This window comes from Macaca fascicularis, chromosome 7, assembly GCF_037993035.2.
Source record: "Macaca fascicularis isolate 582-1 chromosome 7, T2T-MFA8v1.1".
Taxonomy (NCBI): domain Eukaryota; kingdom Metazoa; phylum Chordata; class Mammalia; order Primates; family Cercopithecidae; genus Macaca; species Macaca fascicularis.
Window position 1 is genome coordinate 128,496,032 of NC_088381.1, and position 576,716 is coordinate 129,072,747.

Below are 576,716 nucleotides of genomic sequence, written 5' to 3' on the forward strand. Positions count from 1 at the left end.
AGCTCTTAAGAAATGTGGCCTCTTAGAATTCTCTTCTCTTAATGGATAAAATACTCTAATTTCAACTTTTGACCAGTTGATGTACTGGGTCAGAAAGAGCTAATACTGGACTTAAAAATAATAGTCTGCATCAAATTAGCCTTCACAATACAGACTGGCTTGTGGGCAAAAAAGGAGCTACAGATCAGGCTCCCGACCTGCTGCCTCTTACCCACTCTACCCGGGGAGACATGCAATCACCAAAAGTATTTCCCGTAGGAAACCACAAACCCCAATACCACCTGCATGTCCTCTGTACAAGGGCTGGCCCACCCCAATTCTGTTTAATTCTCAGAGCCAGCGGGTATACAACTGCACCAAACCACTGAATTTCACAATGTAACTTGAGACAAACTGAATCTGAAAGGCTATTTTATGGGTATTTTGCCTCCACTCCTGCAGGTAACACAATCCACAATACACCCACTGGCTAGCAGTATTTGACTCTCCTAATCCTCATTACCATACTTCCTTTGGTACACTTCTCAAGGGAAGTATGGCTGAGAGCACCAGCAAAGAAAATAGGTCTTTCTTAATCGCTTGTGTTGTTCATAAAAAGCATAATGGAAGATTAAAATCAATCTTATGTCTTGTTTGTGAGTTTTGTTTATATCTCCACAAAAATTTTGTACTTTTGTTTTACAATGTTTATTATCCATTTAAAGTAGTTATTCGTATCAAAATCTTCATTGTCCTAAAGTTATACATGATCTAGTAATAAAAAGGGGAAGAGACCACAAAGTATAGTATTTTTCACGAGCATGTTTTTACAGCAAGTTTGCCACCATAAAATGCTAAAAAGTTGAACTTCGAGAAATAAAGGTGGTATTTCATTACATTCTCTGTTTAGCTCAGTTAACTAATGTTGAAATTTTTACTTTTTTTATGTGTGTGTAACGGAGTTTCACTCTGGTCACCCAGGCTGGAGTGCACGATCTCGGCTCACTACAACCTCCATCTCCCAGGTGCAAGCGATTCTCCTGCCTCAGCCTCCCAAGTAACTGGGGTTACAGGCACCTGCCACCATGCCCAGCTAATTTTTGTATTTTAGTAGAAATGCAGTTTCACCACGTTCGCCAGGCTGGTCTCGAACTCCCAACCTCAGGTGACCCACCTGCCTCGGCTTCCCAAAGTGCTGGGATTACAGGCGTGAGCCGCTGCACCCAGCTGAAATTTTTACATTTTATATGAAGCTGACTTAATTTTCCATTGTTTTGGGCTTTAATCAGAAGGAAAAAATATTTTTAACAGTTGACAGACCAGTCAGCTATCTGAGATTGACCTATAATTAAAATCATAAAATGTTATGCATCATGAAATATGCTGAAAACATCTAGTATGTTATCTTCTAAGCACTCCATGAGGGCTAATTCATTTTACCTATAACTAGTTTCCAGTAGAAAGAGAGTTACCACACTTCTGAGCATACTGACAAGTCTTTCAGTTTCATGAAGGCTAAGTGGATTGAACAAGAACTACTATCTCGGCAGTTATATATATAAATTCTTTGAAGAAATTCTACAATTGAAGGGCCTAGATTTCCACAGTTATTTTATTTCGCCACGATACATCTGCTGAGTAGAAATAAGACTCCCCTCTTTATCCAGCCTTCAAGTTCCATCATATATTTTTTTATTTGAAATGAACTAAAGCTGATTTAGAGCGGACATGCCTTTTGGAATGCCCTGAGGCCTTTCATTTCTTGAATGATATGTTAAGGTTTGGAATCTACCCAAACCTCCTTGAAGAACCCTCTGCAAAGTTTAATCTAATTTAAATTTACTTATTCCTCAGCATAAAGTGCTCTTTCTTATTTCTCTTTGCTTTTTTTTTTTTTTGAGTGAGCACATGGACACATTTTTGTGTTTCTAAACATTTGGATGCTGGAACAATATAGAAAGAAAAAATACTACATATTTTATTCCAGTCATGTTAAAAGTTGTGGCAGAAAAATATAATTCTGAGAACTCCTGGCCCTGGTACTATGCAAATCATTTCACAATATGCAAATAATTAAGCTGCAATGTAAACACAGTTCCTACCAAATGTTTCTCCGATTATTAGACACATTCTTAAAAGTGATGGACCAGGAGTCTCACTTTATCTTCTATCCATTTCTGTGCACTGATTACATTCAAATCTTTGCTTTGCAAATAAAAGTAGTATTAGAATATGTATTTGCCAAAAATATGTGTGTAAACAAGTGCAATTTTGCAGGCATAAAGCAGATACATAACAAGTCTTTTAGGTAAATTTTTAAACATGCATCTGCTGCTTCCAGCTCTACTTCAAGGAATTTGTGAGTGTATTACATTTTTTTTTTTTTTTTTTGAGATGGAGTTTTGCTTTTGTTGCCCAAGCTGGAGTGCAATGGCGCGATCTCGGCTGACTGCAACTTCCGCCTCCCAGGTTCAAGCGATTCTCCTGCCTCAGCCTCCCAAGTAGCTGGAATTACAGGCTGAGGTGGGTGGATTACCTGAGGTCAGGAGTTCGAGACCAGAATTTTTTAAACAGACAAACAAAAAAAGTGTTCAGCTCTTCCTGAGCTTATATGGTGATTGACTACAAATTGATTAACTTCTCTAAATTTAAAATTTAAATGTGCAGTTTTTAATTGGCCAGGATACTTTTGAAGAAAATAAAGATGATGGAAGAACATGTAGTGTTAAACAACTAAATAAAAAATGCTTTTCCAGGCCAGGTTTGGTGGCTCATGCTTATAATTGCAGCACTTTGGGAGATGGAGGCAGAGGATCACTTGATTCCAGGAGTTCAAGACCAGCCTGGACAACATAGTAAGACCTCATCTCTACAAAAAAAAAATAAAAAGCAAAATTAGCCATGCATGTAGCCATAGCTACTTAGGAGGCTGAGGTGGGAGGACCACTTGAGCCTGTGAGGTCAAGGCTGCAGCAAGCCGTGATCGTGCCACTACACTCTAGCCTAAGCTATAGAGTGAGACCCTGAAACAAACAAACAAACAAAACCTTTCCAGTAGTAATAATAGTGAAATAACTGCGAAGGGAATACAGTGCATGAGGATCCATCCTTCAAGACACCTACCACAGGCATACTCCACCTACTCTCTAGGTTTCATGTCTACTTGTGCTGGGGTTGTTCCTCCTACCAATTGTTCTCTGGTTCTACCACTGCATCATTCTAGGGAGAAACAGTCCCCACATAATCCCAGAAGTGCTTTCCCCTGTTCCTCTCTCCCCCATCCCACTTTTACCCAAGAAAATTTCAGCTATACATTTTGCTTGCAATAATACCTGAATGAGAAAGTCCTTGAACTAAGAGAAGGATGTGTTATATGTCAAAATGAGCTATTCATCCCTGGTGATCATTAGAGTGTCACAAGAGAAGAAATGTACCCAGGAGGGTCTTGCAAAATTCCAACTCTGGGAATTGTGTTCTATCTAAAGACTCTCCATCATTTCAGCAGCCCATTCATTTACTCAAAAATATTTATCAGGTGCCGTTATATCCAGCACTGTGTTAACATCAGCAAGGCATTAAATCTTAAAAGTAGTTTCTTATTCTACACTTATGTTGACACATTTAGGTGGGGCCTTAAATTCTCTACTCAGCTAAACGCTTTAGTTCCCTTCTAAGTAATTTGTCATTTTCCGTCACATTTAAGTGGGTTTTATTTTTTATCAATGGAATTCTACCACATATAATGACATTTACATGACAGTTCAAATCATGAGAAGTAGCGATAGCAAAATTCAAGCACTACAGATTTAAATATTATTCCGGAATTAAATTACTGGAGTTAAACTTCTAGATTCTAGATTCAGAGCTTCAAGAAATAAATTTCAGCTTTGTCTACCCTCAAAGGCTAATCAAGCCCTCGGTCTTCATAGAATAATTGCGTTTCTTTTCGTGATCCAGTAAAGCAGGAAATGGCCATGATCTACCCTCACTAGAAACTCTAGCATCACGGGAATTTTCCCAGGCTGCTTTGTGGCAGTCTAAGGAGGCTCCAAGCATGTTGTAACTACTATTCCTTTAACGTCCATTGTGCAAAGCACTTTACATTCAAGACTTTGGCTCATTTTAAGCTTCCCTTGCAGTGTAAATATTGTAGTTCCTATTTTCCCGATGAGGAAATCGAGGCTCAGAGATGTTAGTTAACTTGACTCAAACCAACGCAATTTGTGTGTGCCAGGGATGCGTCTGCGACATTTCCCCATCAATTCTCTCCACAATATGTTTGTATGTTTAAGAAAGAAAAAACAATCGTCCGTGAAGGTTGAGGAGAGAGATGGGGGTTGATATTGTTGTCTGAAAAAGATTTCTGAACACAAGTGGAAATTTAAAAAGAAAATTCTGTAACAATGTAAAACAATCGCAGCTGTTTGGGTTAAGGGAAAAACTCGCCTTGAGGGATCCTGGGTATACTTCCTCCTATCTACAGCTAGGCTGCGCCTGCATCGAGCGTGGTGATTGGCAGGCGCCTATGGCCCACGCAGAGATGGCCGCGTGGGGGTCGGAGCACCAGCTTCTCAGCTCCCCTTCTCCCATGACCCTCACCCCCATCCCATTTTCAGCCGCCTGCTGGGAGCTTCCTCCACCCCCACCCTACAGTGCCGGCGAGGCCCCCTGGCAGATGGAAGCTGCTGACTGATGGGGGCGGCTGAGCGCGAGGGCGCTGAGTGAGGCCCTTGCGCCCTAGGCTGTTGCCCTCGGGACCCCTGCAGCTGTGGACGCCGGAGCTGTGCGCAGTCATCCTGAGCCAGCCCGCGGGGCCCGATCGGAAGGGACGCCTCGGCCTAAGAGCTGGTCCGGGGTCCTGGAGCCTCAGCAAGCGGAGGCTGCAAAGGCTGGGCTGGGCCTCCGCTGCGGCCCTCGTGGGGGCTCTGGGCCCTCATGGCCTCGAGGCCGCGCGGTCCAAGCCCCCAGAACAGAGGCCGCGCTAGCCTGCAGGGGTCGGCGCAGGGCCGGAGACAGCGGCTTCTCCTTCCCACTCCGGGTTGACCCTAAAGACAAGATTTAACCGTGGCGGCGGCAGCTGCCCACGCTGTCTGGAGGAGCAGGGCGCCTGGGACGCGGCGGCGAAGCTGGCCCCGAGGGGGGCCCAGGCCTCACGCGCTGGGTTCTCTCCCAGCTCTCCTCCTCCTCCTTCTCCGGCTCAGAAAGCCTTCCAGCCGCGGCCCCAGCCCTCCCCCCGCCTGTGCTGGGCTCCGCTTTCCCTCCATCAACTCCAAGCCGAATTCAATCCGAGAAGGCTCCTTTGAGCTTTTGTGTTTGCTGGGGGAGATGTGGGCGCAGGAGGGATCGCGTTACAACTTTCATTTCCTGAAATGTTTGAGGGAACATCCAGGGTTTTTATCCCCACATCAGGCCGGGCGATGGGCTCGAGTTTCAGGCCTTGTCACTCAGCTGTCACCAAACAAACGAAGCTCTCAGAGCCCAGGAGAGGGAGAGCTACCTGCTATTCATGACCCCTGGAGCAGGTGATCGCTCATGGGAAAAACAGGTAGAATTAATCATAGGGCTGTTCTCTGTTTCCTCTCCTTTTTGGCAGACCTGCCCACAGTGCGAAACCTATCAGCAAACAAATTAACTCTTTCTTGTCACCCAGGGGAACTAAAAATACGGTTTTAGAAAATAACACACACGTTTCTCACCAAATGACAAAATGGGAGTTGGAAGGAACATCTTAATCCCGCTCCACCTTGCAGTTTCTTAGTTTGTAGGATTCTCCTCTTGGTAGGATTTAGAAATTGGGGAAACTGGTAGAGAATGAGGCATTCTCATGTTACCTGGTCCTACTGCTGGATGGAGCCCCAGGTGTGGTCCCTGAACTGAGGTAGATTTCTTTTTTTTTTTTTTTTTTTTTTTTTTTTTGAGACGGAGTCTCACGCTGTTGCCCAGGCTGGAGTGCAGTGGCGCGATCTCGGCTCACTGCAAGCTCCGCCTCCCGGGTTCCCGCCATTCTCCTGCCTCAGCCTCCTGAGTAGCTGGGACTACAGGCGCCCGCCACCGCGCCCGGCTAATTTTTTGTATTTTTAGTAGAGACGGGGTTTCACTGTGGTCTCGATCTCCTGACCTTGTGATCCGCCCACCTCGGCCTCCCAAAGTGCTGGGATTACAGGCTTGAGCCACCGCGCCCGGCCGAACTGAGGTAGATTTCAACATCTCCTTCTTGGCTGGGTGTCAATGCAGTTGGGCTTGATCCTGCTAAAACAGAAAATCTCTACTCCAACAGAAATTTATTTCTGTAAATTAGTGTTTTGCTTCTCCCAGACTCTTCCCTAAGTCAATCATGTTGAGCATCCATGTTGGCTTCCATATTAGAAAATCCAAATGCTTTTGAAATCTCCCCATCCATTTCAATTCTAACTTAATCCTAACAGTTTTTTTTTTTTAATTACTTCTTGCCTTAGTTGAACTAAGACAGAAAGTTCAGCATACTGGTGTTGTTTTTGTAGATATTGTTTAATGGCTACTTATTAAATATTACAATACAAATTTCAAACTGTATATTTATTTTCTATTTAGTTCTACTTTTCCCCTTTTTACATCTCCCTTCCCTAGAAAATAAAAATAAAGAAAGAAAGAAAAAGAGGAAATGCATCTGGACTTGCTTCTAAGATACATTGATACTGGAAAAGTTAGGCAAGATGGCTTGGGAATCTTCAACCAGACTGATTTTTTGTTGTTGTTAAGTAGAAATATGGTAAAGGGCCAGTATTGTCATTCTGCCTTTCAGTTCTTCCATAAAAGTTGTGTGTGTATGTGTGTGTGTTTGTGTGTGCACGTGTGTGTGTGACAGAGAGAGAGAGAGAGAGAGAGAGAGAGAGAGAGAGAGAGAGAAATCAGGAGATACACTATATGTAAAATAATCCTCCTGGCCCTCTTTATGAAGATTTTGTCTGTTTATTTTTAAAATAGCCATTGGTTCCAGATTCCCAGAGCTGATTTTCTTAGATTGGCTATTTGTACTCAGAGGTAGAGCCCTGAGCAATATTATTCTTCAATTAAAATCAAGAACTTGACTTTAGGAGGAAGCATGTTATGTTTATATAACATCAGCAATGCATAGAAAATATTCACCACACATATCTGAAGACAAAGCTTCAATTGTTTAAATGTTCTTTTCACTTCATAGATACTAAGGCATGTTGATCTTCTATCAAGCTTAATTTTTTAAAAAGCTTGTTACTTACTTTCATCTCCAAGGCATTTTAAATAAATACAGAGCTAATGCTGTCTTCCTTGTAGCTACCTCCCTGATTTAAAGGTAAAATTACCTTTTGCAAAGTATTGCAGGCTTCCATCTCACCCTCATAAATGTGCATTTTCTCTACAAGCACACCCCCAAGTCCCCACCACTACCAGTCCCCACCACTATCATAGGCAAAAGTGCTGCAAAAGTTAAGAGGAATATGACTGCATACAGATACTTAGAGTTTAATATAATAGCTGTGTGAAGGCCAACACAAAATGTCACAATTACGTGGGTTTGGTTTGGTTCATTGGCTTTTTTGGGGGGTGGAAGGGAGGAGGTAAGGAGGTGTTCACAATCCCATTGTCTTTTCCTGGTATTTAGATCATTTGGAAAACTGGCCACTCAGATTAAAACTGAAGTATTGCAAAGCAGCTAAAGTTTTTCCTTGAGGGGAAAAAAAGGAGAGAGTTAAGTTTGTAAAAACACTTAATAACAAGAAAAGAACATCTAGAAGGTTGATTTTACAGACATCCTGGCTGGAATCTGCAGATTTTCTATCAAGGATATCTATGAAATGTTCTTTAACATTTCAATATTCTTTAAGAATCCTGACACTTAATGGCTTATGTCAGTAAAAATATGTAGTCTAGACTGTTTTTTTTTTTTTCCTTTAATATCCCACATGCATATCAGCTCAGGTCTTAAACCACCAACAACCACCCACTGCTCCCCTCCCCCTACCACCAAAGAATGTTTCTACTGTAAATAAGTCATGGCATTTTAAAACCTATAATCAATTTTAAATCACTAAAATAAATTATATAGCAAATTAAAATAAATTTGCCTTGTGTTAATCCATGAGTGTTTCTACTTGGGTCTACTTATGTCAGTCTCATAAAATACTGATCTTCTAAGTTAGCATGGAAGGGACAGGGGACCAGATGAAGGGAGTTGGTATACATTTCCATGCCTTATTATAGTAACTAATTTCCATGCCTTATTGTAGTAAGCAAAGAGCCAGAGTCTCTCTACTTATTTATCTTTTTAATGACAACCACTAATGGCAGTAAAGACGGGAGAGTTACCCAATATCACCTAATCATATTTTAATTACAGTTGGGTAGCCACTTCAGGTAAGCTTAAGTATGTGTTAAATCTGAAGATAACTGTTTTCTCTCTCCAAGATAAGACTGTTTGAGTTTTGGGTTTTAGGTTTTTGCTTGTTCCTGCATTTTTCTGTTTAATCACACACAAAAAAGAATGTTATTTCAAGAATATTTAACATACGGCAAAGGAAAACTGAGCACTCTCCCAAAAGGAGAGGGGAGGAGGGAGATTGTCAGGTAGCAAAGCGGGAGGGAGCAAACTTTAAGGTGATGGGTTGGACTCTACCTGCTGAGAACTGGGGTCTCAGCTGTCCATTAACAAGTTAAAAGGCGAGAAACTTTAACTCCATTGGAGAAGAGACAGGCGTCCACGCGCCTCAAGCAGTCTCTTTCTCTTTGTTTTTAAACGCTACTGCAGTGTTGTTTCTCGCTGTCTGAAAGGACCACAGCGTCTAAAACCCTGATTGTCATCCTCAGTGGGAGAACAGGTTTCCAATTTCATCAGCTGGACCGAAGTTGTGTGTGTGAGTACTAGGTTTAAAATATTAGAGAAAATGCAGCCTTTCCAGGGCAGCTCTTTTTCTGGGTAGACCAATAGCCAACAACTCGCCTAAGATTTTGACTATTTTTGTTCCTGGTTGGCTCACACAACTCGTATCTAACTCAACTCCTTTAGAGACTCTTCCAGGTGGAATTACTGGATTCGGTCAGAATGGGGAAGGGGCCACTAGGCCCTTAAGAGGCTCAGAAGTGCCCACCTAGCTAAGGTCGCGGAACACGCGTGCAGGCGATGAGACTGAGCCTTCGGGTCCCTCCGTGTGAATTGTCCATGGGAGCGAGGTAGGCACACACACTAGTGCGCTGGCTTCGGGCAGCTGGAGGAGGTAGTCTCTAAGAGTTTTTAGCGTTCCCTCCAAGGGAAAGCTAGGAAGAAAGAGAAATGGAACGGAGAGAGCACGTGGGCTACCAGCGACCTCCCTCACCTTAACCCTAACCCACCTGTCCCTGTCAACGCCACGGGCCTTAACAAATCAGGGCAGAAGGTGAGCCGCGACAGCCTGACCCGAAGCGCACTGCAGACCTAGACTGGTGCCTTCCCCTAGGGGCCAGGGCTGTGGCGGGGGGAAAAGGTCGGTGCTCGCCCTAGGGCCGCCTGCGAAGAAGGAAATACCCGACCTGGCCCCACCAAGAAAGCGGAGCTCCTCCACCTCTAGTCCTGCTGGAGACACCAGAAGCCAGGGCCCCTCTCTCTGCTGCGGGAAGTTCTAGGGACAAGCACGGAAAGCGATGCCCTCTCTACCTGGCACCCCTCTGCAGAGCGCGGGGGTGAAGAGTTTGGGTCCGAAAACCAAAGCCAAGACCCCAGGAAGCGAAGAAGGAGACAGGAGGTGTCTGAAGCAAAAAGGGCACTGGGGAATCAGCAGCAGGGCCTAGGCCGCCTCTGAACCGGGCTCCAAGGCCTGCGCCATCTGCCCTCAGCAGGAAGCGCGGGGCCTGGGAGCCAGGGAGCGCTCACACCTGCGGTCCCTGGGACCAGCCCCGCAACCGAGTGTCCAGCTCCGCTTACGTGCCTCGCCTGGAGCTTAGCTCTCAGACTGCGAAGAGGGCGACTGGGACTTGGGCCTGGGAGTTGGCTTCGGGATACCCAAGGAGACGACAGCTGAGTTGTACCACGAAGCTCAGGCCGAGGCCTCCTCCCTTGTCTGGCCTTCGAGTCCATACTGGCAGCCTCTGCTCTCAGGGACTCCGCGGGCCGGGCCACTAGGCCCCCTGCGTCTGGAGCTGCGCTATGATCCGGGTCTGGAGATGCGCACGATTCTCTCTGAACCGGTGGAGAGGTGGCTCTGCCCGGCGCAGAGTAGAGGACAGCGGCGCGCGAACTTCCCGCGCCTCCTGAGGGCCCAATGGCAAGAACAGTCTCCCGCCTCCGGAGTGCGCGGATGGCAGGAAAAGATCTTCAGTCCTCCTACTGCTAGAGAAGCGTGGGATACAAGCCTCTATTGGATCCCCAACCTGGAGTCCTGCTTTCAGACTTTGCCGAAGACTTGCAGGCGGTGGAGAGGCAGTACAAAGTGAAGCCCGCTCCAGCCTCAGCCGCCGCCGCATTCGGTGCAGCAGCAGCAGAAGTGCCAAAGCTACAGAGCAGGGGAAGGCCTGCTCCGCCAGGGTTCTGTGCCAGGTGTCCCGTTGGCCCTCAGCGGACAGGGTAGAGCCGCTAATAAGGGTCGCTGCTCAGCAAACTCGGAGCTCGTCCATAAGTGCCAAAGCCACTGCCTCTTCCTGGAAGCCTCCACTCCGGCCCGGCTGTCCTAGCCCAAAGAACAGGTTCCAGAACGGTGGTGCCCGGCCCCAGCGGCGCCCTTCTCCTTCGCTGTAGCTTCCTGGACTTTTGAGCCCCTACCCACTAAGCCGAAAGTTCGGGAATCGGGGGCCAAACCCCTTGGCCTCTGAGAATTCAGGAAGCTTCGTTTTCAGCCAGGAGGTCAAGGCGAGCAGGCAGTGGGGACTCGAACAATCGCATGTTTAGGTTTAAAACGTTAAAAAATAAAAATCACCCGAGTGTTTTTTTTTTTCATTTCACTTGGCACAATGCTGTATGATTTCGTCCTAAAAACTATTTATAAGCCGTTTTTCATTACTTTTGGCTACCTTTATGACATCTGTAGAGGAGAAACGAAAAGTGGCTTTAGATTCAGTTAAACTGCGATGCCCAGAAGGTAAATTGGAGGTCCCTTAACAGCTGGTTCTCGAAGATTTCCTCGAGGGAAGAAAAAAAAATATGGTTAGTTTCCCCTAATTATCTCTCCGAAATGATTGCCAAAAAACTCAAAGCAATATCCAGCTTTCTTACCTCCTCCTGCTCGTCCCTCTTTAACCCAGACTGAGCCGAGGATGGCGGAAGGAGGCACATTGTACAATTTCTTATTAAACACACCTGGAATATGCGCGCTCTGGATTTAGTACCAGGGGTTTTACAAAGAGTTTATGACTGTGACAGAAAATTGTCCTTTTAACAAGTTTACAAGCAGTAATCACGGGGGCTTTTACAGGACCGGCCCTCTTGCTCCTCGCCGAATCTGCAGACATTTCCAAGATTCGCCAACTAAGGGAGCAGGAAGTGGGCCGCGGCGCCCTGCGAGACACAACTTCCACGAGCCTAAAATTATCCCAAGCGGAGCTGGGAGAGTGGGGGGTAGTCACCGGAGTAGGAAGAGAGGGCATGTAAGAAATTAAAGTAATTGGCCCTTCCTATTTTCCAGAGAGATTTCCGCAGCGTCCTTTGAAGCCTGTCAGGGTCATTGAAAGCTATCTTTGTGCAGGGTGTTTGTTTTGGGGAGTGAATGTGAAGAATGTGCAGAGATTCCCTGTGAGAGCCCCTCCTGCAGAGGGTGGCATTTCTCCGTGGCCCAAGACAGGGAGAATAAACACCCTAGTGACTTAAATAAACACCGACTTAATGATCCAAAACACTAACAAGGGAGATTGGGACCCTGAGCTCCCAAACCAAATGATGGTCTCTGAGTGGCTGTGTGCACATCTGTCCATCACTGGGGGAAAAACGACTTTATAAGTAAAAGTGTCTACAGTTAAGTACAGTGACCATTTCTCCCTGGAACTCAAAGCTATTTGACAGTTTTTAAAAATAAGAAGGCCTTGATTTCCCCCCACACACCTCAGTTTTCCAGACCAGAACAGAAAGAATAGGAAAGAGTAAGAAAGAATAATCTATTAATGGTGACATTTACAGATGGGGGGAAATCAAAATTATGAAACTGTCATGTCAGAAAATAAATAGACTCTCCCTGGGGAACAATATTTTACAAAGCACAAGCAAGCCAATCCTGTTATCCTGAGTAGAATTTTAATAAATAATGCCATTTGTTTCACTAATTTTAAAAGCTAAATACAGAAGATACATCATTTTGCCCCAGGCAAAAATAATATGGAGCCTACATGATTACTGGGATTTTTCTAGACACTATCCGGCAGCACTGCAAAAGAGCTCCTGTCCTTCTGGTCTGCTTTCTATTTGTACAAATTAATTCACAATGTTTCTATCCTTGTTCTCCTTCCCTTTTTTTGTCTTCAAGCAGATAAATTATTTTTACTTTCACAGTCTTGTCATAAACTTGTTAACACAAAAGAGCTTAGTTAACATATGAATGCTGTGAAGAGATAGTGGTAAACAAAATTGCATATCTAAATAATAAAAGTTAATAAATACCCCAAGGCTAAATTCACTCTTTCTGTCATATAATTAATCTAGTTACTACTCTTGGTTCAGATGATGGCCTTCAAAGTACCCTGCAATTCACAGCCACCATTAAGTAAGAAAGAAAAAAAAGTATTTTTTTTTAAATAGGGCCCAATGATAGCAATACACCACTCACCTTTCAGAAACAGAATCATACTCCTGGTGTTCTACTAAGTTTTAATTTAGACTGCTTTAGGTACAATAGAAAAGAAACCTGAAAACACATGCTGTTTTAGTAACAAATACCAGGTTGCCAGATTCGTTGGCATACCTTTGCAAACTAGAAACTAGAAACAGGAGAAACCCTTAACAGGAGTAGGCTACAGATATGAAAGCTTTGAGGGCATGAGTAATGGCATTCAGGAAAGTGTTTTTTCACATTGGTACATTTTAGAGTTTGTCATTAAAAAAAAAAAACCCAAGAAAACAAACAACAACCAAAAAATCCCACTAAATTTGACAAAAATAGTTGCATTACTAATGGTCACGTCTATTTCTGTCTCACATAGAGAGCATTAAGACATTTAGGCACTTGTTTTTTCCTCCTAATACTGTTCTTTTAATCTACATTAAATCGTTTAACACTAAATATGAAAAATGTAAACTTAATTTGTCCTCATCAAAGAAAGTCATAGATTGTGTTTTTCCTATTCACCTTAAGAATGTAATCAGTTCTTCCGAGCCTGCAAGCTCTTATTTTCACTATTTTTATCTCCCTTTCTCTTTCTCTCTCCATTTCCTTTTCCTCTTCACAACACATTTCTCCATATATAAATTAAAAGTAAATAATGAAAAGCCAGTTGATTTGTAATTCCCGTTCATTGAAAAAAAAAAAGAAAGGCTACTGAAACAGGCGTATCAGTTGCCCAGAACTGAGACTGGGTGCCTGGGTGCTTTTGTTTGTTTGGGTTTTTATTATTATTATTATTATCATTATTATTATTATTATTTATCCCCTGATCTCTGCATTGGGAAGGAAAATGCAAAAGTGGAAAGAGTTGGAGAGAAGAGGGAGATTAAGCTTGAGATCGCTGTTGGTTTTGATTTTTAAAAAGATATTTGTGAAAGTCCACCATTCCTTTATGCGCAAAGAACTCCAGAAACAAGCTGCAAAAATGTTCCTGATTTCTATTTACAAGTGTCCCTAGTCGCTGCAGTGGTTGCTGCTCCAGGCATCCCTTCGAGGCCCCAGTCCCTCCCCACTTAGGAACCCAAGTCCACCAGACTGGAGGTGAGGGGGCCGAGCAGAGAGTCTTGGAGCTGATGCTGGTGGGCCTGCAGACCATGACTGGGCTGCGAAGCTGTTAAGCCCGGGAGAGAATAGTTTGAGCTCCTGGTGTGGCCCATATTGCCCTGCAGCAGAAGGACCGAGTTCTGGTCTGGACTTTGGGGAGGTGAGAATTCCTCTTCTGAGCTGGACATGAGCGGCTTGCCCCCTTCCAGAGGAGAGAGTTGGTTCTGCTTGTTGGAGGAGGAGTTATTGTTTTCGGTGTTCTCCCTAAGAAATAGAGGACAACACCATATGGTTAAAAAAAAAAAAAAAAAAAAAAAGTAGGTTAAAAAAAAGTGTGAGATGGAGGGAGGGGAGCTGGAAGGAGGAAAGGGCCATTGTGCAATCTGTCACCAACCCAAATGGAGGAGCTCTACCCTTCCACCCATCCCCAAGGGTAATGGGGGAGGTGAGGAGTCAGAGGAGCCTGGAGAAATGGAGAGCTACAGACAGAGCCTCCTGTTAGGAGCCAGGTCCTTTTCTCTTTCAGATTTCAGAAAGCGATAGATTAGCAGGATTTATTTGAAACATACAAAATATATGTTTTAAATTTTGTTCAAGCAGTTACATTTAAATACATATCAACTAGCACCATATTTAAATGTAACTAACTTTGAAAATCTTTCAATAGATATTGGTGATAAAGAAATGATAGAGGACAGAGTCCAATGCACAAATGTTTGGGGTGAATCAAGTCCATTGCCTTGTTCCCATATGAGGAGACAAACATCCCGTTTTCCTGCCCCAGCCCAGAGTTGGTGGTTTTGGAGACACAGGACAGGTCATGGGAAGTGGTGCCCAGAGCGGCCCAGTGACCTGAGTAAACACAGGGAGCGCAGCCAGTCTCTCTGATTTCATCTGGAGTCGGCCCTCGGGCCTGGCTTATAGGACGGCCGTTTTGCAACTAAAGGCTAACTGCAACCCTACAATCCCCGATCCTGTGTTACTTGCTAACCCTTCAGCCCCTCGTGTCCCCCTCTCAAACTTCCTACCAACACCCACCCTAACCCATCCTTTCTGGGCAGGGGAAACTTCGCCGCCCGGCACAGGCTGCCAGCGGGCGCCGCGCTCTGGGGCGTCAGTCCCGGCACTCGGTGCCGGTTAACTTCAGGATTCGCTTCCCTTGCCGCTTCCGCCTTCCGAGTGCTCGCGGGTCCTCCCGACTCCTCGCGCCTGTCTCCTCCTTTCTTTCCCCTTATCCTCACAGTCTCTGTCTCCCGGCAAGCCCATTTCAGCAGAATTTATCCTGGCTCTGGTTTTCCACTAAGCAAGAAAGGAAGCAAGATCTTCCGCCCCCAGTCTTGGAAGCGAACAAAGGAAAACCTAAGCGGCCCCTGCGCTCAGATTTCCCCCCAACTCTTTGGCTTCGCAGAGCGCTCTCCCCGCCACAGCCACCTCCCCACCGTTCTTCCGAATCTCTGTCGGAAACTCTACAGAGAACAGAAGGAGCCTGGCCAGGTGGCCGAAGGTGTTGCCCTGAGGTGGGGGAAGGTAGAGACCAATTTTGAAAACATTGCCTTATGAGCTCCAGTGCGAGAGAAGGCTGCGAATGGAGACCCTTTCCTCGTCTGGGCAGGCAGCGCGTTCAGCCAGACCGACGGGCTGCAGTGCCGGGCCACGCGCGAGCGAGCACGACGAGGATCAACCCTTTCTTAATTTGGGGCGCCGGGGAGTAAATGCAGCGCCAACTCTCCAGAGCTCTCTTTTTGGTGTGTTTTTAAAAGACCCCGCCCTTTGTCCAGCTACTGAGAAATGAAGCAGGCGACCCCTAATCCAAAAGACTATCGAGAGCGAGCGGTGGAGAACCCGCAAGGAGTGGGGGCAGAGCCAATGTCTCAGACCAGCTTCACCCCTCTGGGGAGCGAAGAGGAGAGAGGTTCGCTAACCTCAGCTCCCACCGAACTCCTTTCCTTGCGACGCCAATCAACACTTCATTGCCCGTTGATTTAGAAACTCACTCTCCACCCACCACTCCAAGCCGCGGCCAGCCAGGGAGGCATGAAAACCAAACCTAGCGCCAATATTTCCCGAAACTCACATCCCAGAGAAACCCACGCGCGGGTGCTCAAAGCAAATGAGGCCCCATTCTTAGCAAGGAACCTCAGAGTTCATGAACTTTCTCTGCAGCGCTGCGGAGGCCTGCGCGCCGCCCCGTGGACGGGCTTCGGCCGGCCAGGAGGACTTGGTGGCTGGTGCCTGCGGGGGCGGGAGGGGGCGAAGGGGAAAGGAAGGCTTCCTGGGGTCGCCCGAGTCGCGGGAAGCACGCCGCGTACCTTTCCTTGGCCTCCGCGGCCCGGTCTCTTTGCCTCCGGTTCTTAAACCAGTTGCTGACCTGCGTGGTGGTGAGGCCGGTAGCTTCGGCCAGCTCCCGCTTCTCGCGCGGCGAGGGGTAGGGATTGTGAGCGTACCACTCCCGCAGGACACCCCTCGACTTCTCCTTGAAGCAGTAGCTGGTCTCCTCGCCGTCCCAGATGGTGCGCGGCAGTGGAAATTTTCGGCGCACCCGATATTTGCCCACGGCGCCCAGGGGTCGGCCGCGCAGCTTCTCGGCCTCCACATAATGCGCCTTCAGCCACAGTTGCTGCAGTTTGGGGTGGTTGTGAGGCGAGAACTGGTGGCTCTCCAGGATCTTGTAGAGCTCACGGAAGTTGCCGCGGTGGAAGGCGACCACCGCCTTGGCCTTGAGCACGCTCTCGTTCTTGTGCAGGTGGTCGCAGGCGGGCAGTGACCACAGGAACCTACCCAGGCGCTCCAGGTTTCCGCCTTGCTGCAGAACCTCGCACACGCATGCCACTTGCTCCTGCGTAAAGCCAAACGACGGCAGCATCGACATGGCTGGGGCCTGCCGGGGCGCAGGGCCCAGGCGCACGCGGCAGGGAGCAGAGCCGAGAGGCAGGGGGCGGCGGCCGCAGGGAGGGGGCGCGGCTGTTCCTAACCTCCTCCTTAGGCTTTGCAAAGGCGAAAACCCGAGTCAGAACTTGGAGGTGGGCAGCCAAGCAAGAGAAGGCGGAGGAGTAGGGTACGCTCTGAACATGGAACCGCCGGCGCACTCAGTAGCCTTTAGGGCCTTGCTGCCTCCGACCTCCCGCCCGGTGGATGCTGCTAGTTGCCGGGGAACTTGGTTTCTGTTCTCCCCGCAGCGGCCTTAAAGCTCGCAGCGTCCCCGGCACGCTGATTGGCTGCGGGCGGCGCCTATCCCGGGCTGGCCAGCCAGCGCGCCGCCCGGCTGGGCAGAGAGGCCGCACCGCCCATCGAGGCCGCACCGCCCAGCGCGGGGAGGGCGAGGCTGAGGAGCTGGGGGTTGGGGGTGTTGCCGGGGCTGCGCAGGGAGGGAGTGGTGGGAGGAGAAGGAAGAGGAAAGGTGGGAAGCCAGTTGGGGTCTGAGGGAGCTGCGCTGCGGAGGTGTGGGGAGATAGAGAGTGGGTGAGCGCGTCAGGACCCTGCAGCGCGGGACCCGTCACCAGTATCACCTAAGGGGAGTCGCGCAAAACTCCGCACAAATCAATTACTCCAAACCTTAATTCCTCCCCTCTCCCTCCGTACTCTTGCTTTCATCCCTTACAAACTTGCCCTTTCCCGGTGAGCTCATATTTAATTACTTTAATGTTGGAATGAATAAATAATGGATTGATGAATAGCTTATGGAACGCGATAAATAATTCAAGAGCAGACCTGGGTCTCCGCATGCAGCCTCTGGAGCAGTGGCTTCTCTTCGGGTTGGCTTCAGCTCGAGAAGCCAACCCTATTTCCTTCCCCCTCCCCCCACCAACTCCCACTGTCCTCCCCCAGCTGCCGCACACCACCCTCCAAAGGGCACAAGTACTCCCAGTCGGACAGCGTTTCCCTCATTCACAAAGGACGTCCATGATTTGAGACCAGGCAAAGAGGTGTTTCGGGCATACTTGCTGAGCACCTAGAGACTCCGAGCGTTCATTTGTGATTTGGTATCTTAATGTTCTGCGGTTGAAACCAGCAGGTTCCTGAAGCTTCTAGACTCAATTTCCCCCATCTGTGCTGTTGCGTTTTCCAATGCCACTTCTGCTACTGAGGAATGCCGAGAAGCTTTACTTGCTATTAGCAAAAAATGCTTTGGGAACCTCGTACGAAAGGCGCTGGATGTGGTGTAAATTAAATAAAATTGTGCCCGGCTCCAATAACCGTCCGGTTGTAACATAATCCTTACCCTGCTCTGAGAGGGACACTGCCCTCAAAGCGAGGACGACAGCGGCTCCAAGAAGATTAAATAAAGAGGGGTGTGTGTGTGTGTGTGTGTGTGTGTGTGTGTGTGTTGCAATGCTGGCCTATTTTGCTGCCAAGGAATGAGAGATGTACTGCAATTTAAGTCCCATCATCTGCTGTTTTGTTTATGTGTGGAGAATGCTTAGTAAAACTGCACAAACAAATGAAGTTGTAATTATCTTAAGCCTCATTTGCACACCTGGTTCCAAAGCAATTATTAAAAAGATTTTGAAGACAATTAGCCTCTCTAAACAAAGATAATCTATTGTCGGTAGCTGAGACCAGCAGGAGATAAGAACAATGCGTGGAGATAAGGGAAGCCAAATGGTGGAAGGAGAGTGACTTTATGACTATACTTATCTCTGATTAGATAAGTTCAAAACAGAATTCTAAGTACACTTCAAAAATGCTTTTGATTTCAATGTGCCCTCTTAGTGAGTGGTGAAGAACAAACTGTAGGCTCCTTAAACTAGCTTGTCTTCTTTAAATATGTTTTGATTCCTTTAGTCAAAGAGCCCAGCACCACAGAACCTTCTGCATATTGAGATGCAAGTGGGAGAAGGAGAAGCAGTGTCTGGGTTTCCCCTTTTATTATTAATATGGTTTTAAAATGATGCACCCAGTACAGTGCACCCTGCAACATACATTCTAAACTCATATAGGGTTCCCACCTCAGGGTTGCCACATGGGAGATTCCAAGTAGACAGGAAGCTGCTTCTCTGCTGAACATAATGCTTTCTGCATCCTGGAAACTCTTGCTTATTCCATGCAATTAGATCTTGGAAGCAGATGCTTATATTTCATTACCTTAGGCTTTTAAAAAAAATGCATTTAATGGGTGTGCATTCTTTCAAAAGAGCCTCTGCCATATAGTATGCCCAATGACTTTCTAAACTGGAAGCCTGGCACTGTTAAACCCAGAGCCACCTCTGGTAATTTCCCCTCACTGTCTCATTTTAGTGCTTATGATGTTTCACATGAAGTCTTAAGGAGCTGCAGTGTCCTCCCAGAAGGAATGTCTCTGCTTGAAACAGTCCTTATTGACATGGCAGCTGTGTGAGGACCGGAACGGAGGCTTAAACCCGGCTCTAAAAAATCAGTTAATACCCTAAAGTCTGGAGCAAGTGCGCACAATTACAAGGAGGGGAGGGTCTTTAAGCACAACCACGTCTCTTGAAAGACAAACAGTATGTTGAGTATGAGGTCTGATTTGTAATTAACAATTCTGTATAAGGAAATGAGGCATAGCCTGGACAAATAAGGGCAGGTATACATTTACAGAGGATGACAGAGAGCAGAGAGATGGCAATTAGACACGAATAGGACCACCTTCCCCCCCACCCCACCCCGGCTTCCTCCAGACCTACCTGCCTATTTCTTTTTACTTGTCTTCAAAAGGAACCAGGACGTACTATATATTGCCGTCAACTGGGAAAACGACGTGTAGAAGCTGTGATTGCGGGAACCCGGGTAGAAGAGAAGAGGTGCTCTTCCTCGGAGGCCGTGACTGGGCCCGCCAACATTTTTCCTCCCGCTTAATCCAATAGATCGAGTAACTGGAAATGGAAAGTGCTCTGCGCTTTATACCAAGGAGTCTACCTGCTATTTCGATCCCTCGGTTAGGGGAACCAATTGTTATAAATGTTAATTATTGGCTCGGATATATAAGGTTTCCCAAATGGAATCTTTTACTGAAAATCACTAAAAAAGATAAAATGACATGAATTTACAAACCACCTAAACCAAATGATCCATTTAAAATCGCACGCAGAAAGGTTTGAGTTGTTCTGGTAACATAAAACCTTTGCTGTCAATGCAAATCGCACGAAAAGCAGAGATGCGTTGGAGATTTAAAGGAAACAAGCAACTCTAGCCAGCGGCTGCTGCCCTCGCCGCAGCGCGGCTTGGGAGAGAACACCGCTGGCAAGGAGCGCCCGATGCTAGGTTTCGGCTCTCCAGTGCCTCCTCTGTGCAGGTAACGGCCGCGTGCGCATAATTAGTCGACAAAAAAGCATTCAATGGGACAGCATTAGCAGTTGCTAGGGTTTCTCAGCTGGGTTCACATAGGCCTTGATGCAAACACTCCTAGCTGGGACCTACTTGTTTCCCTTCTGGCTTGGAGCAAGATACTTTGGGGCTCCCGGGCAGCTTTGTTGTAATTCTTTCACCATCCAGAACGACGGTGAGGATCCTACTCTACCTACAAATATTTGGAAAGGGAGGGCACAGAGAGGTGTTTCTTCAATAAATTCGTGTCATCGCTCTGGGGCAGTGCGGAGACTCCCCAAATCCGGGCTGAAGTGCCAAAATTATTTTTCTTGTGCTTAGTCGGAAACTCCGGGTGCCCTCGACCCTTGGGAACTCCGACTCTGACGGCCGGCGTGGCGCCGGAGCAGCAGCCCACCTGTTCCTGGGGGACGCCGCTCTCCACGAGGTCTGAATAGGCCTGGGGCTCAGGCAGAGAGATTTGCGGACTCAGAGAAGAGAAACCCAAAACCAGTCCATTAGTAAATGAGTTTTGTGTTGTCAAGGTTCTTTCCCATCCACTTGCTGTTCTGAAAAATAGATCACGTTTCGTTATCTTTAGTGGGAATCTGCAACGTGACACCGGATCCGCGCGGCCCCCGCCTCCCTCCCTGCCTCTCTCTGCCTGGCGGAGGGGAGCAGGCGGGCCTCCTCAGCTTATTTCTGAACAATGAAGATTTGTCTGTTCCCCAAGTGTATTTATCTATGTACGGAGGGAGGAAGTTTTCTCCTGGAAGCGGGAAGCTCGAGAGCAGAGCCTCCTACTTCCTTGGTGCGAAAACGCTGCGCTGGCCCAAGATTCAGGGCGACCGCCGCCCCCCACCACCACCACCGCCCACACCTGGACAAACAGAGCCAGCTGTGAGCCTGACTCGCCGTTGAAAACCGTGCCGCCCCGCGCGACTCCCGAAAATACCATCTCCGTATTGTCTCGAGGTCGGGGAAGGGAGAAAGAGAGAAACACACACAGACTGATGGACCGACCGAGGGTCAAGCGCTGGGAGAGAGCTCAGATTGGAGGGGAACAGAGCTGGGGTGTGTGTCTTTGGAAGAGTTATCCTCTCTCTCCCTCTACGTGTGTCCCCGCGGCAGGTCTTTCCCAGAGTGTGTCTCTGACTCTTTTATCCATCTGAAAGAGGACGCTCGTTCATTCTGTCTGTATGTGAACCTGTTTCTCATTCTCTCTCCTTATCTCTCTCTTCCTCTCTTTCTCCTCTTTCTCGTTGATTTTCCTGTTCCTCTTCCTCTTTCTTCCTCCTTCCCTCCCTCTCCCCCCCACCACGCCCCCCGCCGGCTCTCGGCCCTCATTTTTCTCTCTCCGGGACTGGGCACTGTGAGGTTTCACAGAGTGTGTTTATGTCACCCACTGACTGAGGCAGCGCAGGTAAGTTCACTTGAGAGTAGACCCTCAAGTCTGGGCGGTGTAGTAGGCCTTACTTGGCGAGAACCTTTCACGGGGAGTGGAGGGCGGGCAAAAGATGGCCTGGCCTGCAGGGAGGGTGGGCAAAGGTGTATTGGCCACCTAGGGGAGAAAAGGGCTAACCAGCTGCCCTCAGAGAAAGCTCTGACCAATCGCCAGGTTTGAGCTAGAAGACCCTACTCAACATCAGATGGCAACTACCTCTCTGGAAAGTGGTGCCAAGGTGTCACAAGAAACAATTCTTAAGAATTTAAGGGACTCCGCGCCCCCCCCCCCACACCCCGCCCATTCCCTGTCTTTTAAAATCTTTCCTTAGGGCAGGTTTATGAAATGAAACTCTCCAAAACCGCTTATCTTCCATTGAATTTCCAATCAACTTTTTTTTCTCAACTTATGTACATCCTGAATACCACATCTGTCTAAGCTAAAAAGAATTTCCTTTTGGGAGGTGAAAGCCTGCAGCTCCTCCTGTTCAGAGGAAAGTGCTAGTGACGGTAATGCAGGGTGACACTAAATAAACAGTTAGGGTGGACTGGAAAGATGGAGTTAATTATCCAGTGAGCTGTATTTCAGCCCGGACCATCAGGCGCTGATTTGTTTTGGCTCATATTTGGAGGAAGGAGACAAACCACTCTCTTCTCCACATCTCCTTGGGATCCTGATCATTCATGTCTTCAACAAAACAAAAAACAAAAACCACTACCCAGGTATCACTGCTTCACTTAAATTTTGTTTTATTACTCCGCTGCAGGCTCTGAAAAAAATGTCCACTCCATTGCCCCATATCCCTGGAGGGAAGAACCAAAGCGACTCAAAAATGCACTCCCACGAGAAAAAAAAATGAAGCTATTTAGAGTCCAAATGGTAAGGAGGCCCAATGACAAGGAAAGCAGACATTTAGGGCTCCTCCCCATCTCTTCACTTGAATTCTTACAATAAACTTATAAAACTACGTGTTTATAAAAACTAAGATATTGGCTTGGTTTCATGATGGTTTTACTCCACTCTCCAAAAAATCAGGCTTCGTGAAATTTGAAATGCAATTAGATTTATCGTTAGCGTGATTCATTGACTATCTGGTTTCCTCAGGTAAACTTGCACTTACATATAAATCCTAGTAATTTGAAACTTCTCCCTCCCCACTTTGCCTCCCCCACTCCCCCACATTCTGATATTAATAATCCCCGGCTGCCCCTCTTTCCGGGTCATTACGGTACTGCTGGTCTCTAATCAATCCTAATGCGATGGCAATTGGAGTCCCTGATGACTGCGGCTCGGGTTTCTTGTAATGGCTCTACCACATTTTCCTGGACCTCCTTCTTTAACCTGAGATGCCAGGGGGACGAGTCTCTTCTCGGCTGCTGATTACTTCAAGATGTGGGGGCTGGTTTGAGCTGAAGGATAAAGACACGCGCACAGCGTGGCTGCCACAGCAGGCTGGGTGGCTGGCGAGAGCAGACATCTGCACGCGGGGCGCTGCCACCCGAAAACCTTTCGTTACTCTCTTTTCTTTCCCCCCAGTTTCCAGGCCCAAACTCACCCTGGTGGACCGAGATGAAGATTCTTAGAGCAGATTTTTTTTTTTTTCCTGGTGCGGAAAGGCCTGGTGGTCTCTGGGACTCTCCAGTTATCGAGCGTTCCCACCCTACAGCGTCCACCCAGCCGCAGGCCTGCCCCTGGTTCAGGAGTGAACGCCTTCTCCCATTGCAAAGAGCCAGCTTCTCTTTCCTTCGGGTCGTTTCTCCCGATGCCTTCCTCCTCCCCAGTTGCCCAATTGTAGAGTGGGTGTCCTGAAGAGAGACTGGAATCTCCGTCCCACCCCCCCCCCTCCGCCCCCATCTCATTCACTAACCCTTGACCTTTCTCCTGTTCCTTATCCCAGCAGTGCCTGAAGTTCCCAACCTGTTCCTGACCCAAAACCCAGACCCTGAGACCAGAAGCTTGGCCTGGTCCTATTGGGATTTGACCTCTTCTCCCTCGACCTTTGGGGATTCGTCGCTGGGAATCCTTAGCCTTTAGAGATAAAGGGCCAACACTCCTTTCTCGCTGGTGCCACCCGGAGAGGACCACAAGTGGGAACTTGCGCCTGCCTCCCTTCTCCCCGGCCGAAAGCTCTAGTTCGCCTCCCCTACTCCCGGTCCAGGCTCGGCAGCCAGGCAATCAGCATGCTCGCGGCATTTGTATTCTTCCATTTCTCAGCCTAAGCCTTTTAGTGTAACCAGAGCTCAGGATAATTGCCACGTCTCTGCCGTGATACTTTTTAAAACAAGATAATGCTTCTGAATTGCAGAAGAAAGTGCTGCGGACAAATTGGGCGCTGAGCTGCTGAGATGGATCGCTTTGTTAGTTGGGGCCAGTGGTTTGTGACTCAATTAGTGCATTTCTGGGAGCCGCCTGTGTTGTGCAGTAGGGTCAGCTGGAAGCAAACTACCCCTGTGGCACCCAGGAGCGGGTAGGAATTCGGGGGGGTGGGAGCACTTCAGGCCTGTACCTCAGTCGGTGCATACCCACGCCGTGGATCTCTTTTTGCGTTCTCACGCAAGCATATTGTTCGGATTCTAAAGGATCCAGATTTTCGCGGACAGAAGCTCGACCGCCTCTGTTCCCAAAAGGGCCGCGCGGCGTTTGTCTGAATGACCAGTCCTCTGAGCAGTGGGAAAAGAGACATTGGGTAGAGGGTGCTGGGAAGGTGCCCACTCACCCATGCTCCTCTGCGCGTCTCGCCCACTCGCTTAGGCTTGGACTTTGAAACAAGGTTTCCAACACCGCGGCAGTGCTTGACAAAGCCCTCCTGGAAGCCAGCAGGGTGAGGCTGCCAGCAAACAGGCGGGCTGCAAGGGACGCTTTTAGGACTTGGAAGAAGGCCGTAAGATGTTTCCTTACCTCTACTCAAGTTCACCCGCCACCCTCACCCAACACCCGGGTGCAGACCCGGGTCCACGTTTCGCGGACTGATCCTGGGCCTCAGTATAACACGCTGTGCCAGGTGCGCGAGCGCAACCAAGTATCCGCGCGTGGACGCCGGGGGAGGCTTCACCGCCCGGTGTGCTCGCAGCCCTTTCCGCTGGCCCGCAGCGCGGGGTCTCGGAGAGCTGGGCCTCACTCGTCGCCCCGCCGCCTACACCAGAAACTCCCTCCCCGGGCTGCGCGGGAGCTCTCGGGTGCCGCGTCTGCGCGGGGCCGACTCAGCCCAGGCTTGTAGCCAGAAGTCGCGCTATCGCGCCGGGCTGGCCTGAGGGCCGGGACGCGGGCAGGCTTCGGCCCTTGCTCGCTGCTCTCTGGGGTTGTTCCCTCGGGCGGTGCGTGGGGCCCACAGGCGTTGGGGCATGAGGAAAGAGGGGCCGGGGCCTGAAGGGCGGGGACCACAAGGAGGCGCGGGGAGGTCAGTGGAGCCGAGAGCCGGCGCAGGCCGGCGGCGGCGCGGCCGGAGGAGAAAGAGGGCGCTGTCTTCCTGGCAAAGGAGTTTTCGCCCGGCCGGCAGGAACCGAAACAAAAAACAAAAACAAGAAAGAAAATCTGCCCGGCCGAGCCCCCGGAGGGAAGAGCGCGCGGCAAGAAGGGTCTGGATAGCGGAGCGGATTCTCGGCCCAAAGCCCGGGGACCGCTCAGCCCACCTTGGCCTCGCCAGCGCCACGTAGTCCCGGACGGGACTTGCGAGGAGGGAGTTTTCTTTGGCTTCTTTAGCAGTCTCCATAATCGCCTTCTTTTAGAGCCTTTCTTTGGCTTCTTTAGCAGTCTCCATAATCGCCTTCTTTTAGAGCCATCCCTCCCTCACTTTTTCCCTCCAAAAACTGGAGGCGTTGGGATGAGGACGGCGACGCTTCGCTGGCGAATGAGGTGCCTCAGTTTGCGCGAGACGAGCGGGGGAATCGGGATCTCCTTTCAGTAAGCGGAGCCGGCTTCTCGGTTTCGTGGAACCTGCGGTCGGAAGCCGCGACCCTAGCCAGTCCTTCGCGTCGAAGCGCCGCAGCAAGTGGACTTAGTTTGGCCGCGCATTACCCAGGAACAGCAAAGAGATGGAAGACCGTCTCATTTACCGTCACCAACTGGCCGGGAAGCGCACGCAGAGACCAGTAAGGTCCCAAAGACAACTACTATCAACCATTCTCCACCCAAATCCACGCATCAAAAAAACTGAACTCGTGTTAATGCGGGTGAAACAGCTATCCCTCCATTCCAAAAGTACATACTTCTCTGTCATCTACCCAGGATAATGTGTTCTTGCCATGAGCGTAGTAAACCAGGCAAAGCAAAACAAAAGGATCCCAGACTCACTTCTCTTCTGCCTTGAAAGGTCATTCTGGATTCATGGACGTAAAGGCCCTCCTGATTTGTACATAGATACTAGAGCCGATCATCTCCATCCACGTCTGCCGCCAGAGCGCCTCAAACTCCAGTCTCTATTTGAATTTCCTGGGAAGTCTTGACTCTTCTGTAACCCCTCCAGCAGAATCCAGAATCCAGGTGGCCTTGTAGTTCCGACTTTGGCAGGAGAGCTATTTCCTAGGAGTAACTGGGTGGGCTGCAGTCCGCCTGCCTCTTCACATTGAGAAGCGCTTCTCTTGTGGGAACGTCTGTTTCTATTCAGCCGATTTTCTAATTTCTTTGATCAGCCTAAATATTTTCTTGGCAACGGAAATTGACCATGCCATGAATATGATAACAACCTGCTTGGAAAAAAAGCTATTTTGTTTCCAAGCAGGAGGAAAAAAAGGGGTGGGGGACGGTGGAGGAGGCTGGCTGTTAGGAATGCCTGTAACAGATTCCAGCATATACATCTTTTTGCAGTCTCTGAAGCAGCTTTGTGAAAACTGCCTTTTCTCTCTCTTGAAGCTTCTTTCCTTTCTCTCCTCTCAGTTAAAAACACACCTGGTCTCCTAAAAGCCTTTGATACTCTTTATTAAAAAATAGAACTTCAATGGATGCCTCAGGAGACTTTCCCTTTAAAACACACAGATGAAAGGCAAGGTTAATACAATGTTCTCTTAATCCCTTTGCCTTCTGAGTCAAAATAAATATTTTCTTCTGCATGTGATTGGACATCCTGCCATTTGGCTATGGCTATAAGCAAATTGACGGTAATAAAAGTGTTTTGAGGCTGTGTATTAAATGCCGTTCTCTTGAAACCAAGGGAGGGGAGGGAGGAGCCTTACTTCACAGGCAAGAATTGGTGGATTTCTGAAAAAGCTGCAAGAAAAGGACCTTTCACCTCTCATTAGTGATGCCATCAGTGCTCAGGCAGAGTGGAGCTGAGGTCATGTTACATATGGCACACAGTCTGCTCAGCACTTGAAACGTCAGCTTTGAAATTTTAGAGAGGGGAAAGGTCATCTTTAATAAGCTAAAGTCTGGGGCTCCCATTGCCCTCATTGCTAGCTGGGTGGGTGTCCATATGCTTCAAACCCTCTGCACAAGTTTTTTTTTTTTTTTCTTTTTCTTTTTAATTTGCAGTTTTAAGCTGATTTTTGTTTCTTCGTTGAAATCTTAATGTTTTCAGCTGTTAATACTGCAAAAGGCCTTTCATTTTTATAACAACTTTTTCATCTTTCCTTTTCTTTTCATGCAATCATAAAACTGTCTGTTCTGAGTGATAGCTTTTTAGAGCTCAACTTCCCAGGAGAAATGAAGTGTATCTGTCCATCTGCATACATGAATCCAGACATGTGGGCTATAGGGTTACCCTTCTGAATGGGTAATTTAGACTTCACTCTTGTATACTCATTATTTACTGAACCTTCAAAACATTGAAACTTCCGTATTATATGAAAACACTAGTTTATGAAAACTTCCTGGGTACTACTAAAATTTTTCATGCCAGTTACTGAAATTTCACATTTTATTTTTACCGTATGGGAGAAACTCCCAAATCAGAATATACTGCTTTTTCTAGAAGGCTTGAAATTAAGACTACCCAACAGATCCTATAATGGTAGATACAGTACTGAAAAAAAGGTGCTAACATCTCACTTCCTTGTTCAGAAAATATTAGAAACATTTGTGATTGTTTCATCCTCATATTTGTTTAAGAAGTGAAGTCAACCAAACCAAAGCAACTGGCCACACATGGTAGCTCACGCCTGTAATCACACACTTTGGGAGGCCAAGGTGGGCGGATCACCTGAGGTCAGGAGTTCAAGACCAGCCTGGTCAATATAGTGAAATCCCATTTCTACCAAAAATACAGAAATTAGCCGGGCATGGTGGCGCATGCTTGTAATCCCAGATACTTAGGAGGCTGAGGCAGGAGAATCACTTGAACCTGGGCAGCAGAGGTTGCAGTGAGCTGAGATCGCACCACTGCACTCCACCCTGGGTGACAGATAAGACTCCATCTCAAAACAAAACAAAACCAAAAAACCAAAGCAACTGAATTATCCCCAGATCTCTTCACAGACACCGTAAAGATGGATAAAAATACTTTTATGTAGGCCGGGCGCGGTGGCTCAAGCCTGTAATCCCAGCACTTTGGGAGGCCGAGGTGGGCGCATCACAAGGTCAGGCGTTCAAGACCAGCCTGGCCAACATGGTGAAACACCGTCTCTACTAAAAATACAAAAATTGGCCGGGCCTCGTGGCACTCGCCTATAATCCCAGCTACTCAAGAGGCTGAGGCAGGAGAATTGCTTGAAGCCAGGAGGCAGAGGTTGCAGTGAGACCAGATGCACCACTGCACTTCAGCCTGGGAGACAGAGCGAGACTATGTCTCAACAAAAATAATAACAATACTTTTATGTAACCCTGTAAGGCACTTCTCAACAGTGATTTGTTACTCAGTTCCAGAACATTTTTTTTTTCATATGGACCCACAGTCCAAGAGGAGCAGCCTCAGCACACCATTACATGCATTTCTCACTTATTTTTCTTTGTATCTGTCAACCCATTTTTTTTTTTTTAACCTTTTTTAGAGATGGGATCTTGCTACATTTCCCAGGCTGCACTCAAACTCCTGGGCTCAAGCAATCCTCCCACCATAGCCTCCTGAGTAGCTGGGACTATAGGCATGTGCCAACATGCCTGGCTACTTGTCAACCTTTTTCTTTTTTTTTTTTTTGAGACGGAGTCTCTGTCGCCCAGGCTGGAGTGCAGTGGTGCGATCTCTGCTCACCGCAACCTCTGCCTCTGGGATTCAAGCAATTCTCCTGCCTCAGCCTCCCGAGTAGCTGTGATTACAGACGCCCGCCACCATGCCCGGCTAATTTTTGTATTTTTAGTAGAGATGAGGTTTCACCATGTTAGCCAGGCTGGTCTCAAACTCCTGACCTCAGGTGATCCACCCGTCTCGGCCTCCCAAAGGGCTGCGATTACAGGCGTGAGCCACTGCGCCCAGCCCTTGTCAACCCATTTTATCTGTTTATGTATACCAGATTCTGATTCTTTTTCCAGTTTTTTCTTCTTTTTTCATAAAAGTTACATATCTTGGGCTTATAAAATTAACTTTAAAAATAACACAACAATGTATGCTAATTAACTTCAAACAAGTAGATTTTCAATGATATTTTAAAATCCTTTTTCCCACTCTGCAAATCGAAAATATTGGAAAAATCTTTAAACATTCTCTTGAGCCAACTAGGGGTTCCTTATTACTAAAGAATTTAATGATGGCAATATGCAGATAGGTGTTGGTTTTCTTTGTGTCTAATCGGATTCTCAAAAATCCTTAATTTTGAATGAGCAAAATTTTAAAAGAACAGTTTTGCATAATAGCAACTGAAACTATAAATGGGAAGGATGATTTTTACAAGCAAATGACATTAAGTAAATAATTTATTTCTAATCACTTTGCTACATTAGGGTTTACTGCTAATGAGCTAGTGGACTTTGTGATACTTTAGCTAACCCAAGGCACTTGAGGCTTTGATGACCCAAATGGTTTAGTAAGTTCAATCAATCTAGTCAATAGAAAGTGAAGATAAAGATGCACGCTGTGGTCTTAGGGAGTGCAAGTACATGCAAATGTGTGTGTGCATGTGTGTTTGGGAGGGAGATTATGTTGCTTTTTCAATTTTAAAGTTCACCAAATACTCCTGGAAAATTTATGAGCAGATTACATCACTCCAGTAAGCCTGAAAAAACAAGAAGTGAAATATTTCAAGAGGCAGATTCATCAATGATAGGTTAATAACTCATTAAAGGCCTATAAAGGGAATCATAATAATTTTCTTTTCTTTCTTTTTTTTTTTTTTTTTTTTTGAGACAGAGTCACACTCTGTCACCCAGGCTGGAGTGCAATGACACGATCTCGGCCTCACAGCAACCTCCACCTCCCAGGTTCAAGCAATTCTCCTGCCTCAGTCTCCCGAGTAGCTGGGATTACAGGTGCCTGCCACCATGCCCAGATAATTTTTGTATTTTTAGTAGAGACGGGGGTTTCACCATATTGGCCAGGCTGGTCTGGAACTCCCGACCTCAGGTGATCCGCCTGCCTCAGCCTCTCGAAGTTCTGGGATTACAGGCGTGAGCCACCACGCCGAACCCAATTTTCATTTCTTTTAGCATACCTCATTCAAGAACATGTAATATTTTACATGCCTGATCTCATCCATCTTAAAATTTTGTGAAGTATCATCCTTATTACAAACAGTGATTATCTCTATTACAAAAACATAGCAAAAGCTGGGCACAGTGGCTCAAGCCTGTAATCACACTTTAGGAGGCTGAGATGGGAGGATCACTTGAGCCCAGGAGTTCAAGACCCGCCTGGGAAATATAGTGAGACCCTGTCTCTACAAAAAAATTTAAAAGCCAGGCATGGTGGTATGCGCCTCTGGTCCCAGTTACTGGGGAGGCTGTAGCCAGAGTATTACTTGAGCCCAGGAGTTTTGAGGCTGTAGTGAGCTATGATTGTACCATTGCACACTAGCCTGGGCAACAGAGCAAGACCCTGCTTCAAAAAAAAAAAAAATCCAAAACACAGTGGCAGAGAGTTTGCGTAATTTGCTTAAGGTAATATAATTCAGAGGCAGTTTGGGGGCAAGAGCTATAAATCCCAGATTCTTCCCTATTTATTTAACAGGCAATTTTTCACAAAGAGGTCAGTGACTAAAGTGACCTGGATTTAGTGAGTTTTTGTAAAATATTTTTTCCCTTAAAATATTTTGGAAAATATTTTTTTCTCTATAATTCAGGGTCAAGATTTGTGAGAAATTTTATAAATGTCTTTAAATTACCAAGAAAAATAATGTAACATGAAGTGGCATCAGCCCACCTAGATCTGGTAGTTCTTCCATTCTGTCTGGAAATAAGCCATAGTCTTAGTTGGTACAAATGTCATGTGGGAGGAGACACACAGATTACAGAACCATGAGGTAATTATTACAGCTTAACTGTCCCACACAGAAGCTATTAAGTGATCATAAACAGTGTTACAATAGAATACACATCCTATGACAGGATTTGGCCTGTATTTTCACTGCTTACAATTCTTTCTTTGGCTTATTGAGGAGAAGAAATATAAGATATACCAGAAATTAAGAATTTGGTTGATCTTTAGGGCAATGTTTCACAAACTGTAGTGTACGTGCAAATGACCTGAGACATTTATAAAATACAGTTTACTGCACCCTGCCCCAGGAGTTTCTGATTCCCTCAGTTTAAAGTGGGACCATGAATTCTGCATCTTAACAAGCACCCAGATCATTTATTTTTGAGACGGAGTTTGGCTCTGTCACCCAGGCTGGAGTGCAACGGCATGATCTCGGCTCACTGCCACCTCCGCCTCCCAGGTTCAAACGATTCGCCAGCCTCAGCCTCCAGAGTAGCTGGGATTACAGGCGCTCGCCACCATGCCCAGCTAAATTTTGTATTTTTAGTAGAGATGGAGTTTTGCCATGTCGGCCAGGCTGGTCTCAAACTTATGACCTCAGTTGATCCACCCACCTCAGCCTCCGGAAGTGCTGGGATTACAGGCTTGAGTCACTGCGCCGGACGCACCCCAGATAATTTTGAAGCAGCTGGTCGGTGGGCTTTGAGAATAAACATTCACTCTGCCTAAGAGCGGAGCATAACAAATCAGCAGGAGTAAGTCTAAACTTCAAATTTTTACCTAATCAAAATTTATTTTTCTTTGTACCATTTTGAAGAGGACTTGCAGATTAGATTTTTGGCAGGATGGGAGGAGAATCTTTGGGTTTCTGAAGAATTTTGTAGGAATTAAAATGTCTCTAGCTAGTAATGAGATATGAAATCATTTGTCCTTTTTAGGTGATTGATCTTGCTAAATGAGACAGTAGGAAGTGACACCAGATCAGGAGTGACAAGAAAGAAAAACCTGTGAAGAAAATGCAAGCACCATTGCAAAAATTAAGCAAATCTCATTGTCCAATGAACAGTGCAGAGTAGCCAGTATTGCTAGCTAAATGCCAGCTTAAAAGGCCAAAAGCTTTTAAACATCTCTTCATTGTACATAACCCCTGTGGAATAGTGTGACTCAATTAGACCTGCTCTCCCTCAAGATTTGCAAGAAATGGAGATGCTCTAGAGAGTTGTCACAATATGATAAAAGGAGTAGAAAATAGGCTCTATGAAGAAGTTAAAAGTGGTTGTCCAGGCTGGGCACAGTGGCTCATGCCTGTAATCCCAGCACTTTGGGAGGCTGAGGAAGGCAGATCACCTGAGGTCTGGAGTTCAAGACCAACCTGGCCAAAATGGCGAAATCCCGTCTCTACTAAAAATACAAAAATTAGCCAGGCGTGGTGGTGCATGCCTGCAGTCACAGCTACTTGGGTGACTGAGGCAGGAAAATCACATGAACCCAGGAGGCGGAGGTTGCTGTGAGCAGAGATCGTACCACTGCACTCCAGCCTGGGCAACAGAGGTAGACTCCGGCTCAAAAAAAAAAAAAAAAAGTTGTCTACATTGCAAATAGAGGTCATCTGTTGCTTATAAAGGTTTATAAAGGGTTTTTATAACAAAGAACACATAAATCACAGCTTCTCATTCATAAAAGATATTAAATACTGAAAAAATTAATAATCATAATTTATAATATTTTCCCTTTGAAGATAACTTGAAAATGAGATAATAGAAACATAGACACCAGACTCTTTGCTGTTGGAAGAGGCTGAGAAGTCAACTGGCAGTTGAACCTGCCAATCTTAGTAGAATCCTTTAGAAAACATTCTTGGTGGGACAACCCTCAGCTCTGCTTAAACACTTGAATATTGGAGAACTCATTATTTCACATCTGTCTTGCATGTTTCAAGACACATCAAAACAAGAAAGATGTACATGGTGATTGTAAAGTCACATGGAATCCATGATCCTGTACAAACTAGATAAAATGTGAGTAACATGGAGGGGCTCTTCTAATTACTTGTTGGTCAAGTAGAAAGTAAACTGTACTAGCTAAACTGCTTTCTCAAGTTTCCATTTTAGGTATTTCTACTGTTTGCCCACTGCCTAGTAGGCTTCTGGAGTTCACTATAGGAAAAGTAAATATTGTCATTTCAAATAAAGCACTGTTTATTATATAACAGAACAGAGGCTGCTTTCTATTTTTGAGACTCTGCTAAATTAATTGCGGACAGTAGCCAAAGCAGCTGCCCAGGAGATGGTGTTTTCCAACAGCTACGGTTCTTAAAGCTAAACTGGGATTCATGTTTGTCTATAAAGTGGCATCACATTGTTCTTTTCATCAAATGTGTTTGGCTGCTATGGGGATTTCATAAATGGGGGTACCATTTGTACTACTTTACCAGCCCATGTGACTCCTGCATTGAGGACAAATGATAAGCCAAGACAGTCAAACTTGAAGGCTTCCATGAATGAGAGTCAGCTCAGATTCTTCTAAATGAAAGAGAAAAGATGGCCTTAATGCCCATTTCCATCTAAAACAGGGTTTCCAAAACTTTGGTAGGTTGAGATTGGGCTCAGTACTTTTAATAATGTTTTAATAATGTTTCCACATCCATTTTGATCTGGTGCCCATACTTTGCTACCTACATTTTGAGAAACACCAGTCTAAATCAGTGATAGGGAAAATACATCTGGCCTGAGTGGTGATTTAAAAGAAACAAAGTTTTAGTTAAAAAGAGAATGTTATTTCAGGAATAACACTTTGCACTTCCATAACACTTTCTGTCTTTCAAAGGACTTCTTACACTTGATTCTCACTTGTGAGATGGATTAGGAAGGACAATATTATTAACTTTATTTTACAAATAAAGAAACTGAGACAGAGTAGCTAAGTGACTGGATATGGGGGGTAGAAACCTGAGCTTTCCCATCTTTGTTTACACAATTCAGTCTCATTTTTAGTAGATCAAAATATATAGATAAACCTCAAGCTCTTTAATGGCTATAACATATTTCATGAATATTATTTTAATTATCTAACTGTTTTAGATAATTTAGATAGTCATCAAAGACATGTTGATGAATGTGTCTTTTTTCCCCAAGCTTTTTCTTGTATGACTAATGTTTTATTACTATCTTTTCACACATATCTTTGAGTACTTGTATGAATATTTTGTTAGGGTAAATTGCTAGAAGTTAAATTTCTGAGTCAAAGGGTATATATATATATATTTACATATATAAGTGTGTACATATGTGTGTGTATATATATATACCCACACATATATACATACACCCACCCACACCGCCCCCACACACACACATATATATTTTTTCAGACAGCGTCTCACTCTGTTGCCCAGACTAGAGTGCAGTAGCACAATCACAGCTCACTGCAGCTTCCACCTCCTGGGCTCAAGCAATCTTCCCTCCTCAACCTGTCAAGTAACTGGGACTGAAGTTACACACCACCATGCCCCACCAATTTTTTTATTTTTGTAGAGACGGGGTCTCACTACGTTTCCCAGGCTGGTCCTGAACTCCTGGACTCAAGCAGTCCTCCCACCTCAGCCTCCCAAAGTGCTGGGACTATAGGTGTGAGCCACCATGCCCAACTGGGGTAGATGTATTAAAATTTTCATGTATATTATTAGATTGGCCTTCAAAAATGTGTACCATTTTGTACTACCCTTGACAACATATAAAAAACTATCTTTCGCTAAATGCCTGTTTAATCTTTGCCCATCTAGTTGGAAAAATGTGGCAAATTTAAAATTTTTCATTTTTATTACTAATGCAGTTAGCATCTTTCAAAATTATGTCTAAGTAAATAAATGAGATAAAGCATACAAATCTAAAGTATACAGGTCAATGGCTTTTTAACATATATATCATCTGAGTAACCATCATCCAGATATATAACACATTTATACTATTTCTACTATTAATACCTCAGAAAGTTCTCTCTTGCCACTTTACCTACCTACTCAGAGATAATCAGGCAAAATGAACTATTATTAGAAGTCAGAAGACTTCTAATATTAGATGCTGACTTGTAATAGTAATTCATTTTGCCTGTTCTTGAATTTAATATCAATGAAAGCAAACAGTTTTATGATGTCTATGCTCAACATAATATCTGTGAAGGCTGGGCGTGATAGCTCACACCTATAATTCCAGCATTTTGGGAGGCCACGGTGGGCAAATTGCCTGAGGTCAGGAGTTCGAGACCAGCCTGGCCAACATGGCAAACCCCATCTCAACTGAAAATGCAAAAATTAGCCAGGCGTGGTGGCGCGTGCCTGTAATCCCAGCTACTCAGGAGTCTGAGGCAAGAGAATCACTTGAACCAGGAGGCAGAGGTTGCAGTGAGCCGAGATTGCACCACTGCACTACAGTCTAGGTGACAAGAGCAAGAGCAAAACTGTCTCAAAAAAAAAAAACAATATATATATATATATATATATATATATATATATATACACCTGTATATATCTGTGGACTCATTCATGCTGTTGTGCGTAGTAGCCATTCATTCTTTTTTATTAATGTGTTATATTCCATCATATGACTACAAATTAGGTTATCCACTCTGCTGCTAATGGGCATTGGAGTTGATTCCAGTTTTTTACTGGAATGAATAAAGTTGCTGTGAGCATACCTGTGTATGTCTTCTGTTGGGCGTAAGTTCTCATATCTCTTGGTTATATACCTGAAGTTGAATTGCTAACTCAAAGAAGATATACAAATAACCAACAGATGTATGAAAAAATGCTCAGCTTCACTAATCACCAGGAAAATGCAAATTAAAGCCACAGTGAGATATTGCCTCATATCTGTTAGAATGGTTGTTATCAGAAAGATGAAAGATAAGTTTTGGCAAGGACGCAGAGAAAAGAGAACGCTTGTACACTGTTGATGGGAATGTGAATTAGTACAGACATTAGGGAAAACAGTATGGAGGCTCCTCAGAAAATTAAAAATATAACTATCACATGATATAGCAATCCCACTTCTGGGTATATAGCCAGGGGAAATGAAATTAGTATATCAAAGAGATATCTTCACCCCCAGGTTCTTTGCAGCATTCTATTTACGTGTATATATAAGATGCTAACTGCATTAATAATAAATTGTCAGCTGGAAACCATCATTCTTAGCAAACTATCACAAGAACAGAAAACCAAACACCGCATGTTCTCACTCATAGGTGGGAACTGAACAATGAGATCACTTGGACACAGGAAGGGGAACATCACACACAGGGGCCTATCATGGGGAGGGGGGAGGGGGGAGGGATTGCATTGGGAGTTATACCTGATGTAAATGACGAGTTGATGGGTGCAGCACACCAACATGGCACAAGTATACATATGTAACAAACCTGCACGTTATGCACATGTACCCTACAACTTAAAGTATAATAATAATAAATAAATTTTAAAAAAATAAAAAAATAAAAAAAATAAAATAAAATAAATTGCCAAGATAAGTAATCAACCAAAGTGTCCATTGATGAATGAATGGATAAAGAAAATGTGTATACTATACAGCCTTAAAAAAGAAGGAAATCTTGTCATGTGCAACAACATGGATGAACCCGGAGCACATTGTGTGAAGTGAAATAAAGCGGGCACAGAAGACAAATACTGCACAATCTCACTAAAATCTGTGAAATCTAAAAACGTCAAACTGGTAGAAACAGACTAGAATGGTGGTTGCTAGAGGCTGGGAGGGCGAGGGGGGATGTTGGTTGAAGGGTACAAAGTTTCCGTTAAAGAGGATGAATAAGTTCTGGAGATCTATTGCATGACATGGTGAATATGGTTAATAATAATATATACACAAAAATCGCTAGGAGAGTGGATCTCAAAATGTTCTCACCACATACAAAAAAGATAACTATGTGAGGTGATGGATATGTTAATTAGCTTGATCATAGTATGATTAAAGTATAAATGATTGTAGTCATTTCACAATGTATACATATATTAAAATATCATGTTGTGTACTGTAAATATATACAATTATTATTTGTCAGTTGTACCTCAATAAAGCTGGCCAAAATATTGCTAAGTCATAGAGTAGGTGTGTGTAGCTTTAACAGACACTGTCAGAGATTTTTCGAAAGTTACACTTCCAACAGCAGTTGTATGAGAGCACCAGTTGCTCTATGTTCTTCCCAATACTCAGTATTTTCAGTCTTTTAAGTTTTTAGACTCTCATAAATGTGTAATGGTGTCTTGTAGTTTAAATTTGCACTTGCCTGAAGAATAATGATGTTGTCTATCTTTTCATACACATAATGGCCATTGGGATATTCTCTTTTGTGTGATGCTTGTTCAAGCCTTTTGCCCATTCCTTATAAAAATATTTTTGTCGGCCGGGCGCGGTGGCTCACGCCTGTAATCCCAGCACTTTGGGAGGCCAAGGCGGGTAGATCACGAGGCCAGGAGATCGAGACCATCCTGGCTAACACTGTGAAACCCTGTCTCTACTAAAAATACAAAAAATTAGCCAGGCATGGTGGCAGGCGCCTGTAGTCCCAGCTACTAGGGAGGCTGAGGCAGAAGAATGGCATGAACCCAGGAGGCAAAGCTTGCAGTGAGCCGAGATTGTGCCACTGCAGTCCAGCCTGGGCAACAGAGCGAGACTCCGTCTCAAAAAAAAATAAATAAATAAATAAATAAATAAATATTTTTGTCTTATTTGATTTGTGTAAGTTCTTTATAGATTCTGGATAGAACCCCTTTGTCAGACAGATGGATAGATAATGATAATATTATCCTTGCCTGTGACTTACCGGTTCCCTCTTTTATTGATATTTTTTAGTAAACAAAATAACTTTTTATTTCCACGAAGTCCAATTATGCTTTTATTCTTGTATGGTTATTGTCTTTTTATTCTGTTTAAGAAATCTTTGCCTACCCTAAAATCATGAAGATTGTCTCCTATATTTTCTTCTAGAAGTTTGATTTTTTAATTTGATATTTATATTTATGAGCAATCTTGAATAATGTTTGTATATGGTGTAAGGTAGAGGTCAAGTGTATTAGTTCATTTTCAATGCTGCTGATAAAGACATTCCTGAAACTAGGAACCAAAAGAGGTTTATTTGGACTTACAGTTTCACATGGTTGAGGAGGCCTCAGAATCATAGTGGGAAGTGAAAGTCACTTCTTAAATGGTGGCAGTAAGAGAAAAATGAGGATGAAGCAAAAGTGGAAACTGTTGATAAACCGATCAGATCTCCTGAGACTTACTATCACAAGAATAGTATGGAAACCAATCCCCATGATTCAATTACCTCCCCCTGGGTCCCTACCACAACATGTGGGAATTCTGGGAGATACAATTCAAGTTGAGATTTGGGTGGGGACACAGCCAAACCATATCATCAACTTTGTGTTGTTTTTCTCCATATGGATATCCAAGAGTTCTAGCCTTGTATGTTGAAAAAACCCCTGTACTTTTGTTTTTCTTTTCTTTTTTGTTCTTTTTTTTTTTTTTTTTTTTTTTTTTTTTGAGACGGAGTCTTGCTCTGTCGCCAAGCTGGAGTGCAATGGCGTGATTTCAACTTACTGCAGCCTCCGCCTCCCGGGTTCAAGTGATTCCTCTGCCTCAACCTCCCAAATAGCTGGGACTACAGGCGCACGCCACCATGCCTGGGTAATTTTTTGCATTTTAGTAGAGACAAGGTTTCACCATGTTGGCCAGGATGGTCTTAATCTCCTGACCTCTGGATCCACCCACCTCAGCCTCCCAAAGTGCTGGGATTACAGACATGAGCCACCTTGCCCTGCCAAAACCTGTACTTTCTACCACAGAATTGCAGTGGCACCTCAGAGGAAAATCATTCAGTGGTTCACCATTAAATATGTCAGCCGTAGTTTCTGGGTTTTCTGTAGATAGCTTTTGTCAGATTAAAAAATTCCCTTCTATTAATTTGCTGAGCACTTTTTTTCCTGAGTGGGTGTTATATTTTATCAAATGCTTTTTCTGTATTGATTAAGATAATTATATAGTTTTCTTTGATAAACCACAGTTGGTAATGATGTGTTATCTTTTTTATTTCTCTGTATTCAACTTGCTAATGTTGTATTTATACTTTTTATAATAAAACGTATTATGATTTTATGATATATAATATACTATTTATACTTTTCTAAAACATATTAATAATCCTTTCCATATGAAGAAAAGATGTTTGTTTTGGCATCAAATTTATGTTAGCCATAATAAAATATGTTAGCCACAAAAACAGTGTTCTCTTTTTCTCTAATCTCCGAAAGGGTTTGAGAAAGATTGTCAGTATTCCTCCTTAAATATTTGGAAGAAGTCACCTTTGAAGACATCTGGGCCTGGATTATCTTTGTGAAATTAAAAAAAAAAAAATGAATTTCCTTATAAGCACTGTTTAAGCTGTATTCCACAAATTTTGATGTTTTATTTTCATTATTCTTCAATTCAAAGTATTTTCTAGTTTTCTTTGTGATTTATTCTTTGGCCCGCAGGTCATTTAGAAGTATATTCCTTAATTTTTATACATTTTGGAATTTTCTACTTATCTTTGTGTATTGATTTCTGGTGGTCGGTGAATATACTGCATATAATTTCAGTCCTTTGAAATTCTTTAAGACTTGCTGTATGCCCCAGCATATGGTCTATCTTTGGTATGCGCTTGAAAAGAATGTGTATTCTGCAGTTGCCGGGTATAGTGTTCTATAAATATCAATTAGGTCAAGTTGCTTAATAGTGTTGTTTAAATATATCTGTATTGACTTTTTGGTCTTCTTGTTTTTAATAGTTACTGAGAGATGTCTGTTAAAAACAATTAAGGCCAGGCTCGATGGTTCACACCTGTAATCCTAACACTTTGGGAGGCCGAGGTGGGCGGATCACTTGAGGTCAGGAGTTTGAGACCAGCCTGGCCAACACGGAGAAACCCTATCTCTACTAAAAATAAATAAATAAATAAAGACCGGGAGCAGTGGCTCATGCCTGTAATCCCAGCACTTTGGGAGGCTGAGGCGAGCAGATCATGAGTTCAAGAGTTCGAGACCAGCCTGGCCAACATGGTAAAATCCCATCTCTACTAAAAATACAAAAATTAGCAGGGTGTGGTGGTGCACACCTGTAATCCCAGCTACTTGGGAGGCTGAGGAAGGAGAATCACTTGAACCTGGGAGGTGGAGGTTGCAATGAGCCAAGATCTCGCCATTGCACTCCAGCCTGTACAATAGAGTGAGACTCTGTCTCAAAAAAACAAAAACAAAAACAAAAATTATCCAGGCGTGGTGGTGGGCACCTGTAATCTCAGCTACTCAGGAGGCTGAGGGAGAAGAATCACTTGAACTGGGGAGGCGAAGGTTGCAGTGAGCCGAGATCACACCACTGCACTCCAGCCTGGGTGACAAAGTGAGACTCTGCCTAAGAAACAAAACAAACAAACAAAAAACCTCCAATCATGATTGTGAATTTGTCTATTTCTCCTTTTAGTTCAGCTCATATATTTTAAAGTTATGTTACTATGTCTAGATAAATTTAGAATTGTTGGGTCTTCCTATTGAAGCAAACCTTTTTAGTATTATGAAATGTACTTCCTTATCTCTAGTAATACTTCCTGCCTGAAAGTATACTTTGTCTCATAAATATGGTCATACCAGTTTTCTTTTCTTTCTTTCTTCTTTTTTTTTTTTTAGACAGGGTCTCACTCTGTCACCTAGGCTGCAGTGCACAATCTCAATTCAATGCAACCTCCGCCTCCTGGGTTTGAGCAATTCTCCCGCCTCAGCCTCCTGAGTAGCTGGAATTACAGGCACATGCCACCGCACCTAGCTAATTTCTGTATTTTTAGTAGAGAAGGGGTTTCACCATCTTGGCCAGGCTGGTCTTGAACTCCTTACCTCAAGTGATCCACCCACCTGGGCCTCTCAGTGCTGGGATTACAGGTGTGCGCCACTGCATCCGGCCTCCAGCTTTCTTTTTATTAATATTTTCATGCTGTCCTTTTCCCATCCTTTTGCTGTCATCTGTGTCCTTATGTTTAAAGTGTGTTTCTAATGAACTACATATCATTTAGTGTTTTATAAAGAAAACTGACATCCAATTACACTTGACAAACTTACTGATATGATCTGATGTAACTCTACCATCTATTTGTTTTCTGTTGGCTTCATCTTGTCTATATTCCTCCTTTCTAACTTGTTTTCTAGTAATTTAGTGGCTTGGTTTTTTTTAAGAGACAGGGTCTCACTCTGTTGCCCAGGTTGGAGTATAATGGTGTTATCATAGCTCACTGTAACCGCGAACTCCTGGGCTCCAACAGTCCTCCCACTTCAGCCTCCCAAGCAGCTAGGACTATAGGCATGGACCACCATACCTAGTTAATTTTTTAACTTTTTTGTAGAGACAGAATCTCTCTGTGTTGTCCAGGATAGTCTCAAACTCCTGGCCTCAAACAATCCTCCCACCTCAGCCTGCCAAAGCATTGGACTTACAGGCAAGAGCCACCCTGCACAACCCATTAACTTTTTATTTCATTTTATTTTGTCTCCACTTAATTTTTATTTTTTTTAGTGACTACAAAATGATATATTTGAAATATTAAGTCCTCCTACGCAGGAATATGGTATATTTCATTCTTTATTCAGGTCATGTTAAGCCTGCAGTGAGTTAAGTGGTGTCCCCTTGACATTCCTGTCTACATGGAATCTCAGGATACAATCTTATTTGAAAATAAGGTCCCTGCATATATAACTAAGGAAAGAACCTGGTGTGGTGGTGCCTGTTGTCCCAGTTACTTGGGAGGCTGAGGCAAGAGAATTGCTTGAGCCCAAGAGTTTGAGGCTGTAGTGAGCTAGGATCATGCCATGATATTCCAGCCTGGGTGACAGAATGGGACCCCATCTCTAAAATATATATATATACACACACACACATATGTATATACACACATATACATATATGTATATACGCACACATATATACATATATACACACATATATACTTATATGTGTATATATACATGTATGTATATATTTACACACACATAAGTATGTATATATTTACACACATATAAGTGTATATATACTTTGGGAGGCTGAGATGGGAGGATTGCTTGAGTCCATGAGGTGGAGGCCAGCTTGAGCAACATTGTAAGAGGCCATCTCTAAAAAAAAATTTTAAACCTAACTGGGTGTGGTGGCACACACCTATAGTCCCAGATACTCTGAGATAGGAAGATCACTTCAGCCTGGGAGGTTGACCCTGCAGTGAGCTATGATTGTGCCACTGTACTCCAGCCTGGGTGACAGAGCAAGACCCTTTCTCAAAAAATTTTAAGTATATATATATACACACACACATATATATATGGTAAGGATTGAGATGATATTGTACAGGACTATTGTGGTCCCTAAATTCATTGAGAGTATCCTTATAAGAGACAGAAAAGGACATCCAGAGGTGCAGAGAAGGCAATGTGAAAATAGAGGTAGAGATTGGAGTAATGTGTCTTTAAGCCAAGAGACACCAAGAATTGCCAAAACCACTAGAAGCTAGAATAGCAGCATAAGCAGTACCTCCCTCACGGCCTCCAAAACCAACTTTGCTGACACCTTCATTTAAGACTTCTAGCCTCCTGAACTATGAGAGAATAAATTTCTATTGGTTTAAGCCATCCAATTTATGGTGATTTGTTATGGCAGCCCTAGGAAACCAATCCAAACCCTTCAGGAAAGTTTTAGGGTTTATTAATATAAACCTTGTAAAAATCTTGTTGAATTTATTCCTAGAGATTTTATTAGATAGCTTTTATCGCTACCATGAATAAATTTTTTTTTTTGAGACGGAATCTCGCTCTGTCATCAGGCTGGAGTGCAGTGGCATGATCTTGGTTCACTGCAACCTCCACCTCCCAGGTTCAAGCGATTCTCCTGCCTCAGCCTCCTGAATACCTGGGCCTACAGGTGCATGCCACCACACCCAGATAATTTTTGTATTTTTAGTAGAGATGGGGTTTCACCATGTTGGCCAGGATGGTCTCAATCTCTTGACCTCACGATCCGCCTACCTCAGCCTCCCAAAGTGCTGGGATTACAGGCATGAGCCACCATGCCCGGCCCTTGAATAAAATATTTTTAAAGAACTTTTATTTGATTACTGCTAGGAATCAAATAAAGATCTAGAGAAGCTATGATCTTTTATCTGGCCTTCTTATTGAATATGGGTCTAACTATTTTTTATTATTCCCATTGATTTTCTAGGTTGACCTCAAAAAACAAACTGAAGAAAATAAAATTTTATATTCCCACCATCTAGAGATTACCATGGTAAACCTAAGCAGATTTCTTTGTGTTAACTATCTCAAATTTGTTGTGTAAAATATCCTAGATCATGATATAATGGTTTTCAATACACTACCATATTTATTCCATTAATATTTTATTTATAACATATCTGTTCTGACTGGTGAAACTGCTCTATTGTCATGGTTTTGTTGTTGTTGTTGTTGTTGTTGTTGTTTTGAGAAGGGGTCTCACTCTGTCACCCAGGGAGTTCAGCAGCATGATCATGACTCACTGCAGCTTTGACCTCTGGGACTCAAGAGATTCTCCTATCTCAGTCTTCAACGTAGCTGGGACAACAGGTATGCGCCATCACGCCTCGCTAATTTTTTAAATTTTTTGTGGAGGTGGGGTTTTGCTGTGTTGCCCAGGCTGGTCTCAAACTCCTGGACTCAAGCAATCCTCCCACTCGGCTTCCCAAAGTTCTGAGATTATAGGCATGAGCCACTGCACCCAGCCTTAACCATCTTCTAAATTAATTGAAGCTTATGGATGCTAAAAACAGTTGATTATGCAAACTTGATTATAATGCAGCAGTGTTAATTTAGGCCAAAACGTATGCCAAAATAAAGCATTGTTGTTGATTCTATCTATGAATTTTGGTATGTATGTATGTATGTATGTATGTATGTATGTATCTATCTATCTATCTATCTATCTATCTATCTATCTGGTTTCTGGGGCCTGGCCTTGAATAACTGCAAGATTTATAGAGGGGATTTTGATGATTGTCTCTCCCAGGCAGTCTGAAGCAACAGGACTTAGAGTTGCTACTGGAGTTTAACTGGTTTAAAAAAAAAAAAGAAATCCTCCCTTACCTAAACTAAAGACTCACTTTCTTCAGGAACTACTGCTTAAATAGTGCCCAATTTCCAAGTTCCTTATATACCTGATTGAAAACTGGAAGTCCATTTTTTAAACTTTGTAATTCCTTTTCTGGTGTCAGTTTTATATAATCTTTACATTTCTTGCAACTCTGCTTACATTTCCTATGCTTTACTTACAAGTTCATTATGAGCTGCTCCGCTCTCTACTCCATTGCTTTCTTGCATCCCATGTGGCAATAGGATCTCTCTGCAATTATTTACAGTAATCTGTCCCCATATCCCACCAGGCCAAAGTGTTCTAAAACACTTTTTCCATGCCATTCTGAAATTTCAGAATGTGATCTCTGCTCACTGCAACCTCTGCCTCCCAGGCTCAGCTGATCCTCCCACCTCAGCTTCCCGAGTAACTGGGACTACAGGATTGCACCACCACACCCTGCTAATTTTTGTATTTTTTGTAGAGACAGGGTTTCACCATGTTGCCCAGGCTGGTCTCGAACTCCTGGGCTCAAGCAATCCACCCACCTTGGCCTCCCAAAATGCTAGGATTATACGCTTGAGCCACCGTGCCCAGCCGAGTCTTTTTTATTTATTTATTTTTAAAAAATTCATCCTGTGCTGTATTTAATAGGTCCTTTCAATCTAAAGTTTTACATATCAACTCTGGGGGATATCCTGTTATTTGTATCATTCTTTTCTCTCTGTTCTCTCTTCCTAGAACTCCTGTTGGACAAATTTATTTTATTTTATTTTATTTTATTTTATTTTATTTTATTTTGAGACAGAGTCTCACTCCATTGCCCAGACTGGAGTGCAGTGGCACAATCTCAGCTCACTGCAACCTCTGCCTCCCAGGGTCAAGCAATTCTCCTTTCTTAGCCTCCTGAGTAGCTAGGATTACAGGCCCCCACCACTACACTTGGCTGAGTTTTGTATTTTTAATAGAGACGGAGTTTCACCATATCAGCCAGGCTGGTCTTGAACACCTGACCTCAGGTGATCCTCCCACCTTGGCCTCCCAAAGTATTGAGATTACAGGCGTGAGCCACCACACCCGGCCAAAATATATATATATATATATATATATATATATATATATATATATATATATATATATATATATATTTAGTTGTTCTGCCTCTCTTGACATTTTTTCCCCCAAATGTAGAAAGGCTGGGAGGAGAGAGAGGCTCTGCAACCCACCAGCATCATAGCAAAGATGCAGTAGCCTCGGTTCCATACCACCCTCTGGTTTCTGATCCACTGAAAATCTTTTCCTTAAAATGAGCATAGAGTAACCATGGGAGGAGAAGATTGTGGCTGTGGAAAGGACATTTGGAATTCTGCAAAATGTTTAAGGCCTATTCATTCCATGTGTATCTTTCCCTTCACTTGTAGAGTTCCTATCCACTTCAAAGGCTTTTCTGAGTGCTGACAAGGAAGAAAGTTCTGCCAAATTGGAACCTTTTAAATAGATCAAGATTTTCAACATATCCCAAATATGGTTAGATTAGATGCAGATAAATCTCAACCACATCACAATGTTGATGGGATCATTCATTTCCTTTCTTTTTAGCAGCAGAATAACTGTCATTCCCAAACACACATCAGGCATTTAACCCTAACAAATGTTGTAGTAATCAAAATAGAGGGTGAACAGCTTATCCAGTTTCCCATCTGTGCTTCAGCTGGCATGTTTAATTTTCATTTCCTCCTTTCAATTGACATCCTAACCTAGTCAGGGAGGTCTGATAGCCCTTTCCAGGGGATGTTGTTACTTCCTTATTCTTACATAAGAGCCGGAATTCCATTTGGAAAGAAATTACATTGGGCTTGATCAATAACCTCAAAGAACTAAGAGAAAAAAATTACCTGTTATCAGACTTTAATATGTACTTGATGTCCATGATTTGTGTTATTGTGTTAATTGTAGGGTCACTAGCAATTAGATTTAGCTATTGTTAACATCTAAAATTGATTTAAATGCTGAAAGAATCAATATTTGAGCTAAATGTTTAAATATAGGACACTAACAAGAGACTGAGTCTTTTTAATTGAATTATTCTCTGCTTTCTGCATTTTAGAAGACTGGGCCTATTTCAGAAAGATGAAAGTAATAGATGTCTATATTGTAAATGACAATGTAAATACTTGCTATGGTTATAGAAATGAAGGCAGTGACACAGGTGGGAGTCATGGTAAGTATAGTTCGTGAAAGTAAAATACTCGCTTGGGCATGGTGGCTCGCACCTCTAATTCCAACACCTTGGGAGGCCGAGACAGGCAGATCCCTTGAGCTCAGGAGTTTGAGACCAGCCTGGGCAACATGATGAGATCCCCATCTCTACAAAAAATTAGCCAGAAATGGTGGGACGGGCTGTGATTGTGCCACTGCACTCCAGCCCAGGTGACAGAGTGAGACCCTGTCTAGAAGCAAAATATCTTGGCAGTCAAATTTCACAAACGATTATAGTAACTACAGTGACTGATGTTTTTGAGCACTTACTGGATGTTTAATACTCTTATTTTATTTTTCTCATTTAATCTGCACAACAACTGTATGAAGTAGGTACTAAATGAGTCAAAGAGGATCTCCCTCTCACCAAGTCACAGATGGGAAGTAGGGGTGTTGGGTTGAAGCCCAGGTCTTCTGACTACAGATCTAGAACCCATAACCAGTGTGCTACGTTTTAGCAGTTGCGATTTTAAATATTCTAAATAGAGTCTTGACAGAGCTTAAAGTGTGGAAAGTCAAAAAGACTGATACATTCAGACACATTATGGAGTTTACAAATGACTTGCCCTTGTAGTTCATCAGTTTTACTCTCTTGTTAATTCCAATACCACCAAAACCCTAAATATTGTTTATTGGAGTCTACAGTTACAAGGGAAACTTACAAAGTTTTTTTAAACAAATTCAACTCTTTAAACAAATTCAACTTTTTACAAAAATATAGAGTGTATACAATCACAGACCACAGAAACATTCACGAATCTGAGTTGAGAGAAAGCTAACCTAGGTCAGTGTGTGTGTGTGTGTGTGTGTGTGTGTGTGTGTGTGTGTGTCCATGTGTGCATACAAATAAGAGTATGCCGGGCTGGCTAGTGGAGAGGTTTCTTGGTTGTATTAAACTTCTGTCAAATAAATTGCTTTTAAACATTGTCTCTGTTTGAAAAACAGCAAGACTCCTTGGAGCAGATTATCCTTGTTCTTTTTTGTTCTGAAGAACCACTTGAGAAGCAGATCTTAGTTATGCAAATTATGTCAAGTAGGCCCCTGGGCCCTGGGGAAAGTGTATAACAGGTTCTTTTGTGGCTTGACAAAGGCTGCTCTTACCAATAGGCTTTGGTTTGCAAGCCTGGACCCTGGAGAAGGGAGGGGAGTAAACTGAGGAAATTTGCGGAAATGCCTGAAGAAAGTTTTCTTTTCTGTGGTTCAATATTATAGCTGAACCACAATATTATCTCTGATGGACTGAGATAATTTGACCAAGGCCAAATGATAGGAAAAGGATGCCAACAGACTGCAAATGGAAATTACCCCAAACCAAGGAAATTCTGACCTGGTAGCCTGGTTCAGTAACAGCACACCGAGAGTGTCAGTGGTCTTGGTACAGCATGTTGGTGAGGCTAGGCGTCCCTCCTCTGACCTTGTTGCCTGAGCGTAGTGGACATGCTTTAGACGCAAATAATTGAGCATGTGAGGGTAAAGCTTGTACCCCAAGCCTGCAGTGTTCTGGGCCCATTCCTTCTTGGTTCAACAATTTTATTTTATTTATTTTGAGACGGAGTCTCGCTCTGTCGCCCAGGCTGGAGTGCCGTGGCGTGATCTCGGCTCACTGCAAGCTCCGCCTCCCGGGTTCACGCCATTCTCCTGCCTCAGCATCCGGAGTAGCTGGGACTACAGGCACCCGCCACCATACTGGGCTACTTTTTTTTTGTATTTTTAGTAGAGACGGGGTTTCACCATGTTAGCCAGGATAGTCTCAATCTCCTGACCCCGTGATCCGCCTGCCTCGGCCTCCCAAACTGCTGGGATTACAGGCGCGAGCCACCGCGCCTGGCCTCTTAGTTCAGCAATTTTAAAACAACGCAAGTTATTTGAACCCCAAGCTATTGGAGTGTAAATAGCAACAATATTTTAACACACACTCCAACTTTCCCAGATCTTTTTTTTTTTTTTTTTTTTGAGATGGAGTTTTGGTCTTTCATCCGGGCTGGAGTGCAGTGGTGCAATCTCGGCTCACTGCAACCTCTGCCTCCTGGGTTCAAGCGATTCTCCTGCCTTAGCCTCCGGAGTAACTGGGATTACAGGCGCTGGCTACCACGCCCAGCTAAATTTTGTATTTTTAGTAGACACGGGGTTTTGCCGTGTTGGCCAGGCTGGTCTCAAACTCCTGACCTCAGGCGATCCACCCTCCTGGGCCTCCCAAAGTGCTAGGATTACAGATGTGAGCCACCATGCCCGGCCCCAGTTCTTATATCCAACCTCATTTCCATGTTTGACTACACTGACAAATACATTTAGAGTAAAATTTTCACTTTCGCTGAAAATACTTTATTTGGGAATATCTTAGTCATCCTAATATTTATTTTGAATGCAATTTAAAAAAATTTTTTTGCAGAGATTATTTCAGTTTGGAATCACTACTTCCCACCATTTTGTCAAAAATGTTTGGGTTGGATCTATTCAGGACCTCTAAAAGCTCTGCTCATCTTTTTCCTATTTTGCTGCCATGGGAAGGTCTGTCTGCACATTCAAATCTTCTTTACATTCTCCCAATTCTCCTAACCATGTTACCTAAATCATGCTATGAGGTGGATAAGACAGTGATCACGCTTCTTACTTTCTGGCTGAGGAAAATGAGATTGATGAAGTGAATTGAAGAAGGTCTCACAGCTGGCCAGCAGTAGCTTTGGAACCTGAATAGGCTGTTCTTTACTTTTAAAGCAACAGGTCCTCCCCATCCACTGGTAAGTGTTGACGATACTTGTGAATGGTTTTCTAGACTGAAAAGTGACCTTCAAGGAGAAGGCAGATTGCAGTTCAAATCTTGAAGCTTCTACTTCTCATCTTTGGTTGACCAGGGTACCTAAACTCTGTGAGCTCCAAGGTCTTTCTTTATGTATCGAATGGGGCAAAATGATATAAATTTTGCCGAGTTGTTAGGATTTAATGAGCTACAATTTGAGATATATATCTCAAATACACACACACACACACACACACACACACACGTATGTATTTTTTTTTTTAAGATGGAGTCTCACTCTGTCGCCCAGGTTGGAGTGCAGTGGTACCATCTCGACTCACTGCAACCTCTACCTGCTGGGTTCAAGCACTTCTCCTGCCTCAACCTCCCTAGTAGCTGGGATTACAGGCGTGCACTACCATGTCCAGCTAATTTTTGTATTTTTAGTGGAGACAGAGTTTCACCATGTTGGCCAGGCTGGTCTCAAACTCGTGACCTCAAGTGATCTGCCCACCTTGGCCTCCCAAAGTGCTGGAATTACAGGCATGAGCCACTGAACCTGCTTTTTTATTTTTCTTTTTTGTTTTTGGAGATGAGGGTCTTGCTATCTTGCCTGGATAGACTCAAACTCCTGGACTCAAGTGACTCTCTTGCCTCACCATCCCAAGTAGCTGGGACTATGAGTATGCTCCACCACACCTGGCTAACTTTATTGAGAGTACACCAAGAGTTTTATCATAGGGACTTAAGAATCTCAGGAGAGTTAGGTAAAATGGTCAACAGCTTTTATGTCAGCCTGGGGTGATACAAAGACCTGTAATCAGCAGGCTGGTTCTGATTCTTAGCTACCATTGATAAAAATAAGAGCTTAACTTTCCTCACTCATTGAACAAATATTTCTTCTTTATTTATTTGGGGCCGGGTGCGGTGGCTCAAGCCTGTAATCCCAGCACTTTGGGAGGCAGAGACGGGCAGATCACGAGGTCAGGAGATCGAGACCATCCTGGCTAACATGGTGAAACCCCGTCTCTACTAAAAAAAAAATACAAAAATCTAGCCAGGCGAGGTGGCGGGCGCCTGTAGTCCCAGCTACTAGGGAGGCTGAGGCAGGAGAATGGCATGAACCCGGGAGGCGGAGCTTGCAGTGAGCTGAGATCCGGCCACTGCAGTCCAGCCTGGGCGGCAGAGTGAGACTCCGTCTCAAAAAAAAAAAAAAAAAAATTAGCTGGGCATAGTGGAGCATGCCTATAGACCTGGCTACTTGGCAGCTGATGTAGGAGGATTGCTTGAGCCCAGGAGGCAGAGGGTGTAGTGAGCCAGGATAGTGTCACTGCATGAGACCCCGTTTCACACACACACACACACACACACACACACACACACACACACACACACACGATTCCGTAATTCCACTTCTGAATATATGCCCAAAATAATTATTCAATTATTTTGGACCCTTTTAAGACCTTTTATCTCAAAAATATGTTTGTACACCCATGTTTATTTCAAATGACTGGCTCCCAGTTCCTCATTTTTCAGCAATTATCCACAATAGCCAAAATGTGGGAGCAATACAAGTAAAGTGTCCATCAACAGATGAATGGATAAGCAAAATGTGGCACATGCAACAGAATATATTCAGCCTTAAGAAGGAATGAATCCAGGTGCGATGGCTCACTTCTGTAATCCCAGCACTTTGGGAGGCCGAGGCAGGTAGATCACTTGAGGTCAGGAGTTCAAGACCAGCTTGGCCAACATGGTGAAACCCCATCTCCACTAAAAACACAAAAATAGCTGGGTTTGGTGGTGCACGTTTGTAATCCCAGCTACTCAGGAGGCTAAGGCAGGAGAATCACTTGAACCCGGGAGGCGGAGGTTGCAGTGAGCCAAGATCATACCACTGTACCCCAGCCTGGGTGACAGAACAAAACTCTATCTCAAAAAAAAAAAAAAAAAGAAAGAAAGAAAGAAAGAAAGAAAAGAAAAAGAAAAAAAAAAGAATGGAGTCCAACAATAAAAAAAATTAATTGAAAAAGAAACAAGGAACAAAATTCCGATACTTGCTACAACATGGATGAAACTTAAAGACATTATGCCAAGTGAAATAGGCCAACCACAAAAGGACAAATATCGTATGATTCCACTTATATGAGGTACCCATAGTAGTCAAATAGAAAGAGTCAGAAAGTCAAAGGGTGCTTGTCAGAGGCTGGAGGGAGGGGAAAATGGGAAGTTGTTTAATGGGTATAAAGTTTCATCTTTGCAAGATGAAAAGAGTTCTGGAGATTGGTTGCACAACAAAGTGAATGTACTTAACACTATTAAACTACTATTAAAAATGGTTATAGGTCAGGCGTGGTGGCTCGTGCCTGTAATCTCAGCACTTTGGGAGGCCAAGGCAGGTGGATCACTTGAGGTCAGGAGTTCAAGACCAGCCTGGCCAAAATAATGAAACCCTGTCATTCTAAAAATAAAAAAAATTAGCCGGGCGTGGTGTTGCGCACCTGTAATCTCAGCTACTTGAGAGGCTAAGACAGGAGAATTGTTTGAACCCAGGAGGCGGAGGTTGCAGGGAGCCGAGATGGCACCACTACACTCCAGCCTGGGCAACGGAGCAAGACTCTGTCACACACACACACAAAAAGTATAATAGTAAATTTGATGTTATATGTATTTTACCGCAATTGAAAATAAAAAAGAATGGATGAATCTCATCTTCAGCTTTTCATAATTCTATGTAATTTTTATCCTATATCTAGTATAATAGTGATTACTTCTGTTGTACTTAGAAATAAATATGTAACAAGTATATTCCATTATGAGTTGGTCCTTAGTCTCATAATTTTACAGAAAGTAACAAATTGTCTTAAGAAAGTAGAGCACATTGTATAATCTTTTTCCACAAAACATTGAAATAATGAGTCATTAACAAAGGTGTCGGCCGGGCGCGGTGGCTCAAGCCTGTAATCCCAGCACTTTGGGAGGCCGAGACGGGCGGATCACGAGGTCAGGAGATCGAAACCATCCTGGCTAACACGGTGAAACCCCGTCTCTATTAAGAAATACAAAAAACTAGCCGGGCGAGGTGGCGGGCGCCTGTAGTCCCAGCTACTCGGGAGGCTGAGGCCGGAGAATGGCGTGAACCCGGGAGGCGGAGCTTGCAGTGAGCTGAGATCCGGCCACTGCACTCCAGCCTGGGCGACAGAGCGAGACTCCGTCTCAAAAAAAAAAAAAAAACAAAAAAACAAAAAACAAAGGTGTCTAGTGATGTATGCAGAAAGTTACTAAAATACACAATAGAATTAGCAAATCAAACAGTGAAAGGCAAACTCAGACATGACTCCTTGCCCATCAGGACAGGCCAAAGCAAACAAGGGTATTTTGCATTGTGCTGTGAAGGTCAATAAACACAGACTTGGCTAGTTCAGGAGAGGCAGAAAAATGTAGAAACCAGGGCCTTTGGAATTAAGCCTCACCCCAAAATTCAAACCATAGAGTAGAATTCAGATGCAGTGTTTCTGTTGACTGGAAGGTGACTTGGGAATAAAACCACAACCAACCAGATTCTGGGTGTCAGAAAACGATTTTACCAGGCCATTTAGGGGTAAGCAAGTTTGATTCCAAGTTCCAATCAAAAGGTGAATATCATTGTCTTCCCAAGTGACTAGAAAGTCTGTAAGAAAGTGTTTCAGGGACACTATCGAGCCCCAGGGCAAGAAGAAGAAAGAAGAAAGTGGTGTTCTTTTTTTACTTTAAAATTTTCTTCCTGATTATCTGTGTAAAACATGTTCATTGAAAAGTGCAATATGCGTTGTTATTCTGAGGGCCCAATAGCTCTCCTCTTTTCTAGATACATGGCACTCTTCATTCCCTTGCACTAGCCATCTGGTCAGTGAATACTGCTGTCTCCTTTCACAAATCTATCTTCCTGGTCACAGTGATTGTTCTAAGAGTAGACACCCGATCCAAGTTAGCCCATAATAGTCTCTCATTACCACCTCCTGAGCCACTGTGATTGGGTAATGGTTGGACACTGATCTAACATGGGCCAATGAGAACTTTTCATTGTGATTGTTTTAGATGCACCTCCCTAACCCCACTCAAATAATGGGGAGATGGTCTTTTATTTTCCTTGGCAAAACTAGAAAATGTGAATCCAGAAGCTACTGGCAACAGGGTTCTAAGGCATGTGGAGAAGGCAGAGCTACCCTAGGAGACACTGACCCTAACATACAGAGAGGAGCAGAAACTGGATTCCAGAGAACTGGAGAGCCCCTGGTTGCAGTCAGTTTTAGCAAATGGTTTCATGAGCCAATAAACATTAGTGCCCTGACTCAGTAAACCAATAAATATCCTTTTTTCTAAGCTAGTTTGATTTAGGTTTCAGAGGCTTACAACCAGCAGAGCCCTAACTGATATAATCAAACAGAAAAGTATAAAGAAACAGAATATTCATCCGTTGTGTTATTCTCTAATGGCAACAGCTGATAATGAGGCAGGAGAATAGGGTCTGGAGGCAGGGAACCTAAGGTCATTTCACACTGACTTCCTAGAACTAAACTGAAAGGAAACCTCTAACTTTCCACACTGAGTAACAAAAGGACCAGAGGCTACTCCCTTTGTAAACCCCCATCTTTTCTGCAACGCAGATGGGAAATTGAGAGTACCTCTGCGAAAAGCAACCAATCAGGTATTTGCATAAGAGTGTAACTTTGTAATTTCACTGCAGCCTCTGATTAGTTGCTGATTGCGAGCTAAGTCTTCATTTGCATAGAATTGAAAATTTGTAACATCACTTTAGCCTCTGATTGTTGCTTTCCACAATCAATCAGATGTTTGCATAGGAGTCTGACCTTTGTAACTTCATTCCAGCATTCCAGCCGCTGATTGGTTGCTTTCCACAACCAATTAGTGGGCAACAACTGGGAAACCTCTAGCGAGTATTTAGACCGGAGAAGATTCTGTATCTGGAGCCCTTGAGCCGCTGCTCGGCTGCTCCCAAGTTGTGGAGCGTCCTTTCATTTGCGATAAATCTCTGCTTTTGTTCTTTCGTTGCGTCATTCTTTCCTTGCTCTGCTGTGCATTTTGTCCAATTCTTTGTTCAAAATACCAAGAACCTGGACAACTTGCAGTCAAGACCCTCTACCAGTAACAGTAACATTCTGGTATATGTACTTGTGGACTTTTAACCAAGCTTTTTTTTTTTCCATTTCTTTTCTCATCAAATTGAAGGTATAATATATACCCTTTTGGGGTCCTTTTATTTTTCTGTCACGTTGTATCTTTTCTAGTATCATTGAATATGTTATAAAATAATTATAATTTTTTGGCCAGGCGCAGTGGCTCATGCCTGTAATCCCAGGACTTTGGGAGTCTGAGGTGGACGGATCACGAGGTCAGGAGTTCGAGACCAACCTGACCAACACGGTAAAACCCTGTCTCTAATAAAAATACAAAAATTAGCTGGGTGTCGTGGTGCACACCTGTAATCCCAGCTACTCGGGAAGCTAAAGCAGGAGAATCACTTAAACCCGGGAGGCAGAGGTTGCAGTGAGCCAAGATCGTGCCACCACACTCCAGCCTGGGCAACAGAGCAAGACTGTGTCTCAAAAAAAAAAAATTATAATTTTTACAATTGTTTACATAATATTGGATGTTAGGTTATTTTTCAAGTTTTTGATGCATATTGGGAATAAATTTTTATTTGTCTCTTAAATTATCTTGGGAAATACATTGCTAGGAAGAAAATTACTGAGGCAAAGATTAAGAATAGTGCCTTTGAAAGTTTTACACTTTTGTCATAAAAGCGATATGTGATAAAAAGAATTAAACAATTAAAAGGATATAAAAGTGAAGGTCATCTTTCCATCTCTGACCTTCAGTCTCATTTCTTCTCCCTAGACTATATGTATGTGTGTGTGTGTGTGTGTGTGTACAAATACCCCTGCAACTTTTTTTTTTTTTAAGATGGAGTCTTGCTCTGTTGCCCAGGTGGAGTGCAATGGCATGATCTTGGCTCACTGCAATCTCCATCTCCCAGGTTCAAGCAATTCTCCTGCCTCAGTCTCCCAAGTAGCTGGGACTACAGGCAGCGGCCACCATGCCCGGCTAATTTTTGTATTTTTAGTAGAGATGGGGTTTCGCCATGTTGGCCAGGCTGGTCTCGAACTCCTGACCTCAGGTGATCCGCCCGCCTCAGCCCCCAAAGTGCTGGGATTACAGGCGTGAGCCACCGCGCCCAGTCTCCCCTGCAACTTTTGAAGAAACCCACCAAATTATGGTATTGTAGGAATACTGTTGTGTATTTGGATTTTCATAGTTTTAATAACATGTATTTTTAACAGCTGTGTGGCATTTGATTACCCCTTCCAATGATGGACATCTAGGCCTTTTCCACACTGTTACCATTACAAAGAAGTCTACAATGTGCACCCTTAATATATAGGATTATTGCAAATGTGTAAAATATGTCTGTAAAACAAATCTCTACAGAAGAAATGACAGAGTCAGAGTATATGCATTTTGTTTGTTTTTTGAGACAGAGTCTCGTTTTGTCACCCAGGCTGGAGTGCAGTGGCACAATCTTGGCTCACTGCAAGCTCTGCCTCCCAGGATCACGCCATTCTCCTGCCTCAGCCTCCCTAGTAGCTGGGACTACAGGTGCGTGCCACCACGCCCAGCTAATTTTTTGTATTTTTAGTAGAGACGGGGTTTCACATTGTTAGCCAGGATGGTCTTGATCTCCTGACCTCGTGATCTGCCCGCCTCAGCCTCCCAAAGTGCTGGGATTATAGCCGTGAGCCACTGCACCTGGCTGCAATTTTATTTTGATAGGCAATTTCAAATGTCTCTAAATGGTTATTCCAAACAGACTCCCATTAGTAATGTGTGAAAGAGTATGCTTCCTGATACCCTCATCAAGATAATGTATTAACAAATTTTTATATCTTTGCTCATATGATTAGCAAAAACTTGTTTGTTTTTGTAGTTGTAATTTTAAAAACTACCTTTGGGAAAAGTTGTGCCAATTTATACTTCCATCTGTAATATGTGAAATTGTCTGCCTTATTGCACCTTCATCAGCATTAAGCATCATCATTATTTTAAATCTTTACTAATTTAATAAGATATAATAGTATCTAATTTTAAAATATTGCTTCTTATTCATTCATGGAATATTTATTTCCCAAGCACCTATGTGTGAGACATTGCTCTGACAACAATGGTAAGACACTATCCTTATGGAGTTTATAATTCTTTGATTACTAATAAGTCTAAATGGGTTTTTCAAATGAGCAGTTTTGGAGCCAGGCACAATGATGCACTCCTGTAGTGCCAGCTACTCGGGAAGCTAAGGTGGCATCCCTTGAACCTAGGAGTTCAAGAACCTAGGAGTTCAAGTGCCATGATCAGGGCTGTGAATGACCACTGCATTCCAGTCTGGGCAGTATAGTGAGTTCCATCTCTTAAAAACAAAAAAACAAAAAAACAAAAAAAAAACAGCTTTTGAGTTGCATTTTAAACTGGGAATTGTGCATTGCCTCAAAGTTTTTAAGGACATACAAGATGATGATAATTTAAAGATGATGTTTATCACCCTGATTCAAAGTGGGATCTCTAGAGATCTCTAGTGAAAAATTGGCATTTCCTCCTTCGTTTGTATGACTACTTCCATTCTGTTATCCAGAAGAGAGAGCTCCATAAGCTTGAAGGAAGCAGGCCAAATACAGTGGCAAATTACTCATTGACCATTGCCCTCGACCCCAGTGTCTATGGTCCAAGGCAGATTACTCATTGACCGTCACCCCCTACCCTAGTGTCTATGGTTCCTTTTTCCTTTTTGGAATAGAATTTCCCCACATTTTAGTAGGGGATATGGCTACTCACCTAGGGACTACAATTCCCTTGGAGCTAGGTGTGGACATGTGACTAGACAATTATATGTAAGAAGTGATTTAAGCAATATCTTGATTATTTCTTAAAGAGGTAACTTCTGCTGAGCATGGCGGCTCATGCCCATAATCACAGCACTTTGGGAGGCCAAGGTGAGTGGATTGCCTGAGCTCAGGAGTTCATGACAAGCCTGGGCAGTGTGGTGAAACCCCATCTCTACAAAAAACACAAAAGATTATTGTGTGTGGTGACGAGTGTCTGTAGTTCCAGCTACTTGAGAGGCTGAGGTGGGAGAATCCCTTGAGCCTGGGGGGTGGAGGCTACAGAGGGGCATGCTGAGAACATGCCACTGCACTCCAGCCTGGGTGACAGTGGGACTCTGTCTCAAACACAAATAAATAAATAAAGAGATAGCTTCTACTGTAGAAATGATAGGGATTGAAAATCAATGTTGAGGGGCACAGAGACCAACTGCCTGCCTGGGATCCTGGATGGCCTGATAGGGCAAAGGTATCTTGTCAACCTAGGCTACTCACCTTTGGACAGTTACTTGAGATAAATAAACCTCTATCTCATTGAAGTCACTGTAATTTCGGGCCTCTATAACAGCAGATAGGCATGTATACTAATTGATATGCTTACATAATGTGATATGATATGAAAGGTGCTACAGAAGCCCAAAATATCTGTTCTACTGGCCTATATAATGCCTGAAATGTCCTCATTAGAGAGTCCTCCCTCTGAGTTAAGGCAGTGTTTCGCAAAATATGTGCTGCTGAACACCAGCTTATCAGATAATTACAGATACTGAGATATGCTAGAACAAAAGGGCTAGTGGCCGGGTGTGGTGGCTCACTCCTGTAATCCCAGCACTTTGGGAGGCTGAGGTGGGCGGATTACCTGAGGTCAGGAGTTCAGCCTGACCAACATGGTGAAACCCCGTCTCTACTAAAAATACAAAGAATTAGCTGGGCATGGTGGTGGGTGCCTGTAATCCCAGCTACTTGGGAGGCTGAGGCAGGAGAATCGCTTGAACCTGGTAGGCAGAGGTTGCAGTGAGCCGAGATCGTGTCATTGCACTCCAACCCGGGCAACAAGAGCGAAACTCCATTTCAAAAAAAAAAAAAAGAATAAAAGGGCTAGTGTCCAATTACCCAATTACATTTCAGACATGCAGAGTCGTATCATGTTTTTTGGCATGCCTTTTATATGATTTCTTTTTTTTTTTAATTTTTTAATTTTTAATTAATTAATTAATTATTTATTTTTTTTGAGACGGAGTCTTGCTCTTTCGCCCAGGCTGGAGTGCAGTGGCACGATCTCGGCTCACTGCAAGCTCCGCCTCCCGGGTTCAAGCCATTCTCCTGCCTCAGCCTCCCTAGTAGCTGGGACTACAGGCGCCCGCCACCGTGCCTGGCTAATTTTTTTGTATTTTTAGTAGAGATGGGGTTTCACAGTGTTAGCCAGGATGGTCTTGATCTCCTGACCTCGTGATCCACCCACCTCGGCCTCCCAAAGTGCTGGGATTACAGGCTTGAGCCACCGCGGCCGGCCCATTATTTCATTTTTAAACTGACAAATTATAATTGCACATATTCATGGGGTACATAGTGATGTTTCGATACATGTAATGTATAGTGATCAAATCAAGATAACTAGCATAGCCATCATCTCAAACATTTATCATTTCTTTGTGTTGGGAACATTTGATATCCTCCTACCTAGTTGAAACTATATATTATTGTTAACTATAGTCATCCTATGATGGTATAAAACACTAGAACTTTTTTTTTTTTTTTTTTTTTTTTTTTTTTTTTTTTTTTTTTTTTTTTGAGACAGAGTCTCATTCTGTTGCCCAGGATGGAGTGCAGTGGTGCAATCTCAGCTCACTGCAACCTCCGCCTCCCGGGTTCAAGTGATTCTCCTGCCTGAGCCTTGCAAGTAGCTGGGACTACAGGCACATGCCACCACGCCCGGCTAATTTTATATTTTTAGTAAAGACAGGGTTTCACCATATTGGCCAGGCTGGTCTCGAACTCCTGACCTCATAATCCACCTGTCTCGGCCTCCCAAAGTGCTGGGATTACAGGTGTGAGCCACTGTGCCTGGCCAGGAACTTATTCCCTTCATCTAGCTATAATTTTGTATCCTTTAACAAAAAATTATTTCAATCCCTTTCTTCCCCTTCCTCTTCCCAGCCTCTAGTGTTCTCTGTTCTACTTTTTACTTCTATGAGATCATTTTTTTTTAAGCTTCCACACTTGAGTGATAACATGGTGTCTAACATTCTCATCCTGGCTTATTTCATGTAACCCAACATCTTTCTGTAACATCCATGTGCCGTGAATGACAGAATTTCATCCTTTCTTATGATTGAATAGTATTTCACGGTGTATATATACCAAATTTTCTTTCTCCACTCACCTGTCATTGGACGCCTAGCTTCATTCCATATCTTGGCTATTGTGAATAGTGCTGCAATAAACATGGGGATGTAGATGTGTCTCTGATATAATTATTTCCTTCCCTTTGGGTAAATTCCCATAATGGCATGGTGGGATCATATGGTAGTTCTATTTGTAGTTTTTTTAGAGACCTTCACACTGTTTTACATAGTAGCTATACTAGTCTGCATTCCTGCTGACAGTGAATAAGAGTTCCCTTTTCTCTGCATTCTCACCAACATTTGTTATTTTTTGTCTTTTTAATAATAGCCACCCTAAAGGGATGAGATGATACCTCATTGTGGTTTTGATTTGCATTTCCCTAATGTTGTTGTGCATTTTTCCATATATTTGTTGTCCACTTGTATGTCTTCTTTGGAGATGTCAGTTTAGATCATTTGCCCATTTTTAAATTGGATCGTTTGGTTTTTGCAGAGAGATGTTTGAGTTGCTTGTGTATTCTGGACATTAATCTCCTGTCGGAGTAGTTTGCAAATATTTCCTCCCATTCTGTAGGTTATCTTTTCATTCTGTTGATTGTTTCCTTTGCTAGCAGAAGGCTTTTAGTTTGATATAATCCAATTTGTTTATCTTTACTTTTGTTGCTTGTGCTTTTCTTATTCATAACATATTTTCTCAAATCAGGCCAGGCGTAGTGGGTCACACCTGTAATCCCAGCACTTTGGGAGGCCGAGGTGGGCAGATCATGAGGTCAAGAGATCAAGACCATCCTGGCCAACATGGTGCAACCCTGTCTCGACTAAAAATACAAAAATTAGCTGGGCGTGGTGGCACGTGCCTGTAGTCCCAGTTACTCGGAAGGCTGAGGCAGGATAATTGCTTGAACCTGGCAGGCAGAGGTTGCAGTGAGCCAAGATCGTGCCACTGCACTCCAGCCTGGGTGACAGAGCGAGACTCCATAGCAAAAAAAAAAAAAAAAAAAAAAAAAAAAAAAAAAAAAAATTCTCAGACCAATATTCTGAATCATTTCCCCTGTATTCTTCCAGTAGTTTTTGTTTGTTTGTTTGTTTGTTTTTAAAATCATTTTAGGTCTTACATTTAGCATTTAGGTCTTTGATCCTTTTTTTTTTTTTTGGGGGGGGATGGAGTCTCATTCTGTTGCCCACGCTGGAACACAATGGCATGATCTCGGCTCACTGCAACCTCCGCCTACAGGGTTCACATGATTCTCCTGCCTCAGCCTCCCAAGTAGCTGTAATTACAGGCACCTGCCCCTCTGCCCGGCTAATTTTTGTACTTTTAGTAGAGATGGAGTTTCACCATCTTGGCCAGGCTGCTCTCGAACTCCTGACCTTAAGTGATCCACCTGCCTTGGCTCCCACAGTGCTGGGATTACAGGCGTGAGCCACTGTGTTCAGCCTGATCCATTTTGAATTGAGTTTTATGCAGGTGAGAGGTGGGGAGGTCTAGTTTCATTATTCTGTATATAGATATGAAGAACAACGTGTGTTCTCAGCACCTTTGTCAAAAGTCAATCGGCTGTAAATATGTGGATTATTATGCTAATACAATGCTATTTTGGTTATTACAGCTTTGCAGTATATTTTGAGGTCTGGCAGTGTGATACCTCCAGCTTTGTTCTTTTTACACAGGATTGCTTTTTCTGGTTTCATGCAATTTTAGGATTTTTTCCCTTTTATGTGAAAAATGTTATTGATGTATTGATAAGGATTGTGTTGAATCTATAGATTGTGTTGGGTAGCATTGTCATTTTAACAAGAGTAATTCTTCCTTTTTTTTTTTTTTTTTTTGTAGAGACAACAATAAAGTTGTCTCTACAAAAGATACAAAAACTAGCCAGGCATGGTGGCACATGCCTGTAGTCCAAGCTACTCAGGAGGCTGAGGCAGGAGGATTGCTTGAGCCTAGGAGGCAGAGGTTGCAGGGAGCCAAGATCATGCCATTGCTCTCCAGCCTGGGTGAAAGAGCAAGACCCTGTCTCCAAAAAAAAAAAGAAATTTCTTTTTGTTAAACATCAAAAATGTTTAACATTGACTTATGTTATTTCCTAACATAAGTCAATCTGTGAGAATGTTCCATGGCTGATGAAAAGAATGCGTATTGCTGTTGGGTGAAATGTTTTGTAAATGTCTATTAGGGTCTCTTTGATCTATGGTACAGTTTTTTTTTAAATTTTATTTTTCTTTTTGAGACATGGTCTCACTCTGTCACCCAGGCTGGAAGGCAGCGACATGATTATGGCTCACTGCAGCCTCAACTTCCTGGGCTCAAGTGATTCTCCCACCTCAGTCTCCTGAGTATCAGCTGCTTCTACAGGTGTGCTCCACCATGCCCAGCTAATTTTCTTTTTCTTTCTTTCCTTCCTTCCTTCCTTCCTTCCTTCCTTCCTTCCTTCCTTCCTTCCTTCCTTCCTTTTTCTTTCTTTTCTTTCTTTTCTTTCCTTTCTCTTTGAGATAGAGTCCTGCCCTGTTGCCCAGGCTGGAGTGCAATGGAGCATTCTCGGCTCACTGCAACCTCCACCTCCCAGGTTCAAGCAATTCTCCTGCCTCAGTCTCCTGAGTAGCTGAAATTACAGGCACACGCCACTATGCCTGGCTAATTTTTTGTATCTTTAGTAGAGACAGGGTTTCACCATGTTAGCCAGGCTGGTCTCAAACTCCTGACCTTGTGATCTGCCCACCTCAGCCTCCCAAAGTGCTGAGATTACAGGTGTGAGCCACCGTGCCTGTGCTAATTTTCTTTTTTTTTAATGTGTAGTTGGGGGTCTCACCATGTGACTCAGTCTGGTCTCAAACTTCTGGGCTTAAGTGATCCTCCCACTTTGGCCTTCCAAAGTGCTGGGATTACAAGCTTGATCCTAGGTAAGAGCTGTTGCACCTGGCTTATGGTACAGTTTAAATTCAGTGTTTCTTTGTTGATAATCTGTCTAGATGATCTGTCCAGTGCTGAGAGGGTGTGTTGAAGTCCCCAGCTATTATTGTATTGGGGTCTATCTCTACCTTTACATCTAATGATATTCACGTTATATATCTGGGTGCTTCAGTGTTAGGTGCATATATATTTACAATTGTTATATTCTCTTACTGCATGATTCCCATTATTATTATATAATGTGCTTCTTTGTCTTTTTTTTTTTTTTTTTTTTACAGTTTTCAACTTGAAATCCCTTTTATCTGACATAAGGATAGCTATTCTGCTCACTTCTGGTTTCTGTTTGTATGGAATATCCTTTTCCCATTCCTTCATTTTCAGTCTATGTGTGTCTTTACAGGTGAGTTAAGTTTCTGGTAAGGAGCATGTAGTTGAGTCTTATCTTTTCATCTGTTTAGCCAGTCTATATATTTTAAATGGGAAATTTAATCCATTTACATTCAGAGTTACTATCAATAGGTGAAGACTTATTCCTGTCATTTGATAGTTTTCTGATTGTTTTATATGTTCTTTATTTCTTTCTTTATATTTTATTATTTACTTGTTCAGTTGGGTGGTTTTCTATAGTAATACATTTTTTTTCTCCTTTGCGTATTAGCTCTGTAAGTGAGTTTTATAGTTTTGCATGTTTTCATGGTGGTGATTGTCCTCTTTTCATTTCCAGATGTAAGGCTCCCTTGAGCATTTCTTGTAAGGGCAGTCTACTGGTAATGAATTCCCTCAATTTTTCCTTATCTGTGAAAGCTTTTATTTCTCCTTCATTGCTGAAGGATAGCTTTGCTTAGTATACTATTCTTGGTTGGCAGTTTTTTCTTTGAGTACTTTGAATATATCATTCCATTCTCTTTTAGCCTGTAAGATTTCTGGCCAGGCACAGTGGCTCATACCTGTAATCCCAGCACTTTGGGAGACCGAGGTGGGCAGATCACCTAAGGTCAGGAGTTTGAGACCAGCCTGGCCAACATGGTGAAATCCCATCTCTACTAAAAAATACAAAAATTAGCCAGGCATGGTGGTGGGAGCCCGTGAACCCAGCTACTTGGGAAGTTGAGGTGGGAGAATCGCTCGAACCCAGGAGGTGGAGGTTGCAGTGAGCCAAGATTGTGCCATTGTGCTCCAGCCTGGGCGACAGAATGAGATTCTGTCACACACACACACACACACACACACACACACAAAAGAAAAGAAAAAAGATTTCTGCTGAGAAATTCATTGTTAATCTAATGGGATTTCCCTTATATGTGACTTAATACTTTTGTCTTGCTGATTTTAAAATTCTTTTGTTGTCTTTGACTTGTGACAATTTGATTATAATTTGCCTCAGAGAGAACTTGTTCGGGTTGAATCTATTTGGGATTCTTTGCACTCCCTCAACCTGAATAGCCATCTCTCTCCCCAGACTTGGGAGATTTTCTGCTATTATTTCATTAAATATATCTTCCTCACCTTTCCCTTCTCTTCTCCTTCTGGAATGTCCATAAGATGAGTATTTGTTTGCTTAATGGTGTCCCATAAATGCAGTAGACGTTCTTCATTTTTTTCCTGCCTCCTTCCCTCCCTCCCTTCCTTCCCCCTTTCCTTCCCTCTTTCCTTCCTTCCCTCCTTCCAAACCTCCCTCCCTCCCTCCTTCCTTCCTTCCCTCCCTCCCTCCTTCCTTCCTTCCTTCTTTCCTTCCTACTGTCCTTCCTTTTTTCTTCCTTCCTTTTTTTTTATTTCAAAAGAGCTGTCTTCAAGTCCAGAAATTCTTTCTTCTGCTTGTTCTAGTCTGATGCTGAAGCCCTTGGCTATATTTTTATTTCATTCACTGAATTCATTAGCTCTAAGATTTCTGTTTGTTTGTTTTAAATATCCATCTCATTTTAAATGTATATATATGTATATTCATGGATCTGCATGATAAACAGAGAGAAATACTCTATATTTAGCAATCAATGGCTACTGTATTTGAGAGGGTTTCCAGGGGATTTAAGACATTTGATAAAGTATCCCCACCCTAGATACTTTACATATAGACATGATATTATCTATACATTTAATTTGTATTATTAATATGTACCATTTCAAATAAAAGAGCTAAAGGTAAATTTTAGCCTAATTCATCCCTCCTTGAAATGACACAAATTCCTTATTAACATGGTTTCACTATAATACTGAAAACTCAGTATTACAACACTGCCAGTTTGCTACTGTATATAAAAAAATCTGTGCTCATTCTTAGAAAGTCAGGTGTGTGTTTGTTAAGATATCAGAGAATGACTATAATGAGAATAGAAGTAAAAACTCTCATTAGGTGAGATTACATATATTCTTAAATCTAGTGTGTATTGGCTAGGCATGGTGGTGCATGCCTGTAATCTCAGCACTTTGGGAGACTGAGGTGGGCAGATCACCTGAGGTAAGGAGTTCAAGATCAACCTGGCTAACATGGTGAAACCCTGTCTCTACTGAATATACAGAAATAGCTGGGCGTGGTGGCACATGCCTGTAATCCCAGGTTCTTGGGAGGCTGAGGCAGTTGTAGTGAGCTGGGATTGTGCCATTGCACTCCAGCCTGGGCGACAGAGTGAGACTGTGTCTCCAAAAAAAAAAAAAAAATCTGTTGTGTGTTTATTGAAGAGATTTAGGAAAATCTATTTGTGTAATTGGGATAGAATGCTCCAACATCTTTTTTTTTTTCTTTTCTTTTCTTTTTTTTTGAGACGGAGTCTCTCACTCTGTCACCCAGGCTGGAGTGCAGTGGCATGATCTCAGCCCACTGCAACCTCCGCCTCCTGGGTTCAAGCCATTCTCCTGCCTCAGCCTCCCCAGTAGCTGGGATTACAGGTGTCCACCACCACACCTGGCTAATTTTTGTATTTTTAGTAGAGCCAAGGTTTCGCCATGCTGGTCTCGAATTCCTGACCTTAGGCAATCCACCCGCCTTGGCCTCCCAAAGTGCTGGGATTACAAGCATGAGCCACTGCGCCTGGCCCTCCAACATCTTTTAAGATGAAGACCCCTGATGATTATTCATGCAGGGATAGGATTGAATCCATCCTCCTTCCTATGTAGTGTTAATAAAATTAATTTGCTGAGTAATGGGTAATATGCACTCATACTAAGCTATCTAAGGTCATCGATTTGATAAAGAACACAAGCAAGAATGTACTTATTAAATAAATAAAGTGAATAAAAAATTCATTATGTTCCCTAATTTTTAACAAAATATATTTTTGGTTTTCCTTTGGCACATCTCCTAAGTAATTCACATCTTAAACAACAAACACCAAAAAACCAGCAACCAAACAACTCTTGTCTTTCTATGGCTAGTGGCTAGATTTTATGGTTTCATTATAGCTAATGACTTATCTTTTCAACACAGGAAATCTCTGGAAGGGAATTTTCCTAGGCTTTGGATAAGATAGGTGTGGGGGGAACTACACTGTTAATTGCTTTCAGAGGCTCCAACAGCTTAGATTTCACTGCCTGGGCCTTGATACCCCATAGGGAAGTGGAGCACACAAAAGAGGAAACGGATAAAGGGTGATGGTCTCTCTGCCTCTTCCCTTATCCATCCTTCTCTCCCAATCCCCCAAGTGTACACACACACACACACACACACACCCTGCTGCACTTACAAATAGGGAAAAATGCTCAATTTTACTAATCTACAGTTTATCAGCCATTATGACAGCTTGGTTCCTTTTGTGTATGTCTTTAAAAGCCTTCCTTAAAATGTAAATTATAGCCTGATGCTATAATCTTGTAATCCTAGAACTTTGGGAGGCGAGGAGGATGGATCACCTGAGGTCAGGAGTTCGAGACTAGCCTGGCCAACATGGCAAAACACCGTCTCTACTTAAAATACAAAAATTAGCAGGGCGTGGTGGTGAGTGCCTGTAATCCCAGCTATTCAGGAGGCTGAGGCCGGAGAATCGCTTGAACCTGGGGGCGGAGGTTGCAGTGAGCCGAGATTGTGCCACTTCACTCCAGCCTGGGTGAAAGAGTGAGACTCCGTCTCAAAAAAAAAAAAAAAAAAAAGGAAATTACTCTGGGTGGAGGGTTGGAATAATCATATCTTAAATTGTTAACCATCAACACCGGGGAGATCACTTAAGGCACTTGAGGAGGTAGGCCAATGCCTGAGGAAATGACAGACCCCTTAGGGCGCAAAGTGGATATAGATGAAGGAGGTGGACAAGTATAGAACCGGACCTGCCTCACCTGGCTGTACACCTCTAAATAATCCTGGTGGGTCACAGGTTGTTGACCCCATCCCAATTATTTTATCTTGCATTTGCAGCTCTTAGCAGGTCACCATGTACTTCCCCTCTGTAACTGATTTGAACTTAACTCTGCAGGGGTAAATGAATTTTATTAATCCATTTTTTTCTTTTATAATCATGTCTAACATACCCATTTTGCAGAAAAAAATACAGGGCCCATAGAGGTGAACTGGTATTTCCTAAATCTCAAGGCTAATTAGAATCCAGGTTTCTTGATGCCTATCTCTATATTTCATTTACCATTCCTCATAGACTCTTTAGATATCTGCTTAGCTGAAATGCAAATAATGTGGATATACCCACAGAGAAAATATTTTTAGAAAGTTTATCTATACGTAAGTATAAATAGGTTTTCTGCACATCACTGGTATTTTGAAACAATGATTTAAAAAAGGCTCAAAAAGAAAAAAGAAAAGCTCAGTGAGTACATTTTTGTTAATGCCCCATTTGTCTGTCAATCTTTAGCCAACCTCTGTCATCTGGAACACAGCTTTAAACTTGCATGTTAAGCGGGAAAACCTTGGAATAGTAATGAAAATAATTACCATAAAGACCATTCACTAATGTTAAAAGATTTGAGGAACCACTCTCAGAGTCTACCCCAAAATGTATTGATTTATTTTTGTGCTCTACATAGGGATAATACTTTAACCAGTTTAGCAATATAGTTCCCTAATCCATAGCAATGAAATGATTTAAAGGTATGGATGACTGTTACTATCACTATTCATTCAACAAATAATTCTTTTTTTTTTTTTTTTTGAGACGGAGTCTCGCTCTGTCACCCAGGCTGGAGTGCAGTGGCCGGATCTCAGCTCACTGCAAGCTCCGTCTCCCAGGTTCACGCCATTCTCCTGCCTCAGCCTCCGGAGTAGCTGGGACTACAGGCGCCCGCCACCGCGCCCGGCTAGTTTTTTGTATTTTTTAGTAGAGACGGGGTTTCACCGTGTTAGCCAGGATGGTCTCGATTTCCTGACCTCGTGATCCACCCGTCTCGGCCTCCCAAAGTGCTGGGATTACAGGCTTGAGCCACCGCGCCCGGCAACAAATAATTCTTTGTTTTGTTTTTGTTTTTTTTTTTTGAGACGGAGTCTCACTCTGTCCCCCTTGCTGGAGTGCAGTGGCCGGATCTCAGCTCACTGCAAGCTCCGTCTCCCGGGTTCAGGCCATTCTCCTGCCTCAGCCTCCCGAGTAGCTGGGACTACAGGCGCCCGCCACCTCGCCCGGCTAGTTTTTTTGTATTTTTTAGTAGAGACGGGGTTTCACTGTGTTAGCCAGGATGGTCTCGATCTCCTGACCTCGTGATCCACCCGTCTCGGCCTCCCAAAGTGCTGGGATTACAGGCTTGAGCCACCGCGCCCGGCCTAACAAATAATTCTTAAGTGCCTACTATGCCCCATGCATAATACTAAATGCTGGAGAAACCAAGATGAACATGTAAAGAGGCAAACATATACTTACAGTGATACGTAAATTAGTGTCGCACTAAAGGAAGGTATAAATCCCTGTCTAATCACAGAATGGGCTATGCACAATTCTACTTGTGAGAGTAAGACAAGGCTTCCTGAAGATGTGACATTGAGTGAGTCTTGGGGATTGGGTCGTTATGAAAGAATCTGGTTCCTTTGGGGAACAGTTTATGTGGCTAGAGATGTAGGCAGAGAGGCAGAGTAGGCAGAGAGGCAGGGCCTGGATCTTGGAGACTTCGTATGGTAAAGGTTTTAAATGGTACTTCATAGGCAATGAAGAGCCATGGAAGGTTTTAAAGTGGAAAACAAGGCTGGGTTATGTCTTAAATTCTGAAAGTTCCATTTGGATGTAGTTGTAATGCGGCCAAAATGAGGACCAGACACTAGGATACCAGGTAGGGAGCAGTTGCAATAATTCAGTAGAGAAATAAGTGCCTAAATTGTAGGAGTAACCTTAGTAATGGAGAAGAAGAAACTGAATCAAGAGACAGTAAAAGAGCAGACTTGGATAGACTTGTGATCTGATAAAGGTGGGGAGAAGAAAGGGAGACAAGACTCCAGAGTGAATCCCAGATTTTTTGTCTGGCCATCTGGGTGAATAAATGTTGCTGAAATGAGCAACAGAGTTGGGGCAGGCTTAGGGAGAGTTTAATTTTCCACATGTAGAATTTTAGGTGGACTGGGACATTTTGAAAATATCTGTTAGGGAGCTGGATCTACCAGGGGACAGGTTCAGGCTGTGACAATCATCCTCAGTAGCAGTAAGTGGCTTTGGCTAACAACAGGCAACAGAATAGACATAAGACTTGGAGAGCACAAAATTCTGGAGGCAGTTGGAGGGCAAACTGCCCTAGGTGCAGTTCAAGAGCTCCTGAAGTATCTCCTGTCTGACAGCTCAGGGCAACATGGCAATAGTTTCCTAGTTCTGGCTCTCCTGCCTCCTGCAACTCCATTCTTCAGATTAGCCATGGCGACATTTTAAAGTGTAAATCATGTTATATTACTCCTTGCTTAGAAGCCATGAGTGGCTTCTCAGACTCAGATTCAAACCATTTGAGACCAATAAAGCTCTACCTGTGATCTGCCCTTGCCCACCTCTCTAGCTAGATTTATCGCATGACCCCTGGAGTCAGTGCTGTAATCCAGACACTGTCCCTCCCTCAGGGCCTTTGTACCTGCTGTTCCCTATGTCTGGAATGCTCTTGTCTAGGTCTTGCTGGCTGGCTTCCTCTTCTTACTCAATTACCTCTGCTGAAATGTTACTTCCTCAGATAACTTCCTTGACCAATCTAATGTATGTCTCCCATTCTAACATTTCATGTTAGCAATTTCATTACTCCTTGTTGTCAACTTTACAACACTGACCATTATCTGAATGTGTCTTGTTTATTCTTTACTATCTACTGTATTAGAAATGGTGATATGTAAATTTTCATTTATTGCTTCTTTTTTTTTGATACAGGATTTTGCTCAAGTGATCCTTCCGCCTCTTTCTGCCTCTTCCTCCCAAATACTGAGATTACAGGCCTAAGTCACTGTACTTGGCCCATTTATTGCTTCTTAAGGGCAAGTGAACAAGTGGGATGGAACCGTATAGCTGAAGGCTTTGAATTTCCACTGAGGGTTTTCATTTAATTTGCTAGTTTCTGAGGAGCCACAGATGTTTTAAGTAGAGCAATGATCTTGTCAAATTTTAAAAAATATTTGGTTAATGTTCTAAAATGTAACCACTTCATGATTGTGACCCTAAACTCATTGACTGAAACACTGTTCATGTTAACTGGTTTACTTACATATAAAATTGTTAAATGAGCAGAATAACAAGAATATAAAAGCCTAGACACAGTATCTGAAATTAACTTGATGACTTTAACTAGTTTTACAGAATTGTACAGTTGGTTTCCAATCTATTTTATTAACCTCCCCTTCTTTTCAGTGTAGAAGCATAGAAAACCAGGTTATATAATTTTAAAATTAGGACCAAACTGTACCAAGGCCAAATTTTATATATAGTCAGCAGCAATGCAGTTCTACTCGTTACTTTCAGTGAAACTACTGGTGGAGCCAACTGTGATGGTACCAGACTTTGGCTAATGGCAGTGCCCTAGGGATGGGTGATATTGAGTTCTTTCAATAAGGTTGAAAATAGGAGGTCTTTTGACCCTTCAATTTAATTCCATTAAACCCTACAGAGTAACTGCTGTGTGCCAAACATCACGTTCATTTCTCGGGACAAAAAAAAAAAAAGCTGGGAAGGGGAAGGTACACTTCTTCCTTTTAAGGAGGATGCAATCTAATAATTTCCCTCTATGTAGTACAGTTAATTGCATAATTATGCACAAAGACCAATGAAGGTTATTTTTCCAAAATCACTCCAATTGGCCTTATAACCATTTGTCAGATTTTGGAATGTTTGTTTTTTCCCTTCCTCTTCTTCCCTTTTCCAGGGATAAATAAAACCAACATTATCTCTTGTTTCTTTTCTAGTAAGATGAGTCATTCATATTTTAAAAAACACAGTATTGCTGGGCGCGGTGGCTCACACCTGTAATCCCAGCACTTTGGGAGGCTGAGGCAGGCAGATCACCTGAGGTCGGGAGTTCGAGACCAGCCTGACCAACATGGAGAAACCCCATCTCTACTAAAACTACAAAAAATTAGCTGGGTGTGGTGGCACATGCCTATAATCCCAGCTACTAGGGAAACTGAGTCAGGAGAATCACTTGAACCTGGGAGGCGGAGGTTGCGGTTGCCATTGCAGTCCAGCCTGGGCAACAAGAGTGAAACTCCCTCTCAAACAAAAAACAAAAAACAAAAAACACCACAATATTCCCCAAATAATTTTCAATGCAAGATATGTATAAATATAAAGTTTATTCAGCATAGTGTTTAGAAAAATAAGTTCACATCATTTCAGAAAACAAATAAACACTTAATTGTCCAGGCATAAACCCCCATTACAGTACAACATACATACTTTAGATCTCTTTGGTTGGGTAATTAAGCACAGAAATGTTCTGGGACATGCTCTGTGTGCCATCACCTAACAGTGCAGTAAAGACTCTGTTACCCCACCCCATGATATACATTCTGTATAGAGTTTCTCTTTGTGTAAGGCACAGTAAAACCATATTGAGTATATAATTGGTTGCCTCTAAACATACAGTACATGCAACAAAAGAATATTTTTGAGAACCCTGAAAGCCAAAAGTCACATGCTATATAATTTTGATTAATAAAATGTATGATGATAAATTAACATGAAATGTATCAATTAGATATAAAGTAACTGCTAGGCTCTATTATCTAAGTTTTACAAAGAGTTTAAAATATCTTTTGTGAAATGTAATTATTTTCCCCATAGTTTTCCTGAATTATTTTTATTATGAGATGATCTGTCAAAACATTTTAAAGAATGAAGAACCTGTGGCTATGAACTAATGCACGCTTGTCTAGCATGTAGCAGGGCAGGCTGCCACACATGCCCAATAATCCAACTTTTAACATGCAAGATACAAGGGCATACACAGAGAGATTTAAGGTCAGTGTGCAATTTAACTATGGATTTTTACCTATGGCTATAGTATCTACCTGCCTTTCGTAACACGAGAAAGGCACTGAAACATGTGTACAATTTAAAAAGTCTTTTCATTACTATAAATATACATGAGATATAAAGCAGTACAACACAGGTGCTCTTGCTTGATTGAGGAACAAATGCACCTTCTCTTTAAACAATAGACTGTCCTTTACTAGATTTAACTAAGAGCTAAATGCCAAACTCTGGCTGATAGAGTGCATAGATAGGCTTACACCAAAAATCCCACAGCCAGCAGCATGGGTTGGGTTTTGCAGGGAGTCATTTACCCCTATTTTGATCTTCAGGGATCATTAGAGGGTCATTTGCAGCATCTTCAAGCATTGGTTTATGTAAGAGTGAAATTCTGCCACATGAACTCCAAGGGTTCTGGGTCTGGCCCTTGGTGGCAAAAGACATTTGCAATTCTGTGCAAGGAGATCGTGGGGTTTATCTTACTCCATTCACATATACATGGGCTACATACCAACTGGCCCTTATTCTACTGAAAGAATAGAAAAGAACAATAAGTTCTTTACAATGTGCATTGATTCTTACCTGGTATATTGTGTAGCTACCTGAAGTAATTGTAGGGTTATAATTACATCATGGTGGGAGTATGAATGGGTTTCCTAGGTAAGTCTTAAGTTTTGTGCTATCTTTTCTTTTTCATAAGGGAGAAAAGAGGAAGAACGCGGAATAAAAGAGAGGCTTATTATATTTTCGGAAAACATATAAAACATTTCCAGTTGTATATATGTAGCATATATAACTTTAAAAACCTTCCCATCTCTCTTATTGGATGGGTATTTGAAAATAACAAACTCTTGATATCTGCAGCAATCAAGTGGAAAACATCATTTTTATGTAAACTACACTACAGAGCCATGTAATTAATCTCAGTAACAGGATCAGCACACACCCAAAGGAAAAACAAGCTCTGTAAGTTGTAGTAGAGTGGAAAAGAACTCTAAAACACCTGACTTTGTAAAACAAAACAAAAAACATCTAGCTTCAGCAGTTTAGGAACATTCACCAATTCTATAAAAAATGATGGGAGAGGAATTCTTCATAGGGTTCTTCATATATGCCTGCAAGTTTCATTTATGATAACAAAAGTTAAATCCTCTATGTCCCTTATTCAACATGCTTGATTGATTGACATGTAGAGAACTAGAGTGGGCCCTTTGTTCTGATCATTAAAAAAAGCAAGATGTAGCCAGGTTCGGCAGCTCACGCCTGTAATGCCAGCACTTTGGGAGGCCGAGGCGGGTGGATCATGAAGTCAGGAGATCGAGACCATTGTAGCTAACACGAAACCCCGTCTCTACTAAAAATACAAAAAATTAGCCGGGCGTGGTGGCAGGTGCCTGTAGTCCCAGCTACTCGGGAGGCTGAGGCAGGAGAATGGCGTGAACCCGGGAGGCGGAGCTTGCAGTGAGCCGAGATCACACCACTGCACTCCAGCCTGGGCAACAGAGCGAGACTCTGTCCTCCCCCCAAAAATAAAATAAACTAAAAACTAAAAACTAAAAAAGCAGGATGTGCTAATATCTAACATCTTTATGTTCAACAACTTTAAGTTATATCTGAAGAAATTATTTTTTCACTTTTTTTTTCTTTTCAGAGACTAGAGAGTAACTTTACTCACTACATACATTTATTTGCATTGTTACATCTTGTGTTCAGAGTCTTGATAAAACCATAGCCACGGCTTACAACATTAGTAAACAAGCTTCTTACAGAAACCCAAAATAATGACTTTTAAAGAAGACACGATAATATAGTGCAAACAACAGCCATTGTGTCAGAGTGTAGCCACTGATCCAAAACAACAGCCATTGTGTCAGAGTGTAGCCACTGATCCAAAACAACAGCCATTGTGTCAGAGTGTAGCCACTGATCGAAAACAACAGTCATGTGTCAGAGTGTAGCCACTGGTCCAAAACAACAGCCATGTGTCAGAGTGTAGCCACTGATCCAAAACAACAGCCATGTGTCAGAGTGTAGCCACTGATCCAAAACAACAGCCATGTGTCAGAGTGTAGCCACTGATCCAAAACACAGCCATGTGTCAGAGTGTAGCCACTGATCCGAAACAACAGCCATGTGTCAGAGTGTAGCCACTGATCCGAAACAACAGCCATGTGTCAGAGTGTAGCCACTGATCCAAAACCTTTGGAACCACGTTTCAACAGTACAGAGTCTTGCTTGATAGAATTTACATATTTTCTTTCCTTTAAAATGCTTTTCACAGCCTGTATAATCAATTTTACATGGTATTTATAACTTTCCTTGTAAAGCATCAACAATTAGTTGTTTATCCATTTGTGTGATAAATACCGTATATAATATTTAGTGAAACTTAAGTTCTTCAGATTTAAAGCAATTTTGTGGTGAAATTAACCCTGTTAGATAGTAGAAAAGAACCATCAGTGCTTCTGTTGACACTTCTGTACCTTACTACTAATAAAAAGGCCACAAGGTAAAAAGGCACATAGAATTCTATAAAAAACATATTTAAATGAATCAGAGTTGCTAATTAAAGAACAAGGATGTGAAAAAAAGTACCAAAATTCCAATATTGGGAGTTAGATTTCCTGTTTCAGTGTTATTAATATTGACCTTAATAGATTCCTGGTAAAAATCATTATTTTTAAAATCCTACAAAAAGTAAAACTTTGTTGGAAACAACTATGTTCACTTCCTGTTCAAACAATAAAAATAAATTAAACAGTAAGAAAACATATTTTTCAGTTCATAGCGCCTGAAGAGAAACATATATAGTATAAATAAAATTCACTGTAATTACTCAAATCCTGCTTACAGAACTGATATATTTACATTCATACTGAAGTTTCAGAGTTTTTAGTGGAGTTCCGCACTTTCTCAGCCACACTGAGCTATTAGAAATCACATTTGGAAATGTGTTGAGACTTAACCCAAGACTTTCTCAAAAAATGCTGAAAAAGAGGTGTGTGTGCATATATCTATGCATGCTACTTAACTTTAAAAATATGTACCATTTATGTTTCTTAACCTTTTCAATGCCCATGGAGTAAAAGTAAACAAAAACAATTGTATTATTTCTAATGGTCTGCAGCTATCTTTAATTTTCTATGTTAGGTGTATACATTTTTTAATTTAAAAAACTATCAAGTTCCATTTTGACCTTAGAATTATAGAGTCAACTAAATGATTCACTTTGACTTGACACATTTCACCTTGTTCCTTTGTCTCCATCTATTTAAAAGAGAATTTATAAGTGAACAAAAAGGCTGCAATAATGCAGTTCTACTTCTGTATACTTAACTGTGATCTTCATGCAGATCAATCTAAAGTCTCTTGTATGCATATACTTGCAAAACTAGAGTGTTTTCCTTTAAATGGGAAAATGTTTTGTGTCCTTGGGGCTTCATGAAAAGATTTGCCGCTGATGCCAAAAAGAGGTGAGGAGGAAATAGAGTTTATAAGTCTTGCATATCTTCATCCAGCTGGACAGTCTGGAGCTTGGCAAGTTCTTTTTTGTCTGTTTCCAGGTCTTCACAGACAGTATCAACCATGCCATCTAAGACATACTTGGATTTAGAGTCCAGCATCATTAAGCTACTTGTTGCTTTGCTCTCAGAATTTGGTAAGAAATTCTCTTTCATGTTAGCTACCGACTGCAGAACCAAACGATGTTCTTGGACAAAATCCTGATGTACTGCTGGGGAGGGGTGACCTACCTGATCTTCAGCTGTAGGAACTATTTCCCCAAGGGCAGCCTGAGTCATAGGGACTGACAATAGGTCTTGACCAGTAATAAGGGAGCAGTTCTGAAGAGTTGCATAGTTAGTGTTGCTGACAGATGTCACAGTAGATTTGCTTGCCACCGGTGCAGACATTGGTTGGCTATTGGCAATGTCATGGTTTAGCTCAGTGGGATTTAGTAGTGTAGGGGGACTGAGAGAAAAATTGTGAGTTGGAGATACATTAACTAATGAGGAGGCCAGTGGATGGAGGCCACTCCCCGAGATGTTTTCAGAAGACAGGTTTGCATTTACTTGTGCATTCTGATTGACAGGCATCAACTGAGAAAATACCAGGCTCCTCTCCAAGCCTTCCTGTTTCACAGATCCTATAGTCTGGCTTGTATTAGGAACCGTGTATACCACTGCACTGGGAGCAAGAGAGCTCAAGAAAACCTTTCCTTGCTGAACTGTGGCAGACTCACTTGTAAATGTACTCCCATCTGAAGTGCTTGAACTTACTGAGATATTACCTAGAAAAAATAAAGTACTGATTATCATTGATGGAAGTGACAGAGAAAGAAAAAAAGTTACACACACATGGTTTTTTCTCAGCTACAGTATCTATAAAGAAGCAACACTTCCATACAATAATTTAGCCCAATTCTGGTTCAGAATTACCTTGAGCACTTAAAACTACAGATTCCCAGGCTCTACTCCTTGAAAGTATAACTTAGTACATCTTAGAACATCTGTTTTTACCTCTCCAAGTAAATACATATATATATTTTTTTGTATAGAGACATCTTTTATTTTATGTTTAACCACAACAACACAGCCAAAAAAACTACTTGCATTCCTGAGTCGCAGGTGTGCCTGTTTCCCCATCTTTCATCAGCTTCTTAGAAAACACAAGTGATTTCCAAACCTTTACTTTTTATGTCTCATGACCTCCAATGGTCTTGAGGATAGAACATGTTAAAGGTTCTGTTGCTTATTATTTCTTTTCTTTTCTTTTTTTTTTGAGACGGAGTCTCACTCTGTCGCCAGGCTGGAGTGCAGTGGAGCGATCTTGGCTCATTGCAACCTCTGCCTCCTGGGTTCAAGCGACTCTCTTGCCTCAGCCTCCCGAGTAGCTGTGACTACAGGCATGTGCCACCACATCCAGCTAATTTTTGTATTTTTAGTAGAGACGGGGTTTCACCAGGTTGGCCAGGATAGTCCCCATCCTTTGACCTTGTGATCCACCCGCCTTGGCCTCCCAAAGTGCTGGGATTACAGGCACAAGCCACAGCGCCCGGCCTATTTCTCTTTCTTTAAAAAAAAAAAAAAAAAATTAGATTCAGGGGGCATGTGTGCATGATTGTTACACGGGTATATTGAGTAATGGTGGGGATTTGGCTTCTAGAGTACCCACCTTCCCAAGTAATTCTGATGACCAAGGGGGATTGAGAACTACTAGTTAGAAGCCAAGTGTGGAAAAAAAAAAAAAAATCTTTTCCAGGTTCTGATTCACTCAAGTTTCTGTTTCATCACTAGTAACTTGACATTTCTCAATTAGTTGATAGTTATTGCTGGCTCTGCCAGTTAGAATTAGAAAACACAAATGCAAAATGAAATGCCTTCATTCAGGACTGACTGCTCAGTAACTGACATAAAATATAAATAAATGGCAGTGTAGAACATACCACATAAAATGAGTTACCTGGGGCTTAAAACTTAACCATATAAACCTGTACAGACAAGTTGCAAACTTTCACCAATATAGCCATAAAGTAATGTCAAGTCAACAAAACATTCAAAAGCTTTTTTTGCCTTTTGTTGTGCCAGTTCTGAATTTTCAGTGTTGTAGTAATGGGAACAATTAATGGTAATATGAAATGTGCTTTTTAAAATACAGATTAACATAAAGGATCAGAGCTAATGCTTCTCTAAAAGGTTTGTATCTTTTGAGGCTCTTACTATAATGGTCTATAGAGACCAGAAGTAGAAAAAGAAATGTTAAGTAGAAAGCTAAGATGTTCAAATCAGATCACTCAGACAATGTAGATGAATTAGACCCCCTACTACCATCAAATAAAACCCTTTTTTTCCTGATTCCTCACATAGGCATGAGATGATGGCAATTAGATAATCTAGGACCTCAAATATGGTCACTGAAGGAAAGGTGGATTTGGGGGAACTTTTGTGCCTCAACCTCTGAGTAGCTGGGATTACAGATGCACGTCACCATGCTTGTCTAATTTTTGTATTTGTAGTAGAGACCAGGTTTCACCATGTTGGCCAGGCTGTTCTCAAACTCCTCAGTTCAAGTGATCTGCCAGCCTCGGCCTCCCAAAGTGCTGGGATTATGTGAATGAGGCTCACTGCAGCCTCCATCTCCTGGGCCCAAGCAATCCCTCCCACCTCAGCCTCCCAGGTAGCTAGGACTACAGGCACACACTACCATGCCCAGCTAATTTAAAAAAATTTTTTTTTTTTTTGAGATGGAGTCTTGTTCTGTCACCCAGGCTGGAGTGCAGAGGTGCAATCTTGGCTCACTGCAACCTCCGCTTCCTGGGTTCAAGCAATTCTCCTGACTCAGCCTCCCGAGTAGCTGGGATTACAGGCATGCACCATCAAGCCTGGCTAATTTTTGTATTTTTAGTAGAGACGGGGTTTTACCATGTTGCTCAGGCTGCTCTCAAACTCTCGACCTCGTGATCCACCCACCTTGGCCTCCCAAAGTGCTGGGATTACAGGCATGAGCCACCATGCCAGGCCAATTTTAAAAAATTTTTTGCAGAGATGAGGTCTCACTATGTTGCCCAGGCTGGTCTGGAATTCCTGGGTTCAAGTGATCCTCCTGCCTCAGCCTCCCAAAGTGTTGTAATTACACGTGTGACACCACATCTGGCCTCAGTAAAGTACTTTTATGAGAGAGCAGCCCAATGTTAAAGGTAATTAATTCACTGAAAACATCTTCCTTCCTGAAGTATTAGAATATTGTGATTATATTATCACCTCTATTGATAAATTAGTGCTACAGGGCTGTTTATGTCTTCCAAGTATTTTTAATGCAAAGGAATGTCTTCAAGTAAAAAGAAAACACTGTATGTGAACTCTTTTAAAACATTTAACTAGAAAGTTTAATCACAGAAATACTGGTGTTAAGAAAAACATTTCTAGGTATGTTTCAGTTATTCCCTAACATACATTTCTGTTTCAGACCACACATATGAAAAAACTGCTTTTATTTGAAAGCACTGACTTCAACTTAAGTATGCTTTTAAATTCTTATTTTTATTTTTTATTTATTTATTTATTTTTAGATACATGGTTTTGCTCTTATTGCCCAGGCTGGAGTGCAGTGGCGTGATCTCAGCTCACTGCAACCACCACCTCCAGGGTTCAAGCGATTCTCTTGCCTCAACATCCCGAGTAGCTGGGATTACAAGCATGTGCCACCATGCTCGGCTAATTTTTGTATTTTTAGTAGAGACGGGATTTCACAATTTAGTTAAGCTGGTCTCGAACTCCTGACCTCAGGTGATCCACCAGCCTCAGTCTCCCAAAGTGCTGGGATTACAGGTGTCAGCCACCGTGCCTGGCCTCTAAAATTCTTGTAGGCAACTGATTTGTGGCAAAATACATCTCAAATAGATGTTTAGTTTGTTGTGTGTGTGTTTATGAAATTGTTTGCCAATGTATGCATGAACAAAATGATTAGTTATCTTTTTATAGGGCCATAAATAGCATAATTACATGCAACATTTTCCCCAACTGCTACTGAATATTATAAATACTTCTGAATTTGTAGAAATTATAACATACATAAAAGAAAAGAGGATTTGATCTAAAATTTGATTTTTGAGCATAACTACAACTGAAGTAAAAATTGAACAATAATTTTAAGATAAAAAATCCAACTGAAAAACTATATAGGTACAAAGCATTACTTTGTAATGATAAGAAAAAAATCAGGCCGGGCGCTGTGGCTCATGCCTGTAATCCCAGCACTTTGGGAGGCTGAGGTGGGCAGATCACAGGAGTTCAAGACCAGCCTGGCCAACATGGCCAAACCCTGTCTCTGTTAAACATACAAAGATTAGCCAGGCATGGTGATACACGCCTGTAGTCCCAGCTACTAGGGAGGTTGAGGCAGGATAATCATTTGAACCCGGGAGGCAGAGGTTGCAGTGAGCCAAGATCGCGCCACTGTATTCTAGCCTGGCTGACAAAATGACTCGCTGCCAAAAAAAAAAAAAAAAAAAAAAAAAAGATGGTAATAATCATCATCATCATTATCATCTTAGTTGCTCAGACTGTGAAGTGAGTAAAAGATGTAGATATTCTACTTTTCCACATAAATCCCAGCTGTAGAAAGATAAGTCTATCTTGTCTAGACATTTTAAAGAATGGCTCAGTATCTGTGAGAAAAAACTGAAACCCCAAAATACTATATTGAGAACTGCAGTACCTAACTACCATGTAGAGATGTTGCTTGCTGGATTAAACTTATCTAGTTAAACTTATCCTTCAACTCAACCAGACGGTCTAAGGATTGACAGCGTTGTCATTTGATCTTAGTTATTTTAACTGAAAATGCTATTCTTATTCCTATTAAATGTCCCATTTAAAAACTTAGCTATTAGTTCGTAAGAATTTTCTATGGCAGTGCTCTTCTAGATTACACAATTAAAAGTATTTCTGCTTTTCTCCTTCCCCAACATACATAACATTCTTTCTGCTCAAATTTGTTGCCTTTAAAATGTGACCTGTTTGGAAATTTTCCAAACGAGAGAAAAGGTGTTAGATCCACATTAAATTATTAGCAAACTAAGCACTTTGGCTTTCCCTGTGGTTTTCATATTTTTGCCCTATGTTGGATAGTAACTTAGCTTAACTCTTTCCAGAACTTGGAACAATGATGAACTGAATAGTATGCTGCAGGACTGTCTTGTTTTACTACCATTTTGCCTAAAGATATGCAAATGTACAGAATGAAATTTAGAACAATTTTTCCATTAATTCCTTCAATAAGCTGACATAGACTATAGTTGTGGTAACAAGACAGTTGTGCATAAATTGATTTTTTTTGGGGGGGGGCGTAAAACCATCTTATAGGAAGCAGACCTTTAAAGCCAACAATTACTACTTTGGTTTTATAAAAATCTGGATTTTCAGATGTGCCTACAAGAAGGCAAACATGCATTAATATCTACCACTCCTGAATTCAAGGGATTATGCAAACTCCACTGCCAAATTCTAACCATTTCTATTTCTTTAAAGAAAAAATGACATAGAGGATCCAGGCTTGCTTAAAGTCAGTGAAGAACTAATATATCAGCCTCAGTTTTCCTGAATTTCATTTAAGTGCTTTCTCTGGAAGATTGCTGTTAGTAAAGCCACAAACCTATAAAATAAGGCTTACTGTTATCTTCATAAATAAACCCACACATTTAGGGGGTGAGTATATATGCTGAGCGATAGAAATCCAATGGCATATTCCTCTGATTTTCTTTTAGGTCTGTCAGTCTTCATTATAGGAGGAACAGGATTCAAACATAATTGATCCAGTCTTTTTAGCTTGTTCTTCTAAAACATTTTTTGGTCAAATAAATAATGCTTAGGTAAAGTGTATGCATTCTTACCAACTGCTAGACTAATTTTGTGTTCTTATCAATTTTATTAATTTTTAATATTAAAATGCCAAGCAGTGAGTTATTTTGTAAGCACTGATTGACTTATCATATTTCTGTAATTGTAGAACTGGCAGGACTTGCTATGAACTGTATTTTTCCATTCAGTTGTTAGTAAAATAAAAGCCCATCCTCATGATGCAAGGGAATAAAGCAAGTTGGATATTACATGGGTATTGTGAAAGAGGAGAATCACATCAAGGCTATTCTATAACTTCGGCAGCTAATAAGGTACCTGAACAGAAACATCAATTATAGCTATCACCGAATGCGTCACTTACAGCAACTGATGAACACATTTGCTGGTGCATGAAGGTACCAAATGAGATTGTTACCTTGTGAAGCTGCCACGGACACAGCGGGCAGCTGCAGAGGAGAGAATCCAATGCTCCCATTAAGGAACTGGCTGTTTGTGCCGGAATTGGGGATCTGGACAATGCCATACTGGTTAATTTGCACTGGTGTAGTAAAAGTCACTACAGAACCCCCATCTTGGGAAGCCACTGTTTGAATGCCTTCTCTTTTCACCTCATTGCTGGGTATCAGGCCTGGGAATGAGACAGGGACACTGGGGCTGTAGGACGTGGTGGCTGCTGAGTTAGCAGAACTCTGGAGGACTTTGAATTCCTTCACATCCTGGGAGGTAGACCCCAGTATGTCAGTCATGGATACACCATTGCTCACAATGTTTGATGACATTTTTGGTGGGTTCAATGCCACTGCCTGTGTATTTCCCACATTTAATCCATTAAGGATAACTCCACTGGGTCCCTGAATAAAAGAATTTCCATTAAGGAAGACAGGTGAAGTACTTGCAGGTACCAAGCTTCCATTCAACAGAACTCCAGAAGAGCTTAATGATATCTTAGCATTTCCAATTTGTTGCATATATACTGGCTCCATATGACTGGAAAGGCTGAGGTTGGTGATGCCATCAGATGAACTGGAGAGTGGGTGAGGAGATAAATCCTCATGTCCCTTGCTGGATTCATCTTCAGTGCTGGGGTTGCCATCTGACTCACTGTATGGAGGGGGAAATCAAGATGTTCAGAAGGTCGGGGGATGACATTCTACATAGTACCACTTGTTTGGAAAACCAGCTTCTAAATCCATTAAAGGCAGTATTTAAGGAAAGCACAGCAGGATGTCTGCTAGTCCTATTTAAACTAAGGGGCCTTTCAGCAGATTCTGACCAGCCAGAGAATCTGGGAAGATAAACTCTCAGATCCCAATCATTTAAAATAACAATAAATTCAGGGAAAGTCCAGAGATCTGGAAGATGTAAATTCAGCATTACAGAAGATAATATTTGATTTTACAGTGCAGAAGTGCTATTCCTTACTGCTAAATATGCTGCTACTGACACCATAGAAAAAAACGCCTTAGATGAGGTGGTCAGTCTTTCCTGTTTAGGAACTCCTTCCCCTCCCCTCAAACCAATTCAGATTAGTGTTATCTTGGAGGTAAATGAAACTGCCAAAGGAGCAGGAGGTGGGAAGTGTTCGGCTTTTCTTTTTTGGTCAGTTAGTTAACAAGAGATCGTTTTCTCACCTGCTCCCAAACTTCTACTCCACCAGACTGACAACTCTCTCATTCAACAAAGTGGCTGTCCTTGTTGTAGGAAAAGGCACTTTCAACCCAATAACAGTTACGTGCAGTCGCCTTTGAATCCAAAGGAAGCCAAAGGGGCCTATTTAACAAACACCATCCAGTGCCCTGGTGAGGTGGGAGGGAAAGGGTGTGGGTCACTCAGAGGCCTTTTAACTATTAGACCTCTTCCCCAATGTCCTTGGTCCCTCGGTCCCAGGCAGGGCCCTGTTCCTCAGCTCTCTGACTTGGGAGAAATACCAAATCGGGGTTGGGGGGTGGGTAGTGGTGGGGGTTTCCCATTTGGTCTGAGGCTGGGAGGGAGAGCAAAGGAGAGCAGAACAGAGGCGTTTTGGAAGCGCGACAGGACTTGGCCCAGCAGAGGATCCGACATCCCCGCAGTGCCCCGCGGTCGGTTCGCTTTCATGCCGAGGCTAGGGGATTACCCGGGCTTTGGGCTGCGGGGCCAGGAACGCAGAAAGCGCTTTGATTTACGAGCTGAGGCTGAGCCGCCGTCGCCGTCTGCGAGGGTGACTCACCGGGGGTGCGTGTGGGAGGTAGATCCGGAGAGGGGCCTAAACCAGGCAACTGGGCCGGGGGCGGGGGGTGTGGAGTTTATGGGGTGGGGGGGACAGAGAAGCCGGCAGTGGGGCGTGGGGGAGTCCCAGGGAGCGTGCCGGGCCCGCGAGCGGAGGCGGCGGGGCAGCTGGCCTGCTCGCAGTGCCCCCTTCCCACCCTCTGCCCCGGCCCTGCGGATTCCGTTGGTCCCCGAGCGCGGGACCCGCGGCCTCTAGTGGGCGCGGGGCAGGTGGTTCGGCGTAACCAAAGCGCCTTCTCTGGACCTTTCCGCATATCTGCGGAAGGCGCACGCACATCCCGGTGCACGTTTTGTTTTGGTTATCGCGAGGGCCAAGCAGGGCACCGAGCCTCCCTCCCAGCCTTGGGCGAGGAACGCCGGAGCCCAAGCCGTCGGACCCCCACAGGGGCCCAGAAGCGGCAAGGGCGGGCTGAGACCGGCTCTGGAATGTGCTGGGTGATCACCTTCACCTGGCCCAGGCGGGCTGGATCCCCGGCTTCCAGATTGCTTCCCTGAGCAGAACCTTCGAGCTGCTTTTGGATTCTTTCTCTCCTATCCCCGCGGGGCTGGAGACACCAGGTCTTTAGGCGACCTTCTCCTTACTTTGTTTCGTCCAACAAAACACACAGACGCACACACCAAGTGTCTGACTCGGGAGGACGCACAAAAGAGGTGGAAAAATCCGGTATTTTCTACCAGAGGGGGAAAACAGCTTGCCAGGCAAAAAGCTCAAACCCAGTGGGGTGGGAGCACAAGGAGGAGCACTAATAGCGCCCCTACTCCTTTGCTGCCGCCCGCCGTAAGCTAGCCTGCCCCCCGCCCGTAACTACCGTACCGGGAGGGAGTCAAGCAGCGTTCGGGGGCCGAGGGAGGAAGCAGCCCTTCAGCCCTGCTACCCCGGCTGCGCTGAAATCCGATCCTAAGGAGTTCAGAATCAGGTTTCAAAACATGACAGAGCCGAGCTGCACCAGCACCCCACGTTGCCGCGGCCGCGAAGGGAACCACAGGGGCAGGGTGAATGATTAACTCTGTCACATGAAACCTCGACGTTCCGAGACCCCTTCTTCGCCGCCAGCCCCAAAACACTCTCTTCCCTCCAGAGCAACCACCGCGACCTCCAACGCAGGCACTGGGGGCGGCTGAACCCTGGGGATCTGGGAGCGTGCGCGCGCGCCAGGCCCGGTGTGACCCCGCGGAGGTGCAGACCCCGGCCGGCGCCGGCAACCTCTGCGGGCCTCGGGCAGCAGGGAGAGCTACGGTGCCGGCGTCCACACTCGCTTCCTTAGCCCCGCCAGAAGCAGGGAGAGGGTGGCAACTTCAAAGCCAGCTGGATGGGGGTGGGAAGCCGGGCAGCAGTGACCAGCCGCGGTGGGGGCGGGGACTGAGACCTAGGCGGGCGACCAGAAACTTCTAGGGGGAGAGGGGGAGGGTAAGGAGGGAGGTTCCCCCGCCCTTCGCCTCCGCCGCCCCCCACCTCCGCCGGCAGGGAGCGAGGTGGGGGGCGGGGAGAGGTGGGCAGCCGGACCAGGCTGGTGGGGAAGGTAAGCGCCATGTTTGCGAGCACTTGGAGGAAAAGAAAGCTGGGAAGGGGGTGGGGGAGAGGAAGGGGGAGGAGGAGGAAAGTTGGCGCTCACCTTTTGGACTGGGTCTCGGAGGGGTTCCGATCGCGCTGCCGGCGGTTCTTGAACCAGTTGCTGACCTGGGTGAGGGAGAGGCCGGTGATCTTGGCCAGGTGCCGCTTCTCGGCGGGCGAAGGGTAGCGATTCTGCTTGTAGAGCTCCTTGAGCGCGTTGCGCGACTTCTCCTTGAAACAATACACCGTCTCCTCGCCGTCCCAGATGGTGCGGGGCAGGGGGAATTTCCTGCGCAGCCGGTACTTGTCCACCGCTCCTAGCGGCCGGCCGCGGGCTCGCTCGGCCTCGGTGTAGCGCGCCTTGTACCAGAGCTGCTGCAGCAGCGGGTGGTTGGCCGACTCGAAGCTGTGGCTCTCGAGGATGCTGTAGAGCTCGGGGTAGATGCCCTGGTGGAAGGCCACGAGCGCCCGCGCCTTCAGCAGGCTCTCGTTGCCACGTAGCAGGTCGCTCTGGGGCAGGGACCACAGGAACCGGGCCAGGCGGTCCAGGTTGCCCCCCTGCTGCAGTGCCTCGCACACGCAGGCGACGTGGTCGGGCGAGAAGGCCAGCGGGGTCTGCGCGGCGGCTGCAGCGTGGTGGTGCCTGCCCAGAAGTTCCGAGTGGAGTTGTACCTGATCCGCCACCGCTCCGGCCGCCGCCGTCGCCACTGCCCCTTCCTCTCCGCTCACCCTGGCGGCAGCGGTCGCGGCGTCCCCCGGCTCCAGGGGAAAAGGGGCTGGAGCCGGGGGGCTCAGCTCCACCGCCGCGCCCCCCGCCACTTCTCGGTGCGCCTCCTGCCCTTCTGAGGCGCTTTCCATCCCATTCTCCTGCTTGATGTCCGCCGCACTTGCGATCTGCCCGGTGGGGGAGGAAGAGGACATTTTTTGTTGTTTATTTTCCTCCCTCCCTCACTCCCTCGCACTCTTTTCCTCTTTCTTTCCCCCTCTCTTACTCCTCCTTCTTCGTCTCCCTCCCTCCTCTCCCCCTCCGGAAAGCCCACTCCCTCCCTCCTGGTTTCGGCTGGATCTGGCCGATCAGGTTTCCCCCCGGCCACGCAGTCACCATTAAGATAGCTGCTAGAGCAAAGTAGTGTAAACGGATAGCTGCTTTCTGCCGTTCCCCCAACGTGACTCCTCCGGTTGCTGCATACTATATGGCAGTGGCGGCCGGGCCGGCCCGGCCGAGCCACCTCATTGGCTATTTCGCATTCAGGGGGAGGAGGAGACACCGTTTCTATCCCTGTCGATCACCCGCCTCCCACTCCACCCCTTGCCTTTCCCTCTCCCCCTGACCCCCAGGCACCTATACCTGAAGGAAAACACCGACATTCTTTCCAAACCACGCTCCTGGGCGGGAAATTACCTAATGTGGCCTGAAAACTGGACAACTCTTTCAAAGAGAGGCCCTACGATTCCAGAGGGAATATTAATTGTGTGTCCTTAAGGTCTAGATAAATTTTTAACAAAGAGACCACCCTCAGCATCTAGATGACAAAACTTAAGAGGACAATTCAGAAGCCCCCCACTATCTCCCTGTTCCCCATTCCCCCTCTTTTTGGATGTCTTTATCAAGGATTTTGTATTCGAAAGGGTCAAAAATAAAATAACACTAGGAAATGTTCTAAGGGGCAAGCATTTAAAGTAAATTAAAATTCCAAAGGGGGAAAAATGCTTGAAAACCTTATAATTAGCAGCATAAATAGCCCACTGAGAAGACAAAAACAAGAAGCCTTCAAAAAATGTACTTAACCTTAAGCCACATGGAGGGTTGGCAACCCAACTGAGTTGAACATGATATAATTAAACATGTAGAATATTAAACCATATGTTTATCCTGGATGAGTCGTGTGGAAGAGATCTAAGCTTTAAATTATACTAATGATATGGAAATTTAAGTTTTCTACATGAACATTTTTAATGTAAGTATATGAATAGTTTTTTTTTAAAGACGATAGACTAGAAACACTGTATGTGCGGGTGTCATCTAGATCAGTGCAGGATCAGAAGCCCTTTTCCACAGCATAGACAGATGGAAGATTGCCCTCTGGTTTGATGCTGAAGTGGGGGTAGAGTCTTTTGTTGTTTGCAGTTGTGTCTCTTTCCTTTGTAATTTGCACGAGATCTTAATTCCAAAAAGGATAATCCATTTCTGCTTCTTTGATTACTGTAGGTCAGTTGGGTTTGCCTGCTGCTGCTCTTTCTCAAAATTCAACTCTTTTTTTTTTTTTTTTTTTTTGAGACGGAGTCTCGCTCTGTCACTCAGGCTGGAGTGCAGTGGCGCGATCTCGGTTCACTGCAAGCTCCGTCTGCCAAGTTTGTGCCATTCTCCTGCCTCAGCCTCCCAAGTAGCTGGGACTACAGGTGCCCGCCACCAAACCCGGCTAATTTTTTGTATTTTTTTAGTAGAGACGGGGTTTCACTGTGTTAGCCAGGATGATCTCGATCTCCTGACCTCGTGATCTGCCCACCTCAGCCTCTCAAAATTCAACAGTTTAATGACATCATCCTAACCTTTACTTCAGGGTGGCCTTGTATTGTGTCTGCTTCCCAGCTACTCATATCTGCCTACTTCAGCATATTACAAAGCAGCTGTCTAGGTCACCTACTGTCATGATAAACTTGGTGAGATTTTCTTTTTTTGTAGACAGGCTTTATTTTGTTGCTGGTCAACCAAGATGTCATTTGATGTAGGATTTAACTTGTTTTTGCATTGCCCTAATATGTTGACATCTCTGGTAGATTTAAAATTTATAATAACAGAAAAGACCATATTTTTTATTTGTTTATTTTTTTGAGATGAAGTCTCACTCTGTTGCTCAGGCTGGAGTGCAGTGGCGTCATCTCAGCTCACTGCAACCTCTGCCTCCCAGGTTCAAGCAATTCTCCTGCCTCAGCCTCCTGAGTAGCTGGGACTACAGGCCCATGCCACCATGCGTGGCTAATTTTTTATATTTTTAGTAGAGATGGGGTTTCACCATGTTAGCCAGGATGGTCTCCATCTCCTGACCTTGTGATCCGCCCGCCTCAGCCTCCCAAAGTGCTGGGATCACAGGCGTGAGCCACCATGCCCGGCCAAGACCATGTGTTTCTACGCCACTGGAAATATCTAGTTACGTACCAAGCTTCAGGACAATAACTGAGATTCAGAACTTCCTTTTTTTTTTTTTTTTTTTTTTTTGAGACGGAGTCTCGCTTTGTCGCCCAGGCTGGAGTGCAGTGGCCGGGTCTCAGCTCACTGCAAGCTCCGCCTCCCGGGTTCACGCCATTCTCCTGCCTCAGCCTCCGGAGTAGCTGGGACTACAGGCGCCCGCCACCTCGCCCGGCTAGTTTTTTGTATTTTTAGTAGAGACGGGGTTTCACCATGTTAGCCAGGATGGTCTCGATCTCCTGACCTTGTGATCCGCCCCTCTCGGCCTCCCAAAGTGCTGGGATTACAGGCTTGAGCCACCGCGCCCGGCCGATTCAGAACTTCCTTGAACTTTTGTTTGCTTGTTTGTTTGTTTTTGTTTGAGACAGGGTCTCTCTCTGATGCCCAGGCTGGAGTGCAGTGGTATGATCTCAGCTCACTGCAACCTCCGCCTCCTGGGTTCAAGTGATTCTCCTGCATCAGCCTCTCGAGTAGCTGGGATTACAGGCCCCTGCCACCACACCCAGCTAATTTTTGTATTTTTAGTAGATATGGGGTTTCACCATGTTGGCCAGGCTTGTCTTGAATTCCTGACCTCAAGTGATCCGCCCACCTCAGTATCCCAGAGGGCTGGGATTACAGGCATGAGCCACCACACCTGGCCAAATTTTTTTTAAAAAATATTTTTTATTTTGGAATGATTTTGATTTACAGAAAAGTTACCAAAATAGTAGAGTTTCTACTTCCTTTCACCTAGTTCCCTTTAATTTTAACATCTTACATTATAATGATATATTTATCTAAACAAATTAACATTGGCACATTTTTATTAACTAACCTCTAGACTTTATTTGAATTTCACCAGTTGTTTTTTTTTTCCATTAATGTCTGTTTTCTGTCTTATGATCCAATCCAGGAGACCACGTTGCATTTAATTCCTTGAAATTTTAAAGCACATTTGTCAGAACAAAGTAGACAGGATATGGTGTGGTTTAGTGGAAAGGATGTGGATTTGAGGATCAAATAGATAGACACAGGTTTAATCCTAGCTCTGCCATTTATTAGCTACTTGACTATAAAAAGTAGACTAAGTTGTTGTGAGGATTAAATGAGATAAGATGTGCCAGAAAGCACCTGGTGATTAATTAATCCTTGGTAAATGTTTGTTATCTTCTTCCTGATATTGCAAAGTAGGAGACTTTTTAGTTGTGCATGCCTACTAAAATTCCTTTGGCTGTGTTTAGGGCCATCCCAAACCAGGTCACAGGAGTCTGCTTCAGAATTATTATCAACCAAATATAGTGCATTGACTTGGAAAACCACTTATTGGGCTTCTGCATGTCTTCTGTATATTTGCCTCTAGAGCATCAAGTTCAACAGATTATATAGAAGCAACAGTGGCTTTTTATGACATCTGTAGCCTGTAGCTAGCTACATTGGTATTCCATACCTCCAGTAGGACCAGCTGTGAAATCCACACCAAGATCCAGGGTCCTGTAGTCGGTTGACACTCAGAGCTCATTCTGCCAGCAATTCAAAGTAGACTCAAACATGGTCAGTTACATTAGAATGGAATACTAGACCTGAGGGTGTGTAGAGTTTATCTCAGAGCACTGGTTTTGTCAAATGGGTTGTAAAATAGATGAATACTTGCTTCTATTTCCTATGTGTGCCATGCTGTGAACATTGTCTGTTGTACTGATATGCTGTCTAAAACTGTGTTGTTCATGGAATACTACACAGCTATAAAAAAGAATGAAATCATGTCTTTTGTAGAAACATGGTTGCTGTGGGAAGCTGTTGTCTTAAGTGAATTAATGCAAAAACAGAAAACCAAATACCGCATGTTATTTATAAGTGGGAGCTAGGCCGGGTGTAATGGCTCATGCCTGTAATCCCAGTGCTTTGGGAGGCCAATCTGGGAGGATAGCTTGAGGCTAGGAGTTTGTGAACAGCCTGGGCAACATAGTGAGACCCTGTCTCTACAAAAAAATTAAAAAAATTAGCTGGGCATGGTGGTGAGCGTTTGTAGTTGCAGCTACCTGGCGGAAGGATTGCTTGCGTCCAGGAGTTTGACGCTGCTGCCTGGATGATGGGGGGGGGTGGGGGAAGAAGGTAGGAGCTAAACATTGGGTACACATGGACATAAAAATGGGAACAGCAGACACTGGGGACTCCAAAATTGGTGGGAGGGACAAAGGGGGTCAAGGGTTGAAAAACTACCTATTGGGTACTATGTTCACTATTTGGTTGAAGGGTTCAGTAGAAGCTTAAACCTCAACATGGTGCAGTATATCCATGTAACAAACCTAGACATGTACCCCCTGAATCTAAAATAAAAATAAAAATCTATCTGTGTTGTGATTTGGAAAAACAGGATTGAGGCTGGGATTGTGTGAGAGTGAAGAGAAGAAAACCAAGCTGCTTGTTTTTTTTTTTTTTGAGTTGGAGTCTCCTTCTGTTGCCCAGGCTGGAGTGCAGTGGCGCATCTCAGCTCACTGCAAGCTCCGCCTCCCGGGTTCACGCCATTCTCCTGCCTCAGCCTCCCGAGTAGCTGGGACTACAGGTGCCTGCCACCATACCCGGCTAATTTTTTTTGTATTTTTAGTAGAGATGGGGTTTCACCATGTTAGCCAGGATGGTCTTGATCTCCTGACCTCGTGATCTGCCCGCCTTGGCCTCCCAAAGTGCTGGGATTACAGGCGTGAGCCACCGCGCCCGGCCCAAGCTGCTTGTTTATGTATCTTTTCCTTCTAGCTTGAAGATAGTGAGGAGTGTAGGTAAAAATCTTTGGCCATTTTAGTATATTGAAGAAAATCTGGTGCAGCACAAAATCTTACACTCTGCTTGAATATATTTGATGGTTTTGCCATCAAGAATGGAGATTTCTTCTTTCATCAGTGAGTTTGGGCTGGGTGTGGTGGCTCACACCTGTAATCCCAGCACTTTGGGAGGCCCAGGTGGATGGATTGCTTGAGCCCAAGAGTTCGAGACCATCCTGGGTTAACATGGTGAAACCCCATCTCTACAAAAAATACAAAAATTAGCTGGGTGTGGTGGCACTCACCTGTAGTCCTAGCTACATGTGAGGCTGAGGTGGGAGGATTACCTGAGACAGGGCTGCAGTGAGCCGTGATCATGCCACTGAGCTCTAGCCTGGACACAGAGTGAGACCCTGTCCCAGGGGAAAACAAAAAGCATGTGTACTGGTACTATCAGTGTATTAGAGAAATTAGGTTCTAAAGTTATCTCCCATCCATTATTATTTAGTGATGGTTGATGATATGTAGTGAATATTTCTGAAGGATCATTTATTTGCCAAACACTTATTGAGCCCTAAGTTCAAGGCACTGTGTTTGGTACCAAAGGATAGAAAGATAAATATATTGAGGTCTCTGTTCCTGAGGAGCTTAAAATTTTGTGGGGGAGATAAGACATTGATAAGTAACAATACAGGATATGGGATTGGTGAGGATAAAGAGTCTGATTTTGAGAGGAGGAGGGCAATTGGGAGTGAGTTTTTAGCTGGGTCTTTAAGGACAATAATTTTGAGAGGACAAGGATAAAGGTTAATGAGAAGCAGAGGAAACAGAATGAGAAAAGCATGGAGCCATGAAGGTGTGTGGTATATTTCTGAAATAGAGAATAATCCAGTGCGTCTGGAGTGTGGGTTGTATGTAAATGTGGGATATTAGCTTAAAAGGCATGTTGGAGACAAATTATGAAGGACTTTGAATTAAATGCTGTTTGCTGTGGGACATACAGTGGTGATGTCTGTGTGTCATATCATGGCCACCATTGATGACCCAGGTTGTGCACTTGCCCCAAAACACTCAATCTTTTGCTGGGGGTTTTCAAACTTGTACTGGAAGAATAAAGTAAGACTAGTAGAGGGAATCTTAGATATAATGCTTGGGGATTCTCAGTGACCAAGGTATCTGCATGTTTAGGACACTGATAAGCAGTGGGTGAGATGGAGAGTGACCTAGTGAGTCATATGGGCTACAGTGGAGAGAAGACGTCCTGGCAGAGACTGAATGCCAGACTCTAGTCATCTCCCAAGCATAGCAGCCCTCTTACTTTTTTATGGTGATATGAATTTCCCCAGGAACCAGAGACACTTGAACTGGCCTAGGGAAGAATTGTTCATATTGGCAGTAAGGGAAAAGCAGCAGAGCCTCTTTGATGAAACTGTAAAATGTGAGCTGGGAGCTACTGGGAGCCATGTTTCCAAGGTTTTGGAGAAAGCTCCTTTGAAAACTAAACTGATGAGAAAGACAGAGGCAAGTGAAATGGGATAGCAGGTCTTCAAGTCCAGCCAGCTGCACTCCTGCTCTTCACATTGTTTGGTATTGTGATCCAAGAAATTCAACGTTTTGCCTAGGCCAGTTCAACTGGAGTTTCTGGTTCCTGAGGAAGTTCACAGCCAATAAAGGTATCATGCCAACCCCTGTGCCGGGGGCAAGCATTGTGATCAGCAGACCTAGCAGAACCACATACATGTGGGGTGGGGGACTATTTCCCAAAAGAAGTGGGGCAGAGATGCTATCCTTAGTAAAGGGAGAAAAGAGTAAGTATCCTCTTCTGATGAGTGAAGCACAACCTGGATCCATAGCCTTGGGGCTGGAAAAGAAGGTCTGCATTTGAGAAACACTGTCCCATTCCCATAGAATCTACTGTTAACTGAGGTAGGAATGCTAGAGGATGAGCAGACTTGGGAAGAGAAATAAAGGCCTCAATTTTTCCACTTTTGGGATTCAGCTGTCTTCAGAAACGTATGGACCAATGGAACAGAACAGAGGCCTCAGAAATAACGCCACACATCTACAACCATCTGATCTTTGACAAACCTGACAAAAAAAAAAAAAAAAGAAATGGGAAAAGGATTCCCTATTTAATAAATGCTACTGGGAAAACTGGCTAGCTATATGTAGAAAGCTGAAACTGGATCCCTTCCTTACACCTTATACAAAAATTAATTCAAGATGGATTAAAGACTTAAATGTTAGACCTAAAACCATAAAAACCCTAGAAGAAAACCTAGGCAATACCATTCAGGACATAGGCATGGGCAAGGACTTCATGACTAAAACACCAAAAGCAATGGCAACAAAAGCCAAAATTGACAAATGGGATCTAATTAAACCAAAGAGCTTCTGCACGGCAAAAGAAACTACCGTCAGAGTGAACAGGCAACCTACAGAGTGGGAGAAAATTTTTTCAATCTACTCATCTGACAAAGGGCTAATATCCAGGATCTACAAAGAACTTAAACCAATTTACAAGAAAAAATCAAACAACCCCATCAAAAAGTGGGCAAAGGATATGAACAGACACTTTTCAAAAGAAAACATTCATGCTGCCAATAGACACATGAAAAAATGCTCATCACCACTGGTCATCAGAGAAATGGAAATCAAAACCACAATGAGATACCATCTCACTCCAGTTAGAATGACGATCATTAAAAAGTCAGGAAACAACAGGTGCTGGAGAGGATGTGGAGAAATAGGAATGCTTTTACATTGTTGGTGGAAGTGTAAACTAGTTCAACCATTGTGGAAGATAGTGTGGCGATTCCTCAAGGATCTAGAACTAGAAATACCATTTGACTCAGCCATCCCATTACTGGGTATATACTCAAAGGATTATAAATCATGCTTCTATAAAGACACATGCACATGTATGTTTATTGCGGCACTATTCACAATAGCAAAGAGTTGGAACCAACACAAATGTCCATCAATGATAGACTGGATTAAGAAAATGTGGCACAAATATACCATGGAATACTATGCAGCCATAAAAAAGGATGAGTTCATGTCCTTTGTAGCGACATGGATGAAACTGGAAACCATCATTCTGAGAAAACTATCGCAAGGACAGAAAACCAAACACCACATGTTCTCACTCGTAGGTGGGAACTGAACACTGAGAACACTTGGACATAGGGCAGGGAATATCACACACCGGGGCCTGTCATGGGATGGGGAGATGGGGGAGGGATAGCATTAGGAGAAATACTTAATACTTAATGATGAGTTAATGGGTACACTAAATCAAAACGGCACATGTATACATATGTAACAAACCTGCATATTGTGCACATGTACCCTGGAACTTAAAGTATAATAATAAAAAAAAAGAACCTAAATAAAATTTGTGTTGAGATGCATGTGTTTTTAATCTTTCAAAATTATATATTATGGATGACAAATTATTTTCTCCTAAAAAAAAAAAAAGAAATGTAGGAAACTTGAGTTTGGTGGTTTTCTACACAGGCTGAGGTTCCATTTTAATTAAGAACCTGGTGCTGTCAGTGCTTTCCGCCTCAAAGCTCTGACCATTCCATGTTATTGACCCCCACCAGTGATAATGATGTGCATTTCAGAGTTTCTGTAATGTATGAGGCCCTAATATAGTAGGGCCTTTATATATGTCTATGTCATGTAATTTAAATATTACAGCAATTTAATGAAGTGTATTATATGCAGGAAGGAAACTGAGGTAAGGGAGGATTGGAAATTTGCTTCAAACACAGGTCTGACTGATGTAAAAGAAGGTTGGGCTCTTGTTATTGTATTATCCCGCCTCTTTTAGATAATACTACTGCCACTATACTAATGCTACTATTAATAATGGCCAGCAGTTACTAAGCTCTTACTTTATGCTATGTACTTTAAATGAAGTATCTTTTATTCTTTACAAGTACTATCCTGAACTTAGAATTGGGAAAACTGAGGCTTGAGGTCATATAAATCATGTGATAAAGCCAGCACTTGAATTCAACTCTCTTGGTACTAGAGACCAAATCTGTAAGTGCTATTTTCTACTGTCTTTAGGTCCATAAGTAAAGCTTATCTGACAGATTTCCAAGTCAGCTGTTGCTACTATCCTTCCAAGTTAGTAGTTTCCCACCTAGGAAAAGGATAAAGCTTGTAGCAATGCTACTTCTCACAATCTTTAGTGCTTTCTTTGCCTTAATCTTAAGTTTCGGGAGAAAGGAAAAGCAATTCACTTCACAATGTGGTTGGGGTCTCATCTTCAAAGACATAATTAAAACTGTCCTGGATAGCTGGGCATGGTAGCTCATGCCTGTAATCCCAGCACTTTGGGAGCCTGAGGTATGAGGACTGCTTGAGCCCAGGAATTCAAGACCAGCCTGGGCAACATGTGAGATCCCATTTCTTAAAAAAAAAAAACAAAAAAACATTAGCTGGGACTGGTGGCTAGCACCTGTAGTCCCAGCTACTTAGAAGGCTGAGGTGGGAGGATGACTTGAGCCTAGGAGTTCAAGGCTGCTATGAATTATGATCGGGCCACTACACTCCAGCCTGGGCAACAGGAGACCCTGTTTCAAAACAAACAAGCAAACAAACAAAAACTGTCCTAGTGGCATTAAACTATAATGCCATCTGAGTGGATGACCTCAATGTAGTATTGGCTACAAATTTTATTTGCACATATAACATTCTTTCAACATAAGTTTCCTGTTCTGTTGAAATATAAAGGTACTAGAGTGGCCTTTGTTCTTGAAGAGCTTCACTCTGAATCATGTAACTGGTCTGGATGTGGTCTTTCAATAAGACAATAGCAGCAGCATAATAAGCCTCCAGGTCAGCATAGTAGCATAGAATTTTGTGTTACCTATTTTAGTAAGTTTACGTTTGGTTAACTCCTGTTGAGGAACAATATGATGATCAAAGAGATGATATGGTTTATTTACTAGATGAATCCTTGATGTCTTCATACTAATGTAAAGCTCTGTCACAGCCTGCTTTGATCTGCTCGTTCCTGGGTGTGGTATCCAGCTGTTTGTCAGCGTCCCTCTCCATACCCATGGAAATCCCAACTGTATTGGGTTTTGGGTTGCCTACCAGGTTCACTGTTTAAAAATGTGAGTTGGAATGTTCCTTTTTATGTTTTTATTGAAAAGAACACAAGTTCTATGATGAATTAAAATTACTATAAATGCATATAGCTCATATTCATTGTATAAGATTAGTTGAAAAATCTTGTTTTCTTTTTCTTTTTTTTTTTTTTGAGACGGAGTCTTGCTCTGTCACCCAGGCTGGAGTGCAGTGGCCGGATCTCAGCCCACTGCAAGCTCCTCCTCTCGGGTTCGCCATTCTCCTGCCTCAGCCTCCCCAGTAGCTGGGACTACAGGCACCCGCCACTTCGCCCGGCTAGTTTTTTGTATTTTTTAGTAGAGACGGGGTTTCACCGTGTTAGCCAGGATGGTCTCGATCTCCTGACCTCATGATCCGCCCGTCTCGGCCTCCCAAAGTGCTGGGATTACAGGCTTGAGCCACCGCGCCCGGCCAAAAATCTTGTTTTCATATTGCCTTCTGATGGAGTTTGGGTCAGGTGAAGGTGGTTACAAAAATGACACTAAAATTTTCACATTACACTATTGTTTGATAGTCATTCATTAATTCTTCACTTAGTCTACTTATTAAATATCAACAAATCTTTATTTTGGAGATGAATAAGATGTGTCCTTTACAGTGGGAAAGTTTATTATTTAATAGAGCTGTTTACAGACTTCAATTTGCCTTCTTGATAAATGTGATGAACATGGTTTACAATTTACATAGATATTTAGGCTATCAGATCTTGGAATTGCTGAACTAAATTCTTCTGTATGTATTTTTTTTTTTTTTTTGAGACGGAGTCTCGCTCTGTCGCCCAGGCTGGAGTGCAGTGGCCGGATCTCAGCTCACCGCAAGCTCCGCCTCCCGGGTTCACGCCATTCTCCTGCCTCAGCCTCCCGAGTAGCTGGGACTACAGGCGCCCGCCACCGCGCCCGGCTAGTTTTTTGTATTTTTTAGTAGAGACAGGGTTTCACCGTGTTAGCCAGGATGGTCTCGATCTCCTGACCTCGTGATCCACCCGTCTCGGCCTCCCAAAGTGCTGGGATTACAGGCTTGAGCCACCGCGCCCGGCCATGTATTCTTATGTGATTTTATCCTAGGTATTTGGGGAAATAAATACTGTCTGATGGGGGAGTAGATAGCTTTTTCAAATTTTATATCTGCGAATGCATATTATCAGCCGAGCTTACATGACTATGCAATTATAAAGAAGTATAAAGCACAGGCTATTAAGTGGTCCAAAAGAAAATAAGTACTCTGCTCATAAATCTTTGAAATCATGGGAATGTTTCCAGACAGAACAAGATGGAATTTATCTTCCTAATTGTGACACAGTACCTTGAAAAACGCAACTGGGTGCGTGGAGACACGGATTTGTGTTTAATTTGCCATTTTAAAAGTTCCCCTGTCAAATTCAAGGTATTAAGTTGCTTTACGGAAGGCTAAGACCAAACTCTAGATGCAAGACCGGGGAACTGACTGCCGGAACGTTTGTGTTGCAGCGCCTCGCCCCTGGCCGGTGCTCTTTCGCGAAGGGACCATCTCTGCCAAGCGCCTGTTGGTAGGAACCTGCTTGGTGGCGTCTGAGGGGGCTTGTAAGGTGGCTGTGGCTGAAGCAGGCGCCCGGGGGAGTCTGTAGGAGGGAAACCGCCATGGATGATCAGGGTTGCCCTCGGTGTAAGACCACCAAATATCGGAACCCTTCCTTGAAGCTGATGGTGAATGTGTGCGGACACACTCTGTGAGTTGGGCGGCAGTGGATTCCCTGGGGGAGAGACGTGCTGGGTGGGAGGAGAGGGCCGGGAGATGCTAGGCCTCGTTTTAGTGGGAGCAAAGGGCGTTGGTGTTGTTGAAGAAGTTTGGTGGTGTTGAAGTTTCAACATTGGTGAGGAAATGGGAAAAGACGGCGTTGTGGCTTTAAATGGACGGTAGCCGCTAGCCCCGAGCGGCTCTGGCATGCTTTGAACTGCGGGTTCTCAGTGTGGCTCCCAGCAGTTTGTCAGGTTCCCTCCTCCATAGCCAATGAGTAGTATCCCGACTGTATTTCCAGGCTTTGTGGTGTTTATTGGGCTCTAGACATCGCTGATTAAAAGCGTGGGGGATTGGAGGGTTTATTTCATATGAAATGTTTTTATTGAAAAAGTGCGAAAGTGCTATGAAAACTTAAAATTTGCTTGAGTATATACTGCTGCTATTTATTGTATGAGTTAATTAAAAAACCCCATGTGTATGCCCACTTGTCCTGATGGAGTTCGGTTAGACTCCCATCATTAAAATGAAGAAAACCCGGACTCTAGGTAGTTAATTTTGAAGATATAATAATGGCTGGCATTTGAGTGCACATTTTGTGCCAGGCAGTGTTCTAAGCGCCTTACCATGAATTATCTCAGTTCATTCCTACAACAGTCCCATGAAGTAGGTACTGGTATTTCCATTTCACAGGGAAGGAAATCGAGACTGCTCAAGGGCCCTTATTAAGTGGGCCTTGAGAGAACTGGAACCCAGGAAGTCTGACTTTAGAACGCCCATTTTCAAGGGAAGGGGGTAGAAGGAGGGAGGTTGAGTTTGTGTATTTTGAAACAGGAATTGGTCAAAGTGTTTCTTGCCAGATTTCTTGTCAGATGTGGTTTAGTGAAGGTGGTTCTAGAAAGCACTTTGGGATAAAAAGGTGCCATGTAATGGTGAGCACATATTCCTGTAGTTTCTTTGAGGTTTATTGGAGGCAAAAAATAATGGATAATCTACAGTGTGTAGACAAGGTCTCCTCCCAATCCCCAAATGCTGACAAAAACGTAGAGCAATGACAGGGTCTTTAGCTAAGCATAAATTACATGATTAGCTGTAGCTATAATTATTATATGGGATTTATTAGCTTACTTAACTTTTCTAATCTTTATTTTCCTTTGCTTTACTCTGCAAAGGAAGTATAGTAGAGCTGTGATTGAATGGTTTAAGATTAGAAGTAAGGTAAAAGTAATCAAGAAGAATGCATGGAAAAGGGAATTCTATGTGGAAAACACTGTAGATAGACTGTTTTTAGAGAGATTTCGTTCAATTTCTCTCCATTTTTCTTTATCAGGTTTGTTATAGTGGAAACAGGAAAGTGGAACAGGAAAGAGAGTTTATTTTTTTGGGAAGGATGCTAACTAAATGTAATTTACCAGAAGGATGCTAAATGTAATTTTCTGGCCTAGCAGCAATTAGCGTTCAGGGAGGATTATATGATTTCAGTTAACATAAATGGCATTTTCATTAGGCAATTATAAAATATTTATTTTAATTGAAATTGCTTTTGTTGTGTCCTCAGCCCTTTTTGTTAAGGTCTAAGAGTTAAGACTTTTGTCTAATTCATTCTGGTGTTGCATTTAATCTGATTAATTTGCTAACCTGTTAGATAACAGGCTACATTTTACAGTCCTTTTTTGACTTGAAATGTGAACAAAATGAGTAAAAGGCTGTAGCATATTGGCTGAGAGAACAAGCTTTGGAATGAGCCTGTCTGATTTCACATTCTTTTACCGGCTCTGTGGCCTTAGGCAAATGACTAACTCTTTGTTAGCAGTTTTTCTTGTTTGTACAATAGAGAAAATATTGCTGCTTGTATCATGGTCCTTAAGTATTAAATAATATATGTAAAATATTTAGAGATATTTAGTAGAGTTTCTGTCACATAATATTTGTTTACTATATATTGGCTATTTTATTATTAATATTCTTTGCGTGTGGCATGGGTGATAAGTAGAAATAAAATTAAAACAGGACTTACTTGGCCTGCTATGAAATACTTGCACAATAATGATTAGCTTTAAATGATTTCGGTACACTATAAAACATGAAAATACAGCTTTGATTATAACGACTCTGTTGTAATTTTCTTTAGCATGTTGACTATCTAATTAGTCATCTTTTTAAAGAAGTACTTTAAGCTAACACACTGCTGTTTCTGAATGGAGGCGAGAACTCACTGATTTTTTTGGCAATCATTTAAAAAAGTTAAAATTATATAAACAATAATAAAAGCAACCTAAATTATTAAGTGAAAGGTAAACATTTTTGTAGTTCACCCCAGGAGGCGGAGCTTGCAGTGAGCTGAGATTGTGCCACTGCACTCCAACCTGGCAACCGAGCAAGACTCTGTCAAAAAAAAAAAAAAAAAAAAAGTTTCGTGGTTCACTTCTCCAGAGGTGACAACTTTTAGGTTGTTTGTGTATATTTTCAGATATTTTCTATGCATATGTAAACATGGGTGTGTTTGGGTAGAATACTTTTTCTTCCTTTAGCATAAACAGGAATATAGCAGAAACATATATATGTGTGTATATATGTATATATTTCCTTGCTTTTTTCATTATGTATATTGGATAATCTCTCTAGATCAATATGCATATGTTTTTTTCTTTTAACAATTTGATAGTAGTCCATTGTTCAAATATAATTTATTTACCCAAATTTTAAAAATTAATATTTATTTAATTTTCAGTTTTTCCCTGGAGTAACCATCCATAAATATGCATATATTTATATCTTTGATATCTTTATATATATATCTTTGAGCACTTAGGCCAGTATATCATAAGATATAACAGGTAAAAATCACAGGGTAATGTCCAGTAGTAGAATTGTTGGGTCAGAGTTTCTGGCTTTTAAATTTGATAAATATGGCCCAGTTGTTCTCAAAAAAGATTATGTCAAGACAGGCATGGTTGTGCCTACCTGTAATCCTAGCTACTTCGGGGCTGAGGAGGGAGGATTGCTTGAGCCCAGCAGTTCCAGACCAACTTGGACAACGTAGGGAAACCCCATCTTTAAAAAAAAAAAAAGATCTTGTCAATTATGTTCCCAACAACTGTATGGAGATTCCTATTGCCAATATTGGGTAATAGTATTTTTTAAAATCTTGCATTTTAAAAGATGTTTAAAAGCATCTTATCAGATGTTTTTCTGATAAGAAAAACATCTTGGATTTTTTTTTTTTTTTTGAGACGAAGTCTTGTTCTGTCACCCAAGCTGGAGTGCAGTGGCATGATCTCGGCTCACTGCAACCTCCATCTCTCAGGTTCAAGTGATTCTTCTGCCTCAGACTCCCAAGTAGCTGGGATTACAGGTGCATGCCACCATGCTCGGCTAATTTTTGTATTTTTAGTAGAGATGGGGGTTTCACTGTGTTGGCCAGGCTGGTCTCAAACTACTAACTTGGTGATCCAGCCACATCCATCCTCTCAAAGTGTTGAGATTACAGGCATGAACCACCACGCCCGGCCTGAGATGGAGTTTTGCTGTTGTTGCCCAGGCTGGAGTGCAATGGTGTGATAGCTTACCGCAACCTCCGCCTTCCGGGTTCAAGCAATTATCCTTTCTCAGCCTCCCGAGTAGCTGGGATTACAGAGATGCACCACTACGCCCGGCTAATTTTGTAGTTTTAGTAGAGACGGGGTTTCTCCATGTTGGTCAGGCTGGTCTTGAACTCCCAAACTCAGGTGATCTGCCCGCCTCGGCCTCCCAAAGTGCTGAGATTACAGGTGTGAGCCACTGTCCCCGACCTCATCTTGGCTCTTAATGAAAAATTTTTTTGATACTTCGTTGGGTTTTTATAGCATGTATTTCATGGGATTGAATATAGGCATTTTAATAATATGATTGTTAGCTTGAGAGGAGCAGGTATTATTTTGCTGAATGATTCTGGCTCAGTCTTACGATGTTGTAGTCAAGTTGTTGGCTAGGACTGCAGTCTGGACTTGACTGGGCCTGGGGTATCCGTTTCCAAGGTCACTCATGTGGCTCTTTTCAGGAGGCTTCAGTTCCTCCCCATGGACTCTTCCATAGGTCTACTTATGACATGGCTTCTCCCAGAACTAATGATATGAGCAGAGGTGAGGAAGGTTGGGGAGATGGAGCGGGGAAGAGAGAAAGGGAGAGAGGAAGGGAACTGGAAGCTGCAGAGCCTTTTAAAACCTAATGATAGAAGTGATATACCATCACCTCTGGTGTACTGTAGTGTTATAATGTGGGAGAGTACACACAAAAGTGTGAATACCAAGAGTGTGAATATCACTGGGCTATCTTGAAGGCTGACTTCCACAGGATTTTATTAACTTATTTTTTTTTTCGTGTCCTCAAGTAGCGAAGACTTTTTGGAGGCAAGTGATAAAGTGAGTAGGAGTAGTGCTTCATAAAAGAGGAACTATAGGGTTATGGAAAAATTAACTAGGAGTTTTACTTAAGGGAGAAAATACAGGAGCAGAGATGAGAGAAAAGAGGTGAAACATTATTAAATACCTTTCTGTCTTAGCTGCTTGCAATTGAAGAAGGATATTTCTCTACTTATCAATTTAATCTAGCAAATGCACAAATGAATTGATTGTATGCATATAGAAGAAGATTGGATTTCGTGGTTTTTTTTTTTTCTGTTCAAGGATGAACATTGTCTCAATTACAGAAAATGGTAGGTTTTTTTTTCTTTATCAGGCCACTTATTTCAAGAAATGGGCCTTCCGTTCTGAAGGCATATAGAATTATATGGAGGCGGTGGTATCTAATTCTCATTAAAGTACAAGCTTTAATAATTTAATTTCTGGTTGGACGCCGTGGCTTATGCCTGTAATCCCAGCACTTTGGGAGGCCGAGGCGGGTGGATCACCTGAGGTCAGGAGTTCAAGACCATCCTGGCCAACATAGTGAAACCCCTTATCTACTAAAAACACAAAAATTAGCCGGGTGTGGTGGCGTGTGCCTGTAATCCCAGCTACTTGGGAGGCTAAGGCAGGAGAATCACTTGAACCTGGGAGGTGGAGGTTGCAGTGAGCTGAGATCATACCACTGTACTCCAGCCTAGGCTACAGAGCAAGACTCTGTCTTAAAAAAAAATTAATTTCTATCCCAACCATTCTTGGCAAAACTTGTCTCTGGAAATTTTACATGCTAAATCTACTTTTTTCTTTAAACACGCACAAGACACAAAGCACAAGATAAGCAAAATCAAGCACCTACCATCCTGATATATAAAGGCAATATTTTGTGATAGTTACTTAAGATCTTTCTCTTTCTTTTTTCCCTTTTTATTTTTCTGTTCTCCTATTTCTCATTTACTGATGTTACTGGATAGTTTATCCTGAAGAGTCTGAATTTTGCTTATTGCATCTTTGTGATATTGTTAAATATGTTCTTCTGTTCTCAGTATTTCCTCTAAATTGTTAGTTATGTTTAAAAGTTTTATCAGATTGTTTGAATTTATTTGTTGATAAGAATGATAAGTGGTATTAAGTCATTTAATGTACTGATCTTATTCAGTACCTTTGTGCAAATTGGGAAACAGAGCCCCCTCTGGGTAGAAAATTAGGAAAAGGCACTTATTCTAGGTGGAAGATTTAGAAAAGGGACATTCTAGATATTAATTTATAATTTTCTGTTGTGATAAGAGGACACAACTCTATAAAATTTCAGTCTTTTGAAGTTTTTTGAAAGCTTACTTATGGTCCAGCATATAGCCTGTCTTTGTGAACAATCATTGTACATTTGAAAAGAATATGCATTCTGTGGTTGTTGGGTGTAGTGTAGTATAAGTTATAAATGTGGTACATACTACCATACCCATCTTGGTTGATAGCATTACACAGATCTTCTGTATCTTTATTAATTTATTTTATCTACTCATCTTATGAATTACTCCACTATGATTATAGATTGGTCAGTTTTTCTTGTAAGTTTTGTCATGCTTTATGCATTTTGGAACTCTCTTCTTAGGTACATATTTGGGATTGTTATGCCTTCCTAATACATTTCTCCTTTTATCATTATGAAATGGCCCTCTTTATCTCTTGTAATACGCTTTTTCCTGAAGATTCTATTTGATAATAATTTAGCACTGTCAGTTTTCTTGTGCTTACTATTTGATAGTATGCTTTTTTCCATTCATTTACTTTAAAAAATTTTTTTAAGCCATGTAGTATAACTCCTGGGCTCAAATGATCCTCCTGCCTCAGCCTCCTGAGTAGCCAGGGCTACAGGTGCATGGCACCTCACCTGGCTAATTTTTATTTATTTTTATTTTTGTATTTTTTATTTTATTTATTTATTTTTTTGAGATGGAGTCTTGCTCTGTCGCCTAGGCTGGAGTGCAGTGGTGTGATCTCAGCTCACTGCAAGCTCCACCTCCCAGGTTCATGCCATTCTCCTGCCTCAGCCTCCCGAGTAGCTGGGACTACAGGCACCCGCCACCATGCCGGGCTAATTTTTTGTATTTTTAGTAGAGACAGAGTTTCACCGTGTTAGCCAGGATGGTCTTGATCTTCTGACCTCGTGATCTGCCCACCTTGGCCTCCCAAAGTGCTGGGATTACAGGTGTGAGCCACCGTGCCCAGCATTTTTTTTTTTTCTTTTTTAAAATTTTTAGTAGAGATGGGGTCTTGCTATGTTTCCCAGGCTGGTCTCAAACTCCTGAGCTCAAGTGATCTGCATGCCTCAGCCTCCCAAAATGTGGGGATTACAGGTGTGAGCCATCACGCCCAGCCATCTCAGGGTTGGTTTCTATTGACTGCAGGTTACATTTTTCTTCTTATTTATTTTTGCATGTTTACTACTTTTTAATTGTCGGTGGTACATTATAGAAATTCTGGATTTTGTCTTTTTGTGAAAAGTGTTGATTTTTAAAATTCTTGCAGGTAGTTCAGTTACTGGCAGATCACTTTGAACTTGTGTAGGCTTGGTTTTACTCTTTGCTAGAATGATATGTGGAGAACCCATTGTTTCCTTCCTTTAGTGTAACTCAACCTCACATTTTTAATCCTTCAAAAACTTGTTGGGGCTTGATTTTAGTCTTTTTAAGGGTGCACCTAGTGTATGCCTTATTCTAGGATGTGGTTCTTACTCTTAGTTGAGGCATTTTTGATATCTCAGCTGGATATCTGAGCTGTTAATAAGGTGTTAATGTGGTTTCTCTGCTTTGGCTGGTGGGAACTCTAAGTGTACCCAGTATTCCTCAACTCGAGTGTATTTTCGTCTCTTAACCACTCTCTTTTAAGCCTTGATTAGTTTTGCCCTACACATGTGCAGCCTATTTCTTGGCCAGGGATTTATGGGAGAATCCTACATGTCTTCTAGCCTCTCTGCCTTGTGGATTTCAGCCACATCAGCTACCCTGCATTCTGATCTCTGCCTATTTGGCTGAGCACAATCACTATTCCCTTCTTAAACTCTTGCTTGCCGGGCCATGGTCATGGCAATTTTTCCCAGATAGAAAGCTGAGGCAATTGTAGGGCTCACCTTGTGAGTTTCCTATCTCTCAGGGATGTCCTGTCCTGCCTGTTGTCTAAGGCCTGTAAACAGTTGTATTATGCACTTTATTTTATGGTTGCTCATGGTGGGAAGGCTAGTCTGGCATCAGTTACTCCGTCATATTTGTTAGCGAAAGCTAGCCTCACTATTGTTAAAGCATTTACTTCTGCCTGTAGTCTTGCAGATTTTTCCCAGTTTCCCAGTGTACCTCTTGTTTTTCTTTTTTGTTTGAGACAGTCTCGCTCTGTTGCCTAGGTTGGAGTGCAGTGGTGCGATCTTGGCTCACTGCAACCTTGCCTCCCGGGTTCAAGCAATTCTCATGCCTTAGCCTCCTGAGTAGCTGGGATTACAGGTGTGTGCCACCACGCCTGGCTAATTTTTGTATTTTTAGTAAAGATGGGGTTTGGCCATCTTGCCCAGGCTGGTCTTGAACTCCTGAACTCAAGTGATCTGCCCACCTTGGCCTCCCACCTTGGTCTCCCAAAGTGCTGGGATTACAGGCATGAGCTGTTGCGCCCGGCCCCAGTTTATTTTCTTTACCTCGAAATTGGCAGTGCCCTGTTAACATTTTCTTTTTTGTTGTACAGTTCTGATTACTTTTTTGTTTTTACTACCTCAGCTCCTTCCCTAATACTTTTGTAAGCATTGTTTTCTTTTAATGGAGTGTTTTGAGGTTGATTAGCAGTATAATGATGCAGAACAGCGCTAGAGAATTGATGCCTCCTGTCTTCTGACTGGTAATTACAGTGAAGATGTCTCAAGATTCTTCTGAAGGGGAGGTAGTTTGTGCTTTCACACATATGTAAGAGTTGGTGTTGCATGTATTATCAAGAGACAGTTTGAGGAGTAGAAGGAACACCAAATCTCAAGTTAGAAAATCTAGGCTCTAGTTTCACCATAGACTAGCGAGTTATAGGCCAGCCTTTTAACTTTGATTTGTTCACTTGTTTATAATAGATAGCATCCAGCCCCCTGAAGCTCTTAAAATTTGGGTAATTTAATAGTTACTTAGAAAATTATTGGCTGTGTGCAGTGGCTCACATCTGTAATCCCAGTGCTTTGGGAGGCCGAGGCAGGTGGATTACAAGGTCAGGAGTTCGAGACCAGCCTGATCAACATGGTGAAACTCCATCTCTACTAAAAATACAAAAAATTAGCCAGACGTGGTGGGGCATGCCTGTAATTCCAGCTACTCGGGAAGCTGAGGCAGGAGAATCGCTTGAACCAGGGAGGCGGAGGTTGTAGTGAGCCGAGACTACACCACTGCACTCCAGCCTAGGTGATACAGAGTGAGACTCTGTCTCAAAAAAAAAAAAAAAAAGAAAAGAAAAAATCATTGTAGTCAGTAGTCTTTTCTTTGACCTTACAACATTAATAAAACTCTTTCATAAAATAAAGTTTTAGTTATTTAGTTATTTGTGTTAGTTGTAATTGTTTTTTCCCAGTGTGAGGGATGGTGCTGATCACTCTGCAGAATATGAATATTTCGTTACGGATTGCTTATTATATGGCTCTAATATATATTTTTTGTTTGATCAGAAATGACTGTTAGTGTACTTCAGTCTTTAAGATGCAGCATGCTAATATACTTAGTTACTTTTCTTATTGAGTGTAACTTATAGTTCTTTAAAACTATGTTTACAAGATATTTAGTGATTATATTATTTGTAATATTTCTACTCTCCTCTAATTCTCTTCTACACTGGGAATCCTTTTCAAAGATTTATTTCATATATATATATATATATATATATACATACACGCGCGCACACACACACACACACACACAAAATTATGTCTTTTTAAATTTTTTTTTCTGAGATAGAGTCTTGCTCTGCTCCCCAGGCTGGAGTGCAGTGGTGTGATCTTGGCTCACTGCAAGCTCCGCCTCCCTGGTCCACGCCATTCTCCTGCCTCAGCCTCCTGAGTAGCTGGGACTACAGGCACCTACCACCACGCCCGGCTAATTTTTTGTATTTTTAGTGGGGACAGGGTTTCACCGTGTTAGCCAGGATGGTCTCGATCTCCTGACCTTATGATCCGCCTGCCTCAGCCTCCCAAAGTACTGGGATTACAGGCGTAAGCCACCGCGCCCTACCCAAAATTATGTCTTAATGATGGGTATACATTCTGAGAAACTCATGTTAGTCAGTTTTACTGTGTGCACATCATACAGTGTGCTTATGGTATAGTACCTGGTATAGTCTATTGTATACCTAAGCTATATGGTGTAGCTTATTGCTCTTAGGCTACAGGTCTATGTAGCCTGTGTTATTGTACTGAGTACTGTAGGCAGTTGTAACACAATGGTTTTTGTGTATCTAATCATATCTAAACATAGAAAAGGTACAGTAAAAAAGGATAAAATGATACGCCTATATAGGGCAGTTACCATGAAAGGAGTTTGCAGGACTGGAAGTTGTTCTGGGTGAGTCAGTGAGTAAGTGGTGAGTGAATGTTAAGGCCTAGGATATTACTATACACTACTGTAGACATTATAAGCCCTGTATACTTAGGCTACACTAAATTTATAAAAAAATTTTCTTTCTTCAACAATAAACCCTAGCTTATGGTAACAATTTTACTTTATAAATTTTTCTTTTTTTGAACTTTTTGACTGTTTTGTAATACCTAGCTTAAAACACAAATTATGCAGCTATACAAAAATATTTTATTTATGTCCTTATTCTATAATACTTAAACTTTTTTTCTATTGAAAACATTTTAAGGCCAGGAGTGGTGGTTCACGTTTGTAATCCCAGCACTTTGGGAGGCTGAGGCAGGCAGATCACTAGGTCAGGAGATCGAGACCATCCTGGTTAACACAGTGAAACACCATCTCTACTGAAAATACCAAAAATTAGCCGAGCGTGGTGGCACACACCTGTCGTCCCAGCTACTTGGGAGGCGCAGGCAGGAGAATCGCCTGAACCTGGGAGGCAGAGGTTGCAGTGAGCCGAGATTGTGCCACTGCACTCCAGCCTGGGTGACAGAGCGAGACTGTCTCGGGGGGGGAAAAAAAAAGAAAATATTTTAAATTTAGTTTTTCCTTTTTTTGAGACAGGGTCTCACTCTGTCAACCAGGCTGAAGTGCAGGGGCATGATCACGGCTCACTGCAGTCTTGACATCCCTGGCTTAAGCAATCCTTCAGCTGTAGCCTTCTGAACAGCTGGGACTCCAGGTTGGCGCCACCATGCCTGGTTAATTTTTTTGATTTTTAGTAGGGATGAGGTATCATTATGTTGCCTAGGCTGGTCTTGAACTCCTGGACTCAAGTGATCCTCTCGCCTTGACCTCCCAAAGTGCTGGGATTGCAGGCGTGAGCCACTACACATGGCCCTATTTTTGTTTTTACTTTTTTAGCTTTTTCATTAAAAACTAAGACAAACATACACAGTAGGACACACATTAATTAGCCTAGGCCTACACAGGGTCAAGGATCATCAATATCACTGTCTTCCCTCTCACGTTTTTTCCCATTGGAAAGTCTTCGAGAGCAATAACATGCATGGAGTTGTCATCTTCTATGATAACAATGCCTTCTTTTAGAATACCTCCTGAATGATCTGCTGAGGCTGTTTCACAGTTAACTTTTTTTTTTTAATTAGTAGAAGGAGTACACTATAAAATAAGGATTAAGAGGTCATAGTATAGTAAATATACAAACCAATATCATAGTCATTTATTATCATTATTAACTACTATGCACTGTACATAATTGCATATGCTATATTTTCATATGACTGGTGGCAGTAGGTTTGTTTACCCTAGTATCACCATAAGCAAGTGAGTAATGTGTTGTGCTAAGATGTTAGGATGGCTACGAAGTCATTAGGTGATAGGAATTTTTCAGCTGTATTATAATCTTAAGGAACAGACATCATTGTATACGTGGTCTGTCTTTGACCAAAATGTCCTTGTGTAGTGCACGACTATATATAGTTTTGAATTTTGGAGGAAATCTATCCAGATTTCTACCTGCAGGTATCAGAAAGTTTCATAGCATCTTTGGCTTCATGGACATTCTCTTTTCCATGGAAATTATGTTCTCAAACTTGTAGTCCAAGGGTCAAACAGGTGAATCTATCTATTGGATGTTCAAACTTATTTGTTAAATTGCAAATTATTTTATTCTGTAAGGATCTAAAATAGTAGTTCATTAGTTTCCTTTAGGGATACAAATATAAAAATGGAATTAATTTTTTCTCATTGCTTTTTTTCTGCTGTGGGCATAAAAATATTATGTCTAACAAATATATACTGATAGTATGATTGCCCGGGTTGGAATCCTAGGTTTGCTACTTATTATTAGCTGTGAGATTTAGGGAAAATTAGTGATTCTTGTTAAAACTTTTTCTCATCTGTACAATGGGTTCACTAGTTAGTAGTGATACCTTACTGTGAAGATTAGATGAGGCACAGTTAGAGTAAATTTAAGAATTCAAGTAAATCTATGAATTCAAGTAAATTTACTCTATCATCCATACAGAGTTATTTTCAGTATTCTATGTCCAAAAAATATAGTTTTTCAGTTTCAGGACTCTTTTGGCAATTTATTTTCAGTTTACTTAGCAGCTTGTTCCTGAGACAGCAAATAGAATGAGAATAATTGAGTGAAAATTAAATGAGATTTTAATGGTTTTCTTCAGGTTTCAAATGTGTTAAGCCTATTTTTAAAGAAAAAACAAGACAACAGTAATTTACTAGTTGTTGGTGTTTACTAATAAATGTATTTGCAGTCTTTCTCATACACTCAATAAATTTTCCAGCCAGTGATTCCAAAGCTTACCTCATCCTAAGAATCATCTGGGGTGCTGCTTTAAAATGCAGATTTCTGGGCCCTACCATAGTCTTTCGAGGTGGGGACCAGTATTTTATACTCTCTAGGTAAATTTTGTGGTCTAAGAGGGTTGAAAACACAGTTCTGGGGAAACAACAGTGAATGTGGCAGACATGGCTTCTGCCCCCTTTTCTTTTATAGTGTCTTAGTTCTTCTTTTGAGTCATTAAAAATAAATTAGTTTTTCTTTCTGTTTTTTTTTTTTTGGAGACAGAGTCTCGTTCTGTCGCCTAGGCTGGAGTGCAGTGGCGTGATCTCGGCTCACTGCAAGCTCCGCCTCCCAGGTTCACGCCGTTCTCCTGCCTCAGCCTCCCGAGTAGCTGGGACTACAGGCGCCCACCACCAAGCCCGGCTAATCTTTTTTGTATGTTTTTAGTAGAGGTGGGGTTTCACCATGTTAGCCAGGATCGTCTCGATCCCCTGACCTCGTGATCCGCCCACCTCGGCCTCCCAAAGTGCTGGGATTACAGGCATGAGCCACCGCGCCCGGCTTTTTTTTTTTTTTTTTAACAAGGAAGAAAAGGAAAGTTTATAGTTATAAAAATTTTCTTTGTAGTTAAGATGTGAAAGTGGGCTTTATTGTTAAATAAGCTATTTTTTTTTTTTAATTACTCTTTGCTAAAGAAACATAAACCTGAAGTCTTGCAGCCTAATTTTAGCTGTTCTGCTGATTTAGGAAAAGGTCCTTTGGGGAAGCAAATCATTTTGGTTGATTGGGTACAGGTTTTGCAAAGTTAGCATCAAGGGAACAAAAATGTTTGGGTGATACCAAATATACAAATGTACGTGGTTCCAAATACGGAAATGGTTTTGTCTAAAGCAGCCACTGAAGAGAAATTATCTAAATATTAGCCCCTTTAGGAAAGTGGAATGTGATGTCTGATTTGGCTCTCAGGCTTAGTATGAAAGCTTGTGCAAAAGTACAGCTTACAAAATGCTATTTATTTTATTAAAAGGATTGATAGGAAGTTGACAGACTTAATTTAAATTTGGAAGGAGCTTAGCAAACATCCTTCTAGCTATATTTTAGGTCTCCCTCCACCTTTTTTTTTTAATCAGATGGGGAAACTGAAGCCTAAGAAAGGATATATGGTTGCATAGCCCACCTGGACAGCTCCAGTCTCTTTTTTTGTATGTAAATCCCAGTCAGAAATTAAATTTCAAAATTAATTTTCAATTATATTTTGATTACTTGTTGGCTAAATAATTTTTTTTTTTACTGTAATGCAACTGGGTTGTATCTCAAACTCATGCATAAGATGAAAAAACTACAATATTAAAAATAATTTTGACCTGCTTAGAACAATTTTTTCTTTCTATTTTATTTTCTAGGGTGCTAACTTATGATAAAAAGCATCTTCAGATATTCAATAATGATATTTTTCCTGATACTGTATTTGCCACGTCTTGATTTTTTATTGATGATATATAAACAATGACATAATATTTGGTTTTGAGGTATAATCAGATGCCAACTAGGAAGCCTAAATGAATTGTATTGCTGATGCAGTGAAATGATTTGTAGGATAACTTATTTTATAGTATTTTTATTTTTCATATTTATTTTTAAAGAAATATACATTATTTACGTGTACAAACATATATATTCTCTACAAAAAGATAAGAAAATGTAAAATTTAACAGACTTTATCAGAAATGTTTGGAGTGTTAGGTTTTCTTTTCATTTACTAAGTTGGAATATGTAAAAAAGAATTTTGAGATGAGGACAAGTAATTGTATACCTCACTTAGTTTTTTTAGAACACAAATACGACAGTGGTTATATCATTGAAAATTAATGAAGCCTTCATCAATATGGTGCAGTGCCTCTGTACCACTGATTTATATATATTTAATGAACTTGCTATTCTAATTTCAGGTAACTGAAGCAAACTGCATCTAGCACTAACTGGTTTACTTACAAACAATTCATCTCATTCAAATATAAATATCTTGAAATTTACCAAAATTAAATATAATTTCTTTATAAATAGTTCTAGTGTGTTTTCTTTCTGGTGTTAACTATCATGTTTCTAAAGAAATCATCATATTTTGGTACTGTTTCAGATAATGTTACCAAAATATGTTGTTTTATTTGATCTTATTTCTTGCTATTGATCTAGAATGGATTTGGAATAGAAGATATGGGACAAAAAAGCTTTCAAAAGTGATAGGATTTATGAAGTATGACATACCAGATGCTATATTTTTGAGATCTATTGGAGACTCTATATTAAGGATCTATATCTATATTCTTTGGGATTAGGAATATAATTTTTAATATTTGTGTTTTAGAAAAGTTTATTTTAAAATAGATTTATTTTAAGGATGTATGTTTTATTGAAAAGATGCCACAAGATAATATTTAAAAATGTTTTTGACAAAAGAAAAAGATTGTACATAGTACTTTCACAGAGGAGTTCTTTTAATTTTTACCATCTTATTTGTGTATGTGTGTGCTCTGTAGTACCAGCTGCTCTGGAGGCTGGGGTAGGAGGATTGCTTGAGCCCAGGAGGTCAAGGCTGCAGTGAGCTATGCATGTGCCACTATACTCTAGCCTGGGTGAGAGAGTGAGGCTCTGTCTCAAAGCAAACAAACAACACTTTGGAGAATGCTGTTTTAATTTTTGACACAGTAACTAATTTTTTAAGAAATCATGTTACTCTACCATTGCACTAGTTATTATTTTTTGAGATGGACTCTCTGTCGCCCAGGCTGGAGTGCAGTGGCGTGATCTTGGCTCACTGCAACCTCTGCCTCCTGAGTTAGAGCAATTCTCCTGCCTCAGCCTCCTGAGTAGCTGGGATTACAGGTGTGCGCCACCATGCCTGACTAATTTTTGTATTTTTTGAAGAGATGGGGTTTTGCCATGTTGGCCAGGCTAATCTTGAACTCCTGACCTCAGGTGACCCACCCACCTCGGCCTCCCAGAGTGTTGGGATTACAGGTGTGAGCCACCGCACCCAGCCTGCACTAGTTATTTATTGCTGTCTAACAAATCATCCCAAAACTAAATGGCTTAAAATAACAAACATTTATTTTCTCATGGTTCTTGTGTGTCAGGAATTTGAGCATGGCTGAGCTGTGTAGTTCTGGCTCAGGGTGTCTCATGAGATTGCAATCAAGATTCAGCTGGGGCTCTATTCATTTGAAGGCTTGACTGGAGTTGGAGGATAGACAGTTGACCCTTAAACAACATGAGTTTGAAGTGTGTGTGTCCACTTATATGTGGATTTAAAAAAACAGATGAGGATTGAAAATACAGTATTCACAGCATGCAAAACCCCATGTATATGGAGGGCTGACTGTATTAAGCTCACTCATGTGGTTTTTGTCAGTAGTCCTCAGTTTTTTTTTGGCTAGAGGTGTCAGTTCTTTGTCACATGGGCCTCTCCTAAGGATTTCTTCAGTGTTCGCATGACACAGTAGTTTTCCTTTCCTCGGGTGGATGATTCAAGAGAGAGAAACAGAAGCCACAATGTCTTCTGTGAACATCATTCAGACACTATCATTTCTGCTGCATTCTGTTTGTTCAGAGTCCTAAATACAGCTTACATTCAGGGTAAGGGGAATTGGGCTTCACCTTCTGATGAAAGAAGTATAAAGAATTTGTGGCCATATGTAAAACCACACCAACCACATATGTGTATTTATCACTGGAATACCCTGAATCCAAGAGGGCTCCCAATGATTATTGTCTCCTACTTTTTATGTCCTTGCTTAGTTTCTCCCTGATTGTATCAGGATTGCTTGTATAAACCAATCGAATATGGTAGAAGTTTCTCATTTCCAAGGCGAGGTCTTTAACAAAGACTTTGTGGCTTTCCGTGTGGTTACTCTCTATGTTCTTGGGCAACTTGCTGTCATGAAAGACAGTTTATGTGTCGTCAGCAGCCTTATGAAGTTCCATGTGGTTAAGAACTGAGGCCTTCTACTAACAGCCAAGTGAGTGAGCCATCTTAGTCTTCAGTCTCAGTCCTGTCTTCAGCTGACATCTTGACAAATAAGCTGCTCCTGGATTCCTGACACTGAGAAACTTTGTGAGATAATAAATTGTTTATTGTTTTAAGCTGTCAAGCTTGGTGGTGTTTTGTTATGCGGCAACAGATAACTAATAGAATCCCTTCATCTTTATTAAAACAAAAGGCACATTGCCAAAAGCTGTACACATATTAGGGTTTTTTTTTTTTTTAATAATAGGGAGAAATTTCTAAGGGCCCATGTTCAACAAGCCATTGTCGTTACAGAGAGAAGTGGTTTTTGTTCAGAGGCACATAAACTACTTTTATTCAGAAGTTATCAAGGGGGAATCTAGTAGTATTGTAAAGTTAAACATTTTAATATCATGTAAGATGTGATAATAATTGTGTTTTTAGTGAGAATCCTGTAAGCTTCCTATGATTCTCTAAGGTCTGGATTACATTCTATAATGCATGAAATAGCAATTTGAGGAACTAATTCTTTTTTTTTTTTTTTTTTTTTTTTTTTTTTTTTTTTTTTTTTTTGAGACGGAGTCTCGCTCTGTCGCCCGGGCTGGAGTGCAGTGGCCGGATCTCAGCTCACTGCAAGCTCCGCCTCCCGGGTTCACGCCATTCTCCTGCCTCAGCCTCCCGAGTAGCTGGGACTACAGGCGCCGCCACCTCGCCCGGCTAGTTTTTTGTATTTTTTAAAGTAGAGACGGGGTTTCACCGTGTCAGCCAGGATGGTCTCGATCTCCTGACCTCGTGATCCGCCCGTCTCGGCCTCCCAAAGTGCTGGGATTACAGGCTTGAGCCACCGCGCCCGGCCGAGGAACTAATTCTTTATAAAAATACTTTTACCTTATTAATAGATTTGTTTCTGTAAGTAATAATGCAGTGGAGTTGAATCTTATGTGGAATTTGTATATATGTATTATTATTTTTTTTCCAGAAACAAAATCTCACTCTGTCACCTGGGTTGGAGCGTAGCGGCATAATCATGGCTCACTGTAACTTCAGACCTCTGGGCTCAGGAACCCTCCTGCCTCAGCCTCCCAAGTAGCTAGGACTATAGGCATGTGCCACCGTGCCCAGCTAACTTTTTTTTTTTAGACGCCTAGGCTGGAGTGCAATCTCAGCTCACTGCAACCTCTGCCTCCCGGGTTCAAGTGATTCTCCTGCCTCAGCCTCCAGAGTAGCTGGGACTACGGGCGCGTGCCACCACACCCGGCTAATTTTTGTATTTTTAGTAGAGACGGGGTTTCACTATGTTGGCCAGGATGTTCTTGATCTCCTGACCTCATGATCCACCCGCCTCAGCCTCCTAAAGTGCAGGTATTACAGGCGTGAGCCACTGCGCCCGGCCTAATTTTTTATTTTTTGTAGAGACAGGGTCAGGCTTTGTTGTCCATACTGGTCTTGAACTCTTAGGCTCAAGCCATCCTCCTGCCTTTTCCTCCCAAAGTGTTGGGATTATAGGCTAGTCACTGCACTCAGCCTGGAATTTGTATTCTAAAGTCATGTAAAGCAGAAAATATAGTGAAGATTACCCTTAATATTAGAGATCAGAAATTGTCCATATGGGTAAATAATTTTTCATTAAACCTAGCGCAGCCAGTTTTCCCTCCAGCATAGTAATAAGTCAGTATTCCCCACCTGAACACCAGATGAAATAATTGGCTCTTGTTTTGGCATTATATTGAAAAGACTTCCTTTAAACACTGTCATATATAGTCCAGTAAGATGCTTGTCCTAGGAGAGGCATTGAAACTGAGTGCAACAGAAGGAACAGCAGAGTGAGATCTCTCATTTTATGATTACTCTGGGGTATAGAGATTGTCACTGAGGACAGGCTGGGGAAATGGGACTGCTTTCTAAAAATGTCTGTCTCTTTTTGCTGAACATATATAAGTGAATTTGTGTAAGTAAATATGCACATGATATGATGCCATTGTGTAATGCTTCTAAAACGTAAATACTTGTCTTTTTTTGGGGGAAAAGTAGACTTTTTATTTATTTCATTATGCTTAGATTATTTGATAGCCTATTTAATGGACTGTGGGATAACAAAGGTTGAGTTTTGTTAACTTATGTATAGCGCAATGTGGGAACCTCTGTTCATAACGATGTGTTTATGTCATTAAGGAAAGTTTCAGTGATAGTACACAGCAACCACACACATTTGTTGAACACAAATGCATTCAAGACAGAGTTATATTGAAAAAAGTTTAAAATAGAACTTCTGCATTTTGGAGTATGCTACACATGTCTGGAAAAGTTCAGATAATGTTTTGTTACTCTTGGAACATGCATTATTGTATGTGAAATTCTGAACTTTTATAGAATATGAGCTAACAAGTGCTTTTCCCATTACTAAAGAGGCTGAATATTCAAGAGTGATCATGGAAGAATTTTTAAAAATAGTATATTTTTATACTTCACAGTGTCTTATGGATTGCTTACAGTTTAACAGTTAAGCTGGAGGATGGAAAAATCTTGATGTAAGTGGTAGGAACTTCTGCCAACTGCAAATCAATTAAAATGAAAATAAAGCAAGTATAAAGTTTTAGTGTTACTGGGAAGATATCATTTGACTCACAAAGGTGTCATTCATGTGCTCTTTCTGGCTGTATACCTGTGGCCTAAAGCTGTAGTGTTTTGGGGATTTAATTATTAATACAGAAATGTGTTTTACAAAATAGAGCCATGTCTATTTTGATGTCATGTAGTTTCTTTTTAAAATGTGTAAATGCCCTTGCATGTTTTTGGGCAAAATCAATTGTGCTCTCTTGTATTTGGAGGTAAATGACAACAGGATATTCACTTCCAGTTTAAGTAGTAGCCTATAGTTTCTCTTGAATTTAGTTTTTGGCTTGGTTAAACCATTAGTGTATTTGACCTGGACTAGAACTTGATTTTAAGATGTCATCAGCTGTGAGTTCCCAAGTGACTGGCTCTCAAATTTCACTGAGCGAGAACAGGCTATTTGACTTGTTAGTCTTAAGAAATCATATGCAACTTTCTGGTATTGCAGAAGTTGTTCAGAAACATAGAGTTCTAAGAAGCTGAAAATTTCCTGTTTAAAACTAATGGTATAGGGAGTAATTTATTTTGTTATATCTAGAGGGATTGATGTTTGAGATGGAAATACATACTGATCTGACAGTTTCTCACTCTCATTTACCTCTTTCCTCAGTTTTTGGTGATAATTCCAAGTTACATCAATATATAGACTGTATTCAAGCCACTATGAAAATTTTATCTAAATGCAGTTCCAGATTTTGCAGTATTTTAGTGCATTTTTTCTTTATTGTCCACACACACACGTACACACACAGACTAGAATGTTTGACATTTTCTGGTCATGAATTGAGACATTGAAATGTCTTGTTTGATAAAGTTATACTACATTTTGTTTCAAAGATATTTTTAATAGACTGTTCCTAAGCATTTGAACCAAACAGCAGCTATGAGCTTAGGGCTTTAGGGCAAGATTTCCTAGAATATCATTCATGTAACTCCTAGTTTACATCAGAAGAATATAGGAGACAAACTACAATTTAGTTTCAGTTAATACCTCCAAATTTTTACCCCTGTGGCATTTGTCTAAGAAATGCTGATGAGTCACAGAGATTCCCTTTCTGTCCTCAACTAGAACATATATAGAATAGGAAATAGGAGAAGCTGTTCATTCATTTCCTTGCTTTTAGTTTTTTTTCCTGCTCTTGGAAGTGTATTGATTCCAATGCTTTATTTATTTTGTAATTTTTATTTTACGACTTCCTATGTACAAGGAGTTGATGATGCAAAGTTGAATAAGAGGTAATTTTTGCCCTGAGGTCTCATAGCTAAGTATGGAAGTTAGACAAACAAAATGTTACAATACACTACAATAATTGTTATGATGAGTGTTGTTGGAACCATCTAAGGAGCATAATTTAGATGGTAGAGGGCTGTGGAGCCAACAAATATACCAGATATTCAAATAAGAAATCTGGGGTCATACTATATGTACTAGGTTTATTTCTAAGCACTATGAAGTTGTGCCCATAACTATCTCCTTAATAACTTCCAAATTACAGATTTTATCCTATTCCCCTTGTAGTCTGTGTCCTCCTCATCTCTACTTGGACTTTTTTTTTTTTTCTTTTTGAGGCAGGGTTTTGCTCTGTTGCCCAGGTAAGAGTGCAGTGGCAAGATCATGGCTTGTTGCAGCCGTGGCTTCCAGGGCTCAAGCAATCCTCTCATGTCAACCTCCTGAGTAGCAGAGACTACACGGGTGTGCCACTACACCTGGCTAATTTATCTTTTTGTAGAGACAGAGTCTTACTGTGTTGCCTGGGTTGGTCTCGAACTCCTGGGCTCAAGTGATCCTCCCACCTCAGCCTCCCAGAGTGCTGGGATTACAGGTGTGAGCCACGTTGCCTGGTCCACTTGGACTATTTCTTTTTTTTGTTTGTTTGTTTTTTGAGACGGAGTCTCACTCTGTCACCCAAGCTGGAGTGCAGTGGCCGGATCTCAGCTCACTGCAAGCTCCACCTCCCGGGTTCACGCCATTCTCCTGCCTCAGCCTCCCGAGTAGCTGGGACTACAGGCGTCCACCACCTCGCCCGGCTAGTTTTTTGTATTTTTTTAATAGAGACGGGGTTTCACCATGTTAGCCAGGATGGTCTCGATCTCCTGACCTTGTGATCCGCCCGTCTCGGCCTCCCAAAGGGCTGGGATTACAGGCTTGAGCCACCGCGCCCGGCCCTCACTTGGACTATTTCAACTGTCTCCTGGCTGGCTGAGGACTGCTTCAAAATTAATTACCACGGATACTGCTTACTACTGCCCCACTCCTCCCAACCCTCAAAAAAACCCCCAAATTCAGAAAACAAAACAAAAAATAGTATTCCCCTTTTAACCATGATACTTCCTGCTTAAACTTCTTTGGTGGTTTCTTGTGTCTTCCACCAGTGCTTCTCACATTTTAAAAAGTAACATTAACAGTGAAGGAAAACAAATTTGTATCCCTAGTTTGTATGGAGGTGCAACTAGAAGTGTCACTTTGAAAGCCCCTTTGAAGTTTTGGTTGACCTTAAAAATGCATGTAAGATTTTAATTTTTTAATATTTTCTGTGTTAGTATTAAAACAAAAAGTATATGCCTTCCTAATTTTCTATCTTATACCCCTAACCTTTGCATAAAATTGATGTTTTAGGAAGACGCACCATGTTTTCCTCTGGCTTTATGTAACCCCTGACACACAGACCCCACATCATCCTGTAGTTCAGTGATTTTCAAACTGTGTTGCCTGAGAGATTTCAAACTGAAACTCTGGAGAAATTGTTTGAGGCAGCTGCTTATTGTCATCCCTTAAACTAGAGCAGTCTCCATTTATCTGTTTACATATTAAGTTTCTGGGTAACATTTAGTATGAAGAAAGAGTTCTGTTATTAAAGAAATATAAGCCTGAAAAATGCTACTGTAATGTATGCTAAAAATCCAGATTCTTTAGCTTATCACGTAAAGGTTTTTCTGGGCTGGCCTCTGCCTATTTTACTTTTCTTTCATCTCTCTGTCCTCAGCTTCCAGCACCTTTCCTAGAGATTGAAACTTGAAACCTGAGGGCGAAATTAATTTTGTTTGGCTCTGGAGTGTTGGCTTGCATAGCATTTAAATTAAAACAAAAAATGAATGAGTTGCCAACATGTAAAAATGAGGAGACATCATGTAAAAGTTTGGATCTCTCACTTTTGTTAAAAAACTGCTAGATCTGGTAACTTTGGCTCCATATTCTCATCAACATGGAGTTGATGAGTAGCCATCATTAACATGCTATGCATTCTTTAGTTGGCCAGTTTGATGAATCTTGGAAATTGTTGATGCTTTGAATAGAAGATATACCAATAACTTTTTCAAAAGGAGACTTTTCCTGTTGTTCTTGTTTAAAAAGTAATTTTCTACATGCCATACTATTTATTGCAGGTATACTGTACTTAATATTTGCTTTGTATGTGTTAGTTAGGCCTAAGTTAAAGAAATTAGACTTATAAGTAAAACTGCTTTATGCATAATATTTCTCTAATGGAGGATTAGTAAATAAAATCATATCTAGCCTTAGGTCAAATATTTATAATCATTCTGTTATTTAAAAGGATTTTTTAAAAAATTATAAGAATAATTTTTACTTATTTAGAGTTCTGTTCTACCCAGAGAGCATAGTATAATATAGAAATAGATCTTCTGATTAGAATTTATTTAAGTAGTAGAAAATTCAAGCCGGCTTGTGTAGGGACAAGATGAAGTGAGAGAAACTGAAATGTGAAAGATTAAAGTTGCAGTTTTGGTGCAATTAAATAATATATCTATTCTAAGTGGACAATATAAATTTATGCATTATTGGAATGATGTGGTCATATTATTTGAAATTTGCACAAATAGAATCATACTACACCTTTACCTTTTTTTTTCAGTTAGTGGTAGATTTTGAGCCTCAGCATACGCTTTACCTCCTTTTTGGCAGGTAATATTTCGTTATATGGATATTGCTTCTATTGATGGAAATTTAGAAATATAAAATTTTGATAGCTCTTTCTAAATTTTTTTTTAAAAGTGCACTGGTTAATTCCCTGCAACAGTATATAAAAATGCTTTTCCCCTCTGACACTTGCGTAACATGCAGGATTTCATAAAGGCTCTATTACTTTTAACTCACTGGTGTTACAATTAACACCTCACTGCCTTTCATATTTGTATTTAGCAGCAAGTCTCCAATATGTTTGTAAGAATACAGACATAAAGCATTTTTTTCTTAATATCTGTGCTTTAAGTAGACACACAGATTAATGTTTTCATTTAACATTATTTAACTTTCTGAGCAATAAAAGTCTGAAAGAACATTTAGAAATACAATTGTATGAAATAGCTATTGTTTGTAAGCACTTTATCCACCTCTTATTTCTGTAAAAGAGTCATATTACAATTACTATGAGATCTATTCTTTGGGCAGCTGGAAAGCAGGACGAGGAAAAATCGTTCTCCTCTTGTCTGGTAGAAAGTACATTGTGCCCTCTGGTACCAGACTTGGGCTTTTTCAAAGGATAATGGATTCCACACAGGTGAGTCAGTCTTTTGTGTTCTTACCAGGTGCATTATTGATTTTCATGATGGTAGCCTAGTTGTTCTCATTCAACAGCAGCTTTAGCAAAGTCTCCAAATATCACAAAGAAAACCAAAGATTTTGCACATTTTGGGTGCAAGAAAATGCATTTTTCTCAACTCTTTTGGCCATTGTACTTTTTTTCTTGCTAGATGCTTATGAATAACTCCTTTGGAAAATGTATTAATATGTAATGTGTTTACTTTTTTCTTTGTTTTTGGTTATGGAGTGTGTGTCATGATCTATATATTTAATTTAGAATGTGAAGCAAAGTGTACTGGCTTATGGTACTTTTTTTGCCCATAGACTGAGTTACGTTACGGTTGGAAGGATTCCCTGTTGCAGAAGCTTATCCACATACCAGATTCTAGGAATAGTCAAGTTCATATAGTCATCTGGGGTCACCAATCATTTGATACTCACTTGGCCCTTAAATCACAATACCACAATACATCTGAGTTTTACCTAAGACAAACATTTCAGGGTAACCTTAAAGTAAATACTCTTTGAACAGTGTTCTCTAAGTGAAAACTATAATTTACCTGAGAACCCTTAATAATTGAGAAGAAAGTGACTTTTAAAGTTTGGGATTATCTAATTTTCAGGTTTTCAAATAGTTTATTTTTCAATTCTTAGCACTAAGGTAGTAGCTTAAACTATGACAGCACTGAAAAATATATGTTGATGCTTATTAAATTTAGGTATTTTCAAAAAGTTGCAATGCAGCTCTCTTTGGTTAGGTTGTGTTTCCTTTACTGCATGTTTCTTTTTAAGGTTATGTTTTCCTTTTCCAGTCTTCACTGCTGCTTTTATTCAACAAATATTTGGGTAAGACTATGTGCCAAACATATTCATAGTTACAGAATGATCTTATCTTTTGCCCTAGTAATTAGGTTTCTTTCCTTATCAAGTATAACACTAATTAAATGCGTTATGAGCTACTTTCCCTTTCTTATATCTTGTTTTATAAATAATGGTTTTGTTTAAATGTGTTTAGTTATTTAACCTATTTTGTGTGGTTTGACAGTTTTTAGCATATATAAATTAATGTCCTGGCTATTAGTGGGATCAAACTATCTAGATCTGTGAACTGCTGATAAGTTCTAATTCTAGTACTTTATATATTGCAACATTAAAAAAATCAGATATTCATTTTTTTCTTTTCCTCATGTTTTACTGATTCTATTTTTCTTCAAGTTTCTTCCTTCTTTTCCTATTACATCAATCATCTGCTCCTTAACACAGCAAATTGCTGCCTTGATTTGAGTCAGTGAATTGAAGTTGAGACACCATAATCATCTCTCTTTGTTTAGAAATCCCCTCCCAAAATCTCAGGAGGAAAAAACCCTATAGAATTATTTGAAGTATTTTATTGCTTTCTGGGCAAGACTCAGCTTCATGAAAAAATTTTTAGTGAATTCTTTTTTGTAATATCTTACGATGGATTGTAGGTGGTTTCAAATAGATTATCAGGAGAGTGAATGATGGGAAGTATATAAAGACATTGTGGCCAGGCACAGGCTCATACCTGTAGTCCCAGCACTTTGGGAGGTGGAGATGAGCAGATCACCTGAGGTTAGGAGTTCGAGACCAACCTGGCCAACAGGGCGAAACCTCGTCTCTACCAAAAATACAAAAATTAGCCAGGCGTGGTGGTGGATGCCTGTAATCCCAGCTACCTGAGAGGCTAAAGCAGGAGAATCGCTTGAACTTGGGAGGCAGAGGCTGCCGTGAGCGGAGATCACACCACTGTACTCCATTCTGGGCAATGGAGCGAGACTCTGTCTCAAAAAAAAAAAAAAAAAAAAAAAAAGACATTGTGTGGTAAAATGATTATGATATTCTTTTATTTTCTTCCCTTTCATTATGGTATTTTGTCAGTAATTGTTCTATGATTTTTCTGTATGCTAAACCAAAAACTAAATTGTGACTACCACTTGGCCAGACATTTTTACTGAGCTCAGTGGTAAATTTATATAAACAAAATAAAGAAAACATATTTCTTGTAGCTCAGTTTACAGTTTGTTATATCGGTTGTTGTATAGAGATAGCTTATTATCATGTATGGACTTTAAAGCCAAAAGGAACCTTATAAATCATCTAGTACAACTTCTTAATTTTAATGAATAAAAGAATAGATTTTTCTTTTAAAGCTGTTTCAGCATTGAAACACTGCAGATTCATATCTGGCTTTTTCCCTGGTTAAACTAAATTAGGGAAGTTAAGAAAAGAGTCATGTCTAGGGAGTTAATTTACACAATTTTCATTGGTGCTAATGGAAATTTCTTACTGAGGTTCAAAATGATCACACTTATCTTTATCACTTATCTTTAATTAATTTATAGATGAAATGGCCATTGCTGCATTACTGGTTAGGACTTTTTAATAAATGCAACAGCTGCAACCTATATAATTTTAAATGAATAATTAAAGTGGAATGGCTTATTATTTTCCAGCACATGTACATATAATAATTCCTTTGAATCATATGCTCTTTATGTTGGCAGAGATCTCAGAGAATATCTAGTCCATATTCTTATTTTATAGATGAATAAAATAGGGTACAGAGTGATTAAGTGACTTTTCTAATTTTCCCTGACTAAAGCATTTTATGTACTGGACTCCGTTGTAATTTAGTAAGGTTAGAGACCTTAATGCTCTTTCACTTCAATTTTCACTTGGTTAAATTCCAGTTTATGAATGTGTTGTGTGTATCGTCTGCCTTCCTACTCTAGTATAAGTCATCAAGCAGTGAAAACTCAGAATTTTTGAGTAATAATTGAGCAGAATTGTTTCTCTAAACCTATCATTATCTTTAATTTGGAGCTTCAATGACCAGGAAGCAGTGTTAGTCTAAGCATAGTTTAATAAATCCATATTAATCCACCTGGCAGAGTATAACATTTTAACATACCTTTTAGATCCACAGTGATGGAAAAATGATTAAATTACTTATTGTCAAAATAAAGGGCTGCTTTCGATATGGTTATTTAATAAACTGTTTTGCTTCATGTAAACTAGTTTTGCTTAAGCTTCAGAGATATAATCACATGGATTTATCTTTCAATGACAATTGTTTACTGCCTAGGTTTATGTTTAATGCAGGTATTGGTGACAGTTTGTAATTCTTGAATCATTGCCTAGCATGGAAAATAGTGGATTTTGCTAGCTATACACAGTACTGTCTTTTAAAGATCACTTTTTAAAGTGGTTAAGCTTGACTTAATTGTTCTTTTTTTAGAGTGTTATGTAATAGTTGTTAATGGTATGATGTATCTGTTAAAGTACATATATATGTAAAGTGAAAAGTTTATGTGTACATGTTTTTTCTGCAATAATGTTGAAGCTCAAAAATAAAAAGGATTGTAAACTTGTGTACTTAAAATACACAATACTGGTGTAGCCCTCTTTTTCTGGAAGATTGTTGCCATTTGTCTTCAGTACATTCTTCCTTTTCCCTTGTTTATGATTTTATGTCTGCATTAACAGTGACTGTTTGCTAAGGAAACCTCTTGTCTATCAGATAGTGAAGCTAATTGTCTTAAAGCTTATCACAAGCAGCTAGAAGTTAATGGGCTATTTGGGTTTGGAACCCATACTTTTGGCCACTTGTTTTACCTTAAGTGTGAAGAAGACATTAAGGCATTAGAGTTGAATTGAAGAAAGTAGGGAAGATCTGAGGCAGATTTAGATGGTAAATTGAGAGAATTTGGTGATTCTGTGGCTGTGAGGGTAAGAAGTGGTCTAAGATAATTCTCACATTCTGGATTTTAATGCCCAGGTGAAGAATGGAATTTTCAAGATTCAGTGAAATATTTTCTGGAACAAGGCAAGGAATGTATATATGTAAAGAAATAGGCAAATAAATAAATTAGCAAATGATAGTAGCTGAAATGGTAGGTCTTTGGAATCTGGCCTGATTATAAAAGGAAGTAGGAGTAAGCTGTAATTAGGAGAGAAAGGAAGTATAAAGAATTGGAGATCTGGATGAGATCAAAGGGGCAGTGTGTATAATGAGGAACTGAGAGCTCATAGTTCAGAAGGTTGTGGCCAGAGTTTGGAATATAGGCCAGGCACGGTTGCTCTTGCCTGTAATCCCAGCACTTTGGGAGGCTGAGGCGGGTAGATCACCTGAAGTCAGGAGTTCAAGACCAGCCTGGCCAACATGGTGAAACCCCGTCTCTACTAAAAATACAAAAATTAGCTGTGCTTGGTAGCACATACCTGTAATCCCTGCTATTTGGGAGGCTGAGACATGAGAATCACTTGAACCTGGGAGGCGAGGCGGAGGTTGCAGTGAGCCAAGATTGTGCCACTGCACTCCAGCTTGGGCAACAGAGTGAGACTCTATCTCAAAAACAAACAAATGTCTCACTCATAAGTGGGAGTTGAGCAATGAGAACACATGGACACATGGAGGGAAACATCACACACTGGGGCCTGTCAGTGGGTTGGGGACTAGGGGAGGGATAGCATTAGGAGAAATACCTAATGTAGATGACAGGTTGATGGGTGCAGCCAACCACCATGGCTTATGTATACCTATGTAACAAACCTGTACGTTCTGCACATGTATCCCAGAACTTAAAGTATAATTAAAAAAATTAAAAACAAACAAAGTTTGGAATATAACTAAACAGTCTGATGCTATGTGTAGTGCTAGAGAAGCTAGTGGCAAGAAAGCTATATAACACACACACAAAATGTTTGAAAATTAAAAAACAATAGAGCTTTCATAAGATTAAAATAATCATTGGAAAACAGAGGCCTAACCAGACTAGATTATTGATGATGGCTTCTATTTATTGGTTAGACTGAATATAAAAACCTTATGCCTCTAGGCAATCTAAGACATATTGTATTGTGTTAAAAATTTTGAGCTTTTATTTGTAATATGGTTGTGATTCTAGCAGAGGTTGGATATATTCTTAAAGTGTAGAATCCTTAAAATCTGCCTCTATAATATGAAAACCTATAATCTTAGAAATATATAAAATCTTGACTTATAAAAGTAAATGTATAACTTAAAAATGATTAATTCTTTTAAAATGAAAATTTTAACTAATTTCTCTTTTAAGTGATTTTTAAGAAGATGGTTCAGATAATGTAAAAAGATTACATCTGTTAAATGACAAACTCTACCAGGCATGGTGACTCACACTTGTAATCTCAGCACTTTGGGAGGCCTAGGCGGGTGGATTACGAGGTCAGGAGTTTGAGACCAGCTTGGCCAAGGTGGTGAAACCCTGTCTCTGCTAAAAATACAAAAGTTAATCAGGTGTGATGGCGGGTGCTCATAATCCCAGCTACTTGGGAGGCGTAAGCAGAGAATTGCTTGAACCCGGGAGGCAGAGGTTACAATGAGCTAAGATCACGCCACTGCACTCCAGCCTGAGTGACAGAGCAAGACTCTGTCTCCAAAAAAAAAAAAAAAAGTACAAACTGCTCTCCCTTCCTCCTTTTTTGGGTACTCATCTTGTTTTAAAAATCTTTTTGTGGCCTGGCGTGGTGGCTCACGCCTGTAATCCCAACATTTTGGGAAGCCAAGGTGGGTGGATCATGAGGTCAGGAGATTTAGACCATCCTGGCCAACATGGTGAAACCCCATCTCTATTAAAAATACAAAAATCAGCTGGGTGTGGTGGCGCATGCCTGTAATCCCAGCTACTTGGGAGGCCGAGGCATGAGAATTGCTTGAACCCAGGAGGCGGAGGTTGCAGTGAGCTGAGATCACGCCACTGCACTCCAACCTGGCAACAGAGGGAGACTCCGTCTCAAAAAAAAACCAAAAATATTTTTGAGAAACTTTTAGATATGGGACAATTAATTAATGAATAGCTAAGACTATTCATTGTATGACTAGATTTCATTTTGTGGAGGCTTATTAATATAATTTAATTATTTTGAACAACAAGATGAATTGGGTAGGTGTTTGTTAGAACTACAAATACGTTATAGTTGAAAACTTGAAACAGTAATACAAATGCAAGAATAAATATTCTTTTAGAAATAGGAAATGGTTTCAGATAATATGGAGAAAATGTAAGGAAACAATTCAATAATAAAAACTATTGTTTGTAAGTAAATCAAGTTTGAGAGTTTCTGCTTTAATAAGTTGCTGAGGTTTGGATTCAGAGATCTGTTTCTCTGATAGTAAACATTTTTAATATAGGAACAGATCAGGGAAATGGTTTCCATATGCTTCTTGAGGTGTTAACAATACACTTTTGGATTGGAAATGCAATATAAACCTAAACTACATTCTGGAAGGCAAAGTAGAGGAGCATTTCAATGGTAATATGTACAAGAAGCTCTTGTGCTTTGTAGATTTGTGACTTATGGTTTTGTGAGTTTCTGGAACATTCAAATTACTCTCTGCAAACCTGGAGTCTAACACACCTTGCTCCGTCTGGCCAGCTTACCACCTTAGTCTGACTCAGTATTTCTTTTTATTACAATTTGTCCATCTGGGATCTTTTTTGGGTACTCTACACTTGTGGGAAGAATTGAGGCCAGTTTTGGGGCCGATTTTAAGGGACTTAAGATATATAAAGAGGATGGCTGAAGAAAGTAAATAAAATCCAAGTGGTAATTATAACTGTGAGACCCTTCTGGGCTTTCTAATTGATCTTGGAGGCAAGAACAGTTCAATTTTTTTTTAAATTTAAATTTAAATTTTATTTTTTTATTTATTTTGAGACAGAGTCTTGCTCTGTTGCCCAGGCTAGAGTGCAATGGCACGACCTTGGCTCATTGCAACCTCTGCCTCCTGGGTTTAATCGATTCTTCTGCCTCAGCCTCCTGAGTAGCTGGGATTACAGGCACACGCTACCACACCTGGCTATTTTTTTTTCTTTTTAGATGGAGTCTTACTCTGTTGCCAGGCTGGAGTGCAGTGGCGCAATCTCGGCTCACTGCAACCTCTATTCCCTGGTTCAAGTGATTGCCTTGCCTCAGCCTCCCGAGTAGCTGGGACTGTGGGCACATGCCACCAAGCCCAGCTAATTTTTTTTTGTATTTTAGTAGAGATGGGGTTTCACCATGTTGGCCAGATTGGTCTCGATCTCCTGAACTTATGATCTGCCTGCCTCGGCCTCCCAAAGTTGCTGGGATTACAGGCGTGAGCCACCATGACCGGCCTTATTTTTTTGTATTTTTAGTAGAGTCGATGTTTCGCCACATTGGCCAGGATGGTCTCAAACTCCTGACTTCAGGTGATCCACCTGCTTTGGCCTCCCAAAGTGCTGGGATTATAGGCATGAGCCACTGCGCCCGGCCCAGTTTAGTTGTTTGAATTATGGCTAACTTCATTCCTGCTTGAGGTTGAGTGTATAATATTATTGTATTACCCATTTATTAAGAGCCTCAGAATGTATCTGCTCATAAATAGGGTGATTGTCTTCAATGGTATTTGTAATTTTGAAGAGTTACATGTTTAGTAACTTTCTCCCTTGTTGACTTTTAAAGGTCTTGGTTGACTTCTTAAAGTTTCATTTTGGTTTAAAATGATATGTTCTGTAGAAACACAAAGACAAATTATAAAGGTTTTAAGAGTTATATCTCTGAACAGGATTTTTCTAACCTTTCTTTCAGGTAATATCAAAATCTTTCAAATGGAGGTAGACAAGAGGGAGATGAGAATAACCTGGGAGGGTTTTAAAAAGTACTACTGCTTATACAGAAATATTTACTGTGTTCTAGGCATAATATTGAATGCTCTTTATTCATTATCTCAGTTAATCTTTATAATAACTCTAATTGGTAGGTATTGTAAATATCCACTTTTTATGGATGAGGAAATTGAGTCTTAGAGATTCTAAGTAACTTGCCTAAGGAAACAAACTAGTAAATGGCTCAGCCTAGATTCAACTAGGCCTAACTGATGACAAACCTTTGCTTCTGAATCACCATGCCATAATACACTTTGTGTAAACCCTTTTTGTTTTTCTCCTTTATATCAGAACGTGGATGATGGCAACGCTGTGTGCATTTTCAAAAAGTTACCATACTCCTAAGATTATAATGTTGAGTTTACATTTTTAAGTTCTTTTTTTGCATACAGAAAGTATATATATAAGATGTATAGTTTAATGAATAATGAAAACAAATCAAACACTTGTGCACTAACTCCCTGGATTGAGAAATAGGGTATTACTGGTAAGTTTGAGCCCTCTGTCTTTTTTCTATCATATTTTATCCTCCTTCCATAGAAATGACTACTTCTCTGAATTTTGTCATTCTTTTTCTTTTCTTCATAGATTGGCCAGATATTGTTGGATCTCTAAACAGTGAACTATTTAGTTTTGGATTCTATATAAGTATATACATTATATATTTGTGTTATTTTTTAAGATAGATTTAAACAAATTTGAAACAGGATCTCACTCTGTCACCCAGGGTAGAGTGCAGTGGGACATACATAACTCACTGCAGCCTTGTTCTCCTGGGCTCAAGCAATCTTCCTGCCTCAGCCTCCCATGTAGGTGGGACCACAGGCACATGCCACCATGCCTGGCCAATTTTTTTTTTTTTTTTTAATGGGGGTCTAACTTTGTTGCGCAGGCTGATCTTGAACTCCTGGGCTCAAGTGAGCCTTCTGCTTTGGCCTCCCAAAGTGCTGGGATTACAGGTGTGAGCCACTGCACCTGGCTAAGATTTTTTTTACTGTGGTAAAAAACGCACAGCGTTAAATTTACCATTTTAACTGCTTTAAAAATTAATTTTATTTTTTATTTTTTTTAAATTTAGAGACAGGGCCTTACTCTGTTCCCCGACTGGAGTGCAGTGGCACCATCAAGGCTCACTGCAACCTTGAATTCCTGGGGTCAAGTGATCCTCCCGTCCCAGCCTTCTGAGTAGCTAGGACTGCAGGCACATGCATGGCTAGTTTTTAAAATATTTTTTTGTAGAGACAGAGTCTTGCTATGTTGCCCAGGCTAGTCTTGAACTCCTGGGGTCAAGCAATCCTCCTTCCCTGGCCTCCCAAAGCACTGGGGTTATAGGAGTGAGGCACCACTCCTGGCCACCATCTTAACCTTTATTTTTAAGTGTATAGTTCAGTAGTAAGTATATTTACGTTGTTGTGCAATGAATCTCTAGAACTTTTTCATCTTGTAAAACTGAAATTCTATACCCATTAAACTAATTTTTGTTTCTTTTCTGCCCTTTGCCTTTGACAACCACTTTTTAACTTTCTGTTTCGTGATTTTGACTGGATACTTAATACAAGTAGAGTTATGTAGTATTTGTCTTTTTGTGACTGACTTATTCACTTTGTGTAATATTCTTGAGGTTCATCCATGTTTTAGTATGTGACAGGATTTCCTTTTTTAAAAGGCTGCATACTATTTCATTATATGTGTATAGTATACTTTCCTTATCTATTCATCCATCAGTGGATATTTGGGTTGCTTCTACCTCTTGACTATTGTGTTAATGCTGCAGTGAACATGGGTATGCAAATATCTCTTTGAGATCCTGCTTTGAATTGTTTGGAATATTTACCCAGAGGTGCTGGATCATATGGTAGTTTTATTTTTAATTTTTAAAGGAATCTTCATACTGTTTTCCATAATGATTGCACCATTTTTTATATTCCCACCAAAAGGCACAGGAGTTCTTAATTTATATATTTGTTCTTTTCATAGATTCTGTTCTTTTCACATATTCTTTTCAAATATTCTGTTCTGCTCAAATATTTTTTGGAATATTAACCCAGCAGTGGGATTGTGGGATCATATGGTAGTTTTATTTTCAGTTTTTTTTAAACAATCTTCATACTGCTATCCAAAATGGTTGTGTTGTTTTATATTTCTATCAAAAGGCACAAGGGTTCTTAATTTGTACATTTGTTCTTTTCAACTTACTTTATTCAGCATTGTGTTTATGAGTTATATTTTTGATATTCACAATGTTAATGCACATAGTTGTAATTTGTTCATTTCTACTGTTATATAGTATTCCATTGCAGGACTGTACTGCATTTTATTTATCCATTCTACTGTTAATGGACATAGGTATTGTTTCCAAATTTCTTTTTTGCTCTAGGAAATTATACTGCTATAACATTCTTGTATATGTTCACTGGTGCACATGAGTTATGGTTTCTCTAGTATATACACCTAGAGTAAAACTGTTAGGTAATAAGGCATGTCCATGTTTAACTTTACTAGGAAATGCTATTTTGTTCTTTAAAGAGGGTGTACAGTTTACACTCCTATCAGCGGTATGAAGTTTTTTTTTTTTTTTTTTTTTTTTTTTAACATCTTTGCCAGCATTTGGTATTGTCAGACTTTAAAATTAAAAAAAAAAAATTCAGGTGTGAAGTAGTATTTTACTGTGGTTTTGAAATGCTTTTTCCTGATTGTTCCCCCTTTTCATGCTTTTTGGTAGTTTCTGTTTCCTCTTCTGTTAATGCCTGTATAAGGTGAGAATTCATCCACTTTTTACTCTTCCTTCTGTTACTTCTTTTTCACGAATTTTTGGTAGTGGCTCATACATTAGTTTACCTGCTTTTGCCTTTGTCTCTGTAGTCTGCTTTCACACACAGTGGCCAAGAATGAGCCTTAAAATAAGTAATTTACGTTCTGTCACTTCTCTGTTCTAAACTCTGTAATGGCTCATTTCATGGCAGAGTAGAAGCCAAAGTCCTTATAGCATCCCTTCTGTCTTATGTGATCATTCTGCAGCCTCTCTGATCTTATTACAACCCTTGCCTACCTCACTCTCCCTACTATCCCCAGCATTTTCTTCTTTCTGTAGCTTTTCTCTTCTAACACTACGTAATTTATCTGTCCATGTTAGTATATAGGCTCTATGAGGGCAGGGATCATTGTTTTGCTTATTGAGGTATTCCTAATGCCTCAAACAGTGCCTGCTACATGGTGGGCACCTAATGAATATTTATTGAATTGCTTTGGATTTGGTGAATAAATGTCCATTTTCTGTGATGGGTAAATTTTCTTTGAAAGTATTTTAGTACTCTGAATAAATAGGCGTTTTCTGTAAAATTGAACAATAATGGAGAGCAATTTTATGCTTGCTTTCAGTTGTACTGGAAGGTTTCATTTTCCCTTGTTGAACACTTGTTTAGATGAATTAAGAAGCACATTTTTAAGGGCTCTAAGACTACTTTTGATTATGAGTTTTATTACAGGGTAATCACTAGGGAATTTAAAATTAAGAGCAAGATCATACTCAGGAGGCTGAGGCAGGAGCATTGCTTGAGGCTAGGAGCTCAAGGCTGCATTGTGCTCTGATTGCACCACTGCCTCCAGGCTGGGCACCAGAGTGAGACCCTCACATCTCTAAAGACATTGACATAAATAAATTAAAAGATGACAAATTGGCCGGGTGTGGTGGCTTATGCCTGTAATCCCAGCACTTTGAGAGGCTGAGGCAGGTGGATCACCTGAGGTCAGGAGTTTGAGACCAGCCTGACCAACATGGTAAAACCCCGTCTCTACTAAAAATACATAAATTAGCCGGGTGTGGTGGCGGGTACCTGTAATCTACTATTGTAATCAGCTACTCTGGAGGCTGACACAGGAGAATTGCTTGAACTGGGAGGCAGAGGTTACAGTGAGCCGAGATTGTGCCATTGCATACTAGCCTGAACAAGAGCGAAACAATGTCTCAAAAAAAAAAAAAATTCTTGGCTTTCCTAAAAAAAATCAAAATCAGATATTTAGATAAGAAACTCAGATTGCATTAGTGGTTTAATCACAGGATAACCTCATTTCTTGTTAATCACAAAGTATACAATCTTATACGTCTAAAAGTAAAAAGCCAGTCTGAGATTTCTTGATTGTGTTGTTGTAGTGAAAGAGGAAGAGTTCCAGAGTGCTGGGTAGAAATGAAGAGTAATCCCAAGGCTTTGAGGTGTCTGAATAAGCAAATGAAGTAAGGAAGGCAAAGTTCAAGAGCTGCTGGTTTTTTTTTAAAGTATTTTTAAATTAATTATTTAATTAATTTATTTATTTGAGACAGAGTCTTTCTCTGTCACCGGGCTGGAGTGCAGTGGCGTGATTTCGGCTCACTGCAACCTCCGACTCCCTGGTTCAAGCGATTCTCCTGCCTCAGCCTCCCAGTAGCTGGGATTACAGGCACACGCCACCACATCCAGCTAATTTTTGTATTTTTAGTAGAGACGGGTTTCACCATGTTGGCCAGGATGGTCTCAATCTCCTAACCTTGTGACCCGCCCACCTTGGCCTCCCAAAGTGTTGGGATTATAGGTGTGAGCCACCACGTCCGGCCTGTTTTTTATTTTAATGAGTTGAAATTGTGGTAGACTGTAGAGAAACTTTGAGAGTTGGAGTTTTTATGTTTGATGTAGTGAATGGAAATATTTTACTAAGGTGTTACATTCATTCAACCACTATTTGCACCAAAACACAGGACTTGAGATACTGATAATGAGCATAACAAAGAGGATCACTGTGCTCATGGAATAATATATTTGGGGAGACAGATATTAAACACAAAAATTAAGAAATATAAGATTATTGATTTTGATAAGTGGGTCCTAAAAAGCAGGATATATATCAATTGGGGTTTAGTCAGGAAAACAAAAACCACCCTAGATATTTCAAGCCATGAAGAATTTAATACAGTCAGTTACAGGCTTACAAACCTGTTAGGAAGGGCTAGACAGTCTTGTAAGAGAAACTGCCCCTTTCAGGAAGTCAGAAAGAGCAGAAATTGTTGAAAAACTGCTGCTGCTGATTGCACTTGTCTCTTATCTTTGAAGCAGGTAGTTCACAGAAGAGTGCCTGCAAGCCATGAGTGAAACCTAATGTGTCATAAGCTGATGCCCATGTGCTATCCTTTGCTGTTGAAGGAGCAGTAATGCTTCTGTTGTCTTTTTGCCTTCGAAAGCTTTTTCAGATGTTTCTGAAGATGTTCTCAAGAGTTAGAAGCAAAACTGGAGCCTTGCTCTTAGGGATTTTGGAAAATGAATGTAGTTTCCAGATTTCTAGTCCCTGGGAAGTGCATAGAATGATGAAAATGGTTTTAAGTTGCCAAGAGACAATCTGGCATAATTAGCTATGAGAGAAAATAACAGGGTCACCAATTTTAGATTGGATGGTAAAAAAGACCTCTTTAAGGAGGAGATATTGTCTGATGGATAAGATCTTTTAAAAGATAGATCAGTTTCTAACAAGAATTTTGGCTGTTTTATGGCACAAGTGGAGGACTTAGGAGTAGGGATAATTTTTCCAGTAAGAGTCTTTCTAAAGAAGTGTCATTTGATTTGATACTTGAGTGATGAGAGGAGGCAGCCATAGAAAGATTGGGAAGAACAGAGTGTATGACTGAGAAGACAAATGCAGTTGCCCTGAGGCTTGAATAACGTTGGCATGTTGGAAGGAAAGAAAGAAGATAGAATGATAGCAATGAAGCTGGAGAGTTAGGTAGGGGTCAGGTCATGTAGCATCTTCAATGGTGCGGTAAGTCATTTGTATTTTATGCTGTTTAATATGAGACACCATTGGGTCATGAACATGGGTGCAAAATGAGCTAATTTTCATTTTAAAGATACGATTTTGGCTGTTCTATAGAGAATACATTTGGAGGGATAAGGTGGGTAAGGGTTGGGGATAAGTAGTGGAAGTAAGGAGAGCAGTTGGGAAGCTTTAGCAGTACTTCAGGTAATAAGTGATAGTGGCATATAACAGTGCAAGTGGCCAAAAGCAGATGTATTTTAGAATGTATTTTAGATGTGGAGTCATCAGTCTTGGTATTAATTAGATGCAGGTAATTAAGAAGTGAAAAATCAAGGAAGCCTCCTAGGTTTTTGGCCTTAGCAACTATGTGGATTGTGTGACATTTAGTGAAATAGGAATAACTGGGGGAGGAGCAGATACAGCAGTATGAAATAATCAAGTATTCTGCTTTGGACTTGTTACGTATGTTTTGTCATTGTTTAGGAGTCAAAACTTGTCATGTTTTGTCATTGATTAGGAGTCATTGAGTAGGTGGTTGGTTGAGCTGAGGGATAAGATCAGGGCTGTAATCAGATTTGGGAGGCACATTTATTTACAGCTGTTTAAACTGGATATGATCATTTGTTGGGGGAGAAGAATGCCCACGACGTAATTCTTGAACACTTCAACTTTTAGATGGTTTACAGAGGAGAAGCAGCCAGAAGAAGAAACAGAGAAAGAGAAACAGGTAATAGGAAAACTAGTTAAATGTGAGGTCACAGACGCCTAGAGAATGAAGTGTTCCCAGATGGAGGAAGTGGTCAGTTAATGCTGCTAAGAGGTGGTATTAATAGGATGAGGACAGAAAATTCTTCTTTTAGTTAACTATTGGCTTTGGCAAGATTGAGGATGTTGGTAAAATTCATGAGAATTGTTTCAGTGGAAGGTCAGGAATAAAAGATTGATCAGAATGAGTTAAAGAGAATGGGACATAAGCAGTACAGACAACTCTTGTTTCAGGAATTTTGCTGTGAGTGGGAACGGAGAAATTGGGTGGTAGCTGCAAAGGAATGTAGAGTCAACTTAAAAAGATGGTTGTTGATGTTAAGGCATGCTTGCATGCCATTAAGAATGATTCAGAAAAGGAAGAAACTCATAATGCAGAAAAAAGGGGACATAATTATAAAAGTAAAATACTTGAGTAGGGATTAGGAAGTGTGATATAGAGCACAACAGGAGGGGAGGTATTGACTTGTAGATAACAACAGAGATATTTGTTTCATTTTAATCTGAAGGAATGCAGTTAATATGGTTATACAGACAGGTAGATTGATGGCATTGGTGTTTAGAAATGAGATTATTTTTGTCTCTATAGTATGAGGCTAGGTCACTAGCTATGAATGAGGTGAGAATGAGAAATGTGAGAAGTCTGAAGAGAGAGAAGAAAGTATGAAATCATTTAGGGAACGGGAAAATGACTTTAATTAAAAATTGTAGAAGGAATGTCTGGCAGTGTTGAGTGTTCATCTGAGATCTGTGATGTTAATTTTAGTGTGAACTTCCAGTAAGGTTATGAGATGTTTTGCTTCAGCAAAATTTAGCTGCTCAGATACAGTGATGGACTGGTAGATAGATGGCTTCAACCATAGGTAGATCAGGTGGAATAACAGTGAAGAGGAGCAAGTGAGTTAAGTGCATTTGCAAAGGATTGGTTTTAATTCTAGATGCTGTAATGTATGCTTGTGTAAGGATGAGGTTAGGACCTTGAGAGGGGTGATAAATAGGGAAAAGTAGTAGTGTCAGTGGATGGGAGCTTCTTGTGAGGTCAAAGGATAGAGTAGTGGTATTTAATGCAAGTCATCTGAAAGGAGAGGAAGAGGTGTTCAGAGAGTGAGGTGCTAGAAACAGACATTCCAGCATATAGATAGATAGATAGATAATGACAAGATTGCACATTGAAGGTATGAGGGTGAGTGACTTAAGTGGGATGGGGCAAGAGATCACTGGAGTGATGCAGTCCAAGTAATTATATGTCTAGGATAATGCCTGGCTTATTTATGAGGATGTTCAAGTTGCCAAAAATGATGATATGTATAGTGGTGAACAGGGAGACCAGACCATATAAGCCAGATGCTGAAAACTGTATTGGGGAGAGAGGAGCAGATACTGTTAGGGGAGGCCATAACTGAGGATAAAGATGATGGGATTCCAGAACTAGTATCACTGGTTGAAGTGTCTGCAATATGAGTACGTATTACGTATTGAGAATACTTTGGATCATATTCACTATAAGTGGTTCCAGAGGGTGATGGGGAGGACATGAGAATAGAGTGATTGTGATAATGGCAGGAAGAAGGTGTACAACATTTAAATTTAAATGGAGTTGTATAGTGGTTTTTTTTTTGTTGTTGTTTGTTTGTTTGTTTTGGTTTTTGTTTTTTTGAGACAGTCTCCCTCTCTTTGCCCAGGCTGGAGTGCAGTGGCACGATCATTGCCTGATGCAGCCTTGACTTCCTGGGCTCAGGTGATTCTCCTACCCCAGCCTCCTGGGTAGCTGGGATTATAGGTGCACACCACCACTCCCAGCTAATTTTTTTGTATTTTAGTAGAGACAAGGTTTCGCCATGTTGCCCAGGCTGGTATGGAACTCTTGGGTTCAAGAAATCCACCTGCCTCAGCCTCCTAAAATGCTGGGATTACAGGTGTGAGCCACCATACCCAGCCTTTGAATAGTGTTTTAGGAAGTTAATTGAGTAGTTGGGGAAAGGGGAAATATGCTTAAATAGCTTCGGAAACCAGCTCTCTAGGTAAGGTATGTGTTTCTCTTTGTATAATCCCACTTTTGACACTCTATTACATATAAGATTTTGTTTTTGGCTGGGTGCATTGGCTCATGCCTGTAATTCCAGCATTTTGGGGCTGATTTGGGAGGATGGCTTAAGGCCGGGAGTCTGAGACCAGCCTGGACAACATAGTGAGACCTCGTCTTGACTTGTACCCCTCCCCCACCAAATTTTTGTTTTTAAGTCTATTTTAAAATATTGATGTAGCATAGCAGTCCAAATAAAGGTATTTGATTTAATCTCATGTATTTTCTGCATGCTTTTAAATTTACAATTTTTTTTTTACCTTTATATTGGATTTTTAAAAAATTGCTTGTATGGCTCACCTGTTGAGGTCCTCTTTTTGCTTATTACCCCCATTCTCATTCCATAATAAATATTGGGAAAAGAATAAAATAAATATTGGGAAAAGGTTATCTCTACACTGATACCTTTCATGTTTACATCCTTGTTTATCATACAGTCTGCTCTTGTGCCATCAAAGTGTCTGAATATAAAACATAGCATTAGGAATATCTATCTTCTATAGATGCTATCTATAGAAACATCTTCTAGTGGAAAGATTAGGATGAGAACAGAGTAGACCATAACAAGTGTAATAGCCATACAAATAACTAGATGGTTATGCTTAGTTGGTTGAATTTAATAGGCTGGGTTCTGGAGCAAACCAGAGCAGTCTGAGAATTCATTTCTATTGGCAACAACTGAAGGAATGCCAGGCAGACTTTGAGATATTTGCTGGGTCTAACTGGTGATAGTGGGTTTGTTTTGATTCTTTGTGGGATTCTGAGTCACTATTCAGCCCAGTTACTACTTGATGCTTGCTTTGCCTAGTCATCAGCCCAGTTACTACTTGATGCTTGCTTTGCCTAGTCATCCTCAGTGATTCAGTTTTGGCTGCAAACCTATGAAGAATTATTGGTCAGAGTGAAATGACACTGAAATCTGGGGACCCAAAGTGCTATGACCTCCTCTTGTTAGAATGGGGAGGGGTGTATGAGATTCAGATAATTATAATAAATAGAGTTCTGGCCCAGATTTAACTCCCAGTGGGTCTCTGTTATCAGAGTCATTTCCCTGGTTCCCAGTTTCGTAATTGGAATCGACATACATGGTAGTTGGCAGAACTCTCAACTTGGCTCCTTGACCAGTTGGGTTAAGTGCTCTCATAGTGGGGGAAGATCAAGTGGAAGCCTCTAAAACTGTACCTTCCCTCACCTTGGAAGGGACAGCATTTCTTCTAGTTTGGGATTAACACATACTCTGGGGCTACATGTTTGCTTTTTCTGCTCATAAGTCCACAGCCAACATCACTATCTGAGGACTTACAAAGTGTTTGATCCACTAATACGGGATCTTGAGTAATATTGTCCCTTACCAAGAGTCCCACTTTACAGGAAAGATGTGTAGCAGTGGTCCAAAGTTCATGAATCCACTGGTCTTAACTCATACTGCTCCACCTATAATCCTCTGGATTGATAGAACAGTTGTAATGGGCTCATAAAGGTACAACTAAGATGCCAGATTGGAGGTGATCCTCTACAAGGATGGGTTCCATCCCTCCAGAACGCTTGGCTATCATATGGATATTCATTATATTAGATATCCTCAATAGGTAAAGTACACAGGTTCAATAACCAAGGGATAGAATAGGAGTGGTCTCATTTACTATCACACCCAGTCCTTACTTGAGGAATTTATACTTTCCGTTCATATAGCTTTAGACCCTGTGGGCTTAGAGGTTCTTGTCTCCAGAAGTAGAAATGCCCTATTAGGGAACAGACACAATGAGAATTCTATTACATTTTAAGCCATGCCTGCTGTCTTGTCACTTTGGGCTCCTCTTGCCAAAATCACTAGGGAAGAAAAGGAGTCACCATCCTGGCAAGGGTAATTGACTGTGATCATCATCACAGTATGGACAGAGAATATGTCTGGCACTCAGGGGATCCACTGATATGTCTTATGGTGTTCCCAAGCCCATTATTTTAATAAATGTACAAATACAATAGCCATTGCCTAAAAAGGGCATGGTGACCAGAGTTTCAAACCTCTTAGATAAAAGGATCTGGATCGCTCTACTGGCAAGCTGCTTACACCAGCAGAGGTGCTAGCAGAGGATGAGGGGACTCTAAAGTGGGATAATGATCTGTTATGGCCAGGAAATCAGCTGCAGCATTGGGACTATAGTTTGTCCTCTTCTCCTGAAAGTTTCCCATGGAAACAAAATATGTAGAATCCTTAAGAAGCTGATTCCGGCTGGGCGCGGTGGCTCACGCCTGTAATCCCAGCACTTTGGGAGGCCGAGACAGGAGGATCATGAGGTCAGGAGATCAAGACCATCGTGGCCAACATGGTGAGACCTTGTCTCTACTAAAATACAAAAAATTAGCTGGGCGTGGTGGTGCACACCTGTAATCCCAGCTACTCAGGAGGCCGAGGCAGGGGAATCGCTTGAACCCGGGAGGTGGAGATTGCAGTGAGCTGAGATCGCACCACCACACTCCAGCCTGGCAACAGAGTGAGACTCCATCTCAAAAAAAAAAGAAAAAAAAAAAAAAAAAAAGAAACTGTTTCCAGCTTGAGTGAACTTACTCTAAGAAGCAAATGGATTTGTGTGGTGTAATTTGCCTGTTCATATAACCCATTCATTTTTCTATATCATCATTTATTGATTTGTAGAACCTCCTTATATAGTATGAATATTATCTTTTATGTATGATGAAAAAATTGTTTCTAGTTTGTGGTAAGTCTTTTAATAGTGTTGTGTCTCCCCTCCCCCTTACAAGAATTAAATTTAAAATTTTTGTTTTTAGAGATGGGGTCTTGCTGATCTCAAACTCCTGACCTCAAGTGCTTCTTCAGCCTTGGCCCACCAAAGTGCTGGGACTACAGATGTGAGCCACCACACCTGGCCTTAAATTTTGATAAAGTGAAATTTATGAATCTCCTTTACATAGTTTAAATTTTTTTAGTTACTTTTAGGAAATTTCTGCCCTGATCTTGTAATTATATTCTCCTATAATTTGATAAAAGTTTAAAGTTTTCTCTTTTATTTTTAGGTCATTTGTTTATACAGAATTTCTTTTTGTGTATAGGGTGAAAGATAGGGAACTAGTTTTTTTCCCTCCTTATCTAGAAAGCCGGTGGTGTCTCAAGAATTTATTTAGTAGTCATTTCTTTCTACATTGATTTGTAATACTACCTCTTTCCTATGCCGTATTTCCATGTATGCATGGATTTGTGTGTGTGTGTGTGTGTGTGTGTGTGTGTGTGTCTTTTTTTTTTTTTTTTTTTTAACAGAAGTGTATTTGTTCCTTACCATGTGCTGTTACGTTGGTGGTACGTGAATCAATAGACATCTTCCTGAAATGTCAATTTTACCTAAAGAATATGAAAAAGATTGAGTAATCGAATAACTAGTAACTATTTGAGGACATTTTTCAATGAAATAAGGCTGTTTGAATTATGGAGTCAGAAGTTTCATGAATTTTTAAGCTAAAATGTGATACAATTTGAAGACATGTTGAGCTTATGGGGGACCATTTGAGGCCATTTCCCCAATTTTCCAGGAAGTTCATTCTTTATCATTTAAGAATACTGTGGTAGAAAAGGGTGAGAAGACCATCTTATGTGAACTGTTTTTATTTTTTGTCAAAATGTTGTATTTATTGTTCCATATATACATTGTGAGTATTGATAGCTTTTTTTTTTTTTTTGTGATCTCTGCCTGGAATGTCATCTTTCTTTTGTATTTCAAAGTCAGCACATTTTTGATGGCCCAGCTCAATTCAACCTATTTCTTGAATCCTTTAACAGTTGTAATCCTTGTTACTGGCTCCTTTGAAATCTGGTCCTTACTGGGTATTCCTTGTATTAAGTAATATTTCTAATGGCTAATGTTTATTGAGAGTGTACTATGTGTCTGGTATATTTCTAAACATTTTACCTGTATTAACTAATGTAAATGTCATCAGCTCTGAAAGCTAGGTTTTTACCCCATGTAGGTATTCTTTTTGTTTCTCACAAGGAAACAGAGGCACAGAGAGAGTTAATAATTTAAATGAGGAAAAGCAGGCAAACTGGATTCAGAGTCTGTGCCCTTAGCCACTATGCTCTGCTCCCTCTCAGTTGCTCAATAAGTAATTGCTCAGGAATGAATTTACCAGTTATATTAACACTTAGCAGACATAATTTTGTTCTGTTGTTTTATGATGTGTTCTTTCCTAACTAGATAATACATCCCTGAAGGCAGGGATAAAATCTTATACTTCTTTATAGTATGGCTTTATATTTCATACTTCATTAGATGGATTTACTACTTACAACAAATCCGTAGTAGATGTTTGTAGGTGATGATAATGACTTTGGTATGACCCTTAGATTTGCCATAGAGTAACATAAACCTAATCATTCATTGTCAAATGGATCTAAGCTTTCTAATAAGACTTGTTGATTTGAATACTCCAGAACCGCAGATAAATAACACAGATCTCCTGGTTCTGAAGCTGTGGGGTTTGCCTAGACCTGTAACATTCTATTCAATTGGTAGAGAGATTCCTAGAGATTAGGTGACAGATTTCTGGCCTGTACTTAAACTATGACCTGGACAGGTCATTTTGTCTTGCTACCTGTAAAAAGGAGAAAATCATATTTAGTGCAGCTTTTATTTTTAAATCATGGTCTTTACGTAGAATTTTAAGCTTTTTAGAAGCAAAGATATGTGCCTTCAAAGTAGCATAGTCTCTTACTTTGTTATAATAACACATACCATTATGTTGGTACGAATTCGAAAGAATGTATTATTACCAGCAAAGCTGTGCTTTATTTTTGGTATGAGAAATTTTCTTTAGATTAAGAAACAAAGTTTGTAGCAAAATGTCTATGTACGTGGTTTTAAATGTATGTTTTTAAAAGCATTGTATCAATGCTTTTTTTTCTCTTTTAATAACTTTGGTGTATATATATTTTTTTCTTCAGTGCTTTTAGAATGTTGAAAATTTTCACTGGGCAAAATTACTGTATTATATGTTTTGAAGAAGTCCCAAGGGACCTTGTCATTAAACTTTGTATTACCAACACCATCTGTCACAGAGCCTTCTATATAATATTCCTATAATATAACATGTTATAATATTCTTGATGGAATTAAAGTATCGGGGAAAAATCTATGCCATATATAAAGTTTGTAATTATAAATGACATGAAAAAGTTAAACTGATAAACGTCAGTTATATTGAAACATATGATTTCTATTTGGGAAAAAAAATTTAACAATTTGTGTGATTTGTTGAGCCTCTTTAAACAATGCTTTATGGTAGAATTTTTCTATACATTTAAGTATATTTTAAAGTAAAATATAAAGTCTTAATGACTTTAAAAATGAGAATATAGCCAGGCGCAGTGGCTTACGCCTATGATCCCAGCACTTTGGGAGGCTGAGGCTGGCAGATCACGAGGTCAGGAGATCGAGACCATCCTGGCTAATATGGTGAAACCCCGTCTCTACTAAAAATACAAAAAATTAGCCAGACATAGTGGCATGTGCCTGTGGTCTCAGCTACTTGGGAGGCTGAAGCAGGAGAATGGTGTTAACCCAGGAGGTGGAGCTTGCAGTGAGTGGAGATCATGCCACTGCACTCCAGCCTGGGTGAGAGAGCAAGACTCTGTCTCAAAAAAAATAAAAAGATTATTTTGTGAACTTTTTAAATGAGATTATTTTATGTAAAAGCCATTTCACAGCCAGGTGTGGTGGCTCATGACTTTAATCTCAGCATTTTGGGAGGCCGAGGTAGGAGGATCACTTAACCCTAGGAGTTTCAGGCCGCCCTGGGCAAAATAGAGACCTCATCTCTCCAGAAAAAAAAAAAAAAGAAAAAAAAAATTGCTGCACATGATGGCGTGCACCCGTAGTCTCAGCTAATCGAAAGGTTGAGGCAGGAGGATTGCTTGAGCCCAGGAGTTTGAGCCTGCAGTGAGATATGCTTGCATCATTGCACTCCAGCCTGGGTGACAGAATGAGACTGTGTCTCTAAAAGAAAATAAAAATAAAAATAAAAACTATTTTACAAAATCACTACATCTGGTCTGTATCACTTCACTGAACAATGGTATATGTTGGGTATTAAAGGAATTAAGATATTTATACCTTTGCTTATGGTCTTAATGCCTCTTGTCTTTGAAAGTAATAATGCTAATAATTAAAATGCAAATAAGTATAATATAGTTTAATAAAAATTTAATTTTAAATACATAATTTAATAATTATTCCTTTTTTTTTTTTTTTTGAGACGGAGTCTCGCTCTGTCGCCCAGGCTGGAGTGCAGTGGCCAGATCTCAGCTCACTGCAAGCTCCGCCTCCCGGGTTTACGCCATTCTCCTGCCTCAGCCTCCCGAGTAGCTGGGACTACAGGCGCCCGCGACCTCGCCCGGCTAGTTTTTTGTATTTTTTAGTAGAGACGGGGTTTCACCGGGTTAGCCAGGATGGTCTCGATCTCCTGACCTTGTGATCCACCTGTCTCGGCCTCCCAAAGTGCTGGGATTACAGGCTTGAGCCACTGCGCCCGGCCCTTTTTTTTTTTTTTTTTTGGAGATGGAGTCTCGCTCTGTCGCCTAGGCTGGAGTGCAGTGGCTCAGTCTCAGCTCACTGCAGCCTCCGCCTGCCGGGTTCAAGCGATTCTCCTGTCTTAGCCTGCTGAGTAGATGGGATTACAGGTACGTGCCACCACAACTGGCTGATTTTTGTATTTTTAGTAGAGACGAGGTTTCACCATGCTGGCCAGGCTTGTCTTGAACTCCTGAGCTCAGGTGATCCACCAGCCTCGGCCTCCCAAAGTGCTGGGATTACAGGTGTGAGCCACCGTGCCTGGCCTAATTATTCCTTTCTGGAACTTGGAAACCAATCAAACTACATGCTGGAAAAAAGCGTTTAAAGAAGTACAAACTACGACTGGGTGTGGCGGCTCATGCCTATTATTCCAGCACTCTGGGAGGCCGGAGCAAGTGGACCTCCTGAGCCCACGAGATAGAGACCATTCTGGGCAACATGGTGAAACCCTGTCTCTACAGAAAAAAATTAGCCATGTTGATGCATGCCTGTAGTCCCAGCTACCCAGGAGGCTGAGGTGGGATTGTCCTCTGAGCCTGGGAGGTCAAGGCTGCAATGAGCTTTGATCGTGCCTCTGTACTCCAGCCTGGGGACAGAGTGAGACACTGTCTCAGGAAGGGAAGCGAAGAAGTATAAACTTGTCTACTACTTTTAGTCTGGATTTTCTTTTTCAGTCTATAATTGTTTTTCTTTTTCTTTTCCTTTTTTTTTTTTTGAGACTGACTTTTGCTCTTGTCGCCCAGGCTGCGACAGCCTCATTCTCCTGCCTCAGCCTGCCATGTAGCTGGGACTACAGGCGCCCGCCACTGCACCCGGCTAATTTTTTGCATTTTTAGTAGAGACGGGGTTTCACCGTGTTAGAGACCCCGTGATCCGCCCGTCTCGGCCTCCCAAAGTGCTGAGATTACAGGCATGAGCCACCGCGCCCGGCCTAATTTTCTTTTTTCTAAAAAAAAAAAAAAAAAAATGTATTTTAGAGATCGGGTTTTGCTCTGTCACTGAGGCTGGAGTGCGGTGGCATGATCACAGCCCACTACAGCCTTGAACTCCTGGGCTCAAGCAATCCTCCTGCCTCAGCCTCCTCAATTGATAGGACCACAGGCATGTGCCACCATGCTTGGCTAATTTTTGTATTTATTTTTTATTTTTTTGTAGGGATGGGGCCTTGCTATGTTGCCCAGGCTGGTCCCAAACTCCTGGCCTCAAGTGATCCTCCCAGCTTGGCCTCCCAAAGTGCTGGGGTTACAGGTGTGAGCTACTGCACTGGGGTGATTTTCTTTTTAATATGACTTTTGTTTAAATAATGAGAGTGATGGTTGTCAAAACAGATGTTGTAGCTTCTGGAATAAATCAGTCTTGACCAGATTCTCTGATTGGCTATTAGCATATCTAACATCCAAAGAAAATAGACTATTTTCAGATTTATTTAGTCCTTTAGTTTTTTGACATGGTTTCATTTGCAAAAAAGAAGAATAAATTATGGACCATTTAAGGATTATAGCTATTAAGCAGTGATAGAATAACAAAACCAATGTGAATAAGTAGAATCTGTTTTTTTAATTTTTAAGATGGAGTCTCATAATGTTACTTAGGCTGGACTCAAAGTCCTGGGCTCAAGTAATCCTCCTACCTTATTTGCTCCAGTAGCTGGGACTATAGGCACAAACCACTGTACCTGGCTTAGAACCTGTTTTAAATATCCAGTGGGAAAATCAGCTTTTTTTGTGGGGAGGGATTACTTTGCATATTTTAGATAAAATTAGGGCAACTGTAGATCATTATATAATATTAGTTCAAATTGTGGGAGCACATTATAGGTAAGATGTTTTTATGTACTTGAGGTATCTAGAATTATCAAACTTGGAAAAAACCTTATATATGTTATAAATGAGAATTTGACTTTCTCAAAGTACCAATGTGATAAGACACAGGACTGGGATAGAAACCTCATCTTCTGATTACCAGTGTAGAGTCTAATTACATGATTATGTCTTTAGTAAGAATACTAACTTTTATGTGCTCAATGATAGAATTATCTTTTTAAGGAATTTATTCTAGAGCAAAAGCATTGCCTTTAGTAAAAAGACCAACTTTTATGTGGTAAATGCTGAATTTATAATTTAAAGAAGTACATTCTAGAATAAAAAGCTTCCATGACACGATCATAGGACACGTAGGTAGTTTTTCATTGTTTTCACTTGTCTTCTCATTTTAATAACATCTTCGGAAAAGACTGAATTCAGAGATTGTTATTGCTTTTATGGGTAAGGTAATTGAAGACAGAGAGGTAGTTTTCCAAAGGTCTTGTATAGGTAGTATATATTTTTGGGTGCTTCTGTTTACAACTAATAGAAGTTCAACTCAAACTATTTTGAAGAACTTATTGACTCACTGAAAAGTACAGCCGTAGATATGGTGATCTTCAAGTGAGGCCAGATGTAGTAGTTCAGTAATGTTACCATTGTTTCATTTTCTATTTCTTGACTTCCTTCTCCATCCTCTTCAGAGTGCTGTCTTTCTAAGTTTGGAGTTCTAGAGATGCTTCTAGATAAACAAAATGGATGCTTTCTCTCACAGGAATAAAGGAAATGAGAGAAAGCTTTTTACCCCAGATAGTCTCAGCAAATATCTCCTCATATCTAAATGGTGCCTATTTGATTGCCTGCTCATCTCTGAACCAACCATGGCAATCAGAAGGATGACATTCATTGATTGGCTTAAACCAGTCAGTGCCCAGTTCTTGATTTGGGGGTGGGATCAAAGCTACCCAAAATGCATGATTGGGAAGTTTGTAGTCTAACAGGGGAAGGGTTGTTTAGATATTGGGGAGGCAACCAAAAGATGTTTGTCGCCTGCAGCAAGCAAATATTAGAGTAAGAATCTAGGTTTTTTGCTTTGTCGAAAATCATAAGTGAATACATAAAACTTGATCTTAAACTAAGAGTGTATAACTTTGCTTTTTAAATGTTTTTCTAAAAAAATTGAAGTGAATTCATATTACATAAAATGAACCATTTTTATTTATTTATTATTTATCTTATTATTTTTTTTTTTAGAGACAGGGTCTCACTGTCTTGCCCAGACTGGAGTGCAGTGGCATGATCATGCTTCACTGTAGCTGCACTTGAACTCCTGGGCTCAAGTGATTCTCCTGCCTCGGCCTCCTGAAGTGTTAGGGATTACAGGTGTGAGCCACTGCACCCAACCCAAAATTAGTCATTTTAAAGTGAACAGTTCAGTGGCATTTTGTGCATTTGCAGTGTTGTGTAACCACCACTAGATAGAAGTGGTGGTTACACAACACTGCAAATGCACAAAAACATTTTTATTGCCACAGAAGGAAACTCCATCTCCATTAAATGGTTATTCCCCATTCTTTCCTCCCTCTGGCCCCTAGCAACAATTAGTCCACTTACTGTCTCTATGAATTTACCTATTCTGGATATTTCACAAAATAAGTGAATATCAATACATTTGAAAAAATATGAAAATATTAAATAAATCTATAACATTTATACCTTTTTTGTCTGTAAAATTAGATATAATAGATTACCTGTGAAGTATCCAGTGTTTAGAATATTGCATATGATAGCATATTATTAACTGGCGTTTATGCAGAATAAGTAGTAAATTTTGCATCTCCTTAAGAAAGTGTACAGGACATCTTCCACAAAGCATTTTTTGTTGTTGTTGTTGTTATAAAAATAATGCTTTAGGTCCAGTGCAGTGTCTCATGTCTGTAATCCCAGCACTTTGAAAAGCCAAGGTGGGAGGATCACTCAAGGCCAGGGGTTTGAGGCCAGCCAGGGTAACATAGCAAGAACCCCTATCTACAAAAAGAAAAGAAAAATTAGCTGAGTGTGGTGGCCCATGGCTATAGTACTAGCTACTTGGGAAGCTGAGGCAGGAAGATTGCCTGAGCCCAGGAGTTCAACGTTTATAGTGAGCTATGGTTGCACCTCTCCTCTTTAGCCTGGGCAACAAAGTGAGACCCTGTCTCTAAAAAAAAAAAAAATAAATTAATGAAAATAATGCTTCATATTGGAAGGGGAAAGGATCACTATTGATATGTGAATTATCTTGTAATTAATTTCAAAACAGCAGTGAGCAGGCCTCAAATTCATTTTAAATTAAAAATTTAGATGTTATTGGTATGTATTTAAACATATTTTTCAGGTACATGTGATAATTTGATACATTTATATAATCAAATCAAGGTAATTGGGATGTCCATCACCTTAAATATTTATCTCTTCTTTATGCTAGGAACATTTGAATTTTTCTCTTCTAACTATTCTAATATTTATAATTGATTAATGTTAATTATAGTCACCCTACTGATAATCTATTGGACACCAGGTCTTATTTCTTGTAAGTATATATATATTTGTACCCATTAACCTCTCTTCATCCCTTGCTTCTTTCTACCCTTCCTGACCTTTGGTTATCTTGAATTCTTTAATTTCTTTTTTTTTTTTTTTTGAGACAGAGTCTTGCTTTGTTGCCTAGGCTAGAGTGCAGTAGTGCAATCTCGGCTCAATGCAATCTCCACATCCTGGGTTCAAGTGATTCTCCTGCCTCAGCCTCCCAAGTAGCTGGGATTACAGGCACCCGCTACTGCACCTGGCTAATTTCTGGCTAATTTTTGTATTATTAGTAGAGATGGGGTTTCACCATGTTGGCCAGGTTGGTCACGAACTCCTGACCTCGTGATCCACCTGCCTTGGCCCCCCAAAGTGCTGGGATCACAGGTGTGAGCCACTGCGCTCGGCCTGGTTATTGTAAAATTCTTGAAGGTAAGCAATGGTTTTGTTTAGCTGTGATATCTTTTTGAAAGAAAGAAATCTTCTTTCAAAGTTTTGATAATATAAGCCCAGGTAATAGCTCTAACCTTACTTGAGGTTTTCTTCTTCATTCTGAGATCTGATTACGTAGATATTTGTATTCTTGGTCCAGGTTTCTTTTTTTTTTTTTTTTTTTTGTAAATTCTGTTGGCTACACGTAAATAATTAAACAAATCACTAAGCTGGTGTTTATTAATGGAGTTAGTAAACTTAACCCTCCCGTATTCTGGAACTTCTGCTCATATATTTTCTGTAAGTCTTTTCTATAATAGCTCAAGAACTCTTAGCATCAGAAGTAATGCTTAGCATTTGAGATTAAAAAAATTTTTTTCTAGATGTAATTGTTTTTAGTTTTACTTTTAAATAAAGAGCAAAATATATACATATTTTTTGAGATAGGGTCTCACTCTGTCACCCAGGGTGGAGTGCAGTGGCGCGATCACAGCTAACTGCAGCTCCGACCTCCTGGGCTCAAGCGATCCTTGCACTTCAGCCTCCCAAGTAGCTGGGACTACAGGCCACTGTGCCCAGCTAATTTACTTTTATTTTTTATTTAATTTATTTATTTTGAGATGGAGTCTTGCTCTGTCGCCCAAGCTGGAGTGCAGTGACACGATCTCAGCTCACTGCAACCTCCGCCTCCTGGTTCAAGCCATTCTCCTGCCTCAGCCTCCCTAGTAGCTGGGATTACAGGTATGTGCCACCACGCCTGGCTAAGTTTTTTTTTGTATTTTTAATAGAGGCGAGGTTTTGCCATGTTGGCCAGGCTGGTCTCAAACTCCTGACCTCAGGTGATCCACCCGCCTCTGCCTCCCAAAGTGCTGGGATTACAGGCATGAGCCACCACGCCCAGCCACCCAGCTAACGAAAAACATTTTTTTTTTAAAAATAGGGATGAGGGTCTTGCTATGTTGCTCAGGCTGGTCTTGAACTCCTGGACTTAAATGATCCTCCTGCTGTGGCCTTCCAAAGTGTTGGGATTATAGATGTGAGCCACCACACCAGGGTGAGCATATTCCTGCCCTCCCCCCACCGCAAGACAGAGTCTTGCTCTGTCACCCAGGCTGGAGTGCAGTGGCGTGATCTCAGCTCACTGCAACCTCCGCCTCCCGGGTTCAAGCAGGTCGCCTGCCTCAGCCTCCCAGGATTACAGGCACCTGCCACTGTGCCTGGCTAATTTTTGTATTTTTAGTAGAGATGGGTTTTCTACATGTTGGCCAGGCTGGTCTCGAACTCCTGACTTTGTGATCCACCCACCTCAGCTTCCCAAAGTGCTGGGATTACAGGCATGAGCCACCACGCCAGGCAACGAAAATATTCTTTTTACAGTTAGTTTCTGGACAGTGTAAGAATTCTTTGGTCAGGTGGAAAGGACTTGATAAATGTGTAGCTATAGCTAACACCTTTTTTTTTTTTGAGACCGAGTCTCAACTCTGTTGACTAGACTGGAGTACAGTGGTGTGATCTCAGCTCACTGCAACCTCTGGCTCCCAAGTTCAAGCAATTCTTGTGTCTCAGCCTCTGAGTAGCTGGGACTACAGGTGTGTATCACCACACCCAGATAATTTTTGTATTTTTAGTAGAGATGGGATTTCACTATGTTGGACAGGCTGGTCTCAAACCCCTGACCTCAGGTGATCCTCCTGCCTTGGCCTCCCAAAGTGCTGGGATTACAGGTGTGAGCCACCACGCCCAACCAGCTAGCACTCCTTGAACATTTACTGTGTAATCGGGAACTGATATAAGTTCTTTTATATGTAGTAACTCATTTAATTAAGTTGATTGTTGGGTGGCCATTTGATTTGTTAAAAGGTTTCCATTTCCCCCCCTTTATCAGTGTAATTAAAAAATGTCCTTACTAATCAGAAAAATAAAAATATTACAAATATGACTTAGGTTTTGAAACAATCTGGGGAATGGGTGTCAAACTTGTCTGTTATTTTATTAATTGATTTTCCCTAGTGTTTATTAGGGATTTAAAATGATTAATTGAAAATATTAGTAAATGTTGAGCAAACATTGATATACCTTGCTTTCAAGAAAACAAAAATGAGAACATTGTATTTTTAGAACTATTTCACCTTGAGTTAAGCATTCCTTGTCATAAAACAAATACAGTTCTTGCCTTAATAGCCCCACATATGGATTTTCTGGAATTTTCCGTTGTTGAGGTAAGAGATGATAGTTTATTCTCATACATCTGCTTTGTATAGCTTATATAATCAATCTATAATTATTTGCTAGTATCAACTGTTTTTGAATTCATTCACAAGAATGTATATTCTTGTACTCATCAAACATTTGAGGGTTCAGCTTTGCATTTGACAAGGCACCTGACATAGTACTGAGAGGGTAGCCAACTGTTTAGCTTAAATATTTGAGGAGCTAATGAATAGAAATAACATCTTGACTAGTTGTTATTTTTATTCTATTTAAAAGGTCATAATAATGGATGCTTGATAAATGTAGACCTAGAAGAAATAGCTAAAAAGTGGATTATATATATTTTTTAATGGCCTCTTAAAAATAGTAGAAAAGTACAAACTCTGTTGTGGCTATGAAGAGTGAAATAATGAAAATAAACCCAGTGTTAAACTCCAAGAAATAGAAACAAAATGTAATTAAGAAAAATTCAATAAAATAAATAATAGAAAAGTAGAAATTAGTAAATTGGAAAACACACAAAAAATTATGAAATTCGAGGTCCTTTTAGTGATTTTTTAAAAGGGCCTTTATACAACTTAGACAAACGTGTAGCATATCTAATCAAGAGAAAGAGGTAGAAAAGCAAAATAAGAAATGAAGAGAGAGCTAGAACAATAGAAACAGTGGAAAATCTAAAAAATATTTTACTCAGTACTAATAAATGAGAAAATCTTAATGGCTTGGGTAGTTTGGGGAACACTTAAATTATGATTGCATTCCTTTGAGTTCATTTGTTCATTATAAGTAATCTTTTATTGGTCACATGTAACAGTGGTTCTCAGACTTTTTGGTGTTAGTAACTTTTGTAATTTTAGAAGTTATTGATGACCCTCAAGACCTCTTATTTATGAAAGTTATATCGGTTAACATTTATAATATTAGGAATTAAAATTCAGAAACTTTGAAATCTTCATTTATTCATCAAAAATTATAAACCTATTACATGTTACCACAAACAATATTATGAAACATAACTATATTTTCCAAAACAAAAAAATTTTATGAGATGAGTAGCATTGTTTTACATTTTTGCAAATCTTTTTAAAATGGTTGGCTTAAGAGAAGAAAACTAGATTCTCACACTGCTTCTGTGTTGAGTCTGTTGTATGTTTTGGTTGAAATAAATGAAGACTATCTGGCATCTATAGATACCGATTTGGAAAAGGGAGAAACATTTTAATAGTAGCCTTTTCAGGTAATTGCTGACATTCTTTTTGGACATACTTAGGTACATGTATTTTTAGCTCCTTTGAATCACGGTGGAAGTAAAGACATGCCTTATTTAGTGCAGGACCTGCATTAATGGAAATCAGAGTATTAGTTGAATTTGCCCTTCCTTTCCCCAAGGTAGAATTGTAAAGGTCTCTATGGAGATGCTAGCTTGGTTTAGTGGGACATCATTCTTTCAAGTCTCCAAAGTCCTGAATGCTCCTGTGGCCATGGTACTTTCCCTTATTACTCATACACAAACATACCTCAGAGATATTGCTGGTTTGGTTTCTGACCACCACAGTAAAGCAAATGTCATAATGAAACAAATAGCACAATAAAGCGAGTAGCACAATAAAGTGTGTCACACAAACTTTTTGGTTTCTTAGTGCGTATAAAAGTTATGTTTACACTATACTGTAGTATATTAAGTGTACAATATCAATATGACTCAAAAAAGTGTGCATATCTTAATTAAAATATACTTTACTGCTAAAAATTGCTAACAATCATCTGAGCCTTCGAAAGCGACTATAATCTTTTTGCTGGTAGAAGGTCTTGCCCAGATGTTGATGGCTTCTGACCGATCAGGATAGTGGTTGCTGAAGGTTGGGGTGGCCTTGGCGATTTCTTAAAATGAGACAGTGAAGTTTGTTGCATTTATTGACTCTTCCTTTCACGAAAGATTTCCCTGGAGCACGTGATGCTGTTTGATAACATTTACTTACTGTAAAATTTCTCTCAAAATTGGAATCAATCCCAAACCTTGCCACAGCTTTATCAACTAACTGTATATGCTATTTCTGAATCTCTTGTGGTCATTTCAACAGTGTTCACAGCATCTTCACCAGGAGTAGATTCTATCTCAAGAATCATCCCTAAGAAGCCAAAACTCCTCATTTGTTCAAGTTTGATCACGAGATTGTAGCAATTCAGTCACATCTTCAGGCTCCACTTCTAATTTCTAGTTCTCTTGCTGTTTCTGCCATATCTGCAGTTACTTTCTCTACTGAAGTCAGACCCTAAAAGTCATCTGTGAGGATTGGAATCAACCTATTCCAAATGCCTTTTAATGTTAATATTTTTTACCTTTTCTCCTGAATCACACATGTTCTTAATGGCATCTAGAATGGTGAATCCTTTCCAAAAGGTTTTGAATTTGCTTTGCCCAGATCTATCAGAAGAATCATTGTTTGTAGCAGCTACAGCATTATGACATGTATTACTTAAATAACAAGACTTCAATGTCAAAATTACTCCTTGACCCATGGGCTTTTGAATGGATGTCACTCTTTAGTAGGCATGAAAACAACATTCATGTCCTTGCACATATCCATCAGAGGTCTTAGGTGACCAGTTTCATTGTCAATGAGCAGTAACATTTTGGAAGGAATCTTTTTCTGAGCAATAGGTCTCAACAGTGGGTTCAAATATTAAGCAAACCATGCTGTAAATAGATGTGCCATCATTCAGGCTTTATTCTTCCATTTTTTAGAACACAGGCAGTATAGATTTAGCATAATATTTAAGGGCTTTATGATTTTCCAAAATGACAAATGAGCATTGATTTCAATTTAGTCATCAGCTGCACTAGCTCCTGAAAAGACAGCCTTGCCTTTGAAGCTTTGAAACCAGGCATTGGCTTCTGCTCTGTAGCTATGGAAGTCCTAGACGGCATCTTCCAATAGAAGGATGTTTCATCTACATTGAAAAGTCTGTTTTTCAGTGTAGCCACCTTCATCATTATCTTAGATAGATCTTAGGGATAACTTGCTGAAGCCTCCATATCAGCACTTGCTGCTTCACCGTGCACTTTTATGTTATGGAAACAGCATCTTTCCTTGAATTTCATGAACCAACCTCTGCTAGCTTCAGACTTTTCTTCTGCAACTTCCTCACCTTTCTCAGCCTTCACAGGATTGAAGAGAGTTAGGGGTTAGAATCTGGATTAGGTTTTGGTTTAAGGGAATGTTGTGGCTGGTTTGATCTTTTATCTAGACCACTGAAACTTTCTCTGTATGAATGATAAGACTGTTTTGCTTTCTTTCTTAACATTGTGTGTTCATTGGCACAGTGCTTTTAATTTCCTTCAAGGACTTTTCCTTTGCATTCATGACTTGGCTAACTGGTGCAGTTGGCCTAGCTTTTGGGCTGTCTCAGCTTATGACACACCCTCTTCAGGAAGCTTGGTCATTTCTGTCTTTTGATTTAAAGTGAGAAACCTGTGACTGTTTTTTTTTTTTCCACTTGAACACCTAAGAGTTCATTGTAGGGTTATTAATTGGCCTAATTTAAATATTGTTGTGTCTCAAGGACTGGGGGTCTGAGAAGAGGGAGAGAGATGGAGGAACAGTCAGTTGGTGAAGCAGTTCGAGTACATACAACATTTATTGAGTTTGCTGTCTTATATGGGTGCTTTTCATGGTGCCCTGAAACAATTAAAATGGTAACACGAAAGATCACTGATCACATAACACCATGACAGATATAACTATAGTGAAAATGTTTGAAATATTGTGAGAATTACCAAAATGTGAAACAGAGACATGAAGTAAGCACATGCTGTTGGAAAATGGTGCTGATAGACTCATTCCATGATAGTGTTGCCACAAATCTTCAATTTGTAAAAAATGAAATATCTGCAAAGCCCAGTAAGGCAATTCGCAATAAAATGAGGCATGCCTGTAATTGTCAGTTCTCCCAGTCTGCAGTATTATTTCTGAAGCCCTTCATAAAGTCAGACAGACTTTTCCCTCCCAATTTCTAAGTTATGTTTTACCTTGTTTCCTCAACCGTATCCCTGAAGGGGCTTTGAGCCTCTAATGTCTTAAATCTTAACATCCAGCACCATCACATGCACACCCTTTTTAGCTATTCCAGGATAAAACTATTCATCAGTGGCAGAAATAATGACTACAGAAGAGTAGTCCACATATTTCAGAAAATGTTCTTGGCTTAGAGCATTTGGAGTATGATGTGTTATTAACATATGCTGACTAGGAGTATGTAGTATAATTTGTTGAGCTGTTGCTCATTGGCTGAAAGCTTATGATAGTATTCAAAGTATGCTTTTGTAATAGAGTTACTTGTTTCTTTTTCTTTTTTTTTTCTGTTTTCACCATAGTATATGAATGTTTATGCACAAAGTTGGTGTATCTGCCACAGACAGAAGAATATTCGTTTTGAGTATGTTGAGTTTGAGGTAACTTGTGGTATATCAAAGAGTAATTGTGCAGTAGGCAGTGTGTAATAGGAATTTAGGAGAGATTTTTAGGCTAGAAATAGATACTTAGGATGATTATTTTCATAGGTCATTGTAAAAATTGTAAGAATAAGATTGAAGGATAAAATGTAGAGTATGAAGAGGACTGTGACAGGAAAATAAATCCTGGGACCCCCAAATCACTAAGCTAAAGGGAAAAGTCAAGCTGGGAACTGCTTAGTGCAAACCTGCCTCCCATGCTATTGAAAGTCATTCCTCTGGTGCTCATCTGAGACAAATGAATCTCTGATTGCTTCCTCTGCCCTATTGTTTATGTAAAAATGCAGATTCACTGAGCCAGACTAAATTGTGTATTCAGTGGAAGGCTGATCAAGGACTCAAAAGAATCCAACCTTTTGTCTCTCATCTACTTCTAACCTGGAAGCCCCCACTTCGACTTGTCCCACTTTACTGGACTGAATCGATGTACATCTTACACATATTATTAATATAAAATCTATATCATGATTATCAATATAAAATGTATAAAAGCAAGCTGTACTTGACCACTTGGGAACATGTCATCAGGACCTCCTGAGGGTGTGTCCTTAACTTTGGCAAAATAAACTTCCTAAATTGACTGAGTCCTGTCTCAGGTATATGGGATTCACAGGATAATGGTGAATTTTTACTAGCTATATGATTTTAAGCCAGTTATTCAACTTCTCCATGCCTAGTGCCCTCATCTATGTAGTAAGGAAAATAATACCTACATTGCAAAAACCCTAATGAATGTTATTTTCTTTCTATGTTCCTTCATATATTTCCAACCTCTTTCTAGAAAATATAGTATTATTCCATAAAGGATTTAAATTTGGCTTAGGAGTTTTCTGGCAAAGGGGCAAAAAGGAAAACTGGATAGATTCCGTGGTCCTTGCTGTCTGTCAGGAGGATACAAACCCTTTTTTTTGAAAGTGTGTTTTTCTGGCACAGCTTTATTTAATTATTAACTCTCTCCTTTTCCCTTGCGTACAAATATTTGTTTTTACACAGCTCTGTTTTTCTGACTCAGAATGGACTTAAATATACTATTTGAATTTGTACCTTATATTATTTGCTTGTTAGTTGAAAATTGCTATGCTAAATGATAATAGCCAACAGAAGATTGATTAGACATTAATTTTGAGTTCTAAGATAATGAAAAAATGGGTAAACATGCTTTTTAAAATTTTGAGGACAACATCTTTTCTTCTGAAAGTCCACTGTCTCTTCATAATGTTTTAATACCTGCTCCTAGGCCATCACTTCTCTACCTGTGGATGAATTATTTTGCTTCATATTCCAAAAGCACTTTGTTGAGGAGGTAGGTTATGAATTTTTTCTCAGGATTTGGAGTACATAGATTCTGAATTCCCTTTTAGGTATCAAGTGATTCATAGCAATTTAGCCTAAAGGTATGAAAGGACTGATGAGGAAATTTAACAGCAAATATTTCAAAGTTTAAATTGAGTATGCCACATAAGTAAATGTAACACACTCCTATTTTAGTTGCTGAGATAAATGAGAAATTATTATCGTAGACAAAGTTAACTGGATCCCATGGCTAATTGGCTTGAAATTCATGTATGCCAATAAGTAAGTCTCTACTTTTGTTAAGATTGTATACCCCTTCTATCAAAAGTTATTCATTTTGAGATCATAAGTTTTTAAAAATTACAAATATCTGAGCTTTAAGAAAATCTCAAACCTTTTTAAGGTAAAGATTTCAATTGGTTACTTTCTGGGGACCAAAACTTGTAGAATATTCTTTTTAAATTCCAGTTTATTTCCCACTTGAAAGCTGATATCATCAACTCATGGTGGAGGCTGGGAAGGAGAGAAAAATAAGAAAAGAAAATGTCTAATATTTTGTTCATCTTCTTTGGGCCAGTTTAGTTGAAAACCCTAACCATCACATATAAATAGTTTATTTGGGAAAAATGTATTTTGAGTTCCAAGCAGCTTATTTATAAGCAAACTATTGGAACAAAGTCTATTTGTAAATTGACTGCCTTTTCTAAAATGCACCAGGTGTTATTTTTTTCATGTGTTTTCCATGAATCCTTAAACGCATTTCATTATTGTATGTTGATAATATTTTAATTAACTGGTGATCATTTAGGTCATTTCTACCTCAAATTTCTACAATTCAGTTAGAGCAGAGATTTTTGTCAAATTTAGTTGAATTTAGGTTTCTAATGTTTTAATGTTCAAAGATATGGCACTTCAATCAATATATTATTGTATAGACAAGTTAGGCAACATATTTTGGGAGGAAAATTTTCTAAAAATAATATCCTGCTTCTTTCTTATAGAATTTAATACAATGGGCTTAAGGAAGAATTTGTTGTAAAAATAAAATTTTTCTTTAACAATGTTATTACTTGTTTTTCATCTTTGAAGACCGTAGGTTTCTGTTTCGTTTTTAAAAGCCAAGGAGCTAACGAAGAATGGAAAGTGCTGATAAAACTAGGTTACTTCACAGAAAGTCTTAAGTATAGAATTTTTGACAAACTATGAATACTTTTTTAAGTCAGTATGTTTTAATAATATTTGAAATTCTACATGGAATGTAGTTGCTCTTTAAAAATAAAGCGATCAATTGACTAAAATTTTGACGAGAATATTCTTGATAAAATAAAATCTGCTAAAAATAAGTCATTCAGAGAGAAAAAGGATGAGTACCATTCTGACTTTTAAAAACAAAAACCATAAAAATGTTTTTGGAAATGGATAATGACTGAAAATTTGGGCTTCTTCACCAGATTTTTCTGTTTTCTGCAGAATATAAAATTTTATTTGAAAAACTTCCTTGCACTCTTAGAGGCAAAAGATTGCCCATATACTGCTGTGTTGGTTGCTTTGTTGCCAGATAAAATGAGCTAGCAATTATCAACTACTACTTCTTCTTCTTCTTCTTTTTTTTTTTTTTTGAAACAGAATCTTGCTCTCTTGCCCAGACTGGAGTTCACTGGCATGACCACAGCACACTGCAGCCTCTGCCTCCTGGGCTTGGGTGATCCTCCCATCTCAGCCTCCTGAGTAGCTGGGACTACAAGTGTGTACCACCATGCCTGGCTAAATTTTTTTTTTTTTTTTTTTGTAGGAACGAGATTTTGCCATGTTACCCAGGCCAGTCTCAACTCCTGGGCTCAAGTGATCTGCCTGCCTTGGCCTCCCAAAGTGATGGGATTATACGTGTGAGCCACTGCACACAGCCTACCTCTCCTGTTCTTTATTTTATGTATTTATTTATTTATTTTTGGACATAGGTCTTGCTTTGTCACACAGGCTAGAGTGCAGTGGCCGATCACAGCTGACAGTAACCTTGAACTCCTGGGCTCAAGTGATTTTCCTGCCTCAGCCTCCTGAGTAGCTAGGACTATAGGCATGCACCACCACATCTGGCTGATTTTTTTTTAATTTTTATTTTTTGTAGAGAGAGGGATCTAGCCATGTTGTCTAGGCTAGTCTTATATTCTTGGGCTCAAGCTATCTTCCTGCTTTGCCCTCTCAAAGCGCTGGGATTATAGGCATGAGCAACCATGCCTGGCCTGTTCTTTTTTTAATGATCAGTTTTCATATATATATTTTGTAAATATGTAGAAAAAGATGTGGCCACACAAACACTAAACTCAACAGTAGCATATTACCCGTGGAAAGTGAAATATAGAACACAATGAAGTAGAACTTTGAATTATTTTTCTATATAATTCTGCATTTTATGAGCTTTAAAGAAAAAATATTCTTTTCACAGTTAAAATTAGAAACGGAAAATGTTACATAGGAAAATAAACTGCAATAAAAAATTTTAATACTGTTTAAATTATTATGGCTTAAGGCAGATTATAAAAAGTAGAGATGTACAACTGATTTTGGAAACAAATAATATATTATGTCTAATATACAATATGACTTTTAGATATATTAATGTTCTATATTACCTTGCTGACTAAACGATTGAGTCTAATCTCCAAGACCTTGAGATATATAATGTTATTTATGACTCTATAATTTTGAATATTTTGGATAGCTGTTTGCTTATAAATATCTTTAGTTAGTATAGTTATAAAGTGTGCCTGTTTTCACCTTCCGTGCATGGGTTTAATTTCCTGTAACCACAAGGAGTAGTGGAAATGCACCACTCTGAAACTTCCTAAGTCCAAAGTGGTTTATCTGGGGTTTAGTTGATCTTGCTAATGGCACTATGATCTTTGGAATTTTTCCCTGTTATTTTTTAGTGACACTATTAAGATAGAAATATAGGCCAGGGGTGGTGGCTCATGCCTATAATCCCAGAAACTTGGGAGGTCAAAGCAGGAGAATCACTTGAGCCCAGGAGTTAAGAGACAAGCCTGAGCAACATAGGGAGTCCCAGTCTCTACAAAAAAAATTAAAAAGTTAGCAGAGCGTGATGGCGTGTGCTTGTGATTTCAGCTACTGAGGAGGCTGATGTGGGAAGACTGCCTGAATCTGGGAAGGCAAGGCTACAGAGAGCTGTGGTAACATCACTGCATTCTCAAAAAAGAAAAAATATATATATATATGTGTGTGTGTGTGTGTGTGTGTGTGTATGTATACATATAAAGATCAATGTTAGTATTTTACTAATAATCTTAAAAATTCTTATTTTTCTTATTACTCTTCTTATTTAGCTTATTCTGTAAGTTAAATACATACTCAAGAGAAATCAACTCTTCCCTATTCATTAGAATTTCTCTTTTTCCCTTTGTCTTGTATTCATTTTTTTTGTTCTGTGAAGTTTATTTATTGAGTAATTAGTGTTAGGCACTGGGGATAGAGAACAAGATAGGCAACATTCTGTCCTTAAGAAATATACTGTACTTCCTTGTCTGAGAGACACAGAAATAAATAAGATGATGTCAGATATTGCTAACAAAAGGAGTAATTAGGACAGTGTGGCCCTAACACATATGGAATTGAGCAAGATTATACCTGGAGGACTACAAATGTTTAAATATTTATCAAAACATTTGAATATTTAAAAGTTGTAAATCAAGCCACATCCTTGGCCCAGCCTGATTTCCTACACAGCATCTTGGGTTGCCAGCAGCCTATACCCTCAAGACCCAGAGGCTAAAGGAACTGCTCTCTCCTCCCATCCATCCTTGTAACCTGCCTGATTGAGTGGTAGTATGGATCTGTTGGGGCAGGGCTGGGATGATTGTGGTGGTACCTAGACCCATCTAAAACAGTATATTGGCAGATCCCGCCAAGTCTCCAGGAATCTGGTTACAGGGAAGTTTGCCTCTCCAGTTCATTGTTTTTTCAACTCAAGTCTTCTAGGAAGTTGTAAGCCCTTCTTAATGTTGCACTACCAGAAAAGGGGATGCAGGTATCTGGGAAACCTGGCTTGCCTGGGTATTCAGTTTGCTTTATTTGGGGCAACGAACTTTAACGGAATAAAGCTTTTATAAGCAGCCACTCTTTCTAGGATTTCTTATTGCAGAAGTTGTGTTCATTTTCTCTGTCATACATACTAGAGCACTCAGAGTTCTTTATCCTCTGGCCAGCGGGGCCTCATTCAGCTGGCACCTCTTTCTTGTAATTGTCATTTGCTCAGTTGATTACAGAACTTTCAAAAATGTTCTTACAAGGAAAGGAAGAAAAAACATCTGTTTTAGTGCTTGGGGTATACAGGACTCTCTAAAGTGCAGGCCCCTGGAAGAGGCTGTTCTTGCCCAGGTCTAAGGATGATATTGGGACTGGGGATGGAGGTGACCATACACTAGCCTTTTACATGCTCTTCCACTTCTCCCTATCCTGCTCTTCTTCCTAGTTTCTCATTCAGTTTATTTTAATTTATAAATTTGTTTGATCTGTAAAACTAAACTGGTATCACTTGGGATACCTATATCTGAAAAGTAAGCTCCAAATGAAAATGAACATTTTCCAGAAAGTTTTTTGGTAAGATTTTAAATAGCAATGACTAGTTTTCAAGTCTCACTCTCCTTACCCCACAGGGGCAAACTGTTCAGATGTGTTGTAGATTTGAACCTTGGCTTAAATGTTATGTTTTATTTCTCTCCTTACAGCTGTGAAAGTTGTGTAGATTTACTGTTTGTGAGAGGAGCTGGAAACTGTCCTGAGTGTGGTACTCCACTTAGAAAGAGCAACTTCAGGGTACAACTCTTTGAAGATCCCACTGTTGATAAGGAGGTTGAGATCAGGAAAAAAGTGCTAAAGATGTAAGTATTCCTGCTCGAATGATTCAGTCAACAAAGAGGACTTTAACAATTATGTCAGTAATTGATTATTATTTCCTCATAAATATGGACAAGTAGCAGGTATATAAGTATAAATTCATTTAAGTTCTTAGGGAACTGAGTAATATTATTTATCTTTGTTAAAGAAGAGCCTCTTGATTGATGGCTTCATTATTCATTTGTATTTGTTTTTTGATTAATAAACATGTATTGAGGACCTACTATGTGTAAACACTGTGTTATGCATGTTAGGCAGTAGTTACAAAGTGATGAGTAAAACAGCTCTGAACTCTGTCCTCATGAGACTTACCGTACAGTAGCACAGGATAGCAAAAAGACAAAAAACAGGTAAACCAAAACAAATGTTATTTATTATAGATTGAGAATAGTGTTATATAGTTAGTGGTCAGTGTTGCTGTGGTCAGTGATGTCAGATGTGGGCTGAGGAGGTAACATTAAGTTGAGGTTTGAAGGCTGTTAGAGAAAATCATGTGTTAGCTGTAGTTTATTTTGGTATGTATATTTTTATGTATATATACATACACATATGGGCATAGTATATATATATGTGTATATATACCTATATATTATTAATCTGTCTTTTTCATTTACAATTTAGGCTTTACTTTTTACTCTTTGTTAATAGTTTTGGGTTTCTTTTTATCCATTCTTTTATTATAAGAAATAATTGATATATTTATTTTCCTTTTTGGTAGTATACAATTCAACCCAGGTAATCAGTGTTTTAGCAGCATCTTTCTAGGTACATAACCAATGGTACTTTATCAGTGCCCCTAGCGGCTCTTTTATGGTTTGTATAACTTCTGCAAGGTAGTCTCTTAGATTTTGATCTTTCATTGTTAATTCCTTGCAATTTACTGATTCTTCCCAGGTACATTACAATATTTAAAGATTTTCTTGATCTAGCATTTTTTAGACTATGTCATAAAAATGGAGGAGTCGCTTCAATTTTTTTTTGTGTTTTGGAAATCAGTGAATCCCTTATAAGTAAATAATACCATAATTTCCGCTGATATGCCTTGCTTAAGCTCATTTCCCAATCTTTCAAGCTCCCAATTTATCTTTCCCTGAAGTCTTAACAAGGATTTTGCATATTGTACATTTTCTCCTGATCCTACTTCTCTGTAGTCATAAGAATTTAAGAATTGCATTTTTGGTTTGCTTACAAATCTGGTGTCAAGAAAACAGTATTTTAGGCTGGGCGCAGTGGCTCATGCCTGTAATCCCAGCACTTTGGGAGGCTGAGGTGGGTGGATCACTTGAGGTCAGAGTTTGAGACCAGCCTGGCCAACATGGTGAAGTCCCATCTTTACGAAATACAAAAAGTATTAACTGGATGTGGTGGTGTGTGCCTGTAATAACCCCAGCTACTCGGGAGGCTGAGGCAGGAGAATTGCTTGAACCAGGGAAGTGGAGGTAGCAGTGAGCCAAGATTGTGCCACTGCATTCCAGCCTGGACGACAGAGCAAGACTCCATCTCAAAAAATAAAAATAAAAAAATAGAGAATGATGTTTTACACAGTAAGCAACTCTTTTCCTTGTATCATATATGAATTAGGTAAGAACAAGTAAACCAGTTAGATAATATTAAAAGCAATGATATGTAATATGTAGATTTTTTTGTTTTCTTAAAGATACAATAAAAGGGAAGAAGATTTTCCTAGTCTAAGAGAATACAATGACTTCCTGGAAGAAGTGGAAGAAATTGGTATGTTTTTAATTTGATGTATGCTAGCCTATAAGACCATGTGCTTTTATCTTTTAAATGCTTAGGAGAACATCTCACATAAAAACCTCTTAATAGGTTTAGTTGTGATAGCTAACATTTACCTAATTACTTTCTTTTGCACTTGAGTTGTGTTTGTCAAATTGAAGGCATACTTAGGTAAAGAACCTATTTAATATTTTGTCTCTGGAAAAATACGTTTAATAGAGGTAGTAACACTTTAGCTGGGGAGGAAGACTATATGGGTACATACATCTGTATGTTGATAACATGTTAGAGTAGTTTAAATGAAGGAAAGCATATTACGATTTTTCAAAAATGGGGTTCCTATTAACCATATTTATAGTGACTAAAGCCATATGTTTATCATTATTTGTGCTTCTGTGGATATAGTAGTCTTAAAGTACTTTGAAGCAGTTGACTGTTGAAGTGGCATTCTATTAATCAGTGTTATTCTTGAATCAGAGGTTGGAGTAATCTTTGTGTCTTTTCTTTCTGATGTGTTTAGTCAAAAGGAAGATTTTGTCTAATGATTTCAGTTTTCTTAAAATTTCAGAGATGTTAAAAACTTTGGAAGTTGTTATATATTGATTTAAAAAAATGCTGCTTTTTAAAGTTGCAATAATTATTACTAAGTGCGGGTTTGGAAATGACACAAAGGTTATATAGTGTGAACATTAGAATGAGACTATGAAGATCAAACAAGAATCATTTTTATTCTTTCAAACTTGATAGGTAACTGTACTCAATATTTATTATTAAAAATAAGATTATAATAAATGAATCATTCTTTAGAAGATTAATACATGGTAAACTTAAAAAATTCACATTCCTGAAGAATAATAAATATTCTAATTCCTTTAATTTCTTTACTAGAAAATCCAGAAAATCTTTTTGTTTCAACTGTTACCTGAAACTTTTCTCATATGTCTAAGTTCATTTGTTATGCCATAGCAAAAACATATGGAAAACATAATTTAGGGTTTCTCAGGGATCTTTCAGTGCCATAAGAGCCACTGCTTTTCCATTCTGCGCGTACTCATTGCACTTTGTATGTTATCTTAGCATCATGAGTGACTATGGATTTTAGCTGAAAAGATGGTAGAATTGGGAGTGACAAGGCAAAGTGGAAAAGTTAGAATGTAGACTGAGAAGAAAAACCAGAAAGAAATCTACAAGAACTGGGCAAGTATGAAGGTATGTAGAAATCTGGCTCTACATAGATGTTAAGTATAGGACAAGCTGTTGGATAGCAATTGGGAAGAAAAGTAGCTTACGTGTATTCTAAAGGTAATGTGATTAGTCAAAAGTCTGGTCAAGCAATAAAAGGAAAGGAGATTATAGGTGTTGCAGTACAAGTTGAATACATGTTCACAATTCTAAGCAGGCAGTCAGGATAACTAAAAGAAACTGATGTACAGAGAAGGTGAGGAATAGGTTTAGGGAATGAACTACAAGGAGATCTTGATTCTGGGATTAAGGTTCTGACTGAGCTGTGATTAAAAAAAAATATATATATATATATATATATATCTTGCTCCAAGATAAATTAATTTGAAGGTATGGACAATATGGGGCCCATAATTGGTACTAGAATTGATAGGCAAGAGCAAGTCTGGATGTTAGAGGGATACAACATGTAATGCTTTCTTTACCAAAATATAGAAACTGTGGCTCAGACCATTTAATTTGAAAGTGATTCTGCTATTACGTATATTCATGAAGGACTGTCTTCAGTTGCAGTATCGGAAAACTCTCTTAACCAATTTCCACTTAATTGTCTCGTTGAAGTAACTGACATTCCCCAGTTCTTCCATAAAATGTACTCACTGATAACCACAGCATAATGAATGCATTGTGAATGCTGTCAACCTTCTTATGCCAGTTGTACTTGTTATTGTAGTTATGTAATTAAATACATATTTAAATATTATATGTAATTTAAATATTTAAAGTTAAATCGTGTGTAAAGTTGGGGAAAAACTTGTAAAACTCTAAAGGATTCTGCTTCTCAGGTTTTTAAGTCACTTCTTAAAAAGTGGAAATTGGCCAGGTGCAGTGACTCACGCCTGTAATCACAGCACTTTGGGAGGCCAAGGCAAGAGGATTGCTTGAGCCCAGGAGTTTGAGATCAGCCTGGACAACATAATGAGACCTATCTCTACCAAAATTTAGAAAATTAGCTGGGTGTAGTGGCACACGCCTGTAGTCCCAGCTACTTGGGAGGCTGAGGTGGATTGCTTAAGTCTAGGAGTCCAAGGCTACAGTGAACCATGGTTGCGCCACTGCACTCCAACCTAGGCAACAGAGCATGACCATGTCTCAAAATACCAAAAAAACAGACAACAAAAAAGGAAACTGAACAATACAGATGACAATTATGGCCTATATAAGGAAGAAGCAAAACTCTAATTAAAGGCTAGAATTTGCTGTATGTCAGTAAGTTAGAGAATGACTATATACTTACTATGTATGTTTTAAGTTAAAGTATTTGAAGAGAGAGACAGGTGTATGTGTGTGTTTCCCTCCTTTAACAGACCTATTTAAATAATCAACTATAAATCCTCATTGTGTTGATTAAAGAGTGGTTCTACTCTATTTAAAGATATTGATGATTTTTGGGAAGTAACCTCTTGGATTTATAGTTTATTTTCTGAACTTCAGTTCAATTCAGTAAGTTTTTAAATTATGTTATGTGAACTGCTTTATTGATGGGGATATGTGGTATTGGTCCTCAATAAGCTCAGACTCTAAAGGGGGAGATAATTATGTTAACTAATAACTATAATGTAATGTGATAAGTCTTATAAATAGGCATTTATAAAATGCTATGGGAATACAGATAAAGCAATTAACCTAGAACTGGGAAATAGAGATATGGTTTGGTGAAGTTCAGAGAAGAGATGACATATGAGTTTGATCTTAAAAGAGGAAGAGGAGTTAACCAGATAGAAAGGGCTTAGGAAAACATTTGTAACAAAAGAAAAAGGCACCGAGATAGAAACATGTGGGGCATGTTGGAGAATGAGCAAGTAGTCTGTTATAGGTAGATAAAACATGAGGGGTGACTAAAAATGAGGCCTGAAAAACAGGCTGGATTAAGGAGGCCTTAGTACCATAGACAACAAAAGCAAAAATAGACAAATGGGATTATATCAAACTAAAATACTTCCTCACAGCAAAAGAAACAAAAGAGTGAAGAGATAATCTACAGAGTGGGAGAAAATATTTGCAAACCAGAAATCTGATAAAGGGTTAATCTCCAAAATATATAAGGAACTCAACTCAGTAGCAAGATAATACTTCATTTAAAAAATGGGCAAAGGACCTGAATAGACATTTCCCAAAAGAAGACATACGAGTGATATATGAAAATGTGCTCGGCCGGGCACGGTGGCTCATGCCTGTAATCCCAGCACTTTAAGAGGCCGAGGCGGGCGGATCACGAGGTCAGGAGATCGAGACCATCCTGGCTAACACAGTGAAACTCCGTCTCTACTAAAAATACAAAAAATTAGCCAGGCGTGGTGGCAGGCACCTGTAGTCCCAGCTACTCGGGAGGCTGAGGCAGGGGAATGGTGTGAACCCGGGAGGCGGAGCTTGCAGTGAGCCAAGATTGTGCTACTGCACTCCAGCCTGGGTGATAGAGCGAGACTCTGTCTCAAAAAAAAAAAAAAAAAAAAAAAGAAAGAAAATGTGCTCAACGCCACTAATCATCAGAGAAATGCCAATTAAAATCACAATGAGATATCATTTCACATCTGTTAGAATGGCCGTTATCAAAAAGATGAGATAAGTGTTGATGAGGATGTGGAGAAAAGGGAATCCTTGTATGCTGTTGGTGGGAATGTAAATTAGTACAGCCATTTTGGAGAACAGTATGGAAGTTCCTCAAATACTAAAAATAGAACTACCATATGATCCAGTAATCCCACTTCTGGGTCTGCAACCTATAGCCCTATTCACAATAGCTAAGATATGGAATCAATCTAAGTGTCCATCATTGGATGAATGGATAAAGAAAATGTGGTACATATACACCATGGAATACTTCAGCCTTAAAAAAGAGGGTAATTCTGTAATATGCAACAACATGGGTCAAGCTGGAGGACATTATGCTAAGTGAAATAAGTCAGTCACAGAAAGACAAATATGGCACGGTCTCACTTATATCTGAAATCTAAAAAAGTTGAACTTAGAGAAGTAGAGAGTAGAATGGTGGTTACCAGAGGCTGTGGGATGGATGGTGGGTGGGGAAAGGGGAGGTGGATGGAGTTAATCAGGTAAACACTGGAGAATAGGCAGTATTTTTTATTATTTTGTTGGCTAAAGGATATGAAATTTCAATTAGACAGGAGGAATGAGTTTTTGAGGTCTGTTGCACAGCATGGTGACCATAATTAATAATAATGTATATTTCAAAATTGCTAAAAGAATAGATTTCCAGTGTCCTTGCTACAAAAAAATAAGCATGTACATTAATTAATTAGATAAAATAGTTCCACAGTGAGTACGAATATCAGAACATCACATTGTACCCCGTAGATATTTACAATTATTATTTGTCAACTGAAAAAAAAGAGGGCTTTGTAAACCAGGCTGTCAGTTAAGATTTTATCCTGTGGCTAAGAGGAGATACTAAAGAGTGAGAAATGACTTTTCAAGGGGCCATTACAGTAGTTTGGATGAGAAATAATGAGGGCTTGGAGTAGATAGTAACAGTGGGTATAGATAGAGGATATTTTAGACGCAGAATATTTAAGTGGTTGATTTGATGTAGGAAGTATGTTAGAGAGAGTAGGCAAGGATAAATTAAAATATTATGACCCGACCGCATGCAGTTGTATGGTGTTAATTAGGTAAACACGGAAGAATAGGCAGTATTTTCTATTATTTTGTTTTGTTGGGTGAAGCGTGTGCAGAAATGAGAGATGAAGTAAAAACTTTAGTTTTAGACCTGTGAAGTTTTGTTACAGTGCGGCTTCACCACTTAGTTGTATGGCATTGTTCTGTTTGTCATCATATAAATAAAACTTATTTATTTATTTATTTTTTGAGACGGAGTTTTGCTCTGTTGCCCAGGCTGTAGTGCAGTGGCGTGATTTCGGCTCACAGCATCCTCCGCCTCCCGGGTTTAAGCAGTTCTCTGCCTCAGCCTCCCAAGTAGCTGGGATTACAGGCGCCCACCACCATGCCTGGCTAATTTTTTTTGTGTTTTTAGTAGAAATGGGGTTTCACCATCTTGGCCAGACTGATCTTGAACTCCTGACCTTGTGATCCACCCGCCTCGGCCTCCCAAAGTGCTGGGATTACAGGCATGAGCTACCACACCTGGCCAAAACTTCCTTTAAAAATCTTGTTTCAAAAGCTTTCTATTTTGTGTTTTATTCATACTTTTAAAGATAATTAGTTAGATGTCTGTGATATCTGTATTGACTATTTATGTTAATCAGAAGTATAAAATGTTAATTTAATGGACATTTACTAAGTACCAGACTGAGCTGTACACACATTATCTCACATAATTTTTGAAACGCTAAGAGACAGGCATTTTTATTCCTATTTTGCATTTGGAGAAGAGGCACAGAGAGCTTAAGTATTGTGCCCAAGATTGCATTGCTGGTAAAGAATGGAGCCAAATTGTAAATATAGGATTTTCTTACTCTCTGAGTCTAGAACACGGAGTTCTATGGAATTATTAGAGATGAGAGAAAAAAGGTAGGTTGGGGTCATATTTTGAAGGCTATTAAAGACATTTGAACTCAATCTTATAGGTAGAAGGGTGTTGTTGAAGATAAATGTTTAAGTCTGGAGTGACAGGACTAGAGTTAGTAGGGTGCCTCAGAGGGTCAGTGTTTGGGGATTCATAAATTGGAGATTGAGGTAATTTTGTTGCATAAATTCCATTATGAATCTTTTGAACATGAATATAAAAATGAAAACGTTATAATTTTGAATAACAGCATCAGACATTTTCAATAGAAGGGGCACACATGAAGATGGACTTTCTTATGGCATTAACAATAGGCTCTTTTCTGTGGCTATGACAATCTATACATAAAATTCTTGTTCCTTATGGCTGCAGGGATTATCTCAAAGGTTTATTCTTAGTTTCCTAATGAACAGATTATTCTTTTGGTGCAAAACAGATTATTCTTTTGGTGCAGAGAATTCTTATTTTAAAAGGGTGAGAAAGTCCTAAGGGCTTTTTAAAATAAATTCTGGATGTCAAAAAGACTTCAAAATTGTACTTAAATAACATTAAATCTTTCAGAAAATACAATAGGCTTTTTGTTTGCTTTTAATACTTGACTAAAGGCAGGTCAGTATCTGAGCTAAACTAGTAAACAGATAAAGGGTCAAATGATTGTTATAGCAAATTAGCTTCTATTCCTTTTTCTTCACGGCTGTTGTATCAACCTGATTCATTGGGTATGAATGAGACCTGCTTCATCTGAAAACTTTTAAAAATAGCAATTCACTTTTATGGTTCTTTTCTTACTTTTTAAAGGAAGAGGTTTATATTATCAGATTATGATTTGCATTTATTATTGCTGTTACCTTTGCTTCTAAATTAAAATATGAAACAAATTATTTTACTTTTATTGGAATTCATAAAGTTTTCTTTTTTAAATTTTTATTTATTCATTTATTTTTTAGAGATAGGGTCTCACTCTGCCTCCTAGGCTAAAGTGCATTGGTACCATCATAGCTCACTGTAGTCTGAAACTCCTGGGCTCAAGTGATCCTCCTGCCTCTACCTCCCAAGTAGCTAGAACTACAGGTGTATGCCACCACACTTGGTTAAGTTTTTAATTTTATTTTTTTGGTAGAGATGGGGCCTCATTATTTTGACCAGGCTGGTCTCAAACTCCTGACCTGAAGTGATCCAGAACTCATAAAGTTTTTAATAAGCATAAAAGAAATTGTTTGTATAAAAACAGATTAATTTCACTTAAGATTTAAGTTTACCTATTTTTGGGCTCTAATGTAAAAGTTAAAATCAGTAGTAAACTGTCTAGTTTGCTAATAAACAGTGTTTTTTTAAACTGCTTTAAACATATTAGTAGAGCTCTACATGGGGTATCAATTTGACCACTTACTTTTCAGTAGATTCATACCGTAAGAAACCAAGATTATTTAGTCCTGTCGTTTTGAACCTTCCTCCTTTGCCATGTTCAAATCTGTAATTATAAAGGTTATTTTAATTAAATCTATAATTATAAAGGTAATTATAAATGTTGGGTATTAGTTTATTTTTTTCTCTCATGATAATTCAACAAGTATTTCTTTAGCCCTTACCAGATGAGAAGTTTTTTTTTTTTCTTTTTTTTAAAAAGTAGACTTTTTTTAAGTGAAGTTTTAGATTCATAGCAAAATTGAGCAGAAAGTACAGAGAGTTCCTATATATCTCTTCCCTCTACATGTGCACAGTGCACAGCCTCCCCGACTATTAACATCCTGCACCAGAGTGGTACCTTGTTACAATCAATGAACCTACATTGACATATGATTATCACACAAAGTCTGTAGTTTACACTAGGATTCATTTTTGGTGCTGTACAGCCTGTGAGTTTTGACAAACATATAATAATGTGTATCTATCATTATATCATATAGAGTCATTTTTAACTGTCCTAAAAATCCTCTTTGTTTTTCTGTGTGTTTATTCCTCCCTACCCCAACCCCTGGCAAACACTGTTCTTTTTAGTTTTTATAGTTTTGACTTTTCCAGAATGTTATATAGTTGGAATCATACAGTATGTAGCCTTTTCAGATTGGCTTCTTTCACTTAGCAATATGCGTTTAAAGCTCCTCTGTGTCTTGGCTTTATAGCCTATTTCTTTTTAGTGCTGAATAATATTACATTTTTTTAAAATCTACTGAAGAATGTCTTGGTTGCTTCCAAATTTTGGCAATGATTAATAAAGCGGCTGTAGCCATTCATGTGTGGGTTTTTGTGTGAACATATGTTTTCAATTCATTTGGGTAAATACCTAGGTGCTTGATTGCCAGATTATATGATAGAGTGTGTTTAGTTTTGTTAGAAACTAGGAAACCGTCTTCCAAAGTGGCTGTACCATTTCGCATTCCCCACAGCAAGGAACGAGAGTTCCTGTTGCTCCAGATCTGCACCAACATTTTATGTTGTCATTGGAGTTTTGCCATTCTAATAGGAGTACATAGAAGTAGTGGAAGTGATAATAAAGATGAATCAGACCTAGAAACTGCCCTCAAAACTTAGACAATTCTTTTAGTCTAAGTTTTGGTGCCAGTTATCCTTCTAATAGGTCAGACAAGATGTGCATATTGAAAATCATTATACAAGGTAGAAAGTGGGTAAACACCAGCAGAGCGATATTAGATAATGTATTGTAAGCATTCAGGGATGGAGAGATTGTAACTACAAAGTGTCTCGTAAGGAGGAGCTGGTGATTAAAATGGGTACAGAAGGGTGAGTCATATGTGGATATTCACTGTTGTTCTGGGTTGAGGTTGGTACTGAGATGAGCCCTGTGGGTAGGGAACAGTTTAATCACAGGTATGGAAATGGGAAAGTGTAGGGGCATACAAATGCAGAGGACTGCTAGGTAGCATTGGTTTTCAGGCATTGAGAGAAATGACACAACTAGTTTTGTAGGCATTGTAGATAAAAGTTCAGGTTTGGAATCAGATAGCCTAGGTTAATGGCTGGGCATGGTGGCTCACATCAGTAATCCCAGCACTTTGGGAGGCCAAGGCAGGTGGATTACTTGAGGCCAGGAGTTCAAGACCAGCCTGGCCAACATGGCGAAACCCTGTCTCTACTAAAATACACAAAAATTAGCCAGGCATGGTGGTGCACGCCTGTAATCCAAGCGACTTGGGAGGCTGAGGTTGGATCTGGTAGATGTTGAGGATGGTGAGAGTTGTGAAAAAAAATCATTGGATTTGGTTGCTCAGAGGATGGCCTATTAAATACAAGAGGTAGATTGTGAGTGGTTGGTAAAGATAGTGGAATCACCATTTTAACTAAGGATCAGAGGTACCTTTTTGAGAATGCTGCTTGTCTGGAGCCTCCCTCTGACTGTTTTGTGTCAGGACTAGAGTGTGATTTATGAAGATTGTCCCACATTGCATCCTAGCCAGATTCCCTGACTTACTTTCTTTTCCACTTTATGTTAAAAAACTGGAGAAGTTGCTAGAGGATAATTGCTTCTCATTTTCTCTCAATTCTTCCAGATTTAAAATTGCGTATGATAAAACTGAATAGACTTTTGCCTTTATACCTAAATGAGCCTGGATTTTCAACAGTGATTATGATAAATTGATGTTCTGAAATACGTTGGCCTCTTGAGAAGACAAAAATGAAATTATAGATCAAATTGGTCATCTGAGTCTGTTTGATGGCTTTACTCAACAAAACAAGCAACTCTGTGTTGGTCCTCCAGTATTACTTTTTAACTCTTATAAGCTATTAAAGGAAAGAGTGAGATGGGGAAGCAATCTGTAGAAACCCAAGGGATAGAGCAGAGTTATTTAGGGTAGATCCGTCTTGTTTGTAGGACAAGAAGCAGGAAGCAGTGGTAAGTAATTGGAGGAGGGGTGGAAAGGCTAATAATGGATGCAGAAAGATTACAAGGGAAGCTTGAATTGAATTATGGAATAGGAGAGTCTTACTGATATGGATTGCTCCATATGAATTTATATATAGCAAGAGGGTCTTTTTTTAATTGTTCAGAGTATTATAGTAACTTTGATTTACATATAGAAAATTAGAAGGGAATATGGCATTTATAATTTAAATTATTTTGATTTGGAATTATAAAAAGAGAGTTCTAATTCACAGAAAATTTAGTAGTATCTAAACATGTCTCAGTAGTTCTCTTAAATTCTTTTAGTCTAAGTTTTGGTGCCAGTTTATCCTTTATTTTTCTTCTTAAGTTCCAACTCTTTTATTTCATACGTTTCTAGAGCTAGACTACAAGGTTTGGAATCAGGTTTGGAGGTAATTCAAGCCTGTGCCTACTCATGTTGGAGACCAGTGGAATGGGGATAAAACCTGTTTTTTGTTTGATATCAATTATACAAATATATGATTTTTAAACTCTTTTTAAAATTCTGACTACTGTAGTAGATTCCAGACTTACTCTTTATATTAAAAAAACTTAAACAGTATTTTGTATGCTTTTAAAGCTAGAGAGGGGACTATAAAAATCAGATCTAATTAAGTATGGCAAGCACGTATCTTAGGTTTTCTGGAGTGAACCTGACATTTAGGTATTTTGTGCGAGTCAGACAGTCTGTCCTTGTATTTGGCTTGGAAAACATGGTTGCCATAACTAGAGCTAGTCTCTAAAATAGGTAGCTGATTAAAAGGTCACAAATAGAGCTATAAAGAATGACATCCTAACAAATGAGTCTCTGTGGTATTTATTTTTTATTATCTACTCAAGATTTATATTAAAAGTATTTTTCATCTCATTGTTTTCTTTCTAATGCAGTTTTCAACTTGACCAACAATGTGGATTTGGACAATACCAAAAAGAAAATGGAGATATATCAAAAGGAAAACAAAGATGTTATTCAGAAAAATAAATTAAAGCTGGTCGGTGGCTAAGTATTTTCTTCTTTTGTCTTAGAAACAAATGTTTCCAGGCCGGGCGCGGTGGCTCAAGCCTGTAATCCTAGCACTTTGGGAGGCCGAGACGGGCGGATCACGAGGTCAGGAGATCGAGACCATCCTGGCTAACACGGTGAAACCCCGTCTCTACTAAAAAATACAAAAAACTAGCCGGGCGAGGTGGCGGGCGCCTGTAGTCCCAGCTACTCGGGAGGCTGAGGCAGGAGAGTGGCATGAACCCGGGAGGCAGAGCTTGCAGTGAGCTGAGATCCGGCCACTGCACTCCAGCCTGGGTGACAGAGCGAGACTCCGTCTCAAAAGAAAAAAAAAAAAAGAAACAAATATTTCCACATGATACTTTAAAAAGACATCTTCCTTTAAACCAGTTACATTTACAAAAAATGTCGCTGAAATTTAGACCAGAAATATGAATATACACTGTAGAGGTATGTAGGTAGGCAGGCACACATTACTACAGCAAAAACCACTTTGACAGCATTATGTTAGACTGTGCTTTCTTAAGGAAATGGATCCATAAGATAGGTGATTGTTAACGCTAGTTTTGCCTGCTTGTATAATTTTCCGATAAGTGAGCATTTGGACAGTGGTCACAAAACAATGGAGGCTCATTTTTATCCTTGAACACTAATTTCTTTAAAGGAGGGAGTAAACCCAGACAGACGTTGATGGAGCTCCCAAGAGGGAGATAAAACAAGGACACTATTTATTAGAAACTAAAATGAATTCATGATTAGGTCAGAGGAACACATTTGTCAACTAAGCTTAACTTTGGTTTCTCAATTAGTTACCTTTTTTGTTTTACTGAAATAGTATCATTGCTAGATATAAATATGATTTTGGTTTGTTTTAGTTGATCTCATGTTGAAGTTTGTTTTGAAAATATCTCGGCCGGGCGCGGTGGCTCATGCATGTAATCCCAGCACTTTGGGATGCCGAGGCGGGCGGATCACAAGGTCAGGAGATCAAGACTATCCTGGCAAACACGGTGAAACCCCATCTCTACTAAAAATACAAAAAAAAATTAGCCGGGCGTGGTAGCGGGCGCCTGTAGTCCCAGCTTCTCGGGAGGCTGAGGCAGGAGAATGGCATGAACCCGGGAGGCGGCAGGACTTGCAGTGAGTGGGGATCGTGCCACTGCACTCCAGCCTGGGCGACAGAGAGAGAGACTCCGTCTCAAAAAAAAAAAAAAAAAGAAAAAAAAAAAAAGAAAATATCTCAGGAGTCATATTAAATGTATTAAAATGTATTCTATAAAGAAAAAAGAATTGTATGCATACAAAGGATCAATTGTCTAATGTATACACTTTAGCTATCATTTATATAGTACAGTTTGACTTTCTAGTTGTAGGGAAAAGCAGAGGTAATTATGTTTGAGATACTTTATCAGGATTTTGTAATTAGTGAAAAGGATACAAGCATATTTGGATCACATAGCATATATTTTCATCTTGTATTTAGAAGAGACTTCCTCCTTATAGTCTTATAGTGCTTTGTATCAGCATTTCTTTCCTGCTGTAAAACTCTCAATGAATTGATACTACATTTTCATTCCATTCATACCTAGTCTAGCTTTCTTTAAAAGTATCTTATTTCTGAGAGCATCAGTATGTCATTAATGTTACTCTCTTTGCCTAGTAACCTTTTCTGGGAACATCAGAAGATACATGCAGAATAGGTATGCATAGATAAAATGTTTCATTAACCCCAAGTGTTGGGATTACAGATGTGAGCCACCACTTTTATCATGAAAGGGCGTTACATTTTATCAAAGCCTTTTTCTGCATGTATTGATAAGATTATGTGATTTTAATTCTTTATTTTGTTAATGTATATTAATTGATTTTGTATGTCAAACTGTCTTTCCATCCCAAGGATAATTCCCTCTTGGTTATGTTGTATGATCCTTTTAATGTGCAGTTAGATTCAGTTTATAAGTATTTTGCTGAGGATTTTTGCGTTTTTGTTCATCAGGGATATTGGCTCGCAGTTTTTTTTCCTTGTGGTGTCTTTGTCTGGTTTTAGCATCAGGGTAATAATGCTGGCTTCATAAAACGAGTTTGGAAGTATCCCTCTCTTCAATTTTTTAGAAAAGTTTGAGAAGGATTGATATTAATTCTTCTTTAACTGTTTGGCATTATTCACCACTACAGCCTTTTCTCTGTTAGGAGGCGTGATGACTGATTCAGTGTCCATACTAGTTCTAGGTCTTTTCAGATTTCCTATTTCTTCATAATTTGGTCTTAGTAGGTTGTATGTTTCTAGGAATTTGTTCATTTCTTCTAGATTAACTGAAGTGTATAATTGTTGGTGTGTAATTGTTCATAGTAGTCTCATGATCCTTTTATTTCTGTGGCATCAGTTGTAATGTCTCCTCTTTCACTTCTGATTTTGAGTCTCTCTTTCATAGTCTTGCAAAGAGTTTGTCAATTTTATCTTTTCAAAAAAACTTAATTTTGTTGATTTTTTTCTGTTCTTTTTCTATTTTCTATTTATTTTTGCTCTAATCTTTGTTATTTATTTTAATACTTTGTTCTGCTAACTTTGAGCTCAGTTTGTTACTAAATTTCTAGCTCCTTGAGACGTAAAGCCAGGTTGTTATTTGAGATCTTTCTTCTCTTTTAAAGTAGGTGTTTATCACAAGAAACTTCCTTCTTAGTACTGCTTTTTCTGTATCTCTTGAGTTTTGGTATGCTATGTTTTTGTTTGTGTTTGACCTGAGGTATTTTCTAATTTCCTTTTTGATTTCTTTGACCCAATGATTTTTTGAGTTTATTGTTTAATTTTCACATATGTGCATATTTGTGAATTTTTCCAGTTTTCCTTCTGCTATTGATTCCTGGTTTTATTCCATTGTGGTCAGGAAAGATACTTGGTATGATTTCAGTCTTCTTAAATTTGTTAAGACTTGTTTTGTGACCTAACTTGTGACCTATTCTGTAGAAAGTTCTGTATGTGCTTGGGAAGAATGTGTATTCCGCTGCTGTTGAGTGGAATAACAACTAACAGACATATACAGAGCTATAAAGTTGTTTTAAGACTTCTGTTTCCTTATTGATCTTCTTTCTGAAAGTTCCATCCATTATTGAATGTGTGAGTTAAGTCTCCTACTGTTACTATATTGCTATTTCTCCCTTTAGTTGTCAGTTTGCTTTATATATTTAGTTGTTTATAACTGTTATAATTTTCTATATGTTGACCCTTTTATCATTATGCAATGTTCTTTGTCTCTTTTGACAGTTTTTTAATGAAAGTCTATTTCGTCTCTTACTATGTTCTTTGTTTCAGTGAATGGTGCCAGCATTCATCTAAGTATTCAATCCATATTTGGTCAGTGTTTATATTCTGTTGAAGATCACTCATGTTTTAAGCCTCATCCCTACTCTAATTAGATTATTACTGTATTTAGGGCTCTTATTTCTGTTCTTTCTTTCTTTTTTTTTTTTTTTTTTTTGAGACGGAGTCTCGCCCTGTTGCCTAGGCTGGAGTGCAATGGCATGAACTTGGCTTACTGCAACCTTCATCTCCTGGGTTCAAACGATTCTCCTGCCTCAGCCTCCCAAGTAGCTGGGATTACAGGCATGTGCCACCATGCCTGGCTAATTTTTTGTATCTTTAGCAGAGACAGGGTTTCACCATATTGGCCAGGCTGATCTCAAACTCCTGACCTTGTAATCCACCTGCCTTGGCCTCCCAAAGTGCCGGGATTACAGGCACGAGCCACTGCATAGGGCTCTTATTTCTTATCTGGATTATTTGAATATACTTCTAACTATTCCTTCTATTGTCAGTCTTGAATCCAGTTGATCTTTATGTATACCTTTCTGTTTCTAGTCATCTTTTTAAACTCATCCCTCAAATTCCCTTAATATGTTCCCAGTGGCCTTAGTATAGCAAAATCCACTAGTATGGTATAACAGAATAGTTGTTCTGTTTAATAGTAACATGTCTACATGAAATAAAGTAAATTCTATTTCCCTCGATATGGAATTGCTACATTATTAAATAATAAGTGACTAGTGTGTTTTATGCTTCCAATAGAGTGTGGTGTATGATTGCTCTTGGCTCCCAAATTTATTCCATGCCATATATAAATTTTTGTTTTAGACTCGAGAACAGGAAGAACTGGAAGAAGCTTTAGAAGTGGAACGACAGGAAAATGAACAAAGAAGATTATTTATACAAAAAGAAGAACAACTGCAGCAGATTCTAAAAAGGAAGAATAAGCAGGCTTTTTTAGATGAGCTGGTATGTATTAGTGCTAATTGTGATTGTAAAAAACGTTCTTCAGGATTTACCTTTCCTAGTAGGCTGAATGATGGCATTTAAAGGGCATTTCCAGTATTTGTAATCTGGTTCACCTTTAGTTTTGCTGGTTATGTATTGATATCAGTGTATTTATTGCTGAATAAGAGGTTGCCCCCCACCCACACTGAACAATGTATTTTTATGTTCACAATTCTGAGGGTTAGGAATTTAAGTGGTTCTTTTGGGCTTCTCTGCGTCCCTAATGTATTCTCAGGACACCTCTCCATGTGGTTTTGATAGTGACAGGAGGCAGCCAAATGCCTAGGCAGATAGGGTCGGGTACCCGGAGAAACCCCACCTCCATGTCGAAGATAGTTTAAAATCTGAAAGCCAAGCTACAAGTTAAATCCTTGGACCAGATTGAGAACTTGTCCTCCTCTTTGGTGTGCTTTCCTCTGATTGATCCCCACCCTTCACCTATTTTATATATGCCTACCCTTTCCTAATTGGTTTTCTACACTGTCATGCCCACCTTTGGGTAGTGTCTTCACTTCAGCCTTTTTGCATACTCATAAGCCAATTCAGCACATACTCCTCATCCTGTGCCTATAAAGACCCCAGACTCAGTAACTAGAGGAAGAGACAACCTGACTTTGGGGAAGACGACCTGCCCTTCCTCTGCCCTCTCCAGCTCACCTCTCTGCTAAGAGCTGTTTTCGTCGCTTAATAAAATTATCGCCTTCACCATCTTTAACCATCCCTGTGACCTCATTCTTCTTGGATGCCAGACAAGAGCTTGGGACCCACCGAGTGTCAGTACCCAGAAAAGCTGCCACACTGGCACTTTGTCCTTGCTGGTGGAGAGCAGCTGCCCCAGGTGACAAGGCCAGAAGCCAACTGAGCTGCTAACACACTGCCGTCTGACGGCGGAACTAAAGGAGCACTATAACACCTCCCCTGGGGCTTTTGGGTTGTGGGCACCCTCACCTGGGCACTGCCACGTTCCCCTTGAGGCAACATGCCTGGTCTGGCTGTGGGCCCCACATGGAGTTTGCTTCTGTATCTATGCCTGGAGCGGATGGCTGGGTCCTGCACTTGCTTGCTTGTGCCTGGTCTGACTGTGGGCCCCACACAAAACTTGTTCCTGTGTTGGTGCTTGGAGCAGCCAGCTAGATCTGCACTGACTCACCCATGTGCTCCCTCCCACATGGGGTTGGGTGCAGTGGGTCTAGTAGAGGGGAGTCCTTACCGTGAATCTAGTGAAGGGGCTGACTACATCAGAAACTGCATCAATTTCTGTAACATTGTGATTGTACTTCTCACACGTTGGCTCAGGGTTACAAGAGAAAATATTCCAAGCATAAGGAAGTAGAAGATGCTAACATTTTAGGGCTTGGGCTAGGAAACTGGTGCAGCATTGATTCCACCATATTAGCAAAAGAGCCCACTCAGTTTCAAAGGGAATGGATATAGATCTCACCTCCTAATGGGAGTGTGATGGCCATCTTTAGTCCACACAGTATGTACTGGGAAAACTATGTTTTTCTAGAATTTGGCAAAATATAAATTCATTTGGGATACTCAATCTCTATCCCGATATCAGTTTAGTGATAAGAATTATGAAAATGACTTTCATTTTCATATTGTAATTTGTCTTAACCTTATGCCTATTTATTTATATCTTGCCAACTATGAAGGATTTAAAGTGATTTCCTAGATATTGTTTGTGGACATGCCACTACTTTGTGTAACTTGAAGAACGATGTTAAAATGAGGTTCTAGTATATTTTACTTATATATTTTTGTTTCTTTTTTTTTTTTTTTTTTGAGACAGAGTCTCGCTCTGTCACCCAGGCTGGAGTACAGTGGCGCAATGTCAGCTCACTGCAAGCTCCGCCTCCCGGGTTCCCGCCATTCTCCTGCCTCAGCCTCCCGAGAAGCTGGGACTATAGGCGCCCGCCACCTTGCCTGGCTAATTTTTTTTTTTTGTATTTTTAGTAGAGTCAGGGTTTCACCGTGTTTGCCAGGATGGTCTCGATCTCCTGACCTCGTGATCCGCCTGCCTCAGCCTCCCAAAGTGCTGGGATTACAGGCGTGAGCCATTACTTATATATTTTTAAAAAGTTTTTTATTTAATATCCATTTTATTTTCAGATGAGAGAGTAACATTATAACTGAGATGAGCCAGTATATTCTTAATAGATTGTTTATATGGCTTTAAGCTAACTGACTAAAAGACATTGTTTCTGAAGCACTTTTCTCCTGATTAATGCTATTTTTCTAATAATGAGCTCATTTTGGCTCCATGCTGAAGTTTATATTGACTCTGTCTACTTTGTGACAGTATATTTTATATTTTTGCATGAAAAAATAGTGTATTTTTGCTTGAAAGAAATAGCAGTGTTTTTGCAAATTTTTGTTTTCCAGCAATTAGCTTCCTAGGTAGTCAACCTTATTAGATAATGACAGTAATAATAACTAAGGTTTATGAAGTGTTTCATGGATTTGTTACTATATTACTTGATATTTATAACCCTGTATGATATTGATGACTTCACAAACTAGAAAATCTTCCTCTCCAGGAAAGTCTTTTTGCATTCTTCTCTTTCCCTTTATGTTCATATAATTTATTTCCCTGAGGCGTGTGTGTGTGTGTGTGTGTGTGTATGTGTGTGCGCGCAGTGCTAATACACTTTCTTGTCTAGTTGATAATGCTATTATCCTGTGATTGGGGAAAATATGTATATGTGTGTTTTTCTACTGTGCTTTTGCCAAAAAAGCATATAAGTCAGTTAACCAAGAGTAGAAAAAGAGAAAGCGAGATTACTTAAATTGTAAGGAGGTGCGAAACTAAAGGGAAAATAAGGGTAAGGGCATTACTGAGGCTTAGATAGAAAATGCTGTCATAGGCCGGGCGCGGTGGCTCAAGCCTGTAATCCCAGCACTCTGGGAGGCCGAGGCGGGCGGATCACGAGGTCAGGAGATCGAGACCATCCTGGCTAACACGGTGAAACCCCGTCTCTACTAAAAAAAATACAAAAAACTAGCCGGGCGACGTGGCGGGCGCCTGTAGTCCCAGCTATTCGGGAGGCTGAGGCAGGAGAATGGCGTAAACCCGGGAGGCGGAGCTTGCAGTGAGCTGAGATCCGGCCACTGCACTCCAGCCCGGGCGACAGAGCGAGACTCCGTCTCAAAAAAAAAAAAAAAAAAAAAAAAAGAAAATGCTGTCATAAAACTCTATTTTCTATGAGTGGAATGTGAATTTGACTCTAAAAATGAGGACAGCAGCATATTAAATAGAGTAATGATGCTTTCTGTAGCAACTTTCATTAGTTCTTTCTTGAAACTATTAAGTGGCAGGTATGGCTTTAACAGTGAAATGACATGTTGTGTTTTATAGTTTTGTAGCTGTTTGGTGAGAAATTGAAAACTTTAAAAAATGAATTAGTAAATTGATGTTACTAATTATTAGTATATAATTACTAATTATAATTGTTTTATTGAAAGATTCTTCCCCTTATCATTTTATATGAAGAGTTACAGGCTCTTTTTTAAGTAATACTTCTCTTCTATATAATTAATTGAATTAATCCCAAATATAGAACTTTGATAGAAAATATACTTTTAACATTTTATGTTCCATCTAATAAAAAAGGTTTTTAGATTTTACTTTGAGGTTAGCCAGCTTTGCATAACAATTATTCTTGCGTATTCTTTTTCCTTTTTTTTTTTTGAGACGGAGTCTTGCTCTGTGCCCTAGCTGGAGTGCAGTGGCGTGATCTTGGCTCACTGCAACCTCCGCCTCCTGGGTTTCAAGCAGTTCTCTGCCTTAGCCTCCTGAGTTGCTGGGATTGCAGGTGCCTGCCACCATGCCCAGCTAACTTTTTTGTATTTTTGGCAGAGATGGGGTTTCACCGTCTTGGCCAGGCTGGTCATGAACTACTGACCTTGTGATTCACCCGCCTTGGCCTCCCAAAGTGCTGGGATTACTGGCGTGAGCCACCGCACCCAGCCGCATATTCTTTTAGTCTTTAAAGTACTGTTTTGCTGCCTCACTGAGCTGCTATTGGCATGAAGCTCTCCTTTGATTCAGTGAGGCATGAAGCAAGATGTGAAACTACCATTGTTGTATATTGTGTGTAATCTGGAGTTAATATTGATTTTTGTGAGTTCTTTCTCCCACTTCCTGTTTTCCTCACCTGCAAGTCATTACCGCACATACTTTCCTCACTGTTTAGATCATATAACATGGTGGTTAAATAATTCTTAGTAATTTACTGTATTCATTAGTGCAATTAATTACAACAGATTGGTTTAGAATACCACTGCAGTTTGAATTTCTGGTTTTCATTTTTAAACTTATTTTTAAAGATTTTGTTATGTTTATTTTTCAGTCTTTATAAAATTTTTGTTGTAAATGTTAAAATACTTTAAATTTTTATGACTAATGAATTCATTAAATTTATTTTTATCCTCTTGAATCTTTATTAACTAAGTAAAATAATGTATTTCTTTTTCTGTATATGTTCATATGTGAGATTTTGTTTAAAAAACAATAGCATTTGTAAATATGTCTGGAAGCTTAATTCTTAGAATTAATTTCTGGACCTAATTTACACAAGTACTACTTATTAGAATTGTTTTCCTCCTGTTTTTGGTTCTGGTCTTTGTGCCAAAAGTCACTTTTTAACCTTTTAAAAAGTATTCACATTGTATTATACTGTATGTGACGGGATTTTAATGTTATGGTCTTAATGTTTATGGCTTAGCATTTGCAGTAATGTTGGCTAAAAGGTCCATTTATTTAATCCTAACTGTAAATTCAATTTTAAAAACAGTTTGGAAAAAGATTTTTAAACAGGTCCTGACTTATTAAATCTTTTTATATTCCTGTTTGAAAATTCGCTTCAGTTTATGTCTTAAATTTTGTATGGGCTAATATTGTTGTCAAACGCAGTAGGTGATTTTTATTAGAAATATTGTTTGCCAGATGGCTTGCTGAAAGTCAGTTAAAATAATCTTTTAAAAATGGTCATTATAAAGCTTTTAATGAGTATTACAGGCAGTTCTTATTAAAATTTCTTTAAATATTAAACAGTGTGCCTTCAGGCAATTAATATAGGTGAGGGAACCTTTTAAGGTAAAATGTAATGCAAAGAATGAAATAACTTGAAAGGCTAAATCTGCATGTTAGGTATTCCCCAGAGCATGCATGTTTCACATAGTTTATTTTACTCCATTAATATTTTTTGTTGTTGGAACTCCTACTTAATTCTAGTTTAACACTTAGTAATGCTTCTAAGCTTCAAAATTTGAGTGCTAAAATAGAATAGAGTAGGTTGGAACTAAATTCTTTGCTTCAGTATCAAAACTGTTTTAGATCCTTAGAATGTTTGTTTTTATTAGATTTCAGCTGTTTACCAAGACACTTTAACATTCAGTTCCTTTTATGTGAATGTGAAACCAGGATTAAAACAAGCCAAAGTCTTGACTAGCAACTTTTTTTTTTGAAGTTAATACATTGCTTTTATATAAGAATTTTTGCTTTTTAAAGGAAATACCAGTTAAGGAAGAGCACTTGAATTGATTTAGAGTATAAATTGAAAAGCAATACTTTTAACTTTTTAGCTAAGGAAATTTATTTTTCTTTTGTTAGTTTCTACATGTGAAAAGATAGAGTAGCTTTTAAAATATTTTTTTTTGGCCACAGCCCATTAAAAATGTTCTTTAATTTTATATTTTATTATAAAATTCTTAATATAAATCTAGAATAGCTGCAAGGAATCTTAGCAATACAGTTACTCATGCATTACTAATACTTTGTGTAGAATATAAAAGGTATTCTAGTATATTCTCCTCATATTATATTTCATCACTTTTCCTTCATTATTGTTAAAGCCAGGTCTTAATGATTTTGCCCCTTAATAAGGTTATATCTTATAAATAAATAAAATTTATGTTCTTCCATTTACTATTAAAAGTTTTAATCTTTGTAACACTGCTCTTGCAAAACACTTCTATTATAAAATCTTGGTGTGCAACTTTATTCTAGGACAATTCTATTGAATTAAGTTGCTTGAGTTATTTCTATACTGTAACCTTAAACAAATTCCTTTAAGTATATTAATTAACCACATTTGTGCCTAAAAAATTGTTAAGCTGCTAGATTTGGAAAGAAAATTAAAATCTGTATGTTTACTTTATGCTGTGAAATGTTAATAATAGAGTTTCTTCAGGATTAAATTCTGTGTAGTCACTATTTTAACATCTATAGCCTCTTTGAACAATATGCTTTAGCACATAATATAAAAGGTATTCTAGTATATTCTAGTATAAAAATGTGTTTGTACCTTCATCTTTGTTTATAGATACAGAAAATTCTCAGTCTTTTTCTGTATGTGTGTGTTTGTATGTGTGTGTAGGAAAGAGAGAGAGAGAGAGATCTTTTCCTCCTGGTACCTCCTTCTGCATATGTTTTTGGGTTCTTATTTAACTGAAAACTCAGAAAGGAAAATGTCTGGATATCATTTAGTTTAGACCTTAGTTCCACAGCCCTTTAAAGATGTAAGAGAACTTCTTGTTAAACAGAATAAATAACAGTCTACGTATAAAAATTAGTAATTTGCTCATGGTATTAAAATGTGTCAGTGTGCTTAGAATTAATATAAGATATTAAAATGTTTCACTGTCATTTTGTTACTTAAGTTAAAAAACATAGACTTAAATTTTAAAATTAAGTTAGAAAAGGAGAAAATAAATACGCTTTTGGTTGTACTTACAATAGTTTCATTGTGCAAAATAGAACAAGGATCATTTCCAAACGGTCTCAGGTGAAATCTAATGGGAAACAATTTCAAACTGGTCTAAATTTACTGGTAAAAAGAATGCGTCTTAGATAAACATCTGATCTAAGTTATAGTACTTTGTACTATGCTTTCTGTGATTAGCTTATTTTTTTCGTTTTAATAAATGTGGTTGGTTTGCTAGTTGAAATAGGAACTTTTAATGTGGATTTTATAAAAATACTTGTTTGCAGGTTATTTTGATTTATGAGTCTACAACAGCCTTTTCTTATTATGGAATGTTAGTATTTTTTGTAAAGTGTCCTCGGTAATGTGAATATTTAGTTTGACATGAAATGCTTATGGAAAGGACATAATTTAAAATAAAAGTTTTGTTGTTTTTAGTTTTCCCTTTTTACATTTCTTATTGAAGTTGAACTATTCTTACAGGAGAGTTCTGATCTCCCTGTTGCTCTGCTTTTGGCTCAGCATAAAGATAGATCTACCCAATTAGAAATGCAACTTGAGAAACCCAAACCTGTAAAACCAGTGACGTTTTCCACAGGCATCAAAATGGTAAGCCTTATTTTAATTGCTTGTTTGAAAGATATTTTTTCAAGGATTATGCTTTATAATTTTACACCATTTCTATAGTAAACCGAAATGTTCAGATGTTTAAGAACAGTGTCTGATCTAGTTTTAGATGTCTGGAAATATGGATGGGCGCAGTATGAGGAAAGTGAAACAAATAATTTTCAAAGTATACAACACAATATTTTTGTATGTGAATTGGGTTTGTATGACTCTCTTACTCTACTTGCATTTTTAAGCTTGTAGCGTAGAAAAACATTTATAAATATTGTTTGGAGAGTAGTTACCATCTGCAGATATGAAATGGGAAAGTAAATGTATCAATTAATGTTTTCTTCTAAATAGTTTTCTTCACATATATATTTTTTAAAAATCTGAAAGCCATTTTTAGTTTCTAGACTGATGAATAGATTAATTTGGGTTTAAAAAACTTTATTTTATATTGTATTGTTATATTTTGTTTATTTTAGCATTCAAGGGAAAGATTTTATAAGCCAATGATGTTTTTGTATACTTTGACAGATTTTTGTTTGTTTGTTTAGAAAATATATACTTTGGCATATTAATTTTAACATGTGTTTAACATTTAGATGTTTGAGATGTAGCCACTCTAAAGATGTAACATTCAAATTCATAATTATCTTTTAAAATAGTCTCATTAGAGTAGTATAAAATATGTGGTTAGAAAAGATAAATGCTTGAGGTGATAGATATCTCAATTACTCTATTTTTATTATTGCATATATGTACACAGGTATTAAAATAAAAGTATCACAAAATATGTACAGCTACTCTATATGAATTAAAAACTGGTTTTAAAAAAGTTGTGGCAGCACTACAAAGTCATGGTTATGGATTTGGACTTTGAATCCAAACAGACCTGGGTTCAACTCTCAACAACCCATTTAGCCAGCTGCTTGACATGAGCAAATTACTTTGCCTTTCTAATAAGCCTTTTTTTCCCATCTATAAAATGGTGATGATAATACCGATCTCATAAACTTGTTGGGAAATAATGTGAACAAAGTGCACAGTGTAGTACTTGGCTTATAGTAAGCTCTCAATAATTGAGGCTAGTTTTTATTCATAATAATGAGTTGATAACACAGATGGCTATACTAATTTATTCCTTAAATCTTTACATATTTTTTATATACATAAAACTCATTTTTATACATAGTTTTAAAATTCAAGATGATGGAGGTTGCAGAATTTTTGTTTGGCTTTTATCATTGTATGCCTGCATTTCAAAGTCAGTGTTAATGACATGCAATATTGAAGTGGTGGGAGTTTACTGGTTTTACCAGTAAACTCATTTATTTTCAGGAATGAAGTCTTGTATTCAGATGACACGATGTAGCTACAAACTTCAGGAATGTATCCCCTATTGTAAATTGAGCATGATGAGTATGCAGGAAGGAATGCCTCAAAACGTTATCAAAGTATATTTTAAATTAGAGATAATACTCTGATTTTAAGAGGGAAAGGACTGTTTCTTTGTGTTGACCCCAATGGATAAAGTCATATTTACTCTAATTTCATTGTTGCTTCCACTTTAGCAAATGTGTAGCAGCTGCTCCTGTTTTCTAGTTCTCTTTCTTTTATAGTATATGTAATATTAAAATAAGATCTGGCTTACAGTCTAAGTAGAAGATACAGGAACTCATCTTAAGTCTTTTGCAACTTTTTTTTTTTCCAGTTGCTGACTATAGAATTTGAAAATCTAGATACTTTTGTACTAAGTTGGCTCTACTTTTAAAATTTATCTTGAATTTACCCACTTCTCTCCCCCTCTATCATCCTGGGATAGTTGCCATCATTTCTTTACTGTACTATTGCAGTAACATTCCACCTGGTCTCTCTATTCATCTGTGTACCCCATAATCTAGTCTATAAGCCTTTGAGTGGTTTCCTAATAAATGAATGATGGTAAATAAACAATATTAAAAAAATCAGCTCATCACCTCCTTGCTTACTATCTTCCTATGTCTTCCCAGTACACTTAGAATAAAATTCAGAATGCTATCTACTTTCTCACCTGAGAAAGGGACATTTGTACTAAGAAGTCAATGGTAAAACGGAGTTAGCCATGCAAAAATACAGGTAGAGAAAAGAGGAGTAAAGAAGGCCTAAGGTAAGAAACAGCATTTTCTAGAAACAGACAAAAGATACTGTTAAGAGAATACTTTCCCTACTCTGCCTTGCTCCTTATGCTCAATTCACACTGACCTTTTGACTATTCTATCTGAAGTATCTTTCTCCTGCCCCCGTCCACATTGTGTTATGCTTTTTAAAATTTTAATATAGAGACAGGGTCTCATTATGTTGCCCAGGCTGGTCTCAAACTCCTGAGCTCAAGTGATCCTCCTGCCTTGGCCTCCAAAAGTGTTAAGATTACAGGCGTGAGCTACCATGCCTGGCCTATGTTATGGTTTTTAACCCTTTATAACATATATCACTATCAGAAAGTGTCTTATGGGTACACTGTTTAATGTTTATCTTTACCGCTAGAATATAAATTCTGTGTACCTAGAACGAGGTTTGTCTCTAGTACCTATTTAATGAATGTTCACTGTGGACCTTCATTAAATATTTTTGAATGAATGACTGTATCTTACATATTAGGCTCACATTTAATAGAATGAAGATCCTGAAGTATTTTCAAGTTTCTGTGACTTTATGGTGTTTACTCTGTTTGGAATATACTTAACTGCTTATGAAAACTTTACTTATAATTTATGGCATCAATCAAGTGTGATTTTCGTGAACCGTCTTTTGTGTGGAATTTAATTACGTATTCTGATGCTTCCCCTAACATTTTATACGAACTTTTATTATATATTGTAGCTCCTGCCTTTTATTGCAATTGGCTGTTTTCCATGCCGGTCTCATTTTAGATGAGCTTCCTTAAGGACATAATGTGTTCTGTGACCTAACTTTATGTGTTCTTGTGGGGACTAAATATTGTACTGTGTAATTATTCAAAAAACTTTTTTGAATAAATTATTCCCATTTTTCTTAACTTCAGAGCATTTTGCTTTGCCATTGGGAGATTCACATTTGGGTAAAGAAGAATTTGATGCACTGTACAGCCAAAGTAAAAAAAAAAAATTTTATAGATATATCTAAATTTCCATCGCTCTATCACATTTTTACATTCCATTACCAATGAGAATTACAGATTATGTATTCCTCCTCTTCTGTGTTCTTATCTTTTAATTTTTACCTGTGGTACATTTTGAAATTTATATAATCTGGGTAGACCTCTTAGGTAGTCAAGTGCTTTTCTTTGGCCTAAAGAGAGGCAGCATCAGATCTACATCCTTTTTTCAACTAGAGAGAGTAGTTGCTGGTAGTCTTTCTGTGTTTCATAATGTTCTATTTATTTAAAAACGAAATGAATTGGAATGGTCAGATGTAAAAGTTTTTGGAGAGCACTGATTCATAAATCTGCTAACCTGAACATGATATGAACAAAATACTCTGCAATTTATTTCCTTGAGGAGATTAGGAAATATATCCATTGTGGCAAAGTTGCTTCAGCAGCATACTTTTAAAATTATTTATTTATTTTAAATTTATTTTTAGAGACAGGATCTTGTTCTGTCACTTCAAGCTGGAGTGCAGTGGTGAGATCCTAGCTCACTCTAGTCTACTTCTGGGCTCAAGCCATCCTCCTATTGCAGCCTTCCAAGTAACCGGGTTTATAGGCTCACACCACCACTCTGGGCTAATTTTTAAGAAAATTTTTCTTTGTTTTTTTTTTTTTTGTAGAGGAGGCAGGGTCTAGTTATGTTGGCCAGGTTGGTCTTGAGCTCCTGGTCTCAAGCAATCTTGTAACGCCTCAGCCTTCCAAAGTGCTAGGATTACAGGTGTGAGCCAGTGTGCTCAGGCAGGAGCATACTTTATTTTTTATTTTTTTTTTGAGATGGAGTCTTGCTCCAACCAGGCTGGAGTGCAGTGACACAATCTGGACTCGCTGCAATCTCTGCCCCCTGGGCTCAAGCGATTCTCCCACCTCATCCTCCCTAGTAGCTGGGACTACAGGTGGGTGCCACCACACCTAGCTATTTTTTGTAATTTTGGTAGCAGTGGGGTTTCATCATGTTGCCCAGGCTGGTCTTGAACTCCTGAGCTCAAGCCACCTGCCTGCCTTGGCCTCCCAAAGTGCTGGGATTACACTGTGCCCGGCTGAGGAGCACACTTTTAATGATGAGAGAAGTTTCAATCTCAGCTCATCTTGGAGCAAATTTAATAAACCTCCCTCTACTCTGCCTTTTAAAGTACTGGATGAACAGGTGGGTCTTACACCCTGGCTTTAAGGTCAGCAACCTTGAAGACTGACAAAGGGATCAAATTCTAAAACTGAAAACTCACTACTTCGAGTACTCTCCCTTTAGCTATCCCTGAATTCTGTGAGAGCTTGTTAGCAGCAGTGCTCTCTGTTTATCTGATTACTTTTGAGTGGGGATTGAGGAGGGCTAATGTGTTGCACAGATTTTCTTTTTGCCTGAAGAGTATCTTACCCTGAGTTTGTTTTTAATAATGTTTAACGTTCTGCAGCAAGGCATATAGATTTGGAGAGGAAAAAAAGTTTTATCTTTACATTGCCTTTATGTTCTTCTGAACATCTTTCTTTGAGTGGTATTTAAGACTTCTATTACCTTTAATTTTCTATAATTCCAGCTACTTGGGAGGCTGAGGCAGGAGAATCGCTTGAACCAGGGCGGCAGAAGTTGCAGTGAGCTGACATTGTGCCACTACACTCCAGCCTGGGCAACAAAGTGAGACTCCGTCTCAAAAAAAACAAAAACAAAAGGCTGGGGGCAGTGGCTCATGCCTGTAATCCCAGCACTTTGGGAGGACGAGGCAGGTGGATCACGAGGTCAGGAGTTGAAGACCAGCGTGGCCAAGATGGTGAAACCCCGTCTGTACTAAAAATACAAAAACTAGCTGGGCACGGTAGCAGGAACCTGTAATTCCAGCTACTTGGGAGGCTGAGGCAGAAGAATCACTTGAACCAGGGTGGCAGAGGTTACAGTAAGCTGAGAGCAAGCCATTGCACTCCAGCCTGGGTGACAGAGTGAGACTCCGTCTCAAAACAAAACAAAAAAAAAGAAATCACCATTATTTTGAGATTGTGATAAATATAAAAATGCCAAGCTTTGATTTGTAAATATATGAATATTTTTCTTTCCTTTTATGTATCCATTTTTCTCCCCAACTGCCCATCCAGCTACTTTTTTTGAATTTTAAAATTGCCTACCATGTTTGTCATATGTGTGCTAGCTATTAGGTTATAAACATCTTGAGGGCAGAGGCTTCATATTTGAACATCGTTTTATATGATCATGGCTATGTAGGTACTTAAATAATATCAGATATTCATGATCGGTTTCAAACTTTCAAATGTCAGAAGTATTAACATATCTTAAAATAATGTAAAGAAAAATACTGCTTAATAAGGAACTACCAAAGTGTAAAGTATAGAAGAAAGAAAATGGGCATAACGGGATTAAATCCCAGCTTTACTGTTATTAGATATGTTTCCATGGGTAAGATATTACTTTACTCTTCTGACTTTGTTTTCTCATTTGGGAAGTTGAGAAATGCTAACTTCATATGATTGTTCAGAATATTGAAATCTATACATGAAATGCTAAAACTGGTGCCCAATGTATGCTAGCCATGTGGTAAATAGTAATAATTGGCAACCATAACGTTACCATTAATGTTTGTTATATTTTGTAGTTAGATATATAAATGAATTATTTTATAATGCCCTTGAACCAAATGCTGAATATTGTTATAAGTATTCTGTCACATACTTAAGTTATATTACTCTCAATGTGTGTTAAAGTATTGGATCACTTACCCCCACCCCATTGGATCATTTCCAGATGGATAATAGAAAAGTAAAACAACAAAAACATCCTTAAGAGAGTGGGAAAAAAACTAGCCACAAAGTGACAAAAGTTATTTACAACATATGTAACTGATAAAAGGCTTAGATCCAGAAGGTATAAATAACTCATATATATGATCTAGAGTTTTGAACAGGCATTTCTAAAAATAGGATAACCAATCCTCAGCCTCATTAGTGACTGGTGAAAGAAAATGCAGATTAAAATCACAACATGGCACTAAATACCCACTAGAATGGCTAAACTGGAAATAAAAATCACAGTTGGTTCAAGGGAAAGGTAAAATTTAGAATAGCATAGTATTTACGTGAATTTATTAGTGTCAATTGTTTATTGAATGTGGAGACTGACACAGAATACAGATGAAAGTCTAAATGTTTATGACGTTAAGTATTTTTATTCTTTTTAGAAAATCCAATCCTGAAATGAAGGATGAAAAGTAACATTAAGCACCTATATCCCAGGGGTTGATTTTGTTGAATGCCTGCTATAAGCCAGCATGGTCTGGCTGCTGGATATGCAGGAATACAAACATTACTTAAGAATTTGTGACCTATGATAGTTCTTTTTTATAATAGGTATTAATTTCTGTTTTTATGTCTTCATAAAATAGATGGTATTCCTGTTTTTACAAATGTGAAAACTGAGTCTTTGAGAGGTTAGATCACATTTAAAAGATGACACTGAAACTAATTTTCTATTACATCTCATATTTAATTAATGAAAATATTAATAAACTTATACATTCTGATTCAGGTATCCTGTGAGAGCTAAGATTTGAGCTCTTGTTTCTAATAGTGGGCTGATTGTATGGACTAGGTAATTTAAGGGACAGGAGTCAGCATAATAACTTTCTTTTCCTGATCTATTCTACTTAAAAAAAGTCAAACGTAAAATGAAGTCGGATGTGCTCAACTTGGAGAGGAACCAAGGAAAGATATATAAATATGATTAAGGTTTCTGGAAATAGATCTTTTGAGATGTGACAGAAAAGACTGAATTCATTTGTTTAATAACCTTGAGAAAGTTGAAGGGTTCAAAATGGGCATAAAATAATGACTAAGAAATGAGGATTTAATTATTACATATTCACATAGGTGGAGTTCAGTCAGTCAGTGAACATATTTTGATTAGGAATATTATGAAGGTTGTGCTGGATTTATTATTTGAAGTATATTTTATAGGAATTAAACTCTCAGGGGGTGGAGGAGCATCAGGCATAGGGTCTTAGAGAAATTATGTAATTTGTGACTTCAGTATTTAAGAAAGTTCTACTTATCACTATTTTATGCATGAATAAGAGAAATTTCTTCTTTTTTTTTTTTTTGAGACGGAGTCTCACTCTGTCACCCAGGCTGGAGTGCAGTGGCGTGATCTTGGCTCACTGCAACCTCTGCCTCCTGGGTTCAAATGATTCTTCTGCCTCAGCCTCCTGGTTAGCTGGAACTACAGGTGTGTGCCACCATGCCTGGCTAATCTTTTTGTATTTTCAGTAGAGATGGGGTTTCACCATACTGGCCAGCCTGGTCTCGAATTCCTGACCTTGTGATCCGCCTGCCTTGGCCTCCCAAAGTGCTGGGATTATAGGCATGAGCCACAGCACCCGGCCAGAAACTTCATTTTATATATAATTGTGCCCTCTGTGTGGTGATAGCTTTTGAACTCTTAAAGTAAGAGCTACAACTTTGTTTCTTGGTCAGGTGTTAGTTATTTTGATCTATTTGTTTCAAATCCTGTGGATATAATTATGCAGCCTTCTGTTTCTTTATCATTTTACAAATAATTCTAATTATTTTTATGTAGCTTATGGTTATGGTTACTATTCTTAATTACATCATTCTTAGTTGAACCAGTGAACAGACCTCAAAGTTCCCCCCCCCATTCATTACTAGATAATTTGTGTCAATAAATATCCATGTGAGTAAATCTTAGTCTTTTGGAAACAAGTGAAGGCACATAAATTAGGAATGAGATTCTATGGCTTTGGTGCTTCTTCATTCTATTTTGTTTGTATGCAAACTGGAAATAAACTGAGTCACAAAGATAACCTATGGATGTCAAAAGATAATGTAAGAATTGTTTTTAAGTACTTTTGATAGCCTGTGGTTGGTTTGGGGAGTACTATGGAGAAACATACCATGCATTAACAAAAGGGAAAACTTTTTAAGTATTTTAACCCTGATGTTAAAAAACCCTGATGTTAAAAAACCCTGAGTTTAAAAAAATATTATCTATGGGTGAGCCAGAAGGGAGCAGAGTACTCATTTGTGATATAAATCGCCTTTTCTGAGTGCAACAAATAGGATTTAGCTGTTCGCTTTCAAGCATTGCATATTCCTCTGAACTCATTGGAAGATCTAACCTTGATAAAATATGAGTTATAGAAAATTAATACTCATTTGTATCTGAAAAAGAAAATAAAAATTACATTGAGCAGTCAGTTATGTCCTATAAAACCATAAGTTTGTGCCAAACAGCTTAGGTACTTTACCATTTTGCCAAAAAACAGAAAACCAAACTTGACCAAGTGTTATTAATTTGTTCTATTTTTAATATATAATTTGCACTTATGTGGTAGATCAAAGTGTCATAACTAAAGAAGTCATGTGCCCTTTCTCAAGTCTTGTGATATACACGTAGTATTAATTTGAATCTATAAATGTATTTTGAAATGTAAATCAAATTAATAATCTTATCAGATCTTTTGGCATATAATTAACTAGGTGAGTATCAGGTGATTATTTTCTCTTAGCTTTTAAATGTCTCCAGTTATGTTATTTCACTAAACTTATAGTATATTCTAATTTTCACATGGATATCCCTGAAGAGTTACATGTAAGTAAATAGAAATTTGGTTAATTCCATTCTATTTTAAAGAAAATGGAGGTTCTTAAGACTTAAGATAATCCTTGGTGAGTACTTTAATGTGACCTAAATAAAATTTTTATGAAATGAATAGCTTCATGATTAAAATTGTAAATTTGAATTTTGTTATTTCAGAATTGTTTAAAACAGGTCGTCCTTATAATATTATTAGAGGTTTGAATTGTGGCTTCTCTACTATGTATACTAATTGTTTGGCCTTGGGCAAATCACTTTACCTCTTTAAGCCTTAATTACTCAACTCTTAAAAAAGAGATTATGCCTACATTATAGAGTTCCTGAGTATTTTGTGAAGTAATTTTATAAAACTCTCAGGATGCCTGGCTCATTGTAAAGATACTAAGTATAAATAGGTATAGATACAAATAAAAACTATAATAGACCAGTAAATTATGATTGAAGATGGGGTTTGTGACTTAATAATTGTTAATTTTGTACCGTGTATTTTTTACTAGTTATTTTATCTATAGACTCCTATATAGTAGGGAAAAAACAACAAATTTTCCCCTGCTACACATACTCAGCACAGAACACTTGATCTCCAAAATGTGTGGTTTTTTTTATGGTTGTTATTTCGTTTCTTTTCTTTTCTTTTCTGTACCACACCAAGCAGTTCTGCAGCAGACACCAACAGGATTTCCTACAGTTTAACCCAATTCTGACACTAACTGGAATTAGTGCAAACCCCACCGGGTAAGATCCCAGTACCACACGACTGCTCCCAACTTCAGACATCAGTCGAAAGCTCCAGGTGGTAACCTGTGCTGTTGACTAAATGGCTATAAAAAGTTTCCCATGATCCCTTCCTGTGGTTCAGTTATTTGCTAGAGCGGCTCACGGAACTCTGGGAAACACTTATGTCTATTGGTTTATTATAAAGAATGTTACAAAGGATACAGATGGACAGCTACATGGAAAAGATGCATAGGGCAAGGTATGTGGGAAGGTACGTGCATCTTCCAAGCCCTTTCAGGGTGGGCTACCATCTTAGCACCTCCATGTGTTCAGCAACCTTGAGGTTCAATGAATCCTGTCCTTTTGGGTTTTTATGGAGGCTTCTTTCCTATAGCCAGGATTGATAAATCACTGGCCACTGGTGATCAACTCAACCTCCTGTCCCTCACCTCTTCCCAGAGGTAATTGCAAAGTTGGTTCCCTTTGCAATAGGCCCCCATCCTGAGGCTATCCAGGACCGCCCCCCAGCCATCTCATTAGCATACAAAAAGACACCATTTTGGAGACTACAAAGGTTTTAGGAGATGAGTACCAGGAAATGGGATGAACACCATTTGTATTTCTTATCATAAATCACAATATTACAAGTTCCAAATGCCTTTATAACTCTTTCTTATATATTTCCATATTTCTAGGTAACAATTCAGTTGTTCTATGGATATATAAGTGAAAAAACTGAAATATTTAGTGTCAATAGTTGGGAAAATTCACAAATAATGAATTATATGCTATGAATTTTATGTAATATTATTTCCTTTACTATGGTAAAGGAAAAATTGGTAATGGTCAAACTATTGGCTTCAGAATTTATGACAGTGGTTGAATTTATTCCAGAAAATTTGTCTCGTGATCCGTCTAGACTTGAGCATGGGCAGAAATAATGAGTTTGGATTTTCAGTTATATCAGTTACTTTTTAATAAGGACAAGGTAAAATCAGTATTCTATGAATGGTGGGAAGCTTTGACTCTTTTAGTCCCTCTGAGGATAACATTACAGAGGCCTGCAAATGCAGAAATATTCTTAGACTAGGATGTAGAAATAATGTTTTTCTGCTTAACTTATGAAACACATGTTTTCCTACAAAGTATTCTACATACTGTATAATGCATTGCTTAATGTAATGAGGCAGATTTTCAGCTTTATAGATAATTATATTGGGTGCTAATCTGTTTATCAGTAAGGTTTTATCAAGTTCCTATAACATTTGCAAAGCAGTGATTGCTGTTGGTGTTGTGGATATAGTAATTTTACAAGAATTAGAATTAGGAAAAAAGAGGGAGGATGTGTTTCAATCAGTCTCTGAACATTAACTCACTTAATCTTGAAAACTATCCTGTAGGGTTGATAGTGGTATTCTCATTTATGAGGAATGGAGTATGGAAGACTTAAATTAAACCTAGAGAAAAGTAGAGTTTCAGAAAAATGGAAAGGACGAAGGCATTTCACATTTAAAAATGAGTATGTGGGAGAATTGTTAGCAAAAGAATGGAAGGTGTGACTTTAGCCAAGTTTATTCCATAGTTTTCAGGCAGGAATTTTCTTTTGATGAACTTGCACACTACTTTCAAAATACACATTCATTCTTTGGTTCCTAGAAGGTTATATGAAGTTCAGATACATAGATTCACTTTGATGTGTTATAGCTTTTTACTAGTTAGTAATCTGTTGAATAAGTTAAGGGACGCTAAAATTTAGTATTTGTAAATGTTGAAATAAATTTTCCTTTTTTGGTGATTGCTTAGATTTCTTATAAGGCTCCATCTGCAAATGCTCATGACCAGATATTTCCTGCAATAATTGTTAATGTAATACTTTAATTTTTCAGCTAAGCAGACCTAGTTTTCCTTTGGAATTTTATCAATGCACCATCAGTATTGCCTTGAGTTAACTGTGGTTTTTGTGTTACTATTATGTAGGAAATAATATTAGGTTTTTCTTTGGTTGATCATTTTGTTATATAATTCCTATACAATTTTTATTGCTATTTTGGTCCTCCTCCTTCTCCTTCTCCTTTTTCCTTCTTCCTCTTCCTTCTTCCTTCTTTCTTCTTTCTTCTTCATCATCATCACACATTGTTTATGTATCAGAATACAATTTGCCACAACTTCAGGGGCTGTGGTTAAGTTTGAAAACCAAGGATTACATTCAGTTATTTTTGCATACTGTCTTTCTTAAACATACTCAACTGATGGATGATATAATACATTCCCATTCTGACAGTGCCCTGCCTCCTGTTAACATTTTTCTACACTAGAAGCTCTTCCCATTTTTGCTGAGAGAGCATCTGGCATCTTCTCCCAGCCTCCATTCCTAATGGTGGATAGAGTTAAGAATATATTGCTGCTTTCTTTTGTTACTTTTTGTTTTTTTCCAATACTTTTAATTTCTGGGTTGCATGTGCACGTGGAGGTTTGTTACATAGGTATACACGTGCCATGGTGGTTTGCTGCATCCATCAACTCATTCTCTACATTAGGTATTTCTTCTAATGTATCACTCCCATAGCTTCCCACCCCCCAGCAGGCTCTGGTGTGTGATGTTCCCTCCCTGTGTCCATGTGTTTTCATTGTTCACTCCCACTTACGAGTGAAAACATGTGCTGTTTAGTTTTCTGTTCCTGTGTTGCCATTGCTTTTGGTGTTTTAGACATGAAGTCCTTGCCCATGCCTATGTCCTTTGCAATAAGCCCCCATCCTGAGGCTATCCAGGAATGGTATTACCTAGGTTTTCTTCTATGGTTTTTATGTTTTTAGGTCTAACATTGAAGTCTCTAATCCATCTTGAATTAATTTTTGTATAAGGAGTAAGGAAAAGATCCAGTTTTAGCTTTCTACTTATGGCTAGCCAATTTTCCCAGCACCATTTATTAAATAGGGAATCCTTTCCCCATTTCTTGTTTTTGTCAGGTTTGTCAAAGATCAGATGGCTGTTGATGTATAGTATTATTTCTGAGGGCTCTGTTCTGTTCCATTGGTCTATATCTCTGTTTTGGTACCAGTACCATGCTGTTTTGGTTACTGTAGCCTTGTAGTATAGTTTGAAGTCAGGTAGCATGATGCCTCCAGCTTTGTTCTTTTGGCTTAGGATTGTCTTGGCAATGTGGGGTCTTTTTTGTTTCCATATGAACTTTAAAGCAATTTTTTCCAATTCTGTGAAGAAAGTCATTGGTAGCTTAATGGGGATGGCATTGAATCTATAAATTACCTTGGCAGTATGGTCATTTTCACAATGTTGATTCTTCCTATCCATGAGCATGGTATGTTCTTCCATTTGTTTGTGTCCTCTTTTATTTCACTGAGCAGTGGTTTGTAGTTCTCCTCGAAGAGGTCCTTTACATCCCTTGTAAGTTGGATCTCTAGGTATTTTATTCTCTTTGAAGCTATTGTGAATGGGAGTTCACTCATGATTTGGCTCTCTGTTTGTCTGTTACTGATGTATAAGAATGCTTGTGATTTTTGCACATTGATTTTGTATCCTGAGACTTTGCTGCAGTTGCTTATCAGCTTAAGGAGATTTTGGGCTGAGACAATGGGGTTTTCTAAATATACAATCATGTCATTTGCAAACAGGGACAGTTTGACTTCTTCTTTTCCTAACTGAATACCCTTTATTTCTTTCTCTTGCCTGATTGCCCTAGCCAGAACTTCCAACACTATGTTGAATAGGAGTGGTGAGAGAGGGCATCCCTATCTTGTGCCAGTTTTCAAAGGGAATGCTTCCAGTTTTTGCCCATTCAATATGATATTGGCTGTGGGTTTGTCATAAATAGCTCTTATTATTTTGAGATATGTTCCATCAATACTGAATTTATTGAGAGTTTTTAGCATGAAGGTCTGTTGAATTTTGTGGAAGGCCTTTTCTGCATCTATTGAGATAATCATGTGGTTTTTGTCTTTGGTTCTGTTTATATGCTGGATTACATTTATTGATTTGCATATGTTGAACCAGCCTTGCATCCCAGGGATGAAGCCCATTTGATCATGGTGGATAAGCTTTTTGATGTGCTGCTGGATTTGGTTTGCCAGTATTTTATTGAGGATTTTTGCATCGATGTTCATCAGGGATATTGGTCTAAAATTCTCTTTTTTTGTTGTATCTCTGTCAGGCTTTGGTATCAGGATGATGTTGGCCTTGTAAAATGAGTTAGGGAGGATTCCTTCTTTTTCTATTGATTGGAATAGTTTCAGAAGGAATGGTACCAACTCCTCCTTGTACCTCTGGTAGAATTCGGCTGTGAATCCGTCAGGTCCTGGACTTTTTTTGTTTGGTAGGCTATTAATTATTGCCTCAATTTCAGAGCTTGCTATTGGTCTATTCAGGGATTCAGCTTCTTCCTGGTTTAGTCTTGGGAGAGTGTAAGTGTCCAGGAAATTATCCATTTCTTCTAGGTTTTCTAGTTTATTTGTGTAGAGGTGTTTATAGTATTCTCTGATGGTAGTTTGTATTTCTGTGGGGTCAGTGGTGATATCCCCTTTATCATTTTTTATTGCATCTATTTGATTCTTCTCTCTTTTCTTCTTTATTAGTCTTGCTAGCGGTCTATCAATTTTATTGATCTTTTCAAAAAACCAGCTCCTGGATTCATTGATTTTTTTGGAGGGTTTTTTGTGTCTCTGTCTCCTTCAGTTCTGCTCTGATCTTAGTTATTTCTTGCTTTCTGCTAGCTTTTGAATGTGTTTGCTCTTGCTTCTCTAGTTCTTTTAATTTTGATGTTAGGGTGTCAATTTTAGATCTTTCCTGCTTTCTCTTGTGGGCATTTAGTGCTATAAATTTCCCTCTACACACTGCTTTAAATGTGTCCCAGAGATTCTGGTATGTTGTATCTTTGTTCTCATTGATTTCAAAGAACATCTTTATTTCTGCCTTCATTTCGTTATGTACCCAGTAGTCATTCAGGAGCAGGTTGTTCAGTTTCCATGTAGTTGAGCAGTTTTGATTGAGTTTCTTAGTCCTGAGTTCTAGTTTAATTGCACTGTGGTCTGAGAGACAGTTTGTTATAATTTCTGTTCTTTTACATTTGCTGAGGAGTGCTTTACTTCCAACTATGTGGTCAATTTTGGAGTAAGTGCGATGTGGTGCTGAGAAAAATGTATATTCTGTTGATTTGGAGTGGAGAGTTCTGTAGATGTCTATTAGGTCCTCTTGGTGCAGAGTTGAGTTCAATTCCTCCATATCCTTAATAACTTTCTGTCTCGTTTTGATTTGCATATGTTGAAGCAGCGTTGCATCCCAGGGATGAAGCCGACTTGATCGTGGTGGATAAGCTTTTGGATGTGCTGGTGGTTCGGTTTGCCAATATTTTATTGAGAATTTTTGCATCTATGTTCATCAGGGATATTGGCCTGAAATTTTCTTTTTTTGTTGGTCTCTGTCAGATTTTGGTATCAGGATGATACTGGCCTCATAAAATGAGTTACGGAGGAGTGCCTCATTTTCTATTGTTTGGTATAGTTTCAGGAGGAATGGTACCAGCTCCTCTTTGTACCTCTGGTAAAATTCAGCTGTGAATCTGTATGTTCCTGGGCTTTTTTTGTTTGGTAGGCTATGAATTACTGCCTCCATTTCAGAACTTGTTATTGGTCTATTCAGGGATTTGACTTCTTCCTGGTTTAGTCTTGGGAGGGTGTATGTGTCCAGGAATTTACCCATTTCTTGTAGGCTTTCTAGTTTATCTGCATAGAGGTGTTTATCGTGTTCTCTGATGGTAGTTTGTATTTCTGTGGGATCGGTGGTGATATTCCCTTCATCATATTTTATTGTGTCTATTTGATTCTTCTCTCTTGTTTATTAGTCTGGCTAATGGCCTATCTATTTTTGTTAATCTTGTCAAAAAACTAGCTCCTGTATTCATTAATTTTTTTGAAGGGATTTTCATGTCTCTATCTCCTTTAGTTCTGCTCTGATCTTAGTTATTTCCTGTCTTCTGCTAGCTTTTGAATTTCTTTGATCTTTCTTCTCTAGTTGTTTTAATTGTGATGTTAGTGTGTCAATTTTAGATGTTTCCCACTTTGTACTGTGGGCATTTAGTGCCATAAATTTCCCTTTTAACATTGCTTTAGCTGTGTCCCAGAGATTCTAGTACGTTGTGTCTTTGTTCTCATTGGTTCAAAGAACTTCTTTATTTCTTCATTAATTTTGTTATTTACCCAGTAGTCATTCAGGAGCAGATTGTTCAATTTCCATGTAATTCCGCAGTTTTGAGTGAGTTTCTTAATCCTGAGTTCTAATTTGATTGCACTGGCGTGTGAGGGACCGTTTGTTATGATTTTTGTTCTTTTCCATTTGCTGAGGAGCGTTTAACTTCCAATTATGCGGTCACTTTTAGAATAAGTGCTATGTGGCACTGAGAAGAATGTATATTCTGTTGACTTGAGGTGGAGAGTTCTGTAGATGTCTATTAGGTCCACTTTCTCTAAAGGTAGTTCAAGTCCAGTATATCCTTCTTAATTTTTTATGTTGTTGATCACTCTAATATTGACAGTGGGGTGTTAAAGTCTCCCACTATTGGGAGGGAGTTTGTGTGGGAGTCTAAGTCTCTTTGTGGGTCTCTAAGAACTTGGTTTATGAATCTGGGTGCTCCTATATTGGGTGCATATATATTTAGGATAGTTAGCTCTTCTGGTTGCATTGATCCCTTTACCATTATGTAGTGCTCTTTCTTTTCTTTCCTTCCTTCCCTCCTTCTTTCCTTCCTTCCTTCCTTCCTTCCTTCCTTCCTTCCTTCCTTCCTTCCTTCCTTCCTTCCTTCCTTCCTTTTTTTGTTCATTCGTTCGTTCATTTGTTCCAAGTCAGTTCTATCATAGTCTAGTATTTCATGCCCGGCTTTTTTTTGCTTTCTATTTGCTTGGTAAATATTCCTCCATCCCTTTATCTTGAGCCTATGTGGATTTTTTGCATGTGAGGTGGGTCTCCTGAAGACAGCACACCAATGGTTGTTCACTCTTTATCCAATTTGCCAGCCTGTGTCTTTTAATTGGGGCATTTAGCCCGTTTACATTTAAGGTTAATATTGTTATGTGTGAATTTAATCCTGTCATCATGATGCTAGCCGGTTATTTTGCCTGTTAGTTGATGCAGGTTCTTCATAGTGTCGATGGTCTTTACAATTTGGTATGTTTTTGCCCGTACCAGTGTTTTCTTTCCATATTTAGTGCTTCCTTTAGGAGCTGTTGTAAAGCAGGCCTGGTGATGACAAAATCTCTCAGCATTTGCTTGTCTGTAAAGGATTTCATTTCATCTTTGCTTATGAAGCTTAGTTTGGCTGGATATGAAATTCTGGGTTGAAATTTCTTTTCTTTAAGAATGTTGCATATTGGCCCCCACTCTCTTCTGGCTTGTAGGGTTTCTGCAGAGAGATCTGCTGTTAGTCTGATGGGCTTCAAGGGTAACCTGACTTTTCTCTCTGGCTGCCCTTAGCATTTTTCCTTCATTTCAACCATGGTGAATCTGACGATTATGTGTTTTGGGGTTGCTCTTTTCGAGGAGAATCTTTGTGGTGTTCTCTGTATTTTCCGAATTTGAATGTTGGCCTGTCTTGCTAGGTTGGGGGAGTTCTCCTGAATAATATTCTGAAGAGTGTTTTCCAACTTGGTTCCATTCTATCCGTCACTTTCAGGTACACCAGTCAAACGTAGGTTTGATCTTTTCACATAGTCCCATATTTCTTGGAGGATTTGATCATTCCTTTTCATTATTTTTTCTCTAATTTTGTCTTCACGCTTTATTTCATCAAGTTGATCTTCAGTCTCTGATATAGTTTCTTCTGCTTGATCAGTTTGGCTATTGATACTTTTGTATGCTTCACGAAGTTCTTGTGCTGTGTTTTTCAGCTCCATCAGGTCCTTTATGTTCTTCTCTGAACTGCTTAGCAGTTCCTCTAACCTTTTTTCAAGGTTCTTAGCTTCCTTGCATTGGGTTATAACATGCTCCTTTAACTCAGAGGAGTTTGTTATTACCCACCTTGTGAAGCCTACTTCTGTCAATTCGTCAAACTCATTCTCCGTCCAGTTTGCTCCCTTGCTGGCAAGGAGTTCTGATCCTTTGGAGGAGAAGAGGCGTTCTGCTTTTTGGAATTTTCAGCCTTTTTACACTGGTTTTTCCTCATCATCATGGATTTATCTACCTTTGGTCTTTGATGTTGGTGACCTTCAGATGGGGTTTTTGTGTGGACATCCTTTTTGTTGATGTTGATGCTATTCCTTTCTGTTTGTTAGTTTTCCTTTTAACAGACAGGCCTGTCTGCTGCCTGTCTGCAGGAGTTTGTTGGAGTTCCACTCCAGGCCCTGTTTGCCTGGGTATCCCCAGCAGAGGCTGCAGAACAGCAAAGATTGCTGGCTCTTCCTTCCTTTGGAAGCTTCGTCCCAGAGGGGCACTGGCTAGATGCCAGACAGAGCTCTCCTGTATGAGGTGTTTTTCAACCCCTGTTGGGAGGTGTCTCCCAATCAGGAGGGACAGGGGTCAGGGACCCACTTGAGGAAGCAGTCTGTCCCTTAGCAGAGCTTAAGTGCTGTGCTGGGAGATCTGCTGCTGTCTTCAGAGCTGGCAGGCAGGAATGTTTATGTCTTCTGAAGCTGCACCCATAGACTCCCCTTCCCCCAGATGCTCTGTCCCAGGGAGATGGGAGTTTTATCTATAAGCCATTTACCGGGGCTGCTGCCTTTCTTTCAGAGATGCCCTGCCCGGAGAGGAGGAATCTAGAGAGGCAGTCAGGCTGTAGCAGCTTTGTGGGGATGCAGTGGGCTCCGCCCAGTCCAAACTTCCCTGACGCTTTGTTTACACTGTGAGGGGAAAATCACCTACTCAAGCCTAAGGAATGATGGATGCCCCTACCCCCACCAAGCTCAAGTGTCCCAGGTCGACTTCAGACTGTTATGCTGGCAGTGAGAATTTTAAGCCAGTGTTTCTTAGCTTGCTGGGCTCTGTGGGGGTGGGATCCGCTGAGCTAGACCACTTGGCTCCCTGGCTTCAGCCCCCTTTCCAGGGGAATGAATGGTTCTGTCTCGCTGTCATTCCAGGCACCACTGGGGTATGAAAAAAGAAACTGCAGCTAGCTCAGTGTCTGCCCAAATGACCGCCCAGTTTTGTGCTTGAAACCCAGGGCCCTGGTGGCATAGGCATCTGAGGGAATCTCCTGGTCTGTGGGTTGCAAAGACCGTTGGAAAAGCATAATATCTTGACTGGAGTGCACTGTTCCTCATGGCGTAGTCCCTCATGGCGTCCTTTGGCTAGGGGAGGGAATTCCCTGACCCCATGTACTTCCTGGGTGAGGTGATGCCCCATCCTGCTTTGGCTCGCCCTCCATGGGCAGCACTCACTGTCTAACCAGTCCCAACGAGATGAACCAGGTACCTCAGTTGGAAATGTAGAAATCACCCACCTTCTGCATTGATCATGCTGCAAGCTGCAGACCGGAGCCGTTCCTATTTGGCCATCTTCACCTCTTTTGTTACTTTTAATCAGAGCCTTTCCTAGATGCTGCCATGGTAGTTTGGAGCCTCCACTGAGTCCCTGCTTTGCTGTCTGTTTCCTTTTGGTCTCAAAGTGGTCTAGGACGTATGACTCTTAGGATATTGAGCTCAGAGGTGTTAAATGTTCTTAAAGGGAGCAAGAGCTTTTAGCTATAGTATTTAATATTCTGTGGGTTAACAAAGCATTATAAGATGATTATTGAGATTGAGAATTTTTAATAATAGGCTTCTAATGAACCCATGAAAGACCTGTAGTCTTTGTAAGTTGGGAAATTCCCATAGGAATCTCTATTAATGCTTTTCTTTTATTCCTGATATTAGTAATTTATATCCTCTGGCTTTTTTTTTTTTTTCCCTTTGATCAACCTGGCTAGAGGTTTATTGGTTTTCTTGATCTGTTCAGAGAACCAGTTTCCAGTTTTTGCTTTCATTGATTTTTTTTTTTTTTTTTTGAGACAGGATCTCATTTTGTCACCCAGGCTGGAAAGTAGTGGGGGCGATCACTGCTCAATACAGGTTCCACTTCCTGGGCTCAAGCAGTTATCCTGCCTCAGCCTCCTGAGTAGCTGGGACTACAAGAGGGCACTATCACACCTGGCGAATTTTTTTTGTTTTTAGGAGAAACAGGATCTCCTTATGTTGCTCAGGCTAGTCTCGAACTCCTGAGATCAAGCAATCCTCCCACCTGGCAAAGTGCTGGGATTACAGGCATAAGCCACTACACTGAGCCCTGATTTTTTTTTCTGTTAGTCTGTTTTCCATTCCATTGATACATATTTTTTAATTTCTTTTCTTCTCTTTAAATCAGATTTAATTTGCTTTGTTTTTCTAGTTTCTAAAGGTGGAAGGGATGGCAGCAGCAGTCACTGCAAAGACACCAGCTACAGTGGGGAAGGTGTGGCTGGGGCTGCCCTCTACATGGAGCCAGTGGGAGCCGGGAACAGGTGGGAGTCTTGCCCCCTTCCAAGTTGGTGGGGCAGGAGCCCTGTGCTCCTGGTGGCAGCTGCAGCTGCCCACCTATGGTTGTGGATCTGGGCGTCCCTGCACTCTCGGGGGCCTAGAAAGCCCCACTGCCCCTCCAGGCTTGGAAGTGCCTGCTTCTGCTGCCTGGCCTTTTCCTGCTCCCTAAGCCCGTTCCAGGGTAGAGCAAGTTGTGGCCAAGCCTGGGTGCCATGCTTGGGGCAGCACTGACCCGCCAGCCTCCTGTTGCCTCAGCCACCTCTGGACTTTGGGGAATGAGGAGCATGGGAGGGAGGCCAGTGGGTCCCTGAGTGTGGCTCTGTGTGAGCTTGCAGGTGCCCCTCCCACAAACAGAGTGGGTACCCTGGACAACATGATTGATTGTGGCAGGAGGCAGATGGGCTCTTGGGTGGAAAGGTATGAGTCCCTGATGAAGTCCTACTTTCAAGCCAGTAATAGTCTGAAGCCTGGGAGCTGGACTGTCAGTTCTGAGTGGAATCAGCAGCCCCAGAGTGAGAACTTACTATGCCTTTATGAGCCTGCCCATGGCTACCCATGGACCAATTAGCATACACATACTTCCTTCTGAGCCCATAAAAATCCCAGACCCAGCCAGACTCACACAGACGTTGGGACTACCAGCTGTGGAAAGGAGCTACCCACTCTGGGTCTCCTCCCTGCTGAGAGCTGGACACTTGTCTAGACGACCTGCAGAGAGGAGCTACCCCCTTCCAGTCTGCTGAGAGCTGTTCTTTTGTTCAATAAAGCTCCTCTCTGCCTTGCTCACCTTCCAGTTGTCCACATACCTCATTCTTCCTGTATATGGGATAAAAACTCTGGACCAGGTGAATGGTCCCTCGGGCGGGACTGAAAGAGCTGTAACACAAACAGGACTGAAATACGTCCCCCTGCTCACCATGTTTGGGGGTGATGCGAAGGAGAGAAGAGCTGCAGCTCTTCAGGAAACCCAGACCTAGGGGCTCCCAGAGCCAGAGCTATGATGCCCTCTTTGGGGCTCTGTGGTTTCTGTTATCTCCAAGCTTTCCACTGTCACCATGTGCCTCTCGTCCAGACGTGGGTGCCTGCAGTGGAAGCCACTTGCGGTGCATCTGATCCAGCCTCAGGCTTGCATGGAACAAGTGCCTGGAGCTGCCCACCCTGCTGCAGCAGCTGGCATGCCTGACTGTGCTTTCTTGCCAGACCCTGTACTCATGTACCCGTTACTGCTCTGTGCCTGACTCGCCTTTGGCAGGTGTGAGATCTGGGCCGATGGCATGAGCAGTGCACAGCCTATCAGGCCGAGTGGGTGGAATGAGCCCAGTGGGCCCAAGCAAAACTTGGACAAAAGTGCCACCAGCCACAGAGGTTTCCGGCTGGAAAAGCGGCACCCTGCGGATCCCTAGAAAGAAACTTAGATTATTGATTTGAGGTCTTTCTAATTTTTAAATTACAGATATTAAATGTTATACATTTTCTTTTATGTGTTTCTTGAGTTACATCTGCAAGATTTTGACACCTTGCAACAGTTTGAGTCCTCCGAGAAGCAGATGCCAGCATGGGTTAAATGTGCAAAAAATGTATTAGGGAAAAATGCCTGTGTGAGAAAATGAAAAGGGAGCTGTAGGAGACTAAGAGAGTCATCAGACTGTGATGTCGGTTTGACCTCAAGTTAAGAAAGAGCGAAGGTTGGATAACAGCATCTCAGACTACAGTGTATTTCTAAGGAAAGTTTGGCAAGTTGACTGGGGAGTTCTTGTGCCAAAGTTTTCTGGCAGAGAAGTCTCGTATCACCCAACCAGGGAACTACATTAGTATTCCTGCCTTACTCAGTCATTGGCTGGAAGCAGCCCATGGGAATCATGACCTTGGTGTAAATGCAGTGATGAATTTCAGAGTGCATCAGCTGGGACCCTTGATCCCAGTCCTTATACTCCATCATAGTTGTTACTGAGTTCTAGTTACTTTCATTATAGTCAAAGAACATACGTTAAAGGATTTCAAACATCTTTATTATTATTATTATTTTTTGAGATGGAGTTTCATTCTTGTTGCCCAGGCTGGAGTGCAACGGCATGATCTCCGCTCACCGCAACCTCTGCCTCCCGGGTTCAAGTGATTCTCCTGCCTCAGCCTCCTGAGTAGCTGGGATTACAGACATGTGCCACCATGCCCGACTAATTCTTTGTATTTTTAGTAGAGATGGGATTTCACTGTGTTAGCCAGGATGGTTTTGATTTCCTGACCTCAGGTGATCTGCCTGCCTCAGCCTCCCAAGGTGCTGGGATTACAGGCATGAGCCACCGCATTTGGCCCAGATTTAAAAAAATTGCCCAGAGTATGGTCTATCTTGGTGAATATTGTTTTGTGAACTTGAGGATAATTTCTGTTTGGCTCTTAGGCAGAATGTTTTGTAAATGTCAGTTAGGTCAAGTTACTTGATGTTAAAATTTCTTGTTTTCTTACTGATTTTCTCTCTCTCTCTTTCCCTCTCTCCCTCTCTCCCTCTCTCTCTCTCCCTCTCTCCCTCTCTGCCTTTCCCTTTCTCTCCCTTTCTATCTCCCCTTTCTCTCCTCCCTCTCTCACACCTCTCTCTTTCACTCTCTGTCTCTCCTTTGTTTATTATTTTTCTAGTCTATATTTTATGTGTGTACTTTAGGTGGCTGCTATTATTAAGCCTTCAATTTCAGTGATCTTTTCTTCTGTAGTATCTAGGCTGTTATTTATCTTGTTATATTTTTCATTTTAAAGTTCTGTGTGTTTTTAACACATACAACACATAAAGTTGTATGTGTTTTTAATCTTTAGATGTTCTGTTGGGGTGTTTTTTGCACCTTCGATTTTTCTCATATTCATATTTCTTCTCTACCTTCATGAACATGTGGAACATATTTATGCTAGCTGTATTAATATCCTTGTCCTGCTAATTTCACATCTCTGTCCTTTCTGAGTCTGCTTCTATTGACTGATTTTTTTTTTCCTGAGGTGCGTTATATATTTCCGTCTTTTTGGAATATCTGGTAATTTTCGGTATTCCATTAAATATTATAAGACTTTGGGGATGCAGTTAAGTTAGCTATAATCTATTATATCCTTGCAAGTCTTGCTTTTAAGCATTGTTAGCATGTACAAGAACAGATTTTAATGTTACGCTAATTTATCTCCACTTTCATGGTGATACTATTCTGAGGACCCTATCTGATGCCATATGTATTTATTGAGAGGTCTTTTTAACTTGTTTATTGGGAATATATGAACTGTTTCTGTGTGAGCTTTGAGAATTGTTTAATATGTTGCTTTCCAGGTTCATTTCTTAGTCTTCAGTAGTTTCCACTCACGTGCAGCTCAAAACCCAGGCAAAAGTTGAGGACATCACTGTGAAGATCTCTAGAGCAGACGTGGACAAATGGCAGCTCATTGGCTAAATCCCACCTGCTACTTGTTACTGCAATTAAAGTTTTGTTGTAACACAGCCATTCTCATTCATTTACGTATATTTTTTCTGCTTTTGCATTATAATAGCGTCATTGGATAGTTATGATGCAGATCATATGGCCTGCAAAGCCTAAAATATTTTTCTGCTCCTTGCAGAAAATATTTGTTAACTCCCACTTTAGAGTTTTTATCTCTGTGTGACATTTTCCTCTCTGGTAATCTGCCCTGCAAATTATAACTACCCTAGGATCCCTGAAGTCTGATTTTCGTCTCCTTGACTCCTAGGCTCTGTTTGGGTTACTTCTCTATGTATTATAGCCTGGAAATGGCCTCCATGCAGGAAGCCAGGGCAATCAAAGGGTTCATTTCATTTGTTTTTCTTCCCTTGGGGCTCACAGTTCTGTACTGGCTGTTACTCAATTTCTGGAAACTGTTGTTCTTATTTTGTTCAGTTTTCTAGTTGCTTAAGGTGGGAAATGGTCAATCTGGTCTCGTTATTGTATAATGGTCTTATGCAGGAGAAGCAGCAGAATATTTTGAGACTTGTTTTTGTTGTTTTGTGTATCAGGAATTAGTTGCTTTATATTGCTATGTAATATTCTATTTGTTTGAATATAAATGATCCTAAATTTATTTGATGGGGCAAGTCTAGATAAACCCATCATTAAGTTGAAAATACCATAAGTCAAAAATGCATTTAATATACCTAACCTGCTGAACATCATAATTTAGAATAGGCTTCCTTAATACAAGTACTCAGAACACTTACATTAGCCCAGCATCATGAGAGAGAATACTTTTCTTCATTGGATTGCTTTCACATTTTTGGTGCCTTTGTTGAAAATCAATTGACTGCATATAAGTTTAGGTCTATTTCTGTTTTCCTTATTCTGTTTCAGTAACTTATTATCTTGATTACTATAGTAATTCTTGAATTAAGGTAGTATAAGTCTTCCAATTTTTTCTTTTTCAAGATTGCTTTTTGCATATCCTTAACATTTTAGATTCAGTTTGTCAGTTTTTACAAATATTCTTGGTAAAAGTATAATTGATATTCTGTTGAATCTATAGATAAATTTAGGGAGAATTAACGTCTAAAATACTAAGTCTTCCAGTACATGTACATGGTATGCTTCATTTATTTAGGGCCTCTTTATCTCAGCAATGTTTTGTAGTTTTCAGTGGTCTATGTTAGACTTATTGTCATTTTTTCCCCTAAGTATTTTATGTGTGGGATGCTCTCTTCAAGGAAATAGTTATTTCAAATTTCATTTCCCATTGCTTAATCCTGGTATATATATATTTACATTGGGCTTGCATGTGATGAGCTTTTCTATTTTACTTATTGAGTAGTCGTTTTTAGATTTTTTAGGATTGCTTATATAAACAATTGTGTTAACTGCATTTAGATACAGTTTTACTTCTCTGCCTTTTGTTTCTGTTACTTGCCCTATTGCAGTGCCTTTTTCCTCACCTAAGGGAGAAATCAGTTAGTCTTTTGACATTATATGTCAAACTAGCTGTAGAATGTTCATGAATGTCTTTCATCAGATTGAGGAAAGTTCCTTCCATTTCTAGAGTACTGAAATTTTTGAAAAATTATGAGTACGTGTTGAATTCTGTCAAGTGCTTTTTCTGCATTTATTAAATAGCATTTTTCTTTATGCTGTTAGTGACTTAAATTGACTCATTTTTATATATTAAATTAATTTTGCATTCTTGTGATAAATTCTACATGGTTATGATATATGTGAATTCAATTTGATAATATTTTTATTAAGGATTTTTGTGTCTGTATTTATCAGGGATATTGCTCCATACTTTTCCTGTAGATGTCTTTGTTTAGCTTTGGAGTAATATGATAATGTTTTTATCAGTAATGCTAGCAATGGTTTTGTTAGGGCCTTTGGCTTCACTTGAAAATGGGGTGTACTACCTTACGTTTGAAAGAGTTTGTATGAAATTAATGTTATTTTTTTCTTACATGTTTTTATAGGATTCAGTAGTGAAACCATCTGGGACTCTAATTTGTTTGTATATAGGTTTTTTTTTTTAAAAAAACTCAGTTAAATAAAGATATAAACTACTCAGCTTTTCTGTATTTTTTTTAGTAAGTTGTATTTTTCAGAGAATTTGAGAATTTCATCTAAAGCATATTTGTTTACATAAAGTTGTTTATAATATTTTCTTAATTCTTTAAATGCCTATAAGAGTTACACTGCTAATTTTTAAAAAAATTCCCAGCACTCTGCCTTTAATCTTGATTAGTCTAGGGAGATGTTGATCTAGTCACTGAACCATTTTTTCCTTAAACAGTTATTGAAGTATAATTTACATACAATAAAATCCACTCCCATTAAGCATATGATTTAATTATTTTTTAGTAATATTAAAGAGATATGCAACCATAATCTTGTTTTACAATATTTTATCACCTGCAGAAGATGCCTTGTGATAGTTGATAGTTAATTCTGCTTTCACTCCAAGCCCTAGGCAACCACTTCTCTACTTTCTGTGTCTGTATAGTTGTCTTTTTTGACATTTTCTATAAATGGAATAAATACAATATGTAGTCTTTTGAGTCTAGCTTCTTTGACTTAGTGTAAAGTTTTTGTGCTTCATCCTTGTTATAGTATGGCTTTGTTAGACTTTAGTATGAGAATAATATTGACCCCATAGAATGTTTTGGAAAATATTCCCTTGTCCTCTGTTTTCTAGAAGAGTTTCTGAAGCATTGGTATTATTTCTTCTTGAAATGTTTGATGGAATTTACTAGTGAACCATCTGGTTTTGACTTTTATTAATGAGAGGGATTTCCAAAACTGTTTCAATTTCTTTACTTACAATAAGCCTATTCACACTTCCTCTTTCTATCCCCCTCTTTCTTTTTCCTTTCTCTCTTTTTCCTCCCTCCCTTTCCTCCCCTTTCCTCCCCTTCCCTATTCTCCTATTCCTTTTTCTTTTTCCTTCATTCCTTGTCTTGATATTTTGAGTATTCATAGAAATTGGTCGGTTTCATCTAAGTTGAATTTCTGTAGGGTCAGGATCATGTTCACTCTTCTTATTTTGGTAGTTTTGTTCCTTCTCTCTTTTTTCCCTTGGCATATCAACCTAGCAGTGTGACAGTTTTGTTGATCTTTTCAAAGAATCAACCTTGGTTTTAAGAATTAAAAAAAAAATTTTTTTAAATTTCCATTTCATTGATTTCCATTCTAATATTTATGGTTGTCCTTCTGCTTATATGCTTTGCTCTTCCTAATTTCTTAAGGTGGAAATTTGGGTTATTTATTTGAGGTCTTTCTCTTTTCTAAAAATAGGCATTTAAAGCTATAATATCTCTACACACTGCTTTTGCTACAATAATATGTTGTATTTTCATATTCATACAATTGGACACATTTTTAAAATTTTTCTTGTGATTTCTTGTTTGACCATGGATTATTTAGAAGTTGTTGTTCTAATTTAATTCCACTGTGGTTTGAGGGCATACTTTGTATGATCCCAATTTTTAAAATTTACTTATGTTATGGCCAAATATATTTTTTATTGTGGAGGATGTTCCACAAGCACTTGAAATTTTATTCTGTATTTGGGAAGAATGTGTTAGATGTTAGTTACATTATGTTGCTTGATGGTTATGTTGAAGTCTTCTGTGTCCTTACAGATTTTCTGTCTAGTTTGTCTTACCAATTATTGAGTGGAGTTTTGAAATCTCTGACTATTATTGTTGAATTGTTTATTTCTCTCTCAGTTCTGTCCAGTGTTGCTTCCTGTATTTTGGAACTCCTTTTGTGTGTTTATAATTTTTATATCTTCATGATATTGACCCTTTTATCATTATAAAGTACTTTTGTCTCTAGTTAACTGTTTTTGTCTTAAAGACTTATTTTGTTTTAGTAGAGCTACTTCAGGTCTCTTATGGTTATTGTTTACATTGTTTATCTTGTTTCACAATTCTGCTTTCAACCTATTTTATATCTTTGATTCTAATGTGTGCTGGATCTTTTCCATTTGGATAGTCTTTGTTTTTGTAGTGTTCAAGCTAATTACATTTAATGTTTGTTTTGTGTATTTCTTATGGTGTTTTTTTGTTCTTCTCTTCCTCATTTATTGCCCTTTTTGTGTTAAATAGATATTTTCTTGTGCACATTTAAATTTCTTTCTTTTTACCATGCATATTTTTAGATGTTTTTATATCGGTTGGCCTAGAGTTACAATATGCATATTGACTTATTAGAATTGACTTCATATTAATACTAATTCAGTATTAGTAATATGTAGAATATTTAATTCTGTTTAGCTTCCTTCCTTTTCCTCTCCTGGAGACTGCCATTGTCATATATATTATGTTTTATATGCTGTAAGATTAACCATACAGTTTTACAGGTGGTTTTTTTTTTTTTTTTTGCAGCTGTTTTGTGAATTAGTTAAGAGGACTAAAGAGAGAAAAGTTTTCATTCAGTCCTTTAGATTTGTGTATGTAATTACCTTTTGAGTATTCTTCATTTCTTTGTGAAAATGTGAGTTACTGCTTGGTATCATTTCCTTTTAGCCTGCAGGACATCTTTACTATTTTTACAGATTCCTCAGTCTTTACCCGGGAATGTCTTTATTCTGCCTCAGTTTTGTAGGGTAGTTTATTTGGATAAAGAATTCTTGGTTTAGTATTTTTCTTTCAGCACTTTGAATGTATCGTTCCACTACCTTCTAACTTCTGTGATTTCTGATGCTAAGTCAGCTGTTAGTCTTATTGAGGGTCCCTTGTGTGTGATAAGTATTTTGTCTTTTGCTGCTTTTCAGATTTTCTCTTTGTGTTCGTCTTTCTATATTTTTAGGGCCTAGTAGGGCTTTAACTTTACTAATTTTGTCACCCTTTTTGGGCTTTAGTATAAACTGGTAGTTTAGATTTTCATTGTGTTTTAAAAATAGTTACAGCCTGAATTTATTTTTATATGATTCCCTCAAACCTTATATAATTTTCCTCAAGCTTTTATTGCCATGTAATTCAATAATACCTCTCTGAGGAATGACTACTTAGGGCATCTTTGTTATAAGAAATGGTGATACGTATTAATTTTTTTGTTTTACTTCATGTTGTGGCGTTATGTACTGTTGCTTTCAGATTTTTCTCTTGCTTCACGGGATTTCATAAACATATCCCCTATAGATTTATTTACTCTATGTATGTCACATAAAAAACACATGTATAAAAATAAGGCTTATAATAATTGAATATATTGACTTTTCTTGAGGACTATATGATCTTAATAAGATGTTTTCCTCTTGATAAATATTGAATGATAATCTTTAAGACTAGGTAAAACATACCACAGTATATTTAGTATTTACATTGAGACATGTATTAGTCTCTTTAAGAGTTAATGTCTATAAATATTTAACTCTGGACTATGTCATTGTCAAGTAATATTTTGGGGTAGAGTTCCCCACTGGGTATCTAATTTTGTTGCCTTATTCTTTTAGAAGTGTTACTGTGAGCAATAGCCAGGCAACTGAAAGAAAGGAGGTGAGTGGGACCCAAAAAAGGGGACAAAGACAGATGGAAAGGAAATAAAATAATAAGAAATTTCTTAAACAGTGTTTGTTTTGGATAGTTTTCTTGTTAAGCACATGGAAATACTTTGCACGTTTGAGAATCACTGACTTACATGCTATTTTGGAGAAACAGCAAATCACTCATGTAATATAAATACAATTATAGATTTCTTTGCTATAATTTTTTATTTCTGGGGCTTACTTTTCCATAAGATACAAAACAGTTCCTTCTTTCAGATCATTGCTTAACAATATATTTGGAGGATTGTAAATTTAAATGGAATGGTACAATTAATGCTATAAATGATAGATATTCAAAATTTCTGAATACTCATAGTCTTGTTGAGTTATATTCTGCTCTAAACATGAATGTTACTAATGAGAGTGGACTTTTTAGTATATGCCTGAAGTCAATATAATGAAGTGTTTTGAACTGCCCGTGGTCCTAGATTTCTCATATGTCTGTTATTATAGTAATAAGATAGTAATAAGGTAAGACTGAAGAGCATTTTATAGTATTCAGTGAACTTGCATGTAAATATGCACTGTGGATGTTATTAATTCCCTTCTTTTTTTTACAGATATGATCACTAAGCACAGGTGGACAGTGGAAGTCAGAGTGAGAGTATATGGCTATAGATTATATAATTCTTTTTCCATTGTACCACCAGTAAGGAATTCAATACAGAAAATAATGTCGATACTGAACAAATAATTTTTTCTTTGGTAGGAGGTTCTATATTGCTGTTGTGTATTCTTAGTTTCTTTCTTTCTTTTTTTTTAATGGGGTGTCCCTCTGTCACCCAGCATGGAGTGAAGTGGCATGATCTCGGCTTACTGCAACCTCCCCCTCCTGGGTTCAAGTGATTCTCCCACCTCAGCCTCCTGAGTGGCCGGGATTACAGGCACCCGCCACCACACCAGACTAGTTTTTGTATTTTTAATACAGATGGGATTTCACCATTTTGGCCATGCTGATATCAAACTCCTGACCTCAGGTGATACATCTGCCTCAGCCTCCCCAAGTACTGGAATTATAGGTGTGGGCCACCTCACCCGGCCTTATTTGGTTTCTTGAATGAGGATTATTGATATGATATGGCTGTGTAAAATAGTCTTTTTATTTCTGTATTATTGATTTTCATTTTAGAAATTAGATCCATAAATGTAATTACTTCTGATGCATGGCCTTTTATCCTTGAAATGGTAAATAACACGTACTTTTTCATTGCTGTTACCCATTCTAGCAAAGTTCCACTGTTGTATCAAAGATATTCAAGTTCTTTTTCATGTTCTGCATAGTAGCAACATGTACTTTTGCACTAGGAGCATTTGAGGCGAGAATGACAAGTAATGGGGAGTAATTGTAGCCTCCTGTTACTATGTTTCATGACACAACCAAGAGACTTTTTTTCTTGCCTTTATATAGAAGATAGGCAGAATACCAGTGTGATAGGTATTGGGTTTTAATGTTTGAGAGCTTCAAATTCTGGCTCTGTGAGTTATGCTTATGGGACTTAGGCAAATAATCTTATTCATGCTTGGAATATACCTTACAGTGTATTGTTTGTGAGAATAAGATAATATAGTGAAATGCTCAAAGAAAATTCTTTAAACAGCCTTCTTAGGTGTTGTCAAATGCTAAGATCAGTTCCTCCACAGATAATGTGGTAGATTAACTTAAAAACAAACAAAAAGAAACCAAGAACAGCAACAAAGTAAAAGAAAGAGAGTGATTAGGTGACTGACTCCAAATATAAGATAAGTGTTTCTTAAATCTCGATGTAGAATCTGCCAAAATGTTAAGTTGTCGAAAAACAAAGGGAAAATGATCTGTTTTAAGCCATAAATAGGCTAATCAGAAATAATGACATGGTCTGGTAAGAAATATTAATGACTTTTTAAAAGTCATTAAAGGATTACTTAAAGGATAATTGCATTTTACAGATAACAGAGAATCTAAAACTAACTTTATTCTTTTTTGGGTTCATACTTTATGGGAATTTCTATTAAGCAGATATCATCTGGTGAATACATGAAAAAACAAACATTGGTCTGATCATCAAGTAGAATTACTGGGAGCAGTAAACAAGAATGTAAAGTAAGTCAAAGCCTTGGATGAACTCATCCAAGTTAAGAAACCATCTGGTGAGATCTTGATTAAAATTCTGCAATTAAAGAAGCTGCTTAAGTATTTATGAATTTGTACTTCTTTGTACTACCATGGTGACTAATGTCAATGCATTTTTCTCAGAAAGGACACACAGGCATACCTGGTTTTCTTGTGCTTTTCTTTATTGTGCTCCACAGATACTGCATTTTTAAACAAATTGAAGGTTTCTGGCAACCCTGTATTGGGCAAGATTATCGGCACCATTTTTCCAACAGCATATTCTCACTTTGTGTCTCTGTGTCACATTTTGGTAATTTTCACAATATTTCCAACTTTTAAATTATTAGTATTTTTATTTTACTTTAAGTTCTGGGATACACGTGCAGAACATGCAGGTATGTTACATAGGTACACATGTGCCATGGTGGTTTGCTGCACCTATCAACCCGTCATTTAGGTTTTAAACCCTGCATGCATTAGGTATTTGTCCTAATGCTCTCCTTCACCTTGTCTGCCACCCACCAACAGGCCCCAGTGTGTGATATTCCCCGCCCTGTGTCCATGTGTTTTCACTGTTCAGCTTCCACTTATGAGTGAGAACATGTGGTGTTTGGTTTTCTGATCCCGTGTTAGTTTGCTGAGAATGATGGCTTCCAGCTTCATCCACGTCCCTGCAAAGGACATGAACTCTTTCTTTTTTATGGATGCATAGTATTCCATGGTGTATATGTGCCACATTTTCTTTATCCAGTCTATCATTAATGGGCATTTGGGTTGGTTCCAAGTCTTTGCTGTTGTGAATAGTGCTGCAGTAAACATACATGTGCATGTGTCTTTATAGTAGAAGGATTTATAATCCTTTGGGATTGCTGGGTCAAATGGTATTTCTGGTTCTAGTTCCTTGAGGAATTGCCACACTATCTTCCACAATGGTTAACCTAATTAACACTCCTACCAACAGTGTAGAAGCATTCCTATTTCTCCACATCCTCTCCAGCATCTGTTGTTTCCTGACTTTTTAATGATTGCCATTCTCACTGGCGTGAGATGGTATCTCATTGTGGTTTTGATTTGCATTTCTCTAATGACCAGTAATAATGAGCCTTTTTTCATGTTTGCTGGCTGCATGAATGTCTTCTTTCGAGAAGTGTCTGTTCATATCTTTCATCCACTTTTTGATGTTTTTTTTTTTTCTTGTAAATTTGTTTAAGTTCCTTGTAGATTCTGGATATTAGCCCTTAGTCAGATGGATAGATTGCAAAAATTTTCTCCTATTCTATAGGTTACCTGTTGATTCTGATGATAGTTTCTTTTGCTGTGCAGAAGCTCTGTAGTTTGATTAGATCCCATCTGTCAGTTTTGGCTTTTGTTGCCATTGCTTTTGGTGTTTTGGTCATGAAGTCTTTGCCCATGCCTATGTCCTGAATGATATTACCTAGATTTTCTTTTAGGGTTTTTATGATTTTAGGTCTTACGTTTAAGTCTTTAATCCATCTTGTGTTAATTTTTGTATAACATGTAAGAAAGGGGTCCAGTTTCAGTTTTCTGCATATGGCTAGCCAGTTTTCCCAGCACCATTTATTAAATGGGGAATCCTTTCCCTATTGCTTGTTTTTGTCAGGTTTGTCAAAGATCAGATGGTTGTAGATGTGCGGTGTTACTTCTGAGGTCTCTGTTGTGTTCCATTGGTCTGTATATCTGTTTTGTTACCAGTATCATGCTGTTTTGGTTACTGTAGCCTTATAGTATAGTTTGAAGTCAGGTAGCATGATGGCTCCAGCTTTGTTCTTTTTGCTTAGGATTATCTTGGCTCTAAGGGCTCTTTTTTGGTTCCATATGAAATTTAAGTAGTGTTTTCTAACTCTGCGAAGAGAGTCCCTGGTAGCTCGATGGGAATAGCATTGACTCTGTGAATTACTTTGGGCAGTATGGCCTTTTTCATGGTATTGATTCTTCCTATCCATGAGCATGGAATTTCTTTCCATTTGTTTGTTTCCTCTCTTACTTCCTTGAGCAGTGATTTGTAGTTCTCCTTGAAGAGGTCCTTCGCATCCCTTGTAAGTTGTATTCCTATGTATCTTATTCTATTTGTACCAGTTGTGAATGGGAGTTCACTCATGATTTGGCTCTCTGCTTGTCTGTTGTTGCTGTATAGGAATGCTTGTGATTTTTGCACATTGATTTTGTATCCTGAGACTTTGCTGCAGTTGCTTATCAGCTTAAGGAGTTTTTGGGCTGAGATGATGGGGTTTTCTAAATATACAATCATGTCATCTGCAAACAGAGACAATATGACTTCCTCTCTTCCTATTTGAATATTCTTTATTTCTTTCTCTTGCCTGATTGCCCTGGCCAGAACTACCAGTACTGCATTGAATAGGAGTGGTGAGAGAGGGCATCCCTATCTTGTGCCGGTTTTCAAAGGGATTGCTTCCAGCTTTTGCCCATTCAGTGATATTGGCATTGGGTTTGTCATAAATAGCTCATGTTATTTTGAGATACATTCCATCAATACCTAGTTTATTGAGAGTTTTTAGTATGAAGGGGTATTGAATTTTATCGAAGGCCTTTTCTGCATCTATTGAGATAATCATGTGTTTTTTGTCCTTGATTCTGTTTATGTGATTGATTATGTTTTTTGATTTGCATATGTTGAACCAGCCTTTCATCCCAGGGATGAAGCCGACTTGATCGTGGTGGACAGACTTTTGGATGTGCTGGTGGATTTGGTTTGCCAGTATTTTATTGAGGATTTTTGCATCAATGTTCAGGGATATTGGCCTGAAATTTTCTTTTGTTGTGTCTCTGCCAGATTTTGGTATCAGGATGATACTGGCCTTATAAAATGGGTTAGGGAGGAGTCCCTCTTTTTCTGTTGTTTGGAATAGTTTTAGAAGGAATGGTGCCAGCTCCTCTTTGTACCTCTGGTAGAATTTGGCTGTGAATCTGTATATTCCTGGGCATTTTTTGTTTGGTAGGCTATGAATTACTGCCTCCATTTCAGAACTTGTTATTGGTCTATTCAGGGAATCAGCTTCTTCCTGGTTTAGTCTCGGGATGGTGTATGTGTCCAGGAACTTATCCATTTCTTGTAGATTTTCTAGTTTATCTGCGTAGAGTTGTTTATAGTATTCTCTGATGGTAGTTTTTATTTTTGTGGGATCAGTGATGATATCCCCTTTATCATTTTTTATTGTGTCTCTTTGATTCTTCTCTCTTTTCTTCTTAATTTATGTAGCTAATGGTCTATCTATTTTGTTAATCTTTTCAAAAATCCAGCTCCTGGTTTCATTGATTTTTTTGAAGGATTTTTTTGTGTCTCTATATCCTTCAGTTTTGCTCTGATCTTAGTTATTTCTTGTCTTCTGCTAACTTTTGAATTTCTTTGGTCTTCTCTAGTTCTTTTGTGATGTTAGGGTGTCAATTTCAGAGCTTTCCAGCATCTGATGTGGGCATTTAGTTCTGTAAATTTCCCTTTTAACACTGTCTTAGCTGTTTCCTAAAGATTCTGGTATGCTGTGTCTTTGTTCTCATTGGTTTCAAAGAACTTCTTTATTTCTGCCTTAATTTCGTTATTTACCCAGTAGTCATTGAGGAGCAGGTTGCTCAATTTCCATGTAATTCCGCAGTTTTGAGTGAGTTTCTTAATCCTGAGTTCTAATTTGATTGCACTGGCGTGTGAGAGACCGTTTGTTATGATTTTCGTTCTTTTCCATTTTCTGAGGAGTGTTTTACTTACAATTATGTGGTCAATTTTAGAATAAGTGCTGTGTGGCACTGAGAAGAATGTATTTTCTGTTGACTTGAGGTGGAGAGTTCTGTAGATGTCTATTAGGTCTGCTTTGTCCAGAGCTGAATTCAAGTACTGTATATCCTTCTTAATTTTCTGTGTTGTTGATCACTCTAATATTGACAGTGGGGTGTTAAAGTCTCCCACTATTGGGAGGGAGTTTGTGTGGGAGTCTGTCTCTTTGTAGGTCTCTAAGAATTTGGTTTATGAATCTGGGTGCTCCTGTATTGAGTAGATGTATATTTAGGATAGTTAGCTCTTCTTGTTGCATTGATCCCTTTACCATTATGTACTGCCCTTGTTTTTTTTTTTTTGTTTGTTTGTTTGTTTGTTTTTTGCTTCCCATTTGCTTGGTAAATATTCCTCCATCTCTTTATTTTAAGCCTATGTGTTTCTTTGCATGTGAGAGGGTCTCCTGAATGTAGCCCACTGATGGGTCTTGACTCTATCCAATTTGCCAGTCTGTGTCTTTTAATTGGGGCATTTAGCCCATTTACATTTAAGATTAATATTTTTATGTGTGAATTTAATCCTGTCATCTTTATGCTAACTGGTTATTACACATTAGTTGATGCAGTTTCTTTGTAGTGCCATTGGTCTTTATATTTTGGGGTGGTTTTGTATTGGCTGGTACTGGTTTTTCCTTTCCATATTTAGTGCTTCTTTCAGGAACTCTTGTAAGGCAGGCCTGGTGGTGAGAAAATCCCTCTGGATTTGCTTGTCTGGAAAGGATTTTATTTCTCCTTCACTATGAAGCTTTGTTTGGCTGGATATGAAAATCTGGGTTGAAAATTCTTTTCTTCAAGAATGTTGAGGCCAGGCAGGATGGCTCATGCCTGTTATCCCAGTACTTTGGGAGACCGAGATGGGTGGATCACTTGGGGTCAGGAATTCAAGACCAGTTTGGCCAACATGGCAAAACCCTGTCTCTCAAAAAATAGTCATGTGTGGTGGCATACTCCTGTAATCCCAGCTACTTGGGAGCCTGAGGCAGGAGAATCTTGAACCCAGGAGGCGGACGTTGCAGTGAGCTGAGATCACGCCACTGTACTCCAGCCTGGAGGACAAGAGCGAGTCTCTCTCTCTCTCTCTCTCCATATATATATAAAAATATATAAAATATAGAATGTACATGTGTTTAATATTGGCCCCTCTTCTGGCTTGTGTGGTTTCTGCAGAGAGAGCCACTGTTAAAGTTTGGTGAACTTCCCTTTGTAGGTAACCTGAACTTTCTCTCTGGCTGCCCTTAACATTTTTTCGTTTGTTTCAACCTTGGAGAATGTGATTATGTGTCTTGGGGTTGCCCCTTTCGAGCAATATTTTAGTGGCGTTTTCTGTATTTCGTGAATTTGAATGTTGGCCTGTCTTACTAGGTTGATGAGGTTCTCCTAGATAATACCCTGAAGTGTGTTTTCCAACTTGGTTTCATTTTCCCTGTCACTTTCAGTTATACCAATCAATCATAGGTTTGGTCTTTTCACATAGTCCCGTATGTCTTTGAGGCTTTGTTTGTTTCTTTTCATTCTTTTTTCTCTAATCTTGTCTTCATACCTCATTTCGGTAAGTTGATCCTCAATTTCTGATATCGTTTCTTCCACTTCACGGATTCGGCTATTGATACCTGTGTATGCTTCACGAAGTTCTCGTGCTGTGTTTTTCAGCTCCATCATGTCATTTATGTTCCTCTCTAAACTGGGTATTCTAGTTAGCAGTTCCTGTAACTTTTTGTCAAGGTTTTTAGCTTTCTTGCACTGAGTTAGAACGTGCTCCTTTAACTCAGAGGAGTTTATTATTTCCCAGCTTCTGAAGCGTATTTTTGTCAGTTCATCAATCTCATTCTCCATCCAGTTTTGTGCTCTTGCTTGAGAGGAGTTGTAATTATTTGGAGAAGAAGAGGCATTCCGGTTTTTGGGATTTTCAGCATTTTTACGCTGGTTTTTCCTCATTGTCGTGGATTTATCTACCTTTGATCTTTGAAGCTGATGACCTTTGGATGGGGTTTTTGATTGGGGGTCCTTTATGTTGATGTTGATGTTGTTGCTTTCTATTTACTAGCACTTCTAACAGTCCCTTCTTTTTTTTTTTTTTTTTTTTTTTTTTTGAGACAGTGTCTCGCTCTGTCGCCCAGGCTGGAGTGCAGTGGCCAGATCTCAGCTCACTGCAAACTCCGCCTCCCGGGTTCACGCCATTCTCCTGCCTCAGCCTCCTGAGTAGCTGGGACTACAGGCGCCCGCCACCTCACCCGGCTAGTTTTTTGTATTTTTTTTAGTAGAGACGGGGTTTCACTGGGTTAGCCGGGATGGTCTCCATCTCCTGACCTCGTGATCCGCCCGTCTCGGCCTCCCAAAGTGCAGGGATTACAGGCTTGAGCCACTGTAACAGTCCCTTCTGCAGCAGGTCTGCTGCAGTTTGCAGGAGGTCCACTTCAGACCCTGTTCACTTGGGTATCACCAGTGATGGCCGCAGAATAGCAAAGATTGCTGCCTGCCCTTCCTCTGGAAGCTTTGTCCCAGAGGAGCACCAGCCTGATGCCAGCCTGAGCTCTCCTGTATGAGGTGTCTGTCGACCTCTGTTGGGAGGTGTCTCCCAGTCAGGAGGCACGGGGGTCAGGGACCCACTTGAGGAGGCAGTCTGTCCCTTAGCAGAGCTGGTGCACTGTGCTGGGAGAATTCCTCTTGTTAGGATCAGCTGCCCTCTTCAGAGGTGGCAGGCAGGAATGATTCAATCTGATGAAGCTGTGCCCACGACCACCCCTTCCATCAGGTGCTGTGTCCCAGAGAGATGGGGGTTTTGTCTGTAAGCCCCTGATTGGGGCTGTTACCTTTCTTTCAGATATGCCCTTCGCAGTGAAGAGGAATCTGGAGAAGCAGTCTGGCCACAGCTGTTTTGCTGTACTGTGGTGAGTTCCGCCCGGTTCAGACCTCCCAGCCTCCTTAACACTGTCAGGGAAAACCGCCTACTAAAGCCACAGTAATGGCGGATGCCTCTCACCGCACCAAGCTTGATTGACCTAGGTTGACTTCAGACTGCTGTGCTGGAAGTGAGAATTTCAAGCCGGTGGTTCTTAGCTTGCTGGGCTCTGTGAGAGTGGGACTGGCTGAGTGAGACCACTTGGCTCTCTGGCTTCAGCCCCCTTTCTGGGGGAGTGAATGGTTCTGTCTCGGTGGGGTTCCAGGTGCCACTGGGGTATGAGAAAAAACTCCTGCAGCTAGCTCGGTGTCTGCCCAAACAGCTGCCCAGTTTTGTGCCTGAAACCCAGGGCCCTGGTGGTGTAGGCACAAGAGGGAATCTCCTGATCTGCACATTGCAAAAACCGTGGGAAAAACCTAGTATGTGGGCTGGATAGCAGTCTCTCACAGCTTCCCTTGGCTGGGGGAGGGAGGTCCCCCAGCTCCTTGTACTTCCTGGGTGAAGCGACGCCCCACCCTTGCTTCTGTTCACCCTCCGTGGATTGGACCCACTGCCTGACCAGTCCCAGTGAGATGAACTGGATACCTCAGTTGGAAATGCAGAAATCACCCTCCTTCTGCGTTGGTCTGGCTGACAGATGCAGACCATAGCTGTTTCTATTCGGCCATCTTGGCCCCTCCCCCCAACTTTTTTATTATTATCATGTCTGTTGTGCTGAAATATGATCAGTGATCTTTGATGTTACCATTGTAATTGTTTTAGGCTGCCAGGAACCACACCCATATAAGATAGGAAACTTAATTGATAAATGTTACCTGTGTTTTACTCCACCAATTGCCCCATCTCTCATCCCTCTCCTTCTCCTCTGGCCTCCCTATTCCTTTAGACACAACAATATTTAAAATAGGCCAATTAAAACCCTACAGTGTCCTCTAAGTGTTCAAGTGAAGAGAACAGTCACATATGTCTGACTTTAAATCAAAAGCTAGAAATGATTAAGCTTCCTAAGGAAGGCATGTGGAAAGCCAAGATAGGCCGAAAGCTAGTCTTCTTGTGCTGAACACTGAGACAAATTGTGAATGCAAAGGAAAAGTTAAAAGTGCTACTCCAAAAGAAACATTCTTGGAGGAAATTAAAAGTGCTGCTTTAGTGAACACATGAATGATAAGAAAATGAAACAGGCTTATTGTTTATATGGAGAAAGTTTCAGTGGTCTGGGTAAAACAGCAAACCAGTCACAACATATTCCCTTAAGTCGAAGTCTAATCCAGGTCCTAATCTGTAACTCTCTTCAGTCCTATGAAGACTGAGAGAGGTGAGAAAGCTTCTGAAGAAAAGTCTGAAGCTAGCAGAAGTTAATTCATGGAATTTAAGGAAAAATGCCAATTCTATAACATAAAAGTGGCTACCCGGAACAACTGATTTTTCAATGTAGATTAAACATCCTTCTATCGAAAGAAGATGCCATCTAGAATTTTTGTAGCTAAAGAGGAGAAGTCAATGCCTGGTTAGTTTCAAAAGGCAAGGCTGACTCTCTTTTTAGGGGCTAATGCAGCTGGTGACTTTAAGTTGAAGCCAGTGCTCATTTGCTTTTTTTTTTTTTGAGATGGAGTCTTACTCTGTCACCAGGCTGGAGTGCAGTGGCATGATCTCAGCTCACGGCAACCTCCACCTCCTGGTTTCAAGCGTTTCCTCTGTCTCAGCCTCCTGAGTAGCTGGGACTGCAGGCGCTCACCACCACACCCAGCTAATTTTTTGTATTTTAGTAGAGATGGGGTTTCACCATATTGGCCAGGCTGATCTTGAACTCCTGACCTTGTGATCTGCCCGCCTCGGCCTCCCAAAGTGCTGAGATTAACAGGCGTGAGCCACCGTGCCTGGCCTCATTTGCCATTTTGAAAATCCTAGGGTCTTTAAGAATTTTGCTAAATTTACTCCCCCTGTGCTCTAAAATGGGCACAACCAAGTCTAGGTGACAGCATATCTGCTTACAGCTTGACTCGCTGAATATTTGAAGCCCAGTGTTGAGACCTACTGTTCAGAAAAGATTTCTTTCAAAATATTGCTGTTCATTGACAATGCATCTGGTCACTCAAGATCTCTGACAAGAAATGTACAAGGAGATGAATGTTGTTTTCAAAATGTCAACGTTACTAGTTGATATTTTGGAAGTTTCAGAAGAAGTTAATTCCAACCCCCATGGGAGGACTTTGAGCAGTTCAAGACTTCAGCGGAAGAGGTAACTGCAGATGTGATAGAAACAGCAAGAGAAGTAGAATTAGCAGTGGAGCCTGATGGTGTAACTGAATTGCTGCAATCTCATGATAAAACTTGAATGGATGAGGAGTTGCTTCCTAGGGATGAGCAAAGAAAGTGGTTTCTTGAGACAGAATCTACTCATGGTAAAGATGCTTTGATTATTTTAAAAATTACAACAAAGGGTTTAGAGTACTACATAAACTTAGTTGATAAAACAGTGGCAGTATTTTTTTTTTATTATACTTTAAGTTCTGCAGTACATGTGTACAATGTGCAGGTTTGTTACATAGGTAAACATGTGCCATGTTGGTTTGCTGTCCCCATCAACTTGTCATTTACATTTAGGTATTTTTCCTAATGCTATCCCTCCCCAAGACCCCTACCCTCTGACAGGCCCCGGTGTGTGATGTTCCTCTCCTTGTGTCCATGTGTTCTCATTGTTCAACTCCTACTTATGAGTGAGAACATGCGGTGTTTGGTTTTCTGTCCTTGTGATAGTTTGCTGAGAATGATGGTTTCCAGCTTCATCCACATCCCTGCAAAGGACATGAACTCATCCTTTTTTATGGCTGCATAGTATTCCATGGTGTATATGTGGCACATTTTCTTAATCCAGTCTATTATTGATGGACATTTGGGCTGATTCCAAGTCTTTGCTATTGTGAATAGTGCCTCAGTAAACACACGTGTGCATGTGTCTTTATAGTAGCATGATTTATAATCCTTTGGGTATATACCCAATAATGGGATTGCTGGGTCAAATGGTATTTCTAGTTCTAGATCCTAGAGGAATCGTCACACTGTCTTCCACAATGGTTAAACTAATTTACACTCCTACCAACAACAGTGTAAAAGCATCCTATTTCTCTACATCCTCTCTAGCATCTGTTGTTTCCTGACTTTTTAATGATCGCCATTCTAACTGGTGTGAGATGGTATCTCATTGTGGTTTTGATTTGCATTTCTCTAATGACCAGTGATGATAAACTTTTTTTTCGTGTGTTTGTTGACTGCATAAATGTCTTGTTTTGAGAAGTGTCTGTTCATATCCTTTGCCCACTTTTTGATGGGGTTGTTTTTTTCTTGTAAATTAGTTTAATTTCTTTGTAGATTCTGGATATTAGCCCTTAGTCAGATGGATAGATTGCAAAACTTTTCTCCCATTCTGTAGTTTGCCTGTTCACTCTGCAGTGGTAGTATTTGAGAGAATTGACTCCAATTTTGAAAGAAGTTCTGTGGGTTAAATGCTATCAAACAGCGTCATGTGCTACAGAGAAATCTTTCATGAAAGGAAGAGTAAATCAATGTGGCAAACTTCATTGTTGTGCCATTTTAAGAAATTGCCACAGCTAGTCCAGCCTTCAGCAACCACCACCCTGATCAGTCAGCAGCCATCAACATCCAGGCAAGACCTTCCACCAGCAAAAAGATACAATTTGCTGAAGGTTCACATGGTTAACATTTTTTAGTAATCATGTATTTTATATTAAGATACATGTACTGTGTTTTAGACAAAATCCTATTGCACACTTACTAGACTACAGTAGAGTATAAACATAACTTTTACATGCACTGGGAAATAAACAAAAAATGTTTGTGACTCACTTTATGGCAAGGGTCTGCAACTGAACCTGCATATCTCCGAAGTATGCCCATATCTGCCTTTCGTAAGAATCGTGTATCCTACAAAGTCTTAAGGGACAAGGAATCTGTAGAGAAGAAAAGTTCTGGTTAAGCTTTTGTGAGATTAATACTGTGTCTGTGTGCATTAATAGATACATTGAATTTTGTCCTTGTCACATATATTTCATCTGTCATTCATGTAAGGTGTATACTTCAGTGGATTTATTTGGAGACCCACGCATACTCTTGCCTATTTTGGTGCTGTGGCCTGTCTTGGTAGGTGGTGAGATGTCTAGCCATAGGTAAGGATATTGGCATGGGGATTTAAAACTTCAGTGGTTAATAGGATTGGAGATGATATTTAATATTATGTCTACTTCTGAGATTCCCTGAATTTTATTATTTATAGACATTCAAATTATCCGTTTTCTGTGCCTTTCCAAGTCCTCATGGAATTCCTCATGCTACTGTAATTTGATTCATTGTGAAAGATGTTAGTGACTTTTGAGAATCAGATTTTTACATTGGGAAGTATGAAGATGAAAAAAATTGGCCTGGATAATCTCTGTTGACACTAAAAATTTAAAAACATTAATCAAGATAAAAAATGAGAAGTGAATGGTTCTTAGCTCATTTCTTTAAAGGCCCTACTGTTTTGTATTTTGTTCAAGAAAAAAAGTTTCACTTTTTTTTTTTTTTAAACACTATAATCAGAACCAGAGGTCTGCTAAGTAAAATCATGCAGTTCAGTCTCTTTCCTCTTGACACCTTACTGATACCAGGAAGTTTTGATTGTGTTATATGTAGGTTGATGACTTAAGACCAGGCATCACTATTAAAACTCATAGTAGGTTTGAGTGGAGTGTTTTCAGTTAAGAGCTTGTTGATACTGTGTTATGGGAACATATAATGCCTGGGAAAGGTACCAAGTGCTGGGTAAGAATGCAAAAGACAAAATGCGGAAAAGCTATAATTTAAGAAATTTTAAATTTTTGCCCAAGGCTAGGCTTACCTTTAGGAAAGATAAAATAAACTTTTTTTTTTTTCTCTCTGTCTCCTGAATTGTTCCCAGGGCCTGAGACTAAATTTATCATAATTAATGTGTTTTATATATTGTCAGTCTTAAACTGTAACATCATTTATAACATTGTTTCTGCAGGAAGATGCCTTGAGTTCTAACTTACAGACTTTTGGAAGTTAGTGATTTTATCTTGTAATATTAAACAACAGTCTGTGAGATGTGCAAAATATTCCCTCTCTTCCTGCTTCTCTTCCTATTGATGATGATGATGAAGTAATAATAGTGGGTAGCATTTTGTAGACCCTTATTTTATATCCTTTAAATGTATTTATTTAATTCTTGACAAGTGAAACTGAGACTTTTTTCTTTTTTTTTTTGAGACAGAGTCTCACTCTGTCGCCCAGGCTGGAGTGCAGTGGCGCGATCTCTGCTCACTGCAAGCTCCGCGTCCTGGGTTCACACCATTCTCCTGCCTCAGCCTTCTGAGTAGCTGGGACTACAGGCGCCCGCCACCACTGGTGCCCGGCTGATTTTTTGTATTTTTTAGTAGAGACGGGATTTGACCGTGTTAGCCTGGATAGTCTCGATCTCCTGACCTCGTGATCCACCTGCCTTGGCCTCCAAAGTGCTGGGATTACAGGCGTGAGCCACTGTGCCCGGCCGAGACTTTTTTTTTTTTTTTTAAAGTTAAAGCTCAAGGTAGAGCTAGGATTTGACTGTTCAGAACTCTAAAGCCCCATGCTTTTAACATTGTGTTAGTCTAAGGGCACAGTTAATATGGGGAGTCATAGGCTGATATGCTTGTGTTCTTGCTAGAGAGAAGATATATAGATGGGAAAGCTGTGTGGTATGAAGAAACAAAATAAATACAGAACAAGATTGTTCTTTAAGTTATTTGGTGGTTAACCTGTAGTTAACTCATGACTTCACCAAGAATAGTTTTGGGTATTATGGAAATCTTGAAGCACGTGTGTTTCAAAATGAGTTAGAGGCATTAGGCATTTAAAAACCACCAATGCTGACAGAATGTGAGAACATTGTGTAGGATCAGGTCTTGAGGCATTTTTTGCATAGTTAATGCATCTTTTATAGATATTATCAATTTTTATGTTGTCTTATGTAGTATAGATTAATATTATGAGTATAGCTGGTTGTAATTTTCTTACATGCTAATTTATATCTATTTAAAGATATAACACTTGAAAAACACTTAAAAGTAATTACTTTTTTCCAAAAGATTGTATATTTCCAGAAAAAAACGTTTTCGGTTTTAGTGATAAATGTAAAAACTCATGAACATTTACATGAATTCACTGGATATAGGGAAACAATATTAAGGATATAAATTATTTAAAACATTTTCCTTAGAACTGGAACAATAAGGTTATGTTGTTCAAAATGTTAAAGTTTAAAGAAAAAAATTTCTTTGTTAAGGGAAGTCAAAGCATATTTGGTACTGTGTATGAACATGCCTGTTTTACTTGCTGTGGAGCTGCTAATATCTAAAATCGTGTCATTAAGTTTTTTTCACCATTAAAAAATCAGTTTAATATTGAATCATTTCAAAAAATCTTTGTGAAAAGATCAACAGGCATCATAAAATTGTCTGTACACTTGCTATTAATGAAAAAAAATTAGAAGAATTTCGAGCAAGGAAGTATTCACCTGAATCAACATATTTTAGTGTCCTTAATGTTGGGCAATTAGCTGATAAGCTAGTTAACCTGACTTTCAGGATAGAATACTTTTGAGGTTGTATTTGTTTCTTTGCTTTCAACAAGGCAAGTGTTGATGCTAGATCATCAATTAGCAAATCTTGAAGAATTAACTTAAATGGTGTGGTAATTCCTGTTATTAGAGATATTTCTTAGAACTCATGAAATTCCTCCCTCCCACATGATATCAGATGTGTTGAGAAAGTTGCCAGGCAGCAGTCTTGGATATCAGAGTCCAGTTCAAAGTTGTTAGAATGAGAAGTGTTTTTAAAATGCTATGGGAATGCCTGAATTACAGTTGAACTTTGAAATTAAAAAGAAAACACAAGACAGTATAAAAATAAAGACCTATAAGAGTGCTGTAGCAAGTTGGGTTTTTTGTAACCTACTTTTTAAAGTACAGATCTTTGAAGGCAGGGTTTTACTAATTATGTTATTACATTGCTCTTACTAAAGATAGCAATGCAGGTAATTACCCTCAGATCTGAAGATTAAAAGTCTTATTATTTTTAAATAAATATTAAGAAAGGAGAGTAATTTTTATAACTGTTAGCACATATGCTTTGTGTGCTAGCTTTTTGCTAATGTAAAATGAATCTGAATATGCCATATGATTGGTGACAAATAAAAAACTCTTTGTGCAATTAAGAGAAAATCTGTTTATTTAAGAGCTCTCAAAGGTTGTAAAAGATTATACTTGGCTGTATGTGAAGGATAAATGTTGTGAAATAATGCCCCTTAGTTCCCCTTTTATAATAAATCTCAGCTGTGTGTTCAGCATAAGGGCTCAGTGCCAAAAAGAACAGGTTCAACTTGTCCGTGAGGATTTGCACCACAGTAAAGTGTACAACTGCTTTTGTAGAGGTCATTGTGGAGGTCAGGGCATGTACAGTTGAATGAAAGCAACTTTAAAAACATGGTAGATCATAGAATTACTTGAGATTCAAAAATCAATGTTAACTTAAAACATTAAAAAGATGGAAAATCATGAAAAGAACCTTCAAATATATTTTATCTTTATCTACATATGTTAATATGTTTTCAGACAAATTAAAAATAATTTCTTTGGCATCTTGTGCTAGTATAGTTTTAAGGATCTTCAGAATATTTTATAATTGCCAAGATTTGGAAGTATTGACTATTTTAATATTTGTTAAATTCTGAACAGTGTTCAGATAATGAAGGTAGGATATGATGGTGGTAAAACAAAATGTGCAGGGATATGTGCATGGTGGGAGTAAAGGCAGGGGAGTGTGGGTGAGTTCTAATAAAAATACGGGTGTAATCTGGAAAATGTCTCCACAAGTCATATTTATTTGAGTTTAAGATCGAAAGGTTCGAAATTTAACAACAACAACAAAGAAAATGCAGTCTTATGTAGTATGATTCTTTTTCCTAAATATTTCAGAAATACTTTTGTGTATTTGTGGTAAATAGAAATAATGAGAAATAGAATGTGGAGAGGCTGTAAGATCCCAGGACTCCAGCCAATGCTTTGAGTTTCATATAAAGAATACCTGAAAAGATATAACTAAGTAAGTAGATGCAGAGCTTACCTGGGGTTATATTTTATCTAGAGCTGTACTTCATGACTCTTTTCTTGTTTCTTTTTGGTGACAATTTTTTAAAACATGGTGGTCATAGCAAAATGACAGGCAATCATTGGTTTCAGTATAGGGATTAATTAGTAATCTTTAGAATGTGCTTCAGCAAATGCAGCTGATTGGCAGTAGCACCTGTCTCAGCAACTGGCAGAATGTTAGTACTTTTATCAAGTAATTTTCAGAAGGGCTCCAAAGCTGTGTTACTAAACCTTCTCATATGAACTGCTTTCTTTCTCATCTAGGGCATTGTTTTACTAAATGTACCTATCAATTAATTAACTAATTAGTGAAAGGAAGGCTATGAAATTATTTTTTTAATTTAAAAAAATGGAAACAAATGATGTGATAGTCTGTGTATTCTTGTATTTGTGGGACCACCACTATGCTCACTTATCACATACATATGTTTTCAGATGAAACATTTATAAAGGATTGTGATTTTGCTGTATTGTTTTTGTAGTTCATCTCATAAAACATATCTCTTAATTATGAAGAGTGATCTGTTAAAGTACAATAAACTATGATTTAAAGGATTGATTAGTATAGTCAACTTTCTAGAAAGGCAATTTACTTCTGCATTGCTAGGAATTACTCCTTTTAAATAGCCTTTTAACGAAACTGTTTAGTATTTCAAAGGATGTGCAGTTTACATTGATTCACAGACAAGCCATCAATTTTCTGTTGTTTGAAGAAAATATTTTTGCTCATTATAAAAACAAGACAACTTCTAAGTGAGTATCAAGGTTGAAGCACATCTCAATAAAGATGAAATTTGCCTTAATCTGAATGTGTTATGGAAAAATTGAGTATATTTTCTAAAAATAAATTGATATGCTTTAATGAACTAGAGTACTTTTCATTTAAAAAGTACTTACATACTAATTTTTTAAACAAATGAGCATATTATATTTAATAATGTTTAATAAAAATATATTTTTAATAAAAATTTACATACATATTGTTAAATGCTTGAAAATAGGGACAGTTATGGTGCTATACTTTCTGCTGTATCTTCACAGTGCGTAACATCCACCAAATGTTTAATAAATTTTCATATTTTGGTCCTATAATGGAAAAGTACTTGGTGGATTTTAGCAGGATAGGGTGTAAAATATGGGTAGGTTACTTGGTCTTGGAGAGCTTCAGTTTCTTTTCCTGTAAAACAGGTAAAACATACTTACCTTGAATGTGTATGTAATGCCTAACACAGTGCTTGGCACATAGTAGATGTTCAGTAAATATTTCTGTATCATTTTAGTGCAATTGCACTGTTAGTAATCACATTCCATATCTGCCCGACTTTAATAAAAGACAATTTATGTGAAATTTTAGGTGAGAAGGATTATCAAGTCAGTGCCTTAAATATTCTGTTCTATTCTGAGTTTTAGAGTAGATTTAATTGCATGGTGGTTTTATGAGTGTGATAGTCGTGGTGTTGGTGTTTGTGGGTATGTGTGTTTGGTTTGGGGAAGTTAGATTGGGATGGTTAGAGTATTCATAGTGCTTGTTGTTTCCTTTTAGGATAGAAGAAAGGTAAAATCAGTGACAGTCTGGCTTAGGTCTTCACTTATTTTCTACAATGGGAATGGCAAAACAACTACTTGTTAAATGACCTCAAATAGAACGAGGAGATTTGTTATGTAGGTTTTTTTGGAGGTAGGATAGATGATTAGAGGGATCATTGAAAAACATTTCTTCATTCATGAAACAGATATTCCTGATATATATCAACTACTGTACTAGGTGCAGAAGAGTCAAATCTAAATAAAATGTAGTCTCTTAAATTATTCAGTCTCTATAATGGCATAAAGAACTTCCATCTTTTCACTGAAAAATATTTCTGCTTTAGAAGACTACTAATCTTACGTGATATTTTTGTCTTGCTTATGTAATAGTAGTAGTATTTGTAGGTAATTTTATGTAAAGCCATTTTTATATTACATTAGGAAATTTTTTATGTATAAGTTGTCACTGTTGGATAAAGTTCACTTATAGTGCCAAGTTAGGAATTCTTGGAAATTATTTTTGAAATTAGTAAAAGAAAGTGAGCTAAAATGCTGTATGCCTGAAAGTTTTTAAAGAAAATTTCTTGCAAATACTGTTTTTCTTAAAATTAATGCAGACTCTTTTAAAGGAGGCAGGTTTTGTCTAATCAGATAGTCTCCTTGATGTTTTTCTTTTCTGATCTTTTTATAGAAACAGATACGGTTTGCTGGACACTGTGTCCTCTTGGCAGCAAATGGTAGTTTGGTAATAAGACAAGCATCAGAGAAAGAATGTAAAAATAATACTTTTCACATTTGTACCACATTTATCAGTGCCCAAGGAAAAAATAAAACCTATAACAACAAAAACAAACAAAATAAACAAAGTATTTTTCTTGTATTTTGCTTTTCCTTTAAGCTACTGGCATATTTCCCTATTTTCATTTGTCTTATAATTTAATGAAAATAATGTTTGACTAGTGTTTTTTCTTCCTCCCATTCCCTTTTTGTATTCTGGCTTCTATTTTCACTACTGTACTGAAGCTCCTCTGGGTATTGAAATTCCCTTCACTGGGAATGCTTTCTTCCCCTCCATTTCAGGGCTGTTTCAGCCTTCAGAGGTTCTCCCAAATGTCATTTCTTCCATGAACTCTACTGAATGAAAATTCAAATGCTTGTCATATTCAGTAGAATCATATCATATGTGCATTTAATTTGCTAGAATTCAACTAAAGTTGAAAACAACACCAAACCAGGGAGAAAAGAAGCAAAAATGCCTCTCTTCTCCCAAGTAAAGAAAATTTTTGAAACAGCATAGATGCCAAATGCAAGCCACCTACTTTGTTGATCTATTCCAATGCTAGAGGAGAAACTAGCTGAGTTGGATTTATATAAAGAGATTAAAATATGCACAGAACAATGTACAGTATACTGTATAGGCAATTTGAGGGACTTTTGAAGGGTTATTTTGACTTTTTTTTTTTTTTTTTTGCCTTAATCTGACTTTAGAACCAAATCCTTTTGCACATCACAGTATAACTGTGTTGAACTAAGTCAGTCATATAATTTAGGACCCTTCTAGGCAACACTTTGATCTTTCTCAAGTGTTTCAGATGTGGAACTAACTAAGGGAAAATGACTAACTTAATTCCTTCCCTATTTTTATTTTTGCATTTTTCAGGGAGGGGAATATATTTGTACGAATGCAATTAATAAAAACAGGTTAAAGCAGAGAAAGACAATGCTGTTCCTTTTATATTTTGTGTTCTGTAGTTTGAGACTCATGCCTTTCTCAAAAGTAATTGCATGTAACCACAAATATATTGCTACAGTTAGCGTCTATATGAGTCTTATTAGTTCTAACCCAATACAAGGAATTTATAGGAATGCTTATTAAATATCCAGAGTTTAGTTGTAATTATATATTATTTGAGAAGCTTTAATGATACTAATCTTTTACTAGTGATCTTTTAATGGAAGATACTATTTCCTAATTTTTTCCAGCTTTTTCATTTCAAAATTGGTTACTTTTCGTTTTTGAAGTTCTTAAGGAAAAATTTATATTGATATAATAAAAATTCTAAAATTAGAGCTGAAATATTAAAGGACATTTTTCTGTGTGGAACACTAATTAGTGCATGTGTTTAAGGAGAAGATTACAAACGAATTTGGCTAACAAATCTTTAAGGAATTTCACTGTAGTAAACAGATTTTGATGAGTTTCCAGGGCTAATTTGCTAGAAACATTTTCAGAGACTTGGCTTGCCAAGTGAAGATGTATTTAGAGCCATTTTATTTCTAATGATGAGCAAAAAACTTAAGCCCTTAGCTAGACAGTTATAGAAATTTGTCTTTGATATTTTCAAGCATATCATATGTATTTGAGTAGAACTGAACATTGCTGAAGAGCTAGAAAAATATGGTGCTGTGTCTACAGGATGAAACCTATTTTTTTATTTTGAAGAAGCCCATTTTAGAAGAAAATTTTTGTGAAAATTGGTAGTCTAACTATTAGGCACCACATTTTAAAAGACAAAGAGTGCTCATAAAGGCTGATTTGTGCAAGTAAGTCATCATTAGAATGCTTAAAAGAGCCTACCATATATATACTTTTACCGTTATATTATACTTATTCCCAAACATACGTTCAGAAAAGGAATGTAGTCTTGATGATTCTAACAGAGTTGGGAATCTGGGTCTTAGTCTTGTGCATTTTTTCTACTGGCTGTTTCTTTAGTGTATGTAGAATCAGATTACATTAAATTTGAGGGAAATTTTATTTATTTTTATGATACATTGTGAGTCAGTGGCTTATTTCCACTTAGTGGTCATGAAATGATAGCAAGTTAGACTTACTGTTTCAGTCTCCTCACTTATTCACCCCCCTACCCCACTGCAGATGGTGAAAATGAAACTTAACAGAAATTAAATGTTGCACCTCAGTTCATTCTAGTTTAGAGACAGTGCCAGGAGAAGTACATTGTTACCTCTTAACCTGCAGGCCCTGTCCCTCATTTGTCTTTTTACTGTTTACATTTTGAAATAAATTAGAGAAAATCATTTATATGGGGAAAAATGAATTATACTTACCATGAAATTAAGTACTACCAGCAAGTTATTACGATGCAGCTGCTGCAGTGATGACAGCATGACATCACCCTATAATGACCAGGACAGCATAGTATAAAAATCTCTGCTTGCTTCTAAAACAAATTGAAAACAACTGAATTACCAAAGAATGTTACTCAGAATGAACAGCTTGTAGACAGTGCCAGGTATATTCTTTAAGTACTTTATCCTATTAAAAAAATATGTGTGGGTACACATACACTATTAAAACATATGTTCACATCCATATACATATGTACAAATAGACATGTATGTGTGTGTATATACATGCATACACAACACATATGTCCACACATCTTTAAATTATTAGAACATTACCAAAATAGAAATAGTCATTCAGAATTACCTCAACTGATTTTCTAAAAGGCTTTGTGGAGATATTTTCTTTGGAAATAGTCACTAGAATTATAGTAGTTTAAAGCTACCAGAATGAAATATTCTGGTTTCTGCTTCCACTTAGTAAGGTAACGTGTTCTGTTGAATTCGACAAATTTAACATTGTGAGAGGACTCAGTTCATGCAACCAACACCACCATCATTTTTGTTTTTGTAATTAAATGACCCTAAGAAATAAAAGTGGAATGCACAGTCCCACTGTAATGTGATTTACTAGGATATGAGCTCCCTGAGGGCAGGGGCTTGATCTGTTTTGTTCCCTGATGTTCTTTTCAGTTCTTGGCATATAGTAGGTGGTTATATTTGTTATATGAATGGATGATGAATGCCACAGAGTAAGCACAATGTTTTGTTATCTGAAATTTTGTTAAAATAACTACTAAGATGTCTAAAAAACACATTCCCAGCCTAGAAAAGTATCCATTGACTGTAATGAATAAGTGAAAAGAAAAAAATAATCAAAGTCTAGAGAAGGTAGAAATTTATTTCTTGTGTACTCTCATAGTACACAAGACTACGTAGTCAACAAAATTCCAATTGTTTACACTAAGAACATTTTAAATTTATAGAATATGGAAAACTGATCATCTTACGGTTGTCTTAGTGTTCATACTATTAAATCACATGAAGCTTGTTTATATTGTGTTATTTTATCTATCTATATGTGTGTGTGTGTGTGTGTGTGTGTGTGTAGATAGATAGATAATTTGAGACAGAGTCTTGCTCTATTGCCAGGCTGGAGTGCAGTGGCACGATCTCGGCTCACTGTAACCACTGCCTCCCAGGTTCAGGCAATTCTCCTGCCTGAGTAGTTGGAACTACAGGCACACAGCGCCATGCCCAGCTAATTCTTTTTTTTTGTATTGTAGTAGAGATGGGGTTTCACCGTGTTGCCCAGGCTGGTCTTGAACTCCTGAGCTCAAGTGATCTGCCCGCCTCAGCCTCCCAAAGTGCTAGGATTACAGGCGTGAGCCACCGCGCCTGGCCTATATTGTTATATTTTCATATTATTCTTTAATTTAACAAAATATTGAGCTGCTTTTTGGTGCCAAGCTGCTCAGTGAGGTGCCTATGACAGTGAGCATAGGGCCTTACAGTCTAATGGGAGACAGATTCAAAACAGACATATACACAGAGTTTAACAGGCTTACAGGGCTTATCGGCAAGTATGTTGAAGATGAGGATAGTTTGTTGGATAAATGTCATTAAGCAAGATAGAATCAATAAAAGAGTTCTGAATTTAAAATTGTGTTAAAGGATTTGCAGAATCATTTAAACCTATCGGCCTAAATTTCCAGCACTTTGTATTTACAACCTCTTCTATGATACTTAACAGAAAACCATATACTGATTGGTGTAGAACTGGATTTTCATGTTTAGTATTATTATTGTTTATTTCAACAGTCTATATACTAATTATTTTTATTGCCATTGTTTTCATTAAATAATAATGTATTTTCTTTAATACTGTTATACTAAATGGTTTGTTGCATTCTAAATGTATGTGTGTATTTTGCCATAGTATGTGTTTAGAGTTAGCACAAAAGATATTCTTTGCTCTTTATTTGGTGAGAAAGCATTATGATAGTATTTGTAGTGTATAGATTAACAGACAAGTCTTAGTAAATTATAAACTATTTTTGTAGTAGCTTTTAAACTTTCTAAGAAAAGTTAAATAATACGTTTCAGATTATTAAAAATACAGATTATTAAAAATACAGCCGTGTATAACTACCCGTGTCAGCATTTGCATTGTTCTCCCAATGTTCCTATGTTGCTCTATATGGAAATGAGCTGAATTTTAGAAAATCTTTTTTCTCATAAGCTTATATTTTTTGACTAGCAAATGATGGAAATATAGGGCTCTAAGCTATATTTTAGAAAAGAAACAGGTTCCATGTTGTTACATTGTAGGGGAATAAAAACACTAATTATGTATACTACTGAATGTACAGTTTGCACGCATTTCCCCCTGAGTGTGGGTATTACCTAAAGTTGCATGGTTTTCTGTGGCTCTTCTCACTACATTTTTACTTTTAAAGCCTCATTTCTTTATCAATTATGTGACAACAGTAACAAAAACAGAAAGGACTTTAGTTTTGTGTCGTACTTTTGAAAGTCAGGAAAATGTACCTGAATTACTTAATGGTGTTTTTCAAGACTCGGTGCTAAGACCTCACTCTTTATATATTTCCCCACACCCATTTTCTTTTTCTTGTGACCTTGCCTATCATTTTGATGCTGATAGCAAAATTTCTTTTGAGTTTATTTTATATTTCTAGCTGCCTTTACTGAACATTTCTACTTGGCAGCAATGTTGGATGGATTAAACACCATCTTAAACTCTTTATTTTTAACAGCTTTATTGAGATATAATTTACTTACCATAAGAATTACTTATTTAATATATAATGTATTGATTTTTAGTAAATTTACAGAATTTTATAACCATTTCAGTAATCCAATTTTAGGATATTTTCATCACTCCAAAGAGGTCTCTGATACTCATTTCCAGACACAACACACTTCTAGCCCACAGCGATTGTTAATCTACTTTCTGTCTCTGTAATTTTGCCCTTTCTGGACATTTCCTGTAAGTGGAATCCTATAATATATTGGTCCTTCGCATCTGGCTTCCTGTAGCATGATGTTTTTGAAGTTCATCCACATTGTAGCATGTACCAATATTTCATTCATTTTTATTGTTGAATAGTAATAAAATTCAGCATACTATGTGAATGTTCAATAAAGGAATTCATATTCGTACTATATGAATGTACCACCCCATTTTATTTATCCATTCACAATTGCTGGACATTTAGATTGTTTCCACTATTTATTTGACTGCTGTTAATAGCTGCTATGAACATTCATATACAAGTCTTTGTGTGGTCATGTGTTTTCATTTTTCCTGGGTAGATAAGTGGAATTACTAAGTCATAAAGTAAACTTACTCGTTACTTTAAGAAAAACTACTGAACTAATTTTTAGAGTGGCTGCATCATTGTATACTCTCATCTGCAATGTCTGTGGATTCCAGTTTCTCCACATCTACATTAACACTTTTTATTGTCTGTCATTTTGGTTATTGTCATTCAAGTGTGTGTGCATTTAGTGTGCATTTTTCTGATTATTAGTTATGTTGAGCATCTTTTCATGTGCTTATTAGCCATCTGGTCTTTTAAAATCTTTTGCCACTTTTAGTTGGGTCATTTTGTCTTTTTATTAGTCAATTCTAGGAATTTTTTTTTTTTTTTTGACATGGAGTTTCACTCTTGTTGCCCAGGATGGAGTACAATGGTGCGATTTTGGCTTACCGTAACCTCTGCCTCCCGGGTTGAAGCAATTCTCTTGCCTCAGCCTCCCGAGTAGCTGGGATTACAGGCGCTGGCCACCATGTCCAGCTAATTTTTTAATTTTTAGTAGAGATGCGGTTTCACCATGTCGGCCAGGCTGGTCTTAAACTCCTGACCTCAGGTGATCCATCCACCTCGGCCTCCCAAAGTGCTGGGATTACAGGCTTGAGCCACCATGCCCGGTGTCTAAGAATTCTTTATCGGTAGTATTCTGAATTTGATCGAATTATAAAATATGTGACTTGCAAGTATTTTCTTCTGGTCTGCATTTTATCTTTTTAAAATTTCCTCTTTGTATTAGTATGTTTTGCATTGGTATAAAGGAATACCTGAGACTGGGTAATTCATTAAGGAAAGGTGTTTATTTGGCTCATGGGTCTGCAGGCTGTATGAGGAAGCTTTTACTCATGGTGGATGGCACAGGGGTAGCAGGCGCACATGGCAAGAGAGGGAGCAAGAGAGAGAAGGAAGCACCTCTTAAAAACCAGCTCTCACGTGAACTAATAGAGAATTTGCTTATTACTGAAGAAGCACACCAAGCCATTCATGAAGGCTCCAGTCCCATGATGCAAACCCTCCCACTAGGCCTCACCTTCAACATGAGGATTACATTTCAACATGAAATTTGGAAGGGACGTGCATCCATCCTGCATCACTCTTCTACCTTTCCCTTTCCTGTTTTTCCTGTCTCTGTTAATCAGCTCTCTCTGGTTTTCACATTTTGCTTCCCACCTCAGCTATACCAGATTGCTACCAATTCTTGCAGTTTTAATTATAATTATTATTCTTTTTTTTCTCTTCCCCCCCATTACTAGTGAGATCTAGACCATATTACTTTAACCTTAATCACTAAAATAGCTACAGACTTGACCTACTTGATTCTAGACTCTTCTTTCTTTGGTGCTATTATACTTTTCTTTGCTATAAATACATATCCATTGTTTTTCAAAACAAAGATTCTGTGATCTATTTTAAACATTTTATAATGAAAAATTTCAAAAATAGCAAAGTTGGAAAATAATACAATGAATACTCACATGCCTAATATCTAGATTCAATAATCTGTAATATTGTGGTATTACATCTCTCTCTCTGTCTCTCACATACACACACACACACACACACACACATATACTCACTCTCATGCACATTTTTTTCCCTGAACCGTTTTAAAGTAAATTACAATTTCCATGAAATTTTACTTTTAAATTCTTCAACTGGCATCTCTCTCACTGACCTGCTCCTACATAGGACATTCTCATACATAACCATAATGCCATAATCACACTGAACAATTAACAGAAATTCTCTAATATAGCTTAATATCCAGTCTATATTCAGATTTCCCCAGTTGTTGCCAAAATATTTCACGGCTGTTTTTTCCCTTCCAAATTAGTAGTGAGCCAGTGACTCTCACTATGTTTATTAAACGTCTTAATTCTGTCTTAATCTTGAATAGCTCCCATCCCACTCTATACTTTGTCATCTTTCTTCTTTTTGTTTCTCATTATATTGACCTACTGAAGAAACCAGGCCACTTGTCTTGCAGTATGTTTTTTCTGATTTTTTTATCTGTGTTATTGTTCAATGATAGTTTTTTTATAGCCATAAATATATACCAATTTTTATATCCATTTTGGACAATTCAGAAAATAGTGCAACAAAGATAAATAATTTCATCACCTAGGGATACTTTTTCTTTAGTTTTCTTTTGCATTTGCAGATTTACTTCATTTTATTATGTTCTGTTTGAGATGAGATCTTGCTCTGACACTCAGGCTGCAGTACGGTGGCACAGTCACAGCTCACTGCAGCCTTGATCTCCTGGGCTCAAGTGATCCTCCTGCTTCAACCTCCCGAGGAGCTGGGACTACAGGTGAACACCACTATGCCTGGCTAATTTTTTTTTTTTTTTTTTGTAGAGATGAGGTCTCACTGTGTTGCACAGGCTGGTCTCAAGCTCCTGGGCTCAAACTATCATCCCACCTTGGTCTTTCAAAATGTTAAGTCTACAGGCATAAGCCACTGTGCCCGGATCTTAGGCAGATTTTAAAAATAGTTTAGATCATAATGATCATGTACTTAACATTTTATTAATTTCTCTTTAAACATGATTTTAAATAGTTACACAATGTTTTATGTTATAATTGAACTGATGTTTATTTAAACTGATGTTTACTTATTGATTGAACATTTAGTTTCCTTTTAGTTTTTGACAATGTAAACAGTGATGAAGAGACTTAGGAATAGGAATTTGATTATATTTCTGGTTGCTTTCTTATAAATTACTACAGGTGGTATTACTAGGTCAAAATATGTGAAGATTTTAAAGGTTTACTAAATTGCTTTTCAGAAAGAAAGCAATTCCATAGTTTGCTCTCTTACCAGCAGTGTATGAAAGCAGCTTTCTTCACACTCTCTTGTCATATTAAACATTATTTATTTATAATTTATTTACTAATGTGCTGGAGATAAAACATTCTGACATTGTTTTGACAGTTCTGATTTCTTACCCATGTGAGTTCAAACTAGCCTTGGAGTCTTTTCTAGCTGTGATTTAAGCTATCTATACTGATTCATTCTCTGCCCACCCTTCTTTCCCTATATACCTGTCTCTGCTCAGGTTTACTTATTGTCTCAGGACACAACATACTGCTGTGGTAATATTGCTATCCTTCCCATTGCCTTGCTTTTGTAGACTTTGTCCTCTGAGGTCTAGTGCAAGTTGCACTGTTTCATTCTTCCATCTTTTATTGATTCTTCCTCTCGATATTCTTTTCATTCCTATTCTATCTTTTTCTTCCTCTTGATATTCTATCCTTTTTTTCTATTCTGTCTTTTTCATTCTTCCACCTTTTATTGATTCTTTCTCTCGATACTCAATAGCACTTAAGTCCATACCATTTGGCACTCAACCAAATTTAATTCAAATATAACTTAAAATTAGTATATCACGCACTTTGATTTCTTTAATTTGAATCCTCCTTTTTCTGATAATTTAGAATAATATCTATCACCCTTACTGTTTGGGTGGAAATATCACCAATAACCATTTTTCATCTAAAAAACTTTTAAACACCGTTTCCCCCCCAATCACTTAAAACCTTTAGTACTTTCTCATGTGACCTGTTAAGCCATTATCTGCTCTGTGGGTGATTTTAAAAATTTAAAACACATGTCAATGAGTGTAAGTCATTGTTCTCTAAGTTCTGCTCCAGCTTTAGGTTTGAGAACCATGGCATCTATCTCACATGAGTTTTTTCTGAGGGAAAGATAGATGGAATGTTAGAAGGGCAGTTTGTGTGTCATTTATGAATTTTACCTTATCGTTCTTATGGCAAACAGAGCTACCACTGAGTAATGTTTATTTCTCTCAAATGTTACAGTTTTTAAAAATACTCCTTTTTGAGCCTATGGTATTTTATGTACCTGAGCTATTAGAATTTATATAAAAATTGGTTTAAACCACCTAGGATTTACTTACTGCCATTAAAACTTTTAAATTAATCATGATTATATTATTTAAAAATAGGATATTGAAAGGCAGTGTGTGGAACCTGCACTGGGCAGGAATTGAGAGATCTAACTCTATGTGACCTTAGAAAAATTTACATTTTGAGGATAATAGCTTCCATATCCATAAAATGAAGGTGTTAGGGGAAAAAAGCACAGGCTTTAGAATCTGACACACTTGGCTTTTAGTCACCAAACTGCCATTAACTACAGTATGATCTTGCTCAGTCACAATATCTAACCCCCATTTCCTCATTCATAAAGTACGATTAATAGTACTTATTTCATAAAATTATTATGGATGCTGAGATATGCATACAAAACCCTTTAGCATAGTGTCTAGCACAGAATAAATAATGTTAACTCTTCTTATTCAGTGACCTTTTTGGCTATTGTAAGTGATGTCCCCACAAACTTCAGAGAAGACTTTGAATTATAAGACATCATAACTTTAGTAATTTGGGTATTGTTGCTAATATTTAGGTAATGATTAGTTTTAGTATGTTGTTTTCCAGTGCAATTATTTAAGAAAGCTTGTCTTTCTTGAATATTATCTTCCTTGGAAGGTAATCCAGCTCTCGAAAATACCCATTCTGTGTGAGCCTTTCTGGACCTTGCTCTCTAATTTCTGAAATGCAAATGAAGTATTGGTGAGACTGTAAGTGTACTTCTTTAATTGTCACAGTAGTTTTCCTTTCCCTCACTTACCCTCCTCTATTTCATTCCTCTCCCCTCCCTTTTGCCCCCATAGCTAAAACATGTGACACCAATACTGGACATTTTGTATCAAATGGCAGGAGAATTTGGTGTCTGACAATTTTTGAAGAAGACACTTTGAAATAGGGATGTCAGAACAAGTCTCAAAATATCCCACTCAGGCACTGTCTTCTAAACCTGTGCAATGCTCTCTGAATCATTGGTCTGAAATTGTATTATTCTGTGATAGTATAAGATTTAGCTTGATAGTTTCATGTTTATTTAGAAAGGCTGTGGAACATGGAGGTTAGGGGTTAAAATAATATGAATGAAGTTTCTGACATTACATTTTTTTTCTCTTTTTCCTGCATATTTTAATTCCAGCAAAGCAAATGAGGAAGTTAGAATATCCAAAACTCATTTTTAAAAATTGTGGTAAAATACATGTAACATAAAAAGTTCATATTTTAATCCCTTTTAACTATACTTTTCTGTGACATTAAGTACATCCATTTTGTTGTACGTCTGTCACCACCATTCATTTCCAAAAATTTCTCATCTTCCTCAACTGAACCTGTACCCATGAAACACTAACTGCTCTTTCCCATGTTCCTAGTCTGTGGTGACCACTGATCTACTTTCTGTCTCCAAGAATTTGACTACTTTGGAACCTTCTATTAGTGGAATCATATAACTTTTGTCCTTTTATGCCTGGCTTATTTCATTTATCATAATATCTTCAGGTTCATCCATGTTGTCATATGTCAAAATTTCCTTCCTTTCAAAGGCTGAATAATATTCTATTGTATTTATGTGTATATATACACCACATATTATTTATTCGTTTATTCCTTGATGGATACTGGGTTGCTTCCATCTTTTGGCTACTGAAAATAATGCTGCTGTAAATATGCATTGGTGTACAAATATTTCTTTGAGACCCTGCCTTCATTTTCGGGTATATACCCAGAATCCAGTTGCTGGATCATGTGGTAATTTTGTTTTTAATTTTTTGAGGACTTGCCATACCGTTTTCCACAGCAACTGTGCCATTTTATATTCCTACCAGCAATGCACAAGAGTTTCAGTTTCTCTACATCTTCACAAACACTTAGCATTTTCTGTTTTTCTTTTTAATAATAGCCATCTTAAATAGCCATGGGTGTGAAGTGGTCTATGGGTGTGAAGTGGTATCTCACCATGGTTTGATTTGCATTGCCCTAATGACTAGTGATATTGAGCATCTTTTCATATACCTATTGGCAATATGTATATCTTTTTTTTTTTTGAGACAGAGTTTCGCTCCTGTCGCCCAGGCTGGAGTGCAATGGCGAGATCTCGGCTCACCGCAAACTCTGCCTCCCGGGTTCAAGCGATTCTCTTGCTTCAGCCTCCTGAGTACCTGGGATTGCAGGCATGCGCCACCATGCCCAGCTAATTTTGTATTTTTTAGTAGAGACTGGGTTTCTCCATGTTGGTCAGGCTAGTCTTGAACTACCGACCTCAGGTGATCCGTCTGCCTCGGCCTCCCAAAGTGCTGGGATTACAGGCATGAGCCACCACGCCCAGCCACAATATGTGTATCTTATGTGGTGAAATCTCTATTCAAGTCCTTCGCCTGTTTTTGGTGAAGTACTTTTGACATTACAGTGTCAGAGATGCCTATTATAATGTGCCTGTAAACTAGCTAGGATGATGCTACATGCTGTTGAACTTGTTGAAGAGAGAAACTGTAATCCAGGTGCAAGCGTCTTCAATGGTTGTTTCTCACTGCTGCAATTGTATTTTATCACTTTTAAGTCACGACTTTTACCTTTTTTTAAAAAATAAAATAGATAATGTGTACTGTGCATCCAACTTAGTAATTTAAGGGAAAAAGGAAACTAAGGGATATAACAACAAAAAATTTGTAAACTAAAAGAGGAATTAATAACTGCAAGAATGGTTTATAAAAAGTTATGAAATAGAGAAAGTAATAAAACTATACCAAGAAAAATAAGAGAACTATGGTTAAAATCAGAAAACAAAGACTGTATAAAGCGTAGGTATTTTTATAAATTAGAATTCTGTGTCCACATGGATTATAGATATGTAAATCTCAATGTAATGGTATATAACTGAGTGGCACTTTATTTTGTTCAAATATAATCTGTAGGGTCTTTGTATTTTAGTTATCCATTAGTTCTCTCTTCTCAGAAAAATATTCAGAATGGATGTTTTCATCCAATTTAGTTTTCAGCGTAAAATTTTCTTATTTTGTTTGTATATGTATGTGTGATGTGAAATAAATACACATAAAGTTAGTTTGATTTCATGTAAAGACTTCAGAGAATAGACATTTATGTGGCACAGCTTTGCAGAGAATAATTTTATTAATTTTCTTTCCTAATTTGAGCTTTCAGAAAAAAAAAAACCAAAACAAAACCGATTACCAGAAATGTCAAAGTAGTTTAGTAAAAATAGAAAAATGTGAGGCTAGACTATGCTTGTATACAAGGGGACTTCAAAAAGTTTGTAGAAAATGGAATTAAAAGACAAATATAAAAAATATAAACTTTATTTCTCAACATAAGCTCCATCAGGAACAAGACACTTTTGTAAGCAATGATACCAGGCATTTAGTTCATCCCTAAATAACTGAGGGTCCTGGGAATTTAACTATGTCAGTGAAATCCTTTTTTTAAATTATTATTATTACTGAAGAAAAATGGGTTCCTTTTACAAATTTTTTGAGGTTAGGAAACAAAAAGAAGTAAGAAGGAGCCAAGTTGGGACTGTAAGGTGGACACCTAATGATTTCCAATGAAACTCTTGCAGAATTGCCCTTGTTTGATGAGAGGAAAGGAACAGGAGCATTGTCGTGGTGAGGAAAGGACTCTGGTGAAGCTTTCCTAGGTATTTTTCTGCTAAAGCTTTAGCTAGCTTTCTCAAAACACTGATAATAATCAGCAGGTGGTATTGTATGTTGGCCCTCCAGAAACTCGATAAGCAAAATGCCATGGGTATTTTGAATGGTGAGTTTTTTGAATTGTTGCTATGACCTTTACTTGTGACCAGTCCACTTTTGCTTTGACTGGACTACTTCCACCTCTTGGTAGCCATTGCTTTGATTGTGCTTTGTCTTCAGTACTGGTAAAGGCATGTTTCATCTCCTGTTCTTAGAAGAAAGGCTTCAGGATCTTGATCACACTTGTTTAAAATTTCCACTGAATGCCCTGCTCTTGTCTGCAGCTGATCTGGGTGCAACAGTTTTGGCACCCATTAAGTGGAAAGTTTGCCCAACTTTAATTTTTCAGTCAGAATTGTATAAGCTGAACCAGTTGAGATGTCTCTGGTGTTGCCTATTGTTTCTGCTGTTAATCACCAGTCCTTTTCAATCAGGGCAAGAACAAGATTATTTTTTTCCTTGCAAATTGATGCAGATGGTCTGCCACTGAGGACTTCATCTTCAACATTTTCTTGTTCCTTCTCAAGATGAGTTATCCATTTGTAAGCTGCTGATTTCTTTGGGGCATCGTCCCCATAAACTTTCTGTAAAGCATGAATGATTTTGCCATTCTTCCATCCAATCTTCACCATAGATGTTTGTTCTTGTTTCAATTTAGTAGAATTCACATTGCTCTGATAGGAGCTTTTTTCAAATGGTCTTATGCTTCTTCATGCTTCAAACTAGGGGCTGTTCAGACAAGTTATTACAAGTTAGTACAAGTTTGTTTTGGTGCAAACATTTTTAAAATCCATGCATAGTTTTTAAATAATATGTATTTTGCATAAAGTTTTTGAAGTCTCTTGTATTTGATGACTTCTACCATTGACATTGAACAACTGTACTGTTTAACGCTAAATTTGAATTTAATGATGGATTTGGTTTTCCTCTTTTAAATCGTGTAAATGACTATTAATTCTATTATGTGGGTTTCAGTTATGCAATGCATTTTACCCATGGAACAGCACAACTAATGGGTAATGCTTCTAATGTGAGGAATTTAGTAAATCTTTAAAATGATTATAAATAAGTAGCAACATGAAAATAATATTAAGAGGTATTAACTTCCTTCATTTTTCTAACAGGGTCAACATATTTCACTGGCACCTATTCACAAGCTTGAAGAAGCTCTGTATGAATACCAACCACTGCAGATAGAGACATATGGACCACATGTTCCTGAGCTTGAGATGCTAGGAAGACTTGGGTATGTGTCCTAAAGAACTTTACATTGAGGAGCTGATATATGGGACTTACTGCTATTCTTAACTGACATGTTAACTTTCTTAGATTTTCAGTTTATAGAACTCTTTTTTACTGTTTTGTGAAAAATGAGCAGTACTTAATACTAAGTTGTTTTATTTAGTACATTAATTTTTCTATGGACTTGTTAGGTCTCTTGAGATTGAACCTGGAGTATATTAGTTCTTTTTTAAGTCTGTCCTTGGCAGCCATATTGAAATGGCTGTTTATTTTCAGTCATGAGTGTTTTTTTTTCTTTTTCAGAGAAATTACAGCTTAATTTAGTTAGTAGTAAGCCAATAAAAATATGAGTTGGGCTCCTTGCCGTGAAAAAGGTTAGATTTACTCATTGTGTGCTGTCTACAGTGAAACTACATTTATGAGCCATGAGCCATGAAATATATTTTGTTGAAAGGTATAATGTAAGGCTGGCCCAGTGATTCAACAGTCATATCATATATATCCATTCTGGAAATGAACCTGGGATCCTGGCTTTTGTGAGGGATGGAGAGATGGTTATAGTCTCTCTCATGGGAGCAAGTGGGTATTTGTATACTTGAAAAGTGCAGGCACAGATGTTGCTAGATGGAGCAAATCATTTCTTGGTCTCATTTTAAAATGTGAACTATTGAATGAAAGGCTGATCCAGAAACTGTTGTTGCTTAACAAAAGAAAATAGTGGAAAGAATATAATATTTAAAAAAAGGGGTACATCAAGGCCAAGCAATTAAAAAGCAATAGAAAAAGTCAGAGACCCCCAAGAACAAAAACAAAAAAGATGAAACAAATAATAAAACCTACATGCATCTTCAAAAACAAAACCAAAATCTGGAACATGTTGTATAATATTTTACATGTGAACATCAAGGCTCCAAGGCAAAGTTACTATTTAAATGATGTTTAATATCTTAAGGCTAAATTTTATTTATTTCTTTATTCTCTTAAAGTCCTACAGCCTACAAGCATGAAGCCAACAGGATGTAAAACAACCTAAAACCCCCTTTGAGATAACAGATTTATTAAACAATTGTCTTAAATGCTAAAATTAAAGTTTGAGGAGATAGACAATAGTGTGTTTTATAATGTAAAAAGTTATATATGATGTAGACATTTATTTCTTATCTCTTACAAAGAGCCAGAATTGTGTATCTTTAAAATAAATTTACCTCAAAAAAATCTTTACTTTCGATGTCCGTGAAGTTAACGTGTTTAAAATAGTACTCCTCTGTTACTGGGTTTTGCATTTTCCAATAATTTTGTCAAAATTTTTCATATACAGATTTTATTATGTTCAGGTAGCTTTCTTCTGTTCCTAGAATGTTGAATTATTATTATTATTATTTTTTATTGAGACAGAGTCTCGCTTTGTCACCCAGGCTGGAGGGCAGTGGTACAATCTTGGCTCACTGCAACCTCTGCCTCCTGGTTCAGGTGATTCTCATGCCTCAGCCTCCCGAGTAGCTGAGGTTGCAGGCGTGCACCACCATGCCTGGCTGATTATTGTATTTTTTGTAGAGACAGGGTTTCACCGTGTTGGCCAGGCTGGTCTCGAACTCCTGGCCTCAAGTGATCTGCCCGCCTTGGCCCCCCAAAAGTGCTGGGATTACAAGTTTGAACCATTGCACCCAGCCCATCTTTTAATATACTGAATTCAGTTTGCTGGTGTTTTGTCAAGGATTCTTGCATTAGTGTTCATAAAGGATATTGGCTCATAGTGTTTTCTGGCTGTATAGAAGTATAATTAAAAAAGAAAAATTATATATATTTAAGATAGAGAAGATATTTCAAAATTAATTTTTGTGGGTACATAGTAGGTATATATACTATGGGCTACGTGAGATATTTTGATACAGGCATGCAATGTATAGTGATCACATTATGGTAGATGGTATATCCATTACCTCAACATTTACTCTTTGTGTTACAAAGAATCCAATTATATTCTTTTAGTTATTTTCAAATGTACAATTAAATTATGATTGACTATAGTCACCCTGTTGTTCTATCAAATACTAGTTCTTGGCCAGACACAGTGGCTTACCCCTGTAATCCCAGCTCTTTGGGAGGCTGAGGTGGGCAGATCACTTGAGGTCAGGAGTTTGAGGCAAGCCTGGCCAACATGATGAAACCCCGACTCTACTAAAAATACAAAATAATAGCTGGGTGTAGTGGTATGCACCTGTAATCCCAGCTATTTGGGAGGCTGAGGCAGGAGAATCACTTGAACCTGGGAGGCAGAGGTTGCAGTGAGCCAAGATTGTGCCATTGCGCTCTAGCCTGGGTGACAGAGTGAGACACTGTCTCAAAAACAAAAACAAAAACAAACAAAACAAAACCAAAAACTAGTTCCTATTCATTCTTTCTAACTATTTTTTTCTACCCATTAACCATCCTCACATCCTCTCCCACCTCCTCACTACCCTTCACAACCTCTGGTGACCTTCCTTCTACTGTCAGTTCAATTGTTTTAATTTTTAGCTTCCACAAATAAGTGAGAACATGCTAAGTTTGTCTTTTTGTGCCTGGCTTATTTCACTTAACATAATGACCTCCAGTTCCATGTATGTTGTTGCAAATGAAAGGATCTCGTACCTTTTTTATGACTGAATAGTACTCTACTGTGTATATGTACCACATTTTCTTTATTTAGTCATCTGTTGATGGACATGTGGATTGCTTCCAAATCTTGGCTATTATGAACAGTGCTGCAACAAACATGGGAGTACAGATGCCATTTTGAAATGCTAATTCCCTTTCTTTTGGGTATATACCCAGCAGTGGGATTGCTGGATCGTATATTAGCTCTATTTGTGTTTTTTGACAAACCTTGAAACTGTTCTCTGTACTGGTTGTACTAATTTACATTTCCACCAACAGTGTACAAGTTTTTCTTTTTTCCATATCCTCTCCAGTACTTGTTACTGCTTGTCTTTGGATAAAAGCCATTTAAACTGGGATGAGATTATATCTCATTGTAGTTTTGATTTGCATTTCTCTGATGATTATTGGTAATGTTGAGCATTTCTACATATGACTGCCATTTGTATATATTCCTTTGATAAATGTCTATTCAAATCTTTTGCCCATTTTTAAGTTGGATTATTACATTTTTTCCTGTTGAGTTGTTTGAGTTCATTACATTTTCTGGTTAATAATGCCTCGTCAGATGGGTAGTTTGAAAATATTTTCTCCCATTCCTAGGTTGCCTCTTTGTTCATTGATTTCTTCGCTGTGCAGAAGCTTTTTAACTTGATGTGATCCCGCTTATCTATTTTTGCTTTGGTTGCCTGTGATCATGGGGGTGTTCCTCAAAAAATCTTTGCCCGCTCCAGTGTCCTGGAGAGTTTCCCCAATGTTTAATTTTGGTAGGTTAAATAGTTTGAGGTCTTAGATTTAAGTATTTAATCCTGATTTGATTTTTTTATGTGGTGAGAGTTAGGGGTCTAGTTTCATTCTTATGCATATGGATATCCAGTTTTCCCAGTGCCATATTTTGAGAGACTTTCTTTTCCCAAATGTATGTTCTTGGTACTTTTGTCAAAAATGAGTTCACTGTAGATGTATGGATTTGTTTTGAGATTCTTTATTTTGTTCCATTGGTCTCTGTGTCCATTTTTATGCCAGTACCATGCTATCTTAGTTACTATAGCTCTGTAGTATTTGAAGTCAGGTAATATAATTCCTAAAGTTTTGTTCTTTTTGCTCAGGATAGCTTTGGCTATTCTGGGTCTTTTGTGATTCCATATAAATTTTAGGATTTTTAAAAAAAAATTTCTGTGAAGAACGTCATTGATATTTTGATAGAGATTGCATTTAAAATCTGTAGATTGCTTTGGGTACTATGGCCATTTTAACATTATTGATTCTTCCAAACCATGAACATGGACTATCTTTTGTGTGTGTGTCCTCTTCAAGTTTTTGCATCAATATTTTATAGTTTTCATAGTAGAGATCTTTTACTTCTTTGGTTAATTCCCAGGTATTTTATTCTAGCTATTGTAAATGGGATTACTTTCTTGATTTCTTTTTTAGATGGTTCACTCTTGGCATATAGAAATACTGCTGATTTTTGTGTGCTGATTTTGTATTCTGCAACTTTACTCAATTTGTTTATCAGTTCTAATAGTTTTTTTGTGGAGTCTTTAGGTTTTCCCAAATATAAGATCATATCATCTGCAAACAAAAATAATTTGACTTACTCCTTTCTGCTTTGGATGTCCTTTGTTTCTTTCTCCTGTCTGATTGCTCTAGCTAGGACTTCCAGTTCTATGTTGAGTAACAGTGGTGATAGTGGGCATCCTTGCTGTGTTCCAGATCTTAGAAGAAAGACTTTCAGTTTTCCCCCATTCAGTATACTAGCTGCAGGTCTGTTATATATGGTTTTCATTATGTTGAGGTAAATTCCTTTTATACCCAGTTTTTTTAGGGTTTTTACCATGAAATAATGTTGAATTGTATTCAGTGCTTATTCAGCATCAGTTGAAGTGATCATATGGTTTCGTCCTCATTCTGTTGATACGATGTAGCATATTGATTGATTTGCATATGTTGAACCATCCTTGTATTCCTGGGATAAGTCATATGTGGTCATGATGAGTAAATGATCTTTTTAATATGTTGTTGAATTCAGCTTGCTAGTATTTTGTTGAGGCTTGCAAACACTATCTTATAACCCATTATTTTAAGCTGATGACAACTTAAGGTTGATAGCATAAACAAACAAATAAGCAAAATCAAAGCTAGTAAAAACTCTACACTTTAACTTTGTCCCCTTGCTTTTTAACTTTTTGTTGTTTCTATTTATATCTTACTGTACTATCTCTTGAAAAGTTGTAGTTATTATGTTTAATTGATTTCTTTTAGTTTTCCTACTTAAGAGTAGTTTATCCACCATGATTACAGTGTTGGAATATTGTGTGTTTTTCTGTGTACTTACCATTACTGGTGAGTTTTGTATGTTCAGATGATTTCATATTGCTTGTTAATGTTCTTTTCTTTCTAATTGAAGAACCCCCTTTAGCATTTCTTGTAAGACAGGTCTGGTGTTGATAAAAACCCTCAGCTTTTGTTTGTCCGGGAAAGTCTTTATTTATTTCTCCTTCATGTTTGCAGGACATTTTCACCAGATATACTATTCTAGGGCGAAAGCTTTTTCCTTCATGCCAGTCTCTTCTGGCCTGTAAGGTTTCCACTGAAGAGTTCACTACCAGACATATTGGACCTCCATTCTATGTTACTCGTTTATCTTTCTGCTTTTAGATTTCTTTATCCTTGACCTTTGGGAGTTTGAGTATGAAATGCTTTGAGGTATTCTTTTTTGGGTTTAATCTGCTTGGTGTTCTGTAACCTTCTTGTACTTGAATATTGATATATTTCTCTAGATTTGGGAAGTGTTCTGTTGTTATCCTTTTGAATAAACTTTCTACCCTAATTTCTCTCTCTGTCTCCTATTTAAGCCCTGTAACTCTTAGATTTGCGCTTTTGAGGCTGTTTTCTAGATCTTGTAGGCATGCTTCATTGTTTTTTATTCTTTGTTTTGCTTTGTTTTCTTTGACTGTATTTTCAAATAGCTTATATTCAAGTTCACTCTTTCTTCTGCTTAATCAGTTCTGCTATTAAGAGACTCTGGTTTTGATTTGTATTTTTTTTGATGATTAGTGATGTTGAGCAGCTTTTCATATGCCTTTTGGCCATTCATATATTATCTTTGGGGAAATGACTATTCAGGTCCTTTGACCATTTTAAAATTGAGTTATTTGGTTTTTTTTGCTATTGAACTATTCACGTTCTTTATATAATTTGGGTATTAACCCTTTATTGGATGTATAGTTTGCAAATATATTTTCCCAATGTGTAGGTTGGTTTTTCATTTTGTTGTTTATTTCCTTTGTTGTCCAGAGATTTTTGGTTTGATGTAGCTCTACTTGTTTATTTTCGGTTTTGTTGCGTATTTGGTGTCTTATCCAGAAAACCATTGCCAAAGTTAACATCAAGGATCTTTCTCACTGTTTTCTCTTAAGAATTTTATGGTTTCAGATTTTATTTTTAAGTCTTTAGTCCATTTTGAGTTGATTTTTTTTTGGATATGGTGTATGATAAGGGCCAGTTTCATTCTTTTGTATGTAGTGTGTAGTTCTCTCAGTGCCATTGACTAAAATCCCTAGCCTTTTTACATTGTATGTTTTCATGCCCTTGTCAAAAATTAGTTGACTGCAGATGTTTGGGTTTATTTCTGGGCTCCCTATTCTTTTCCAATGTCTATATGTTAGTTTTTGTGTCAATATCATACTATAGCTTTGTAATATTATCTGATATCAGCAAACTTGATGTCTCCAACTTTGTTCTTCCTTTTCAAGGCTGTTTTGTTTTTTGTGGGTATTTTGTGGTTTCATGTGAACTTTATAATTTTTTTCTATTTCTATTGAAAATGCCATGAGAATTTTGATAGGGATTTTGTTGAATCCGTATACTGCTTTTGGTAGTATAGACATTTTAACAATATTCCTCTATTCTTACAGACATGGGATTTGTTGCCATTTATTTATTTATTTATTTATTTATTTATTATTATTATTATTAAAGTTCTAGGGTACATGTGCATAATGTGCAGGTTTGTTACATATGTATACTTGTTCCATGTTGGTGTGCTGCACCCATCAACTCGTCAGCACCCATCAACTCGTCATTTACATCAGGTATAACTCCCAATGCAATTCCTCCCCCCTCCCCCCTCCCCATGATAGGCCCTGGTGTCTGATGTTCCCCTTCCTGAGTCCAAGTGATTTCATTGTTCAGTTCCCACCTATGAGTGAGAACACGCGGTGTTTGGTTTTCTGTTCTTGGCGATAGTTTGCTGAGAATGATGGTTTCCAGCTGCATCCATATCCCTACAAAGGACACGAACTCATCCTTTTTTATGGCTGCATAGTATTCCATGGTGTATATGTGCCACATTTTCTTAATCCAGTCTGTCACTGATGGACATTTGGGTTGATTCCAAGTCTTTGCTATTGTGAATACTGCCGCAATAAACATACGTGTGCATGTGTCTTTATAGCAGCATGATTTATAATCCTTTGGGTGTATACCCAGAAAAAACTGCTTTAAAGTTCATATGGAACCAAAAAAGAGCCCGCATTGCCAAGACAATCCTAAGTCAAAACAACAAAGCTGGAGGCATCACGCTACCTCACTTCAAACTATACTACAGGGCTACAGTAACCAAAACAGCATGGTACTGGTACCAAAACAGAGATATAGACCAATGGAACAGAACAGAGTCCTCAGAAATAATACCACACATCTACAGCCATCTGATCTTTGACAAACCTGAGAAAAACAAGAAATGGGGAAAGGATTCCCTATTGAATAAATGGTACTGGGAAAATTGGCTAGTCATAAGCAGAAAGCTGAAACTGGATCCTTTCCTTACTCCTTATACAAAAATTAATTCAAGATGGATTAGAGACTTAAATGTTAGACCTAATACCATAAAAACCCTAGAAGAAAACCTAGGTAATACCATTCAGGACATAGGCATGGGCAAGGACTTCATGTCTAAAACACCAAAAGCAACGGCAGCAAAAGCCAAAATTGACAAATGGGATCTAATTAAACTAAAGAGCTTCTGCACAGCTAAAGAAACTACCATCAGAGTGAACAGGCAACCTACAGAATGGGAGAAAATTTTTGCAATCTACTCATCTGACAAAGGGCTAATATCCAGAACCTACAAAGAACTCAAACAAATTCACAAGAAAAAAACAACCCCATCAAAAAGTGGACAAAGGATATGAACAGGCATTTCTCAAAAGAAGACATCCATACAGCCAACAGACACATGAAAAAATGCTCATCATCACTGGCCATCAGAGAAATGCAAATCAAAACCACAATGAGATACCATCTCACACCAGTTAGAATGGCAATCATTAAAAAGTCAGGAAACAACAGGTGCTGGAGAGGATGTGGAGAAATAGGAACACTTTTACACTGTTGGTGGGATTGTAAACTAGTTCAACCATTATGGAAAACAGTATGGCGATTCCTCAAGGATCTAGAACTAGAAGTACCATATGAGCCAGCCATCCCATTATTGTTGCCATTTATTTATGTTGTCTTCAGTGTTTCATAGTTTTCAGTGTGTAGAGTTTTGACCTCCTTTGTTAAATTTGTTCTTAAGTATCTTAATCTTTTTGATACTATTGTTAGTAGAACTGTCTTGATTTTTTTTCAGATAGATCACTATTAGTATAAAGAAATATAGCTGATTTTTGCATGTCTGTTTCCTATCTTGCTACTTTGTTGAATTCATTTTCTAGTTCTAACTTTTTGGTCTAATTTTATGATTTTGTACATGTAGGTTCATGTCATATGCAGAGAGGCATAATTTTACTTCTTGCTTTCCTATTTGGATGTATTTTATTTTTCTTGTCTAATTGCTCTTGATAATACTTCCAATTCTATGTTGAATGTAACTGATGAAAGTGCACATCCTTGTCTTGGCGTCAGGCAAAAACTGAAAACTTTTCCTTTGTTGATTATGTTAGGCATAGGCCTTTCATAAATGACCTCAATTTTGTTTAGGACATTTTATTCTAAACTTATTTTGTTGACAGTTGTTATCATGAAAGGATTTTGAACTTTGTCAAATGCTTTCTCTGCATCTATTTGAGATGATCATGTGGTTTTTATTTTTCATTCTGTTAATGAGTTGTGTAACATTGATTTGTTAAACCAACCTTGCATCCCAGAGATAAATTTCATGTGGTCATGATGTATAATCTTCTTGGTATGTTGTTGATTGTATCTCTGTTCATCTGAGATATTGGCTTTTAGTTTTCTTGTAGTCTCTGGCTTTTATATCAGAATGTATTAGTCAGAGTTCTCTAGAGGGACAGAACTAATAGGATAGACGTATATATGAAGGGGAGTTTATTAAGGAGTATTGACTCACATGATCACAAGGTGAAGCCCCACAATACACCATCTGCAAGCTAAGGAGCAAGGAAGCCAGTCCGAGTCCCAAAATCTCAAAAGTAGGGAAGCCGACAGTGCAGCCTTCAGTGTGTGGCTGAAGGCTTGAGCGCCCCTGGCAAACCACTGGTGTAAGTCCAAGAGTCCACAAGCCGAAGAACTTAGAGTCCAATGTTTGAGGGCAGGAAGCATCCAGCATGGGAGAGAGATGAAGTCCAGAAGACTCAGCAAGTCTGCTCTTTCCACCTTCTTCTGCCTGCTTTATTCTAGCCACACTGGCAACTAATTAGATGGTGCCCACCCAGATTGAGGATGGGTCTGCCTCTCCCAGCTCACTGACTCAAATGTTACTCTCCTTTGGCAATACCCTCACAGACACACCCAGGAACAATACATTGCATCCTTCAATCCAATCAAGTTGACATTCAATATTAATCATCACACAGAGTATAGAATGAGTTAGGGATGTTCCTTCCTCTTCAGTTTTTTGGAAATATTTGAGAAGGATTGTTGATAGTTCTTCTTTAAATGTTTCATCTAGGTTACCCAGTTTGCTCGTAGTTCTCTCATATAATCCTATAATCCTTTTAATTTCTATAGAATTGGTAATAATGGCTCCACTTTCATTTCTGATTTTACTAATTTAAGTCTTCTCTCCTTTTTTCTTAGTCTATTTAGCATTTCTGATTTTACTAATTTAAGTCTTCTCTCCTTTTTCTTAGTCTAGCTAAAGATTTGGTAATTTTGTTGATATTTTTGAAAGAATCATCTCGATTTATTGATTTTTCTCTATTTTTCTATTCTCTATTTTGTTTATTTCTGCTTTAATCTTTACTGTTTTCTTTTTTCTGCTAGTTTTAGGTTTAGTTTGTCTTTCTCTTTCTAGTTCCTTAAGTGTAATGTTAGATTGTTGATTTAAGACTTTTCTTGTTTTGTTTAGTTTTTTTTTTTTTTGAGACAGAGTCTCGCTCTATTGCCCGGGCCAGGGTGCAGTGGCATGATTTCAGCTCACTGCAACCTCTGTCTCCCATATTCAAGTGATTCTCCTGCCTTAGCCTCCTGAGTAGCTGGAATAACAAGCGTGCACCACCATGCCTGCTTAATTTTTTGTAGTTTTAGTAGAGACGGGGTTTCACCATGTTGGCCAGGCTGGTCTCGAACTCCTGACCTCAAGTGATCTGCCCACCCTGGCCTCCCCAAGTGCTGGGATTACAGGTGTGAGACACTGTGCTTGGTCAGATTTTTCTTGTTTTTTAGTGTTAGCACTCACAGCTATAAATTTTCCTCCTACTGCTTTGCTGTGTCCCATAAGTTTTGGTATGCTTTGTTCTTGTTTTTATTCATTTCCAACTGTTTTCTAGTTTTTCTTGTGATCTTTTTTGAACGATTGGTTATTTAATAGTGTATTGTATAATTTCTACAAATTTGTGAATTTTCTAGTTTTTCTACCATTATTGATTCCTAACCTCATCCTGTTATGATTGGGGATATGATACTAATTTTTAAAAATTTATTAAGACTTAGGTTATGGCCTAAAATATGGCCTGTCCTAGAAAATGTTCCATGTGCACTTTAGAGGAATGTGTAGTGTATTTTCTTGTAGTTTAGTGTTCCATATATGTCTTTTCAGTCTAGTTGGTTTATTCTATTGTTCAAGTCCTCTGTTTTATTTATCTTTTGTCTAGTTTTTCTATCTATTATTGAGAGGGGAGTATTGAACCCTTTAACTATTATTGTAAAACTCTCTCTTTGGTTCTGACAGTTTTGCTTCATATGTTTTGATGGTCTGTTATTTATATAGGTAAATAAATATTTTAATATGTTATGTTCTTTTGTCTTATGAACACTTTAGGTTGAAAGCCTATTTTGCCTCATATTAGTATTTACTTCTGTTTTTGTTACTATTTGCATGGAATAGCCCTTTTCATTCTTTTGCTTTTAACCTGTGATTTTGAATCCTAAGTTAGTTTCTTGTAGATAACATATAGTTGGATCTTGGTTTTATTTATTTTTTATGTATTCTACCAATTTCTATCTTTTGATTGGAGGGTTTAATTACGCTACATTTAAAGTTATTACTGATAAGGATGGTCTTCTGTCATTTTTAATTTGTTTTACATATGCCTTATAGCTTTTTCTCCCTTATTTCCTATATAACTGTTTTCTTTGTGTTTATTTTTTAGTGCCACATTGAAATTCTTTGCTTATCTCTATTGTGTATATTCTTGAGCTATTATTTTTTCATTATTATGATGATTACATTTATTATCCTAGGTTGTAGCGCTCTGAATGTATACAAGCTTAACTTCAGTAACATACAAAAACGCTGCTTTTAAACAGTTCTGTCCTCACCCCTTTTAGTTGTCAATGCCACAGAATTACATCTTTATATATTGTGTGTCCAAGATTATTAACAAATTATTTTTTAAAATGTGTTAGTTTCTTAAATTCTGTAGAAAACAAAATGTGGAGTTATAAATCAAACTTAGTAATAATACTGGCTTTTAGACTAATTTTTTAAAAAAAGGTATTAGTCTCTTAAATCTTACAATGTTATACCTTTTGATTATCTTTTTACTTACACCTCTTGTATGCTCTATTTTGTGCTTTTCAATTTTTTAAAAAATTTTGTTTTAAAAGCTAGGGTAATTTCTCTCTTGTCCTATCTTCAAGTTCACTTATTTTTCTATTTTGCCCATTCTGCTGATAAGGCCATCAAAGGAATTCTTTTTAATATTGCAATTTTTATATCTAGTATTTTCATTCACTTTTTAAAAATGATTTTCGCTTCTTAAATTTCCTACCTGTTCATACATATTATCCACCTTTTCCATTAGATCCTTTAACTTATTAATCATAGTATTTTCTTAACTCCTTCTTTTATGTTTGGATTTGATTCTGTTGACTGTTTTGTGTCCTCATGATACATTTGTTGTTTTCCCGTTTGTTTTAATTATTATTTGAATATCGGACATTCTGTACGACAGAATAGTAGAGACTGAGATAAATAATATTTATGCACAGAAATATTTACATGCCTTTTTCTGCTAGGCCATTAGTGTCGAGAGCTGAATATTAATTCTGTATTTTGATCTTGGTTTTGTTTTTTTGTTGCTCCAGTTCCTATCGTTGTACCACAGGTTTCAAATTCATCTAGTCACAATTTATTGCCACCTTGCTTTTAGTGTGAGGCCTGGAGTGCTGGAAGGAGTTTTCTAGGTTTTCTTGTTCTGTCCTCTAGTTTTCAACAGGCTCTGTAAGCCTGAGCCACAGAGGGCTTCTCTCTTGGTGTTGCTCTCCAATAGTAGATTGCCCTTGCTTTTTACTTAGAATAAGTCTTATTGTGGGAAGAAGGGGTTTCTTGCTTCTCCTGTTCCAACCTTAGTCATAGGAGGACCTGTGTGCCTGAGGATCAGGATGGTGCTTTCTTAGTGTTCCTATTTCTTTCCCAGAGGCCAACAATTTGTATCTATTACTTCAGGGTACAGGTGGCTTTTCTGTCCCTCCCCAAGCTCACAACTGAAGTTTGTTTTGTTTTGTTGCAGGTGGGGAATCTTGGGCATCAGTGTAGGACCCTAGGTATGAGTTGGTTTCCTGCCTTTCCTCAGTGGTTGGTTTCTTTTCCTGTTTCATTGTAGGACTAGGAATGCGGGCAGTAGGTTTTCTACCCCTCTTCCAGTGGCACCCAATCTTTGCTCCTCCCTAGCAGTGGAGGCTTGGCTGCTTTTTTTTTTTTTTTTTAATAATTTATTTCCTCTTGCATTTAGTACTTAATTATTGCTGATTTTATTGGATCTGTTTCATGGAATATCCTCCTCATGTTTCTTTTTAAATCTTCTATGGTGGTGGTACTTCTTAGAACATGAAGATTTAAATAAGGGTTAGAATTCCCTTTAAAGTAGGTTTAGCCTGATTGTCTATTTTTTCCCAGTAAATTATTAAATTAAATAAACTTGGGCAACACTTTGTTTGGAGCCCTTTTTGTGTTTCTTTCTGCCTTTACCTCTGTGGGTTGGAGTTTTAAATGTAGGATGTGTCTTTTAGATAAGGTATAACCTTAGTGTTTGTACTTTTCCCAAGTTTTTCATACTTAACATATGATTTGATGGGAGGGAGGAGCACTTTTTGCGTGTTTGTGTGTGTGTCTGTTGGTGGTGGTGGCAGTGGTAGGGCTTTCATCAAGCGTTGAATATTTAGAATATAATTAGCTCCAAGATTCTAGAAGTAGACTTTTGTCTCTGGCCATAAAGACTGTACATACATTTGATATCTACAACAGTTAAAAAGGCAAATTGTTATTACAAATAAACATATATACACTTCAAGCAGTAGATCTTGGTCATAACAGTTTCTTTTAGCCATCTGTGGCTAAATAGTGAAGGAATTTAGATAATTAGTAGTGATATCAGAATTGTTAAATATATATATATATTTTTTTGGTCCAGGAGCTATTTATCTACCAAAATAGAATGTGTAACTCATACTTTCCTTCTCTCTTCAGTCTTCTGCCTTGACAAAGGGATTAAATTCTATACAGAGGACTTTAGTAATTAGAACCAGGATTAGCTCAAGCTTTCTCTTTGTTGATATATTGTGGCCTTATTCTTAGATATGTGCTAAAGTGAATCCTAAATTGATTTATTGTATCAGAAGTTAACTTTCTTTTCTGGAATTGTTATCTGAAGCTATCTGCTTTCTTATTGTTTTTCTTATTACTGTAGACCTAAAAATATGTTTTTACCTAACTAAATTTTTAAAAACATTTTGAAGGAACTGAAGAAGTTGCTTTGTGAAGTGACTTTTCAAAGAATGATTTGAGGTGCTGTTCATAAGGTATGAGGATAAGGTATCAGTTTTGTAAAGCTGTAATATTTTCACATTCATCCTAACAGTTGTCCATGTCTTTGCTAGAAGATTACATCTAATAAGCTCCAGTTATCCCTTTACAATGGTCTTTCCCCAAACCCAAAACTTCTAGCTTCTAGTGCTTTCTCCTTTCCTTTCCTTATTGTTACAAAATTTCCGTTTTATATTCTATTTTCCTACAAAGGGAACTAGTTTAATTTCTCTAGAGGCAAATAGAGAATACATCAGTTATCTCAGCCATGTGTGGTAGCTAATACCTATAATCCTAGCACTTTGGGAGGCTGAGGTGGAAGGACTGCTTGATGCCAGGAGTTCAAGACCAGCCTGGTCAACATAGTGAGACTCTGTCTCAGCAAAACAAAACAAATCATCTCGTTTCCATTTTCCAACATCTGCGTCGAAACTCTGTGACATGATGAAGTTAAGAGTGGTACAGATTTTTTTTTTTTTTTTTTGTAGCTACACCTTATTTGTTTCTAAAATGTAGACACAGGCACTTTCAGGATAATTTCAATTATGTATTTTTGGGAGTGGATGACATAAGGTCTTGGAAGGCACTGGTCTCCCAAGAACTATATTTTTGTTCTTTTATAAAACTTTGATAAGGGATAAAACCAAAAGAATACTGCCTTGAGATTTTTAGGTGATTGTTACTGAGATCTTTTCATGATGAAGTTAGTTAAACTTGAGAAATAGATGAAGAATATATGTGAATTTCTCATTCACAGGGTATCATTAGTAAATAATTATAACTCAAATTGTACTGGCAGTACTCTTCTGGTGTGCTCAAAACAATACATAAACATGTTTTCTTCTGTGCCAATGGGAGCAAGCAGTGGGAAAACTTAACTGCTAATTGAAATTCCCTAGATTATGGCCATAGTGGTCAGTTTAGGAAAGTCTAATTGACTGTCAGTGTGAGACTCTCTTTTTAATAATCAGCTGGCTTTCTAGTTAACATTTTACTACCTTCCATTCAAGAGTTAGTCCCTTAGTTGAAACCAATTATGAGCATTTGTGACACAACTAGATTCATCCATTTCAAGTTATTAATCAAATATAACTACTGTTTCCTTTTTTCTTTTTTTTTTGAGTTGGAGTCTCACTCTGTTGCCCAAACTAGAGTGCAGTGGCGCGATCTCAACTCACTGCGACCTCCGCCTCCTGGGTTCAGGCAATTCTGACTCAGCCTCCTGAGTAGCTGGAAAAACAGGTATGCACCATCATGCCTGGCTAATTTTTTGTATTTTTAGTAGAGATGGGGTTTCACCATGTTGGCCAGGCTGGTCTCGAACTCCTGACCTCAATTGATCCACCCGCCTCGGCCTCCCAAAGTGCTGGGATTACAGGTGTGAGCCACTGTGCCTGGCCATAACTACTGTTTTCAATAAGTATACAAGTGATTTATTTAATGTGAGCTGTTCATTTGTAAATGATTATGGAAATTAAAAAGAAGACTTTTTGGCAAAGTGTTGAATAGATAACTTTATTGTTATTTTATTTCTTTCATATACTCCAGCAGATAAAGATAATATAACTTCTGAACCTACTCTTAAAATTCCCAAGAAATCAATTGACAGATTAGAGTTATAAATAAGAAATTTAAAAATTGATTTTAAACATTTATAATTTATATCAGCATGATTTTTTTGTAAATTTTGGTTTGGATTCTTAGAAGTTCATATCACATTTTAATGAATGTTTGAGTAAATTTCTGTATTACTCAAATACTTGAATAGTGAAAAATATTGAAAATTACAGAGTATTTAAGGTATGTATAAATTTGTCATATATATGGTTTAAGGCAATCTTTGATACTGACCATGAAAATATTACATGATGAAATATTTAAGTAGTTTCATATAAGAGTTATGGTTTTATTAAAAGCACTGCTAGTTTATGTAAATATATGCATTATGTAAATACATAATTTATATATATCTTTAAATTTCTGTGTAAAATTATCATATGTAAAGCTGAGAAGTAAGAATGACTTCTCTAATATGATGTTTCAGAATGCCTTTCTCAGTTTTATGGGAATATCTGTTACTTTCATTCTATGACATGTTGTGACACTTTTATGATAAAATATTATCTTTATTTAAGGTATGTATTCTTAAGTTTTCCTTATGTATGATTTAAGTGAAGCTGTTTGCTACCAAAATTCTGCAGAATGAAAGTTTTTTCTTTTACTAATACATAATATTTTACATATTTATGGGGTACATGTGAGTATTTTTACATGCATAGAGTGTATAATGATCAAGTCAGGGTATTTGGGGTATCCATCACCTTGAGTGTTTATTATTTCTATGTGTTGGAAACCTTTGAAGTCCTCTCTTCTGGCTACTTTGAAATATATAACATATTGTTACTAACTATAGTCACCCTAGTCTCTTATTAAACATTAGAACTTCTTTCTTTTATCTAACTGTAAGTTTATACTCATTCACCAACCTCTCTTTATTTTTCCTTTCCACCCTCACACCCTTCCCCAGCCTCTGCTATATTTTAGTCTCTATCTCCATGAGTTCAAGTTTTTATCTCCCACATGTGAGTGAGAACATGCAAAATTTGTCTTTCTGTACCTGGCGTATTTTACTTAACCTGATGAACTCCAATTCCCTCCTTGTTGCTGCAAATGACATGGCTTAATTCCTTTGTATGGCTAAATAGTAATACATTTTGTATGCGTGCGCGTGTGTGTGTGCACGCACGCATGTGCGTGCCACATTTTAAAAATCCATTTGTCCATAGATGGATACTTAGATTGATTCTATATTTTTGCTATTGTGAATGGTGTTGTGATGAACATGTAAGTGCAAGGTGTCCTTGATATACTGATTTCTTTTCCTTTGGTTAGATGCCCAGTAGTGGGATTGCTGGATCATATAGTTCTATTTTTAATTTTTTGAGGAATCTCCATACTGGTTTCCATAATGGTTATTACCAATTTACATTCCCACCAATAGTGTATAAGAATCCTCTTTTCTCTGTATCCTTACTAGCATGTGTAATTTTTTGTCTTTTTAATAATAGCCCTGCTAACTGGGGTAAGATATCTCATTGTGGTTTATATTTGCCTGATGATTAGTGATGTTGAGCATTTTTTCATATACCTGTTGACATTTGTGTGTCTTCTTTTGAAAAGGTTTCTATTCATATTCTTTGCCTACTTTTTAATGAGATTACTTATTTTTTTATTGTTGAATTATTTGAGTTCCTTGTATATTATGGATGTTAGGTCCTTGTTAGATGAATAGTTTGCAAATAATTTCTCCCAATCAACATCTTGTCTCCTCACTCTGTTGATTGTTTCCTTTGCTTTGTAGAAGCTTTTTAGTTTGACATAGTTCCATTTGTCTATTTTTGTTTTAGTTGTCTGTGCTTTTGAGGTCTTAGCCATAAAATCTTTGCCTAAACCAGTGTCCTCAAGTGTTTCCCCTTTGTTTTCTTCTAGTAGTTTTATATCATCTGGTCATACATTTAAATATCTTTAATTCACCTTGAGTTGATTTTTGTATATAGTGAGAGATAGGAGTCCAGTTTCATTATTCTGCATATGAATATCCAGTTTTCCCAGCATCACTTATTAAAGAAGGAATTCTTTCCCCAGTGTATGTACTTGGCATCTTTGTTGATTATTAATTGGCCGTAAGCATGTGGCTTTATTTCTGGGTTCTCTATTGTGTTCCATTGATCTTGTGGAATGTAATTTTAATCCTAATTTCATGTAGAGCTTATCTTTATATTGCTTTGTGGTAGCTACAACGCTTTACCACAAAGCAATACAAAGATATAGATGCACATACTTATTTCTGTCTTATGTTGACATCACTGGCATAAGTTCTGTGCTATCAATCAGGAAACCTGAAAAATGATTTTTAACTCTGAAGGTTTAATGTCTTGAGTCACAAGATATGAGAATATCTAACTATTATTATATCAGTAGTGAAAATAATTGTAGTAGTTACAATGATATTGAATTAAGTCAGTTAATTAGTACCTGATGGTAATTAGAAGAAAATTTCTTGTTTGATCTCTATTAGCAGAGAATATCTAACTATTATTATATTATCAGTAGTGAAAATAATTGTAGTAGTTATGATGGTATTGAATTAAGTCAGTTAATTAGAACCTGATGGAAATTAGAAAAAAATTTCTTGTTTGATCTCTATTAGCACTATTAATTTTGTTTTCTTATGTGGTCATAGACTGCATTCATAGAAACCAACTTGCTGAGCAAAAGTAATTGGTTATTACAAATCTATCACTGTTATTGGCAAAGCAATTAAAAAATCTGTGACTCTTGAAGAAATATAATAGGGTCCAGTTCACAAAAATACAGGTGTACCTCATTTTATTGCACTTTGTTTTATTGCTTTTTGCAGATATTGCAAGTATATCAATGCTATTTTTCCAACAGCATGTACTTACCTCATGTCTGTTTTTCACATTTGGTTAATTCTTGCACTATTTCAGACTTTTTCATGATTTTATCTATATGGTGATTTGTGATTAGTGATCTTTTGACAGTACTATTATTATTGTTTTGGTTGTCACAAACTGTACCATATAAGAAGGTGAAGTTAATAAATATGTGTGTTCTGACTGTTCTTCTGACTGGCTGTTTCCCTGTCTGTCTCTGTCTCTCTCTCTCTGTCTGTCACACACACCTGTAATTCCAGAATTTTGGGAGGCTGAGGCAGGCAGATAGCTTGAACCCAAGAGTTTGAGACCAGCCTGGGCAATATGGCAAAAACTACAAAAATTAGCCAGGCATGGTGGTGCACTCCTATAGTCCCAGCTACTCAGGAGGCTGAGGTGGGAGAATCACCTTAGCCTGGGGAGGTTGAGGCTGCAGTGAGCCATGATCGTGTCTCTGTACTCCAACCTAGGTGACCCTGAGCTGGAGTGTAGTGACGTGATGCAGTGAGACCCTGTCTCAAAAACAAACAAACAAACAAACAAACAAACAAAAGTCAATGCCTGTTTCCAAAGCTTCAAAAGCAAGTCTGACTCTCTTTTTAGGAGCAAATGCAGCTGGTGACTTTAAATTGAAGCCAATATTTATTTGCCATTTTGAAAATTGTAGAGCCCTTAAAAAGTATGCTAAATCTACTCTGCCTGTGCTTTATAAATGGAATGAAAAAGCCTGGATGACAGTGTATCTGTTTACAGCATGGTTTGCTGAATATTTGAAGCCCACTCTTGAGACTTACTGCTTAGGAAAAAAGAGATTACTTTCAAAATACTACTACTCATCGACATTATATCTGGTCACCTAAGACTTCTGATGGATATCTGCAAGGAAATGGGTATTGTTTTCATGACTTCTAACACAACATCCATTCTAAAGCTCATGGATCAGGAGTAATTTTGACTTTTCAGTCTTGTTATTTAAATATGTTTCATAGTAGTATAGCTGGCATAGATAGTGATTCCTCTGATGGATCTGGATGAAACAAATTGAAAACCTTCTGGAAATGATTCATTACTCTAGAGGCCATTAGGAACTTTTATGATCCATGGGAGGAGGTCAGAATATCAGCATTATCAGGAATTTGAAAGAAGTTAATTCCATCCCCCATGTTTGAGACTTTATTGGAAGAAGTAACTGCAAATGGGGTGAAAATAGCAAGAAAACTAGAATTAGCAGTGAAGCCTGAAGACATGACTGAATTGCTACAGCCTCATAATAAAACTTGAAAAATCGAGGAACTGACTCTTAGGGATAAGTAAAGAAAGTGGTTTCTTGAGATGGCATCTACTCCTGGTGAAGATGCTGTGAATATTGTTGAAATGACAGCAAAGGATTTAGAATATTTTATAAATTGAGCTGATAAAGCAGTGGTAGGGTTTGAGAGGATTGCCTCTAATTTTTGAGGAAGTTCTGCTGTAAGTAAAATGCTATTAAATAGCATTGTGTGCTACAGAGAAATCTTTTGTGAAAGGAAGAGTCAGTCAAGGCAGTAAACTTTTATTATTGTCTTATTATAAGAAATTGCCATGGCCTCCCCAACCTTCAGCAACCACCATCATGATCAGTAAAGCAGCTATCAACATCCAGGCAAGAGCTTTTGTCAGCAAAACGATTAGGATTAGCTGATGGCCCAGAGGATCATTATCATTTTTTATTAATACATAATGTATTTGGGATTTTAACTACATTTGCAAAATCATTTTGTATATGTAGTATAATCACAGCAATGAAAACTGTCATATTTATGGTCCTATTTATACCCAAGGACTGAGAATTATGCAAGGAGTGAATATAACAGGGTAGAATATTGAGGGCCGTGTCTAAATTCTGCCTACTACAAGCGAGATAGGTCTTCTCTTGCTACTTACCTTTCTTAAAATAGTCTAAGCATTTTTTCTTTTTTTTTTTTGAGACGGAGTCTCACGCTGTCACCCAGGCTGGAGTGCAGTGGCCGGATCTCAGCTCACTGCAAGCTCCGCCTCCCGGGTTCACGCCATTCTCCTGCCTCAGCCTCCCGAGTAGCTGGGACTACAGGCGCCCGCCACCTCACCCGGCTAATTTTTTGTATTTTTTAGTAGAGACGGGGTTTCACCGTGTTAACCAGCATGGTCTCGATCTCCTGACCTCGTGATCCGCCCGTCTCGGCCTCCCAAAGTGCTGGGATTACAGGCTTGAGCCACCGCGCCCGGCCTATTCTAAGCATTTTTATACATTTATACTTTGAAGTAAACTTTGTTGGCAAAAGCAACAAAGCACTCCATAATTGTTTTAAGATTTGTGTACCTTTGAATATTTTTATAAAATACTGTGAATCAAGTAATGAAACACATCAAAAGCCACCACAACTTAGCTGATAAGATACATCCATCCCCCTATATAGTAACCAAACACCAATCCTTTTGGGATTGTATCTGGAATTTAAACTTACAATCTGATCAGAGAAGAATGGGCATTTAAAATATACTTAGTTTTTATATATCTCACACATTTCTTGGAAATTAATTTTCATTATATTCTACTTTTGATGCTGTTGTGATAAAGTTTTCATCATTCTTTCTAACTGGTTCTTGCTGTTATATATGAAAACTATTAAATGTCATTTTCTACATAACATTTTACTGAATTCTAATAGTTTATATACCTAGTTCTATTAGGTAAATATCTGGGTTTCTATCTAGGAGTCAGTCAGCTGAAAAGTAATTTTTCTTTTAAATGCTATATTTCTGATTTTAGTTTTATATTTTATTGTATTTTGGCTAGAACTTGTAGAACTTTTAGACCAAGTATAATTCTAATAACTGTAGTTTCTTTCTGTTTTTTTTCTGGTGAATGCCTCAAGTGTTTCATCATTAAGTATTATATTTGCTGTTTAAGTGGTTTTTTTTGTATCACATAAATGTATTTTCTAAATCACATTGAAGAAATTGAATTATGAATATATATTAAATCTTTTCTCCTTCACATTTGATTTTATTGAATGCTTTTATGCATCTATTGATGTAGTTTTTGAACCTAATGGTATATAATATTATTAAAAATAGCAAGTACTGGGTGAGGTGGCGGGCGCCTGTAGTCCCAGCTACTCGGGAGGCTGAGGCAGGAGAATGGCGTAGACCCGGGAGGCGGAGCTTGCAGTGAGCTGAGATGCGGCCACTGCACTCCAGCCTGGGCGACAGAGCGAGACTCCGTCTCAAAAAAAAAAAAAAAAAAAAAAAATAGCAAGTACTTCCCATATTCCTAGATAGCTACTTAAAATAGCATTTAGGAAAGGTAGAATTTCAGGTGCAAACTGCAAGTTCAGGAAATTTGTTTTAAATGGATTAGTTTACATTCTACCAGTGAAAAATAATTGAGGCAATCTATAATACTTTAAAAATCTTAACACTTAAGAAATTTAAATTTAATCAGCTTTATTCAAGCATAATTCACATACAATAAAATACCTATTTTATTGTATATTCCAATGAGTTTTGACAAATGCATCCAGTTTGTAACCACCAGCACAGTCATGATATAGAAAATTTGTATAATTTGCTGTCACTGTGATTGTGCTTTTTTCTGGAAATCACTTAGAATTTTTAGTGTATGCAAGTGTTACTTATATTCCAAAATTTCCATGAGAGAATGTGGCATTCTGTATACTGCTTTTTGGTCATAGTCTTTACCTTTGTTTTTGCCTTATAATATTGACTTATTATATACAGATTGTGTAAGAATGGTGAAAAGGTAGTTGTTTCATTTAAGTTTTGTTTTGTTTTTGATGCTACCCATTCAAGTTTTTTCTTTTTTCTTTTTCTTTTTCTTTTTAGACAGAGTCTCTCTCTGTTGCCTGGCTGGAGTGCAGTGGCGCAATCTTGGCTCACTGCAACTTCTGCCTCCCAGGTTCAAGCAATTCTCCTGCCTCACCCGCCACCACATCTGGCTGATTTTTGTATTTTTTAGTGGAGACGGGGTTTCACCATATTGGCCAGGCTGGTCTTGAACTCCTGACCTTGTGATCCGCCCGCCTCGGCTTCCCAAAGTGCTGGGATTACAGTCATGAGCCACTGCGCTCAACCTTAAGTTTATATGTTAGTTTTACAGAAAGTCTTGGGGCATCAGAAAATCAAAGAATGTGGAAAAATACAAAAATCACAAAAACCCTGCAATATGCATGTGTATATAACATATAACTTATACTATACTTGGTGGTAATTATGAAAATATTACCAAATTAACTTTTTTTTCCTGGCCATGATAGCAAAATGTCTTTGATATTTGTTTATTTTTTGTTTTTTTGGGGGGGGGCATGTAAATTAGAAATGAACTCATATATCTAACATGAATCTTTGTGCTTAAAATTCTAGCCTGGCTCTAGTCTTGCAAGTTTTAAATCTTTTTAATGCAATTATGGAGAAAATATGTTTCTGCTTGAAACAGTTGTCAAACAAGTTTCTTTCATCGGCAGTCAGACACAGGGCAGCTGAATGAGGCTGTTTAGTCTAGAGTGAATGCTCATGAGATTACAAGGTCACTGAGGAAATATAATTGTGCAGTTGGTTCCAGAATGGTTTTTTGTAGTGAGGACTTAAATTATAACATCAATTAAAAAATACATAAAATGAGATATATTCTAAAATTAATCTCAGAAAGAAAGCACTAAGTTAAAAAAAGTAAATTATTACGATAAAATGTTTTGATTTATATTTTTACAGGACCCTTAAAAAAGCAGATTCAATTTATTATTGGAATTTGGTTATTTCTCCCATATCACGGTAGAATTCAGGAGATCCTGTGGATCTTACATATAATTGTGTCTATTGGGAAATGAAACCTCATAGTATAGCTCAGGTTAACTGAGAAAACAACAGATCGTTCAGCATTTTTTTTTTTTCCCAGACGGAGTCTTGCTCTGTCGACCAGGCTGGAGTGCAGTGGCGTGATCTCGGCCCACTGTTCAGCAGTTTTTACTTTTTTTTTTCATTTGGTTGTCACTTAGCAAATAGTTATGAAGTGCCTATTGTGTACCAGTTACTTTTCTGGGTGCTGAGAAAACAGCAGTGAGCAAAACAGAGGAGTAAATGTCTACTGTCATGAAGCTTAAATTCTCCTGTAATAAAACCAACAATAACAGTACATTATTGAATCTGTTAAGATGCTGTTAGATGTTTCTATGAAAGATCTAACATTTAAGATGAAACTTAAAATTCAACTGTAATAAAACCAACAATAACAGTACATTATTGAATATGTTAGATGCTGTTAGATATTTTAACATTAGAAACACCTGTTAGATGCAGCAGATTAAACCAGGGTTTTCCAGAGAAAGAATCAATAGGACATTTAGAGATACATAAGAGGAAGTTCGTTTTTGGAATTGGCTCATGTGATTATAGAGGCTGAGAAGTCCCATGATATGCTATTTGCAACTGGGAGAACCAGGAAAGTTCGTAGTATAACTCACTCTGAATCCAAAGGTCTGAGAACTAAGGGAGCCAATGATGTGACTCTCAGTTTGAGGTTGAAGACCTGAGAATGGAGACTTAGCAGGGGTGAAGGTGAAAGTCATAGAGTATGAAGGCCCAAGAACCTTGAGTTATGATGTCCGAGGACAGGAGTAAATGAATGTCCCAGCTCCAGAAGAGAGAGTGAATTTACTCTTCCTTCATTTTTTTGCTGTGTTCAGGCCCCAGTCGGACTGGATGACATCTGTCCACATTGTGAGGGTGTATATTTTGTACTAAGACTATTGATTCCAATGGCAATCTTTTCTGGAAACACCTTCACAGACACACCCAGAAATAATGTTTTACCAGCTATCAGGAGATCCTTTAGCCCAGTCAAGTTGACATATAAAATTCCAGATGACAATTAGTACTTTGAAGATAAATAAAGGATAAAAGGATGGATAGTGATTGAAGTAGTGTGCTATTTTTGGTGATTGGAATCTTCTGTAAGATGGTATTTTAGCAAATTAGCAAATTTCTCCCAAGGATATCAAATGACTCATTTCTTTCCTCAAAGAAATGAGTCATTTGATATCCTTGGGAGAGTCAGAAGGAACTGTAAATGCACAGGTGGGAATGTGAATAAGGAAGAGGAAGGAGTCCAGAATGTCTGGAGCAGGAGTAAACATAGGGAATGGTAGGAGAATAGGTTCAGAGAGGTAGCGGATTTTTATGGAAGGGGGCAGGCCAGACCTAGTTGATGATACAGGTCTTTATAGACCATGGTCAAGACTTGGGCTTTTACTTTGAAGGAGATGGGAAGTCATAGGAAAATTTTGAACAGAAGTTGCCATAATACTACTTGGATCTAGAAAGGTCTGTCATAGGAGAGTAGATGGTGGGCAATGGTGGTAAGGAGCAGGGTGAATGCAAGAAAACTTGCAGTAGTCCTGCTAAGATGGTAGTGGCTTATCCCAGCATGGTAGCAGTATAGTTCATAAGAAAGTGGTCAGATTATGGATATAATTTTGATAGCAGAGGCAAAAGAATGTTTGGTGGATTGGTTAAGGGGGGTGTGAAAAAGAGATGATTACTTCCAAGGTTTTTATCTGAGCAAATGGTTGCTCCTAGGGTTTTATCTGAACAACAAAGCTGCAAGCAATAAGGGGTTGTATTATCTGTAGAGGTTTTTTAAAATAATAAAACTGAATAAAAGTCTATTTTTAAAATGAACATGTACTGACAGTTCTAAACAATGGTGGTTTTCAAATACTCGTTTCTGAAAAAATCTTTTGTTTGTCCAAGTTCTCAACAATCACTGTAATTACTTTTGAATCTAATAATATATATGTAAGCTATCAATTAACATATCTTTATTTCTCGTCCTTTAATAACATTGGATGTACGCAGAAGTTAGTTCAGATAACTTTCAGTTTTACGATCATCCCCAAGCTCCACCTTTCCACCCCCCAACCCCCATAGCCACAAACTAAAGATGAAGAAACAGCTGGGCGCGGTGGTTCACGCCTGTAATCCCAGCACCCCCGAGGCAGGTGGATCATGAGGTCAGGAGTTCGAGACCAACCTGGCCAACATAGTGAAACCTCGTTTTTACTAAAAATAAAAAAATTAGCCAGGTGTAGTGGCACATGCCTGTAGTCCCAGTTACTCAGGAGACTGAGGCAGGAGAATCACTTGAACCTGGGAGGCAGAGGTTACAGTGAGCTGAAACCACGCCATTGCACTCCGGCCTGTGTGACAGAGTGAGACCCTGTCTCACCAAAAAAAAAAAAAAAGAAGAAACAGAACTTAGGTTCTGAGATCTTTTATTTGTGTTTAAAGTTTTCAATTGTGGGGACATTTGAAAGTTGCTAGAATCAGGCTGAAGCGGGCAGATCACCTGAGGTCAGTAGTTCAAGACCAGCCTGACCAGCATGTAGAAACCCTGTCTCTACTAAAAAAAATTACAAAATTAGCAGGGCATGGTGGCACATGCCTGTAATCCCAGCTACTCAGGAGGCTGAGGCAGGAGAATCGCTTGAACCCAGGAGGCAGAGGTCGGTGAGCCGAGATCCTGCCTTGCACTCCAGCCTGGGCAACAAGAGCGAAACTGTGTCTCAGAAAAAAAAAAGAAAAGAAAAAAAAGTTGCTAGAATCAATTTTAATGAAACAAAGATTGCAACAGTATTGCACCTTCTAGAATTAATTGTGAAATAAAAATTTTATTATATTCTGCCAAACTCATCAGTAAGATATTTCCAAGTTATTTGAATATCTGTTTCTTTAGATAAGAAACTTTTGAAATTAACAAAAAGTATTCTTCAATTGACTATGAGCAGAGATAAATTGATGAATCTAACTATAAAATCTGTTGAACATAAATATGTAAAAACAACCAATTTTAACACACTCGTTGACAAATCTGCCGAAGTCAAAGCTCAAAACAAATTATAATGTGATAGTCCATTTTGTGCTTATAAATTGGGCCATCTTTAAAAAATAATATAATGATATTTTAGTTTATTTCTTTCATGATATAAACTATTTTATATTTAAAATTTTTTTTGGAATAATTATGTGTACAACGTGCTGTAAAAGAAAAGCCTCACTGTATGCTTTCTCTGGATTGTTATTTTTAATTTCATGATTATTACAGAAAATAATTTAGTTGCGTAGAGGCACAGATATGGTAAAAAAGTGATCTGTTCTGGGTGTCTAATATGCTAAGTATGCTCTATTATGCTTAATAGAGTCCACTCTGCGGATGGGCTTCTGTGTTGTAGGTAGCTTCTGTGTTGACCAAATCATCTTAATTTAGTCATAAAAAATTCTACATCATATTTGGTTACATTATTTTAAGAAAGCTATAGAGACTTAGGGAGATTTAAAAAAAGAGATCCACAAACTTTAGTGGTCAAGATAGGTCCTATATAGAAGGTTAAAAGAAGTGTGATTATTGAAACTAGAAAACAAATGGCTATACTTTGGGAGGGCAGAGTGAACATGGGTAGCAAATCAAATTTTAGTTTATGAAGGATTTTTGAAGGGAATAATGTTTTTGGAAGGAAAATTACCAATAAGATGGCAAAATATGGATTAGATGAGCAGCCAGGGTTGGCTCATTATTCTGAAATATTTCAAGGTGAGAAAAGATGCTGATCAATTCTATGTAGGTTTGTTTTTTATTTGACCAAGAGCACGGTGCTATTTCAGGTAATTTTTAATGCAGATTGCTGTTCCTCGATTCTGCTTGTCTCAGTGTAACTTTTTTTTTACTCTGCCCATCTTCTAAATCTTAGCTTTTTGTTCTACTATTTACCTCTGTATTTCTGAATAACATACTGAAGTTTCTTGGTTTCCCATTTTATAGCTGTCTCTTGACTTCCTAGTGTGAGAAATGAAGGTTTAGCCTTCTAAAACCTCTTCTCTACCCTTATTTCACTTGCCCTATTATCTCTTAATGCAATTATGTTACATTTTGAAAATTGAGTCAATATTCCCTATATTCATGGTGAATATGAACATCTTATTTTCAGCTGAGCCACATATTTTAAACTGATTGTGTGTCTTAGATTTCCCATAATGATTGCCATGTTTTTTGTGTCTCTTCACATTTTTCCTTTGGCTTTAATAGCACCTTGTTCACCTCATCAAACCCTAAAATCTACCCTATCTGGGGCTAGGGAATATGAAAACAAAATAGAATCTCACTTTTTGTTGCCTCCTGCTTTGTTTCAGCCTCCTTACCCAATGTAGATGTTACTTCCTGGTACTTTTATTAATAGCTTAGTCTCTCCTGTCCTTGTGTTTGAAGGCATGCAGTGTAGCTGCTTTGCTAATTTGTGATGGGTTTAGCATCAGATTTTGTGGAATTGGTACTTTTAAAATGTTTTAAAAACATCCTGCCAAGGAGTGGTTAGCTGTCAATTTAAGTGAAATTCAGTCAACTTTCATATTTCCTGCCTTGAATTTTACGTCAAACTTAATTTAAAAAGAATTGAAAGTAAAGGAGTCAGAAGCAATAGTATTCTTACCGTCCTTTTTACTGCATTCATTGGTTCCCACCTCTGCATACCAGAGCGGGAGAGGAGTTGTAAGACACATTTGGACAGCTTTCATCTCCCAACAACTGAGTCAACAGCAGGAGGGTATTTCTTGGAGTGCTGTGATAACTTTTCCACGAAGCAGGACTTCTTCCTTAGGAAGGCTTAGTTGTTACCTTTATCCCCTCATTTGTTAAAGTTAACATCTATAGCTTGATGGTGACTCTATCACTTCCATCTGGTTTATGAGCTTGTCTACTGTTCTTGCTTTGAAAGGTGATTTTGTTTATTTGTTACAAATAATTTATCCATTATCATGTTAACCCTCAACTTTAACATTTAAAAATGACATATTGAAGAGTTGTATTATCAGTGTTTTTTAGATTGCAGGTTATATACATTTTTTTACAATAGAGTAAAATAAAAAGTAAACTCGCCAAGGGCATTATATAAATGTAAGCATTGGGCCGGGTGCTATGGCTCATGCCTGTAATCCCAGCACTGTGGGAGGCCAAGGCACAAGGATCGCTTGAGCCCAGGGGTTTAAGACCAGCCTGGTCAACATAACAAGATCTTGTCTTTACAAACAATGTAAAAAATAGCCAGGGATGGTGGCATGCATCTGTGTTCCCAGCTACCCAAGAGGCTGAGGTGGGAGGATCATTTGAGCCCAAGAATTCGAGGCTGCAGTGAGCCAAGATCACACCACTGCACTCCAGCCTGGGTAACAGAGCAAGATCCTGCCTCTAAAAATTAAAAACAGGCCAGGCGCAGTGGCTTACACCTGTAATCCTAGCACTTTGGAAGGCGGAGTTGGGCGAGCTGCCTGAGCTCAGGAGTTCCAGATCAGACTGGGCAACATGGTGAAACCGTGTCTTTACTAAAATACAAAAAAATTAGCCAGGTGTGGTGGTGTGTGCCTGTAGTCCCAACTAGTCAGGAGGCTGAGGCACAAGAATTGCTTGGACCTGGGAGGTGGAGGTTGCAGTGAGCTGAAATCGTGCCACTGCAGTGCACGGATGGGGTTTCACCATGTTGGCCAAGCTGGTCTTGAACTCCTGACCTCTGTCTTTGGAGACAGAGTAACACTCTGTCTCCAAAAAATTAAAAGAGAAACAAAAACAAAAATAAAAAATAGAAACAAAAAAACCCTGTAAGCATTGACTTGTAAAACTTTTGTTTTAGTTATATGTATGTGTATGCACACTTGTAGTGGGTTTTCATGTAAAGTATACTGTTAATTATGGTAAGAAAAGTTTGAGAAATGCTGCTTTAAACACATAGTACAAGTCACCACTCAAATTGTTTCTAAAGTTTAGGGAACATACTTTTAAGGTCTAAGGGAAATTATGTATGAGCAGAGGTTGGCATAGCCTCAGGCAAATGGAGAGGTCCTCTGACTTCTTTCGTAGGGGAGGTATAGTGTTTATAATGCTTCATGGAATTTTTCAGTTTCTAACCCTCATTTTACCAGGAAAAATAGTCATTCCTATTTATTATCTAGGTCCAGTGAACCCATAAATGTAAACAATTTTACATTTTTACATTGTTTTTATGAATAAACAAAGTATAGAAAACAATTATATTAGAAAATTTAACAATTTGTATTCCATATATTCTTGGTTTAGAAGGTGTCTGTACTCAACATTGACGGTGCCCTTCGAATGCAACTAACCCCTGATCAGTGGTCACACATGAACATGGGACATATGCAACTTGTATATATTGAATCCATATTTCAAATACATCTCTAATAGATTTGAGCTTTTTTGTTGTTGTTGTTAGACGGAGTCTTGCTTTTTTGCCAAGGCTGGAGTAGAGTGGCGTGGTCTCGGCTCACCGCAACCTCCGCCTCCCGGGTTCAAGTAATTCTCCTGCCTCAGCCTTCCAAGTAGCTGGAATTACAAGTGTGTGCCACCATACCCAGCTAACTTTTTGTACTTTTAGTAGAGACAGACGGAGTTTCACCACGTTGGCCAATCTGGTCTTGAACTCCTGACCTCAAGTAATCTACCCACCTTGGCCTCCCAAAGTGCTGAGATTACAGGTGTGAGCCACCGCGTCTAGCTGAGCTTGTTACTTTTTCTGGTTCCATTTGCATTTGTATCATCAAAATTCAGTTTGGATTCAGGCTTTTGAATACATCAACAGGTTTAAGCTTATCATTATCTCTTACTCTTTTTGTGCTTGCTTGATCAAAATTTAAAACCTTTGAAAACCTTGATGGCTTGTAATTTGGTTGAAAAGAGGACCACCATCTTTTTTATTCCATAATTGCAAAAGATTCTCACTTTTAGATTTGTGAACACCAGTTAGAAGGATCAATCCAATTAATTGTTCATTTTTACATGATTTTCTCCCTTCCAAATACCTTTATGTGGACACTTGACAATATCATTTATACACTTAAAATATGTATCAAGTAAATTATGATGCACAAACATCGATGAAAGGATGTTAACACAAATACTTTTAGCAAAATGGATGGTCAAGGTTCTTGTTCCAAATTATTGTGGAATGAAATCTATGTTGTTTAATGACTCTCCGGATGGGAATATATTATTATTATTTTTTGTCCTTAAAAATACATACTTGAGTGACTGCAAATGGGCATGAGGGATCTGCTTTGAAGTGATGAAAATGTTCTGAAATTGGGTTGTGGTGATGGTTGCTCAATGCTGTAAATTTACTAAAAATCATTGAATTGTGCACAATATATTGGTAACTCATTGATTTTTGAGTTTGGGAAGTTTTTTGTTTTGTTATTTAGTTACGCGTTTGTTGAGTGAAGGGGCAAGAGAAGGCAGAGAGATGGTGCTGTACACAGCTGATATAGGGTTGGAGGCTGAATGCTACACATCGAGAGAGACAGATACACAGACAGGCTGCTCAGCATGTCGGCCAGGCAGCATTCTGGGACTTGGACAGTTGATTGGTGTGCCAGAGTGGGCAAGAGGTCTGGCTCAGAGCTGGAGAGGACCAGGAACCCTGGAGGCTCCCTGGTCCAACGTCCTGGTTGGCATCTGCAGCAGTACCTGGGTTCAGCTTAGATCTTGCAGGGTCTTGGGGGCAAATTTGGGCAGCACAAAGGCTGCCTGGTGCGCATCTGATTTATAGCATTTCAGTTATGTGTGTTCCACCAGCTTCTGTGTCAGCTGTTGTACAGACTGCCAGAACTTGGTGCTTGAGTTTTGCTGCACATCATGAAGCTAATCTGGCCTCTGCGGTAGGTGGAGATGGTGCAGTAGGTGCAGCCCACCATGGGAAAGAGTGACATGCAGAATTGATGCATCTTTTTGGTGAGGTCAAGGTCCAGCCACTGGCAGTCACCTGGACAGCAGAGAATCCCATGCTTCTTGAGGGCTGCCCTCCTGAGGACTGTCTCCATGAGCTGGTAGTAGGATTCCTTGAAGAGGCTTTTAGCAAGGCAGTGGGATCTGAGGAGTCATTGATAACACTGAAGGCATCCTAATTCTGTTTCATGAATTCAAACCCGTCACCCATATGTAAGGTCAGCTTTGAGCAAAAGTAGTCAACAGCTTTGCCTGGCAGGAACTTCTGAGAGACTTGGATGACATCCTCATCAGTCTCACACTGGACCATAGACTTCACAGAGGGGTGCTACATCACCTTGCACAGAATGCTCCTGTCCCTGTCCTCAATAATCACCACCTTTTGTGTGTTGGGGTGGCTGCAGAGGGGCAGGTTGACTATAATCTCCTGGTAGGAGAACTTGTTCCTCTCTTTATACTGGATGATGCCATCTAGCACCATCACATTGCCATAGGTCTTAGTGCAGATGACAAAGGTATCCTAGTACTGTGAGCACTGGTGGTGGGGCAGCTTCTTCACCTGCAGTGACAAGGCGTGGGTGGGCCACAGACCGCATGTCTTGCAGAATCAGTCCTATAAATGGCAGTGAGGCCAGAGGCTGGCGGGGCCATTGGGGCTGGGATCCATGGCAGGTGATCCACAGCACTGTGGGACCAGCAGAGCCCAAGCCCACCAATAGAGTTTGAGGAGATTTAAAAAAAAAAAAAAGAGAGACAGTTTGAGAAGGTTAATCTAGGATATTAGTATCTGAGATTTTACTTACATGATTATTTTTATCATCACAATTAGCATCTAGAGGGCTACTTTCTGCATCTTTACACTCTTATGATCCACCTTATATTCACCTGATAATAATGAAATGTCTTTGTCTTTTTTTCCTTTCCATCATGGATTGAAAACAGAAAAATATTTATTTATTTATTTATTTATTTATTTATTTATTTATTTTGAGACGGAGTCTCTCTCTGTCACCCAGGCTGGAGTGCAGTGGCGCAATTTTGGCTCACTGCAACCTCTGCCTCCTGGCTTCAAGCGATTCTCCTGCCTCATCCTCCTGAGTAGCTGGGATTACAGGTGCCCACCTGTAATCATTACAAGCCCACCACTATGCCTGGCTAAGTTTTTTGTATTTTTAGTAGAGATGGGGTTTCACCTTGTTGGCCAGGTTGGTCTTTAACTCCTGAACCCAAGTGATCCACCTGCCTCGGCTTCCCAAAATGCTGGGATTACAGGTGTGAGCCACTGTGCCCAGCCTCATATTCTCTTAAGAACTACTTTCAAGTAGAGATGACTTTATTTTCATTAGGTTTGTAGAAATTGTATTTCTATTTAGAGAAACTAATTTTTTTTTTAAAAAGGAAAAACAATCAGGAAATTGAATTGTTAGGAAGTTATTAGACATATATAGCTTGGTGACTGTTTTAACCTTTCAAATGTAAAACATGTTGGCTCTTTGGTTAAAGTACCCTGGTAATTTATCGTTATCATGTTCTATGATTGTAACCTAAGTCTCTCTTCTTTTTCTGTCTCCTTATTAACTGAGATATAATTCATGCTTCTAATTTCTGTAAGTCCTTCTACCATGAATTTTCCAGCTAAATTAAACATAGGAAACATATTACAATAAGGAAAACATAATCCTAAGAAACGTTAGATTTTATATAAGCTATTGGAGATTGTCATTCACTCCTATTTTCAGAAATAGAGATTATGAGAATTTAAATTTGAAGGAAAATTCATACAATATAATGTATTAAGACATGTTGGCATTTTCTCTTGAAGTTGCTCCCAGTTGTCTTGGAGTCACATGTATCTGTTAAATAAATTCATTGGGTATTCCCCATTATAAAAGTAATATATGTTCATTATAGAGAAATTTTGAAAATATAAGGAAACAGAAGAAAAATTACCATGTTTCTGCTGTTGAGTTACTGATTTTTATAATATAGAAAATCATACGCCATAAGTGGTCTCCGTTCTTAGGAAATATACACCCATCACCCCTGTGCTTTTTTTCTTGGCACTTTATTAAATGTCACCTCTCTTCCTCCTGCTTTGGAGTGGCACTGTCTTAAGTTAGGAAGCCACTGTTACTACTCCCCAAACAAACAGCTCAGCAGATGAAAACTAAATAGTTGGTTCTGTTGGTACAAAATAAAAATGTATTTAAACTTTGTTTCTAATAATATTAAATTATTTTAACATGATCAGAATGCCCAAAGTAGTCATTATTCTGACTTGAAGGTAATGTCACCATGGTTTTTCGTTTCTCTTTATAACTGGTTTTAAATGTAAAAACATAAATCCTAAAGAGTAGGAATGGAAAATGGGGATGGTTTTCATTTACTGCAATTTCCTGTGAGACATGGCTCTAAACAAAACCCATATTTACACAACTCAATATAGTTTTACATACAGTGTTGTATTCAGCACATTTTAAAATTCTTTAATTTCACTTTTCAGTCACTGGTTTAATACTTTCATAGTAAATTTATTTAATAATACTAGGTGAAGTTTGAAATAATTTTTGAATAATTTTACAGTACAAACACCAGTTAAATCAGCCTTTTGGTAATAAATGTCGGAAAAAAAGTAATTATTTTTGCTGCCGCTGCAAAATCAATTGTGTAACTGTTCTTTTTAAACTGACTTTTACATTACTAAATTCTAAACACTCCTGTAACTTGTCAGAAGCAGGTTTTGGTTAATAGATATTTTCAGTGATGTAATGGGAACTTTTGGCAGTGAGTCAGAATATAATGGACTGTGATTAATGTTTTAATAAGTAGTTTTCTATTTCTTATGATGTAAAGGAGAAATGGTTTCCTGCTTGGATGGATAGGAGAATAGCAGGTGTGCATATAGTGTTTTTAAAAAAGAGTTGGGATACTTTTCTTAGAATAACATTAACATTTTTATTTGGTTACAATTTATTATCGTAGGAGATGCATATGTTACCATAGAAACCTAAAATTGATTTGGAACAATAAAATTAGGAGATGATTACTAACGTTCTAGTTAGATCTTTTATTTTTTGGCCTTTAGTTTTCTTTGAAGCTTTAACTTGAGGTCTCTGTAGTTTGATCTTGGTTCTTACTATAAGCTATAAGGAAATCAGGGATCTCTGCAGGATTTAGGATGTTTCTGAAATGATAAATTTCTTAAAACTTTCTCTAGGGAAGGGAGAGGGGACAAAAAGAAAAAAAGAAAAACTTTCTCTCAAGTTTTTCTCTTAAGGCTAGGAAGTACAGATTGTTAGTCAAATGGAATAGTGGTCAAGTAAGATTTCTCCATTGCAAAGGCCACAAGTTCAACATATAAACTCAGTAGTTCAGAAATTTGGAAAGTTAAACCCAGGAGATTTTGTGTCAGTCTTGGAATCTGAGAAAGATTATAAAGACAAACTGAAAGAAATATTGGTATGCCAGACTTGAAGGTTTGATTCACAGTTTGCTTTCATTTTTTTGTGATTTAATTTTGGCAACTTATATGCAGTAAATATCTGTTATTTTGTTGTAGGTGAAGAGTCCTAGGGCTTAGTAGATACATTCTACTTGGGAACAGTACTTTACTACCATGGATACTTTCTTTCCCATATTTGTGAATAAAATTGAGCATTTGTTCAAATGTACGCTTTACTGGAATAAAGTTTATGGTTTTTATTCCTGTCTCAAAGGGATCCTGATTCCCAATAGAGGACCTAGAGTAGCAGTCTCAAACCATATATCAGAATCACTTAGAGGGTTTACTAAAACAAAGATATCTGGGCCCCACCTTCAGAGTTTGTGATTCAGCAGAGCTAGAGTGAGACCCCAGAATTTCATTTCCAACAAGTTCCTGAGTATTGCTGATGCTGATGGTTAAGGATCATACTTTGAGAACCACTAGTTTAATCTTGGTTAATAGTCTTCTAGACCTTTTTTGTTATCTTACGTATTTTTATTATACATATTTAACAAAAATGCTTCTGTTACATTATTGTTTTGCTACCTGTCTTAACCTACTATATCTTGACTATCTTTACATTTTATACTTTACATTAATACTTCAAATGATACATGTTTATCCATTGCATCATTAAAGTATTTCATAACATAACTTATTGAACCTGTCTTCAATTAGACATTTAGGTTAGTTTTCATTTGTTGTCTTTATAAATAGAATCTTGCTGAATTTTTATGTGATCTTTTAATTATTTCATTAGCAAAAATTCCTGGATTAAATGATGGACAATGGCATGGCATGGTGGCTCATGCCTGTAATCTCAGTATTTTGAGAGGCCAAGGCGGGCAGATCACTTGAGGCCAGGAGTTTGAGACCAGCTTAGGCAACATGGTGAAACCTCGTTTCCACAAAAAAATACAAAAATTAGCTGGGTGTGGTGGTGTGCATCTGTAATCCCAGCTACTCTGGAGGCTAAGAACCCAAGACTGCACTCCAACCTGGGTGACAGAGCAAGGCAGTCTCAAAACAAAACAAAACAAGATAAAAATGATAGATAAATTTATAAGGCCCATTTGAGCTGTAAATGACTTAACATCTGGCACTTGAACATTAATGAATATTCTGACTGCCACTTTAAAAGAGGCAGAAGAAATTTAAAAATTAAAACAGGGGTTTGTTTCAGGAAACAAGTGTTTTACCTCTGTTTCAAATAGTCTAATTTTTTTAGTGATGAAAACTTCTGTGACCAGTAGATGTTTGTAAGTCAAAAACATTTATGGCAGTCTTTGTAACTGTAATGAAACTGGTAGAGAGTAATAATAGCCTGTTTTTTGTTTGTTTGCTTGCTTTGGGGGATATTTGCAATACACTTTATTGGTATGTCACATACATGTAAAGTTTATAATTCATCCCAGAATTTATATTACTAAGTTTGTGCTAGTATTAAAGAGCTTTTCAAAATTCAGTGCCGGTTTTTTTTTTCAAATTGTACTCCATGCCTTGAAAATAGCAAAACTGTGGTATAGATTAAGGTGGGGAAGCCTTTTTTTTCTATTTAGAACTATAATAAGAAAAAATAAATTGAGACATTGTTTCTAATTTGAAAAAGAGAAATGAAATATTTATTCATCCGCTTTTAAAATGAGGAAACAATAATATATATGTGAAATCTTTCTTCTATACTGTAAAATTAGCTACACAAATAACATCACCCTCCCTGACTCTCAAAATAAATACTAAACCCATACAGAGAAAACTAGTCTGAAAGAGAGATCCACAGATGAGATCACTGAGAAGTGTCCAACATTGGGGATGTTGGTTAAAGCAAGACAGGGAATGGGTGAGTGAGGGCAAAAGCTGACAACTTGGTCACATATTAAAAGTAGGTACTAGATCAAATTCAGTCTGTCTATTACATTGCCCATTTCTAGAACGTGTATTTATAACATGAATTAGCTTATACGTGAATGGTAAATAGTGGAATGATATCTGTATAATGTAGATTCCACATTGTAGAAGTTATTTTGTTTGCACATGATTTTTCCTAGTAAGTAAATGTGTTACGTTGTTAATTAATAATGGCAGCTGAACTTGGATACAGTTGGCTCTCTATTCGTGGGGTCCGCATCCATAGATTCAACTAATGGCAAATTAAAAATACTTGGGGGAGAAAAAGGATAGTTGCGCCTATATTGAATGTGTACACACTTTTTTCTTGTCATTATTCCCTAAACAATACATGACAATACCTATTTACATAGCATTTATAATACATCGTATTAGGTATTATAAGTAACCAAGTATATGCTCCCTGGTGTCCAGGGGGATGAAAAATAAATAAATAAAGTATATGAGAAGATACGCACAGGTTATGTGGAAATACAGTGCCATTTTATGTGAGGGACTTGAGCATCTGTGGATTTTGGTATCCTGGGGGTGGGTTTCTGGAAGGAATCCCCCACAGATACTAAGGGATGACTGTATATGGAAACAAAAACACAATGAGATGCATCAAGCCAGAGAGGAGTAAAGAGAGTGCTGTACAGGATGTCTAGTTATACCATGTTCTTCCTTTTGGCTTAGTTTTGCCTTGCATTCTGTCTTGGAAGTGCTACTTGTGGAATTCTTCCCAAGTTTTGTGCATTTTGCTCATTTTCATAACTTAGCAACCTTATCCCTTCCTTACAATTACTTCCATCAACTTACATTCAGTTTTTTCTTCCGTTTCTTATAAAACCTACATTTACTGTATCGTCTATTTATTTGGAACTTAACCAAGCTTTAAAAAATCAACTGTATTAATACTTTTGGGAGGAATAATTAATGTTTTTGTTGGGTCCCTGTTTATGTCATCTTTCATGTCTGGCTTCTTTCATGTTTTTGAGATTCATATTGTATATTTTGTGTGGACTGTCCCCTATTTCACTTCTAATTTTTAAGTTCACATTTGGCAGAATATAAGATCTTTCAAGAACAATTATGTTATCACAGAAATGGCTGAGTAATGTTATAGAACTCTGGATCATAGTGTAGGCTCAGTCAGAAGCACTTTAGCACATAGAATTACTCAGTGTAAGAGGAGATCTTTTGATGGAAATTCAGTCATGATTGTGGACCTTCATCACAGTACTGTTCATTTGGCCCTCCTCTCTGGTTAGAAATCCCTAATAGTTAAAAGGCTTTCTCCAGTTATGAGGTAAACTCATTACCTCAGAAAACACCCTTATTCTACCCACAAAGAGTTGTTAAAAGAGATATGAAAAAACCAGAGTGCATTTCCTACTCTCACACACCACATAGCCAATACTTCTGACACTAGGTGTTGTAGAGTTTTTCCCCTACACGCCACCCAAAGCAGTTCTCCAGTAGACACCAACTGGGTGTCCTCTAATTCAGTTCCGTTCTGATACTGTCTACCTGAAGATAGATACCACAGGTTAAGGGCTCAGTCTCATAAGACTGCCCTCCACTTCAGATGCCAGTCACAAGTAGTAGGTTGTTACCTATACTTCTGACCAAACCAGATAGAAATTGGGGATTCCCACAAATCCTTCGTCAGTTTTGATTAATTTGCTAGGGCAGCTCACAGAACTCAGGGAAACACTTTGCTTATGTTTATCCATCTGTTGTAAGGGATATTACAGAGGTTATACGTGAACAGCCAGATGGAAGAGATGCATAGTTGAGGAGCACAGAGCTTCCATGCCATGCACCCTCCAGGGTGTGCCTTTTGTGCCTCTGACATGCCATGCACCCTCCAGGGACCTCCACAAGTTCAGCTATGCAGAAGCTCATCCAAACTGTCATTGTGGATTTGTATGAAGGCTTAATTATGTAGGCTCAGTTGGTTATATCATTGGCCATTGGTGATTAACTCAACCTTCAGCCTCCTCCCTTCCCCAGGGGTCAGAGGGTGAGGCTAGAAGTTCCAGCCTGCTAACTGCATAGTTGATTCCCCTGGTGAACCAACCCCATCCTGAGGCCATTCAGGAACCCCCAAGATTTGCTTCCTTCAAACAGAAGATGCTCCTATTACCCAGGAAATTCCAAGGGATTTAGGAGCTCTGTGTCAAGAAATGGAGTCAAAGACCAAATATTAGAACAAAAGATTCTCCCTGCAACCCTATCTATAAGTTTATTAGCTCTGTGCCAGGGACTGTGGGCAAAGACCAATATGTATGGTTCTTATTATTTCAAAGTTAATTTACATGTTCAAAAGGAGAACTATATCTTCTGACTTGATGTGGGCCTTTTTGAGATACATCTCCTTTATCAGAGGTCATCCTTTGGGACCTATTGCTTATTTGGCCCTGTAAAAGGCACTCAGTCTGGAATACTGATTGAGGCTTAGACACAAGGGGCAGACCTGCAGAGTCTATGATGGTCTACCCAGTTTCATTAAGTTTAGTGTGCTACTACCGAAGACTTAAAGCTATCTTTAAATTTATTGAAGTAGAATTTACATACCACAGAGGTAACCCATTTTAAATATATGGTTCAGTGATTTTTGGTAAATTTACCAAGTTGTACAACCATCACTACAATCAGGGCCAGCTTCATGTATGTATAACCAGTACAGTTTCACAGGGTCCCATGCCCAGAAAGGAGCCCTGAATTCACAAGGGGCCCTGTACTTGGAGTTTAATACTCTGTGGTTGTCATCTTGAATTCTTAATAATTTTATGTTTAAATTTATTATTTTGTAAGTAAAGTCTGATGGGACAATCAAACATGGTCTAGGGGCTTTGAACCATGTGTTCTTCCCTCCTTGAAACATGTTCTCGACCACCTTCTTTCTGTTTCTACTCATTGTTGTTGCCTCTACCCACAGTGAGGCTGTGGACACAGGGAAGGTCAGGACTGGATGTATGTGCCTTGTGTGCCTCTGAGGGTCTGCATTTACCCAAGGAGTATCATGACTGAGGGATACAGCATTAAATAGCAAATAAAGTACCATGACAGGTTAAGAGAGAGACCCTAGAAGAAAGGAAAAAAATGTTTTCCCTCTTTTTAAACAGAAGCCTGCATTTTTATTTTGTACCGAACCTGACTACACTCCAGTTTTAGAACCTTCCACAACCCCAAAAGATCCATCGTGTTAGTTTACAATTAACCCCCTTTCCCATCTCCAAACTTGGGCAACCACTTACCTCTTTTTTGTCTCCATAGACTTGCCTATTCTAGACATGTGATATAAATAGAATCATAAGTATGTGGTTTTTGTGTCTGGTTTCTTTCATGTTTCTGAGGTTCATATTGTAGTATATATCCATGTTTCATTTCTTTTTATTGCTGAATAATACTCTATTGTATGGATATACTACACGTTATCTATTTGCTTATCTGTTCATCAGTTGATGGACTTTTGGATTATTGTAACTTTTTGGACACTACTAATAATGCTGCTATAAATATTCACATTGTTTGCATGTGTGTTTTCATGTATCTTGAATATATACTTAGGAATGAATGCTGGATCATGTAACAAATTTGTATTTAACTTTTCAGAAACTGCCAAACTGTTTTACGAAGTGGCTATACATTTTACATTCCTATTGGCCTGAGGGTTTCCATTTTTCCACATCCTCAGCAATGTTTATTATTGTCATTTTGATTATAACCATTGTTGTGAGTAAAAATTGGTATCTCATTGTGGATTTAATTTGTGTTTCCCTCATGGTTAATGATATTGAGCTTCTTTTTATGTGTTTATTACCCATCTATATATCTTCTTTGGTGTGATGTCTGTTCAGATCTTTTACTGATTTTAAAATAGGGTCTTTTGTCTTATTAAGTTACAAGAAGTTCTTTTTTGATGATGTGGTATTTTTTAATAAAAAAATTAATGGTCAGTTAAAAAAATGAATGTCGTTTTACAAAGCACTTGCCATATATGTATCTTATAATTCTTTATATATTCTGGATATCAGCACTCAATTAAATATAATTTGTGGCTGGGCATGGTGGCTCACACCTGTAATCCCAGCACTTTGGGAGGCTGACGCAGGAGGATCATGAGGTCAGGAGATCGAGACCACCCTGGCTAACATGATGAAAGCTCGTCTCTACTAAAAATACAAAAAATTAGCTGGTGTGGTGGTGCGTACCTGTAGTCCCAGCTACTCAGGAGGCTGAGGCAGTAGAATCACTTGAACCTGGGAGGCAGAGGTTGCAGTGAGCCAATTCCATCTCAAAAAAATATATATATATATACACATACATATATATATATATATATATATATATATAATGTTTTCCTAGAGTGTGGTTTGTTATTTTATTTTTAAATGATGTCTCTTGAAGCATAACACATTGAATTTTGATGAAATTCAGCTTACCAGTTTTTTCTTTTATGGATCATGCTTTTGGTGTTTTATCTAAGACACTTTTGCCTAACCAAAGGCCATGAAGATTTCCTCTTATATTTTCCTGTAAAAGTTTTATAACATTACCTCTTACATTTGGGCCTCAGATCCATGTTAAATTAATTTTTGTATATGGTGTGGGGTAAAGGTCCACATTCATCATTTTTGCACAGATATCCAATGGTCCCAGTACCAGTTGTTGAAAAGAATATTCTTTCCTCACTGAACTCCCTTTAAAGCCATGTGTTTTGCCTATTATCCCCAGTAATTACTAGTATAAGCAAAGCTATGTGATTATCGAGTCCTGAACTTTTTCTTGACCTGTGGAATATTGCCTTTTCTTTTCCTGAATTACATATATTTACCTATCTGTAATAGTAATAGTGAGCTTTAGACAGAGGTGTTTGTTAACTCTGAGGGATTTCTAGTTCTAAATAAGAAAATTATGAGGAAACATTTTATATCTTCCTGGCAATTTATAATTAAATTTTGAAATAAGTATTTATTATTACTGTTTTACATCTACGGGGGTCTCTGATTCCCAAGCCATGAAACATTCTGACAGGAACCACCTTCTTTCAACCTAAAACAAACAAACACCTAACCTTCTAATGCCAAAAGGTCTTAATTTTATTTCAGTCTTTAAACTAAAATTGTTTGCATTCGGAGGTCAGAAAAATATAACATGCTTTGGTAAAGTAAAACTGGCTTCCTTAATTACTTTTCCAGGTCAAAAAGTAGAGGTCATTGAGGCAGTGTTTAGTTTTAGCTGTGTTACAAACACTATCATCAGTCAATTCCAGGGTATTTGCTTAAGAGGACATCCTCCTTCAAGATCTTTATTACTAAAGATTCTTCTTCCATCTTTATTATTATTATTATTATTTATTATTATTATTGTTTGAGACTGTTTCCTTCTCTAGATAAGCTTTTCTAAGTCTGGGAACATCTCTTGTTCATTTTTGTTTCTCCATCTCACTATACTCTACCCCATCTCCTCATACCTCATCCCACAGTGCCTTGATGGCAAACATGATTCTGAAATGACTTTTTAAACTGAAGAGAATTTAAGAGATATAATGGAAAGAAGTATGATATTGCCAAGTGCCAAGATTCTCCTTCATTCTGAAGTATATTAAGTGTAATCATACTGGGTGCAAGAATTATGAAGAACAATTAGCCATAATTCCTCTTTCAGAAGCTGACAGTCTGGAAAAGGGAGATTGTCATGTAAACAAGACATAATAAGAGACAGTCAAGGAACATTTCATAGAGATATGGACATTCGACTTCATTTTAAAGGATAAATAAGAGTCTTCTAGTAGCATGAACAGACCATTCCATCAGAGCAGAAGGATTCAGAGATTTGACAGAACAGGATGCCTTGAGGGAAATGTAAGTAGTTCAGTCTGACTGGAGCACAGGGTTTGTAACATAAAGTGACAAGAAACTAGTTAGGATCAAATCATGAAGAATCTTATTTATCATATTAAGTATTTTGAGTAGTACTTCTTTCCCCCTTTTTGTTCCTGTGTGTCTTAAATCAAGGTTGAAAACCACTGCTATTTCAGTAACTAGACTCTGGACCATACACTCTTAGTAATAGGTAGCTATGGAAGAAGTTTAAATAGTTGAGATATTCAGATTTATATTTTAGAAAAAATACTTCTGAAGGCAGCAGTATGGAGGATGTATTTGAGAAGGCTGAAGTAAAATAAAGTGCCAAAATAAGAGAGTTGTAAGCAGTGAGGATGGAGTTGAGAGAATGGATTTGAGACTAAAGGGATAGAATTAAAAGGACTTGGCCACTGACTTCAGGTGCAGGATAAGGAATGAATCTAGGAAAATTCCAAGGTTTTTGGCTTGAGTGTCTGGATGGCTCCATGATGACTTTCATAGGGTTCAGGCTACCTTCAGAGTTTCGCACAGCCTATAGAATATGCCACTTAGACACAAGTCTTTGTGTGAGAGCTATAGCAGGCATCTGAATGACTAAGGCAGCTGCTCAGTCTTGCTTTCTCACTACTCACTTTTGTTGCCTGTGTCAGGGAAAGGCCAGGGAGAGAAATCACTGGGGACAGGGGCTGCATTTATTCTGCTGCCAGAGAGTATGTGCAGCTGCCGCTTCCTTCTGATTCACCACTACCACTTGCCACAGCAGCTGGGCTGGACCAAAATAGGTAGACTGTAAAAGATTCTTTGACAACAAAGCCCATTGCAGCACTGTGTGTAACTTCAAATGTTTTTTATTCACGATATTTCTCCAACGTTTTCCTTATTTCAAAATATGTCTGTAGATATATATCTTAGACCTGAATTGTATGTTTAATTTATAAGACCCTTAATATTTTTGATTTAGTCAGTGTGGGAGAATAGTACTACTTACTTTAATACATATCTATGCATCTATGTATCTATCTATGTATCTATCTATCTATCTATCTATCTATCTATCTATCTATCTAACACCTTTGACACTATGAAAAGAGTTGCTTAATTGTCAAGGTAGAAGATTTTTAAAACATCCTCAAAGTTGTTGTTGTTTTTTTTTTAGAAAACAATGGTGAATTAATTATATATTCCCTTAAATACTGAGCCTACTTTTTAAAATTTTTGATTCAGTCATTTTGAGAATTAAGTGTGTTATTTGTCCATTGAATTGTTTGTATGTAAATATTTGCCATTTCTAGAATATTCGTACTTCTTACTCTTACTATTTTTTTTCTGATCAAAACTTCATATTATAAGGATGTTAGTTTTCATCAATTTTATATTATCAAGTTTTCTAGTATATGTCTTTAATTTTTGCTTGTACAAAGCAAAAATTTCCTGTACAGAAAGGTAGACTTTTAAAAAATTTTCCTTTTTTCTTCATCATGTTTTTGATTTTGCAGCTGATGATCTGTCTGAGGAGGGCAAAAGCTTTCTCAAAGACTATCTTTGTTGGGGGTGGTTATTATTCTATTTATGCTTGTTGGTAATCTAAGAAATAAATGTGTCATTTAAAAAACAGTGGTATAAAATATGTTATTGTATTAGATTGATAATTCCCCACTGGTGGTCTACTCTTCTGCTTCTGTTTTCTTAATTCATGGAGCACTTTACCATTTTGATTAGGTAACTAGGGCCAGTCCCCATCATATTTGTGTGTGGAATAATCTTGTTTAGTCATTCAATGTATTTTCACCTATATAAGCTTACTTTTAGTGTTTAAAATCGCAGCTTCTTTTTTTTTTTTCTTAAAGCAGGTGAACCTCTAAGTAGTAGTTACCATTGGGTTGATGTTACTTTTCTGATCATTAGTAGAATTGAAAAATGATAGAGAATCCTTTTCATTTTATGGATACAACTGCTTTTTAAATTTGTTTCCTGCTCTATAGCTTTATAAAAAACAGATACTTTCAAATTGGCATGATACTGTTTCTAGTTACAGATGGAAAAAAATTAGCTTTTCTTACCAAAAGCATGCAGACACTTTCTTTTTTGTACAAATGCTTTGCCACCCAATGACCTCAGGAATTTATTACTTTCCAGAAATGATTTATCTCAAACAGGTTATATTAGAGTTCTGTTACCTTTTTTCTTATGTGAGTTAAGTCTAAAATAAGACTGACACACTAGTTTTTTATTCGCTCATATTTCTTAAATTTTGTTTCATTTGTAGTATAAAATCACTTTTTTAGAGAATAATATTTAGTTTTTCTTCTATCCTTGTAAAACTACAGCAACCTTAAATTATGTTGTAGGTGTTCATTGTTGTTTCATCATAAAATAATAAACACTTGCGTTCCAGAACTGTTATTCCACTTAGTATAGCATTTCATTCCATTTTTTAAACAGAGGTTTCCATTTTTAGAAAATTTGGAGGTCTTTTTCCCTCTTTTAAATACATGGTTAAATAATAATTAATATAGTTCAAGGAACTATCTTAGGTGGAGTGTGCAGGTATTTCAGCTCTGTTTTTTTCTTTTCTTTATTCTTTAAATATTAGATAGATTTTAGTTTACCACTTTAGAAAACTATTTTTAACTATTTTTATATATCTCATATTGAATGCCAGTTAAAAATTTTATTCTGTGCTACTGACATTAATTCCCAACAGTTAAACATAATACATGCCCATACAATTGTTGTTTATATATTTCTTATCTCGTGCTCTAGGATTTATCATTTTTAAAGCTATGTGTTAGAGATCATACTTATTTCTGAATAGCTACATATGAGTGTTTTTGCACCATAATTTGGTGTATCTATGTTACAATTTAAATATTTTCAGAAAATTTGATTTGATAAATATAACAGTAATCTTAAAAACAAAACTTTGAAGATATATAAATCACTTTGTAAATATTCATAATATGCAGTACAGTGTAGGAGTTGAGAGAAGAATTTTTGGAATTATATTGCCTGAGTTCAGATCTTGGCTGTTTTGCTTCGTTTATAACCCTAGGCAGGTTACCTACCTAACATTCTGTGTCTTTGTTTCCTCCTTTATGAGATGGAGATAATAGCTGCACCTATCTGATGGGGTTGTTTTGAGTACTAAATGAGGTAATATATGGAAGATCCTAGAATACTGACTGGTAGAATATTGAAGTGTAATATAGAAAGTCCGGTCCCTTAGAATCTATTGTATTATACTGCTTTGGGGTCTATTGAGATTTCCTACCTTTCCTTTCTCTCCTTTTTTTCTTCCCCTAATTTGATCAATTAGGCGTATCAACATAATGATAAATTGTTGTATTGACATTCTTCCTTATAATTTTGGCATTTAGTTCAGTGTAGCATTTATTTCCCAATTATTGAAATAAAAATTCAGTTTATCTTTAAGGAAGACTACTTGGTTTTCTAATGTTTTGAAGCAAACAAAGTAGCGGGTAAGATGTTTTGTCCCAATGATTTTATTTGTGCTCTTAACACCAAGGGAAAGTCACAGGTTAAATTCTTAAAAAGAATGTAAGGAACAATGTAAAGAAAATAAGGGAGTACATGATTGACAAATTATCCCATTTATTTATTTAATAACAATTTTAATTGTTAGGAAAATGAGATGTCCTTCCTTTGTTATTTAGGTAAAAAGCATAATCACATCTAAAACATGGATCTAGACAGTCCCATAGCTGTTGACAGTCTGAAGTCCTACCCATAATCATTTGTTTTCCTTGTTTACCTCCCTGCTCTAGTTCTGTGCTATGGTATTCATATGAGACGTTCTGTCCCACCCTTTGTTACCTTGTATATAGAATTTTTTTCACTTAAATGGATTCTCCAGAAAATCTACTCACATTGTCTGGAAGATTTAAGGGTTACAAGGAGGGATCATATTCATATTACCTATGTTAACCCAAAAAAAGACACTAGGGAAAATTATCTCTAAATATGTTTAGTTTTCTTGGGAATAAGAAATAAGGATTTTAAAGTGGAATGCATGAAAGGGCAAGCCACAAGTGCATTCAGTGAGGGAAGAGTAAAGGAAGGCTTTTATTAGCCAAAAGGTGGAGATGTACATAAGCTGCTTAGAAAGAGAGTTTATTGGTTTCAGAAGTTCAAAGTCCAAGTTGTTGTCAATTCATTGGTAGAGATGCTGTTACTGGGCAAGTGTTCTTCCAAGAGCAACTTATCTGAGTTACTACCATCCTAAAGAATACATAGTGATAAACCTTGTCAAAGGCAGGAGATGCATGAAGAATGCAAAAATATTTCTTACAGGGATTTTAGGATGTCATTGGAAACAGACATGTAAGCATGAGCCTCCTTTCCTTGATGCCTTCCTGGCCCTATTTTGTCTGGGTCTGAAAAGTGATTTCATCCTGGTGTCTGCACCTTTACACCCATCTGTAAACTATGACCATGATATGGTTTGGCTGTGTCCTCACCCATATCTTATCTTGAATTTCCATGTGTTGTGGGAGGGACCCAGTAGGAGGTAATTGAATCAAGGGGGTGGGTCTTTTCCATGCTGTTCTGAGAGTGAATAAGTCTCATGAGATCTGATGGTTTTTAAAAAGGGAGTTTTCCTGCACAAGCTGTCTTCTCTTGTCTGCCGCCATGTGAGACATGTCTTTCACCTCCACCATGATTGTGAAGCTTCCTCAGCCATGTAGAACTATCAGTCCAATTAAACCTCTTTCTTTTGTAAATTGCTGAGTCTTGGGTATGTCTTTATCAGCAGCACAAAAATGGACTAATACAGACCATATGTCACATTGCTCATTTCATCCCTTTTGTTTGTATCTTTTTCCTTCCTCTTTTTCTGGAACATAAAGAAATTACTTCCCTTGCCTGTACAAGGCAATTTCTCCCACATTTAAATGCTCTTAGGAGGGGCAGAATGCCTCACTTTCCCTAGTTTATCAAGGGTTTCCTTCTAAACAAAAAGTATAAACAAATATAGAAGTGCTTTCCCTAAATTAAGGAATTCTAGTGAAGTAGATTTTCTGTACTTTAGTACCTTTGTATTTGTGTTTGTTTATTATTCATTTTCCTTTTAACATTTCACAAGTAACCTAACTTCTTTAATTTTAGAGATGCTTTAAATGAAGATTTTTAAATGAACCTTAAAGATTATCTAGGTAAATGTGTTTTCCTTTTCCTTAAATTTTTGTTGATGCTGTCAGTTAGTTTCACTATATGTAGTCCAAAAACTCTTGAAGAGGACCATTTGTGTTATGTAGATAGGGGCCATATTTCAGGCAATTGTCACCTTCCCCACCTCTCTCCCCCTCTCTTTTTTTCCTTTCTTCCTCCCTCCCTCATCTACCTACCTAACCCCACTCTCTCCCTCCCTCCCCCCTTGCTTTCTTCCTTCTCTCTTTCTTTCTTAACATTATAGTTGATATTGAAATACTTTATGTAAAGTGCAAGAATGTACTTAGATGTGACATTGATAAAAAGTTGCATTCTGATTCTTACTGTTGCTTATTCATTTTCCATTAGTTGAAGGAACTAGAAACTACTTCCAGATGTGTTGCTTTATTCCTTGTCTTCAAGAGGTAGTATCTTCTCTTATTTTTAGTATTTTAAATTCATTTAACAAATACTGTGAGTGTGTTATGGGCACATAATGTGTTTGGACATTGTGAAAAAATTAAAACTATATTATGGCTTCTGCTCACAGAATGACAAGTGATGGAGAAATGCCAGGAATAAGAGTATGATGCAGGGTAGGAGGAGAACTCAGAAAGCACTAGATTCCACATACATAGATTTGGGCCCTCACAGATGCTGCTCTTTTCAAACGTATAGTTGAAGATGCAGTATTGGATTTGAAAGTCCCTGTAGATAAGGAAATTGACCATCAAGCTGTTGCAGAATTTTGCTCCTTAGTTCAGCTAAAACCGGGCTCTTGTCACACGACCAGGGAGATTTAGGCATGCAGACACATTGAAGGGTGAGTAGAATAGGATTTTATTGGGCGAAAGGGAAAAAAAGAAACAAAAAACTCAGCACAGTGAGATGGACGCCTGCTAACAGTCCCCCAGCCTCACAGGTTGAATCCCAGGCCACCACACAGGAACTGAAGAAGCCAGGATCCTCCTTGCTGCCCTGGCTCCACCCCGATCCCCCAGTGGGCATGTGGGCATGCTCAGACAAGGCCTTGGTTAGGTTCCCTCATCTGCACAAAAGCATCTGATGGAAACAGTTGTGGGCCTGGTCGGAGTTTCTCCAGAGACCCTTTTTATCTGCCTAGGCATTTGGCGGTCTCAAGCTTTCTTTGTTGTTGTTGTTCTTCTTCTTCCTTTTTTTTGAGATGGAGTCTCGCTCTGTCGCCCAGGCTAGAGTGCAGTGGCGCGATCTCAGCTCATTGCAAGCTTCGCCTCCCAGGTTCACGCCATTCTCCTGCCTCAGCCTCCCAAGTAGCTGGGACTACAGGTGCCCGCCACCACGCCCGGCTAATTTTTTGTATTTTTAGTAGAGACGGGGTTTGACCATGTTAGCCAGGATGGTCTCAATCTCCTGACCTCGTGATCCGCCCTCCTGGGCCTCCCCAAAGTAGCTGGGATTACAGCCGTGAGCCACCGCGCCTGGCTGGCTGTCTCAAAGCTTTCTTAATTATTTATTTGAATTCAGTATCTAAATAGACTTATGATGAGGTATCTAAAAGGACGGTTTAAAATTCAGTTCTTCCTTATTCCTTCTCACAAATCTCTTCAACGTTACAGAATCAGTAGGGTCAAAATTAGAATAGCCTGAGAAGCTCAATTAAAAAAAAAAATTAGAGTGATATTTGAACTTTAGTAATATATGGTTTCTATTGAAATATTTGAAACTCTAGATAATGTTAACTGTATGATGTTCCCACCTAGTGTTAATATATGAATTATTTCTTTAACAGTTTTCAGGAAATGCCTTTGTTAAGTATTGGTAATTTAATAATATTCCGTTCTCATAGTATATAGAAGTTTTGTTATTTCTAGTTTTTATGGTATTTAGTGATTATGTGGCATTTAAATAATAAACAGTGGTGAATTTAACAGATCAAAAGTTCATTTAATTGTATTACAGTTTTTATCCTCATCTGGAAATATTTCTCTGGCCAGTTCATTTTTCCCTTGATCTCTTAGTCCCTGTGATTCAGGAAATTGTATTAATGAATGTATGGTCAATACTACTGACTAGGATGCTTTCAATAACATAGTTTAAAATGTAAAGTCACACTTATAGCTAGAATGATGAAACAAAACTTTTCTCCTTAATTAAAGATTTACATTGTTAAGAAATAGTTTCTGATGGCCGAGCACACTGGCTCACACCCGTAGTTCCAGCCTTTTGGGAGACCAAGGCAGGAGGATTGCTTGAGGACAGGAATTCAAGACCAGCTTGGGCAACATTGCAAGACCCCATCTCTACAAAAATTTAAAGCACAAAACTTAGCCAGGTATGATGGTAAGCGCCTATAGTCCTAGCTACGCAGGAGGCAGAGGAGGGAGGATTACTTGAGCCCAGGAGTTCAAGGCCTGGGGCTAAGATCGTGTCACTGTACTCCAGTCTGAGCAACAGAGTGAGACCCTGTTTCTTTAAAAAAAAAAAAAAAAAAAAAGTCAATAAATGAAAGCTGCTTCTGTATTCAAAGTTAGGGATTGTTGGTTCATATCTTCTTTTCCACACTCCACTAAAAAAATTTTAAGCTGATGAAAATACTTTTAGGGAAACATAGATAGAATAGTTTTTTTCTGATATAAATGATTACCATTAAGTTGTCTGTCTTAAAGAGTTCAGCCAAAAAGCACATCTATCTTCATTTAACCATTTGTTGCTGCTGCTGCTTATTACAGTAGTGTTAGCACCGGAAAACTTGTCATTCTGGACTTCTTCCATCTTGCCCTCAAGCAGTGCCCAGAAGCGAAACCCTAACTTGGGGATAGTAAGCTATACTTACAGTGCCAAGATCCTATCACCATTTGCTGTCACAGGAAAGGGGCCCTTATTGTTATTTCTCTTTAAAAAAATTTTTTTTTTTGTAAACTTGGACTCTTAGTCTTATTTAAAATAGTGATATTCATATAGTAATCTTGCAGTACTGACATTTGGTTTTTCCACTATCAGTGCCTAAGACAATCTTTGACAGTTATTAAAACAATACGGTTTTCTTTGACTTTGTGTGTTTAAGAGCCTCTGATTTAGGGCCCTTCTTTTGTAGTGGTATTTATATTAAATCAAAAATTTGTATCAGCCCATTTTTATGAATAAAAAATAGCAGATACAAGTTTGCAATGTAAGAAATGGCCATTACAATCTATTTTAGAAATTAAATTTAAAACTTCTTTAACATATGTTAAAGTAAGCAAGAAATAAGCCTCTTGTAAAGCTACTGAAATTTTGCATTACAACTGCAAAATCAAGTTTAACCTCACTGTCACAGTGCTTTTGTCAGTAGAGTTAAATCATAATTCGCTTTATTTACAGATGTATTTTTAATGGGCCGATAGTCTCTTAGTTATCTTGTCATGTGACTTTCTACAAGTTTATATTAATTGAATTAGAACCATGTGGGGGGGGTGTGTGTGTGTGTGTGTTTTGTTTTTTGTTTGAGGCGGAGTCTTGCTCTTGTCACCCAGGCTGGAGTGCAGTGGTGCGATCTTGGCTCACTGCAACCTCCTTCTCCCAGAGAACCATGCGTATTTATAAATCAACAATTGTGGTTTCTCTGATGCATACTGAATAAATTATTCACCTTTCAGGTTTAACTTGTATAGATCTGACTCACTTTCTAAATTGTTACTGGAAACAGTAATTGTAAATTAGGTGAGTAAATGTGCCTTTGCTAATATGAACACTCATAAAATTTCAGAGCACTTCACAGTGTCAAAGCATCACTTCAATGATTCTTAACTACAATTTTAGGAGATAAGCAAGGCAAGTTTAATTATTGCTGCGTTCATTTTACAGGGGGGGAAATTGAAGCAAAGTCATTTGCCCCAGGCCATATGGCTTGTAAACAGCAGAACTAGGGTCATCTTCTGGCTAATCTTTAAACTGTTTGTTTTTGTTTTTCATATCATCTCATTAGAATCAATTATATGTCCAGGCAGTGGGCAGTGAGGGAGTGGGGAGAGGTGGAAGGATTTGTTTCTCACTTTTTAAATTTCTAAACATTTCCACCAGAGATATAAAATTATCCAAAACAAATAAATCCATTACATTTTGCCCTCCATGTTGCTGGTTGCTAGGGCACCCATGCCTAATTTAAAATATATACATCTTTTGAATGTAGCATTTTAAGTTTTCAAATTTATGCAAGATATGGAGAGGAAGGGAGACTGTTGGCATGTTTTAAAACAAGGGTAACTCCATATGGAACCCTGTCTTCTCAAACAATGAATTTTCCAGGATTAATTATAACCAAAGCAAGATTTAGTCATGGACTAAAAGTAGCTGCAGTATCATAGAATTCTAAAGTGTTATTCATAGAAGTTTTGTGTATAGGATGAACACTTTATAGGTTTCTAATGAGAACTGCAGTGTTGTTCCAGAAACTATGCAAGGGTATTAAAATACTTATTTTACAGTTGTTCCTAGCATTTCTATAATTAATGATTTAGTATATCTGGTGATTTGGACTAGGAATGTGAGCAAATCAGAATATATTAACTACTGAAGGAGGTAGAATGTTTCCAGTTTTGCAATGTTAAGAAAATAGACAGTTAACTGATTCTTACCCTGAAGAAAATGACAAAGGGTCAGCCAGGTGCCCTTTCTTATCAGAGACGGTAAGTTTCTTCGGTACTTTTGTATGGAAGTGATTTGTAGATGAAAGAAAGATTTACTGTGACATAGATTGTCTTGGAAATCTTAAGAATAAATTTTACATTACTAATTGCATTGTGTGAGAAATCTATTTCCATGTAGATTACGAAAAGCCCCTTCTGCAAATCCAAGGTAAACAGACTTATTCTCTTTGTTCTCCTATAACTGAGTTAATAATTGTGATTGTTGATTGATGATGTGGGAATGGGATGTAGGACTTGGCAGTACTTTTCATGATAGATATCTTTTGTTAGCACCCCCAGATTCACTCTTGTCTGTTCTTTATCCTGCTGTATACCCTGGAATATTCAGTTTTATATGCTGTATCAAAGACTCCTGTGCCTTTTGATTTCCAGATTGGGTTAGAGGTAGGCGAGGGGCAACCTCAGCAGGAAGTCAGAGAGGGAGGGAAATGAAACGAAGGTATTTGGTTTCACACCAGGTTACCATATGCTGGTTGTGTCCCTCAGAGTCACTGTTCTTTTCGAGACAACCCTCTCTAAATGCTTTTTTTGAGTTCTCAGAATTGCACTTGTTTCTTTTGCCATAAGGTGGTAATCCTGCTACTGTTACCCTGGATTACTGAACTATCCCTTGTATTTCTCTATACCTTCACTTCTGTAAATAGTCCTTTTGTAAGTCAGCCTTCCTCAGGTTATCTTAGGTAAAAAGTGTGCCATCTCTTTTCAGTTTGAAACCTTAGTGTTACATAATCTGAGACACAAGTCAGTGTGGTCAGCCCTTTACTGCCACATCAACGAGGTTTTAGGAACTCAGGCTTTTCACCTGGGACTTAACCAGTCATAGCAGTAAGTTTTTTTCCTCCTCCGCTTCTCCTCTTTCTGTCCTGCTTTTCAGTACTTTTCCCTGAGCTAATGAATCCCTTAAGTATTGCCTCGAGGTTTTACTTCATTATAAGGTATCTTTTTAAACAAATGTGTAATGCCCAGACTTGAAGTCTGGTATGTTTTGAGGGGACTCTGAATTCCTTATTTGAGAAAAAATACACTTTCATTCATTTTTTCTTTTTAAATAATATATTGAGATTAAATTCATTTAACATAACTTAACCATTCATAGCTTTTAGTACATTCACAAAGGTGTGCAACTACCACGTCTGTCTAATTCCAAAACATTTCTGTCATTCCAAAGTAAAACCCTTTACCCATTAAGTAGTGTCTTCCTATTTCCCCCACTCTGCTTTCTGTCACTTTGGATTTATTTATTCTGGATATGTTATATAAATAGAATCACACAATATGTGTTCTTTTGTGACTGGCTCCTTTCATGTAGTATAATGTTTTCAAGGTTCATCTATGTGGAAGCATTCATCAGCACTTTATTCCTTTTTATGGCCAAATAATATTTCATTGTATGGATATACCACAATTTGTTTGTCCATTCATTTACTGATGGACGTTTGGTTATTTATATGATTTGGCTATTGTGAATAATGCTGTTATAAATATGCTTGTACATGTACTTATTTCAATACTTTTCATTTCTTTTGGAAATATATGAAGAAGTAGAATTACAGGGTCATGGTAGTTGTGTATAAGGCTTGTCAATTTTGTTGATCTTTTCAAAGAACCAACTTTTGGTTTCATTGATTCTCCCTATTCTGTTCTCTACTTCATTTATGTTTAGACTTTATTATTTCTTTTGCTAGCTGTGGGCTTAGTTTAGATTTCCTAATTCCTTAATATGTAGCATTAGGTTATTGATTGGAGAGGTGGTAGTGGTTCTTCTTCTTCCTTCTTCCTCTTATTCCTCCTTCTTCCTTCCTTCCTCCCTCCTCCTCCCTCTTCTCCTTCTCCTCTTCTTTCTTCTTCTCTTGTTCCCTCCCTCCTCCCTCCTTCTTCCTTCGTCCCTCTTCCTTTCTCCTTTTTTCTCCTCCATCCTTCTCCATCATCCTCCCTCTTCTCCCTTCTTCTTGTTCCTTTTTTTCTTGAGACTGGTCTCACTCTGTGACCCCACCTGGAGTGCAGTGCTACAATTAGATCATTGCAGCCTCAACCTCCCAGGCTCAGGAGATCCTCCCACCTCAGCCTCCTGGGTAGCTGAGACTGCAGGTGGGCCACCACGCCTGGCTAATTAAAAATTTTCTTTTGTAGAGACAAGGTCTCATTATGTTGCCCAGGCTGGTCGTGAACTTCTGGACTTAAGTAATCCTCCTGCCTTGGCTTCCCAAAGTGCTGGGATTACAGGTGCAAGCCACTGTGCCGGGCCCTTTCTGCTTTTTTAATGTAGGCATTAACTGCTATATTTTTTCCTCTAACAACTACCTTTACAACATCCCATAAGTTTTGTTATATTGTCTTTTTTATTCGTCTCTAAGTATTTTCTAATTTCCCTTGCGATATCTTTTTTGACCCATTGCTTGTTTAAGAGTGTGTTATTTAATTTCTACATATTTATGAATTTTCTAGTTTTCTTCTTTACTGATTTCAAGCTTCATTCCACTGAAGATGCTTTGTATGCTGCCAGTCTTTAAAAATTTATTGAGACTTGTTTTGTGTTCTAACATTTGCTCTGTCTTTGAGAGTATTCCATGTGCACTTGAGAAAAATTTGTATTTTCCTCCCAACTTTTCCTCCCAGGCTTTAGAACAAACTGAGTGATTTACTAATGATATCTACTCTGATCCCTCTGGAGCCAGGGACCATGGTCCCCACACTAGGAACGTGGACTGCCAAGCTGGGGAGAGTATGGAGCAAGGACAAATAAGAATACCACACAGCTTTCTCATCTTTTTGTTGTTGTTGTTGTTGTTTTATTTTTTGTTTTTCTGTTTTGTTTTGTTTTTAAGAGACAGGATCTCACTATGTTGCCCAGGCTGGACTTAAACTGGACTCAAGTGATTTTCCCACCTCAGCCTCCTGAGTAGATGGGACTACAGGCATGCACCACTGCACCTGGCCCTACCATTTTTAAGTTGCCTTTTTCTTAATTCAGTACTTTTTTAGTTGCTATAAACCTTTAGCTATTTTCCAGAACTCTGGCAGTTTCTGCTTGTTTTTTAATGTTTCTGTGGCAGGATGGGAGCTCAGAGTCTTCTTCACCATTTTCTGATACCTTGCCCCCTCATTTACTTAAAAAAAAATTTGCACTGTGGTAAGAGCACTTTAATATGTGATCTTCCTGCCCTCTTAACAACGTTTGAAGTGTGCAATGCAGTATTGTTGTCTGTAAGAACAATGTACAGCAGATCTCTAGAACTTACTCATCTTGCTTAACTGAAAGTTTATGCCCAATGATTAGTAACCTCCCCTATTTCTCCCTTCCCTTGATTTACTTTTGTAATCTATTTGTGTTTCCCTGACTGCCATTCTGTAGTCCCTTTACAAACAGTTTTATTCATACTTCTATATACTTCTATTACCCTCTCCTGGTAGGCAGAGGTGAGAGTATCTTGGGCAAATCACTTACTTTTCTGAGCCTTGGCTTGCTCTTTGTAATTTGAAAATACTCTCCTTTACTCTTTCCTCCTTCACTAGATTCTTACGAAGATCAAATAAGAAAATAAATAGGAAAGTATTTCATAAAGCTAATCTAATTATCTAATATATTGATGTGACATCTCATCAGTGACTTATTTTCTTTTGTTGCTGTAATATGAGTCATCAAGAGCCATTATATAGAAATAAATTAAACTGGGAACTTTGCGAATCTTTTCTCTATTCCACATATTTTATCAGCAAAATATAGGCACAGCAGAACATAGGTAGTTTTTGGATCACTGCAATCTAAAATGATTGCCCTTGAGCAAAGAAAGAAAAGGGAGCAAGCCAGGGGAAAACCCATATCATCAAACTTCTTTCAATCGTTTGCAATCAAATAGCAGTTTAAACATTGCCAATTACATTCATATACTTTTGTACCTAGTGTATTAAAGCACAAATTGATTAAAAAGCTGTACTGAGTTTTCTGTGTCTCAGAGATCATTCTTAATCTTGTTTTCCTTATACTTATATGAATTTCCATGTTCCAGGCACAAGACCCAAAGATACTCTGTCAGCCATCTGAAAGTGTTGCCATTTTGGAGGAAAAAAACACAATAGGAATAAGATGGGCTCTAGGCATATTTGTATGAAATTAGCTTTTAATTACAATATGTTGTTGCTTTTGTTAGTTAAAAAACCTCCTTATATACAAATTAGACTGGGCATGGTGGGTCACACATGTAATCCCAGCACATTGAGAGCCCAAGGTGGGCAGATCACCTGAGGTCAGGAGTTTGAGACCAGCCTGGCCAACATGGTGAAACTCCGCTTTTAGAAAAAATACAAAAATTAGCTGGGCAGGATGGTGTGTGCCTATAATCCCAGCTGTTCTGTAGGCTGAGGCAGGAGAATTGCTTGAACCCAGGAGACAGAGCTTGCAGTGAGCCGAGATCCCACCATTGCACTCCAACGTGGGCAACAGAGCAAAACTCTGTCTCAAAAGAAAAAAAAAAACAAAGAAAAATTAAAGGTATGATATACTTTATGGAAAAAAAAATCCTTATATTCCTTTTATGTTTCACTAAACATACTGTCTATATTGTCCTCTGGCAGTGTCAGAACATTCTTATTATATATTTATTGCTATACTTGAATAATTGACACTTTATTGTCTTGATTGTTGTATATAATGTTATTTTATGTAGAAATACAGAATTATTCCATAAACATACTTTGCCATCCTCTTGCAGGATTCCCCCACCGATGTATGAATGTATTAGAGCTTATTAAATATATGAATTTCATGTATATTCACTTGAAACTCATTGACAGAAGACATTTAGAGATAAGGATAGTTAAGGCATTGATCATATTAATGTATTATAATATTTATAATGGATTTATATTTTCAGACTTCAATTGAAAATTATCTTGTGAATCTGACATCTAGTCCAAGAAAATGGAATATATATGGAAAAAATATTTAGTAGGGAATAGTATGATATGTCAGTATGGTCTAAATGAGAAATGTTGATTTGGGCATATTATTTTTAAAGTATTAAATGTGAGAGCTGTAGTTTCTTGTCTAGGTAGCATTCAAAATGTTTCACTAACTTAGCCAACATGTAACCATTTTTTAAGTTTGCAGGATATTGGTTCCTAGTAGCATAAAAGCTAATTTTCTTCTGATTCCTTAAGAATTACAAAATTTCATAAACTTATAAAACTTCAAATTGTCTAAGTTTTGGTAAGCTAGGCACTTTGGTTTCACTTTAATTTGCTAGGATAAATTATCTCTGGTTTTAATTTTTATTTCATTTTATTGTCTGAACTATTCATAGATGTACAAATAATGAGGAGAGGACTCAAGGAGTTTTCATGCAAACATAGCTCTTAAAAAGTGTTAAATCTTTGCTCCAAGGAAATAAATGTTTAGAAAATTCTTACTGTAAATATGACTATAGCAGTTTCCCAAAGCTAATAAAATATTTCATCAGCTAATGAAAAATTCAGTCAGTGCAATTAAGCAGCTAATGTGAAGACCTGAATCAGAGTTTCAAAGCTGCTAAGAACCACTTACCGTGATCATGTAGGCTCAAGTGCTTTTCACTCAAAGCTTAGTAGTATACTTTCTTGTTCAAGGTATACTTCAGGGGTTAAGAATATTTCCAAACCTATAGCTTCCTATTGTGTCCCAAAATGCTTTTTTGAGACACCGGCAGCCCTTTCAGTTTTTTTTCTAAATCCATCTTTTGAGTCTATAATGTGTCATGATAATCCTTTTATTATATAAGAGGGGAGTCAGGTAATTTTATCCCTATCCGGAGCCCTTTGCCAGAAAAAAAAAAATAGAGCATCTTTATATAAAGGAATTCTAACTATGTATTTTCTTTGTTTTTCTTTGGAATAAATTTGAATACAAAATAGGTTCCTTATAGGAATTGTTTTACAATATGGGCCCAGTCTCAAAGTTGAATAAATCTTTGGTCATTTTTCTCTGTAACATGAGAGAAGGGCTTAGGCCATTGGGGGCACTTTCTAAAATTCCTTTGTAATCGCATCTTTTCTTCCTTATGAACACATTAGTATTTTTAGTGTTTTAATTATATTAAACACATTAGTATTTTTAGTGTTTTCATTATATGGTGACCATATGTAACATTTGAATACAAAGAATAATTAGAAATTTTAAAAAAGGTATGAATTGTTAAATTAGTTCTGCCGAGAGAAGCTGGAGAAGATCCTATAAACAACAGATTGGTGCCATTCGGCTATGATTTTGCGCACAGATAAGGTGACTTCTTCTCTCACATCCCACAGTGGCTTTCCCACATCATCAGTTTCCCAAATCTCCCACTCCCACTTTCCCCTTTTTACACTCAGCAGCTAACTTTTCAACATGCTACACAGAGAAAATGTATGTATGAATATGTTCTCTCCAGAGCCACACTCTGACTATAAACTCATCCATACTTGTACACATTGCTGACTCCTTCTGTGCATTCTTATTGGCAGAAAGGCCTGTCCTGCATTTGAGACCAGTCCCACCACCTGTGTTCCATGACCTACTTTTGATTCAATTCAGGGATATTAGACCATCAAATTGGTCTCCCTCCCTCTTTCAGATTGATACCATCTTCTCTCTGTTGAAATGTTTCCTTTACCACATGAACATATTCAAATTTCCGTCTTAAAACCACGTGGTCGCTTCATTAACCCTAAATCTTCCTCTGACTACTGCTGTTTCTTCCATATTCAATGAAAAACCATTGGAAAAAGTCTTATGCTTGCTCTCTCTACTTCCTTATTTCTGATTCATCCACCAAACCTAGTGGAATTTGGCTTTTACTTAGAATCTGATTTTGCTGATTCACAATTGACTTGCTAATTACAAAATTTGATGGGTAACTTGTGGTCCTTTTCTTATTTTACCCTTCTATTGAACAATTCTCTTATTCTTCAAACTATCTTTCATTTGCTTTATGACACTACTTCCTTTTTGTTTTCGTTTTTGTTTTTGTTTTTTTCCCTTCTTCTGATTTCTTCTGAATCCTTTTGGCCAGTTCTTCTTCTGCTAAAGTTATTGTGTGAAGTTGTTCCTTGACCTTTTGTTCTCATTCGCTATCACTTATTGAGTACCTGTGTGTATGGTAGGCTCTTTTGTAGGTACTTCTAGTATATTGTTCCTGATAATTTATAACAACGCTGAACAGGATTTAACATCAAATGTTTGATTCTAAAGCTATATGGTAATAGTCTATTTGTCTACTTCAACTGCTATAACAAAATACCACAGACTCAGTGGCTTAAATAATACAAGTCTGTTTCTCATAATTCTGGAGTCTGGGAAGTCCTGGCTGATTTGGTTGCTGGCGAGGGCTCTCTTACTGGCCTTCTATCTGGGTCCTCACATGACAGAGAGACAGCAAGTTTGTTCTCTGGTATCTGTTCTTATAAGGGCATTAATATAGTCATGAAGGCTCTACCTTCATGAATTCATGTAAGCCTGAATGCCTCACAAAGGCCCCATTTCCAAATACTATCACATTGAGAGTAGGGGCTTCAACAGAAGAATTTTAAGGGTAGGGGTAACACAATTCAGTACATAGCAAATTGTTTTCAGACTTTTTAAAGGAACACAATTGTTTTTTTTTTAAAAAACAACATCTTCCTAGGACCCCAACATATAAAATAGTCAAAAGCAGAACTCCTCTGTTACAGTGGGAGTGACAGGTCCAGAGCCCTGATAATTTGGACCTCCCTCCCAATTCTAACCCCATAGTGCTCTAAAGGTATTTGCTCAGAACCCAAGGGCTCTGAGAAAACAGTTAAAAAGGTACAATAATTTATGTTAAATTGGCCAGGCACGGTGACTCACATCTGTAATCCCAGCACTTTGGGAGGCCAAGGCGGGTGAATCTTCTAAGTCAGGAGTTTGAGACAAGCCTGACCAACATGGTGAAACCCCTTCTCTACTAAAAACACAAAAATTAGCCAAGCATAGTGACGCATGCCTATAATCCTGGCTACTCTGGAGACTGAGGCAGGAGAATCGCTTGAACCCGGGAGGCAGAGGTTGCAGTAAGCCAAGATTGTGCCAGCCTGGGCAACAGAGTGAGATATTCTATCTGAAAAATAAAAATTATGTTAAATTGCAAGCCTATATTTAATTTTTATTAGTTTGAAAATCAGATTTCCAGATGGATCCTGGACATTTCTGTCATTCTACCTGTGTGTCTGACCAGTACTTCACTCAGTTCTTTATGCTCCAAATGGAACTTACCTTCATTGTTAACTTCTATTAATTTAGTGAAACTTCCTACCTCAGTGAATCTTCTAGGCTCCAGACCTGGGATGACAGGTAAAGATTTCTTCTTGCTGCTATGTCATATAATTGAACAATTAAGGCCTGTAGAGCTGTAGCCCCATAGAGGCCCTCATAATCTTTTCTCTTTGCTTCCTTTTGTATCCTCTCTTTCTCCAATCTATCTTTTCTACAAAGGTAAATTTCTAAAATTCAAGCCCAATCACATTATTCACCTACTAACATTTTTTGTGAGCCCCCATTATCTGTTTTAAGAGATACTGAAGGGGCTGAGTGTGGTGACTCACGCCCATAATCTCAGCGCTTACCAAGGCCAAGGCGGGAGAATTTCTTGAGATCAGGAGTTCAAGAACACCTTGGGCAACTAAGCAAGACCCTGTCTCTACAAAAAATTTGAAAATTAGCTGGGCATGGTGATGCATGCCTGTAGTCCCAGCTACTTAGGAAACTGAGATGGGACAATCAGTTGAGCGCAGGAGTTCAAGGCTATGGTCGTGGCACTGCACACCAGCCTAAGTGACAGAGCAAGACCCTGTCTCTAAACAAACAAAAAAAAGATATTCAAGGCATACAGGACCCTCAGGCTTTGACACTGAGAATACATCATATTCTCTCAGGCCTTGAGTCATTGTAGAGTTTTTTCATTTCCAGAAAACCCTTTGTTTCTTTACCTACCTGGCAAATTTTCATTTTCCTTTCATGTATCAACTTACTCATTATGTTTTCTGTACTCTCCTGACTTCTCCAGGTGACCAGTTCTCTTACTATTAAAAATGGTTTATTTTTATGTTTTTCTTCCTATTAGACTTATATCTCCTAGAAAACAGCGACTGTCTTCTCATCTAGCACCCAACATAGTAGTTGGTACATAGTAAGTGTTCAAAATATGTTAATTGAGTAGTTGGATTCTTTTTTTTTTTGAGACGGAGTATTGCTCTGTCGCTCAGGCTAGAGTGCAGTGGCACAATCTCGACTCATTGCAAGCTCCGCCTCCTGGCTTATGCCATTCTCCTGCCTCAGCCTCCTGAGTAGCTGGGACTACAGGCACCTGCCACCTCGCCCGGCTGATTTTTTGTATTTTTAGTAGAGACGGGGTTTCACTATGTTAGCCAGGATGGTCTCGATCTCCTGACCTCATGATCTGCCTGCCTCGGCCTCCCAAAATGCTGGGATTACAGGTGTGAGCCACCGTGCCTGGCCAGTGGTTGGATTCTTTTCAAGAAAATTAATTTTTTAGCCTATCTAGGTATCAACCATTTTATCTGTTAAAGAAACAGCAACATAAGATGATTTCAAATTTTTCCTTCCAGTTTTAGAATTCTGTGTTACTTCCCTTACTATACTCTCCTTACGCATGATTCTTCTCACTTATTTTACAAAGCATTTAAAATTTATTTTTAATAATCACATGTAGGATTAATTTTAAGTATATCTTTAAAGAAGGATGGACTTTTATCCTCTTAATATTTATTTCATTTTTTTTGAAAATTATTTTTAGCTTCACAAAAAATTAGTTTTTGCAGATGAGTCCAGTTAGGAACAAAATATATCAACAATAAACTTTGGATTTTTTCCTCTTCTTTACTTCCTATTTACTAATTGTAGCAGGTTCACTCCAAAGCATGTTCTTGGTGTAGGAAAACTGTGTTGCCTGTTTTGAACTTTAGGATGACAGGTGGAAATAATTTTTCTCTCAAAAGTAGAATTCAAGAAAACAGTAGGGCTTTTTTCTTTATTTTATCCTTTTAAAGTGATGAAATAAGAAGTCTACATTTTTAACTATAAAGCATTTTTATAATGCACCGAAGCAGGTTCTGTAAAATTAAACTTTTAAAACTTATGATTTTAGAAAAAAAGTCATATGTAACTCATTAGAATGTGTTTTTATTTAAAATATTATACCAGCATGTGCATAGTTACGAGGCATTGCCAAAAAATATAGTCTGGAAGCAAAACAGAATACTGAAAATAATGCTACAATTTTTAAAATAAGAGGAAAATATTTTCTTTACACATGAAGTTTTTGGTCCAAATGATATTTAACCAACTAACTGGCTAATCTGTTACAGTGTTGTATTTCAGAAAAGCTTCATTTTGGGTACCATTGATTGCATTAGCACATTACTTCTGATAATGGGCATAGATTTTTTTTTTTTTCTGAAGTGATGTTTTTTCCAAAGTGATACTGTGGTTTTACTCTTGGAAGAAAGTACAAGTTTTCTGTGGGCCTAAGTATTAAAAATGTTTTTTAAAAACTTGAAATTGTTATACATTAAACCAGAACTCTTGGAACTTTTTCAGATTTTGCTGCTATAGTCGCTAGTCCTTTGACTTAGATATTTTATGAACCAGTTTTTGCTGGCTGGAAAATGGATTTTTCCATAATTAAGAGAAAACATCAGTTGTTTTATCCAGTTGACTTTGTCTTTGCTCGTTATTATTTGCTTTAGAGATTTATCTAAGTTGTTGACATGATTCAGATTCTGGCTTATGAAATAGAGCTTTTGAGGAGAAGTTGCTTTGAATGGAAAAATAAATACCTTAAAAAATATCTACCTTTGAGTGTGTCTAGTTCTATTTGAATTTTTTGTTTTACCTTGCACTCATAGTTGTATTCTATTGTAGTATATATCTTTGAGTATAAAATTGATTAACACACTGAGAGTTCAGTACAGAAGATGGGATAAATTGAAATCTCAAAGCAATTTTCTTTTTTTTAATTATACTTTATGTTCTAGGGTACATGTGCACAACGTGCAGGTTTGTTACATATGTATACACGTGCCATGTTGGTGTGCTGCACCCATTAACTCGTCATTTACATTAGGTATATCTCCTAATGCTATCCCTCCCCCCTCCTCCCACCCCACAACAGTCCCCGGTGTGTAAAGTTCCCCTTCCTGTGTCCAAGTGATCTCGTTGTTCAATTCCCACCTATGAGTGAGAACATGCAGTGTTTGGTTTTCTGTTCTTGCGATAGTTTGCTGAGAATGATGGTTTCCAGCTACATCCATGCGCCTGCAAAGGACACGAACTCATCCTTTTTTATGGCTGCATAGTATTCCATGGTGTATATGTGCCACATTTTCTTCATCCAGTCTGTCACTGATGGACATTTGGGTTGTTTCCAAGTCTTTGCTATTGTGAATAGTGCCGCAATAAACATACGTGTGCATGTGTCTTTATAGCAGCATGATTTGTAATCCTTTGGGTATATACCCAGTAATGGGATGGTTGGGTCAAATGGTATTTCTAGTTCTAGATCCTTGAGGAATCACCACACTGTCTTCCACAATGGTTGAACTAGTTTACAGTCCCTCCAACAGTGTAAAAGCATTCCTATTTCTCCACATCCTCTCCAGCACCTGTTGTTTCCTGACTTTTTCATGATCGCCATTCTAACTGGTGTGAGATAGTATCTCATTGTGGTTTTGATTTGCATTTCTCTGATGGTGAGTGATGATAAGCATTTTTTCATGTGTCTGTTGGCTGCATAAATGTCTTCATTTGAGAAGTGTCTGTTCATTTCCTTTGCCCACTTTTTGATGGGGTTGTTTGTTTTTTTCTTGTAAATTTGTTTGAGTTCTTTGTAGGTTCTGGATATTAGCCCTTTGTCAGATGAGTAGATTGCAAAAATTTTCTCCCACTCTGTAGGTTGCCTCTTCACTCTGATGGTAGTTTCTTTTGCCATGCAGAAGCTCTTTAGTTTAATTAGATCTCATTTGTCAATTTTGGCTTTTGTTGCCATTGTTTTTGGTGTTTTAGACATGAAGTCCTTGCCCATGCCTATGTCCCGAATGGTATTGCCCAGGTTTTCTTCTAGGGTTTTTATGGTTTTAGGTCTAACATTTAAGTCTCTAATCCATCTTGAATTAATTTTTGTATAAGGTTTAAGGAAGGGGTCCAGTTTCAGCTTTCTGCATATGGCTAGCCAGTTTTCTCAGCAACATTTATTAAATAGGGAATCCTTTCCCCATTTCTTGTTTTTGTCAGATTTGTCAAAGATCAGATAGTTGTAGATGTGTGATATTATTTCTGAGGGCTCTGTTCTGTTCCTTTGGTCAGTATCTCTGTTTTGGTACCAGTACCATGCTGTTTTGGTTACTGTAGCCTTGTAGTATAGTTTGAAGTCAGGTAGTGTGATGCCTCCAACTTTGTCCTTTTGGCTTAGGATTGTCTTGGCAATGCGGGCTCTTTTTTGGTTCCATATAAACTTTAAAGTAGTTTTTTCCAATTCTGTGAAGAAAGTCATTGGTAGCTTAATAGGGGTGGCATTGAATCTATAAATTACCTTGGGCAGTATGGCCATTTTCACGATATTGATTCTTCCTATCCATGAGCATGGAATGTTCTTCCATTTGTTTGTGTCCTCTTTTATTTCACTGAGCAGTGGTTTGTAGTTCTTCTTGAAGAGGTTCTTCACATCCCTTGTAAGTTGGATTCCTAGGTATTTTATTCTCTTTGAAGCAATTGCGAATGGGAGTTCACTCATGATTTGGCTGTTTGTCTGTTACTGGTGTATAGGAATGCTTGTGATTTTTGCACATTGATTTTGTATCCTGAGACTTTGCTGAAGTTGCTCATCAGCTTAGGGAGATTTTGGACTGAGACGATGGGGTTTTCTAAATATACAATCATGTCATCTGCAAACAGGGATAGTTTGACTTCCTCTTTTCCTAATTGCATACCCTTTATTTCTTTCTCTTGCCTGATTGCCCTTGCTAGAACTTCCAACACTGTTGAATAGGAGTGGTGAGAGAGGGCATCCCTGTCTTGTGCCAGTTTTCAAAGGGAATGCTTCCAGTTTTTGCCCATTCAGTATGATATTGGCTGTGGGTTTGTCATAAATAGCTCTTATTATTTTGAGATACGTTCCATCAATACCGACTTTATTGAGAGTTTTTAGCATGAATTGTGTTGAATTTTGTCAAAGGCCTTTTCTGCATCTATTGAGATAATCATGTGGTTTTTGTCTTTGGTTCTCTTTATATGTTGGATTACATTTATTGATTGTGTATATTGAACCAGCCTTGCATCCCAGGGATGAAGCCCACTTGATCATGCTGGATTCTGTTTGCCAGTATTTTATTGAGGATTTTTGGATCGATGTTCATCAGGGATATTGGTCTAAAATTCCCTTTTTTTTGTTGTGTCTCTGCCAGGCTTTGGTATCAGGATGATGTTGGCCTCATAAAATGAGTTAGGGAGGATTCCCTCTTTTTCTATTGATTGGAATAGTTTCAGAAGGAACGGTACCAGCTGCTAGGACCTTGTACCTCTGGTAGAATTTGGCTGTGAATCTGTCTGGTCCTGAACTTTTTTTGGTTGGTAGGCTATTAATTATTGCCTCAATTTCAGAGCCTGTTATTGGTCTATTCAGGGATTCAACTTCTTCCTTGTTTAGTCTTGGGAGAGTGTATGTGTCCAGGAATTTATCGATTTCTTCTAGGTTTTCTAGTTTATTTGCCTAGAGGTGTTTATAGTATTCTCTGATGGTAGTTTGTATTTCTTTGGGGTCGGTGGTGATATCCTCTTTATCATTTTTTCTTGCATCTGTTTGATTCTTCTCTCTTTTCTTCTTTATTAGTCTTGCTAGCGGTCTCTCAATTTTGTTGATCTTTTCAAAAAACAGCTCCTGGATACATTGAATTTTTTTTTTTGAAGGGTTTTTTGTGTCTCTATCTTCTTCAGTTCTGCTCTGGTCTTAGTTATTTCTTGCCTTCTGCTAGCTTTTGAATGTGTTTGCTCTTGCTTCTCTAGTTCTTTTAATTGTGTTGTCAGGGTGTCAATTTTAGATCTTTTCTGCTTTCTGTTGTGGGCATTTAGTGCTATAAATTTCCCTCTACACACTGCTTTAAATGTGTCCCAGAGATTCTGGTATGTTGTATCTTTGTTCTCATTGGTTTCAAAGAACATCCGTATTTATGCCTTTGTTTCGTTATGTACCCAATAGTCATTGAGGAGCAGGTTGTGTAGTTTCCATATAGTTGAGCGGTTTTGAGTGAGTTTCTTAATCATGAGTTCTAGTTCGATTGCACTTAGGTCTGAGAGAAAGTTTGTTATAATTTCTCTTCTTTTACATTTGCTGAGGAGTGCTTTACTTCCAACTATGTGGTCAGTTTTGGAGTAAGTGCAATGTGGTGCTGAGAAGAATGTCTATTCCATTGATTTGGGGTGGAGAGTTGTGTAGATGTCTATTAGGTTCATTTGGTGCAGAGTTGAGTTCAATTCCTGGATATCCCTATTAACTTTCTGTCTTGTTGATCTGTTTAATGTTGACAGTGGGGTGTTAAAGTCTCCCATTATTATTCTGTGGGAGTCTAAGTCTCTCTGTAAGTCTCTAAGGACTTGCTTTATGAATCTGGATGCTCCTTTATTGGGAGCATATATATTTAGGATAGTTAGCTCTTTTTGTTGAATTGATCCCTTTATGATTATGTAATGGTCGTCTTTGTCTCTTTTGATCTTTGTTGGTTTAAAGTCTGTTTTATCAGAGACTAGGATTGCAACCCCTGCCTTTTTTTGTTTTCCATTTGCTTGGTAGATCTTCCTCCATCCCTTTATTTTGAGCCTATGTATGTCTCTGCACATGAGATGGGTCTCCTGAATGCAGCACCCTGATGGGTCTTGACTCTTTATCCAATTTGCCAGTCTGTCTTTTAATTGGAGCATTTAGCCCATTTACATTTAAAGGTTAATATTGTTGTGTGTGAACTTGATCCTGTCATTATGATGTTAGCTGGTTATTTTGCTCCTTAGCTGATGCAGTTTCTTCCTAGCATCTATGGTCTTTAGAATTTAGCATGTTTTTGCTTTGACTGGTACTGATTGTTCCTTTCCATGTTTAGTGCTTCCTTCAGGAGCTCTTGTAGGGTAGGCCTGGTGGTGACAGAATCTCTCAGCATTTGCTTGTGTGTAAAGGATTTTATTTCTCCTTCACTTATGAAACTTAGGTTGGCTGGATATGAAATTCTGGGTTGAAAATTCCTTTCTTTAAGAATGTTCAATATTGGCCCCCACTCTCTTCTGGCTTGTAGAGTTTCTGCTGAGAGATCCGCTGTTAGTCTGATGGGCTTCCCTTTGTGGGTAACCCGACTTTTCTCTCTGGCTGCCCGTAACATTTTTTCCTTAATTTCAACTTTGGTGAATCTGACAATTACGTGTCTTGGAGTTGCTCTTCTCGAGGAGTATCTTTGTGGCATTCTCTGTATTTCCTGAATTTGAATATTGGCCTTCCTTGCTAGGTTGGGGAAGTTCTCCTGGATAATATCCTGCAGAGTGTTTTCCAAATTGGTTCCATTCTCCCCATCACTTTCAGGTACACCAATCAGACACAGATTTGGTCTTTTCACATCGTCCCATATTTCTTGGAGGCTTTGTTCATTTCTTTTAACTCTTTTTTCTCTAAACTTCTCTTCTCGCTTCCTTTCATTCATTTGATCTTCAATCACTGATACCCTTTCTTCCAGTTGATCGAGTTGGTTACTTAAGTTTGTGCATTTGTACGTAGTTCTCGTGTTATGATTTTCAGCTCCATCAGGTCATTTAAGGACTTCTCTACATTGGTTATTCTCGTTTATCATTCGTCAAATCTTTTTTCAAGGTTTTTAGCTTCTTTGCGATGGGTTCAAACTTTCTCCTTTAGCTTGGGGAAGTTTGATTGTCTGAAGCCTTATTCTCTCACCTCATCAAAGTCATTCTCCATCCATCTTTGTTCCGTTGCTGGTGAGGAGCTGTGTTCCTTTGGAGAGGGAGAGGCACTCTGATTTTTAGAATTTTCAGCTTTTCTGCTCTGTTTTTTCCCCATATTTGTGATTTTATCTACCTTTGTCTTTGATGATGGTGATGTACAGATGGGGTTTTGGTGTGGATGTCCTTTCTGTTTGTTAGTTTTCCTTCTAACAGTCAGGACCCTCAGCTGCAGGTCTGTTGGAGTTTGTTCGAGGTCCACTCCAGACCCTGTTTGCCTGGGTATCAGCAGTGGATGCTGCAGAAGAGCGAATATTGCTGAACAGCAAATGTTGCTGCCTGATTGTTCCTCTGGAAGCTTCGTCTCAGAGGGGTACCTGGGCGTGTGAGGTGTGAAGTGTCAGTCTGCCCCTCGTCGGGAGTGACTCCCAGTTAGGCTACTCAGGGGTCAGGGACCCATTTGAGCATGCAGTCTGTCTGTTCTCAGATCTCAGACTCCATGCTGGGAGAACCACTACTCTCTTCAAAGCTGTCAGACAGGGGCATTTAAATCTGCAGAGGTTTCTGCTGCCTTTTGTTTGGCTATTCCCTGTCCCCAGAGGTGGAGTCTACAGAGGCAGACAGGCGTCGTTGAGCTGCTGTGGGCTCCACCCAGTTTGAGCTTCCTGGCCACTGTGTTTACCTACTAAAGCCTCAGAAATGGCGGGCGCCCCTTCCCCAGCCTCGCTGCCGCCTTGCAGTTAGATCTCAGACTGCTGTGCTAATTAGTAATGAGGGAGGCTCCTTGGGCATGGGACCCTCCCAGCCAGGCGCAGGATATAATCTCCTGGTGTGCCGTTTGCTAAGACCCTTGGTAAAGCGTAGTATTAGGGTGGGAGTCACCCAATTTTCCAGGTGTGTGTCACGGTTTCCCTTGGCTAGGAAAGGGAATTCCATTCCCCCTTATACTTCCCGGGTGAGGCGATGCCTTGCCCTACTTCGGCTCTTGCTTGGTGGGCTGCACCCACTGTCCTGCACCCACTGTCGGACACGCCCCAGTGAGATGAACCCAGTACCTCAGTTGGAAATGCAGAAATCACCCGTCTTCTGTGTTGCTCATGCTGGGAGCTGTAGCCTGGAGCTGTTCCTATTCAGCCATCTTGGAACTGCCTGCCACGATTTTCAAATATATTCAATGAGAAAATACAGGTGTTTATATTTTAAATAAAGTCATTTTCCACTGTATACCCTATCACCCTTTTATTATTATAGGCATTTTCTAATTTCCAGGAAAACCTCTTGTCCACCCCAGTGAATGATACATACTCAAGCTTGTTCAACCCGTGGCCGACAGGGCACATGCAGCCCACGACAGCTTTGAATGCAGCCCAACAGAAATTTATAAACTTTCTTAAAACATTATGACTTTTTGTTTTGTTTTGTTTTGTTTTTAGCTAATCAGCTATTGTTAGTGTTAGTGTATTTTCTGTGTGACCCAATACAATTTTTCTTCCAGTGTGGCTCAGGGAAGCCAAAAGATTGGATACCCCGAGGTATAACTTACCCTTCATTCAGACCTCTTTCATCTTTTGACAGAGCTTCATAATTTGTGGTGATAATTGTTTTCATATCTTATTTTTATTTGCCAGCTCTTATCTTTGCTGCACTTTAGAGCTATATCTTAACTAATCAGAGCCTAATTTAGTTTTAAAAATTCTGTATTTTCTGATTAGAAGTTAGGATGATTTTTTTAAATGATAGCAAATAAATATTTATATTGCTATCAAGAAACTTATCTAGTGGGGAATGTATAACATTTTTAAGTAGCCATGGTACATAGAAGAAAGGTAGAGATAAAGTGCTTTGTGAATTCAGAGGAGGAAAGAAGTAATTCTATGTGGACAATCTGGAAGAGGTGTAATCTAAAACAGTTGTTAAATATTTCAAACATAGAGAAGCACAGAGAGTGATATAACAAAAACATAATAATTGTGCCACCCAGAATTAACAAATATTATTTTTAAACATCAAAAAATTCTAAACTTAATATCTTTCCTCCTTCTGAAGAAAACAAAGACCCTAGAATGCTTAAACTCAGGCTTCCCCTTCCATTTTCTTTGCTATTTTTGTTGCTAGTTTGTTTTATTGTTATTGTTGTTTTTGGTTCATCTTTGCTCCTTGCATCCTGCTCTTCCCATTGGAGTTTAATTTGCTTCTTGCTGAAACATTTCCTTTAATGGTTCTTTTTCACATTTTCCTTTTTTTTTTTTGGCTCTACTATATATTGTGTTTTCCTCACATATGTCTTTCAGTTTACTATTTTCCATCCTTCTGTGGATAATCTAATGCTTAACCTGTCCTTTGAAACTTTTACTCCAAGATTCCTGTTTGATTCTTTCAAAGAAGAAAATGCCTGTTCTTTTCATATTGTCCTTTCCTTGCTGTATGGCAGCTATTCCTTTCATGGTTTCTTTTGACATTAAATATTCTTCTTTTAGAATTTCTTTCAGATTATTGTCTATGATTCTGGATATGTCAGTCCTGCCATTGTTCATGTCTTCGGACTCTTTTATAAGTGAGGTTCATTTAAAATTTTTTTTCCATTTTACTGTGAATTTTTTTTTTTTAGTGGGAGTTGTTTTCCTGTGGGTCTTGCATCATGAAGGCATACTGTTATAGAGATTCATATTTGCTTCTGACAAATTCCTGTTGGCTTCACTGAGTCTGAACCAGTTGTTATTCTTAATTTTTTGAGGGTGGAGCAGGCTTAGGTAGTGTCGTTCCTTATGTGTAATTCCTTTTCCACCCATGCCTTAGCTGGGTTGCAGGCTTTCTTGTGACTATACCCAATCTAGTAAGCAAAATTTTCCTAGGAGCTGTTTCATAGACAGAACAGTATTTTGTAGATCTAGGTTACATGCAGGGCTGCAAGCCCAGTTTCAGCTTCCTACCTTTAACAGGACTGAGACCTGTCTCCTTTAATAGAGGATAACAGAAAACCTCACAGTTGACTTTGGCTTAAGTTCAGGGTACATGGAGATGATTAATGGAAAATTGTTTGGAAAGGTAGGTTGGAATCAAGTACAGTAGGCCTTGAATGGTAGGCTAAGGAATTTGGACTTTATGCTACATATAGCAGGAATGCAATAAATGTCTTTTTGCGTGAGAGTCATGCAGAGCTTTGCTCTAAGAAGATTAATTTGATAACCATGAATAGGTTGGAATGGAGAGAACATACTGTAAATAGGGAGATCAATTAAGCAACTATTCATATTAGTCTGTGAAAGAGGTAATAAATACCTGAAATATGGTAACAATAGTGGCAATGAAGATGATGTGAGAGGTAAGTAGATGTTTATAGAGAGATTATGATATAGGTTTCACACTGGTATTCAGGAGAAAGAGCATTCCAAGATGACCCCAGTGAGGATGCTGAAAGTATTAAGGAAATTCAAACACAGACAGATCATTAGGTTTGTAAAGAAAGATGAGTTCAATTATGAAAATATTATCTTTGTAGTGCCAGTGGGACACCCAAGTATAAAGAGCCATTCATGCAGATAAACATGTTGGACTATAATTAAGATAGAAGGACAGACCAAAAGAGATGTAGGGCTTAGTAGAGCAGAAACATTAACTGAAGCCATACATTTCAGACAGAATGAAGAATCGGGAAAGAGAGGAGGTAAACCAAGAAGAAAATTAGTAATTAGGAAATAGAAAAAGAGAATTCTGGGGAATGATATGTCAGAGTAGTAGGAGTATGGCCCAGGGTGTAGACTGATATTATGGAAACCAGAAACTGGAAGCATTTCACAGCCGGGGACTATCACTATTAGAGAGGTAGAGGAAAACGTTGAGGAGGATGAGGTCCAAGAAATGGCGATTTAATGGTAACCAGATTAAATACAAGGATATGAGGAACAAGTGAACGGAGAGGCAGTGAGAGTGGAAATAATGTAGTAAATTCACTTTTAAAATAAAACTTACAAGGTTATACATTGTATTTGTGAAATATAGATCTGTATGTATATGTTTGAATCTATACAAATGTATTATATGTATGTATATATGTAAAATTTTTCCCGTGACTGTATTGCCACCCTTGGGTTACTCTATTACCCTGTGATAAAAGATTAGCAAGCAAGATTCTTCTTATTCTTTGAAATCTCCACTTTGATCTTCATAATTAGGGGTACAGTAAAAGGGGAAAGATAGAAGGCAACAATATTATTGTTGGAATAGGTGTGGGAATAGACAAGAAGGTCACAGGGTTGGAAAAGGAGAGGTACATACTATTAGCAGAGGGTAAAAGTGCTTTGGAAATTTGGGCTATGGAAGATCTATCTTTTGTGAAAGTGTGCTTTGTATTGAAATTATCAAATAGAAGATAGAGGGTGGACAAGAACACTTACACGTAATTGAATGTGCCAGATGCTTTACATAAATTTTCATGTTTAATCTTTCAAAACACTAATAAGGTGTGCATATGGTAGTTCTGTTTTTAATTTTTTGAGGAACTTCCATAGTGTTTTCCATGATGGCCTTATAATTTACATTCTCATTAACACTGTACTAGGGGTTCTCTGTTCTCCACACCCTTGCGAACCCTTTTTATATATTTCCTTTTTCGTAGTAACCATCCTAATAGGTGTGAGGTGATACCTCATGGTGATTTTAATTTGTGTTGCCTGGTAATTAGTGATGTTAAATTTTTTTCACATACCTTTTGGCCATTTGTATGTCTTCCTTTGAGAAATGTCTTTTCCAGTCATTTGCCCATTTTTTAATCGGGTTATTTGTTTTCTTGCTATTGAGTTGTTTGTGTTCCTTATATATTTTGTGTATTAGCCCCTTTCTGGGTTCTCTGTTCTGTTCCATTGGTGTATACTGATTTTATGCCAGTACCATGCTGTTTTGATTACTTTAGCTTTGTAGTATACTTTGAGATCAGGTGATGTTTACCTGCCTCTTTGTTCATTTCTTTAAGCTTTCTTTGCCTATTCAAGGTCTTTTGTTATTCCACATGAATTTTAGGATTCTTTTCTTTTTTTCTGTGAAAAATGTCTTAAGAATTTTGATAGAAAAATGTGATTAGAATTCATTGGTAGAATCATTGAATCTGTTGATCACTTTGGATTTTATGGACATTTTATCAATGTTAATTCTTCCATTCCATGAATAAGGAATATTTTTTCATTTACTTGTGTCTCCAATGTCTTTCATCAATGTTTTATAGTTTTTAGTGTGAAGATCTTTCACGTCCTTGGTTAAATTTGTTTTTAAGTTGTTGGGGTTTTTTGTTTTGTTTTTGTTTGTTTGTTTTGGTAGCTGTTGTAAATGGGACTGTTTTTCTTGATTTCTTCTTCAGACAGCTCCTTGTTAGTGTGTGGAAGTGCTACTAATTTCTGTATGCTGATTTTGCATCCTGAAGCTTTACTGAATCAATTAGTTTCAACAGCTTTTTGGTACAGTTGTTAGGGTGTTCTATAAGTAGGATCATGTTATCTGCAAACAGAGACAATGTAACTTTTCCTATTTCTTCTTTTGACTAATTGCTCTGGCTATAACTCCCAGTATTATGTTGAAAAGAAATGGCAAGAGTGGGCATCCTTGGCTTATTCCTAATCTTAAAGGAAAGGCTTTCAACTTTTCACAGTTTAGTGTGATGTTAGCTTTCGTGTCATATATATATGGCTTTTATTGTGTTGAGGTACATTCCTTCTATATGTAATTTGTTGATAGTTTTTTATCATGAAAGGATGTTGAATTTTGTCAATTTTTTAAATATTTATTGAGATGATCATATGGTTTTTGTACATCATTATGTTAATGTGGTGTATCATTTTCATAGATTTCCATACGTTGCATCCCTGTGACAAATACTACTTGATCATGGTGTATTGATTCTTTTAATATGCTTTTATTTTGGTTCGCTAATATTTTGTTCAAGATTTTTACATCTATGTTCATTATAGATATTAGACTGTAATACTTTTTTTCTTTAATGTCCTTGTCTGGCTTTTGTATTAGGGTAATGCAGGCCTCATAACATAAGCTTGGAATTATTCTCTCCTTTTCAGTTTTTAGAAGAATTTGAAGAAGGATTGGTATTAATTCTTTTCTGAATGTTTAGGAGAATTCAGCAATGAAGCCATCAGGTTCTAACCTTTTCTTTAATGGGATTTTTTTTTTTTTAAATTACAGATTCTGGCCAGGTGTGGTGGCTCACACCTATAATCTCAACACTTTGGGAGGCCGAGGCAGGTGGGTTGCCTGAGGTCAGGAGTTGAAGACCAGCCTGGCCAATATGGTGAAACCCCATCTCTACTAAAAATACAAAAACTTGCTGGGCATGGTGGCAGGTGCCTGTAATCTCAGCTAATCGAGAGGCTGAGGCAAGATAATTTCTTGAACCCAGAAGGCGGAGGTTGCAGTGAGCCAAGATCTCACCATTGCACTCCAGCCTGGGCAACAAGAGCGAAACTATGTCTCTAAATAAATAAATAAATAAATAAATAACAGATTCAATCTCCTTACTTTCTGTTGGTTTGTTTACAATTTTTATTGCTTTATAATTCAATCTTGGTAGGTTTTCTGTGTCTAGGAATTTATCCGTTTCTTCTGAGTTCTCCAATTTGTTGGTGTATAATTGTTTAGTGATTTTTTTCATACCTATGTGGCCTCAGTTGTAATATCTCCCCCTTCATTTCTGATTTTATGTATTTGAGTCTTCTTTCTTTTTTCTTAGTTAATCTAGCTAAAGGTTTGTGAATTTTATGTTTTAAAAAAACCAACTTTTAGTTTCACTGATTTTTATTTTTTTCTATTGTATGTCTAATCTCTATTTTATTTCTACTCTGATCTTTATTTCCATCCTTACTCTAACTTTGGGCTTTCTTACACTAACTAGTTCTTTAAGGTGTGATACCAGGTTATTTGAGATATTTTTTTCTTTTTAAATATTGTCATTTATTAGTATAAATTTATCAGGACTGCTTTGGATACATACCGTAAATTTTGGTATGTTATGTTTACTTTTTCATTATTCTCAAGATATTTTTCTTGAGAATCAAAACTTCCCATTTCTTGAGAAATGGATAAATTCCTTGAACCATTGATTGTTCACAAGTATGTTGTTTAATTTCCACATATTTGTGAATTTTCTAGTTTTTCTTCTGTTACTGATTTCTAGTTTCATATCATTGTGGTTATAAAAATTACTTAATATGATTTCAGTCTTACTAAATGTGTTAAGATTTGGTTTCTGGCCTAACATATGATTTATTTTGTAAAATGTTCTTTGCACTCAAGGAGAATGTGTATTCTGCTGCTGTTGGCTGGAATTTTCTGTATACGTTTGTTAGGTTTATTTTGTCTGAAGTGTAGTTCCAGCTTAGTGTTCCTTTATTGATATTCTGTCTGGATAATCTATCCATTGTTCAAAGTGAAATGTTGAATTGCCTATTATTGTATTGCTGTCTATTTCTCCCTTCAGATCTGTTAGTATTTGCTTTATATATTTAGGTGCTCTGACTTGAGTTAATATATATTTACATTTGTTATATCCTCTTAATTGATCCTTTTATCATTTTCTAGTGACTTTCTTTGTTTCATGTGGTAGTTTGATTTAACATCTGTTTTGTCTGATATAAGTTTAGTTGCCTCTGTTCTTTTTGGTTTCCATTTGCATGGAGTATATTCACTTTCACTCTGTGTGTGTCCTTAAATGTGAAGTGAGTCTCTTTTAGGCAGCATATAGTTGGGTCTTATATTTTTTTATCCATTCAACCACTCTATGTCTTTTGACTGGCAAATTTAGTCTATTTACATATAAAGTAATGATTGATAGGTAAAGATTTACTTTTGCTACTTTGTTAATGGTGTTGTAGTTATTTGGTTGTTTTGGAGACCTTTTGTCCCTTTCTTCTTTTCTTGCTGTCTTTCTTTGTGATTTGATGATTTTTAGTGGCATATTTTTTTTTTCTTTTTTTTTACATTATTATTATACTTTAAGTTCTAGGGTACATGTACATAACGTGCAGGTTTGTTACATATGTATACTTGTGCCATGTTGGTGTGCTGCACCCATCAACTCGTCAGCACCCATCAACTCGTCATTTACATCAGGTATAACTCCCAATGCAATCCCTCCCCCCTCCCCCCTCCCCATGATAGGCCCCGGTGTGTGGTGTTCCCCTTCCCGAGTCCAAGTGATCTCATTGTTCAGTTCCCACCTATGAGTGAGAACATGCGGTGTTTGGTTTTCTGTTCTTGTGATAGTTTGCTAAGAATGATGGTTTCCAGCTTCATCCATGTCCCTACAAAGGACACAAACTCATCCTTTTTGATGGCTGCATAGTATTCCATGGTGTATATGTGCCACATTTTCTTAATCCAGTCTGTCACTGATGGACATTTGGGTTGATTCCAAGTCTTTGCTATTGTGAATACTGCCGCAATAAACATACGTGTGCATGTGTCTTTATAGCAGCATGATTTATAATCCTTTGGGTATATACCCAGTAATGGGATGGCTGGGTCATATGGTACATCTAGTTCTAGATCCTTGAGGAATCGCCATACTGTTTTCCATAATGGTTGAACTAGTTTACAGTCCCACCAACAGTGTAAAAGTGTTCCTATTTCTCCACATCCTCTCCAGCACCTGTTGTTTCCTGACTTTTTAATGATTGCCATTCTAACTGGTGTGAGATGGTATCTCATTGTGGTTTTGATTTGCATTTCTCTGATGGCCAGTGATGATGAGCATTTTTTCATGTGTCTGTTGGCTGTATGAATGTCTTCTTTTGAGAAATGTCTGTTCATATCCTTTGCCCACTTTTTGATGGGGTTGTTTGTTTTTTTCTTGTAAATTTGTTTGAGTTCTTTGTAGGTTCTGGATATTAGCCCTTTGTCAGATGAGTAGATTGCAAAAATTTTCTCCCATTCTGTAGGTTGCCTGTTCACTCTGATGGTAGTTTCTTTAGCTGTGCAGAAGCTCTTTAGTTTAATGAGATCCCATTTGTCAATTTTGGCTTTTGCTGCCATTGCTTTTGGTGTTTTAGACATGAAGTCTTTGCCCATGCCTGTGTCCTGAATGGTACTACCTAGGTTTTCCTCTAGGGTTTTTATGGTATTAGGTCTAACATTTAAGTCTCTAATCCATCTTGAATTAATTTTCATATAAGGAGTAAGGAAAGGATCCAGTTTCAGCTTTCTGCTTATGGCTAGCCAATTTTCCCAGCACCATTTATTAAATAGGGAATGCTTTCCCCATTTCTTGTTTCTCTCAGGTTTGTCAAAGATCAGATGACTGTAGTTGTGTGGTATTATTTCTGAGGACTCTGTTCTGTTCCATTGGTCTATATCTCTGTTTTGGTACCAGTACCATGCTGTTTTGGTTACTGTAGCCTTGTAGTATAGTTTGAAGTCAGGTAGCGTGATGCCTCCAGCTTTGTTCTTTTGACTTAGGATTGTCTTGGAGATGCGGGCTCTTTTTTGGTTCCATATGAACTTTAAAGCAGTTTTTTCCAGTTCTGTGAAGAAACTCATTGGTAGCTTAATGGGGATGGCATTGAATCTATAAATAACCTTGGGCAGTATGGCCATTTTCATGATATTGATTCTTCCTATCCATGAGCATGACATGATTGTATATTTAGAAAACCCCATTGTCTCAGCCCAAAATCTCCTTAAGCTGATAAGCAACTTCAGCAAAGTCTCAGGATACAAAATTAATGTGCAAAAATCACAAGCATTCTTATACACCAGTAACAGACAAACAGAGAGCCAAATCAGGAATGAACTTCCATTCACAACTGCTTCAAAGAGAATAAAATACCTAGGAATCCAACTTACAAGGGATGTAAAGGACCTCTTCAAGGAGAACTACAAACCACTGCTCAGTGAAATAAAAGAGGACACAAACAAATGGAAGAACATACCATGCTTAGTGGCATATTTCTATTCCTTTCTCGTCATCTTTTCTGTATCTACTGTAGGTTTTTGCATTTTTGTTGCCACAAGGGTTACATAAAACATCTTATAGTTATGCTAGTCTATTTGAAGTTGATAACAACTTTGATCACTTACAAAAACTTAGTTTTATTCTCTGTATTAGTCTGTCCTCATGCTGCTAATAAAGATATACCTGAGACTGGGTAATTTATAAAGGAAAGAGGTTTAATTGACTCTCAGTTCCACATGGTTGGGGAGGACTCACAGTCGTGGCTGAAGGCGAATGAGGAGCAAAACACATCTTACATGGCAGAAGGCAAGAGAGCATGTGACAGGGGAACTCCCCTTTATAAAATCAACAGATCTCATGAGACTTACTATCATGAGAACAGCACAGGAAAGATCTCCTCCCATGATTCATTTACCTCCCACTAGGTCCCTCCCATGACAGTTGGGAATTATGGGAGCTTACAATTCAAGATGAAAATTTTGGTAGGGAAACAGCCAAACCATATCATTCTCTCTTATATTTTATGTTTTCTGTGTCAGTGTATGTATTTTTACATTATATATCCATTAACAAATTTTTGTAGCTCTGGTTCTTTTCTGGAAATGCTTTTGTCTTTCAACATTTATATTAGAGTTATAAGTAATTTACACACTACCAGTACAGTATTAGAGTATTCAGAATTTGACTATATATTTACCTTTGTCAGCGAGTTTTATACTTTGATGTTCTTTTTTTTTTTTTTTTTGAGATGGAGTTTCACTCTTTTTGCCCAGGGTGGAGTGCAATGGCACGATCTTGGCTCACTACAACCTCCGCCTCCCAGGTTGAAGTGATTCTCCTGCTCCAGCATCCCAAGTAGCTGGAATTACAGGCATGTGCCACCATACCCAGCTAATTTTGTATTTTTACTAGAGACAAGGTTACTCCATGTTGGTCAGGCTGGTCTCGAACTCCCGACCTCAGGTGATCTGCCCACCTCACCCTCCCAAAGTGCTGGGATTACAGGCATGAGCCCCCACACCCAGTCTATACTTTCATGCTTCTAATTAATGGCCTTTTGTTTAAGCCTGAAGAACGCCCTTTTGCATTTCTTGTAACACAAGTCTAATAGTGATGAACTCCCTCAGTTTGTTTGTCTGGAAAAGTCTTTATCTGTCCCTCGTTGGTGAAGGATAGCTTTGCTGCATGAAGTATTTTCGGTTGGCTTTTTTTTTTTTTCCTTTCATGAACTCTTCCCACTTACTCCTGGTCTGCAAGATTTTTGCTGAGAAATTCACCAATGGTCTTATTTAGGTTCCCTTGTATGTGATATGCTGCTTCTCTCGCTGCTTTAAAAATTCTCTCTTTGTCTTTGATTTTTGAAAATTTGATTATAATGTATCTTGGTGAAGTCTTCTCTGGGTTGAATCTGATTTTACATCATTATGTTTCATGTACCTTGATGTTTATATCTTTCCCCATATTTAGAAAGTTTTCTAGGCCAGGCTCGGTGGCTCAAGCCTGTAATCCCAGCACTTTGGGAGGCCGAGACGGGTGGATCACAAGGTCAGGAGATCGAGACTATCCTGGCTAATACGGTGAAACCCCGTCTCTACTAAAAAAATACAAAAAAAAAACTAGCCGGGCGAGGTGGCAGGCGCCTGTAGTCCCAGCTACTCGGGAGGCTGAGGCAGGAGAATGGCGTAAACCCGGGAGGCGGAGCTTGCAGTGAGCTGAGATCCGGCCACTGCACTCCAGCCTGGGTGACAGAGTGAGACTCCGTCTCGAGAAAAAAAAAAAAAAGTTTTCTGACAGTATTTCTTTTTCTTTTTCTTTCTTTTTCCTTCTTTCTTTCTTCTTTCTTTTGAGACAAGGTCTTACTCTGTTACTTAGGCTGGACTGCAGTGTCATAATTATGACTCACTGAAGCCTTAACCTCCCAGGCTCAAGTGACCCTCCTGTCTCAGTCTCCCAAGTGCTTAGGACTACAGGCACACATCACCACTTAAGGCACCTGGAGATAGGGAAGGCAAAAAACTGTGGGATGCCCAGTGGCCAAACCTGCAGGGGGTCTGTTGTAGCTATGCTGACTGCTAGATTCCTCAGCAGCCAGCAAAAGCCTATTAGGGTCTTCTGCAGAGCAAGCTGCTGCTGTCCACCTCAGTGAACACCGTGGTATCCTCAGGGGTGAAATCTCTTGTGGTAGCCACAAGGGCTGTTGAGGTCCTCAGCAGAGAAGTCTGCTAGAATCCTGTGCAGAGCAGGCCACTAAGGACAGTAGTGATTTCTGCTTATATGGCTGATACTGGTAGCCCCCATCCTTCTTTGTTTCCGTGCATGCCAGTCTTTTCAGCAATCTAGGTGGGATATAACTGATGCTGGTTGCTGATTTCTCAGGCAGTACCCTGAAAGTCTGGGAAAGCTGTTCTTTCATCCTGCTCTCCATTGCCATGCCAGGGATACTTACAAACTTGGGAGTTCCCTTTCTATGCCAATCAGTGGTAGACTTGGGAATGGGATGATAAAGGCAGAATGAACTGTTCCTTTCTTTTGTGTGGTTATGGGATTTTTGTGTCATTACTTACGGGATTTTTCTTCCAGTGTATTGCTATAGTTTCTCAAGTAGATTCCTGAGCTCTTCCAGTTATTCCCATTCATGAAGAGCTGTCCAATTATTATTTTTTGTGGAGAAAATGAAGGCTTGGTTTTCCTGCTTGGCTATCTTTCTGACATCATTCCTCACCTTTCTTTATAGCTTTGTCATATTTACATATTCCATGTTTAGCTTTGCATGTTCAGAATTTAATATGAATGGAACCATGCTCTCCATATTTTTCTGTAACTTGGTTTTTATGGGTTTTTTTGCTAAGCATTGTTTGTGAGAGTCAGTCGTACTGATGCATGTACATAGCTGTAACTTATTTATTTTCACTTTTGATAGCATTCCATTGTATCAATAACAAGTTTATCCATTCTCTTGTCAATGGACATTTGGTTGTTTCTGTTGTTCTTTTGCTATAAGAAACATGACTGCTGTAAATACTATGCATATGCCCTTTGGAGTCCTTAGGTGGGGAAATCAAATAGGTTACCTTGTCTCTGTCTCTGTTATTATTATTTTCCTCCTTTCCAGATGGCTTACACCTCCCTTGTGTCTATATTTTTCGCAAGTCTAGAAAGGAGGGGAAGAGAGTTTATGAGGTATTGGGGATAGCAGGGGATAGCTGCATTTACTACCCTTTACTTCAAAATAGCTTCTTTTGTCAGACCATTCCACATTGTAGTTCTCTAAGCCTCTGCCTTAGGCCCTCCTCTTTTCTCATTCTGTCCCTTCTTAAATATTAACATTTATTTTTATGGTTTCAAATACCATCTAAATACTGGTAACTCCAAATTGGTATCTTCATTCTGTAACTCTCTTCTTTTCACTTGACCCACATATCCAGCTACCATTCCACATCTCCATGCATGTCTCTGCTATAATCACTTAAGACTCAAGTCCAAAACCAAAGTTGGGATCTTTCCCTTCTTTCCTCTCCCACCCTTATTTGCTTCTCCAGTTTTCTATTTCTCTGTGAGGGCATCTTCCCTGATCTGTGTGACTATGTGACTAGGTACCTGGAAGTTGACCTTGACACTGCTTTCTCCTTCCCACCCTCATATTCCCACCCCCATATCCACCCACTCACTCACTGAAATATTTCTAAACCAGTAGTTTTCATTATTTTCACTGCCACCACCCTAATTCAAATCACCATTGTATCAAGCCTGGACTAGAGAAACAGTCTCCTAAGGAATCTCTCTGTATCTACTCTTGCTTTTCTCTAATCCAGTGGGCAGCCAAAGTGGACCATTTACATTATCAGGTTTCCTTTTTTTTTTTTGAGACGGAGTTTTGCTCTTCTTGCCCAGGCTGGAGTGCAATGATGCGATCTCGGCTCACCGCAACCTCTACCTCCCAGGTTCAAGAGATTCTCCTGCCTCAGCCTCCTGAGTAGCTGGGATTACAGGCATGCGCCACCACGCCCAGCTAATTTTGTATTTTTAGTAAAGATGAGGTTTCTCCATGTTGGTCAGGCTGGTCTCAAACTCCCGACCTCAGGTGATCTGCCCACCACGGCCTCCCAAAGTGCTGGGATTACAGGCATGAGCCACTGTGCCCAGCCATCAGCTTTCTAATAATAACTTTTCAGTGGCTTCCCAGTGCCCTTTGAATAAAATTCACAGTTTCTAAACATTTTCTATAAGGCCATCTTTTGTGTACTTTCTGCCTACATCTCTGGCCTCATCCTGAGCTGAAACCACCTGTCCCCTATATTCTCAATATGTGCTGTGTCTCTTTACTACTTCATATATGTTCTTCCCTCTCTCTGGATCACCGTTATACTCCCCTTGCCTTCCTAGCTAATTTTGTCTCTTTGGATCTAAACTTAACTGTAATTTTTTTAGGGAAACCTGTTCTGATCTTATTCATGTTGGCTTCCTTTTTTATCCACACTTATCAAGCCCTACTTTCTTATTTGTAATATTCATTATTTAATATTTTTCTTTTTGCTGGGTTATAAGATCAATGAGATCATGAAGTCTTTGTTCTCTGCTTTATTATCAGGGCTACTTCAATACCTGGCAAATAGTAGGCTCTCAGTAATTTTTTTTTTTTTTTTTTTGAGAATGAATGAGCTGCATATATCTAAATTTCTGCATTTTTATCTCCCTCACTCTTGGAGATAAATTACTCATCCTGCTTTTATAAAGATATGATGAAAAATCTGGCACATATCTGGCACATAGAATTTCTAAGAAAAAATTACGTTAGACAAAGCAGAATCAGGCACTAGATTTTTTTAGGAATATTACCAAAGAAATGCAGAACCTAGTACACTTATTTTTATAGTATCTACTGAATTTCCAAGAAGTGACACTTGTTCCTCACTGGGATACACAAAATCTAGGCTCATATTACTTGCTATTTTTAGATTTTTTAAATGAAACTTTGCCTTACTCTATCTCTCCCAGTCATTATTCTGAATAGATTAATAGAAATGAGTATCATAATGTTTTAAGAATCAATAAATAAAAACATTATTTATGCCATTTTTCTGTGTAATCTCATCTAAGCATATAATGGCAATACTGAAATTAGACAAACATTGTATTAATCTCTTGTGGAAATAAACATCTGACTTTGAAGAATATACTTAAAATTTATCAAATATCATTTGGCCTATTTAGCTACTGTTTATTATCTGTTTTTCATGGCCCCATCTATCTCATAGCCCATGTTCCTGAGATGTTCCTGTGTTTAAATGTATGTATTACATAGACAGAATCTATCCTTACAGGTCTATCCATTGAGATAATCAGCACTACCAACATCGTTCATAGAATATATTATACTTAAGTAGCTATATCTTCTATGTGTTCTATACTTCACACTTAAATCAAGGAAATAATCCTTTCATTATGTAATTATATTAACTGTCAGTAATAACTGTTCTATCCGAAATACCTGGTGTGCTCTTTGATAGCAATAAATTACACAGTTATAAGTATTAACTGGACTTATACTCCAGTTATAAGTCAGAAAGTCTTCTCTGAGCAATCTATATTCAGTTATTAAATATGAATAATAAATCATTGTGTTCATTTGGAAACCATGTGTCTTTTAATTTTGAAATACGAGTTTTGGTGTTTGGACGGTCTAAATGTCTGGCATAATTATTCACTCTCTTTCCAAGTGTGTTGGTGTAAATCTGAATTCAGTTTTATTAGTTTATTCAAATTGTATTCTAACTTGCTGGCTAGATGGTAAAGTATAAGAGCAACATATGACTGCCTGTGGAAGTTTGTTACATTTTTGTTTGGATTTCATGAAGCCATGTGATTTTTGTTTTTTGGTTTTTTTTTTTGAGACGGAGGAGTCTCGCTCTGTCTCCCAGGCTGGAGTGCAGTGATGTGATCTTGGCTCACTGCAACTTCCACCTCCTGGGTTCAAGTGAGTCTTCTGCCTCAGCTGCCTGAGTAGCTGGGATTACAGGTGCGTGCCACCACGCCCGGCTAATTTTTGTACTTTTAGTAGATTCGGGGTTTCACCATGTTGGTCAGGCTGATCTTGACCTCCTGACCTCGTGATCTGCCCACCTCGGCCTCCCAAAGTGCTGGCATTACATGTGAGCCACCGTGCCCAGCCAGCCATGTATTTTTATAACAAAGCTGCCCTCAGAATTGTGAATAGTATTTCTGACATGTGGTGTCTTTTCTCATTTACCTTAGAATATATGATTACCACTCTGTAAACAGTTTGTCTATTATTCTGGTACTGTGCTTAGGTTAAGACACCTAACCATTAACTAGTTTTCAGAATGTTTTTGCTTTTTAGTGATAGTTGTGTGAGCACACTATTGCTCTGGTTGTTTTTAAATCTCACTGAGGTAGACTTCAGGTTGTTAATGTAAATTTTTATAGCTTTGGCTGAACTTCCTATAAGAGCTGTGGGTCTTGATAGCTGAGATCAGCTGGCTGATCTCTCTTAATGGCAGTTAGATTTGAATTTTGTTTGGGGTAGGACACAGATCTGTTTGAAAATGGTCTGTTTAATGCCTGATGGCTTTAAATGCAGACTTCAAAAAACGGGCCACCTTGTAAAAAGAAAGTCTTAGTCTCTAGAGTTCACTACCTTTCTTAGTTTGAACCAGTCCAAGTTTTTAACTCTCCATAGGGCCTGGTAATTTGAGGTGGAGAAAACTAGTGTGAACTTTACATTTCATTTCAATATAAATTCCAAGCCAATGTGCTTTAAGGATTGTCACAAACATATTGTGACTGGACAGGAAGAGTGCTTGCCTCTTGGTCTTGAGTAACAAGCCCTGCCCTCTGCCCCTAGCTGAGAACTCAAAGCATTGTTAAATAGCACTAAAATGAGCTGAGTCCAAGACTTCAGCCAGATGGTCAATATAGGGCTCTTAAGGGAAGGGAAATAGGAAAAAAGTAATCTCAGAGGCACTCCTATGTTAAAGAACTAAGAAAATGAAGTCTTTCTGAAGGTAAGTGTAAATTGTACCACTTTCTTTGGGAGCAAAAGCTGCAAAATATAACACAAGAAAATGACAGTGTAGGAAATCAAAATTCAGGAACAAACCTTCAAGTGTGGTTTTCTAATGCTTAATCCTATCTTACGCCCTTCTCAGGATCCATTGCTCCTTTTCCCTCCCCCTTCTCCAAGGTTTGTTTGAAAGGGATTTTGATGGGATAGGAAGGCAGCTTTAGACAGAGCATAAATTAGGGCATAAGATGTCCTTTGTACAAGAATTATCTTAGACATGCTTTCGAAAACATACTTTTTTTTGACCTTATTAAGAAAATAATCAAAGGTATGATTTTTTAAGTCTTTGAGTTTAGTCTGCTTTCAGTAAAAATAAGGTGTAGGTACCAAAATAAGCAAACCTCATTTTTACTTTCCTGGTTTCTGCTTATAAGATTTACACATATTTAAAATAAACCCATGAAAAACAGGAATAGTGTCATGGGATTGGCTAAATAGTCAGAGCAATTACCTCCAGGCTCCCAAACCCAACCGAGCTTGACTTTTGGAAATAAATTTGGCTAAGACTTCTTCCTCATTCTGTTTTATAAAGGTATACATGAAATGATACTGACTTCTGCCAGAAACCCCAGGAATCCTCTTCAGTGATGTACTTGTAATGGTCATGAAAGAATAAAAACACAGATGTGGATTAAGGTAGAAAAGTACAGAAAACACTAAATTTTCATTGTGCTGTTTCAGTGTAGCAGATTCTTTAAAATACTTTGACATGCTACAAAAAATAAAGGGTTTAAGAACATTGAGTTAAGATACTTAAAAAATAAAAGCCCACAATTGAATAACAAAAATGAACTTTGTTTTATTTTTTATTGGCATTAATGTAGGTTGCCATGGTGAAAATAGTTTGAAATACTTCACAGTAACAGTTTTGTGCAGCCCTAGAGATCAAAAACAGCAAAGTAAATAAGCAGGACTCTTAACAACTCATACTCACAGACATGTTTAATGTAAGTGATTGCTAGAAGGGAAGGTCATTTTCTTTAGTGCTATGCAAAGAAATTTTAATTGACTTGGTTTTGGCAGTGAGAATTGTACAACTTAGCATTAATAAGTCAAACTTAAAAATATTTGCTCATATTCTGGATTATGACTATGTTCAAGAAATACTATTTTCAAACACTAATCATTTAGATAACTTTTTTTACACATTTATGGCATCAACGAGTATGACTGTTTATAACATTTTACCTATAAAGCTGAACTGTTTTATATACTCTTTATGGAAACACGGCCATAAATTAAAAGATGCAACTGTTTTGAATATTTTACTGGTGGTCCTCTGTTTTCCTGCCAGCAGTGCAGCTGTTTCAGGTTTCTCAGGATAACATATAAAAAGCTGTATGCACACTGTAAGTTTATGCTCAAATTGCCAAGCCAGATATGGTATGACTCAACTTTCCCAGAAGCAAGCTGTACCAAAATGTGATGAATCAAAACAGTTAGTTGCACAGTGGTTTGTATTACAGCTATGAAAACCAATTCTCATTTATGATGGTTGGCTTTTCAAGGTTGACAAACATTCTACTGTGGTGCTTGAATTTTACCATAAGTGAACATCTATTGAGGCTAAGACTATGCTTTTCTTTTGAGGATCAGAGGAAAGGAAAGGAAAGGGTGATACATCATCATCTGGTGTGCGGATAAAAATTAGCTGGAAATTTGTATCAGGAATGGAACATTTCATTTCCAAGTTACCTATAAAAATATTACTCACTTATTATTTGTATGATAGTTATTGAATTCCCTGTGAAGCCAGGTTAATTTTTAGACCTTTCTGAGGTAACTTAACATTTACTTCATTTCTCATGCATCAGAATCTTAACAGTTGATATTTTATTGTGTCTTGGAAACTAATAAGCAGATAACTTTATGGCCATGGGGTAGGTGTGGTAAATCCCTATTTAAATCCTATGCAACCTAAGGTTCTATCAAGAATTTAACAACGACTTTTTTTTTTTTTTTTTTTTAAACAGGGTCTCACTCTGTTGCCCAGGCTGGAGTGCAGTGGTGCGATCTCCGCTTACTGCAACCTCTGCCTCCCGTACTGAAGCGATTCTCTTGTCTCCCGAGTAGCTGGGATTACAGGCACCTGCCACCATGCCTGGCTACTTTTTCTATTTTTAGTAGAGACAGGGTTTCACCATGTTGGCCAGGCTGGTCTCAAACTCCTGTCCTCAGGTCATCCACCCACCTCGGCTTCCCAGAGTGCTGGGATCACAGGCATGCACCACTGCACCCAGACAACAATGACTAATTTGTAACAGTAGTCTCCAAAGTGGGATGTGTCCCAGGAGGGTATGTAAGATGCAGTATAGGGAGAAAATATTAAAATATTCATTAATTTATTTAGAGACAGAGTCTCACTCTGTCACCCAGGCTAGAGTGCAGTGTCAAAATCTTGGCTCACTGCAACCTCCACCTCCTAGGTTCAAGTGATTGTCCTGCCTCAGCCTCCTGAGTAGCTGGGATTACAGACATGTGCCACCATGCCTGGCTAAGTTTTTGTATTTTTAGTAGAGATGGGGTTTTGCCATGTTGGCCAGGCTGGTCTTGAACTTCTGACTTCAGATGATCCGCCCACCTTGGCCTCCCAAAGTGCTGGGTTACATACAGGCGTGAGCTACCGCACCCAGCCAGAACTTTTATTTAAATATTTTTATTTCATCCTTTTTCTATTTATATTTTTATACTACACTTACTATATTAGTATCTTATGTATATAATTATATATAGTAAAATACTATATATAGTAAATGTATAATGTTTATAACATAAATTTACTATATATAGTATAGTATATTATAAATATATAGTAAAATTACATATATAAAATACTATCAAAAATGTTTTTTTGTTCAATATATATTAATTCTCTTCTTCCTTCCACTTTCCCCTTTCGCCCTTGGCAGAGAAGCAAAGAATTGAGTTAAAACCTTTGTGGCAGTGTGAATAAATTATAGCTAATTCCAGGAACTTAGCTGCATCCTACCTTGACCCATTTTTTTCTATTGGACTCTTATATTGCTCTATATGTTTTAGTTACACAGGTTTATTAAACATGGATACAAATGAAAAACAGACTTGTTATGTTAGAAGTTTTAAGTTGCTCATGCATTAAGATTTTGACACACAGGAAGTTTGAATGAATGAGTGAAAAAGGTTCCAGGTTATTAAAATGTTCTGGTACCTGATTTATTCATTTGGCATACCAGTAATTCTAAGGTGGGTGAAGCTCCTTTACTTCCTGAAGAATCAAGGTAGTTTCTTAAACTGAGCATTAAAACAAAGCTGGAATTATTTGTTTCCAGAAGTGTTAGTAGTCATGCTAAGTTGTCCCTCTTTGGCCAGATTGCCCAATTTTTTTTTAGTCCTGTTTTGTCAAGATAGAAAGGTTTAATTGCTTTAAAAAAACAAAAACTGTGTGTGGTTGCAGAAAAAAAATTGTACTGTTATATTGTTCTTTGAGATCAATGAGACTTTTCTGTATTTACTTTTTCAGACATTATTTTGAACTCAGGCTCAGTCTCAGAGATTTCTTCAACATGTAATTTTCTAATGTTTCCTTTCCTCTAAGGAATGTGACAATATATTCTTGGAATATTGAAGTACTTTTGAAGTAACTCATATGTTTTCTCCCCTCTTCCATTTGTTTAGGTATTTAGGGCTTGATTTAAAACACATTTATGTAGATATATCAGTAATATAATAGTATTGTGATACTGTTTATTTCTTAAGCATATGCCAGGAAGGAGAGCATTAGTTAGGTGTCCAAAAATCAGCCAACAAAACAAATCAGCTCTGAAAATTGTGAAGCAGTGAATATTTTAGAATTATTTTTGAAACCTCTTTCAGAACTGTTTTTCGATCCCGTGGTAATTTGCTATGTAATTTAGTACTAGTTTAGGCACTCCATGTACAGTTGGCATGTTTCCTTTTGAAAGATAATTATTTATAATAAAAGTGTGAATATTTCGATCTCGGAATTCCTCTTTAAAACTTGAATCAGCTTTACTATTGCTTTTTAAAATGTTACCAATTTATATTTGCTTTTTATATCAATGCTACACTTCTTGTTTTGTTTTAGGTATTTAAACCATGTCAGAGCTGCCTCACCACAGGACCTTGCTGGAGGCTATACTTCTTCTCTTGCTTGTCACAGAGCACTACAGGATGCATTCAGTGGGCTTTTCTGGCAGCCCAGTTAACCATTTATAAGATTTGGACCTTGGAGCTGAACCAGTGAGCTAGCAAAAGTAAAGCAGCCTTGTAAAATTATAGCTATATGCAGCTGCACAACACAGTCCTACCACTAGCAGCTGTGTTAAAGTATTTATAAAGAGAAAATTTCAGAACTAACTTGAGGAATATAGGGGATATATATTTGTGAAAAAGAATTTTTACTTATATTTTTCAGAGGATTTGACACAATAAGCCTCATCTGATGGAAGAGAGGAATAAATAATTCACTTATGTGTGTTTGAGGTTGACAGACTTATAAAATCTTTTTAAAAAATAAAGCTATAATTTATATTAAGTTCTGTGGTTTTTCTCTTATTACAGTGTTTTACTTGAACACATTTTAAATACCATTTTGATTACAACATTTACTGTTAATATCCAAGTCTATTATTTCTTCTCATAAAATGTTCCCCCTTTTCCTAATGTCTTGTTAATACTAGTCCAGACAAGTGGATATATTTCCTTTGACCAAGTTATGGCAAGAAAAACCTGACCCATGATAATGTCATTCCCTCAATACTAAGAACTCAATGCCTGTTTTAAGCAGTGGAAAATGAGGCAAACCTTGATCAAGGTGTTATAGTTCCCAGCTGTGAGCCACACTAAGGATAAAACAGAGCCCAGCATTAACCTGCTTTAATGACACATTCAAAGAAGTAAGTTAATAAAATTTAATACTTAAATGACACGTTTCACCTCCAATGTAAGCTCATTTTATGATGAATCCTTTGGAGACTGGAGAAGGTACATTTTAAGTACAATTCCCCATGTATAAATTGTATACTTATGCAGTTTTTTGTTGAAACTTCAAAGGCTTTTATTACCAGGGTTTTGCTTAAAGAGTTTAGATATGAATAGGATGGTATTTGCAGCATCTCAACCTTGTATGAGTCTGTTACACAGAGCATTGGATATGGGATATAGTTTCTTAAGGAAATTAAGGGATTTCCTATCAAATCTCTAATATAACAGATACTAGTTTTATGGGTAGAAACTTAGGTGAAACAACACTTGTGGTTACATTAGGATGGACTATCCATATGTAACAACTCCATCTTATGTTACTAAGCAGGTATTAATTTTAGCAATATATCTTCAACTTTATTGTACTTCTAACTATCTCTAATAAATGAGAAAACCAAGGCATCAAATAATTGAGTAGACAAAGATCATATTCACAAGTTAGTAAAAAGCCAGAATTAGAATACAGACTTTTTTTTTTTAAATCGAAGTCCAATTCCATCTACATTCTACCAGACTGCATATCCTATTCCTGTATCTATTAGGTATTCCCAACTGAGGATTAGTGTTTTAAGTACAGTCTATAAATCTCTTCAAAGAATAGTTAGAACATTGAATGTAGAGTTAAGGCTTTGCAGCAGCCAATTGAAAAAATTAGGAATCCAGTATTTTGAAAAGAAACACTACTGCTTGTTCTCATACCTTTTATAAATGTATTTTAAAAAGAATGAACTAATTAATAAAATGTATCAAAGGCTTTTAAGATTTGTTTTGAGCCTGCCTTATTGTGCAAATTGCATGCACCTGGTTTGGCAAATAAATTCCAAAACCTTTATACATTTGTAAATATTTTGCAGTTGCTATTGCTGTACTTAGTTCCATAGGCCAAATTTAGAAGTTAACTGACCTTATTTGATCAAAGGGAATGGTGAAAAATAACTTAGTGACAATTCACTGAGGTTTAGTGAATTCACTGAAACATTCTAAATTGATGTGCTTATCCCCTACCATCCGAGTGATTTACTCTCAGAGACAAAGGCTGTACATATCTTTCATCTACATAAGTCTTCAAGTATTTTATGAGTACAGAAGTAACAGTTAACAACTACCGTATTACCTGTGTCCCAGGCACTGTGCTTCATGCTTTGTGTATTACCTAATCCTCAAAACAGTTCTACTAGTATTTTCTCCATTTTAACAGATGAAGAAGCTGAGACAGAGGTTAGGTAAGTTGCCAACAGTCATATAACTTAAAAATAGCAGAGCTGGGATTTGAACTCAGGCAGCCAGACTCCAGAAGCCATGCTCTAGAGATGACCGTCAAACAACTGCTATGCTAAAACTAGTCCTGGGTAGTCGAACTTCATAAGACTTCCAGGAAGTTCTACAGATCAAGTATTTAGATCTTTTATGGAATATAAATGACATCAACTAAATGATCTTGTTGATGTCCTAAGAGAAGTTCTGAGAAATTCATGATGTAGAAAATGATTTTACTAATAACTATACTCCCTCTTAAGCAGATATTAATGGTACAGAATACATTTACATCATAGTTAGTATACATGATTACTTAGTATTCCTTAATTTGATTCAATGAATATTTCACCTATGCTTCTCTTAGAAGTTGTCTTTAGGCTGTCAACAGGTTGTCAGATAATTATTTAAAATCCAATTAAGGTGGTAGAAAACCTGTCAAAAAGTTAACAAAATTAAAAATTGTATCTAATGAGCTTTCCAGCTTTCCAGCTGTCATTTTCTAGTAGATTCATCAGGAATTCATGTACTAGGTATCATATCTGAAAGTTTAGGGTAGAGCTGGATTTAAATAATGAATAATCACATATTCACTTATCCACTCTGAAAGAAAAGGGGGAAGTTAAAAAGTTAGTAGATACATTCAGGGATTCTGTTTTCTTTACAATTACATATTACATATTTTGTCCAGAGTAACTAAATGGAGACAAGAGTCTTACTACTTTACATGTATGAATAAGAACATCATTTGTACTCATACTTTATAACCTAGGACATCAATGTAAACTTGGGTTGTTTCAAAACAATTTGAATTAAATAAGGAATGAGTGCTCAAGTTCATTACATCCCTATACTGCTTACTATTTATTGCCTTCATTTCTTTACAGGACCTGCCAGACTTCTGAAAGCATTTGAATTTGGAATTAATGATCTAGATTAGGGTTCTTAAACATTTTCTGTAGGGCCAGATAGTAAATATTTTAGGCTTTGCAGGGTAACAAGCAAAATCGAGGATATTATGTAGGTACTTACAGAACAAGCTAAAACAAATTGCCACACTGTTTTTTTCTTTCAAACTGTATCCAGCTTTATTAAAGATACTTTCCATAAACAATCATGGTATTTCAGGCAGGACATGGGCATACAGTCATTAACAGTATACAACAACTTTCAAATTCTCTTCTTCAATGGACTATCAAAAATCAGCCGCTATAAAACCCAATGAAGTCTTCATCTGATGCTCTGAACAGGGAAAGTTTAGAGTGACAGTTGACATTTTACATTTAGCATGTTGTTTAGCAACTTTTCACAAGCCAACCCTGACTTTCAGGAAGTGAAATGAAAATGGCAGGATTTATCTGAAGATCCACAATCTAGAAACGGAACCACTCCTCTTTTGACAGGTGCCATCTCAGTGGCATCACTGGAAAGTCCAGATTGCCAGACACACTGGTAACCAATGACTGGGGGTCAGGTCCCAACAGATGTCTGGGCTTAAGGGAGTTAAGTCTATGCTGAAAGATGGAAAGGGAAAAGAAGACATAAAAACGATTTGTTTTTCCATACCATAAGGCTTTTGTGCCAAGGTGGCCATGTGTGTCAAAGTCAGGGAATCCCTCCTCCTGGGAGTCAGGAGGAAGTCTCTCAAAACTAGAAGGGAAAGGTGTTTTCCCCACATCAATCCAGCTTCAGAGACATTCTATTAGTGACATATGCCCCTTCCCCACAAAACAACAATGAAGTGTTCTGTGTGCTAACAACATAGCTTAAAAAAGGTAAAATTCTGCATTTTTATAAAACTTGATAAAGAATAGTATTTCAAACCGTACAGTCACCAGAAGTACACAGCTATCAAAAATGCACACACTTCACCTGGGATCTCCAGCTCCTTCCCCCTCCTTGGCAGCATCAGCTTTTCCCTTTTTCCCTTTGGGTACTTCTCCCTTCTTTGCAGGGGCCTTTTTAGGCTTGGACTCTGGCTTTGGAAGAGCAGGTTTAGCAGACAACCTCGCAGATCTTCTCTGTGGTTCGTCCTTCACCTTGGCTTTATCTCCTTTAGCATCCCCTTCAGTCTTTCTCTTGGGCGTGGTGGCAGTGGCAACGGCAGTGGGATGTGGGTGCTGGGTGCGGGACGCAGCAGCGCGCGGGCTTTGGTCGGTCTAGGGGTATCATTCTTGCCTCTTCTTCACACTGCTCCTACACTTTTTAATTGACAACATTCAAAATATAGTCCAATATTTTGTAATGCCTTTTTTGGTGAGAATAACATTGCCTTTAATTAGGGTTCTAAGTAAGTGTTCCCTGTGATCAAAATCATTTGTAAATTATTGCCTATTAATGGTTATCATTAACCATTATTAACCATTAATACTAATGGTAATGAGATTTTACACATTTCATCTTTAAAAATGTCTTCTCATACAGACAGGTATTGCCAAATACTGCTATCAATCCAGGAGCAGATGAAATTAACTGAGTATATTCATCACTTGAAAAGCATTTGTAAAATTCTATTAGATTTCTTCCTTTGAAATTTGCCTGTTAGCATGTCATTATTTTAATCACTTCTTACCGAAAATTAGGTTGAATCGCCTCAATTGCAGTTAAATAGATTTTGAAATAGGGAAATTTCCTTTGCACTTGCACCCAGGTTCCTAAAAATGCTGAACTCGGAAAAGATATTCACTACAATTTGTGAGAATGGAAATCTCGTTTCTTGTTTTAACTTTTGATAGTATGACAAATGTGTAAGGATATTGTGCTTCAAATATTGTGATTCAAATATCGATTGTCAAAATGACTGTATCATGGTATGTTTCATATTAAAGTTGTTTTGCCTTGTGTTTTAGGCCATTCTTGCATTGCTATAAAGAAATACCTGATACTGGGTAATTTGTAAGAAAAGAGGTGTAATTGGCTCATGGTTCTGCAGGCTATAGGAAGCATAGCACTGTCATCTGCTTCTGGGGAGGCCTCAGGAAGCTTTTACTCATGGCAGAAGGCAAAATAGGAGCAGGCACTTCACATGGCAAAGGCAGGAGTAAGAATGTGTGGGGGGCGAGTGCCACATACTTTTAAATAACCAGATCTCATAACTCATTGTGAGGACACCACCAAGGGGATGGTGCTAAACCATTCACGAGGGCCACATGTAAGTGCTCACGCCTGTAACCCTAACACTTTGGGAAGCCGAGATGGGAAGATCTCAAGCCTAGGAGTTCAAGGCTACATTGAGCTGTGACTGTGTCTCTACACTCCAACCTGGGCAACAGAGCAAGACCCTGTTTCTAAGTAAAAATAAAGAGTCAAAGAACCATCTAGAATCATTTCCTTTTTTAAGTGACTATTTATGTTGCTTTCAATGTCCTTAACTCTTTGAGCAACTGTTCTTGCCAAAGGCCAGTAATCTTAAGTTTATTTTCTCTGGACATATTGAGCTGCTGCATCCAAACATAATTCACACCATCAATAAATGGCTTTCTTTGCTTGGCTAACAACTGATTCACTTACTTTGGTTGCAGTCTCATTTTCATTTTGTGAAGAAATTCTGCTTTGATATTTCCATTTTACATTTTCTAATTTTTCTGACAGTTGCTTGCCTGTGAGTTGGGAATACTGTGATGAGTGGTTTGTTTAGTAATGTCAATGGTTATTTTATTCTTTTAGCTTAGCTATAGATGCTTTGTCATCGAATTCAACATTAAAATAATTCACACCCTACTGTACCTTGAAAGTACAACAAAGTCCACTTTTCTTGTTTTGCTATAATAGATATGTTCTGGTAATAAAAAATAAAATGTGGGTTCACGTGATATACATGGCACTCAAAATGCTGTTGTTACAACCACGTCAGTGATTTGTGATGTGCCAAACAGCAGTGTGAAGTGATGACAGTGACATTCAGTGTGTGTTGCAACCACACTCAACTCTGCTGTTGTTCAAGAAAGCAGCTGCAGTCCTCACTTCAGCAGCACATATACTAAAAAACTGGAATGGTACAGAGATCAGCATGGTCCCTGCGCAAGGATGACACGCAAATTCATGAAGCGTTCCATATTAAAAACAAAAAGCAGCAGCAGCAGATATGTAAACAAATGAGCATGCTATGTTCCAATCAAACTTTATGAACTCTGAAACTCTTAATTTCATACAATTCTTTTTAATTTTTAAAACTGATACATAATAGATGCCATACAATTTTCACATGTCACAAAATGTTCTCTTATTTTTCAACCAATGGAAAATGTAAGAACATTATTAGGCCACAGGCCATATGAAAACAGGTGGTGGGCCAGATTTGGCCTGCAGGATGTAGTTTGCCTGCCCTGTTCTAAATAATTCCATTTTTTATTACTTTTATGGTGATAGTTAATCGGCAGTAAAGGAGTAGTTATGTAAAGGACAACTATAAAGTGGTGTTAGTAACTTCTTAGTCAGTACTCAATCACCCTGCCTTCAAAAGTGATTTTCCCTGAGAGAAAATATTTATTCATTTTTAATAAAAATTAGATATGTTATAAAATAATTGTATATTCTAATTTAGATAATAGGGAATGTGTTTGGTAGACTTAAAGTTTAATTGGTAATCCTCAATTTATAAAATAAGGCAAAGTATAAGGGTTCAATAGTAAAAACTGAACACTAAAATTTTATTAAATAATACACATTATATTTCACTACATGTAAGTCTGGTAGGGAGATGGAGAAAACATTTCCAATTAAGTGTTTGAAGCAATTTGTGTTTTTTCGTCTGAAAAGGCTTCAGCTGTCCTCTGCCGTTTAAGAGGTGGATCTTCATGATTCTCTGTAACAAATCCAGAAAACCTATTTTAGGTAAGATATTAGCAGTTGAAAATACTCTTTAAAAAACAAACAATATAGGCATTTTTAATCTAGTCAACTTAGACATGAAATAACATTCTTGCAGATTTACTATTTTAATGAAATAGCCTTCTGTTAAGACTGAACTAACAGAGTAGCTTTGTATTAGACTGAACTAATACTGCATTAAAATTTGTAAAACTGGGAGAACTAGTCACAATTGAACAGTAAGGTTTACATCTAATTTCCCAGAAACTGCTCACCTGGATTTTTGGTCTGGTTCTTGTAGAGTACAGCAGCAGGAATCTGAAAGGTGATGCACAGCATTTCCTTGTTTGGGGCCACATTTCTTACCAGGTGAACTGAACTGCATGCCTCCAGAGAAATGCCTAACACAGCTCCAGCCCTTTGCCGAACATCCTTAGCAGGGTTAGCATCTTTGGAAAAGCTGTAACAGTGCACTATGGGAAGGAACTCATTGCTGCATGGCTGTCCATCTAAAAGCCATTTGAAAGCACTAAGAAACTCTATAGCTTTTGCTGGCAAGTTCATGACAATGTGCACAGAGGGTTTTCTTTCTTTTGACAGACTCAGCAGCTGTATTAACTCTTCTTTGACTGGTCCTTGGAGGAAGTCTTTCCCATCCAAGTTGAAGATTTTCACTTTTTGGTCCACTTTATTTAATTTACAGTTGTGCAACAGCCATTTATGAGATTCAGGATTGAGATCATTGGCAAATACAGTGCAGTTTTTCTTTGCTACTGGAATGGCAAAGGGCCCAACCCCAGCAAAAACATCAAATAGGACATCCCCAGCCTTGAGAAGCTCTGTGATACGGCTGTGTTCTGTAGACAGACGGGGATTCCAATAGACTTTTGAAAAATCAAATTCATAGGTATACTTGTTTTCTCGAACCTGAAAAAAGGTGTTATGCTTTTGGTTAATCTCCTTGGTCCTAAATCCTAACCATTGATATTGGATAGGTGTGTAAACACACAGGCAAACACATACACATTTAAATTTACTACTGTAAGAGCCAAACAACAGTGCCTTTATAGGCATTTTAATTAGATTCCTGGTGTTTATGCTATTCCTAGGGCCAGTTAATATACTGCATTAGACTTCTTCGTGAGAAAAAGTCATCTCTTTAAAGGCAAGTGGCTCTCTATCTCAATCCTATAGGGCCATGGCCATAAAGTAGTTACCATATCACATGAGGAATTTTTCAGACAGGCCAATTAACTGGCTTAATTATACTCTTATGTCACCAGATAGACAAGACCTAAAATTTTGAAACAACATACTACCCATATCTTCATGGTGGGTAGCCAAGTTGCAGACAGTACTTCTATGCAGTAAACAAGCTTCCCTCCTTATTTAGTTTTGTGTTTGTAAAAGGGAGCCATGGTAAATGTGTCACTGAATTTTGAGGTATTTTAGTATGTTTTCAGACAGCTACTTGAACTTTGCAAATTTTATGTCTATAAATTAGAGTCAGTGTATAGAATGAATCATTCCCAGATTCTCTTTCCCAAATTTGGGTTTTCGTGGGTAAACTAAATATATACAGTGAAGCTAATTCTTGAACAAAAGACTTTTTAACATTTCTTTTGGGTTTATTGTAGTAGACACCTTATAAAACAGAAAATAAAACTTAAGTTACAGTCATGGAGTATGACCTCAGCCATCATCTTAAACTCATTAATATGTGGATGAAGAACCAAGGCCAGAAAGTTCCTAAGTTCTATAAATCTAATAGATACATCTTCCATCTTTTGCTTTCCAGGACCTTAATTCCCAATTTGTATGTATTTTTTTTTTCCTCCTCCCAACCATATCAGATGCTTCTGGCCAAATTATTAAGATTACAGAGGTGGAAATGTTTCTGCAGATTTCTGCCAACTAAAAGTCTTTCTGGGTATAACCTAGAAGATTTAAATATATTTCGAGAACTATTTGATACATACTGTTCTATAACTTGCTTTTTATCACTTATATTGCTTTCTGGGAATTGTCCATTGTCAACCTATCAATGGACAACTTATTTTAACAAATATGCAGCTAAAAAAACTTTAGTGATGGAAATATTCCATCGTATCACTGTATGAGAATTTAACCAATTCTGCTGAAAAGGCTTTATCAATGTTATTCCATCAATAGCATATATAAGTGATCACATTCTCACATACTCATCAACACTGGCTGTTATAAGTATTTTAAATCTTTGTCATCTATTCTGATTCTAAACATTATATTGATATACATCTTACTTGGAGATAATAAAATATACCTTTGTCATCATGTTCTGCTCTCCAGATAGCACTTCCATATGGAAATTACGGTACATATTGTCAATATTATTTATTTTATTTACTGCTGAGGTGATTCCTGGATTTTTGTCAATCATAACCTGGCCTAAAAGAAAAAATGAAAATCCATAAACTGCCTATTGGTTGCAAAATAAAAGCTAAAATTGTTAATATGAAACAGAAATGAGTTGTATTTCTTTTGGTTGATAGGTTGATAAAGAGTGCACCTACTGTGTGTAATGTGGCATGCAATTTAAAAAATTCAACAGATGACTAAAGTTAATGTCTGACAGTCGCCAATACACACACACACAAAATGTTGGGTACATTTTTAAAGAAAACATTTTGAGGAGTTTGGGTCTACCTAATGTTTTTTCCATGTTTCACTGAATCTTTTCAAATGAGCCAATAAACAAGGAACCAAAAAGGTAGATCACAGGGAATTGGGAAAGAATGGAAAGAGATGTAAAGAACCCTGGCAACAAATGGACTCAGAAAACAGTAAAACATCTGCCGGTTCCAGTGGCCTCAAGCCAAATGTCTGTTTTACTGTGGCTTTGGAACAAATGCCCCCACTTTAGAAATACATGCCAGCAAAACAATGTTTCCTCAAAAAAAAAAAAAAAGCAGATTCTTTAGAGTCCTATCTAAATTAAATGTTCATTTACTTCAGAGCAGAAAAGCTACAGAACTGGCATACTCATGGCCTTTTGATGAATCTATTTTTTTAGTTAGCACTTTAAAAAACTTATAAAAATCTATATGCTATTTCATTGCCTAACTTGACTTGTAAATCAGCACACAGTACCCAATTATACAATATCCTGAAATACAACCAGCATTTGTCCAATTTCTGAAAATCAGATACTTGTTTTTTAATATAATATCAATAAACAAATTAATCATTGTTCTTACCGTGTCTGCTTCATGTATCTGAACTCAACTTTTAAGGTATGGAATTTAGTTTGAAATGAGGAATGAAATTTATAAATTTTTAAAAACTAATCTGAAGGTCTATAGTAAAAGCTTTAAAATTACTACTGTATGAAAATGTTTCACTTTTAATATATGAGTGCCTCTATGAAAGAAAGCTTATAAAATGGGAATGCCAGAGGAATGTTTGAGTTAGGGTAGGCAGTGCCTCATAGGAAAGCCTAGACTTGATATTTGTACCCAGTCACAATTACAAGGATCTGTTTAAGTATTTATGTTACCACTATCCATTATTACTCCATTCATCAATAAAAACAAAAGAAATGTGTAACAGGACAGTATGGTGCTTGACATATTGTAGAGGCTCAATTGGTTGAATCAATGAAAGCATAAGTAAACATCTTGCACTTTTGACTATAAAGTACCCAAATTTATGAAACCTAGTATTTAACATAGCCCTGAAGGCCTAACAAGTCTTGTGTACCAAAAAGATCTCTCCTCAATGTAGCTGCCAAAGCATGTGATTCAAGTTTAATCTACACTGATGTACTGGTGTACACAAAAGCCTGGACCAATATTTGGAACCTGCTATGATTCTAAAGAAGATATTCCAAAATGGCCCTTAAAAGAGGGTATATAGCTCAAGATCTAGCTTAAAGTTAACATGACAAAATGTTCTGCCTCTGTAACTTGGTGTTAAAAAAAATAATTTTTAAAGCTAAAATTAACAATTTGCAAATTCCCTTCAAATACATGAATATTACTATGACACACGTACCAATTAACTGTTTGAAAGGCAGTTGATGATCTCGAAGGTTCAGGTGTGCAATATGTCCAACTCTGCTAAATCCTGAAGTTACATCTTGACCTTCAGGAAGCACAGCTCTCAAGATTTCTTCTGACTTAAAGTTTTCATATGTTAGTTCCAAATTATATTTAGAGATCTGTGGACTGACATTAAGCTGCTCTAAAACACTGAGTTCTGCTTTTTCAAAGGAATCATGAGTAAATATTTTATAGGGATCCAACAAGATTAGTCTACTTTCTTTATCTTCTGGATCTTCAATCACACGTTTTATGCCTGGGCGCTGCAACGCTGCCCTTCTTAGGGATCGCATCAATCTACTGACTATTTCTTTCCTCACTTTAAGCACTGGAATGTTGACTGTCTTTTTAAAAGCTGTTCTATCAAGTTTTGTCATGCCTCGGACATCAGAGGGTGGTGAAAACAATTCAGAGTCTCTCTCATGTGTTTCTATTTCTGGCATGGTTGAGAATCTTTTTCTTTGACCCAGTAAGAAAATACCAGGTGATTCCGAAAGCGTCTGTGTCAGGGATGTCCAAGCTAGTGGAATCAACGATTTTGATTCAGTTATGCTATGGCGTTCCAGTTTCAGAAGTCTTCTTGAGAATCCAAATGGCCTCCATAAGATCCTTAAAAAATAAAAAAAAATTCACACACGACAGCTTTTGAGAATAAAAATCTAAATTCTACTATCTCAAATAACCTGCTAAATGCTGTCAAAACGTTTGGTGGTGTGTGGGAAGTATACTATCTTTTCCAGAACAGGATGACTTTTTCAGGAAGTCATATTAATGGTAGATAATAGTGGTATATATTAAATTTACACTTTCAATCCACTGCTGCCAGTTCAGAGGGCTTAGTGATCCATCAGCCATACTCAATGATCCTCTTCACCCACAATTTTCTAGATAATACATTTGGGATTGGAAGGCTGAAATATGAGTTAAATGGTCATCTGTAAATGAAATAGTCATTATACACGACCATTACTAGTGGCGATATTTATTAGGATAGTTTCATGGGTGCTTATTGTGTCAGATGCTGCGCTAAATGCTTTATGTACATTATCAATCTTGGGAGGTGTGCAGTACTGCACCCTCATTTTGTAAATGAGTAAACGAAAGCTCAGAAGTAAGGTAACCCATCCAAAGTCTCCCAACTGGTTAGTGGCTAAGCATGGATTAAAACCTAGTTTTGGCTGACTTCGGTGCTTGTGTTCTTAATATATCGCTCTGTTGTTTGTTTTGGATGCTTTACTGCCACGTGTCCTGCCTTTAACTAGAGGCTTCTGTATTTGAGGACGAGAGCTTTGCTGAGTGTTATATGCATAGTATCAGTTATTCACTGTCTTCTAAAATACCAAAGAATTTTGTAAAAAAAAATACTTGTAAGGGGAAAGGGCCGTGTCCCAGAATCCTGTAAAGCAACGAAGTCTTTCACCGTCAGAGATCAAATTAGGTCCAAATGGGTGACCCTGGATAAATTACTATGAGTCTCGGTTTTCCCATCAGTAAAATGTGTCGAAAGGCTTTTGAAACATTCCTTACTATCCAGTACCTCGAATCTAAGCTCAGCACCTAGGCGGGTGGGTGACCTCACGATGTTTTTGTGCCCTGGCAGCACGAGGCGGAAAGCAGCCCTGGGCGGGCTGGTACCTCCCCTGGACCATTAGCCTCTAACGAGGCCGCCACCTTACCAAAGCACCATTCCAATTCCCCAAGTCGCTCTGCAGCTGGATCCACGAGCCGACTCCCCACCTCCGGCTCCGGTACCGATCGGATGTGGGTCGCCAGTGGATGAGTTGGTCTTCTATGACATCATCACTGTTCGCCGCGGAGAGGGCGAGCGTCATCAGATCACGTCCACTCGCTACTCTCCTTCCCGGCCCTGGTGAAGTACGGAACGCCGGAAGGGCCGTGCTCAAAGCTCCGCCTCTGGCGCGACCGACTACCGGAGCGCAGGGCAGAGGTAAAGGCTCGCAGATGGACCTGGTAGTCAGCTGGAGAGCAGCATGGAGGCGTCCTGGGGGAGCGTCAACGCTGAGCGGGGCTGGTATGTCTCTGCCCAGCAGCCTGAAGAAGCGGAGGCCGAAGAGTTGAGTCCGTTGCTAAGCAACGTAAGTGAACTCTGTTCGCTTCCTGGCGCTGACACCCGCCGACTTCCCTCAAGTGCCTGCCAAATAAGACCCAGAAAAGGAGGACCGCACCGGGAAGGGAGAGATGCTGGAGCCTGAACCCTGGGGGATGGGGCCCGAAAGCAGCCGCCGAGATTCAGATGAGATTGGCGCAGTTATGAATGTGATAGCAGCATAGCATACTCTAGAAAGAAAAGATGAAAAGCGTCGGGTGGAAGAGATGCAGCGTTTAGTGCATGATGGGATGAGCGGCCCTAGGATTATGTACTCACTGCTGTTAGTATCTTTGTCACCTTATTTTCTCCACCAGTCTCGTGAGGTCTTTGCAAGAGTCACAGGATTTTCCTTTTCCGACTTAGTCATGGAGGGAGGGAGAGTAATAAGCATTTTAATACAGAAATTCTTAGCGGCAGAATGGAAGTGGCTTGATAGTAAGGGTATAGCACGTTCCTGACCCTAAAGCCTGTGCAGTGGGCACTCCGCTTTTTAACTCGAGTCCTAGGCACTGTTCTCAGGACTTTATTCCCAATGCTATTTGTGGGGAGGGGGATGTTTTCAGGGATACCGCCAGAACAACGTGAATTGCTTCTATTTATAATATTGTCGTTGCAAGGTATTCCTGACCATCCTTCCAGTTTGGTAGAACTGATTCATTAGATATATAAGTAGAGATTAGTTGTGCAGTCCGAGAAATTGAGGAGGAACAACTGTCCACGGCAGTCCCAGGTTGACTCAGCAATTCTTTAGTAATCACATGAGTTGAGGCCATATCCCTCCTCTCCCTCCCCACCCCATTCCTGTCCTATCTTCATTTCTTGCAGTCACAAGGTTAGTCATGGCCCTTCCTGAACCCTGCCTGTCTTGTGTACTGGTGGAAACCCTAGATTCCTGGAGCTGCACTAGTGGGAGGTGGGAAGGAAAGGAAAGGAAACTAGTGTTGGTTAAGCAACTAATATGTCATACAAAGCCTGGTGGTTTGCAGCTTTTTTCCATAATCTTTCATTTATGGAATTTCTTCACGAAATTTTAACTTCACCATCCAAACATTTAACATTACTAAATTTGTGTGCTTACAGGAACTTCACAGACAGCGATCCCCGGGTGTTTCATTTGGTTTATCAGTGTTTAATTTGATGAATGCCATCATGGGAAGTGGCATCCTTGGCTTAGCTTTTATTATGGCTAATACTGGTATCCTTGGATTTAGGTGAGTCTTCATATTTTACCATCACATTTTTTTTCCATTTTGATAATATACTGAGAAACAGAGAGAGAGAGAGGTATTCCAGAAGCTGCTATTATCCAATTTCTAATTAAGTTATTTCTGGGGTTTTAGCATTTTTCTTGCTATTCTTGTTGCTAGTCTGTACCTTGGAGGGATACCACATAGCTTCTTAAATACAAAAGTGTGACTAGTTTTTAAAAACGGGAAATTGATCCACATTTCATTTATAATGAAATATGCCACTTAAGAGTAGCATATTCATTGTGTCTCCTTGGCCAAAGTGAATCAAAGCCATGCAGATTAACTTCCAAATAGCAGTTTTGTGAGTGCAAATACAACACATAATCTTTTCATTCCTCGCTCTCTCTTTGTATTGTTAAGTAGCCTTATTTCACTTTCTGAGGCCAGGCGTGTGTTTTGTGCCTGTTCTTTTTTATGTTTCAGAACTTGGCTTGTAGGCCAATTTGCCCAAAATAGAAGACAATCCTGGATATTCTGTGCTCTCATAGTACTTTGTATATTCATTTTGTTATTATAATTGTTACAATGATATGTTTGAAGATTAATAGTCCCACTTAACTGAAATCCATTATAACTGGAGGTCAAGGCAGGCGGATCACTGGAGCCCAGGAGTTTGAGACCAACCTGGGCAAGATGGTGAAACCCCATCTCTGCCAAAAATACAAAAGTTAGTTTAGTGTGGTGGAGTGTGCCTGTAGTTCCTAGCTACTTGGGAGGATTGCTTGAACCTGAGAGGTTGAGGCTGCAGCGAGCCATGATCGGGCCACTGCACTCCAGCCTGGGTGACAGAGGGAGATCCTGTCTAAAAAATTAAAAAAATAGAAAAAATCCTTTGTAACTGGACCTTATCCTTAGCATCTAGCACCACAAGGCTAATAGAATGAATGAATGACAAGTTGGCTTTGTTTGTCAGTAGAAGCAGATCTATTTACTAGAAACTTTAAAATGCCTAGAGAGTCTCTTTTAGGTTTATTTCCTGCTTTTATTCCAAATTTTTTGATAAGCAAAGCAACTTTTAAGTAACCCACCTTGCTTTTATTATGGAATGTATTCAAAAACTTTCATTATTTTTAAAATTAAAAACTATATGTGACACCTTAAGCAAGACATAGAGGACTTGTTTTTGGTTCTCTTTGAAAAATCATAATTTATGCACCAGGGTTTACATGCAATATATACTGCTGAATGTGTGCCCACCTAGTCATATCAACCATCATTTTTGGTGATGCTAAACTCTTATTTTGTGAAGTTCCTGATGTCAGTTTAATGACATGTGTACTTTTACCTCTCAATTTTGTTATTTATTAACAAGTATTAACTGGACCATAGAGAGAAAATTTCTTCAATGACCGGGGCAGTTCATTGGGGATAGCTGTATAGAAGCTTGTCCTGCCGGTGTGAATAGGAAAAAATCTGAGTTTTTTCTTTCACACTGTTGGTGAGAGGACCTCAATCATTACATTGTTTGCACATTTTTCAAATTGCATCATTAGAGGTATGTTAACTACATTGGTTTAGTTTGGTTTGGAGAGTGTGTGTGTTTAATAGATGCTAGAAAATACAGTCTAAATAAATCTTAAATACACCTTAATAAGGTGAAGGTGTGATAAGGAGGTCCACATCACTGGAAGTAGAGAGGGGAAGGGAAAAAGAGAAGACAATGAGATTACATAAGTAAAACTTCTACTTAGACTCAAAATAAGAAGAAAACCAGTCATAAAAGGGAAATATTACAATATTATTTAATGGCTGATTCAGCAGTCAGCAGACAATAATGCAAAATGTGGAAGTTTGCTTGTATTTTAAATAAGTTTGGTTTTTATTTCTTTTTTGATTTCAAAATCAGTATATTTTCATTTAAATAAAATGTGGTAAATACAAAAAAGTAGAAAAGTATCTTCTTAATTTCCTAAATGAACATAATTCAACTACTCAGAGATAGTTCCTGTGAATATTTGACTGTTAAGAAATTTGTTTTGTAAAAAAGACAAACTTTTGGGAGGATTTGACCAGGTGTTCTTTTATGTTGTAGCTTCTTGCTGCTGACAGTTGCTCTCCTGGCTTCTTACTCAGTCCATCTTCTGCTTAGTATGTGTATTCAGACAGGTAAGTAAAAATATTATGCTGCTTCATTTAATAAAGCAGTCCCTTGAGTTTGTATCTACATATAGAATTGGATGTCTCAAATCTAATGTCCAGTGAGCATACATTTTTATTAGATGGGGTGATCAGAATGGAGAATTTGAAAAAACCAGATATACAGACCCAATACTGTGGGAGAATATCCAAGCACAGGGTGGGAAGAGGTAACTAGCATTTTTGCCTGCTTTCCTCCACAGCGCATAACCTAATTTTCTGGAGTAGAGTAGATTATGGGAGGATCTAAAAGGTGTTCAAAGGATCCAAACCTTATGCTTATGGGGAAATCATTTTCTCAAGGAGAGAACACATTCCCAGAGCTACTGCTGCCTTCCCTGCCCCCATCTACCTGCTAGTCAGAGGTAGGGATGGCAGAATTAGGATTGTAGGAAGTAAGGTCACAAAGCTTTAATTTATTTAGATGCATTTTGTATTTTTAATTGCAAGTCTAGAATAGGGTAGTTTCTTCCTAAGAGAAATAAGTATGTGCAGTTAATTCAATGTATTTGTGTCTATTTTTTTTTCCATTTGGAATTTTATTATGCAGTTCAGTCATGTATTGAATAAGTTCTTTTAGGATCCAGCAAATAAAAGTATATGAATTATAGAAGTGCTTTTGTAAGGTTTTCCTTTTGTCATTAACAGATATTCTGTGTTCGTCAGTCCTGGTCTTTTTATCTGTCTAGTCTCTTTTATCTTTGGATTAGGTCAGCTTTGATGCAAAAATCATGGGTTTAATTCTTAAATGGATGAATTCATTTTGCTCTATCTGGCCTTGTGATTTTCAGATTTTAAGAAGAAAAGTAGATACACAAAATAGATAAAAATGGATTTCTTTATTCATTTAGTATTTCTATAAAGAATACCTGATTCTGCATAATTTATAAGTAAAAGAGGTTTATTTTGCTCATAGTTCTACAGACTCTGCAAGAAGCATGGCCCTTATGAGGGGCTTCTCTGCTCCATCTGCATCTAGTAAGGGGCTCAGGCTGCTTTCATTCATTGTGGAAGGTGAAGGGGAGCCAGGATGTGCAGAGATCACAGGGCAAGAGAGGAAGCCAGAGAGGAGGGGCATGCCCAGTTCTTTTTAACAACCAGCTCTCATGAAACTAATGAAAGTAAAAACTCACTCATTACCCCAAGTAAGGCACCAAGCCATTCATGAGGGATCTGGCCTCAGGGCCCAAACACCTCCCCTTTGGCCCTACCTCCAACACTGGGGATCTGATTTCAACATGAGATTTGGAGGGGTCTGACAAACCAAACTATAGCAGTGAGGCTATTCTGTGCTGAAACAGGTGAGAGAAGCCCAGTGATGTTTCTTAAGAATTTTAAGGCTCTTCAGAATAATTCTGAAACCACTGCTCTACTTTGTTTTCCTAAAGCCTGTCCATCATCAGAAACACCCTTAGATCTCTTTATGCACAGAGAGTTCTAAGCCTCAGGGATTCTAATTTCAAAAATCTGAGGTGAGACTCAAGAATATGTTTTTAACAAGGCAAAACCAGTTTAGGATCCATAGTTTATAGCTCTAACTTGTACCAGTGGTTTGGCCATCCAATGCCAGATATGTTTTTAACAAGTCCTCCAGGTGATTCTTATGCAAATCTAGTTTAGGATTCATAGTTTATAGCCACAACTTCTAACAGTGTTTTGGCCATCCAGTGCATGCCTCTGCTCTCAAGGGGCTTGGGTGAATGTGCAGACAGATAAAAATACTAGGAAACAGTACAAATATTAATCCTAAAGTGACAGGTTGTTCATAAAAGCATCCTGAATTTAGGAATACTAGCTTTTGATAAATATATTTGTAAATCCTGCTGAAACTTGAATTTTAATTGCATGTATTGAAATTTTGTTACATGTGAAAAAAATTTTACTTAATTATGATACTTTAACATCTTGGTAGATTCTTTTAATTCATTCTATTAAAAGATTAATACTTTAGTCAACTACGTGGCAATTGTGTCTTTCAAGCTTCATTTTAAAACTTCATTTTAGTTTTAATTAAAGTAAAATGTTTTATTAATTTCAGTTATGTGGGAGTAGTATTCAGTGTGTGGAGATTTCTAAGTAATGTTAATTTTTTACTCCTTCAGTTCACATGTATTTAACTTTAAGATTCTGATACTGTGTTTGTTCTTTTCTGTAACTCTGGGGCATATGAAGTGAATATGTCTGTTTCTCTTTCTTTTCTCTTTTTCTTTGATTTCTGTAGCCTACTTGGGCCCATGAACTAACTACTTCATGGTTCTGCCTGCACATTGACGCACCTGTCTTCCGTTGATTGAATTCCTTCAATCTTTCTAAAATTCTCTGTGGAGGTAGGCTTTTCTCTTTTTTTTTCAATACATACATTCATATATAAAGACTAGAGAATAATATGTAACTAACTCTCCCCCAACAGTTTGTTGGTCTATCATAAGAGTAATATGCTCAGATTGAATTCATTGGTAAGAGAAAGAGCTATCATGAGTTTTTATAAATAACTTCTTCATTTATTTGCTGGAGGCAAAGGGTAAAGAGAAATTTTCATCTTTATAAAAGTAAAGGATTTCGGCCGGGCGCGGTGGCTGAAGCCTGTAATCCCAGCACTTTGGGAGGCCGAGGTGGGTGGATCACGAGGTCAGGAGATCGAGACCATCCTGGCTAACATGATGAAACCCCGTCTCTACTAAAAATACAAAAAACTAGCCGGGCGTGGTGGCGGGCGCCTGTAGTCCCAGCTACTCGGAGGCTGAGGCGGGAGAATGGCGTGAACCCGGGAGGTGGAGCTTGCAGTGAGCCGATATCGTGCCACTGCACTCCAGCCTGGGCGACAGAGCGAGACTCCGTCTCAAAAAAAAAAAAAAAAGGATTTCTTCACATGAAATTCTACTTTAGATTTTATGGAGAGTTTGGGGTCTATCAGGACTTTTCATGGGAGCTGAGGTGACATATAAAGAACATTATTCTCTTTAGCCTTAGTTTGTCATCTATAAAATGGCAGTGATAACACTTCCCTCTTGGAATTGTTCTGAGAATGAAATAAAATAATGTATATGAAATGTCAAGTCCTTGGCAAATGAGTTGTCACTGGGGCAAAAATCTCTAAAGATTGCAGGGTGTTGTACACACTGCTATCTCAGAAATAGTTGGTTTGTTGCCATTCTTTTGGAATACTTCTCATGCTCTGGTACTAAACCCACAGCTCTGCTCCACGGGCTTCCATGTCACTGTCAACTGGAGAGAATGAGAGTCCTAGAACTCTGCATACCTCTGGCCAAACCACAACTCCCTAGTCCTTGATCCCTACTACTCACTGCATTGTCACCATTATTTGCCTTGAGACCATTTGGACTATGACATTATACCATTTATCTCAATTTGTGTTAGTCATTTCAAGTATATTAGGTTATATTTCATTTCTCAGACTCATCCCATATGGTTGTCATCTGTTTCTGACCTCATCTTCCACTGCTCTCTAACTCCTGAAACCCTTCCACTGTGCTCTCTGGAACTCACAGTCAATCATCAGCAAAACTCACATGTCTCTAATTCTGTTCTGAACATTTCTGTTTGTTTCTTACTCTATGAGAACCTCCTCTGAGGCTTCCCTATAGTTCTCTCAAGTGGTCAGTCTTTTCTCTTTATGTCTCTCATACTAATCTGAAGATGGTATAGGTGTCCTGTTTGTCCCACATTTCTGCTTCTCAACTGTCTTCCTCTCCCTGAACCCCCCAACTTTTAATCTCATGAATATATACCATCTACAGCTCTCCTTACCGTTGTCATTTATAGACTCCTAGACAGTTTCCTGTCATTTCATGAATGTTTTAGCTAAATTTTAGCTTCTACTTGCCTTTTAGTTTCTTCAGTATTACCCCTGTTATAATTCTGGATGATTTCAATATCCATGTAGCTAATCCTTCTAATGCTTTCAGTTCCTGAACCTCTTCTTCTCTAATGATCATATTCTCTACCTACACTGGCCACTTATTTTTTTCCATGGTCGTACCATTGATCTTGTCACTACCCGAATAGCATTTGTTAGTATCTGCCCATCTGCCACCACCGTCTCCTATGTTTCTAACTCACCCTCTCAAGTACTTCAACTCTGACAGTTTTCACCCCTACCAAGATTTCTATCAATTCATTGATCCTACCGCCTTTGCACTGACCCCCCACACCCATGCTTATTTCCCTCTTTATCCAGTTGAGGTTTTGTAGTATGTTATTTAATCCCTTTCCTATCCCTTGAACCATCATATTTCCTTGGCAAAATTCCAACCATAGTTAAATATAACTCTACCTACTTCACATTTGCACCCATGCATTTGAATGTTCCTGAAGAAAAGCATAACCATGCAGACTGATATCACTATAATTCAATATCTAGTGGGCCTATGATGCTGTTACACAATTCTGGTTCACTTTAGTTCATCACTCCATTCAGCTCATTTATCTACTGTCTAGGAGATTGCTTTTTTATATCTTCTGCTTTCTGTCAAACCTTCGACACTTTTTTCTTTGATTTTACCCATAACTGATATTCTTCACTTTCTGTTTCACTGAAAAAACAGAAGCAGTCATAAAAGAATTTCATAAGCTCTTGCCACCACTTATTTATCTGTGCTCATATACTCTGTTCCTTGGGATGAATTCTTTGTGTTTATATCTAAGGCCTACCCCTCCACTTGTGCTATGATCCCACCTGCTCTTGCCTACATCACTCCAGCCACTTTCTCCCTTCTTTCTTATTTCTTGGTCGTTTTCTACCATTTCCTTCCTATAACTTTACAAATAGACTAGTTTGTCTCATCTTAAAAATCTCTTTGACTTCGCATCTTTTGAATATGCCTCATGTCTTCATGACAGTACTCCTTATAATTGTCTAAACCAGGCCAGGTGTGGTGTCTCATGCCTGTAATCCTAGCACTTCGGGAGGCAGACACAGGAAGATCACTTGAAGTCAGGAGTTTGAGACCAGCCTGGGCAACAGGGCGAAACCCCATCTCTTAAAAAAAAAAAAAAAAAAAAAAAATTTGCATGAGGTGACATGAGCCTGTAGTCCTAGCTACTACTGGGGCAGCTGAGGCAAGAGAATCACTTGAGCCAGGGAGGCAGAGGTTGCAGTGAGCCGAGATCATGCTGTTGCACTTCAGCCTGGGGGATGGGAGTGAAACCCTGCCTCAAAAAAAAAAAAATAATTATCTAAACCAGATGTCTCCAGTTCCTCTCCTCTCACTCCTGTCAGGCTTTTCCACTGAAACTGTTGTACCAGTGACTTCCACATTGCTAAATCCAATGGTCAATTCTCAGTCAGCAGCATGTGACACAACTGATAACTCCTTCCTTTCTGAAAGACGAGTCACGCTCTCCTAGCTCTTCCTGTTTCATTGAACACTCCTTTTCTCTTCTGTTGAATTCTCTTAATCTCCCCATCCTCTAAACATTGGTGTGCCCCTGGGACTATTTCTCTGATCTCTTTTCTTTTATTTTCTTTCTTTTTCTTTTTTTTTTTGAGATAGAGTCTCGTTCTGTCACCCAGGCTGGAATGCAGTGGTGTGATTTTGGCTCACTGTAACCTCCGCCCTGCAGGGTTCAAGTGATTCTCCTGCCTCAGCCATCCAAGCAAGTGGGATTACAGGCATGCACCACCACACCCAGATAATTTTTGTATTTTTAGTAGAGACAGGGTTTTGCCATGTTGGCCAGGCTGGTCTCGAACTTCTGGCCTCAAGTGATCCGCCCACCTTGTCCTCCCAAAGTGCTGGGATTACAGGTGTGAGTGATCTCTTTTCTTTTACACTCGGTCTTGGGCTCATGGTGATTCTGAAATATATATCCCTGACCTGGAACTCTCCCCTGAATTTCAGTCTCATCTCCAGCTGCCTCCGTGACATCTCCACCTGGGTGTCTAACAGCTCAGATTTAGAAAATTCCCCATCTTTATACTACCAATCTACACTTTCTACTGTTCCCATCTAAGTAAATGGTAATGTCTTTCTTTTAATTGCTTAGGCCAAGGATCTTTAAGTTATTCTGTATCTCCCCTTTTTCACCTCATTCTGCATGTTCAATCCATGCCATACTGTTCCCTTCACGTCCAAAAAAAATTTTTTTTGAGATAGTGTCTTGCTCTGTGGCCCAGGCTGAAATGCAGTGATGTGACCATAACTCACTGCAGCCTCAACCTCATGCCTCAGCCTCCCGAGTAGCTGGTATCCACAGGCACACATCACCATGCATGTCACCACACCTAGCTAACCTCAGCCTCCTGAGTAGCAGGTACTGCAGGCTATGCACATCACCACACACATCACCACACCTGGCTCATTTTTTAATTTTTTGCAGAGATGGGCTCTTACCACGATGCCTAGGCTGTTTTCCAACACCAGCTCAAGCAATCCTCCTGCCTTGACCTCCCAAAGTGCTTGGGATTACAGGCATGAGCCATCGTGTCTTGCCAAAAAATTAATAATCTGATTTTTTTCTCATTTAATTGCTACCACTCATCTTCAGTTACTATTACCACCATCAAAAGTAATAGCTTATCTTTTTGTTTTTACTTCCACTCTTACTTCCTGCAGTCTATTCTTAACAAAACAACCATGATGATCCTGTTAATGTAAGTTGGGTCATAGCATTCCTTTGCTCAAAATCCTCTAGTTGTTTCCCAGTTCAATCAAAGTAAAAGCAGAAATCATTACAAAGTCCAACACAAGTCTTCTGCCCTTTTTATCTCCTTGATTTATCTTCCAGTACTCCCTCACTTGTTTCAGTCACACTTTTAATTTTCATCTTATGTAACATTTACTTATATAGCACTTAACATCATTTTAAGGACTTTATGAATATTCATTTAATCTTCATAATAATATTACGAAGTAAGTACCAATATTATTTCCATTTTTTGAAATGAGGTAACTGTGGCTCTGAGAGGTTAAAGTAACTTGTCCAAGAGAGGTGAAAGTAACTTCCCAGTTAGGAAGTATAGGAGGCAGGATTCAAACCCACACAGTCTGGCTCTAAAATTGTGCTCAGTATTCCCCAGTTGTGCTGGGTAGTCTCCTGCTTCCATACCTTTGTGCTTTCTGTGCTCTTCTTGGGCGTTTCTTCCCCCAGTTTCCCACATGGCTTTGCTCACTCATCACCTTCAAGGCTTTGACAAATCTTACCTCGTCTGTGAGATCTTTTTATACTATCTCATTTAAAATTACAAGCAGCAATGGTTGATCTACAGTGTCATCAAGGAAAGAGGATCTGCCTTTCTGTTCCGTTATTCTTGTGTGTGCCTTCCCCATCCTTGAGGTCTAGGATGACTTGTGGAGTGCAGACATCGCATCCGTGTCCTAGAGAGCAGAAAGAGAGAAGGGGATGCCTACCAACTGAATCTCACTTAAGACTCTCTCTTCTTGCTGCCAGAACTTAATATGCCCAATGGCCATAATAAATAAATTGCATAGGGACCTAGAAAATGTAGCATTTATTACAGGTGGCAATGAACCCAACTAAAAGTCAGGGTTCTGTTACTCAGGTAGAAGAAGGGAAGAGACAACCAGCAGTCTCTGCCCCACCAGAATTCCATCTTTATCCGTCCTTGTACTTTACTATCTTTGAATAACATTATAAACTTTTATAGCTTAGCTACCAAAAATAGGTTGACGACTCCCATCCGTGCTGCCGAACATATCAGCCACCTCTGATATTGGAGATCTCCATTTAGATGTTGAACTGAGAGAGAATAAATTTCTGTTGTTTTAAGCCATGAAGTTTGTGATAATTTCTTACAGCAGCCCTAGGAAACTAATATACTACTTACATAATAATAATGCCATAACAATGAAATAAAGACACAAAAAGTAAATGTTAGTGATGTGACTTTCCATTTAGGAAATGATTTTTGGCAAAGCTCCAAACAAAACAAATTATAGTCTTTTCTGCATTTACATGGTAATTGTATTTCTGGATAATTTAATGTATATTCAAACCATTAACCATTGTTTGTAGCATCTACCATGTGCTTGACACACTAGAGTATTTAATAAAAGCTGGATACATGGGTGATGAATAGATGGATGTATTAAAACTACAAAGAGATTACATAAGTTCCAAAGTAAATATGCAAGGCAAAAATTATGTGTAGTCAATATCTTTAAAAATTCTTGGCCAGGACCGGCGGCTCATGCCTGTTATCCCAGCACTTTGGGAGGAGGAGGTGGGTGGATCACGAGGTCAGGAGTTCACGACCAGCCTGCCTAACATGGTGAAACCCTGTCTCTACTAAAAATACAAAAAATTAGCCAGGCGTGATGTCGGGCGCCTGTAATCTCAGCTACCCGGGAGGCTCAGTCAGGAGAATTGCTTGAACCTGGGATGCAGAGGTTGCGGTGAGCCAAGATCGCTGCCGCTGCACTCCAACCTGGGTGAAAAGAGCAAAAACTCCATCTCCAAGGAAAAACAAATTCTTTACATAGCTTATCAAATATAGTGTGTTCAATATCTATATGACATACTGGACACTGACACATACCATTTCTCAATAAAGAGCTGACAGCCTTCTCCCACCATTCCCCCACCATCGTTTGGGTATCCTATGAAGGACATGAGTTGTTTTAGGAGTATAATACTTTGAGATGCTCTCACTGTGACAATCACAGAAGAACTAAAACTGACTGAAAGGCAATAGATACGATTCCCATTTCAAAGCTCACCGTGGACATTTTCTTATGGTTTGGAATGGTAGTGAGCTGTCCAAACTATATTTTGATCTGTTTTTCTTCTTTTGATCAGGGATCATAGTTCAGTAAACCCACAGTTAAACTAAGTGGGCTGCTTATATGGGTCTGTCTAAAGTGAATTAGTGTACTTGTCTCATCCTTCTTATTAATGAGTGGTTCTAAACTGTACTTGGTATTTCTCCCATGGGGCATTTGGCTATGTCTGGAGGCATTTCTGATTGTCACAGCTGGGGATTGGAGAGGGCAGGGTGAGGCAAGGTGCTATTGGCAGCTAGTGGGTAAAGGCCAGGAGTGCTGCTAAACATTCTACAATACACAGGACAGCGCCCAACAACAAATAATAATCTGGGCCCAAAAGTAGTGGCAAGGTTGAGAAACCCCGGCAACATTATGTGTGTGCTCCCCTTGTGTAGTGATTCCTTTGTAGTGTTTGCCTTGACATTAGGTTAAGTGTTCCCTTAAGCTGAATTTTTTGTTATTGAGTTGTAGTGAAGGATGGGTGTCAATCTCTGCAGGGTTGAACATTTTTACATTAACCTTTCCTTTTTATTTTTATCAGAAGTAATATATGGTCACGTGTGTGTGTGCATGTGTGTGCGCACTTATGCAGAACTTAGAACAGTTCCCCACCCATTCTTCCCTAGTTTTATCCTGTTTCTCAGAGTTAGCAACATTTAAAGAGTTTTGTTTTTAATTTTTTTGGCGATTGCCTCTCTAAGTCTAAATAATAGCTTTTGGTTATTTATTGCTTTAAGAGAATATCTATTGACTCTTTACTGCAAAAGGTTAGCAAAAGCTCAGCTACACTAATCCCTCCCCTTTTCCCTTCTAATATTCATTAGTTTATATTCGATTGTTCTTTCATTGATTATTTTGTAACTCTAAATAATATATAAACATTTAATTTTGTTCCATCAGCTTTAGTCAGTATCTTCTTATTTTCTGCCTTTATTATACTAGTGCTTCTGTTCTTTCTTTCACCTTCCTGATTCCTATTTCCTATAGTCTGTCTGCTGTACCTTTACATTGTCAGATTGACAATATTTACTTTCTGTTTTATAATTATATTTGTTTGTTTTTATCCATTGGTTGAGGCCAAAAGTTGAAAACTATTACCATGTATAGGATATAACTGTAAATATTGTTCACTGAAGAGCTAAGTAGTACTGAGATCCCAGAATCATCTCTATATATGCAATATCACATCCTCTGTGCCATGTGAAAGAATGTTCCTGGTATTCTAGCATTCTGTTTTCTGTGTTGGGTGTTTTAAAATCATGCCACATTCAGTTGGCATGTTGGCATTTAAACACATACTAAGAAAGATCAGAAGTATCAAATGAGATTGCATAGTGAATATTAAAAAATGAATGACCTGCATGGACAAATAATACAAAAAAACAAAAAAACAAAAAAGATCAGAGGAAAATGGTAGAAAACACAAGAAAGACAAGAATTTCAAAATAATAAGGGTACATTCCCAATGGCTAGCTTTCTGAGAGTTGAACTGTATTTGAATAACTCATGTCCCTCAATCCAGATCCAAAGATAATATTGCTGCTGCTGAAACTTGGGCTCTGTACTATGACCAGAGTTTATTAATTGTCCTGTTTCATTGAGGAAAAAATGCAAAGCAGACCAGAACACTGGAATAACTAGCTGGAAATATTCCACTATTTCATGGGAAGCAGCTTTCTAAACGATTCCTGTGGAGGCCAAACTCTTGCTCTCGCCAAAATATTATAGCATTAAAGTGTGCCTTGATGGTACATTAAGGAAGAAATTTTCCCTAAATTTACTTGATTAAGATTTATAGCCTTTGTGCTCCCACAAAACATAGCATTGATTTCTTTAATATCAAAAAAAATTCCTAAAATAAACTGCTAATGATTGCTTTCAGTCATTTGTTTACTTAAGGTGGGTCATGCCAAGTACTGTTTGTATGAATTCTTGTAAAAGACTGAATTAATTTTGTAATTGTCATAATTACTGTTATTCCTCTTCTGTAGGAATATGCTATTAATGTGACTGGTCATCGCCACATCTTATTTTTGTATCTCTCAAAACATCTTTCTTAAAATATTGATGGTAGGAAGGAGCTGAAAAAAAATCTCCTATTAGTAGACCAAGCAATACTTCAATTACTAAACACCAGAGAAAATTAAAATTACAGCTTAAATAAAACCTATCAGATATTTGGTAGAGAAAATGGAACTGCACAAAAATATGGTTTTTAAAAATAAAGTTCTGCCACTTGTATTATATTCATTATAGACTATTAGAAACCCTTCCCTGCCAAAAAAGAAGAAAGAAAAAAAAGTTTGTGACGATTTGTAATTCATTTTAGTCTTTTTATGTATTTTTTCCACCTAAAATAATATTGGCTTTTTAATATTATAAATATAGTTTTCCATGGCTACATATTATTCTATCAAAAATATCTACCGTAATTTATGTAACCACTTTCTCATTGTATTTAGATTAGTTTTGTTTTTCCAGTTGAAACAATACTCCCTGAGTATCTTTGCATATAATGATTTCTCTTGATTTTAATTTTACTTAAGACAAGCTCTTAGGGGTCAAATGTTTTAAATATTTTAAAGGTTCATTGTTCAAATTGCATTTCAACAGTCAATACCAGTTTACACTGTTTTCAGCATTTTAAGAAATTGCCCAAATGACAGAGTCGAATTTTAAAAGTATTTCCCTAGTATTGATTTGGTTTATATGCTGAGATGCTCCAGATTTTTTGTTGTTAAAAAGTGAGTATGTGGAGCTCGAACATTTGGCTGGCTATGTACACATTTTATTTAGTAAAGCCTCAATGTTAAGCAAGAAGCCATTACTCATATTTATGTTGTCTCAGGCGTGGAAAAGTGCTTCAATTTTTGCAACATAAAAGAAGTCTGATGGCAGTGACAGAACTGAATGACTAGTTAGATATGCTGACTGGAAAGCTAGAATTAGGATTTGACCATTGTACTCAGTCTCCATTTAAGAGCCTAATGGTTTTTTCTTCTCAATTTGTAAGTTTGCTGCATTTACAGATATTTTTATAAAACTAAAAAATAATAGACCCAGAGAGCAAGTTTGAGATTACTAAAATGTATACCATTACTGTCAGAGTTGCAGTTCAAGCTGTCTTCGTTAAGCTGTTAGTTTGATTACATTTTCTCGAACAGTAAGTGTTGTGTTTTAATTTTTTTAATTAAAAATAAATGTTTAATGTTTTAAATTTTGGTAATTGAAATACCAATTCTTTTTGGAATCTTTCAGTGTTATGGTTTTGGTTTACAATAAAGGTATTTGCTTGCTACGTTTACTAAATATACTATCTATACTTCATTTTGTTGCATAAAAGTAAAACACTCCGGTTAGCCTTTTTGATGGGTTAATTACCTGGATGGCTTGCTTACTGACAGAGAAACTGATGCAAAATAGGTCATTTGAAAAGCAGGTGTTTGATATATCCCCATATGTAACACTGAAAAGCCTCTTTGCTCTAAATTTTTGGAAGAGAAGCTTTCTTAAGAAAGAATGGACCAGATGCAGTGGCTCGCACCAGTAATCCCAGCACTTTGTGAGGCCGAGGTAGGAGGATGGCTTGAGTCCAGGAGTTTGAGATCAGCCTGGGCAACATAGTGAAACCCTGCCTATACAAAAAGTAAGGAATGAAAAGTTAGCCTGCGCTTGGTGTATTTGCATGTGCCTGTGGTGCCATCACCTCCAGGGGCTGAAGCAGGGGGATTGCTTAGGCCCAGGAGTTCAAGGCTGCAGTGAGCTATGATTGTGCCAGTGCACTCCAGTTTGGGTTACAGAGCAATATCCTGTCTCAAAAAAATAAGAATGTACATATTTAACTGTAATGTAAAACGGATGCTGAAAATGAACACTGATATTTCTTTAACCTCGTACCTCAGAGTGACATATCAGAGCTGCTCTGGAGACTTGGTTCATATAACATAATATGGAACCAAATTACCTTCTCAATGCCAAATTGAAGATAATATGTACATAATTTCCAGGTTTAATATATATACCAAGGCTTTGGGATGTTAAATATAAGGAATGGTACCCATGTATAACATTATCAATTAAGCTTAAGAATATTAAAGATTTGTTGATTAAAATAATTATTAATTTTTGAGATAGCTTTTACTTTAGAATATGTGATTTGAAAAAAAAAGAATGTTGGCATTTCACATAGGAAGAAAAAATTCCAGTTCTTATTTTTGTAACTTATGTTTTAAAATATGTCTAAAATCCACCCCTGTAAAGTTATTAAAGTCTTTTATTATTAAAGCATAAAGTTTTCTACTCATAAATCAAATTGTATATCTCAAATTAAAAGCTAAATTGCCCATGTACATTGTTTAGCAGTATGTAAATACATTGTAGAAAAGAGCTGTATCATTCATGAAGTTTCCAAATTCTTTGATCAACTCTGATAATAAAGTTAAAACTTGTGTTCTTAATTAGTAAAGCTCCTTATTTTTTCAGCATTCCACTGATTTCTTTCTAACTTTGTAGTAATAATAGGTAAAGACTATATTTGGCTTAAAAAAGTGCTTATTTTTACGTACATAGAGGTCTTTGATTATGAAAGTGCCAAGGAGTTTTTTTGTTTATACAGTGGGGGGTGAAAGAAAACCCATGTATATCTTGAGAAAATTTGTTGGAACTGGCTTTGAGAAATGATGAGTCAAATCTTTAACTCAATAAAAGATGTGTATTGCTGTACCAAGCCTTAGTATCTGCTATTCTCTTTGGTGTAAGCACTTTTCAAACTATAGAATTAAACAAATAGTAGCACCACTAGTTAAAACATGAAGCTATATGATCTAAAGACACGGTTTGGTTATTTTATGAGCCATTTAATTTTCATTTTTCTGTGACCACATTTATTAAACATGTGACTTGAAAATGGAATACTCTTTTAGGATGAAAAAATAAAATATATGCCCTGATAATTATGGGATAAGAGTATTATTTTTTGTGAACACATTTTCAGCATTCTAGGCACCTGGAGAAGTGAACATCTCTGAAAGTATCACACATTTATACTTTAACTTTATTTACATATCCAGTTTTTAGAAACCATTACCAATGAAACATGTGGACAATGTGGTATGCAAGTACTGTATAGTGAGAAGCGGGGATGTTCTTGAGTAATTGTTCCATTTGAATTAATCCAGCATGGGTAGTTGTTAGACAACCATGAAATGTGCTAAGCTTTACCTATTCTAAAAGGACTCTATCCTTACAGACCATAAGCATTCAAAAGTTTTCAAAAAAAAAAAAAAAAAGGTTACTTCTGCTTTAAATTTAGTCTGCCATTCAATAGCAAAATAAGGCAGGTGGATTAAACTGCTAGAAGTATGCAACGTTAGTATTGAGAGCGTTTAAGCAACTTAAAATCTTCAGAATGCCTAAGATCACAAATTTACCCATGACCAGCCTACATAGATTAACTTAAAATACATACAGAGAGATGTCAGATAGATAGAGGTGATAAGTTGGTGACGAAAATTACATTAATCTGCATGTTGATATTGGTTACCTTATATTGATTAGAAACTTTTGCTTAGTAAAAAGGGGAAATAATTTTTAATATGTGCAGCTTGAGAGAGAGAATCTTTCAGAAATGAGATGTATTAGAGAAACATAATGAAAGAATCCTTGGTGATTTTTTTAAAAAGTAAAAAACCATCACTACTGAGTAAAAAGACATGTTCTACAAAGACATCTGAAAATCATAGGTGTTGTGGTTTATATTTTGGGATGAAAATTGAAGATTTGATGAAAATTACCAAAGACTTCTACATAAATTGCTAATTAAGCCCAATCATCTTTTTTACTATTGCCTTTATTTGAGGATGTTAGGGAGAATTTTCTCATTTTGTGTTTAGTCCTGATTGGTCTGGATCATAAGAATTATACTGTAATTAGTTTGTAGTAGTAGAATTAATTTTCTTCTCTTTAGGACCTGACACAAATAGTTTTGTGTAAAAGTGAACGTTGTAATTTCTCTTAACAGCTGTAACATCTTATGAAGATCTTGGACTCTTTGCATTTGGATTACCAGGAAAGGTAATTTTTTTTTCCTCCTTATTGTGTCCAAAACCCAAAGTGGCATTTTTCCTTTGGTTTCAAGTTAAAAGAGACAAGTATATATAAAAGGAAGACATTAGAGGAATAAAAGGAAACTAAAGTGAGAAAAGAGAGAATGATGGGAGCAGGCAGAGAAAGAGAAGTCTATGTGTCCTTCCTAAAAATGCATCAATACATTTAATTCAATGCTTGAATCTTTTAATATATTTCATCCTGATAAAGTAGCACAATGACTTGAGTGACTTTAAAAGAGTAGCAATAACCTGTTTTAAGTTTTATTAATTTTGATTATGTACTCATATGAGTAAACCCTCATAAAGACAAGAGAAGAAAAGCAACATCAAATTCAAATTATAGCATGGCTCTTTACAAAACCAGTAATCAGAAGATCCTATCACTTAAGAATTGAACAGTGCTAAAAGATTATCTAGCTGTCCTCTCATTTATAGGTGAGGAAATTAAGGACCAGAGAAATTAAGGGGCCTATTTGTCAACTATTATATAAAGCCAGTACCACATCCTAGAACTCTAGATCTACTACTTTTCTTACTCAGAATAAGAGAAATAACAGCAGTATTTATTGGGCACTCACTTGCATTAGGTATACTACAGTAGTTTAACAGGTAGAGAAAAATAATTGTCTTCCACCAGGAGTTGAACATTACTTAGTGCTATAGTATATAGTTTTTTAATTTCTGAAGAGCTACTATACTTCTAAAATTCATATTCAGTTTGGCTCCAAACAGGAATTCTTTTGTTTGTAAATCTGTTGTTTGTGTTTTTATGTTTTCGACTGACAAATAAAAATTGTGTATATTTATTATGGACAACATGTCATTTTGAAATATATAAACATTGTAGAATGGCTAAATTGACCTAATTAATATTTGCATTACTTCACATACTTAACATTTTTTTATTTTTATTTTATTTATATATTTATTTTAATTTTTATTCTAAAAGGATACTCTATCTGTAAGTGGCTAAACTAACTTCTGAAAGTGAGTCTGGAGGAAAAATATATAGCTATGCAATGGAGAGAAAACTTGTATTTACATTCCAGTTAACTTTGGTGGAGTTTTTTGTTTTTGGCTTTTGAGACAGAGTTTCGCTCTTGTTGCCCAGGCTGGAGTGAAATGGCATGATCTCAGCTCACCACTAGCTCCACCTTCCGGGTTCAAGCTGTTCTTCTGCCTCAGCCTCCTGAGTAGCTGGGATTAAAGGCATATGTCACCACGCCTGGCTAATTTTGTATTTTTAGTAGAGACGGGTTTCTCCAAGTTAGTCAGCCTGATCTCGACCTCCTGACCTCAGGCGACCCACCCGCCTAGGCCTCCCAAAGTGCTGGGATTACAGGTGTGAGCCACTATGCCCGGCCCTAACTTTGTTTTTAAAGTACAAAAAGGAATGCTTAAATCATATACTATATAGCATCGTGGCTTGGACCTTAGTAACCTGAAACTTAGACGAAACAGAGTATGTTACTTGAGGGTAAAAGGTTTTGTTAATCTTACTTAGCAGCAATTTTTCTGTTCTAGAGGATTAGGATGTTTGGTGTAGCCAGGGATCAATTTCCTCCATCTAGTTTAAACAAAGAAGAAAATATTTTTGTATGAGAAAATTCCACAATTAATATAACATAACTTATAAATATAATTCTAAGTAGCATCACTGATATCATTGTCATTTCATGTTCATATTTCCTGCATTGTTTGTATAGCAGCAAAGTTTAAAGAGTAGGGACTGCTGAGAGTCTTCTTTTCCTAAAACTCTAGAGTAGTTGCATTGTTGTTTTAATACATGCACCAAAAAAAGTTCATAGTAGGCAGGCACACTAGACAAAGCATACTCTGAATGAGGAGTTGTTGTTCAGTTGCTTGTTTAGATTTTCTCCCCACTTCCATAGTTGGGTTGAAACTTAACCATTTCCTTCTATCCAGATATTATATGGTTATAATATGGGATAATACTATGATAAAGAAATTTTTTGAAATGTTTTGAACTTTTTGAGGAAGATTTATTTAAATGTCTATAAATTGGTATTTATTCACCAAATATTTATTGATTAAATGCTTTGTACCATGTACTGTGCTAGGCATTAAAAACATAATTAGGTAGGCAAGTAGGTAGGTAGATAGATAGATATTCTAGCTTTCAAGATATGAAATGCTTAAATTCAACCAAAGAATGAAAGAATAATCAATAAGTTAATATTACCATTTTTTGCAATATATTAATTGAAAATAAAACCAAATTTCATGTATACCTACTACTGACAGTAGGTATCATTTGTACTGAAGATAGCATACACAAGTTCAAAATAGTCTTTTCACAAATAACTTTGACATTTTGGAACTAATTTTTACATAGACTGAAATGCAGAGTCTTTTCTGGAGAGCATTCAAGTGGCAATCACCACATCTCCAAAGACACTTTGTGAAGTTTCATATCATTAGACCTCTTCTGCAAACCTCAAGTCTCCTAGGTCCTAATAACTTAGATGGTTTTCAGGATAGGCAAATGCCATGCCACTGATAGAATTCCTAACAAAGATGGGCATGAAAGATGATCTGTTCCCAATTCATGTAGAACTGAATGATGCTAAACAGCTAATCAGCTGCGAGCATACGTTGGGGTTCCGATCCATCAAGATTTGAGTGATTGAAAGGCCCAAATGGAAGCACAGTGTTTTACTGTTTCCTCTAACTATATCTGATTACCTTGAGTTCCCCAGGAATCTCATCAAAGATGATAAGCTAACAAGCCTGCAGACTGAATTTAGTCCTCGGGAACATTTTGTATGGCTCAAATATTTTTTATTTTTAACTGATTACCAACTAAACATCATTAAAGTATGAAAAAATTTATTTTCTGACTTTCTTTGAAAAATGAGAAGATCTGGCTACATTGGATCCATATTCTCACATGTTATCAAGTGGCCAGAGCTGAGTAGCACCTGCCCCACTTAAGGGGGAGGAATTCTCCAATATCCTACAGTTCTTGCCAACTCCCATTGTCTCATACTCGGCTTAATTCACATTACTGAGTTTGGAGCATTTTACCTATAATTTCAGGGTTTGAGAATAATTGGGCTCTAGACTTTATTAATCTCTGGGACTGAGATGCTCAAAGTCTTGGTATATGCCAAGCTGATAAAATCAGAAAACTTATATCATTTCCTTTTAGGCAATATGTCATTGGCATAGCACACCCCAGCCTGTCTTTTTCTACTTATTTAAGCAGTGTGGTAAAACCAGCAAGAAAGGGAATGAGACACCACTCCCACACTTTTAATTTTTATACTTTGATAATTATCGATTACTAGCTTTTAACACTTATAACTATTTAAAAATGACTGCCAAGAAAAATTTCAAAAACTTCTTTATAGTAACTGTGGAACTGTTAAAGAAATACTTTTTAATGTGATGATTATTAATTTTATGTGTTTCAAATGACCGGCAAATTTCTTTTTAGTTTCTCTTCACTTACAACTTCTGCATCTGCTTTTTTAGTAATAGTTACTGGATTATAATAAAATACTGATTCTTTTCTATTATTTCGCTTTCTACTGAATATTTTTGTTTTTTTACAGGTGGTGGTGGCAGGCACCATAATAATTCAGAATATTGGAGGTAAGCAATTGAAAGTGCATTGTTTATGCATAAATGTGATGGCAATAATGTCCTTCCTTTGAATTGCTGTCTTACTACAGATCTAGCTGGGAACTTCTGTAGACATAGGTATCTTCAGAAGCCTGCATGTTGGCTTCTTAACTTTTTTTTTTTTTGGATCCTTTTTAGCAGCATTTGCGACAGTAGCTTCTAAATTCAGTTCCAGCTAAATCCTGATTGCAGTCGTGTTATTAGGTCTGCAACACACCTCTAAAACATTGGCTTTCTGTGATTGTGAAGGTAGGATACAATCTGGAAAAGCTCTCCTGATGATTTTAAAATATTTTCCCTCTACTTTTGTTCTAATCACCCTATTGGCAGATACTACTTTAGAGGGATTAGTGTTCCTTGGGCTATGGACAGTCAAGTATGGACAACAATGTCCTCTTGTAACCAACAATTTTAAATGACCAAGTGGTTTAAAACATAAATAAATCTGAGATAAATAAACATTCTCACATTTATCCTGTATCTTGTTCCTATTAATAACCGATTCTAGAAATGATCTCAATATTGAGAACTATGTAGAAATAAAACTGTTAATTATAGACAGTTACTGAGTATTAAATGTATTAAACATTTAAATCCAAAATATGGGTATCATGTGTGTATATGTTGTAAAGAAGTTACTTAATGCTGAACAATATCTTAGTTTTCTTTTATCATTGACTGGAGTGCTAAATAAATGCTCTTAAAGGAAAATACACAGAAAAAGTTGACATGCACTCTTATACAGGATTATATAGTCAGAGGACATTTTAATCTTATTTTTTACATGTAACAGTTTAATTCAAAGATGACAGTTTTAATAAACTTCAGCTCTCATACTCAAGAGGTCTGAGGTATATCACTTTAAGTATTGTTCAATCAAATTCCATCTTTAATAGTTTTTTTTGTAAAGGAAAAAATTAATATTCCATCAGTGAATTGTGCTGCCATTGTTTTGGAATCCTGTTTTAATTTTTTGAATTTTCATGAAAAAATGTTATGAATAAAAAGAATGCTTTCTTGCATGCCATACCAGATAATTTTCTCCTAACACACACTACTTCACACTTCACAGCAGAAGTCAAGAAAACCAGTCTCTTCATTTATGAATTTGTTATAGTCATTAATTTTAAGATCTCTTTTAGAATAATTTATTTAGCAAATAAGTATTGCTTAACTGTGCACGGATAATGTTTCTGAATATGGTATATATTTTTATATTTTGAATCCCTCTTTATCCTGTCTATATAGGTTCTAAGAACTATCACATTTTGTTTAGGTTACATTGAACCATTGTTTAACAGTTTATGTAGACTGTTCAGTTCAGCAATTTAGATACAAATTTGTGACCCTGGCACAATGCCCACTGTTGTATTCTTTGTCCCTTTCACCTTGATTCCTTTCTTGTCCTCTAATCTTGTTTATAACTGTTATTGGAGATGGCTATACTTGTAGCACTTGCTGTTACTAGATTTAAGTTCTCTCTATATATGCTCCTGTACCCCCCTGTATTGTTAAGTTCCTTTAGCTCAAAAATATGCCTCATTTCTCTTTGTACTCCCAGCACCTAGCGTAATACCTGGGAATTGATAAACTTTTGTTGAGCAGAATAGAGCTGAAATGATTTGTATGATCTCTTTCTAAGTACTTTAAATATTCTAGATATATTTATCGAGAAAAGGGAAATGCTAGACTGGCAGCTAGCTTCAAATATTTGAAAGACTGAACACAAAATACACAAAAAGACACTAGACTAATTCAAGTATTGTTCCAGAGGGTGGAACTGGTGCTAAAGTATAGAAATCTACAGAGAAGCTGGTTTGGGTTTTCTCATTTGGAGTAGCCTTGTAACTAAGCTGTGTGATAATGAGGATGTCCTACATCCCTTTGAAAATGCTCCTTAGCCCTGAAAACATTCGAACAGAGCTGGTTGGTCAATTGCCAGAATTCTAGAAAGGATTCTTGCATTTGGTGGTGGATAGATGATGAGTTTTTCCAACTCTTAAGTTTTTTGGTTTGCTTGCTTGCTTATTTTAGAACATTTTAAAAGAAGGTGATTTAGAGCAGTGACAGAAGTTTTTAATGTCTCTTAAATTTAGAAAAGCTGGCAATGCTTATTTAGTTTTTAGAATGATATCCTCATAATTTTCTTCACATTGGTTAAAAGTGTATTAAGTGCCCAGTCAGTAATAACCAAATACATATTTTCAGAGTTTTTTTCTGTCTTTTTTTCATAGCCAGATGTACATAAGCCATTTCTTTATTATAATAGAATTGGAAGCTTGCTCTTGTGAGCAGAACACTGGATTGAAAGTCAGATACCTTAAATTCTATCCACTCCAGTCTCTGCCGTTGGGTAGCCATATGTCTTGTGAAAATCCCTCCCTCTCACTGTCTAGGCTTCAGTTCCCTCTTTGTTAAATTGTTGGAAGGTAGAGTGGGAGGCAGGGAACTTAGGGTCCCTTCTGACCCCAAAATTTGAATTCAAATTTGGCACATTGGGAGGCACATTAATTATTTTAGGTTATTAACATATTTTAATACAGGAAAGTTCAATGAGAGGGTTATACTTGGTTCAAAAGATGATTTGGCCCTTTCTTAGGTATCTTTAACAAATCAATAGCTATTGCCCTAAAGCGTTCATGGATGCCATTTTTTGTCACTACAAAAAAGGGAGCTTCAGTTCTTAGGACTACGCTTTAGAACCTCCTCTTATGTTAAAGTCTAGGAACCCTAATCTTAAAAAGTAGTTTCTTGATTGATATATACAGAATCTGTGGAACTTCTGGTCCATGTGTGCTTGCAAATAAACAACATACTTATTTGGGAGGCTATTTAATATCCTTTGTCATTATATTAAATAAGGATATATATACTGTTTTATTATAATAAGTCAATCATATAATGACTTATTTAATGTTACTTTAAAATGGATTTTGATTATTTTCTTTATTAATTGGAAATACATTGGATATTTAAAAGATTATATTAAGTGTAAATCAGATTGAATTTTTACACATCTTAAGTGCCTGTCTGCAAATAATGTAGTTCAGATAACATTTGTTTAAAAAATAGAATGTTTGTTAGTATAAATTATCTGAGTTTTGCAGTGGTTGTTTAAATTAAAACTGAAAAATAATGTAATAGATTCTATTTAGGTCTAGCACTCTACTAGATACTTTAATTATAAGGACTCTTCAATATAGATATTATCTTCATTTTATAGAGAGGAGATCAGTGTGCAGTGGAGATAAGTAGCTTGCTCACATTTACCCCATAATGAAGCCTGGATTCAAACCTTGCTCAGTTGGCCTTGATTCTTTCTGCTGTGATATAGTAAAAGTTTGAAAAATGTGAAAAGATTAAATGTTGAAGATTTCCTAACGCCCTGGGGACAGGAACTATGTGTTTCCCTAACTTTACCTAGTTTCTGAGAAGGGCTCAATAAGTAATATTTGTTGAATGAATAAGACAGTTTTTAAAATTCTGCTTAAAAGCCTAAGATTTTGCCTCAAAGAGACAATTGAATATACTATGTAAACAATAAAAAAAGAAACTTGAAAGACCATAGAATGATTTCTAGTTTAGAATTATATAAAAATTTAAAAGTTCGAAATATTGGGAAGAGTTAGATCTCATTTATGTAAAATAGATTAAAAATATATCGAAATAGGCTGGGTGTGGAGGCTCACGCCTGTAAGCCTAGCACTTTGAGAGGCCAAAGTGGGAGGATTGCCTGAGCTCAGGAGTTTGAGACCAGCCTGGGCAGCATGGTGAAACCCAGTCTCTACTGAAAATACAAAAAATTTGCCAGGTGTAGGGTTGCGTGCCTGTAAGTCCCAGCTACTCAGGTGGCTGAGGCAGGAGAATCATTTAAACCCGGGAGACAGAGGTTGCAGTGAGCCAAGATCTCGCCACTGAACTGCATCCTGGGCAACAGAGCGAGACTGTCTCAAAAAAAAAAAAAAAAAAAAATATATATATATATATATATGTAAAATATCTATTATTTTCAGATTAAGTAAATCATATCTTAATGTTTCTTAACTCTCTTATTCTTTGTAACATTTAAATACTTCTCAATTTTCATGAGATACAATTCTTGTGGTAAATCCATGAAAACAATGGAAATGGAAGGCCTTTAAAAGCAAAATGACCACGAATTGCCCTTGATCAATATTTGTTTCATGTGTCTTTCACCAAAGACCCAGTTTATTTCCCACATTTTCATATTCCATAAATCAAATTAATGTGCTCATTTATTTACATCCCTAGTACTTAGCACATAGTACGCATTTAGTAAATAACATTTATTATAGGAAGAAAGAAAGGAATAAGAAGGGAGAGAGGGAAAAGCTAGTGACCTGGCTTAGTACTTCTTCAAGAGCAAAAAGAGAGTTGATTGACCAGGAAGAGAAACCCACAGTATACGGAAGTAAACATATATTTCTTAGGAAAGCGTCTACTGTTAGAACTTCACAGAAAATCTTTTTTCTCCCCTGAGATTAATTAGGCACCAAATATTAGTCACAAGGCACTAGTGTGGTCTAACAAATTGATTGAAAAAATCTACTGTCTTCAATTAAAATCTCTAAATTTTATAATGGAAAAAATGCAACACACTAAATTTAACACTCTTATTCTAAGGTTATAGAAATCCTTAGCTTTGGAAATTTGAGAACCATATAGTAAATTACTACTTAAAAGCAATTCCTGATATCCTCCCAATACTAATGAATAAGAGGCTCAAAATCGGCTAGAGCCAGAGGTAACCCTCTGTAGCCCATTTCCTCAGGTGCTGGAGTAGCATTTGCTGAGAGCCACTACTACTGGGACCCAAGGTCAGAAAAGAAGTGTCTGGAAGTTTTAATATTTAATGCTGTTATAGGTGGGACAATTCTGGCTTAGAAAGTTTGAATTTGGTGGCCTAACAACTAAGGATAAAGGATTAAGAACTGTAGTAGAAATAAGTATAACGTAGTTTTCACATAGTTCCTGTAACAGTGTTGTATTATGTGATTCTTTTCCTAAAAACTGAGGTAAGTAGTTGGTTTCACATTCATTTGAACTCCTGAAGTAAACCATTCAGCAGGCTAGAATATCACTAGAAATCAAACACTACATCCCAATCATCATCTTAGTCAAGCCAGAAAAAGTCTTACTTGCCCAATTCAAAATGTGGAAAGATGAGTAGCTCCTAGGAGGATGTTATATTCGTATTTTGCTCTTATAAATACGAAGGATCACTATGAATAGCATATGCTTTCCTTAGTTCTTCAAAGCCCCAGTTCTTTAAAGGAGATTAAAGATTTAATCATTACTACATATTGTGAAAGGAAAACCATAAACATTAGTAGTCTTACTGAAAACCTGAAATTGCTAGAATGACCCAGGTGTTTCAGTCTGGCACAGAATCCGCACACCTTACTCTTGCAGCCTTTATTAACACCTCAGTTTGGTAATCTATGGACTCGAGTAACCCCATTTCGAAATCTCATAAAGATAAAGGTATAAATAATATCATTTTCAGTTGAGAATTATAAAAATCTCAAATTCTCAGTATTTGAAAAATCACAATATTAGATGCTAGAAACTACTTTGATTTACTTTCTTCCTGTATATTCATTCATGCATTTTATTTATTTACTTTTTGGTAGGGTAGAAAAGTACTAAGAGTGTTTCAGATGAACTAGTTTGTATTGTCTCTTGGGAAACTAGGATAGGGCGTGCAGATACATCGCCATCTGCTGGTCAGTTTATCTGTAGTGAAACTGCAGCTTTCTCGAGACAGTGTCTAGAATTCTATTCTGGAAAGCACTGCCTTAAAATAGGAGAGGTACAGGAAATTTGGAGAGTCTTTTTCACCAGCACTTCATTTGATAACATTTGCTGGTAATGTATTTTTTTTTAAGGTTTTAAAAAATATTTTTCTTAGTAATTTCTATTGAAAATTATAAAATTTTCAGAGCAGTAGATATTTTGGTCATTTTTTATTCAAATTTAAGATCTTGAAAATGATAAGACAAAGATATACCTAGGGTCATGGGGGAGCATTTCCTCCATATATTTTGATTTTCATTTATGCATGTGTTCTGTTCTATTTGAGTGCAGATAGAACTTCAGTGGCATTTAGATATTTTGTGGAACCACCAGATTAATAAGACACATTGAATAGAATAAACCAGTTAGTATCCATGACTAAAAACATGTTTGAAATAAAATTGAATCTCTCTGAGACAGAAAGGCAAACTTATTCTTTTCCCATACTACATCCGTTTGTTTAGGGCTGAGTAATCCTTTAAGAATTGCTGAACTTCCCCCAAGTGCTGAAAACCTAATTCTGTTTTAAAAATAGCTGCAAGTAATTCTATCCTCATACATATATATTATGTGTTTAACAAAAAAGATACTTATCTTCATAAACTGTAATGATGTCTTAGGCCCAAACTCCAATTAAGGGTTGGTTTTTTTTTTTAAGTTTGTATGCTTAATAACGACAACTTGGGAAGCATTTTCAGAATGCTGGGAAAAATAATCCCTAAGAATACAGTATTTGGAAGCACAGAGACTGATTTTTACTTTTTAGATTTCAGTGGAGTGTTAATATTTCAAATATGTGAGAATAGGAAACTTTCTCTTCAGAACTACAATCACAGCCATAAATACAGTAGAGTCATAGCAGTAGATGCAATAGAATCTCATCATGAAACTCCATGAATTTTGAACTAATCACTTCACCAAAGCAGTGACAATACTGAAAAATGAAATGCATTGAAAATATATCTCAAGATGAAATGAAAATTCTAAGTGTTACTAAAGCTTCTGACTAATGTTCTCTGTGATAGAGATTCATTTCCTTTGAAGTTAACTGTTAATCTCAGCATTCAGAAGTAGTTTGTTTAAATACTGATTTAAAAAAGAAAAATAATTCTGAAGAGTGGTCCTTCTGGTAGACTTTCCTTATTTGTCTTTGTTTTGTTTACTTTTTCACTTTGCTCCTGCACTTTCTCATGGCACACTAGTTAATAGAACAAGTTTCTCAACCCAGACTGGCTGTTTCCACCATCACTAGCTTGGGCAAGTTACTTCTTTGTACCTCCTTATATTCTGTGAAATAAATAATATGTACCTCACAGGTTTGTATAAAGATTAAGTGAGGAAATAACTTGTGTAGAATACCACCAAGCATACAGTAGGCACCTGAAAAACAAAGATGTTCGCTGTTCTCATGGATCTCTGCCCAGAGTTCCTTTCCCATTTCTCTGTTTCTAACATCTCTCCTCTCAACCTCCTGGGCCCAATTCATGTATTTCTCTTTATGATTAGATCAACAGATATTAACACCTTGCAACTTGCTATTACCTAATCAGATTTTACCCCATTTTAGTCATTTTTTAATATTACTGTTGCTTCTCCAAGTTTTTTTTAAAAAATGCTTTCAACTTCTGGTTAGATCAACAGATATTAACACCTTGCAACTTGCTATTACCTAATCAGATTTTACCCCATTTTAGTCATTTTTTAATATTACTGTTGCTTCTCCAAGTTTTTTTTAAAAAATGCTTTCAACTTCTGGTTAGATCAACAGATATTAACACCTTGCAACTTGCTATTACCTAATCAGATTTTACCCCATTTTAGTCCTTTTTTAATATTAATGTTACTTCTCCATGTTTTTTTTAAAAATGCTTTCAACTTCTGTGTTTTAAGTTGACAGATGTTTTATTTTTTTCCAGAGAAGTTTCTATTAAATGAGTTCTATTAGTTATGTTTAAAATTAAGTAGAAAAGAATACCTGTTTAGTTAATATGGTAAAACTAAGTGATTTATAGTGGCTGAATACCTGACATCAAGGTATATCTTCTGTCACTGATTTTGGCTTTGGTGGTTTGGGGTCACTTAACTATATGCATGGCTCTTGTGGATGACCCAATTGCAGCTATTAATTGAGAGTAGAACATGATGTGTCTTGTTTTAGGAATCTATACTATGTGTCGATGTCACCCAAAATCATTTACAAATTTTTCCTTATGACTGATCTGAAAGATATGTGCTTAAACACTTTCTTATGCCATTTATAAAAGACACGAGACAAAAAGTGTGGCAGCCAGCTATTTGATCTAGTAAACCTTTTAGTTAAAAACAAAAGCAATATGAGCATTCCTATCAATAGTATATCTTTAAAACTTTTCCCGTTCATTTTATTGAGCTGATGTTCTTTTGTATGAATTTAATTAAGATATATTTCCTAACTTAATTGTATTTAGTAATCTTTTTGTTTCTTCTCTGTATTATATATAATATAATGTGTTAAAGTGCTAGTTCTTACATGAAAGTTTACTTGTGATTAAGAAAAAAATAATTTTCATAGTGAGTAGAATGGTAGTGGTCTTTGTTTTACTGGCTTAATCTGTGTGGGTTTTCCCCTATAGTAAGCTCTGTGGTTGTGTAGCTCTTAAAATATATACTAACGTTTTCTAGAAAAGAAGCAATGTTTTGTACGTTTTATTATATTTGTGTCTTGTATGTGAGGTCTTCTTTGAGAGAGAAACACATGTTTGCTGAGTTCATATTTCTTAAAATATATATGATTCTTCAGACTGGAATCTAATGAAATAGTACTCCCATTTGAAAACCAAAGAGTTAAGGGTACAACAGAGGATAAAAGTGATCAAATGATTAGCTAGAGGCTAATAGAAATTCTGGAAAGAATGAAAGATATTCTATTAGAAAGAAATAGGATCTCATATTCACTGAAGCTTTCTACAGCTAAAGGTCCAAAACAAATAATAGAAAATTACTGAAAGAGATGAATGTCTGAAACTTCAGAAATGCATGTGGTGTTGGGTTAATCCAAGCAAGAAAGAAAGATGGGCAGATAATAAATTACATTTTATAGGAAGTCGGCTTTCCTTGTTTTCAAGGTATTTTGTCTTTTTTTCTGTTCTCTCTGTCTCTCTCACAAGATATATTTAAGTAAATCTAGGACAGTTTCAGAAAATTCAATTCACAATTTTTATCTTTGCACTGTATGTGTAGAGTTCTTTGGAATCGGTAAAATATTATAAAATCTCCAAATCCTTGAATGGAGAAAGTTAATCTAAACCTTCCTTCTGTTCTGTGCCAAATTGATAGCATTTTTCCTTATGATAATATGAACAATACAGAACACATTTTCACATACAATCAGTTGTAATACCCCATAACTAAAAGATTTTGCAGAAATGTCTCAGTGGGTTTTAGTCAACTCACTGAGACATAGCTATACTTCTGCTAGGGAAAAAGAAATCATTGTAAACTGAAAAAATATGTATATGTATATTTTCATCACAAAGAAGTGATTATTTAACTGTTCTAAATTTTACTTTGCCATAAATACATGTTATTTTACTAAAAAAAATTGAGAGTGTGTGTATGTTTGTAGTATTATCTATCTACATACAAATTTACACACAAACTAGCGTGTATCCTTTTTTTTCTCAAGTTAAATGGTCACATATCATTATAATCATGAAATTCGGCTCCTTTCAAATAATGTTGATTGAGAAATATACATTCTTCTTAAACTATTTGAGCCTTTTAATCAATTTTTCCCCAGATTTTTGCCACTGAAACTTGGCATTCATTTTTGTTCTTAGTTTTTGTAAGTTTTGTAAGGAGAAAGTGAAATGTTTCCTGAAAAATAAATAAGTAATAAAATTAATGTGCACACAAAGTATACTTTTTATTCTTTTTTTTTTTTTTTTTTTTTTGAGATGGAATTTTGCTCTTTCATCCAGACTGGAGTGCAGTGGCGCAGTCTCAGCTCACTGCAACCTCCGCCTTCCAGTTTCAAGCGATTCTCCTGCCTTATCCTCCCAAGTTAGCTGGGACTACAGGCGCGTGCCACCATGCCTGGCTAATTTTTGTATTTTTAGTAGAGACAGGGTTTCACCATGTTGACCAGGCTGGTCTTGAACACCTGACCTCGTGATCCGCCTGCCGTGGCCTCCCAAACACTCTATTCTTCATGGGCATTTTCTTTTTGCCGCCCGCTCCCAACACACACAAACATAATCTCTGTGGGGAAAGAGACTCTTACTCTGTTAAATTGAACTTCTGACTGCAAATCATCTGAGTTTCTATATATTTAAGTATTTAAGCTTAAACTCAAGTATTTACATATGAATGAGTTCTGTATTCTATAACCATATTAAAACTTTTCCTAGTATTTTTATAGAATTTTGTTATAGCTACATCAGAATTAGGATCATTATTAAAGTGCTACAAAAGCTAGTTATTTCTCAGACTCTGTTAGATTAAATGTGAGAAATAATGCTGGCTTCAGGTTATGATTGTATAATATAGATGAACCCTGTTAATAAAATGGAATAAAAGTTGGAACTTTTGTCTTTTTAATATACTTAATGGTTTCTATTGAACTTTCTCTCTTTTTAGAGACTGATTTTAAATGTAATTCATTATGTATTCTTTTTATCCTATAATTATGTGTTCATAATGCAGGGGTGGATAGTAGAGAGGCAAAGAAAGGGACAGAGGGAATGAGACTTCTCTGTTGTGAGGAGGCATCTTTCTGTAGTAAGAAGGAACAAATAATCCAGTTACTAGTCATACCTATTAAACTTCTGTGTCTATGTCAGTTGTTGCTAAACTAACCTCTAATGCCTTAAAAGAGGTGATAACATATAAGAGAGTTTTTGTAAAACTTTGTACAAATTCCATTTAAAAGTAGCCTGAAATCAAGACCCTTTCTCTTACCTAGTTTGCTTTGGACTTGGAATGTAAACAAAAGATACTTAATGTACTTAACAATTATTCTTCTCTACAGTTACTTATCTTTATTCATGTGTGTGTGTGTGTGGGTGTGTGTATCTCTTTGGTATAGTGTGTTATAAGTTAATCTTTCATATGTTGTCATAGCTTTAATGGACATCTGTGTTCCTAGATGGATTATTCTTTAAATGTTTAAAAAATCATAGAATTCTAATAGAAACACTTTTTATTCTTTTGCAGCTATGTCATCTTATCTTTTAATTATTAAAACAGAGTTTCCTGCTGCTATTGCAGAATTTTTGACTGGAGACTATAGTAGGTAAGAAAAAGCATTTTACATTGTGTCCATTCATTTATTAATTCAGTAAATATTTATTAAGCTGTAGTGGCAAGTAAAATAAATGTAGTCCTTGCCCTGAAGACACTTACAAATTAGGCAGAAATGAAGCAGTAATAGAATAGAAACTACTCAGCCAACGTTTATTGATTACCCATATGAAAGCACTGTTCTGTGAACCATATGAAGCACCAGATATAACCCTTGCATTCCTTGGGGATGTGAGGTAGGCTAAGACAGATCTGAGATTGAGACGCTTTTAAGGAGGAGTAAAGGGTAAATTTCTGGGGATACGCAAGACTGGGGTTGGGGATGGGAGAAGGTTGAATATACTGACAGTACAGGTCTTAAACAAAGGAGGGGAGTGAGTGATATTGCTGTCACTTCTCAGCAAATCATACTGATAAAAAATGTGGCAGTTACAATTATACATGTTTGAAATTCCTATTGTATACCATGGCAAAAAAATAAATTATTTGCAAGGACTTAATTGTTTCATTTCCTGTTTTTGAACAATATTATAAATAATGCTAAACCATGTCATATCTCTTTTATCTTTATTTAAAACAATGCATCTTATATTTGACTTGCCTCTTTATAGGGAAAAAACAAAATTAATTGTGCTTTTCTTTTCACTGTGTAGAACAAGAAAATTTTAGAAAAATGAACTTGAAAAGACAGGATAAATCATTTTAATTGCCATCAAGTTATTTCACATAGTTAAATTTCAAACCACAATACAAAACCTGTCAGACTTTTAGATTTGAATATTGGGTTGTTCTGCTTCAATAATTGAACTTGTTCTGGAATGCAAGGAAAGATTTCAAAAATTAGTTTTTAGCTTTTACAATTCAGCTTCCATTAAAGAATTCTACTTAGATAACTGCAAATACATATTTGTAAGAAAAGTGTGGTATACTTTAGATCTGAATAGAAACCATCAAGAAAATTTAGTTTAAAAAAGACAAATAGAAGTCCTAAATGATTTTTCTTCATCAGAAGATATTGTTCATTTGTATGATACTTTACAATTAATGAGGTTTCCACATTCATTATCACATCTGATACAACTACCTTATTTTAGCTACAGTTTTATCTAGTTACATTTTGATTCTATCCTTAGGTTGATAAACAATTCCTGTTAGAAATAGCTATGTAAAATTCATTTTTGTATTTGCTGTGGAAAACATTGAGGGCACCTTCTATTACTCAAATTCTATGCGAGAAATTTATATTTTAGGGTTAAGAAATCAAGGCAATATGAGGTAGAATAAAGAGGACTAGACTAAGAGTAAGGAGATATGTGCTCTATCCATTTCATATTCAATAATCTCAGGAACTTAATTTAACTTGTTTTGACTATATAAGTTACTTGGAGCCTTAGGTTTTTTTATGTGATGTAATGGGGGTACCAATATTGCCTTCTTAAAGTTGCTGGGATGATCAAGTAAGATATATATACATATGCTAATAGCATGTGTATAAACAAGCATGTGTATACAGAAACTTATAGCTCAGTGTAAATGTGGAGAATTAAGAAATTCTAATAATTACTATATTAAAGGTGGTGTTTCCCTTTTTGCCCTGACTGCCGGGAAGCTCAGAGTCAAATGTGACACATTTGAATTAATATAACTGTATTAATTCCAACAGTTGTCACATGTGTTTTCTTTTTTCTTGGTCCTGAATTTCGTGGCTCCTATTTGTATTCTTTTATTGTCACATGTCGGTGGAAAGAGAAGGGATTGTAAATATATGTAATATTTTAGAAATAATTAAAGTAGTATGTGGCAGAACTGGTATTGAAATTTAGGTCTTCTTTCTCTAAAACTGATATTTTTACCATAGCTTCGTTTTAAATAATTGGCAAATGATTTACATTGCTGCATTGATTTTTTGTTTGTTTTTTTAAAATAAAAATTAAAATGAACTTCCATCTCAGTCATATTAATAGAAAATTGATTAAAATGTTATTTTTACATGTTAGAAATAGATTTTTTAAATCATATACTTCAAAATGCTGTGGTCAATTTGCATCATCTCTGTTACATTTTAAAATTGTACGTCTTTTTAACAACCTTATCTTGTTTTAAATGTAATATATATTCATTTATTTTGGCTAATTATATTAACTTATTTGAACGCAGATAAATCATTAGTCTTGAAAGCTTCATGCTAGAAAATAATTAAGAAACAAATATTATAATAATTGACTTTACTATCTATAAAAGACAGTTTTTTTTCTAGATAGACTTACATGGCAGTATTCTATGAGATCAACATGATATTGATAAACTTTTATTTTAGGGTTTGATTTACAATAAATTTTAATTATGATCTTTCAGGTGTGCTAATTTTCTGGGTTATCTGCAGGCTTGGTGTACCTTTGAAATATAAATCTTTATAAAGATATCAAAATGAAACTGTGTTCATAATAATCTAATAGATGTCAGAAGCTATAATACTTATACTGAACTTTCATGATATATCTATATATTTCATAGAATAACTTACATTTTTAAAATCTATGACTGTTAAAGTTGGAAGCTCTCTGTTAACATTTAATGATCTTGTCAGGGGAATATGATTGACACAATTAAGTTGTCTTGCATTTTAGTTACATAATTGGTATTGGATGTGAGTAAGATCCTAATTCAGAACATGTGATACTCTTGTTCCATTCCTTTCGAGAATGAAATTAAAGCAACTTATAAATAAATCTGGTTTTCATTAAAATATGGAAAAATACATCTGCATGCCAAAGCGTTTGCAGTACAGCTAAGGATTTATACTCTATATTTCATACTTGGAACATTTTTATCATACAGGATTAAATCCACAGATCAAACAAGTTCTCTAGGAAGTATAAAGGTTTTTACTCTAATTCTTTTGGCTTAAAGAGAATGTATATTTAGACCACAGTAGGAAAACAGGAGTTCTGTTAGATTGTTCTTTATTCCCCCCTTAGGAAAAAATTAAAGTTAGTACATTCTTCTAGAATGCTTATTTACAAAATAAATGTATCTAATATGTACTTTTTGAGATTTCTTTTTACTAGTTTGTTTTTCTCAGGTGGCAGTTTTATTTTGTAAGTTTAATAATTTCTGTTCTTTGGAAAATATCCATTGAGAAATACAATTCATTTGTCTGTGACACACACATGAAATCTAAACTAATTTTACCGTGCTTTACTGTGTTGCCTTTATTGTTAATGAATGGTAAAGAAAAGCACTGTATTTACAATTGGCTTTATTAAGATGAATTATTAAGGATAAGAAATGATTAACAATAACCAGTAGCCAAGCCAAGGATAGAGAAATTGTATTTTACAGTAAAATTATTTTTATATTAAGAATTTAAAGTTCAATCCTGTGAAAAGGAGAATGCAAAGCATGATCTTGAAATAAACGAGGTAGTATCTGAAAGTATTTCCATTGCTACTGTGACTAAGATCATCATCTTCCTTTTGCTGATTTTACAGACATATAAAATGAAGTTGTTGAGCCAGATGATCTCTAAGGGCTCTTCCAGCTCTAACATTCCATAACTGTGGTTCTGAGTTACTGCTGGGAGGAGGTAAAGTTATCTTCAGTCCCACAGTTCAGTGCTTTGGTCAGTTATATGACGTTTATGGGCATTAAATGAATTGTGATCTGAAATAGTATAAAGTAAGTGGTGTTCAGAATTTCAAAAAGTGTTCCTTTATTCTTACGCAGGAGAAAAGAGTCCTGGTCCTGGGGATTAAATGCTCCCTTTTGTACGACTTCAGCTTCATGACCTTTTTTTTTTTTTTTTTTTGGCTTATAATTTTTTGTTTTATTTTATTATGATAAGAATACTTCACATGAAATCTGCACTCTCAACAGATTTTCAAGGGTATAATGCAGTATTGTTATCTACGAGGGACAGCAAAACTAACAGATGGAATCTACTTTGGTATTCCTTTGGGCATTTTTCCTCCTGGCACTGCAACTGTCTGGGTCTAATATTGGGTCCCAGAAGGAAAGACATTTCAGACATAGAGCCCTGGGCCTTTTGCCAGCTTCAGAAATTTGGTTGCCAGGTGTTCCTCAATGAAAGATCTTTTGAAATTTCTGTTTTGATTCTTACTCAAGAGTGACTAGAAGATAAACATGTTGAGTATCATTTTTGTATTATTAATATGTGTACTCTTTTAGTACTTCCTGCATACCAGGAATTGAGGGGCATGTGCAAATGGAGAGAGCAAAGCTTCAGGCCCACTAAATCTGTAAATACTTATGCATAGGTTATAGTTTCTGGCATATGTATTTCCTAATGACACAAATTAGGGTGGAGAAGGGAAAAGTGTTGTCATGGTGCTGTTTCTGCTGCTGCTCCTTCTCTTGTTCTGTTAAAGAGGAAGTTGTCAGCACCCAACAGTAACAACTAAGTTCATATTAGAAGCCACTGGTTGAAATCCATATAGAAGAAGACTTTTGCTTAATTTAACGTGGCAGTGGGAGACTGGCTATCTGATAGAGAATGAAAGAGGATGCATTATTGCAAAGTGGGAATTTTGAGGTTATCTGCCAAACAATTTGAAAAAGTCTCTATTGGTCTTTGATGCCCCAAGCTCCCATTTTTGCATAAGTTTTACTTTGTTACTATTGTGCATGTGTATGTATGTGTATACACTTCAGTGTAAAAATCTGACAGCTACGATAAAATTTAGAAAAAAAAGCAAATAAAAATCATGCATAACATCTCTAACCTAGTCACTGTCCTTTTAATTCTTTTGAATTTTTCCCAAAAGCTTTAAAAAATATAGTTAATAATTATATTCATATCATCATCATTTTCCATTTTATTCATTGTGTTTTTTCTTAAAGCCACATAACATTTCATTGAGTATGCTGTTCTAAATATTTTCAGATGTTGGATATATATAGAATTTTCCTCCAGCTTCTCATTATTATAATAATGTATTCAACAGCTTCATGTACATAGAATTTTCTCTATTTTATTTTCTTAGAGTAGATTGCCCCTACATTTTTATTGCTCTTGCTACATATAATCATTGTTTTTCCAAGAGATAGTACTAATTGGCAAGATCACTAGCAATGTATGAAGTCCAATTGTGCCACATCCTTGAATATTTTTGTTTACTAATTTTGCTAGATTAATTGCAACAGTCTCATTATTTCTTTAATTAGCATCAGTGATTGGATTTTCTTCATGTGTATTTACTAGTTGTATTTCTTTCATGAATTGTTTCTCCTTTACATACAAATCTATTGAGGTCTTGGGGAATTAATTAACTTTAACTTTTAAAAATGTCTACATAGATATCTCACATTGAAAAATTGAAACCACATATATGCAAACAAGGCGAAAATAAACATTGCTCATATTGCTATCACATAAAAATGTCTACTTTCTGGTATTTTAAGTATATCCTTCTGGCTTTATATGTGCATCCAGTTTTGTTTTTTTCAATGAACAAATACAAAATCATGTTAACCTACCTTTTTCTCATTCTGTATTCTAATGCCTTTATATGAAAATTTTAATATTTTACAATTGGTAATTAATGCCCTTTCCTGAAATTTGGAAAAATGTATATAGAAAACTATAAAGAAGAAAAATGACCTACTATTTTACCACCCAGAGATAATGGCTATCAATACATTTTAGTTTCTTTCCATTTTTAATGCATCTATGTTTTTCCTCAAAATTATCATGCTGTATACACATATGATGTTTACTGAATATTCAATATATTTTATTTCAAAATTATCATGGTCTTGAAGGTTTGTTTTCAATTTTTATTATTTTAAATGTTTTCAGTAAACATCTTTTTATAAAAGTCTTTGTTCTTCAGGAATAGAAAACCAAACACCGCATGTTCTCACTCGTAAGTGAGAGTTGAACAGTGAGAACACATGAACACAGGGAGGGGAACATCACAGACTGGGGCCTGTCAGTGGGTGGGGGCAAGGGGAGGGGGAGCATTAGGACACATACCTAATGCATGCAGGGCTTAAAACCTAGATGACAGGTTGATAGGTGCCGCAAACCACCATGGCACATGTATACCTACGTAACCTGCACATTCTGCACATGTACCCTGGAACTTAAAGTAAAATAAAATAAAATAAAAATTTACAAAAAGTCTTTGTTCTTATTATTTTTAGTAGTCTTTTATAAAAGTGTTTTCAAGTATATAATTATTTGAAAATTCTTTATATCTCTTGCCAAATTGCTTTCCAGAAAGGTAATTTATATAATTTGCATTTTCACCAGCTTTTTGCATACCTCATCACTCCTCACTAATGTTGACTATTATCTTATTTTTAAATATTTATTTGGTAGTTGGAAATGGTGTCTCTTTGTTTTTATGCATTTCTAAATGTAAATTCATTAATAAGAATAATGGGATCCCACAAGAACATTTTAATGAAAGGAGGTGGGCTTTTCCTAATGGCTGGTTTTAATGGTTATAACTCTGTGTGTGTGTGTGTGTGTGTGTGTGTATGTGTGTGTGTCAGAACAAACAGTGGAGTCCCGTGCCTAAAGTGAACTTTTTTTTTTTTAATAGATATTGGTATCTTGATGGACAAACACTGCTAATAATCATATGTGTTGGCATCGTGTTCCCTCTTGCACTTCTTCCCAAAATAGGTAAGTCTTTATAGAGCACATTATTTGTTTAGAGAAAGGAAAGAAGGGAGGGAAAGAGAGAGAAATATTAAGGGGCTTTCAAATTTCACAGTACCACATTTTTGGCAGAAGCATGGTGGTTGTGAATAATTTTAAACTTGGCCTTATTTTAGGTTGTTCAGCCTTCAGCCCTGCCTAGTTAACCTATTACTTGGTTTGCAGTAGTATTTTGTCTGCCCCACTAAAATAAAATCTTTACGGCGGAACATTAAAGAACAGCCTTTCCTTACAGTGTACCATTAGTGGTAAGCCAGTTCCAATTCTGCTGTACAGAGCTACATAAATGATCTGTGACAGATAGTTGGAATGTTGTTATTCTGAGCTCTAAGCCCCAGATACCAACCACTGTAATAGAAAACATGCCTAAGATGTATAGTTTTAGTTGTATGTTAAAATCACTTTCCTTATAAATTGCTTTTTATTTTACTGTTACTTTACAGGCTTTCTTGGCTACACAAGTAGTTTATCATTTTTCTTTATGATGTTCTTTGCTCTTGTGGTAAGTTTAAAATATAATACATTGCTTATCTCCTCACTAAAATTGGACTCATTGTGTTAATGTCTTTCTTACTTTTAACTGTTTTGCGTTGGGAAGGGTATCTCATTTTATTTCATTGTGTTATTAAAAGCACTTTTGTTCCATTAAATTATTTCCTTCATTGTATCTATTTTGAAAAGGCTTAGGTAGAACAGCATTTGAAATTCAGCATTTCTTGTGGTTAACTAGAGAGGAGAGCATGGCAATTCTGTTAAAATCTTAGATGGAGTGTAATTCTTTGTGTAGGTGTATAAATTTATTCCTGTACCATATTGTATGAAGAATCAGTCTGGTTCTAATCTGTAAAATCTATTTGAGACTAGTCATCTTAATCTTGAAACTTTATTCCATTAATGAAATAAACAGAGCTTCTGGGGCTACACTGAGGAGATCTAGTAAGAACTGGGTTGCCTGAATCTCCTATTTTGTCTGGTTTATTCAGCATAGATAAATTCTCATAAAAACACTGCTACAAATTAATATTTTTCTTCACATGTGGGATATATTCCTTATGTTTTAATAAGCTCATTTTTATTATATAAAATTATCAGATGACAAATTTAGCTTATTTTGATATTATAAAATAATATAAAGATAAAAGAATTTAAATTTATTTCCTTCGAATTCTTCTAAAACATCTTAACATTCTAAAGATAGTACCTTTGTGTGAAAATTTTTAAGTCTTTTTTCTTTGTATAGCAGTTTATTCCATAATCAGTATCTAAGTGTCAAACCTTAAGTAGAATTAAACATTTTTAACGTTCCAAGAATATACATGTCCAAATGAGCTTTTCATGAGCTTGGTTCAACTCTTTCTTGTTTTTGAAAATGCATGAAAGAAAACAGCCATATGTAAGACCAGGGCAGCACATCAGTAGTTAAGCCATATTATAGAGCCAGATTTCAAAGCTGTCAAAACAACCCAGGGTGCATTTAACTTAGGCTAAGCTATCTTCTGAGACACAGGGATAAAATAACTTTAAATTATTTAAACAAAGTGGAAGTGACTCTGATTTTAGTGTATATAAGCATTTATCCTCTATTGAATGCTCTTAAAACTAAAAACATTTAACAATGTTTGCATTTAATCATTTGTTGAATTTAACAACATTAAAATCATTCCTCCTCTTCTCTCCCCAGTTGTCTGACTTATATCTTACAAATAAGTAAATTGAACATACACTTTGTAGGCTCCATACTGAAAAAGAAAAAAACTAAATATTTCCATCATAATTTGATTGTGGAGAAGTGTGGTTAGAAGTGGCCTGCATATGCAAATGAATGTATGGATATTAAAGAGAATCAGTGTAGATAACATACTGAATTTTTCTCTCACAGATAATTGACAATGCAATCATTGCATAGGTAGGAGTAATTTAGTTTTCATAGCTAATAGCTTAAAGCAGATTAAATGTATTGATATGATATGTCTACTGCAGTTTTGTTTCTGTCATGACAGATACTCTTTAATTCAATGCAGATTTCTACTGTAGCAGTCATATGGAAATAATACCCATATTCTACATTTATTGTAATGCCTTATAAACCATCTGCTCAGATTTTTACCTGTGAGCACAGTTTAAATTTAATCTACAGTGGGGCAATGAAGAACACTCTGTATGCTTTTTTAAATGCTCTTTTTAATTGGCATGTTTATTTTATTATTTATTTATTTAGAGACAGAGTTTTCCTCTGTTGCCCAGGGTGGAGTACAGTGGCACAATCTCAGTTCACTGCAACTTCCACCTCCCGGGTTCAGGCAATTCTCCTGACTCAGCCTCCCAAATAGCTGGGATTTCAGGTGCATGCTAATTTTTTTTTTTTTTTTTTTTTTTTTACTAGAGATGGGGTTTCACCACGTTGGCCAGGCAAGTCTTGAACTCCGGACCTCAAGTGATCCACCCACCTCGGCCTCCCAAAGTGCTGGAATTACAGATGTGAGCCACCATGCCCAGCCGCCATGTTTATTTTAGATTCTCTGAATGTTAGCTTTTAAAATACATAGTGGTTAGGAAAAGGAAACGTATGTATACTAACCCAGAATTTTGGAAGGATACCAATTTTTCATTTATTATTTTTGTCAATATGTGTTTGTAAATATGTATAGTATTTATATCCCATTTTTAAAAAATCAGTTCAGAAACTATTATTTTCTTATATTCTTTGAATAATATAAATTAAAACCTATATTTTATCTGTTCTCCCAGATCTGATTTTCATTTAAAAAATTTAACCTAAATTTTTGCCCACTCTAAAATATTTTACAATTTTAAAAATAAATTTTATCAGTGTCTCAGAATGATACCAACAAGATGGATTTACCTTTTTTGGTAAATTTACTTTTTTTTGGTGTATTTTAGAACACAAACGAATTACCATTCGTTCTAAAAGTTCTATATTTAGTGCAGATTAGTATTCTAAGCAACGTTTTAATAGGTCAGTAATCCAATTAGACAACTTTTTTTTAAGAGACAGAATCTCTCTCTCCAGTCACCCAGACTGGAGTGCAGTGGCATGATCATAGCTCACTGCAGCCTCAAACTCCTGGGCTTAAGTGATTCCCCTGCATCAGCTTTCTGAGTAGCTAGAACGACAGCCGCATGCCACCACGCCTGTATAATTTCTTTTTTTTTTTTTTTTGAGACGGAGTCTCGCTCTGTCACCCAGGCTGGAGTGCAGTGGCGCCATCTCGGCTCACTGCAAGCTCCGCCTCCTGGGTTCACGCCATTCTCCTGCCTCAGCCTCCCGAGTAGCTGGGACTACAGGCACCCGCTACCATGCCCGGCTAATTTTTTGTATTTTTAGTAGAGATGGGGTTTCATCATGTTAGCCAGGATGGTCTTGATCTCCTGACATCGTGATCTGCCCGCCTCGCCTCCCAAAGTGCTGGAATTACAGACGTGAGCCACCGTGCCCGGTCAGATAATTTTTTTTTTAATGTTTGTAGAGACAGAGTCTCATTATGTTGCCCAGGCTAGTCTTTAACTCCTGTGTTCAAGCGATCCTCCCACCTTGGCCTCCCAAAGTGCTGAGATTATAGGTGTGAGCCACTGCACTGGCCTGAAATAGAGAATTATTTAAATGGATTTTAGTCAGAAGCTTTCCTTCTACTGAACACTATGTTAGACATTTTAGGGTGTGGAAATTTAACCTGGACATTAGTCTTAAGGATCTGTCAGTCTAGTAGGGGAGATAAATTTCTTTTCAAACATAGAGAACAATGTGTGCAATATATAATTAAGTATTGATATATTTGCTTCAGAATAAGAGTCTCAAGAGTTGAGAGAAGAGAAGGCTCACTGAGAGCTAGAGTAAAGGAGGATTTTAAAGGAAATACAACTTGAGTTGAGCCACAAAAGATGCAAAGGGCTTAGAGCAGAGAGCAGGAAGGGAGGCCTTTTGTGCAAGTGAACAAATATTTTTAATACTTAATCTCCTTTTTGCTTTGTCATTCCAACCCCAAGACATCTTCTTACCAACCTGAGCAAGGACTTCCTGTTAATCTTTCCTCTTTGTTGTTGGGTCTCATTTCACTCCTGTTCTGTACTTCTGCTTTGGGGAACATCATCTCTATCCACCCCATACCACCATGCAGGCTTGGAGTTGGGATGGATCTTTGCAGAGAAATTAGCTGTAGTAACTAAACTATTAATATAAAATCAGGCTACTACTTATTTTTTTCTAATTAATAAAAATTAATGATAATATTGCATTTTGGAGCATTGCTTTGAAATATTTTGATTTGAAAGCTTAAGAAATAACAACTGATAAATGAGGCAGCTCACATACAGAATTTATCAAGGTACATGGTGCACAGCAAGTGCTCAGTAAATGTTTTTTTCTGCCAACACTACCATTGTTAGTAAGGTGAAAATGTAAGAAACTGAATTTGGGCCAGTGCAGTGTGGCTCACACCTGTAATCCCAGCACTTTGGGAGCCTGGGACAGGCAGATCACTTGAGCCCAGGAGTTCGAGACCAGCCTGGGCAACATGGCAAACTCTCGTCTCTACAAAAAACACAAAAATTAGCTGGGTATGATGGCCACGCACCTGTAATCCCAGCTACTCAAGAGGCTGTGGTGGGAGGATGGTTTGAGCCTGGGAGGTGGAGGTTGCAGTGAGCTGAGATTCTGTTACTGCACTCCAGACTGGGTGACAGAGTGAGACCCTGTCTTAAAAAAACAAGAAAAGAAACTGAATTTGGAGCAGTTTCACCCTCACCCCATCCTCATCCTTTTTTTTTTTTTTGGAAAACCTATCAAGATAATGATGGTGAGATTATTGCTTTTGATTTTGTTATTTTCTTTTGGTAAGTTGACTGTTTCATTTTATGTCATATTGCAACTTACCTAGAAATGTCAAAGCAACTTGTCTAGTTTATCCTTATACAGTAATTTTTTTCTTGGTGAGGTTTTTAATTAAAAGTGATTCTTTAGTTCACTCCTTAACTTAATCCTAAAAGTATGTGTTTGCCTTATATTTGTTTTGTCAGTGTGTAAAATTTTGATTAAATTAGTCAAAATCCAAAACTAGGTAAATACAAAGTAGGAATAGAAATAGTGTTTACGTATTGGTCTCCTACAAAGGACAAATACTTTATTCTTTCTTGTCCCTTTGTGCACTGGGATTCAGCCTGGAGCAAACATTTACAGAGTAATTATGTGCCCTGAAACAACAGCAACAATGGTAATATTGACAGAGCCACAGCTATAGGTCTAATAACAAGATGGCCACAATTAAGAGTAAAAACGTGAAACATTTTCATTGATTAATTCTGGGAAACAGCATCCCTCTGGATTTCTTTTAATGTTTTTTTTTTTTTTTTAAATTTATTTTTACCAGCTGGAGTTCCCTAGCTATATGCTCTTATTCCAGCCAGCTTTCTCCACATTCGCCAAAAATAATTCAAATCTGTAAAAGTAAGGAGGGGCAGCACTTAATGCGTACATCAGAAATCCCTGAGCTCCTCCTGTGTATAACGTCTCTACTTATTTCTTCCTGTGGCCTTTCCATAAACTGCTATTAAATGTTTCTCTATTCACTAATACCTGCTCCACAAATAACCATATTCCTGTATGACAGTCACTGAAAACATCATGTTCCTATTTTTAGTTGCACTTAAAAAAAAATGCCTTGATGATGTTGGAATTTTGAAAGTTGACACAAGAGTACCCTTAGTCTTTAATGGGGGAGATCTCTACTTAACACCCTGCAGTCTCCAACCCCCTCCCTGCCACAGGTGACCTTGTTAAATGTTGACCCCATTCTAACCAGGAAAAGTCACAGAAGCAGAGAGTCTTCTATTAGCATCTGATTTGATATGGCATGAGATTAATTGAAATGATACTGACCTATTTAAATTCAGTTTCTTACTCGTTTTATAAGAAATGATCTGAGTGCTGATTCTGTTTACTTTTTTAGGTAGTAATTAAAAAATGGTCCATCCCTTGTCCTCTGACATTAAATTATGTAGAGAAATGCTTCCAGGTAATAGCTGATATTTTCTTTTCAGTTTCTTCCTTTTTATTTTAAACTAAAAAGAAAAGAAAGACTAATGATTCTTTTCTGATTAATGAAAAAGTAATGGCTATATTGCATTTTAGAACTTTGTTTTGAAATACTTTGATTTGAAAGCCTCGTAATAATAAATTCATCATTTTTATTGATATATTCTGAAATTTAATGGCTGTTGGTTTCTCTTTTTCCCCTCAATACTCTTAAACAGATTTCAAATGCTACAGATGATTGTAAGCCAAAACTCTTTCATTTCTCCAAAGAGGTGTGTAAGTTATTAACAGATACTTTTAGTTGATTTTTCACATTTCAAGTTTTAAGAGGTTTGTGTAACAGGGTCTCTTAGGTCTTTGTACCTGTAACTAATTAATTTTCATGAAAGTGCTAAGTATAGGATTGCCTACCAGAAGAATACTATTATTTAACACAGGGTGGCCTATTATGAAACAGCCACCTTTTTTTTTTTTTTTCCCCCCTGGCATGCCTTTAAATGGAGCCTGTTGTAAATGGGCCTCTGCCTAAAAGAACAGATTTACCGAATGTCTGGTCTGGCCAATAAGGTCCTCTGTGTATACAGACTTCCTGTTGCCCTCTGGACTTGTAAAGCTAAATAGCCAATTATATCAAAAACTCTTCCCCTGTGAGTAGAACCTTGGTCTGTAGCTAAACAGCCTCATCATTGGACTAGGGATTGAGCACTGCCAATATATCTTCTGGCCAACATTCCAAAGTTGAAATTTACGATGCCAGGAGTAGAGACTAGGAGACCAAGTCCCTTTGCCTTCTCTAAGAGCTGTAGGATACTGGAAATGCCTGTAAGAGCCCCTAAGCATCAGCAGAGGAGACAAGAACTGTGACATGGATGGTCTCTGCTTTACCACTCTAGAAGAGCTCAAAGTCTTCCCTGTTGCTGCAAGCCTCTTCGTCTATACTTTCTGACTCTGCTGAAATGCTATTTTGTATAGGTCCCACATGCTAGAATCCCCCCTGCTCATGTACAACTCTATTACTGTAGAATGTTGGTGTGGTTACTTCACCATGCAGAATTTTCCTTTTTATCTTTAGTTTTTAAATGAGAAATATCTCTCTGGTCCAAAAGGGAGATTACCAAATCTTTTACATGGTAAAGACCTCCAGGTGCCTTAAAGATCTAGGTAGGATAATTGACAAGCCAGGAAATTGAGCAATATATGAAATAGAGAATTTGTGAATTAAACTCTCATTTTCCTAGTCCAGCCTCAGGAAACACTACAACTTCCTCTCTCCTAAACCCCTTCAGATATTTTAAGACTCTAGGCATTATGTCCCAAGATAGGTCTTCATTTCTGGAATTTCTTTTGTTTAAGAGCCTAAAGTTAGTTAAGTGGAAATTTTTTTAGAGCAGAAATGAAAAAATAGATCACCATCATCTATTTGGTAAAGATGGTATTTTCACTTAAATGGTAACTTCTTTTGCTTTACTCTGACTCTTAAGTATTCTAATAATAAAAACAAAACCTTATACTTGTATATTACATTGGATCTCTTAAGAGTTTGTAGGTCTAGAATAAATGATATTCATTCCCATTGAAATAGATCCTAATCAAAGATGCTGGCAATATTAAAATGTGATTAATATTTTCGGTATTCCCTTGGATTAAGTTCATGGAAGCAGGTTCAAGAGTATTAACTATTAGTTCTGCTTAGAGTAAAAAGATACGTTTAAATGGTGCATACATTTAGAAGACTGAGAATTTAAAAAGAACATTTCTAAAATGTTATTTTATCTCATTTAAATATTATTTATCTTATGTAATTTTAAAAATCTTATCCAGATAATGTAAAAGTAGTGATTGTAGTAAAAGCAACATGGTATGGGAAACCAAACAAAAAATATTCTAGCTAGTACAGGCAAGCCTACTTCAAATAAAATATTTGCTGGTGATCACAAGTGTTTTCTCTTTTAAAAAATTCTTATTTTATAAAGAGAAGACTCATTAAAGATGAAATAAATGTAATCAAATTGATTTTTTAAAGAACTGAGTTTTTTGTCAAATGAAATAATGGCTTCAATAGAGCGACATTTAATAATTTTGTCTTTTTAAAATTTTTTTCAGAGTGCATATGCCTTACCAACCATGGCTTTTTCATTTCTCTGCCATACCTCAATATTGCCCATATACTGTGAACTTCAAAGGTACTGTAGAATCCTGGAATATTTTAAATATATTGTGTTTCTTTTTACCTCTAGGGCTTTCAGATTGAATGACATTCTCTTTTATTAATCCTTTCCTCTCATCAGTGGATCCTAAGTGTTAGTTTAAAACAAAACAAACTAGAGTTAGTTCTGTTCAAGGTGAGAATGTTTCCTACAAGTGTAATCTTTGAGACTGGCTCACACCTGTAATCCAAGCACTTTGGGAGGCCGAGGCAGGTGGATCACCTGAGGTCAGGAGTTCAAGACCAGCCTGGCTAACATGGTGAAACCCCGTCTCTACTCTATTTTGTATTTCTAAAAATACAAAAAAATTAGCCGGATGTGGTGGCAGGCACCTGTAATCCCAGCTACTCGTGAGGCTGAGGCAGGAGAATTGCTTGAACCCAGGAGGTGGAGGTTACAGTGAGCCAAGATCACACTACTGTATTCCAGCCTGGGCGACAGAGTGAGACTCTGTCTCAAAAAAAAAAAAAAAAAGAAGCATAATTTATGTGTACTAATTTCAAATGAGGAATTCTAGTGTGTAGTTATTGATGAAGTTGTTCTTGAATGAGGAATTCTCTCGACCAGCTTAGGACATACTTACTTCTTTACGTATAATTCAGATCACTTATTCTACCTTTGCCATTTTTGTCTTTTAGTCCTTCAAAGAAAAGAATGCAGAATGTTACCAATACAGCAGTTGCTTTAAGTTTTCTCATTTATTTTATATCTGCACTCTTTGGCTACCTCACTTTTTATGGTAAGTACATTTTAAAATTATAGATGACAAAATAATAGTTACATAGATGGCCTCACGCCAATGTATAGACTTTACTGATGCCTTTTATTACTAAGTTAATTTGTTCAGGTCACCAAATTACAATGCAGAACTGTGGTAGTTCTTGAGGCCTAAACAATTGGATTATCTTTCTTTTAGAAAGGTAGTTCAGGTTTAAGATTAATGACTTCTTAGATGAAAATTTTCTTAAACACTTAAGTAAAACGTCAGGCTTAGGGACATTGATTCTTCCTATAAGAAAAAATGTGCAATTTTAATGATTCTGTTTTTCTTAAATTTTGAATTCAATATATTAGTCTAATTCAGAAATGTGGGGGTTGGGTGAGTCAGTCATCTTAATTGCAAAAGAACAAGTTGAGAAAGGAAAGGGTTTTACACTGGGCTCTAGCTGTATACTTAGATGTCAGACATCTCTGCCTTCAGACCTAATTATCACAGGATTCAGCAGATGTGCATTCTATGATACACTATGACCTTTCTCCTTAATTATTTTTACAGGTTCTTTTAAATTTATGCAACAAAAATAAAATTGTGTTTTATTTCTTTTGCAAAAACAGTCTGCTTTGTATGTTGATTTTTTTTTCCTCTTCTGATAAGAACCTCAAGAAAAAGTAAACTTCTGTGTACACCATCAGGAAAAGCATTATTTCCAATGTGAGCATGGTGCCTGCTAGAGACACTACGAAGAAAGTTAAAACAGATTGTCAAGCTTTTCTGCTCATCATTAATAAAACAAAATTACTTAAATATATAAACTTTATTTTTAGATGTTGGGTTTGTTAGTTTTTATACAGACTTGAACTCAATAAGACTTTTCTGTGTCAATAAGATACTATAACAGGGTCTCTTGGGATCCAAATATGTTTTTTATAGTGGAATAGCTATATATTTCTTTTATTAAAATTGCCACCTGGCACAAACACTGTTATATTTAGGGATCCTCAGCAATGAGAAAAAGTCCCAAAAAACTGACCTCCTTCTTCTCCTTATGGATAAATATAACTATCTAGAAGAAACCTCAGATGGCTTGCCAATATCCAGGCTGGCTGAGAAATTGTTACATGAATCACCATTAGGTGCTTAGAAGCTGTATTAAATTGTAGCTGTATGGCCGGGCGCGGTGGCTCAAGCCTGTAATCCCAGCACTTTGGGAGGCCGAGGCGGGCGGATCACAAGGTCAGGAGATCGAGACCACAGTGAAACCCCGTCTCTACTAAAAATACAAAAAATTAGCCGGGCGTGGTGGCGGGCACCTGTAGTCCTAGCTACTCAGGAGGCTGAGGCAGGAGAATGGCGTGAACCCAGGAGGCGGAGCTTGCAGTGAGCCGAGATCGCGCCACTGCACTCCAGCCTGGGCAACAGCGTGAGACTCTGTCTCAAAAAAAAAAAAAAAAAAAAAAAAAAAATTGTAGCTGTATTAAATTGAAAGAGATGTGGAGTAGGGATGGAAGCTAATACCTTTATTGAGCTAACATTTAAGCAAGTGGCATGTATTTTATATATACTGCCTAACTTAATCCTTATAACAACTCTGCAAGCTAAGTGTAGGTTCATTTAGGTTGAGTAATTAGACCAGATACTTGAAGCCAATTAATAGTGGAATTGGGATTTGAATCTAGTTTTGTCTCTCTCCAAAGCCAGTGCCTTTATTGCTGTGCTGTCTCCTCAGAAACTGTGCTGTAGAAGCCAGATTTCCTTTATTCCAAGTTTTTGTTAAGGTGATCGATCTTTTAGGAAAAATATGACTCACTTAAGCTGTAGGCATCCATCTATGTATGTATCTACGTGTAATCTATCTATCTAACATTGTTGCTTGAACACAAAGGCTAAAGGTTTTCATCATGTAGATGGCATGTTTCCTAGACAAGGATTTGCTTAGTTATCAAGTAAAGCCATTATGTTGTCTCTGATTTAATCCCTTCTCCACCAATGCAAATTCTTCAGAGTATGCAAATTTTATATAATGGAGAAATACACATCTAAGAAAATCACATGGTAGGTAGGTAGGCAGATAAATGGGTGGATGAATAGAGATAGATAGATAGATAGATAGATAGATAGATAGATAGATAGATAGATAGAAAGAATAAATGATACAAAAGTAAGTTATTCTCCAAAGACAGAAGAGGCAGATATTGATTTGCTCTTGGATTGTGAATCATAACCAAGAAAAGCCTTTGATCATATCTTTCATAACAGGAGCTTTGTGTCATAGGAAGAAATTGCTGATGGAACCTGAGATCTTATCATAAGGGCTAGCCTGAACTGTAGGCTTCTAATTCGTTTTATAGATGAGCAACTAAAGCCCAGAGAAGCAAAGTGACCTGTCACAGAATTAAAGGCAGGTGTCCTGAATACTAATCCAGTGTTCTTTCTGCTACTTTGTGATAATCTTTGTAAACTTAATACCCTGTTTGACAATGTGTATTAAACAGGCCCACCTCCTGACTTCAATGGCATATATAACTTGCAGAGCACCATTAGGCCCTTTCTGAGATTTGTAGAGATTTGTCTGAATCCGGGGAAGCATGCAGTACTCTATCCCTCACATATGTTATGGCTCAGTTAAGAACACAGAGTGACTGGCTCAGAAGAAGGGTTTTCATCCTGGGAAAGTAGAAAGTGGACATGTGACATCTATGTTGAATTTGTAATAAATCTAGTTCTTCAAGATTCAGGAGCTGCTTTGGATCCTTTTATCCAGAGCTCCCAAAGCTTAATTTCTAAATTTGTCAGATTAAAGGGACCTATAGGTAATGTACCTAGATTAATGATACTTGCTCTGATTACAGCTGTGAAAGAAAGAGAAAAGGGTTCCTCTGGTGAGCCAGGCCAATGCCCAAATGTTGCATAATAGCCAGGCCATTTAAAAAGTCTATGAGGTTGTTAGGCAAGAAGTGTTAATAGCTCATTTTATGATTCAGAAAATGGAAATAAAATAGTTTGCCATATTTCTCCAAAGACTCACAAGTATCTCACAGATTTGGAAATAGAATCCAGATTTCCTAGCTCTTCTTAGTCTCCTACTTAGTCCAAAACCCACATTGTGTAAAGTATGTTTTTGATACTTTGGACAATTCATTTCTCTCCTGTTTCCATTATCACTAGTCTAGTTCAGATTCTCTTTACCTCTCAGTGATTGTAACAGTAGCTGTTATGCCTGTTTGGGGTCTCTTTTTCTTCCTATCCATACTCCTGCTTAGTTCAGATCATAATACACTGTTCTTTGTAAGTCATTGTTGCATTTCTGTGGCCTACCAGATTGAAGCCACACCATGCAGAACTATATTACTAGGTCTTAAATGTATTTCCAGCCCTATCACCCACACACTGTTTTATCCACTCTAGTACTTACTAGACCACTTATTTTCTCAGAGGCAGATTCCCTTTGCTTTTGTTTGTGCTGCTCCTTGCTTCTAGAGAATCTCTTCCCCCACATCTTTGAACATCAGCATACACGCATTGACTCATGTAATGTTCTCAGTAACCCTGTAGTTCAGCATATTACCATCCCCATTTTAAAGATGTAGGAACTGAGAGACTCAGAGAAGTTAAGTTAGTAGTAACTGGTGGGATTTGAACATGTTCTGTGTCATCACAGTTTAGAATCTCCATAGCTCTTGTTTAGAACTCTCTGGCCACTTACATGTGTGTATCACACTTTCTGTCATATCTATATGTATTCATCTTATCTCTTCTCAAAGTTCCCTGAGAACAGAGGTATGTTTCCTTTGGTTGTTGATTTCCCTCAAAGAATCGTTTCTAAAACACTCTCAAATTAAAAAGCACCATTCTATTTTAAGTACAAACTGATACTTTCCCACAAAACACTGATATCCAGTGTTTCTGGCACCCTCAGTCTTCTTTCCCCTTGTCTTGAGTTGAGGTGAGGGAGACATTGTGAGAATGCAAGAACGCTGTGGAGCAAAGCTTGGTTGGCATGTATAAATCCTATTGCTGACCACCACACACTGGCCTACTAAGTAAGACATTTCCCTAACACTTCTCTTTTTTATCTAAAACATGAATCCACAGATGAAATGTAACATGCACCAAACTCTGAGATTCTAGAAAACACTGTGGTATTGAGGAAAAGATACTGGCTCTAGCACCAAAAAGAAGTAGGTGTATGGCACTGCCACTTTGTGTTATGTGATCTTAGGCAAATCATTTAACACCTTTGGACCTGCCTATGTGTTAATATTGTTATCATAGGGACTAAATTCAACAACACATGTGAAAGCACTTTATAAACAAACAGCACAAATGGTCAAACCCTTAGATTATGGAAAGGTTCCAAAGAGATAATTTAGTATACATATTCATTGTCATATTTTAATTTTAGAGGTTCTGCTTGTTCTGGTTTTTATTAAAAGAAAAAGTGTTAGGTTTCAAGAAGATATTTAATTAATGTCTCTGTTTCATAGGCTAGGGGAAAGGCCAGGATTTGGTAATGGGAATCTAAAATCTGTTACCATCCATTAGTGCAAAGGAAAATAATTTTTTTACTATTGATATCTGAGTACTTTATAATGTAATCCTTATTATTTTATCTACAGACAAAGTGGAGTCAGAATTACTAAAAGGTTATAGTAAATACTTACCACATGATGTTGTTGTCATGACTGTGAAGTTATGCATGCTATTTGCTGTGCTTTTGACAGTCCCTCTAATCCACTTCCCTGTAAGTACTCTTAAAGGGTTTTGTTGCCTAGTATGGACGCTTCCTAATAGGGCAACACTAATTCTTTGCAGAATAGAATGCTTGAATCACATCTAGTCTTGTATATGTTATTCACTTGTCAAGTAATTGATCAAAGACTTCATACTTGCATATGGCCCCATGAAAGCATAAAAATAACAGTGAGCCACTAAGCTAATTTGTGCTTTTTGAGATTTAGTTTAGCTTTCCGTTCTCCCACAGCATTGTTTCCAATTTAGAAACTATAGTTCTTCTAAAGTTTTGGGGTTTTTTCCCCTCTTTAATTCTGTATTCTGTTTTCAAAAAAAATGTGCATGAAGAGGAAAAAGTCAAGTCAGCAAAAATAAGCTCCTCTGGTTTATTGTAAATTTATTTTCGCTTAAGCATTCTAGTTCAATCTTGGTCAAAATATTTTATTTGCTCTAGAATTGTAATTCAAGGGGCAAAACAGATTTTCATTGCATCTGGTTGCTATACATAAGAGTCTTAAGAGTTTCTGAGAAAATGGGAACAAAGGCTTTGGATATAAATGCATCTGCATGGATGTCTTAAGTCTCTAATGCTGAGTTTTGTAAGAACTGGGCCTTCAAGCCTCCTCCCTGTGTGGGCTGCAGTGCCAAGATTACAGCAGGGACTGGATAAATTTTTTGGGGATGTGACCACCTGCTGTTCCCTTAGCAGTGGGAAGTGTAGTGAACTATATTTTCATATTTACAGGCTGTAAAACATATAATATAAAATAAAATAGTAAGTGATATTTCTTTCCCATGGCATGATTTCTTTTTCTTTTATAAATTGTCTGTCTTTTTTTAATCTGTTGAATTTAATGAAAATGATTCTTTGAGTTTTTTTCATATTTTTATTATTGGTAATTTAAAAAAATTATGCAACCTAAAAAAATTGCATGTGAAAATTTTTTCTAGCATTAAAGCTAGGTATTTTTATGAAGCTTACACAGAAGGGGTTAGTATATAAACAGTTTATGTGTATAAACACCTTATAATAATAGTTTATGCTGTATTTTTGGAATCTAAATGATGTAGGAGGCAAAAATATCACGGTTATTGTATATGTTTCTCTCAGCAAATATTTGGACTTTGACATTTCCTCTTTGCTATATGTTTCTTTTTCTGTAATACAGGCCAGAAAAGCTGTAATGATGATGTTTTTCTCCAATTTTCCATTCTCGTGGATTCGCCATTTTTTGATCACTCTAGCACTCAATATTATCATCGTTTTACTTGCAATATATGTTCCTGACATTAGAAATGTATTTGGTGTAGTTGGTAAGTTTTCTGTTTCAAAAAGTTCACGTAATAAAATTGATAAAATTGTTACCCAGCCTCACATCTGAATCCAACTATATCCTCTCTTTTTTTCCCTCCAATTTAAAGGTGCCAGTACATCAACATGTTTGATTTTTATATTCCCAGGATTGTTTTATCTTAAACTTAGCAGAGAGGATTTTCTCTCGTGGAAAAAATTCGGGGTAGGTTGTTTTTATTTCTTTCTTTTAAGACTTCTATTTTAAGAAATAGTTTGTCAGTTTATATTATTTTACATACATCAAGAAAATCAATATATTTTAAAATATAAAATACATTATTTCAGAGAGTAGAGGCTTAACAAATAATCTAATTGTGTTTTTTATCTTTTTTCTTGTTTCCACAGGCATTTGTTTTGCTCATCTTTGGAATTTTGGTTGGGAATTTTAGTTTAGCACTCATCATTTTTGATTGGATTAACAAATAAATATTTTCCTACTTCTTAAAAGAATAATATACCTCTATATGTAAGAATGAATTATTCTGGAAGACACCCTGGATGAAAAATAACATTTTAATAAAAAATATTAACAGAAAAGCAGAACAAAATGGCAGTGGGTGTGGGGAAGTAAGAGTATAGCAGTTTTAATCAAAAAAAGAAACAAACTTGAAATGCTTTTAAACATATTGGGTCAATCTTTTGTTTTTTAAATTAATATCTTTAATGGTAGTTTTATGTTTGCAGAAATCCTGAACAGAAAGTACAGAGTTCACATATACCTTTTTATGCCAACATACAGTTTCCCCTATTATTAACTCATGTTCATGTGGTACGTTTGTTACATTTGATGAGCCAATGTTAACTATTATTATTAACTAAAGTTCATAGTTTACCTTAGGTTTCATTCTTGGCAAAGACTAGCAACCACTGATTTTTTTTTTTAACTTTTATTTTAGGTTCAGGGTTACAAGTGAAAGTTTGTTACATAGGTAAACTTATGTCACAGGAGTTTGTTATACAAATTATTTCATCACCCAGGTATTAAACCCAGTACCCATTAGTTACTTTTCTGCTCCTCTCCCTCTTCCCACCCTCTACCCATAAGCCCAAGTTGTTTTTTTCTTTGTGTTCGTAAGTTCTTATTATTTAGCTCTCACATATAAATGAAGACATGCAATATTTGGTTTTCTTTTCCTGTGTTAGTTTGCTAAGGATAAAAGCCTCCACCTCCATCCATGTTCCTGCAAAAGACATGATCTTATTTTTTTTATGGTTGCATAGTATTCCATGGTGTATATGTACCATATTTTCTGTCCATCATTGCCATATCCAGTCTGTCATTGATGGTATATAGGTTGATTCCATGTCTTTGCTATTGTGAATAGTGCTACAGTGAATATTTGTGTGCATGTGTCTTTATGGTAGAATAATTTATGTTTCTTGTGGTGTATACTCAGTAATGGGATTGCTGGGATGAATGGTAGTTTTGCTTTTAGCTCTTCAAGAAATCATCATACTGCTTCCACAATTGTTGAACTAATTTACACTCCCACCAAAAGTGTGTAAGTGTTCCCTTTTGTCCGCAACCTTACCAGCATCTGTTATTTTTTGACTTTTTAATAGTAGCCATTCTGACTGATATGAGATGATAATCTCCTTGTGGTTTGGATTTGCATTTCTCTAATCAGTGATACTGAGCTTTTTATTGTTCTTGTTGGCAGCATGTATGTCTTCTTTTGAGAAGTGTCTGTTCATGTCCTTTGCCCACTTTTTAATGGGATTGTTTGTTTTTCTCTTGTAAATTTGTTTAAGTTCCTCATAGATGCTGAATATTAGACCTTTGTTGGATGTATAGTTTGCACATATTTTCTCCTATTCTGTAGGCTGTTTACTCTGATGATAGTTTTTTTTGCTGTGCAGAAGCTCTTAAGTTTAGTTAGATCTCATTTGTCAGTTAATTTTTGCTTTTGTTGTGATTGCTTGGTGCCTTTGTCATGAAATCTTTGCCCGTTCCTATGTCCGGGATAGTATTGCCTAGGTTGTCTTCCAGGGTTTTTAAAGTTTTGGGTTTTACATTTAAGTCATTAATCCATCCTGAGTTGATTTTTATATATGGTATAAGGAAGGGGTACCGCTTCAGTCTTCTGCATATGGCTAGCCAGTTATTCCAGCACCATTTATTGAATAGTGAGTCTTTTCCCCATTGCTTGTTTTTGTCAGCTTTGTTGAAGATCAGATGGTCATAGGTGTGTGGCCTTATTTCTGGGATCCCTATACGGTTCCATTGGTCTATGTGTCTGTTTTTGTACCATTGCCATGCTGTTTTAGTTCCTGTAGTCCTGTAGTATAGTTTGAAGTGGGTTAATGTGATACCTCCAGCTTTGTTCTTTTTGCTTAAGATTGCCTTGGCTATTCAGGCCCTTTTTTGGTTCCACATGAATTTTAAAATAGTTATATCTAGTTATGTGAAGAATATCATTGGTAGTTTGATAGGAATAGCATTGAATCTGTAAATTGCTTTGGCCAGTATGGCCATTTTAATGATATTCATTCTTCCTATCCATGAACGTGGAATGTTTTTCCATTTGTTTGTGTCTTCTCTGATTTCTTTAAGCAGTGTTTTATAATTCTCATTGTAAAAATCTTTCACCTCCCTGGTTAGCTATATTCCTAGGTATTTTATTCTTCTTGTGGTAGTTGTGAATGGGATTGCCTGATTTGGCTCTCAGTTTGGCTACTATATATAGCCAATATATAGGAATGCTAGTAATTTTTGTACATCGATTTTATATCCTGAAACTTTGCTGAAGTTATCAGCTAAAAGAGCTTTTGGGTAGAGACTTTTCTAGATATAGAATCATGTCATCTGCAAACAGAGATAGTTTGACTTCCTCTCTTCCTATTTGGATGTCCTTTCTTTCTTTCTCTTGCCTGGCTGCTCTGGCTAGGACTTCCAATACTATGTTGAATAGGAGTGGTGAGAGAGGGTGTCCTCCTCTTATGCCAGTTTTCAAGGGAAATGCTTCCAGCTTTTGTCTATTCAGTATAATGTTGGCCGTGAGTTTGTCATGGATGCCACTTATTATTTTGAGGTATGTTCCTACAATATCTAGTTTGTTGAGAGCTTTTAACATGAAGGGGTATTGAATTTTATCAAAAGCCTTTTCTGCATCTATTGAGATGATCATGTGGTTTTTGTCTTTAGTTCTGTTTATGTGATTAATCACATTTATTGATTTGCATATGTTGAACCACCCTTGCATCTCGTATAAGTGTACTTGATCATGGTGGATTAGCTTTTAATGTGTTGCTGGATTCAGTTTGCAAGTATTTTGTTGAGGCTTTTTGCATCGATATTCATCAAGGATATTGACCTGAAGTTTTCTTTTTTTATTGTGTATCTGCCAGGTTTTAGTATCAAGGTGATGCTGGCCTCATAGAATGAGGTGAAGAGGAGTCCCTCCTCCTTAATTTTTTTGGAGTGGTTTCTGTAGGAATAGTACCTGCTCTTCTTTGTACATTTCCACTGATCATTTTACTGTGTCCATAGTTTTGTCTTTTCCAAAATATCATATAGTTGCAATCATACAGTATGTATCATTTTCAGACTGGCTTATTTCATTTACCAATATGCAATTAAGTTTATTCTGTGTCTTTTTGTGGCTTAATAGCTCCTTTCTTTTTAGCACTGAATAGTATTCCATTGTATGGATATACCACAGTTTGTTTATCCATTCACCTGTTGAAAGATCTCTTGGTTGCTTCCAAGTCTTTGCAATTACAAATAAAGCTGTTCTAAGCATTCATGCGCAGGTTTTTTTTGTTTTGTTTTGAGACGAAGTCTCACTCTGTCACCCAGGCTGGAGTGCAGTGGCGCGATCTCGGCTCACTGCAACCTCCACCTCTCAGGTTCAAGCGATTCTCGTGCCTCAGCCTCCCAAGTAGCTGGGATTACAGGCACCACCACTACGCCTGGCTGATTTTTTCTATTTTTAGTAGAGATGGGGTTTTACCATGTTGGCCAGGCTGGTCTTATACTCCTGACATCAGGTGATCCATCCACCTCAGCCTCCTGAAGTGCTGGGATTACAGGCGTAAGCCACAGTGCCCAGCCCCTGTGCAGATTTTTGTGTAGACATAATGTCCAGCCTATTTGGGTAAATACCATGGAGCACAGTTCCTACATTGTATGGTAGAATATATTTAATTTTATGAGAAATTGCCAAACTACCTTCCAAAATGGCTGTAACATTTTATATTCCAGACAACAGTAAGAGTTTCTGTGGTGTCAGTGTTTTAGATTTTCGCCATTCTAATTGGCAGGTAGTGGTATCTCATTGTTTTAGTTTGCAATTCCCTAATGTGATACTGAGGATCTTTTCATATGCATTTTTATCATCTGTTTGTTTTGTTTGGTGAAGTATCTGTTTAGCTCAACTCTCTTTTGTCTTTTTTTTTTTAAAGACTGGGTCTTGCTATGTTACCCCAGCTGGATTTGAATTCCTGGGCTCAAATGATGCTAGTGCCTCAGCATACTGAGTAGCTGAGACTGCAGCCACACACCACCATTTTTTAATTGTTTTCTCATTGTTGACTTTTAAGCATTCTTTTTATATTTTATATTTCTTAGGGGGTTTTTGTTTGTTTTGGTTTGGTTTTTTGAGACAGAGTCTCACTTCTGTCACCCAGACTGGAGTGCAGTGGTGTAATCTCAGCTCACTGCAACCTCTGCCTCCTGGGTTCAAGTAATTCTAGTGCCTCAGCCTCCCAAGTAGCTGGAATTACAGGCGCATGCCACCACACCCAGCTAATTTTTGTATTTTTAGTAGAGATGGGGTTTCACCATGTTGGCCAGGCTGGTCGCAAACTCCTTACCTCAAGTGATCCGCCCACCTCAGCCTCCCAAAGTGTTGAGATTACAGGCATAAGCCACCATGCCCAGCCAATTTCTATTTTTTAAATGTGTTTTGCAAAGATTTTTTTTTTTTTTTGTGGCTTACTGTTTTATTCTCTTAACAGTGTCTTTCAAAGAGAAGAAGTGTTTAAATGTTCTTAAATATATTGGGTCAATCTTTTGTTTGTTTGTTTTAAGAAATCAGTGTATTAAATTTATATACAAAATTGATTCTTAGCTATGGTTTAATGTTGTCAGCATCAGTCACTAATAACAAAACTGAGATTGTTCTACTTGGTGTTTTCCTCCCTGTAAATCCTATCTAAACACTTTTCCTCTTCTGTTCATTATGAGATAGACCTGTGATGACTGGCTGTGTACTTGAAAGTCCTTTCTCTGAGTTTTCTTAGTTGGTCACAAAAACAGGCAACATTCTACTTGGCAAACAGAGACAAAATATTGATCATTTCTATAATTTTTTTTGGAGGTTATAAATCATTGCAGCTTCTCATTGACATGGCTTATTTCGGGTTAGGAACCAGAACTTAGGGCTCTGCTCCCAGGAAATTCTACATAAAGGGCACATTGTTAGCAGCCTACCAAAGCCAGGGTGTATCAGTAAAAATGTAATCCTACCCCAGTACACATGTAAAGTAAAGAATTGCATGCCAAGTGCCAGTTTTCATATATGGAAATACGCACTTTTGCAGGTGCCCCTTTGCTTCTCACGTAGGAAATAAGCCGAAAAATTGACAACTGAGCTTCTTTTTTGAGAAGATCTGGATACTTATTTGGCAACTGGAGAACAGCGTAGTATAATGGTAAAAGACCAAAGCTCTTGGGTTAGAAAGACTTAGATTCAAGTCTCAGTGAAAGGCACACTACGTAACCTCTATAAGCCTCCATGTTCACATCTATAAAGTGGAGTTAATGCCTATTATACAGGATCATATTGATAGAATTGAATGCTCTCTATCAATTAGGTGCAGACCAAAACAGACTCTTTTGATAGATTAAATGTTTATCCCCTTTGTCCATTCCCTTTTCTAGACCAATGAAATGAATTTGCTTTCCACTAAGGACATGGAAACATATCTTGAATTTCTTCATCTTGCATGACAATTATTTTCAGAATCTTTCTTTAGCCTTCACTCACAGGGGAACTGGCCCCAAGTGCATGTTTTTAGTGCTTTCCCACAGTTTACCCCAGCTGTACTCTCCTACTAATAATGGCTTCCTGAAACTAGGCACTTAGGATGGTCCCAGGGCACAGCCAGACATGGCCTCCCATGTGGCTTCAGGTCAGCCAGAGCCAGTCAATCTGATATCCTACTACTCGTACCCTCTTTTTCTGTTTATGACATTATGGATCCAAATACAGATAGGTGTGCAGCTGCTTAAATAAGTCTAACTCCAGTAATACCAAAATAACCCTAAATCTGCAACAGATGCAAGGATGCCCCCTGGGGCAATTGTTAAGTGTGATGACAGCTGGGCATCAATTAATACATTTGTCACCTGCTCATGAGATAGGATCATGGGAGGTTTTGCAAAGGGACAATCTATTGAACACTCTGCACAAAACTTAGTAGCAAGAAAAATTATTTGTGCAGGTATTCATTTTTATTTTACTTTAATGTTCTGCCTTATCTAGTTGCCTGTTTTGAGTCACAATTTTCTCTGTGCATTTAGATGAAGTTAATAAGATGGCTGGTGAGAGCAGTGCCCCCTTCAAGCAGGATTACCAAAAAAACCTTATTCAAGTGCTCCTCAGAATTTTTCCTGGGAAATATGGGCCTTCTCATTATGGGCTTAATGTTCATAATTTATTAGGTAATAACTATTTAAAATAAAACTAAGTAAAGCAGAAAATATATACTTTTCTAACATTTGGAGACTTGTTTGCTAAATTAAAAGACGAAGTGCCAAGACTATAAATTACTTTCGTATGTTGAGGGAGAATGTTTAAATTGTACTTTTTTTTTTTTTTAACAGAATGTTTACTCATGAGCTTAGCATTTAAATGGTTAAAACAAGCCTTTGAAGTTAACACTCCATTAAGATGAATGGGGGTAATTCACACCTCTGCTGGTGCTATATTATTTCAGTCTGGTTGCAGAGAAAACAAGACAGCAGTAGGTTGATTTACTGTGTGAAGGCCCTTTAAACACCCAAGGTCTGGAAATCTTTTGGGGGGGAGGTGTGTGTGTGTGTGTGTGTGTGCACGCTTTTCCATCTAGAAGCAGGATCTAAAACTCAGTACAATCTAGGTACGGAAATGAGGTCCTGAGAATACTATAGATTCTCTATTATCCAGCAATTCCATATTGGCATTTGATGGGTAGCACATTACTAGATCAACCCAATCTCTCTGTAGTACTGTAGTGTTTCTTCCTACCACAGCATTTTTCTAAACTTCAGCTTAGTACACTGATAAATTCATCAGTGGAAAAGCAGAAACAAATTATCCGTTTTCTGGTGAACTTTATATATACCTTCAAATGGGTTATGAGCTAATCATTGGTCTTCATGTGCTCCTTTTAAAAACATTTTCATCTTTGTGAAATCTCCTGTTCTATATTTACCTGCATATAAAGCATCTACCTTTAAGACTTTACAATTTTTTCTCATATGCCTGGGGTACTGAAGTAAGCAGAGATGAGTTGAAAAAGAGGCATTTCTTTCTCAATGTGTGCTTCATACCAGTTCTATATTGTATTTGAAATGTGTATTACACCCATTGGTGGAAGTACTACAGCCATTTGACCCTGAAAAAATTCATTTTAGGGCCTGGGAATAAGGTTATCTTAACACACGTGAAATGGCAAACGCTGTATAAGATGTTAATGAGTTTGGAAGATCTCTGTTTAAGGTAAACAGATTTTTCTCTTCTCCCTTCTCTGTCCTGCATGTTTGCAGGCTCAGGTTACTGGGTAATCTGTGGGTAACTGGGTGTGGAGAGTACTTCCGCTCTGGCTGGCTGTAGTGCTGACACTGCCAGTACAGTATATACAGAGAGAAAATAGATACTAGAAACAGAGAGACTCAAACTGAATTAATTTTAACCTGCTTTTCTTTTTGGCATGTTAACAGCTCTCTGCGGCTGTGTTAGAATTAGCCCTATGTTAAACATACTTTGCTTCCTGCAGATTTTTCTGCCTAGATTTTAGGTGTCATAATTTTTGACTTTAGAACATTTCAGAACCTTTTTATTCTACTGAGAAATTTGTGTTTTTTTAAACTCAAATACACAATTTATTCTTCTACTGGTAATCCTCCTGCATTTTTTCCATAGGGAGGTAGGAAAAACAGGAAAACAAAATTTTGATGGAGGATGAATAAAGATATTGTGGACATGGTTTCTTTATTGAAATCAGAATCCTTTTTGTTTCTCACCCTTCCTAAACAATCTGATAAATGTGTTTACTATCACAATAATCTGTTGTCCTGCTTTGCCAAGCTGTCAGTCAGGACAAGCAATTATAAGGAACAGAAAGACTCATCTTGGCTGATGGGCAGGTGGGCAGGTGGGAATAAGAGGTTTATTCACCTATGGTACAAAGTAAATGGGTCGAAAGGAAAATTGAGGTGCCAGGGAGGAAAAAAAAAAAACCCAAAAACAGATGGATGAAAAGACATTGTAATATGGGATGCTATAAAGAAAAAAACTTGCAGAGAAATGTTTCTCACTTGTTTGAATGTACAGTCATCCCTTGGGGGATTGGTTCCAGGATCTCCCTCATATACCAAAGTCTATGCACATTCAAGTCCTGCTGCAGAACCACATATACAAAATATCAACCTTGTGTAGACATGCAGATTTTGCATCCTGAAATTACTATATTTTTTTATCCATATTTGATTGAAAAAAATCAACCATTAGGGAACCCGTGCAGTTGAAACCCATGTTGTTCAAGAGTCAGCTGTGTATATATTTTATCTAGTGTTCATCACTGGACAGATACACAACACAAGAAAAAGGGCTGGCTAATTCATTCAGCAAATTCTTAGCACATATTATGTCCTAGAAGTTGAGCTAGTCCCAAGGTCATGAAGCTCTATAAGACATACATACATACATCTTGCTTGAAAAAAATTCAGATACAACTCATTTTTCTGACTGAACATTTTCAGATCAACTTGATAAATAGAATTGCTTAAACAAAAACCAAATACATGTATTTTTAATATATACATATATTTTTTTAAAAGAAGATTTTGGAGTCAAAATTACCTGTGTTCAAATCCCAGCTTCTATCTCTTTCTAATTTCGGACAAGTTACCGTTCTCTGAACTTGCTGAAGACTCAATATTTGACTGGGTTTTCTCTCAACCAGAGGAAACTCTCCTTCACGTGAGATTACATATTTGGGAAAAACTCGAGTAAGCTGTTAAGCATTGAATATATGTACACTTTTATTACTTTGTTGTCCCTCAAATCACATAGCTTCCAACCATATTGTATCTTCTTCCATCTCTGCTTCAGACATTTAGTCAGCAGCCTGACTAGAAAACGGTATTCTAGAAATAGAAAATAAATGCATTTATTTTCACTACTGATGTATTTTTCCCCAGAAAAGTAATTATTTTAGTTTTGTAGTAAATATTATCCACATATTTTGACTTTACATCAGCATTTTTAGCAATGACATTACACTTTTGGCTTATAAAGTATGTGGTCAGAAAAGCTGCAGGCCTTTTTTAGGTAAATTACCCAGGTTCCTAGAACCCTGTACTTGTGCTGTTGATTACGTTTTTTAAATATGAGGGAATATATATGCACACACACATATATATATACACACATATGTATAGGTACACATATACATACATATGTTTGTATCTGTTATCTGTGTTAAATTTCATCCTGTTAGCTTCAGTGCACCACTTAAGCAATTGAGATCTTTTTTTGAATCCTGATTCTAGTGCATCAGTCACCATTCCCTGCTTTTGTGACATCCTTCCTCATACTTTCATTTTTTCATCCCGTTCACAGATAAAAATGTTAAATGAGACAAGACTCACCAGAGGGCCCTGCAGCCCACCACTATCAGTATTTCTTCTGGGTTGTTATTAATCTATACTTTCGATGAAGTTGTTAATATTCCTGTAGTGTCATCTAACCTGCATTTCCTCACTTCCCTTGGAAGTGACCCCCAAATCAGTGGGTACAGCCTAAACTCTCATCTGTTTTCTGTATTTCTAGTTACTTCAGAACATTTCTGCTTGGTGGCTTCACAATCACTTCAAACTTCACATGTCCAAATCCATTCCTCACTATAGTTTTCTCATATCTGTCAGCAGCCCTACTCTTTTCATCCAACATCCCAACTGGCTTTCTTGCTTGCATTCCTTCTACCTACAGTCCACTTTCATACTGCAAAGTAGTTGTTTAAAAATTCAAATCAGATTATGTTGCTACCCTGCTTAATTTCCTCTAAGGGCTTTCCATCTCACCTAGAATGAAATTCATACCATTGCCTACAAGGCTCAATTTTGTCTGTACCTACTTATTTCTCTGATATCAATCTATCCTTCATTCTCCAGCCACACTGGCCTTTCTGCCCATTGAACACACCAAGCTTCTTCCCTCACACTTACTGTTTTCCCTAGTTAGAACATAATTTTCAAAGACCTTTGCAAGTCTGGCTTCTTATTTAAGCCTCAGGTCAACTGTCACCCCCTCAGAGATGTCTGCCCCATCTGTCTTATGGTCATGACCGTCTTATGGCCCCCAACACGTGGTAGTGCTTTTTAACTTTACCCTGTTATACAGGTCGCTGCTGGAAATCTTGTTTATGTGTTGTCTGTGTCCACTAGACTGGAAGTTTCGTAAGAACTAGGATTTAACTGTCTTATAACCAAATCCTCAGAGCTTAGAACAGTGCCTGGTACTTTGGAGTGGCTTAATATTTGTTGAATGAATGCATAAAGGAATCTAACAGACTGTGTCCTTCTACTGTTTACCTCCAATCTGTCACAATGTCAGTTCTTCCTTTGAAATGCCTCCTAGATTTGCTTTTATCCTGACTCAGCCTCCTGCCAGATTCCTATCTAAATCTCAGCCTTCATCTCTTTGTGCCTGAAGTATTGCAGTGATTATCAATTCAGGCTGTTCTTTAGCATCACTTGGGGAACTTTGCAAAAATTACCACATGCAGGTCCCACCCCAACTAATTAAATCCAAATCTCTGAGGGTTACGACCCAGGCATCGATATACTTAGAGCTTCCCAGATGACTCTAATGCGCAACTACTGGATTGCCGTATCTACCTGCTAGCAGATGTATGTCTTCCAGCCCATTTTGCCTGTTACTGGTCTCCTTGCAATCCTGCTTTCATAATATTACTCCCTTGCTCAAGAACCTATAATGGCTCACTACTACCCCCGTTAATCCCAAATAATGGCTCGCTACTACCCCTATTAATCCCAGATTCCCTTGCCTCATCCACTAAGCTATATTTCAGCCCTTTCTTACGTATGTTCTATAACACCCTTAAACTGTTTTTTTCTGTCTGGCACTTGATTTGCCTTTCATTAACCTCTTCTATATTGTTACTCCTCTCCCTACTCCTACTTCCAGGTACACACCCAGAATGTGACTTATTTTCCACCTATCCAAATGCTTCTCATTCGTCAACACCCAGCTCAAATCCCAGCTCTGTAAACACTTTATACTCCACTCCAGCCTACCCCTTATCTATATGATTCTTTTGGTATACCAAAGATTCTTTTTCAGTTTTTGAGTGGGTAATATGCACATGGTATGGATTTTAAATTTTAAAAAATGTCGTGCCATCCAATTCTGTCCCCAGCATCCAGTTTTCCTCCTTGGAAGCAACCACTTTTACAACTTTCTGTATTCTTCCCAGTATATCCTATGTCTGTCTTAGAGAGAGAGAATACACAAACACGGGGAGAATACATGGATATACACCCACAAATGTTGGCATACAACATGAAATCCTTTGCCCCTTTGACTTCACTTAACATTATGACTTTTTTTAGTTGTGCTAAACAAAAATAAATAACACCTAACATGAAATCTGCCCTCTTAACAAATCTCTAAGTGTACGATGTAGTATTGTTATTTATATGCACATTGCATAGTAGATATCTAAAACTTTTTCATCCGTCATGACTAAAATTCTATGCCCAATTGAACAACAACTCCCTATTTCCCTGTCCCTGTAGCCCCTGGCAACTGCCATTTTACTTTTTGCTTCTATGAGTTTGAGTGCTTTAGCCATCTTGTACCAAGGAATCATGTAGTATTTGTCCTTTTGTGACTGGCTTGTTTCACTTAGCATGTTATCCTCATGTGTTATGCATATTGTAGCACATAGAAGAATTTTCTTCATTCTTTAAGGCTGAATAATATCCCATTGTATGTGTATACCACAATTTCTTTATCCATGAATCTGCCAATAGACATTTAGGTTGTTTTCACCTTTTGGCTATTTGGATAATGCAGCAACGAACATGGGAGTGCAAATATCTCTTCAAGATTCTGTTCTCAATTATTTTGTATAAATATCCAGAAGTGGGATTGCTGTATCATATGGTAGTTCTATTTTAAATTTTTTGAAGAATCTCCATACTGATTTCCCTAATGGCTGTACTATTTTATGTTTCTACCAGCAGTGCACAAGGGTTCCAATTTCTCCATATCCTTGCCAGCATTTGTTTTTTGTTATTTTGATAATGATCATCCTAACAGGTGTGAGGTAATATCTCATTGTGGTTTTGTTTTGCATTTCCCTGATAATTAGTGATGTTGAGCATCTTCATATAATAGCTGGTCATTTGTATGTGTTTGGAGAAATTTCTTTCATGTCTTTTGCCCATTTTAAAATTTAATTGGTTTTTTTTGTTACTGAGTTGCAGTTCCTTCTGTGTTTTGTGTATTAACCCCTTATCAGATATGTGGTTTGCAAATACTTTCTCTCTCCTTAAGATTTTTATTCTGTTGATTATTTCTTTTGCTGTGCAGAATCTCTTGTGTTGGATGTTGTCCCACTTGTCTATTTTTGATTTAGCATTATGTTTTGGAGATTATTTTGTGTCAGCATATACAAAACTCCCTAAATATTTTAACAGCTGCATAGTATTCTGTTAATGCATAGACCATAATTTAATTATCTAGTTTCCTATCAATGCATATTGAGGGATTTTTTATTTTAAAATGTTGCAATTTTATATAATGCTTCAAATATTATCTTTGTATACATATGTCATTTAGCACATATATTAATATATCTGCAGGATATATTTCTATCCATTTAACTGGAATTCTGGGTCAAGGGCATGTGCATTTTTAATTTTGGTAGGTATTACTACATTGACCTTCATTAAAGATTTTATTGGCTGGGCACAGTGGCTCATACCTGTAATCGCAGTACTCTGGGAGGCTGAGGTGAGTGGATCGCTCGAGCCCAGAAGTTCAAGACCAGCCTGGGCAACATGGCAAATCCCTGTCTCTACAAAAAATACAAAAATTAGCCAGGTGTGGCATGTGGCCATAGTCCTAGCTACTTGGGAGGCTGAGGTGGGAGCATTACCTGATCCCAGGGAGGTTGAGGCTGCAGTGAGTTGTGATTGCTCCACTGCACTCCAGCCTGGGTGACAGAGCAAAATCCTGTCTCAAAAAAAAAAAAGATTTACGGATTTACATTCACAACAACTATGTAGGAATTACCCTTTCAATTTTGTGTTGTTATTTAGCTTTTCACATTTAAATACTTTACCTCTCTGACTCAATTGTAATTAGCCCAAAGATAGGAACTATGACATTACATATTAGCATCTCTCACAGTAATTGGTGCTCAGTAAATATTTGTTAAATCTTCATTGTGTATTTAGGAAGTTTTCCCATGAGTGGCGTTTCTGATGAGACCCATGTGAGAATTGTCCCCTTTGCAAGTTTGCTGTTCCCAGGAAAGGATGTGACTGTGTGTGATATTCTTAGGCAAGATGCTTAGTTTATATTGTGTTGCTGGAGCCTGGGAAATCCAATATCAAGGTACCAGCAGGTTTGGTATCTGGTGAGGGCCCTGTCTCTACTCCCAATATGGCCTTTGAATATTCCACCCTCTGGAGGGGAGGAATACTGTTCCTCAAATGACAGATAAGCAAAGAGAGAAAGCCCACTTCCAAAAGCACTTTTATTTTATTTTATTTTTATTATTTTAAGTTTTAATTTTTGTGAGTACGTAGTAGGTGTATATATTTATGGGGTACATGAGATGTTTCAATACAGACATGCAATGTGAAATAATCACACCATGGAGAATGGGGTATCCATCCCCTCAAGCATTTATCCTTTGTGTTACAAACCAATTATACTCTTAGTTATCTTTAAATGTGCAATTAAGTAATTATTGACTCTAGTCATCCTGTAATGCTATCAAATAGTAGGTCTTACTCATATTTTCTATTTTTTGTGCTCATTTACCATTCTTACCCCTCCCCTACTACCCCACAACCCTTACCAGCCTCTGGTAACCATCCTTCTGCTCTGTGTGTCCATGAGTTCAACTGTTTTGATTTTTAGACCCCACAAATAAGTGAGAACATTCGATGTTTGTCTTTCTGTGTCTGGTTTATTTCACTTAACATAATGATCTCCAGTTTCATCTATGTTGCTGCAAATGAAAAGATCTCATTCTTTTTATGGCTGAATAGCACTCCATTGTGTATGTGTTCCACATTTTCTTTATTCATTCATCTGTCGATGGACACTTAGGTTACTTCCAAATCTTGGCTATTACGAACAGTACTGCAACAAACATGGGAGTGCAGATAGCTCTTCAATATATCTATTTCCTTTCTTTTGGGTATATACCCAGCAGTGGGATTGCTGGACCATATGGTAGCTCTATTTTTAGTTTTTTGAGGAACCTCCAAACTGTTCTCTACAGTGGTTGTACTAATTTACATTCCCACCAACAGTGCATAAAGGTCCCCATTCCCCTTTTCTGCACATCCTCTCTGGCATTTATTATTATTATAATTTTTTTTTTTGAGACGGAGTCTCACTCTGTTGCCCAGGCTGGAGTGCAGTGGCATGATCTCGGCTCACTGCAAGCTCCGCCTCCTGGGTTCACGCCATTCTCCTGCCTCAGCCTCCCAAGTAGCTGAGACTACACACACCCGCCACCATGCCCAGCTAATTTTTTTTTTTTTTTTTTTTTTAACTAGAGTCGGAATTTCATCATGTTAGCCAGGATGGCCTCGATCTCCTGACTTCATGATCCGCCCGCCTCGGCCTCCCAAAGTGCTGGGATTACAGGCGTGAGCCACTGCACCCAGCCACAGCATTTATTATTATCTGTATTTTTGATAAAAGCAATTTTTATTGGGGTGAGATGATATGGCAGTTTTGATTTGCATTTCTCTGATAATCAGTGATGTTGAGCACCTTTTCATATGCCTGTTAGCCATTTGTTTGTCCTCTTTTGAGAAATGTCTCTTCAAATATTTTGCCCATTTTTTGATTGGATTATTATATTTTTTCCAGTGGAGCTGTTTGAGTTCCTCATATATTCTGGTTCTTAATCCCTCTTCAGATGGGTAGTTTGCAGATATTTTCTTCTGAAAGCACTTTTACTGCAATATTAAACCTACCAAGGAAGGTGGAGCCCTCATGGCTTAATAACCTCTTAGAGGCTGCATCTCTCAGTACCATTACATTGGCAATTAAATTTCAATGTGTATTTTGGGGGGAACAAACATTTAACCCATAGCAGACACCATTCGTTTCTATTGTTCTTCCAGGATCCTGTATTATTAACTCAGAAAGGCCAACTAATCCTTGGATCTATTATCAAGTTTAATTTGTTTGAATAATTCAGTATAAATTAACTAGATGAAAAGGCTGTCCTCTATAAGTTCTTTACCATTCTTTTTATTATGAAAAATTTTAAACATGAATGCAAGTTGAAATGGTATGCCCATATACCCACCACTGAAACTTAACATTTGTTCATATTTATTTTGTGACTCACATGTAAATTATATTTATATGTAAATATACAGTTGACTCTAGAACACCATGGTTTTTCTAACTGTGTGGGTCCACTTATATGGGGAGTTTGTTCTGCCTCTGCCATCCGTGAGAAGGCAAGACCAACCCCTCCCCTGCCTTCTCCTCAGCCTCCCCAACATGAAGACAATGGGAATGAAGACCTTTATGATGATCCACTTTCACAATAGTAAATATGTTTTCTGTTCCTTATGATTTTCTTAACGACATTTTTGTTTCTCTAGCTTACTTTATTGTAAGAAAACAGTACATAATACAAATAACATACAAAATGTGTGTTAATCAACTGTTATTGGTAAGACTTCCAGTCAACAGTAGGCTATGAGCAGTTAAGTTTTGGTAGGGGAGTCAAAAGTTGTCAATGGATTTTCAACTGTATGGTGGGTGGGCACCTCTGACCCCCACATTGTTCAAGGGTCACCTGTATATACAAATATTTATATTTGCTGAATGATTTGCAAAGTAAGTTGCAAGTAAGTTACTGACATTCCATGAAGCGGTAAGTAAAGTTGAAAATTATTTTTTGTAGATGTTACCATCTACCTTATCTCAGGCTACTACAACAAAGTACCATAGATTGGATGGCTTAAACAGCAGAAATTTATTTCTTATAGCTCTGAAGGCTGGCAAGTCCAAGAGCATGGTGCTGGCTAGAATGATTGGTCCTGGTGAGGGCCTCTTCCTGGCTTGCAGATGGCTGCCTTCTTGTGTCCTCACATGGTGCAGAAAGAGTGATCTCTGTTCCTCTTCCTATAAAGCCATAATCCCATTATGAGGGTCCTACCCTCATCACTTAATCTAACCCTGATTGCCTCCCAAAGACCCCATCTTCAAATACTTATGGGTTAGTGCTTCAATATGAATTGAGGGGTTGGAGGAGACACAATTCTGTCCACAGAACTTTCTGTGAACAAGCATATTATTCCCTCCCTCCCTCCCTCCCTCCCTCCCTTCTTTCCTTCCCTTTCTTTCTTTCTTTCTTTCTTTCTTTCTTTCTTTCTTTCTTTCTTTCTTTCTTTCTTTCTTTCTTTCTTTCTTTCTTTCTTTCTTTCTTTCTTTCTTTTCTTTCTTTCACAAATGTTGTCCCTTTCTCCAAAAGAATAAGAATCTGCTTTATGCAGCTGGCACCAGAACTTCTCTTAGTAAGGGAAATATCCTTAATGTATTTTTCTTTGTGGGGGTGGGGGGAATGTCTTGATAAGTCATTTAGGTATGAAAGGTGAAATCTTACACAGTGGCACAGCAATGTGAATGTACTAAATGCCTGCTAATTGTATACTTTAAAGAGGTTCATTTTATGTTAAGTGAATCTTGCCTCAATCCAAAAAAGTGTGACCCTGTAGAAATGGTTGGCAGGAGGAGAGGAAGTGAGAGAGATAGCTAAACTACTCTGTGTAAAAGAGAAAATGTGAATTTGGGAACTGGAGAAAAGCAAAGGGAAAGCGGCAGAGAGTGCTAAGCCAGTAGTGGGAATCTAGAGGAAAAGTGGCTGACGGGCATTTTAAGAACAGAAACATTTAATATTCACTTTTAATTTGCCTGTCTCTGTCTCCTGAAACTAATAAAGTCAGTCAGTAGACACAAAAATACCTTGTGTGAACAGAATTGTGTATGTAAACCCTTCTTACACCTACATGTGACGGAACACATACAGCCTTATGCTATATCCAGGTGATCCAGAAACCTCAAAAAGTGAAATTCAAAGGCAGAGATGGCCAAGAAAAAATGTAAGCCACCTGCTTCCTCCCAGAGTCCGTGGGCACATCAGGAAGGTTGTGGGACGATCCTCATGAGGGATGTGATTGAACCAACTTATGCTAACTCTCAAAGTTTATTGAGACTTTCCTTGACATCTCATTGGCAATATATTGTCATTTCATTGAGTAAAGGGCTCATTATTGACTAGTCATCAATTGTACTTGTAGGGAAATGCCTCTTTTTAAAGACAAGAGACCAGACCTCCACAGAGGTAGATCTTGGAGGTTGGAGCAGCTCTAGAATTTCTAACATTTCCCCTTATGGTCATCTTGCTAGGTTCTCTGTAACAAAGCCTGGTAGTTCAGAAATCAGGCTCCAAGAACGTGCCTTATATCAACCTGTTTGTTTGTGTGTGTGGGTGTGTGTGGGTGTGTGTGTGTGTGTTTGGGATCAGAGCCACTCAACTTCCTTTTTTTTTTTTTTTTTTGAGACGGAGTTTCGCTTTTGTTGCCCAGGCTAGAGTGCAATGCTGTGATCTCGGCTCACCGCAACCTCCACCTCCCAGGTTCAAGCAATTCTTCTGCCTCAGCCTTCCGAGTAGCTGGGATTACAGGCATGAGCCACCACGCCCAGCTAATTTTGTATTTTTAGTAGAGATGGGGTTTCTCCATGTTCGTCAGGCTGGTCTCAAACTCCCGAGCTCAGGTGATCTGCCCACCTTGGCCTCCCAAAGTGCCAGGATTACAGGCATGAGCCACTGTACCCAGACTTCAACTCAACTTCTACGTGGATGGTGGCAGTAGGAATCAGAGGGAGTGGGGGCCCTAGGGAAGGGCACTCCCATGGAAAAAGAGTGAAGACGAATTTTATAATTCCCTGGTTTTCTTACCCAGTTCTCCAACCTGCTAAAATCTGAGAAAGTTTCGTATTTTAAATGAATGGAAGATCGGTAATCTCATAAAATAATATGACACTAATGAGCTGGCACTTCTGTGTATGGACCAGGTTCTATGCCAAGCACATTCTCATGTAGTCTGAGGTAAGCACAGTTATATTCCCCATTTAATAGATTAGAAATTAAAGTTTAAAGAGACTGTAAGGTTAAATGACTTGTTCAAGGTTACACATCCTTAAGATGCCATCCTAAAAATAGAAACAAATTTGACTCTAAAGGCTGTGTGCTTAATTACCATGTTAATAAAGTGTATCCAACTGTTGGAGGTTTTTTCTACAAAAAGATTCTGCTCATAGTAGGTACATAGTCAATATTGACTGTGTTGAAGGCTGCTTTATTCATTTAAAATGTGGCACCTAAATCTGTTCTGTTACATCAGCCAGACAGTATTTTGGCCGGCTTTGTGTCCTCTTGAGTCATGGTTCATTGCCACAGCACTGTTGTTTCTCCTTTTTTAAGTATTTCAGAGGAAATTCTGGACAAAGGGAAGGTATATGGGTTTTTAAGTAGAGCAGGAATGTGTTCCGATCGTTGTCAACTAGACTTTGAGAAAACTTGGATGTCTTACGAAACAATGTCAGAAACCCATTTCTGTGTTCTGTGACTTTCTACAAACACAATTTTTAAAAATCCAAATATAGCTTAGACTATCAGTAGTCTAATTCAGTGTTTCCCAGATTTGAAATTTCTTTTGGAACTTTAGAACATCAAAATGAATCTCGGGACATTCATAATATTGCAAACTTTTTATTTTACAAGTTGATCGAGGACATTAAACTTGCCACCTTCAATGTAAAAAATTAAGGTTATAATAAAGTATGGTCTTTTAAATTCAACAGGTTTAGATTTGTGAAAAACTTGCTACGTAGTCATTTATCTCATCAAAGACCAATGAAAATTTTCTCATAGACCAACACTTGGAAACTACCAGTCTAAATAACCAGTCTATATTCAAAAATTCAGTAAAGATTTGTTCACTTCTAATGCTCATTGACTTCAATTATCTTATAGGTAGAAAGAAGTAGATACAAAAACAGATCTTGATTACAAAATACGTTGATGACTTAGTTGACTCTTTCCCCAATCATTACTAATCCTAACCAGCGAAAAATATCTAAATAGGTTCTGGTTTACAGATTTGCAAAATTTTTGTCAACACTTCAGGATTTAGAAAAAAACACTGACAAGGCATTTTTACTATATAACTTCCTAAGTTTATATGATACTCAAAAGTCAGTAAGGATTATGCCATAATAATATTTACATTTCACAGGGAAGCAAAATACTTGGAGCCTCTCTGTGTCTTTGTCTAAAGATTTGTCATTCATTTGCATTCAAATAAATTCTTTGCTTTCATTCATCCAGAATGGTTCTCAATTTATTAGCTTACCAGACTACATAAATAGAGATGCATTCATGCATTTTAATTTCAGTGTAAAATGGCTTTCCTCAATTTTTTTTTCTACTCAACTCTCCCAAAAGATGTCTAATCACTCCCACACTCAGTTACTTAAACATTTCATAATATTGTTACTTCTATAGTAAAAAAAAGTAATTTGCTTTTAATAAATCAGAGAGCCCTACTCTAGCAATCTAGAACTTTATTCTGGTGAGAGAAAATTCTCGAATTCTATTTCCAGCCTCACTTGTGAATAGATGAGTTTCCCTGTCACAAAGCATTGTTAGGTAGGTACAGTATTTGTTCTTTAGTTGGTAAACTACTGAAACTTACAGTCCAATGGAGATGACCTCTATACAGTGCCTGGGATGGTGATACCCTGAAGGGCAGGGTGTGACTGGTGCATGTGCCACATGCACACTAGGCCATCTGTGCGTGCTTGTTGAAAGAATGACATATGTTGGTGAGTAATACGAACATTAAAAGCTCTGCTGGATAAGCTCATAGAGGTGGGGTTCACTGCCTTCTGGGTGAGTGGGGAAGACTTCGTGAAGAAAGCAACAGCTGAAGTAAAATTGAAGGATAACCAAAGTAGAAATGAGAATGAAAGGAAGATATTCGTGCTTGGAAAGAAAATACTAACACCATGTACAGGAAAACACAAGGTATATTTTGGAGATGACAGGTAAGAATTTTCCAAGAGCACAGATGTAATAACAATTTGAGAAGTAAAGCTGAAGGGTAGGATCCCGATGTGGAGAATGCTGGGACCCAGGCTGAGCGTGGACTTTACATCAAGTAGAAGTGGTAGAGAAAGATTAATTGCCTCTCTGCATTGGACTAGTGCCGTTTCGTTGTCTTCCAAAAGCTAAAAAGAAGCACTTTAGGCCTTCAAGGACTAGTTATCTAAAAACCACACTTGATTTGTTCTTAAGTCTCAGCTCCAGGGCATACGAGGAACTTTTTCTGGATTTTTGTAAAATTCCTCATGCACTCAGATCCTATTAAGACCTCTGGCATCTTTTTTTTTTTTTTTCTTTTTTTGAGACAGGGTCTCACTCTGTCACACAGGTTGAAGTGCATTGGCGCGATCTCAGCTCACTGCAACCTCTGCCTTCTGGTACTCAAGCAATCCTCCCACCTCAGCCTCTGGAGTAGCTGGGACTACAGGTATGTGCCACCATGCCCAGCTAATTTTTGTACTTTTTGTAGAGACAGGGTTTCACCATGTTGCCCAGGCTAGTCTCGAACTCCTGAGCTCAAGCAATCTGCCCACTTCGGCCTCCCAAAATTCTGGAATTACAGGCATGAGCCACTGAGCCTGGTCAAGACCTCTGGCATCTCTCTCTCTCTCTCTTTTTTCTTTTTTTTGAGACAGAGTCTCGCTCTGTTCCCGAGGCTGGAGTGCAGTGACGGATCTTGGCTCACTGTAACCTCTGCCTCCCGGGTTCAAGCGATTCTCCTGCCTCCGCCTCCTGTGTCGCTGGGATTACAGGCATGCACCACCACACCTAGCTAATTTTTGTATTTTTATTAGAGACAGGGTTTCACCATGTTGGTCCAGCTGGTCTCGAATTCCTGACCTCAGGTGATCCGCCCACCTCAGCCTCCCACAGTGCTGGGATTACAGGTGTGAGCCACTGTGCCCGGCTTCCTGCCTCCAAACTTTCACACAACCCATTCATGTTGTTTTTCTGTTTCCCCTCCAGAGTGTTTCTTCTCCCTCAAAACCTATTTCCACACTCAACCTCCTCTAGAAGGACTTACCTATGACTTAATGTAACTGCTTCATTACTCAGGAAACCTATGCTCAACATCTTGATGCTACATTTAATTTCTCTAAATGATAAAATATACAAATTCTTTATATTTGCATGTCTAACCACCCTGTGACAGCCTTTAGGAAAGGTTCCACATCTGCCAGCTCCTTTGTATCCTCCATCTAGAACCTGCCTCCCATCCCCACTTTACCCACCCACCTCAGAGACTTCATGGTACAGTGCAGTATACTTGGTGAGTGTTGATGGTTTAAGAGTGTGCCCTGAACAACAAAGGATTTCTTTGAAGCTGAAATCCTATACCATCCATGGAATGTGGAGTTTCACCTCTCTTTGGCTTCTGCTCCTTTCCCCAGCATGTGTAGAGCTTCTAGAACAGTCCCCAGCAAGAGAGGATCACTTGGTACACCTCTTTCTTATCCTGACTGTCTCCAGTCTCTGCTGTAGGCCTGTTAGTGATGATCAGGATACAGGTTTTAACATGGCCAAGCTGTTAATAACCTGAGATTGGGCACCATGAACAATAAGCATTAAAAGGCAACAACAACAACAACAAAACCTGTTAATTTTATGCAGGCTTAATTTTTTAAAGAAGTGTTTCTTCCTAACTCGCTCTTACTCTTCTTCGTCTACTTTCTCATAGCTATGACTAACAATGATAAGGATACCCACCCACTATACACACCTAATTCCATCCCTCCAAATTTGATTTCGTGTTCTCTAGAGCTGGCGTGTTATGTGACTTATTGTGGGGAGAGGCTTAGCTGAGGGACTCTGTGATGCCAAATGGACAAAGGCATACTTTTTTCTCCAGGTGCCAGCCTGGTGAAAATCATAGCACCTGCGGATTTGGAGCTGACCCTCTCCTTTGGAAATTGTGCCTTCCAAAAATATCTCTTACGCTGCCTGTACCTGCGTGCAATAGGTTTTGAGTCTTACCAACTGCAGCTTCAGGCTGAACTTGAGTTCTACCCTCATGGATGCAAATCAAAACAGAGCTCTGAATCAAGTCTGGGAAGCAAGTCGAAGTGGTTTGATTTGCATGGGGAGCTTTTGTGTCCGCGTGAAGGCAGCCAAATTCCCTAGGCTCCCCAGCCCTCCGGAAATAAGCTTTACAGGACCCGGGGCCCAGGCCCAGTCGGGTGGGTGTGATTTGAATGTTCTCTGCTACAGCTGCTGCTCCGGGCCCTGGTCACTGCTGTTGGTTTCGCTCCATTTTACTGCCTCAGAATCCCCCTGTGCATGTTAGTGGTTAATACAGCAGCCAGGAGACGCCAGACAGCTCTCGGCACCTGGTTCAAATTTAAGGCTCATTTACACATGATGTCACACACGCATTGTCAGCGCGAGGGAGGTCAGGATGGTTCATTTTGGGAAGGTTCACATTGTTGAGTCTTTACAACACTCACTGCTATTAATGCCTTAACCATCTGACTTGGATTTCGGTTTTCTGGCATGAGGTAATCCCAGGCACTAGATTTATATGCTGAATGGGAAGCCAGCAATGGTGGCTAATCATGCTGGTTTGCAGATCTGCACCTCTGGAGCCTTGGGATGGAATTAGAGGGGCACATGGCAAGTAGCAAATCATGGGGGTTTTGAGCAGGAGGGGAATTAGCCAGACCTGGAAGCAGGGGCCATAGACGGGGTGTTGTCTGAGCCAGGAAGTTTGATTGAAGAATAGAAACCAAGGTAAATTGGACAAGGATCTGGGCCCAGAGACCACAGAAATTATTCTAGTTTGACCAGTGCTTTGGGTCATTGCTTGACCCACCCTTTTGCTTGTCACCCATAGAAATCCCAGACCCATCTTTCCAGGCCCAGTGTAAGTCTCTCATGTTCCATGAAGCCTTTCCTGACCACCCATCCCACGGTAATTTCTCTCCTGAATCCCTAAGTACTTTTGTTACTGAGTGCAACTAGCTCATTTTACCCTCACAACGATTCCATGCGGAAGGCATTATTATTTCCATTTTACAGATAATGAGACAGGTTCAGAGAGGTTAAATAATGCATCCAGCATCAAACTTTTAAGAGTCAGGATGGAATCCTGGTTCCAGGCTTAGGTTCTGAACCACTGGGGTAGGCTGTGTAGAACTACATTTTCTGTGGTACGTGGTATCAGTAACATGGGAGAGACAGGCTGTGCCTCAGGAAGATGCCACATGGGAGTGCACAGCAGTGCTGTAGTGCCTCGTGTTTATCTGTAGTCCCAGGTGCCTGGCTATAACTGCAGGGCAGTGACCATCACCTCTGCTTTTCTGCATCCCCACATTTCCTAACACAGTGTTGCTCAAAGTGTGCATCAATGGATGGATGAATATTAGCACCCCCACACCACCCTCACCTGAAACATACTGAAAAGTTTGAGATCTTTGGATAACCACCCCTATCCCCTGCTGTTGTCTTCTGTCATGTGGCTGAAACTGTTAAACTGGTTTGACTGTCACAGCTCCAGTGAGCCTCCTTACTCACCGGAAATTCAGAGAATGTCTTTAACCCTGCTTTAATCCTGCTGACTACTTTGATTTTGCTTTTTAACTTGTACCAAGACCTATTGCCATGATGGGTCTCTGCAAATGGGCTTTCTTGTTCCATGAGTCTCTGTTTTAGACAAGTGAAGGGCACACTCCTTTTCACTGGCTACCTCTTACTTATCCTCCAAGAGGAATACTCACTCCCAGAACCCTTTCCTCGGGTCTCATGCCGAGGTTAGGTGCCCCTTCAGTGTGCTTCTGCAGCTGAACCCATAGTAGCATTGTAGTTTAATTCCTGTTTGCTTGACTGAGGCAGAGACTCACCTGCAGACACCTATAGGTGCCTTCCATGTTGCTCAGATGAACAGCAGAGAAGGGTCAGGCCTGCCCTGGGTTTCTACCCCTCTCCTCAAGGCCCTTTCTAGTCACTACCCACAGCCTGCTCATGACTGCAGGGATCATGCCTCTGGGCCTCTATCCATGCAGCTGCCTCTGCCTGCACTCCAGGACAGGAGCCTTCTCTGTTGTCCACTGGAGCCCTGTGGAAGGGACTCTTGACCCTATCCCTAGGGAAGTCATCTCTGAAGGTTGTTTTATTACATTGTCTCCTCAGAATGACCCTATAGACACAGTGTTTTCTCAGTGTCCTCTTACCTTTGAACACATCCAGGAATAATTGAAAAACCAGGCAATCAAATGCCCCTCTCATAAATCATGTCACTTCAGAGCAGAACTTAGAGTTTGGTTTGCAAGCCACACCAAATAGTTTGAGCTTGCCCCTCTACCATTTCCTCCTGCTCTGAGCCCGGAGGTTCACCTAGTGGACTGTAGCAATGGATTCCCTTGCCCCTGGCTTCCTGTTGGGTTCAGCCAGAGAGCAGGACCAGTGGGAGCCTAGAGGGGGAGGAAAGTGAGGTCAGGGTGTCTGCTGCCCACTCCCTGGCTGCCAGGCCACTGTGGGTAGACTGTACCTCAGGTGGCCCTGCCCATGTGTAGCCATGCTCACCAGGTTCTGGGTTCTGGAAACCTCCCCCTCCTCTTGCCCCTTCAGTCATAGGGTGGTAGCCTCCCTCATTGCTGTTAGCTTTATGCACTCAATTGTGTTCCAACTCCAAATTCGTACATTGAGGCCCTAATCCCCAGGACCTCAGAATGCAACAGTATTTGGAGATAGCATCTTTAAAGAAGTAATTAAGTTAAAATGAGGCCATTAAGCTGGTCCCTAATTCAATGTGACTGGTGTTCTTGTAAGAAAAGGAAGAGGTACCATGGAGATGTGCACCCAGAGGAAAGGCCATGTAAGGACACAGCAAGAAGAGGCCTTAGGAGAACCAAACCTGTCCACACCTTGACCTTGCACTTCCCAATCCTAGAACTGTGAGCAAATAAATGCCTGTTGTTTGAACCACCCGGTCTGTGGTATTTTGTTGTGGCAGTTCTAGCAGACTAATACAGTGGTACATACTATCCCATGGGGATTTCCCTAAATGTTGCTTATTACAGTGTGTAAGTCCTTTTGGTAAGCTTTCCTTTTGGGATGTCATCTGTTTCTTGTTGGGACCCTGATGGATATCTAGGCTTAAATGCCGACAGAAGGTTTTAGTGACAAAGGCAAGAAAAGCTGTCACTGGAAGTGGCTCCCCGCTACCAGTGTCCCCCCCATCATGTAAACCCACCTGGGTTCTCCAGTGCTACTCCAGGGTATTTCCTCTTCTTGGAAACTGAGTGACTCTGGACTGATCATTCCGTGTGAACTTCAGTTTTCCTCTTCGTAAAGCATAGGTAAAACTGCCTTTTTGGGGTATTTTGAGCCAACATGTTGGATGCAGATGTGAATTGACTGAGATAACCCAGCAAGGTTGCTCTTCTATAGCAATATTTGTAAACAATTTCATTGATAAATATGCACAAAGCATTGAAATCTTCGAAGGCAAGAAAATGGTGATGTTTACTAGGAAAGGCAGCTCTGAGTGTAGTATGGGGGAGGCTGTGCAATTTGCCCAGCAACTTTCTATGCCCTCCTCCCAAGTCCAGGAAACATTGCAAACCACAGTGCACCAGAGACAGAGACCCATGTACCAACCTATTCTCAGTCAGGTTTTCATTAGCTCTTCATAGACAACCAGTCAATCAGTTTCAACTTTTACTTCACACTCTTCTGCCGTAGAGGCCCCATACATACAACAGATGAATGGAGCATATCTTTGCCTTCTTCCTTTTCATTTGGGAATGAAGTCAAATCAGCTAGAGGCCAGAGCAATTCAGACACCTAAATAGGTACACAGTGTGCGGTAAGATGACATTGTGTCTTCTGGCTCCTAATTCCTATTTTCAATAAATGAAACTTCTCAACCATGTTATTTTCACCTGCCCAAGCTAAAACACAATCTTCACTGTCCCCATAGCTGCGAAGAGGGAGATCCTGACATAACATGTGGGGATGCTGCTAGAGCCTTTGCCCTCTCTGCAGGCTAGATTTGCTACTGGCCCTTCCCAGAGTGGGCCAAGAGACCAGGCTTCTTCCTTGGTTGGACATCTGGCCTTCCACAAAATAGAGTTCTCCCCTGGGAGGATGACGCCTCCAGGGCAATAGGAACACTTTTTTGTTAGCTCATTACTATCTCTATTCAATTCTGTTCTTGTGGGTGTGAAAAGCTATTGGGGAATGAAATAGCCTTGTGGGCTAGACAGGTGAAAAGGGAATACAATCTCAGCATGTGAAGGTCTAGGAAGAGTGTCACTTCAACTCTTAAAAAAAAAGCCAGACAAACTGCAAGTTTACTACTTTTTTTGGACCCTCAAAGAGCTGAGGTCACAGGGCGACCAATTAGCCTAAAAATCTAAGGACCAGTGGGGGCCTATGAAGAAGCATGGGACACAAGCCCTTGCTTACCGGGGCAGATGTAGCCAATAGAAGAACTCAGCAGGAGTAGGTAAAGAAATGGTGGGGAATGAATGAGGACTGGTGAGAGTATGGAGCCCCTGGGGAATGCATATACAGAGGGAGTTTGCACCTTCTTGGAGACTTTTCTCCATGGACTCCACCAGGTAGTGTATCCCACCAGAAAAGACTGGCCAAAGTCCTGAGAAAGAATCCCTCACAGTGCAGGTATGGGGGAAAGGGAAAATAGCCACTGCAAAGGGGCATGAACCCCACCCTTTCTCCTTTCTGGAACAAAAACCTTAATCTACAGAAGAAAGGGAAAAATACCGTTTCCTTTAGACTGCTGGCAAAACTTAGGGAAGAACAAAAACAGAACAAAACAAAACACCTCTCTGTCCCGAGGAAGGGGCAGGAATACAGAAACAAAAACTAAGAATGTACTGCCAATAAATATACTCGAGAAGAAATGTTTAAGAAGTTCTTCAGGTGGGAGAAATGTGAAACAAGATCGAAATGCGTAACAAAAGACACAAAAATATGAAGAGCACTGGAAATTGATTAATGAAGCTAAACTAAGATACATGTAAAATGTTTAAATGATCTTAAAAGATAAATGACTGTCAAGAGTAAAAATAGTAGCAATGTATTATGTGTGTATGGGGTAGGTAAAAGTAAAATGTATTGTAACAATAATACAAAGGTTGGGAGGGAGGAATTGAGAAGAAACTATTTTAAGATTCTTACATTATGAATGAAGCAGTACATTATTTGAAGGTAGACTCTGATCAATTAAAGATGTATTGTGTAAACCCTAGGACAACAACTAAAAAATTTCTAAAGAGGTGTAAATCAAATAATGGAGATAAAATGCAATCATAAAAAAGTGTTCATAAGTGTAGGAGTCAATGAAATTGAAAAATAGAAAAACAATAGGGAAAGCCAATGAAACCAATACCTATTTCTTATAAAATATCAATAAAATGCATAAGCCTTTAGCCAGACTGACAAAGAAAAAATAGAGGAGACACAAATTACCAATTTCAGCAATGAAGAGGGAAATTACTACAGATCCCATAGATAATAACAAGATAATAAGAGAATGCTATAAGCAACTCTATGACCATACACTGGACAACAGAGATGAATGAATTTCTTAAAAGATACAAATTATGAAAACTCACCCCAGAAGAAATTTTAATAGTGATATATATTAAAGAAATTGAATTGTACTTATAAGCCTCTGAAATATTCAACAGTTAAAAGAACAAACAAATTAAGAAAAGGTCTAGATATTTCAATGGAAAATTCTACCAAACATTTAAAGAGGAACTAGCACTAATTATGTATGATATATTCTAGAAAATAAAACAAGGGGTAACATCTCAATTCATTTTATGAGGCCAGCATTACCCTGATATCAAGACAGATAAAGACAGTTTCAAAAACTATAGACCAGTATCTTTCATGAGTATTGATGCAGAAATACTCAACAAAATATTAGAAATCTATGAAAAGAAGAAAACAACATGAACAAATGGGTTATGCTGTTAAAGCAAGTCTGATTCCGTTTTTTTTAAATTAATTTTTAAAAAATAAAATAATTATTCCATTATATTAACAGGCTAAAGAAGAAAAGCTGCATGATTGTATTAATTTATGCAGAAAAGGCATTTGACAAAAGTCAGCATTCATTCATGATAACTCTCAGCAAAATAGGAGTTGGAAATTTCCTCAAGCTGATAAAGGGCATCTAAAAAAACAAAAACAAAAAACAACCCTACAGCTAATATTATACCTAATGCTGAAAGACTGAATGTTTTCTCCTAATATTAGGAGACAAGAATATCCTCTCATACCACTCCTATTCAACATTTTCCTGAAAGGCCTAGCCAGTGCAATAAGGCAATAGAAAGAAATACAGAACATACAGATTGGAAATGAAAAAAATGAAACAGTCCCTACTCACTGACAATAGGAATGTTTATGTAAAAATACAAATAAACAAACACCCCCAAACTATCACCAAAACACCCGACCTACAATTAAAATGTGAATTCTTAATCATAACATGTTATGAATGTCCAACCTTCCGTGTGTGTGTGTGTGTGTGTGTGTGTGTGTATGTGTGTTTGTGTGTGTGTGTATTTATGGAGTTATCGTTCTTGCTTTTTGACTATCCAGCATTCAAACATTATCTGTATTGAAGGAGAATCTCTAAATATATGTCTTTACCAGCAAGCTAAAGGGACCAGATAGATATTTCTTCTCTCTGTTTCATGGGAGGTATAACCATATGTCTGAGTCTTGACTGATCAGGTGCTCCCATGCTGGGCTCAAATTTCAAGGAAGTAACAACATTATACAGGAGGCTGTTGGAGATTTCTCATGAGGACAGCTGACTCGGGAGTCCCTCAGTGTAGAAGTTTGTGTCCGGGGATGGTGGGATTTTGTTATAACACTACGAGGCTGGACCATGATATGAGCTGACTATGCTCTTGGTTGCCTCACCACCCTTTGTTCCTGTCCTGTTGCCGAGCCTAGTTCACCAGCCTTCTTGTTGAGTCTATAAGCTACCTTCTAATAAGGCTATTTTTCTACCTGATATCCAGAGTTTACTCCTTCTGTTGTTATCAACAATGTGTGTGTGTGTGCGCGCGCGCGTGTATGTATTAAAAAATGGGAATGGGATTATACTGCTTATATTGTCCTGTTACTGTATTTACTTAAACATATATACTGTCAACATTTTTCCATGTCCATAATGTTGCTCTATTTAGTCATTTTAATTATTGCCTGGCATTAACTTATAGGTATTTATTGTAATCTGTTTAACCAGTCTCCCATGACTGGACATTTAGGTTGCTTCTAACATTTGTTTATAATAAACAGCACTGCTAAGCATATCTATACATATAAATCTTTTGGATTTTGACTAATTATTTCCTTAAAGTTCTACATGTAGAATTGCTATATCAAAGGGTAGGTACATTTTTCGGGTTTTTGATTCATACTGCCAAATTTCTCACCCTCTCCCTCAAAATACTTGTGACAGTTTATACTACCATTAATCATATGCCTGTATGACAATGTTGATTTCCATGCATACTACCAACATTGATTATTATCTTTGTGAAATTTTTGAGTTACTACTTGTGTTCAATGACTTTGCAAATATTTGTTAGCTGTTTGTAATTATTGCTTTGTGAGTGACTGCTATTGTCTTTTGTTCATACTTCTTTTGAGGGAAAGGAACATACTTTTCTATTGAATTTATAAGAGCTCATATATATATGTGTATGTGTGTGTGTGTGTGTATATATATGTGTATATATATAAAAAATTATTTTTTTGTTTGTTTTTGAGACAGAGTCTCTGTCACCCAGGCTGGAGTACAGTGGCATGATCTCGGCTCATTGCAACCTCCACCTCCCAGGTTCAAGTGATTCTCCTTTTATATTAAGGCATCTATCTGTCTAACATCTATGGACCTATGCCTCATATATTTTAAGGTATAACGGCCATGTATATTGCTATTTTCCCCCAATTTTTATTTGTGATTTTGCTTTGTTTATTCCATTCTGATTTTTTCCCCATTTGTATATAGTCTATTAACAATCCTTTATAGTTTATGTCTTTGGTTGATACTTCAAAATAACTTTCCCGTCCCAAAATGGTAACTGTATTTACATTTTTTACTGGTACTCTTATGCTCTTATGTGTTTTTTTTTTTCCTAAAATAATCATATGGAACTAATTTCGTTTTAAGGTACGAGGTACTAGCTAACATTTTCTCCAAAGTTACTAAATTCTTAAGTATGTTTGAATTTGTGAACTCTGTATTTCTGAACTTTTCTTAATGTTTCCTTAATCTATGCTAGGGCTAAATTATTCAATTAATTAAACAATTTCAAGAATTCAGAAGTTTTAATATTTGATGAGAAGTCTGCAGCCTTGGGGTAGAATGTTGTTGCTTGTTACTTAGTGCTGGGGGGGAATCGGGGTGCCCTTGATCCTAATGCACTCTCAGGCTTGGGCAGGCCCTGTATGCCTGGATCTCAGGAGTGAGGCTTTCTCAGAAATCCTGCCCCTCCTCCTCCTGTGGCAGCTGAAGCCTGCCTTGTGTCATGTGCAGGAGAGAATGTCTGGATCTGGGGCTCAGGACTGTTTCTTGCCCCTTCCCCAGGGATCAAGGGTGTTTTGGCTTTCCCCTCCCCATAGCTGCAGTAGGTCTTCACCTGTGCCCTGACCGCAGCAGGCTGTACTGTCCCTCCCCGGTGGCTTAGGTGGGAGGAGGGCATGGGTGTAGCCTTATGCCTTTCCTTCAGCAATGTCGCCCCTCTTCCCTGGGCCTGCATCGTGCAGGGAGGCTTCTTTGCTCTCCCACCCTGTCTTCAGTCCTTTCTCAATCAGTGGGTGGAAGGGAGTGGAGAAGAGCCTGCAAGTGGGCACGAATTCCTCTTGTATCTGCAGCCCCCAGGGCTGCTACACTCATGCTAGTCCACTTCTGGCCTTTAGTAAAGTGTTCAAAGCTTTAGATGAATTCTTCTTATATTTTTGTATGGCACCCAGTGTCTCTTCCCATACTCAGCCACAAACCCTTGTTTATGTCCCATCTCTTCTTGGGGATACAGCCTTTCCTTAGATTTCAGGCTTTTGGGTTCCCTGTGACCTCAGCTTGCTGATGGACTCAGGAAAAGGTATGGTTTTGTGGTCATCTGACTTCGTTGTTGATGTTAGGATGGGAGAGACACTATTTTAAGCTTTCTTTATAGTAAGCAGGAGGGGAACTCCTGTGTTTTCATAGCTAATCAGGCATGGACCCTGCCCTTATTCTCTTTTTAAAAATTTTCTTGGCTATTCTCACGTATCTGTTCTCTTAAATATACTTTAGAATCATTTGCTCAAGCACCTCAAACCCAAACATCTCCAAAAAGAATTCCTTTTGGATTGACATGGTGTCAAAATATGTAAACTGACTTCAGTCCCCAATGTTGGTGAAACTTCATTCCCAAGATCTGAGTAGAGCAGTCAGAGAGGGTTGTGACTGGAAGACCACCTCCAAGGCCAGCCTGCCTCTAAATCCCACCTGTTTTGTTTTGGTGTCTTGAAATTCCAGCATTAGAGTGCAGAAAAATAGTTATAGGACCTTAGAGCATGAAAATGTATGCAGTTTGTGTTGGAAGGACCAGCATAATAACTAATGTGCAACCATCACTCCACTTAAAAATTAAGGTCACAGATCTGGACAAAGTATTGTGTGAATTAAGTGAGTGAGTGAGTGAGTGAGTGAGTGAGTGAGTGAGTGAGTGAGTAGGGAGAGGGACTCTGTTAAGAACAGGGGAGCTAGAGGGGAAATGACTAGATCTGGAACTGAGAGCACCTGGGTAGCTGAGAATGCAGACTTTAAATCTCCTGGGGACAAGGGGAGAGGAGCGAAAGCCCCACAGCCACCTCTGTGGTTGTCACACTTCAACCTGGCAGCCAGAGAAAAGCCCAAACCAGGCCAGATGAGGCTCCCCTCGAGGACTATCTAGATTGTGTGCTAGAGGGAAAAAAGGGGAAAACCCTCCAAGAGGATCCAGCAGTGATCACAGCTATTGATTTGTACTTCCAAGGCTCTCGCAGCCATGCTTCTCTTAAAACCAAATGAAACAACCATTGACAATTTCGGAAAGAATTTTCCAGTAGGAGAAATAGAGAAAGGAAAAAAATTCTGAGAAAAAAACAACAAAAAACCCTTCTTGATGTTTTCCACAGACTGCTTTAGAAAGAGAAAGACTGATGCAATCCAATCAAAGACAGTGATCCTCGGTTGACCCAGGACATTTCACAGACCCAGAACGCAGAAGGCGCAGACGCCCACATGCAGGCCTCAGTTTGACTTTTTAAATGCAACCATTTTTTGTAAATTAATATTTAATTTTCAACCAACTCCAGCACCTCATTAAGGAGGGGCCTGTTCTTTGCCAAACTCTTCTAAGGGAACCTGCTGGGTTTGAGTGTAGGTGTTAGCAAACATTTCCCAGTATGTTCTAATGGAGAAATATTTATTTTGTAACACTCCTTCCTAACCGAAAATACAATTATGTGACATGTTTTATATGACCAAGGGGATTTGGGCTAAGATTTTGTATCCATAATGTACCCTAATATTGAGAAACATCGTTTTTAAAGTATTCTCTTTGCCATGGACTGGGAGCTGCATCCGGGAGAAATAGCACCTCATGAGAATTTCCCTTTAGCCCTGAGAAAAAATAGTTTTGGAACACATAAGAGTATATTTGGTTTGGGATCTTAAATCCTGCGGGGTCTCTGAAAGAGGCAAATGAGTGTGAGAAAGAATTAGTTACTGCAAGTTTATTTCATAATGGCCTATAAAAAATATACATGTTCCATTTCTAAAGCTGCTATGCCCTTACTGTAGCTATAGATATTTTTTAAAACAAGAAAGACTTTCCACAAAGTCATTTTCTGCTTTGGGTGGGATAACATTTAAAGCAAGGTATAAAGGACCTTTGCCAGAATAATTACCATTTAAGGCAAAGGTCTCCAAGATTTTACTTGGACCTGAAGATCTTGGCGCAGCCCTGGCTCTGTGAAACACCACACACATCCAGTGACCATGGGAAAGCTGGTTCCCTGCTGGGCAGTGCTGCAGCATTAGTACAAGTCTCATGCTCTGAAGGGTGAAATGTGACGATCTGGTGAGTGAAGGCTCTGTCAGGAGAAGCCAGAGGAATGGTAATAGCTCACCGAACCAAAATCCATGAATTCCCAGTCCTTTTTCATCATCACCTTTTTTACATTTAGAACATGTCCCTATGGGCACCTCCAAGGAGTGGGTGCCAGGACTCAGTGTGCCCAGCCCAAGGCCAAAGAGAGTTTATTATCAGAAGGATCACTCACATGATTTGAAACCACAGGAGAGACAGAGATGTGTGATGGCTGAAAGCAGAACTTGGGCTAAGGTTTGTAAGAGAGACCAGCCAAGTAGCCTATGCATTAATTAGTGTTCTGCTGGTTGTTCTGTTAGGAGGCATTATCATTCATCACTTAAAGTAAGACCTTTTATTTATTTATTTATTTATTTATTTTTAATTTTTTTATTATACTTTAAGTTCTGGGGTACATGTGCACAACATGCAGGTTTGTTACATGTGTATACATCTGCTGTGTTGTTGTGCTGCACCCATTAACTCATCATTTACATAAGGTATATCTCCTAATGCTATCCCTCCTCCCTCCTGCAACCCCACGACAGGCCCCGGTGTGTGCTGTTCCTCATCCTGTGTCCAAGTGTTCTCATTGTTCAATTCCCACCTATGAGTGAGAACATGCGGTGTTTGGTTTTCTGTCCTTGCAATAGTTTGCTCAGAATGATGGTTTCCAGCTTCATCCATGTCCCTACGAAGGACATGAACTCATCCTTTTTTATGGCTGCAGAGTATTCCATGGTGTATATGTGCTACATTTTCTTAATCCAGTCTATCATTGCTGGACATTTGGGTTGATTCCAAGTCTTTGCTATTGTGAATAGTGCAGCAATGAACATACGTGTGCATGTGTCTTTACAGCAGCACAATTTATTATCCTTTGGGTATATACCCAGTAATGGGATGGCTGGGTGAAATGATATTTCTAGTAGGTATTTCTAGAGCCTTGAGGAATCGCCACACTGTCTTCCACAATGGTTGAACTAGTTTATGGTCCCACCAGCAGTGTAAAAGTGTTCCTGTTTCTCCACATCTTCTCCAGCACCTGCTGTTTCCTGACTTTTTAATGATTGCCATTCTAACTGGTGTATCTCATTGCAGTTTTGATTTGCATTTCTCTGATAGCCAGTGATGATGAGCATTTTTTCATGTGTCTGTTTGCCACATAAATGTCTTCTTTTGAGAAGTGTCTGTTCATATCTTTTGCCCACTTTTTGATGGGGTTGTTTTTTTCTTGTGAATTTGTTTAGGTTCTTTGTAGGTTCTGGATATTAGCCCTTTGTCAGATGAGTATATTGCAAAAATTTTCTCCCATTCTGTAGGTTGCCTGTTCACTCTGATGGTAGTTTCTTTTGCTGTGCAGAAGCTCTTTAGTTTAATTAGATCCCATTTGTCAATTTTGGCTTTTGTTGCCATTGCTTTTGGTATTTTAGACGTGAAGCCCTTGTCCATGCCTGTGTCCTGAATGGTATTGCCTAGGTTTTCTTCTAGGGTTTTTATGGTTTTAGGTCTAACATTTAAGTCTTTAATCCACCTTGAATTAATTTTTGTATAAGGTGAAAGGAAGGGATCCAGTTTCAGCTTTCTACATATGGCTAGCCAGTTTTCCCAGCACCATTTATTAAATAGGGAATCCTTTCCCCATTTCTTGTTTTTGTCAGGTTTGTCAAAGATCAGATGGTTGTAGATGCGTGGTATTATTTCTGAGGGCTCTGTTCTGTTACCTTTGGTCTGTATCTCTGTTTTGGTACCAGTACCATGCTGTTTTGGTTACTGTAGCCTTGTAGTATAGTTTGAAATCAGGTAGCATGATGCCTCCAGCTTTGTTCTTTTGGCTTAGGATTGTCTTGGCAATGCAGGCTCTTTTTTGGTTCCAGTTTTTTTCAATTCTGCAAAGAAAGTCATTGGTAGCTTAATGGGGATGCCATTGAATCTATAAATTACCTTGGGCAGTATGGCCATTTTCACGATATTGATTCTTCCTATCCATGAGCATGGAATGTTCTTCCATTTGTTTGTGTCCTCTTTTATTTTGTTGAGCAGTGGTTTGTAGTTGTCCTTGAAGAGGTCCTTCACAACCCTTGTAAGTTGGATCCCCTAGGTATTTTATTCTCTTTGAAGCAACTGTGAATGGGAGTTCACTCCATGATTTGGCTCTCTGTTTGTCTGTTATTGGTGTATAAGAATGCTTGTGATTTTTGCACATTGATTTTGTATCCTAAGACTTTGCTGAAGTTGCTTATCAGCTTAAGGAAATTTTGGGCTGAGATGATGGGGTTTTCTAAATACACAATCATGTCATCTACAAACAGGGACAATTTAACTTCTTCTTTTCCTAATTGAATACCCTTTCTTTCTTTCTCCTGCCTGATTGCCCTGACCAGAACTTCCAATACTATATTGAATAGGAGTGGTGAGAGAGGGCATCCCTGTCTTGTGCCAGTTTTCAAAGGGAATGCTTCCAGTTTTTGCCCATTCAGTATGATATTGGCTATGGGTTTGTCATAAATAGCTCTTATTATTTTGAGAGATGTCCCATCAATACCTAATTTATTGAGAGTTTTTAGCATGAAGGGGTGTTGAATTTTGTCAAAGGCCTTTTCTGCATCTATTGAGATAATGATGTGGTTTTTGTCTTTGGTTCTGTTTATATGCTGGATTACGTTTATTGATTTGCATATGTTGAACCAGCCTTGCATCGCAGGGATGAAGCCCACTTGATCATGGTGGATAAGCTTTTTGATGTGCTGCTGGATTTGGTTTGCCAGTAATTTATTGAGGATTTTTGCATCAATGTTCATCAGTGATATTAGTCTAAAATTCTCTTTTTCTGTTGTGTCTCTGCCAGGCTTTGGTATCAGGATGATGTCGTCCTCATAAAATGAGTTAGGGAGGATTCCCTCTTTTCCTATTGATTGGAATAGTTTCAGAAGGAATGGTACCAGCTCCTCCTTGTACTTCTGGTAGAATTCGTCTGTGAAATCTCTTTGTAGGTGTCTAAGGACTTGCTTTATGAATCTGGGTGCTCCTGTATTGGGTGCATATATATTTAGGATAGTTAGCTCTTCTTGTTGAATTGATCCCTTTACCATTATGTAATGGCCTTTTTTGTCTTTTCTGATCTTTGTTGGTTTAAAGTCTGTTTTATCAGAGACTAGGATTGCAAATCCTGCTTTTTTTTTGTTTTCCATTTTCTTGGTAGATCTTCCTCCATCCCTTTATTTTGAGCCTATGTGTGTCTCTGCACACAAGATGGGTCTCCTGAATACAGCACACTGATGGGTCTTGACTCTTTATCCAATTTGCCAGTCTGTGTCTTTTAATTGGGGCATTTAGCCCATTTACATTTAAGGTTAATATTGTTATGTGTGAATTTGATTCTGTCATTATGATGTTAGCTGGTTATTTTGCTTGTTAGTTGATGCAGTTTCTTCCTAGCATCGATGGTCTTTAGAATTTGGCATATTTTTGCAGTGACTGGTACCAGTTATTCCTTTCCATGTTTAGTGCTTCCTTCAGGAGCTCTTGTAGGGTAGGCCTGGTGGTGACAAAATCTCTCAGCATTTGCTTGTCTGTAAAGGATTTTATTTGTCTTTCACTTATGAAGCTTAGTTTTGAAATTCTGGGTTGAAAATTCTTTTCTTTAAGAATGTTGAATATTGGCCCCCATTGTCTTCTGGCTTGTAGAGTTTCTGCTGAGAGATCCACTGTTAGTCTGATGGGCTTCCCTTTGTGAGTAACCCAACCTTTCTCTCTGGCTGCTTAACATTTTTTCCTTCATTTCAACTTTGGTGAATCTGACAATTATGTATCTTGGAGGTGTTCTTCTCAAGGAGTATCTTTGTGGCGTTCTCTGTATTTCCTGAATTTGAATGTTGGCCTGCCTTGCTAGGTTGGGGAAGTTCTCCTGGATAATATCCTGAAGAGTGTTTTCCATCTGGGTTCCATTCTCCCCGTCACTTTCAAGTACACCAATCAGACATAGATTTGGTCTTTTCACATAGTCCCATATTTCTTGGAGACTTTGCTCGTTTCTTTTTACTCTTTTTTCTCTAAACTTCTCTTCTCGCTTCATTTCATTCAGTTGATCATCAATCACTGATACCCTTTCTTCCACTTGATCTAATTGAGTACTGAAGCTTGTGCATGCATCACATAGTTCTCGTGCCATGGTTTTCAGCGCCATCAGGTCATTTAAGGTCTTCCTACGCGGTTTATTCTAGTTAGCCATTCATCCAATCTTTTTTCAAGGTTTTTAGCTTCTTTGAGGTGGGTTTGAACATCCTCCTTTAGCTTGGAGAAGTTTGTTATTACCGATCATCTGAAGCCTTCTTCCTCAACTTGTCAAAGTCATTCTCCATCCAGCTTTGTTCTGTTGCTGGCAAGGAGCTGCGTTCCTTTGGAGGAGAAGAGGCACTTCTGATTTTAGAATTTTCAGCTTTTCTGCTCTGGTTTCTCCCTATCTTTGTGGTTTTATCTACCTTTGGTCTTTGATGATGGTGATGTACACATGGGGTTTTGGTGTGGTTGTCCTCTCTGTTAGTTTTCCTTCTAACAGTCAGGACCCTCAGCTGCAGGTCTGTTGGAGTTTTCTGGAGATCCACTCCAGACCCTTTTTGCCTGGGTATCACCAGCGGAGGATGCAGAACAGCAAATATTGCAGAATGGCAAATGTTGCTGCCTGATCCTTCCTCTGGAAGCTTCGTCTCAGAGGGGCACCCAGCCATATGAGGTGTCAGTTGGCCCCTAGTGGGAGGTGCCTCCCAGTTAGGCTACTCAGGGGTCAGAGACCCACTTGTGGCGGCAGTCTGTCCATTCTCAGATCTTAAACTCCATGCTGGGAGAAGCACTACTCTCTTCAAAGCTGTCAGACAGGGATGTTTAAGTCTGCAAAAGTTTCTGCTGCCTTTTGTTCAGCTCTGCCCTGCCCCCAGAGGTGGAGTCTACAGAGGCAGACTGGCCCCCTTGAGCTGCAGTGGGCTCCACCCAGTTCAAGCTTCCTGGCTGATTTGTTTACCTACTAAAGCCTCAGCAAAGGCGAACGCCCCTCCCCCAGCCTCGCTGCCACCTTGCAGTTGGATCTCAGACTGCTGTGCTAGCAGTGAGCGAGGCTCCGTGGGCATGGGACCCTCTGAGCCAGGCATGAGATATAATCTCCTGGTGTGCCATTTGCTAAGGCCGTTGGAAAAGCGCAGTATTAGGGTGGGAGTGTCCCGAATTTCCAGGTACTGTCTGTCATGGTTTCCCTTGGCCAGGAAAGGGAATTCCCCGACCTCTTGCACTTCCTGGGTGAGGTGATGCCCTGCCCTGCTTTGGCTCACACTCTGTGAGCTGCACCCACTGTCTGACAAGCCCCAGTGAGATGAACCTGGTACCACAGTTGGAAATGCAGAAATCACCCATCTTCTGCATTGCTCACGTTGGGAGCTGTAGACTGGAGCTGTTCCTATTCGGCCATGTTGGAACCCCCCCCAACCTTTTTTTTTTTTTTTTTTTGAGACAGAGTCTCACTCTGTCACCCAGGCTAGAGTGCAGTGGAGCAATCTCAGTTCCCTGCAGCCTCTGTCTCCTGGGTTCAAGCAATTCTCCTGCCTCCACCTCTCAGGTATCTGGGACTACAGGCGCCTGTCACCTTTCCTGGCCAATTTTTGTACTTTTAGTAGAGATGGGGGTTTCACCATGTTGGCCAGGCTGGTCTTGAACTCCTGACCTCAGGTGATCCTCCCACCTTGGCCTCCCAAAGTGCTGGGATTACAGGCATGAGCTACCATGGCTGGCCAAAATAAGACCATTTATTGGAAGCCAATTGTTTTTATAAAATAGTGACGCTATGAAACTGGTCAGAGGGAAATAATGTATACATACTAATGAAAATCAAGTTCATCATACTAATGAAAATCAAACTACACAGACACAATAGGCAATATAGAAATGTAAGTTTAAACAAATATTTATCTATTGACTCATAGTCCATTCAACATAGTCTTTTGTTTCAGGCGTGATTGGTAGAGGCATAGTTATCTGCCACAATGTCAGCATCATCAGTTTAGGAAACTATCACGCTCCCCCAACATCCTATTTTTCTCTTATAATTTCTTATGATTCCCTCATCCACCCATTCCTAAACCAATCATCAACTCCCAGGTATCACTGTGTATGGAGTAGTGCTTCTTTTTAACCTCCTACCCAATATGTAAAAAGTAATATTTCATTTTACTTATCTAAATTTACCTGATATGCAAGGTAGAAAGGACAAGTAGTTTCATTATTTTGGAATTTGAAACCAACTCTCTATGCTTATCTTTTTCGTGTCTTTCACAATTTAATAGGTTTATAGCTTTTTTTTCCCTTTAACTTTTTTTTATCTTTCCAGGAAAACAAAACAAAACAAAACAGAAACCTTTTTCTGCCTGTAAAGAAGCCGTTCCATTTTCTTGACCATATGTTGCATTTCTCTGGACATCCTCCAGCTCCAATTTGCCTTCCCAGCAAAGATGTGTTTTTTAAAAAGCAGTTGAATAACAACATGTTTTATTATTTTTCCTACTTCATCAAACACCAGTTTGTTGTGCTAAAAGCTGCTAGGAAAGCCAAAAGTTAGTTAAGTTTAAGTAAATATTTTAGTTTCAGAATAGAAATGTCGGCAGAGACATAAATTACTAATTTGCCAAACCTTTTGGGATACACACACACACATATAGCTAATTTTGTACACACCCACCCACTTTCAGAATTACTCATAGCAGCTGGTCAATGATTAATAAATTGGTAAATTATGAGTGTATTGACACACACATGTATACAAACACCCAATAAGATGAGAAGTGTACAGGTAAATTACAGGTGTGATATGGCATGGTTCTTTGTCCCCACCCAAATATCATCTTGAATTGTAATCCCCATGTATCAAGGGAGGGATCTGGTGGGAGGTGATCGGATCATGGGGGTGGTTCCCCCATGCTGTTCTTATGATAGTGAGTGAGTTCTCATGAGATCTGATGGTTTATAAGTATTTGACAGTTCCTCTCTCTCTCTGTCTCTCTCTGTCTCTCTCACCTGCTGCCATGTAAGATGTGCCTGCTTCCCCTTCTGCCATGATTGTAAGTTTCCTGAGGCCTCCCAAAGCCATGCAGAATTGTGAGTCAATTAAACCTCTTTTCTTTGTAAATTTCCCAGTCTTGGGTATTTCTTTATAGCAGTGTGAAAATGGACTAATACAAGGTGCCCACAATACTAGCTCTTTAAGCTAGAGAACTCTCCCAAATGTCACCTGAACAGACCCATTTTCCTAAATTTGGCAACACCTGAAATATCCAAATCAAACTGTTGCCTTTCTTGTAAACTCAAAATTATTTTATTAGGTATCAACTGAGGCCAACACTGTGTCAGGCATCAGAGGTAGAAAGATGAGTGGGACCTCATTCCAGCTATAAATTTAGGGAGACACTTGGATTGCTGAGACACTGGGTTATGGAGAGAATTAACAGGATAATAATTGTGATCTGCTTAGAAGAGGGCCAGGCACATAGTGTTATTGTTATTTCAAAGGGTCTGCTTTTTAACTTTTGTGTTTTGTAATCAGAAGAAAATGGAGTATTTAGAAATACCTAATGAGAAACACAACACTAGAGGTATGGATAAACTACTGTGGGTGCACCAAGGAAGGAACCACTGGGCCTGCCTGTGGGAGCTGGGAACGGTGTCAGAATGAAGATTAATTTGTGCCTTGAAAGATGGAGAAGGTAGGGGAACAGCAAACACCATCTAGACCCACCCATTCTTGCTTCATTTTGAGGCAATTTCCTCTTGTTCAGGATTTTGGAGAGATAGAAAACCCTGATAAGAGATGCCCTGATAATAACCCATCTTTTTTGAAGGATGGTAAATCACCCATAATAAAACTTTCAAACCATAACCTGTCCAGTTCCCTTTCTCTTTCCTTGGGGAATGTATTTTCATGTTTGTTTTTTTTTTTCCTTCCTTTGTTTGGGGAAGAGGAAGACAGGAGGAGCCTTAGCAAAATGATCAAAATAATCACAGTGTGTCTTTTCCCAATGCCCCTTGCCCCCACTCCCACCTTCGGGGGGTTTCAGTGGGTGGGTTCTCCCTGTGCTCACTGAACCTGGGCTCCCACTTTTCAGTGAAAAAGGAACCTGTGAGCTCATTCTCACTGGGCTGTCCCAGGCTTACCATGCAGGGTCTGCATCCTAAAATGCAAGCTTTCTGGGAATGTCTTAATTCAGTGGTTTCTAGAGCAGCACAATTCCCCCCAATTTTGGTAACCTCTGACAAAGTGCTAGCTTTTTATTTTGCTAAGTGATAACATTAAAAAGAAAATACATTCACACCTGATATTACCCGTGCTTTCTAAAAGAAAGCATATTTTAACAATAATAAGATAGTGGAAAAGGATTTCAGAATACAGTTTTAAATATGGAATATAATTGGTTTATGAAAAATCTACTACCTTTATTCGGCTGCCGACCTGTGATGGGCTGCATTAACTCAAAGGGATGCATACCTAATGGTCAAAGTCAGACACCAGCAGGGACGGAGTGGGAACAAATTGAGGAAGAAGAAACAAATAGTCTTGGTTTCCTGTGTGTCCTTGACATGGACGAGGTGCCGCCTCCAGGATCTCTGTGTGCTCTGTAGCTCGGCTTTCTCAGCCTTCAGCATGTAACTGTTGTCAGAACTGGGCCTTGGTCTCCAGGATGGACAGCCCAAAGCATCCAAGTCAGGAATTGACCTGTATGAATCTGTTGTCTCCTTAATTTGCCATCCTCGTTGTTTCAAAGCGTGAAGTCCAAACCCATGCTGGACCACAGCCCAAGCCTTAAAGAGCACATTGCCTATTTAGGTTTAGAAACTTGAATGCATCAGGTGAGGCTAATGTGCTTCAAATATTAGACTCTCAAGCAAGTGCTTTTCTCAAGGAGACTGTCACCTTTGAGGTACCTGGCATTTCAAGCCAACTTGGGATACCTCAAGTGTCAATAAAGTTTGATAAATCGTAGCAGCCATCCCAGCCTTCTATCAAAAGGGTCAAAGTGCTACTAGCATTAGGAAATGAAATATGCAAAACCTGCGTTTCTATTTTTGGTCATGCTCTGCAGCATGCTTCCTAGAATAAACTGCCACTGCACAGCAGGATTCAAGGAAACAGTGCTGACAGCCTCACTCTCCTTGCATTGTGATGCACAGAGATCAGCAGGCTGCCGACTTGTGTCCTGAATGAAAAATGGATTCCAGGTAGAAGAACTGTGGTTCCTGACCATTTCCTGGATCTTGCTCAAGAGAATATACACAAGTATTTATTTATAGCTGCTCAACTCCCTTTCAGACACAATCTAAATTTATTATTCCTGAAATCGAATGAGTTGTAATCACTGATTATGGAAACATTGAGCAATTTCAAGGCAGGTTGGGGAGGAAACCTTTGTCATCAGACTCTCCTGCATTACATCCTGCCTGGCAGTGACTTAACAATTTCATTGTCTGTATTTTCACACTTGTGAAATGGAGAAATACCACTTCTATTGCAGAATTATTATGAAGATTGGAAAGAATAACCAAACAGTGCAGGACACAGAGTAGGCCCTCAATAAATAGTTTTGGTTTTCATTGTTAAGACTTGTTTAGGGAAGGGAAGCGAGCTCCTTTAGCAGTTTAGGGTTTCCCTCCTCCTCTGGGACAGGGTGGTAGAGGTACGAGAGTAGAGGCTGCTGAGAGAATATAGTCTGTTTCATTGTGCTCTGTTTTCTCCTTTTGGCCTCATGGAAGGGCAGGGACAGGTGTCACCAGAGGGTGGCTTGAGAAATGGGTTCTCCCTGGCTCTCAGAAGTCTAGGGCCCTCACCTGGCTCTTATCCACAGTGCCTGTGCTGTTGGTAATAGTTCACGTGCACATGTCTCCCTTCAGTTAGGTTGAAAAAATCCTGCAGGCATGCACTCCACCATGGGCTGCTGGCACACAGCAAATGTTGGTTGTCGCCTTTGGAGGCCAGGTTAGCACAAAGCAAATAACTTGGGTGTGCTCAGGGACAGCTAAAGGGGTTGGATGACTAATTCCCTTTCCTGTGACCATCCCTGCCTCTTGTTTACTCCATTGGAAAAGGGCATAGGGAGGTCAGTTGCCGCTGCTCATCTGCACAAAGGTCAAAGGCAGAGTCACCGAAAGTAGTCTGCTCCTATTTTTGAAGCTTTCTTCTGTGGCTAGCATTGCACTTTGTAAACACTTGGTACTCAATAAATTCCAGCACACATATGGAAGCAATGGTGCCAACTAGCTGGATTGAAAGTACTAAATACCCAGCGTCCAGAGCACTGGCTAATGGACAGGAAAAGGTTGCCTCCGCTTCTGACTGGGTGTGCAGCACAAGCTCCTGGCAGGCCTCACACCCCTCACTTAGCACCTGTCAATCTCCTGTCCTCTGTGAAAGAGCCTGCATTTCTCCCTGCTGGGCCCGCCACTTCTCCAGGATTTTTTCAGTGCTCTGTGTCCAAGTCTTTCGGCTGCTGGAAGTGTGGGAATGGGAAGTCAGCTCTAGCCATGGCTACAAATAATTCACCTTTCCAGCAGCCTGCGGGTTTTCTTCTTACCAGTACAACAGTGAGTCTCATTCTCAGAATCTCTGAGGCCTGGCCAATGAGGCCCCTATTCTTCTTCCCCTGGCAGAGGCCAGCTCTGATGGTGTCCCCACCCAAGGGGCAGACACCCATGTGATTTCAGTGGTTCGGAGGAATAGGAATGGAATGGAAGGGTGAGGTCCTTTCTGCTGAAGCTCAAAGCACTGTGGATACAGGCCCATGTGCGGAGCCTGAATCAGGGCACTGAGTTCACTCTGCTCAGTTTGCTTATATGTTAGTTCATGGCAGCTGTAGTTGCAAATAGGATCAAATTGTGCAGTTTTTAATTCTGTGTAATGCTGCTGTAAAAATGGACTTAACTGCTTTTCAGTACGGCCATTATGACTCTCTTAACTTCCCCTACTCATGAAACCTAGCATGAGTCATGGCTGGAGAATCTCACTCCACCCCATGGCCCCCGCTGTCCCGAGAAGCAGAAAGGCTGGTTCCTGGGGTTTCTCTTCCTGGCAGTAAACCCCCTCCTCCCTGCAGGACTGTTACAACTGATCCACAGTTAGAACATCAGGGAGCCCATAACCAGGCAGGGCGGGGGTTTCTCCTTACCAGCTTGCTCCCCATGCAGCAGGGAAGCGGGTGTCTGCTGCAAAGCTCCCCGTACGGGGGGATGGGAAGAACAATGAGGCTGAACAGACACAAAGGAAGCTATCCTGTGCCCAGACAGCCCCAGTGATATCTTCAGGCCCAGCCAGGATCCTCCCTTCCCAAACTGGAGCCTATTTGCTCCCAGTATTAGTAAGGCTCTTTTGATTGCAGAGGACAAAAACTCCTCACTAAGGCCACTATATTCGTTTGCTAGGGCTACCTTAACAAAGTCCCACAGACTGGATGGCTCAAATATGGATTGTCTCAAGTTCTGGAGGCTGGAAGGCCAAGATCAAGTTGTCCGCAGGGTTGATTCCTTCTGAGGCCTCTCTCCTCGTCTTGCAGAAGGCCGTTTTCTCTGCATCTACATGTGGTCCTCCATCTGCATATGTCTATGTCTTCCTCTTTTAAAAGGACACTACTCCTGTTGGATTAGGCTCCACCCTCATGACCTCATTTAACCATAATTACCTCTTTAAATATCCTATCTCCACATAAGGTCACATTCTGAGGGACTGGGGGTTAGGACTTCAACATGCCAGTTTTCTGGTGGGAGGACACAGTTACTTGGCTTCCTAGAGCAAAAGCCTGTTTAAGGATATTGATGGCCTGGAGCTGAGCGAGGCCAATGTGGGGCAGCCCCAGACAGCTTTTCCACTTCTCTCTGTCTCCACAGCCTTCCCAATCCCTCTGGATGAAGCCAGGTGTTTCTGTTATATGCACTCCTAACACCCCTCTGTCTCCCATATGGATTTACCACCTCTATATTTAAATAACATGTTGTGAAGTTATTTAGTTAATGTCCATCTTCCTGGTTAGATGGAAGCACCAGGACAGCTGAACAAGTCACCGTCTTCTTTGCAGTAACCCGAGCACTTGGCCCAGGCTGGGCACATAAAAGGTGCTCAATTCGTAGTTGCTGAATTGAAAGTCCCTCGCTCTTGGTGCTTCTGCTCCTCTGCCTCCTTACTGGCCAGTCAACCCCACAGTAGCCTCAATCCACTTGGCTAGCATTTCAGACAGTCACATTCCATTATTTCACTTCATATAATTTATACTACAGGGGAGATGATATTTCTTTTTTCACCCATCACTAGTTTCATGGCCAAAGCCCCTATAACAAAAGACAGATTAACAAGAGAAAAGCATACAAATGTATTCAATGTAAGTTTTATGTGACAACAGGAGCTTTCAGAAATAAAGAGCCAAAGAAACAGGGAAACCTGTGTATTTTTATGCTTAGGTTTGTTGAAGTGTGGATGGTCATGAAGAAGTATGACTGGAGGACAAAAGGGTTTGATCTAATGGGAATCAACAGGGAAGGGGGACTTGGCAAGGCCCATTTGTTCATATGCTGTGTGTCCCAGTGTCTTCACAGATAAGGACATTCATTTCCTCTGGATATAGGGAGGGCATCTTTCAAATGGTGGTCTTATGACCTTCTTCAAGGGAGAAAGATGGGAGAAAGTCCAACAGTGATTTTCCTGCTTCTGCTGTTTCCTCAAATGCCAAGGTGCCATACTTTCAGGTAGTGTGTCCTGACCCCCATCAGTACTGTAGTTTACTTAATATTCTCCTTTACAAATAATTCATGCTTTTACTTAAATAACAGATTTCAGAAAGAAACATTGTATCATGGGTTTGACATCCTGCTTATATTTAAAAATTAAACGTTAAAAGAATCATGTAACTATTAAAATACATGCTTGTGTAACTGTTGAAGTTATCTCCTGAGCTGCTTGTGGGCTGCCTGTCCTCAACAGGTCCTGGAGGGAGTTGGTCTACCTGGCTTAGCTAATGATCTCTCAGGTGGCATTGAATAGAGTGCTCTTGGCTGCAAGCCACTGATGCTGATTTAAAGAATTAGAACTTTGGGAGGCTGAGGTAGGTAGATCAGTTGAGCCCAGGAGTTCAAGATCAGCCTGGGCAACATGGTGAAACCCCATCTCTACCAAAAAAATATATATTTTATACTTAGTGTATTATATCTAATTATATGTAATATCTAATTACATGAATATAAATAATGTAATTAATTATAATTTGATATTTAGCCTATCATATATATAATTAGAACATTGATTGTCTCACAGAACTGAAATATTGAAATAGTGTGGTTTGAGGGCTGGTTGTTTTAGAGGCTAAATTATCTCATCAAAGACTAATATTCTTTCTCCCTCTCAGTCCTAGGAGCATCAGGATTGGCTTCATCTTCTGGGTAGTAGCAAGATGGCAGTAGCAGCAGTCATGGGCATTACGTTGAGACACATTGTTCAGAGGAAGAAGACGAATTGTCATTCTGCTTTTTCAAAAGCACATAGCAGACTTCCCTACACATTTTTTAAGTATTTTTTTATTTATAGAGACAAGGTCTTGCTCCATCACCCAGGCCAGAGTGCAGTAGTGCGATCATAGCACACTGCAGCCTCGAACTCTGGGACACAAAAAATCCTCCCGCCTCAGTCTCCTCAGTAGATAGTCCTATAGGTATGCACCACCACACCTGGCTTATTTTTTAATTTTTTATAGAGATGGGATCTTGCTCTGTTGTCCAGACTGGTCTTGAACTCCTGGCCTCAAGCAATCCTCCTACTTGGCCTCCCAAAATGTTGGGAATACAGGCATGAGTCACTGCATCTGGACTCCCTATAAATTTCTTTGGCCAGAATTGGGTCACACACTCACTCCTGAACTGGAAAGGGAAATGAAGTGACTATGCAGGTCCTCTGGGGTGAAAACCATGCTAGAGTGGAGGCTGCAATGCCCACCACACGCATCAGTGGCCAGCCTATGGGTAGGTTGCGATTAAGACAGGTGCCCTCTGCTGGTGCATACAGGGATTATCCCCAGCCCCAAACCCACTGAGGCCAAAGGCAGAGAGCTTTGACCTGGCATGGCAGGCGCCAGGACTGACACATCTGTGCTCTCCTCAGGCGACAATTTCTGTGGCCCTCAAGCTATGCCTGGCCTCAGACTGAAGCATCAGCTTCCAAAATGATGCATTGTTCTCCCTGACTCCCACACGCTCTGGCTCACAGAGGAGCCAGCACCCCACCCCGGCGTTGGCCCCTGAATCAGGGAAGGGAGACTCTGCCTGAGTCTGCTTTTGATGGGGCTTTGCCAGCCCCGCAGGGCTCATTTTCTCTGTCTCCTGCTAAATTCCCTGGCTGCTCCTCCGCTGTCAGGTTGCCAAGCCCCGAGTGTCTCCTGGCTCCGTCTGCAGCAGGAAATGGGCCTGACAATTGCTCTTCCAGAGCCAGTGATTTTTCAATATGTAGTTGCATGGATCCCACCCATGCTTCATCTCCAAAACCCCTGCTTGTGTTCAGCTCTGATTTACTAAGCACGTACTACAGGCCTGGCTCTGTACTCAGCACTGCAGGTGTGGGGAGCAGTCAGGGCACAGAGGAGGCATCTGATGTGTTCTCCGCTTTCAGCCTCATACTCCAGCCATAGTTGACGGCCACACACTTGGAAGTGAGCTTCCTAGCCAAGGTGGCCCTGGCGGACTACAGGGCACACAAGTGGTCCAGATTAAAAAACAATACCGTGTGGGTTCAGAGAAGGGCAAGGTTGACACAGGCAGTACATGTGCTGATTATTCTGTCTGCCTCCTACTCACCCCTGTGTCTACTCTTCCCTGCCATGTGCCCTGGATGCAATGGCTGCAGGCTGCAGCAACAGGCCCTTTGCCCCAGCTTCCAGTGGACTTGCTGGTGGAGCGGCAGGCAGGAAGGCTCAGAGCAGAGGAAAAGTGAGGCCGGGATTTATTTTCCCTGCTTCCTCCCTGTTTTGCTGTGATTCTGGCATTGGCAGGTTCCTCCAGAGCTACAGCTCTGACAGGACAAGGGGAGCTGATGGCTTCCTGCTATTGCTGGTCCCTGTTTCCCTATTGGGTTCCCTGAGCCTCCCCACTCTGGAAGCAGCCCCTTTTTTCTTCAGAGTTCTCGAGGCTGTTTGGATGCTGACTGGCAGACCATGTTTAGGAAGTGCTTCCTGCAAGAGCAGCACCTGCATCTGGGCTCCTGAAATGAGCTGAAGCTGGATAAGCAGAGAAGAGGAAAATGGGCTTTCTAGGGGCAGCACAGCCCCTTCAATGTTCACGAAGAGATGAAGTGAGCGCTGGAAGACACTGCCTAGGCAGGGAGGGAAGGTGGAAAACAAGCGAAGGCTCCCCGTGGAAGCCCTTGACTGCCAGGCCAGGGAACTTGGCCTTTGTCCCATAGGCTACATGGAGCTGCTGGAAGCAAAAGTTTTGACTTTGTTATTAATGGCTTTGTTTTGGTTTTTATTTCTACCTTTTCCTTGTTATTGATTTTATTATCATCATTAATAACAACTACTATGTATTTAATCCTTACTGTTAGGGCTTGATTGGGCCCCCTTTCATTAGTATGTTGAAGTCCTAACCCCCAGTCCCTCACGAGTGTGACCTTAACTGGAGACAGGGTCGTTAAAGAGTTAAAATGAGGATGGGCCCTAATCCACTATGACTGGTGTCCTTACAAGAAGGGGAAATTTGGACATGGAGACACACATAGAGGGAAGATGATGCAAAGGGAGAGAAAGACGGCCACATCCACAAGCCAAGGAGAGAGGCCTGGAACAGATCCTGCCCTCACAGCCCTCAGAAGGAAACAACCCCCCAGCAGCTTGATTTTGGACTCCCAGCCTCCAGAACCATGAGACAGTAAGTTTCTGCTGTTTAAGTCTGTGGTTTCTTATGGTATTCCGAGGAAACTGACGCACTCATCATGGAACCATCTTGTGCTGAGCAGTGCATCATCAGAAGTGTTCTCACTCCAGCTGCACCTTGTGGGTGAAACCTCTGGCCTGTCTCTGCCCCAGCACACTCTCATTCTGGCCACAGCACCTAGCACTCCGACACTTTCCCTTGGTTATTAACATATTTGTTTACTGAGCACCTATCATGTGCCAAGCACTATTCTAGGTCCTGGGGAAACAAAACAGACAAAAACTCTTACCATCTTGGAGCTGACGTCTGATGATTCTGTATTTGTTTCCTGTCTGCCTCCACCAGAGGAAGAACCGCTCGTGAGGGGGGCTGTGTCTGTTGCACTCACCACAGTGGAACACCTGTGGAATGCATGCTAAGGAAACGAAGAGTAAAACCTTGACTCCCCTTGCCCATTTTGGTTTCAATCACGTCTGAAGACCTGACTCACTTAAAAGATCCCTGGGCCTGTTGATGAGGGCAACTGCCTTGCCAAGTGATAGTTGGTCCAAGGCCCTCTGGCCATGGTGTGAGGAACAGGGCTTGGTGGCCTGGGGGGAAGAAGGCAGCTGGTGTGTGGTGTGGTGGACTGCTGTCACTACCCTCCTTGCTCAATTTGCAGCCCTGAAATTTGAGCTTTCAACTGCACTGTCTGCTGGAGGCAGGAAGGAAAGGAAAGATGTTACCAGCTTTCTGGAGGCCCAAGTTGTAGGACATAGAAAGCAGGTTCTAGATGCTGAGAGAATCCTTCCACCCCATTTTCTGGGAATTCTTCTCGTAGACATTATTTCCCCATGCTCTCCTCTCTTGTTCCTCCCAAAGTCCTAAGACCCTTCCTGCCAGCCCCTCCTCTGCCGCATCTGCTTTCTGTGCGACCTGAGAGTGCAGCTCCATTTTCGGGTCTCGTGCCTTCTTTTGGGCCCTGTGATCCTGAGCCTGGTCACCTTGACAGTGTAATTATACCTGAGTTACTCTGAGCCCTGCCAGACATGGGATTTCTTAGCCCACAACAACCAGGGGTGAAGAGAGCTGAAATGCTCACATAAATTAGTGGGGACACCAGCCTCAGGGTGATGTGCCCTCCTCCCACACCCACATGCCAGACCCTGAAATCTGGACAGCCAGCCCTGCTGACCAGGGATCAAACACAAGTTCTCAGGAAGCTCGATGCTAGCTGTGGATCTCTTTCTCTGCCATGAGAAATGCTGTCCCAGTAAAACCACGGTCCCATGGATAACAGTCATGCCCCTTCTGGCAAAGTATGAAAGTTTGTGAATGATTCATACACTAAGTTTTTTTAACTAGAGTGGATTCTAGGATACCCCATAATCCCCTCACACTCATTTTTGTTCCGATTGGCTTTCCTGGGTGGGAAAGAAAGGAGTAGGAGGCAGCCGTAGGTGGGGAATTGAGCACAAGTGTGGGCTGGTCCACAGAAGTGTGTCACTCTTATGACCATCATCATCTTGTGTGTTGTGGCAGAAAACACTGAGAACCAAACCTCTTTCGGGTTGTTAAGAGATGGACTTCTGGAAGATCCATTAACATAGTGCTTTGGAAACCAGCTTGGAAAATGTGACATTTTGTCACTTTGATCTGCTAAGCAGCTTACAAACATCCTCCCGCTCCTTCCCTCCACTCCCTCCAACTTTGCTTCAACCCCACCATCTGAATTTTCCAAGTGAGATCACAGACCCAGAGTGGGTTGGCTTCAGACTTTAGGAGAGTGTCAAGGGCAGATGTGAGGTCTGGGGACAGAAACCATCAGTCCTCCAAAAAGTCTCCCATGTCCCTTGATCTTTAGCAATATCAAAACCCAGCCCATCATGTGACAACTAATTCCTCAATTACTCAGAGCTCCAACATTGTCTGTGGGAGTAATTACAGAAAGTGTGGCGCGGGAAAGACTCAGAAGCCTCCTGGCTGGAGGGGACGTGGTCTTTCCCTGGGCTGAACTCCTGCACCTCTAAGAATGTAGATGAGTTCAGGCCACTTTGCCAGAATAAAATAGGCCCCACGGACCAGGGACCAGAGCTGCTTCCCTGGCGGTTTCGAATGTTTACTGTGAAATGAAAAGCCCAACTCGGGCTCATTCTCTTTTCCAGGAAGTGTCAGCAGCCCCTTCTAATTCTCTCTACTGCAACTTTTGTTGCCCTGTCTCAGAGTAAAATCTTAGGTTGCCCAACCTTCCCCCAGTGAAGCAGGAACTCTCTGGGGGACACATCAGGATTTATCTGCTAAGGCCCCAAATGTGTGAGCTTGGGCCCCCATCCCTGTGCCTGGTAGCCGCGGAGTTAACAGTCCCGTTTTTATTTGTGTCTCCGCTGCCTGTCATGCAAGAGGCATGATGAATGCTCTGGACCTCCCGTGGTGGGTGGGGGGGGTCGGTGCGGGAAGTGGGGGTGAGGGATGAACTGAGGTGGGAAAGAAACTCAGGGCAGGTTCGTAAATAAACAAGGGCAGAGTCGGGAGACCCGGGGCCTCGCTCCTGCAGCGGCTTTCCGGGCTTCTGACAAGGGGAGCTCCTGAGGCTCCCTCTGGAGCAGGCTGGGGGAGGCAGTTATTGTTTTTGGATTTCACTAAGATGAACTCCAGATGATTTTCCAAGGGCTGATTTCACAGCACATTTGCCCCATCTGAGCAATCACTCTCCGCAACAGTTGGATTTCCATTTGGCGTTTACTTCGTGTGCCCGGAATCAGGACTGTCTGCCTCCTTGGGGTTGAATCGTTTTATTTTCTTTGGGGCTTGGCCAAACCCTTTCCGTTGGCCTTGGTTCCATCTAGCCATTTCTGTTTGTGTGCAGACAAGACCAGACCAGGTTCACAGAGGTTTCCAGAGCGCAGTGACAGTGCCCACTCCTGGAAGAACACAAACCTGGGGAGAGAATCCACCAAACTGTTTTAATTTCAGAGACAGATACTCAGCTACAATGGAGGATGAAAGCCAGACCCATACTCAACTGGGTAAGTGCTATCTTCTCTGCCAGGGCACTTCCTGAGTGGGCAGGCCGGGACTCCGGTGGGTGTATAAAAGCCCCTATGAGGAGGAACAGGTTGACAGGTAGTCTCGCATGCAGCAAAGAGAAGCCTAGAGAGTTGCAAGGGGACAAGGTTGTGGTGCAGTGGGGATAGGGGCCTCAGTGCAGCCCCATTGAGCCGCTTTGGGGACAGAGTGCCTAAGACAGAGAATCGGCAGACTTTGCAATCAGAAGCTCTGTGTCATTGTCCAGTGAGTTACACCAGAGTCTCGTGGTGGTTATTTCTATTTTCTATGTCATAAATTTTTCAATATTTACTTTTGTAGTACAAATGAAACCCCCCTTCCCCCCCTGCCAGCAGCCTGAACAACACAGTGAGACCCCGTCTCTACAGAAATACAAAAAATTAGCCAGGCATAGTGGTGTACACCTGTAGTCCCAGCTACTCTGGATGCTGAGGTGGGACGATCACTTGAGCTCGGGAGGTCGAGGCTGCAGTGAGCTGTGTTTGCACCAGTGAACTCCACTGCACTACGCTCCTCACTATTTGAGACAGAACTTGACCCTGTCTCAAGGAAAAAAAAAAAAAAAAGGAACGAAAACCAGCCCAGATGTCACTCTGCACACCATTGTGTTACTCAAGGAAAGAGATCTGTGCCTGGCTTTTGTGCATAAGTCACTTTAACCTCAGTGTCTAAAGTGTTGTTAAAGTGGACAGCAGCATATTCCCTGTGGCATGTACTGATCATGCTGTGCCCCATGTTGCCCTGTCGTGGAGCATCTCCTCAGCCAGGATGTGTGTTCTCCACGGGGCTGTCCCCACTCCCCGAGTGGGGCCTTGGGAGTCCTCCTGCTCCACACAACAGGGCCCCCAGTGCAGCCCCTGGGCTGCCCCTTTCCTTGCCCTCATCTGGCCTCATTCACACAACTGAAGGACCACTTACTTCTGTTCCTTTGTGCCCTCCTCAGTACTCAGCATGGGGACAGAGTCTCAGAGGGTGCTGGTCATTCACTGGCTGGTTGAACACACTCCTTTGTGGCAGCCTTCCCCTTCCCATTCCTCCAGCCCTGCTGCAATTGTCTCTGTTGCCCTTTCTTTCACCTCTCTGGGGCTATTCAAGACCTGAGGTCGATGCCCCAGCCCGGGGCATACACCCTTGCAGAGGTATGAGCCCAGGTTCTGGAGTCACCTGGACTCCAGGCCTGCCTCTGCCATTTATCACCTCTGTACCCCTAAACATGTTTCTTAACCTCTCTGCGCCTCAGTGTCCTCATCTGTAAAACTGAAGATGGAGGCCAGGCAAGGTGGCTCATACCTGTAATCCCAGCACTTTGGGAGGCCAAGGCAGGCAGATCACCTGAGGTCAGGAGTTTGAGACCAGCCTGGCTAACATGGCGAAATCCTGTCTCTACTAAAAATACAAAAATTAGCCAGGCATGGTGGCACGTTCCTGTAATCCCAGTTACTTGGGAGGCTGAGGCAGGAGAATTGCTTGAACCTGGAAGACGGAGGTTTCAATGAGCTGAGATCATGCCATTGAACTCCAGCCTGGGCAAAAAGAGTGAAACTCCATCTTAAAAAAAAATGAAGATGGTTAGTGCTTCTCTGAGTTTTAAGTTGTATATGAAAGCATCTAGTGTTCTTAAAGAGCCTTGAAATTTTAGAGAAGTGTGGAAGAAGGAGTCCCTCACCACTGGGTTTTGTTTACTTTACAGTCAGCAAGCCTTAGGGAGCCCTCACTGAAACTTTTTTCTTACAGGCCTAGGATTTCACTGAAACCAAGAGGAACCTGCATCCAAACTGGATTCTAGAAGAAAAAGAGAAGTAAGGAAACTGAAGAGTGCAAGGCCCTTGGGGACTGAAGCACTCAAGCAGTTCCATTTGCTGCAGTTCTCTGTGTCCCTGGACCGTGGGGATCAGTTTTAATCCCTCAGTGAATAAGCCAGCTGCTCCTTCCCTGACTGTGTTCTTCATCGTGCATGAGGTCTCCTTGCTGTTAGGCTGCCTCCTGAGCCTGCACCTGCTGCCTCCGTGTGTCTTGGCTTTCTTCCTCTACTCAGAGATTTTTGTGAACATGGCTTGGTCTTCCCCTAAACTCCACTCCTCTGTTTGCCAATGCTTTTCTTCTGACCCAATGCTCAAAATCCTAACTGTAAAACCTCAGGGAGATGATCTTAGGCATTTGAGGAAGAATCTTAGTTGGTAAACTAACTTCTCTATCATCATTCCTCAGGTCTCTTCACTGCCTCTTACTCACTATATTGGAAAAAGCAAATGAGGGTCTGGAAAAAGATCATTGCCTCAGAAGACTTGAGGAGAAAACGTGTGATTAGAATAGGTGTTTGTTTTCTGCGAATGTGAGCACCATTACGCTTAGGCATCATTTCCAAGCAAAAAGAATCCATGTTCAAAATGTCCAAGTTGTTGTCTCCCAGGAAAACACAGCTGTTGAGTGATGGTCCAAGGCCACTGGAAGTGTAGCAGGACTGGTCACAGACAAAATATCTCAGACACCAGTTTTAGGAAGGAAGAGGCTTTAATCAGCTGGGAGCATCGGTAGACTTGGGTCTCAAGATCTGAGCTCCCCGAAGTCAAGATTCCTGTCCCTTTTAAAGGCTTACAGCTCTAAGGGGTCCACATGAAAGGGCCGTGATACATTGTGCAAGCAGGGGCTACGTGATGGGGGCTGCATGCACTGGTTGTCAGAACAGAACAGAACCAAACAGGGAGTTACACAATGCTTCCTTATACAATATCTGGAATCTATAGATAACATAAGCGATTAGGTCAGGGGTCGATCTTTAACTACCAGGCCTGGGGTGTGGTGCCGGGCTGTTTGACTATTGAATTTCACTTCAGCCTTTTCTTTAACTCCTACTTTTTTCTTTGCTTTGAGGCAGAAATTAGGCAGAAGACAATATGAGAGGTGGTCTCCTTCCTTATTTCCCCCCTTTGAGAATCTCACTTATTAGTGGGAGTTCTCATCTTCTTCCTCACTATCTAGGTTTTCTTGTAAGACAGATCAATAGTAATGCATGTAGTACACTTGTGCTGAAGTATTTTGATGGACTAAGGTAGTAACAAAACTTTTCATTACTTGAAGGAGCAAGAGCAGCCCACAGGGAAGCAAAAAGCCTTTTTTTTTTTTTTTTTTTTTTTTTTTTTTTTTTTGGACTTAGGATAGTTCAGAACTGGTGAGGTGTGCTCACAATGAGGTTTCCTCTAAAAGTTATTTTTCTACTTTTTTCTGTTAGCAAAGCCGTTGCCACTACAGATTGAATGTATTTGGGCCATCCACGGGGTACTGGGTTAAGGATTTTTGATAGGAAAGGCTACGGGTTGTCAGTGGCTTCAGTGCTTTCAGGCTACGCCCTTGTTTACACTGACAACAAGGTAGTATTGGAGTGTTATAGGGTCACGGAGAAGACCTTTATCAATTAAAGGTTTAAATTTACCTTGGCTTTTAAAGGAGTAGGGTACACTGTTTTTTTTCTTAACTACTTGTATATCTCTCTCTTTCTCTCTTTGACTTTCTGTCTCTCTCTATTTGATTTTCCTTTTGTCTCTGTCTCTTCTTCTCTCTGCCTGTTTCTCTCTCTCACTCTTTCACTCCTTCTTCATCTGTCTCTTCCTCTCTCTCTCTTCTTCTCTTTCTTTGCCTCTTTTCCTCTCTCTCTCATCTACTCTGGGTGGTCTAGGGGTGTGTGTCCTGTGGAGGCTCAGGTGCTGTGGGCTCAGGAGTGGGGAGTATCTCTTCTTGGTAAGCGGGGGCACCACTGGTGCCACTTCCTGCCATGCGTCCTCTGATGCTGGGTCAGACAGAACCTTAGGAGCTGACTTCTCTCAGCAGGTGGAGCAAGATCCCCCCTGGCTATCTGTCCCTTTGCCACTAACTGCTGCTGCCTGGCCTCTCAACCACTGTGGGGGGGGGGTCTAAAACTAGCTGCAACCAAGTATCTATGTATGGAAACTGATCTGGGTGTCCTGATTTACCAGTTACTTTGTGCCATACTTTTGATACTAGGGACCTGTCTAGACTTCCTTCTGATGGCCATCCCACCTCTAATGCTGGCCAGTCTATCTCACACAAAGCCTCAAGCTATCCAGGTGTCATAGCAATTCCATAGTCCCCATTGGATCCTTTCTTGAAATTCTTCAACATAGTTCCTAATGGGGTATGCGTACTCTGTGTTTTACCCATTTTCCTCTCTCAGGGGACAAAACACTCTTACCACAAAGAGGGAAGGGAAAAGGGGAAAAAAGTCACTCACTCACCAAGCAATTCACACCAGATCAAAATTAAAGCTAAAACCAAAGGACGGATAAGGAGTTACTCATTCATCAAGCAATTTGAGCCGAGTCAGAACCGAAATCAAAGCCAAAACAGTTCAAATCCAAAGGTCAGAACTGAAATCAAAACCAAAACAGTTCAAATCCAGTCAAAATCAAAACCAAAACCAAAGTGCTGATACAGACAAGCTGTGGGTGATCAGGCCACACTTCCACTCAGATGGAGTAGGCAAGTTCCAAGACTGGTCTTAACCGTTTTCCAGATGTCAGGACTTCAAGCACCAATTCCTTCCCAGTGTTCAGTCACTGCGTTAATCCTTCACAGGGGTCTGCTGTGCACTCCTGTGGTGAGGCGTTCCACCTGGGCAGTTGCCTACCCAGGAGTACTCTCAGGATCCATTTTGCTTAAGCTGGCCAGAGTCCCCCACAGGGATGCTCTGCAGGGCAGGCCTAAGCCGCCTAAGGGGCTGCCTCGACCGTCTGTTAATCACCTCACTTCCCGGTCAGGGAACCAAGATATGTAACAGGACCAGTCACAGACAAAACCTCCCAGACACCAGTTTTAGGAAGGAAGAGGCTTTAATCAGCTGGGAGAATTGGTAGACTCACATCTAAAGATCAGAGCTCCCTGAAATCAAGATTCCTGTCCCTTTTAAGGGCTTACAACTCTAAAGGGTCCACGTGAAAGGGTCATGATATATTGTGCAAGCGGGGGCTATGGGATGGGGGCTGCATGCACCAGTGATCAGAACAGAACAGAACTGAACAGGGAGTTACACAATGCTTCCTCATACAATGTCTGGAATCCGTAGATAACATAAGCGATTAGGTCAGGGGTTGATCTTTAACTACCAGGCCTGGGGTGGGTGTGGTGCCAGGCTGTTTGACTATTGAATTTCACTTCTGCCTTTTCTTTAACTCTTATTTTTTCTTTTCTTTGAGGCAGAAATTAGGCAAAAGACAATATGAGAGGTGGTCTCCTTCCTTAGAAGGGCTGAGCGGGGATTACAAAATCTCAAATGCCAAGATCTTACGTGCAAATCATGCCCAATGCTGTAAATATTACTATGCGCTACCAAAGGCTATTTACTTGAATCCTACCAAGAAACATTAAGCATTACGAAACTTCTTTTAAAATATTGTTTTACATTATAAAATAGAATACAATATAAAAATATTATGTTAAATAATTATAATAATTAAACTATGTGAAATGAGTAATATATTTTATTTTATTTTATTTTATTTATTATTTATTTAAAAAAAATTTTTTTTTTGAGACGGAGTCTCACCCTGTCACCCAGGCTGGAGTGCAGTGGCTGGATCTCAGCTCACTGCAAGTTCCGCCTCCCAGGTTTATGCCATTCTCATGCCTCAGCCTCCCGAGTAGCTGGGACTACAGGCGCCTGCCACCTCGCCTGGCTAGTTTTTTGTATTTTTTAGTAGAGACAGGGTTTCACCATGCTAGCCAGGATGGTCTCAATCTCCTGACCTCGTGATCTGCCCATCTCGGCCTCCCAAAGTGCTGGGATTACAGGCTTGAGCCACCACGCCCGAGTAATATATTTTATATATATAGCATAAATTCGTGTATATAATGTTTGTAATACTTTTATAAAGTAAATAAGAGGTTCTTGTCTGTTTCTCTAATATTCTTTATTATCACTGAGTTTTGTTTTTCTTCTGGAAAGAGGGGGTGGCCAGAGGGAGATGGCTGTGGGGACCTCTGCCAAGCCTGAGTTGGGCCACAGTCAAAAAAAGTTTGAGGGCATCATTCAGAAAAATTAGCTTGCAAATAATTTTTCTCAATTTTCTCTCTTTTTCCTGAAAGATGGTTTTAAGATGAATGTCTGAGTAGGAAACACTTTCAGATCCCCACATAGGCAATGGCAGAAAAGCTCCAAGTGTGATATTACAAATATGTATTGTCATCAAAGACAGAAATATTTGCCTTGTCCACCCAGAAGTGCAATGAGTGTATGGGTCGATTGTATTTTCTTCTCTATGTATTATGTGCAGAACTTCCCTTCAACAAAAGAAGGGAGGAAAGAAAACTAACCCTGCATTGTAGGCTTCTGCTCTATTATAAGGAGAGGAAAAATACCCAAAGACAAAAAACAGCGAGAAATGGCATTTGACTTGCAAACCTTTAGGAGATGCGCATAAACAGAGGAGCTCAAAGGGAGGCAGAGAAACCAGGATGCCATGGTTGATTATGTCCTTCCAGCAACTGCAACTGTGCCTCAATTTGCAGGGAAATACGTTCCCCTTCATGGACCCTGTTCTGGGAACTGTAGAATGCTCCGGGCTGCAGCCCAGACAGGAAGGTGTCCAATATGTCTTTGAGTTCCATCTTGGGGATCTCATGTGATCTCTGATGTGTTAGTGAGTGGGCAGGGCCCCTGCCTCCCAGCACTAACCTCAGTTGCATGAAGAGTCTGAGTCCACGGCAGATCTGGGCCCACAGGCTTCTCACCAACTCAGAGGCAGAAACAGATTCCACAAGCACCATGGAATGGCAGTGCTTTGTATCTACATTTATTAGTTTTTAAAAAATTATAAAATCTGGCTGGGTATAGTGGCTCATGGCTGTAATCCCAGTGCTTTGGGTGGCCGAGGTTGACCCAGGAGTTGGAGACCAGCCTGGGCAACATGGCAAAACCCTGTCTCAACATGGCTAAATAAAAAAATTAGTCAGGCATGGTGGTACACACCTGTTGTCCCAGCTACTTGGGAGGCTGAGGTGGGAGGATCACGTAAGCTCAAGAGTCCAAGGTTACAGTGAGCTATGATTGTGTCACTGTACTCCAGCCTGGGCAACAGAGTGAAACTTTGACTCTTAAAAATAAAAATTATAGGCCGGGCGCGGTGGCTCAAGCCTGTAATCCCAGCACTTTGGGAGGCTGAGACGGGCGGATCACGAGGTCAGGAGATCGAGACCATCCTGGTGAACACGGTGAAACCCCGTCTCTACTAAAAAAAATACAAAAAAAAAAAAACTAGCCGGGCGAGGTGGCGGGCACCTGTAGTCCCAGCTACACAGGAGGCTGAGGCAGGAGAATGGCGTAAACCCGGGAGGCGGAGCTTGCAGTGAGCTGAGATCCGGCCACTGCGCTCCAGCCCCGGCAACAGAGCGAGACTCCGTCTCAAACAAAAAAAAAAATAAAAAAATAAAAATTATAAAATCTGTGTTTGTTTTACAAGAATTAGAAATTCTAAGCTATATAAAAAGGAAAATAAATATCACCATAATCCTACTGCCAGGGAGTGTCACGGGGTACTGGCACTGTTCCTCCAGCCCTGTGTCTGTATATGCCTATATGCCCATTTATACTCATGTTGGATATCAGCAAGCTTTCCCCAGCCTCTCACACTGCTGGAGAAGCTCAACCCTGTTCCATGCCCTCCAGAAGAGGTCTAAAGTCCTCCCCAAGGCTTCTGGAAATTCCATGGGGTCTTCAGTCCTCAGAATCACCCCTGCCCCCAAGCATGGATTTCTATAGCTAATTTCCTGGTGGTGTTCCATATTTCATGAACTTAGATGGAGAGTACATGTTTCCCTGGGTTTCTACCCTAAATCTCTACTCATACAGATCATTTATTGATGAGGTGGACTTCACTGAAAATTTTAGGAGGGGGTGGAGTTGGAGTTAGTTTGAAGCCACATTAGCTGCCAAAACGTCAGGCATCTTTGTGTCCTCCAGGCAGCCACCAGGCAGAGTATCTGTGACTTCTTCACCCTGGGAGGCCTCAGACTCACACCTCCAGGCTCCTGGCTTCCCTCTTGGTTCCATGACCCTCCCCCAGCCCTCCCCACCGGCGGCCCCCAAAGCATCTCTTCTGTTGCTTGCACCCCTCCCCTATGGTCTTCCTTCTAATGCAAGGAAGTGGCTTATAAAGGACTTTGTTTAAATAAGGACCATTCTAATAGCAACTGTTACAATAACAAAAATCTTGAGATCATACTCTACATACATTATTTATTCGGCCTTTTTAAATTGAGCATTACATTTTTAGCACTTTCCCATATCATTAAATATTTAGCAGCACTGGATTTCATCAAATAGATGCACCATTATTCATTTCGCCATTCCACTATTTTTGCATTTTCTTTGCTTTGGGGAAATTTATAAAGCAGAAATTATTAGCTCGAGGAGTGTGAATAAGGTCCTAAGGTCCCATACTCATTGCCAGATTGTCCTCCAGAAAGGTTATGTCAATTCACACACTCCCCAGCTGTAAATGGGAGTGTCAAGTGACCTTATTCTTTAAACAGTTTGCTAATTTGACATCGGCTGTGGAAGAGACTATTTTAGGGCAGTAAAGTATCTGGTCAGAGTCACAGCCACAGAGACCCCAGGGCTGTGAGGGAGCTTTTGGCCTTGGGGGACTCCAGGGCCCTGGGGCAGTCGATAAACCTCCCAGGACCTCTGGTGCTGCTCCATAGCCTGGTTCCCACTGGCTCCAGTGCTCAAAGCAAATTCTTCCCCCAAGCCCTGCAACTTTCCCTGGGGTAGCTCTCATTCCACCTCTATCACCAGGAAGGGCCCCTTGGGTATGTGCCCCTCATCAACTACCCCTAGCTTGTCCTCAGCAGATGTGGGTGGTGATGGGCAAACTGGCCTTCCTCCCTGCTCAGTGGGGAACTGGACTTCTGGACCCACCCAGACTCATTTCTCTCTCTGTCATTGTGTCAGAGGTGTTTGAACCAGAGGAACTCCATCTTAAATAGGAGCTGGGTAAAATGAAGCTGTGACCTCCTGGGCTGCATTCCCAGATGGTTAAGGCATTCTAAGTCACAGGATTAGATAGGAGGTCAGCACACAAAGACCCTGCTGATAAAACAGGTTGCAGTAGAGAAGCCAGCTAAACCCCACCAAAACCAAGATGGCCAAGAGAGTGACCTCTGGTCGTCCTCACTGCTACACTCCCACCAACGCCATGACAGTTTACCAATGCCATGACAATATCAGGAAGTTACCCTATATGGTCTAAAAAGGGGAGGCATGAATAATCCACCCCTTGTTTAGCATATTATCAAGAAAGAACCCTAAAAATGGGCAACCAGCAGCCCTCGGGGCTGCTCTGTCTATGGAGTAGCCATTCTTTTGTTCCTTTACTTTCTTAATAAACTTGCTTTCACTTTACAGACTTGCCCTGATTCCTTCTTGCATGTGATCCAAGAACCCTCTCTTGGGATCTGGATTGAGACCCCTTTCCTGTAACAGTTGGAGTCTGGAAGAGATGAAGAGCCTCCATTTCCCCATCCCCCCATCCCTCCAGCAGAGAATACAGGGTCTACTTTCCCCTTTCCTAAAGGCTACAGGAGCCCACAGCAGCAGAGCCTTAGGGTGCTGCTCTCTCTTTCCTTTTCTGAAATGAGAGCTGTCCAGGGAATCAGAGACATCCTTCCCCCTTCTCTCTGTTAGGATGCTGGTGAGTTCTGCTTTTCCCACTTTGTGAGCAAAGCACACATGTGCACACCCAGCAAGCCAGATCACTTCTAAACAAACTAAAAATACTGACTTATCTCAGAGGCCCGTGCTGAAGGAGCTTGTTTAGGGTATCGGATGGACCTTTACAAATAGAAAATCCTTCCGTGTTACCTGCTGTTACACCCCATGGCTTCCTGCCCTGGAACAGAGCAAAGGATCTGGGGAGACTGAAGCAAGGGGCCATCAGGGTTTGGTGATACTGCGTCTGATTTGTCCTCTCCTCTAGACTCTAGACAACTCCAGGGCAGATCCTGGAGCCTCAGCCCCAGTCTGGGACCTGGCACATAGAAGGCACCCCACAAGGGTTGGTGGCTGGTGGGAACACAGCAAAATGGGAATTCCTGGGCTGGTACTGTGCAGGTGATTGAAGTCAGCTGCCTAGGGTTACAATATCCCATTTCCCGGTCTGGGTAGGAGAAACCCAGGTACATGTCCACACATGTCCACTCTGTTTGCCTCTCCCTCCCACCCGGAGTCCTTCCACAGTGTCCGCTCCTTGGGACGTCTGCTTCCCCAGCATAAGCCTCTGGGGCACTTGGCTGCAGAATGGAAGAAGATCAAGTGCTCTCCTGTTCCAGGTCAGGCACTTTGGATTTAACCTTGAGGTGGAGGCTCAGCTGCCCTGACAACCCGCAGCTCATTTCTACAGCAACACCTCCTGCAAAGGTAGCCCAGCACGTCCTTGGCCAGCAGCTTCCTGCGGTGATAAAAATAGCTGAGGCCCTGCAGCTGCTGAATGATGAATTCTGGAAGGAGATGATTGATTCTCACAGCTGAGTCTCGGGGTCAGCAAGCGTTGTGCAAGTGGAGATGCCAGGGTGAAGGATGGGGGTTCTGCTATAGATAGAGCTGTTGACAGAGTGATCCTGGGCTTCTCCCCACCTGAGGGGAACACAAACTGAGCTAATTAAAAGGAACTGCAAAGGGCTGTTGGAAATGATGCAGACGCGTGCATCCTTTACTTTCAGGCCATCTTTGACCTTTTTGGAATGTGCAGTCATTTCCCCTCCATCCTTCTGGCACAAGATTCAAAGTGCGGAGAGAGTGTTCATTTCCAGGGAAGGCAATCGGGTGGTAAAGCTAGAGGACTGCCTGCTTTCCCTAAAACAATGGTGAGGAACTGTCAGGGCTTATGAAACACCACAGGGACACCAATGTCAGGCAGCACCTAACAGCCTGGAATTAAAATCTGCTCCCCGCTTGCTCAGGCTGGAGGAGTGCTCCTGCTGGCCTTGCCAGGGGACTAGCCTGTGGTCTACCATGGCTGCACTCTGATTAATCACAGGGATCCAAGGTTAACTGTGCACATGAAGCTCCTGACCAGCACCAGAGTAGCTTGTAAGCCAGTGCCCATGTCAAAAGCCATTGCAATTGCACTGTGCACAAATAAACAGCTGGGCCTGTGACATTGCACAGCTGGACTGGATCTGGCAATTCATAGATATCGCCATATGCATTTCCTTTACAGTACATATTTTCTAGGCAATCTATCCCCCAGTGTTCTATAAAGTAATAAGAATAAGGTTTCAGAGAAAGGGAGAGAGAGAAAAGTCACTGGAGAATGGGGAAATTAAGAGGCAAATGAAAAAGGATATGTTTTCAGATGAGATTATTAAAAAGACGATGAGTTGATGAGGTGGCCAGATGAAGAGAAGATAATCCAGATGGCTGTTGCTCCCAAAGAGAAGGCTCTGTGTTGTAATCACAGCAGAGAAAAAGGGTGAAGAAGACCTACTGGCTTTCATGAAAGAGACAAAGGGGAGACCCTGCAGGGGAGTCTGGGTGAGGACCACAGGCTTGAAAGCAAAGTGGACCCTTCCTTTGTCTTTATTGGAACCATACGAAAGGCGAGCCCTGAATGCCTTCACTCCTTTCTCTCTGTCCTTTGCTCATTATCTGTTCCTCTGAATTATATCTTGGCGGCTCCAAACCCTTCCCCAGGTAGCTCCCGTCTCTCCTACCCGCTAAGGTATCCTGGAGTCACCTCTGCCTCCAACAGTGCCCTTGGGGATGCAGCATGTGTAACTGACTCCACATGCTCCGGTTATCCCTGACTGTAGAGTTCACACAGCAGCTATCTGTATGCCTCCTCATTACATAAAATTTAGAGTCAATTCAAAGGAGGGTAACAAGATGATGAGGGGTCTGGAAATGGAGTCAGATCAGCTTAGGAGAGGTAGGGGCTGATACTGTAACTAGTCTGGAAAAAAGAAGATTTCAGATAACCCTGCAGGTCATCTCCAGGTCTGTCCCTCATATTTGTGGGAGATAAATGCAGACCCTTCTCTTCCAAACCCCCACTCTGTCCTACTGCAAGAGGTGTTGCACACATGTACGTGTGTGGACAACCCAGGCTGCACATCCAAGCTGCATCTTCACACCCCACCAGACAACGGCCACTTGGCCACTGCTGGAACCTGGGGAGTGCACATCAGGAATGCGGGCCATCTTTCAGAGGACACACCCAGGAAGAAGCCACAGGCTGGGGTCATTGGGCAGGGAACCCCCAGGCTTGTTACCTGCAGCAAGTCCTAGAAGAAGGCCTTCCTGGGTCCAGGCGGGCCCGTCTCCACGGTCCCACTAACTTGTCTTGCTCATGGAAAGTGGTATGGCCCAGGAAGGGCTAGAATGGAGCTCCCAAAATGTGGGGTCTATGGAACAGACCCCTTGCCAGGATCTAAGTCTGGCGCTGAGTATGACCAACTCAAGCTGTCCAAACTGGATCCCAAATCTGCTCCTTCCTCTACATTCTGCCTCATGAAAGCTTTCATTGTCTCCTGCAGGGGAACCCCGACAGCCTGGCCTTAACCCCTCACTTCTCCTCTTTCTCCATCTCTAATGCAGCATTCAGTCCTGCTGACTCCAACTCCTTCAGGCCTCTAGAATCTTCCTTCTTTCCCAGCCCCTGGCTATGCCCAGTGACAGTTCTCACTTTGTGCTGGGATTGATTGCCTGGCCTCCTGAGTTGAACTCTTTTCCTCCAGTCTCCACACTGCCAGTCCAGCAATCTCTCCCTGGGGTAAATATGTCCTTACCACTCCCTGTCCAACCTAAAGCTCTTCAGGGGCTCCCTATGCCAATGGGATCGAACCCAAGCTCCTGAGCCCAGCACACAAATCCTTCCATAGCCTGACCGCTGCCCCTGGCCTCTGACTCTCAAACCTTGGACAGTTAATGCAACAAACATACCATTTCCTGCCTCTTTGCTCACACTGCTCCCTCTCCCTCAAGGGCCTTTTCTGTCCTGTCTGCTTGGTCGATGTGAACTCACTTTCTCCTGCATGGAAATCTTTCCAATGCCCCCTCCTCTTCCTTTCCTCCCCAGGTAAAATTGATTATTTGTAAGATGAACTGAAGTCTACATCGTAGCAAATAAAATAAAATATTTTCTAGCATTTAATTATTCACAAATCTGTTTTTTTTTTTTTTTTCACCAGACCATAGTCTCTCTAAGGCGGGGTCACATTGTTCTTGGCAACCCTGTGCCTGACACAGAAACACGTGGTGAACTGAAATGGAAAGTGTGTATCTGATCAATGCTGGTTGCCACAGACCTAATCCTATGTTGATGAGCACATGTCATTTTTTGTTCTCACAAGGTGTTATATATGGTAACACTTTCTAAACAATGGACAGAAACTGATCACAAGTTCTAGGCATGCATGCAAGACAGGGAGTCCATAAAAGGTGCTCAGCCTTGCTGAGAACCCCTGGTATCGCCAGCAGCTGGAAAAGCACCCAGAGCCTGCAGCAGTTCCAGGCCTGTGGACTTTGTATCTCAGGTGCCAGGGTTATCTCAGGATGAAAGTCAGGCCAGTTCCTCCAGCCACTTGGCTCTGCATCCCCTTCTCCAACAGGAGGGGCCAGCAGGGACTTCTGGTTTACCTTTGGAAGGGAGGGAGACGGGAGAGGCCAGGCAGGTATGAAACCTACTCAGGTGTTCAGGGCCCAATAGGAAGCTCGTCTACTTGTGACTGAATAAATGGGCAAGGATGCACACAGGATGCGACGCAGCCCTGCCCTGGAAGGCTCATACTCAGTGTGGAGGCCAGGGCAGCAAACCAATGGGATGAATATGAAAGACCTGCCAAGGGAGAGGCAAAAGCCAAAGGATGGGCACACCTGGGCACAGACTTTCACCCACTTCCTCCCCGAGACCGTGTGCTCTCCTCCCCTTACACAGGGGTCCTTGTCCCCCTTGTTCCCTTATCTTCTCTCTGCACAAACTGCCCGCTCTGCCTGGACCGCTCTTCCCGCTGTACCACGCACAGCCTGTTCCTTTCCATCTTCAGTGTCCGCTGAAATGTCCTTTCCTCAGAGGCTTCTTCTGTCACCCCCTTTATAGCAGCTTCTGTACCTTAAACCGCATTATTTGCTCTCAGCTTCTTGTTTATTTCCTTGAAAACATGAATTGAACGAACCGTCTTATTTATCATGTGTGTTGTGTCTCTAATCCACAGGCTCAGTGAGGGCAGAGGCTGCATCCATCTTGTGTTCTCCTGTGTTGACAGCATCCGGGACATAGTAGGGGCTTAATAATTGTTTACTAAACAAATGAAGGAAAGAAGTGCTCTTGTTGGTTCTCTGGTAAGTGGTGATGAGAGATGTCATGGGAGATACAGAAGTCAGGATGTTCAAGGAGGGCCTAGTAGCATTGTCAAGTGTTTGCCAGATGGAAGAGGCATTGCAGGTGTGTGAGCAGGGATGTGATTCTGAGGGTGATGAGGGGAAGGGTGGGGATACATGTAGGCCACCTGGGGAGGTAAAAGGGGGCAACTGTTGTCCCTTTTTTGGGGGGATGGAGGTAAAAGGGGGAAGCCATTGTCCCTTTTTTGGGGGATGGCCCCTCTCCTCGATGGATGGGACAATGAGGTAAACTATTAAAGGTCCATGTGGACACATCTACCCCTGGGGCACACCCATCCAGGCTAAACAAAATCAGCACAAGCTGAACAATTAGAACTCAGAGAGTTACCTGTGGGGCTTAACAAGGACAGCAAGGACACTCAGGTGACCTCAGATGATTCTGAAACCTGGGAAAAAGACTCCACAAGCCCAGGCCATATGATCATGAGATGCATCTCCTGACTGCCTCTGACTGTTCACAAAAAGCTGGCCAAGGACATTCCAGCTATGCTAGGCCACCAGGCCAAGTTCCCAGGGACAGCAATCCACCGCTGCTCTCCCCCCATCACACCCAAGGGAAGCACATAAAGTAGGCCTGCATCCATGGCCTGGCAGACACCTGCCCCTGGCCCTCTGGGACAGTGCACTGTGTCAGCTGCCAGCAAAACAACAAGCACCTTTGCAATGGGCCAGTGGGCAGGGCTGCCATTGGCAGAGTCCTGGTGATTTATGACACCCAGGCTCAGTGCACCATCCGGGAGTTTCCAGGTAGAATCTCCAGCTTCACCGGGCAAGGGTTCTCCCTTCCAGTGATTTATGGAGCCAGAGTGAGCCAGTTGTTTTTTTCCCTTCCCCTCCATCTCCCTCCTTCTCCAGGACAATTGGGTTTCACATTGCTGTGGGCACTCTGGTCTGCAATGACAAGACAAAGAGGTTCCACTTGTCCCTCTGCCCCCTGCACCTGCTGTCAGGGATGATGGTTATCGGTCAGCAGCCACCTCCATTTCACTGGCACTTTTAGCTCTTTATGTGGTGCCTGGGTCACAGCACCAGCCGCAGGGCTCTCTCGATGGCTTTGCTGGCTGCCCAGATATACTGCTCATCTAGAATAGACCTGACTCCAAACTACAAGGTCAAACGTTCTTCTCCTGACCTACCTTCCCTCCTTCCTTCTTTCCTTCCTTCCTTCCTTTCCTTCCTTCCTTCCTTCCTTCCTTCCTTCCTTCCTTCCTTCCTTCCTTCCTTCCTTCCTTCCTTCCCTCCCTCCCTCCTTCCTTCCTTCCTTCCATCCAAATAATTCATATATCTTGATTTCTTGGCATGAGACTCCAGGGGGCTGGGGCTGCCTTCCATAGCCAGAGAACAGTCACAAAGCAGCTGGTGCCCTGAGCCTGCTTTGCTTGTGTTGCACAATGAAGGGGCTTGAGCTTTTTCAAAGTCATGTCTTTGTTCCAAGCGGTCAAAAATGAAAGAAGATGATTGTCCATCTCTCTGTTATTCTCAGGTCCCTTTGCATTGCGCTGATGCTACATCAGGACAGTGGTGTCCTCAGGGTCTGAGGGTAGCAGAGGCACAGCCAAGACAGGGTGGGCGGGAGACTGAGAGATGCCTCCCAGCCTCACCAGTTTTGGGAGTCAGAGGTCCTCAGCAAAGAGCCTTCACTCACTTACACCCCCAAGAAGCACTTGGGAATTTACCAGGAGAGGCTGCTTTCTATGGAAAATCACGGACAAAATGCAACAACCAATCACTCTTTGAACTCCAGTCCTTTTTCCTCTGTCATGCATGGGGAAGGGGGAAAAAGTGAGCAGTCAGTCCGGCACCAAGCCCACCTGCCCTCACCCACAGCAGCCCCTCCGCAACCCGCTCAACAGAACTGATGTAAGCCAGGCTGATTGTCTCAGCTCCAAATGTGGCAGCCAGCAGCGGGAGGACATGTCAGGTCTCTGGGATGCCAGGGCTGCTTCTCCAAGGTTACCAGGCTGCTGCACGTGGCTTCATCTTTCTGTTCTCTGGCGGCCTTCATGGCCTTCTCTAGCCTGCCTGTGCACAAGACTGTGCTGGAGACTATGGGATGTGTTGGGGCCCTGTTGGGTGTGGGCGAAGCACTGTTTAGCAGCGGCCCCTGCTCTCGGGGCGATGGCATACTGTGGGTGATTAGTAATATATGCTAGCATTTTGGGACACTTACTCTCTGCCAGGCACTGTGCTAAGTACTTTATTTATATCTTCTCATTGAACCCTCTCAACAACCTGTCAGGAGCACATTATTGCCTCGTTTTTGCAGATGAAGAAACTGAGCTTTAGGAAGATTAGATAATTATCCAAGATCATATATTAGTAACAGGGAGAGCCAAGAATTGGACACATGATTTCAATTCTCGTGTGCTTAGTAAGTTGTACAGCCTTCTTCTATGAGGGTTATTGGGAATTCAGATATTTAAGGTGCACTAGGTAAATTAGTCAAAATTCCAAACAACAGTTAAATCCAGCCTGTTTAGACAAAGCTTTTTCCAGAATATGGGCTGGGACAAGGCAGGAACACACCAAACCCTTTGATTCCTCGGGTGAGTCTAAGGCAGCCACCAGCTGCAAATGGTTGCCTCTGCTCCTGAGAGGCTCAGAACACACCTCTTAGCCTCACCTGGATTTATGTGGCTGGGATGAGGCCTTGACAGCAGAATCCAAAGACATAGACATCTTTGAGGAGCCTCTATTCTGCCTATCATGCATAGGTTTCCTTATTAGTCTACATGATAGCCACATGAGGTATGTATTCTGATATGGCTTGGCTCTGTGTCTCCACCCCAGTCTCATCTTGAACTGTAATCCCCACACGTCGAGGGAGAGAGGTAACTGGATCATGAGGGCAGTTTCCCCCATGCTGTTCTTGTGATAGTGATTGAGTTCTCTCAAGGTCTGATGGTTTTATAAGTGTTTCTGAGTTCCTCTTTTGTTCTCTCTCCTGCCTCCTTGTGAAGAAGGTGACTGCTTCCCCTTCCACCATAACTATAACTTTCCTGAGGCTTCCCCCGCCATACAGAACTGTGAGTCAATTAAACCTCTTTTCTTTATAAATTACCCAGTCTCAGGGAAGCTGTTCGCAGCAGTGCGAAAACAGATGAATATATATTCTTATTATTCCCATTTTGCAGATAAGAAAAGTGAGGCTCAGCTACTTGAGGGTGAGGGGGCTGAGGTGGGAGAATCACCTGAGCCTGAGAGGTCAAAGCTGCAGTGAGTCATGATTGTGCCACTGCACTCCAGCCTGGATGACAGAGTGAGACCCTGTCTCAAAGAAAAAAAGAGAGAGAAAGAAAGAAAGATGGAAAGAACGAAAAAGAAAGAAGAAAGAAAGGAGAAAGAAAAGAAAAAATAAAGAGTAAGAAGAAAGAAAAAGAAAGAAAAATAAAGAAAGAAAGAGAAAGAAAAAAGAAAATAAATAAAAAGAAAAAGAAAAGTGAGCCTTTCTGAATTTCTGAATTTGCATGACTTGTCTAAGGTCACACCGCTAGTAAGTGTCAGGGCCAGGGTTTAAACACAGATGGTTTGACTCTGGTATCATTTACTGCTCTATTATATTTTCCATAAGATATACACTACATAACCCTTCTGTATCTTATTCTTTAACCTCATAATATATTTTGATCATGTTCCTATATGAATAAATATCTATCTACATTATCTTAATGGCTGCACCAATAATGGGGTAAGGATACAAAGGGTGGAGTCCAAATTCTTCTGCTTAATACTCACATGATCTTATTGCTTTATGCCTTTGTAAAATAAAAACATTAGTAATAATACCCATCACACAGTGTTGAGAGATTTAATGTACATAAATACAATTTGTAAATCAAAACATTCTGTGTAAGTGTAAGTCATGGTGGTCACTGTTATTACTAACTAAATATAAATTTCAGGAACAGGAGAATCCCCACCGGTAGGGGTATTGCAGGTAATGGATCCACTGTTACATGGATGTGCTTACCTTCTGGAAATTCACCGTCATTTGTGCCTTTATTTTATATGTTATACTTTAATGTAAAGTTTACATTTAAAAACCCGTTCATGGATGGCTCCTCCTTTCCCATGGAATTCAGTACGTACCAGTTTCTGACTCTGGCACTCAGAGACCTCCACAATATGACCATCCCTACCTTCTCAACCTAAACACCCCAGCCCAACCCCACCACGAGGTGAGCCATTCTTTTCGCCCATCCTCCCCTTCCCTGCTTCCATGTCCTCCCCGCTGCTACTCTTCTCGATATCACCTTCTCTGTGTGTTCTTCCTTCCTCTTGGCTCAGCCCTGTCTCTGAGGGCCTTTTTTCCTTAAGTTCCCATGCTGGGCCCTACTCATCAGAGGCATTCTGCCAACACATACTGCCTGGATGGGACCTGCCAGGGTCACAAGGCAAGGCCTGCAGTTCTGGAAGCTCTCCTTCATGGTTTCCTCTTTCATAGAGGACACTGACTTCACAGAGTTTTGACCTGGGATGGTAAATGTTTGAACACATTTCCGACCTGATTTGAGAAAAGCCTCACAGCTTGAAATGGAGCCACCACTATTTTTGCCCTGCCTAGAAGTCCTCTGTGTTTTCTTCTCAGCTAAAGTATAAGTTCTGGGGGGCAGGGGTCATGAGCTGTGTGTGTTTGCATCCACTTCCCACTGACCCCCACCATGGGCACGCACGTGGTGTGGATGGAGTCAACACTCCATGGATCATGGCACGATGGTTACTGGTTGGGATGGGTTGCAGCATATTGCTAAGAAACACACCGCTACCTGCTCTACTCGCCATCTCTCTAGGGCTCTTTTACACTCAGAAAGACACCTGGCCATTGTTTTCAGTCCTTGAGCCAAATAAAATAAAGCTGCAGACTATTGCTAAGGCTGCAAGGCTCTGATGTGGCCAGGGGCTCAGAACTAACTCATCGGAAGCCCTCCTGCTAGGGAATTGAGAGATAATGGAACATATTAGACCAGGGGTTGTCAGGCTTTTTCTGTAAAGGGCCAGATAGTAAATATCTCAGGCTTTGCAGGCCATGTGATCTCCATCACAATGACTCAACTCTGCTGCTATAGTGTGAGGGCAGCCACAAACATGACATAATCAGAGTGTGACTGTGCTCCAATAAAACTTTATTTATGAGCACTGAAATTTGAATTTTGCGTGATTTTAATATTACAAGATAATCTTTTGACTTCTGTAACCATTCAAAGCTATAAAACCCTTTCTTAGCTAGTGTGCTGCAGTTTGCCAACTTCTGGGTTAGATCACCAAAGGGAACATTTTATTCCCATTCATGGAAGGGCTTCTCAGACAACTTGCCTCAGAGTCACTGAGAGGTGAGGTCAGGGTGACGGAGAATGCCTGCTAAAAGTGCGGGTTTCTGGTCCCAACACTGTAACTATTGAACCAGATTACCAGAAGAACAGCCCAGGAAACTGCCATCTTAGCAGACTCTCCTAGGTGACTGTGATGCCCACTAAGTGTGGAGAATCATTTTAGCTGAAAAGAAATCAAAAGCTTCTTAGAAAAGCTTTTTAATTTTGGTAGAAAAATGAAGCCAGTTGGGCTTGGTGGTGTGTGCCTGTAGTCCCAGCTACTTGGGCAGCTGAGGTGGGAGGACTGCTTGACCCCAGAAAATCAAGGCTGCAGTGAGCCATGATCATGCCACTGCACTCCAATCTGGGTGACAGAGCCAGACCCTGTCTCAAAACAAAAGCAACAGCAACAAAAATGAAAGAAGGAAAAATCAGGCCAACCAACAAGACAAGTGCTTCCTACTCAAGCAGGCTCTTTTAGGATACTTCTGAGGGCACGTTGGGTTCTCCCATTTGTAAGTTGTTTTAGTGTTCCTCAGACTGAGAATGCTGTGTTTCCAAAGAGAATGAGCAGAGGGCAACCCAAGCCTTTCTGGGGGACATGCTGTCTCCCCCAGAAGAAAACGGAGTTCTCCCACCAAGAACTTTATCCTTGCTTGGCCAAAACCTCTCCTCCAAGAGAAAGAGGGGGAGACTCATTGCTGTGGGGATGGGGGAAGGGGAAACATCTGACACTGTTCCAGGAGCCACTTCTAGCAGGGGCTCCTCTGCCCTCCATGTCTGCCATTCACCCATCACTTGTTGGCATTGGGTGGGGGGAGTCACCCCCTGTAACCTACTTTCCAAGGCTTGATGATTTTCTGTCTCCCATCAAAATGGGCAGGAAGGATGTGTGTGCTCAGAGAGGGGCAACTGTGTGTATTCATGTGTGTTAGAAGTGGGAGTCTACTGAGTGAAATGTCTGTAACTAAGTGGGTATAAAAGCTATGCATCCCTGCTCTCAGGGAGGTAACACACTGGGAGTGCAGACCCCATGGAGACGGGTATGTATGGAAAGGCAGGGCTGTGAAGAGCACAGATGCTTTTCTTTTCCTTTTTTTTTTTAAGCCAGATTTTATCTGTATTTAAAAACAATGCTCAGGGGACTTAAAAGTTCCAAAGACCTGAAGATATCAAGTTTCAATGTACAGCTACAACAAGGTGCTGGCAATCAGCGACTGAGTCACAGAAGGCTCTGTAGTGCCTTGGGGACTTCCGCTCCTTTGTATCACTCCTAGTCTTCGCCTCGTGGTTTTCTGTAATTTCTTGTTGACTATAACTTTATATAGGGCTGTCACTCCAGTAAGGACAACAAAAAAAGCACCTATGGCTATCATTTTTAATCCGCTAGAGAAAACCACAGAGTCAGAGGGGTTGTGTACAACAACAATGATTTCCAGAATCACAGTCAATAACCCTAAGCAGGTGACAAGCAGACATTCAGAGCAAGACAAACATCAGAATGGTAGTCCCATCCGTGGATAAGCTTGGTCAGGTTGGTACGTGATTTTTTGCTGGCTTGGCAGGCAGCTTTTTAGTCAAAAGAAGGTCAGGAATAGTTTCCCTGTCTATTGCTCATTCTAAATGTCCTTACCATTTTTCTCCCTTGCTAGAAGAACTCTGGTTTTATTCTGGTATCCAGCCTTAAGGAAGGTGACTTTGTCACAGTAATATGCAGGTAAATGTTTGCCAACTGACTTTTCAGGAGAAAAAGCCTTGCTATGTAGTGTTTGCCAATTCCTGTGGTGTAAATAGTCCCATCATGCCCAATTTCAAGCTACCAACATGAAATCACTAAATGCAAGGCTGGGAGGAGATGTGCACTATCAGCTTGCATGAGCTGGTGGGAGCTGACTTCAATCCAACACTGCCCCATTGCCACTCAGAGGTAATGGGATCATGGTGATCCCATCTGTATTAGTCTATTTTCATGCTGTTGATAAAGATGTACCCAAGACTGGGCAATTTACAAAGGAAAGAGATATAATTGAACTTACAGTTCCACATGGCTGGGGAAGCCTCACAATCATGGCAGAAGGCAAAGGAGAGCAAGTCACGTGTTACATGGGTGGCAGTAGGCGAAGAGAGAGATTGTGCAGAGGAACTCCTCTTTACAAACCATCAGGTCTCATGAGACTTATTCACTGTCATGAGAACAGCACAGGAAAGACTTGCCCCCATGACTCAATTACCTCCCACCAGGTCCCTCCCACAATACATGGGAAATCAAGTTGAGATTTGGGTGGGAACACAGCCAAACCATATCATTCTGCCCCTGGCCCCTCCCAAATCTCATGTCCTCACATTTCAAAACCAATCATGCCTTCCCAACAGTCCCCCAAAGTCTTAACTCATTTCAGCATTAGCTGAAAAGTGTGAAGTCTAAAGTCTCATCTGAGACAAAGCAAGTCCCTACCACCTATGAGCCTATAAAATCAAAGCAGGTTAGTTACTTCCTAGATACAGTGGTGGTACAGGCCTTGGGTAAATACAACCATTCCAAATGGGAGAAATTGGCCAAAACAAAGGGGCTACAGGCCCCATGCAAGTCTGAAATCTAGCAGGGCTGTCAAATCCTAAAGCTCCAAAACAATCTCCTTTGACTTCATGTCTCACAACCAGGTCATTCTGATGCCAGAGGTGGGTTCCCATGGTCTTGGGCAGCTCTGCCCCTGTGGCTTTGCAGGGTACAGCCTGCCTCCTGGCTGCTTTTATGGGCTGGCATTGAGTGCCTGCAGCTTTTTCAGGCACATGATGCAAGCTGTCAGTGGCTCTACCATTCTGGGGTCTGAAGGACCTAGTGGAGCTTCATGGCTCCACTAGGCAGTGCTCCAGTAGGAACTCTGTGTTGGGGCTCTGACACCACATTTCACTTTCGCAGCGCCCTAGCAGAGGTTCTCCACAAGGACTCCACCCCTGCAGCAAACTTCTGCCTGGACATCCAGGCATTTCCATACATCTTCTGAAATGTAGGCGGAGGTTCCCAAATCTCAGTTCTTGACTTCTGTGTACTTGCAGGCTCAACACCGTGTGGAAACTGCCAAGGCTTGAGGCTTGCACCCTCTGAAGCCATGGCCCAAGCTCTACACTGATCCCTTTCACCCACAGCTGGAGTGGTTGGGATGTAGGGTGCCAAGACCCTAGGCTGCACACAGCATGGGGACCCTGGGCCCAATCCATGCAACCACTTTTTCCTCCTAGGCCTCTGGGCCTGTGATGGGAGGGGCTGCCATGAAAACCTCTGACATGCCCTGGAGACATATTTCCCATTGTCTTGGGGATTAACATTTGGCTCCTTGCTACTTATGCAACTTTCTGCAATCAGCTTGAGTTTCTTCTCAGAAAATGGGTTTTTCTTTTCTATTGCATTGTCAGACTGCAAATTTTCTGAACTTTTATGCTCTGTTTCTCTTATAAAACCAAATGCTTTTAATAGCACTGAAGTCAACTCTTGAATGCTGTGCTGCTTAGAAATTTCTTCCACCAGATACCCTAAATCATCACTCTCAAGTTCAAAGTTCCACAAATCTCTAGGGCAGGGGCAAAATGCTGCCAGTCTCTTTGCTAAAACATAACAAGAATCACCTTTGCTGCAGTTCCCAATAAGTTCCTTATCTCCATCTGAGACCACCTCAGCCTGGATCTTATTGTTCATATCACGATCAACATTTTTCTCAAAGCCATTCATCAAGTCTCTAGGAAGTTCCAAACTGTCCCACATTTTCCTGTCTTCTTCTAAGCCCTCCAAATTGTTCCAACCTCTGCTTGTTACCCAATTTCAAAGGTGTTTCCACATTTTTGGTATCTTTTCAGCAACACTCCACTCTCAGCACCAGTTTACTGTATTAGTTCATTTTCACACTACTGATAAAGACATACCCGAGACTGGGCAATTTACAAAGGAAAGAAGTTTAATTGGATTTACAGTTCCACGTGGCTGAGGAAGCCTCATAATCATAGCATAAGGCAAGGCAAGTCATGTCTTACATGGATGGCAGCAGGCAAAGAGAGAGATTTCAAAACCATCAGATCTCATGAAGCTTACTCACTATCATAAGAAAAGCACAGGAAAGACTTGGCCCCATAATTCAATTACCTTCCACTGTGTCCTTCCCACAACACATGGGAATTCAAGATGAGATTTGGGTGGGGACACACCCAAACCATATCACAGTCTCACTGCCAGTCATTGGCCTATGAGCAGAAAATATTCTGGACTGGGACCACGACTGACCACATCATGAAGTACAGCACAGAGATAGGGAAAGGACCAGAGGCCTTCAGGATATGCTCAAGCTGCTGAAATAACCAGGTCTCACAGCACTTTATATTAGGACTTCTGGTAATATGTATTCAGAAAAATTCCAGATTGTTCAAGCTGGGGGAGTTAAGGTTTCTGTTACTTGCAGCAGAAAGCTTCCTGACGGGGATACCTTCTCTGCACTGATCACTCAGAAAGGAAGAAGCAAGCGTGTGTGAGTTATTACCCTACCATTAGCACCTCACCATGGCCAGGTACAGAGGGGCGCTCCAAGGACTCAGAGGCAATGGCTCAACAAGTCAGCCCCCCGTGGCTCATTATCTTTCCCCTGTAGACTCTCCAAAGCCCATTTACCCTGTGAAATGCCACCATTTTCTTTGTCACCTGTCTCGCTCCAGCACTGCCAGCACAAATGATGCAGGGTATTATCAGGGCTTCAGCAACAGCGTGTGTGGCTGGAGTTTAAATGAATTTCATCAGCATGATTAAATACTTATTACATGAGTCAAACATACGGGCTTCATTAAGCTAGTGAACTCCCAGGAACCTCCTCTTCTGTTTATACAACCCATCTGGACTCTCAGATTACTTTAAAGAAATGGGATAAATGGAGTTCGATATGACAGCCAGCTCATCTTTCAGCGTTGTACTCTCAGAGGAAACTCATCTTCCATTGCTAACTCTGGCCTCCCTACAATTGGGTGCAGAGGTTTTTTTCCATCTGCTTCTGGCCTCCGTGAAAGCCTGACATGATGCTGAAATTGAGACTTTAAGAGTAACTTGCCAGGACATGACAGACATACTTTTCTCATTGAAGCATGGAACATTGTCTAAAGTCATTTGCAAGCACAAACCTTGGGCTTTTACGAGGAGGCACACCTTGAAAGCAAAATAAAGGGCAAGGTTTAATTAACTTACTGGGCCCTCTGTTAGTCGTTATTAGAAGCTCTTTATCAAATTAAAGGCCTGCTGGGAAGCCAGCTGAGTGCCGAGAAGCAGTGACATGCGTTAAGTGCCAAAGTGGGTTTTAATTGGCTGTTTAAATGAAGGAAAGCTCCCTGCAGTGTGACAGACACACATCGTGGGGTGTGTGCCAACACACACACACACACACACACACACACACACACACACGGAGCTCTAAGCAGTCTGGAAATCACAGGAACCACATTTTTGGAAAGCTGACATCCCTGAAGCATGACCACAGCCTACCAGGAAGGGAGCTCTAAAGCATTTGGCATTCCAGGCTCAATAAACACCATAGTTATTATTTCTGATAATAATAAATAACAGAGATGTAGCAGTAAGACCTTTGAATGCTGCCAAATTTACACTGTACATAGTCCAGCTGAATTGCCAAGGTCTCTTACTCCTGGATTGAGCCCGGGATTTTGTTTTGTCTTTTGTATCATCAAGCTACTAACATGTAAAATGGGGACATGAATACCTACCCTATGAGAATGTTATAAGAGATTTACACAAAGCTCCTAGCAGCTCCCACCATGTACTGAAGGCCCAGTGAATGGTAGTTATTTTGACGAAGGCATTTCTACTGTGCTCTTTAAAAAATTATTGGAGAGTATTTATTCCTCATAGCCCTAGTTATGGTAGGAGGCACTGCTGGGTGGCTAAGAGTACAATCTTTGGAGTCAGATTGATATGGACTTGTGTGCTGGTTCCACCATATCAGGGGGCCTTTCTGAGCCTCAGGCACCTTTTCTATAAAATGGGATACATTCTACAAAATAGGATATAACATACCTACTTCATAAAATGGTGGAAAAATTACACAACCTTCCCTGAAAAAGACCTTAGCACAATGTATGTGCATAGTAGGTGTGACCGTCAATATGCTTCCTAGGGGAATGAGTGTGTTCCCTGTTGAGAGACAGAGACATGAAATTACAGAGTGGCTGTGGGACGGACCCCAAGGACACTGCACCTTTTCACATAGGCTGCGAGCAAAAGCTCATTGAGTCAATCATTGGTGGAGGTGATGGGGTGGAATCTTAACGGAAGGCGGCAAGGACAGGGTTTTTAGGGATTGGGGACACATTCAGGACACACAGGAGAGCTCGCAGTCAGTCTTTTGCAGGTGATCACCCCTTCAGAAAGCTGGGGCTTCCCCATCATCTGAATATCAACATATTTGACGCAAAATAACTCCATGATACAGCTGGGACAAGAGGCCAGGCCTCCAGTTTCCAGTCTACAGCTTATTTTACTGAGAAAGTTTCTTGTCAGGGTGAGATTTTCAACTGGCGGGGGAAACATTCCAAAACCACTGTTTTTTAATTTCAAAGGCGAGGTGGTTGTTTTTTTTTTTTTTTAATTAAAGAATTGTATTGGTACTCTGAGCTTGTTATTTTAAAAGAAGCTGTCAATTGAAGTTTTTATTAAATGATCAATATCACTCAGGTTTCTTTACAAAGATGATGTGCAGCAGCCGCTGCAACTTTTGGCTTCTTGTCAGCATTATAATTTGGCGTAAAGTTATGGGGAGGTGACAGAGAGGCAGGGGAAGGAGTCATGTGACAAGAGAGGGTGGTGAGATCTTTTGAAGAAGTTAGAAACAGTAAAGAACCTCAGCCTACAGCTGCTGGTGAGGAACTTAAAATACAGGACTGTGGGTCCTTGGAGCCATTTTGAATTGGAGGATGTTTTCATAAAGGCTGCAAAAATAAACCTTCCTGGATGAAAGCATGTGGCTACGTGCATTTAAACACACACCCTCTGTTCCAATAACACCGCGATTGTGAGCTATCCCTGATGCACCAGCAAGGAAGAGATTAAACTCCTTCATTTCCCAACATCCTTGCTGAGGGCTTGGAGGGACGGACAGCTCTCACTCAATTTTCCAGCCTGGTAAGGCTTTGAACATGAAACAGAAGTGTCCCCGGGGCTCTTACAAAATGAGCCACAGCAGGCTGATGTCAGGGCATGGATTCATGGGCTGCCGGGGGGTTAATATCTCTTGCAATTCCAAATAAGAAAAAAGCCTGCATTCTTCATTCCTCCCGTTTCACACATCCCTGGCAGCTGGGTTTCCCAATGCTTCATTGAGGCCAATGTGCGTGAAGGAATGGATCAGCAGGAGCGGGCCATCAGGCGGCCATTTTAAGCCCTTGGCCTCCATCCCCACTCCCCGCGCTGGCGCGAGACAGACAGGCCTTTGTGTGCCTGGAGCCGGCTAAGCCAGGATGTGACTACGAGCTGGAATCTGACCTTTCATGGGCTCCAGCACCTGTCAGAAAAACGAACAAGCTTGGGGTGTTTTTTCCGCTCCGGACTTAAATGCCAGTTTTGTGACTCCCTCACAGTGGAACTGTGCCAAGGCAGTTGTGGTCAACTCCAGCTCTCTGAGGAGCAGACCTGAGACGTAAGTGATGGACGGCCCCGCGTTTCTGAGGCCTGGCCAGCTCTCGGCTCAGGTTGAATTCAAGCCGAGCCCAGGATTTCAGTGCTTGAGTTAGGAACCTCAGAGCAGATCAAAACAGCCACATTAATCCGGCACCCTGTGGTGCATGTGAGTGTGTGTGTGCATGTGTGTGGGTGTGTGTGCATGCATTCAGCACTGGAACAAAGACCCAGTCATGGTGACCCTAACATTGGTGGCTGTCCATTCATCAGGGGTGGGATTATGGAGCAGTGTTAGCACCCCTTCTGCCCACCCTGTCGTGACCTGCTGTGGCAGTCCGATTATGAACACACTAGTCATTCTTGGGTTGGACCCTGCCACTTGTGATCCACAGGACCTCAGTCAAGTGACTTAACCTTTCTGAACCTCAACTTTCTCAGCCATGAAATGGGGATTAAAATGCATTATTCCAGTGGTGGCTGTGAATTAAATGAGATAATATATACAAAGCACCAAGCATCTTGTGAAAGCACCTTGGAGACACTTAGTCAATAGCCACCCTTTCCTCCCCTGTTGCAGAGCATGCTTGGGCTGGAGGGGAAATGGGAGTTTCAGTCACTGTTGATATTCGATTGCCCGATAGACACACACTGTTTTGATCATAGAAGAGGGGCTAGCTCAGCCTATCAATGGCTTCAGCTGTGGGAAGACAACTTTCCTCCTAAGTGTGGCCCCAGAGGATGTGGTGTTCAGGGCTCCTTAGTGGCCTGGCCTTTGGCCGGGGGTGGCTGTAGCTGTCTAAAGGGGCTGAGGGCTTTGGTGTGGACCTGTGGTTGGTGAACTCCCCTGCACCCCAGACAGGTTCAGAACCCTATAGGTGGAAGGAGGCTAAAGCGCACCCAAGCTCCAGCCCAGGGAGCTTGTCCATTTGAAGGGAATATGGCCACTGCCTCTGCGTCCTTGGCTCCAGGGATCCTGCCTCTGCCCTCTCATTTCTCAGGAAAGTGGTCCAAGGCTAAGAAGTAGCAGCTGAAGTGGAAAATGATGTCTGCAGTTACACAGATGACTGGCCCAGAGCTCAAGACATGGAGGAGATGTCAAGAAAAAAATTGAAAATCAAATCCTCATTCTCAGGGTTATCCATAATTTAAAAATTCATGAATATTGATCACATAAAATCTGACTTTGGAATCCCATGGAGTATAAATAAACAAAATTGTATTTTAGATGTGAAGTTTCTGTTTCTTTGACTTTACCACATCTCGTGAAAATGGCTGGATAGATTTTTACTAGTTTTGGAGGGTGTGATGAGAGTGACAGAAAATGTAGGCTCTGCCCTGGGAGAGAGCTAGAAGAGGTAAGTAATCATCCACCGGAGGGAATGAAACTGAAATCTAGTGACAGGTAGCGGGTTGTTGATTTGCAACAAGCTGCTTCCTACAGAGCAACTCTGGGTAGTCAGCTGCAAAGTGAGGAAAACAGATTCATTCGTTTAACTATTCTGAAGAATACAAACTAAACCAGTTAGTACACACAAATAGCCTATAATTCTATAATGTCCATTACCTTTACTTGGTTTGTTTAGTTTCCTTCCTTCCTTCTTTCCTTCCCCCGCCTTTCCTTCCTCTTTCTTTGTTTCTTTCTTTCTTTCTTTCTTTCTTTCTTTCTTTCTTTCTTTCTTTCTTTCTTTCTTTCCTTCTTTCTTTCTTTCTTTCTTTCCTTCTTTCTTTCTTTCTTTCTTTCCTTCCTTCCTTCTTTCCTTCCTTCCTTCCTTCCTTCCTTCCTTCCTTCCTTCCTTCCTTCCTTCTTTCTTTCTTTCTTTCTTTCTTTCTTTCTTTCTTTCTTTCTTTCTTTCTTTCTTTCTTCTTTCTCCTTCCTTCCTTCCTTCCTTCCTCTCTCTCTCCTTCCTTCCTTCCTTCTTTCCTTTCCTTTCCTTTCCTTTCCTTTTCTTTTCTTTTCTTTTCTTTTCTTTTCTTTCTGTTGAGCTGAGGGTCTTTTCTTTCTGTAGAGATGAGGGTCTTGCTATCCTCAGCAAGTGCTTGGGATCCTCCCAAAGGTGCTGGGATTGCAGGTGTGAGCCACCAGCCTAGTTTAATTTTTAAAAAGATATTATTGCTCGTCTAGACTATACATTTTGTAGCCTTTCTTTTACTAGTGTTTGAAACACATAGTCTGCCGTGTGCCGAATGCTTCCCTTCAAATGCATCACATTTAATTATCACAAGGATTCTTCTACAAGGAAGCTTCTGTTGCCCCCATTTCACAGATGAGGCTCAAGGAAGTTGGGTAACTTGCCCCGCATCACCCAGTTAGTAAATGGCAGAGCCGAGGCATAAACTTGTGTCTGTTTATTCCAGAACCCGAATTCTTCACCAAAATGGGATGTTGCCTTTTCCTGTGGTTTCTTAAAATGCCATTCATTTACTACAAAGATATTCAGATGGTCAAAATTTGATTTTGTTGACATATAGTTACTTTAGTCAATCAAATTGCACACTGAAAATATATTTCTTTGTACCTATCAAAAAGTCTGGGTTTTGAAAATTCAAATGAAACATTTTTAAAGCTTTAAATTAGATTTTCGCTGGTAAGCATGTCATCTGATCATGTTATTATTTGATGTTTGATAAATACTCACCGCTACTGTTTGGTGCTCAGTTGGACAGTTAAAAGGTGGCTTGTTTCAGTCTTAATCTGAAATACATTAAGAAGGGTCACCCAAGCCCAGGCAGGCTTTGCTAAAGGTTTTTTGCATTGGTCACAGTTTTGACTTATAGATCAACAATTAGTTGCAGATGTCGACAGTAATAAGGAGTGTAGAAAGGGTCAGGAGAACACTTCGTTCCCATTTGAGAGGAATTTAGAACTTAAAAAAATACTCTGTTAATTCTGAGCTGCCAACATATACACATTTATGCATGTATGTAACTCACTGGAAAAACAGTCAAATTTTTGAAAGTAGTAGACCATAGTTCTATAGACTTTAAAATGCAATTCAATAAAAACTCGGTTTTTAAAAGTAACCATTAATAAGAAGAATAACAAGAATCGTTTTCACATTTCTTTCATCTCTGTAACTCAACAAACATGTAAGTTTCAAAAATTACAATAATGACTCATATAAAAATGTTAACAATAATAATGAGAAGCACACCATGTTCAAAGCAAAGTGCTAAGTGCTCCATTTGTCTATTTTTGCATTCATCTTCACACTCACTGTCTGATTGAGACTCTGTCATTTGCTCCACTTAGAAGTAAGGAAAATGGAAGGTCACGGAGGGCAAGGTCAAGACTCAGCCACACCTTGGGCACCTCACCCCTGTATGCTACCACCTCCCTCATCAGGCCATGCTTGGTGTGAGGCATCATGCCAGTCTCTCTGGAGGATCCACATTGGGAAAGACTATATCAACTTCTAGGAGCCATGGATTAAGAAAGGGCTGAGATGCAGATACCAGACTTGATGAGAGGAAGGATGCAGTGAAGTCCAAGAAGCCCTCTGTGAAAGGACAGGAGAGAAGGGTTGCTTCAGGAGCTCACTGACCTCCACAGGGCCACGAGCTATGAACTGTGACCCACCATCTGAATCTGGGGCCAAGGCCTATTTTTCATATGGCCCTCAAACTGAGAATGTTTCTTTTGTGTTTTTAAAAGGTTTTATATTTTTAAAAAGTTTAAGAGAGTTTAAAAGATTTATATTTTGGCCAGGCACAGTGGCTCATGACTGTAACTCCAGCACTTTGGGAAGCTGAGTTGGGAGGAGTGCTTGAGGCCAAGAGTTCAAGACCAGACTGGGCAATGTAGCGAGACACTGTTTCAAAAAAAAAAAAGTTTATATTTTTAAAAGGTGGAGGAGAAAGAGGAAGAGGAGGAGAAATGTGACAGAGACCCACAAAGCCTAAATTATTTCCTATCTGACCCTTTACAGAAAAAGTTTGTCAATCCCTGTTCTGGACCAGTGTTAATAACATTACAATTCTGCTATACCTATAATTTACAATCTTCTAGTAGCTACTTTAATAAAGTAAAAAAAGGTAAAATTAATTTTAATGGTGTATTTTATTTAACCCAGAATATCCAAAATATTATAATCTCAGCATGTCATCAACATAAAAATTATCAATGGAACAATAACATTCCATTTCTCTTACGAAGTCTTTGAAATCTGATTAACATTTGACACAACACATCCAAGTTTGGACAAACTACATTTCAAGTGCTCAACAGCCACATGTGATAAGTGGCTAGTGTCCTGGACAATGCAGGTTTCACTATGGTGAATACGCAAGGTTCATCAATGAATCGATGAATACCCAAGATGGAGAGAGTGGGGAGACAGCCGAGCATAGTCTCAGTCCTGCTGCCATGCTGCTCTTTGTTGTCAGGGCCTGGCCTGTGCATTGTATGATGTTTAGTGATATCCCTGGACTCTCTACCTACCAGAGACTAGTAGCACCCCTGTCCCAGTGTAATAACCAAAAATGGCTCTAGACACTGCCAAACGTCCCCCTGAGGGGCAAGAACACCCTGTGTTGGGAATCACTGGTCTACAGCATGAAAAAGCTGTGTGTGGGAGGATACCTGGAACTGCCCAGAAAATGCTCTGAGTCACACAATTTGATGGAAGAAGGATAATTGAAGGAGAGTAATGAAAGGTGTGGTAGCAAAAGCTGAGGCCAGATCTCAGGCTAAAGCATTTAAAATGTATTCCCTAGGCAATGATAGCCATCAAAGAGTTTGAGAAGGAGAATGAAATTAGCAAAGTTACAAATTAAAAACATTTTTTCTTCCATCTTTGAATAACTAGATTCTTTCTCTTCTTTCTTTTACTGACACAGATCGATTTTCCCCCCTTAAAGAAAAGCATCATTTAAAGAGCCAGTGCCCCCACCCTGTGTCTGGTGGGTGGTTTTTATTAAATTCCAGTAGAGGGATGGGTTTCCTAAGCAATCAGCCAGCCCCTTGGTGAGCAGGCTCCCTGCCACTTAGCTGACATTCCACCCTGCAGGAGCTGAGGAGAGAGGAAAATCAACACTGAGCAGGCAGAATGACTGTAGCTTATGCTGTTGGAATTTCCAGTGGGGCCACCTGGTCACAGATGGAGCACAGGCACCAAAGCACAGAGTTGGAGGGAGCCTGATAATAGCCTCGGGGGCTGACAGTTGCTACGTTGTTCTATTTGCTTGGTCCCTGACATCTAATGGCTAGGTTTCTAATTCCAATAGCAACCATAGGAATAAATTGGAATCTGTGTAGGTCTTTACAGTTGATTGTGTGATTTTGTGTACATGATTGTGTTAACAGTGAGCATCAGGACACAATCTTGAAGGAGGTGCGTACATTGGAGATGCATATTTGGAGACTTGTTATTGGGATGGGGAGCTATGGGACTGTTTGCCCAGCTCTAGGGGATACTCTCCTTTTGCCCTATGGGATTCACTCTCTTTCTCCACCCTGTTCTGTGCCTCAGAGGCTGACCTCTTTGGGCTGCAGCAGCTGGGCTCTCTTGCCTTCTGGTTTCCTGCTGGGTTCAGCCAAAGGGAGGCACAGTAGGAGATCAGAGGGTGGGGTTGAGTGAGTTTGGGATATTTATTCCCCAACCCCTCCCTGCTGGGTGGTGGGTTGGCAGGGGCTGCATCTCTACTGAAGACCACAGCTCCTCCAATGACAGGTCTCACCAGAGTCCTAAAACCACTTTCTCTTCCTGTCCTTTCAGGCCTGGGGATGGGAAGGCCACAGTGCTGTCATTAGCCCCAGGGCACTTCCTCATTTCTCATAGGTTTACCCACACCTCTGTGAATCATCTACTCAAAAACTCTCTTCCGAGTGCGCCATCTACTCCTGCCAGGACCTGACTGACATTCCAGCTCAGGTTAGCTTCTGCTTAGGAGAGGACACATCCTTCTCAACCATCCCAAGAAGCTATCAGGAAAATTCCAACAAGGCTAGAGTGAGTAGCTTGGCCTTTGAAGCCAATGTGTTGACCCCATTTTATAGTCAAAGAAAGGTAGGCATGAGGATTTTCTGGCCTTTCCTGGGCTACCAAGTACTTGGTATACAAGAATTTCAATCATAAACCCAAGAATCCACACACCCAGTTCTCCTCCAGAGAGGAATGCATGTAATGCTTAATTCAGTGTTTTTCTTTCTGGAATTTCTAACAATAATAAAGGAAAAGGAACTCAGGGAAAGTGTCAGAGAAAATCATGTTGGTGTTTTCCCTTCCTTATGTGTAGATGGTTTGAAAGAATCCAAACCCCAGCTTGGGCTACAATGTCTGAACCAGACCTGTCAGCTGTCAGCAGGCCAGCCCTGTAATTGAACATCAGCAGAGGGAAATGTGTGCTCTCAGCTCCTCTCTGCTCTCAGCCTGTTCCTGCGCCATGGGGAATAGGCCTGGAAGTCACATCACCTGCACTTCCTTACGGAGTCGCACTGATTACAAAAAAGAACAAGCGCCCCTCTGGCTTTTGTCTCAGCCAGTTTAACCAAAGGAAATGATTAATGCCGATTAGTTGAAAAAGGCTGTGTCTTTCTTAAGACCCTTCCCATCTATTAATGAGCACACGTTTAGCTCGACAGCATAAAGATTAGTAAGGGCAGTAACAGCAGAGATGTTATTGGCAGCTACAGTACTTAAAAACTACATCAAAAGAGAAGAAAGTGCCAGGTGCAGTGGCTCACACCTGTAATCCCAGCACTTTGAGAGGCCGAGGCAGGTGGATCACCTAAAGTGAGCAGTTCGAGACCAGCCTGGCCAACATGGTGAAACCCCGTCTCTACTAAAAATACAAAAACCAGCTGGGCGTTGTGGTGAGCACCTGTAATCCCAGCTACTCCGGGAGGCTGAGGCAGGAGAATTGCTTGAACCGGGCAGGTAGAGCTTACAGTGAGCCAAAATCACGCCATTGCACTCCAGCCTGGGCAACACGACAAGACTCCATCTCAAAAAAAAAAAAAAAAAAAAAAAGAGAGAGAAGAAGGGAGTTCTCAAGTCATGCTAGGTGGAAGGAACTGAGCAGCCTAGACACTCAGCCTCTTAAGACAAGTGGGGAGTAGGGTGTGGGTACACGCAGCATATCAGGGCTCTGGTCTTGGCCCACTGGGTGGCTTGGGCCCAGTTCCTTCAATATTATAATCTCAATTTCCCAGGAAGGGAAGAAGCAAGGATTTTAAGCACTATTAAGTTGAATACTCTCAACTCTGACTCCGTGGTAAAAAATCCCTGGACAGCTTCTGAAAGAGGTATGGGGTTGTGGAGAGGTGAGGGGGAGGCAGGAATGGCTAATGGATTAAAAAAATAAGAATAATAGTTAGAATGAATAAGGCCTAGTATCTGATAGCACAACAGGGTGACAATAGTCAATAATAATTTAATTATACACTGAAAAACAACTAAAAGAGTATAATTGGATTGTTTGTACACAAAGGATAAATGCCTGAGGGGATGGATACCCCATTTACCATGATGTGATTGTTACACATTGCAGGCCTGTATCAAAACATCTTATGTACCCCATAAATAGATACAACTACTATGTACCCACAAAAATTAAAAACTAAAAATTAAATAAAATCCCGTAAGCTTGGCCACTGTTAACAAATAAAATAATAATAAAAGCGATATGTGTGCTTTGCTCCATACCAATTTGATTAGCATTGTGGGGTATGAGATCCTGACATTGGTTTACACAGCTTTGTTAGCAGATATGGTACCATCCTTAGACTGACAAACAGTGCCCTATATTGGGCCCCGCGCCTCGTTCTTGCCCCGCTCCCCAGCTTTACGTGCCTTTCTCCAAGGAAGTCCTTCTTTGGTGTCCAGGACCAGACAAAACCAGCAGGGATGCCCAAGTGCAGTGCTCGGCCCATGTTTCTTCTTTTTTTGGGATACCCTGACCCTGTGCCACTCCCTATTCTGGGCACTGGGAGTCAACCAGATGCTCCAGGGAGCTGCAGCCTTGGGTTTGTGGGGTTATCTCGGTTGGTCTCCAGGTTTAGGAGTGTTCCTGCTGCCTGGCAAGGATTTTTTCGTGGGATTATTCAACACTGGGCAGCTAGGATGGTGCTGACCTGCTGATTTGAGGTGACTCAGATATTTCTTATAGACAGGAGTTTTGCAGAAAGTCTTTACCTAGTGTCCCACACAACCTAGGGGGCAGTCCTGAATGAATTATACGAACCTGTTGAAAGTGTTCATCTCTGTCTAGGTGAAAGGATTATGGATGATTTGGGTTTTATTCTTTGTATTTTTAAAATTTACTTGGGAGGAAAATGAGTTTATATGCTGGTAGAATTTCTTTTATGGATAAAAGCTGTTTTCGTCATCAAAACGCTGAGATGAGTCATTTTATGAGCAAAAATGATGGAAACTCTAAACTAGAGGGAGCTGGTGTGAAAATGGAAGCTAAGATTCTTTGCATAGTAAAGTAAGAAGCTTGGGTTTGCGAGTGGGAAGGAAGAGATGTGGGTAGTTGAGGAAGGAGCACAGCAAGCCCAGGGCATCTGGAGGCTGGGGCTCTGGCACTGAGAATTCCTTGCTGGGGGCTGGGGGCTGGGGGCCAGGGGCTGCTGTTGTCTGCTATTCCCCTGAAGCTTGTGGGCTGTTGCTGTGTGAACGTGACTCCTCTACTGCCACAGCCTTCAGTAACGTCAGCTCCATACACAGCTTTGGATTGTGGTTATTTAGAGCAGAAAGAGATGGATATGATCAGAGTGAAGGAGATGACTCATGGAGGGCAGGGGCACAGGCAGGCACCATGGATTCAACTGGAATAGTAACTCAAAGCCTGGCATGACCAAAAGAGTTGGCCAAACCCTCCCACGATTACCTGGAGATACTGGGAAGGAAGGATCCTGAATTTCCCACATGAGGACTAGCCATTAAATACTTAATGGCAAAGCAATTCTAGGAAAAGGGATTGCTGAGAATTTCAGAGTGTGCGTTTTCCCCAAAAAATATCTAAAAACAACACATATTGTTTCTCTAAGAAGGAAAAAATTATTTTAAAATTTTTCTTGACAAAAATTTGAAAACATGTTTCTTGGGAAGACTGTGGGGACATAGTAGTGCAAAATGCTACAACTTCCATGGAAGGGGCATTGGCAAGATCGAGCAAAAACATGTCTACATTTCCCTCTTGACCTAGCAGGCCTACTTTCAGGGAGCTATCCCAAAATACACTGGAAAATATATGAAAAGTTGTATGCACAAAGCTATTCACTGCAGCAACATCTGTAAAGCAAAGACTGGAACCCCCTATATGTCCATCAATGGGAATGAATTGAATAAACTACGGTACAGGTACACGATGGAGTACTCTGCAACAGAAGCAAGTAATGGGGATTTGGGTATGATCTCAGGGGGTAAATACTGGTAAGTAAAAAACAAAAAAAGCAAAGTGGGAAAAAAATCCATATATATTTTTTAGATAAACAGCCTGCCACTGTTTAAGAATGGGAGTACAGTCGGCCCTCTTTATTCATGGGTTTTGCATCCCTACATTCAAACAACTGAGGAACAAAAATATTCAGGAAAAGAAATGTTTGGCTGCAACTGTATGGAACATGTACAGACTTTTCTGCCTTATTACTCCGTAAACAACACAGTATAACAACTATTTACATGGTATTTATATTGTCTTAGGTATTATAAGTAATCTAGAGATGATCTGAAGTACATAGGAGGATGTGCATAGGTTATATGCCATTTGATATCGGGGACTTGAGCATCCTCCACTTTTGGTATCTGTGGGGGTCCTGGAACCAAACTCTCTCATAGAACCAAACTCCCTACCATAGAACGATCATACTATATACGTATATATATATAAACACATATACCTATACATACAATACATGTTTATAGTTTTTTTGTTTGTTTGTTTTTTGTGTTTTTTTTTTTTGAGACCGAGTCTCGCTCTGTCTCCCAGGCTGGAGTGCAGTGGCGCGATCTCGGCTCACTGCAAGCTCCTCCTCCCGGGTTCACGCCGTTCTCCTGCCTCAGCATCCCAAGTAGCTGGGACTACCGGCACTCGCCACCACGCCCGGCTAATTGTTTTGTATTTTTAGTGGAGACAGGGTTTCACCGTGTTAGCCAGGATGGTCTCAATCTCCTGACCTCATGATCCTCCCACCTCGGCCTCCCAAAGAGCTGGAATTAAAAACATGAGATGCTGTGCCTGGCCTTGCTTATAGTTTTTTAAAAGAAAAAGAGAGACAGTCTTATTTTATTTTATTTGTGTATTTATTTATTTATTTATTTATTTTGAGACAGAGTCTCACTTTGTCATCCAGGCTGGAGTGCAGTGGCGCCATCCTTGCTCACAGCAACTTCCCAGGTTCAAGTGATCTTCCCACCTCAACCTGCCTAGTAGCTGGGACCACAGACACATGCCACCACACCTGGATAATTTTTTGTATTTTTTGGTAGTGACGGGGTTTCACCATATTGCCCAGGCTGGTCTCAAGCTGTTGAGCTCAAGCAATCCACCTGCCTCAACCTCTCAAAGTGCTAGAATTACAGGCATGAGCCACTGCACCTGGCCTGAAAAACAATTTTTAAAAATCAGTTATCTATATAGGAAGGACAAGAGTAGGATGGAAGAGACAGGTACAGAAGCTAAATTTGTGGACAGTTGACTCTGGAACCATGTGAATATTTTATATAACCATAAAACAAAACCATCTGCATTTATAATGGTTAAAATCATCACCATCACTTTTCAAACCCAACTTTGTCATTTACCAGCTGCTTGCTGTTGGGAAGTTATTTACATTTTCTAGATCCTAGTTTGTTTTTCTTTAAGATAATAATACTGCCTCATAGTGTTGATGTGAGGATCAAATCAAATAACATATCTCAGGCAATTAGCACGGTAGCCAATATAAAAAGGATTTAATAAACAGTAGTAATGGCTTTAGTTAACATACTATTTCATAGTGTGTATTATGCCAGACACTGTTCTAACCACCTTACAGATGTTAATTCAGCCCATTTTCAAATGACCCTATGAGGCTGGGGCTAATACTACCCTATCTTACAGATGAGAAATGAGGAATGAGAGAGCGTCTTGCCCAAAGTCTCTCAACATTGCTGGAGTTGCGATTCAAACCCATAGTTGTTGATCTTACTATTTTTGACCCCATATACTTTCCAAGTGGGGCTATTCTCAGCCCAAACCTGTTACTCATGTCAAAATGGTCCTAAATTGGAGGGTGATCTGAGGCTCTGGCCTGGCAATGTCCACAAGTAGGCAAAGATGAGGCCCATAAATTCACTTGCCCCACTTGTAGCCCTGGCAGTATAACTTCAGTCTCCTGAGATGAAAGTCATAGGAACTTTTGAACACCACTCCATTGGACAGTTATGAGGCTCTGACAGGCTCCCCCGCAGGCTGGCCAGGTTGGCAGGGCTATCTGATTCCCACCACTCAGGTAGCTGTCTCCAGGCAGGGGACACACTGCTTACTGAGGTAAGAAGCCCAACATCCACTCCTTTCACATTATTATTATTACTATTTTTGAGACGGAGTCTTGCTCTGTTGCCTAGGCTGGAGTGCAATGGCATGATCTCGGCTCAGTGCAACCTCCGCCTCCCAGGTTCAAGCAATTCTCCTGCCTCAGCCTCCTGAGTAGCTGGCATTACAGGTGTGTGCCACCATGCCCAGCTAATTTTTGTATTTTTAGTGGAGACGGGGTTTCACCATGTTGGTCAGGCTGGTCTCAAACTCAGGCATGATCTGCCCACCTCAGCCTCCCAAAATGCTGGGATTACAGGCGTGAGTCACCGCGCCTGGCCTCCTTTCACATTTTTGCAGGGCTCTGAGGGTCTGCAGATGTGGAGCAGGCATCCTGAAGACGTGCATCCCATGGCAAACTGTCTGAAGGACATGGTATTGATGTGGGTCCTGGTCTATCCACCCACCAGGACCTGACTCAAACCCCACTTCCTCCACTCAGTATCTCCATGTCACTCCAGGCAAACTCTGCTCTGCTTTTGATAAACACACGTCTCATAGTGCCACAGGTTGCTGCAATTGAAGGCCATGCCCTACTCTCCCAATTAGAATGTAAGCCTCTAGAAGGTAAGACCTTCGCCTTTTAACTTCTTATATTCTTCCCAGCAGCATTTTTCAAATATAGGCCCTGACCCAGTAGCAGATCATGAAATTAGTTTAGTGGGTGTCACCAACATTAAATTAAAATAATCAGAATGAAATAGAACAGAAAATGTCTGATTGCAAAATATCTAATTTTATGAACTGCATGTATATTTCCCTCACCCCCAAATTCATAATTTGAAGCCCTAACCCCCAGTGTAGCTCTATTTGGAGTAAGGAAGTAATTAAGATTAAATGAAATCATAGGGGTGGATCTGATAGGATTAGAGTCATTCTAAGAAGAGATACCAGAGAGCATGCTCTCTTTCCCTCTTATATACACACATGTGAAAAGAGTGAGAAGGTGGCCGTCTGCAAGCCAGAAGAGAGCCCTCACCAGAAACCTACCCTGAAGGATCTGGATCTTGGACTTCTAGCCTCCAGAACTGTGAGATAATACATTTCTGTTTAAGCCACCCAGTCTATGATATTTTGTTATGACAGCCTGAGCAGACTAATGTGTCTACAGGAGAGTTGTTTAGTGAAATGTGTGTGGTTGTGTGTGTGTGTGTGTGTCTATGAGAGAGAACTGGGCTTTGGGTTTTGATATAAAAATGTGTTTCTTAGTATTAATCATGATCAAAAAGGTTTGAGAGCAACTGTACTACCAGACTTTATGCATAGTGGGCACTTGATAAATAAATGTTTAGTAACAAGGAGGAAAGCAAAGAGAGATTGAGAAAAGAGGAAAAGAAAGAGGCAGGGAGGAACAGATGAAGGAATGACAGAAGGGCATTAGGACAGTTTTCTGTTCCCAATATGAGCAGAAATCATGGGCCCCACCAGGCATGATTTACATAATTTAGGAAAAGTTTTCAAGAAACTGAGACAGACAGAAAAAGACAGATAGGGAGTAACCAAAGAGTTCACAAACCAAAACCTCATAAATCAGTGCTGACATTTCATCATCTCATTTTTTGACTCATTCTGGTTTGTGAGCCTTGATACAGGAGTTTGCAATAAATTTTAATTTCCTGTTGGTTTGAGAAAATTCAAGACTGTGATGTTTGAAAATACTTTTAGGCAATCCAGCTCCTTCTTGCCAACTGGATTTCTCCTTGATAGATCTGATCTGATGGTGATTCAAGCATTGCTTTGTAGCCCTAGACTGAAATAACCAGGATAATCCTGATCAGAGCAAAAGATCTTCCAGAAGCCTCCTGGGTTTTTTTTTTTTTTTAATCAGACTATCCATGAACTCAATATATTGATGCACACAGAAGAAACAATACCAGAGACAAACAGAAACATTTCTTAATGGGAGAGGAATAAATTCAGTAGGAGAAAATAACAGTCCTAAACATGTATGCACCTCATAAGAGAACTTCAAAAAACATGAAGCAAAACCTGACAGAACCGGAGCCAAGCTGAAAAAGCTCCCAATGGCCAAAGTTGGAACATTCTGAGCAACAAAATAAATAATGTGGTATTGGATTATATCCTAAAGTATAAAATACATGCCCTTAAATCAACACGGATGTAAAAATGATAGAATAGATAAAAAAGAAGACACAAATCTCCTTGTAGAAGTATCCCAAATAATATATATTTCACCCTCCCCTTGAGTGTGGCTGTGCTTACTGACTTGCTTACAAAGAGTGAAGTATGGAAAGGAGAGAAAAAGTAACTTTACCGTGCAGAAACCTGGCAAATGCCACCTTGGCCTACTAGTCAAGGTTAACTTCATCAATGAGAAGTCATTGACAGCATGTACCTTTGATATGATGTGATGAGAATGGCACTTCACCTCTGGGATCTTCCTCCTCCAAACCCATAGCATCAATCTGACCATTAGAAAAACATCAGACAACCCCACATTGAGGAACAGTGTACACAATATTGGACCAGAACTCCTCAAAACTGTCAAGGTATTAAAAATAAGGAGAGTCTGGAGAAACTGTCATAGACAAGAAAAGGCTGAGATTTAATGACTAAATGGTATGCAATATACTGGATTAGATCTTGGAACAGAAAAAGGATACTAAGAAAGAAATAATGACATTGAATAAACTATATGGTCTGGTTAAAAGCCATGTTGTTTCCTTCATGCAACAAATGAACTATAGTAATGTAAGATATTAACAGCAGGCCGAACTGGGTTCAGTTCGTATGGGAATGCTCTGTACTATCTTTGTAAACCCAAAACTATTCTTAAAATAAGAATAAAGAATCAGAATTAAAAGGAAAAAGACAAATATAGGAGATTTCAATATTTATCTCTGAATAAGCTGACAGAATAAGTAGACAAAAATTAGTAAAAATATAGCAGCCTTGCCCAACACTATTCATCAATAGACCTAATTGACATTTAGAGAACACTCTATCCAACAACAGCGAAATACGTACTCTTTTCAAGAGAACATGAAATATCTACAAAGATAGACCACATCATAGGCTGTAAAACATCTCAATAAGTTTTAAAAGATTTAAACCATATACTGTGTATTATTCTCTGACCACAAAAATTAAGCTCTAAACAAAAAGATATTGGAAAATTCCCAAATATTTGGAAATTTAAAAGCTCACTTCTGGCCAGGGGAAGTGACTCAGGCCTGTAATGAGTACTTTGTGAGGCTGAGGTGGGAGGATTGCTTGAGTCCAGGAGTTCGAGACAACTTGCGCAACATAGTGAAAACTCATCTCTACAAAAAATAAATAAATAAATTTCTTAAATAGCCAGGTGTGGTGATGCATGCCTGTGGTCTCAGCTACTCAGGAGGCTGAGGTGGGAGGATCACTTGAGCCCATCAGATTGAGGCTATAGTGAGCTATGATCACACCACTGCCATCTAGCTTGGTTGACAGAGGGAGACCCTGTCTCAAAAACAAACAAACAAACAAACAAGAAACAAAACAAAACAAAACTCCGCTCATTTCTAAATATTTCATGGATCTTCTTGGGAAGAAATTGTAAGGAAAATTAGGAAATATTTTTAAATGAATGGTAATGAAAACACAATGTATCAAAACTTGTGAAATCAACCAGTACAATGATTCAAGAGAAATTTGTAATATTTGATGCTTAAATTAGAAAAGAAGGAAGATCTCACATCAATGATCTCAGTTTCCTCCTTATGAAACTACAAAAAGAAAAGCAAACCAAACCCCTAAAAAATAAAAATGAAAGAAATAATAAAAATGAGAGCATAAATAAATGAAACAAAATGGAAGAAAAAGAGAGATATTAAAACAAAAGCTTTGACAGAATTAATAAAATGAATCTACCCTCTAGTGAGACTAATTTTAAAACATAAAAGACCAAAATCACCAATATCTGGCATGAATGAGAAGACAGCACTACAGATCAAACAGACATTAAAATAAATACAGGAGAGCCAGGTGTGGTGGCTCATACCTGTAATCCCAGCACTTTGGGAGACTGAGGTGGGTGAATTGCCTGAGGCCAGGAGTTCGAGACCAACCTGGCCAACATGGCGAAACCCCATCTCTACTAAAAATACAAAAAATTAGCTGGGGATGGTGGTGCATGCCTGTGATCCCAGCTACTCAAGAGGCTGAGACATGAGAATTGCTTGAACTGAGAGGCAGAGGTTGCAGCGAGTTGAGATCACAACATTGTAGCTGCACTCCAGCCTGGGTGACAGAGCGAGACCCTGTCTCAAAAAAAAAAAAAAGAAAAAAAAAAGAAAAAAAAAAAAAGAAAGAAAATAAATATAAGGGGAAACACCCCAATATAAAGAAAAGAATAGGCAATGATTTGAACAAACACTTTACCAAAGGTGAGATATGGGTGGTTAAAAACAAAACAGAACAAAACAGAAACAGACCAAAAAACAAAAAATACTATCATTCATCATTAGGAAAAAACAAATTAAAACCCCAATCAGATACTATTACACACCTGTTTAAATGGCTTAAAGAGTTCTTTATATATTCTGGCTACAATCTTTTATAATATATATGTTTTACAAGTATTTTCTCCAACTCTGTGGCTTGCCTTTTCATTTTCTTAACAGTGATTTTTGAAGAGCTAAAGTTTATAATTTTAAAGAAGTCTAGTTAATTTTTATCTTTCAAGGTTTGTGCTTTTTGTATCCTGTATAATAAAGTCTTTGCGTTAACCCAGTTCAATTTTTTAAAAACATATTTTCTTCTAGAAGCTTTATAGTTTAGCTCTTACAGTTAGCTCTATTATCCATTTATGTAAATAAATTGTGTATAAGGTGTGAGATCAGGGTAAAGAATCGTTTTATTTTCTTATGGACATCCAGTGGCTTTTTGAAAATACTTTCTTTTCCCTGTGGAATTACATTGACACCTTCACTGAAAATCAATTGACAATATATGTGTGGATCTATTTCTAAGCCACCATTCTGTTTCATGGATCTATCTGTCTATCCAACACCTCATTGCCCTAATTATGCAGCTTTGTGAAACCTTAAAATCAGACAATGTAATTCCTCCAACTTTTTTCTTTTTCAAAATAATTTTGAGAATTTTAGTTCTTTTGCATTTTAATAAAAATGTTTAAATAACTATTGATTTCTACAAAAAATCTGTTATAATATTGATTTGGATTGTGTTGAGTCTATAATTTGGGAATAACTAAGATTTTAACATTATTGAGTTTTCTGGCCCATAAATATGGAATATCTCTCTATTAACCTAAGTCTTTCTTTAATTTCGTTCTATGAAGTTTTATGCTTTAGTATCGAGGTGTTGCACACATTTTGTTAAATTTATACCTAGGTATTTTCATGTTTTTAGATGCCATTGTAAGTGTTACACTTTATTTTATTTTATTTTATTTTATTTTATTTTATTTTATTTTTATTTTTATTTTGAGACAGAGTCTCGTTCTGTCGCCCAGGCTGGAGTGCAGTGGCGTGATCTTGGCTCACTGCAACCTCTGCCTCCCAGTTTCATGCCATTCTCCTGCCTCAGCCTCCCGAGTAGCTGGGAATACAGGCATCCGCCACCACGCCTGGCTAATTTTTTGTATTTTTAGTAGAGATAGGGTTTCATCGTGTTCGCCAGGATGGTCTCGATCTCCTGACCTTGTGATTCACTCACCTCAGCCTCCCAAAGTGCTAGGCTTACAGGTGTGAGCCACCACGCCCAGCCCAAATGTTATATTTTAAATTCTCAAGTCCTAATTCTTTGTGACTGTGATGGTTAATACTGAGTGTCAACTTGTTGGATTGAAGGATGCACAGTATTGTTCCTGGGTGTGTCTGTGAGGGTGTTGCCAGAGGAGATTAATATTTGAGTCAGTGGACTGGGAAAGGCAGATCCACCCTTAATCTGGGTGGTAACAATCTAATCAGCTGCCAGTGTGGCCAGAATAAAAGCAGGCAGAAGAACGTGAAAACATTAGACTGGCTTAGCCTCCCAGACTACACCTTTCTCCCGTGCCAGATGCTTCCTGCCCTTGAACATTGGACTCCAAGTTCTTCAGCATTGGGACTCGAACTGGCTTCCTTGCTCCTCAGCTTGCGGATGGCTTGTTGTGGGACCTTGTGATCGTGTAAGTCAATACTCCTTAATAAACTCCCCTTTATATACACATCTATCCTGTTAGTTCTGTCCCTCTAGAGAATCCTAATTTAGTGACTAAAAAGGATACAATTGATCTTTGTTTAATAAACTTGCATACTTCAACTTTTCTAATCTCACTTATTCATTCTTGTAACCTTTTTGAGAATTCTTTAGGATTTTCCATGTAGATAATAATGTTGCCTGCAAATGCAGAAAGTTTTACTTCCTCTTGTCCACTCGCCATGCTTTCTCTACCCCCTGCCTCCACCATACCCCACCTCTGCCCCATTTCCAGGATCTCCAGTACAGTGATGAATACAAGTAGTAAGAGTAGTAAGACAGGACATAATCCTAAAGGAAAGCATTCAGTCTTTTACCACTAACTGTAATGTTACCTGTAGGTCTTCCATGCCTGACTTTTGATCAGAATGGAGAAATTCCCATCTATTCCTAGTTTGCTGAGCTTTTATCATGAATGGATATTGAATTTTGTCAAATGCTTTATGTGCATCTATTGAGATAGTCAATTTTACTTTTTCAGTCTGCTAATATGGTGAATTACACTAATCGTTTTTAATATTAAACCGACTTTACATTCTGAGAAAAATACCAACCACTTGGTCATGATGTATTACCTTTTTTATATATTATTGGATTTGATTTGTTCAAATCTGTTAAATTTGGGTGGGGGGGCTATGTCATGAGGGAAATTGATTTTTAGTTTTCTTTTTCTGTAATGTCTTTGATTTTGGTATCAGGGTAAAGCTGGACTCATAAAATGAATTGGGAAGTATTCCTAGTTGAATTGGTAATAGTTATACCTTAATATTAAGTTCACCACTGAAGCCATCAGATCCTTCTTTGTGAGAAGTATAAGGACAAATCTAATTTCTTTAACTGATAATGGATTACTATCTATTTCATTTTGAATAAGGTTCAAATAATAAATGAGAAACAAATGGGCAAAAGATTTGAACTGCCAGTTCACCAAAGAAGATATCCAAATGCTAAATAAGGACATGAAAAATGCTCATTCATCATTAGGGAAACACAAATTAAAAACACAATGAGGTACCATTACATACATTAGAATGGCTAAAATTAAAAATATTTAAAATACTACACATTAGCAAGGACATGGAGCACCTGGAACTCTCTTGCATTACTAATGGGAAATGTGAAATGGTGCAGTCCTTTGAAAAACAGTTTAAAAGCTTTTTACAAAATTTAATATACACTTATCATATGACCCAGTAATTCAATTCTTAGATGTTTACATTAGAGAAATAAAAACAGGTGTTCACCCAAAGATATGTACATACATGTTCTTAGCAATTTCGTTTCCAGTAGCTATAAGCTGAAAACAATTCAAATAACAATTTGTTTATTAATGTATACACAAATTATAGTATTTCCTTATAATGGAATACTTCTCAATAACAAAAAGAAGTAAACTACTGATACATGTAATAACATGGTGAATCTCAAAGGCATTATGTTAAATGAAAAAGAAGCCAGATATGGAAGACTGCATGCTGTATGTTTCAATTTTTATGAAATTCTAGGAAAAGCAAAGCTATAGTAACAGAAACCAAATTAGTCTTTGTCTGAGGCTGGAGATGATGAAATTAGATTAGCTGCACAGGGCCATATGAATACCTTTTTGAGTGACAGAAATGTTCTATATCTTGATTGTAGTGGTGATTATACAACTGTATACACTCATCAAACTATGCATTTAAAAATGGGTGGATTTTATTGTATAGAAATTATAACTCAACAAAATTATAAATTTTTATAACTCATGAAAAAAAAAAAATGGGTATGGGACTTCATTGCCAGAGTGGTAAGGCCCTGCAAATCACATGACATGACACTTTGTGGATGCAGGGAAATGTGAAGAATTTGAGCGATTAAGATTTATGAAATCAATCTGCTATAAAGGGTTTGATTATAATAGAACCTATCAATTGTTGTAGCTAAAAAGAATTCCTTCAATAAAGAATTTGTTACTTCATACCCACATTTATGTTGCCTTTTGTTCCCAACGTTTGGCTGGTACTCTGATGTCATTTCATATTACCTCTTGAACTTAAGTCTAATGTTTTTGTGCTTGGATCCCTTGTGGTGACTAAGAGACTAAGAATTTAAAAGTTTTGGCCATCTGGTCAATCTTAGGTGATCTTTACTTAAACTCCTGGGTATTTGCAATGCCAGTATTTCTTATATTATTCTTTCTCAGTAGAAAAGCTGAATGACTGAAGACAAACATTTTTAATAAGCTATCATGAAAAACCATTTAGGGATTTTATACACTTTCTCTTTAAATGTAACAAGCCATTCACATGATCACTACAATTTATGGAAAAGTAAATTATTGCCATTGCAGACACTGCAGTCAATGAATAAAACCCTTCACCCTATTCCTCTGAGAGCGGCATATGCTATGACTATCTCTTCCTCAAGAGACCTGAGCTCTAGTAATGAGAAAATTGGTTCTGTGCCATAGAATCCCATGAGAAATTGAGATTGGAACCACGACACAGAGAACAGAAAATTTTCATACTTTTAAAGTTTCTTCTCCAGTTTGGTATGAACAAAGCTTTGTATGCAAATCAAGAACACATTAAAACATATTCTCCTGTGGGGTGCCGTGGTTCATGCCTGTAATCCCAGCACTTTGGGAGGCCGAGGCAGGTGGATCATCTGAGGCTGGGAGTTTGAGACCAGCCTGACCAACATGGAGAAACCCTGTCTCTACCAAAAATACAAAATTAGCCAGGTGTAGTGGTGCATGCCTGTAATCTCAGCTATTCAGGAGGCTGAGGCAGGAGAATCACTTGAACTCGGGAGGCAGAGGTTGCGGTGAGCTGAGATTGTGCCATTGCACTTCAACCTGGGCAACAAGAGTGAAACTCCATCTCAAAAAAAAAAAAAAAAAGTATACATATATTCTCCCAAGAGCACAACCTTGTGACCTTCTGCAAATGACAGAATAAGTCTGGTACAGAGGTGGGTGGGTTGTATTTTGCCAAGTTTAGAATTCATTCAGTCTCTTCAGTCTTGGCAAATCCCATCAATAAGAACAGTTTGATGTTCAAATTTGTTTACGCTTTGTAAAATAGAACTTCCTGGTTTTTAATTCTGTAAAGATTTTTTGAAATGAAGTGGCATCTAAATATTGGTTTGATGAGTTGAATGCAAATGAATCAGAAATATATAGATACACCTTCCCTCAAATTTACCCAAAATTTTAATAAGGAAGTACTAGCCAAACATACTTTGGGTTCTGTTTAAATATCTGGCAAAGCATTTCAAAACATCTGGGGAACTCAGACTGCATTCCAAATGGAATTTTTTTTTCTGTTTGGGTGTTTTGTTTAAATTTTACATGGGAAACAAAACACTTGGATTTATCTCTACAAATATGAATCTGTTTTCAGTATTTATACCTCACCTGTCACACTGACAGAAAAGTTTTCATAATTTTTTTCCTGGAAATGAAATCAATTTTCAGAGCGATGAGAGATTCTGTTGAGCTAAGAGTAGTCCAAATCTACGTGGGCAAGTCTCCAAGCCTCTTTCTGACATCTGGTTCTCTTCCGCCCCCCAGCCAAGCCCATTGTCCTCTAGCTGAATTAGGAACTTCTGCTTGACACCATTGTGAATGAATCCCATTCTTGAATGTAGCAAATGGATCCCTTTTCAGCTCCACTTATTCTTCTAGACCTCAGGGTTCTCATCTTCAATTTCTGTCCTGTCTCCGGATTCTGCTCCAACTCAACTCTCTGGCTCTTTCTACTCTGGGCCACCTCAGTAGGCTATCTCCACTCTAATACAGGCTTTTTGGGACCAACTCTTTCTCTCTCCTCATGCAGCTCCCTATGAAGGGAAGCCTCTCTCTGAGTCTGGACAGTTCTGGTCACAGAAGGGGATGGAGGCCACCGGAGGACCTCAGTGAACTCAGTGAAGAGCTCAATGAATGTAAGGCCAAGGTCTTAGGAGGAGAAATTCCTACTGATTTGGGATGAATGGCAGAGGCAGTTGTCAATGGAAATAGGACAGGTAAAATTTGGTTTGGGGTGCCCTGATCCAGTGACATGTCAGTTACTGGGAAGGGTATTGGTAAGTATGAAAATCCCTCTGTCTGTCCAGCCAAGGGCAGGCAGTGAAGGACAGTTACAAGGCAATGATTCAAACAGTCAATTAATTGGGTCTTCAAAATTTTTTTCTACTCTTTTCTACTGGTTCTCTCTGTTTTTGTTTGTTTGTTTGTTTGTTTGTTTTTTCTTAGACTCCTCTCGTACTTATCTACTGGTTCTCTTTGTAATTTTGATAATTAGGACCTCAAAGAGAGAAAAGTCAAGAAAAGAGATAAAACTCAAACTGATCAGCTGTGTTACCTTTTAGCAGTTAAAAAGTTTGAGTTTATGTCTGAATCACTAGGTAAAGTGGAAAGATTAATGACCAAGTAAACTGTGCATGTTGGAAGGACTGGTAATTTACCTCTTCTCTTTCCCGCCTGATACTTCAATCAGAGGAGGACTACTGAATCAAAGGAATTTTTAAAAGACCAATTCTTTGACATGAGAACAGAGGCCCAATTCTGAGACCAAGCCTACTGATTAGGGAACTACTCCTTCCCCACCGTGGATTTAGACTGGTGGTTTCCAAACCTGGCTGCACATTAGATTCACCTGAGAAACCTTAAAAAATAACAATGGCTAGGCCCAAACCCAGCACTGAATGGAGCCCAGGCATCAGCGTTAAAACAAAACAAAACAAAAAACCAAACTCCCTGGTTGATTCTTAGGTACAATCAGAGTTAAGAATCATTGGTTTAGATTGTATTATTAGGTTGGTGCAATCTGAGAAAATTAATGTTTGTCTTGTGGAGGTATACTTACTTTAAGAGGTCAACTAGTACAGAAATTGAGAATGGTGCAAAATAAACTTGAACTCAAGGATCCATGTCCACCCTCATCCATGAAATTACAGATACTCTTTCATGTTCTAATTGTCTCCCAAGCTAAAAGTGTTGATAAACGCTCATGTTCACCCTGCTAAAGATTGCGGGGGCGGGATTCATTAAACTGCAGCTCTCAGTAAGCATTCCAGGAGTGAGAACTCTTCCCTTGAGTACAGGTAGGTGTAGAGTTTTCCCAGAGGAAAGGGTGTCATTTTCTCTCTGGGAATGGGTTCTGGACCCATAAAGTACAAATTTACTTCAGTTTCAGCCTTTGTCCCTCCTGTGCCATAGTTTCTTTCTGAAAGTATACCAACTCACCAGTAAAGAAATCTGCCTGTGTCTTTGCAGTTTGTGTGATGACATTGTGGTGGCTGAGGGGGTAAAGTGGCAAAAGGGAGCGGGTCCTCCTGCCTCATCTCCTGGAGAAAAGGTGGACAGCCCATCGGGAGGACCACAGCACTGCAGAGGACAAGATGATAATAAGCTCCCACAGAGAAGCCAGCAGCTAAGGAGGCAGACAGTTCCTAGTCTGTAGAGGATCTCTGGAAAAAGGATTTGTTCAAGAAGAAACAAATTTTCTGACACCATCATGCAGTATGTGCTAAAAAATCTTTTATAAATGGCTTCAAAAAAATTCCTGATTCATAGTTTTGGCCAGTTTTCATCGAGTAAATACTCCTACCATTACCCGTTTCAGGCTACCGACCTGTAAAAGATGTCACTGAAAGAGGAGTTGGGAAGAAATGTTGCAAAATCAACTGTGTCAGGCTGCTAGGAGCAGACTGTAGCACATTCTTGTCCCCATGAGTGAGGGGTGTTGGCCCCTTGCAGAAGGGAGGGAGGGGACCAGCAAATTCTTGGAGGTTCTGGTGTATTTTCTAGAATTTTGTGCACTCTGTGTGTTTTTTTCTCCTCTTTTAACACAATCAACCAGCATTTAGCTGTGATTCTTTCAAGTATGACCTCATGAACTCAGGCTAAAATAAGTCATTTACCAGAACCAAAACCTGTACTTGGATCCAAAGAGGAAGAAAAGGCTGAGGGTTGCACCTTTCATAAAATAAGAACGGCAAACATTTTTTAGTGTTTTCCCACATTATTCTAGCCACAAACAGTTTGAGATGGCCGATAACAGGTACCACTTATTGAGCGCCCACTATGTACCAGATCAATGTATTAACTCATTTTATCTTTATAACTCTATTAGGAAGGTACTATTATTAGGAGTACTGTACCTTTTAAACAAATAAGAAGGGATTCAGCATGTCTATAATAATAATGATGTATAGTTTCATTCAAAATATTCATCAATATTTTGAAATATTTGAAAATATTGGTGAATATTTTGAATCAAACTATATCTCATTCTAGACTATTCAAAAGGCAGTTTGATATGGTAAAAAATAGCTGACATTCATTGAGTGCGTACTATATACCTGGTGTTTTCATGAACTGTCCATTGGATTTTTATAGTGATCTATGAGTCAGATGTTACTATGTTTATTTTACAGTTAAGGAAAGAGAGGACAGAAAGTGACGTCATGACAGATTTGTTGATGTCAAGGCCAAAAATCAAACCCAGGCAGCCCAGCAGCAAAGCTCACTCTTACATATAGGACTCCACTACTTTTCCAAGGAAGAACATTACTAGGTGATATGTTTTGGCTGTGTCCCCACCCAAATCTCATGTTAAATTGTGATCCTGAGTGTTGCAGGTGGGGCCTGGTAAGAGATGATTAGATTATAGGGCTGGTTTCTGATGGTTTAGCACCATCCCTCTAGTGCTGTCTTGTGATAGAGTTCTCATGAGATCTGGTTGTTTGAAAGCAGCTTCCCCTTTGCTCTCTGATGGCTATGTGAATAGGTACCTGCTCCTCTTCACTTTCCCTTCACCATCTACCATGATTGTAAGTTTCCTGAGGTCTCCCCAGAAGCAGAAGCCTGTACAGCCTGCAGAACCATGAGCCAATTAAACCTCTTTTTTTTTTTTTAATTAATTACCCAGTCTCAGGTAGTTCTTTACAGCAACGTAAGAATGGACTAATATACTAGGCAAATCCCTAACCTTTGATGTGGATGTCTGGCCTCATTTTAAAAGATTGCACTTCTTACTTAAATGTGTCTCCACAATCACCCTTCCTAACACACACACATTCTTCAGGGTACAAACGGTGTACTATGGTTGGAATGTGTTATGTGTTGGAAACTTGATTGCCACTGTAGCAGAGTTCAGAGGTGGGGACTTTGGTAGACAGTTGGCAATGAATGGATCAATGCCAGTTTTGAATGAATGGGTTAGTTACCATGGGAGTGGGTTCCTGACAAGGTCAGTCCCCTTCCTCTCTTTGTCTCATAGGCTTGCTTCTGCCTTCTGCTCTTCCACCGTGGGATGACTCTCCCCAGACGCTGACACCATGTTTTTGGATTTTCCAGCCTCCACAATCATGAGCTGAATAAACTATTTACTTAACTCAGTCTGTGGAATTGTTACACCAACAGAAAATGACTGAAACACAGTGTCTTTTCACTTTGGTGGTAGATTCTGTTTAGCATTATGTTATTGAGGTTTGTGATTTAGAGCTGAAATATCCAGATGCCAACATGTCAGGAGATGAATTTGGAATCAAGTGCAAGTCTCCTAATTGCCAGTCAAATTCAATATTATCCCCTTAAAAACCATTCCTAAGCCATACACAATTCAGCTAAACTTAAAGGGTTAAAGGGCGTCTGTCAGATTTCAGGAGAATTCTGTTGATCTCAACTTTTAGACTCTTTAGTACAAAAACATTTTGGAAGTTTCTGCTTCACTGAGTGACATAATTTACACCTTTCATTCTGGGGTTGTCTGTACTGAGCCACACAGTGGTGTTCTTATGTAGACAAAGCTACTGGAGTTTAGAAACAGGAAGAGCTAGAAACTCGCATTTTAAAGCTTACCCAGTGGGGTATTTCCTTAACTTTCCAAATTCTGACATGTGTTAGGTAGTCAGGAAAGAATAATAAAATTCCCCAGGAAAAGCGTTCCATAAATGGCAGCTGTTAAAATGTGGTTGTCTAGGTAGCTGTGGGCCTGATTTCCATCCCATTCTTCTTGCCTCATGCAGGGCTGGTCTTACGTTGCTTTTGCAGAGACAGACCTATGGAGTCTTGCAGGAGAGCCGAGCCTTCCTGAACAGCCCAATGATAGCTCACAGGCTCTCCAGCATACCGCTGAGTCTCCTTTTGAGAGTGTGTGTCTGTGCCACACAAGAGCTATGCTAGCTTTCAATGGCTGCTCTCACCAGAAACAGTGCCAGCTTCAATTAAGTCGTGTCAGCTCAGTCAGCACTATCTGATGAGGGGAAAGGGAGGAGGTACTTGCTCAATGGAAAGCAAACACTAGGAACCATAACAGAGATACAAGGCCTAGCAGGTAGCCTCAAGTAAGAAAGGATAAGATCAATGGAGTTGAAGATTAAAAAAGACAAGGGATTTCTGAAGGGTCCATCAAAAGTAGCTGCACAGTGTAGAGTTGTCAAGAAATTTGATTCGGCCCTGAGGGCCTGCAGGGGTGAAGAGGAGTTTGAGAGTTTCTGGTCCTGGAGCCCAGAGGGGAGTGGCAGATTTAATTTATGGGTTCACACCTGTAGCCTGTGGTCACCAAACCATGGCTGAGGGAGAGACATGTGGGAATTAAAAGATCCAGATAGTAACATTCTCATACTTTTATATATTGCCTTACAGTACAGTCAGTTCTGCTATAACATGATACATGCATTCCTAAAACTCACTGTGTTACGCAAAATTGCACAATAAAAACCACAGGGCTTAGAGAAAAGACAGGGTCAGGGGCACAGTACCTAAACACTTTGCTGGTAATATAAAAAAGATAGGAACTTAATAAAAATGGTAGCACAGTTTTGTTCATATTAAATAATGAAAAAAATGTAAATACTACAATAAATATGGCACTTTATCTTTAAAAAGACCTGATATTTGCTGATGGAAGAGGGTGCTGGGAGGGTTGCTGCTTGTGTTAGGATGAAGTGGTAGAAGAAAGATTATCAACATTTTTTATTTTTTGCAGCCTTAAAATTCTGAAATATAGGCCATTTGAAGCATGCATTTATAATGGATATCTGTTTCATCAAAATTGAAAATTTGAAAATGTAGCATTTTTCTACATGCTTAGTTAACAGAATGCTTAGTTAACAGAAATTAACTAAAGAAGAAATTCCCTTTGTGATTTTCTGCTGGAAATTCCTTTGCAGTTTTCTCATCCACACTTGGGGACTTCACTCAATCGCTGAAGTCTTTGGAAATTGTGGTGATATTTGAAATCACCAAATCAGGACTTCATAGAACAAAAGGTGTCATTTCTGCAGAATTTGGCAATTTCCATTAAGGTCTTTGCGTGTAGATAGTGCTTTCCCTTTGTGAGCGAGGTTGCCCTTATTTTTCACCATTTGGTTTTCAGTTTCAACAATGCTCATCTTTCCATCTCTTCTATGTCTTCATGCCTTTTTTTTTTTTTTTTTTTTTTTTTTTAAGACGGAGTCTAGCTGTTACCAGGCTGGAGTACAGTGGCGTGATCTCGGCTCACTGCAACCTCCACCTCCCGGGTTCAAGCTATTCTCCTGCCTCAGCCTCCCCAAGTAGCTAGGACTACAGGCATGTGCCACCACGCTCAGCTAATTTTTGTAATTTTAGTAGAGACGGGGTTTCACCATGTTGGCCAGGATGGTCTCGATCTCTTGACCTCGCCTGTAATCCCCGCACTTTGGGAGTCCAAGGCAGGCGGATCATGCCTTATTCTTATTGATTGCTCAGCACTTGAACTTATTCCATCCATAGACATTTCTTTTATTTCCACGGACTGTTGCTTGGGAGATAGGATTAGTTCTCTTGATTCTCTCAAAATCCTTTTTTACTTCAATTTCCCCCCTCAATACACAAAGCTTTTCTTTCCCATGCCCTGCTTGGGATGCTTAGACATGTTGGAGACGTTGAATGAATTCTTTTTAATACACAACAGTTTACAAATGTGAAAGAATAGGAAAATATAACCTCGTCGGATGACCCAGTTGGTTGGGATAAGTAGATTAGTTAGAATAACACATCTGCAAGGTAGTAGGGCAGATGCGCAGAAAGTGTGCATGTGGCATTTTGTGAATTCTGACAAGGCTCAGTTCAGCTGGGTGCGGTCTTCTATGTTAATCTAGTTTGCTCTTGCAGATAAAATTGTCTGTGAGAAACTTGAATTATGTTCACATTGTCCCCAACACTTTAATTCAATCAGAATAAGTTCACATTTTAAAAACAAGTGTTATAGGCAACTGTATATGTACCTCTGTTCATGTATTTTCTCATTTGATTATGTTAATAATTCTGGGAGGTAGATAGGAAAGTTAATATTCCCATTACACAGATGAAAAAAACGGAATCTGAGGAATGGCCCATAGCTTGGAAATGAGTCCTGAAATATCAGAAGTTAAGATAAGAGTTCTGAGCACGTTTAAGTCCCTGATCCTACTAGTTCCTAAAGCCAGTTCAACTCACTGTCTTCTGCAAGCTGGGTGTTGTGAGCCAAGGAATTTTCTTCTTTTGCTTAAAATAGTTTGAAGTGGGTTTTTTGTTTTGTTTTGTTTTGAGACAGAGTTTCACTCTTGTCACCCAGGCTGGAGTACAGTGGCACTATCTTGGCTCACTGCAACCTCTACCTCCCGGGTTCAAGTGATTCTCCTGCCTCAGCCTCCCAAGTAGCTGGTATTACAGGTGCCTGCCACCACACCAGGCTGATTTTTGTATTTTTAGTAGAGACAGGGTTTCACCATATTGGCCAGGCTAGTCTCAAACTCCTGACCTCAGGTAATCGACCCACCTTGGCCTCCCAAAGTGCTGGAATTACAGGCATGAGCCACTGCACCTGGACTCCAGGTGGGTTTTTTGAGTAATGCAGAGCCTCAGTGAATATGGGGTTACCTGGGTAATGTTCAAATTCTCTACCAGCTCTTACTTTGATTTTTAAACTAACTCTCTTCAGGTAGAGGGCACTCTAAATTTCAATGTTTGCCTTTGAAACAGGAGGCTCTGTCTGTGCCATGCTGTGCTGCAGGCACAGGATAAAGGAAAATTGTTCCTTCATCCCCTGGGTGCTGGCGGAGAAGGTCCCCGGTCAGAAAAGTTGGGGACCTTCTTTTGGAGGGGATCAGCTAGGTTTGCACCCATTTAGACATGGCCTTTTCTGAAGACAGTGACCCTTCTCTGTTCCTGTCACTGCCATTGTGATCTGTGTCATCAGCCTTGCTCACCGGCAGAGCAGATGCTCTGGGTGTAGTGGATCCTCCTCTTTCCCCTAGTCCTGCGGTGTCCCGACTGCTCCCAGTCAAACCCAGCAGAGTGACAGGAAGGGATTCCAACATTGGGCTCAAGCATGACTACTCCTGCTTCTGCTATTCAGTGAGCACTCTTCCGTGCCCCAGGCCTCTGAGAAACACTTCACATATTCATTCATTACTTTCTCCGGTATTTGTTGAGAGCCCATCATGTGCCAGGATGATTCCTTTTTGTGTGGTTTATTTCATTTACTTCCTACAATTGGAATGCCCAAACAGACTGGCTCTAAGCCCATGCGCTTACCCCTGTGCCTTCCTTCTTCTCTCATTCAAGGTTGCTAGACACTCAGTCTGCCCCAATCATTTTCCTACTTAATGGAGACCTGAAAAACTTGTCAATGACCTTCCCATGACCTGGATAACAATTTCTCAACTTGTCACTGCCTGCTATGTGTGGGGACAGATGTAGTTCCCTTCCACTTTGATAGCATATGCATGAGTGTCACCTTTGTGTATGTTTTGATGAGCTTTAGGCTCCCTTCCTCCCCCCACCCCTTCCTGTCTTTCTTTCTTATTTTCAAATTCATGCACTGGGGCCTGCTCTACAAACTTGAGAGAAAAAGTGAAAGAGCAAAGAAGGCAGAGCAATCTAAATACTGAAAGGTTTTGTTTTTTTTTTTTTTTGAACTTCATGAATGGGGCCTTTGAACTCACCAGCCATAGCTCCTTCCTAACCCGTACCTTTCATGTCCTGTTTTCAGCTGGTGTGGAACATCTGAGGTGCCCTGGCCCTGAGCCTGTGCTGAAACCTGGCCGTGGGTTGTGTCTCTCAGTCCTCCATCGGCAGTGGCAGCCACAGTTGCTGGAGCGGAGGTGAGCCAGGCACTTCCTGCCAGGCGCTGAAGTCCATTGCAACAGTCACCCAAGCTGGGAAGGAAAAAGAGCCTGCATGGGCCTTCATCCAATGTGCCCAAGGACAGTCACAACAAAAAAGGACGAAGAGAATTTCTTGCATCCAATGGGCATGGGGCTGGGGAGGAAGGGGGTGTCTCTGGGTGTTGGTTTTGAGACTTTCTGCCTTGACTGTAACCCAGGTTCTCAGCACAGGGGATGTGATTCATGGCCAAGAAATTCCCCATGGCCTTGGATGACATTTACGTTGATTACTTCTGAGTCACATTTCTGGGAGAATATTTTTTTTTCTCACCAAAGGCAAACTGAAGGGAAAATGGCATGGATAGTGGTTTGGAGACAACAGAGGAAATGGGGTCACTTGTGTTATTAGTAGAAGAGTTAAAGACATGCAAGAATGGAAAGAAAAACAAGGCAAAAAAGAAAGGACATTAAGAGGTGGGAATCATCTCCAAGTGGAATGAGGAGAATTGAGGTCTCAGGATTTGTAGTTTCATAACTGGGGATGAAGAGATGGGGGCAGCCCAAATGGAGTCTGCCCTTTTGTCTCTTTTAACGACAGAAATTTAGAATGTAAGAGTTGGGGCCATCACTCACACATTTATTTCGCAAGTATTTGTTGAGCACCTTTGGTGTTCCACATTCTAGGCATGGGAGATAGAGTGGGGAACACTGTAAAGTCCTGCCCTGGTGGCATTTATCTCAGTGGAAGAGAAAGACAACAAAGGAACGGCCAATCAAATGGTACATTTTAATTCAACCCTTTTGACTTATTCACAGAAAAGCATCAGATCCAGGATGGCGAGAACACGCACACTTTGCTGCACCGGGGGAGGACAAACGGATGGAATTTGTTAATGGCACTGAACTTTATCAGTTCAAAGGGTTGTCTTGGAGTCCTGACTCTCCCTTTTCCTGGAAGAATAGGCAGGGGTGTGGGCCTGCTTGGAAGGGGAAAAATAGAGGGTGTCCCTGATCCTCTTATTATGTGTGTCCTAAGCCTCATCCAAGGTTAAAAGCCCTCTTAATGTAAATGTAGATGTCAGTTAAACCATGAACTACAGAAGTGTGTCTGAAAACAAGAAAGCAATGTCCCAAGTCCAGTAAGATTTTACTTTTTTTTTTTTTTCAGACAGGGTCTCACTTTGTTGCCCAGGCTGGTCTCAATCCTCCCACCTTGGCCTCCCAAAGTGTCAGGATTATAGGCATGAGCCACTGTGTCCAGCCCTCCAGTAGGATCTTAAACCATCAACAGAAAAACAAAACAAACAGAAAACACTTTTCACCAGATTAGCATCACTTCTGCTTGACTTGGAGTAATACATCTCAGGCTATTTCTTACAAAGCACTATTTGTGGCCAACAGGCAGGAATTTGCAAAGCAAAGGAAAGCAATATTGAGGAGTAGAACACGTCAAGCATCAGTTATCAAAGATCTGGGTTCCCATGTAGGCTTGCCACTCACTGGCCCCCGGAGGGAGTCCTGCAAGCTGGGTGGATGGAAAACAGAACATCAAGAGACCCAGGGAAGGACTCAACCAGGATGGGAACAGGCACGGCTAGAAAGAGGGTGGACACCGGAGAAGACGAGATCAACTGGACCAACATCAAGAGCTGCAGTGAGAGGCTGGGACCCCAGCATCTCCCAAACCTCCAAGAAGCCAGAGGGAAGGACAAAGACTGAAATGCTTCCAGAACCTGAGTGACCTGGATTTAGGGAGGGCTGGGAGGGTGCAGGGGTGTCCAATCTTTTGGCTTCCCTGGGCCACATTGGAAGAATTGTCTTGGGCCACACATAAGATACACTAACAATAGCTGATGAGCAAAACAAAACAAAACCAAAAAAACCCTCAAGCATAATCTCATAATGTTTTAAGAAAGTTTATGAGTTTGTGTCAGGCTGCGGGTTGGACAGGCTTGGTCTAGAGGAAGAGCTGAAGGCTGCCTGGCTACCCTGCTGCCGAGAGGAAGGCGGTTTTGCCTTACTGGTGCCTGTATCCTCTAAACCCAGGGCAGATCTCCCTGACATCCTTGGGCCACACACCCTCTCTGGCCATCTGGCTGCTCTCTTGACCCTACCTTCTGGCTCACCCTTCAAGGCTCTGTCCTCCCAACTGACCTCCTAGGAACTGCTACACAGCAATTCGTCCAGGACAGGCAGCCTCAGAGTGAAGTCTTTAGTAAAGCCAGTAACAACTTTGGGAGGCCGAGGCAGGTGGATCACGAGGTCAGGAGATCGAGACCACGGTGAAACCCCATCTCTACTAAAAATACAAAAAAAAAAAAAAAAATTAACCAGGCGTGGTGGCGGGCGCCTGTAGTCCCAGCTACTTGAGAGGCTGAGGCAGGAGAATGGCATGAACCTGGGAGGCGGAGCTTGCAGTGAGCCGAGATCACGCCCCTGTATTCCAACCTGCGCGACAGAGAGAGAGAGACACCGTCTAAAAAAAAAAAAAAAAAAAAGCCAGTAACAAAACATGACAATAATGAGAGAGGGAGGGAGAGAAAGAGAGGTAAAGAGAGAGAGAGGAAAGAGGAGAGGTGGGAATGAAGGGGAAGGGGAGAAAAGGAAATGTGGAAGGAGAGAGACAGCCATGGGCAGGCTTCGGCTAAAGACTGACTGAGGCTGGAGCCAGAGGAGCCAGCAGCAGGTGAGAGTGGGTAACGCTAACCAAAGAGAGAGTTGGAACCAGCCCAGTGTTTCCTGATAATCTCCAGGGACCACCAACATGCAGCTCCCTCTCCCCAGCAACTCTCTTCCTTTTTTTTTTTTTTTTTTTTTTTTTTTTTTTTTGAGACAGAGAATCTCACTCTGTCATCAGGCTGGAGTGTGGTGGCATGGTCCCAGCTCACTGCAACCTCCATCTCGTGGGTTCAAGTGATTCTCCTGCCTCAGCCTCCTGAGTAGCTGGGATTACAGGTGCATGCCACCATGCCCAGCTAATTTTTGTATTTTTGGTAGAGACAGGGTTTCACCATGTTGGTCAGGCTGGTCTCAAACTCCTGACCTCATGATCTGCCCGCCTTGGCCTCCCAAAGTGCTGGGATTACAAGCATGAGCCACCGCGCCTGGCCGCAACTATCTTCTTAATCACTGTCATCCCTCTAGTTTGGTTCTCAGAGTTCTGCTCTTACTCCCCGCACCCAATCCCCCACTCAGCAAGAGACAGGAGGGAGCTCAGCTCAGATTCTGCCTCCTGTTTCTACACATTCCCAAGAAGCCTCATCCTGCCGGAAAGGCCTCAGCTACTCCTTGTAAAGCCTCTTTCTCTTTCTTTCCCTCCCTCCCTAACTCTCTCTCTCTTTTTCTTTCTTTCTTTTCTTTTCTTTCTTTCTTTCTTTCTTTCTTTCTTTCTTTCTTTCTTTCTTTCTTTCTTTCTTTCTTTCTTTCTTTCTTTTCTTTCTTTCTTTATTTCTTTCTTTTTCTTTCTCTTTCTTTCTCTCCTTTCTTTCTTCCTTTCTTTCTTTCTTTCTCTCTCTCTCTTTCTCTTTCCTTTCTTCTTTTATTGAGACAGACTCCCACTCTGTCGCCCAGGCTGGAGCTCAGTGGTGTGATCTTGGCTCACTGCAACCTCTACCTCCTAGCTTCAGCCTATTCTCCTGCCTCAGCCTCCCAAGTAGCTGGGATTATAGCTGTGCACCACCACGCCTGGCTAATTTTTGTATTTTTAGTAGAGATGGGGTTTCATCATGTTGGCCAGCTGACTTCAGGTAATCCTCCTGCCTCAGCCTTCCAAAGTGCTGGGATTACAGCGTGAGCCACCGTGCTTGGCCCCTAAGGCCTCTTTCTATCCACCTGGCCCCAGGCCACTCACCAAAGTCAATCAAAGAAGTGACCAGATCAAAGCTTTGGTGGTGGCAGAGAATATGATTTTGAGGTGTGTGTGTGTGTGTGTGTGTGTGTGTGTGTGTGTGTAGGAGAAATGTAGATGTTGTACCTATAGCTTCAAGAAAAGGGATTTGTGTTTCATAGGTCACTGGCTACAAAGGGTCTCTCTTAGCTTGGTTGCCATCCAACAATATGAATTAAGCTAGATCCAGCAGAATCTGTGATTGAGTAAATACCCATAATGTACGCCCGTATATGCCGTGTGCTCTACAATTCCTTACCTGGAAATGAGATAAATTACTATTATTGTTGTTACTATTATTCTTTCCTGAAAAAGGAGATAGCATGTGATCTGCTGCTGACTTAAATGAGTGAGGGGCATTATGAGAGACATTCAGGGTGAACCTCTGAGATGATCATGTCTCTGGTTAAAGAAATGAAGAGAATCTGTATCCTGGCTGGCAGCCTGATGATTGATGGAAGACAGAGGGGAATGCCTAGGATGGAAATGTCCCAGCAGTGGTGGTCTAGCCTTACCAGGGACCAGCGGAAGTCTATTATCAACATGAATTGCATTTCTTTATCATTTTAAAATTAATTGTTTTATTTCAGAAATGATATTAAAATAACGGAAAACCAAAACAAAAATATTCCCAATCCCATCCTGAAATCAAATCAATGGCAAGTATGCATGATATACATCAAATATAAAATTCTGTCCATGATGTTATTGAGAATACCAAGCATGCATGTGGACATGCCCGGACAGGTGATACCAGCACATCACTGTGGGTTTTCTCAGGCTCGAGCCTACCCATCCTATTCTCCACCAGGTTTTCAGACACTTATCAAGATGCTGTGGCTTTGCAACCATGAAGGAAGGAAACCCAAAGCTCAGCCGAACTCCATCTATTCTCATTCTTCCTCTCCCATGTGCCAGTCTACCCCTTTGAAACATGTCCAAGGTTCTCCTTGGGAGGCAGAGCTGCTACACTGTGTCTTGGCCCCTTGATTTGATGGCAGTGAATGAATCAAGTTTATGCATTTGCCACCGAACAAATGGAGCTTCATCTGTGGTTGTTTGTACATGTGTATGCTTTTGCATTTCAATGGCTTCTTCCTTCCCTAACCAATCTGCTAAATGCAACATTTACAACCAGCCTCGCAGGCATTATTTGCCCCCGACTGGGGCCTGATCACCTCAAATGAAGGCTGCCAGCTTCCCCTGCCAGAAGCAAGAGGCACTGGGAAAAATGGAAATTGGACAATAGTCTTGTATACTCTCTGCTCTGCCATGAATGGCCTTCAACAGGAAACCAATCAATGGAATCAAAAGAACACAGTTTCCTGTTAACATACAGCAATGCCAAATCCACCAGACATTATTGTTTCATGCCCTGTGCCAGTCATTGTCAACTATAGTGTAAGTAATAACATATGACTGGAGCTGTGGTTTTAGTAGAAGATTCTTTTGCTTTTGGCACCGTGCACATGCCTTCTTATGCTTTATTGCCCTTTCCCAAACCTAGGGAGCTTTCTTTTCTTTTGAGATTTCTTTTCCTCTAAAGAACTATTTCTGGCTGTTTTGCTGCATACCAGTTCTTAAAACCCTAGCCAGCCGGCTCCTAATTCTTCACAGTCTTTTCTTTAAAACACTTTATATACATACGTATACATATACATATATATAATTATTGTTATTATTGCATCACATGGGGCTAAAATAAACCCACTGTGTATTGGCTCTTCCACAATCCTGCTTTTCCTCTGAAAATGGCTAGTTCCCTAAGACTGGCTTTGGGAGAGAAAACCTCTCACATAATATTTTTCTTTCTTTCCAGGCTGATCTTGAAGGTGATGATAGGTCATAAGCCACAGCCTCTGCAAGGATGTTACAACCCCTGGAGCAGGCGGAAAGTACATGTGTGCTTGGAATGCAACAAAAGGGAAAAGTTAGTAGTGTGGTTTGGACAGGGCCTTGCATTTTTAACCCTTTACCCAAACCTAAGGAAAACACAACTCTGTTAGCAACTTAGAAGTTTGTTCCTAGAGTGACATGGTTAAGGTGGGGGTGTGACTAGTTATCTGAGTCATTTTTTTTGCAAAGTTTGGCTTAGTGGTTAAGAGCTTTGGTACCAGATGGAACGGAATCCCAACTCTCTCTCTTCACATCTGCATGATTCTGGGAAAGTTGATAAACTTTCTGATGCTCACATTCCTCCTCTGTAAAACAGAGAAAATACTTGTGTTCTGAGGTTGTCCTCAAGAATGTGAGTAAAGAACTAGGGTTTTCCTCTCTGCTGTGTTATGGACGACTTTAGCATGAAGTGTACCTGGTAAGTGCTCAGTGAGTGGCATAATGATTATGAGGCAAGCACTGACCCCTGCTCCGGTTCTGCTGGTGTTCAAGGCCTTGACTCCAGTCAGCTCTGGTTTTGTATGGTTTAGTCAGGTGAACCAGTAATCAATGTTAGCAATGCATTTCTTGGTTCTCAGAATATGGTATTAAACCTCTGAGGCTAGCGCATTAGGATGTGATCATGTGGAAATGTGGAATTATCAGACACACAGCTACCTGGGAGAGGGAGTGGGGAGTTGGAGATGAAAAATAATTGGTGGAAAGGTCTTCATTTTTCTCCCATTCCCCCATGGGCATGCAGGAACAACTGATCACTGTACGTATGTGTGTGTGCGCGCGCACATGTGGTCTTTGTATTCCTTTCTTTTGTTAAGCCTAAGAAAACTTTCAGTACAGAGTCCTAGGAAGCCACCACCAATAGATGGAAATTAACTTTTTATATGAAGCTTTCTTTCCATCCCATCTAAGGCTGGTGAGGGTGGAAGGCTTAGGTTCATTCCTTTTGTGTTTCAAAATAAAGGTCTGCGTGTGCTGGTTTCTACTTGAAGCTAAAAGTTGTGTTTTTTCTTCTGTACCCAGGTCTGTTGGCAGAAAATCTTGTATGACTTTCCCCAAGTCCATCTAAGAGAGAAGTTGCTTGCTTGCCATCTTGTCTTGGCTTCTTCTAACTATCAACTGCAGCACCAAGGGCCATTTCACAAAAGAATCCCTGTCCTTGAGACTCAGTTTCCCTTTGGTGTGTCAGGACCTTAGCTTGAGGATGAGAAGAAATCCCTGCAAAATAGAAAAGTTGAAGTCTACAGTCTGATTGGTTTGGATTGAGAGAAAGAAAGCAAGTAACTACTTCAGGTATACAAGTTTAACCCAGAGAAATTATGTTTCCTTACTTGGGGTGGTGGTAGTGGTGGTAATGGTAGTACTGGTGATAGTAGAAATGGTAGTGATGATGGACATAGTAGTGGTGGTAATAATGGCAATAATAATGGTAGTGATGTTGCTGGTGTTGGTGGCAGTGGTGTTTTCGTTGGTAGTGCTGGTTGGGGTGGTGATGTTATTGGTAGTGGTTGGTGTTGGTGGTGGTTGTGGTGAAGGTAGTGATGATAGTGGTGGTAAAGGTAGTGGTGATGGTGGTAGTGGTGGTGGTGGTGGAGGTAGTGGTGATGGTGTGGTGGTGGTGGTGGTGGAGGTAGTGGTGATGGTGTGGTGGTGGTGGTGGTGGAGGTAGTGGTGGTGGTGGTGGTGGTGGAGGTAGTGGTGATGGTGGTGGTGGTGGTGGTGGTGGTGGTGGAGGTAGTGGTGATGGTGGTGGTGGTGGTGGTGGTGGGGGTAGTGGTGGAGGTGGTGGTTGTGGTAGTGGTGGTAATGGTGGTGGTGGTGGTGGTGGTGGTGGTGGTGGTGGTGGAGGTAGTGGTGATAGTGGTGGTGGTGGTGGTGGAGGTGGTGGTGATGTGGTGGTGGTGGTGGTGGTGGTAGAGGTAGTGGTGATAGTGGTGGTGGTGGTGGTGGAGGTAGTGGTGGTGGTGGTGGTGGTGGTGGTGGTGGTGGAGGTAGTGGTGATAGTGGTGGTGGTGGTGGAGGTAGTGATGATAGTGGTGGTGTTGGTATTGGTGGTGGTGGTGGGGGTAGTGATGATAGTGGCTGTGGTGGTGGTGGTGATGGTGGTGGAGGTAGTGGTGGTGATAGTGGTGGTGGTGGAGGTAGTGGTGATAGTGGTGGTGGTGGTGGTGGAGGTGGTAGTGATAGTGGTGGTGGTGGTGGTGGTGGAGGTAGTGGTGATAGTGGTGGTGGTGGTGGTGGTGGAGGTAGTGGTGATAGTGGTGGTGGTGGTGGTGATGGTGGTGGTGGTGGTGGTGGTGGAGGTGGTAGTGATAGTGGTGGTGGTGGTGGTGGTGGTGGTGGTGGTGGAGGTAGTGGTGATAGTGGTGGTGGTGGTGGTGGAGGTGGTGGTGATGTGGTGGTGGTGGTGGTGGTGGTGGTGGTAGAGGTAGTGGTGATAGTGGTGGTGGTGGTGGTGGAGGTAGTGGTGGTGGTGGTGGTGGTGGTGGTGGTGGTGGTGGAGGTAGTGGTGATAGTGGTGATGGTGGAGGTAGTGATGATAGTGGTGGTGTGGTGGTGGTGGTGGTGGTGGTAGAGGTAGTGGTGATAGTGGTGGTGGTGGTGGTGGAGGTAGTGGTGGTGGTGGTGGTGGTGGTGGTGGTGGTGGAGGTAGTGGTGATAGTGGTGGTGGTGGTGGAGGTAGTGATGATAGTGGTGGTGTTGGTATTGGTGGTGGTGGTGGGGGTAGTGATGATAGTGGCTGTGGTGGTGGTGGTGATGGTGGTGGAGGTAGTGGTGGTGATGGTGGTGGTGGAGGTAGTGGTGATAGTGGTGGTGGTGGTGGTGGAGGTGGTAGTGATAGTGGTGGTGGTGGTGGTGGTGGAGGTAGTGGTGATAGTGGTGGTGGTGGTGGTGGTGGAGGTAGTGGTGATAGTGGTGGTGGTGGTGGTGATGGTGGTGGTGGTGGTGGTGGTGGAGGTGGTAGTGATAGTGGTGGTGGTGGTGGTGGTGGTGGTGGTGGTGGAGGTAGTGGTGATAGTGGTGGTGGTGGTGGTGGAGGTGGTGGTGATGTGGTGGTGGTGGTGGTGGTGGTAGAGGTAGTGGTGATAGTGGTGGTGGTGGTGGTGGAGGTAGTGGTGGTGGTGGTGGTGGTGGTGGTGGTGGTGGTGGAGGTAGTGGTGATAGTGGTGATGGTGGAGGTAGTGATGATAGTGGTGGTGTTGGTATTGGTGGTGGTGGTGGGGGTAGTGGTGATAGTGGCTGTGGTGGTGGTGGTGGAGGTGGTGGTGATGTGGTGGTGGTGGTGGTGGTGGTAGAGGTAGTGGTGATAGTGGTGGTGGTGGTGGTGGAGGTGGTAGTGATAGTGGTGGTGGTGGTGGTGGTGGAGGTAGTGGTGATAGTGGTGGTGGTGGTGGTGGAGGTAGTGGTGATAGTGGTGGTGGTGGTGGTGGTGGTGGTGGTGGAGGTAGTGGTGATGGTGGTGGTGGTGGAGGTAGTGATGATAGTGGTGGTGTTGGTATTGGTGGTGGTGGTGGGGGTAGTGGTGATAGTGGCTGTGGTGGTGGTGGTGATGGTGGTGGAGGTAGTGGTGGTGATAGTGGTGGTGGTGGAGGTAGTGGTGATAGTGATGGTGGTGGTTGTGGTGGTGGTGGAGGTAGTGATGATAATGGCGGTGTTGGTGTTGGTGGTGGTGGAAGTAGTGGTGATAGTGGTGGTGGTGACATTGTGCATATAGTAGAGGGTAGTTTTTCTCACCACATCTTCCATACCTGAGGCATTATCACCAACAGGTTCTATTGTTTCTCACTGCAATGCACCTCAGCAAAATATGACTTTAGAGTATAAAGAACATGAGATGAAAACCCCCACACACAGATTCACTCGATTTTCTCCTGCCCCTTGGCTAAGTAAAAATCACCTACCAAGTTGCCAGTCCCTCTCCCTTACTTTCCAGGAGAGCTTCTGATAGCTCCTCTTTTTTTTTTCTCCTTCTCCACCCCCACTTCCTTCTCCTCTTTGTCATCCTTCTCTTTTTCCTCCTTCTTCTCTGTCTCCAAATTAATCTTAGCAGGGAGTCCTGAAGCAAATTATCATGTTACAATCCTAAATGTGATAGCTTGTCATCTTTCATTATTTTTGACATAAACAAAACTGTCAGAATTCTCTGAGACCTGTCTTTGGTTCAGGGTGTTCTCTTTGAGGCCGGGGGATATAAAAGGATTACAAAAAGGAGAGTTGCTCCAACATAATGAAAAGAATGTAATGGAAGTTTGGAAATGATCTCTAATTCCAGACTAGTGTGCACTTTTAGACCATTGCATTCGAAGGCGCTACTGATTAAGGCTGTAAAATGTTTGCATAATTGTGGTTTATTTTACAGAGTAGAGGTCCAGGGGCACTTCGTTACCCAGATTCATGATTTTGTGTATTCCCACCTCTACCCCACCCCACTGTAATTTCCTTGAATACTTAGATTTGATAAGCAATTAAAAAATAACTGTCTGGTTTATTTTCTGAAGATTAGTGCTTTCCATGGACTGAGTTGCCGAAGACCGGGAGAGTGTGTTTTTACATGGAAGGTCGCATCTATTCATCAGAGGCTGTATATCTTTTTCTGGCCACTCATTTAGAGCAGCCACAGTTTTCTGAAGAAGCCACATGCACCACACTCCAACGGCAGAGAATGATTCGGTTCAGAGTGGGTAATGCTAGGGCCGTGGTCTTGGTTTAGGGATATTTCAGAACTTTAATATTTTGGTAACCTATGCTCTATAAATCCTTGAATTACATCAAGTCTATTTAAAACCCCTCTGGGCAGCTGTTTAAAATGCTGTCACTGCAGTAAGCAATGTCCTTAGAGTCACATGGCAGGTTGGGGCCGAGAAGGGGATGGGTTTTGTTTGTGCTTCCTTAACTCCAGTTAGGTTTACCCTCCGACTCTCCACTTCTGTGAATAGTCCCTCGATTTCCAGTTGTTTTAAAGTCAGAATATGAAGGCCGCTTAGTCCATCCGGGTTAAGCCTTCCCATCAAATCAAATTCTTTTCCCCTGCATTCTTCTCTTCAAGCCATTTAGTGAAACAAGCACAAATTGTTAACTTCAGATTAATATGTTTAATAAGTGAAATCTGGACTATTTCAGGAAGGCAGGCAGGCCAGCAGCCTGGAGGATTGGTTGCAGCTGAGGGCTCCCGTGTGCTTCTCCTGGGTCATCGCTGGGAGCTGAGACCACCTGTGTAGCACCTGTGGGCAAGGTGGGCCTAATTACCCCAGGGATCCCGGCTTCGCTGGCCTTGCTTTTTGACCTCCAGATTTGCTCTGATTCTGACAATTCAGCGGGTATCAGAGCTCAGGTCCAGAGGAAAAGCCTGGAGTGAGTGAGGCTGCGAGCTTGTTCTTCAGAACTCTGCATGCTTATCGGGGTGTAATGCCTGGCTCTTGCTGTGGCTCCAAGCTCCTCCAGGAGAAGGACGCTGCTTCTGTCTGGTCCAGGATGGTATCAGGGTCTGGGTTAACTACGCATGTTCTTGAGTACACAAAAAGAAAAATGTAGCATCAGCAATCTTGTTCAGAGTTTTTCGATCAGAAAAATATAACTTAAGAACAGAGTGTGCTGCCTTAGTTTTAGCAGACATAAATATTGTAACCTTAACAAAATCACATTTCATTTTGAATTCCACACTGCGTGCGCGATGGCAAGAGGATATCCTTATCTTTTCAGAGCCTCGGGCCCCCCAGTGGTCTTTATCCTTCTCTGGCACATAGTGGGTGCTTAATACATTTATCCAATCAGTTCATGAATACTACAAACTAAAAGCAGCGGCTTTGAAGTCAAGATCTCAGTTTGACTCTTAGCATCCCACTAACTCACTGTATGACCTTGGACAGATACGACAACACTTCGGAGTTTCAGGTTAATTTGTTGGGAGGATTAAGTGAGATAACGCATGCTATATATTATACATGTGGTCTCTATTAATAGGGAATAGTATATATCTAAGCATAAAGTATGCTCCCCATTGGATGTGCCCCCGGGGCACCCATAACTGTCCTGTCTTGAGAGGCAAGCGCTGGTTTTACCTCTGCCTTTGCAGGTTAAGGAAGGAGGGCAGAGGGGAGGGGAGGCGGCCCAACTTTCTGTGCCTGTCAGAGCAGGGCTGGGCAGCTGCGGGCTAGGAGGAGGATGCAGGCTCAGCTTCTGCCCCCGCCCCCAGCCTGCAAACCGAGGAAGGCTGGCCTGCGGCTCTCAGGCAGCTCTGGCTCCGGCTCCGGCTCCGGCTCCCAGGGAGCGGCTCCGGCAGGCGACTTTGTGGCTCCGCAACCCAACTTTTTCCCCTCCGGCTTCCTCCGGCTCCGGGGCCCTGCTGCCTCTGGGACCTCCTCACCCCTAGACGTTGCTGGTGTGTGTGTGTGCGTGCGTGCGTGCGTGCGTGTGTGTGTGTGTGTGTGTGTGTGATGGAGTTTCGCTCTTGTTGCCCACGCTGGAGTGCAGTGGCAGCAATCTACTCACTGCAATCTCCGCCTCCTGGGTTCAAGCGATTCTCCTGCCTCAGCCTCCAGAGCAACTGGGTTTACAGGCGCCTGCCACCACGCCCGGCTAATTTTTGTATTTTTAGTGGAGACGGGGTTTCACCATGTTGGTCAGGCTGGTCTCGAACTACTGACCTCAGATGATCCACCTGCCTCAGGCTCCCAAAATGCTGAGATTACAGTCGTGAGCCACTGCGCCCAGCCTGTTGCTGTATTTGAACAGAAAAAACAACACTACATAAAACAAAAGGACAGCAGCCGAGGAGAATGGCATCGAAAGATGATCTGCTCCTTCGGAAGAAAACCCAGGGTGCGGCGGCGACTCGCAGCGCTCCCCGCGCCCCAGCGCCCCCGCGAGGCCCGGGCAACGTCCGCGCTCCCTACAGAGGGAGGCCCGCCGGTGTTTGGGAATCCCAGCGGGGTCCCCAGCTAGCCGGTCTCCCAGCCCTGACCTTACTGAGATTTCTCACTAGGTCACTGTTTGTTAAGAAAACAGAGTAACAGAAACGAGGCAAAGTCCGTAATTTTCTTTTTGCAAAATTCTCAAGTTTAGGACAAAGGCAAAAAGGGGATGAAGTGTGCCCCGACTCTGTAAGATATTCCTTCTCGGAGTTGTCTCCAGTGCAGGGCCTTTCCCCTGTCTGCCTGCCTAGAGATGCTTCCTTGATGACTAAGAGACTGCACTGAAATGTTGCCTGTCTCTCCCTCGGGTTTCTCTTTCTTCCTGAGAGTAGGGGAGGTACATTTTCCTTCCTCCTCCGTCCCTCCCTCCTTCCCTTCCCTTCTTTTCTTCCTTTCTCTCTACCTTCCTACCTTCCTTTCTTTTTGGTTGAGTATATGTTGCTTGATTTTTATTTTTTCTGATAATGACCACACTTTTTAATCTGTTGCTTTCTTTTAGAAAGTTTGACCTTTTTTTTTTCTCTCTTATCACTCGCAGTCAGTCAAAATGTAAAGTAAATGTTCAAAATTAATTTCTAATATATGGGCAGAGTCCTCCTCCCAAGCCAGGTCAGTGAAACCACTGATATATTTTTTATATAATCTTTAATATAATAGTACTATGAGTTTTCTACCTGATAAGCTTATTTCTTTCTCTCTGCCTTTCATTTTCTCCTTCCTTCTCTCTCTCTCTTTTTCTTTCTGGGACAGCACAAGGACTTGTTCAATCTCATCTTCATCAATTGCTAGCTTTGTGACCTTGGAGAAATCATTTAGCCATTCTACGCCTCCATTTCTTTATCTGCAAAATAGAGTTAATAATGTCCAACCTATAGGATCATTGGGCTGATAAAATATACTACATATCATAACGTACTCTCCACATAGAATACACTCAATGGGAACTGTTATAATAATAAGTTATGGTGCTGCTCTTCTGAATAAAACAAGTTTTCTCATCCTCACCCCCCACCTTCATCCCCAACCCTTTAAGAAAAGTTTAGTTAACAGGTTCCAGGCTCTGGGATCTTAGGTTAGTCAGGTCTTCACAGCCCTTCAACTTAAATATTCATATCATTGCCCCAAAAGAGAGACCAAAGTAGTTGCTTCCCACCTGAACATCTGTATCAACCTTCTAGTCTCTCTGCCTCTACTCATGCCCTACTTTAGTCCATTCTCTAAACAGCAGTCAATATGGTCTTTTAAAAGCAAAAATTCAAGGGAAAACAAGTAAACAAAAACCCCAGAAATTCCAGATTATGTCATTCCCTTTCTGGAAATCCTTCAGTGGTTTCTCTTTTGTACTTAATGTGAAATCTAAACCGTGTTCTCCAAGACGACGGCTTGCCTGTGTGGGCCCACCCCAGCCTGTCTCCCACCATTCTGCCCCTTGCTGTGTTTCCACTCTAAGACCACTCTCCCACCTTTCTATTCTCTTGAAGGCAGGACGCTCCCCGCTCTGAGGCTCTGCGCTCACTGTTCCTGGCCTGAAACTCTCTTCCCCTGACCCATGGACTCCCACCTCATATGTCACTTCCTCAGAGATGCCATCCCACTACCTGATCTACAGGAGTACCCACATCCCACCCGCAGTTACTTGCTATTTACTTTACCTTATTTCCATAACGCCAAAATTATTTATTCTTCTATTGATCAAATGAATGAACCCACAATTTAGGGTGAAAAAAAATAACTTGTAAACAACCAGCTCAAGCCAAAAGACCATAGAAACAAATGCAGTAATAGCTTTCAATGAAAGGAGAGTCACAGGATTAACTAATTTCTAAAATCAAAACAATGAAAAAGATTATTATTGATAAGAAGTCTGATTCTGTGGCCTGTAGTCAGGACTTGGGTGAATATAATTCTGCACAAGAGAGAGAAAATGTGACTTCTCTCAGCCTGAAGAAGGTGGAAACATTTTCTCCAAGCAGCTTCAGTGGAAGTGAGAAAAGGGAATGGGTTTATTATTGTAGGTATGACAGTCTCCTACTTACAAACTCACACTTATACACTGACTGAGTTTGTTAAGGTAACCAGATTTTGCTAACCTATTTTTTTCTCAGGCTCTCCTGAAAGGCCTGTTTTCTTGACTTAAAATAAAATTTTGGCTTCTGTGGAGGAAATTCTAGGCTGGGTACAGTGGCTAACACCTGTAATCCCAGCATTTTAGGAGGCTGAGGTGGGCAGATCACTTGAGGCCAGGAATTGGAGACCAGCCTGGCCAACATGGCGAAATCCCATCTCTATTAAAATTAAAAAGTTAGCTGAGTATGGTGGTGCACACCTGTAGTCCTAGCTACTCAGGAGGCTGAGGCAGGGGAATCACTTGAAGCTGGGAGGCAGAGGTTGCAGTAAGCTGAGATGGAGCCACTGCACTCCAGCCCTGTCTCAAAAAAAAAAAAAAATCTAGAAACAATGTATACTAAGCAATTGGGTCAGAATTTTTCACGTCTCAACTTACTCTTTCTGAATTGCCTGGCTTGTATTGTTTAGAACCTTTGGCTTTGATGGCTTTGGGAGTTTGTTGAACTATTGCAGATTTTGTGTGCTTTTTCCTTGAGTAATTTGGTTTTGATCAAATCCCCAAATAAACTTTTTCCTAAGTTCTTTCTCGCTTAGTTTACAAGCTCATATGTATTCCAGAAGAATGTAATCCACATGTTTAAATTCATGTACACTCAGCTCATCCCAGGGTCATTGGCAGGGAGATGGATATTCAAAGCATATGAAGAATAAGAAGTGTTTCCTAAAACATTTTGTGTGTGTGTGTGTGTGTGCGCCTGAAACAATGACATATTGGCTCAGAACCCTAAATAGGCAACTCCATCAGTTAGGTATTACTCTGATGTGTGAAATAGGAAGGTTTTAAGCAGTAGATGATACAGGTGCATATTATTCAAATTTAATTTTTAAAAAGAAGTTATTTCTATTTTCCTGTTGTCATTTCTGGATCTTCCCTCTCTATTCAATTCCTGAGCAGATACTCCCAGACTAGATTAATTTTCCTATATGAAAAGCCAGGTCAGAAAGATAAAATAGCCATGTGATTTGGGGCAAGTTAACAACTCTGAGCCTAGGTTTCTTCATCTGTTAAATAGAGATAAAGGTGTTCAATCTGAAAAGTTATTGCAAGAATTAGAGATGGTGCAGGTAAATTTCCTAGAATAACATATGACCTGTACTACAATTTTAACAAATACTAAATGGTCTGAAAAATCCAGGCTTAGTAACATTTTATGAAGTTTTACACTATTATCACCAAAGTTGGTTGTCAGGTATGTGTGTGTAGAGGAGTGTGCAAAAAGGAACGACAGCAGTATGGTGAAGTGGTCAAGGTAGTGTCCTTGGTAGGGTGCTTTCAGAAGGGCTTCTTCAGGAGAAGCAGAGCTTTCTGACCTACATGTTCAGGCAACCAGACACTACTGAGCTTAGCATCTGTAGTAGATGGTCAATTGGCCATTTGCCTAAGGCCAACCAAATGTTAATAAGGGTCACAATGGGTTTGGGGCCACATTTTGGAAGACATTGTCCTAAATAATATCTGTTGGACTTCATGACTTTTGGGACTTCACCTTCCCTTTCTTTTTAAAATATTGGCTTTCTGGTATGCAGTTCTGTGAACAGAGCAACCACTTCTCTTTGTCCACAACCACAGTCTCTTTGTCCCAGCATGCACCTAAAATGTGCACGAAGTCACCATGAACATGAGGTATCTCCAGGTTCTAGGATCTACAGACCACAGGTTATGTTTTTTTCTGTTAAGAGGGAGTATTTAGAGGGAATAATTAAAGGCAAAGAAAGCCATCCTAGGCGATCATGGGAAAGATGGTGTCAGATGGCAGGGCAAACCACTGTGGTAACCTCTAGAAGTAATTATGGACATCTGGATTGATGAAAAGAACTAAAGGATGGCAGACATTCTGCATTTGGGACTAGGCTTTCCCAAAGGAAGATAAATGGAAAAAACATGTTTGCCTTAACTGCTGACTCATGGTACAAAGTTTTAATTCAGAGACTTTAATTGAAAATGCAGCAAGAATGTAAAAGATTTACATTAAAAATATTTTAGTATACTGGCAAGACATTAATTACAAAACCAGATGGTCATGGTAGAAAAATCGACCAAGAGGCCTTTGTTTTTCTTTTGCTTTCTTAGCATGGAAAATTTTTACTTTGCAAATTTCAATCTTCTGTTAATTATAAACAACATCACCGTTGTATTAAGATTAATGTAAAGAGTGATTATCTGTTGTTTTAGAATATTTTTTTAAAAACCCAGAAATCATCATGATCAAAACCTAGAATATGAAAGCATTCTTGTGATAAATGTTTCATGACCAAGACACTAGTTCTTTCTCCCCAGAGGCTGGCCTAATGAGACCATATTTCTTGGCTCTTATTGACCATGACCACTGTCTCAGTCAGGGGTCATTTGTTTGCAACAGAAGGTTGGAACAGAACAGCCTGAAATCAACTCAAAAAGGAGGGTTTATTGTAGGGATACAAGATACTTTCACACTCAGAGAATCCATATTCAGGGGATATATTGGGCCAGAAAGTTCACCTGTACATCCCTCCCTGTTTCTCTTAAGGCACAAAGGATCTTCTTTCTATCTTCCTCTGCACACCTGCTCTAGGATAAACACGTTGCTTTCCCAGGCTGACTTTTCCTGCTTTTCTGAAATTAGTGCTCTGAACAATAGGCCCACCGTGGCTGTCTATTTGCGTTTAGATCTACCACTGTTCTCTTCATTTACTGTGTGTCCCATCTGTCTTTTATCCCTCTTTCTCTCCTTTCTTGTCCTCTGTCCTTTCTTAAATTAATTTAGTTTTTAAAAATGTATTACATTTCCTACTCTCTATTTCCTTTTTGTTATACATTCTTTAGTTATTCTTTTGTGGTTACCACAGAGATTATAAATATGCATGCTTGATTTATTAGAATCTACTATAAATTAGTATCATTAATACTTCTAGGACAATGAAAGAAACTTCCAGCATTTAAGCCCATTGCTATGGTTTGAATATATGAATATTTACATCATCTTCAAATTTGTATGTTGAAATCCTCATCTTCAAAGGCATGACATTTGGAGATGGGACCTTTGGGGGCAATTAGGTCAGGGTGATAGCACCCTCATGAATGGGCTTAATACTGTTATAAAAGAGACCCCTAGAGAGATACTGCACCCCTTCTACCATGTGAAGGCACAGCAAGAAGGTATCATCTATAAGCCAGAAAACAGGCCCTCACCAGACACCAAATTTGCCTTGATCTTGGACATCCCAATCTCCAGAACTATGAGACATAAATTTTTATTGTTTATAAGCCACCTAGTTTATTATATATTGTTATAGCAGCCCAAACAGACTAAGACACCCATTTACCCTATTTTGGCTATTGTTATTGTTGTCATATGTTTCATTTCTACATAGTTGTATTCCCATAAAACATTATCATTATCGTTTTATTTATTTATTTGTTTAGAGACGGAGTCTTGCTCTTGTCACCCAGGCTGGAATGCAATGGCGCAACCTCAGCTCACTGCAACCTCCACCTCCCAGGTTCAAGTGTTTCTCCTGCTTCACTCTCCTGAGTAACTTGGATTACACGCATGCGCCACCATGCCCGGATAATTTTTGTATTTTTAGTAGAGACGGGGTTTCACCATGTTGGCCAGGCTGGTCTCGAACTCCTGACCTCAGGTGATCCGCCTGCCTTTGCCTCTTAAAGTGCTGGGATTACAGGTGTGAGCCACTGTGCCTGGCCATCATTGTCATTTTAAACAGTCAATATTCATTACGTTTTACCTGCATATTTACCTGTTCCATTTCTCTATATTCTTCCTGGTATTACCATGTTTCCATTTAGGATCATTTTTCTTTTGCCTAAATAACTTCCTTTAGTATATCTTTTACATAGATATCTGCTATCAACACATTCTGTTTTTATCTAAGAGTCTTTGTTTTGAACTCTACTCTGTGGTCTCTCAATGAGTTTATTTTCTATTATTGGTACTTTCTGTGCCCACATTTATGCAAATAATTGGTTTCCCACCTTCAAGGACAGATTACCATAATTATGATAAGTTTTTATAGTGTATGGTTTAAACATGTATCTTTTACCAAAAAGAGAGGATTCAAAGTGCATTTTATAACTGAAGACCTATCACGTGTTAGGTTTTCAAGGCCTACTCTGTGTCAGGCAATGTGCTAGTCACTGGGACTGTAAAATTAAGTGAGGCATGTTCTTCATAAAATCCAATGAGCATAGACTAGTGGGGGAGACAGATGAGTAAATGGTTACATTAAATGTGATAAGAATTATGCATAGGATATTTTAGGAACCAAAGGAAGAACATCCGAAGTATAATTAAGAATCAGGGCGTTTCTCCCAGGAAGACACCTTGGATTGAATTTTAAAGGAGCAGGAGTTGTTGAAGACCCATGTATCAGTTAAGAGTTTGGTGAGGGGTTGCTTCCTGGCTTGTAGATGGCCACCTTCTTACTATATTGTCACATGGACTTCCCTCAGTGGACATGGAGGAGAGAGAGAGAGAGAGAGCATGCTTCTGGTGTCTCTTCTTATAAGGACACTAATCCTATGGGACCAAGGCCCCACTCTATGACCACATTTAGTCTTAATTACTTCTGTAGAAGCACACTGGGGGTTAGGGCTTCAGCATATAAATTTTGGGGGCCTGGAAACATTTGACCCTTTATAGATAGATGGGTTTTATGAAAAAGACAGAAAAGCTATTTTTGTGCTGAAGTAGAAGAGGCAATAAGAAGGGCAATATTAAAGATACAGGAGAGAGAGACAACATGGGTTGTTGAAATGATGGCCACAAAAAGCCCATGCATAAAGTCCTTAAAAAAGCCTATTTAAAAAAAAATGCCAAAGCATAACATTGGATCCCAGAGGGAAGGAGAAAGGAATTGGTGCCAGTAAGACATGTATAGGTGTTCTGGGAGGAAATTGCCACCTAGTGTTAAGAAGCAAAGCCATCTGGGAATGTGGTGATGGTCAGGAGTAAGGAGCTTGGGGGAAAAGGTGGAAATGTGATTGCTGAAGGGACAGCTGGACCAAGAGACCATGGATTGATAATGGCCCAGTTTCCCCCTTTGGATGATGATACCAGTTTAGGTAATTGCTTTACATATCTTTGAGGTTGCTAATCTGCTCGGTCATCACTACCATTTTGCAACAGCTCTCATCTGAAGACAGCAAATTGAAATTTGAGTTTAAAATCTTACCTTTAAGTCCAGAAGTACAGGGTAGGGAACAATAAAGTAGCAGATTACATTAAAACTAAAAGGAATTTTAGTTGACAGGACTATAAAAGTTAGTGCTGCTAAATGCCTTTTTGGCTGCTTAAGTACAATATCTATACCGAAGAAGGTGAACACCCCTCTCCGATCTGTGCCTGTCAGGTTATAACTGGAGAATTCTGACCAGTACACATTAAGAACACAGATAAACTATGCTATAGTTACACAGAACGACAGACAGGACTCATGCTTTGCTATGTGACACGTGAACATAGACTCCCAGGGACATTTAAACTGGAGAAAAGAAGATTCAGCAATAAGAAGATCATTGTCCATTTCATCAGTCTGTTTATCTTTTGTATTAGTGCTATCACTTCAAAAGATTTTTCACACCTGCTGCCTTATTGCATCCCTATGACTTCTCTCAGACTTGGGACATTACTGCCCAGATTTCACAGACAGGGAGACTAGGACACCTAGAGGATAAATACAGGAGACAGTTTGGGCAACTGACGTTCAACAACTTGCTCAGCCATCTCACTCCTGACTTACATGATAAATGTTTTCTTTTCTGTTCTCCTCTCATAGCAATCCTCCCACCCTTCAGAGCCCAGCTTAAGTTCCCTCTACAGAGGCTTCCTCTGCCTCATCGAGCCCTGACTGATTTTGGTCTCCTTTGAAATTTGACAATGTTCAAAATAATATAAATAAAAGGACATATTTTGCCATGAAAATGTAATACTTGCTGATATATTATTTTGTGGTGTTTGCTCTAGTTTTAGATGTGTTGGTCACCTCTCCCTACATATAATGAGAGTTGGGGTTATGTTTTATTCTTTTTTCTTGTGTCCCACAGGGCTTAGCCCAGTGCTAAGCACTGAACAGGTATTTGGTATTATGCCCTTTGCTCTGTAAGGGTATCTTAAGTCTGTTTTCCGTCGTTTACAGTAGAATAGTTAAATCTGGGTAATTTACAAAGAACAGGAATTTGTTTCTTACAGTTATGAAGGCTGAGAAGTCCAAGGTTGAGGAGCCATGTCTGGTGAGGGCCTTCTGGCTGATGAGGACTCTGCAGAGTCCCGAGGCATTGCAGGCCATCACATGGTGAGGGGGCTAAGCATGCTAACATGTACTCAGGTCTCTCTTCTTGTGTTTCTAGAGCCACCAGTTCCCCTCCCATGATAACACATTAATCCATTAACCCATTAGTCCATTAATCCATGGATGAATTAATCCATTCATGAGAGCAGAGTCCTGATGACCATATCATCTTTTAAAGGCCCCATCTCTCAATATTGCCACGTTGGGGATTAAGTTTCAACATGAGTTTTGGAGGGAAGAAACACTCAAACCAACACTATATCTTTGTCTTCCAAGGCTATTGACTATGCACACTTGATTGAAAAGGTGATCAGAAATAAAGAACAGTCAGTGCCTCCACTTGTGAGGTGTGTAGAGATATGAGAGACCCACGGAGAACTGTCTTCCAACTGTAGATAATTCTCAAATATTCCTGTGTTAACATTTTACCAGTTAATCAGTATTGCCAATCAAATCTTTGACATTCTTCTGATCAATACAGTAGGTCATCAAAACTGGAATCCCATGAGGTTTAAAGTAATTGTTTTGTTTGTAAAATATATCCTGCAAATATTTTTATTTTTCTGAATTGATCTTTTTTAAAAAAGTTATTCCTGACTGGTCTGAAGCCTCTGTTGTCCATTTTAAGTTTTATTTCTGGACAACTAGTTTCTGAGACCTCATGTATTTAAGAGCATGCTTTTTATTTTCTCTGCATTAGCCATCCACTGGCTATTTATTTAACAACAATCCCATTGCACTGAATACATAGTCCTTCATGATGTAGCCTCAGCCTTCAAACTCATTCGCCCATGTATGCTCTACCCCAGCCTAATTACTGGAAGTTCCCCAAACATGACCTGTTCTTCCATCCTCCATGCCTTGTGTGCACTGTTCCCTCTGCTGGAAGGCTTGACTCGTCAAGCAAACTCCTACTTGTCCTTTAAAACTAGACTGGTGCTTTACCTCCCCTCCTTCCTTATGTCCCCTAAGTGGAATTATTGACCTCTTCCTTCTTGACCTTTGTTCATTTCTATGATAGTGCATATTATATTGTATTGTGACTATTTGTTTACATAATAATCTCCCCACAGTTAGTGTGTGGGCAGAAACCATGTCTCTATATTCCCAGATCAAAACATAGTAGATGTTCAAGAAAGTTTTTTCCTTGAATGAATGAGTACATTGGTCAGACTTCCTAGTTAGGAGTTACTGAAACAGACTCAAATGATCTCAAGAAAAAGCAAAGGATTTGCTAAGTAGCTACTGGGGACAGATCAAAAGGCTGGAAGGCTATGTTTGGAAAATGGACAGGATGCAAGGAAACTAAGGAGGCCAATCAGCAGAAATAAACAGATTTTCACTACCATCTTATATTTGTGCATCATTCCCATGGGATCCTCAGGCTGGGGAAGGAGTTTTATTGACAGCCTATGTCACTCATGGACAAACTGGGATAAGGTTGACCTACCCCGTCAAGCTTGCAAGGCTGACGGATGGGGGCAGATACTACTTCCCATCAAGATTACACACAATGGGGGAAAAGCAATTATCTGAAAGGAAGCAGGGATGTCATCAGTAGGGGAAAGAAATGTGTTTAACTCCAAAAAATGACCAATGTCTGCTACTAATAACTGAAACTTTCCAACAAAAAGAGACTATGATTTAAAAATCAATTTAACGTTGGATGGTTTGATTACCAGCAAAATCACCCATGACATTTAGCACCTTTCTTTCTTTTCCTTGATGAACTCAGAACTCTTGCACAGATTTAATAATGTGTTATGTACCCCCTGGGTGTCTGATTTACTGACTTGAGCTGAATGATTGGACTCAATACAAATAAAAAGAGTTTGCAAACTTCGCCCATGGTTTTCCAGACATCAAGAAACTAAGCTCTTTTGCTCCCCGGAGAAGCTAAAAATTCTAAAATGAAGTGCCCTCTGCTCTGGTTTCTGCTTTTCAGCATTTCTCTTCTGTTTTCACATACTTTTGCTGCTTTAAAATTAAATCTAAGAAACTCATTCCATATTTTTCATCATCTGCTTTTGAAAGTGAATGTTATGGATTTATGGTTTGGGATTCTTTGATGTTAGAGCAGCAAACTATGCTTGCTTCACTTGTTTTTGTTTCATTTTTTTTACATTTATGAGGCTTTGATAATTTGATTTATTAAAATACCACAGTCAATGTAGGGGAACTGACACCATTTGCATTGTTGGAAAGCATCATGAAACATCAGGCGCTAGTTCCCCATGGAGCGCTTACTTCTATTATTGTATCTCCCCCTCCCCTTTGGTCTTCAGGAAAGTTTGGCATTAAACTTAAGCTGCACCCAAAGAGTATTCATTCCTAGAACATTTCAGTATTTTTGGATTGGATTCCATCCCCCAGTTTTGATTTTGTATCTGCCAAGATGTACAGAATGATACATCTAAAGCTAGTTATGATACACAAGCTAGTTTTCCTTATCAGGAAACAGAAATGTTCCTTCCTCTTACCCTTTAATGATTGCATATCCGGTATATTAAAATGTGAATTTCATATTGTATCCCTTTAAATGTATTAACGAGTACAGTCTGGGAACTATACATTATGAATCCCTAAGGATGAGTCATGACTAAAGGGCAAGATCGACCCTTTCTGCAAGTGGAGGGCATTTTTCTCTTTTTTCTATAGGAAGTGACAGATGTGGAGAGAGGGAGCGAAAATAGGATGAGTTTCCCCAGAATGAAAACCTGGATACGGGCCAGGCGCGGTGGCTCACGCCTGTAATCCCAGCACTTTGGGAGGCTGAGGCGGGTGGATCACGAGGTCAGGAGATCGAGACCATCCTGGCTAACACGGTGAAACCCCGTCTCTACTAAAAAATGCAAAAATTAGCCGGGCGTGGCGGCGGGCGCCTATAGTCCCAGCTACTCGGGAGGCTGAGGCAGGAGAATGGCGTGAACCCGGGAGGTGGAGCTTGCAGCCAGCGGAGATCACGCCACTGCACTCCAGCCTGGGTGACTGAGCAAGACTCCGTCTCAAAAAAAAAAAAAAAAAAAAAAAAAAAAAAAAAAAAAAAAAAAAAAAAAACCTGGATATGAAGACTACCATAAGAGCTTAAAACTATAGAAAAAATGTTAGGGTTGGACAGAGTCCCCAGACTTTTCATTCATTATAATTCCCTCTACCAGTCCACTGGGTTTCAGGAAAACAGGAACGCTCACATGCTACTGTTTAAGTGAGTGAGTCAGTGCGTGCGTGTGTGTGTGTGTGTGTGTGTGTGTGTGTGTGTGTGTGTGTGTTACAGGATATTATAAGAATAGAATAGGGAATCTTCCAGGTATCTGAGGAATAGAAGAAAGCCAGGTCACATGGGAACCAGGACTGGAAAGTCGGAAACCGACAGGATTCTATCTCTTTCCATTTGTCAGGGACTACAGAGTCTCTTTCTTCTCCTCAAAATCAACCACTCAGCTCGCAGTGGAAGATAGCCTTATTACAACAGTCCCTCCTTATCCAGGGCTTAATTTTTTTGTGGTTTTAGTTACCCACGATTAACCATGGTTTGAAAACATTACATACAATAAGATATTTTGAGGACAGAGAAACTATATTTATACAACTTTTACTGCAGTATATTGTTATAATTGTTCTATTTTATTATTAGTATTTTTAATCTCTTACTGTGACTAATTTATAAAGTAAACTTCATCATAGGTATGTATGTACAGGAGAAAACATAGTAAATGTAGGATTCAATACTACCAGAGGTTTCGGGTATCCATTGAATGTCATGAAACATATTTCCCACTTAGAAGAGGGGACTAGTGTATGTTTTTTCACTTAACAAGAAAATAGACAATTAGAAAAGTCAGAAAATACAAAAAATCCTGGTTTAAAAATGAAGCAAACTAATCTATGGAATTATTTTGAACTGATGAAGTGTCAAGAGAGAGAATCCATTTAACTGTGGTACTCGGAATATTCTTAGCATGATGCAAGTTTAATAACAAGAATTACAACACCTTCCTAATGGATTCATTCACATGACCTAATAATAATAACAATAATAATGAACTCTTATTGACATTTTACTATGTGTCAGGCACTGTGCTAAGTGCTTTATAGATTATTTAATCTTCAAACAATTATTTGAGGGTAGGTATTATCTCATTTTTTTTCAGATGAAAAATTGAGGCCTAGAGAGATTGAGTAACTCTACCAAGTCACACAGCTCTTCAGTGGCAGAGCTATTCTAAGCCGCATGATTTACTTCTGTGATATATTGCTTCTGACTAAGCTATGTTATCCAATCAGCAATAAATTCTATTTACACAATCAGTATTATAAATGCTTTTTTGATTTTTTTAAAGAATTATTCTATAAATAAAGCATGTAAGACTTGATTATAATAACAAAAGAGAATATAAACATTATCAACCTTGACCACATAAAAATAGTAATATAAAGTTAGGGGAAAGAGGGGAACAAAAGGAAAAAAGCATTGACTTCCTCATATTTCTCAGTAAAAGAGATATTATTTAACATTACTACATCAAAAAAGCTGTATTTTTAAAGTTATATACATAGCCAATAGAACTCAAAATAAAAACAGGTTAACAAAAGTTGGAAGGGTGGTTAATATATGTGAGTCAAATTTGTAATTTTTTAAAGCACTACTCAAGAAATCCTTGAAGTTGATAAACCAAGAAACAGTATAAGCTGTTATTTGAATTATGTAGATGACTACCAGGAAAAAAAACTATAAACAAGTGAAAACCAGTTACCTACAAAAAGTGAGCCTGGGGTGCTGATTATGGAGTGAGATTTTTAGTCTTTATTTTTTGCCATTTAAGTGATTATTTCCATGTGCACACATTACTTTTTATAATAGGAACCATGCCCATACTATTCACTTCAGTAAATCTACATCTAGGTTTCCATCCCCGAGAAATGCACATCATATACATGTAAGTGGCACCAAGTGAGATGAGGAGCTTCTTGCAAAGGCTGGAACCACAACCCCCCAGGGGGCTCTGGTTAAACATCACTAGGCCCCGTGGTCTTGGGTTCTTTTGTACCTATCTGAATGCCATTACATGTCCACCCATCCCAAGGTTCAGCCCAGAGATGGGAGAAAACAAGGACACTTCTGAACTTTTCACTCACTCTTCTCTTTTACATAGTCCCAGGTGGGAGTTCCACTTCCTCTTCCAGTCTGTGTCTTACCATTCTAATCCCAGGGCACAAAAAGCCTCAAGGTTTGGCCTTAATGGTGGTTGGGGTACATGAAGGAAAAGTAGCTTACAAAAAAGGGTACACAATTTTGGGAGGTATTTGAAAGGTATTGTCTCCTTTACATACATAGATGCATGGAAAATAGCCTGCAAGGATACAGGCCACTTTAAGAGCAGTTGGTACCTCTAGGGAGAGCAGTGGGGGAGGGGAGGATGTATTCATGTAGGACACAGGTAATTGTGGGGTTTTTTGGTGCTATGGACATTTATTTACTGCTTTTCTATGTTTAACCCATTTTAATCATCACAATAGCCAAGTGAGGTTAGTTTTTATCTCCAGTTTAAAAAAATTAATAGACTATTCTTTGAATAGTTTTAGGTTTACAGAAAAATCATATGGGAAGTATAGAGAGTTCCTATATACTTAGCCTCACATCCTCCTCCCCAATTTCTCCTATTATTAACACTTTGCATTAATGTCATACATTTGTTATATTGATGAGCCAATGTTACATTATTATGACCCAAAGTTCATGGTTTACACCAGGTTTCATTCTTGGTGCTGTACATCCTATGGGTTTTGACAAATGCACAATGTCATGCATCCACCATGACAGTATCATACAGAATAGTTTCACCTCCCTAAGACTCCCTGCACTCCACCTGTTCGTCTCTCCCCCTAATTGATTTTTTAAAAATCCATGATTGTCCTGCTTGCCCTGCATGCATTTCCCTCTTGCCCACGAAGTGAAACCTGGTCCACTGCACCTGTTCCTTCAGTTACTGACTGCTGCCTGTGATAATAGTAGCATGAGTGGTCTTCAAGCACCTCATATCCTGCCACTACCGCCACTTGTCAGGGGAAAACCCAGACAGGATGAGATCCACATTCCCAGCTGTCCCTGTCTTCCAAGGAAGAGAAACCCTAAACCAGAAGCTAAAGAGTGAAACCAGATATCCCAGGGAAGGAGTGGGGGACGTTAGGTCCCCCGGTGGTCTGCGAAAGAGGTGCCAAGCCAGAAGCCCCAAAGTGCTGGGAAAACCAGCACAGAGAAGCAGACAATGCCAGGAAACATCTCAGGCATGGTGGAGGGGCTTGGGGGGACTCAAATGACAGGACTGAAGATTTGTGAGGATTTGTGAGGCACTCAAAAATTGCAGAGTGATTATGAGCACTAGGGAGCTCTCCTGCTTCCTGGAAAAAATCAAAGCTTGACTCCCAAGGTTGGCACTGGGGACATCTCTTGCGGAGACAGCTCAGAGTGAGGTTGGGAGATACTTTTCTAGGAAGTGTTTTTCAAATTTTTTTTACCGTGACCGATGGTAAGAATATATTTCAGGTTGAGTACGATGGCTCACATATGTAATATGGGAGGCTGAGGCAGGAGAATCACTTGATCCCAGGAGTTTGAGGCTGCAGTAAACCATGTTCACACCACTGCACTCCAGCCTGGGTAACAAAGAGAGACCCTGTCTCAAAATAATAATAATAATGTATTTCATATTGGCATCTAGTGCACACATGTGATGCACACACAAATACCCACACACTTTCAGCATTAGCTGGGAACTTACTAGAAAGGCTAGCAATAATCAGAATCTGCATTTTAATAAGATTCCCAAGTAATTATGATGCATAGAAAAGTTTAAGAAACTGCTTCAGGGGGCCCCAAACTAAAGATGACTAAACTATAATGTATTTAACTAATGTTAAGTACATTAGTTAATCTCACTCCGTAAGTTTCCTCCCTTGGCAACCTGAGCCCTTTATAAATTGTCTAAATACTGCAGGTTGGGATTCTGTTTTCCATACCTCTAAAAACCTCGCCACATAATAACTAAAACTAATAACTTACTTGTATTATCAAGCTAACCATGTGCCAAGACCTGTTCTAATGCCTTACTTCTATTAACTCTTAATCCTCTTTGTTACTTTAATAAGGTAAATTCCATTATTTTGCATTTTATGTATGAGGAAATTGAGGGATAGAAAGTTTAAATAACTTTCCCAGGTCACATAACTAATAAATGGAGAAATAAAAGTATAAAAATACAAAAGGGAAAGAACAAGAGCAGGAAGTGTATAAGGGATAGAAAATGGTCAACAGGCCGCATACAATGGCTCACGTCTGTAATCCCAGAACTTTAGGAGGCCAAGGCAGGAGGATTGCTCGAGCTCAGGAGTTAGAGACCAGTCTGAGAATCATAGGGATACCACGTCTCTACAAAAATAAAAAACAAAAATATTAGTCAGGCATGCTGGCACATGTCTGTGGTCCCAGCTACTCAGGAGGCTGAAATAGGAGGATCACTTGAGCATGGGAGGTCAAGGCTGCAGTGAGTCATGATCATGCCACTGCACTCTAGCCTGGGCAATAGAGTGAGACCCTGTCTCAAGAAAAAAGAGAGAGAGAGAGAGAGAGAGAGAGAAAGAAACAAAGAAAGAGAAAGAGAGGAAGGAAGGAAGGAAGGAAGGAAGGAAGGAAGGAAGGAAGGAAGGAAGGAAGGAAGGAAGGAAGGAAGGAAGGAAAATAAATAGAGGTATAGGACATCCTATCTAGAATTATGGAGGTTACCATCAAAAGAACTAAAAACAATTTTAAATGAATTATCTCTAGAGAATGAAACTGAGTAAGCTTTTCCATACTATTTTATTTGTTATCATGTGCTTTGTATTATTTGTTACTGAGTAAGCTCTTCTATACTGAGTAAGCTCTTCCATATTATTTTATTTCTTACCATGTGCTTTGTATTATTTTGATGACATTTTAATTCTAATTTAAGCTTAATATAGGTATTTAAAAAGTCCTAGGTTCTCCTTGGGACCAGCGCTTTAAAAGATAAGCAACACTCATGACCAGCGTTACCAATGTTGGAGCAACAGTGAAGTCTAAGCACGTGATCTTCAAGAGGAAAGCAGCTCAGTCAGTGAGCCTGGAGGTCCTCCTGCACCTGGAATAATTACTTCCATGGCCAACAGTGACAGACGGGCTTCTTTGTGTTTAAAGAGCCCATGGGTTTCCTCATAGAGGACCGAAGGCCTTCAAGAGAGGCCTGGCCCTGCGCCACTCTCAGTCAGGATTCTGACAGGAAACAGAAGCAGTTGAGATTCTGAGGACATTTCCACAAAATGATGAGTTACTGAGGCATGGGCAGGGTAGGCAAGCCACAGGGGATGCTGAGCAACCAGGGACTAGCAACCTTGGAAGTCCCATTACCACTCCTGGGCTTCCAGGGGAGAAGCAAGGAAGCCCAGTGGGAGCTGCGCCTTGTGTAGCAGATGTGATTGTTGCTTTAGCATGAATTCCCTTAGCCCATATTTGGGTTGACCCGCGTGAGGTGAGCACTTCCTGCCATGCTGACAGCTTCCCACCTCCTCACCTTTCCCAGGTGCCTCTCCTCTCTGCTACCTTACCTGAGGGCTTTCCCCAGTTCCAGGGAACTGGTTCGGCCCTTGCACAGGACAGAGCTAAAATACAGGTAAAACACCCCCAGAGGCAACAAACTAACTAGGAATGGTAGTCAGTGGTGAATACACAACATTCCTTGGTTGGGAGATTCTGAGAGGAATTCTGCACTATTCTTCAGAGCCCAGTAGGACTGAGCCTCTGATGCCCACAGTGGCAAGTGCTCATCAAAGCTCCCTCTTTTGGGTTTTCTTCCTTCTCTGTCTCATTTCTCCTTTTCCTCACATGTGCTTCCTGGCATCACCTCTCCAATCAATCATCGTCAGCCAAGCACTTTTCTCAGCATCCACTTTTGGGGAAAAGGTACCAAATAATGACACCATGAAAAGGAGGCTGCCCATAAGAGGCTGTAATTGGAGGGAGCAGGGAGGAGTTAAGATAGCAAGGTCAAGTTCAGTTTATTGGTTTATTTCTATAGTTAAGATAGGAAGGTCAAGTTCAGTTTACTTCTATAGCTGCTGTAACAAATTATGACAAACTTGGTAGCTTAGCTTAAAACAACTGAATTTATCTTCTCACAGTTCTAGAAGCCAGAAGTCTGAAATCAAGGTGTCATCCGGACTGCAGTTCCTCTGAAGGCTCTAGGGAAGAAGGCTTCCTTGCCTCTTCCTAGCTCCCAGCAGTCCTTGGCTTCTGGCTGCATCACTCTAATCCCTGCCTCCATCTTGACATTGCCTTTTTCTCTGTGTGCCCTCTCCTCTTCTTATAGGAAACTAGTCATTGGATTTAGGGCCCGCCCAAATTCACTATGACTTCATCTTAACTAATTACTTCCGCAAAGACCCTATCTCCAAATAAGGTCACATTCTGAGTTTCCAGGTAGATATGAATTTTAGGGGAGACTAATGAACCCACTATAGGAGGCAACATGGAAAAAGATAGGGGAGTACCTAGACTTCCATGTCTTTCCATCCAACAATCTCTTTCAAGAGAATAAACCCAATTAGAAGCAAGAGGGCAAATGAGATTGGGATATGCAATATCCAGGTCCAGCATCCTGGGGTCCAGAGAAAGATGAAGGTGACCTGGAGGGAAGGACATGGGGAGTAACCTGCCTCTTTTTGCAAAGGCTTTATTTCTCCTGTGATTAAAAAAAAAAAAAAAAAAAAAAAAAAAGATGTTGGCAGGGCACAGTGGCTCATGCCTGCAATCCCAGCACTTTAGGAGGCCAAGGCAGGTGGATCACCTGAGGTCGGGAGTTTGAGACCAGCCTGACCAATATGAAGAAACCCCATCTCTACTAAAAATACAAAAGTAGCCAGGCATGGTGGTGCATGCCTTTAATACCAGCTACTCAGGAGGCTGAGGCAGGAGAATCGCTTGAACCCGGGAGGTGCAAGTTGCAGTGAGCCGAGATCATGCCATTGCACTCCAGCCTGGGCAACAAGAGCGAAAATCCATCTAAAAAAAAAAAAAAGATGTACTGACATCCCCTAAGGGCCCATGAGATTCTGCATCTTCCTGGGGTAGCACTACCTGCCCACAATAGGAAGGATGCTTATATGGCAGGGTGGGAGGGAGGGGCGAGAACTGCCCTGGCATCTGAGGTCAGACTGGGTTTGCACACCATGTGGAAGCCTGACCCTGTCCAAGATGGAGCATGCTGCTTTCCACTTCCTGTCCCTGCTCTGGTTTCTCCTTGTTTCCTTGTGCATGTCTGGATTGGCACACCCCAATCTATTTGGAAGACTCAATTCACTTACACATGATCTCCTGGTCATGAAGTCCCCTTTGGTTTATGCTTTCGATGTTTTCTGCCCATACCACCCAATTCCCTAGGCCCAGGTTCTTAGCTGCACTTTCTTATTTTACCTAACTCTTGAATTCTTACAGCAGATAGATGTTTTCAATTTACAAGTGATGAACGTAAACCTCTCTTTTAACATAATAATCACGGATCCATTAAGAGCTACTATTTATTGGGTACCTAGTGTCTGCTAAGGGCTATGCTAAGTTTTCTTTATAATATTGCTTTATTCATGCATCAACATGATCTAACTTAATCCTCTCTACACTTGAAAAAGTAGGCATTATCAACACAGGTAAGGAAGGTGAGATGAAGCTATTTGCTCCAGGTCACATAGCTTGTTTAGTGGCAGAGCCAGAATTCAAACTCACTGGTGACGGACTAAAGATGTGCCTCTCATGTTTCTTCCCATGGAACTCTGCCTGGCCTGGCAGCGAGGACAGCGCCAGCCTTTGATTTATGTGTTGTCCTCAACATGGCAAGGACATTAGTCAGGTAAAGAACAAGCAAATACCAAATGTCTGGCTGTTTGAATGTAAAATGGGGTTTACATTAGAAGCACGGAAACCAAGTGCAAATCAAATGTGATTATGAAGCGACAACCGATTTTTTTTTGAAATGTCCCTTCTTTGAAATGTTACCTGGATAGATGAGATGTTTGATTTAATCAGTATTCAATCACAAAGTATTTACTGAATTCTCTTTTTTAAAAGAATTGCCTTTAAATACTGTGATGATCCCTTTCACTTAAATTTTAATTTTAAAACCATTTTTAAGTGTATGATTCAGTAGTGGTATGTATTTATTTTTTTATTCAGTAAATATTTATTGACATTTTCCAGATTTGTGGCACTGGAGAAAGTACTATAAGGGACAAAAAACATTATAAGACTGTCTTCGCATTCAGGCAGTTCTCAATGACTTTGTAATAATTGTTTAATTTTGAAAGTATGCTTAACTTTTTGTAAGCAACTAAAAATTATTCAGCAACGTGTTTGAGTAAATGAGGTGAGAATCCAAGCTGGATATTACCATTTTCTATCAAAGATGAGACACAACCCCCAAGTTATGAGATTGAATTCCTTGACTAGTTCTGAATATAATTTTAAAGGTGAAAGTCTTAACATTCTCAATGATTCCCATAGTCATAGAGTCCTGAAGAGCGCGTCTTTATGAGAACCAGGCATTTTCTATAGCTTAAACAAGATTTCACATACATACGTAGCCATATTTTTAACAACAATTATTGATAAAACAAACAATAATCTTAAAGCACTATTGACTTTATAACAGCCTTTTGTTCATTAACAATACCCAAAGTTCAATTACCATTGATATAATCTGAATTGTGTCCCTACAAAATTCATTTGTTGAAGACCTAACCCCAATATGATGATATTTGTAGTTGTGGCCTTTGGGAGATAATTAGGTCATTAGAGGGGATTAGTACCTGCTATGGTTTGACTGTGTCCCCTAAAGTCATATGTTGGAAACTTAATTCCCAATGCAGCAGCATTGAGAGGTGAGATCTTTAAGAGTTGATTAAATCATGCGTGCTCTGCCCTCATGAATGGATTAATGTCATTATCAAGGGAATGGCTTTGCTATTGAGAGAGTAGGTTTGTTATAAAACCCTCCTCTTGCTCTCTCATGCTCTCTTGCCCTTCCATCTTCCGCCAAGGGATGATGTAGCCCAAAGGCCCTCACCAGATGCTGGTGCCATGCTCTTGGACTTCTCAGCCTCAAAAACTATAAGAAATGAATTTCTTTTCTTTATAAATTACCCAGCCTGTGGTATTCTGTTACAGCAATACAAAACAGACTAAGACAGTGCCCTTATTTAAAAAATAAAAATAAATTTTAAAAAAGCTACTCATCTACCCGGGAAGAAGGCCCTCACCAGGATCTCGACTATACTGACACTAAGATCTTGGATTCCAGCCTCCAAAACAGTGAGAAATAAATGCCTGTTCTTTAAGTCACCTAGTCTACGGTATTTTATCATGGCATCCCGAGCTGACTGAGACAACCACCAAGAGTAACTATCACGAAGCAATGAGTAGGGGCAAGCCTCATTTTAGGACACTGTAAAAGATCCTCATATAGTTTCAAATTATGGAATGTCAGACATAGACTGGACCATGGTGGTCATATGACCCAGCAATTTCCAAACTCAGGGTGCCATAAGCCTTTGTGCAAACTTTTCCTTTTTGCTTTTAGATGCAGGGGATTTGTTACATGGGTATATTGAGCAATGGTGGGGGTTGGGCTTCTACTATACCCATCACCCAAATGTTGAACATTGTACCTAACAGGTAATTTTGAGCCCTCATCCCCCTCCTTCCCTCCCTCCTTTTGGACTCCCAAGTGTCTATTATTTCCATCTTTATGTCCATTGTTTTGCACCCACTTATAAATGAGAACATGCAGTATTTGATTTTCTGAGTTAGTTCACTACAAATGTTTACAAAGTCTCTTGGGGACAGGCGTGGTGGCTCACGCTTATAATCCCAGCAATTTGGGAGGCCGAGGTGGGTGGATCATGAGGTCAGGAGTTCAAAGACAGCCTGGCCAACACAGTGAAACCCTGTCTTTACTTAAGAAAAAAAAAATTAACTGGGCACAGTGGCATAGTGGCAGGCGCCTGTAATCCCAGCAATTCAGGAGGCTGAGGCAGGAGAACTGCTTGAACCCAGGAGGTGGAGGTTGCAGTGAGCCGAGATGGTGCCACTGCACTCCAACATGGGTGACAGAGCTAGACTCTGTCTTGGAAAAAATAAATAAATTAAATTAAATGCCTCTTGGTCACCAGGACGTACAGCTTGGTGAGTAAAGCACATGTTGCATTCCAGCTTCCACTTTCCCTCTTGGCCACCAACTACCCACCCATACCTATCAGCCTTGCCCCAACTTTGCCTGATGATACGAATTACCTGGGGCCCTGGTGTAAAATAAAGATTTGCTGATCACTCCCCTGAAGATTTTGATTCAGTGGCTCTGAACTGTGACTTTGGGATTCTGTACTTACCATGATAACCTTCAAGATTTAATAACCAGACAAAATGAAAAACATTTAGACCCAGCCCTCATTTTACAGATGAGGTCAAGGGGGATAAAGTGACTTTCCAAGTCCCATAATGAGTCAGTGAACATCATTGGAATAAATGTATAGGAGTCCCAAGTGATCACATTTAATAGGCCAAGAGTCCTTTCTCTCTCTCTCTCTCTCTGTGTGTGTGTGTGTGTGTGTGTGTGTGTGTGTGTGTGCATTCCATATCGCCTGGGTTGAGTTAGAGAAGCAGAGGTACTATGAATGATATGGAAGGAACCATTGCACATAGGGATTAGACCACATGCAATTGTGGGAGTGAGAGGAGGAATCTAGCGTTAACACAAAAGTCCAAGTAAATGCCACGCCTCTGTCTCTGCATCTTGTGTTGGGGCAGCAGTTGGGAATGAAAGTTGAACATGGAAAAAGGCAAACTGGAGCCCACCTGGACAACTGGAGCCCATGAGGACAAACTGGAACCTGTCTTTGTCTCTCAATACTTCCAACCTTGATGCTGAATTGCCCTGCAGAAGCAGCTGGTGACCGTTGCCAGGGAGTGGCCCTGATACATGGCCCAGGACTTGGAGAAGCTGAAGGAAGAGCTCCAGGAACTCTGGGTTGCAGTGATATGCCCCTGTGTGAGGTAAGCTAGAAGAGCAGTGACAGCGTGCACAGTGCCGCAGTGCGTGGCACCTACACCAACTTTCAGAGCCTCAACGTGGACACTTCATCACTTCTACAAACTTCTCTCATGACCATCCCAACCCAGAAACAAGCAGAGAAAGAAATGCTTAGAAAGACAGTTCCGGCCTGGCTAAATTAACACAGTACCAAACCACCACGTGTTCTTGCATAGCTTTTACTGGATTGAAAGTGCCAAGAAAGTTCTGTTAATTGTTACAATTCTACACAACATCTAGTAGGATGCTTTGCATATAGTAGGTACTCCGTAAATCTGTTCCATTTGGATGAAATAACCTAAATCTTAGTCTTGTTGGTTTGCAGTCACACATGAGTAGGCAAGCCAAACACAGCTGTGCCGCCATCAGAGAGCAGAAGTGATCTCTAATGACTGCAGCCCACTCCTCACCCCCTTAATTGCTTCTCCACTGTGGCTCCTAAACTGCCAAGTGCACCATGCATTTAATATCCTTCCACACTTCAGATTGCTCATGATCTGAAATCGTGTCAAGAAGATTTGAACAAAAGTGGGAAATTAAGATCCACAGTAAAATCCCTAGAAACCGGGAGTGGAAAAAATGATAGAAAATAACCTGCCACAGTCCTAGCCAAGAGGGCAGTTATTATAACTGGAGAGGAGGGAGCGAGGCGATTCAGCCCAGGTGAAGAGGCCGCCAGCAGCCCCCATATCCACAGCACCAGAGATTTTTTCCAAATCCCACTTCAAGTCTCATAATCCCTCCGTCCTTAACTGCAGAGGATGAAGTCATCCTTTCCTTCATTTCAGACAGAGGCTCACCACTTCTGCTTCAGGGCACTGCTGTGGTCTAGCAAGCCTGTGGCTTTCAGGCTGGCTTAGAAAATCCAATCGCACATGGAAAAACACAATATAAAACATTATGGTCTCTTTTCCTCCTTTATAAACAGATGTCATTAACTTTGGATCAAGCAAGGGCATAACTGTTCTAGATCACTGAAGGAATTGCAGAGCGCTTTTCAATATTGTCAAAGGGATGCACTTTCCTGTTGCAGAGAGGTTGTAACTACGGTATCATTGGAAGGCTGAGAAGTATCAATTTTCAGAGATTTGTCACCCTAAAAAACCCACAGAAAATGGAACAGAAAGTATAATCAGAGTAATACGTAGACATGCTCACATCTGCGTATTGTTGATACCTGCCTGAGTTATCTAAAATTCTCTGGTTCCACTCACAGGATTTTCAATAGGAGGTTTTTCTTTTCTATGATTCCTCTTCATTCTGTCTTATGTCTGTCTGTCTCCTTATATCCATCTAAGTATTTATCTTTCTGTATCTATGTGGTGATCCAGTCTTCTGGAAGCCCTGCTTAATGTAGAAGTAGTAAGTCATTCACTCGTTTATCAGACATTTTATGAGCAACCACTATTTGGCAAGGACTGCACTAAGTGCTGAGTATACAAGGGTAAATAAGTTGCAATTCCTGTCCTTGGATCTTACCAGTCTGTTGGTGGGAACAGCCCTTTAAACAGGTAAATTGCAAGATGCTAAGATCTAAGACAGCATTGAGTGCTCCGTGAGCAGAGGAGGGAGCAACTCACTGCACTGAGATAACATTTTCCAGTTGTCTCAGAGAATCACTCTCATGCACACATTTCCTGAGCCATAAAATATCCTTACAGATCATTTTGAGTTAGTTTTTCAGGGTTGAGCTAGTTCAGTGGAATGAGGGGTTGTCTTTCTCTGCCAAGGCCTAGTCTTATGTCAGGGAAAGAGGGGTGGGTAGAGAAAAACACAGCAACAGGCAGGAGGGGAGGAGGGCTCTTGTCTCTTTGTCTGCCAAGGGACTAGCACATTTAAATTTCTTGGTGCTGTTAGTGAATCATTAGGTTGTTACAAATTTTGGATGTATGTGTTTGTCTCCCCTTCTGAAACTCCCTCGTTACCCTCTCTTCTGTCTCCGACTTCTTTTTAAAATGGTCAGCAGAAATCACAAAGTCAAGGGAGAGTCTTGGTTTTTGTCCTTTTGGTGGACTAACCCAATCACATTGTGACATTTGTCTGAGTCATTAGGAAATCTACATTCCAAGGCCTATAAAATCCCATCCATGCCTCAGCAGGGAGAGGAGAATGCAGAGCTGCCAAACTTCACACTCTCCCAATCCTTGCTGAGTCTAAATTTGGACCCAAATGCAAAGAACTGGGGTTCTGTATTCGTTTATAACTGGCAAAAGGCAACTGCCTAGTTTGTGAAAAAGGGCTTCATGGCCATCAAAAGCTGTTACGGTGTCACGTGGTGATGAGTTTAATGTAAATGAATCTGGAACATCTGGATCAAATTTCCTCTCAAACAAACAGGGTTATGAAAACTAGTGGGCAAAAATATCTTCTGGCCAAAGGCATTCTGGGTTATTCCTGAACCCCAACTGTCTACAGCAGTGATTTAAGAAGGGGCCCAGCAGCTGCTCTACTGCTTCTCCCTGCACCTGGGTCTACGGCAAATGAACCTGGAGCAAAATGGGCTGACCATGTAACCATCATTGTTGGAATTGAAAAACTGGAGAAATGTATTCATTTAACAATGGTTTATTAAGCACCTACTATAAGCCAGCTATTATGCTATGATCTGGGGATATTACAGGAAACAAGCCAGACCCAGACCCTGCTCTCTGGGAACGTATAGTTTAGAGACAACTTAGAGGCACACATTAAACAAGTCAGCATAGAATCCACATAATTGGGAATTCTTGGAATTGTTCACGCACACATGAGACAGCATAGAATATGATGGTTGGTGTAGGTGCTGTGGGAGCTCAAAGCAGCCCACGTGAGTCACACTGTGGGTGGGTGTACCGAGGAAGTGGCCTTTGTGCTGAAAGCTTAAGAATGTCTGTTTAACCACCGTATTTTTCATCAGCCATCTCAATGCCTTGTACCTGGCAGGGCCTTAAGAAATGTGTGTTAAGTGAATGACTTCTCCAAACAATGTAAAGAGTTAGGTGGGGAGGGAGCAGGACAGTAGAAGAAGTAAAGGGCCCAGGCCCAAGGTCAGGGTTAAGAGTTTCGAAATTGCTGGATCATATGATTATCATGGTCCAGTCTATGTCTGTCATTCTATAATTTGAAGCTGTATGAAGACCCCTTACAATATCCTAAAATGAAGCTTGCCCCTACCCATTGCTTCATGATAGTTACTCTTGGTGGTTGTCTATCAGCTCGGGATGCTATGATAAAATACCATAGACTAGGTGACTTAAACAAGAGACATTTATTTCTCACAGTTCTGGAGACCGGAATCCAAGATCTTGGTGCCAGTATAGTCAGGTACCTGGTGAGGACCCTCTTCCTGGGGGGTAGTTTTATCCAGCCTCCTCCCCACCTCACCCTTCCCCATCTGACCGCTCTTTATCACCTGGTAGTGAGCTTTCTCTTCTATCTCATGTCCTGATAAGTCATTGCAATACCCAAGGTCTCTAGGGTTTGATAGATCGCTTCCTAAAATTCCTGCTTTCAATGCATTTTTGGCCTGTGCAGATTCATTAATTTCTTTTTGTCCAGCACATCATTTTAAAATCATTGTTTAAATCATATATTTTATACTTTATCAGAAGGGGTTTTCAGATGATCTAGTTGAGCGTATTTCTGGAAGAGAAAGGAAGGCATTTATATCTTCTCCACATTACTAGGTGAAAAGCTTTCTGAGGAGGGACTATTAATCTCTGTGCCAATTAAAGATTGATTGCATTAATCTTATTAACCCTTGTTTCTTATTTTCCCTGGGCATTATCCATAGACCCTAGCACAGTGATTAAACAATTAGATGCTGTGGTGGTTCATTGCATCTGTCAGTTTTGCTTGGCTGTGGTGCCAAGTTCTTTGCTCCAACAACAGTCTAGATGTTGTTGTGAAGGTCTCTTTTTTAGATGTGCTGAACATTTACAACCAGTAGACTTTAAGTAAAGGGGAGTACTCTTCATGTAGGTGGGTCTGGGTCACATCCAGCTGACCAAAGGCCTTAGAGCAAAGACTGAGGCTTCCCAAAGAAGGAATCCTGCCTTAAGATTGCATCAGAGAAACCCTGCCTAAGTTTCCAGAATGCTAGCCTGCCCTGTGGATTTCAGACTCAAGACTGCAACGTCAACTCTTACCTAAATTTCTGGTCTGCCAGCCAGCCTTGTAACCTTCAAATTTGCCACCCACAGTTATGACTCAATTTCTTAAAATAAATCTCTCTCTCACCCTCTCCACATATAAAAATATCCAATTGGTCTGTTTCCTTAGAAAACCCTAATACAGATGCTCAATAAATATTTATATTTATTTGTTAAATAAAATACTTATGAACAATAGGTATTTGATAAGTGCTTGTTATTTAATTATGTGACTTTTTGAAGCCTCTGTCCTGAGGTCTGCCTCCCTTTCAGGACTTGCCATTTTTTGATAGAAGAGCACGACCCTGCTTTAGCTATGTTCCACTTCGTATGTTGCAATAAAGCGTTGGCAGATATTAAGAAATATGTGCCAAAGCTTTCTAAATATCTGCCAAAGAATGGGTCCCATTCTTCAACCTGTATTCAATTTTGTGTAATATAGAATACCCTTGTGCCAGTCGCAGAATTGAGACTGTTGCTTAGAACTGGTCTGGGTTTTAAGATGCATCAGGAGAACCACAAGGGCTTCTGGGATTCCACAGTCTACTCTGCCCAAGGTTGCAGCATAAAAATTGTTTGCAAATTTTATACAATCCGCTGGCTAATAAAATGTGTTGCTTGGGGTTTGCAGCATTTCTGGGGCATTTCTGTCTACATTTATTTTGTTATTCAGATCCTAGACACCTTTTGCTGTCGGGCTGATAAATGGCCTGGGGATAAAAAAAATTTTAAAATTGGGGCCAGGCACGGTGGTTCATGCCTATAATCCCAGCACTTTGGGAGGCCGAGGAGGGCAGATCACCTAAGGTTGAGAGTTCAAGACCAGCCTGGCCAACATGGTGAAATTCTGTCTCTACTCAAAATACAAAATTAGCTGGGTGTGGTGGTGCACGCCTGTAATCCCAGCTACTCGGGAGGCTGATGCACAAGAATTGCTTGAACCAGGGCAGGGCTGGGGGGTTGCAGTGAACTGAGATTGGGCCACTGCACTCCAGCCTGGGTGATGAGCAAGACTCTGTCTCAAAAAACAAACAAACAAAAAATTTAAAAACCAGAAAATTCAAAGGCTGCAAAGAAATGAGAAGCAGTGGTGGACAGAAAGATGGAGATGTTTGCAGAACTTCTGAAGGATGGGGAGCATAGCAAATTTCACCTCTACTTTTCCAAGCTTACACTTCACACTTACCTCATTTCCCAGGCAACCCCTTTGCAACTTTCTAGGCTTAAGAGAAGCTGGGCTGCCGAAGGGCTGGTTCTTGAGATGTTGCCATATGGATGGTTTTGACTCGGCTTGAACATAAGAGAAAGAGCTTTCAGTTACATTGTGTAGCTTGGTGTATAAAAGTAAGGTAATTTTTAAAAAGTATAGTTAATCTAATATGGCTGTTTCTTTATGAGAAAAACTTGGAGCCAGGTTAGGGAACAAAGTTATTCTGGCATTTAAAAATATAAAACTGCCATCCTGGCTAACATGGTGAAACCCCGTCTCTACTAAAATTACAAAAAAAATTAGCCGGGCGTGGTGGCGGGCGCCTGTAGTCCCAGCTACTTGGGAAGCTGAGGCAGGAGAATGGCGTGAACCCGGGAGGCGGAGTGGAGCTTGCAGTGAGCTGAGATCCGGTCACTGCACTCCAGCCTGGGCAACAGAGCAAGACTCCGTCTCAAAAAAAAAAAAAAAAAAAAAATATATATATATATATATATATATATATATAACTGTTGCATACTGCGGAATATCATGGTCAGGGCTGTGTCTTTCTGGAACTCTTTCTAGAACCCTTGATCTATACCTTAATCTGGAGGTAGCTAGATCGGCATATACATCTGTAAAAATTCATCAAGCTCTACACTTTAGATTTGCACCCTTTACTAAAAGTGAGCTGTTTCCATTTTTAAGAGAGAGAGAGAGAGAGAGAGACTGGTGGTGGCTCACGTCTGTAATCCCAATGCTTTGGGAGATCAAGGCATGAAGATCACTTGATCCAGGAGTTCGAGATCAGCCTGGACAAGATGGTGAGTCTCTCCCATCTCTACAAAAGATTTTAAAAATTAGCTTGGTTTGGTGGCACATGCCTGTAGTCCCAGCTACAGGGGAGGCTGAGGCAGGAGGATCACTTGGGGCCCAGGAAGTTGAGGCTGCAGTGTGTCATGTTCATGCCACTACACTCCAGCCTAGGTGACGGAGCAAGACCCTGTCTCAAAAACTAAATAAATAAAATAAAAAGTAAAAGAGAAACAAAAAAAGGAACTCATAGTGTAGAGGGCAGATTAGTGCTGAGTTCCTCTTCTGAGTCTCCATTTGCACTTAGAGGAGCAGCTCTGGGTCTCCTTAGTCCAGCCTCCTCTACTTCCTGTGTCCACATCTTCCCAACCTCTCCATATGATCACCTCAGTCTCAACAGGAACATCACCAACTTCTCCCCCCTCACTAGCTAATAGGAATGCCACCAGAACCTTCCTGATGTGTACCAGAAGCAGTTGGGGCCAGGCCAGGGAGGAAGGTTATTCTGGCATTTGAAAGAATGAAAACATTGTCCTGTGATACACAGATGTGCACTCAGCATCCACAGGGCTGGCTCAGATGTCAGCCAGGATCTTTGACAAGCAACTTCTGCTCTTTGAAAACCCCCCTTCTACTTTTTAAAAGAACTCCTGTTCTTTTAAACTTCTATCAGGCTAAAACAGATATTCTAAATCTCATGCAAAGGCAAATACAGGGCCTGTTTTGGAACCATATGAAGATTGAGTTTTGATTTTATCTTCTGTTTATTTCTCTGGCAGAGCTGATGTTATGTTCATGGCCAATAGACATGAATGTGGAACTACTCGGACCTGGTGCGTTTCATTCCCCAGCATGCTTACCTTGACTTCTCTTTCATTTATATTCTCTAGTTCAACCAAATTCATAGAAGCATTATTTACTGGAAAATGAAGTTAAAACAAGCTGGGTTCTCTCCAAAAAAAGCAAAACTTGAAATGTTTCTTAAAGGGAGGGAAAATACATCTGCCCTACTCATCACAATCTTCTTCCCATGCTGTCGGCCTTTCTTCCTCTCTCCCTTTCTCTGTCTCTCTCTCGTCACCTTTCAACCCCATGCCCTCTTCAACACTGTGTGGTGCAGGTAAGCTTCTGGGAAGAAAGCAAACAAGAAACAGGAAGCATGTCTGAGCTACACCCTTTCTCACCTTATAGGTTTAGTAAAACATCCTCCTTCATTGTTGGGATAAGAAGCTTTGGTAAGGAAATGAATAAGCTTTGCTAAGTAAATGAACCAGATTTATGGGCACAAATGCATGCTTTTGTACATTCCACACTGGCCAGATTCACCAAAATAAAATGTTCTCCTGCCCCCCCATATTTCAAGGGAAAAAGAGCTTAAGTGGAAGCAAAGCATATACAGACAGTTTGGCAGCTTAAAAAAAAGTCTTTAAAAATTTTAGTTGAACCTTGGCTTTTGTCTCTAAGCCCTCAGGGGAAAAATGTGAGCTTGTTTCCTCATTGAAAAAATATCACGGCATTTGACAGGCTGAATTCTTTGATCCTCAAATGTTTCAGTGATTTCTCCAGTGCTCCCCCGACGCTCTGTCCCTCTTCACCCCCCACCTAACTGAGGCTTTGTAACCCGATGCTCTGTAAAGAGCTTTCCACAGGAGCATCAAGAGATGTCCTTGCTCAATATTAAACCTGTCCCCCGACTGCCCTCCTTCCAAACACAGTCCCCTCCTGAGGCTTCCACCGCAAGGCTTGGCTGGCAGGAGAAACTGGCCCAGCTGTTTTGAATTAGGGGCAATGGGAGGCTTCCTTGTAATATATGACTTAATCAGTGTCCCTGAAGTAAACAGTCCAAGCTGTGGCTGGAAATGACCCGACATTGGACTTCATCAACCTCCTTTGACTCTGAAGCTGAGAATGAATTTGGATCTCTATAGGTGTGTTCTAGGGTCTCATTAGCAGATAGCTGTCCTTGGACCTCTGGAGGAGTGAAGTATATCACGTGGTAGGTGTGTATTATTAGAGTTACCAGATAAAATATGATGCCCAGTTAAATTTGAGTTTCATATAAATAACAAGTAATCTTTTAGTATAAATGTTCCAAATATGGAATGGCAACCATGTTGTAATTGATACTTCAGAAGTGAAAAAGCCAGTCTGTTCTCTGTGTTACCTCCTTCCCACTGAGGCAAAGGGGGGTCAGCTCCTGTAAGGCTCCATCTGTAAGCCTGGGGTCATTTCTGTTTCTATTGGTTCATGATTTCTCTTTAATACCAGTCTTCTGTCACTTTGACCAGGTGAGGAGTTGGTTAGCTTCATGAGTAAGCAGGGTGACAGCTGTCAATGTGTACCACCCCATAAGCCAGAGGCTGAATGCTTAAAATGTTATCATTATATAGATCAGTTCCTTTGTATCTTAGAGTTTTGTTAACTACTAGTTGTATTACTCATCATTAAATAAAAAATAGAAACGTAAAAAAACATACAACATTTGAGTTGTTATAGTTTTCCCTAACTGTAATCATTAAGAGCATTGTGTCAAGTTTTTCAGCTTTATAACAAAGCTTCTTTATAAATCTTATTTCATCATTATTGTTTAAGGCCTGCATGGAAAATGACTCATGAGAAATGAGGTGGAGACGGCAGAGCTGCTTTGGTATAATATTGAGAAAGAGTCAGAAGGCTCAAGGAGGTTGCAATGCTCAAATGAATTTACATGTAAGACTAGAGAACCTGTCACCTAACTACGTTCCTTGGGAGGCCTCTGGTATATTCTTTTCACTAAAGGACTAAGGAATGCATTGGTGCAGGGTCTCAATATCTTCAAGCTCAGTGGTTCATGGGAGACGCTACCACAGTACTGGAGAAGCCCTGGGAAGGCAGATAGTCCCAGGGCCTCACCATCCCTGCTTTCTCCCAAACCAAAGGGCTCCTACAACAAATTCCAATTCCTACCAAATGTGCCACACCCCTGAAATGGTTGTGAGAGGTGAAGGCTCCTGATCGCCTTCATCCAAGGACACCTTCTCTATCAGGGAGCAGAGTCTTCCTAGCAGATGTACACCCAAGAGGGCAACTTTTTTGATCATGTAGGCCAGAGCTATAGCTATTGGACAAAATGGGAGGAAAAACAACAATAGAAGCTTATTAGATTGGACAAAGGAAAGGAAGCCCCAAATCATCCCTCATGCTAGTTAGGAAAAACAGGGCATTTAGGATTAAAGAGATTTCTCAAGAAACACAACAGGAAATGAGGTGAGGCCTTACAAACAGTGACCAGAAGGATACACTGGGACAATGAAAAACCAGATAAGATTTGCAAGAGCCAACCAGAAGAAGACCAAGACAAGAATCATGGCACTGAACATAAAGGACAATGAAGAGCTTAGCTAGGAAGCACCAACTCCGCACAGGAGGATATAGTAAGAAACGACGAGAGGAAAATTGTTAGCACGGTGCATACGGCAGTCTAGTCTGCTCACCCAGAAAGTCATAAGGAAAGAGTAGATATACTCACATCATCAACAAAGGGAGACAAAAGCAGAGCTAGCTAAAAATTAACATGATGATAAGAGAAAAGGGGGAAAGGAAAGGATTAAAAGAAAAAAAGAAGAAAACGAAACAGGCAAAGATACAGAATTTAAAGTTTAATTTTTATTTATTCCTGTTCTCACATTTTATTGTATTTCCCTGGCAGACAGCCCACGTTCTGGTAAGTCTCGGGGAAGGGGAGGGGTTGGCAGAATAATGTCACTGTTGGGATTTGAATCTTATTACATGGTGCCGTTAGTGTTGGGCAGACATTTATAAAAATTACATGCTGTGGTGGCAGTTCATTTTTTTAAAAAAATGAATCTGGAGCTGAAAATTTAGGACAAAGGTGAGGGTTTCAGATTAGTTTAAAGGAAATGAAAGAAAATGGGACAAAGGCGTTGAGAAGGTGGGGAGCCCGCCGGCAGCAATCGGTTCAGAGGGAGCTGGAGAGCCCACGGGTTACTGAGAATGAGAAGAACCCAGCTGCCAGATCCCTGATGAGCCAGAGACATTTGCTTCATGGAACTTGTCTTCGGATCCTTGCTTCTCTAGAGATTTCCCATTAAATTAACATTATGGGTTACAAGCGTACACAAAATCACTGGAATTGTGTTTGGATGGTGGATGTATCTATTAGCCCTGCTTTTTCTTTTCTCTCATCTTCATCTCCCATTTTCTTTTTTGGTTTACTCTCATCTTCTGCTTGGGAAAATATTGACATGTCTCCTTCCCTCCATGTGCCTCCTCCCCATTCTTTTCTCTCCTTTGCTTCTCTTTGTCATGACAGCAATGGGGGCATATTAAAGTGATGCCTGTCCGAGAACTGCTGCTGCCCACATTCTTCCTGCACAGATTCTGTAGCTGGCGCTCTGCTCCCCAGGGATAGGACCTGGCTCCCCACTTAGAGAACCTCCCTAGCCCATGCATAGTGGCCTTCATAGCAGCTTCTAAGATTCTTTGGAAGGGTGGCATCCTCCACCCAAGTCAGGGCCTCCCCTGCCTTGCCCCCGTCTCCTCGGCCTCCGGAGCATCTTCCCTTCCTCTTCCTTCCTGCTGCAGCTTTGGCAAATCATTTTCTTTTCTTTTCTTTTCTTTTTTTTTTTTTTTTTTTTTTTTTTGAGATGGAGTTTTGCTCTCGTTGCCCAGGCTGGAGTGCAATGGCACAATCTCCGCTCACTGCAACCTCCGCCTCCCAGGTTCAAGCATTTCTCCTGCCTCAGCTTCTCTTGTAGCTGGGATTACAGGTGCCTGCCAACACGCCCAGCTAATTTTTTGTATATTTAGTAGAGACGGGATTTCACTATGTTGGCCAGGGTAGTCTCGAACTCCTGACCTCAGGTGATCCACCCACCTCGGCCTCCCAAAGTGCTGGGATTACAGGCATGAGCCACCGCATCTGGCCTGTCAGATCATTTTCTAAAACATTTGCCCAATGGGAGAAGGAAGGGTTTCAGGTGCATATTTCCCTAAGTAACTTTTTGCTAAAAGGCAGCCTGGGAGAATATTTATAATCCAAATGGTCCACAGAGATTGCCATCCTGTGTGACCCTCATCACCTAAGGGTTCTCTGGGGTCTGAGATGGGGGGAGGTAGAAGGCAGCCCACAGTGCCCCCTCCCACACACTGCCTGCTCTTGCCTTGTCTCCAAAGAGTGCTGACACCTGCCTTCTGAAAAACAGAGTCTGTAAAGTGATATTTGTCCCTTTCTAATAGCAGAAAAGTTGTCAGACTGGTTCTGAGCCTCCCAGACGCACTGCTCTTTGCTGCACAATTTGATGTGTGTTACTGTGTTTTAATCATGAAACTAGTGCATCCAGGATCATTAAAAATGATTTTCATAAGGAAATCTTTCAAAATGATTCCTGGTTGCTCAGTGTCTTACTTTACTTCTGTTATCCTTACTTGCTAGTGTGCGTTTTTGTTATTTATTTGGTGTTGTGCAGATCAGAGAAGCATTTTCACTGGCAGTATCCTCATTTGCATCTCTTTATGTTTTTAAGACAATAAATAGCATTTTACTTCAAAACTCTCTCACATGCATGGACTTAGAAAGATACAGACTAGACTCATATTTCCTGTATTAAAATATTTGCACAAAAACACTATACTTTCTGACTTGTCAAACAAGCTAATGTGTCTCCTGAGAATTGTGTGTTCAGACATGAAGAACTCCATGAACTTTTTTTGTGTGTGAATCATTTGAGCTTTGAATGGGCTTCCTCATGGGGAGATATGATTGCATAAAATATTCAACTTCTACCTGAAATGTATCATGAGGTAGTCTTTCAACAAAGACTGTTAGTTCTACAATGGATAAGCAGTGTTTAAGAAAATAAACTCTGCATGGACAAAAAGCTTTCAGTTTCTTGCATATATTCTGTCTTCTCGGGAGACCAAAGAGCTCTCATGAGCTCATGAAATTTGAACCTCAAAGATTCGTCTAATTGATCTATTTCTGTTTCCACATTTTATTCCCAGTGGCCAGTTTCACACCCATAACATTTAAGAGACTTGGAAAACCTGGGAGATATTTTCAGCCTGTCAGGACGCCTTTTCTTCCCCGCCTTCCTTTGACTTTTAAAAAGGAGCTATTGACTCTCACTCGTAATTTTTGCGCCAAGTAGCCCATCTCTTAGTCTTTTCAGATCCTTGCAGGGGAATGATGAAATCCAATTCTCCATAAGCAAAGATATTTCATAGGCTTTTAGAAGTGGAAGAGACTTGGAGGACATTCGGTCTTACCCATTTAAATGGCTTCAACCCAGGAAAGGATCCAGGTAGAAGGAGAAGGAATCCCACAACACCGGGAGAGACTTCACACAGAAAGAAAAGATCATTTCCACTTTCAGACTCCAGACATCTTTCACCATCGACTCCTGACATCAAAGGGACAAGAAGTGCGGGTGGGACCTAAAGGTTTGACTTTCAGTTTGGGTTTAAAATGAAGTGACCGTGTTTCCCTATAATCAATTTCTTTAACTTCTAGGTAGACTAAAGTGTCTTTCCTTTGAGACCATAGCGGAGATGAGCCCAGTACAATTTCCACTGCCTGCAGCCCACAACCTCATCTTTGGCTCCTACCATTTGGCCCAAAGTCAACTTCTCTCTAACCCCTCCCTCCTCCCTGGGAAGACTCTGTTGCCTGATCTTTATTTTCTTTTCCCACACTCCATTATACAGCATCATATCTGCCTCTGCATTTATTTATTAGGACTCAGATCTGTAATATACAATGGTACCCTTCCTGTATGATGCTGTATCTATGTAACAGAGAGAATGAGAGGCTCTGCTTGCCATGGAACTGTCATGGCCAGAGACTTGCAAAAGAGCTAACCCTCAGGAGGCCCCTCAGAGCCAAATGGCTTTCTCAAAACTTCACCCTCACGATCCAGCGGTCCAGACAGGCAGCCATAAACAGTTCCTTGTGGGGGACTGCATTTGCAACTGGCAACCTTACACCCACATGTCTGGCCCTCATTTAGTATGCTAGCTATATTTTTAAAAAATTAACATTTTGCCTAATAAGCCTCCTCTTTGTCATTGTTGCTCTCGTTCAACATGTCCAAGCAGGCTACAGAGCCAGGGTGTATTTTTCTTTAAGCAGGTAATACAGTCATATGTTTCATAACTCAAAATGACATTTTAACAGCGTGCACTGAGAAGTATCGCTCCCAGCCCTGACCCTGGGCACCCATTCCCACTCCCCTGTATGTAAGCACTTCTATACGTTTCTTATCTATTCTTGCAGTGCATCTTTTTATTTTTACTTTTCCATGTTTTTTAAATAAAATTTTTTATTTTAGAATTTTTTATTTTAGAATAAAAATAAATTTTTTTATTTTAGAATAAAAATAAATTTTTTTATTTTAGAGCCAGGTGTGGTGGTGAGTGCCTGTAGTCCCAGCTACTCCAGAGGCTGAGGCAGGAGAATGGTGCGAACCCGAGAGGCGGAGCTTGCAGTGAGCGCAGATCGTGCCACTGCACTCCAGCCTGGGTGACAGAGCGAGACTCTGTCTCAAAACTAATGTAATTATTTTTAGATTTACAGAAACATTGCAAAGACAGTAGAGAAAGTTCTTGTATGCCCTCATCCCATCTCCTCTATTGTTATTATCTTACATGGTCATTGTGCATTTGTCACAACTAAGAAGGAAGCACTGACTGGTATGTTACTATTAACTCTGCGTTTTATTCATATTTCACTAGTTTTTCCATGGATGTCCTTTCTCTGGTCTAGGACCCCATCTGAGATCATGCATTGGTTGTCTTGTCTTCTTTGGCTTCTTTTTGCTGTGATAGTTGCTCACATTTTGCTTGGTTTTGATGACCTTGACAGCCCTGAAGAGCACTGTGCTGGGTATTTTGTAGAATGTCCCTCAGTTGGGGTTTGTCTGATGTTTTTCTCATGATGAGACTGGGGTTATGGATTTGGGAGGGGAGACCACAGAGGTATATTACTACTTCCATCACATCATATCCAGAGATCCATGTGTCCACAAGACTTATTATCCTTGATGTGAACCTTGATCAACTGGCCAACGTAGTGTCTGCCAGGTTCCTCCATCATGAAGCTACTTCCCCCACCCTCTCTTTTCATGTTCCACTCTTTGGAAGCAAGTTTCTGAGAGCAGCTGCACTCAGGAGGGTCTACAGTGTTTCTTCATCTGTGGGTGGAAAATTGGCAGGGCCCTTAGGAGTGCCAAATCTGTCCTAAGACTATTCCTCCAAGTGGTACTTTCCTAGCAGGATCTCATCTCCCAACAGGACTCACACATTGTCAGAAGCAGTTCATGCACTTCCCAGGATACTGGGCTTTTGCTCTGCCATTTTAATTATGTTTCCTACCTAAGCCCTCTGTATCAAAAGCAGCTTTGGCTGGTGTGAGCTCCATACCCTCTAGTCTACACTAGGACAATGCTCTCTCCATTAAGTTTCAGTGGCTTTGCGTTGGATTTTGTTTTGATCTGAGCCCTGAAAAAGAGTGTGTGGCTATTTGGATACAATAGAGTATCCAAAGAGTGGATGGTTATTTGGATACTTGCACACAGGTTTAAAATTAAACATGTCTGTTTTTCAGTTCTAGCTCTGGAACTTTCTGTGGGGAAATAAACATCTTTTAATCTATTTCTATGTTACCACAGACTCCTGCACTGTAGGCTTGGGAAATTCATTTTGCCTCCCAGTCTCAGAGTTCCTTCCTGCCAAGTGGAGATGACAGCATCAGGACCGGGCTGCATATCAGGTCGGGGCTGCATATCCTCCCAAGCGCTCTGTGCTGGACTGGATGGACCCAAGCAGACAGCTCCCGATGTTAAAGGTGGTGTGCTGTGAAGACACTGAGCACAGAATGCCCACTCTGTCCTCTGTGAGGGGCTCACAGGCCACGCAGCAGGGAGTGCATGGTAATATGCAAAAGTGCTCCACCCACACGTGAGTAAGTGTTTTCTGCTCTGTTATTGTAGCAGTAACACCAAATTTCTTCCACTATCAGTCAGTTTATAAAAATAAGAGAGAAAACAACCTATTCTGATGAAAGAGTATAAACATTCTTGGAGGACATACTTTTTTTTTTTTTTTTAGAGACAGGATCTTGCTGTGTTGTGCAGGCTGGAGTGCAGTGGCACAATCTCTCGGCTCACTGAAACCTGCTTTGCAGGCTCAAGCGATTCTCCAGCCGCATCCTCCCATATAGCTGGAATTACAGGTGTGCGCCACCAACACTCAGCTAATTTTTTTATTTTTTTGTAAAGCCGAGGTTTTACAAAAACCTGTTGCCAAGACTAGGAAAACATAAATATAATCTCGGGAGTGAGAATGTTTTTAATGAGAAGTAAAAATACCAGGTCAACTGATATGGCTTGTAGAACTGACAAAATGGAAATTCATTTTACCGAAAGCTGGCAGCCCCTCCAAGACTCTGCTGAACTCACCTCTGTTACAGCACAGTCTTCCCTGCAGGCGAATCATACCATGTTAAATTCTCGGTACTCACTCATTCTTTCAACCAGTAAGCATTTATTGGCCTCCACTCTGAGCCAGGCACTGTGTTAGTTATTCATCCTAAAGAGCATGAAAAATATTGTTCTAAGTGTCAGCACTACCTTCATGACTCATTAAAATCTTTTAAATACATTTATCCAGGACCAAAATATACATCTTCAAGCCAAAGATTATATTATTCCTTGGCCACACCTTCCAGCAAGTCATCATTTCTCTAACACAAACTACCCTGGCCCCAGAGAAAGTCAGGAGAGGAAAGTATGTGTGGGATGTTGTGGGTCGATCACATTAAAAGAATGTGACAACGTGATGTGGGTTTGTGATATTTCAATTGGCTTATACCAGGCAGGGGTGACAGATAGATTTATGTGGGGCAACTGTGTCCTACTCTTTTTGCATTCCTTAATCACAAAAATGTGGCAGAAAACTGGATGTTGTAGATAGACCATGGAATTATGTGGTTTCCACAAAGCATTGTATTTGGCGGTGGTTGGGAGACAATGGTTGTTCTCTAAAGATTCTGGGTTCTCTTAAACATGAAGGCAAACATTTGGGCATTCAGTCAATCCTAACAAAGGCCTAAATATTATTATATCCAGGGCTTGTCTTGTCCTATGTGCTAAGCGAGCCATTGGCTGATGATAGAAGAGGCTCCTCTACCCCCAAATATTCTACCCCTCACCCTCTTCCACTTCCCATTACCACCATTCATTCCTTGCCTTCCCTTCCCACTACCAAATCTCTCTCAGATCTCCTTGGCTGCCACCCCTAGGCTTTTCACAGTGAAAGTCCTAGTGTACAATACATCTACTGAGATGGGTAATGCCTTGGTCCATTGTCAGCCATTAACCACCTAAATTTGTTTATCAGATTAACTTAGCCACTTTGCAAGGCCCGGAGAGAATAAGAGGACAAGTGATTTATTGATTTTTGGTGGCAGAGAAGAAAAACCTAGAACAAAAGAATCTAAATAAATTGGCAGTATAGAACAGCAGCTATTCATGTGGTTCTCAAAGTCAGACTGCTTTCCTTGCTTATTCACTCTGTCATCTCCAAGAAGTTTCTTAACTGTTTTTCCTGCATTTGTACAACAGGAATGACAATAATAAGAGTACCTGCCTCGTAAGATTGCTGTTGTGGCCGGGCGCAGTGACTCATGCCTGTAATCCCAGCCTTTTGGGAGGCCGAGGCGGGGGGATCACGAGATCAGAAGATCGAGACCATCCTGGCTAACACGGTGAAACCCCATCTCTACTAAAAACACAAAAAATTAGCCGGGCATGGTGGCGAGTGCCTGTAGTCCCAGCTACTCGAGAGGCTGAGACAGGAGAATGGTGCGAACCCGGGAGGCAGAGCTTGCAATGAGCAGAGATCGTGCCACTGGACTCCAGCCTGGGGACAGAACAAGACTCGTCTCAAAAATAAATAAATGAATAAAATAGAAAGATTGCAGTTGTGAGGGTTAAATGAGAACATTTTTATGTTACTGCATAGTAATGCCTGGCATATATTAGGTTGGTGCAAAAGTGATCGCGGTTTTTGTCATTACTTTTAAATGGCAAAAAGTGTGATTATTTTTGCAGCAACCTAATAGTAAGTGCTTGATAAATACGACATCTTGAAGAGAGACCTGAGTAGCTAGATGTTAGCATGAGGGCCCTGGGGATTTTAATCATGTGCAGAGGGTAGAGAAACATTCCTGGGTAAAATATATTTGAAAACAAAGGCTCATAATCGTTTTGCTAGCAATTTGTTTCTACCCTACATGTGGCACCCACAAACTTTTCTTCTTAACACTCCCTAAATACTTTCCAGGTTTCCATCAACAATCAACAAAGGGATTGCCTGCTCCAGTTTCTGCAAGGAGTATCCACTTACATTGTCCCAAAGGAAGAAGGACTCACTTTTTCTGAGTCATGGGTCAAATGTTGTCAAGTTTTTCATTCATTAAACAGTAGAGAAGAGGCTAGGATCATGTCCACCCTGGGTCACTACAGTAGCTAGGATCATGTCCACCCTGGGTCACTACAGTAGCTTGGGTGACAAGTAACTTGGCTATTGAATCCCCAGGAGAGAAGAAATGCTTGAGTCCAGTCATTTATACAAATTCAAGGACAGAAACAAGGTCAAAAGTTGAAGTGTAGAAGACAGAGAGAAAAGCAATTTTTAAAGTCTAGACAGCATATTAACAGCAAGGGCTTAATGTGTTGTACTCTGTTTACAGGAGCTTTTTGCTGACAGCACAGAACCTGAGCCCTCCTCTCTCCTCATAGCAAGTTCCCTTCTGCTGTGTCAATAGAAGCCACCTCTTCTCAATCCTTGGAGGACTGGCGATCAGAGCTTGTACTTGGTGTCTGCAGAACAAAGGGAAGCAGGAAAGGGAAGCACATCCTGAGGAACATTGGCCAGAAGGTGAATCTATCCCATCAGTCTGGTAGCAGCTCACAGTTGTATTTTAGCCTCCCAAGATTTTTTTTTCTAGTAGCAAATGAAAGGATAGATGAATAAGAGATCATCAAACCTTTTCTATACGTATTTTGCTTTCCTAAGGAAAGCAATTTGGGAAAGAGTTTTTCTTTCCTTTTTAATCATGTTTCTAAGGTTACAAAATGTGTCAGATACCATGGCTCATGCCACTAATCCCAACACTTTGGGAGGCCAAGGCGGGAGGATTGTTTGAGCCCAATAGTTCAAGACCAGCCCGGGCAACATAGTGAGATCCCGTCTCTTTAAAACACTTTTTTTCATTTAAAAATATATAAATAAAATTATAAAACGACTTTAATTAGAGTATTGGGGCAGTGGCTGGTAGGAATGTAAATGCATTTCACCTTTCTGGAAGGCAATTTGACAGTATGTAACAACAAACCATCAAAATAGGCATATCCTCAACCCAGAAGTTCCACTGGTAGGACTTTATACTATGAGGACAGTAGCATAAATATTTAGATAAGAGAACATTCTCATAGTATAATTTATAATAACTCCCCAAATGGAAAAATCAAAAGACTCCAAAATAGAGGATGTGTTATGTATAATACAGTGGGAATGCCAAGCAGCCACTGAACACCTTCTTTAGAGAAGTTTTTAATAGCATTGAAATATAAAGCAGTGTTTAAGATTCATTGAGGGTTGGTGGGCGGCGCTAAGTGTACTGTACGATGGACTCCGGAACCTGGAGATAGATTGCAGGAAGGACTGATCTCTCGGGGTAAAAAAGGCAAGAAGGCTTTTAGCTGCCTGAATAAAATTCTGCCAACGAGACCAAAGCTAGCTACGGAATCTGCCTGCCATTGTTCACCTGAGGCACCTGAATGAATGAGCAGATTTCTCATAATTTGTGTACTGAGCTCTGGTTACATAAGCCACTAGCCGTTTGTGTAAATGGCTGTTTTACCCTTTGCTGAATTGGAAGGAGTCTGTTTGATTAGCACAGTTTATATAACTGAAATCTGAGACCGAAGGGAAGATTTGGCGGGGACTGTTGATTGCATTGGAGGGTGGATTGGAAAGGAAACTTTTCCAGAGTGAGAGGCTCTTATTTTGAGGCACTGATGTGGAACAAATTGTCCCCAACACCCCCACCTAACCACATTAACACACAGCGGGATCTAGCCCATCGATAGAAATGGGCTCTATTCCTTCTTCCAGGGGGAGAACAGATCTGTTTCTTTCCAAGGATCAAGCCAGGTTAACACACATGTGCACAGAAGCCAGTCAGAATGCAATGTCGACGGCATGGGCTCCATCAACATTCCAACCCTCCCTGCTTTTTAAAGCACAAAAAACATTTTCAGAAAGGTTTTTTGGGGTGGGATTTTATTTTTGTAAGAGTGGGTGTGTTTGTTGTCTTTTTTCCTCTTTAAAAACTTTATCCCCTTTTTTCCTTCCTGAATTTTAATGGGCTCTTAAGTAGGAGTCTGCCAGGATTTTAACATTCAACGAAAAAAGGTACAGGACCTTCCTCTCTCTGCAAAGGCAGCCTCGGGTGCCTTTTCCAGGTCTTTCTCCCACACCCACTCAGCTTACACCTTAGAGGCTGTGTGGGTGCTGGCCAAAGCCTCCTGCTTCCAATGCATACGCTTCCTGTTTTGTCTTTCACCTCATTTGGACCCTAGGGTAGATTCAGTTCTCATCTTTAGAATCTGTTATTTCAGTTTTTGGTCTTAATGTCACTTAATCAGGAAAATGCTAATTCCTCAGGAGGGAGAATAAAGTCATGACTCTCTTCGTAGGTTTATATTAAAATCTCCTAGGATCCCCTCAGCAAGTAGCCCAACTCCTTACCTTTAATTTTCCATCTGTAAAGGGAAAAACTGTAATGTGTGTTTAGTCCTCAAATGCAGTAATACCTGAGAGCCATTTGGTAGCAACTTAGGTTGTGTCTCATTCTCTGAAAAGGTGTAGAGAATGTATCAGATCATTTAAACCGCATGCATCTTCATATGTACAAATCAAATGTGTTTCCATCTCTATGTATGATAGAAGCGTTTATTCAAAAATGCGCACATTACAGAGAAGCTGTATGCAAACTCTGACCACTGTCCCCCAACACATGCAATGGTTTTCTGTGGGATCCCCTCTCACTTCCGCTACTTGCCAATCCCTGCCCTCACCAAGAAGGCCCCCTTCTAATTCGGAACTCTGCCCTCAGGAAGAATTTTGTTGTCCAAATTTCATACCAGAGGAACTACAGTCTTGTTAAAATAGTAACAAAGGTGTGAATTACTTAGTGTGGTTGATCCTGGAGAGGAGAGGTGCTTATTTCTTCTACTCCAGGATGTCCTCTGTTATAAGGTCCACCATCAGTTTAATATAGTAATAGCTTTGTCTTTCCTAGAGTAAGGGAAGACTACTACATTGATTATATTCATTAACAGGGAGATACATTCTAAGTTCAAGGGCAGGAAAATGGACATTATCATTTGTTTACTGTGGTTAAGAAAATGCAGACTCTGGAACAGATTGCCTGGATGAGATCTCTCCAACACTGAATAGCTAGCTGTGTGACCTTGGGCAAGTGACAACTTCTCTGTGTCTCATTTCTTCAACCATGAAGCCAAGATAATAGTATTTCTCTTACAAGGTTATTGCAAGAACTAAACAATTCAATACACAAAGTGCTTAGAACAGTGCTTGGTAACTGATCATTACATTTAAGAATTGCTAGTCCAAGTGAATCTGTTTTGTTTCTTTTTGGGAGGAGGGGGATGGAGTCTCACTCTGTCACCCAGGCTGGAGTGCAATAGCGCAGTCTCGGCTCACTGCAAGCTCCACCTCCCGGGTTCACGCCATTCTCCCACCTCAGCCTCCCGAGTGGCTGGGACTACAGGCGCCCGCCACCACGCCCGGTTAATTTTGTTTTTGTATTTTTAGTAGAGACGGGGTTTCACCATGTTAGCCAGGATGGTCTCAGTCTCCTGACCTCGTGATCCGCCCACCTCGGCCTCCCAAAGTGCTGGGATTGCAGGTGTGAGCCACCGCGCCTGGCCAAATCTTTATTTTTCTTATTCCTGAAACTTGGCAGTGTGTGAAAAATATTTTTTTCTAATTCCATACAAATCTGATGAAATGTGGATATCTTCTCTCCCCTCCCCACGAAATATAAATCTGTTTAGACACACAAAATAGGTTCATGGGTGCGATGACGTTGAAAAAAACTCCCCTTCTTCCTGCTAACCACAATCACACAACATAGTCACACAACACTGCTAACACCAGATGTGTTTCCCCACACACCAAGCAAGTAATCCTCCAGCAACAGACACCAGCTGGATGTCCTCTAATTCAATTCAACCTGACACTCTCTACCTGGACACAGTGTCAGATCCCACAGGTTGAGGGTTCAGTCCCCAAGACAGCCACCTCCCCCACTGCCCAACTTCAGATGCCAATCACAAGCCACGGGTTGTTTCGCTTGTGCTTCTGACCCATCTGCTATAAATGGGGGTTCCCACAATCCCCTCCTATGGTTTGATTAATATGTTAGAATGGCTCACAGAACACAGGGAAACACTTATGTTTACCAGCTTATTATAAAGGATATTTTATTTTATTTTTTTGAGACCGAGTCTTGCTCTGTCGCCCAGGCTGGAATACAGTAGAATGATCTCGGCTCACCGCAACCTATGCCTCCTGGGTTCAAACAATTCTTGTGCCTCAGCCTACTGAGTAGCTGGGATTACAGGCTTGTGCCACCATGCCCAGTTAATTTTTTTATTTTTAGTAGAGACAGGGTTTCACCACATTGGCCAGGCTGGTCTCAAACTCCTGGGCTCAAGCCATCCACTGGCTTCAGCCTCCCAAAATGGTGGGATTACAAGGGTGAGCCACCGTGTCTGGCCAGAATATTTTAAATGATACAAATGAACAGCCAGATGAAGAGATACATATGGTAAGGTTTAGAAGTGTCCCTAATACTGGAGCTTCTGTCCCCTTTGAGTTGGGGAATGAATCCCCAGTATGTAGAGGTGTTCTGTTCCCCTTCTTGAATGCTCCCCCTCCCATAAACCCAGTCCTTTTGGGTTTTTCTGAAAGCTTCATTACATAGGCCTAATTGATTAAATCATTGACCATTGGTGTTCAATTTAACTTTAAGCCCTCTCCCTTCCCTTGAGATTAGGGGATGGGGCTGAAAGTCCCAACCCTCTAATCATGCCTTGGTGTTCATGTGACCACATCCCAACCCAGGGGTTGCCAACCATCAGTCAACTCATTAGCACAGAAAAAGGCTTTGGCAATTCCAAGGATTTTAAAAGTTATATGTGCCAGGAAACAGAGACTAAATATATATTTCATAGTATCATTGTCCACCTCTACTCTTCAAACACTGATCCCTTACATCAAAAGGACATAAAAACTCAAAAGATACTGCCATATTACCAGAAACCAATTCAATTATTAACAGTTGGTCTAGTCCATCATATGGTATGAATATGTCTCCCAGGGTGAGGCCACTCAGGTTTGCAGACTTCAATTTGATCTTTTCAGGCTCCAAAAGCCAGAGTGCCAACCTGGGCAACATAGTGAGACCTTGTCTCTACAAATAATTTAAAAATTAGCTAAGTGTAGTGGTGCACACCTGTAACCCCAGCTACTCAGGAGGCTGAGGCAGAAGGACTGCTTGAGCCCAAGAGGTTGAGGCTGCAGTGAGCTGTAATCAAGCCACTGCATTCCACTCTGGGTGGAGTGAGACCTTGTCTAAAAAAAGAAAAAGAAAAAGAAAAAAAAGTCAGAGTGACCTCAGCAAACATATAGTTTTACCCTTTCAGGATCTGATATAATTGAGCTAAGAGACAATGTCATCTCTTTCTCTGAGCCTCTCTCAAGGTATTAATACAATATGATGATATGGTTTGGCTGTGTTCCCACCCAAATCTCATCTTGAATTGTAGTTCCCATAATCCTCATGTGTGGTGGGAGACACCTCCTGTGATGTAATTTAATCATGAGGGCAGTTACCCTCATGCTGTTCTCATAATAGTGAGTTAGTTATCACGAGATCTGGATGGTTTTATAAGGGGCTTTTCCCCCTTTTGCTTGGCACTTCTCCTTGCTGCTGCCATGCCATGTAAAGTTTCACTATGATTATAAGTTTCCTGAGGCGTCCCCAGCCATGCTGAACTGAGAGTCAATTAAACCTCTTTCCTTTATAAATTACCCAGTCTCAGGTATGTCTTTTTTAGCAGCATGAGAATGGGCTAATACATTGGTTTTCCCTTATTCCATAACCCATTTATTTATTCTTTTACCCTCGGCTACTATTTCTCTTTCTCTGCATTTGTACCCAAACTTTTCCACCTTGGGAAGGAACATTGTGCTGGTCTACACCACAGGTGTAATACTAGTTTAGCAAATACCTCTCCCTCAATCCATTCCTATTCAGATAAGGTAGCATTACTCAGGTGCAGAATTAGTGAGCTATTTTTACCACCAGGCAATACAGCTGCATTCACTGTTAACCCCAATTTTGCCAGATGGGATGAAGGCATAACCCACCCCTATTAGGCCCTTAGACATTCTGACATAAGGTTTAAAAACATAGTTACCATTTCTTGCTTAGGAATCATCCCTGTTTCCAGTACTTGTTATTACAGCCCTGGTCCTGTAACTACTGCCTTAGGTAAGGCGGGGAAATTGAGCTGATGTGGGGAAGAGAGGAAAACAAAGTGTAGTCATTATACCAGTGTGCTGCTCCCTTGGTAAGAATTGCATAGTCATCCCGGCATCCCGCCTTACCCACTCTTCCCCACCTCCACCGGAAAGCAGAGGAAACTCTAGGGGGGGACACTCCTTTAGTCTCACTCATGTTGAGCATGAGCACACACTCATGAAGGTGTGCAAACCAGCCCTTCCTGCATTTATCTCTCCCATCTTAGACAACCAATATTTTAATTGCATGTTCCGCTTCTCTGTTAAACTATAACTCTGAGAAGGATAACTCTCTGCCCATTGCTGTACAGTGTGTTCCTTGGTCTAAAGAAATGAAGGTCAGCTGTCCAAATTCACGCAATATCATCTGTTCTGGTTTTTTATAGCACTCTGAGCGTTTGCATCTTCCACTGTGTAAGCAAAGCCAAATCCAGAGTCAGTGTCTATTTCTGTCAAGACCCATTCGTAGCCCCTCAGGGCCATCAGCATCAGTCTCACTTGCCAGCTATGTTCAGGGCATTCCAACCAGGGAATCTGCCACATAGCCATAGGCAGTCTCTGTCTCTTTTGCTGACAAACAGAGCAGTTTTTGCTGGCATTTTGTGTCCCAGAAGATGCTGGAGGAACATGTCTAGATAAGCTCATCTCTGCAGTGCTGCACAACCCCCATATCCACTCATGTTATGGACCCAAGTGGCCCCCTTGAGCAAGCACATGGGGATATCTACTTGTTGATTCCAGACACCTGGAGGGAGTTATTCTGATGGGCATTGAGATGCCTACCTTAAGGCACCCCTTAAATTTCCATAGTAATTTCCAAAGGACCATACTCCATATGGGCATTCGTTTAAGAGGCCAGATTTCCTTTGCCCTCCTATACCATCCGGCCTTTGGTCACTGGTTGTGAGTCAGTAGAAATCCAAACCTAGAGGCTTTTAGCACTGTTCAATATTTTCCATCACTGCTAGGAAAACAGCGTGCAATTCAGCTCACCATGCTAATTTGTTTTTACCTTCTTCAGTCAGAGAGTGGCATCATTCCCAGTGGTATGTTGTCCATTCACCGTGGAACTGCCATCCACAAACCAAGCAGCTCTTTTTCAGTCAAGTGACGGAGTCCAGCAGCCCCTCACAGAGTTCCAGAGTCAGTCCTAGGGGAAAAACAGTTCCTTGCTTGTGAGAATCTCCTCGAATTCCTCAGGTAGCATGACCCTGTATAAAACTTTCCCTTTTATTAGCAACTCTTCTGGGCACTGCTGTCCACACTAGAGTGATTCTCTAACACCCAAGACATCATGGGTGTTTCGGGTTTCAGGATCATTTTATATGCTTCAGTCATAAGAGTACCTTACATTAATGTCCCATAGCAAGGTAAATGCCCCTCAAATGGAAATTCTCTAGTTCAAAGCCCTAGTAGTTGTGTTACTGGAAAAAGGTCCCAATTCAGACCTCAAGAGATGGTTCTCGGAGCTCGCGCAAGAAAGAATTCAGGCGAGTCCACAGAGTAAAGTGAAAGCAAGTTTATTAAGAAAGTAAAGGAATAGGCTGGACATGGTGGCTCATGCCTATAATCCCAGCACTTTGGGAGGCCAAGGCAGGGGGATCACGAGGTCAGGAGTTTGAGATCAGCCTGACCAACATGGTGAAACCGCGTCTCTAAAAAAATACAAAAATTAGCCGGGCATGGTGGCGCACACCTGTAATCCCAGCTACTCAGGAGGCTGATGCAGAAGAATCGCTTGAACCCAGGAGGCAGAGGTTACAGTGAGCCGAGATCACGCCACTGCACTCCAGCTTTTGCAAAAAAGCGAGACTCCATCTCAAAAAAAAAATGAAAGTAAAAGAATAAAGAATGGCTACTCCATAGGCAGAGTAGCAGCACGGCTGCTCGACTGTGTATACTTACAGCTATTTCTTGATTATATGCTAAGCAAGGGATGGATTATTCATGAGTTTTCCTGGAAAGAGGTGGGCAATTCCTGGAAGTGAGGGTTCTTCCCCTTTTGAGGCTATATAGGATAACTTCCTGACATTGCCATGGCATTTGTAAATTGTTGTGGAGCTGGTGGGAGTGTCTTTTAGTATGCTAATGCATTATAATTATAATATATTAATACAACGAGCAGCAAAGACGACCAGAGGTCACTTTCATTGCCATCTTGGTTGTGGTGGGTTTTGACTGGCTTCTTTACCATATCCTGTTTTATCACAAGGGTCTTTGTGACCTATATCTTGTGCTGACCGTCTATC

At 39.5% G+C, this 576,716-nt stretch overlaps 5 protein-coding genes, 3 long non-coding RNA genes and 1 other non-coding gene across 31 annotated transcripts; 6 read left to right on the forward strand and 3 right to left on the reverse strand.

Annotated features, from left to right (window-relative positions):
* Positions 1-12,740: 12,740 nt before the first annotated feature.
* SIX1 (SIX homeobox 1) lies at positions 12,741-16,970 on the reverse strand. Its single transcript, XM_005561425.4, has 2 exons — positions 16,124-16,970; positions 12,741-14,078 (listed from the first exon to the last, which is right to left on the reverse strand). The coding sequence occupies exons 1-2, from the start codon at positions 16,681-16,683 to the stop codon at positions 13,784-13,786; spliced, it is 855 nt and encodes a 284-aa protein (XP_005561482.2). The 5' UTR covers positions 16,684-16,970; the 3' UTR covers positions 12,741-13,783.
* Positions 16,971-70,817: 53,847 nt separating this feature from the next.
* On the reverse strand, positions 70,818-85,849 carry SIX4 (SIX homeobox 4). Of its 3 annotated transcripts, XM_005561435.4 has the most exons (4): positions 85,789-85,849; positions 84,748-85,580; positions 81,285-81,970; positions 70,818-75,801 (listed from the first exon to the last, which is right to left on the reverse strand). In XM_005561435.4, exons 1-4 carry the CDS (start codon positions 85,789-85,791, stop codon positions 75,005-75,007), a joined length of 2,319 nt encoding a protein of 772 aa, XP_005561492.2. In that variant the 5' UTR covers positions 85,792-85,849; the 3' UTR covers positions 70,818-75,004. The 3 variants fall into 3 exon arrangements, with proteins under 3 accessions (XP_005561492.2, XP_005561491.2, XP_065404947.1); XM_005561434.4 differs by having other exon boundaries at positions 84,748-85,849; XM_065548875.1 differs by lacking the exons at positions 70,818-75,801; positions 81,285-81,970 and adding an exon at positions 82,507-82,665 and having other exon boundaries at positions 84,748-85,849.
* Positions 84,533-338,027, forward strand: MNAT1 (MNAT1 component of CDK activating kinase). Of its 8 annotated transcripts, XM_065548876.2 has the most exons (9): positions 97,276-97,467; positions 161,372-161,524; positions 163,198-163,271; positions 173,774-173,877; positions 178,018-178,158; positions 185,391-185,516; positions 248,167-248,288; positions 263,260-263,378; positions 337,578-338,027. In XM_065548876.2, exons 1-8 carry the CDS (start codon positions 97,379-97,381, stop codon positions 263,360-263,362), a joined length of 912 nt encoding a protein of 303 aa, XP_065404948.1. In that variant the 5' UTR covers positions 97,276-97,378; the 3' UTR covers positions 263,363-263,378; positions 337,578-338,027. The 8 variants fall into 8 exon arrangements, with proteins under 8 accessions (XP_073853590.1, XP_073853588.1, XP_065404948.1 ...); XM_073997489.1 differs by lacking the exons at positions 97,276-97,467; positions 173,774-173,877 and adding an exon at positions 84,533-84,654; XM_005561431.4 differs by lacking the exon at positions 263,260-263,378.
* A 5,658-nt stretch (positions 338,028-343,685) lies between these two features.
* Positions 343,686-343,791, forward strand: LOC123574775 (U6 spliceosomal RNA). Its single transcript, XR_006699974.2, has one exon. It is a non-coding gene; the product is annotated as a U6 spliceosomal RNA (small nuclear RNA).
* A 559-nt stretch (positions 343,792-344,350) lies between these two features.
* Positions 344,351-350,497, reverse strand: TRMT5 (tRNA methyltransferase 5). Of its 3 annotated transcripts, none has more exons than XM_045396519.3 (5): positions 350,356-350,497; positions 348,572-349,227; positions 346,842-346,966; positions 344,815-345,466; positions 344,351-344,534 (listed from the first exon to the last, which is right to left on the reverse strand). In XM_045396519.3, the coding sequence occupies exons 1-5, from the start codon at positions 350,448-350,450 to the stop codon at positions 344,449-344,451; spliced, it is 1,614 nt and encodes a 537-aa protein (XP_045252454.1). In that variant the 5' UTR covers positions 350,451-350,497; the 3' UTR covers positions 344,351-344,448. The 3 variants fall into 3 exon arrangements, with proteins under 3 accessions (XP_045252454.1, XP_045252453.1, XP_045252455.1); XM_045396518.3 differs by having other exon boundaries at positions 350,295-350,411; XM_045396520.3 differs by lacking the exon at positions 350,356-350,497 and adding an exon at positions 350,176-350,288.
* A 37-nt stretch (positions 350,498-350,534) lies between these two features.
* SLC38A6 (solute carrier family 38 member 6) lies at positions 350,535-405,907 on the forward strand. 10 transcript variants are annotated; one of them, XM_073997482.1, is made up of 17 exons: positions 350,535-351,008; positions 351,809-351,939; positions 354,011-354,084; positions 356,336-356,441; positions 368,878-368,930; positions 372,544-372,583; positions 383,624-383,702; positions 390,280-390,362; positions 390,842-390,900; positions 396,362-396,427; positions 396,666-396,719; positions 398,551-398,630; positions 399,293-399,393; positions 403,992-404,116; positions 405,276-405,420; positions 405,529-405,623; positions 405,806-405,907. In XM_073997482.1, exons 7-17 carry the CDS (start codon positions 383,626-383,628, stop codon positions 405,884-405,886), a joined length of 966 nt encoding a protein of 321 aa, XP_073853583.1. In that variant the 5' UTR covers positions 350,535-351,008; positions 351,809-351,939; positions 354,011-354,084; positions 356,336-356,441; positions 368,878-368,930; positions 372,544-372,583; positions 383,624-383,625; the 3' UTR covers positions 405,887-405,907. The 10 variants fall into 10 exon arrangements, 9 of the variants coding, with proteins under 9 accessions (XP_073853583.1, XP_073853582.1, XP_005561486.3 ...); XM_073997481.1 differs by having other exon boundaries at positions 350,535-350,714; XM_005561429.5 differs by lacking the exon at positions 356,336-356,441.
* A 17,598-nt stretch (positions 405,908-423,505) lies between these two features.
* LOC102131937 (uncharacterized) lies at positions 423,506-460,589 on the forward strand. Of its 3 annotated transcripts, XR_012415842.1 has the most exons (6): positions 423,506-424,075; positions 426,442-426,560; positions 435,897-436,038; positions 446,314-446,379; positions 451,881-452,001; positions 452,658-454,827. It is a non-coding gene; the product is annotated as an uncharacterized lncRNA (long non-coding RNA). The 3 variants fall into 3 exon arrangements; XR_010588511.2 differs by lacking the exons at positions 423,506-424,075; positions 426,442-426,560; positions 435,897-436,038; positions 446,314-446,379 and adding exons at positions 458,015-458,174; positions 459,949-460,013; positions 460,423-460,589 and having other exon boundaries at positions 451,841-452,001; positions 452,658-455,163; XR_012415841.1 differs by lacking the exons at positions 423,506-424,075; positions 426,442-426,560; positions 435,897-436,038; positions 446,314-446,379 and adding exons at positions 458,015-458,174; positions 459,949-460,086 and having other exon boundaries at positions 451,841-452,001; positions 452,658-455,163.
* Positions 460,590-475,082: 14,493 nt separating this feature from the next.
* Positions 475,083-476,064, forward strand: LOC135971666 (uncharacterized). The gene is made up of 2 exons (XR_010587917.1): positions 475,083-475,647; positions 475,756-476,064. It is a non-coding gene; the product is annotated as an uncharacterized lncRNA (long non-coding RNA).
* Positions 476,065-485,398: 9,334 nt separating this feature from the next.
* Positions 485,399-486,812, forward strand: LOC135971667 (uncharacterized). Its single transcript, XR_010587918.1, has 2 exons — positions 485,399-485,609; positions 486,589-486,812. It is a non-coding gene; the product is annotated as an uncharacterized lncRNA (long non-coding RNA).
* The last annotated feature ends 89,904 nt before the right edge of the window (positions 486,813-576,716 follow it).

Excerpts from the sequence above, each read along its gene's own strand:
- MNAT1 (XM_005561431.4), top strand. The coding sequence starts at position 97,379 with ATGGATGATCAGGGTTGCCCTCGGTGTAAGACCACCAAATATCGGAAC. Across the intron at positions 163,272-173,773 it reads GGAAGAAGTGGAAGAAATTG|TTTTCAACTTGACCAACAAT; the intron begins GTATGTTTTTAA and ends TTTCTAATGCAG. Across the intron at positions 185,517-248,166 it reads TTTCCACAGGCATCAAAATG|GGTCAACATATTTCACTGGC; the intron begins GTAAGCCTTATT and ends TTTTTCTAACAG.
- SLC38A6 (XM_005561426.5), top strand. The coding sequence starts at position 350,610 with ATGGAGGCGTCCTGGGGGAGCGTCAACGCTGAGCGGGGCTGGTATGTC. Across the intron at positions 350,715-351,808 it reads TGAGTCCGTTGCTAAGCAAC|GAACTTCACAGACAGCGATC; the intron begins GTAAGTGAACTC and ends GTGTGCTTACAG. Across the intron at positions 404,117-405,275 it reads TCCCTCTAATCCACTTCCCT|GCCAGAAAAGCTGTAATGAT; the intron begins GTAAGTACTCTT and ends TCTGTAATACAG.
- SIX1 (XM_005561425.4), bottom strand. The coding sequence starts at position 16,683 with ATGTCGATGCTGCCGTCGTTTGGCTTTACGCAGGAGCAAGTGGCATGC. Across the intron at positions 14,079-16,123 it reads GCCGCGGAGGCCAAGGAAAG|GGAGAACACCGAAAACAATA; the intron begins GTACGCGGCGTG and ends TCTATTTCTTAG.
- SIX4 (XM_005561434.4), bottom strand. The coding sequence starts at position 85,607 with ATGTCCTCTTCCTCCCCCACCGGGCAGATCGCAAGTGCGGCGGACATC. Across the intron at positions 81,971-84,747 it reads TCCGAGACCCAGTCCAAAAG|TGAGTCAGATGGCAACCCCA; the intron begins GTGAGCGCCAAC and ends CCCTCCATACAG. Across the intron at positions 75,802-81,284 it reads GTCCGTGGCAGCTTCACAAG|GTAATATCTCAGTAAGTTCA; the intron begins GTAACAATCTCA and ends TATTTTTTCTAG.
- TRMT5 (XM_045396519.3), bottom strand. The coding sequence starts at position 350,450 with ATGACGCTCGCCCTCTCCGCGGCGAACAGTGATGATGTCATAGAAGAC. Across the intron at positions 349,228-350,355 it reads GATCGGTACCGGAGCCGGAG|GATCTTATGGAGGCCATTTG; the intron begins GTGGGGAGTCGG and ends TTATTTTTTAAG. Across the intron at positions 345,467-346,841 it reads AGCAGAACATGATGACAAAG|GTTCGAGAAAACAAGTATAC; the intron begins GTATATTTTATT and ends ACCTTTTTTCAG.